This window comes from Bacillus rossius, chromosome 2 (genome assembly GCF_032445375.1).
Source record: "Bacillus rossius redtenbacheri isolate Brsri chromosome 2, Brsri_v3, whole genome shotgun sequence".
In the NCBI taxonomy this organism is placed as follows: Eukaryota; Metazoa; Arthropoda; class Insecta; order Phasmatodea; family Bacillidae; genus Bacillus; species Bacillus rossius.
Window position 1 is genome coordinate 15,679,112 of NC_086331.1, and position 564,476 is coordinate 16,243,587.

The 564,476-nt window shown below is 37.3% G+C and overlaps 5 protein-coding genes and 1 long non-coding RNA gene across 10 annotated transcripts in view; 5 read left to right on the forward strand and 1 right to left on the reverse strand.

Annotated features, from left to right (window-relative positions):
* Positions 1–15,943: 15,943 nt before the first annotated feature.
* On the forward strand, positions 15,944–485,173 carry LOC134529137 (trehalase). 4 transcript variants are annotated; one of them, XM_063362910.1, is made up of 7 exons: positions 15,944–16,117; positions 352,843–353,625; positions 363,611–363,744; positions 365,695–366,035; positions 367,122–367,337; positions 374,731–374,980; positions 384,205–385,646. In XM_063362910.1, the coding sequence occupies exons 1-6, from the start codon at positions 16,092–16,094 to the stop codon at positions 374,977–374,979; spliced, it is 1,749 nt and encodes a 582-aa protein (XP_063218980.1). In that variant the 5' UTR covers positions 15,944–16,091; the 3' UTR covers position 374,980; positions 384,205–385,646. The 4 variants fall into 4 exon arrangements, with proteins under 4 accessions (XP_063218980.1, XP_063218978.1, XP_063218979.1 ...); XM_063362908.1 differs by lacking the exons at positions 15,944–16,117; positions 384,205–385,646 and adding exons at positions 90,422–90,794; positions 474,361–485,173 and having other exon boundaries at positions 374,731–374,975; XM_063362909.1 differs by lacking the exon at positions 15,944–16,117 and adding an exon at positions 90,422–90,794.
* Positions 188,074–211,134, forward strand: LOC134529134 (uncharacterized). The gene is made up of 2 exons (XM_063362905.1): positions 188,074–202,759; positions 203,225–211,134. Exons 1-2 carry the CDS (start codon positions 202,259–202,261, stop codon positions 205,874–205,876), a joined length of 3,153 nt encoding a protein of 1,050 aa, XP_063218975.1. The 5' UTR covers positions 188,074–202,258; the 3' UTR covers positions 205,877–211,134.
* LOC134529135 (uncharacterized) lies at positions 261,764–285,092 on the forward strand. Its single transcript, XM_063362906.1, has 2 exons — positions 261,764–276,449; positions 276,915–285,092. Exons 1-2 carry the CDS (start codon positions 275,949–275,951, stop codon positions 279,564–279,566), a joined length of 3,153 nt encoding a protein of 1,050 aa, XP_063218976.1. The 5' UTR covers positions 261,764–275,948; the 3' UTR covers positions 279,567–285,092.
* On the reverse strand, positions 304,090–307,357 carry LOC134529136 (uncharacterized). 2 transcript variants are annotated; one of them, XR_010074477.1, is made up of 3 exons: positions 307,016–307,357; positions 306,477–306,629; positions 304,090–306,269 (listed from the first exon to the last, which is right to left on the reverse strand). It is a non-coding gene; the product is annotated as an uncharacterized LOC134529136 (long non-coding RNA). The 2 variants fall into 2 exon arrangements; XR_010074476.1 differs by lacking the exon at positions 304,090–306,269 and having other exon boundaries at positions 306,476–306,629.
* Positions 485,174–545,786: 60,613 nt separating the features above from the next.
* Positions 545,787–564,087, forward strand: LOC134528846 (uncharacterized). The gene is made up of 6 exons (XM_063362513.1): positions 545,787–545,867; positions 548,468–548,827; positions 555,961–556,272; positions 558,327–558,629; positions 559,173–559,484; positions 563,927–564,087. The coding sequence occupies exons 2-6, from the start codon at positions 548,503–548,505 to the stop codon at positions 564,085–564,087; spliced, it is 1,413 nt and encodes a 470-aa protein (XP_063218583.1). The 5' UTR covers positions 545,787–545,867; positions 548,468–548,502.
* Positions 564,088–564,122: 35 nt separating this feature from the next.
* Positions 564,123–564,476, forward strand: part of LOC134529913 (uncharacterized) — a 20,029-nt gene continuing 19,675 nt past the window's right edge. Inside the window, exon 1 of the mRNA XM_063364470.1 lies at positions 564,123–564,245. The gene's annotated coding sequence lies outside the window, so the exon portion shown is untranslated. The remainder of the gene's footprint in view (positions 564,246–564,476) is intronic.

The window sequence follows — 564,476 nt, forward strand, 5'->3', positions numbered from 1 at the left end:
GATTGAGATCGCTGGCGCAGAGCCAAGAGCGCTTCCGCTCCGTGTGCCTGACAGCCATCAGACTTGACCTGTCGCAAGAGCGCCCACAAAAATAGGCTTGTCGGAAAATATTCCACGCCATCGCTGAAAACATTATCACCATGCTGTGCCAAATGTCTGACGTGATTTTTGTTCTGTCTGATATTTTTTTGACGTGACAAAGTCTAATAAATCGATGAACGCCGGCTGCACGCACGAAAAAGTGTCTCGTTACGCATATTGTTCCGTTACGCTGTGTACTGTTACGCTCATTGTACGCTTGCGCCGCATCTATCTCTCTTCCACTCGACTGTTTATAAAGTGAAGTGAAAAGTTAATGTGGTTTTCATTGCTTATTACAACAACAACTTCGGCAATAAAGGTTAATTATTCTTGCATTTGAAAAATCTGATTACTAGTAGCTATAATTTCAAGTATTTATTCTTTTATTATTAAAATAAAAATGATTCAATTTTATTCATAAAGTATGCAATCATTTCATCAATGTTTTGTTATGACGTTGCCACGTTAAACTATCGTCCGTAAACCGACTGTACAGACAAACAATTTTTTTTCAATTAATGCATTTTTAAATCAAGTTACATCAGTTTACACAGTCACAATTTGTCTTGTCCACTGTCACGCCAAATTCATCAAAAATATTTTACTCCTCTTCCCCTAAACTAACAAGGAAACTAGATAATTATTCACTTAATTTCTTAAATGAAACTGAATGTATGTACAAAATCAAAAATTTTAGAGTTTTTATGGAATGGTTTGTTTATTAATTGATATGCTTAAATTATCTATTTACTTGTGAATTGGCTTTGAGAGCCAATATACTAATTTCTCGTCTGCACTTATACCGGCAAACACACACGAATCACATAAAAATATAGGCCTAACTAAATCATAAAATGGGCAACTTCTGAAATTGTTCACCTAGGTTAAAGTCATTTTTTAACAGTGTGCTTTCGTTTTGTTTGATCCATAAAATTAATTATGTTCGCAGAAACTAAGTGTAACTTGTTATTTTAGTTGGTTTAGGTGGCTCAATTTTAAAAATATGAAATATTTGTACGCCGAGAATATTCGGATTATTGCATATATTATGTAAAGTTATAAAATGTGATGTCAAAGTACAGCATATGTATCAATTAACATTTCGTAATATGCATTTAATACATTTACACATACAACATCGACAGAGCTCTATGCACGTATGGACATGCTCGAAATGAGTGATGCATTTATAAATAAACATAGTCTTAACATTTTATAAATGGCAGCATAAAGTAATCAATACATTCGTACATATATTTGCCTTGGAACACTTTTTTTTTATTACGAAAAATAGGTCGTATCCAAGCACTTTAAATTTCCTATGGGTGTACAAGTCACAATATAATAAAACGAACACTTTTTTTTGAATAAATACAGTATTGCCGTAAGTCTTTAACGAGTCGCGAAATCATCCATTTTATTTTCCTTTTTCGCTAACATTTAGATAAGTACTTAACCTCTCTTCTCACGGCCTGTGAAGTTAGCACTACATCAACTGTCAATTTGGTGCTAACATTGGCTCGTATACAACACGTTTTCATCTTATCACCAGAAGAAATGTTATCAGCGGAGCTAAGCACGCTTGGTACAACTGGCTGCTAGCTAAGCCTAGGTTACATCAGACTGGTTTATCAGCCATCTGACAGCAAAGAGTGAATACCACCAAGAGAGCGCAACTGGATAGCCGAATATGGCCATTAAAAAACTGCGCGGTCGAGAAATGCCAACATTAAAAATTATGTTTTAAATATAAGGAAAATATTTAAAAAAATTACTAAACATAATTACCTAAATAAAACAAATATTTGTACAAATATTCTTAGTTCAGAATTTATGGAATGGTGTATTAACGGAGTAGCGAATTGAGTATAATGGCAAAATATTATAATTTCGAATAATTTTTGACAATGTTTAAAGTATCTTGGTAGCAATGAAATAAGCATGGCTGCTGTGTGCACATTTCATTTCATTTCATTTCATTTATTAGCGTCCTATATTTGACAGTACATATGTCCAGGTTTTGTCAGTAAAATTATAAATAAAATACAACATCATAATACACTAACAAAACAATATAAAAAATACATTATAACACAATAATATATGTTACAATAAAAAATGATAATAAAAAACAATGCAGCAATTTATGTAGATGCACTGAGGAATTCATTAACAGAGTATGGAGCTATTCGTAGTAGGTAATCTTTGAGATGTCGTTTAAATATGGTATGTGATTGGGATGCTGTATTTAACAGGGATATCGGTAGAACATTTATTAGTTTAAGGCCCATGTAAAAAGGGTTCAATTCGTATTTTTTTGTTGAATGAAAAGGAATATGATTCTTATAAATGGATCTGGTAAAGTGATTATGTATTTCATTATTCTTTACATACTTAATATTTTGAATTACATAAATGACAACCGAATATATATAAATGGCTGGAAATGTTAAGAGTTTGTTATTCAGGAAAATAGGCCTACAAGAATCTGTCTTACTAAGATTATAAATAATTCTTATAACCCGTTTTTGTGCAGACGTGCGCACGTGTGTATTTTTTTGCAAATGAAACTGAGGTTATGCAGCTATGCAGTTTTTTTTAATTTTTGAGACAAAAAAAAAATGAAGCATTTTTTAAATAGTGTTTTGGTTGTTCCGGATTGCAAAAAATAAATATTCTTAAACATTACGTGGTGAATATTTCCAGCAACGAACGACCACAAAAAATTACAAGGTTGCCAACATTTACTTTTGTAAAGTTAACCACGTTTAGGTTGTTAGCTTGCCTATGAATACCGCACAGTTCCCTGATATCCAGAGTAAATAAAGATCGTTAGTTATAGCAGAGTTGCCACTCGTTGTCTCTTCTTGCTTGATGGCTAACGCCAGCCGGCTAGTGACTCGCCAGTGCTGTTTCGACTCTCAGCAGCCACCAGCGAACACGCCATTGTAACGTGACCGGCAGGTAGACCCACCAGCCAATCCGAACATTCAGTGCTGCTGGCAGTGTGTTGTTGGGTGTCGTTGCGTGTACCGAAAGGTACACTGTTTCATTTCGCGATGTCTGGAGATAAATCTAAGGATTATTTTTGACTTGACAACGTCTAATAAATCGATGAACGCCGGCTGCACGCACGAAAATGTGTCCCGTTACACTGTGTCCCGTTACGCTCATTGTACGCTTGCGCCGCATCTATCTCTCTTCCACTCGATTGGAACAACCATCGATTTGACTTTTTCGAGGCACATTAAACTTGAAACACTCCCATTCGTTTCCTACTTTTCCTATCATCGTCCTATCCTTAACAGAATAACACATATTGGAAGAAGTTAAATAGCAAACATGTATAAAAGTTATTGTTAAAATAATCTCTTCGTTAAAGTAATAAACATATTTGAATTAATGAGTGCAAATAAAAGTAAATTTATCAATTAAATTGTAGATTTCATTTCACTCCTTCTTTGTATCTATACAAAATAGTGATAATTCAATAAAAATGATTCAATTTTATTCATAAAAGTATGCAATCGTTTCATCAATGTTTTGTTATGACGTTGTCACGTTAAACTATCGTCTGTAAACCGACTTTACAGACAACCAATTTTTTTTACGGTATATTGGGAGTGGGAGTGCTTACGGTACACTTCGTCCAGTGAATACATTAAAAGGGACGATTAGGATTCAGCTTTCATGAACATTGTTCACGAATAACATTGTGAGGGATTCAATGTTTCGAGACACATTTGAAACTGTAGTCGTGATCCAAAAGAAGAGATTTTCTTCACCCGCTAGACACTACTGAATTGTTACCAGCCACTGCTGCTGACTATAGGGTAAACCTCTTACCAGCCTAGTGTGACCAAGGCTTTCATCTCCTTTGGGTCAATATATCAAATATTCGGATCCCGAGTTAGCGACGGTTGCGACATTTTTCTGTGGCTCCAACTACGCATTGTTACGAGTGGGAAATACATGTCCGAAGTATAGCCAAATCAATTAATTACAGTTACATTTATTAACTAATAATTACACTAGTTACAACAGTCTAAATTTCGGTCCGCAGACTGATCACACCTTAGTAAGTCCACTTTTTACGCTCGGCTCGTGAGTCGCTCTATCTGTTGTTCGTCTCTTGCCACATGCTTCGGCCCCGACACGCTGATTATATCTGCTTGCTCGTTCGCCATGACAACCCCCCCCCCCCCCTTGATCTTCGCACATTGAGCCCATCTCTTGTTGCCCGCTATCGCTCGCCAAGGGGTCAATTACCCTCTTCACTTCACTGCCACGCACACTTACTTGCCGGCGTCGTTTCATATACCTGCGACGTTTCGCCCTGGAATGGTCTCGTAGCCCTCCGAAGTGTTGCGTCATCAGAACCCCCGACTTAACACACGAAGCTGCGAGAACAATGGCGTCCCAGCTACGCTACTTCACACGACGGGTTTCTGGGAGCCTGCCGAAACCCCAAGAGAGAGAGAGACGGTGAAGCGCCGCTGACTCTTTAGGAAAGGCTGCTGATTGGATTACCGCGGAGGGACGGGTGCTACCTTTATCACGCCCCTCCTGCAGGCTGGCCGGCTATCCTCATCGCTAGCCGCGTCGTAACAGTATGAAAACCGGCAACACCCGGTCGTGTGCATGCCACCGCATCTAAAACAAATAAATGAGTAATGGATTGCATTCATACAAACATTTTTTCAATTGAAACTTCTTTGCAGCCGGTGGAATAGTTAAAAAAAATTATGTGATCAGAGCGTAACGAAAGACGTGTAACGCTTATATGTTAACGAAAAATGAAACGCAACTTTATGTAACGTATTTTAGCCATCAGTAACTTGCGGGAAATACAAATGGCAGTAGAGCGCTCTATGTAAAGTTTTTTTTGTATTAGGCTATAGCATACTTCCGTAAGTGCGCACTTGTATATTTGAGTACTTGCATACTTACTCAATCGCATACTTCCGAACTCTGATACTTGCACGCATTCTTATTCGCTCGCATGCATGTACACTTGCCAGTAAGCTTGTACACATGCACACTTGTACACGGTGTTCAATGTAAATTCCGTATCCCTATAAGTGTGAAGTTTCACTTCTAATGTGCGTGGTGGTAACGCACCTTTTTTTTTGACGTGACAACGTCTAATAAATCGATGAACGTCGGTTGCACGCACGAAAAAGTGTACCGTTACGCTCATTGTGCGCTTGCGCCGCATCTATCTCTCTTCCACTCGATTGGAAAAACCATCAATTTGACTTTTTCGAGGCACATTAAACTTGAAAAACTCCCATTCGTTTCCTACTTTTCCTATCATCGTCCTATCCTTAACAGAATAACACAGATTGGAAGAAGTTAAATAGCAAACATGTATAAAAGTTATAGTTAAAATAATCTCTTCGTTAAAGTAATAAACATATTTAAATTAATGAGTGCAAATAAAAGTAAATTTATAAATTAAATTGTAGATTTTTTTCACTCCTTCTTTGTATCCATACATATTAGTGATAATTCAATAAAAATGATTCAATTTTATTCATAAAAGTATGCATTCATTTCATCAATGTTTTGATATGACGTCGTCACGTTAAACTATTGTTCGTAAACCGACTTTACAGACAACCAAATGTTTTTAGGGTTTTCTTACCTAAATATGAGATATGGACACCTTAATTTTCATCAATGTATAATTTGAGTTCGTTTTCGAATAAAATATAACTGTTTTTTTTTTTTTTAAAGTGTAAAGCCTATAGAACAGAATGTTTGACTAAAACCTAAATATTTAGGTAAAAATTCAGAAAATAACATTTCCTTGATGCCTAAGAGAGTGAAAATGAAAATCGGCATGTTTCCTGCCTGAGGCCGGCTGCCCTACACGAGGGACAGACCTGTCGATTAGCCTGATGAACATTCCAGTGTCTCGATTATGTTTAAGTGAATGATATTCCACAACCACCACGAAATTTGTGGCTGTAGCAAAATTATTTCATTGAAATAATCAGAGGTGCCCACCCCCCCAAACACTATGACTCACCCCCCCCCCCCCCACAACCTAATGTTGCCCCCCCCCCCCCCCCCGAAATTTTTTATGCCATTTTCTCAATGATTTACTCAATTATTTTATAATATTATACTTTTTTAGTATTATATTTTATCACATTTTGCATTAATTAAAACTGATTTTTTAATAATAAGTTTGGTCATATCAGGTAATATTTCCATCCTGAACCGACAGATGCCAAACTGCTTTTGTTGAGGAAAGTGCGGGGTTGCCAATTTGATTTACAAGATCCCTTTCAATTATCAAAGCACCAGAAACGTATTCTCACATTAGAAGCTATAATTATGTAAATAATATATAAATTTTTCTCGTCTTTTAACCACCTCCCCCCCCCTGAAATTTTAATGACGCAGTCTGCGTCGTTACCCCGCTTGTGGGCACCCCTGAAATAATTGGGAGTGACATATTTATATTCCACAATCAAATAATTTGTCTACAGGCACACAATTCGCGGCACACAGACGCTCAGTGTTCCATCTTAAATAATTGATCTATTATTTACAATAATAATGTTTCTGCTCCGTCTTCAAATACGCATATCAGCCTTGATAAGCATTTTAGACCATAAGTCATCTAGAGGTTTACTTACACAGGGAAATACTTACAGTTTTTATATTTAAAAACAATTCTTTTGTATCTTGAAACAATGCCGTAAAATATTAAATACACCAGTAAACTTATTTCTATTTTTTGAGGTATTCTGGATCGTACAGGGCCTACCAATGGTGGTTTTGGGCAGACTGTACAGTTGTCGCCAAACGTCTTGGAGGGTCGCTTCCCTAGCGGCTGGCTTCATCCCACTCTTCCCCTTTCTCCTCCTCCGTTCATTCCAAACAACACATGGCGTGAAGAACCTCCCCCTTGCGCTAACAACGTCCCTCCACTGACAAAGGCCAGCCAGATACAACCCGTATTGCAAACATTAGACTACTAATTACATACTAAAATAATGCTCAAATATCTTAACATGTTTACTTTTTGGTTCTGAAATTCATAATGTGTATTTCTCTATGAACGTAAAAACAATCATCACTTCTTCAATAGAAGCACTTCAAGATTCTAACCAAAACTCAACAAATTAGTACGCATTAATAAATAACCATTCACTAAATTAAAATTTAACATGTAAGCACATCAATAAAATAACAACATTTTTGAATAAATAGGTAATTTTCAATACTTAGATTGCATAGACATTTTTTTATTAAATCTAAAAGAAGGTTCAAATTTTTTTATGATTAGGTATACTAAAAGATTTACTTAGTAAAAACTATTATTGTAGTTGCATATTATTCCCTCGTAGAATAAAATTATTCTAAAAGGAATTTAATATAAAGTTCAGTAAAAAATATAATTTTTTTCAATACAAAATAATTAAAATATGTAGCTAAATTAATTAAAATCGTTTCTATCAAATATTTCATGTTTTCATTACAAGTATAATTGTGCATTTACTATTTTTGTTTACACTCTTAATAAGGTAAATTTTAAACAAGTTGTAAACCTGGTGTTTTAGCTGTAATCAGAATTGTATAGTCACAATGGCTATCTCCTTACTTTATTCAAATGCGTTGAACGTACGCCACTCTCCACTGTTGATAACTTAATCCGCGAAACAGGGTTAAATGTTTTTAGAACGGCACAAAGCATGGAGGGTTTGAGCTCATAACCGGTTTCCCTACCCTACTTCTCCTCAGACCCCTCTAGGGATGGTCTGCCCCAACTCTGCGTCATAACCACGTGGCAACAACAGTACCGACAGAATGTGAACCTGACTGTACGTATATGGGGGGGGGGGGAGGGGGTTGAAAGAAGGGGTTGGCGAACCAGTGAAGAAGGGTTGTGCGAGAGGGGTAACTGGCGAGCATAGATAAAGATTGGTGCCCTGTGGTGATGAGTGGCGGCGTCATGCTACGAGAGAGAGAACTGGCTAGAGTACAGTGTGTGTGTTGAAACTATAGTGCTTCAGTGTAAACAAAAGATGTGATAGCATATATTTAGGTAAAACTGCGTTGTGTTATCTTTTGTCATGATTCGTGGAAATCAATCAACATTTTTGCATTCCGGAGCCATGTTGGTACGACAAGAAAAGTGTTACCGGTTCCACGCGCCACGAAACTCGCGTAACCTTACGCCAGCGACTTGATTCACACACATGTAGTGGGCGGACAGCATGTTAGTGTAAAGAGATTCGGGCATTACGTGCAAGTTCCCCACGTGTTGTGCTGGAATCGTAATAGCGCGACAGACGCGATGTGATTTTCTCCAGTATTTTTTTTTTTTTAACTAATCATTTTTGACAAATCTGTGTCAGCGCTACATTAATGGTGGATGCGACAATCTTCCCGAACAGAAATGTTCTCTATTTCCATCGCATCGCGGGCGCGACGTTACTCTAAAGTGTGTTAGAACTTTGTTTCAGAAAGATGGTTAGACTGGTGGATGGGAATACCATTATAATCTGTGCAAGCTCTGTTCACGCACGGTGATTTTTGTAATTAAAACCTTAAAGCATTGATTGCTTCGTATGTTTGGTACGTACGTAATACCAAGAAATATGCATTTTTTATTCACTCGTTCATTGGTTTTTGTCGCGCGGGTGAAAAACGCATGCTCACAAACACGGGATATTTTTCTTTCACATCGCATCCTTCGCGTCACGCCGTCCCGCTATTGTGGTTCCAGCATTACAACGCTATCACTTCCGGTTTGGTCCTCGCATGCCCCAGACTTACCAGGCGCAGGAGCCTGCAGGAGCAATCTTGTCGCACTGCTACGGCGGTTCTCCGAGATCAACACCAAAGAGGGACAGGTTAGTAAGACATTAGCTGTATCCGAATACATAGACACATCCCTACATCCCTTAGCAAATGCAGCCACAATGTAAAGGAAACATTTCTAATGCATTGATAGTATCCGAATACTTCTACTGCTTGCACCACCTGTTGACAGTTGGTCGTACTAATTAATGTGTACACAGCCATTTGCCCATTTTGAGTCGTGATATCTATGAATATTCGGCAAAACGTAAATAACAACGACCAATTTAAAAAATTTAATATAGCTTGACTTATAAATATCAGCAATCAAAATTTTTGTTATGAATCTCATAATATTAAAAATACTTATAATGAGAATTAAATACCTTTGTAAGTAAGTTCGCTATTCGGTAATTTTTTTTTAAATTTTTATTTGTCTCTGAGTTATCCCTTATGCTTAGTTTTAAACTAATCTTATGCTAAAAATCTAAATTAATATTTTATACAATCAAAATAAAAAAACGATTCCGAAGCTAATGGATGTAGGGGCGCACTAGTGGATAAGAGAGTCGCATGCCTAGAAACCTCAATTTTAGTGGACGCATGTAGTGATGCATCCCTTGTGAGAATTCGGGAGCAACGAAAATATGGCCGCGTCCACTATAATGCACTTGTAGTGGATCCCTCACCTAAAGGATACATGGTAAATATTTACTTGGGCGGTATTTCCGAAAAAAAAATGTAAAAAATCCGAAAAATACCTTTATTTAATGCTCTTCAACTTCCTCTTTCCATTAAAAGTGGCGGAGGTAAGAAATTCCAAATACTTTAGGAGATATCGAATTTTTAAATTTCATCATTATGTAGTTGAGCGGTATTTGCAAAAAAAAAATGTTAAAAATCCGAAAATACCTTTATCATATGCTCTTCAACTTCCTCTTTACATTAAAAGCGGCGGAGATAAGAAATTCCAAATACTTTAGGAGATATCGAATTTTTTAATTTTGCAATACAAGACCTGTGGAACCATTCGAGCGGCGCCATTTTTGTTATTTTGCCGTGTGTTCGTGAATACGTGAATCGTGAATGCGTAATTAATAAAATGGTTGATTAGGTCAGGTCAGTTACATTATTAATACTTTCAAACTAAGCCGACATTAAAAATTATTTTGTGAATTAATTTTAATGGCTGTTTAGTTTTAAAATATTTATAATGTAACTGACCTGACCAAACAAACCCGGACAGAGGGTGAACAGTAAACTAAAATGGTCGATTAGGTCAGGTCAGTTACATTATAAATACTTTCAAACTAAGGTGATATTAAAAATAATGTGAATTAATTTTAATTATTCTTTAGTTTTAAATTATTTATAATGTAACTGACCTTACCTAACAAACCCGTAACAAAGGATGTACAGTAACAACTCACGTAATTTTTTTTTGTTACTTATTACTTGCGCAACAATATCAAAATAACAAATAAGACTTTAAAATTAGAAACGTTAAAAACTCACCTAAGTTGGAGGCGGTAATTAAACACCGTTTTAAACAATAATTGAACTAAATAATCACGTATTAGTTCATTTGAATTCTGGCCTATCACAAACAATCACGTGACATCATTATCCAATAAAAAAAATAGATACTCGTACGTAAACAAGAAACAATGGTGCACGCACGCCACAGGAATGCGCTGGTTTTGTGCTGAAATTTAAAAATTCTATATCTCCTAAAGTATTTGGAATTTCTAATCTCCGCCGCTTTTAATGAAAAGAGGAAGTTGAAGAGCATATAATAAAGGTATTTTCGGATTTTTAAAATTTTGTTTCGCAAATACCGCTCAACTACATATGAAGAAATTTAAAAATTCGATATCTCCTAAAGTATTTGGAATTTCTAATCTCCGCCGCTTTTAATGAAAAGAGGAAGTTGAAGAGCATTAAATAAAGGTATTTTCGGATTTTTAACATTTTTTTTTCGGAAATACCGCCCAAGTAAATATTTACCGAATACATTATAATCTAACTATTTTAAGAGGCCTTCATTGTCATCTTGTATATAATAAAATTGAAGGTTTGTCTGTCTTTCGCGTAGCGCCTGGAAAAGATTTTTTCAAAATACTATTTAGTCTTTAAATATAAATATTGAGAGATTTATGTTAATCAGAATCCAATTTCGCTCCTCAATATTCCGTGCGGGTATTTAAGTAGAGAAACAACTGCCAGGCTCCTTGCTGGTTCATCGTCGCCATGTTTGTTCCAATTGTAAAATTGTATAAGTAGGATATTCAATTTTAACGGTGATTTCCTTTCTCTACAGCAGCCGTGGGTGGCCGTTAAAGTTGTTCATGATGGCAATCTACATTTTAATATTTTCACTAAGGTATTTTTGCATGAATTATTGATGTGTTCTTCCTGCTTTAACAAGGGCAAATGTTTTATTACAAGTACCTAAATATTCTTACAAACTTGAATTAATGAATTTAAGATAGCCTATCTTGATTTGTACTTATTTCCGTTATTCTTTGTTTAAATATATATTTTTTATAATATGATTTTCAAAACTTCGATGTAGTGTTTGTTTTTTTATTCGGGGTGCGAAAGGGAGGACCCATGTAGCGTGGCAGTGGCGTACTTACGAAGAGGAAAAGTGGTGCACCCACGAGGACTTGCAGTGGAGTGCCCACGAGAACTGGCAATGGTGTACCAACGAGGATGGGCAGTTGAGTACCCACGAGGAGGGAAAGAGGCGGACTAAATTTGCTATTGCGCTGAAACTGCCCACCGCGACGGTCGGCAGTAGCAGCGGGCAGTTACCCACTAATCTGTGGTACCATATGTCCATAAAATAATGTCCCCAGCTATAAATTTTAATAGTATCAACTGTAAGCGTTATAGAGTTTCGGTTCAAGGTCACAATTGAAGAGTATAATCAAACAGTTTTAGATAAGCACATGCGCGAGTAGGTACTGCTTTGTTGTTTTCTCGCTTGCAGCGCCACCTACGCATAGTGGCGATTAGTAGAGGTTTAACCTGTTAACTTTTTTTGGCGACAGGATGGAACCTCTCCCCAATGGAATCTCTTTGTACGAGAGTGGTTGAACGTCGAAGTTCATGACAATTGGATTGGTCGTAATGGTCAAGACGACAGAGCTCTTTTTCTCTGGCCTCCACGTTCATCTGACTTACACGCGATTATTTTTCATTGGGGGTTTATAAAATATCGTGTCTACGTTCCTCCGCTTCCTAAGGATTTTCCAGAGTTGCGGCACAGAATTGAAGAGGCTTCTATTACTCCAGATTTGTTAACCAGAGTGTGGGAAGAATTGGACTTTAGTTTTGGATGTGTGCCGTATAACTAAAGGTGCACATATTGAACATTTAAAAAAAAAAAAAAAAAAAAAAAACTAGGTTAGCTCACCTTCAATCTAATGCATGATTTGTTGTAAATAATCTTAAATTAAACTGTTATATACCATTGAATCGTGTTATATTATGTTTGTATAGACCACCTGACGGAGACATTGATTTATTCTTTAAACATCTTGACGAAATCATAAGCATTAGCATGGAATACGGGGAAAAATAAAATTATACTTTGTGGGGACTTAAACATAGATTACTCAAAAGAAAACAGCACAAAAATAAAATTAATAAATTTATTAAAATCGTATAACTTACTTAATGTCATTAATAAACCTACCAGAGTTACAAAACATTCTAGTGCTATAATTGATTACTTCATCACTAACATTGATCCAAATGAACTTATGAGTTACGTAACTGACTATGGTCTATCGGATCACATGGCACAGACAATGACAGTAACACGAGCTCATTTACCTAAAGGGAAATATAAATTTTTAAAATACAGATACATGAATGAATTTAGTATAAAATTATTCCTAAATATGTTAGACTGACTATAAGACTTGGTTGGATGTATATGAAATAACAGACATAAATCAAAAATTTAATCTTTTAACTAACAAATTGATAAACATTATAAATGCATCAATGCCAATAAAACAAGTTAGGAAAGACAGTAAGCCTAAACCATGGATAACCAAAGGGATAATCATATCATTAAAAAACTAAAAATCCTACATTTACTAAATAAAACACAATGTCAGACTATCAATATGCATTATTACTATAAGAAATACAAAAAAAAATTATAGAAGTGTCATAAGGCTGGCAAAGAGGAAATACATTCAAAACGAGATCATACAGAGTGACAATAAAGCTAAAACAACATGGAAAATAATCAACTCTGAATTGGGTAAGGACTATAAACCTGAAAATGAAGTAAATAAACTAGAAATAAATGGTAAAGTAATACACAATAGTGATCAGATTGCATCAGAATTCAATAGGTTCTTTACAAATGTAGCTGACACACTAAATGTAACTAACAACACTCAATTAATGACAGCCATTGACAACTTGAAAAGTAGGTGCCCTTCTAAAAAGAAAACTATTTATTTACATCCTACATCTATAAAAGAAGTAATAAAAGTCATAAAACAGTTGAAAAACTCAAACTCGACAGACGTATATGGTATATCAAACAAAATTATAAAACTTGCTGTGTATCAGATTGCAAAACCATTATCAATCTTAATCAATGAAGCTTGAAGGTGCAATTTCAGATTGCTTAAAAAAAGCTAAAATACTACCAGTGTTTAAAAAGGGAAACCCTCTAGACGTAGCCAATTATCGACCCATTAGCTTATTACCTACCAATTATTGGAAAAATATTTGAAAAAGTGCTATATAGTAGACTATCATCATTCCTTAGAGATTGTGAAATTCTTAATATTAATCAATATGGCTTTCAAAAAAAAAAAAAATCAACGCTAAACGCAATACACAACTTTACTAGTCAAGTTCTAGAAACTTTGGAGGGCGGTAATGCAGCACTGGGAATTTTTTGTGATTTATCTAAAGCTTTCGATCTCGTAAATCACAAGATATTGTTGGAAAAATTGACTCATTATGGGATCAAAGGTAAAGCGCATGATTTATTGAGTTCATACTTGCTAAACCGTAAACAAAGAGTTGAGATAAAATCATACAGTAAACTAGATCTCCCAGGCTGGAGTGACATTAAACATGGAGTTCCTCAAGGAAGTAATCTAGGTCCACTCTTATTCTTAGTGTACATTAATGACTTGCCTTCTCACATTTTACAAGGGAGCACAGTTCTCTTTGCTGATGATACTTCAATATTAGTGGAGGGAAATAATGTAAATAATGTCATACCAAAAGCTAATCTAATACTTGGACAACTAAACATTTGGTTTGAAGCTAACAAATTTGTTTTAAATACATCCAAAACCAATTGTATAAATTTTAGTAATAAACGTTGTATAGCATGTGATAAAAGTATTAATTTGAAGTTCAACGACAATGTCATATCTGGAGTCACAAAGGTAAAGTTTCTGGGTGTAACTTAGATGAAAAACTAAAATACAATGATCATATTAACTCAATAGTAAGCAGGCTCAGTAGTTCATGTTATGTGTTAAGACGACTAGCGGACACAGTAGAATTAAAAACGCTGAAAACAGTTTGCTATGCCCAATTTCACTCTGTAATGTCGTATAACATTGAAATCTGAGGCAATGCAGTAGGAGTTGATAAAATCGTAAAAATACAAAAAAGAGCTATTAGAATAATAACAAAAGAAAAAATCATCTCACTGTAGACCAAAATTCAAAAAACTTAAAATCCTGACTGTCATAAATGAATAAATTCCGAGAACCCTTTTATTCATTCATAAGGAAAAAAAACCAATTAAAAAAACATAGATATTCACACATATAACAATAGAAATGCTAGTAAATTGAGGATAGTCAAACATAACACTAGGCGATTTGAAAATTGACTAAATTACATGGGAGTAAAACTTTACAACTTAATATCACAGAAAATAACTAACATAAACAGTTTACCAGTATTCAAAAAACAGTAAAACAAATACTTATAGAATATCCTACCTACTCTCTGAAGGAATTCTTTAATTTGATTGATAATAGAGAAATTGAACTGTTAATTTGTTGAATGGACTTGTGATAACAGCTGCTTCATGTTTTGCATAAAGTATCAAGTATCACTATACAGTTAAATTGTGTAACATGTTCTGTATTTTTTTTTTTTTACTTCCATCATGTAAATATTAATGTTTGCACATACATATTTGTATGTACATGTACAATGTGACATGTTCTATATCCCGGAGCCTTGACTCCATGTGGGATCAACGGAGCAAACACACAAAATAAAATAAACAAATTGAGGTTATTTCGTATAAACTGCTGGGCAGTCCGCAGCTGTGACGTCACAACTGCCGGCTGTCAAATGCCACGGCCAGCCGCCGCGGTCCAACTGCTTTGTGTGGTGAGAAATATAATTTCCAGTTCGTTTTACGGTTTTATTGTATTTTTTAAATCTTTTAGACAAAGTAATATTTGTACTTCGACGTGCTGACGAAGGAAGAATTAGGAGATAATGTTAGATTAAAATGTATGATTGACTAGTTGGACATATTTCAAAACATTGTGGCCAGTGCACTGGCCATTGGTGGTTGTTATTGTTATGTAAAGGTAAATTGAATAATTTTAAAATTTTAATATTAATATTTTATTTCAGTTTGAAAATTTTCGTAACGTAACTTTTGTTATTGTTTCGTTTTAAGTATTTTATTTACTTTCAAACTTTATTTATCATTAATTTAAGAGCTTAAATTTAATTAAAGCTTAAGTTTCAATTTTCTTTTTACTTTGCTAAACAATTTTACGGACTTTTAAAAACATTAAGATATGGTTATCGTGGAGTCGAGGGGGTAGCTAATCTTTTTAGTTGAGGGAAGAAAAACATTTGGCACTACTGATAGTGCGTACGTGCAAGAAACACGTTAAGTTGTGGTTTGGTTATGACTGATCGCAAAAAGGGCTCGGCTGCGCGGAAGTTGGCGAGTGCGCATGCGCGAAGCTTGCACTGTCGTTGCTCGTCGTAGGTACGAGCGCTGCGGCAATCTACTGAGGGCTCGACGCCCGGGTGCTGTTAACAGTTGCGGAATATGATAGATGGCCTGGAGCTCGTAGCTCGGCCTGCCCGCGCAAGTTTGTAAACGCAATTTAGTTTGACGCCATGACTGACTGGCAATATAATATTGATAGTGCCCTATGTTCAAGAAATCGCTGGAGAATCTGTAAGTACCTACTCTTTTCAATTCGTAAAATGGAAATGGCGCATGCGTCGGGTAACATCGTCTGCGTGATCAACGACAGCAGTGTTTAGCATCCAGCTAAACGGATTTTCGTTTTGTCTACAACTTGGATAACATTTTGTTTAAAACACGGCGATAAAAAATTTACGAAACGCGATGTTAAAATATACTTATAAATCTGGTTAACGAAAGAGAATGACAAGTTTTTTGCATGTGGTGAGCTCATGTTTTTTCGCGTTGTCGTCGAGAAGGCCCATCTACAATTGCAGTCCGACGGGAAGCCTACGATTCACTCGTCCTTCTTGACAGACCCGAATACTCACGTTGGCAAACCTTCTTTCAACATACAAGAGAGCCAAACTCCCGATCTCGCATCTTCGGTTTTTTTTTTGTTCATTGTAAATAAATAATACAACTCATGATAACAAATGGTGAATTAGGTTTTTAGTTAGGATAGCTACATTAAAGATACTGTGAAATCATGTAAACGGTTTCCTAGCGCTGGATAGTTACATATTAAAAAGTTATTTGCTAAGCAACCATAAAAGTATTTTACAGTATTTTTAATGTAGCTATACTTACCTAATATAACCAATCATCCACAATGTTTTAAAGTATTTATAATTACTTCTTGCTAATTTTAAGAATGACATCTTATAAGTTAAACCCGCGCATTTGGAGAATAAATGCCCGCGAATTTCGCCCCCCCCCCCCCCCCAACCCAAATAAATACACCTGTTGTGGTACGGAAAAAAAAGCGAGCATGAACTTCGGGAAACTTCGGGTTCGGCTCTCTCGTCTGTGAAAAGAAGGCGTGCCAATTTGAGTATTCGGGTATGTCCAGAAGGACTAGTGAATCGTAGGCTTCCCCAGTCCGACGGACACTAATCACTGATTGGCCCACGTGACTCTCTGATGTCAAGTGCAATTATGGCAATGGTCCGAATACATTGGTCAACTTGAACTTTTGGTCCCAATCTGTGTCCTTTGGCAGCATACCTATAACAACAAAACACTCACGATATTTGAATTTCCAATTCACGTTTCAAAAGTTAAACAAAATAACGGACATTTACTAGAATTTACGTTAGCCAAACCGAATAAAGAAATATTATCGAACTCCCACAAATTTCACAAGTTAACTAAATATTCAAAACTTAGCTGCGTAAATATTTACAAAGCATGAAAATAGTAAACAAAAACAATCGGAAAAACAATTATTTTAGCGCACTACATTTACTGCGCTCTGGTGACGACTAAAGAAATCAGTGCATTCGGACATCGGACATCGCAATTGTAGACTGGGCTGTTTTCCGTGCGACAATGTGACGACTTTAACATAAGGATAAGGAAACAAACCGCCCACAGGTTCGTACTATTGTAGACGGGCCTTGATCGTCATCGATAGCGACTCAATTGTGTAGGATCTTTAAGAGTTTGTTATATTATTTAAATTTCAAATGTATTTTGCATTTTTGTATACGATTTAATGTTAAAGTTAATATGTACCTGTTTAGAAACGCTTGAAGCCCCGATAAACGATAGTCTTTGAAAAATCCTTTTTAATAATTCTTTTATATAAATTATTTATTAATATATTTTTCTTTAATATGATTTACTAATTTTGGTGATAAATGATATGGGAAAATTGTCAGTTGTAAAGGGGCTAGCTCATTGTTGTCGGGATATTTGGACCAATATTTCATGATACGTTGGTGCGAAATAAATTATAGGAAGAAGAAAAAGTATTAAGTAAATTTGTTTTTGTTTTGAACGCAATCAGAACACCTAAATTTCTAAATATTTTAATCTGCTATTGGAGATTGGTGTCATCCAGAGTTGGTATTTTTGGTGATACTATTTTTAAAATAATTATATATTTTTTTTTAAAGTGGGTTATGCTACACCAGCCGGTTGACACACTTGTGCTGCCTCAAACTAGGAGAGAAGAGGTACCGCAACATTCAATGACATTTAGGTCAACAATGATAGGAAAACTGTATGTAAATGGTTAAGTTTATATATTGTCACGATCGCGGGTGACAAGGCCGCGACGCGCGCCAGCTATCTGGGGCCCAATTCATAACACTGTCGGAATAATTCCGCTAGCGGAATGATCTGCTAGTTTCAGTCCAATACTCACGTAAATGTCCATTTTTGAAACTGCTATAAAGGCTATCGGAATCAACATTGTCGGGTTGACGAAAAGTATGGAAGTGTGGCAACGTTGCTTTTAGTGATGATGTCACTGGTAGGAGGCCAATCACAATGAGGGAAGGACCACATCTAATGAAAAATGTGTTAATTTTTTTCATTATGTTAATATCATTTCTCTAGTTGATGGATGTGGAAAGTTATGTGTGTAAATACATAGCCTAAGTAATAATTAACAATGAGTTGTAAGTGACGCCCGAGAAAAGGAAAATTCTATGACTATTATGAAAAAAAATATGTTTTAAGCAGGGAAAAATATTGTGTAATGCAATCGTAAACTTTATTGCTTGTTGGAAAAAGTACTGCAAAAACTCAAATATGTACGAAAATGTTTACAGATTCATGGCTTTTTTAGTATTTAAGAAATTATTATCACTTAAAAGACACTTTTTTTTTAGATTATATTTTCTGCTTAATTGGCTTCAACTCTTACATTTCTGTGAATACGTTGAGGTAAAAATTAATTTTATGCAGTGTTTCTTGGTTCAGCAAATAATTTATGAATGTGTACATTAAGATTTGTATAACCAATGCAAGTCGTTACAAAATAATAACTTTATTGGTAGTTATTTTGGGGGGAAATTTTGTAATTGTTTGGAGTAGGGGCTGCTTTTAAACAATCTTATATATTTATCCAAAAATCTTTCAGCAAACTATTTTCTGTCATTATATATTTAATAATACTTGTGTGGGTTTTTATTGGTGTATGTTGTTTTCAACTAAATTAACTGCATGGCAGGAATGTTGTCTAGGTTTGCAAGATAGGGAGGGGTAAAAAGATATTTTTTTTACAATTGAGAGAAATTCATATATAAATGGACTCAGTTCGATTGCATTTTAATCCTGTAATAGATGTACTTTTTTGCGAATAAATATTGCTGATCCAATCAAAATATGACACATGTTTGCGATATTTAGTGTGAAAAATGAATTATGTTATATGGACACTATGTAATATCACCTAATTAACACAACAAACAACTTTCAAATTTCTACTCAGCAAAAATTTCCATATTTTTTTATGTACAGTATGTAAAATGTTAAATAACGAAAAATTGTAATTTTAGCTTTAATTATTTAAGAAACTGACAATGTCAATCAGAAAACAATTATAATATACTTAGACTTTAAATTGTAGTTCAGTTACAAGCTATTTCTCATAACGAACACACAAATTTTAAAGGTTGGAATAGCACTCATGTTGCAATATTTGAATACAGTGAATTGAACATATACCTTAACCCATCGCATATGAGTTTACAAATAATGTTTGTGTTTCCATTAGGATTAAAACAAATATAAAATAATATACGACTCGGTGGTAAGCCTGCCTACAGTAGCACGTCGCGTATTTTTATCTGAATATACATCACATAATATAACGAAGTGAATAAGTTATTGCTGGTTTTAAATGTAGCTAACCTAATAACTAGTTATGTGTACTATTTTACAATATTTAAATGTAGCTAACGTAACTTAACCAACCATCCGCGCGATTTTAAAGTATTTCAGAACCATAAAAAACCGTCCATTTTCAAAAAATTGAAGTTCCAAAGAAAAACAAACTGTCAAATCTCTATCGGAATTGGGATTCCGCCAGCAAATGAGGTGGCGGAATAATTCCGAGAGCTTGTTACGTAATTCCGATACATAATTCCGCTAGCGAGTGTTCAAGAATAGGATTTAGCAAATCTCTGTCGGATTAAGCGATGCGCTAGCGGGATAATACCGACAGCGTCAAGAATAGGGCCCTTGAGCAGCCTGGCGGCTCCACGTGGCCACTGATGTCACACACATCTTCATGGATTATAGCGGTCTGGCCTCGCCTCCTTCCTCGGCGCTGTAATCTATCCCTTAGTGGCCTGGGGATTCCGCAGGCCACTGCGTGGATTGGCGTAAAAGACGCGTCGTCGTTCTGGATACTTCGAGCGTCGGGTCGGCCTGGGATGACGCGACATGTCAGAACCACTCCAGTCGGTTCCAGAATGACTGCCAAGGGTACAAAAGCGGTGACGCCGGCCTCCGCGGGAGTTCCAAGAGTTCCAAGAGTGGAATGATGTGAAGTGTGAGATCGGCGAAGAGAATGAGAGACCCTCCTTAAGAGCAGCGCGGTAGAGGAGCCATGGGACCGTGCGAGTGCGACCGAGTGGCGCGAAACTGTGTGCGGACGGGTGCGAGTTAAGGGGCGAACCACTTTAAATATTGTACAACTTATTGTTAGAAAATAGGAAATTTTTCTTTTTAATATCCCCGCAACCCCCTTGCGAGCTGATTTTTGGAAAACCACTTTCTCATAGTCCTGCCAGAGATCTCGCATCACACGCTGGCATCACGGCAAGCAGTTTGAGCACAATACATCGGCATTCACTGCGAACCGTCGCGGTCGGCAGTTCCAGCGAAATAGTTCCTTTAGTAGCGCGGCAGTTTCGGGAGAATGAGGACGGGTAGTGGCATGCCCACAGTGAGAAACAGAGGTGGACCTGTGTAGTGTGGCTTGTCACTCACTGGCTGACCACAGCATATTTGAACAGAAGAGGTTTTTACAACTAACACAGGCACATAATCACTGTAACAGCAATATGTATGGCAAGCTTCAGTTTGATGCTAACATGTCCATTATTCGGGAGAGCGATTTCGACCACACATGGATGAGTGTAGATATTTGTGATACTCCTAAACCCATACTACAATCAATATTTCGAAGCGATGAGGGCGATATAAGCGAAGAATCGTATCTCCACAACTAGTTGGAAAGTGGCTGGAGAACTACCGAGCGAGACCGTTCAACATTGAAGGTGACTACTCGTCAGTTTTATGAGATGGTAATCTCCCAACACATCGCCGAAGCGTGGACTAGCGTGCGGGTCTTTCCCATTGCTGCTGCAGGTAGTACCGCAGGCGTCACATCTCTCTGGTTGAGACCGCTGATGCCACTGATGGAGCTTGTGACCCATCGACTGCCTCCATCGCCGCCATAAATGCCGAGGAGGTCAGCACCATCGGCTGCTCCGAATTGGGTTGTCGTGGGAGCTGCAGTCCCTGGTGCATGGGTGTGGTCCCCTGCCACATTTCCAGTGTGGGAGCGTCTCACCAAATACTGTAGAGGGAGAATACAGGACAGCTCGCTCGTTTTCGCGAGAAACCGACGGTGCTGCGCTCTCGCGGCTCGGCGTGATGACTACCCCTAGCTGCCGCGACCACGGCCGCGCCATACGAAATCTCTGTAACTAAACTCGCTGAAGTACAAAGAGTAACCGTCAGAATTGAAAGGAATTATTATTAAATATTTTTTTTAAATTATTCTATTGTCTTATAGAACGTAAAACTTTTCACAAGTCAAAATATTTCTTTTAAAAAAACATAGTATCGTGAGTTGTAATATTTCCCACTTCCCGCTTTCATTGTTAACTAAATATGCCTTATTTCTGGGTTTGTTGATATTATAGTGATTTTATGCTTTGTCTTTTTCTTCTTATTTTCACACAATTCCTTTTCAGATAATATTTCCTCGCAAAAGCATCGTTTACACCTTTTATAAAACAATTGATTATGACATTAAAATATTTGTTTTACGATGAATGTGGGAGAACCCTGAGTAAAGAAAACAAAAAAAGCAAAAAAAGTCATGCACATGTAAATTGTATGGAATATCTAGCATAGCAGTGGTTATAAGGTATGATCGGGGAAAATAAACTTCTTGCTACCTATTTAGGTACTTACAGCTGGATAAAATTTTACAAGCATATTCGTCTCTTGTATATTATTTGCCTTTTTCATTTACAATGGAAGCGAATCTTGTAAAACTTGTTCTAGCTCTGGTACCATTGTAATAATGCATTTATTTAATATTATTATTTTAAAGTAACGAGGTATTAATACATATTTAATATTTATGGTAGCTTAAGATGGTGCAATTGTAAGTTCTAATTTAAGGATTATATTGTTTATTTACATTGTGTCAAATGCTATGTACTTCTACATATTTATGTCATACTGAAATTATGTATTTTTTCATCTCCCTTTAATTTTCAATATTATTTAAATGTCCATGTTATTTAATTTCAAAATATCGTGCTCAAATCTCTGTTAACTGTACATATAATTATTATATACGTATTATACACTATATGAACAACTGTACTCATTATATTGCACATATTCATAAAAAAACTTTTAACCATTAGGCTGTTGAACGATAGCAAATCAATAGTATTTAGTGGCTAAATAATTTGGATAGTTTAATTAATTCATTAGATAATTCCCTAAATGAACGATGATTAGCAATATAATGCTTTGAAAATTTTTACTTCAATTTTCCTTGAAAATATGCTGTTCATTGTTAACTATTTTTTACATCGAAAGCAACTAACTTTTCAGCAAATAAATTTACATATGCATGGCCGCAAAGAATACGAGGGTCAACACAATTTTTTTCAAAAGAATCTGTTGATTAGTCTAGGTGCAATGACGAGTTGAATTTAATACATTTTAGGCTTGGAATGCATGGCCGTGGGTGCTGTTATCACGCCGAGCCGCTAGGTAGCAGCGCTGACGCTCTTCGCCCGCGCGGCTGTGCTATTAGTATAGAGCTGTCCTGTATTCTCCCTCTATAGTATTTGGTCTCACCATCACCATCACCACCGTCAGAATCCATCCCTACACTGCCACAGGTTAGAATGCACGAGTGTCTTGGGCTGGATCAGAGGTTGAGCTTATTGAAAAACTTGTTATTTAAATATGCAATTTGTTTTTTTTTTATTTCGTGGTGTCATCTATATCATGATAAATGCCAATTATTAAAAAAATTAAATAAGGTATGTATGTTGTGTTAAATTATCGCTGATTCTGATGCAATCCGAAAATTGACAATATTGATTTTTTTTGTACAAAATAGTCTCTTTAGAAACCTACTTTACTTTTAAATTTAAAAAAAACTTTCATTCTATAATAATGAGTCACCTTACACAAAAAATCAATTACTTTTCAGCAACAATAATGGTATTATTTATCTCTTCATGAGCACCAAAAATTAATTAATCCACTTGGGCATGTCATTATACCCTATCCAAAAGCGCGATTCTAACTTGTGAGGATAATATTTTGGATGGAAATCGTGAGTTCAACGGTTCTTTTGTAGAGTTAGAACAAGTAATCCAAGCAGTCTGCCTATTTTCGACGCGCCACGAGACTGTCGGGAAGCCTTCATGTCACAGACGAGAGAGCCACACTCGAAGTTCCCCGAAGTTCATGCTCGCTTTTTTTTTTTCCTTTCTATCTCATTGTATAAACCGGTGTGGCATTAAATTTTGCGGTCGATTAGGATAGGTTAGCTACATTATAAATACTTTAAAACATTGTGGATGGTTGGTTATATTAGGTAAGTATAGCTACATTAAACATACTGTGAAATCATTTTATGGTTGCTTAGCAAATAACTTTTTTAATATGTAGCTATCCAGGGCTAGGAAACCGTTTACATGATTTCACAGTATCTTTAATGTAGCTATCCCAACCAAATCAACCGTCCACAATGTTTTAAAGTATTTATAATGTAGCTAACCTAACCTTTTACAATGAACCAAAAAAAAAACCGAAGATGCACGATCGGGCGCTTGGCTCTCTCGTCTGTGAAAGGAAGGCTTCCCGAGACTGTGCGTGGGCCCAGCGAGTGGCGCGCCTGGTGTCGACATCGGCAACTCCGTGAACCTCACGCGACGGCGGGAGATGGCCGCGCAAACCTCCGTCCAGCGATTCGTTCAGTTTTGGTGGCTGAAATTAGGAAATATTCCAGGAAGTTGTGTTCGCGTATTTAGGAATTTCATTTGGATACGGGTCACTATGTAAAAATAACGGTTTATGGGGAGCTTCTCATTAAATGTTTATTTCAATAATACCGTGAGACTATGTTATTTCTGGCTATTACTGATACAAAAGTTTTAATAACGTTTGAATGGAAACTTAAAAATAAAATTGGTTGTCTGTAAAGTCGGTTTACGGACGATAGTTTAACGTGACAACGTCATAACAAAACATTGATGAAATGATTGCATACTTTTATGAATAAAATTGAATCATTTTTATTGAATTATCGCTATTTTGTGTTGATACAAAGAAGGAGTGAAATGAAGTCTACAATTTAATTGATAAAATTTACTTTTATTTGCACTCATTAATTCAAATATGTTTATTACTTTAAGGAAGAGATTATTTTAACTATAACTTTTATACATGTTTGCTATTTTACAGGGTTCGTACGGTCCTGGAATGTCCTGGAACTTTTACCATGTCCTTAAAAGGTCTTGGAAAAGTCCTTGAATTCAATCCAGTCCTTGGAAAGTCCTTGAATTTTCAGGTAACATAATATTCCAGTTAGTTTCCCATCGTTAAAATCCTAGCTTAGGAATACAAAACCATAATTTGTTTCTTATTTCTAGAATATAATTTGCTTGACGTGAACAGACGATAACCGAGTGAATTTTCGTAAAAAAAAAAAATGGATTTGGGAATTTCTCGTGTTCTATTGGCAACGACATTTATCGGTTATGGTGCGTAATAATGCTTTGCGTAACTGTGTTATTGGATATAGTTTGGTACACAAGAGTAAATGTGGTATCGCGTGGTAGTTGTGGTATCGATTTTTAAAATATGCAGGATAAATATGGTATAGTATGGTAAATGTGGTACAAACAAAAGAAGTTAGATGCAAGATGGTGGTTTTGCTTTGTACTTTTTCCGGATTTACATGCTTCTGTAATTGTATGGCATTGTCGGAGTGATTGGAAAGGGAAAAGTGTTATTTCTAGAAATGTTTTAATATCAGTTCCGACTTCGTTTTTAGTTTATACTTCCTACGAGTTGCGAAAAGGTTTCTTTGCCGGCTTTGATATTTGCATCAAATAGACTATTTGTTTGCATTTTGATTTAATTTTTGCGGCTGTCGTATGTAAAAACTACATTTTTTCACACTTTCTCTTATTATTTTCCTTCAACGTGTTTGATAGTGCTTTTGGTGTTTTTATGTACCTATGCAACTTGAGAGATACTGTTAACATTTTTTCTCAAAATGCCTGGAAACTGTACTTTTAACGATTTGTGGTTACGTAACCCAAAATTCAGTAAATGGCTACAAAAACCGACTGACAGAAATAAAGCCAAATGTGTTTTATGTAGTAGTGTTTTCGATATCAGTAACATGGGTGTATCGGCGTTAACGAGTCATATGGGTGGGAAGAAACATGTCGCTCTGGCAAGTGAGAAGCCAAAACTTGGAATACAAGTATATCTCGGTGGTAAACAGCCTTCACAAGATGGCCAATCTACAAGTTTAGCAGTCGTGAAACCAGATATCCAGAATTCTCAAGATCAGCTGGTAGGCCTGATTAGTTCTTTTATTACTGGCCAGGACACTTTAAAAGCAGAAATTCTGTGGGCCCTTAAAGTATGCAGTAACCATTTTTCATGCAAGTCCTGTGAGGATATTGGGCCTTTGTTCAGACAAATGTTTCCTGATAGCAGTGTTGCCAAAGGCTTTTCGTTGGGAGAAACAAAGTGTGCCTATATGTGTTGTTTTGGGACAGCACCTTATTTTAGGTCCTTACTCATGGAAAAAATTCGAAAGGAAGATTCGTATGTTCTGCTTTTTGACGAGAGTGTTAACCGAAAACTTCATCAGAAGCAATTGGATTACCATATTAGATATTGGGATACCGACAAAGTCGTCTCATGCTATATGCACTCTAGTTTCTTGGGACATGCAACTGCAGAAGACATGTTTAGTTCGTATGAAAAACTCAGTTCTGAAATTTTTCTTCCCAGCATGCCTTTACTGCAGCTCTCCATGGATGGTCCAAATGTCAATTGGAAATTTTACGACATGGTTTGTGATCAACTGAAGAAAGACACAAATAAAACAGTGATACAAACTGGCAGTTGTGGGTTACACATACTTCATGGTGCATTTAAGTATGGATCAGTTTCATCTACCTGGGATGTGGAGAGAATTTTGTCAAGTATGTATTATCTTTTTAAGGACTCTCCAGCTAGGAGGGAAGATTATGTGAATGTGACCAGTAGTACTCTTTTTCCTTTAAAATTTTGTGCTGTTAGGTGGATAGAGAATTCGATAGTTGCAGCTCGTGCTATTGAAATGTGGCCTCATATGCTCAAGTATGTAAAGTCTGTAACAGACAAAAATGTTCCCAACCCCAACACCAAATCTTTCATGGCCATCAAAGAAGCGGCAGCTGACCCACTCACGCCTGTAAAACTGCTAGTATTTCAGTCAATTGCCAAATAAGTGGAACCATTTTTGATAGCATATCAAACTGATAAGCCAGTTCTGCCATTTTTAGGGAAAGATATGTTGAAATTGCTGCGAAGCCTAATGGAAAGGTTTATCAAAGATGATATTATGAAGAATGCAAATTCTTGTGGCAAACTTATCAGAGTTGAAGTTGCAAAGAAAGAAAACCATTTGCCAGCAACCAAAGTCTATTTAGGATTTGCTGCAGAAAATCGAGTAAAAGATTTGGTTCACAAGAATGTAAGCAAGGATCGTGACATTATACAGTTACGAATGGAATGTCGTGATTTTCTCTTGGAAATTGTGAAAAAGTTGTTGAACAAGTGTCCTTTACAATATTCTGTTGTTAGGAACCTCAGTTGTTTGGACCCTAGAGAAATGAATGACCAAAAAATTTGCACTACCCGGTTTTCATTAGTATTGAAAATTTTGGTAGATGCAGGGCGAGTTGAAGAAACAGACTGCGATGCATTACTTTCAGCTTACAAAGATTTTATTCTGGAGTTTGGTTCGTCATCACAGTTTCGAAATTTCAAACCTGAAGCTGACCGTTTGGATTCATTGTTATTTGGTAGTGCAAACTCTAGTTCCAACTACGTAGGATTATGGTGTGTGATGAAAATGCTGCTGATTTTGTCACATGGACAAGCCTCTGTTGAGAGAGGTTTCTCAGTTAACAGGCAAATTGAAGTAGAAAACATGCATGACCGTACAGTAATTTCGCAGAGAATCATTTGTCAGCATGTTACATCTGTTGGTGGTGTCTCAAATGTAAACATTACAAATGATCTGATAGCTTCAGCAGCAAGCGCACGCCAAAAATGGCAAAGCTTTTTGGAAGAGAAAAGGCGCAAGAAAGAAACAGAACAGCAGAAGTTAAAACGAAAAAATATCACAGATGAAATAGATGAACTCAAGACCAAGAAACAAAGAATCGAAGCAGATATTTGTGAACTCACAAAATCAGCTGATAGGTTCTCTGAACAGGCGGAAGCAACCGGTAGTTTAACCATGGTGTCAAAGTCCAACAGCCTTCGAAGAACAGCCAAAGAAAAATCTGCATCCCTTGCTGAAGTAAACAGACAGTTATGTGAGAAGTTAGAAGAATATAAAAATCACTAAGGTATTGTGTGAATGTTACGTAGGTTTTTAGGTAGGGATTAAATTTAGTAGAAAAACATACTTAACATACTAAAAATACAAAAGCAGAAATAGAAATGTTGCGAAACTAAACTTAATTTGACTTACTTAAGTAAAAATTTGATGTAGCTAATATAATTTATTTTTACTGTGGTCCTTGAAAAATTATTGTACAGTCCTTGAAAAGTCCTTGGAAAGTCCTTGAAAGTTAATTGTAAGTTCCTGTAAGAACCCTGTATTTAACTTCTTCCAATCTGTGTTATTCTGTTAAGGATAGGACGATGATAGGAAAAGTAGGAAACGAATGGGAGTGTTTCAAGTTTAATGTGCCTCGAAAAAGTCAAATCGATGGTTGTTCCAATCGAGTGGAAGAGAGATAGATGCGGCGCAAGCGTACAATGAGCGCAACGGGACACAAAGTAACGGGACAATGTGCGTAATGGGACACTTTTTCGTGCGTGCAGCCGGCGTTCATCGATTTATTAGACATCACGTCAAAAAAATGGGTGCGTGTACTTATGTACGCGCGTGAAAAGTTATACTTGTTTGGCATCATTAAAAAATAGTTTTTAATTGCATGCAAATAATTAATTAAATAAAATAATAAAAGGGCTGAAAAAAGACAGTCAACACAGCCAATAAAGTTCAGTTTAAATTTGAAAGATTAAATAAATAAAGTTTATAGAATAATAAATATATGACATAATTTGTACTAAATATTATAATATACTTAATTTTAAATGTTTATTACTGATTATTTAATATTTTAAAAGAAAATAAATAAATTTAATAATAAATTAAAAAATTTAATTTAAGTTTATTCATTTTTAAATGTTTATTATTTTCTTAATTTAATATTCACTTTTCGTTTTTATCAAAAAGTTTTCATTAAATTTGTTTATTTATTTTTATAAATATTATTTATTCAATTTAATAATAAATATTAAAAATTAATTTTTAATTTGATGTTCGATTTTAATTTTTATCACAAATTTTTTATTAAAGTTATTTATTTATTTTGTAAATATTAAATAACAATTAATAAATATTTAACCTTAATAATTTAATAATATTTAGGAACAATTAGCAGCGAAACCCGGCATTGCTCGGGTTAATATACATCGCATGTTTAATGGTATAAAAAATATATAAGGATACATTTTTTAACATAGATATTATAGATTTCTATTTTTGATATTGAGAGACATAGTCGGCCATTAAACATGCGGTGTATATAGAGTATATCTAATAGAGTAAACTAATTAACGAATTAAAATAATTTTAATAAAAAGTATAGTAAATGAAAAATTCATGTTTTATTTACATATTATATTGTTCATATACATATTACATTTTATATTGGCATATATCATACATTTACATTTTTTATTTTAGTGTTATTTTTTTGTTTTTAATTTATTTTACAACACTTGCTAAATTGAACTCATTTTAGAATTTTCTAGATCATTCTAGAAATTTCTCGAACATTTGAAATAGCTTATAATAAATTGCACTCATTTTAGAATTCCTAGAACTTTCTCGAACATTCTAAATCGATCATAGTAAATTGCACTAATTTTGTTACTTTCCAGATCATTCGGAAAATTTCTCGATCATTCTAAATCGATCATAATAAATTGCACTCATTTTGGAACTTTCCAGATCATTCGGGAAATTTCTAGAACATTCTCACGCGATAATAACTGGTTTGGACATTTTGGAACTTTCTAGATGAAGCCAGAAATTTGTAGAACTTTCTTAAACATTCTATATAGGCCTAGATTATAATAGTTTGCACTCATTCTAGAATTTTCTAGATCGTTTCAGATATTTCTAGAACTTTATAGAATATTCCAGATCAATTATAACCGTTTTACACATTTTGGAACTTTTTAGACCATTCAAGAAATTTTGAGATCTTTTCAGAAGTCCTCATGCGTTAGAAAAGGACAGAAATATATGTTTTAACATTTTCGCCACCCACAACCAGGGGTATTTATACACCCCAACGTGAAGTTGATTGGGGTTGGTGGTGATTGAGAAAACTGTGTATTTACGTACTAACAAAACATTTTATATATATTTAGATTTAGATTAGATTATATTAAATAATAATATTTTAATTTATATAAATAAATAATACATACTGAGAGTTAACCTCAATTATATTGGAGCACTTGAAATAGTGAAAAGGCACAATTTTTTTTTGCTAATATTTAAGAATAGTAAATAATATTAATCAAAATATTCAATTTAAATCACTACTGAATATAATTTATTAGCACATATATAATTCGCACTTGTTTGAAACTAAAACACGTGTTGTGAATGTAGAAACTAGAAACATGTGGATAAATATTATAAATATGAATACAGTGATCAGAGGCGACGAGCGTGCCAACATGCGCGACTAATAGAGGTTCTATTTCTATTTTGTTGGTAGCTTTTTTTCAAGTCTTAATGAGCGGTTTATCGGGCAGCTTCAACCTGTTAATTTTGTGTTACAGTGATGCGCGCGCATCTTATAATTTCACTCACATCATTTTTTCATAACGCGCCTAGAGAAGTATAACTTCAAAAACCTCACCATTTCAAGTTTTCTGCATGGGACTGAACGATGATAGCAACTGTACTACGCGCTGCAAGATAGAATTCATTGCAATTAAAGTATAAATTTCAGACTGGTGTTTCAGTTAACGTTTCGTCACTGACATATACATTCTCTATGCGAACTATCAGAACTATTTTTGATTTGCCTTTAGCGAATTTTGTGTCGTACAAAAAAAAAACTTTCAGTTTTGCGAATTATTCGATTGCATTCGGTTGTGAATGTCAAAGTTTTTTTGTTGAAACATCATTTAACAAAAATTGGCGTTTAGTTTGGAATAAAGAATATTCTTGACTACAAAGAAACTCGTCCCAGTTGCAAGACGCTTTCGATATTTTTTCGAACCCTCTTTGCCTTCGGGGTGGCTTTACCCTCCACCTCCCCAGATGGTTACTGGTATGACTATTGGCTATTATAGTAATACTTTTCACATGGTTAGTCATTCGTGCATTATTAACGCTGAGCCTTTTTTTCTCCTTTCTTTATCAAAATTCCCCTTTTTTCTTTAGCAGAATTATTCATAAATATTTTTGAGCCTAAAAATCATAGATATTTGTGAACATTAACATTGTATAGAAATTATGTAATGTTAAATGCAGTTTTTTTTTTTAGTAAGTCTGAGAGGTATTTTTGAAAAAATAATCCTGTAAGAAACAAATCGATGATGAAGATGTTACCAAATCTTTTTAGTTTACTTTTTTTCGTTAACTGCAACGTATGAAAAGCCAACGTGAGAATCGTGGCTCATCATGATTTGAAAAACAAAGCTAATTTTCATCTGAAACTGTTAACCGTGTAAATGAGTTTTCATAAGTAAACGAAACTCGCAATGAACTGTTGTCTTAAAGAATGAAGTAACCTTGCCTACCATTCACAGTATGTAGACGTAAGTAGCAGTTCTTACCATTAAATCATAAATTTTATGAAACAATTTAAGGTATTCAAATTTTTGTTTCGGGAATGACCTACATGAGTCTGCTAGTGTTCGATAATGTTACTAGGCCTATTACTTTTAATATAGTAGACATCAACAACATATTATGTCACTTTAAAATATGCTTCAATGAAACAAAATCACTGGCATATTAAAAATGTTATCCAATTATTTTCAATACAATTAACACACAATAAATGAAAGTTTTTTAAATTGTTTGAATGGACAGTGAGGCCAAACCCTTGAAGTCATCAAAACGCTAATAAAAGCACATTATTGAAGGCTTATTAACGTCACCGATATGATTGTAGACACCTCGTGCAAACTCAACTTGTTTCCTGCAAGTAGCAAATTGGAGAAGCGCCACCGTGCTGGACTGCTGCTTAATTGACGGATAACATAATATTATAAGACTTGAGGAAACAGGCACCCTCGATTTCCAGGGCATGGACCAAGGCCTCGCAGCTCTTCTTGTGCCCGGGCCAAACGAAGAGTTTGCTGAACCTCCACATCTCTGAGCCCGTCTATGAAAGCACTAGTGGCTATCTGCTGGCGGAACTCTGTTGGTGCTTCTGGGTAGGCGAGGTGCACGAGTCGCTCGATGTCGGCTTCGAATTCTGGGAGGGTTTCTGAAGCTCTCTGTTGATTTGTCTTCAGGGCTGTTCTGTACACCTCACCTATGTGTCGGTCACCATACCTCAGCTCAAGGGCCTCTACTAATACGTCATAGTCTTTCTGGTCTGTAAATGGTATGGTCTGCAGTATACACTCTATAAAAAATTTGTACTTTTACAAGGGAAATTCTTGGAAATCCTGTTGCCAAGGATATTTCTTGCAAAACTACAAGGCAGAGCCTTGCAAAATCGCACATGGTACAAAGCTCTGCCTTGTAGTTTTACAAGTAATATCCTTGGCAACAGGGTTTCCAAGGATTTTCCTTGTAAAATATACAAAAATTTCTTTCAGTGTAGCTCTAGTGGAGATCATCGCAGGGTCAAGACGAGTGCCGTAGCCTTTTTTTCCTCGTCCCAACCATTCACTTCAGCAGCTGCCTCGAACTGTCACCTGTAAACAGCCCATGGCGATTGGCGGCTTGAATTTTGGGTGACCACTTGCGCCTTCCACCTTCACGTCTCCGGAAGAACTACTCCGTTTGGTAGCAGATGTAGCTTCCTTGGTCATCTGACGGCACTCTTCGGTCACAGCTGCTACACGCTGTTCGGTGGTCTGCTCGAGTTGAGCTAGCTGTTGCTCCTGTTGTGCAAGATGCTGCTCCAAACACTGCACTTTCCCTTCCAACTGAATACCGGTTTCATCCACCTTATTCTTTAATTCTTCTTGAGCAGCCACGAGTTCATTACGCATATCTTCCCAACCCCTCTTTATCTCCTCTTGGTTCTTCTTCATGTCTTCGATCTCGATTTTAATAGCATTCTTCATCTCCTCTTGATGCGATTTTTTAAGTGAACCGTCTTTGCTGAGGGGGTTACAATTTTTTAGCTTTACGAAAATTCCGATCACATGAGGGGAATAGTTAGGAACGTGGTGGAGGAATCTGTAGAGCAAGAGTGTGCGTCAGCGGCGACGCCACTCCAACGCATGCCCTAGCGGTCGAATGGGAAGATGGAAAAATGAGGGGGGGGGGGGGGGGGATGGAAGAAAGGTACGTAGCGTAGCATGGTATATATGCTAGTTGTAACGGCCGGGTAGAAATGACGCAGCAGTGATGCTACAGAATTCTCGCAACGCTGCTTGCGTTTGTCTACTCCTCATTTTTCTTAACGGCTGACGATTGACGCTACCATCCATCTTTTATTTAATTTAAAGTATCTACAATTTATTTAATTTTTAATATGCGTGGAAGCTTTCGAAGTACGGTATGTAATCTCCTGAAGCATTCTATTTGTATACTGTAAATTATTGTGAACCGTAATTTGTTGACTTCTTCATAAATGTGGTACTGACGTCAATGCATTGCTTATATCGTTACAGAAAACGTTGAGCTCAACGAATGGACAAATCTAGAGGACTATCAGAGAATGTTTAGCCATTGAAACAAATAGACATACAAACATGTATATAGCTATAATACGCCAAACACACATTATATAAAAAATGAAAAAGAACTGACTAAATGAGGTAAAAACGTGCACACGAAAATACACACCTCGAGCACTGTATAGATAAGCTCTTCTCATCTAACAGAAAATAGCACATGCAGCACAAAGTAGACGATTCAACTAATACAGCATAGTGTGTCTTCGTATGTCTGAAGTCGTGAAAATTTGCCAGATCGATGTTAGTTTTAATTTTTTTTTAAGTGAAACCTTTTTACAGCCGGTAGAGTAATGTCATGATCACAAGGTAACAGAATTGAGTAAGTAAAGGAGTTAACATGTGTGTAACTTGATGTAAGAAATATAGCTCAATGGCGCGGGTTTAAAAAATAAGTATTTACAGCCATTTACAGATGGCAGCAGCAGCAGCGCATAATAACGTTTACTTTCGTATACTGTTGTAAACTTTGCGTACTTTTGTAAATTTTGCGTACTTTTGTAAACTTTGCGTACTTTTGTAAACTTTTGCACACGTTTGTCTACTTTTGCATTCTATGGCATACTTTTGCAACTCGTAATTCGCAACTCTGTTTGAATCCGGTGTTAGCATTAGAACTGTAACAATATGTATAGACATTTCCAATAAGGTTATGTTTCATATTTTAGCTGTCATGAACCCATTAATTCATTCTTAGATTCCGTTGAAGACATGGACGGACACTAGTAAGTAAAGGCCTAATTTCAACGCATGATTACGCGTGTTTAAAATATTAGAGTACCCGAAACATTTCCTGTCCCTCTTATCTGTGAAGTTTCACTTATAACGCGCGTGGCGGCCACGCACCTGTGTTTTTTTTCCTTTGGGGCTTTATAAAAGATCGTGTCTACGTTCCGCCGCTACCTAATGATTTGCCGGAGTTGAGACATTACTCCGGACTTATTAACCAAAGTGTGGGAAGAATGCGACTTCATTTTAGTTTACCTCCAATTTGATGTATGATTTGTTGTAAATAGTCTAAATTAAACTGTTGTAATATACCATTGCATATAAGACATTCTTTCAAGGACGTCTCAGCGCTTCGAGCTCGCAACGGATTGCTTCGACACGGAATTTTTTTTAATGAAGTGGAGAAAAGACCTGCATTATGGAATCTTCAGAGTGATGATTATTGATATTTTCAAATAGTCAAATAAATTTTCTCCCTACATTCTTAATTAAGGATATAACATAACGAGCTGGCCATAAACGAGTCGAACTCTTAACATATGGATGCACCCAATACTGCCCTTTTCTTCTATTTTTTTTTCCTCTTTCGAGCGACTAGAGTAAACATAGTATTTCTTCTTCGACTTCCATTTTGAAACTGACAATATCCGCCACACGCCGCGCACGCCAATCGCTGTTTGGACAAATTGGCCGCCATTTTTCTGTTCAAACAGCAATGTTTGCAACCGCGCGGTTCCCGCGTGTCTGAACAGGACCTAAACGGTTAGGGAAGCCGGCTCAGAAAACAGCCTTAGTGCACAATGCAAGCAAGATAAAGATTGGCAACTCAATGCTACAACTAACGCTTTTTTTTAAATTTGAAATCTGAGAACTGTGCGGGATTCAGAGGCATACTAACAACCTGAAAGTCATTAGCATTTCTTTTAAAGTAAATGTTTGCAATCTTAATTTTTTTTGTGGTTGTTTGTTGCTGGGAATATTAACCGTATTACGTCTAACTTAATTTATTTTTCAATACGGAACAATATAAAAACTATGTTAAAATGCTTAACCTTTCGTTTCAAATGTTGAAAACTGCATAGCCGCGAAGTTTGAGCGCTGAAAATCATAACTTTAGTTTATATTGCAAAAAATACACACAATATTTGGCTTTGCAGCCATGCGTATTTCATTGCTACAAAAATAATTTAACAATTGGCAAAAAAAAAATATTTTAATTATATTTTGCCATTATAAAACACCATTCCATAAATTCTGAACAAAGAATGTTCGTAAATATTATTTTTATTTATATTATTATGTTGAAAAATAAACGTTTTCCTCATTGAAAAATTAATTTTTGATGCTGGCATTTCTCAAACGCACAGTTTTTAGTGGCCATGTTCCGCCTATACAGTTGCGCCCCCCCTCCACGACCTAGTGGCGAATGAAGAATATCCCTGCGGAGGAAGTGAGAATGTTACCGGACGTAGTGGGTGGAGCGGGGAGCGGGGAACTAGCCGGGGAGAGGAGAGAGACGTGACTACGTGTTCGGGCAGAGCTGGCAGTTCCAGAATTATCCCGGCCGACAAACCGCTGGCGCGTACCCACGCTGCGCCTTGCGTCAACTTTCGCTTCTCCTCCTCTTCCGACAAGTCCTTCTTCCTCCCCCTTCAACCTCTGCCTTCGTCGTCCTTCGCGGCGCGCGTCAGTGCTGCCAACCTGGCTGATTCCGCGCTAGTTTTAGCGGGTTCAAACATGCTTTGCCGGGGAAGTTTTTCGCTTAGCCGGCGGTGGAATGTTTAGCGGATGCGTTTGGAAACTATATTACATTTGTGACCTACTTTTTTTTATAGAAAAAACATCAGAAGGGTCAATGTGTAGTATTTAGTCTTGAAATGTAAGACTATAAAATCTATAAAAAACAAAAACTTAACGATTCACTTGCGAACAATGCGATAGGCAGCAAGTGTACACGAGAGCACAACTTACCGCCATGGTGATCGAACAACAACTGTTACTTCGTCACCGGAAGCTGCAGGGCTACCCACCTTGGCAGGCAGCCAACTTGAAAACTTGCCTGCGGTAAGTTCAAAATCACACGTCTCTAACACTTTACATTAAAAACTTGGTCTATCCTTCACTGATGCAAATACAAATTTTCGGTTAAAAAATATTTATTCAATCAAATGTTAAAACAAAAAAAAAGTGGCTTAAATGTTTAATCTACCAGCCTACAGTAAACGGATGATATAATGGCCGCCATCTTGTAAATTCGTAGTAATTAACCTGGAAATTAGGGAAAATTTCCAAAAATAAAGAAAATTACTGACTTGGTTCGATTATCGAACAGTGATAAGAGTGAATAAAGCTTAAATAAAATTAATATTATTTTTTCCATTACCTTTCGTGGATTTTATTAATCATTCTCTCTACGAAAAACGACTCTATAAGATACCTGTACGACGAAATAAATACAGTACACTCCCGATTATCCGCGAAATTGAGTGGCAGGGCCACCGCGGATAGTGAAAATCGCGGATAATCCGCAAAAGAGCCGAAAATGGGAAACAAAAAAGGAAATATTGATTTCAACTTAAAAATCTAAACATTTATGTACAGTAAAAGATACAATTAACAGTAAAAAATTTAAATGATGCTAAAATACTGAATAATTAACATACAATACATTTAAGTAATATAAACATAAAAAAAAGTTCTCGGTACATGCTTCGTAACAAGGATACATACAGTACTGTACGTACTCAGAGGCTTCATTAGACACTGCATGAGTTAAGAGAAGGCCTGTGGCGTTTTACTGTATACTGCACACAATACACTCGTCAGTAGAGTTCCAATTTGCTCACGTGTAATAAAATACAGATTTACATATGTGCTGTATTTTTTTGTAACATGTGCGGATAATCCGCACCACGGATTATCCGCACCACGGATTATCCGCCCGTGGATAATAGGGAGTTTACTGTATGTTGTTCGCTGTGCCTAACATGGAAGTCTAATTTTTCGATTATTCCAACCAGTTCATGTACAATGCTAGACATTTAGGCCAAGTGTCTTCGGACCACGATGGCAAGTCATGTACAGACATCTCCGAACCACAACGAATTCTTTGTCGATAACAAATATAACATACTAGCTGCACGACCCGGCTTCGCACGGCTATACTAATGGAAAAAAATTAAGCCACATCTCTCATTTACAGTAATGGTAAATAAAAAAAATTCAGTGAAAATTTATTACAATGCTGTATAATGTACCGGAGAGAAAATGAATAGCACCGATGGTTTCCCGACTTGTGCACGCAACGTATGTACAACTGATGTACCCGTACTTCGCTACGGCAGTCTACAGGCAGATCACTCTTGCGCCGCTCATTATACATGCCCCTCCTTGTGGGTACGCCACTGCCGCGCGATGCCCGTTGCCATGGAGACGCAGAACGCATGAACAATGCAAAATCCTGTTCTCATGCAGACAAAGTACCCACTGTTGCCTGGTTTTAACCACCCATGGGATCTAATTTTCGGAAAATGTCATCCTGCGTAACATAAGGAACATTACTGTGAAATATAAATACTTGAAAAAAAGGGCAATAAAAAAACAAATTAATCACAGAGAGAGGGAAAAAAACAATAGTTTAGGTTTGCGATTTAAAGTGATAAAAAGTATTTAAATACTAATTGAACTCTTATGAGGGTACTGATTGCTTCGTTGCTAATATCACACGGGTGTTTTTTACTTGTATGGGAAAATTAAGAATGGTAAGGCATCTAGTGCGTGGCAACAATGTTAATAGGCAATAGGAAATAAACATCTATGCGCCTGCGGCATTGTCAACACACACTTCGTACGTGTACTGCATGTTGTATCTAACCCCCTCCAACGCATTTGATTCTAAATTGGACTTTTAGTTAGGATCCCTAATGTTATTGATAATATAATATAGCCTATAGCCTTCCTCGATAAATGTACTATCCAACACTGAAATAATTTTTCAAATCGGACCAGTCGTTCCTGAGATTAGCGCGTTCAAACAAACAAACAAACAAACAAACAAACTCTTCAGCTTTATAATATTAGTATGGATTTCAAGCAGTCAAGACAGTTTCTAAATTGTCGAACCTAAAGTATCGATAAAATCAATTACAACCAATTAGACCAACGGAACATGTTTTACGCTTATTGAAGGATCGGAAATCCTTGAAAAATGTTTTATCAGGATCAAGAGGTTTTGAACCAGTAAATATTCAGAGCTGACAACGGACTTCACTCCACACATTTAACAATACGACACACATTCAACAAAAGAAAAGGGCACGCAATGGACAAGCAATACACACACTGGACATGCAATACACACAGGACATGCATCGAACCTACAAAGTCTTATAATGTTTACATAACAGATCGATATTTTTTTAAAAGTTTATTTCAGGTAATAATTATTTTTTCGTACACTCAAACTTAAAACCTGTAATGCTTAAGTTCAAATAAAATAAATGTTCGTAAACTATTATCGTGACCATAGTCTCAAAATATTAAAGTAGGTTCTTATTCGTATGGAATGAAACAATTAGGATCTAAGAGGATTTTGACCAAACATGCAGTAATAAAATGTGTGGGCTGCAAAACTATTCAACGTGAAATTTCATCAAAACGTATTTTAAGCGAAAGAAAATTAGATAAGTATGGACACGCACGTATACTTTCACAAACACGCGCAGATGGATGATAGATACGAAGGTAATCTCGAAAGGCTTATTTTTTTCTTTCCGAGGATAAAGATTGTAAACACGGGGATTACGTTTATTTGTTGGCAGTAGGAAAGAAAGACCTCAATCCAGGCCAAACTGCAGTGCAATCGACGCGTCAGGCGACAAAGATATTTCTTGAACTCTTGAACGGTCATGGCTGACGTCACAGCCGCATCACCTGTGTTCGCGCGGCGCTCGTGGAGAGGGAATGGCAGTAGAAGTGGCGGGTGTGTCACGCTCACGGTTGATAATGGCGAAGGATGTGGGTTGGGGAAGAGAGGGGGGAATTCCCAGAATCCGTCGGGAATGAATGACGCAACCTGGAGCTCTATTCTGAAATGCACTAGCCTCGCCTTGTCGCGAACACCGCTCACAACCCGCCTTTCCTCAAGTATTGGTATTCTCAAATGTGAAAAAAAAAATTGGTTGTCGGTAAAGTCGGTTTACGGACGATAGTTTAACGTGACAACGTCCTAACAAAACATTGATGAAATGATTGCATACTTTATGAATAAAATTGAATCATTTTAATTTTAATAATGAAAGAATAAATACTTGAAATTATACTAGTAATCAGATTTTTAAAATGCAAGAATAATGAACCTTTATTGCTGAAAATGTTGTTGTAATAAGCAATGAAAACCACATTAACTTTTCACTTCACTTTATAAGCAGTCGAGTGGAAGAGAGATAGATGCGGCGCAAGCGTACAATGAGCGTAACGGGACACAGCGTAACGGAACAATGTGCGTAACGGGACACTTTTTCGTGCGTGCAGCCGGCGTTCATCGATTTATTAGACGTCACTTCTAAAAAAACACACGGGTAGGCTACATAAAGACTCCCGCCTACTTTTAGCCTCCTTACGGCCGACTGTTAGGCGGTACCACTCGTGTTGAATGTTGGGAAGGGCGTTATTATTTCCTGCTATACCGTTGAACCGAAGCTGTCAAGATGGCGGACCCGCGCGCGTGGCAGCTCGCACCCGTGCATGTTCGAGTTTGTGGACATCGGGGAACGTACCAAAAATATTGGCGAGTCAAATGGAAATTTGTCAAAGTGAAGCTACCCTGGAATATATTTTGTAAAACTAAGTAATTGTAATGCGGAATACTCACAACTTTAAAAATTCGCGATTAAACTAGCTTTATTACATTTATGAGCTAACGTCACAGAAATTCAAATTATGTGTGTTTGTAGCAAAGCGGTGAAGTGCAAAGTTTCATTGAACGAATAGCATCCAGAATTTATAATGTAGATGATACTGGTATATACACAGTGCATAAACCAGGAAAGATTATGGGACCTAAAGGCCAGAAGCAAGTGGGAGCAGCAACAAGTTGGGAGAGAGGAAAGAGTGTGACACTATTTTGCACTGTGAGTGCTACTGGAAATTACATTCCATCCATGTTAATTTTTCCACGCCAGTGAATGTCGCAGCAGTTGCAGAAGGGAGGACCATGTGTTGCAATTTATGCATGTTCCAAGAATGGGTGGATCAATAAAGATCTATTTATGGATTGGCTACAGCAATTCCCAAAGTACACTTTACCAACTATCGAAGATCCTGTCTTACTTTTTCTTGACAACCACTCTAGACACACATTGTATAGGGTGTATTGATTTTGCAGAAAAAATTATATACATATTGTAGCTCAACCTTTGGACATCTGTTTTATGGACCTCTTAAGAACGCTTTTAACAAGAAATGTGAACTCTACATGAAAACTCACAGCAGCGAGAATCTAAAAATCACACCATTCAAACTGACAATAATTTTTTAACCGAGCGTACATTAATGTTGCTACACTGGAGAAAGGAGTTACTGGATTTTTAACACCAGGAATTTATCCATTGAATCCCAACAAATTTGGAGATGATTTCATTGCTGCAAGTGAAATTAATTTGATAGTTTCCATTTAAGAGGATAAAGAAGAGCAGCAAATTTCATTTGGTCCTAATCTTAGGACTACATCACATAAATCTCTATTTACTGTTTACACTATTGATTTATACTGTCGTGTTCAAGGCAGAGTTAATTTGATTTAACTAGAATGCATTAAATTCAGAGGCTCATCACTAGAATCTGCTGCCAGTTTTTGCTCCCATAAGGGTAATAAATATTGGTACCTTGCGATAGTCATTAATTTCATTCACCACTACAAACTAGCCTTTCCACATACTAACCAAATTCCTCTGCTTTCGCATCGTATTCCCTAATATGGCCCAGCAACCCCATGTTTACTTCTGCCTGTGCGGTACTTGCAAGTGAACTAAAGGTGGCCTGCCTTAATCACTTAACACAACACTTTTTTGTTGCCATGCACTGCACTATGAATTATCGCACAATGCCAATTCCATCCTCGTTGCCAAATTCTGGGTTCTTTATTCAGTAACCAAAGGAAGTAATACACTCACCAATCCATCACACCCCCGCTATCTTGTCCTTCCACCTTCATCGGTCCATCCACTTGCTGCCAACCACCAAGCACCACAGTAATTGCATACCTACTAATTACATCTATAAGAGTAATCTTTAAGCTCTTTAACTGTTAGCATTGTATACTAATTTCCCCAACAGTCAGGTATATCTGTTTATTTCCAGCCAATCATCATTCGGTTGATGGCTCTCATGTTTTCCTTAAGGTGGTGCCATTCTCCCATCTTCCTCTACTTGCTTTGGTACAGCATTTCTAAACACTATTACATACATTAAAATGGTAAGAGATTGGTGGCTAAGATCCATTAGAGTGTTGTGGTTGTGCCCTTGCAGTTAATTCAAACAGTGTAGTCACAGTTTTCAAGTGGGACTAAGCTATGTAAGAGATCTTGAAGGAAATTGGAAACAGATAATCAACAATGAAAATAGATTATGTTAGCCCATTTTTAGGTTCTGTGTTAAAAAAAAAAAGGGGGCCAGTGTGAAACTTTTTTAATGCTTAGTGTATGTTTTATTTTCAATGATTAGGGTAAACAATTTAAAAAATGTGAGATTCTGACATGTTTTTCTATCTTTCTCTAACGGGTTATTATGATACTCAAAAAACTAACCAGTTGGCCTAATTTACTGTTTAAACTAGTGGTTCTGTTAGCTACATTAAAAAAAACTGAAGACATGTTGGACATAACCATTCCAAATTTACACTGCGTGCCATAGAGAACCTGAAGAACGGACAAACAAAATATGAATACACCAGTAGCGTAGCTAGGATTTGTGTATGGGGTTGGGGGGGGGGGTGGGTTAAGAAGCATGGTCCCCCCCTTACTATTAAAGCGGGGGGTCCGGGCCCGGAAAAATTTGGATTTTAAGGTGTAAAATAGTGCTATTTGAGCAGTTTTCGGTACTTAACTTTAAATATTGTAATGGTAAAAATATTAATTTTTAATAAAAAATTGTTTGAGTGATGAACTAAAAAAATAATTAAAAATATTTTTATCAATCCAAGTGCTTTGTCCACGTCCCACTCAAAATCATAAATCATGCTCGAAGCTCGACAGTACAAAAAAAAAAGGAATAAAAATGGTTGGGTTTCGGCAGAACTGGCCATTCCTGGAAACAATTAGCTTTAGCTTGAAGAATTACCCAGTCACTACCTGCTTATAATTACCGCGCTGGTTAAATACAATAGGTGTAAGATATTTGAAAGCTTGGGATCCGTCACGGCGTCACAACCTTATAGCTTCTGCTCGTGACAGGAGTAGGGGAAGGGAAGGAGAATCGGTAGGGCTCGCTTACTCTTCCCCTCCAGTGCAGTGGCCGGTGATAGCAGTAAGACACCTAGGCTTGTAGCTAACCTGCCTTCAGATAAGATAAATAAATATAGTTTAAAAAACTAAAGAAACATGCTTTTAAAGATTATCAAACTAAAAAGTAAAAAATAATTTTAAAATTTAATTTATGACAATAGTATATAAGCAATACTAGTATAAATGAGAAAAAAGCTTGAGGCGCTTTGTGCCATATTTTTTGTATATTAAGCGCCCCATGCTTTTTTCTCATTTATACTAGTATTGCTTATATACTATTGTCATAAATTAAATTTTAAAATTATTTTTTACTTTTTAGTTTGATAATCTTTAAAAGCATGTTTCTTTAGTTTTTCAAACTATATTTATTTTTAACTTTTTAGTTTGATATTCTTTAAAAGCATGTTTTTTTAGTTTTTTAAACTATATTTATTTTTAACTTTTTAGTTTGATATTCTTTAAAAGCATGTTTTTTTTTTAGTTTTTTAAACTATATTTATGTATAATTATCATAGGGAAATGAGTTACCGACACTACCTATTACCATCTGAGATAACTATTTGGAGTTGCAACGTCACAAAGAAATGGTAAAGTCTCTCCGAATCATTTACAGTTAGATGTATGGATATAATCTTAGAATTTACCGGAAAAAAAAATCTTTTTTTTTCGGCGTGGCCGGGAGTAGAACCTACGATCGCTGAATCCGAAAGCTGACGTCACAGAAGTCGCGCGCCCTAGACCGCTCGGCTAACGAACGTAATGAAATTGGCGGGACATTTTACAGTGATATTGCACTCACTCTTAGTCGAAAGAGTTACAGACGGACAGACAAACATACAGGTGAAGCTAATATAAAGCATGTAAAATAGGGGCTGTTGGGGGGTTAGAACCCCTAACCCCCCCCCCCCCCCCCCCGGATACGCCACTGGAATACACAAACACCCGAACACAGAAAGCCAAGCTAAAATCAGCCAATGTGAAATGCATAGACAGCACAATAATTCAGTGGAAGGAATTAGTCAACAAAATGCTGTCCATTCATTAACATTTGATATTGACTGATTTTAGCTTTGTTTTCTTTTTGTATGGGAGTGTGTGTTTATCTTATGTTAGCCCGTTCACACTGTGTAAACTAGCAAGATGTATGTTGTCCAATAGTGTTTGGGCAACATCGACCAATTTCTACTATCGAATGCTCAATTAGTTGTTTGTACTTCACTATTCAGGGTGGCCAGCCAACCGGGAAATCGGGAAATACGGGAAATAGCCAGGATTTCTTAAAAAAACCAGGAATACCGGGAATCAACCAGGAATTTTTATTAGAACCGGGAATTTTTTTATGAAGTAACGGTTGCAATAACATACGGCTGTTAAATGATCACGTTCACCACCCGTCGAAGCACGACAGCGTGCTCGTGTGCTATATTTTGTGAAAGTTAATTTGTTCATATTGCATTTAAAAACTTTTGTAGTACGTAAGAAACCGTTAACAATTCAGACTTCCATACTTATTATGTTTCTGTATTCAAAAGCAACAGCATTTTGGCTGAAAACGTTGTTGTAGGGTGGTAGTAATTTCTCGCACTGCATGTTGGTAGCACTAGTTTTGTATGTATATTTGTTTTTACTTTGCGCTCATGTTGTTGCGTCACGGTATCACGGATACTTTTCTCGAGTTTTTTTAAAAAGTTTAGTTGTGCGGGACGTTGTTTTGAATTTTTTAAACTAACATGTAATTGGCGCAGACTATCAAAATGTGAACGAGTTCGGTCACCACGTACAATGACAAATATACGGAAGAGTTTGAATGGGTGGAGAAAGATCCAAAGTGCAGGACACACGCTATTTGCAATTTGTGTAATGTTAAAATCAATATCGGTAGCATGGATGGGAAGAACAGCATTAGCCAGCCACGCAAGAGAGGCAAAACACGTGCGTTTGGTGTCAAGTAATTTTTGTGACGTGAGATTATAAATTTTTTGTTGGTGGTAGGTTTTGTTTTAAGCAAGTTCATTGATTTAATTTTTAAGCCTATAGTTAAGTTGTCTATTGTTTAACGCCAATAAAACATCATATTGTGTGTGCTTTGTGTAACAAAAATGCAAATTGTAGGCAAATATTGATAAAAACCACCCTTGAAAAAACCTGGAAAAAACCAGGAATTTTATTATCCCAGAAGAGTGGCCACCCTGCTATTGAATATATCGTTTTTGTTAAATACCAATTTTTGAACTATAACTACTGGCTTAGTGTTTACTTAGGCTAGTGATAAGGGTGTAGACTAAAATAGTATGTATATTGTTTAATATTGGTACAATGATTAAGAAAAACATTTCAATAAGTTTGAAGTACGTATATATAAAATAATGAAACAACAAAGTAATGACCAATTTTTTTTAATTAAAAATTGCAATAATTAGTAACATACAATATGAATCATGAAATCTCTAATGATCCTTTAGCATGCTCTGTTAATTATTTAAATCTCAAATTATATGCAAATAATACTAAAAATATAAAATTTTCGTGGCAGGTCAATTCAAAACAATGCTATAGGAAATGTACTAAATATTAGAAACTTAAAGTATACTTTGTGAAATTATGCATTCTTGCATGAATAAAACAATTTTTTAATAGGTTCTAACTTAAGTCAATCTAACCATTTCACATTCATTTTCAGTGAATCAGTTTGTTAAAAGTTCTGTTAAGTATGCTATGCTATCATTAAGTTTTAAGGTGGTGATTTCATCCAAAGTAATTTCAGGTTTGAAAAATACACATTTTGATTGGCTTTCATTCCTGATTTTTTCATGATGTTTCAAGTAAAGATTCTACAAGCATTTTAAATTTTTTAGTGTTCATATTCAAATAAGAATCACATCTACGTTAAGTGCTAATTCTGAAGAAGAAATACGTTTCTGAAAAATTTTAATAAGAATTCCAAAATGCTTTTTTTTTTACTTCATGACATGTTTTGGAATTATTATCTAAGCGGGAATTGTGATATTTCCAGTTATTTACGAATAGTTTACATTTTAATGACACTCGGTCATAACAAGAGTAAACCCAAGTTATTTTACAACTTTGTTACAATTCACTCTTATGATGACTGGGGGCGGGGAGGGGGGGGGGGGGAACAAGTGAATATTTCGGTTACAGAAGGCAAAATGACTTTGGGTATTTTATAAATTGATCAACAAAAATATATATAACATGGATTTATAATCACATTGTTAAAAGAATGGGCTGGCCGTTATTAGACAATTAAATAGATATTTAACATAAGTAGGTAATTATAGTATGTATGGGGACAGGGGTGGGGGGTGGGGGAGCCGGGGAGCCACGGCGGCCATCTTGGATTACGTCACTTCCGGCCGCCATCTTGGATTACGTCACTTCCTGCCACCATCTTGGATTACGTCACTTCCGGCCGCCATCTTGGATTTGACTTTAACCTTTGACCCCGACGACCATTTGGTTTTCTAGAACATTCCACCTTATTATGACGTCATGTCCGCCATCTTGAAAATCCTTATTTATTATCCGATTTTAATTTTAAAAATTTAAAAATTTAAAAAAATTAAATAATCAAAATTTGATTAAATGTTACAATTATCTAGCACCACACTCCTATACATTACGTTTACATCATCGAGCGCCCCACTCTTCTACATTACGATTACATCATCGAACACCCCACTCATCCCTGTCGCAATTTTTCGTAACACCACCATCTTTAAAATAAATTTATTATAAAAACAATAATCTAAACCATTATCGTCTGCTGGAGGCACCCATCCTGGATTCCGCCATATTGATTTCATCCGATGATGTCATCACCATCCTAAAGCACCTTAGTGTATGTAAGGCCGACTTTCTATCCCGTACCAATGTTGTTATGATCCTTATAGACCATAAAATCCTCAGTCATTTTGTTGTTGTAACCACCATTTTTTCTTAAAGTCTTACCATTTATAGGTTTTAACTAAAATATATGTTATCAATACTATCGTTGTGGATGTGATAGTTTAAGTAATGATAATTTAAAAAAAACATTTATTACTCCATCTTAGCGGACCAGAAATTTTCAGAGTCCTAACCCACAAGTAGATAAGTATCTCTTCTAGGTAGGAACATGTTTGCGTACACGTGTTTAAAGAGCTGCACGGAAGCAAATATTTTAAATGTTTGGGTATACATCCATCCCCCTCCCCTAAAATTTTTAATGACAGAAAAAACACAAGCAGCTTTAATCGTTCACGAGAATATTATGCTACAAACAAAAATACCGAATCAAATTTGTACAGTATTAGATGTTCCCCTATCTTCACGAGAGAGACCACAACCGACACATAACATTTTACGTTTCAACTTAATGTCTGATCGCTATAGTGTATATGATGCAGTTACAACACTCACCTCAGCCATTACCTACTGTCGCTACGAGCAAAGCCATTACCTACTGCCACTAAGAGATGCACTTCATATCAAATGAAAACAGTATTTTTTAAGTCGTGGCAAGAAGTCGAAGTAAATAAAATATAAAAAAAAATATTTAACATATTTAATAAAAAAAACACACAATCCTTCGCACCATCTTCTCCCCCTTGTTAACAGAAGGCGTTACCGACCCTCTTCACAACACCCCGCTCCGCAGTACTTTCCATGCTAGCATCAAATACTTTGCCCACACAACTATACAAGCACCACACAGCTCCAAAGTCGATAATTGAGGAATAAGCGCCTAATATTCCCCCTTCACAGCAGCAATATCCTCCACAGTCAGAGTGGAGGTGTTCACAGGTACATCTGAGATGTCTTCCCTGGACTCTTTGTCTTCATCCATCGCAAGAACTTCTTCCTGGCCGCTAGCCTCCTGACAGCACGCATAGAACTCATCCTCAACAATCTTCTCATAGGTGGCCCGACACATCTTACTAGCTCTGTTGATAACTACGAATGATACATCCTAAGGCTGCAATTGTTCAACTGTCCCCACCCCTCTACCCTTTCTATTGCAGTCCTGTTCGTGCGTGCCAAGCACACACGTCACTGACGCACGGCCTTTGACGTCAGCAGACCTACCCCCTCCCCCCTCACCCTGAACCATCCACGCCCCAAATAGCTGCGTCATTTAGACCTGTCGCCACGCGTCCCCAGCCTCCTAATACCATTTTAAGCACCTTCGACGAACATCCCGACCTCTGGTAACTAGTGAAAAGTTTCAAACAGCACATGAATAAATACATTTTTTATTTATTTTAGACTTGCATTTATTAATATAAAAATTTACAACATTTCAAAACATTATAATTTATATGGCATCAGTAGATTTTATCCAACTGATTTTCACATTTATCGAATCCTAGCCACTTCACAAACAAGGCATCATCTTTCTAATCTATCAATTTTTCTACTTAATAATCGCTTGGGTACTTGGTAGGCTGAATTTGTTCCCCATAGAATCCACCACGTATCACCAAACCTCGTAAATCTTCCAAGTAGTAACATCTCGGATGGTAATTATGTGTTTTAACAACACGGAATATTTATGTTAACCATTTATAAATACATACAAAATATTCAATTTTAGCTCTAAGTTTTATTACGCCTAGTTTATTTTCATCAAAATAAACAGTTTCCAGGAGTGAGTTATCTTTTACATTAACAGGCACCATGCCAGTTTTTCTGTATTTTCTGTAACATGTAAATCCACATAATATAACTCCCTTTTGCTGCGAACTCCCTTCACATGACTTCCTTTAGAGCAGGAATAAATCATTCATCCACCCATCCTTTATCTCGGTGAACATATAGTTTAATTATTTATTTCGAACAAGGCTACAATACTTCTTGGCTACAAAGCTACAAGCTACAAGGTTCCAATCGGCTACGTGTCTACAATACTACCAGGCTACAAGACCACGAGGCTACAAGAATACATCAAACACATAGAAAAAATCTGGGTATAAAAATACCAACTCAGCAAATTTAAAGCTTACTGTAGAGCCGAAACATCCCTGAAATATGTATTTTATGCTTCCTACAAGACCAAGGGGTTTTGAACCATTAAATATTCAGCCCTGGCTACAGACTTGACAACAAACATTCAATGAAACGGACACACATTTGGGTAAAACATTGAACTCAGTAGGATACGATATCTAGGATACATTAGTTAAAATACTAAAGGAAACGATAGAATCCAGCTCAAGCCGGCTACAATGCCTCCATCCACATTTGGCTCCAAATGATTTCAGTTACAATGTAGCACGTAAGTAGGTGTATTTGGTTCATCCTGGGACAGGGGTGTGGGGTGGGGGATCCGGGGATCCGCGGCGGTCATCTTGGATTACGTCAGTTCCGGCGGCCATCTTGGATTACGCCACTTCCGGCGGCCATCTTGTATTTGACCTTGACCTTTGACCCCGACGACCATTTTGTTTTTCTAGAACATTCCGCCATTTTGTTTTCTAGATCATTCCGCCATTTTGAGTTTCGTCCACCATCTTGAAAATATGTATGTATTATCCGATTTTAATGGGGAAAAAAATTAAAATTTATAAAAAATTAAATAATCAAAATTTTAAAATAAAATTTAAAAATATATTATTTAATACAATTTTAATTAAATACCTGCGCATCGAACACCCAATTCCTCTATATTACGTATACACCATCTAGCACCCCACTCCTATGTTACAATGATATCGTTATCGAACACCCCACTCACCCCTGTTACAATTTTTCGTTACACCGCATTCTTTAAAATAAATTTACTATCAAAATAAAAAATATATACCATCGTTGTCTGCCGGAGGCAGCCATCTTATTTATTGGAGACCGCCATCTTGATTTCATCTGATGGATGTTATCATCGGGTGTAGGTTTCTAAAGTACGTTAGTGTATGTAAGGTCGATTTCCTATCCCGTACCAGCATTATTATGACCCTTATAGACGAAAACCACAAAATCCACAGTCATTTTGCTGTTGTAACCACCATTTTTTCTTAAAGTCTTATCATTTATAGGTTTTAACTAAAATATATGTTATCGATACTATCTTTGTGGATGCGATAGTTAAAGTAATGATAATTTAAAAAAAAAACATTTATTAACCCATCATAGCGGACCAGAAATTTTTCAGAGTTCTAACTCACAAGTAATATTCTCTTCTCTTGTTTGCGTACTCGTATTTAAAAAGCTGCATGGTAGCAGATATTTTTAATGTCTGTGTATAATTACATTCCTAAACAAGTCCGTGTTTGCGTACTCGTGTTTAAAAGCTGCATGGAAGCAGATATTTTAATGTTTGTGTATAATTACATTTCACCATTCTGTAAGATATTTATAAGTATCAGTACCTCGTGGGATATAGGTTCTATATTAAAAATAATAAACAATATGTAGGTAAAATTGTATTTATTAAATTAAGAACATATTTTACACAACAAAAATGGAGCAAAACAGAAACTATACATCAAAAAACTTAAACTTTACAACAAAAATGGAAACTATTCAGCAAAAACACAAACTGTACAACAAAATGAAAACTATAAAACAAAAAACAGAAAAAAACTATACAACAAATGGAAACAACTACCAAACTGCCAAACTATTTAAATCAAAAACTATTTACAGGAAAAAAAAATTATTCGTCGCCTCATACATATCCGTGGGGGACTGTGTGGATACCATCTTCGCAGATCAACCGTTTGTCGTCCTCCCACGTTATGGCCAGCTTATTGCTGTACTCAGTATAGAGTATGTGCTGACGGGAGCGAATTGCTCTAACGCCTGCCCTCATTGTGCGGTGGTCTTGCAGGGCATCCAGGTAGTCGTCGAATGTTATGTGTTTTTTGACCACACATCGCTGGATGCCCTTGGCCTTTTTCTCGCTCTTACCACCACACCTGTAGGCGTAGAGTTTGGCCCGTAGGCTTACAAACTCCTCCATCACTTCTCCCCCACATTCATCTTTGAATTTACCGACAACTTTCTTGTTGATGGGGGAGAAGCATGGGTGGTCGGAAGGGTAGCAGCTGGTGTCGAATTTGGCCATCAGTGTAGGGTCGGCTTTGAGGTCTGAGTAAAAGTCTGTTGTCTGGATCTCATACACAAAACTGTCTGTATCCATATACATCAGGTGAATATTGTCATGGTAACGGGGTTTCATGGTATTGTAGTGGAAGTCGTACATGAGAGTCTTTGAAAGATCTAGTACGGCCAGTCCGGCATAGATCGGCTTGTTGAAAATGATGGTCTCGTGATTAAGGTGGACTAGAGACAAATTGGGTTCGTACATTGTACGGTCCTTGAAGGACGGACGACACACCAACTTCTTGAACCTCTTCTCGGAGCACACCAACTCCATTTTGAGTCTCCGCCTTTTATTTTCCATCAGTTTACCAAATGTCGAGTTCACAGCGAGCTTAAAGAACTCCTTCTCGAACTCGTTGGCTGCTGCTTTCCGCTTGTTGGTATTCAGCCGAATATAGGGCTCCAACCATGCCGACTGCTCAAACTGTAGGACTCGGTGTATCTTAGTCACTCTCAGCCCATGAGATACTGCTTGCTGTAGATTTTTGTAGTGGACAATGTAGTGCTCTTTATTTTCAAGAGTTGTCATCAGCTTTGATTGCTTTGAGCCGGGCGGGCACTGATTTACGGGGAGAAATGGCAGGTCTTTATGACTTTCGTGGAGCTCGGGAGGGTACTCCACATCACACTCAATAATGTAGCCTGTAGGAGAATCATCTGGGACAGACACGACATCAATTGATGTGTCTGTCCATTGGAAATGCCGAATTGGAAGCGGCAGAGACATCGCCCACCCGTACAAATTATTTGCATCAATGTACTCCAGGAATGTGGATGGCTTGGATGCATCATATGTCTCAGGTATGTAGGAGTTATTGGCTACGCAATGACGTTTAATGCTTTGCGCTACTCCTCCCCTAATACCAGCCTCCACAAACATATACATGTCGTAATCTGTGAGAAGCTCTAGCTGTACACCTGTGGTTCGAAGCATCGCATCGAAAGCGAATCCAGGACAAGAAATATAGTGAGACGGATCTAAACTATATGTCTCCAAACATATGGAACGGAAATTCTCGAATACGTCCGCTAAAATCAGAACATCGGTCTTTAGGTACAAGTCAGCGTACTCCCCCAAAGTAGCACACTGAAACTTATCCCAGACTTTCACTGCATGAGTGTACTCCATCTCTGAAATCATGGAATCAGTCAGACTATTGTAGAAATCGCCGATAGGTGGAAGACTAGTATCATCTAGTCGAGCAAAAGAATCGACAAAATCATACGGGAAGACACCCTTGCGGGTAACCAACTCCAACTCATCAGGCGCGAAAAACTCAGCAGTACTGACAAACTTGTCTGCCGGCAAGAACTCAGCGAGCGAAGCAAGACCCCGACTCATGAAACGGAACGTATCGACAAACTGAATGCTGAACTTATCATGCAACTTCTTGGAAAAAGTTATCAGCTTCTCCTCTGAATTCGGGATTATGAAGATGTCTTTACTGTCGTACCCCAACTTCCTGATAATGAAGTTCTGGTCGTACGCCAGGTTGTGGAAGAACACAATTAACTTCTTTGGTCTGCGCCTGAGAAGGTTGCAGTCATTACATGTAGGTCCCAGATATTCACCGGTAAAGTGATTGTGATCACGAACTTTCATTGCAGTTCTTCCGAACTTTCCTCCACAGTAGCAACACACACCTGCTTGCAGAAAAGCAGTGTTCTGTGCATGTGTGAGCAGAGTCATAGGAACAGATGTAAAAAATATTTTTTGTACATCATGACCAATCTCCACAATGCGAGAAATGAATTTATCTTCTGCATCACAACCGCGATACAATTCAGGCTCTGATGGAAGTGCTGAAGTGAGGTGTGCTGGAATGACTGTATTATCTGCTTTCACATAAATGCAGTAGCTGTATGCTTTATGCTTTTGGTACTGCAGCGTGTATGCTTCATCAGGATTCGGGTGACACATATGGATTTTCTCCAGAATTGCTTCAAAGTCGCAATAAACCACGATGGGCATCTTATCAGCATGGTGGAAGTTTTTGAACTGCAGAACAGGAGGCTGGCCATTTTCATCAAGCTGAGGCATCTCCATCCGAACAGAAGCATGCTGTTTGCAGAGCTCACTGTGTTTTTCCAAACACTGAAGACCAGTGAGCCCGCTAACCCTATCCCGATCATCATAATGCTTGAAGCATCTTTTGCAAACATGAATAGCATCATGATGTGTAGTTATTTGGGACCGAACAAGGGCAGAAAAATTTTTAATGTAGGTGAAATGGGAGGAATTGTCATTGACCAAGAGCAGAAGGTCGAAATGATGTTCTTTTTCTTCAGGAGCGACTCGTGCAGGTACAACATTCAGATTCTCGTCGATGCTGTAGATGTTGATGGAGACTCCAGGGTTCTGTTTTTCGAACAGCGGTATTTGTCTGATTGGAGTAGGAAACTCGATGTTCGTGAAGTTGAATTTCTCTTCCAAGTCATGGTATCGCTGGTTGACACGCTCTGGATGCTCTCCTTCCACGTACTTCACAAGAATAGACCACTTAAAACACATGTGGTCTTCGAGGTTTTGTGGATTTATCACCGCATGTCTTGACTCGATGGTGGTAGGCAGTTCGATGTAGGAGCTGGCACGGAGTGGATCGAGCTTGTTTATGCGAAGTTGAAGTCGCTTAACGCCCGACAAAGTCCATCCGGACCCTTTTCCCATGTAGTCTTCCTCCTCCTTGCAGATCTTAGAGATGGATTCAGTTACTGCTTCCTCCACCTCATGAACTGCGTAGAGGGGCACATTAATGGTTTTGAATGCTCTCTTGTCTTCGCTGACATCCACAGGTTTTTCGTAATCACACTCAAGCACGATGTTGAATTTGAGTGGACCGTTCTCCTCTATCTCCTCTACCAGTTGGCTCATTATTTTTGCCTTGATGGAGTTCAGATACGAGCAGATATCCTTGGCAGTACTTGACGTGTTTTCTGCCACATACGTCTTCAAGTTGCCCTTGAATCCTACTTCAGCGATGATGAAGCCATGGAAATTGGCCAAACCAGTCCCAGTCACCACCTTTGTTCGGCTGGTCGAAGGCTTGGGCATAACTGCAGGCTTAACTGCTACCATCCTCTGCTTCTTTGTCGGAGGTGGAGCAGGCCCCTTGCATATCTTGATGTGGGCTTTTAACTTATCAGCCCTGGCGAACTCCTTAGCGCAGTTTAAGCAGGAATTCACTATGCGGTTTGGGTTAAGACCGCAAGCCGACTTCTCATGTAGTCTGGCGACATCAGCACGGGCGAAGGCCTTGTAGCAGAAGCTACACCGGGTGCCTGATGTCGTGGCGACAGCTCCAGTACATGATGCAAGGTGCTGCTGCATCTTATCGCTGCGTGCGACCATCTTTCCCCATAGGTGGCACTGCTGGTGGTTACGATGCTGGTTCTCAGCACACTGACGCTCGTGCCGGTAGCGGTTGTTGCCTGCCGTGAATGTAGCAGAGCAGAAACGGCATTTCTGGACGGTAGACGCCATCACGACAATCGGTAGACTGGTCTCAACGTACGGAACACGCGAAGGAAGCTCGACGTACGGAGAACTATAAAAGAAGAATTAAGAATACAATGTAGCTAGATGTTACATGAAAACAAACATAACCTCAAAACTCTAGCCCTCAAGCTTACTAACCTAAACTGATAGCAATGTTACTAAATAAAAAAAGTTGCAAACATAACCTCAAAACTCTAGCCCTCAAGCTACTAACCTAAAGTGTTAGCAATGTTACTAAATAAAAAAGTTACAAACATAATCTCAAAGCTGCTCCTTCATGTACAATCCTAAAAATGGTAGAATTTTTAAAGTACTGATAAAAGTTAAAGCTGAAAAAGTATTCAATGTTAACTAAAAATGATTGATTACATAACCTCAAAACTACTCTAATGCACAACCCAAAAATGCTACAATATTTAAAGTACTGTTAAAAGTTTAAGCTAAACAATTCCTGGCTACCCACACATAAGTGTACAGAGAAAAAACTAGCTAGCTGATAACCTACGAAAAAGCTGAGAAACATTCAATGTTAACGAAACATGTAGCATACCTCAGAAAATAATGAAGTGGAGTTGTAGAACACGAAGTAGCGTTGGTGGTAGAAATCGTGGTAGCAGCGAAACACACACGAACTAGCTCTCTCAAACTCCAAGAACACAATGAAGCTCCGACAGCTAATCCCGGCCTTTTATAGCCGCGGACCTGCTTGTTCTTGGAAAAAAAACAATTAGGAACATAGTATTTTTACCGAACCTACCAATAGGAATGTAGTATGTGGAGGGGAAGTACCATTGTCTTCGGAAAAACCCAGCATGACTCATGCGCAGGTCGTAGCAGGTCTGTGAGGGGTTGGAGGTAGAAATGTAGGTAATAACTTAACATAGGAAACCACTCTCGGGTAAAACCACTAATAGCCTAGGTGATTAGAGATTAGGTCGCGAGGCACTGCATGCATCGTGACTCATCACTCAGGAATGTCGTCTCGCAGTGCCGAGGGGACCCGAACAATAGACTTGACCGTGCATGTCACAACAGATCCATTAGTCGCCCGACTTTGTGGCGCCATGAGGCGCTCAGGTAGCAGTCATGGTCTACGGCAACAGACTCGTTAAAGTGTCATTACGAAGCACTCAAGCTGCGTTCGAGGAACATACAGCTAAATATTCATTATAGATATGTAAGGAAAGAAATAAAAATTAATAGGGTAAGTTTAATACATTTATTAAAAGTAAGAACACATTACAAAGCTATAACATTAAAAATTTATTCTACATTAGTTATGACCAACATTCGTTTAAAAATTTTTAGCATTTCATTGCGAACAATCAGTTGAACATCCATAGTATGACACATTTTGCTGATGTTCCAGGAACCAACCCGTTTCACAACCATTTAAGGAGACTTTCCTTAAGCTCTCTTTTCATTGGTCAAATAAAACATCTCCCTCTCTTCCCCTCATACAATGATGCTGCTTCACCATCATGCTAAAATTCTGCAAGACCAAAAAAATTTGCTTCCCTTAAACCTTACGGTAGAAATTTCATCCTAGGATGCTGTTACTGCATCTAGAAATTAAAAATTATATTATCTCATACAGGTTTTATTTACATGTTAGACTTAACCATCCTACCACACACATGCACACACATGCACACACTTACACACACATGCATACGCATGCATGCACTGAGATGAAATACATACTCGCCCACATAATGTACTTATTTTTACAAAGGCAACATATTAAAACACATAATATTTAAATTTTGTGTAGATTGTATGGTACCAGAAACCATACTGCAAAACGAGCGGACAACACTAGAGTCTTTACTAGGATTGGGCTGATGGATTACCTCTGGAACGCCCTTGTTGCCTTCAACGACTCAGAATTAATACTTTTATCCATCAAAAAACAACAACAGTTTAACTAAGCAAACATACACCCCACACCCCTCAAAAAATTGTTATTACACAAGGCATTATTTACATGCCAGGAGACCGCACATACGAAGTGCGCAGCTTCAGGTTAGAAATATTTATTAAAATAACCGCTAAAGATGCTAATTTGTTTATGAAAAAATTGCACATGACATACAGACACTTGGTTATTTACACACACACACATACATACATACATACACCCTGCACGGCTTCAGAAGGAAACAATATTTTGAAAACCACTCAAGACTTACATCTGTTTATGAAAAGGAGCTAAAAATTAATATTTTTTCAAAGTTAATTTTAGAGATGAAACCTCATGTGCAAGTCCTTGCATGCGAGAACATTTTATTACACAATTATCTTCATTTTTTCCAAACCATAGGTCTGATGTCTGGATACCACACAAATCTCATACTTAACATATGAACTACGAGATGACTGCATGCCAGTCCAAGCCCCCTACGCTTAGAGACGAAACTGCACTAGAAGCGTTAGCAAGCATTGCAATTATCTCTTTTCACTAATGCAGTTTCACCTCTGACTAGGTGGACCTCCTGAAACAGCAAACATAGGACAGTGAAACACATTAAAATAATGCATTTCAAAATAATTGAATCATATAAAACACTGCATATTTCTCGAAAAATCACCACGCAACTGACAGCCCTTTCAATCACAATTCTGCGAATGCTATCACAGAATGTTAGATTTAGAAAGAAAGGATCATTCATTCCTTAATTATGGAACACAGTAATACATCACATGAAGAGAAACAAAAAAGGCACACACTTCGTTCTTAGACTCGTGCCGCCTCCTTGACAGAGAGAAAAGATTTTACACATAAAATAGTATATATTTCTTTTCCAGCGATGAAGCTGTACTAATATAACCTTGTCAAGCTTAGATGATCTAGGGAGAGACAAAGTAAATAAATATATTAACAAAAAAAGTCGGCTAAAATTATTTACAAACAAAATACTTAATGTTCCTTCGATTACATATTTTTCTCAATTTAATAAATGAGAGAACACAAACATTTGCTTAAATCACTATTTATCAATTTTAAACTCTCGTGTACATTAGGAAAAAATTTATATTATCATTCATTATTAGCTGTAATGTAAAAAATTCAAAACAGTTTCTTTGTGGGATGTAGAATGCTCACTCACGATCGAAAAAAGGAGGGGTCTTCGCTGTAACTCAAGGGGAGGGGGAAACCATCTTGAAAGTTGACGTTTCTCATATATTTGGATATATTAGTAATCAAGCAAGTAATAACATTTGGTGGTATAATCTCCGTCTGATTAAAGTTTATTTGCTAACATGAATTCACAAATTAAACGAATCTGTGAGTACATTTGCATATATTTTATAGAAAAAAATGCACAGATTGTTTTATCATGAATAACCAGGAGCACACTAAAAAAAACCAACGAAATTCTCGCCAATAATAACCAACAGCACACGAAAAACAGAAAAAAAAAACGATTTGTCAGTAATAACATGCACCATGCGGAGAAAATCACCAAAATATTGTCAAGAATAAACATCAGTACATGTAGAATACCAATAAATTCTTGACATGAAAAAGGCTGAAGTGCACGGAGAAAATCATCAAATTGTTGTCAGGTAAAAAAAAGCAGAAGCACATAAAAAAACCAACAAAATTCTAACACAGTAAAGTTGAAGCACATGTAGAAATCTATCGAAATTTCACGTGAAAAAATAGGAGCACTTAGAAAAAACCACCAGGGAGAAGAAGTCGTTTAAAAACATCATAAATTATCAACTTTTTAAAAAAAGTTCAAATTATTTCATGCTAGAACTCTCATGTCGCTTAAGCAAAGAGTTCACAAACTGGCTTGTGCCAGAACTCTCATGTTGCTTAAGCAAACAGTTCACAAGCTGACTTGTGCTAGAACTCTCATGTTGCTTAAGCAAAGAGTTCACAAGCTGACTTGTGCTAGAACTCTGTTTTTGCTTAAGCAAAGAGTTCACAAGCTAACTTGTGCACTCTTTGCTTAAGCAAAAACAGAGTTCTAGCACAAGTCAGCTTGTGAACTCTTTGCTTAAGCAACATGAGAGTTCTAGCAAAGAGTTCACAAGCTAACTTGTGCACTCTTTGCTTAAGCAAAAACAGAGTTCTAGCACAAGTCAGCTTGTGAACTCTTTGCTTAAGCAACATGAGAGTTCTAGCACAAGTCAGCTTGTGAACTGTTTGCTTAAGCAACATGAGAGTTCTGGCACAAGCCAGTTTGTGAACTCTTTGCTTAAGCGACATGAGAGTTCTAGCATGAAATAATTTGAACTTTTTTTAAAAAGTTGATAATTTATGATGTTTTTAAACGACTTCTTCTCCCTGGTGGTTTTTTCTAAGTGCTCCTATTTTTTCACGTGAAATTTCGATAGATTTCTACATGTGCTTCAACTTTACTGTGTTAGAATTTTGTTGGTTTTTTTATGTGCTTCTGCTTTTTTTTACCTGACAACAATTTGATGATTTTCTCCGTGCACTTCAGCCTTTTTCATGTCAAGAATTTATTGGTATTCTACATGTACTGATGTTTATTCTTGACAATATTTTGGTGATTTTCTCCGCATGGTGCATGTTATTACTGACAAATCGTTTTTTTTTTTCTGTTTTTCGTGTGCTGTTGGTTATTATTGGCGAGAATTTCGTTGGTTTTTTTTAGTGTGCTCCTGGTTATTCATGATAAAACAATCTGTGCATTTTTTTCTATAAAATATATGCAAATGTACTCACAGATTCGTTTAATTTGTGAATTCATGTTAGCAAATAAACTTTAATCAGACGGAGATTATACCACCAAATGTTATTACTTGCTTGATTACTAATATATCCAAATATATGAGAAACGTCAACTTTCAAGATGGTTTCCCCCTCCCCTTGAGTTACAGCGAAGACCCCTCCTTTTTTCGATCGTGAGTGAGCATTCTACATCCCACAAAGAAACTGTTTTGAATTTTTTACATTACAGCTAATAATGAATGATAATATAAATTTTTTCCTAATGTACACGAGAGTTTAAAATTGATAAATAGTGATTTAAGCAAATGTTTGTGTTCTCTCATTTATTAAATTGAGAAAAATATGTAATCGAAGGAACATTAAGTATTTTGTTTGTAAATAATTTTAGCCGACTTTTTTTGTTAATATATTTATTTACTTTGTCTCTCCCTAGATCATCTAAGCTTGACAAGGTTATATTAGTACAGCTTCATCGCTGGAAAAGAAATATATACTATTTTATGTGTAAAATCTTTTCTCTCTGTCAAGGAGGCGGCACGAGTCTAAGAACGAAGTGTGTGCCTTTTTTGTTTCTCTTCATGTGATGTATTACTGTGTTCCATAATTAAGGAATGAATGATCCTTTCTTTCTAAATCTAACATTCTGTGATAGCATTCGCAGAATTGTGATTGAAAGGGCTGTCAGTTGCGTGGTGATTTTTCGAGAAATATGCAGTGTTTTATATGATTCAATTATTTTGAAATGCATTATTTTAATGTGTTTCACTGTCCTATGTTTGCTGTTTCAGGAGGTCCACCTAGTCAGAGGTGAAACTGCATTAGTGAAAAGAGATAATTGCAATGCTTGCTAACGCTTCTAGTGCAGTTTCGTCTCTAAGCGTAGGGGGCTTGGACTGGCATGCAGTCATCTCGTAGTTCATATGTTAAGTATGAGATTTGTGTGGTATCCAGACATCAGACCTATGGTTTGGAAAAAATGAAGATAATTGTGTAATAAAATGTTCTCGCATGCAAGGACTTGCACATGAGGTTTCATCTCTAAAATTAACTTTGAAAAAATATTAATTTTTAGCTCCTTTTCATAAACAGATGTAAGTCTTGAGTGGTTTTCAAAATATTGTTTCCTTCTGAAGCCGTGCAGGGTGTATGTATGTATGTATGTGTGTGTGTGTAAATAACCAAGTGTCTGTATGTCATGTGCAATTTTTTCATAAACAAATTAGCATCTTTAGCGGTTATTTTAATAAATATTTCTAACCTGAAGCTGCGCACTTCGTATGTGCGGTCTCCTGGCATGTAAATAATGCCTTGTGTAATAACAATTTTTTGAGGGGTGTGGGGTGTATGTTTGCTTAGTTAAACTGTTGTTGTTTTTTGATGGATAAAAGTATTAATTCTGAGTCGTTGAAGGCAACAAGGGCGTTCCAGAGGTAATCCATCAGCCCAATCCTAGTAAAGACTCTAGTGTTGTCCGCTCGTTTTGCAGTATGGTTTCTGGTACCATACAATCTACACAAAATTTAAATATTATGTGTTTTAATATGTTGCCTTTGTAAAAATAAGTACATTATGTGGGCGAGTATGTATTTCATCTCAGTGCATGCATGCGTATGCATGTGTGTGTAAGTGTGTGCATGTGTGTGCATGTGTGTGGTAGGATGGTTAAGTCTAACATGTAAATAAAACCTGTATGAGATAATATAATTTTTAATTTCTAGATGCAGTAACAGCATCCTAGGATGAAATTTCTACCGTAAGGTTTAAGGGAAGCAAATTTTTTTGGTCTTGCAGAATTTTAGCATGATGGTGAAGCAGCATCATTGTATGAGGGGAAGAGAGGGAGATGTTTTATTTGACCAATGAAAAGAGAGCTTAAGGAAAGTCTCCTTAAATGGTTGTGAAACGGGTTGGTTCCTGGAACATCAGCAAAATGTGTCATACTATGGATGTTCAACTGATTGTTCGCAATGAAATGCTAAAAATTTTTAAACGAATGTTGGTCATAACTAATGTAGAATAAATTTTTAATGTTATAGCTTTGTAATGTGTTCTTACTTTTAATAAATGTATTAAACTTACCCTATTAATTTTTATTTCTTTCCTTACATATCTATAATGAATATTTAGCTGTATGTTCCTCGAACGCAGCTTGAGTGCTTCGTAATGACACTTTAACGAGTCTGTTGCCGTAGACCATGACTGCTACCTGAGCGCCTCATGGCGCCACAAAGTCGGGCGACTAATGGATCTGTTGTGACATGCACGGTCAAGTCTATTGTTCGGGTCCCCTCGGCACTGCGAGACGACATTCCTGAGTGATGAGTCACGATGCATGCAGTGCCTCGCGACCTAATCTCTAATCACCTAGGCTATTAGTGGTTTTACCCGAGAGTGGTTTCCTATGTTAAGTTATTACCTACATTTCTACCTCCAACCCCTCACAGACCTGCTACGACCTGCGCATGAGTCATGCTGGGTTTTTCCGAAGACAATGGTACTTCCCCTCCACATACTACATTCCTATTGGTAGGTTCGGTAAAAATACTATGTTCCTAATTGTTTTTTTTCCAAGAACAAGCAGGTCCGCGGCTATAAAAGGCCGGGATTAGCTGTCGGAGCTTCATTGTGTTCTTGGAGTTTGAGAGAGCTAGTTCGTGTGTGTTTCGCTGCTACCACGATTTCTACCACCAACGCTACTTCGTGTTCTACAACTCCACTTCATTATTTTCTGAGGTATGCTACATGTTTCGTTAACATTGAATGTTTCTCAGCTTTTTCGTAGGTTATCAGCTAGCTAGTTTTTTCTCTGTACACTTATGTGTGGGTAGCCAGGAATTGTTTAGCTTAAACTTTTAACAGTACTTTAAATATTGTAGCATTTTTGGGTTGTGCATTAGAGTAGTTTTGAGGTTATGTAATCAATCATTTTTAGTTAACATTGAATACTTTTTCAGCTTTAACTTTTATCAGTACTTTAAAAATTCTACCATTTTTAGGATTGTACATGAAGGAGCAGCTTTGAGATTATGTTTGTAACTTTTTTATTTAGTAACATTGCTAACACTTTAGGTTAGTAGCTTGAGGGCTAGAGTTTTGAGGTTATGTTTGCAACTTTTTTTATTTAGTAACATTGCTATCAGTTTAGGTTAGTAAGCTTGAGGGCTAGAGTTTTGAGGTTATGTTTGTTTTCATGTAACATCTAGCTACATTGTATTCTTAATTCTTCTTTTATAGTTCTCCGTACGTCGAGCTTCCTTCGCGTGTTCCGTACGTTGAGACCAGTCTACCGATTGTCGTGATGGCGTCTACCGTCCAGAAATGCCGTTTCTGCTCTGCTACATTCACGGCAGGCAACAACCGCTACCGGCACGAGCGTCAGTGTGCTGAGAACCAGCATCGTAACCACCAGCAGTGCCACCTATGGGGAAAGATGGTCGCACGCAGCGATAAGATGCAGCAGCACCGAGCAAAGCCATTACCTACTGCCACTACGAGATGCACTTCATATCAAATGAAAACAGTATTTTTTAAGTCGTGGCAAGAAGTCGAAGTAAATAAAATATAAAAAAAAATATTTAACATATTTAATAAAAAAAACACACAATCCTTCGCACCATCTTCTCCCCCTTGTTAACAGAAGGCGTTACCGACCCTCTTCACAACACCCCGCTCCGCAGTACTTTCCATGCTAGCATCAAATACTTTGCCCACACAACTATACAAGCACCACACAGCTCCAAAGTCGATAATTGAGGAATAAGCGCCTAATATTCCCCCTTCACAGCAGCAATATCCTCCACAGTCAGAGTGGAGGTGTTCACAGGTACATCTGAGATGTCTTCCCTGGACTCTTTGTCTTCATCCATCGCAAGAACTTCTTCCTGGCCGCTAGCCTCCTGACAGCACGCATAGAACTCATCCTCAACAATCTTCTCATAGGTGGCCCGACACATCTTACTAGCTCTGTTGATAACTACGAATGATACATCCTAAGGCTGCAATTGTTCAACTGTCCCCACCCCTCTACCCTTTCTATTGCAGTCCTGTTCGTGCGTGCCAAGCACACACGTCACTGACGCACGGCCTTTGACGTCAGCAGACCTACCCCCTCCCCCCTCACCCTGAACCATCCACGCCCCAAATAGCTGCGTCATTTAGACCTGTCGCCACGCGTCCCCAGCCTCCTAATACCATTTTAAGCACCTTCGACGAACATCCCGACCTCTGGTAACTAGTGAAAAGTTTCAAACAGCACATGAATAAATACATTTTTTATTTATTTTAGACTTGCATTTATTAATATAAAAATTTACAACATTTCAAAACATTATAATTTATATGGCATCAGTAGATTTTATCCAACTGATTTTCACATTTATCGAATCCTAGCCACTTCACAAACAAGGCATCATCTTTCTAATCTATCAATTTTTCTACTTAATAATCGCTTGGGTACTTGGTAGGCTGAATTTGTTCCCCATAGAATCCACCACGTATCACCAAACCTCGTAAATCTTCCAAGTAGTAACATCTCGGATGGTAATTATGTGTTTTAACAACACGGAATATTTATGTTAACCATTTATAAATACATACAAAATATTCAATTTTAGCTCTAAGTTTTATTACGCCTAGTTTATTTTCATCAAAATAAACAGTTTCCAGGAGTGAGTTATCTTTTACATTAACAGGCACCATGCCAGTTTTTCTGTATTTTCTGTAACATGTAAATCCACATAATATAACTCCCTTTTGCTGCGAACTCCCTTCACATGACTTCCTTTAGAGCAGGAATAAATCATTCATCCACCCATCCTTTATCTCGGTGAACATATAGTTTAATTATTTATTTCGAACAAGGCTACAATACTTCTTGGCTACAAAGCTACAAGCTACAAGGTTCCAATCGGCTACGTGTCTACAATACTACCAGGCTACAAGACCACGAGGCTACAAGAATACATCAAACACATAGAAAAAATCTGGGTATAAAAATACCAACTCAGCAAATTTAAAGCTTACTGTAGAGCCGAAACATCCCTGAAATATGTATTTTATGCTTCCTACAAGACCAAGGGGTTTTGAACCATTAAATATTCAGCCCTGGCTACAGACTTGACAACAAACATTCAATGAAACGGACACACATTTGGGTAAAACATTGAACTCAGTAGGATACGATATCTAGGATACATTAGTTAAAATACTAAAGGAAACGATAGAATCCAGCTCAAGCCGGCTACAATGCCTCCATCCACATTTGGCTCCAAATGATTTCAGTTACAATGTAGCACGTACCCGCCACAATTGCCAGAAATACGTTATTATGACTCTCCATTTTGTTAGTCATTTATTACGAATTTTACATCTTTAAGTTAGAAGTTGTACTACGAGAACCCAACCTCAGCTAGAAATTAGATTACAGTAAATAAAACAAACTTTTTTATCAAAAGTATAATTTGGTTTTTCACTTTTATACACATGCAGACAAAACAAGTTGTTATTGTATGTAGCATACATTTCTTATTTCACGAAGTATAGAGCATAATTGTTTGGTATTGGGTAAATTTTCTTCATTTTTGCGAGACAAGTAGAAGTCTTAACCTATCTACCAATATGTTAGAATATTTCCATGTGGCATAATAAATATCTTCGTCTTCTAACATCTTACGTAAATTTTCATTACTAATACTTTTAAGACCTCTAAAGTTCCGTTTTTAATACCAGCCTTAAAGTCATTAAAATTGTAATCGTCCCACCGACCATCATAAGCCTAATCTGAATAATTTAGTTTAATAAGTCGTTTCCATCATTTTGGTCTCAACACTTTATCACAGTATTCGATCTTGTGAGCTTCAAGTTCTTAATCATAGTCTTAGTTCTTGTAAGCTTCAGGTGAATAATCGCAGTCTTCGACATTTTCAGCCTTAGGCTGTTCTAAAGTGCTCTCAATTTCATGGAGGCGACTAGATCTTGGTGTAAAAACTCTTTTAATTACCCATGAAAATGCTACTTTCTTCGTTAACTTTTAATTCCAAATAATTAACAAGACCTGGGATAGTACTATTAGAATCATCATCTTCACATTTCTCGTGATCATTATAGTCGTCTAATATTTCACTTCCTTGCTTTTATAGACACACAATTCTTAACATTAATCAGCCTTGTTTAACCAGACCTCAAGGGGGGAGAGAATCATGTTACAAACGAGTGTTTCTCGGCTGTACTTAGCATATTTAACGAATGAGTAATGGATATATTTATTCAAGTACCACCTGATTAAAATGCGGAAATTTCTTATTCGGTGTCAGGAATTGACAATACAAACGGATATCTCTCAATATATTCCAAGACCAATACAAAAAATAAAACTCAATAAAAGATATATGACTCAAGAAAATCTGGAAGCACATTCCATTAAATTAATTTATTAACTCAGAACCATTCCTCTAAAAGAATACAGACGTGACTATTACTAATGTGAACACACATTTAAACACTAATACTTCTATTTCAAACACAATTCATCATATTTCAAACACATCTCAGCATATTTCAAACAATTATCCACACAATTCACAAAAACTGCATATTTCAAGACCAAGAACAGAAGTTTGAAAAATGTTCTTTTCTCTTCTAGAGCGACTCATGATGTTACAATCATCTGGTTTTCGTCGATGCTATAGATGTTTATGCAGGCACGAGGATTCTGTTTCTCTAACAGAGGTATCTGGCGAAGTGGATTGGGAAACTCGTTGTTAGTGAAGTTGAACTTCCCCTCCAAGTCATTGTAGCACTGACTAACATTCTCAGATGCTCACCCGCATTTAACTTGACCAGAATTGCACACTAAAACATATGTGCTCATCTAAGTATTTACAGATTGACCACCGCATATTTTTCTTTGATGCAGGTAGGTATTTCGATGTAGGAGCTAGCTCGAAGTGGATCAAGCTTGTTAATGTGTAGTTGTAGTCGCCAGACAAAGACCATCCGGACCCCTTTCATAATTAGTATTCTTCCTCTTTACATATCTTAAATATGTATTCAGTAATGACATCCTCCACTTCACGAACTGCAAAGAGTGGAACATTCGTGGTTTTGAAGGCCTTCTTGTCTTCACACATACCCATTGGCTTTTCACAATTGCACTCAAGCACGATGTAATAATTGAGTGGACCATCCTCTTCAATTTCCTCTAGAAGTTGGCTTATTAGTTTAACCTTGATAGAGTCCAAGTATGTACATGTGTCCTTGACAGAACTGGTATTATTTTCTACCACACAAGTCTTCAAGTTACCCCAGATTCCCACTTCTGCAATGATGAAGTCGTGGATGTTGGCCAAAACCCGCCTCTGTCACCAGCAATGTTCGGCTGGTGCTTGGCTTAGGTATGACTACAGGCTTAAGCGCGGCCATTCTCTGCTTCTTAGTTGATAGTGGATCAGGACCCTTGCACACTTTGGTATGTGCTTTCAACTTACCAGCCCTGGCGAACACTTTAGCATAGTCCCCACACAAATACATTTTATGGCTAGGTTTGAGACCGCAAGCCGTCTTCTCATGATGTGTGACATGGCTGGAGTTTTCGAAGGTTTTGAAGCAGAAGCTAAACCAGGTGACTGAAGTCGTGAGGGCAGCACCAGTACATGTTGTAAGATATTACCGCAATTTATCACTGCGAGCAACCATCTTTCCACACAGATGACACTGCTTGAGGTCATGCTGCTGGTTGTCAGCACACTGACGTTCATAACGGTAGCAGTTATTAGCTGCCGTATAGGTAGTAGGGAAGAAACGTCATTTATGCATGGTTGATGTCATCACAACAATCGGTAGTCTGTGCTCAATGCACGGAACACACGAAGGAAGCCCGACGTACGGAGAAATATAACAGAAGTCTTAAGAAAACAATGTAGCTACCCATTACATGAAAATGTTTGCATACATAACTTCACACCTACAAACTACAGCTTCAACAAACCAATCCTTAAGTTAGCAATACCTTACCCCGAAAAAATCTAAAAATCACTAAAATGTTAAAGTACTGTAACTGACAAGTTACACAGAAGTAGTCAAAAAATATTCAAAGTCCTGGTAACTGGTAACTTTTACAAATTTTTAAGTACAGAGAAGCATTTAGCTGAAAAATATTCAAAGTCCACACAACCCCCTCTCCACACAAATGTTTAAGTACAGTGAAGCATTACCTGAAAATATTCAAAGCCATATATAGTTACATTTTCAAACAAAATATTAAGTACACAGCAGCATTTAGCTCTAAAATATTCAAAGTCCACACAACTCCCTCTCCACACAAATGTTTAAGTACAGAGAAGCATTAAACTGAAAAACATTCAAAAGCCCGCACAGTCACCTTTTCACACAATAGTTTTAAGTACACAGAAGAAGCTAGCAGAAAAAAATTTTCAAAGTTCTGATAGCTACCAAAATTATTTAAAAGATCATATAGATAGCTATCTAAAAAAGGAAATAAAATGAATACACAGCCTCAAATCCACTCATTTACACGAAATCCAAAAAATTAACCCACAAACTACAACTAATCATACTACCCCTCAATATAACAAAGAAGCCCCTTGCTTGAAACCAATCAAACATAAAAATTGTTACAATTTTAGCACAAAACGTAGCTCATGTGCAGGTTTTCATAACTCCTGAGTTTCGGTAGGTATGTGATGTGTGCAGGGGTATGGGGTAAAAACATGTAGCAACCATGCAACAAGTATGATTAACCTATATAGCTTGGACCAAGTACAACCACTTTTGGCTTTGCCAATTAGAGATGAGGTCGCTAGGTACTTTCGCAATCATGACTCATCTCTCAAAAATGTCTGAGAGCCTGAGCTATCCACAACAGTCTCAAGCAATTCACGGCATCGTGGACCCATGAATCCGTCAACACACAACCATTATCTACACACACAGTTAAACTTCTACATGGCAATACTTGACATGGTAAATGTTATAGTTGTGAAAGGAAATAGTTAGAAACATTGAAATCCAATACTTTTTTTGGATTCAGAACACACACATACATGTGTGAAACTAAGCATGGGACTTGAGCGAAAACACTAGTTGCTCACGAAACATTTTGTGTAAATAACTTCATACCTACAAACCCACATTAAATCCATAATTCATAGTGATAAATTATCAAACCAACCCACAACACCATCAAATTAATCCGCACATTAGCATATTGCAGCTACCCCCACCACCCTTTGAATTCAATCTAACATAAAAATACTCAAATACCACCAATGTAAAAATTACAAGTCGAAAAATTATGCATGAGTTCAAGTATGGAGGTGATCTCATCCATATCAGTACAGGCTCCTACACAAAAAGAAACAATTAAATGTATCACCCCGGCCACCAAATCATTTAGACCATCCCAAGACACATATAATATCTCTTATGCTGCCATTATTCTGAAAATCACAAGATTCTTTGTTTTTAACACCAGCTACATGGTCATTATCCTCATCATCTTCTCTGATATCATCGACACAGTCATCATCATGATCAACATAATCATCCAGATTACTGTCATATTTCGTAATCTTAGGCGTCGAAGCTTCTTCTTTGTATCGAAACATTCTTTATAAGTGTCCATCAATTCTCCAAGTTCGAAGGCTCCGGAGAAATGGGCTGAAACATATTCTCACTATTCACAATAATGATACTTCCACCATCTTCGGTCTTCCTTAAACCTTCAACATCCTTAATTTCAAGTTTTTTGTCGAGATCAGAAGAGCTACGAACATTCATCCCAAGGAATAACATTCATCAGTGAGCATAACTTTACAAGTCTTACAATGTCTTTTTAAGCTCTCTTAGAACAAAATACCTGTCACACCGATCAAAACTTAACATTTTATATAGTTGTTTTTTGACATCATTCCTTCTCAGTGTAAAACCCCTGTCACAATAACAACACTAGTGACCTTTTCATGACGTTAATAGCACCGATCCAGAATCCATATTAGTTTCTACGACAAATGTCAGAAGCAACCTGAAAGTTAAACGCAAACACAAAACTTAAATAGAACATTAAAATAAACTATCAGCGAGAGTTAATTCCGAATTTTAAATAATACATGGTTAAGTAGTTCCGCTTGTCACCAACATATTTTGCAACATGTCGATTTAAAGTAACTAATTATTTATTTCTAATGAAGTAAACCTTATACAAAGTACATAATATAAGCTAAGTAAACATAAATGTTACCCACATATGACTACAAATGTAGTAATTCGGCAGCAAATGTAACCAATTTTCTCCATCTGTCTACAAATGTAACCCTGTAGCCTATGTATTCCGATCTTCAACCCACTTCGTTTCAGAGTATGATGGGTGCATTCATACTGTTTATAAAGCTATGTTATTATGTAGCATGCAGGATGTATACTTGGTGTTCTCAAGAGAAGTAAGGATTCGATAGGTCTCAAGGGAAAGAAAATCAAATTTGTGTTGTCCTCGTAACAAGCTACCTTTTGCTTATATGTAACAAAATAGTGAATTTTAATCAAGTGTCATCGTTATGTTCATTTGTTTAAACTAACTGAAATTCTCAGCACATAACCAGTCACATGTAGAAATAATCTGACTATGGTGGATTATTACCACAGAATTCGCTGAAAAATGCTATGTGAGAATCAATTTTATTTCTAAATAAGGTCACATTCGCCAGTTCTAAGAGTGAACATTATGGAGGATGTATACTGGTGTTCGCAAGAGAAGTAAGGATTCGATAGGTATCAAGAGAAAATCATCAAATTCTTGTCAGGTAAAAAAGCATAAGCACAAAAAAAAATTCTGACACAGTAAAGTTGAAGCAAACTTAGAAATCCATCGAAATTTCACGTGAAAAAATAGGAGCACTCAGAGAAAACCATCAGGGAGAAGATTTAATCCTGCTTAAGCAAAGAGTTCACAAGTTGACTTGTGCTAGAACTCTCATGTTGCTTAAACAAAGAGTTCACAAGATGACTTGTGCCAGAACTCTCATGTTCCTTAAGCAAAGAGTTCACAAGTTGACTTGTGCTAGAACTCTCATGTTGCTTAAGCAAAGAGTTCACAAGTTGACTTGTGCTAGAACTCTCATGTTGCTTAAACAAAGAGTTCACAAGATGACTTGTGCCAGAACTCTCATGTTCCTTAAGCAAAGAGTTCACAAGTTGACTTGTGCTAGAACTCTCATGTTGCTTAAGCAAAGAGTTCACAAGTTGACTTGTGCTAGAAATCTTTGTTTAAGCAGGATTAAATCTTCTCCCTGATGGTTTTCTCTGAGTGCTCCTATTTTTTCACGTGAAATTTCGATGGATTTCTAAGTTTGCTTCAACTTTACTGTGTCAGAATTTTTTTTTGTGCTTATGCTTTTTTACCTGACAAGAATTTGATGATTTTCTCTTGATACCTATCGAATCCTTACTTCTCTTGCGAACACCAAGTATACATCCTCCATAATGTTCACTCTTAGAACTGGCGAATGTGACCTTATTTAGAAATAAAATTGATTCTCACATAGCATTTTTCAGCGAATTCTGTGGTAATAATCCACCATAGTCAGATTATTTCTACATGTGACTGGTTATGTGCTGAGAATTTCAGTTAGTTTAAACAAATGAACATAACGATGACACTTGATTAAAATTCACTATTTTGTTACATATAAGCAAAAGGTAGCTTGTTACGAGGACAACACAAATTTGATTTTCTTTCCCTTGAGACCTATCGAATCCTTACTTCTCTTGAGAACACCAAGTATACATCCTGCATGCTACATAATAACATAGCTTTATAAACAGTATGAATGCACCCATCATACTCTGAAACGAAGTGGGTTGAAGATCGGAATACATAGGCTACAGGGTTACATTTGTAGACAGATGGAGAAAATTGGTTACATTTGCTGCCGAATTACTACATTTGTAGTCATATGTGGGTAACATTTATGTTTACTTAGCTTATATTATGTACTTTGTATAAGGTTTACTTCATTAGAAATAAATAATTAGTTACTTTAAATCGACATGTTGCAAAATATGTTGGTGACAAGCGGAACTACTTAACCATGTATTATTTAAAATTCGGAATTAACTCTCGCTGATAGTTTATTTTAATGTTCTATTTAAGTTTTGTGTTTGCGTTTAACTTTCAGGTTGCTTCTGACATTTGTCGTAGAAACTAATATGGATTCTGGATCGGTGCTATTAACGTCATGAAAAGGTCACTAGTGTTGTTATTGTGACAGGGGTTTTACACTGAGAAGGAATGATGTCAAAAAACAACTATATAAAATGTTAAGTTTTGATCGGTGTGACAGGTATTTTGTTCTAAGAGAGCTTAAAAAGACATTGTAAGACTTGTAAAGTTATGCTCACTGATGAATGTTATTCCTTGGGATGAATGTTCGTAGCTCTTCTGATCTCGACAAAAAACTTGAAATTAAGGATGTTGAAGGTTTAAGGAAGACCGAAGATGGTGGAAGTATCATTATTGTGAATAGTGAGAATATGTTTCAGCCCATTTCTCCGGAGCCTTCGAACTTGGAGAATTGATGGACACTTATAAAGAATGTTTCGATACAAAGAAGAAGCTTCGACGCCTAAGATTACGAAATATGACAGTAATCTGGATGATTATGTTGATCATGATGATGACTGTGTCGATGATATCAGAGAAGATGATGAGGATAATGACCATGTAGCTGGTGTTAAAAACAAAGAATCTTGTGATTTTCAGAATAATGGCAGCATAAGAGATATTATATGTGTCTTGGGATGGTCTAAATGATTTGGTGGCCGGGGTGATACATTTAATTGTTTCTTTTTGTGTAGGAGCCTGTACTGATATGGATGAGATCACCTCCATACTTGAACTCATGCATAATTTTTCGACTTGTAATTTTTACATTGGTGGTATTTGAGTATTTTTATGTTAGATTGAATTCAAAGGGTGGTGGGGGTAGCTGCAATATGCTAATGTGCGGATTAATTTGATGGTGTTGTGGGTTGGTTTGATAATTTATCACTATGAATTATGGATTTAATGTGGGTTTGTAGGTATGAAGTTATTTACACAAAATGTTTCGTGAGCAACTAGTGTTTTCGCTCAAGTCCCATGCTTAGTTTCACACATGTATGTGTGTGTTCTGAATCCAAAAAAAGTATTGGATTTCAATGTTTCTAACTATTTCCTTTCACAACTATAACATTTACCATGTCAAGTATTGCCATGTAGAAGTTTAACTGTGTGTGTAGATAATGGTTGTGTGTTGACGGATTCATGGGTCCACGATGCCGTGAATTGCTTGAGACTGTTGTGGATAGCTCAGGCTCTCAGACATTTTTGAGAGATGAGTCATGATTGCGAAAGTACCTAGCGACCTCATCTCTAATTGGCAAAGCCAAAAGTGGTTGTACTTGGTCCAAGCTATATAGGTTAATCATACTTGTTGCATGGTTGCTACATGTTTTTACCCCATACCCCTGCACACATCACATACCTACCGAAACTCAGGAGTTATGAAAACCTGCACATGAGCTACGTTTTGTGCTAAAATTGTAACAATTTTTATGTTTGATTGGTTTCAAGCAAGGGGCTTCTTTGTTATATTGAGGGGTAGTATGATTAGTTGTAGTTTGTGGGTTAATTTTTTGGATTTCGTGTAAATGAGTGGATTTGAGGCTGTGTATTCATTTTATTTCCTTTTTTAGATAGCTATCTATATGATCTTTTAAATAATTTTGGTAGCTATCAGAACTTTGAAAATTTTTTTCTGCTAGCTTCTTCTGTGTACTTAAAACTATTGTGTGAAAAGGTGACTGTGCGGGCTTTTGAATGTTTTTCAGTTTAATGCTTCTCTGTACTTAAACATTTGTGTGGAGAGGGAGTTGTGTGGACTTTGAATATTTTAGAGCTAAATGCTGCTGTGTACTTAATATTTTGTTTGAAAATGTAACTATATATGGCTTTGAATATTTTCAGGTAATGCTTCACTGTACTTAAACATTTGTGTGGAGAGGGGGTTGTGTGGACTTTGAATATTTTTCAGCTAAATGCTTCTCTGTACTTAAAAATTTGTAAAAGTTACCAGTTACCAGGACTTTGAATATTTTTTGACTACTTCTGTGTAACTTGTCAGTTACAGTACTTTAACATTTTAGTGATTTTTAGATTTTTTCGGGGTAAGGTATTGCTAACTTAAGGATTGGTTTGTTGAAGCTGTAGTTTGTAGGTGTGAAGTTATGTATGCAAACATTTTCATGTAATGGGTAGCTACATTGTTTTCTTAAGACTTCTGTTATATTTCTCCGTACGTCGGGCTTCCTTCGTGTGTTCCGTGCATTGAGCACAGACTACCGATTGTTGTGATGACATCAACCATGCATAAATGACGTTTCTTCCCTACTACCTATACGGCAGCTAATAACTGCTACCGTTATGAACGTCAGTGTGCTGACAACCAGCAGCATGACCTCAAGCAGTGTCATCTGTGTGGAAAGATGGTTGCTCGCAGTGATAAATTGCGGTAATATCTTACAACATGTACTGGTGCTGCCCTCACGACTTCAGTCACCTGGTTTAGCTTCTGCTTCAAAACCTTCGAAAACTCCAGCCATGTCACACATCATGAGAAGACGGCTTGCGGTCTCAAACCTAGCCATAAAATGTATTTGTGTGGGGACTATGCTAAAGTGTTCGCCAGGGCTGGTAAGTTGAAAGCACATACCAAAGTGTGCAAGGGTCCTGATCCACTATCAACTAAGAAGCAGAGAATGGCCGCGCTTAAGCCTGTAGTCATACCTAAGCCAAGCACCAGCCGAACATTGCTGGTGACAGAGGCGGGTTTTGGCCAACATCCACGACTTCATCATTGCAGAAGTGGGAATCTGGGGTAACTTGAAGACTTGTGTGGTAGAAAATAATACCAGTTCTGTCAAGGACACATGTACATACTTGGACTCTATCAAGGTTAAACTAATAAGCCAACTTCTAGAGGAAATTGAAGAGGATGGTCCACTCAATTATTACATCGTGCTTGAGTGCAATTGTGAAAAGCCAATGGGTATGTGTGAAGACAAGAAGGCCTTCAAAACCACGAATGTTCCACTCTTTGCAGTTCGTGAAGTGGAGGATGTCATTACTGAATACATATTTAAGATATGTAAAGAGGAAGAATACTAATTATGAAAGGGGTCCGGATGGTCTTTGTCTGGCGACTACAACTACACATTAACAAGCTTGATCCACTTCGAGCTAGCTCCTACATCGAAATACCTACCTGCATCAAAGAAAAATATGCGGTGGTCAATCTGTAAATACTTAGATGAGCACATATGTTTTAGTGTGCAATTCTGGTCAAGTTAAATGCGGGTGAGCATCTGAGAATGTTAGTCAGTGCTACAATGACTTGGAGGGGAAGTTCAACTTCACTAACAACGAGTTTCCCAATCCACTTCGCCAGATACCTCTGTTAGAGAAACAGAATCCTCGTGCCTGCATAAACATCTATAGCATCGACGAAAACCAGATGATTGTAACATCATGAGTCGCTCTAGAAGAGAAAAGAACATTTTTCAAACTTCTGTTCTTGGTCTTGAAATATGCAGTTTTTGTGAATTGTGTGGATAATTGTTTGAAATATGCTGAGATGTGTTTGAAATATGATGAATTGTGTTTGAAATAGAAGTATTAGTGTTTAAATGTGTGTTCACATTAGTAATAGTCACGTCTGTATTCTTTTAGAGGAATGGTTCTGAGTTAATAAATTAATTTAATGGAATGTGCTTCCAGATTTTCTTGAGTCATATATCTTTTATTGAGTTTTATTTTTTGTATTGGTCTTGGAATATATTGAGAGATATCCGTTTGTATTGTCAATTCCTGACACCGAATAAGAAATTTCCGCATTTTAATCAGGTGGTACTTGAATAAATATATCCATTACTCATTCGTTAAATATGCTAAGTACAGCCGAGAAACACTCGTTTGTAACATGATTCTCTCCCCCCTTGAGGTCTGGTTAAACAAGGCTGATTAATGTTAAGAATTGTGTGTCTATAAAAGCAAGGAAGTGAAATATTAGACGACTATAATGATCACGAGAAATGTGAAGATGATGATTCTAATAGTACTATCCCAGGTCTTGTTAATTATTTGGAATTAAAAGTTAACGAAGAAAGTAGCATTTTCATGGGTAATTAAAAGAGTTTTTACACCAAGTTCTAGTCGCCTCCATGAAATTGAGAGCACTTTAGAACAGCCTAAGGCTGAAAATGTCGAAGACTGCGATTATTCACCTGAAGCTTACAAGAACTAAGACTATGATTAAGAACTTGAAGCTCACAAGATCGAATACTGTGATAAAGTGTTGAGACCAAAATGATGGAAACGACTTATTAAACTAAATTATTCAGATTAGGCTTATGATGGTCGGTGGGACGATTACAATTTTAATGACTTTAAGGCTGGTATTAAAAACGGAACTTTAGAGGTCTTAAAAGTATTAGTAATGAAAATTTACGTAAGATGTTAGAAGACGAAGATATTTATTATGCCACATGGAAATATTCTAACATATTGGTAGATAGGTTAAGACTTCTACTTGTCTCGCAAAAATGAAGAAAATTTACCCAATACCAAACAATTATGCTCTATACTTCGTGAAATAAGAAATGTATGCTACATACAATAACAACTTGTTTTGTCTGCATGTGTATAAAAGTGAAAAACCAAATTATACTTTTGATAAAAAAGTTTGTTTTATTTACTGTAATCTAATTTCTAGCTGAGGTTGGGTTCTCGTAGTACAACTTCTAACTTAAAGATGTAAAATTCGTAATAAATGACTAACAAAATGGAGAGTCATAATAACGTATTTCTGGCAATTGTGGCGGGTACGTGCTACATTGTAACTGAAATCATTTGGAGCCAAATGTGGATGGAGGCATTGTAGCCGGCTTGAGCTGGATTCTATCGTTTCCTTTAGTATTTTAACTAATGTATCCTAGATATCGTATCCTACTGAGTTCAATGTTTTACCCAAATGTGTGTCCGTTTCATTGAATGTTTGTTGTCAAGTCTGTAGCCAGGGCTGAATATTTAATGGTTCAAAACCCCTTGGTCTTGTAGGAAGCATAAAATACATATTTCAGGGATGTTTCGGCTCTACAGTAAGCTTTAAATTTGCTGAGTTGGTATTTTTATACCCAGATTTTTTCTATGTGTTTGATGTATTCTTGTAGCCTCGTGGTCTTGTAGCCTGGTAGTATTGTAGACACGTAGCCGATTGGAACCTTGTAGCTTGTAGCTTTGTAGCCAAGAAGTATTGTAGCCTTGTTCGAAATAAATAATTAAACTATATGTTCACCGAGATAAAGGATGGGTGGATGAATGATTTATTCCTGCTCTAAAGGAAGTCATGTGAAGGGAGTTCGCAGCAAAAGGGAGTTATATTATGTGGATTTACATGTTACAGAAAATACAGAAAAACTGGCATGGTGCCTGTTAATGTAAAAGATAACTCACTCCTGGAAACTGTTTATTTTGATGAAAATAAACTAGGCGTAATAAAACTTAGAGCTAAAATTGAATATTTTGTATGTATTTATAAATGGTTAACATAAATATTCCGTGTTGTTAAAACACATAATTACCATCCGAGATGTTACTACTTGGAAGATTTACGAGGTTTGGTGATACGTGGTGGATTCTATGGGGAACAAATTCAGCCTACCAAGTACCCAAGCGATTATTAAGTAGAAAAATTGATAGATTAGAAAGATGATGCCTTGTTTGTGAAGTGGCTAGGATTCGATAAATGTGAAAATCAGTTGGATAAAATCTACTGATGCCATATAAATTATAATGTTTTGAAATGTTGTAAATTTTTATATTAATAAATGCAAGTCTAAAATAAATAAAAAATGTATTTATTCATGTGCTGTTTGAAACTTTTCACTAGTTACCAGAGGTCGGGATGTTCGTCGAAGGTGCTTAAAATGGTATTAGGAGGCTGGGGACGCGTGGCGACAGGTCTAAATGACGCAGCTATTTGGGGCGTGGATGGTTCAGGGTGAGGGGGGAGGGGGTAGGTCTGCTGACGTCAAAGGCCGTGCGTCAGTGACGTGTGTGCTTGGCACGCACGAACAGGACTGCAATAGAAAGGGTAGAGGGGTGGGGACAGTTGAACAATTGCAGCCTTAGGATGTATCATTCGTAGTTATCAACAGAGCTAGTAAGATGTGTCGGGCCACCTATGAGAAGATTGTTGAGGATGAGTTCTATGCGTGCTGTCAGGAGGCTAGCGGCCAGGAAGAAGTTCTTGCGATGGATGAAGACAAAGAGTCCAGGGAAGACATCTCAGATGTACCTGTGAACACCTCCACTCTGACTGTGGAGGATATTGCTGCTGTGAAGGGGGAATATTAGGCGCTTATTCCTCAATTATCGACTTTGGAGCTGTGTGGTGCTTGTATAGTTGTGTGGGCAAAGTATTTGATGCTAGCATGGAAAGTACTGCGGAGCGGGGTGTTGTGAAGAGGGTCGGTAACGCCTTCTGTTAACAAGGGGGAGAAGATGGTGCGAAGGATTGTGTGTTTTTTTTATTAAATATGTTAAATATTTTTTTTTATATTTTATTTACTTCGACTTCTTGCCACGACTTAAAAAATACTGTTTTCATTTGATATGAAGTGCATCTCGTAGTGGCAGTAGGTAATGGCTTTGCTCGTAGCGACAGTAGGTAATGGCTGAGGTGAGTGTTGTAACTGCATCATATACACTATAGCGATCAGACATTAAGTTGAAACGTAAAATGTTATGTGTCGGTTGTGGTCTCTCTCGTGAAGATAGGGGAACATCTAATACTGTACAAATTTGATTCGGTATTTTTGTTTGTAGCATAATATTCCCGTGAACGATTAAAGCTGCTTGTGTTTTTTCTGTCATTAAAAATTTTAGGGGAGGGGGATGGATGTATACCCAAACATTTAAAATATTTGCTTCCGTGCAGCTCTTTAAACACGTGTACGCAAACATGTTCCTACCTAGAAGAGATACTTATCTACTTGTGGGTTAGGACTCTGAAAATTTCTGGTCCGCTAAGATGGAGTAATAAATGTTTTTTTTAAATTATCATTACTTAAACTATCACATCCACAACGATAGTATTGATAACATATATTTTAGTTAAAACCTATAAATGGTAAGACTTTAAGAAAAAATGGTGGTTACAACAACAAAATGACTGAGGATTTTATGGTCTATAAGGATCATAACAACATTGGTACGGGATAGAAAGTCGGCCTTACATACACTAAGGTGCTTTAGGATGGTGATGACATCATCGGATGAAATCAATATGGCGGAATCCAGGATGGGTGCCTCCAGCAGACGATAATGGTTTAGATTATTGTTTTTATAATAAATTTATTTTAAAGATGGTGGTGTTACGAAAAATTGCGACAGGGATGAGTGGGGTGTTCGATGATGTAATCGTAATGTAGAAGAGTGGGGCGCTCGATGATGTAAACGTAATGTATAGGAGTGTGGTGCTAGATAATTGTAACATTTAATCAAATTTTGATTATTTAATTTTTTTAAATTTTTAAATTTTTAAAATTAAAATCGGATAATAAATAAGGATTTTCAAGATGGCGGACATGATGTCATAATAAGGTGGAATGTTCTAGAAAACAAAATGGTCGTCGGGGTCAAAGGTTAAAGTCAAATCCAAGATGGCGGCCGGAAGTGACGTAATCCAATATGGCGACCGGAAGTGACGTAATCCAAGATGGCGGCCGGAAGTGACGTAATCCAAGATGGCGGCAGGAAGTGACGTAATCCAAGATGGCGGCCGGAAGTGACGTAATCCATGATGGCCGCCGTGGCTCCCCGGCTCCCCCACCCCCCACCCCTGTCCCCATACATACTATAATTACCTACTAACATAATTTAAATAAAGTTCGTAACAATAAACATGTTAAAGAGGCGCAGGAAACTTCTGGCTGTCTGATCTGAGCAAAGTCGTGGTTGAATGCTAGTCCGAAAACGTTTTAAAAAACTGAAGGGCTGGAGGTTTGAAGTTTGCTGGACGAAGTGGAACAGCTGACAAGACGTCAGAGGGCCTTAGTCATCGGCCCGTGGAGACTGCTCTGGTCCTTGGAATGCGTCCGGTTCTTGTAAACTGGTCGAATACTTGTACCCTCGTCTGGTACTTAGTCCCTGTCTAAACAGATCCGAAACACATGATGTTCAGGATTGATCCACAGACAGTTGGTGAAAAAGGCAGAAAATGCCTTCTAGTCACGATGATAGTCGGGGAGTAAAGGTAGTAAAAACTTACGAAACAGGATGATGTCTTCCAGGATCTGCCCGGGCGTTTCATGATTTAAAAAAAAAAATTAATTATTTATGATGACTATAACATGACTACTCGAGATAGATCTATACAGACTGACTAACGCCTAAATACTATCGTTGTGAGAATCATCCCTTGTCTAGTTGATCACATTATAAAAGAAAAACGGAAAGGTGTCCTGATGACGTAGATGTGAAATAGCCAGTCCAGAATCGCGTCTGAGTCGCACTTGTGTTTTCGTACCATGTGCGTCTCTGCCTGAGGACGGGAGCAGATAGCAGTTCCCGAAACTTCCGCTTGTTTCTGTTTTAGAAAACTGTTGTGTTTGTTTCGTATTTTCGTTTTGTCGTGTTTTTGTCTCGTTTTGACTGTTGAGCTTAATTTTTTTTTTGGTTCAATATTATTGTGCTGTCATCATTTGTGGGGGCTTTTTCGTTCTCTTGTGTTTTTGGAAAACTATTGTGTTTGTTTCGTCTTTTCGTTTTGCTGTGTTTTTGTCTCGTTTCAACTGTTGTGCTGAATTTTTCGGGTTCGGTAATCGTTTGCTATCATAATTTGTAGGGGTTTTTTCGTTCTTTTAGCCCATTTTTCTTTGTTTTTCTTTGTTTGTTGACCATATTGCTGTTGTGGAGTATTGTGTGGTGTTTATATCCTGACAACAGCAATTTTTTTTGCTTAATTTGTGTTTTTGTCATTTGTGTTTTTGTAGTTTTCTTCTACAGACATACATGTGCTTAGCAATGGTGTATGTCCAAAAGCTGACATCAAGTAAATGCATCAATTTAAAATATTTTAAGAAAATTGAAGTCTTTCTAATAATAATACTGTATTAATTAATTTTTTTTATTGCAAAATAAGAAGTCGGTTTAGTGAAGATTTATATTCAAATACTAAGTTTGAAATGTGTGGCTATTTTAGCTTTCCCTGTATATTTTTGGGTGCGTTTTTTTGAAAAACCAGTAATATTATTTTGTTTTAATTTGCAGGAAAATGAACTCATTGAACTGTCTTGTGATTCCATGATGAAGTCAGTCTATAAGGAGAAAGATTTAACAACATTATGGAAAGAAAGGAGTATAGAATATCCAACAATATCGATAACTACATTGAGGTTTCTGATGTTATTCACCACTACATTTATGCGAACTTACTTTTTCAACTTTGATTTTCCTAAAAACCAAATACAGAAATCAACTCAATGTTGAAAGTGACTTAAGATTAAAAACATCTTCATTCGATCCTGACATTGATGTGTTATTTCAATCGAAACAGTCTCAAAATTCTCATTAATACAGTATTCTTACTTAAAAACAGCAATTTTACATACTGATATATTGTGATAACCGTCTTCTTAACTGTAATCGTAACAAAGCTGTATGAATTTTTTGTCGGAAAAATTAAAGTGGTCTTTGTGTACTTTTAATTGTAGTTTTTATCTTCACATAGGAACACTTGTTAGTGAGTATGAAACCACTTGTTGCACATATTGCTAAATACCTATATTTATTGTTAAATAAATAACTGTTTTGTTACAAGGTGCTTATATTTTATTCAACCAATTTCAAATCAGAACACAAATTGTTTATCAATAATCAATCTGTATCTTCAAAAAAAGTATATATAATTGTCAAAATGTGACTCTGACCAGAGTTACCTAAAATTGGAATCACAAACTTTACAATAAACTTGTGATTGGTGTTCTTTGTGGTAATAAACAAGTGACATTCTAAAAGGCAAACAAATTTTAAAAAATACATAAATTTGGAAAATAGAGGCTTTTGGAAAACAAAGCAAATAATAACTCGAGTCACGGGTTTATTGTCAGCTACATTTATAACACATAAAATCTTTGTTAAAATACTTTTTTCCCCTTTAAAACTTTTCACATTTCTTATTGGCAACCTTATTTCTCAGGAGCTGCTTCTTTCAAAATGTAAAATTGTCTTCAAGAACTGTTTTTGCCCCTGCCCCCTTTCCCGTAGACTCGTAATATATATTTTAAGATATTTAAGCATTTATAGCAGTTAGTTATTAATTTTACTATCTACCAGTATCTCAGAAGTACTAAAAAAATTCTTATTTATAAGTTAAAGATTGAACCAATAACTTTGGATATAAGTGGCTTTTAGAAGAAAATCAATTATAACTAAAATAAAGGTTGTTATATCTGCTAAATTAGCAATATGTAAAAGCTTTTCAAAATGATAATTTATGAACCTTTTGTTCTCTTTAAAATGCACCTATTTCCCAGAACCAGTTTATCAGTAGTACCCTGAAACTTAACAAAGATTGCAATTTACATGTCCAACAAAATTATCTCATACGTACCATAATTGCTGGTGACTTACTGTTTTCATATTTGTTTATATTAATCAACAATTTATCACATCACCTTTGAAATAGTTTCCAATAGGTATGGTGCCCAATGCATTAATTTCTTTTTTACATGGCAAGTTTATCAAGTAGGTCTGTTATACCATTATTGTGTAGTTTTTAAATGTCATTAACCATTTTGTCATGCCTACAAGAAACAAGTACTTGATAGAACCTTTTAGTACACTAAACTATCAGCAAATAAACTAACCATTAATAAATTCTGACTTGTGGTTATAAGATAGTGCCCAATGAGATTTATATTCAACAAGCAAGTTACATGACACCTAATTTGAAGTAATTAAAACAAATGTTATTGTGAGACAAGATCAATTTTTTTTGTTTGCAATACTTATTGAATACTTATAATAAACTTTACATAAATTTGATAAAATACTTAACACTGCCATAACAGTTTTAAATATCCATATGACAGAATTACATTAACATACATTTTGAAAATAATGGGTGGTGGGGGTAATGAAAGAATTGTAGGCTAACAAGTACAAAGTAAGGATTTATTTACTGAGTTGTTATAATTTTAACAGCTATATTTTTGTTAGGTACAAGAATATATACATATAACGTAAGAAAATTCACTGCACGTTTGCTGAACACGATTTGTCGTTATTTGTTCTTTCTTTTTTGTTTAACACACTCATGAGAGAACCTCATGATCACCACCAAACGTACTTGCAAGTACTACATTTTCCACAAGATTCGTAACACAAATCCCAAATTTTTAACACACATCACTATTTAAATGAAGCCAAATTACATATATAAAGCTGAAATGAATAACTTTTATCATAATTTGTAAGAGCCAAAGTTACATTCTTTCGTTCTTATAAAAACAAACATTTCAAAAATATCGCTTTAAAATAAAAGTTATTTATCTCGTATGCAACATCTCTATTAAGAAATATTGGGATTTTCGTTTACATAACCATAAATAACTCCCAGGTGAAAACACATTGAAAACAGCTTTTTTGCAGTAAACCTCCACTCGATGCAATTAAAGCGGTACTAAATTCCTCAACTAGAAAGTTAGTGAGCACTACCACTAGATTGGACTGAACATACAAATTGTTACGCCTAGTGTAGATTTCTCGTAAAATCTAGTAGTTAACCCCACTAAATTATTCTGTGCATACAGCCTTAAGTCTGTGTGCCAACATAGAGGGAGATAGAGCAATTGCTTAATTATTAAGTGAATATGTGGGTAGAGTGTTCGCACATGTGTTTTTGGGCACAATTAGTAAAGCTTGGCCAATAAAACTGTTCAAACCCCTGTTACTGCACACACAGTTGGCCCGTTAAGGCTACAAGATCGCATAGCACTTTGTCAAATAATAAGGATTTACTAAGGAAAGTGTGTTATCGTCCACGACAAATAAACAAATCAAAATATGCACAAACTCAAACTGTAATGCTACAGTCAACAATTTTTTTTAAGGAATGTTTCTGTTTGAATACCAATTGTAAAAAAAATACATTTTCCTATCACATTAGCTTATTTTGACATTTCAAATCATAAGTCATTGGCTTACAAGCCCAAAATGGTTTATATAATCATTATAGTATAAACTGGCGCCGAATTCACACTTTCTTATTTACTGAAATCCATATTTATCCTAAAAGACTGAAATTGAAATAAATTACCACATTCCAGCTAATTTAAAGACATCTAAATTATTTCCAAAAAGGTTTGAAAATGTGAAACTACTTGTTCTATCATGTCTACTGGTACCAGGAACGTACACACAATTTCATTTGTGTGTTTGATTTTTTTTTATGGGGGGGGGTGTATATATATATTATATATATATATATATATCCACTTTGTCTACTGTTTGTTATTTTTCAAATACTTTCTTTTTGTTGGTGAGAAAGATAGATTTTTATAGATATTTTAGCAATGTAGGAAATGGGGTGTTATTCCCCTCTTCACTTTCCCTCCTTTATATGCCCTGGGCTGGTACAGGTGTAAAATAGGTTTTTTTGAATTATTTCTCGTGTGGTGTTGACAGTAGTGACTGTCAAATAGTCCGAAATTTTGGTACTTGCAGAAATGCATTATAATTTTCTTATTTTCTGCACTTGGCAGCACTTATAGGCAAAATAAAGTATGTCTACTGATGATGATTTTATGTCAAGTTTGTACTCAAATATAACATCAATAATTAAAAAGCTTCAAATATAAATGTGTATTTTTTGTAAACCTAGATATCAGCCACATTGTAGCCATGAGACTATTAATTACTTTACAGGGTAAGTGGACCGCATTAATAAAACAACAGGTGTGCTGGTAAATTTATTGGGGCCGCCTAGAGCGTGAACAAATATTGAACAGCTGTCATAGTTGATGACTGTATAAGTGAATTGACCTGCTCGAACACTGACAGGAACTGGTGTTTTGTCTCCTCGCAAGCCTGGAAACACCCGCAGCAAGGGTGGTTATAATATCATTGGCAGCTACACTTACAGAACTCCTGAAGGGCCTTCTTTGCTCAGAGGTGTACACACAGACAGAGCAGCTCCTGATGATCACCACTCTGTGGATACAGCATGGCAGATGTAGTGGTGATGTACCACCACAGCACACTTCTGAAAAGTCTGAGCGGCATTATAAAGACCAAAATACATTAATGGAAATTTGTGAAGTCCAAAGGGCGTTTTATGTAAGTTTTTGGAATATCAGCTGGCATTACTGGGATTTGGCTGTAGGCCCTCACAAGATCAATAGTGAAGAAAAAGTTTTGCCACAAAGAGTGTTGGAGATGTCCTGAATGTGGGAGATTGTGTACCTGTCTAGAATTGTGCATGCATTGAGCAAACAGTAGACCCCACATGGTCTCCATTCCGCCCCTTTCTTGAGTACCATGTGCAGAGGCGAAGACCAAGGTCTGTCAGAAGGGCGAGCTGTGTCAAGTTTGAGCATAGATTCAAACTCCCTCTTTGCTATCCTTGGTTTGTCCAGTGCCAAATGACATGGTTTGCCGAACACAGGTTGTCTAGCATAGTGCGGATATAGTGCACTGCAGAATTTTGGACAAGATGTGGGGTACCAGGTGGTCAGGTAAGACATAATACTTTTGGAAGAGCTAGGAGTAGTGAGATGATTGAGGCAGTGTCCTGACACTAATGACATCACATGTAGTTTTGTGGCAGACCAAGGCAAGAGGTGTGGTACTGTCTATCAGGCATTGGTTCTGTATGTCTATCAACAGGTCATAATGATTTAGGAAGTCAGCACCAATAATTGGTTTGGTAATATCGGCCACCACAAAACACCTGACAAAATCTCGCCAAAGTCCTAAGTTTAATGTTAGGATAAGGAAGCCATAAGATGAAGTATGTGAGCCATATGCGAGTCATTGGCAGCAAACAAGACATAATTGGACTTTCCAGGTAGTTGGGTACAAGGAAATACAAAAATGTCGACACCTGTGTCAACCAAAAAACTGCACCTTTGTTCCCTTGTCCAAGATGAAGAGGAGGCTACCATAAGTTGGGGTGGGGTCATGCTAATCACCATCAACGAGTCTCCTGCATGTTTCCCGAACTGTAGTCACAGGGCTGAGTCACTTTCGTGCCCCATCTCCGAAGCATCTGTGGTACCAGCACATTCTTTGAAAACTCTTGCTCCGGGAGCATTGTTGGCGAGACGTAGATGGGGAACGGTCACAGTGACTCAGGCTGCTTCTGCCATCTGTGGTCATGGATTAATATCTGCGATGGCATCTGCGAGCTCGGCTAGCCTAAGGAAGAATTTGTTGTGTTGCCAGAATCGCTTGTGTCGGTGGTGGTAAGCGACACAGCCACAATGGCCTGAGGAGATCATCTAGAACAACTGTTCCAGTCAAGCTTCGGAGGTACTATAGAAATTGGGAAGGCATTTGGTCACCGACTTCCTTGTGATTCCAGAAGTTGGGTCTTTCGCTCTTGCGAAGTAATAAATCTCTTTATAAGTTCCATTTTAAGTCTGTTATATTTGTCTTTAGTTGGGGGATAGAATGATATATCGCGCACTTCGGTTGCATATTCGCCATCCAATTTGTCTGCCACATAATTAAATTTGTTTCGTCAGATGTGATTCCCACTAGTGCAAACTGATTCTCCACCTGCAAAATCACATTTCTGGGTGAGGAGCCCAGAATGGTGGAATTTGGGCTGCATCACACCCGATGGATATTCAGCCATAACTGTAGACGTGTTCTAGACTGAAATTGACACACTGTGGCACGAGTCGCGGAAGCCCGAAGCGGGTGCTGGAAGTGTCACAGAACTCGTGCGTTCCCTCTACTTCCGCGGCCGAAGTCGCAACATAGCGAAGTGCGTGACGTGTGCGGCGCGGATGACATGCGCTTTGCGATCGGTTGCTTATCTTATGCGACACGTGAATATCACGTGGCACTCTACCTGAACACGTACTAGACTTGCCCTATCATGTCGGGCTCACCACTGTACCCGTGAGGCTACTATTTACTTTGCAGGGCAAGGGGGCCGCGTTAAATAAAACAGCAGGTGTGCTGGTATGAACCATTTATTGGCGCCGCCTACAGTGCGGACAAATACTGTAAAGCTGTCGCAGTGACTCGACCTGCTAGGAACACGACAGGAACTGGTATTTGACTCCTCGCAGGCCAGGAAACAACCCCCCCTCCCTGCCACTACTTGTTTTAGGAGGGTGGGAGGGGTTATAATCCCATCGACGGCCCAGCTAACGGAACTCCTGAAGGGCGCGCTGCCTTGTTCGCTCAGGGGTGTACACACAGACGGGACAGCTCCTGCTGATCACAACTCTGTGAATTCAGCATGGCAGATGTAGTGGCGATGTACAGCGCACATGCATAGCAGAGTAAACAGATTAATGACGGTTCACACATAGGCAGCCTGTTATTTGTGCTTTTCAGTTTTCATGGAGGTAGCCAATTCATAAATCAAATTATTATTCTTATGCTTGCTTGTATCACATACTTTCATTCAGATTTAATTGTACGTAATATGATACAAAGTACATGACTAATAACTGCAGTTTTATAATATCAAATAAAATGTCTTATTTTACATGTGTTAAACATTTACCATTAAAATGGCATACATATAGTTTTTAAAATTTCTGAATTATTTTCATAGTCAATAGCCAAGTTGTTTGGAGGCCACTATAATTCTGAAATATCCGTTATCTTAATCCTATGCACATAACTACGCGGTGACAAATTCCGTGTTAAATTTTCTATCAGGTGTGTCTCTAAAGTTTAAAATAATTGCTAAAACACTAACGCCTGCCTGACATAGCAATATTCGGTATTAAATAAAATAAAATAGTGCGAATCAGTATTTTTCTTTTAACGTTTATCGTTTATGTGATCTTGGATCACTATATGAATTAGGTCTGTATGTTCAAAGGAAGTTTTGGCGCATTTATATATCAGCCAACCTTTGTATTAATTGTGTTTCAGATGTCATACATTTTTTAAGTTCTTGCCGCTATATTGCATCACAAGTGAACCCTGTAGGGTCTGATCAAACTGTCATTAAGTGAAAAGAAGTTTAGAAAAAAAGTTAACAGAAAGCTTTAAAATCTCTGCATTTTAAGCACTAAAAAAACTTGTTTGTCCTGAGAACTGGTTGCTGCTGAAGAAATAGCTTTTGTTGACCTTCAGGAGACTTTGAATACATGATTTCTAAAATTTTCTGACACTTGTAAAACACACATTTTAACAAAATATGAGGGTGGCATTAGAGAAAAAATAATAAAACTTCCTTGAACTGTAAACGTGCATACTCCAAATTTTTTCATGCTCTAAATGCAATCTATACCCCCCCAAAAAAAATACACTGGTTTGCGAAAAATATAGGAAAATAAAATTTGCTTAAAATTAATTGAATTAGATTTTAAGGAAAATTATTTATTTTATTTGGTTATATCATTTAAGTCTACATGTTGTGTAAGCTCTCAATGGCAAGTAACGAACGAGTTTCACTTTTCCGAAGGTCATTTTATTTAATACTAGCTGCCCGACCCGGCTTCGCACGGCTATACTAACGGGAAAAAAATTAAGCCACATCTCCCATTTACAGAATTGGTAAATAAAAAAAATCAGTGAAAATGTATTACAATGCTGTATAATGTACCGGAGAGAAAATGAATAGCACCGATGGTTTCCCGACTCGTGCACGCAACGTACAACTGATGTACCCGTACTTCGCTACGGCAGTCTACAGGCAGATCACTCTTGCGCCGCTCATTATACATGCCCCTCCTTGTGGGTACGCCACTGCCGCGCGATGCCCGTTGCCATGGAGACGCAGAAGGCATGAACAATGCAAAATCCTGTTCTCATGCAGACAAAGTACCCACTGTTGCCTGGTTTTAACCCCCCATGGGATCTAATTTTCGGAAAATGTCATCCTGCGTAACATAAGGAACATTACTCTTAAGTTTCAAGTCTGTAAAATATATATACTTGAAAAAAAGGGCTATAAAAAACAAATTAAACACAGAGAGAGGAAAAAAACAATAGTTTAGGTTTGCGATTTAAAGTGATAAAAAGTATTTAAATACTAATTGAACTCTTATGAGGGTACTGATTGCTTCGTTGTTAATATCACACGGGTGTTTTTTTACTTGTATGGGAAAATTAAGAATGATAGAGGCATCTAGTGCGTGTTAACAATGTTAATAGGCAATAGGAAATAAACTTCTAGCGCCTGCGGCATTGTCAACACACACTTCGTACGTGTACTGCATGTTGTATCTAACCCCCTCCAACGCATTTGATTCTAAATTGGACTTTTAGTAAGGATCCCTAATGTTATTGATAATATAATATACTCTTTCATCAGTTATGAGAATAAAATACTGGCGAATAGTTAGCTAGCCTAGAACTTTAAGAAACAAAGTAGGTGGGCATACGTGATTTAATTTAATAGAAAAATTTGCGTAGTGACAGCTTAGTGACCAATACGAGAACTTCAGAAAAGTGAATTCGTTTATGGGCCAGACTATAGTTGGCGTTGGCGCATTGTTGATCTTTAAGTATGAGCATCATTGGACTGGAAAAATGAAGTTTAATTGGATATCGGTATATTCAGAAACAAGATTTCACGAAACAGCTTTTAACGGACTAAAATATGTTCTTTTTTTTTTCACGACTCTATGCCATTGATTTTTTTATATGTGGCATCATTTTTGATACATTCGGGTGGAACGCATATACTAGTTGCAAAAATAACCTGAGGTCCGTGGTTCAAAAAACAATGACGCAACTGGCGGAGTAGTTGAACCACACACTCTGGAACCGGTTTTTGAACCGGAATCTCGCTCCGTAGCCTCAATGGGCAGTCGTTCCGTACGTGATGCTAGACACGCGCGTACGCTCAGAGCGTGTCTCCTACACGCAGCTCTCCCCAGCTCACGCTTTTTGGTTTATGGTCTTTTCAGGGGAAGCGTATTAAATATATCCTCCCTTCGAAGAATACACTTCAATAATCAACAACAAATATTTACTCTCCATGTTAAATTATCTCTTGATGTAAGCCGCATATTACTCATACTGTAACTATTGTGTGACACACACAGTGAACCAATTTCCAACCTACTGTTTGTTTCAGGAGCGTACGCCGAATATCATTTTGAGCGGTGGAACCACTTTGTGCGCTGTTTGCTTTCAAATTAACATATATTGGTAGAGATTATATATATATTTTTTTTTTGAAGGATTTCGGGGGGATACCTACCTATCACTTTCCAGCGTACGCACTATTTGTTTCTTGACATTAAATGTTCAGTGAATCGTAATCAAGTCCCTCACCATTTTCCGATCTATTTTCGAATTATTTAGGGTTCAGAAAACAAGAATACTGTTTATAATTAATGCGCGTTTAATCAAGCACTTGTGTGATCAACCCACTGATTTAACATTGACCCATAAGGGGATGGAAAATATTGCTCGGTATTCGCCCAGTAAGTCTGGCACAAGCCTAGAAAAAATTTTGTATACTTGATTGTTAAATTGTGATTGTGGTATAAGTAAAATTTCATTTTAAAAAGTACTTCAATAAAAGTAAGTACTTGTCTAGGAGTGTTTTTATGTTCCGTAGTGTAAAATTTAAAGTGATTGTCACATGTACGAAAATTGTAAATAGGCGTAGAACAAATGTAATATTATAATGTACTGAAAGACAAAACTATCAGCTGTGGCGAACGGTGGCGGGTTCCTCCCCCCCCCCCCCCCAAATCCTAAAAGATCTTTAAAAAAATCCATTATTACCACCAACAAAAGGGGAAGAAAAAAATTATGAAAGCTAACAGTAGGCAAATATTATATGCTCTAATTCCTGAACACCTCTCGAAATGAAATTCTTCATATACTTCTGACTAGTATTGTTTTAAAAAAATTAATGGTGAAGTAACTAGTTTTGCATCTAGAAGGATCTAGACTAACAGCATTATCGTCCGTTATTTCATCACGGACTGTCGGGCAAAAGGCGGATGGTGTAATCTCGCCGTTCAACCGTGTCTCAGGCAGCCGAAAAACAAGCAACGTCACGCGCCATGTTCCCCTACCTCACCCCCTCCCCACATTGCAGCGCGTGACGTCAGCAGAGGCACGCGCGCGCACCGACCAATGAGAGCGCGCGGCTGTCGGGGGCTCGCCTGTGCCTCAACCAGTCCCTGCGTGCCCCCAGCGCACACGACGACCCTGGCGGCAGGCCTTGTAGCTATAAGGCTGGCGAGCGTAGCCCGTCGCTTAGACAGCCCGCTGTGCTATCTGTGTGTGCGCGCGCGTGCGGCCGGGCGTATCATGTTGCTCTCGTCCTGATACCGACGACTGCGTCTGACGCATCGCGTCGTAAACTCGGCCGATTAATTTTTTTATGTATTCATCTCGTCAGTGCGCGTGGACTCGAAACATTTTGCGATCGTCTGAACATTTTATTTAATGTTTCGGGAAATTTAATTCAACCGAGGTATTTGAACCCGATTTTATTGAATTTATAGTGCAAACTCTTTATCATCGATGGATATCCTGAAAACGACGATATTTTCTCTGATTGTGGCTTCCAGTTATGCGCTGCCACCTCCATGCCCTAGGTGAGTTTGATTTATTTTTTACACTTGCAACCGTGACGTGCATTGTTATAAAATACTAGCGGTAAAATACCAAATCCCACAGTGCTTTATAAAAATATTTGGAGTTGAATTTATTTTAAAAAATATATTGAATTTTAATATGTATTAAAATAATACATACATATATATCAAAACAATATGTACAATAAGTGTACTGGTGTAAATAAATATTTAAGGCATAAGAAAATAATTATCAGTAGACATTGAAAAATGCTATCCGTGTCAATGTCTTTAGAAACTTTAGTTTTGCACAGTGACAGAGCTACAAATGTTAAGTATACAACTAGCATAAATATGGCTTGTTTTTTCATTTGATAATCATAAAATATGAGTTCTTTTGTTGACTCTTGAGTTAAATTATGATCTCCCTATAAACCATCTTACTGCACAAGTGTTTTTTTTTGGGTGGTTGGGAAAGGGGGGGGGGGGGGGGAGTGGTGGTTTGAGTACAAAATTGATGAATTTTTAAACTTAACACTGATCGTCTTATACATGTAAATCATTTTAATTTTTTTTTGTGCCGTGTTCCCCCCCCCCTCCCCCCCTTTTTCCAAATGCACTGGATAATAAAACTTCTGAAGTAATAACCAGTTACCTATTATTCTATGTAAACACTTTCGGTTACCTACCCAGAATTTAATCCTGGATCCGCACGTGGGAAGAGGGGGGGGGGGGGGGGGGGGTGGAAATCCAAAATTGATGAATAATTTGAAGATTTTTTCTAAACTTAATCTCTTGCTTTTGCTGATCGTATATGTGAGGATTTTTTAGGGTTTCGTTTGCGTGAACGATTTGAGAAGTTTAAATTAATTTAATTAAATATATTTGTAAAATTATTTAATAAAAAAGTTATATTTAAATTATTTAATTTTAAAAATTTAAATTTATTTAAATATTAAAAAAAATTTTTTAGAAAATAAATGTAATTTTTTTTTTCTTTAACTTAATACGAGCTTTGCTGATCGTACCTGCTAGGGTTAAGGTTTAATTTACGTGAACGTTTTAATACATGTAAATTATTTCAACTGTGTTGGGGGGGAGGGGAGGGGGGGGCCCAAAATCGATGGATAATTTAATATTTTTTCTTAAATTTAGTTTACGTGAACGTCTTATAATTGTAAATTATTTAATTAAAATTTTTTTTTACAATATTGAATTTTTAAAGATCTTATTTTTTTTTTCAAATTAAAGATAACTTTTGCTTATCGTACTTGCGAGGGTTATTTAGAGTTCCATTTACAAGAACGTCTTAATTCGTGTAAATTATTTTAATTGTTGAGGGTGGGGGGAAATAGAAAATTAATCGTTAATTTTTTTTTAAAATAATTTAATTTACCTAAACGTACTATAAATGTAAATTATTTTAATTTAAAAAAATAACATTTTTTACAATTTTGATAAACTTATAAAGATTTTTTTTTCAAACTTAACACTAACGTTTGCTGATAGTACCTGCGAGGATTATTAAGGATTTCATTTACAAGAACGTCTTACGTAAATTATTTTAATTATGTTGGGGGAATACAAAATCAGTGGCGTAGCCAGGATTTGTGTATGGGGGCGTGGGGTTAAGAAGCATGGTTCCCCCCCCCCCCCCCCCATTAAAACGGGGATTTCCGGGGGTCCACCCCCGGAAAAAAAATTTGGATTTTAAGGTGTAAAATAGTGCTATTTTAGCATTTTTCGGTACTTAACTTTAAATATTGTAATGGTAAAAATATTAATTTTTTAATCAAAAAATTGTTTGAGTGATGAAGAAATTAAAGATATTTTTATCAATCCAAGTGCCTTGTTTACATCCACTCAAAATCATATATCATGCTCGAAGCTCGACAGTACAAAAAAAAAGGAATAAAAAGGATTGGGTTTCGGCAGAACTTGCCTATTCCTGGAAACAATTAGCCTTATAATTACCGCGCTGGTTAAATACAACAGAGGTGTAAGATATTTGAAAACTTGGGACCCGTCACGACGTCACAACCATAGGCGTGCGCACGGTAGGTGCCACAGGTGCCTTGGCACCACCATTAGGGTTAACGTTATTTTGTTTTTTACAAGCAGAAATAATACATACTTCCAAAAATCCGTATTATTTCCAAAAAAAATATGTTTTCCAATCGTGTCGAGTTACAGATATGTGCTCATAACACTATCAGTATATCAATTATCATCGAACCAACTATACACACGGAAACAAGCCAGGTGCAATTACTTGTGTTGTACACGCGGGCCGCGGCTACGAAACTTCTGAAAAGTAAATACTTCTAGTTCTCCTCGAATTACATAGAATGCGCGCTCGGTGTCCACTGTTCACTTCACTCAGCAGGCGCACGGAATAATAGCCGCCGTCCGCATAGGCGTGCGCAGGACTTCAGTAATGGTGGTGCCAGATTACACGACAGCCCTATCATTCACGGACCCCGAGCGTAAAGCGGGGGTCAGGGGGCCCTCCCCCGGAAAAATTTGGATTTGAAAGCGCAAAATGGTGCTATTTAAGGTGTTTCCGAACAAAACCATTAAATACACAGATGTAAAAATTTTAACATTTTTTATGACAAATTATGGCTTTGAACGTTATAATCACCAGGAAAACTACTAAACTATTTACAGTTTTAAGCTTTGTTGAGCCATTAAGTAAATTGCACAAATTGTTTGCACGGAATTCATGCTGGTGGCTTTGAAAAACCGTACTTACATGTTTTCTGAAGACGCCAAATAAATGCTAGAAAATACATTCTCAAATGTTAAGTTTTAAAATCAAAAAATCAAGGGAGTTTTTGCAACATACCTTAAATATGTAAAATATTAAAATAATAAAAATACACAAATAAGAGTGGGCAAAAGTTTTAACTTTTGGAATACAACAAAAATGTTTTGTAGGCGACTGCATATAAGTCATCGAGTAAGCCTATCCTTTTAACTAACTAAACTCTCTCTCTTTTTACATGCTTTATATTAGCTTCACCTGTATGTTTGTCTGTCCGTCTGTAATTCTTTCGACTAAGAGTGAGTGACTCATCACTGTAAAATGTCCCACCCATTTCATTACGTTCGTTAGCCGAGCGGTCTAAGGCGCGCGACTTCTGTGACGTCAGCTTTCGGATTCAGCGATCGTGGGTTCTACTCCCGGCCACGCCGAAAAAAAAAAATGTTTTTTTTCCCCGGTAAATTCTAATATTATATCCATACATCTAACTGCAAATGATTCGTAGAGACTTTACCATTTCTTTGTGACGTTGCAACTCCAAATAGTTATCTCAGATGGTAATAGGTAGTGTCGGTAACTCATTTCCCTATGATAATTATACATAAATATAGTCTAAAAAACTAAAAAAACATGCTTTTAAAGAATATCAAACTAAATAGTTAAAAATAAATATAGTTTAAAAAACTAAAAAACATGCTTTTAAAGAATATCAAACTAAAAAGTTAAAAATAAATATAGTTTAAAAAACTAATGAAACATGCTTTTAAAGATTATCAAACTAAAAAGTAAAAAATAATTTTAAAATTAAATTTATGACAATAGTATATAAGCAATACTAGTATAAATGAGAAAAAAGCATGGGGCGCTTAATATTCAAAAAATATGGCACAAAGCGCCTCAAGCTTTTTTCTCATTTATACTAGTATTGCTTATATACTATTGTCATAAATTTAATTTTAAAATTATTTTTTACTTTTTAGTTTGATAATCTTTAAAAGCATGTTTCATTAGTTTTTTAAACTATATTTATTTTAAATAAACCCTGGCGGACGGCGGCTATTATTCCGTGCGCCTGCCGAGTGGAGTGAACAGTGGACACCGAGCGCGCATTCTATGTAATTCGAGCTTCGAGGAGAACTTATGAGAAGTATTTACATTTCAGAAGTTTCGTAGCCGCGGCCCGCGTGTACAACACAAGTAATTGCAACTGGCTTGTTTCCGTGTGTATAGTTGGTTCGATTGATAATTGATATACTGATAGTGTTATGAGCACATATCTGTAACTCGACACGATTGGAAAACATATTTTTTTTGGAAATAATACGGATTTTTGGAAGTATGTATTATTTCTGCTTGTAAAAAACCAAATAACGTTAACCCTAATGGTGGTGCCAAGGCACCTGTGGCACCTACCGTGCGCACGCCTATGGCCGTCCGCCAGGGTTTATTTAAAAAAAGAGAGAGAGTTTAGTTAGTTAAAAGGATAGGCTTACTCGATAACTTATATGCAGTCACCGACAAAACATTTTTGTTGTATTCCAAAAGTTAAAACTTTTGCCCACTCTTATTTGTGAATTTTTATTATTTTAATAATTTTTCATATTTAAGGTATGTTACAAATACTCCCTTGATTTGTTGATTTTAAAACTTAACATTTGAGAATGTTTTTTCTAGCATTTATTTGGCGTCTTCAGAAAACATGTAAGTACGGATTTTCAAAGCCACCAGCATGAATTCCGTGCAAACAATATGTGCAATTTACTTTATGGCTCAACAAAGCTTAAAACTGTAAATAGTTTAGTAGTTTTCCTGGCGATTTTAACGTTCAAAGCCATAATTTGTCATAAAAAATGTTAAAATTTTTACATCCGTGTATTTAATGTTTTTGTTCGGAAACACCTTAAATAACACCAATTTGCGCTTTCAAATCTAAATTTTTCCGGGGGAGGACCCCCGGACCCCCGCTTTACGCTCGGGGTCCGTGAATGACAGGGCTGTTGTGTAATCTGGCACCACCAATAATGAAGTCCTGCGCACGCCTATGGTCACAACCTTATAGCTTCTGCTCGTGACATGGGTAGGGGAAGGGAAGGAGAATCGGTAGGGCTCGCTTACTCTTCCCCTCCAGTGCAGTGGCCGGCGATAGCAGTAAGACACCCAGGCTTTTAGCTAACCTGCTTTCAGATAAGAAAAAATAATAATGGCTAGGGGGGGGGGGGGGGGTTGGAACCCCTAACACCCCCCCCCCCCCCCGGGCTACACTCCTGTACAAAATTGATGAATAATTGAAGTATTTTTTAAAACTAATTTAGTTTACATGAACGTCGTATACATGTAAATTATTTTAATTGTTTTTTTTGGGAAGGGGGGAAATTTAAAGCTGGAGAACAATTGAGGATTTTTTTGTTTGTTTTTGTAACTAATCTGGGGGTTTTACTGATCGTATATGTGAGGGTTATTTAGGTAAATATTTACAATCGCGGTAGATGCCAAAAAAAATGCTAAAAATCTGAAAATACTTTTATTCTGTGCCCCTTCACTTCCTCTTTTCAAAACAACCGGCGGAGGTAAGAAATTCCAAATACTTTAGGAGATATCGAATTTTTTAATTTCATCATACGTAGAGTCGCGGTATATGCCAAAAAAAATGCTAAACATCTGAAAATACCTTTATTATATGCTCTTCAACTTCCTATTTTCATTAAAAGCGGCGGAGATTAGAAATTCCAAATACTTTAGGAGATATCGAATTTTTAAATTTCAGCACAAAACCAGCGCATTCCTGTGGCGTGCGTGCACCATTGTTTCTTGTTTACGTACGAGTATCTATTTTTTTTATTGGATAATGATGTCACGTGATTGTTCGTGATAGGCCAGAATTGAAATGAACTAATACGTGATTATTTAGTTCAATTATTGTTTAAAACGGTGTTTAATTACCGCCTCCAACTTACGTGAGTTTTTAACGTTTCTAATTTTAAAGTCTTATTTGTTATTTTGATATTGTTGCGCAAGTAATAAGTAACAAAAAAATTTACGTGAGTTGTTACTGTACATCCTTTGTTACGGGTTTGTTAGGTAAGGTCAGTTACATTATAAATAATTTAAAACTAAAGAATAATTAAAATTAATTCACATTATTTTTAATATCACCTTAGTTTGAAAGTATTTGTAATGTAACTGACCTGACCTAATCGACCATTTTAGTTTACTGTTCACCCTCTGTCCGGGTTTGTTTGGTCAGGTCAGTTACATTATAAATATTTTAAAACTAAATATCCATTAAAATTAATTCACAAAATAATTTTTAATGTCGGCTTAGTTTGAAAGTATTAATAATGTAACTGACCTGACCTAATCAACCATTTTATTAATTACGCATTCACGATTCACGTATTCACGAACACACGGCAAAATAACAAAAATGGCGCCGCTCAAATGGTTCCACAGGTCTTGTATTGCAAAATTAAAAAAATTCGATATCTCCTAAAGTATTTGGAATTTCTTATCTCCGCCGCTTTTAATGAAAAGAGGAAGTTGAAGAGCATATGATAAAGGTATTTTAGGATTTTTTACATTTTTTTTGGCATCTACCGCGACTCTACATATCATGAAATTAAAAAATTCGATATCTCCTAAAATATTTGGAATTTCTTATCTCCGCCGGTTGATTTGAAAAGAGGAAGTGAAAGAGAATAGAATAAAAGTATTTTCGGATTTTTAGCATTTTTTTTGGCATCTACCGCGATTGTAAATATTTACCGTTATTTAGGTTTTCGTTTACGTGAACGTCTTATAAATTAAAATTTTTTTAACTAAAAAAAATTTTTTTTTTACAATATTGATGAATGTTTAAATTTTTTTTTCAAACTAAACATAAATTTAGCTGATCGTGCTTGCGGGGGTTATTTAGGGTTTCATTTACGATAACGTCTTAATACAAGTAAATTATTTTACTTATATTAGGGGGATTTCAATATTAAAAATAATTGAAGATTTTAAACTAGTTAATTTAAAATTATAGTTTTGGGAAAAAAGGGGGGATACAAAATTAATAAATAATTGTTTAAAAACCAATTTAGTTTACGCGAACGTCTTAAATATGTAAATTATTTTAATTGTTTTTTTTGGGAGGGGGAAAATTGGAATTTGGTAAACAATTGAAGATAATTTTTTTTTAAACTAATATCGTGCTTTTGCTGATCGTATATATGAGGATTATGTATGGTTTCATTTACGAGAACTTATTAATTCATGTAAATTATTATTTTAATTGTTTGGTGGGGGGATGGGGGGAGTACAAAATTGATGAATAATTGAATAATTTTTTTTAAACTAATTTAGTTTACGTGAACGTTTTAATACATGTAAATTATTTTAATTATTTTTGGGGTATTTCAAAAGAGAAAATAATTAAGTTATTTAACTAATAAATTAATTTTATTGGTTTGGGAAAAGGAGGGAATACAAAATTGATGAATAATTGAATATTTTTTGAAACTAATTTAATTTACTTGAATTTCTTATAAATGTAAATTATTTTAATTGTTTTTTTTTGGAGGGGGGATAATTCAATAGGTATTGGTGAACAATGGAAGATTTTTTTTTAAAACTAATCTCGTGCTTTTGCAGATCGTATATGTGAGGGTTATTTAGGTTTTCGTTTACGTGAACGTCTTATAATTGTAAATTTATTTTATTAAAAAATTTTTTTTTACAATAGTGAATTTTTTTTCCATTTTAAACATAACTTTTGCTTATCGTACCTACGAGGATTATTTAGAGTTCCATTTACAACAACGTCTTAATTCGTATAATTATTTTAATTGTTTGGGGGGGGGGGGGAAATTCAATTTTAATGAATATTTTTTTAAAATAATTTATTTACATAAACGTCTTAAACATGTAATTTATTAAAAAATTTGGTAAATCTGTATTGTACGGATTAGCGCCAAAAAAAATCGTACAAATATGAAATAACTTTCATTATATGCTCTTTTACGTCCTCTTTTCAGAACCGTCTGCGGAGATTAAAAATTCCAATTACTTTTGGAGATATCGCCGTTCTTATTTTGCAATACAAGCCCTATGTAATCATTTAACAGACGCCATTTTATATTTTGCCGTGTGTGCGTGAATGCCTAAATAACAAATTTTCCATTAGGTAAGGTTAGTTACATGATAAATACTTCAAAATAAACGGAAATTAAAAATATCAATTAATTTTACTTGTATAGTTTTAAGTATTTATAATGTAACTGACCTGACCTAACAAAACGGGACAAAGGTAGATTAGGTCAGGTCAGCTACAGTATAAATACTTTGAAACTGAACGGACATTAAAAATAATAAAAATTAATTTTAATGGTTGTTTAGTTTTAAAGTATTTATAATGTAGCAGACCTGACCTAACAAACCGGGAAAAAGGATGAACAGTAGGAACTCACGTAATTTTCTTTTTACGTGATGTAGTCGTTCAACTACGTCGCGAAGAAAAAAAAAATCATACTTGTAAACAAGCAACAATGGTGGAACGCGGGAAGCCTACGATTCACTCATCCTTCTGGACATACCCGAATACTCACGTTGGCAAGCCTTCTTCTTTCTGCTTATAAATACTTTAAAACTAAAGAACCATTGAAATAATTTCATATTATTTCTAATGTACGCTTAGTTTCAAAGTATTTATAATGTAACTGACCTGACTTAATCGACCATTTTCATTAATTCGGCATTCACAAACACGGCAAAATAAAAAAATGGTGGCGGTCGAATGATAAACACAGGTCTTGTATGCAAAATAAGAACGGCGATATCTCCTAAAGTGTTTGGAATTTCTTATCTCCGCCGCTTTTAATGAAAAGAGGAAGTTGGAGAGCATCTAATAAAGGTATTTTCGGATTTTTAACATTTTTTTCCGCAAATACCGCTCAACTACATATTTACCCTTTTTCTGATTTTATATGTTAGGGTAATTTAGGTTTTCGTTTAAGTGAACGTCCTTATTAGTTTAAATTATTTTCATTTGTATATATTTATATAAAAGACGAATAATAAGTGATACTCATTGTTGGAGCTTGGGCAAGCCGTGCGAAGTATGTCCGCAGTCCCGGTTTCTTGCACAGGTGCCGTCATATTTCCAACCGCCGCAAACAGGTTTGTATTCAAGGTCGTGCCTGGGATGTCCACACGCGAATGTAAGTGGTGGTAGGTCGGCCCTTGTGCTGGAGCCGCCACACCTTGAAGCTCCGGTGTGGCATATTTCCACCCACGTGTTGAGAAATAGGCAGTTGTTAAATATTGTTTGTCCAGTTGTATTTTAAAATGGAATTGGTTGTGCTGTAGAATTCCCCAAACAAATTTGATTTTGAAAATGTGCATAAACTTGGAGGAACATTGTTCTGTGCAAATACATCAAATTGTATTTTAACTGTAAAATATTACAGTAGAGTGATCAGTTGTATGTGTTTGTAATTTGAATCTACAATTACCAATATATTATTTTGATATAAACTGGGTACGTGATGAGGAACGCTCCGCGAAACGTTTCCAATTCTATTTTAACATAAATTTATAAATTAAGTAAGCAGTTGAATGTTTTTGTGATACGAACCTCCAAATATATATTTGATGTTGAAAATTTGAATAATGAAACTTGGATATAAACTGGAATGTAACTGGTTTGGGCTGTCGCAGTCCTAGACTGTGCGGGATCCGGGCTATTAAATTTCGAAAATGGTTTTGTTGATTTATCTTAAGAAATGTTGATGTATTATCTTGATATATTATCTTCGGGTCAGATTTACAACTTCTTTTGATAAAATTCCGGTTGAACCCGGGGCCGTGGCCAGGATTTTTTGAATGAGTTTTCTTTGCATTGGAATTTTAAAAGAAAATAGACATGCTAAAAGTAACTTGTGCAAACCAGCATTAGACTACTTGGAGGCACATTGCTTGCCGCTTCTGAGTATGAGGCTTGTCGGGCTATACAGTAAAGATTTCATTAATCCGTCCGAAATATACTCCTATAACATTATGTAGCTCAGTTGCTTGTAATTTTGTTATGTATTTTTTTTTTCGCTCCTGGAAGGGACCTCCCCTCTGGCTACTCGCCTGGGAATCGCGTATATTACACGTGGCAATAAATACGAAACCATGAATTGAAATTTGTATTGACCAGAACTTTAATTTGTAGGCTAATAAAATTTTGATTTTTTTCCTTTTACTATATATAATTGTCCATATCTGAAAAAGAACCCTAGACAACTAAGTAAAATAAAGCTTTGCCCACCCCTGGAGCCGTCCGTGGGCGGTAGTGACACCAGACCCGAAGCCAGGGACTTGGACTCCTTTACAGGATTAAAAAAAAACCGAAGACAGAATAAGAAATCATAGCAAATCAGCTACTTATTGACACAGAAGATGCAGGAATTGTTTTTTCCAAGTAGTCTGTATTTAATGCCCCGTTGCACACGTGTTACTGTAAGCATGTCTTTCATACTAACGTGACTTGCATGTTTAATGCATTTAATAACATAGGTATATGAAGATTTATGTCTTGTATTAAAAAAAATATCAAACAATTAACTTAAGAACGAAGTATTAAAAAAAACATTACATAAAACAAAACAAAATATTAAATGTTCAGTCTCTTCAAGCAAAGTATTTACTTACTTAAATTTGTACTTGTAAAGGTTGAAGTTCTAAAGTTTGCTATTCACTGAGATTTTATTTAAGAGTGACAGTAAATTTGCTTTTAAAGTTCAGTGATGGAGAAAAATTATATTAAACAAATTATATAACTGTTAATTTAATTTAATATATAGCTGCAATTGGGTACAAAGTGCCCGGTGGCAAGCATTCTCCCTACTTTCCCCTCACTCTCCTTCTGATCTGGTCCACACTCCCAGCCGACACACACTCCTCTAGCCTATTCCATTCCCCTACTGTCCTCTTACTGTTTTACGAGACCCCTTCCTTAACAAAACCGTGGTTACAGCCTTGGTGATACACAGTAACCCGGGATCAAAACGTGAACTGACAAACGTCTAGAATAAGTGTAAATACTACGCAGTATTTTATTTAATTACCTCAATGGCGACAAGGCGTAAAGCGCCAATAACGATTAAAAAAACTACGCAACGAAAGAAGAACGAGAACACAAATTGGTACTAAAGAAGACATGATAAATAATATCCATTTTATTTTCACAATTCCTGTATAGTTCATCCAATCAGGTGGATGCTTTCTTTCAGAAAAAAGTGCAACATAATAATGTGAAGTTGTCACATAATCTTTCAACATTTTAAATAAAAAATATACACTGTAGGCCTATTATTTATTATTTTGTGGTGCATTATATATCAACATAAAACATTTATTCTACATGAATAAGCGATAAACATTTACTAATACTTGCTGCTACTGGAAGTTAAATAAGGAAAGTAATCGATTAATTATCATTTCGTTAGGTTTGCCAATCTGTCTTTCGCTTCTACTTCGTTAATGGTGTGCTGAAAGATTTATCCGTAGAAAATACTTTTTTTCACATATTGTAAATCCATTTTTCGGTGTGTTTACTTCAAATACATATAATTTATGATATTGGCCTTGATTTTTTAAAGTTTGTGGAGAGCTAATTGGTAAGTTACTAAACATTTCGATGTTATTTCTTTGTGAAGCCAATTGGCCTTCTACCGAAATGCAAAATGGCTATACAAAGAAAGTCTTGTGTTTGATGCCCGTGTTGTACGATTTTACAGCACTGAAACTGATTTAAATAGGCAGATTTAGGTGAAATAATAGTCGGATGGTATAATTTATGCATTCAGAAATAATAATGGTATAATTAAATGCGTTTTACGTAACGGATGTTTGAATTATTTCACGATTAAAAATTTATGTATTTCGATTTGTTACAAAGTTTAATGGCGATATGTATAAAAATTTTACTTTCGTGTCTCCATTGTTATTTTGACCGTATATTTTACATAAAAATAGCCTTGCCTTTTTTATATTTTACATTTTTATAAAACATTTTTAGATGTATACCTATTCTTGGTTGTATGGACGAGTGAGTAATGGTTTTGCTGGACGCTTGCCTGTGAGTTCTTGTAACTCTTAAAAAATTTTTAAGTTTCTGAAGGTAAGGTTGCGACCACGTCTTGATTTTTTTTTAAAATTGTTCGTGTAACAAGTTTGTAATTAGTGTTTCCCCTGCTTGTTAACAATTGGATGTTTTTTGCTCTCAATAGGCTCCATAGTCGTTTAAGGTTGGAAATGTTTCCATACATAGGTAATATTTTTACATGGCGGCTTTTTCATTATAAAATAAATCGAAACTATTACGTTTTTTTGAATATTAATGGTGTTCCTCTATTACTGCTTAAAAAAAATATCCCGTGTCAAGGGTTGAGGCGTGGGGTTGGATACATAGTAGGGAATGACGTATTTTTTTGATTATTATTTACGTTACCTTGCGTCACAATAACCAAATGCAAAAAATATATTTTCTTACAGTTATTGAAAACCACAGGATTAGCAATGCAATTTAATGCACATGGCGACGGCCACTTAGCTGCATTGGCTACCTATCTAATGTGACCTACAAACGGTAATTTCTCAAAAACCAGAATGGATTTAGACACGCTGTTTTAATTAAATAGAGAAATGCCTATATTATTAAAAAAAGCATTTTCGAATTTATTTTTATCATGGAAAAGCAGCAGTGAAAGAATTTTACCAATTAGTTATAACATTGTTTGATACAGTTGGTCATGTTTATTTTATTGCATCCATTAGATTAGTTTGAGATATTTTACTAGTCATTTTATAAAAAAAATAATACAATGACAACAATTAAAATGTACAAGTATTTCCTCTGCTATTTTATGGTACCTATACACCACCACTGGCTGTGTAGTGCAGTAACCAGCACACAATCTCCACATAAGAAATTTTAGTAAAGAAAAAGAGATGCAGTGAACACAAAATTTATAAATACATTTGTTACTTAATGATTTTAACACAAATAATCATAGATAGAACATTGAGCTCTTTCTTTTGTTAAGATTGCATTAAAGTACCTGGGAAGTTATATTCAACATTAAACAGCATTTAAAAGGTCCCATTGTGTATGAATGACTAGAATATTGAAACAAAAATAGAATCTGAACAACTTAGCAGAATTAGATGGGGTTTGTTGTGTCAGCTAGAAATTGTTAATACGGTGAATTGTTAAAAAAAAATTGCAAATAGTTTTTCATGAAAAAGGGTTTGAAAAAAAAAGTATGAATAAAAATTGGCTGTAAGAAACCATCTGACAAAACAAACCCATGAATTCTGTCAAGTCATTTAGATTTTATTGTTGTTTTTATAATCTCGTCATTTATGCACAATGCGACCTTTCCTATCCTTTTAAAGAGTGAGAATATTCTAAAAAGCTACTTCTATCATTTTTTTTACTTTCCTTGCATTAAATACTCAATATTAGTGCAAATCAATCAATGCAGTATTGAAGTTTGTATAAATTATAGAGTTAGTGGGAGTCATCTATGTGAAATCAAAAAAATTTAATATTAATAATTGCTTGGCCATTAAAATAATTTTACCTACTAAAGCTGTATCAATAGATAGCTAAAAATGATCTTTATTTAATTTTATGTGCCACCATTTTGAATCAAGGCTTTATTATCTGAATGGGATTAAATGTTTTTCCTTAGTTCTTTCTTCCTTCATTCCAGGACACATTCTGCTATCATCACTTTTGTAAAATTCAACAGCCAGATCTCTAGTTATTTTGTGCAGATTTTTCCCTGGTTTCTTATATGTAAGCTGTGGAATGTAACCTTGTTCCTAATCTATTTTGTGGGTTTTTCGAACTAGGTATTCACACACACCTAACTCTTGTTTAGGTATTTTATTGGCCAACTCTTTGTTACTACACTAATAACTTGTATCTTTTCGTTGTTGAATGTGCTGGTCATTATTCTTCTATTTAGATCCTGACATGATGTTGTATGTCTTTCATGGCAGTATCAACAATTTTCTTTTTTAATTCTTCTTCCTTATCTTGAAGTTTATAGCTGATATTGAAAGGGTCACTTAATTTTTTTTCTGAATTGCACCAGAAAATTGGCTTACAGTTTGGTTTACTCTAGGTGTTTCTTTTTGGCACTATGTTTCGTGTTTCATAATTTTGTTGGGGGGGGGGGGGGGAGTGAACTCCTAAAACAGAGCCTGCTTAGTTAATAGATTCCACAACAATATCAGGTGAGAGGAATGGGTCTTCAAAAACACTTTTTTTAACATCAAAGTTCTTATAATCACTAATTGAAGATTTTGGTTAATTTTTAAAGGCAAGAGCAACAAACAGATTTACCAGGATTTAGTGCGTGCACCACTGAGTGTGTATGTGTGTTCAGACTTGTCACCAAAATGTATGCTTTGTTTTTTCTTTTTAACGGTTGCAAAATTTCCCAAACACACACCTCACTTCTCACCAAACTAAATTGACATAAAACCACAAATATTTAAAAGCTATAATAACCCTTTTACTATTCTTAGCTTAATGGCAATAATCAATACTATCAATATTTCTCTTGTAACCATTATTTTTATGGAAAAACATTTTTTTTTTAAATTTGAAAACCTAAACAATTGTGAAATTTTATGTCCTTACGAGTATAGCAATTTAAAACATGTTTCAAAACAGTAGCTTTTAAATCAATTTGTACCAAAAATAAAATTTTTCACATTTTGATAAGCTTGAACAGAAGTATTTTTTACCATAAACAAAACATATAATATGGTTTTTGATATTTAATTTAGGAATATTTGAAATATTGATGCTATAAAAACCCCGAACTTTATTCAACACAGCTGGAAAGTACTCTAGCCATCGTTATTACAAAGAAAGTTCGGTCTAGTGGTTCTAAACCATTCACCTTAAAAGGTTTAAAGAAAAAAAAGTGATACAATTTGATATTTCGGCACATTTTAGGAAAATTTTACTTTATAATCATTATATGTAAGCCTATAAAGTTTTCTTTTTATCAGCAAAAAATAAACTTACCTTTTAGACAAAGCCAACAATGAACTTTTATCAAAACCTCTAGGAAGCTCTGTTTCTGCATAGGCATTATGGACTTTGAATACCAAATGTGTGAAGGCTAAGTATAGGCGCTTAGTAAACATCTATGAAAATAATAGTAAGAAATCTCCGTACTAGTCACTAATTCATGACTACCATTTTTTGGGACGTAAAAGGGTTTCATGATGGTAGATTTAATGAAACGTGAGTTAACAGTTACAAAAAAATGTACAAAATTAAGATTGGTTACTGGTTTAATTTTGAGACGATGAACTTCTATGCAGAGGTGTTAAATAAACTGGTAGAGGTGCGAAAAGTACTTGGAACGGAATGACGACTATGTGAAAATGTGATGTAGATATGTAATAAATTGAAACTTTCAATAAAACTTTTTTTTTCAGGAGCCGACTCATAACTGGTAGACTGTTAAAATGGTACTGAGAATGCTATATATTTTATACAAAAACCTTAAGGGCAATATATATTGATTATGGAAGTCAAAAAAAAAATAGAAAATTGAAATATGGTAATGAGGTTGGTTTTTAAGGTTAGTTCGAGGTTTATTATAATGAAATATTTTTGTTTATGGCCTTAAGAAGTATTGTGGGTGTGTGACGCTTATTCGATAGCGCAGCTCATCTAAAGGAGAGACACTTAAAGTAAATAAGTAAAAACTTGAAATAGCACCTTTTTTATTTCCTGACATGTTTTGCAATAATTTTCTAAGGTAGTTTTACTATACAACTGGTGAGGTTAGGTTACATAATGAAAATACTGTTATACTATGAAAATGGTCAAGTTATGTTAGCTACATAAAGATCCTGAAATATTTTTTTGAACAATTGTTTAGAAATACCAACGTTATTTAGCTTATTGAACTAGTCAAACATTTTTACTATTTTTTTTGTGTTTTTAATGAAGCTAACTAATTTTAACACATTTCAAAGTAATTGTAATGCAGGGAACTACCATGAATTATTTTATACAACAGTGATGTAATGTAGATTTCTTTGCCAATTGAGTAGTTTTTTGTGGCAACCTCAGTATGTATTGCGGGTACCACATAGTGAATATACTTCTTATCCTTAAAATAGCATTTGAGCTTTAAAATCTTGATGATAATTGATCTTGATTTGTAGTATATTCAAACTGAATACCTGAAATATGTTGTTTGCCAAAGTCAGGAAACATGTATTTTGGTGAAAGATTAACATTCGATTGTCGTATGGATGCTATAAAGACAAGCTTTGATAACAAATTGCTTTACAGTACCTTCCAAGCCATTAGATGTAGCAAATATTGCCACACTGCACCAAAGTCATATTCAGTTTTGTGGTTGCATAAATTAAAGTTATTCTTAGATTGAACCGCCCTACCATCAGAAAAATAGTGCTCTAACTTAATTTAATAAATTTGAGATCCCAAAAGTGGTGTGAGTGTATGGAAAATTTATAAAACAGTTATGTGAACCCAACGGTCACATGTAACAATTGCCTCCACATGACTTAAATTTTCTTTTAAGAAACAGTAAAATGCTTTTTTTTTCCTGCCAAATAATTCATGACTTTAAGCTTGACATGTTCTTCACAGAAAGCATCAACAAAATTAATTTCTTCCTTTAATAACAGTCTCTATTGTACATCGATGAACTACAACCTACTGTTGACCAAGTAATTTGAACAATGATTTCTTATTTAAATATTTTAATAAATTGTTTGGGAGTACCCACACCACAACACTGAATGCGCTCATGTGGTATTTTGCACGCTCTGATTACACATGATTTTTGCTAAACTCATTCTTTGGTTTTTGATTGGGAATTTCACCAAAATAGATATTTTTTTCTAAAGTGGGCACCAACTATCGTTAATTTTATACTTCCAGCCAGTATGCAGTTTTATGGACATAATGCACAAAACTTTGAAAAGCAATTTTTTTTTGTGGGATTATGATTTTTGAAATTTCATAACTCTTTTAAACTAACATAATCATATTAGGTGATGATAAACAGGATTTTTAACTGACAGAAACAAAATCGTTCTTCCCTATAAAAATTTCTCACTAAAATCATGTTTCCTTGTCAAGAATCTGGTTTAGGAGCTGGTGTTTATAAAAAAAATGTACCTTTTTCAGAAACCAATTTTTTCACTTTTTTTTGTCGTGTATATGAAAACACCAAAATTTTTCTGAAGTTTAGCTGCTGAAGTCCACATTTTTGGCAAGATTGAGAGAATAGTGATTTTTTTTTTACTTGGAACAATTTTTGAAAAAAAATTGATCTTTGAATTGTGAAAAAATTTTGCTTTCAGCTCTTATCACGTTTTCATGATTCAACACATTAGTTTGGTTTTTGGACAAGCATTAACCTTACCTAGTTTGTATTTGGCATATTTTTTATAGGTGATACCCCAATGACTGTTAGTGGCTTATTCAGAAAATCAAGTGAGGTATCAGGATCAATAAATTCATTGTTGTCACAATTGCTAGGAAGTGCTGCTTCCTCATGACATTTCACAGAATGAGACTCTGGTGCACGCAAGTCTTTGGTGGCATTTGTCGCAGATTTTCATTTCTGTGTTGATTTTGAAATAATTTAAGTAACAAGTACATCCAACTTTCGTAAGCTTTTCATATTAGACCAGTGATTTGATGGTTAGAAAGGATTACAGTACTGTATTGCATAAGTTGACCAGTTTATTCACCATTCAGGAAACTGTGATTTTGGTTAGCATTCTTGCATTGTAAATAAAAGCATATCTAATTAAAAAAATTATGGTCTAGCCTACAACTAAAAAAAAAATGATACTATGCACACAACAGAAGGTGCAGAGAAATATACAATTGAACTGAACAAAGTGAAATATGGTGCAGGTCTGAGCAGTTATGATATTACTACTGATATCGACTTATCAGCATGTATCTGAGAAACAGTAACTTGCAAATTTCGTAAAGATATATTGTATACTGGTTGTGACATATCATCCAATAATTTATCACTGTAATAATTGCCTGCCAGCCAGGGCAGATATTTTATACGTACTGATAGCAATGGTTTTCTATTTTTTTAAATATCCTATTCTCGTCCCAAAATTAAATTTGGTAGACAGTCACAAAACTTGCATTATCGACATTTTTTTCCCAGACAAATAAATTTTTTTAATAAAAAATATGTATAAATGTTTTAAATATTTTTCCATGTAGCCTAACTATTTTCCAGAGCTTTTAAATTATCCCTTCTTAAGCTTTCTAGGTGAAATGGTTATATACAAGAGCCATTTTATTGAACCAATATTGACCAAAAATAGCAGTATATTCTCATTTTAAATATTGTCTTAGAAAATAACCAATCACTCGAAAAATGTAAATATAAATATTTTAATGTACTTCATAAGAACAATGTAAGTACCAAAAATAATGGAAATCTGGAGACATTAAAGTTAGATAATTGATTTGACATGGGACTCTGCATATTAATCAATACTGTATAACATTTTATTTATTTGTACATGCAGCAATACATTTGCAGCTGCTGTAGCAGTGTGTATTTTGTGAGAGGATTGTGATTTGTCGAAACCAATCAACTAGAGCTTGTTCTAAATTAAACCCTTTATGTAATTTCTGCCATTCAATTCCATCAAAGTAGTTATGTTTCAGTGACGTAACCCAGTCATATTTATTGTAGAAGTCAAATTAGAAGGAATTTGGTGAAATTTTTGATAAGTGAGGTAATAGCCTTTTAGCCTTGAAATAGTGAATCCAAACTATCACATTACTAATAAAGCAAAGGTAAACATTGAAAAACTGAAATATCATAGCCTCAAAACATTCATTCGCAAAAAATATTAGCATAGGCTCTAATGGGTGATTACACTAAACTACAGCTATTTTATCTCATTTATCTAACTTTTCATCATATTGGTGAATTATGTGAAACCATGCATGAAACTGCTAGTTAACGAATGTCGTTTGTAATTCTTAATGTATTAATTTAAGCTAATTTATATTCTAGCCTCTTAAGTAGTGCAAAATGATGACCACTTAAAAGAAACTAAAACGATAAACGTAATTTCTTAATTGTAGACCGCACTTAAAAAAAGAACTAACCTAGCCTTTAGTGTTTGAATCATTTGGAACCAGCTAACTTAAAATACTTTGATCAGGTAATCACAAGGGCTAAACAAACTTCATATCTAAAAAGTGAATCATGTGTAAACTTTGTAAACCTTACCGAGTCTATAGCTTGTGAATTAAAAATTATCACTTCACCTGAGAATATTGACAAGATAATTTATCCTCTGTTAAGGAATTAGGCCTGACCTTGATTTGTAAATGTCCAATGAGGATTCAGCACTATGTGCTCACGAATTATGTGAGATCAGGTACACCTGTAAGGAGAGTTGCTTCCGGCAGTCTAATCTAACCTTAGTTGTCAAGTCACATGTAATGTCTACCAACCTAACCTATCGTCCGACTGGTTAGCTAACGGCTCATATCGATCAATGATCTCAAATTGTGATAATGCGAGTAGTTTTTTCTAGAATCTGTACGGACGTAATGAAAGTTATTCCAATCAGGTGCTTGCTAACATAAGAGAATGATTAACTACCAAATTTCCTCTATATAATACATGCATGAAAAAGCTGCTTTTTTTCTAGCGTTGCAACCAGGAGTGTGTGTGCAGAAATTTTATCACAATACCTCTCTTGCCTTTGTTTAACGAATATTTTCACCAGATATTCACGAAGTGTAGGGGCACGGTGGGCGAGTGGTCAGAACACCCGCCTCCCGCAAAGGGGACCGGGATTCGATTCCTGGCGGGTCGAACCCGGATTTTAGCAAGTGGACTCAGCGGACATCGCCATGGCCTTTCTTGGGATACTTCCTTCCCCCCCACCCAACAATCATTCCGTCTCATCTCGCCTCGCGCATTACATGTCTGTCCCTCGGGCAGGGCAACCTACTCCTGTCAGTGTCTGCCCCGTTTCATCCTTGTAGACCCTGCCTCGTGTTGAAATAGTTGCGCGTGTGTTGTTCGTTCACAACCATTATATTGCATTACTGAATATCTGTTAAAATGTTTTCTGAGAACATCAATTACAAGGGAGGTCTGTTAAAATTCCATTTTTATCCCTGAAATAATAGTAATGACGAAAAAAATGAAAACTTCATCAATGCGTCTAAGACCAATAGCTTTCTAAGGTTTTACCTTTACAGTTATTATGCTTCTATAATTTTTTTTGCTCATGATTTTAAAACAGTCCTTTATATAAGTATTAATGAATTAATTTATAAATAAATTATTATTTATTTTGAGAAATTTTATAGGCTAATATATAAATAAAAAAGAACACGAGCATGTAATTTCTTTTTAGCCATTTTGAAAGGTAGTATGTGGCTTTTTTCATGAATTTTATTATTTTCAAGATATAAATATATCAGTATAATTTAATTTTTCAACGAGCCAAGAAACCTTTCAACGAGCCGAGAAACCAGAGATTTCTGTGGTTTTTGTTATCAGTAAATGTCATCCTAAAAGTAAATAGTTTTGTGACATAATGTTAATTCAAAATATTATAACACACTTCTACACACTTGTTATCCTTGCATAATTAAAATATTAATTGGCCTTAAATGTTCTCAACATCATTAAATAAATATATTGTTACGATTTCCCTGCGGGTTAGTAAAGGATAGCCCAATTAATAGATTTTATTTCACCACACACAGTTTTATTTATTTCCACTACTTATCATTTACAATTAATCTTCTAAGATGGCAAATAATTTACTACACTTAAATAAAAGTCTATTCCCCAGTCCCTCGTTCCACACACCTCGCTGGGCCGCACCTCTGGCGCAACTCTCGCCGCAGCACCCCTCGTGGGTCTCCGCCGCGGGACTCCGTCGCCACACTCTCTCGCCGCTGAGACTCGCTTCCTCTTCCTGCCCTGGAACCTTCGTCCAAGGACTTCGCCACTCTGCCGCACCCGCGGCACTATCGCCCGGAAACTCCGCTGCGGGAGAACTCCCCACTGAACTCCTGAAGGTCGGCCCAACCTCCTTATATAGCCCTTGGGTTCCCGTCCAGAACAATCGGGCATGTCTCCGAGATATCGCGCGACCTTCGCCGTCGAAATGCCCAGAAACGCGTCGTGAGTCTTTGAAGGACGCGGCGGCTGCTCAAAGAACGCCGATAAACTCAACAAGCATCGGGTTCCCACAAAACGCGCCGATAAACATATCTAAATCCTTTTATTCCGCAGTGCGGCCTCTTTTAAGTAACTCGATCTGAGGCAGGTGCGCGCTGCGACGGTCAGGATGTCGTGAGATAGTATGACACGAGATACCAGGGAGAGGATGCAGGTGGAAGGGGGCGCAGACAGGCCGTACGAGCGCGGCGATGCCAAGCACTGCAGCCAAGCGCGATCGTAACATTGCCTCCTCCTTAAACCTGTTCGTCCCGAACAGGTAATGCATCTCCTCGTGGAGGTCCCCATGCTACTCGAATTTTAGGCCTCCTGCCTTTCCTCCATCGTGGGCTGTGAAGTCTCACCAGATAACCCTCTCTCGCAGTAGATGTAATTTCTCTTGTCACCCGGCGACACTTCTGCGTCGTCGATGCCGCATGTCGTTCAGCCATCTGCCCGAGCCGGGCCGACCGTTGCCTTGGATGGACCCGATACTCTTGTGTGCATTGCTTATTGTCTTCCAACAGTTTCATTGTTTCTTCCCTTTTTCTCTCCATTTCTTCTCTCGTAGCTACTTGTTCGCACAGCATTTCTTCCTGGCTCCTCTTTGTCTCTTCTTGGTTCCTCATTCCCTCTTCGTTCTTCTGAATATCTTCTGGACTGCACTCAGTTACTCCTTGCACCATCTTCATCACTCTTTGTGTTCTCATTGTCTCTTCTCGGTCTTCCTTCCCCTGTTCTTGGTCTTTCTTCATCTCTTCTTGGTCTTCCTGCATCTCTTCTTGGTATTCCTTCGTTTCTTCTTTGCACTTCTCTATCTCTTCTTGACTCATGTTCATCTTTTCTCGGCTCTTCTTCAGTTCTTCTTGGAATTTTACCCTCTCTCTTTGGTTTATCTTCATTTCTTCTTGTTCAATATTCCACACTTTGTAACCCATCTTCACTACTTCTGTGCTTTTCTTCAGCTCTTCTTTCATCTTCATTTCCTGGCTGTTATCTTCTCCTTGGCTAATTTCCTCATGACTGTTTTTCTCTTCACTGTTCTTCTCTTCGCTGTTCTTCTCTTCGCTGGTCTCCTCTTGGCTGGTCTCCTCTTGGCTGGTCTTCTCTTGGCTGGTTTTCTCTTCGCCGGTCTTTTCATTGCTGTTCTTCTCTTCACTATTTTGCTCTTGGCTGTTTTTCTCTTGGCTATTCTTCTCTTGGTTTATCTTCACTTCGGTCTTCATTTCATTCTTCATTTCTTCCTGGCCATTCTTCATTTCATCCTGATTCTTCTTCAGTTCCTCTACACTATTATTCGACTCACTCTTCTTTTCTTCATGGTGGTTCTTACTATCCTTCCTTTCACTCTTCATTTCTTCCGTAAATTTCTTTATACTGGTTACCATTTCTTCTTTAAAGTTCTTTGTACTAGATACCATTTCTTCCTTAAAGTTCTTCATACTAGCTAACATTTCTTCCTGACCCTTATTTATACTGGCTAACATTTCTTCCTGACCCTTCTTCATACTGGCTAACATTTCTTCCTGACCCTTCTTCATACTGGCTAACATTTCTTTGTTATATTTCCTCACACTGGCCACCATATCTTCCATTTTATTATTGATCTCTTCTAGGGCAGCCCTTATCTTCCCAATATCTTCTACACTTAACTCTTCAGCAGCCATCTCTCTCTAAAGGATTTACTAATTAAACATCCTAAATAATTTTTTTTCTAATACTGTTCTAAATTTTAAATGACCTAGCCGAACCTTCTTATTAAACTAACAATATCTCTATTACATTCAAAACTAACACTGACTACAGTATACTCATACTAACTCTAGAAAATTTCAAATTCACTAAAGTTCTAAACACTAACTATATTCTCGTAAACTAAATTCTATCCTTAACTTTTAATCTAATACTGTAACTGAATCCTAAATCTATTAATTAGGGCTATCCCACTTCTGACACCAAAATGTTAAGATTTCCCTGCGGGTTAGTAAAGGATAGCCCAATTAATAGATTTTATTTCACCACACACAGTTTTATTTATTTCCACTACTTATCATTTACAATTAATCTTCTAAGATGGCAAATAATTTACTACACTTAAATAAAAGTCTATTCCCCAGTCCCTCGTTCCACACACCTCGCTGGGCCGCACCTCTGGCGCAACTCTCGCCGCAGCACCCCTCGTGGGTCTCCGCCGCGGGACTCCGTCGCCACACTCTCTCGCCGCTGAGTCTCACTTCCTCTTCCTGCCCTGGAACCTTCGTCCAAGGACTTCGCCACTCTGCCGCACCCGCGGCACTATCGCCCGGAAACTCCGCTGCGGGAGAACTCCCCACTGAACTCCTGAAGGTCGGCCCAACCTCCTTATATAGCCCTTGGGTTCCCGTCCAGAACAATCGGGCATGTCTCCGAGATATAGCGCGACCTTCGCCGTCGAAATGCCCAGAAACGCGTCGTGAGTCCTCGAAGGACGCGGCGGCTGCTCAAAGAACGCCGATAAACTCAACAAGCATCGGGTTCCCACAAAACGCGCCGATAAACATATCTAAATCCTTTTATTCCGCAGTGCGGCCTCTTTTAAGTAACTCGATCTGAGGCAGGTGCGCGCTGCGACGGTCAGGATGTCGTGAGATAGTATGACACGAGATACCAGGGAGAGGATGCAGGTGGAAGGGGGGCGCAGACAGGCCGTACGAGTGCGGCGATGCCAAGCACTGCAGCCAAGCGCGATCGTAACAATATTTATAAATATATGAGAGAATCATTAGTAGTATTATAGATTCAATTAAAATCAGCTGCAAAACATACTGAATTATAGATTCAAAATAATTTCCTATGGGAACATTATGGGCTCTACAAATAATTTTCCCCCACATTTGACCAAACTATGGAGCGGCATAAAACACACATGATTGGAGGGGGGCAATTGGTGACCAAATTCACTCGATTAATACCCGATAACTTCGTTAACTTTGTGTGAAATATCTGCCATTGTTGCCGCACCATAGACACCCGCATGTATGTGCATTAAATGTACACCAACTTTACTGCGAGAAAAATAAATTTAAAGTTAGTATTAAAAAATATATAGCCAGATATTAAGATATATTATTAAACTCATAAGTAGTATAGAGTTATTGTGGTTTCACGCCGTGCCGTTACTCTCTCGCCTATGTTGGCGTATAGCTGTCGGGTGTTAGTCTGTAGGGTGTTAGTCTGTAGGGTGTTAGTCTGTAGGGTGTTGTGGGAACCCTCACCTCGCACACGCCACTGGAGCCAGCCAGCGTCCAGCAAGCACCTCGCCTCGCCCGGCCTTGGGCGGGTTGCACATGCGCTCAAGCATCTGGAGAGGCTGTCAGTGCCGCACGAACCGGTTTGCCTGGCGTCACCTGGGCATCTTTATCTTTGCCTGGCGTGGCGTCAGCTGGGTGACTGTCTGGGAAGATTACTTTTAAACCAGTTAACTGTAAAACCCTCCCTCCCCCTCCGTGAGAAAGTAACAGTTTTAACATTTGGCAGCGCGGTTTTAAGTTACGAAACTGTTTATTTACAGGCATGATGAAAAGTATATATATATTTAAGTATACCATAGCGCACAAACTTTTAAACAAAAAAAAATTTACATTCACATATTTTAATTCGGTACCTAACCTAACAGATACTTCAATTATAATACAAATAGTTCAAACAGTTTTTAGATTTTTCAAGACAATTGATGAACGCATGCATCTTCTAATGCCACAATTCCATTGTCTTTTTTTTTATTTGGGGGCATTACGACTTTTGGTTATTAGATTCCATAGTTGTATGTTTTGGTAGGTCTGATGGCTGGGACTTGGGTGTGGTGTCTTGGTCCGCCATATTGAACTGTGACATCACTGATGCTATCTTGGATGACCTGTTATTTAACATTGACCATTAAAATTGATTTTCAGCTTAACTAAGTTTGACACAATCCGCATAAATTGACTCAAATCGTCCAATTCACTCAGTTTCCTGTTTTCAAGAAAAATTTTGCACAAAAATCTGAATATTCATAAATTCCCATTTTGAGAAATTTTCCCTCAAAATTCACAAAATTCTTAATTAAGCAAGAGTGATTTGCCTTTAAAAGAACTAACTGTCTACAAATCAGCTTTAATCCTACACTTATCAATCACCAGTAAGCCCCTGAAGTGGAACTTTGACTTATACCTGGGCTGCCATCTTGGATTCTAGAACATTACACCTTTAATTCCACATCTTGGATTGTAGAACATTTGGCTATCTTGAATGACGTCTGTCTGTCATCTATAAAATCTTTTGGAGAATAATTATTTAGCAAAAATATTAATAAAATTTTATTATAAACACGCCATCGAGTCCGGAGTTCTCAGTTTGAACTTGACAAGTGTAAATTTGAATTATTCTTCCCTTGTGTCCACATGCAGACAGACCCTGACTACTACATACAAGGAATATGATTATATCAGTCCAAACAGTATCACATTATGGTAGCATTCTTAGATCAGCCATCTAGGGTTTTGTCTGCTAGAATGCGCAACCGCCATATTGGTTTATTTTTCCCGCTAGAGTGCACTGGTGTCAATCACCATATCGTCAGTTGCAATAGAATCCGCTATATTGTTAGCCATATATTCTGTATTGGCTTATACTGGCTAATTCTCAGTTACAATCTGTTCACCGAAGACAGCAAACAGCCAGGTCATTTTTTCCGGATCTGCTTTTCTTCCAGGCAAAGTTTCTGTATACTGTATTCAACAGACTTCTCTACTTCACTGGAATTGAAGAGTGTAGAATTCAACGTCTTAAAAGTATGCGTTTTTTACTTTATCCTCGAACTGCTCGAGTTTACAATTTACGCATTCCAAGCATAAGCTTTTTTTTTTGTCGAGATCCACGAGTTGGTACCTCATCTGTATACTGATTAATGTATTATATTCTGCTTGATATGACCAAGAAAAGTGCAAATCTGTTTTGACTCACCAAAAGTAATACTTCAAAATTCCACCAAATTAAGATATCAATAAGCCAGTAGAACCTATTATTTACCTGTAATGCACCTGGCACAATCTTAGGTTTATGTTAATGATGATGGAATCGTTTGTTGCTCATCTATCTTGCTACCAGAACTTGACGCATGCGAGTTTCCAACATAAAACTGAGGAGTTAAAATGTATGCTGGTAGACTCAGTAGGCAAACAAACTTAACCTTCAAGATATTCACATGTCTCTTACCTATCAATACGATTAAGCCGAAGGTTACACATTGCAGCGGAACTTCATATGTGAATTTTTCATGCATCTCCTCCTCATGCCTTATTGCATCATGGACAAATGCGAACGACATATAACAGTAGCTGCAAGGATCTCTAGACAATTACAGCAAATCCGTAAATGTTACTGCGGATTGACTAATTTTTGACGTATTCTTAAGCACATCACTGCAACGTAGTTGTACGAAGTCTATAACTATGCTGTCCAGCACAAACTTTACATGTGTTCAATTACTTTTTTTTTTGCAACGAACAAGGCGCGGACCAAAACAGGAATGAATCGAATCAATTTTTAAGTGTGTGTGTGTGTGTGTATATATATATATATATATATATATATACACACATACACACACACACACACACATATATATATATATATATATATATATATATATATATACATACATACATATATATATAAATGATTTTGGAAATTTCTTCCAATATTTTTGGTTAATTAAAGAAAAAAATTCCATTTCGCTGTGAAGATGATGACAATACAGCGGGTTTTGTGAGAGCTGGCGTTAAGGTATTGACACTACTGCACTCTAGCTGGTAAAAATAAACCAATATGCCATTAGCGCATTGCAGCAGACAAGAAAACCCTAAATGGCTGACCCAACAATGCTGCCATGACGTGATACTGTTCGGATTGATATAATTATATTCCTTGGATGTATTAGTCGGGGTCTGTCTGCATGTGGACACATAAGGGAAGGATTATTAAAATGTGCACTTGTCAGGTTCAAACTGAAAACTCCAGACTCAATGACAAGTTTTTGATAAAAAAAATTTAAACATTTTTGCTAAATAATTGTATTTATAATTATTATAGTTACTATTTTTTTGTCAACATTTACAGATTTTATAGATGGCAAACATGACATCTAAAATGGCCAAATGTTCTAGAATCAAAATTGTGGAATTCAAAATGGTTTAATGTTCTAGAATTCAAAACAACAGCTGGATGGTCAAAGTTTCACTTCAGTGGCTTACTGGTGACCGTTAATGTAGAATTTAAGCTTCTTTATTGACAATTTTTTTTAAGGCAAAAAACTTTTCCATAAATAAAGAATTTTGAGTTTTTTTTATTGTGAAACTTTCTCACTAAACGGAAATTCTGTCCTCTAAATAGGAACACTTTGAATTTTCAGATTTCTTCGAGATATTTTGGTGGGAAATTTTTTTCCTGAAAACAGAAAATTTTAAGTCATTTTGTTGATTTTTGTGTAGTTTTTGTAGGCCAAGGTCATCCAAGGTAACAGAAGTGACGCCACAATCCAAGATGGCAGAACCCGATACCAATACAACATCCAGGACCCATCGGTCAGAATTAGCAATTTATACTACTTTATATCAGAACGCTTTATCAGTTTCCAAGATTGAAAAAAGACTCGTTTGCATTACAGCTAAATCTCCAGGAATATTTTGAGATGCTTTATTACCATATACGGAATCACACTCTATAGTGGAGCAGTAAAATAATCTAAACCTGCAAACTCTTTAGTTATTAGGTGCTTAATTTCTTGAAACAGTCTTTACTACAGATAAATTCACCTATGAAGCATTCGTTTGTGATTACATCTAATTGCCATTGCTTATTCGGGCACAGATAACAAAGTACCCTGAATTTCACTTTACCTTAAGGCTTCCTTTCTTTCATTGCTTAACACAGCATTAAAATAAGATAAAGCAAACTTTTTTTAAATCAAACAATTTAAAAGTTGGGAAAAAATTGACGAATTCCACCACAGCCCCGAAATGACAAAAAAAAAAAAGCACTACACAGATATATTATTACTTAGAATATGTCGTTACTATTTAAATGCACGCCTTTATGTTATAATTTCATGTTTCATACGTACCTATATGTACACGCAGTACTTCACGTAAAAAATAAAATAAGTGTTTCTAACCGGAAAATTGGTCTACTCCTTTAAAAATAAATGGGTGCCTTAGATACGAAACTCAGCAAATCAAACATCCACTTGAACAGTGAAACTAAAAGCTGCAGGGATCTCTATATTTTGTAGACTCCCAATTCATCGAGCAACCCACTGCTAAACGTTGTACTTTTAGTTATGCTGTGATGAGTCATCGTCTCGACGTGCCCTAACTGGCTAATGAGAAGTTTCACCTCTCAAACTTTACTTGCAGACTTTCAGGCCAGCTTTCTTACTAGTATTGCTTCTATTTGATGAACGTTAAAATGGTTTATGTTGGCGACAGTGCAAGCGGGTTCCAGGGGGGGATTGCACAGTCGGTGTGTGTGTGTGTGGCACACTTGGTCAGGTCTGTGTGTGATGGTGAGGTGGTATAGGTGCGGCGCTCGCATGCCCGTGGTCTTCTCGTCGTGCATAGGCACATCTTATTTGAGTGGTAACCGTAACATATGGCAGAGATATTTCTGGTTTGATAGAGGCGTTTCTTAAGTTCATACAACGTTTTGTTTGAATCGCAAAATGACTTGGACTTTTTTTTTTTTATGTAGTAACCGCCATAGAAGATTTAGTATATCGGACAAGTAAAATTTTTTTCATTGGATCATATTCGTAACATTTTAACCAATCAAATGAGCAACTGGAATATGATTGACGTGATATGCGAGCTAAAATATAAAGCTTTCCAGGGAACTAATTAGTCGCCTGCCGCTGGTTTTGATTCCCCAACACACTACCTGCTTTGTGTTAATCAATCTCAAACGCTGTAACTTTGTATCAAAACTAAATATATTGTATAGTGTCGTATAGTTTGTGCACATTCTTATACACCGTAGCTGGCGCAGTATTTACCGTAGAAATGATGGGCGCGGAATGTTTTGGACCTGACTACTTTGAAATAGGATTATTAAGCTAAATTTTTTTTTTGGTAGATTATGATTCAACTTGATTGTCAAAACTTATTAAATAACCGATGGTCAACGAGGCTTTTAAATTGAAGGAATATAAATAAATGTTAGGTAATGATTTTTTAGTGTCGCTTTTTATCCCAGCGATTAGTGCAACGCTATGGAAATTCATCATGCCTGTAAATACACTAATCCCAAAAGTAAGAAAAAAGACACGAAAGTTTAAAGTTTCTCCAGGTAATAAATTCAGGTAATTTGTAGGCCCTACCTTATAAGATATAGAGGATAGACGTAAAATACATGTATAATGGTGCTATTGTGTAGTTTTGCTGACTAATATAATTTAATTTATTCCTTAAGTAGATTATTGTTGTATGATTTAGAGTAGATTTTTAAAATATAATTTAGTTCCAGAAATAGTAGCATATCTGTTAAATTTAATGTAATGTGCCTGCAATGCCCGAATGCCAGATAAAGTCTTTAATGTAGTTATGAAAAATGTTTTATTTTGCTATCTCACTGTTGTGTGCACACCCAGTTCAGATTAACTCGTTTTTTCTCATAAAATTTTAGCACTTGCTACTGAAAATAATGTTCTATTGGCTCTAGTAGCAGAGCAGCGGCTTAAACGCAAGTAATGTTTTGTGTTTGGGTGACATATATGATCAGAAAGGCGACATCATAGCTTCGTCATGTTTAATGTCGTAACAACTTTTAAACGTCTAATATTGAAATTTGCCTTCCTCAAAGGAAGAGACTGCACATTAAAAGGTTTTGTGAGTACCATAAAATATATTGGGTCATATATTATGAAAGGTATTCTAAAAATTGTAATTCCCAAAAATGAAATCCCAAAATAAAAAATTATTTTTAGCAAATGTTTACCTTTAACTTCAGGAATCAGGTATTGGATTACGTATATACTACGAAACAATATAAAGTTGTAATGGTTTATAAACTCTTGAAACCAATATGGTGGTGGTCTATTTTTCTCTTCTCTCCCCCCCCCCCCCCTCCCTCCCAATCAAACTGTCTGTGTGTCTAGTCCTGGTGGGTACGTGTGTAGTTGCATCATGTGCCACAAACACCAGGTCAAAAACTGAAAACGTTTGTGAAACCATAAAAATGTGTTTACAAGTTTAAATTGTTACATTTAGTGTGTGTAATTAAAATGGCAAAAACATTTACAAAATTTATTGGGTGTTATTTATGTAAGGTAAAAAGCATTTTAAATATAAAAAATGTTTAATACTAAAGATGGATAATTTAGGAATCAAAAAGTTTTATTACTTTAAAAATATTTATTTCACTTGTTTAATCCTTTTTACAGCTCAGCCGCGTAGTGAGTAATTAATGGAAACAATTGACATTTGAATTGTATGGAATAAGATAAGTATATATGAGCACACTACATAAATAAATGTTTTTTTTTTCTAGAATATCTTTGGTAGTTAATAGCCAAGCATCACTCGGATCATTTATCTAATGCTTGTTATAATATTCCTCATTTTATGTAGGTTTTTTTTTTAAATTTGACAACATTGATCCTTTCTTAATAGCTACAGTTGGACTTAAAATACTCTATAATTGCCGCGCGCTAACAATAATTGAGTTCCGTCTCCATTTATACTTTTCTGTCGCCCATAAAATAAAAAGAATTCCATCGCAATTCAATATCGAAAACCACATCTTCACTTGCACCACAACAATGCATATATGTAACTATAGCACATCTCATCCTTAGATTGCAGTGTTAATTTAAAGGGTGTTTACTCTGAAGTCACTTCTAATTCTTAGGTGGTTGATATTGAAATGAGCTAATAAAGGCTCAAACAAAGTTATTCTAAATATTTAATACCTGCTGGATAAACTACGCAGGTATCGATGACAGTGAGATTGCATTTTGTTTGGTTGTTATGACAATACAAATATTTCCGCGCATGTAATTTTATGCATACTTTTGATTATGTATCTATTTGTAATGAACTATAAAATATTTTCCTCTCTCAGTTGCATAATGGTTATATAGTCATAGCGAGGATATTTTGTGGTTAATTCCTTTATTACTAGTTCTTAGTATAACGATTGTTGTGTGCTGAGAGTTGAAGGCTCTCTCTTGGATTAGTGTACCTTCATACAATTGCTCGCCGTATTATCTTAATCCTGTGCGTTAGAATGTTTAAGAATTTTGTTTGATCTTAAGGTTATCAAGTGTAGTTTTGTAATGGTAACTTTTTTTCCCTTTCAATGTTTAGTGAAAATATCTCTTAAGTAGAGGTACAAACAAAATGTAGATCTATGTTTCTACACATAATTTAAATCACCATTTAAAAATCGATTATACAATTACTACTATTTTTTAATTTTGGACCCTCTTTTTTAGATGATTGATCCCTGAAAATTTGGATATAGTTCCATCTTGGATTGTAATAATTGTTATACTGCTAGCTCATCCTATTTTAAGGTTTCTTATCAATAAAAGTAAAAAGAAATTTATTTTTATTTCTATGGAGCTGATTTGTTCTGTTGATGGTGAGGTCTGAATGATACTAACACAAATCTGAGGTATCGGAGAAGGAATCAGCCATGACCTATCATAAAGAACTATCCCAACATTCGTCTAGAGTGTGTGATCTTGAGAAACCATGGTAAACTGAAATCAGAATGTTTGAACTCAAGAGATTCGAACCAAAGACCTCAGTAATGAGTCCAGTTTCCTATTCGTTATTCCAGTTCGTTATTTAGTCCAAGATTATAAAGTAGCCATATGGGATACTGGCCTAGGCAGGATGCTCGCAATCTAAGGGGACAAATGTCAGGAGCTGATTTATAATAGCATTCCAAGGAACCAAGAAAGGCCACGTACATAGTCAGGAAATGGTCACTAAACCTTAAACATTGGAATTCCTTTCCACATGACGTATCAGTTACATCAAATGCTCAAGTGACTGCCATTGGTAGAAAAGGCAAGCGTTACACTGACGACTCCAAGATTCATTTAAGATTATCACAACCATAATACACATGTTGCAGTGCCTCCTAGATCAAAACAGACTATTTATCACAATCACCGAATGTCGCCAGATATAGAAATCGAGATAATTTAAAACTGTTCTTCATATTGAAACTGTTCAGCCCATGCCACATTCACTTCCATCTTTTAATAGGCTGTAATTCTGATCTTATTTTCTCTGAATATTTGATTACTTGCGATGGACCGGTCACATGACATGTTCAGTCGCAGTATGTAAATTCATTCCTTGTGGGTTTCATGCTCGTGCTACCCATAAATAATAATTACAAAATTTGCTCTATAAAATATAAAATTGCCTATTTACAGCATTTATCATGGTCTGAGAGATAACTATATTCATGGAAAAGAAATATTAACTAGTTTATTTAAAATAAAAGTTGAAGACTGAATATTTCAAATGACTTACTAAAAAATTTGATTAATGTTTTTTCATTTGTATATTTTTTACAAATACTTGAAGACTGAATTACATTTATTATTCGAAATTTATATTAATTATATGGAAGTTGATTTTTAAATAACTTGGTGAAGCCATCCAATATGTCCCTATCAGGCCGCATATGTGAACATGTTTGGAGCTTTATGCCTGCTTGTATATTGTGTATTAGAAGTCTAAAAGTGCTGAAGGATTAAAGGCGACACTGGCCATAGTATCGTGTGCCTCTTCCCTTCTACATGTAAGATAATGAACTGAAGTGCAGTATTTTCGTTGGCAGTGTGCCTTTATGGGACTTTCGCTACAGTACCATTTTATGACAAAATAGGTAATTATAAATACAGTTAGATGTTTTTATTGGGCACAAGACTTCAAAATTTGCATTATTTTATTTGGCATGAAGGCAGATTACATCTTGTTGTGCATAAATAGGATATAGTCACTTGAAAGTACCTTAATTTTAGCTACACATGACTGGGTCCCATGTTTGCAGTATTATTGGCTTCTATTATCTTTAGGTGTATCAAGTAACAAGTGATTTAATGATTAAAATCTAAACTAATTTGCCTGTTAACATGTCACCAAACAATAACACAAATTTTACAGGTCGGAAATAAGACATATTTTTAGTTAGTTTTAATATAATCAAATTTTAAGTTTTTAATGTGTTTCGTAAGCCAGGTATGTACAATGCTCTTTAAAGGAGCACTTGTTTGTCCTAGAAGTGGTGTCTGAGGAATATGAAGGCGAGAGAATGTGCCATGCATTAAGTTGGAAATTAATTCTGGAATTCGGGCAAAAAAGGAGTAAGCATCTGGTTTGAGCCAATATGTGTGAAAATATTGATAAGCCAGTGTTTTTCGGGTTGCATTTTTGCAATCAATATCAAGGTTGATTTAAAACTGAAGATCTAGGGTTCTGACACATTTCTCCAAACTCAACACCTAGCAAATATTAGAAGTGCAGTCACAGAATCATCATAGAAGTCATAGAATTGAAAACGGACTCTGTAAAAAAAACTGCAACGCATACAAGACTGCAATAAGACAATTCAGCAGAACCCCACAAAGCACCTAACCATCTGGTTCGGCTGACCATTTATTCTCTCACATGGGCTAATCAGATAAACCTGTGAATGGTCACTGAAAAAGAAATGTGCCAGAACATTTGTCCTTCACTTTTTACCCTCCTTGATAATAGCTGAATCGAGGCATGCTGAAATGAGATCATTTTCAAGACGTGGCGTCAAAACAGAATCAAACAGTTATACTACAATCTAGACTCTAATATAGATGATTAGTTCGTTTTTAACCACTTAACATTCCAATAACATTTTCAAAAGCTGTTCCGAAAAAAAAAAACCCTTTTTTTTACTAAATAGAAAAGTACTTTATAAATGTAACAAATGACAGTTGGCCTTTTTTTTTAAAATTTGTTTGTTTATGAAATATGGACAGTAATTTTACCACAGTTTTATCCCGAGTTAACTCGGCCAGTCATTATGTCTGCGTAAATGTTATTTTTGCAGCGGAAATGCAAATCGTGTAATATTTTGTGAATCGATTTTATTTTGAGTAATTAATTACGTTTGCATTAAGTAATAACATACTATTTGTAGGAAAAAATCCTTGCAAAATGTTGATGCGAAATGTTTACGCAATATACAGTAATGAAGAGTAAAAAAAAATATGTATTCCAAAATTACATATGCCAGTAATAAATGGCCAAAATATTAAATAAGAACAATACAATTAATGGTATACATGACATAAAGTTTACATAAGTACACATTATTTGTCACACAGTCTGGAAAAAAACCATAAAAATGTCCCAAATGTATAATACTACCTATCTATAATACGAAAATGAAGTACATGAATAGAGTTTTATATAATACACATTATATTTTATGCATACCCTTGCTACAGAAAACCACAAATAAATGTTATATTTTAAAATATTTTCGCTAGTATTGGATACACTTTATAATGAACACGATAAAAAACCTAAAAAACAAATCCAATAAAAATTACCTACATGCAAAACTGTCTAAAAGCAAAATGTAAATTCTTACCCACACACTGTTGTTGTTTTAGGTAAATGCTACGTGCTATAGCATTCTATATAGTTGATGTAGTGTGGTATACTCTAAAACAAGGAGTAACGCACAGAGGCACATTACAGTCTGGGCAGAAATATCTTGTTTCCCTTCGAATTCTTTTGCCCTTTCCATCACGCACTCTACTGCATATTCCACATTGTCATGTTGGATTAGACTTTTTCTCTGTTGTTTCAGGAAAATGGCATCCTGTTAGCCTTATTGGTGGAGGTGTTTTCCCAGGACGACCATGTTTGGCTGCAAATTCAGGATGGTGATATTTCTCCATGGTTAGTTTCACTAGCTCCATCCGATACTGCAGCACTGACTTACTTCCTCCAGATTTCCTGTACAATACAAATGAATTCCACACTGAAAGATCTAGAAGGTGGAAAAAAATTTTCCTGTAGTATTTCTTGCCTCTCTTCCTCGGAACAGTATAGTCTGACAGATATTGATCTACACGATCTACTCCTCCCATGGTATCATTGTAAGCAACTACCACTTTTGGTTTCAATTTATCTTCGCCTCTTTTTGTGACCTTCACCATTTGTGTTATGTACAGTTGAAATCAAGCAGATATCTTTTTTGTCTTTCCATTTCATTACACACACCTTTTCACGCTGGTACCCGGTTATTTCCCCTTTACGCAACTTTGTCTCTCGCAAGGCCTTGGGGACATCCTTTCTCGTTGGTCTCAATGTCCCATAAACGTCTGTTTTGTGCGAAATCAACAAGTTGGCTAACTGTGGCGAATTATAAAAATTGTCCATTGTTAGGCAATAGCATTTGTTAGGTAATAGCCTTTGTTGAGTAGAGGCTTGATGAGATTCATCACAACTTGCGAGGATACTGGTAAATCAGTGAACTCATTCCCAAGCACAGTGCCTTTCCCTGTGTAAATTATGAAGTTCCAGACATACCCTGACTTAGATTCACACAGAAGGTACGTTTATACCATACCTGGCTCTTCTCAAAGGAATGTACTGAACCCATCCCAAACGGCCCTTATAGAGAAGCAGGCTTTCGTCTATTGTGATGTGCTGACAAGGCGTACACAGGTTACGAAACTTTTCAACCAGAATGTCGTAAACAGGCCAAATTTTATTCAGCTTAGGAGTGGGGTGATTGTCTGGATTGTAGTTTTCATTGTTGGAAAAATGTAAATATTGTTTTATCTGTAAAAACCTTCTTGAAGACATACATTGTGGAAAAACTGGAGTCGAAATCAGTGGATTTTTTGACCAGTACTGTGTCAGTTCTGGTTTTTTTTTTCAATACTTTGCAAAATATTCAGAGCAAAAAAAACACGCATTTCATCACATTGCACAGGTTGCCACACCCGATTTGAATTACCAGGTGAGTTCATTTGACACTGATCAGCATATCTATTTGTCTCGTCAGATATAAGTTTCACAAGGTCATCATCAAAAAACTGGTGGAAAAACAAAAGTATGTCAGCATCCTCACTTACTATGAAATTTACTGCAGGAGTACCATGGAATGCATAGTTTGAGGGTGCCGGTGATGCAAGAACAGTGTTGATTTTGTACCACTGACGTACAGACTGAAGAATATTGTCACTTTCCGAATCTGAACGGTCAGAACCAGTGTCAGAACTTGTGTACACCGTATCACTTCCACTTTCTGCTACAGCATCTTCTAAATCCGATCCTTGAATATCCACTAACTCGTCTGTTTCCATTTCAAAACAAAATAAAAATCACTGAAAGATATTCACAAATTACATTTTACATTCGTACCTGAATACAAAAGAAAATATCGCAAAACGTATGGCAATATCCACTGCAAAACTCACTCAAAATAAAAATAAAATATTCAGTTGATATATTCATACAATTATTTATGAAATACACATATGAAAACTAAAAAAATGTCTACTTGTGTGTCACAAAACTCGCGAAAAAACAGTACCATTGCTATTGTCTCTGATCACTGCACTGTGCACGGTGAGGTCATGAAATCTAAATAGATACTGCACCCTGTCAAGGAAATAATAAACTAAATATTTGTAAACAAACAGGTGTAAGTTACGAACATTTCATGAACACGCTTATCATCTTGCGTGTCGGAAAACGCACAGAGCTGCCATCTCTGTTACAAAGCTTGAAGTGTACACAGATAGTCAATATGTGCCGCAATCTACACGGAAAAAAGTAAACTACAAGAGCGAAGAAACACGACGGAAATAGTCGGGATACATAACGAAGGATAGCAAAGTGAATTGTGTCAGGAGTATACTTGGGTTAGCATAAAATTACCACTTTATATAACCCGCGTTAAATCGATTAACATGTTAAGTGGTTAAATTAGGTTATTGTAGAAATTTAATATAAAACATATTTTGTAGATTTAAACATTTTAAGCTTAAATTTTTTACCTATATTATTCTAATATATATTTTTGAGTTTTTTATATACCTATATGTTATAGCTGTTTTCTTAAGTATGATTGAATTAAATTAATTTTTTTTTTTACAAAACCAATCATCCATGAAGATATGAAGCGGGCCAGCTGTCAGGAGACAAATTCCACACATAAGCAGAAAATGGCGAAAAACGACAGTTCTTCTCCAGAGAAGGCTGCTGCCAATACCACCTCCCAGGAAGAGATGGCGGTGATGCCAACACCGCCAGCAGCGGTGACGAAGCAACAAGATGGTCAGGTGCGGCCAGACCCCAAGAAGGTCGGCGAACAGCACAAATCCTCCGCCGAGGATTTCTCAGGAACAAGCTCCCAGGCGAAGAGTTTCTCAGTGGTGCAGGAAGCTGGTCAGGTGCTGCCAGATCCCAAGAAGGTGGGCGAGAAGCACAAATCCTCCGTCAGGAAGGATTCCTCCGGAACAAGCTCTCAGGCAGGGAATCTGGCACGGTTGCCACAAGCTGAAGGTATGGTGCGGCCAGTCCCCAAGAAGTTCGGCAAACAGCACAAATCCTCCCCCAAGAAGGATATCTCCGGAACAAACTCTCAGTCAGGAAGTCCGGCAGGGATGCTGCAAGGTGATGGTCGGAAGATGACAACAGGCCCCAGGAAGGTCGGTGGGCAGCACAAATCCTCCACCAAGAAGGATTCCTCCGGAACAAACTCTCAGGCAGGGAGTCTAGCGCAGTTGCCGCATTCTGAAAGTAAGGTGCAGCCAGCACCCGAGAAGGTCGGCGAGCAGCACAAACCCTCCGCCAAGAAGGATTTCTCCGGAACAAGCTTTCAGGCAGAGAGTTCATCCGTGGTGCAGAAAGCTGGTCAGGTACAGCCAGACCCCAAGAAGTTCGGCGGACAGCACATATCCTCCGCCAAGAAGGATTCCTCCGGAACAAACTTTCAGGCGGGGAGCCCGATGCGGAAGCTACAAGCTGAAGGTATGGTGCGGCCAGACCCCAAGAAGGTGGGCGAGAAGCACAAATCCTCCGACGAGGATGTCTCCGGAACAAGCTCCCAGGGGGAGAGTTCCTCAGTGGTGCAGGAAGCTGGTCAGGTGCTGCCAGACCCCAAGAAGGTGGGCGAGAAGCACAAATCCTCCGCCGAGGATTTCTCAGGAACAAGCTCCCAGGCGAAGAGTTCCTCAGTGGTGCAGGAAGCTGGTCAGGTGCGGCCAGACCCCAAGAAGTTCGGCGTGCAGCACAAATCCTCCGCCGAGGATTTCTCAGGAACAAGCTCCCAGGCGAAGAGTTCCTCAGTGGTGCAGGAAGCTGGTCAGGTGCGGCCAGACCCCAAGAAGGTGGGCGAGAAGCACAAATCCTCCGCCGAGGATTTCTCAGGAACAAGCTCCCAGGCGAAGAGTTCCTCAGTGGTGCGGGAAGCTGGTCAGGTGCGGCCAGACCCCAAGAAGGTGGGCGAGAAGCACAAATCCTCCGCCGAGGATTTCTCAGGAACAAGCTCCCAGGCGAAGAGTTCCTCATTGGTGCAGGAAGCTGGTCAGGTGCGGCCAGACCCCAAGAAGTTCGGCGTGCAGCACAAATCCTCCGCCGAGGATTTCTCAGGAACAAGCTCCCAGGCGAAGAGTTCCTCAGTGGTGCAGGAAGCTGGTCAGGTGCTGCCAGACCCCAAGAAGGTGGGCGAGAAGCACAAATCCTCCGCCGAGGATGTCTCCGGAACAATATCCCAGGCGGAGAGTTCCTCAGTGGTGCAGGAAGCTGGTCAGGTGCGGCCAGACCCCAAGAAGTTCGGCGGACAGCACAATACCTCCACTAAGGATTCCTCCGGAACAAACTCTCAGGCAGAAAGTCCGGTGCGGATTCCGCAAGCTGAAGGGCTGAAGATGACAACACGCCCCAGGAAGGTCGGAGAGCAGCACAAATCCTCCGCCGAGGATTTCTCTGGAACAGGCTCCCAAGCGAAGAGTTCCTCAGTGGTGCAGGAAGCTGGTCAGGTGCGGCCAGACCCCAAGAAGTTCGGCGGACAGCACAAATCCTCCACCAAGGATTCCTCCGGAACTAACTCTCAGGCGGGGAGTCCGGCTCGGTATCCGCAAGCTAAAATTCAGAAGATGACAACACGTCCCAGGAAGGTTGGCGGGCAGCAGAAATCTTCTGCCAAGAAGAATTCCTCCGGACCAAACTCTCAGGCAGGGAGTCCGGCGCGGTTGCCGCGAGCTTCAGGTCGGAAGGTGAGACCACGCCCCAGGAAGGTCTTCGGAAAAAAGAGTACCTCAGAACCAGAAGTAATTTCTCTCATCTCACGGTCTTCGTCCTCTGAAACGCACACAGATTGGGAAACTACTGAAGAATATGCAGCTGGACTATCTCGTGCAATATCATTCTCGTCTATCACTACAGCTGGTTTACCACATACAAAACAGTCTGTGCCCCTATTCCGTAGGCAGGAATCTTCAGAAACACCGTCAGATGATGCAGAGCCGGTATATCTATACTCTACTGGCCCACCTGCAAAGCCTGTAGTCAGACCTATACTTCCCAAATCGTCAGCGAGTGATTTGCTTTCGTTGGTGGAGCGACAGGGGGCCATGCTAGTACGCATGGAGGCAGAAAATGCTAGACTGCGAGAGCGAGCGGAAATGAAAAACATTGAGCGATTGCTCCATAATTCTGAGCAATTGATCAATAATTTTGAGCAGTTGTTGCCGCGTTTAGATAATGTAAGTGCTAAATTGGAAGAACGCACGAATGGGTGTACATTACCTCCTAGGTTTGAGCAACTGCTCCAAGATGCTGGGAAAGTGAGGGCAGATCAAGTGCGTGTGCTGATGCGTATTGAGGAGGTGAATACTAACATGAAGAAGATGCTCACTAAGCTGGATGATATAGACATAGAGCTGGAAGCTTTAAACACTGTCGCAGTCATGTGGCGCTCCTAATGAGTGCGCCAGACAGACCAAGTAAAAAGACAACCAATTGTGTGTGTTTCAGACTTTTTGTCTTTGTTTAATAATAATGCTTTACCAGTATTTGTTTTATTTCAAGTATTTATGTAATGTTTTGGATGACTGAAAATAATGTCAACCATGGCTCCAAAAAAGTGTGTAACATTACTTTTTTTATTAGAAATTGCAGAAAGTAGTATAAATGCACTACACATTTTGTAAACAAGCAAATTATTTTGAGGACTGATGATTTGCTTAAGTATTTTGGGAGATTTTGTTGTGTGCTCAATTTACTGTTTTGGCTTAGCATTGTACAATTTTATACACCGATATATATATATACACACACACATATATATATATATAATTCATTAGTACCGGCCGGTTTTTGAATGATTTTTACTAACTAACTATTCTGTGCAACACTGAACCCTCGCCTTATTGCCGAGTAATCACTATGTTTATGAAAGTTGATAATGGTTTTGGAGTTTGCTGCTGTTTTGCATTCTGGGCTTTGGCTCAGATGTGCGTTTGCTTGCGCTCCTCTGCAGGATGGATGTAGTGCTACAGTCGCACAGGAAACACTTTTTCCCTCCTTAACTTCTCTTCCTCTCCCTCCTCCTTAACTCCCTCTTCTCTCCCTCTACCTCCTCCTCCCTCTACCTCCTCCTCCCTCTACCTCCTCCTCCCTCTACCTCCTCCTCCCTCTACCTCCTCCTCCCTCTACCTCCTCCTCCCTCTACCTCCTCCTCCCTCTACCTCCTCCTCCCTCTACCTCCCTCTCCTTCACCACTCATGCACACGCAAGCTCGCTGGCTCTCCGCGAACACTTTACCCGAGATTGTGTCATTATTCATACTTGTTCCGTTACTGATTTCATTCAGTATTATTGATATTTTTGCAGTATAAAATTTATTTCAAAATTAAGTTGATTCTAAATTTAGTCATGTTCGAGGAGGGACTACCAGTACACCACCTGAGCCGTCACCTGAGAAGAGTGTCCATAATTTTAAAGTTTTTACTTGTTCATTTTGTCATTATTTTGAGTAAGTTATTATTATTGTTCACATTTTGGATGGCAACTATGATGCTATGCATGCATCACTAGCGCGAATAATTCGTCACTGTTTGTCGCTGCATTATCGCGTATTATCGCCTGAGCTGCTCGCATCGCGCTGGCTTGTTAAGGTCGAAGTGCGAAAAGAAATCCCTAATTGAGGAGCACACGACTGCCCTGTTTGCACTCCACATGTTTGGCCACTTGATGACTAGAAATGTTAAGTGGCGAGCTTTACTTTACTCTAGTACGAGAATAGTCACTTTATGTAAACACTTAAAAAAAAAAAATACTTTGCCAGTATTATTTTTTTAAACAATAACAGAAGTCTGAAACTGGACGAAATAACTTTACACAACAACTTACCTCATGTATAAGCACAATGGTTGATAACATATTACTGAAAAAAAAAAGCTTATGTGCATTATTTTCATCCATGTTCTCCAGTTATGAGAATAACTTAGTATTTACTTTTGTTTCCTAGTTTGCACTATTTTATGTTTTTTTTTGCATGTGAAAAATGATGTAAACAGTTTAAATAATAATTGAGAAGCTAGCTACCAATCATGAAAAGTAGTTCGTTAAAAAAAAATTTATATATATATATATATATGAGTCAAGTATTTGCTGGAAAGAGCCGCAGATTCGGTGCGTATGCTGTCTAAACAATTTAGGATATGCTTCAGTACACTACTCTTTTAATTCATTGCCAATAGCTTTGTTGTTAGTTTGCACTGGTGACATTTCAAAAAGTTTGGATTCTTTATTGAAAACATTGCTGTAATAATCAAGCATGGCTAATGTTAAACAAGCAGGCCCTTTTCTTGAATAAATTATTATACTTTGACATTCCACTAGACCAGGTTGCAAATTTTAAGCATTACCAGTCTACTCATAGATTTGCCATGTTGTGTCCGAATGGTACAAAATTTGACAAGCATTTATCGTATCCGATCTCATATATAATGGCAATCAAACGTTCCGTTCCATTCCATCCAATTTTTTGCTGTGAAATGATTAAAAGATGAAATCTTAGTGGCACTTGAAAAGGGAGACGGTTAACACCAGTGTACTACCTAATCCAAACAGCACAACAAGCCTTGCACTGACGTGGTATAGCTCAAAACTGATGTTGGTTATCCTTGCGGTAATCATACCTGAGGGCTTTGCTGGCTAAGCCAAGCTTGCTATCTTCTCCTACCAGTTATTCATGTAAAACACAGTGTCTTCCAGCGAATTTGTGCCACCAACCAAGTTTGCCTTGTTTTCGGGAGTGACTTTGACATTGGCATACCTCAGGACTTTAATGTAATTAACGATCAAACTGTCTCCTTTCTTTGGACACTCTTGAATGTCTGGTCTGCTCCCTATTCTGTGTATTTGTTAAAGTATGATGTCAACACCTACAATTCTAAATTATGTGCTGTGATGATTGGTTACTAGCTTGATGCCAAATTATGCATCGTTTAAATACTATAACAAAACATACTATTGAAAAAATGGCTATATGTAATGTAACAATTTTAAGTGCAGTTTCTTTTTAACATAATAGTTATTAATTTTTTTCTATGTGTAACTTACTGGTATTTTCATATTTATTCTTTATTTTGATTTATTTTTTGTGTAATTTGTCTTTTTAGCATATAGTTTTAATAGGAAAGAGTTCAGTGTTGAGCTAATGTTGCTATTTTTCTATAAATAAAAAATTTGTAAAGGTTAAATGTTGACTAATATGGTTGTTCAGGCTCAATTGCATCAGGTGATTCAACTTGGAAATACCTATCAGCATAAAATCATTAAAAACATACCAGATAAGATGCTGAAATCCTTGTTCTAATAACCCTAGGATATCTTTATTCCTGTTAAGTTATTTAATTGGACTTTTATTTTTTTAATTATCGCCCGGAGAATTTCAGCTTCGAGTATTATGGCCTCAGATATAAATGTTAAATAGTCAGTGTTGAGAATGTAATAGAAGGCTCTGTTTCTTTAGGGCTACTCTTTTTAATAGTTTTTGGGTATATTCCTGTGATTTTCAAGTGGTTTTTTATGTGTGTTGTATTGGCATTGTTTTTTCAACCCTGTACTTTTTTAGTCTATTAGTAAACCTCAAGACTAAGATGAGTAATTTCTTGAAGTTTTTTTAGTGTTACGAACTGATGAATCTTGTGCCATTTGGTTTATGGGGTTCAGTTTGGATCAGATGTACCAAACCTGTACTATCTACCATAAAACAATGTATTATGGACAACTTACCACATTTTATATAGAATAGTGTTGTTATTGTGTAATCCTGAACGTTTAAATGAGTTAATGGTATGGTAGGCTACTTATACAAGCAAATGTTGGGACTTGCAACATTGCGCCCTGATTGACACGTACTTGTTTCGCTCTTGACACACAAGGCTCATCACCGACCATGAGGAGAATTACTGTGTATAGTGGCTACGTTGGTTGCATCTACTTGAGATTTTTGTAAGAAATTTCTTGTTGAAAATTTTACAAAATTGATTGAGCAACTCTAGTTAACTTTATTATTATTACTCGACATTATCGTCTTCTGGGATAAAATTTTGTGTTTTTTCGGTTATAGTGTAGTTAACATCATTAAAATATTGAAAATTTTTAGATTAACTACTCTTTCACACGGAATCAGTTAATAATTGATTAAATTTAAAGTTTAAATTTTGGTAGGTGCAGTACAATTTCCTTTCAGTCCTTATTTTTGTTAAACATAGCTTTTAAAAAGGCAGCTGTTGGATTGCGGGAAAATCCATCGCCACATACATTTCCTCACTCATAATCATGGTTATGATTTGTCACTTTGATGCCAAAACAGATTTTACTATACTACGATGACATTTTTTTTACTTATTTCTTTACTTTTTTATGTTGGTGATATGTTGTGCGGCTTAACATTTTCTCTGGTTTACTCGATCATAACGTTTAAAATAATTATTTCATAAAAATTCGAACTTAAACACCAGTTAGCCATGGAAGTAGTATGTTGGACAATGAACAGTCGCTTTGATAGCCAACATTCTTTTGCTTCGTCCATGATAATTTACTGTGTTTATAAAATAGTTTTTGCATTACATGGATAATTTCTGTAAACTGTGTTCAGGTTAACTGTCATGGTAATCGAACCCAGTTCCTTCATAATGAATCAATTTTTTTTTTTTCGCCAGTTCACCCAGCTTGTTTGTTTTCAGGAAGTTTGTAAAGTACACGAGTCGGTTGTAATCCGGACAGAGTTGAGTGTGTAGGCGAACATCCTCCACGGCGGTGTGATTGGTCGTAAAGCCGCAAGGGATAGCTGCAGCAGCGCCCCGCAGTGAAGCGAACGTCTGGTGAAGCCGTTATTGATTTTGAATCTCGCAGTCACGTGGGCGTACGGAGGTGCTTGTATACCGCTTGTATACCACCACTTACCGTCTACCGGCTTACCTATTCTAAGTACGCATTCATTTGAGAAGATTTTTTTAAAACACGTAATTTCTGAAAATGCCTTTTACTGTCCAGAATGCTTTTTATCAAAATGTATTCGAAGTAGGTTCTCAGAATATGCTGAGACGTCTTGTTATTGGAATTAATTCGCTTAAATTTATAACTTTTTTTGTGAAAGCGAGAGAGATTCCGGTCATGTATTTTTGATATATTTCCTAATTTTTGGCTGTTATACATTTTTTTTGCTATTTTATTTACACAATATTGAAACAAGTAAATAATGCCTCTGCTATATTGTAGTATTTTAATGTTTCAATTATGTCTACATTTGTGAACATAAAGTCGGTTCCTAGGACATTTTTATGGAGAGGCATACAAAGTTTTTAATGGATTAAAAATAAACACACTTCGGGATGGATTTATAAATTTGACGCGTTCGAAGCTGTGCATCAAACAAAGCATTAATGGAGCTAAAATCTCGTGAGTTCTATTACATATCATCTAGTGTCTTGGTGAATAAACTGGTGTTTTTTTTTTACGGATTCTTGAATTAATTTGCACATGGGTTAAAAGTTTTAAGTTTCAAGTCTGCTCAAACGCTCCTATTTCTCCCACGTGCAGCGGTATTTCATAAGGATATCGTGTTGCGTTATTCGTTGAAATGTCAAGTCAGTTTACAGTAGTTTCTACCTGCGTACCTACCTTCGAAGCTTAACTATGTCCACTCGAAATTAACGGTGGTAGCCGACCAGCCAAATTTAGGATGCCCCACTAAATTAGACTAAAGTGCCGTCTCTGTCTCTCTCTGGTTACGACACGCGGCGTGAAGCCTCGGAAGGTATCTTGGCTTGGCCGCGCGCAGCCTGGCGCTCGATCGATGCACAGCACTCGCAGCTTATCTTGTCTGCGGCCCAGACAGTCGCTGTCCTTGTCAACCCACGTGTCTGGTTTCCGAGTGCCTCGCTCCGGACCCGGCATTGCCAACCTCTGCCGAGTTTCCCCCACACTCCTATTTATTTTTTCTAATTTATTTTTTATTTTGTTTTGTACTCCAGTACTCTAAAATCGGGTAAAAACAAGTTTTGATATTGTTGTTGATATTTAATTTATATTCTGGTTCAGTTTAGGTTTTTTTTTTAACTCGAAATGATTGAATACGCACACAAAACGAAAGATAAAACTAAACCTAAAACTACGTTACATAGTGTACAAATTGGTTAGTTTCATTTAGCCTTGTGTGTCAGTGGCCACTACCCTTCCGTGATAAGCTAGCTCCGAAGGGTCCCTAGTTCACTCTTTCGATAACCACAAGTCGTCTTAATACACGAGTCAAGCTTAACAGTACTACTCAATGTTAGCGCTATAGTCATTCACAGTTAAAGTTTTACCAACAGCGAAGGTGTTTACATGTTAAAAGCAAAAATAAAATTCTTAATGCAAAAGAATTTTTGAGTAATTTTAATACCAAAACAATATGAAGTGAAACCAATATAAAATATATATCAATTTAATGAATTGATTTTTTTTTGTTTTGAACGAACATAAAGGAAAAAGTGTGACTCAAGCTTATTACAAACGTAATTTTGGTAGTTTTTAAATTTTTTTTTGTTTTACTTTGTTAACTGCTTGTGAAAACTTAATGCCCTACTGTAAATTTTTAAAACTATTATTGGCAAGGTTTACTAAGAGTGTTGAAGTTCTGTGGATGATTGCATTCTGTGCTTAACGTTGTTAAATTTGTTTACAGTGTATAGAACATTTTATGGGTTAAATGGTTCACATTGTTCTGGTATAATATATTACCTGAAAATTTTTATGTAATTGTCATTTCTTATCCTTAAATTTAAGGTCTTTGTTTTTTGATTTTAATGTTGGTGTCCATTATAATAATTACATGATTGAAAAAAATACTTCAATTACAAGTATGAAACAATTTCTTGTAAGTAATTTTGAAGGGGAATAATATTGTGTTTAAAGAAGTGTTTGGTGCGCTTTTGGTATTTGTAATGCTTTTGTTCATGAGAACAACTGTGTACTGTTTTACTTTTCAAAATATGTAGCTACAAATATTTAGTAAAATGTGTTTTATACTTTACCTTTGCAAATACATTTGTAATTTTGACTTACTAAATGTGGAAATCCTGTCATTTAAACTAATCCTAACACTATCCTTGTTAATCATTTTCTTTCAATGAATAAAATCATTTTAAAAAGAGGCCTTGTGACTCTTCGACTCTCAAACACAGATCAGGGACTGGGACCAGGAACTGGCAATGTCTGCCTGGAAGAACTTTGGGGAAACTATGGAAAACCAAATTCAGGATGGCTGGGCTGTGATTTGAGCCCCTATCCACGGAAATTGATAATCCAGTGTCAAATCTCTGCCCAAACACAATATTATTAATATTAATGTAGCACAGTCAGGAACAGACTACAAAAAAACTTTTTTTTCTACAGCCATTTTTTCGAAACCTTACAGTTACATTACAGTGTTATAATATGGTATTAATATTTCCCATATTTTATACATTAAAAGTAATTTATTAGAATTTTTTTACCAAGATACCAAATATGAGATCTCAATACATTATTCATTGCATGACTGTGTCCATGTGAAAATACTTGCCCTTTTATGTTGTAAGTTTGCTAAGGTGTGAGCCAGACGAAACTGAAGTTACTGCTATATTTTGTTGTGATTGTGGATATGGATGTCAGCAGCTGATCACAAGATAAGATAGAAATCACTGGGCTATTATTGTTTCTCATGAAGTTAGATTGTAGGCTTTCGCTGTCATTGCCTAGTATACTATCTTGGTTTTTGTGAGCCGCATCGAAGTGGTAGATTGCACCGATGTTTCGCTCTGCGTTTCTTCAGGCATGTTCAGGGTTGAGAGATCAATGCAAAGCAAAAAGTACTGGCTTGACTTTCGAGGTTGAGCTATGTCGAGGTGGTAGATCGTGCTCACTCAAAAATAAAGGTTTTGCATCATCTGAGCTTTTAACAAACATATTTATGTGGGTTAGGTTGTGTATGTGGGGGTCCACAGTACATGGAAATAAACATATGGCAATTCGAAATAAAAAAAATAGTTGGTAAAAAGATATTAAAAAATGGTCCACTTAGTTAAAGTAAATGCAAACTCATTGGTCAAGGAACCAATAGTCCATCCAAGGCATGCACCATTGAGACGACGTGAGTTTGGATCACTGGCTGGTCGAGACTGTGGCATGAAAAGAATACAGTGCTTTCATACTGTATAGTAAATGTTAACATTTTGGCCAATAATATATTGAACGTCTTGTTTGCGAATACTACTATCAAAGCCTTCTCAGGTGCACAGTTGGGAGATTGTAGAACTTTGCATGCCCAAGTTTTTCGTTTTGTTTGTGACTATTTCATGAAATTTTCAGTATTAATTTTTTCCATTTTATAAATTAACAAAAACATATGTCTGCTATTGCACTGTTTGTAAACTAATGCAAATTGTATGCTAATGATGTATCTGTCGATGGGCACTTTCTGCAACATCTGTTGAAAGCGATGTTTTGGAAATGAAAAATATTTTAAGGAATATGTGCTGAGGAAAGAGTGGGCCATGCATGATCTATGTTAAGGAACAGTCACAGTATTTGCCTGGAGTGATTTCGGGAACACTGGAAAGCAGTTGTCAGGTTGGTCAGAACTAGATTTGAGCCCAGCTACTCTGTAATGGGAGTGCAGGGTTATCCACAACTTGATGTTTGCAAGTGGCTGTGGCTGTGTAACTTTCCAACAGGTAAAAAGAAAATATTCAACTAACCGGCTGTGGTTTTCAAGTCATGGTAATATTTGGAAATGGCTGACGTACTTATTTGCTCACTAAATTCAATCCAAGGGTGGCCACGTCTGCATGATTACAGGGTAACCGGGAGCAGTAATTTTTTCTAAACTCATGGTCTGCATGTTGTTGGTTGGATGCTTAAACATTGGCTGAATAGTAGAATAGTATTTGAATTGTGGACACTGTTAAATTGCTGTATTTTAGGGGAGTGACTTGTGTTTATGGGTGAGATTCTAATCCATACTTGCTAACTATCATCAGACGTGGTCAAGCAAAATTTCCGCAATGTTTTGTGTGTTAGAATATGGCGATGGCAAGGTGAAACAGTGCATTCAACTAAGTCACAGCACTCAATCTCCTGAAAATTCCTACTCCACGATTCAACCTAACCAGTCCGTAAGATCACAAAGTTTTCACGTTCCTATGGGGAAATCTTACTATGCTCTCTCAAGAGTTTGATGTTAGGGTGATCGACCAGAAGGTTTGTTTGGACCCCAGCCATCGCCACAGGAAGATAGCCAGGACTAGGTCTGGCTAGGCAAAGTGGTTCTGCGGTGGTTTGCCATTACCTTCTGTGGTATGAAGGTGGATAAACCCAAGAAGGAAATTTTCACAGGTTAAAAACCCAGACCCAGCAATGGCTCATAAACCAAAAACTCCTAACTATTCGCATCACAGGTGAGACTCCCGGCATATTACCAGCTGACAAATGTAATTTGCAACAACTTGCCACGAAGATTTTGTGTTTATATCTGGGTTATTTCTTTATACATAGTGACAGTTGTAGAAAAGCTGCACAACACTATGTTACTAAACAGCCACATTACTGTAAAATTTAGTTCTTAAGTAATTTAAGAAGCATCGCCTCCTTAAAAAAAACTACTCAATATGGATATTTGTGGTCTGCCGCTCCCAGTGCTGTATTTTTCATACCTCATTTTGTGTACATCTTGTACTCACTTGCATGTTGACACATGAACATGTCTTGTCTCCCACTTTCTTGTAAGTAACCCCCCCCCCCCCCCCTCTCCCTTTTTCCACCCGGCCCATGCCTCTCACTTCGTATCTGCGTGTCTCTCTCATTTTTATTTCACATGCACAAACTCTGGCACAAATAAGTAAATAAATTATGAATACCACAGATAAGCAGTGATTGAAAAAAAAATATATATGGTGGCTTCACAGCTGATTATTTTTACAGGGAATTCTGGTTGAATATCTTAATCGTAGACTGTGAAAAACCTTCCGTTGTGGCTTGCGGACCAAATTTGGTTAAGTTTACGGACAGTCGGCAAACATGAGATACCATGGAAATATGTAGACAAATGCGTGCAAGCTGCTCACTAAAATATCTGTGGCCCCAACATTGCACGGCTTATTTGCCAATGGAGCTGTTGAAATCTGGTGTCATGGCGGACGCTGGTAGAGCGTCGATGAGGTTCTAAAATGTCATACTTTGTATGTCATTGTCATTACTACTGCATTTGAATGTTGTATGTAAAATATGTAGCTTATATTGAATAACTTTAAGAGGAAATTGTGGTATGGTAAATTTTTTGTATACAAATGCACATGCACACAGTCTGTGTACACCTTTGAACCAGGTTTACAACTACAAAATAAATTCAATAAACACAAGATGCAAAAAGTTAACGTAAATAGCAAATGTGTGTTTTGGTTTGCATATCTGCCTTTTAGATTTTTTAAAATTATTTAATACATAACGTGAACCCATTTTATGGTATAAACCATAAGGCCATTGAAGCATTGTGGTATTAAAAAAAATACACAGGAAAGAATATCATAGTTTAGGGAGATTAGGCCCCACCATCGTGGCTTTTTCTATAATTTTTGGCATTTCAAGGCATAAATCATCTCCCAGACCCTTTATACCTTATTGCAACTAAATATTAACAAACTCTATTCTGTAACCGCTGCAAGGTTATTGCTTCATGCGGGCGACTACAGCTGTCATGTTAATCACACCAGTTCAGAAGCGTTGACTTCAAAAATTAGCCAAAGCTAAGCCCTAAGCCATATCAAATAAATAAAAAATACAGTTTGGATGCTTTATTGCAAGCGGTTACAAAATATTAGAACTTGCAAAATGATGAGGCCTAATCCCCATTCAGACATCAAGATATAGAGGTACACATTTGAAACAAAATAATTTTTACGCCTATATACATTACAGAAGATAACTAGGTTCATCAATTTTTACGTTTAATTGTTACAGCTGGGTAATTTTAAGGGAAGTGTTAACAAAAACTGATAACGATGTAGGCGTAATATGTTTATATTTTACGTTGTTTTTTTTTTTTTTTTAATGTTGTGAGAAGCCCGAAAATGATAATATAAATTCTAGTTGAAGTGTTGCTTGTTGAACAGACCACATTGTGTTGCCCCTTGTCTTATAAACCAAGGCTTTGTCCTTGGTGTGTTTTGTCCTGCGATGCCTCCACTCCATGGCCGTAGATAAGAAGTTGCAGGCATAGCTCCTGCACGCTCTGTGATGCTTGGCGGCTGGCGAGGCAGTTTGTGCCAGGAGGTTGGAAATGATAAATAACACTGAGTAATCTCCTTGGTCTGCACTTCAGCTCGCCACAGGAATATTCGTGCCTGTCTCAAGGTCTTTTGAAATGAACTGACCTTACGTACCAGGTTATTTGTAGGCATTACTTTGGTCTGATAACCCATATCTTGAGTGACGATGACGTAATCTTATTGACACACATCAATTAAAATACTGACAGTTTACTCTACATCCTTTTTCGTTATTAGCTGTCACATTTTAGTAGTGTAATATTTACAACCTTTTAGCAGCATCGTATTATTAAGTTAAATAACAAAACTATTTTATCAAAGTAAAATATTTCCTGGCTTGAAAAATCTTTAAATTTTTTGTACTAACTGCTGGATCTTGGAATACTTGACCTATTATTTTTTTGCTACAGTTGGGCGTTGTGAAGTCATCACGACCAACCATGGGACCTTTCAAACCAGTTCTTAGGCTTTTATTGCATCATAGAAAACTGAAACTATTTCCTTTGTCAACTATATAATACAGTGACATAATGACTACATTTTTTTGAAGTAAGTTTGTCCTGCATCTTCACTATTCATACATTTTTCCGTTAGTTTTTAAGAGTTTTACGTGCCACACTACAGCTGGAAGCTGTCTACAGAATGACAAAAAAAACATATAAACATCATTAACAAACACAAACATATTGCTAAAACTAATATACAATTAGAAATAAATATAAATTGACAATAGATGTGTGAACACAATAAACAGACACTCAGATGTGGAAAAAAGGTCATAATAGTAATAACTTTTATATTTTATAAGAGCCTATCAAAATTATGACAATTAAGATTCTACAGTAAAATCAAGAAAAAATTGTATATAATGATGGTTTGAATTTTAAAAAAAAAATTTAACTTATACCGGTATACTTTTACTTATATCGGTACTTATACTGAACATGATGACCAGAATACAAATATATTTTTTATTATATCAACAAAATATATAAAATTGTATTTTATAATAGTTTAAAAATTTATTTTTTTAAATTTTCTTTCCAGTTGAAGGTTCTAATTGTGAGAGTAAGTGTTATATTTTCTAACACACCTATTAAGTTATTCTGTGTAATTATATTGAAAGTGTCATTTGTTTATTATTATAAAATGGAATTCTTAAGCCAATTTACGATATTAAAGCTGAGGAATCAAAAAAAAAGATTATGAAAAGAGAATTTATTTTAGAAATAGGTAAAAATGTAGTATAGTCATAAGGTATGTCGGATGATTGAAATTTTTCATATATATATATATATTGTTATAATGTACACACACATATATATACATACATATACACGCGTGCCTGAGTTTTTTTCTGGATATTTTTTATTCTATTGAAGTTAGTAGTAATTGACTTCGATATTACAAAGCAGTAGTCTAATTTTGATCTTATTAAAGTGAATAAACACAGTATTGAGTCAGGTGTTGTAATGTAGTAAATTTGATTAATCCGAAAGTTCTGGAGGTACTGCTAAGTAGACTAGCCACACACTGATGAAAGTAAAGTTTAGTATCTAATGACTCCTAGATATTTTATGTTATCCACACGTTTGCTGTCGGTACTTGCGACTTGTTAGTTATAGGTGATACGGCATGTTTTTCTGGTGAAAGTAATACAAAAGATTGTATCATAGTGACATACAATTGCTAGAGCACCTTTCCCGAACAGCTAAAATATCATGTTGAAGATCTTCACAATCATTATTACTATTTATAGTTTTTGCAATTTAATGTCAACATACATTAATAACTTATTATAATAAAAATTTATATTTGCGAAAAATATTAAAGAGAAGGGGAAATAGTTACTGCCTTTTAGGAACACCCGGTGAAACAGGGAAGCTTGTAGATAATGCATTAGTGACTCTTGACTGAGAAGATTCTATTTGTGAGATACGTAGTTTGAAAACCAAGATCTGTACTGTTTGTCGAAACCTAAGGCGCACATTTTTTAAGAATTAAGTTACGTTGGAATGTGTCAAAAGCTTTACCCATATCGAAATAGCATAAGTTTGCTGTTTGGATGTTATATTTCGGTAAAGATTATTTACATGATTAAACAAATTTGTTACAGTAGATCTTCCTGCTTGAAACCCATGTTTTTCCGATGAAAATTGACATGGTTATATATAATTTTGAGACACTACATAACATAGAAATATCTATAGTTTTTAAAAAATGTATATTTTTAAAATAAGTATCACAGTTGTATTTTTCCATATGGTATTTTTTAAGCCAGTATTGAAAATATACGAGTTAATAATATTAGCGTAAATATATGAATACAGCCTTTGATTATAAAGTTAAGTGCGCCATCAGAAACAGAGGCTTTGTTTGACTTAAGATTTGTAATGGACCACATTACCTGACTCTGTAACTATTGGTACCGGTATATTAATGTCATTGCGACAGTTTTCAGACACTGAAGTATTGTCTTTAGATTGAAGTATGTTATCCGAAGACTGAACACATGTTTCTGAAAAATGTTAACAATAAAGATTAGTGACAGTATTAGGATCTTGAATGAGTGTCACATTCACTATCAGGTTTAAACTTTTCCTTTGACCATCTTTCATTAGCTTAACATATTTACAGAAACTGTTACGTTTATTCTTGAGTATATTTATTTAATCAGACTGCTACCTATTTTTACCTGATTTTCTTTTTTGCTTTGCAAGTTTCCTTTGAGAAACGAAAATAGTGATAATCATTTTTGTGTTTCTTATACATTTTATGATAGTTATGTTAGTTTTCTTTGGGCATTTTATTAGTTTAATTAATTCGTTTGAAAACCATACTGGATATCTACCATGGTGGTATTTGGTCATGGGCACATAATGGTTGATGATAGTTTGTGTACTACTTGTTAAGAATTTTACCATTTGGTTTACATCATGTTAAGTTGGTCGCCAGTGAAATGATTTTAAAGATAAATATAATGAAAGATGGTCCCCTTTACTATAAACGCATATTGATAGTAAGCTTTGGAGGGTCTAGATTTGATGATTTAAATATACAGGTACAAATTATTGCAGGATGGTAGTCATCTTCATGAACCAGAGGGTCCACGGATTTGGCAACCTCTTCTAGGTGAAAGTTAAAAAAAACTAAATCTAGCAACTTTGTAAAAGGTACTGTAAAATTGAACTGTTCCAGATTAAGATGATAAATGGTTTTGATGAGTTAATATCCTTTGATCTTATTGTAATAATGCAATATATTTTGATTATGATTGCTAGTCCAGTTTATACCTGGCACATTAAATTCACAATTACAAGAATATGGTTAGTGTAATTACTTAATTTTATCCCTAAGAATAATACATATTCATTTTAGTCTACAACAGTTAGTTTAAGGGGGCAAATAAATAGTACCAATTGAATTTTTTTTATTCACTTTTAATAATTGTAATTTACACTCATATAGCTTCAAATTTATGATCAAATTCATTTTTCTGAACTGAAAGTGGAAACATTTGAGAGTTTATAGCTGTAAGTACTCCCCCACCCCACTGCAAGAGGTATTAACATAATCACTATCTCTGCGACTTACAAAATATTTTTTTTTCTGGAAAATAGTGGAGTTTAAACAATGATTACTAAGCCACGTTTCACTTAGTCATATAATAGATTATTTACTGAATTTATGTTTTCAGAAAAAAAGATTGCTTTTGTCCGAAGACCTCTTGCAATTTGGTAATAAATATGAATAACATCCTCGACTAGCGACAGTATATTACAATCATTTCATTGCAGTCACCTCGGATCCATAGTGTTATCGTCAGTTTTATTTCTCTCCACGGTGACATCAGGAGTGAATAATTGGTCGTTTTGTTGGCGCCCTAGAACGGACTGATAAGGAAACCAGAGGGCCGATCATAATGTCTCAGCAACAGCCACATAGAAGGAAGAATAAGAGTCGTAATTAGTTTCTAATTTAACAACATTGAGGTTTGATACCTTTAGTTCAGAGCTAATGTAGGATATTATTTCGTTCCCTTGAACATCAGTGCCGAATCTGGAAACAAAGATAGCCGTGCTTGGTCGAACTGGCTTGGGTACTGTTTTAAGGTTCACATTGTTGCGGACTCCAGTCTGAACTTGTTTATTTTTTTGCCGTCACTGGCTTACACACAGTGTTGAAGGTGCCTCCTTGAGCTGGGTACATCGTCCGCGCCTGGGCTGTGAAGCCGTCTGTGTCAGTAGACAGCGTTGCCCCATGGCTTGCCGGCTGTCTTGCTGCATCTTTACGTGGCTGCTTGGGCCATGTGCGGCTGTTGGTCTGTGCGAAAACGCCGAAGGAGTATTTTCATCATCACCTGGCTGTAGGGTTTGTTATGAAGAGAGAGCCTGTTCGCTGTTACTGACGCACAATATAAGCAGTAACGAGTACAATTTAAAGATGGTATCACAGTTCGCAGTGTGACATTATCTTCTTTCAGGTCCTTTACTTGGTCGGTTAACACACATTTTTTTTTCTGCCAAGATTAGAAAATTAGATTTTACACTCTCATCCGAACTATTTTCCGTCAGGCTACCCGTCTTCTTGTACAGCTTGATAGTTTCTGCTTGAGAGTTGCTTGCACTACAGTCACATGATTTATAATCTTGCTTGCTCAATGTCTAAGTGAAAACCCTTTCTTTTTATTCTTTTTTGTTGAGCGAAACATAGCTGCTGTATTAGTACACCTTATACATAAATATGATCCCTCATGAGTAACCAATTTTTTTTTTTTTTTTCAGCTGAACACATCTCATGAATATGTGCACCACAGTCACTTGAACAAAAGATAAATTTCTGTCTACCAAAAGAGGCTTTTTCTGCATACTAAACATGAGTCCTCACTAAAGGGCATACACTTTGGTCTATTACACAAATGAGGTTAAATCAAACACGAAAGCCATAACCAAAATCCCATTTGCAAGGGAGCGCTCGCGAAAACATCCGCACTCGAGGAGAGCTCGCACGGTGTTGAAATGACTTGAGAGTTCTCACGGTAGTGAAATGACTCGAGGAGAGCTCGCACGGTAGTGAAATGACTCGAGGAGAGCTCGCACGGTAGTGAAATGACTCGAGGAGAGCTCGCACGGTAGTGAAATGACTCGAGGAGAGCTCGCACGGTAGTGAAATGACTCGAGGAGAGCTCGCACGGTAGTGAAATGACTCGAGGAGAGCTCGCACGGTAGTGAAATGACTCGAGGAGAGCTCGCACGGTAGTGAAATGACTCGAGGAGAGCTCGCACGGTAGTGAAATGACTCGAGGAGAGCTCGCACGGTAGTGAAATGACTCGAGGAGAGCTCGCACGGGTCACATAAAAAAAAAATATTGTGACTTTATTCAAATTTACCATAGTTACATTTATTGGGTCAAATGTTAAGAATAATTACATACACGGTGAACCTTACTTTTTATATTATATCGACAAGAAACAATGTTTGTCACTAATTCTCCGGTAAAACCAGAAAACCTTTGCGAACCCCAAACTTTGGACGTCCCCTTGCGAGAGTAAAGGAAAAAACGAAACACTCAATTTTTCTCGAGAAACAGCCAATAAAATTGAGGCTCAACCTGTATAACATTCAAACTTTACACTTGGAAACATTAATGAAATGTGGGCCAGCAGTTCGAGCATGTGACTTCCGCGCTGGTGCCTCGGGTTTTATCCCACTTTCGATACTTGTTTTAATTTTTTTTATAGATTGTTCATTTCGTGAAAATGTTTATTGATTTTTTTTTTTACCTATAACGTTCAATTACTAGGTTGAAGGTTAACCCTTTCCTGCCTAGAAATGTAAAAAAAATTGAATTTTGTAAATTTTATTTCATTTTTATATTTAAGTAGGCATAAAAGGAGGCCATAATTTTTTTCAAATTTTTTTATTTATATTTAATATTTTTTTTAATGATGGGACTTTTAAGTCCTGACAGGCATTTATCATATGTCCAGCTCAACAAACAAGAAAAAGGGCGCTCCAGACTGGTGCAGTGCTGCCGTTTTAGTGCTGCAACCTCTTGGCTGTCAATCGAACTTCTTCGACAACTGGCAGAGCGGAGCTATACAGGGACCCAGAGGTCCCGACAGTCAGCATGTGGTTTCAAACGTGCACACACTATTTCTATGGGGCTTCAAACATTGTGGGACTCACAAGTACCACCAGGCAGGAAAGGGTTAAATTGAAATAAGCAAACACATGTCATTAAATGCACAACATAATTTATTTTTAAACACACACCAAAGTGTGACAATATTTACACATCTCGTTCACTGTACTGTACAGATTCGGTGCACACTTTTGGGGGATACTTAACATGAAAACACGTAAACCATATGTTCTGTTCGCACCATGCGCATTGTATAAATGCGAAAGTGTTGCATGAAATTTTTTTTTAACAAATACAAGAGGGAAGCAGATTTTGTGACTCTTTGTTCTATGAGTTTGCAGCAAGTAAACTTGGAGTGCTCAGTTGGTGAGCTAATGAATATTTTGATAGCATCTTCGCGCGATGCCTTTTCCCATCGTGTGATAGAGTAAAGGCATTTACGCACAGATAACTTAGAGAAATTTTCGTTTTAACTCTTCCAGCCTATTCCTTCACTGAAGTGCACAATTTATATCTTGATAACAACATGGAACTTACTAAACCTTGAATGTGTGGGTCTAAGGTGTACCTACATTCTAGTAGCCATCATACTGTTACGAACGTGAGCAAGGCCGCGACACGGGCAGGTGCAGAGCTGGCTGGCGGCCCCCACACGGCCACTGACATCACGTGGCCGCCGCAACATGAGATGTGCCGTGCGCGTCTGTAGATTATAATGATCGTCGCTTCCCCCCTCCTTCCCTCCGCTCCCCGCGCGGGGCCGATAACCTGACAGCTGGGGAGTTCCGCGAGCCACCTGGCAGCTGCCGACGCGTGTAGAGATTTCTAGTGTCGGGTCGGCGCGGAATGACGCGACTGGCCCCAGCCGCGCTCGTGAATTCTAGAAGTGGCGCCTGTGATACATAAGCCCGGGACGCCAGCCTCCGAGTTCAGTTCAGTTCAGCTGGGAGCTGGGAGTTTTCCCGCGGCAGAGTTTCCGGGGCGATAGTGCCGCGGGTGCGGTAGAGCGGCGAAGTCCTTGGACGAAGGTTCCAGGGCGGAGAGTTCAGTTCCGGGCGATAGTATCGCGGTCGCGGCGTAGTTCATTGCGAAGCTTTGAGTGGGTCCTCGGCGAAGGGAAGTCGGAGGCGGCGGCGGCGGCGGCGGCGGCGGAGTACCGCGATGGAGGTTCACGAGGGGTGCTGCGGTGAGAGTTGCGTCAGAGGTGCGGCCCAGCGAGGTGTGCAGTGTGTAAGAACCGAGTGACTGGGGAAGCAACATTTTTAAGTGCAATTGATTATTTGGCATTTTGAGATTATTTATTAGTGAAGTAAATAGTGACAATAAATAAAACTGTGTGGTAGTAAAATCTTTAATTGGGCTTTCCTTTACAAGCCCCGTAGTTTCCCACGACGAATTATTATTTCATTCATTTTAATAAATCTAACAATACTTATGACTATGAAACATTTTTTATTTTAATTTTCTTTAATTACTATTAATTATTATACATTCATATTATAATTATAGTGAAAGATTATTACCAAGCAAAAAAAAATAAAAAAATTGTTGAGTTATAATGAGAAAATTAAAATTCGATATACTTAGGAATTGACAAAGAGTGACTGAAAGTGTTAAAAAACATACTTAAAATCGCAAAGCGTAAAATTCATACTGATGGCAATTCAATTTTTTAATTTAAGATTATAAACATTAATTTTAATGTTTTCAATGTAAAATTGTTAAAAAAAAAGTAGCTTAAGGGTGATTGATCCCGAGTGGCCAGCGAGGCAGTTACACTATCTACTGGGCCACACTGGATTAGCTATTTCGAGTGCAGCGTTATTAATGTATAAGTTGTGCCCCCTTTTATTTATTATTGGTATGTCACCCGAAATTCCAAAGTTTTCGCCCTCTCCTTGTTATATATGTTAGAGGGTCGGAATATCATTTTGAGGCCATTCTAAGCAATATAATTAATATTTTTGTCAGTTAACGGTGCGAGGTCAGGGGGTTGAATGAGACTCCGCAGGATTGTATCGACGCTCCACCGTCAGGCGACGAAGACATGTTGGATGAGGGAGCACGGCAGCAGCCGGGGAAGAAGAAAGACAGACCGCGTCCTGCGCTCAATAACCCAGCGATCGTCTGGCGACAGGCCGCGCAGACGTCTAGCCAGCAGGCTGCAGGAGTAACCTCCGCCTGCGCAGAACGACGACAATCTCGGGAACACCCAGCGCAAAACACAGGTTCAACCCCTGCTCGTGTTTGTGGATGAAACCCACACCTGTCCAGTGATTAAGGCCACCCTGGACGCTGAAGGAGAAAGTTGTGTGAGCAGGGGCCCTGATGAGCTACTAGTCACCACAGCCACTGTGGACTAGTACCGACGACTGCGTTTAACGCATCGCGTCGTAAACTTGGCCGATTAATATTTTAATGTACTCCTATCCCTCACTCATCACGACTAATTCGTTCCTAAAAATGATCGTGTTATTCGAAATCACGTATTCTGAAGCATTAGTTTCCATCAATAGCTAGGCTAATTTATTTAATGTGTTCCCAAATTCTGTAGGAAAATATACTTTACATAATATAAATGGGTTGAATAACACTGAACTATAAATATGTGACATTTATCTTTATATGCCTCCCATCGCACTTTGTATTAACAAATACGACACCGCATAATGGGGGATATGAGGTTATGTACTTTGTCAGTCGGCTGGATGAATTGCCCGCCCGGGCGTGACCTTACAATTCACGTCGCGTATCTTTCCAAACAATCCTTTACTGACAGTGAAACCGATATTACCGTTCGGATAATAACATATCAATTTTTCCAAAATTGAAGTACTTATTCGCGTATCACCACCTGGTTCACACCAATCCTGTCAGGCTAGTGATTATTTTTTTCATTGCAACATTCATTTAACAACCTTTTTTACGTGAATCATGTTCCGGTATCTAATGTCAAATATATTCCCGCTAGTACAACCAACAGCATCAAACTTACATAAACGTTTGGTAAGAGTCCTTATTTCGTACGATTGTGCGCACAGTAGACTTGCTTATAACTAAAGTGCGATTAACATAAGCGTGGCCTTGATGGCAATTTGTGCGCTGTAATACTTCTGATTTTGTCACAAATACTTGAACACGATGCATTATGAGTGATCAAGCCTGTATAGTTACCGGCAGCTGATTGGGCAGACGTTGCTTTTGTTTGAGTGAATTCCCTGCCACTGGCTAGACTGATTTCCCGACCCGGTTTGTGGCCAGGCGACAAAGGTACGGCACGGCGGTATACGAGCGGACGTAAAAACATTTGGTCATTTACACTCCATAGCCACATTTCAACTTGCCATAGCTGATGTTTGTACAACAGCCGATAGCATAGACAGACCTGCGCGCGCATCTCTTCCACCCTTGTTTGGCTAACTGTATCCCACAGCACATCTGTTGTTTACAGAAGTTGAAACAGACTTCGTGGCATCGTGCTCGCCTTTTTAAAAAAAATTTTTTGCCGGCCGAGATTTTGTTCACTGAAATTTACAGACGTGCTATTCAAGACTGGGGCAGTAAAATTCACATCGCGCTAAATGAATCCGCGCAATTTGAAGACGTGCTAAGTGAGGGATAGGTGTATTCATCTCGTCAGTGTGTGTAGACTCGAAACATGTTGCGACCGTCTGAACATTGAATATTTTATTTAATGTTTCGGAAAATTTAATTCAACTGAGGTATTTGAACCCGATTTTATTGAATTTATAGTGCAAAGTCTGTAATCGATGGATATCCTGAAAACGACGATATTTTCTCAGATTTTGGCTTTCAGTTATGCACTGTCACCTCCATGCCCTAGGTGAGTTTGATTTATTTTTTTATACTTGAAACCGTGACGTGCATTGTTATAAAACACTAGCGGTAAAATACCAAACCCTACAGTGCTTCAAAAAATATTTTTGAGTTGAATTTATTTTTAAAAATATATTGAAATTTAATATGTATTAAAATCATATATATGCATCTCAAAATAATATGTACAATAGGTGTACTGGTGTTAATGAATAATGCTAAGTATTTAAGGCATAAGAAAAAAATTATCAGTAGACATTGAAAAATGCTTTCCGTTTCAATGTCTTTAGAAACTTTAGTTTTGCGCAGTGACAGAGCTACGAATGTAAAGTATACAACTAGCATAAATGGCTTTTTTTTCCACTTGATAATCATAAAATATTAGTTCCATTGTTGACTCTTCAGTCAAATTATGATCTCCCCGTAAACCATATTACTGCACAAGTGTTTTTTTTTTGTGGTGGGGAGGGGGGGGGGGAGGGGGGGAAGTGAAGGGGGTGGTTCAAGTACAAAATTGATGAATTTTTAAACACTGATCGTCTTATACATGTAAATTATTTTAATTGTTTTTTTTTGGGCCGTGTTCCCCCCCCCCCCAAAAAAAAAAAATTAGTGGATAATGAAACTTCTGAAGTAATAAACAGTTACCTATTGTAAACACTATCGGTTACCTACCCAGAAGTTAATAATTGAAGATATTTTTGTAAACTAATCTCTTGCTTTAGCTGATTGTATATGTAAGGATTATTGAAAGTTTTGTTTGCGCGAATGATTTAGAAATTTAAATTAATTAAATTTAATATAATTTATAAAATGATTTAATATAATTCATAAAATTATTTATTTTAAAAATATAATTTACAAAATAATTTAATTTTAAAAATTCAAATTTATTTAATTATAAAAAGTTTAAACAAAATTAATGCATGTTTTTTTTTTTTTTTATAGTTGAACACAAGCTTTCTGATCACACCTGTGAGTGTTAAGGTTTCATTTATGTGGATGTTTTAATACATGTAAATTCGCGGGTGCGCGGGAAAAAGGGGATATGTCAAAATTACTTAAATTAATATATTAAACATTTAAAGTTCTTTCAAGTATGCAAGATCAGTAATTAATCATTCCAAAAGTTCAGTGCCATAGAATAACACACAAGGGTGCTAGACTTAACCCATTTGGACCATTTTGTAGAGCTTGTTCTCCTTTATTTCATACCATAAACATTTTTTTGCCAATATTTGACTTATCCCCTTATTCCCGCGAATTATTTCAATTGTTGTTTTTTTTGGGGGGGGGGGGGGGGGATGGCAAAATTGATGAATAATTTAATATTTTTTTCTTAAATTTAGTTTACGTGACCATATTATAATCTTTAAAATATTTTAATATTTTTTTTTTTTAATAATCTCTTGCTTTTGCTGATTGTAAATATGAGGGTTATTTAAGATTTAGTTTAAGTGAACGTCCTTAATCGTCTAACTTATTTCATTTGTATATATTTATATTAAAGACGAATATAAGTGATACTCATTGTTAGAGCTTGGGCAAGCCGTGTGAAGTATGTCCGCAGTCCCGGTTTCTTGCACAGGTGCCGTCATATTTCCAACCGCCGCAAACAGGTTTGTATTCAAGGTCGTGCCTGGGATGTCCACACGCGAATGTAAATGGTGGTAGGTCGGCCCTTGTGCTGGAGCCGCCACACCTTGAAGCTCCGGTGTGGCATATTTCCACCCACGTGTTGAGAAATAGGCAGTTGTTAAATATTGTTTGTCCAGTTGTATTTTAAAATGGAATTGGTTGTGCTGTAGAATTCCCCAAACAAATTTGATTTTGAAAATGTGCATAAACTTGGAGGAACATTGTTCTGTGCAAATACATCAAATTGTATTTTAACTGTAAAATATTACAGTAGAGTGATCAGTTGTATGTGTTTGTAATTTGAATCTACAATTACCAATATATTATTTTGATATAAACTGGGTACGTGATGAGGAACGCTCCGCGAAACGTTTCCAATTCTATTTTAACATAAATTTATAAATTAAGTAAGCAGTTGAATGTTTTTGTGATACGAACCTCCAAATATATATTTGATGTTGAAAATTTGAATAATGAAACTTGGATATAAACTGGAATGTAACTGGTTTGGGCTGTCGCAGTCCTAGACTGTGCGGGATCCGGGCTATTAAATTTCGAAAATGGTTTTGTTGATTTATCTTAAGAAATGTTGATGTATTATCTTGATATATTATCTTGATATATTATCTTGATATATTATCTTCGGGTCAGATTTACAACGTCGTAAGATCAAATTCCGGTTGAACCCGGGGCCGTAGCCAGGATTTTGTGAATGAGTTTTCTTTACATTGGAATTTTTAAATAAAATATACCAACGCGCGCGCTGGTATCGCAGGGAATATGAGTTTAATAACTCCAATATTACATAATTTTAAGTAATGATTTTGCTTGAGAAAAGGGAACTGAACAGATTAAAATTTGTTTTTTTATTTAATTATTTTTATATTTTGGTCTTAAGACAATTGTTTTATGATTTCATCGAAAAAAGTTAGAAATATATTAATATGATTAAATACATGGAACACACATGCCAAGTTTGTATAAAACACATGCTCAAAGTAACTTGTGCAAACCAGCATTAGACTACTTGGAAGCACATTGCTTGCCGCTTCTGAGTATGAGGCTTGTCGGGCTATACAATGTCACAAATAGGGATTCCCCCCTTTTTTCTTAACCCAGCGCTCTTAGCCGTGAGGCCCTACCGCCCTGGGGCCCCCATGGGCATGGATGCGGATACGCCGAATACGCAACCAGGAAGAGCGTTAGAGCTTTAGAGCTTTTGGCTATGCAAAGAGACTGAGGCTACCCATCTCAGCTTATGCTCCACCTCCGGCCCCCTACTCCACTCAGCTGACCAGTAAGTTGGATGCTCCCTAAGCCCTCTGGAGTCATCACTTCTGGCGCCTACCTCGGTCTCCCGCATCACACTGGGACTCCTCAATCACCCTGCGAACCCGCGGTCCGGTGGAGGCCTACCCAACCTCTCCCACCTGACCAGGCTGGTAACTGGAGCAGTTCTCGTTGCTCATCACGTCAGCACGTCAAAGGGCTAGAGAACCCTGATACCTGCCCCTAAAGCACTCGGGGCACCACTCCCAAGTACGAGTCCTTCCCAACAAGAATCCTGGGCCTTAGAGGAAACCTCAGCGGGGCACCATTCAAACATGGTGGATTCTCCCCGTACTACGACCAACTTTTGGTCTCGTCGGCAGACGGTTCGCCGGTAGCTTGACCCGACCATCACGCTTCAGAGTGCAGCCACGAGATGTCCTCGTCGCCTCGGAAAACCCTCCGACCCGCCGTACCTCGGCCCGATGGGTTTACAGCCGGTTAAGGCCCGGATGCGACTGCACTCGTCGGGCGACGACCGCCGTCAACCCCAGCTGGAAAATGGCAACTACAGTGCCCAGGCTGGAGGCACCTGGGGGTTGCCTCAGTACCTCCACCGACTACAAGGCTAAAGGGGAAACCTCGCCGTGCAGTTTACAGCCCGTTTTTAGGCCCGGTCGCCCGACACCATAACCACCATACCCAGTCGATTCCTTTACCATAGGGCCTGATCCATTCACTATGGGGCCCTTTGGGACCGATGCACCGAGGCTCGGCCGTCGAACCCCCCGGAAAGGTTACTATCGCATCTGCTGTTGCCCGCAGATTCAGCCCTTTCACCTTTTCCGGTCTCATACATGCAATTGAGGATGCAACTGAGGCAGAGTTTGTTTGTATAAAACACATGCTCAAAGTAACTTGTGCAAACCAGCATTAGACTACTTGGAGGCACATTGCTTGCCGCTTCTGAGTATGAGGCTTGTCGGGCTATACAGTAAAGATTTCATTAATCCGTCCGAAATATACTCATTTAACATTATTTAGCTAAGTTACTTGTAATTTTATGTATTTTTTTTTTTTTTTCGCTCCTGGAAGGGACCTCCCCCTCTGGCTACTCGCCTGGGAATCGCGTATATTATACGTGGCGATAAATACGAAACCATGAATTGAAATTTGTAATCATCAGAACTTTAATTTGCATATAAAAGTTTGATCTTTTTCTATTTCCTATTAATGTCCATATCTGAAAAAGAACACTAGACAAACAAGTAAAATAAAGCTTTGCCCACCCCTGGAACCGTTCGTGATATTAGTGACACCAGACCCGAAGACAGAATAAGAAATCATAGCAAATCAGTTACTTATATTGATACGGATTATTGTAATGCTTAGTGGGCTACTATAATGTATTCCGTCCCTCTTACAACCCTACATGCCTCATAACACAGAAGCTGCAGGAATTGTTATTTCTAAGAAGTCTATATTTAATGCCCCGTTGCACACGTGTTACTGTAAGCATGTTTTTCATACTAACGTGACTTGCATGTTTAATGCATTTAATAACATTGGTATATGTGGATTTATGTCTTGTATTTAAAAAAAATCAAACAATTGACTTAAGAATGAAGTATTAAAAGACATTACATAAAACAAAATATTAATTGTACAGTTTCTTCAAGTAAAGTATTTATTTACTTAACTTTGTACTTGCACACGTTAAATGTTTAAAGGTTGAAGTTCTAAAGTTTGCTATTCACTGAGATTTTATTTAAGTGACAGTAACTTTGCTTTTACAATTCAGTGATGGAGAAAAAATTATATAACGTTTTTACGAGACCCCTTTCTTAGCAAAACCGTGGTTACGGCTTTGGTGAAACACATTATCCCGGGATCAAAACGTGAACTGACAAATGTCTAGAATAAGTGTCAATACTACGCAGTATTTTATGTAATTAACACAATGGCGACAAGGCGAAAAGCGCGATTAACGATTTAAAAAACCTACGCAACGAAAGAAGAACGAGAACACAAATGGGCACTAAAGCAGACCTGAAAAAAATATACCAATTTTATTTTTACAATTCCTGTCTAGTTCATGCTCCCAATCAGGTGGATGCTTTCTTTCAGAAAAAAGTGCAACATAATAATATGAAGTTGTCACATAATCTTTCAACATTTTAAATAAAAAATAGACACTAGGCCTATTATTTATTATTTTGTGGTGCATTATATATCAACATAAAACATTTATTCTACACGAATAAGCGATAAACATTTACTAATACTTGCTGCTACTGGAAGTTAAATAAGGAAAGTAATCGATTAATTATCATTTCGTTAGGTTTGCCAATCTGTCTTTCGCTTCTACTTCGTTAATGGTGTGCTGAAAGATTTATCCGTAGAAAATACTTTTTTTCACATATTGTAAATCCATTTTTCGGTGTGTTTACTTCAAATACATACAATTTATGATATTGGCCTTGATTTTTTAAAGTTTGTGGAGAGCTAATTGGTAAGTTACTAAACATTTCGATGTTATTTCTTTGTGAAGCCAATTGGCCTTCTACCGAAATGCAAAATGGCTATACAAAGAAAGTCTTGTGTTTGATGCCCGTGTTGTACGATTTTACAGCACTGAAACTTATTTAAATAGGCAGATTTAGGTGAAATAATAGTCGGATGGTATAATTTATGCATTCAGAAATAATAATGGTATAATTAAATGCGTTTTACGTAACGGATGTTTGAATTATTTCACGATTAAAAATTTATGTATTTCGATTTGTTACAAAGTTTAATGGCGATATGTATAAAAAATTTTACTTTCGTGTCTCCATTGTTATTTTGACCGTATATTTTACATAAAAATAGCCTTGCCTTTTTTATATTTTACATTTTTATAAAACATTTTTAGATGTATACCTATTCTTGGTTGTATGGACGAGTGAGTAATGGTTTTGCTGGACGCTTGCCTGTGAGTTCTTGTAACTCTTAAAAAAATTTTTAAGTTTCTGAAGGTAAGGTTGCCACCACGTCTTGATTTTTTTTTTAAATTGTTCGTGTAACAAGTTTGTAATTAGTGTTTCCCCTGCTTGTTAACAATTGGATGTTTTTTGCTCTCAATAGGCTCCATAGTCGTTTAAGGTTGGAAATGTTTCCATACATAGGTAATATTTTTACATGGCGGCTATTTCATTATAAAATAAATCGAAACTATTACGTTTTTTGAATATTAATGGTGTTCCTCTATTACTGCTTAAAAAAAATATCCTGTGTCAAGGGTTGAGGCGTGGGGTTGGATGCATAGTAGGGAATGACGTATTTTTTTGATTATTATTTACGTTACCTTGCGTCACAATAACCAAATGCAAAATATATATTTTCTTATAGTTATTGAGAACCACAGGATTGGCAATGCAATTTAATGCACATGGCGACGGTCACTTAGCCGCATTGGCTACCTATCTAATATGACCTGCAAACGGTAATTTCTCAGAAAACAGAAGGGATTTAGACAAGCAGTTTTAGGTAAATAGAGAAACGCCTGTATTATTAAAATAAGTATTTTCGAATTTATTTTTATCATGGAAAAGCAGCAGTGGAAGAATTTTACCAATTAGTTATAACATTGTTTGATACAGTTGGTCATGTTTATTTTATTGCATCCATTAGATTAGTTTGAGATATTTTACTAGTCATTTTATAAAAAAAATAATACAATGACAACAATTAAAATGTACAAGTATTTCCTCTGCTATTTTATGGTACCTATACACCACCACTGGCTGTGTAGTGCAGTAACCAGCACACAATCTCCACATAAGAAATTTTAGTAAAGGAAAAGAGAGATGCAGTGAACACAATTTAAAAATACATTTGTTACTTAATGATTTTAACACAAATATTCATAGCTAGAACATCTAGCTCTTTCTTTTAAGATTGCATGAAAGTACCTGGGAAGTTATATTCAACATTAAACAGCATTTAAAAGGTTCCATTGTATATGAATGACGAGAATATTGAAACACAAATAGAATCTGAACAACTTAGCAGAATTAGATGGGGTTTGTTGTGCCAGCTAGATATTTTTTATTACAGAGACTCGACTGTACAGAAATTGTTAATATAGTGTATTGTTAAAAATAAAAATTTGCAAATGGTTTTTCATGAAAAACGGGTTTGAAAAAAAAAAAAAACAAATATGATTAAAAATTGGCTGTAAAAAAACATCTGACAAAACAACCCCATGAATTCTGTCAAGTAATTTGTATTTTATTGTTTTTATAATCTCGTCATTTATGCCCAATTTGTCCTTTCCTATCCTTTTAGAGTGAGAATATTCTAAAAAGCTACTTTTATCATTTTTTTTACCTTTATTGCATTAAATACTCAATATTAGTGCAAATCAATCAATGCAGTAATGAAGTTTGTATAAATTATAGAGTTAGTGGGAGTCATTCTTGTGAAATCACAAAATTTAAAAATTAATGATTGCTTGGCCGTTAAATTTTTTTTTACCTAATAAAGCTCTTATCAATAAATAGCTATAAGTGATCTTTATTTAATTTTTATGTGCCACCATTTTGAAACAAGGCCTGATTATATGAATGGGATTAAATGTTTTTGCTTAGTTCTTTCTTCCTTCCTTCATTCCAGTACAGCTATCATCACTTTTGTAAAATTCAACAGCCAGATCTCTAGTATCTTTGTGCAGATTTTTTACTTAGTTCTTATATGTAAGCTGTGGAATGTAATCATGTTCCTAATCTATTTTGTGTGTTTTTCGAACTAGGTATTCACGCACACCTAACTCTTGTTTAGGTTTTTTATTGGCCAACTCTTTGTTACTGCACTAATAACTTGTATCTTTTCGTTGTTGAATGTGCTGGTTATTATTCTTCTATTTAGATCCAACAAGATGATGTATGTCTTTCGTGGCAGTATCAACAATTTTCTTTTTTAATAAAGGGTCACTTATTTTTTTTCTCTGAATTGCACCAAAAAATTGGCTTACTGTTTGCTTTACTCTAGGTGTTTCTTTTTGGCACTATGTTTCATAATTTTTTTTTGGGGGGAAAGCTCCTAAAACAAATAGATTCCACTACAATTTCATGTGAGAGTAATGGTTCTTCAAAAACTACAATTTCATGTGAGAGTAATGGTTCTTCAAAAACACTTTTTTTTAACATCAAAGTTCTTATAATCACTAATTGAAGATGATGGTGAGTTTTTAAAGGCAAGAGCAACAATCTGATTTACCAGTATTTAATGTGGGCCATCTTTTAGATAACTCTTGGGCTATCCCTCAATGGTTTTTTCATAACTAGTTTATGGCATGAAAATGGATTACAACATGAATTTACAAACAAATTATGGTATTTTTCCAAATATTTCTTTACATGATAAGTACACACTAGCTAAACATTCTATTTTTTTCCCTATTTTTCTATGAAGGGAACTTTGCAATATATTTAATTGTGATGCAATCTTTAATTCTGACTTTCTATACTACCGATTTTCACAGCATCCATTTGGAAAAATTCCCACAGAACAATTTATCTTCCTTGTAAAATTGTTACATTTAGTTTGAAAGTATGTATATACGAAACCAGTAAGGAAATACAGTTTACATTCAAGTAAGCTCCTTCACTGCAGAACTATAAGACTAACAATAGTAATGCAGAAAAAAAAAAGCATTTTAACTATTTGAGAACATACAGAAGACTGTATTGGTTGGTGCTGGCTACAGCTCACAATGCCTAGACATGTTTCAACTTGCCAGGGGGATGATTAAACTAGCCTTGCTTGTTAACATTGACATCCATGTCTCCTTACATTAGACTTGAGCATTTAAAGTGTACTAGTGAATTTCAAATTTAGAAAAAAATGTTATTTTTAGTAGTTTCACTAAGCCATTTTTTACATATTATGTTCAAAGTATAATTTTGATGTCAAAATCATTTGTTTGATTCCAAACAAAGAAAAAAAACACTTATACGCACCTATCCTATATGTTATAAATAAAAATTACAACAAAATGTTTTTTTTTTCTGCACACGCCTCGTAACTGGTAGACTGTTATAATGGTACTGAGAATGTTCTATTATTTATACAAAAACCTTTATGGCAATATATAATGATTATGGAAGTCGAAAAAAAAAATAGAAATTTGAGATATGGTTAAAAGGTTTGTTTTTAATGTTAGTGCGAGATTTATTATAATCAAATATTTTGTTTTATGCCTTAAGTATCGTGTGTTTGAGCTTGATAGTGCAGCTTATCTAAAGGATATCCAATACGTGTAAAACTAAGTAAAAACTTCAAATAACATCTTTTATTTCTTCCTGGCATGTTTTGCAATAATCTTCCAAGGCAGTGTTGTGATACAAGTGGTGAGGTTAGGTTACATATTGAAAATACTGTTATATTATGAAAATGGTCAATTACGTTATGTTAGCTACATAAAAATCCTGAAATATTGTTTGAACAATTGCTGGGAAATACCAATATAAATGTAGCTAACTAAAACTAACCAATCATTCTTACTATTGGTTGTGATTTTTAATAAAGCTACAAACGTTATAACCATAATTGAAATTTTGTTATTTTTTATTGGATTAGCATGATCAATTTATATTGCCCTAAAGGTTTTCTGTATAAATAATATAGCATTCTCTGTACCATCGTACAGTCTACCAATTATGAGGCGTGTCTAGAAAAAAAAGGTTTCATTGAAAGTTTCAGTTTATTACATATCTACATCACAATTTCACATAGTCGTCATTCAGTTCAAAGTACTTCTCTCAATGCCCTACTAGTTTATTTAATCCCTCTTCATAGAAGTTAATCACCTGAAAATAAAACCAGTAACCTATCTTAATTTTGTACATTTTGTTGTAATTGTTGTCTCACATTTCATTAAATCCATTGAAATTGAAGCCCTTTTAGTCCAAAAAATGGTAGCCGTGAATTTTTCACTCAAGTACACCTATCCCTCACTTCTTAGCACGTCTGAAAATTTCAGTTAGCACGAAATCTCAGTAGGCAAAAAATCTAGTTCGACGCCACGAAGTCTGTTACAACTTCTGTAAACAACAGATGTGCTGTGGGATACAGTTAGTCAAACAAGGAGGGGGGGGGGGGAGATGCACGCGCAGGTCTGTCTACGCTATCGGCTGTTGTACAAACATCAGCTATGGCAAGTTTAATTGCAGCTATGGAGTGTAAAGGACCAAATGTTTTTACATCCGCGCGTATGCCGTCGTTCCATACCATTTTCGCCTGGCCACAGACTGGGCCATGAACTCAGTCCAGCCATTGGCAGGGAATTCACTCAAACAAAAGCAACGTTTGCTCATTCTGCTGCCTGTAACGGTATGTGCTTGATCACTCATAATGTATTGTGTTCAAGTATTTGAGACAAAACTAGAAGTATTACGGTGCGCAGATTGCCATAAAGGCTACACTTATGTTGGTCGCACTTTAGTTTTAAGCAAGTCAACTGTGCGCACAGTCGTATGAAATAAGGACTCTTATCATATTTTTATATAAGTCTGATGCTGTTGGTTGTACTAGCGGGATTATATTTGACATTCGATACCGGAACAGGAGTTAACAGATGAGTCACGTGGAAAAGGTTGTTATATGAATGTTGCAATATAAAAAATTTCATTGGCCTGGCGGGATTGGTGTGAACCAGGTGGTGATACGCCAATAAGCACTTTAATTTTTGATAAATTAAAATGTAATTATCCGGACAGTAATATCGGTTTTACTGTCAAAGGAAGGGTTTGTAAAGGTACGCGACGTGAGTTGGTCACGACAGGGCGGGCAAGTCAGCCAGCCAACTGACGATAAAGTACATAACCATGTATCTCCCATTACGCGGTGTCGTATTTGTCATACAAAGTATGATGGGAGGCATATAAAGATAAATGGTGTGACATATTTATAGTTGAGTGTTATTCAATGCATTTATATTACATAAAGTATATTTTCCTACACAATTTTGGTACACGTCAAATAAATTAGCCTTGCTATTTATGGAATCTAATGCTTCAGAATACGCGATTTCGAATAACACGAGCATTTTTAGGAACAAATTAGTTGTGATAAGTAAGGGATAGGTGTATGGAGATTGCTTAAACTTTTTCTGGAAATGTTTACTAAGCTCCTGTACTTTAAATACCAAATACGTGTAGGCTAAGTCCATGATGCCGCAGAAACTGGGCCTCATGGAGATTTTGATATAGGTTCAGTGTTGGCTTTGTCTAAAAGATAAATGTTTCTTGTTTTTCTGATAAAAAGAAAACTTTATAGGCTTGAATGAATATAAAGCAAAATTATCTTGAAATGTGAAAAAAATATCAAACATGTTCATTCAAGGTTTTTTTTTTCCTCCCATTTATGGTGACTTAAGGTTGGAATCACAAAACCAAAATTTTTTTGTACTTACTATGGCTAGAGTACTTTCCAGCTGTGTTGAATTAATTTTTGGGTTTTAAAGCCCTTCCAGCTTTTTTTTTGCATCAATATATCAAATATTCCTATTTTCAAGATTAAATACTTTATAAAATGTGTAAAGTTTTATTTTGTGGTAAAATTTGGGTTAAAAGTTATTGTTTTGAAACATGTTTTGAATTTCTATACATTTAAGCACATAGAAATTAACAATTGTTCATGTTTTCATATTTTAAAAAAAAATGTTTTTTTCATAAATTTAGTAGTTACAAGAGAAATATTGATAGTATAGATTATTGTCACTATGCCAAGAATAGTAAAGGGGTTTTTATGGCTCTTAAATGTTTGTGATATGTGGTTTATGTGTGGTGAGAAGTGAGTTATGTGTTAGGTTAATTATGCAACCATTGAAGAGAAAAAACTAAGCAAACGTTTTGGTGAGAGTGTGCACATATATATACATACATGTGCACACACACATATATATATATATATATATATATATATATATATATATGCATACATATGCACACATATACATATATATATACATCTATACTAATATTATAAAGCTGAATAGTTTGTTTGTTTGTTTGAACGCGCTAATCTCAGGAACCACTGGTCCGATTTGAATAATTCTTTCAGTGTTGGATAGTACATTTATCGAGGAAGGCTATAGGCTATATTATATTATAAATAACATTAGGGATCCTTACTAAAAGTCAAATTTAGAATCAAATGCGTTGGAGGGGGTTAGATACAACATGCAGTACACGTACAAAGTGTGTGTTGACAATTCCGCAGGCGCTATAAGTTTATTTCCTATTGCCTATTAATATTGTTGCCATGCACTAGATGCCTTATCATTCTTAATTTTCCCATACAAGTAAAAAACACCTGTGTGATATTAACAATGAAGCAATCAGTACCCTCATAAGAGTTCAATTAGTATTTAAATACTTTTTATCTCTTTAAATCGCAAACCTAAACTATTGTTTTTTTTCCTCTCCCTGTGTTTAATTTGTTTTTTTATTGCCCCTTTTTTTTCCAAGTATATATATTTTACAGACTTGAAACTTCACAGTAATGTTCCTTATGTTACGCAGGATGACATTTTCCAAAAATTAGATCCCATGGGTGGTTAAAACCAGGCAACGGGTACTTTGTCTGCATGAGAACAGGATTTTGCATTGTTCATGCCTTCTGCGTCTCCATGGCAACGGGCATCGCGCGGCAGTGGCGTACCCACAAGGAGGGGCATGTATAATGAGCGGCGCAAGAGTGATCTGCCTGTAGACTGCCGTAGCGAAGTACGGGTACATCAGTTGTACGTTGCGTGCACGAGTCGGGAAACCATCGATGCTATTCATTTTCTCTCCGGTACATTATACAGCATTGTAATAAATTTTCACTGAATTTTTTTTATTTACCATTACTGTAAATGGGAGATGTGGCTTAATTTTTTTCCATTAGTATAGCCGTGCAAAGCCGGGTCGGGCAGCTAGTATATATATAAAAACACAGTTGCATCGCAATATGTTAGGGCTCGAGATTAAGACATCAACAAGGCTGGGCTGAAGCAATTACAACCTATACAGGATGTAAGCAGGGAAATTTTTGGGTTTTGGCAAGAGAGAATGTGGATGCAGTAATTTTTGCGTATTTCAATTAGGTAAATTATAGGTTTAGGTTATTGGTTATAGTATTTAAGACTTAAATTCCACCTGGTCTAGGGTTTTTGCAATATCTGTATTTAATTTGTTGAAACAAGACATTTCGTCATAATATTTCCATGGTATAGTGAAGTAGACTACAGTTCCACTCCGTCTAGGTCTAATCTATTTTGTGATACTAGAATTTATTATTTGATTAACGGTTCAAAAAAATCTATCACGCTTGAAGACAGGGTGACCACACAAAAGTACAAAAGAAATTCCCCAATTTTCCAGGTTTTCCCTGACCTGAGAATAATTATCCCTGAACTTGATCTTGCACTGTTACCGCACTTAATTTTTAAAAATTAATCAGAATCTGTTTTTTTTTAATGTGAGTATTGAACAAGACAAAGAAGTAAACAAAAATTTATCTTAATTTTATTGAAGGTTGGGTATCTCTAGATTTCTATTATCCATGTAGAAAACTCACTGAAACCCAAATGGATTGTAGCAGACAATTAAGTTACCGAAACAAGAAGCAGTAATTCTAAAGGAGAGCCATTTTTCCATAAAAATTCTGAAATGCTTGTTTTTGTTACTTCCTGACTGGTATTACAAATATTATCTAAGAGGGCATTGTGACACTACAATTAGTTTACAAGTAATTTACCATTTTAAGGAGTGGTTATGTTCGGTACGTTAAACAAGAGTGAAATTGTCATAATGGTTGTTTAGGTTAGGTAAGCCTCGATAAAAATACTTAATAGTATGGATGGTTGGTTAGGTTAGGTTACCTGCATTAGATTTACTTTGAACTGTGTTACTGTTAGCTTCATTAAAAACACAAGAAAAATATAAAGATTGTTATTTTTTTTTTTTTTTTTTTTAAAGAAAAACAAACTATTTTTAGACAAAGCCAACAATGAACCTTAATCAAAACCACAATGAGGCTCTGTTTCTGCATAGGCATCATGGACTTTCAATACCAAATGCGTGTAGGCTAAGTATAGGCGCTTAGTATACATCTATGAAAAAAGTTAAAGAAATCTCCGTACTAGTGTCTCATATTCATGGCTACCATTTTTTGGGACTTAAAAGGGTTTCATGATGGTGGTTTTAATGAAACTTAGTAAACAATTACAAAAAAATGTACAAAATTAAGATTGGTTACTAGTTTAATTTTCAGGCGATGAACTTCTATGCGGAGGGGTTAATTAAACCGGTAGATCATTGCGAAAAGTACTTGGAACGGAATGACGACTATGTGAAAATGTGATGTAGATATGTAATAAACTGAAACTTTCAATAAAAACTTTTCTGGACACGCCTTGTAACTGGAAGACTGTTACAATGGTATTAAATATGCTATATTATTCATACGAAAACCTATAGGACAGTATATCATCATTATAGAAGTCCAAAAAAAATATTGAAAATTGAAATATGGTCATAAGGTTTGTTTTTAAGGTTAGTGCGAGGTTTATTATAAGCAAATATTTTTGTTTATGGCCTTAAGTATTGTGGGTGTGACACTTATTTTTGTTTATGGCCTTAAGTATTGTGGGTGTGACACTTATTCGATAGCGCAGCTCATCTAAAGGAGAGACACTTAAAGTAAAAAATAAGTAAAAACTCGTAATAGTACCTTTTTTAGTTCCTGGCATGTTTTGCAATAATTTTCTAAGGTAGTTTTACGATACAAGTGGTGAGGTTAGGTTACATATTGAAAATACTGCACCCCACCTTCTCCGATTTTTATGAGATTTTTTTTACAGCATTTATGAACAAATATAACAACATGTGTTTTTTTTATTTTTGCCAAATTCGCTTTAGCTATTATTTTATAATTTTTTTAGAAAATTGTGCATTTTAACCAATCTGTTATTTGAGGTGCAAGATGAAAAAGGCACTTTTCAGTAAAAATTTAATTGTGAAGTTATTATTTAATACCAACTAATGAATTTTACAATTCTTACTTGAAATTTCATCACAGTTAGGTTAAAAATATCATTAGACTTAATTAGAACCCAACAATGTGAAAACTCTGGATAATCCTTTTCATGCTAAGAGCCCTGGAATTTGCCTTCAGTAGAATTCTGATTCTGAGCACAAGAGAAGTCTTTGTATATTTTCTCAGCTATTGGAATGTAAACCTTACAGCACTACCCCCCCCCCCCCCTTCCCCTTCCCCCCCACACATGTATTTCTCCATCTGCTGGAGAGTCCACCTTCTCCCTCCTTCCTTGTATTTAATTTTTTTTTTTCCTTGGTGGAAAGTTATTATTTCTTCTCAGTCCCTTGCCAGTTAGTCACATAGTCACATGACCATAGAAAAAAAATTTTCTTTGGAAGGGGGGGGGGGGGGGGGTTGCCAGGCAGAGAGGGGCAAGCTGAAACAAACGGCTGTGAAGCAGCTTTCAAGGCCCCCCCCCCCCTTCCCCCAACCTGTGACAAGTGTGACAAATGTGACAGCTGAGGGGGTGAGATAAGAAGGGTCAGACCAAACACCTTTTTGACATCATTTTTAGAGAGAGCAGTGACTCACAGCAGCAGGGATGTTGAGCCCTCTAACCTCAGTTATCTCTGTGACCCTCTTGTGACAAGAGAAGCATAGCACTAGCAGTTTTTATCATTGGTTAATTGTGAACAAGTATAAAAATTATGAAAAGTAGTTTTGTAAAATAGTGTTTTATAGTAAATTAATTTATACATAAAAGAAAACAGTGTGAGTTTTGAACCAATTAAACTGTGCAGTAAGTAGTTGGAGTAAACTGATTAAGTGTTTAAAAAGAAATATTTTTTGATATTTTAGTGATATCAAGATAAATGGCAAATTGTTAATTCATGCAGGGGAGCGTTCAAGTATTACGCAATTTTTTGATATTTTTGACCCCCCCTCCCCCCCATGTAACGCACCGTAACGTTTTTCTGTACCCCCCTCCCCCCTAGTAAAACGTTACGTAACCCCAAGTGACCATTTTTACATAAAGTTACAATTATGTGGCGTAACGTACCGGAATAAGTCACTAAAATACCTTTGCTATTGTTTTAATCGCTTTAATGTTATTTATTAACATTTGAAATGTCTTGTTTTTAAAAGCAAGAGCTTTCTAATGTTTTTTTTGTCCTAATAAATTTTTACTACTCAATCATACATTTAGCAATCATACATTTAATTACGTCGTTTTCCTGACTTGGCCCTGTCCTTACACACTTTTTGCTTTATCCGCCATTTTTATTCTCACGCATTCTCCTATTTTAGCGTTTTACTAATAAAGCTATTAAAATAAAATAACAAATTTTATTTATAATAATTATTTTTACCTTTGGCAATGCAATTACAAACATAAAACTAACTGAAATAAAACATATTTGTCAAAATATAATCGTATTTAAGAATACGATCGAACGAAAACGAAAAACATTTAAAATAAAATTAGCCATAATTAAAATAAGTAGATTGAAAAAAAAAAAAAAAACAAAAAAAAACAATTCAATTGGAGTTTTACTGCTCCTCTGTCCATGGGCTTGCCAGCCACTCAGATTCTTTCGTTACTGGCAGACGAAGAGGGTTCCAGAATTGTTAACCCGCTTGCATCAACTTCGTCTTCGTCAAGCCAATCGGCATCCTCAGACGATGTTTCACAGCGACGCATATTCCAGAGAAGCTCATTTGCCTTTCTTGCAGCAAGTCGCTGTGGCCGTACTCGACTTTCATGAAGGTCTTGGGCAGTCTTGCCATGCATGAAACGATTGTGCATTTGCACACTCTTGTGGGATGTAAAATAAATCCCACAGGTTGAACATACTCGGTTCTTTAGGTCAGATTGTACCGATGGGCAAAATAAATCGTAAGGCATCTGCTAAACCCTTCTAGAGGAGGCGACAGATCAACAGACAACCTCACAAGAAGTGGCGAAAACTTGCACGATCCTTTGTCTATCTGACTAGGTACCATGAGCTTGTTTGTGGTTTGAAGGATTGGGCAGGGTGGCGGCAGGAAAGTTTCTGGAAAGACAGATTTTAATGCACTCCTCAAGCGGGAATAGCAGGATTCATCTGCGCATTTAATAACTTGCAAGAAATATTCCGATTCACGGACGTGAGCGCTATACCACGCCATATTAGGTTCTGCTGGACCCTGCAAGCTATCTTCAGGGTTTCTATATTCCGCCGAAACATTGTAGTTGTCAATTTTCATACAGTCTGCCAAGTGCTTGGAGCACATAAACGAAAAGGGTTGCCATCTTGGGAGAACAAAATACGAACAATTCAATCGGGAATCCCCCGTAAAAAATAAACGAAAAGGGTTGCAAACTTGGGAGATTTTAATTCACTAGTTTTTTTTATTAACCCTTCAGACCAATCGTCTTTCGTACCACAACATTACTGTTGTGATGACAGAAAATCTCGCACATAGAAAACCGTGTTTTGTGAATATCAATACCTACATAATTTCTAATATGGCGATTGGAGTCTACGTTGACAACCGAAGTATAACGAAACCATCCAAATAGCTGTATTTTTTTGTTTTAACTACTTTACTGGAGTGACGAGAAAAACTATCACAGCTGTTGATATATATATATATATATATATATTTATATATATTTGCTTTACGTTTGGAGTTAAAAAAAAAACATTCTCTAATCCTGTAAAGCAAGCAGAAGCAATTTGGTGAAGGTAAAAAAAAAATTAAGTTATCATGCCATTTGAAATTTTGAGAGAAAAAAAAGTTTAAAAAATGTGTGAAAGAACCTGTCTCTACGCGACCGTTCTGAAGGGTTAAAAAAAAAAAAAACCAATGTGGCGTAACGCGTAGGTCAAACCCCCCTCCCTCCCCTGTAATGCATCGTAACGTTTTACAAGACCCCCTCCCCCCCCCCCCCAAATTTGTTACGTAATACTTTAACGCTCCCCAGGCTACTAACTGTAAAAATGAGTTCAGATGAAGAGTTGCCATTATTACCTAAAGAACAGTGTAGTGTGGGCCTGATCACTGATTCTAATTGTCATAGTATTGATTTTACGGATAAGAAAGAAATTCTGTTAGTTTCAAATTTACCAGATCAAGTACAAGAAATCCTTAGTTGGAGGTTAGCAAGAACCTTGACACCTAGTTCTGATGTATGCTTACATCACTTTCTGTACTATACAGAATATTATGAAAATTACCAAAAAAAGTGTTGTGACCCAAACAATGTCCACATAAAAGTCATTAAAGCAGGCTTAAGACCGATTTCACTGAAATCTGCTAAAGCAGTAAAAAGCAAAAAAGGAGCAGTGTTAGTTCCTGGCAAAAAGATTTGTGACAACTGCAGGAAAAAAATTGTAATGAACCTGGATAAAATAAAATTGAAGGAATTAACTAAAATTTTAATGTGTGAATATCTAAAAAGAGAATGCATGTTAAGAATGTGTGATAAATGTCCTAATTCTGACAAATTGGATGATTTAGTTAAAACAACACTGGAAGACTTTGATAATAAAGACCAAATAATATTCAAGCAATGGACAAATACTGACCGGAGCCAGCTTCAAACAATGGTCCTACCATTGTCCGAGTACATTACACTTTTAAATGAAAAACTTGAAACCTTGATACCTCATTCTTATATTTCAAAGCAACAATCTGAATACATAAGAAAGAGGAAAGAAAATGTATCCCAAAACGAAGTGCTTTGCTTTATGGATTTTTTTGAAAATTACTGATTTATCCTTCAAGATGAGATTCAAAGTTATCATTGGTCCCATGCATCTTGCACACTACATCCAGTAGTAGTTTATTACAGAGACAATGATAGCTCCTCTGTTTCACAGCAATCATTTTGCTTTTTATCAGATTACATGAAACATGATGTAAACTTTGTTTATGAAGTACAAAGCAGAATTTGCAGTTACATGAAAGCAAAACAACCAAAAGTAACAACAGTAGAATACATCACAGATGGCTGTGCTGCACAATACAAAAATTTCAAGAGTTTAGTCAATCTTTGTTTTCATGAAACAGATTTTAGTCTAAAAGCTTCCTGGAATTTATATAAAGATCAAATTTGCACACCAGAGGAAATGTTTAAGTTTTGTAGCAAACACTTTTCAAAAATAATATTTCAATTCATTAATATAGATAGTGTAGAAAATGTAGAACCAAAGTTGACTCAGCATTTTAGTGAACATAAAACTGTACCTGGCACAAGATCTTTCCATTTTTTCCAACCACTATCTAATACTGTAATAGCAGCAAAACGGATAAGCAGTGACAAAGATTTTTATCGAGGTATAGTTTATTGCAAAAACTAGAACTTCCAAATTTCCAACCAAATACCTACATAGGCTGTGTGTATGAAGATAAGTGCTTCATTGGACTCATTTTGGAGCTTGATGATGACAATAAAGATGCTTATATCAATTTTATGCACCCTCACTGGCCATCACAGACATTTTTTTTGGCCAGAAAACCAAAATGTTGGAAGAGAGGATAAGTGCTGGGACCCTTTTACAAACATAATTTGCTCCATAGATGTTCAACAATTAAGTGCTCAAATGGACGAATGATGTTCAGTCTTTCTAAAAAAAGTGTTAAAAACATTAATGCTGCCTGGCCAAGGAAATATTAAGTTTCATATAAACAAAAAAGGTAAGCCAAAAAATTAAATAACTTAATTAATACCTATAATTTTTAACACACTTTAACTACCTACTCGACACTTGAATGTTCCCAAAAAATCCTAAGTAGTAACCTTTTACAAATAAAACTATATTATTAGTTTCATTAGCCTAATAGAGTGTATAAGCTATTTGTTATGTGTAATAATAAAATTAATATAATTGTTCTAACTATTGATTTGATAACGATTTACAGCTAACATAGCTAACATGCATCTTTTCAGCAGTATAATATGTTTTTCCCTTTTTATTGAATGATAACATCAAATACCCATGAATTTTGTTTTATATTCTTATAGTACTTTTCATCCTCTTTCAAATGAGACATTTCTCAGCCTCATTGGATCAGCCAGAAAAAAGTTATGAACATTTACGGAAATTGCTGTACAGATGAAAAAAAATTAGAGCGCCAACTTTTAAGAGTGAAAACAGGGTTTAATATGAGTGAAATGTTATTTTTAACCTGATTTTTGGAACCCTGATGAAATTTCAAGTATTAATTGTATAATTCATTAGTTAGTATTAAATAATAACTTCACACTTAGATTTTTACTGAAAAGTGCCTTTTTCATCTTGCACCTCAAATAACAGATCAGTTAAAATGCACCATTTTACTAAAAAACTTATAAATAAAAAGTAAAGCGAATTTGGCCAAAATAAAAAATACGCGTTATATTTGTTCATAGGTGCTGTAAAAAAAAATTTCAAGAAAATTTGAGGGGGTGGGGTGTAGACCCCTGGATGATTTGAAATGGATTAACCCTGTTATATTATGAAAATGGTCAATTACGTTATGTTAGCTACATAAAAGATCCTGAAATATTTTTTTTTTAACAATTGTTTAGAAATACCAACATAATTTAGTTTATTGAACCAACCAAACATTCTTACTATTTTTTTGTGTTTTTAATGAAGCTAACTAATGTTAACACAGTTCAAAGTAATTGTAATGCAGGGAACTACCATGAATTATTTTATACAACGGTGATGTAATGTGGATTTCTTCTTTGCCAATTGAGTAGTTTTTTGTGGCAACCTCAGCATGTATTGCGGGTACCACACAGTAAATATACTTCTTATCCTTAAAATAGCATTTGAGTTTAAAATCTTGATGATAATTGATCTTGATTTATAGTATATTCAAACTGAATACCTGAAATATGTTGTTTGCCAAAGTCAGGAAACGTGTATTTTGGTGAAAGATTAACATTTGATTGTCGTATGGTTGCTAGAGACATGCTTTGGCAACAAATTGCTTTACAGTACCTTCCAAGCTATTAGATGTAGCAAAAATTGCCACACTGCAACAAAGTCATATTCAGTTTTGTGGTTGCATAAATTAAAGTTATTCTTAGATTGAACCGCCCTACCATCAGGGAAATAGTGCTATAACTTAATTCAATAAATTTGAGATCCCAAAAGTGGTATGAGTATGGAAAATTTACAAAACAGTTATGTGAACTAAACGGTCACATGTAAAATTGCATCCATGACTTAAATTTTCTTTTAAGAAACAGTAATTTTTTTTTCTGCCAAATAGTTCATGACTTTAAAGCTTGACATGTTCTTCACAGAAAGCATCAACAAAATTAATTTCTTCCTTTAATAACAGTCTCTATTGTACATCGATGAACTACAACCTACTGTTGACCAAGTAATTTGAACAATGAATTCTTCTTTAAATATTTTAATAAATTGTTTGGGAGTACCCACACCACAACACTGAATGCGCTCATGTGGCATTCTGCACGCTCTAATTACACATGATTTTTGCTAAACTCATTCTTTAGTTTTTAATTGGGAATTTCACCAAAATAGATATTTTTTTCTAAAGTGGGCACCGACTATCGTTAATTTTATACTTTCAGGTAGTAAGCAGACATGTTGGCCTACTGTGTTTGTGTCACTTTTTCCAGCCAGTATGCAGTGTTATGGACATGCACAAAACTTTGAGAAGCAATTTTTTTTGTGGGATTATGAGTTTTGAAATTTCATGACTCTTAAATTAACATAATCATATTAGGTGATAACTGACAGGATTTTTAACTATGACTGAAACAAAATCGTTCTTTCCAGGTATCTGTTATAAAAATTTTTCACTAAAATCATGTTTCCTTGTCAAGAATCTGGTTTATGAGCTGATGTTCATAAAAAATGTACCTTTTTCAGGTACCAATTTTTTCACTTTTTTATGTCATTTATATGAAAACACCAAACTTTTCTGAAGTTTAGCTGCTGAAGTCCACATTTTTGGCAACATTGAGAGAATAGTGATTTTTTTTACTTGGAACCTTTTTTGAAAAAAATTGATCTTTGAATTGTGAAAAAATTTTGCTTTCAGCTCTTATCACGTTTTCATGATTCAACACATTAGTTTAGTTTTTAGACAAGCATTAACCTTACCTAGTTTGTATTTGGCATATTTTTTATAGGTGATACTCCAATGACTGTTAGTGGCTTATTCAGAAAATCAAGTGAGGTATCAGGATCAATAAATTCATTGTTGTCACAATTGCTAGGAGGTGCTGCTTCCTCATGACATTTCACAGAATGAGACTCTGCTGCACGCAAGTCTTTGGTATTTGTCGCAGATTTTCATTTCTGTGTTGATATTGAAATAATTTAAGTAACAAGTACATCCAACTTTCGTAAGCTTTTTATATTAGACCAGTGATTTGATGGTTAGAAAGGATTACAGTACTGTATTGTATAAGTTGACCAGTTTATTCATCATTCTGGAAACAGTTATTTTGGTTAGCATTCTTGCATTGTAAATAAAATAAACCTATTAAAAAAATTATGGTCTAGCCTACAATAAAAAAAAATATGATACTATGCACACAACAGAAGGTGCTGAGAAATATACAATTGAACTGAACAAAGTAAAATATTGTGCAGGTCTGAGCAGTTATGATATTACTACTGATATCGACTTATCAGCATGTATCTGAGAAACAGTAACTTGCAAATTTCGTAAAGATATATTGTATACTGATTGTGACATATCATCCAATAATGTATCACTGTAATAATTGCCTGCCAGCCAGGGCAGATATTTTATACGTACTGATAGCAATGGTTTTCTATTTTTTTAAATATCCTATTCTCGTCCCAAAGTTAAATTTGGTAGACAGTCACAAAACTTGCATTATCAACATTTTTTTCCCAGACAAATAAATTTTAATAAAAATTTGTTTAAACTTTTTAAATTTTTTTCCATGTAGCCTAACAAATTATAACTATTTTCAAGAGCTTTAAAATGATCCCTTTTTAAGCTTTCTAGGTGAAATGGTTATATACAAGATCCATTTTAGTGATCCAATATTGACCAAAAATAGCAGTATTTTCTCATTTTAAATAATGTCTTAGAAAATAACCAATCACTCAAAAAATGGAAATCTTGAGACATCAAAGTTAGATAATTGATTTGACATGGGACTCTGCATATTAATCAATACTGTATAACATTTTATTTATTTGTACATGCAGCAATACATTTGCAGCTGCTGTAGCAGTGTGTATTTTATGAGAGGTTTGTGATTTTTCGAAATCATTCATTTAGAGCTTGTTCTAAATTAAATCATTTTATGTAATTTCTGCCATCAAATTCCATCAAAGTAGTTATGTTTCAGTGACGTAACCCGGTCAAATTTATTGTAGAAGTCTAATTGGAAGGAATTTAATTAAATTTTTGATAAGTGAGGTAATAGCATTTTAACCTTGAAGCAGTGAATCCAAACTATCACATTACTAATGAAGCAAAGGTGAACATTGAAAAACTGAAATATCATAGCCTCAAAACATTTATTCGCAAAAAATATTAGCATAGGCTCTAATAGGTGATTACACTAACTACAGCTATTTTATCTCATTTATCTAACTTTTCATCATATTGGTGAATTAAGTGAAACCATGCACGAAACTCTGCTAGTAAACGAATGTCGTTTGTAATAATAAATGAATTAATTTAAGCTAATTTATATTCTAGCCTCTAAGTAGTTCAAAATGATGACCACTTAAAAGAAACTAAAACGATAAACATAATTTCTTAATTGTAGACTGCACTTAAAAAAGAACTAACCTAGCCTTTAGTGTTTAAATCATTTGGAACCAGCTAACTTAAAATACTTTGAACAGATAATCACAAGGGCTAAACAAACTTCATATCTAAAAAGTGAATCATGTGTAAACTTTGTAAACCTTACCGAGTCTATAGCTTGTGAATTAAAAATTATCACTTCACCTGAGAACTATTGACAAGATAATTTATCCTCTGTTAAGGAATTAGGCCTGACCTTGATTTGTAAATGTCCAATAAGGATTCAGCACTATGTGCTGACAAATTATGTGAGATCAGGTACCCGTAAGGATGTTAACATAAGAGAATGATTAACTACCAAATTTGTTAATTATAATACTTGTATAAAAATCTGTTTTTTTTTTTCTAGCATTGCAACCAAGAGTGTGTGCAAAATTTAATTTGGGGGGTGAGAGAGTACCTAGGTGCTTGTTTGATTTCAAATTCTTTCATTTTGTTGTTGGGAATTACGTTGTTTTTAGTATTACCCATCACCCCCCTGGTTGCAACCACTTGGTTGGTAGGCCTACTATGGGGTCGTCCATTAATCACGTAATGTTTTTTTAGCAAATTTTTAACCCCCTCCTCCCCCCTAGAGATTTGTGGTGAGGTTTCAGACTTACCCCCCCCCCCCCCCCCTCAATAAATCACGTGTATTTTTTTGGTACAAAATATTTTTTAAAAATTTAAGAATATTATCTTTAAATATAGGTATAATCTAATTTAATTCTGGAAAATTAAGCACAGTGATAAAAATGTCCAGACACACATTAAGGTTGCAGGTTTATTCTCACTGGCATAAAAATATTAAAGGAAAGGCTTATATGTGATTTACGCATGTATTCGGCGCCAAAATCACAGTGTTACTAGCGACTGGCAAGCCGAGCCGGGTGGTTCATGTTTTGTCGGGCGGGGATATTGTTGCCTGGCTACGGCGAGTCAAGGTCACGAGTCGCTTTTCGGTTTAGTAGAAATCGCGCGAAAAAATAAATACACGTGATATCTCTCTCCACCCCCCCCCCCCCCGCCTTCCCCCCTTGTGATATTTCGTGATTTTTCCCGACACCTCCCCCCCCCCCCCCCTTTAGAGCCACACGTGATTAATGGACGATCCCTATGTATTTCTTCACGTTCGAACCTGGAACTTTTAACACTTTTCGAATCCATATTTTGTTTATTTGTTGCCATTGTATTGTATTTTTGTGTGACATGATTGGTTCAATTATGTATGTGCAAACTTGTATACACAGATTATCTAATGGATGCAATAGTCAATTTTTTTTTTTATGTCGAACAAAGGTGGTCTTGGTCCTCTTGATGTACACGACTTTACTGCTAAAATGTCAGCACTGTGTACTTACCCATAAGCAGGTCTTATGTGTTACCAAACACTTGTCTCCCTTCAACAGTGCGCTGAAACGAAATCAAGTGTGTGTGTGTGGGGGATGAGGTTGCAGGGGGGGCAGGCCAAATCCACTGATCTTGTAAGGCTCGGTGTCACATGCCATGTTGTATTTTTCATTTTCTCGTTACTTTTATCTATGGGGTAAACCTGAAATTTTATCACAATACCTCCCTTGCCTTTGTTTAACGAATATTTTCACCAGATATTCACGAAGTGTAGGGGCACGGTGGGCGAGTGGTCAGAACACCCGCCTCCCGCAAAGGGGACCGGGATTCGATTCCCGGCAGGTCGAACCCGGATTTTAGCAAGTGGACGCAGCGGACGTTGCCATGGCCTTTCTTGGGATACTTCCTTCCCCCCCCCCCCCCCCAAACCCAACAATCATTCCGTCCCATCTCGCCTCGCGCATTACATGTCTGTCCCTCGGGCAGGGCAACCTACTCCTGTAAGTGTCGGCAGGGAGGTCCGTTAAAATTCCATTTTTATCCCTGAAATAATAGTAATTACGAAAAAAATGAAAACTTCATCAAGGTGTCTAAAACCAATAGCTTTCTAAGGTTTTACCTTTACAGTTATTATGCTTCTATAAATTCGTTTTTTTTGCCCACGATTTTAAAATAGTCCTTTATATAAACAGTTATTAAATTTATGAATTATTTATTATTTAATTTGAGAACCTTAAAGGCTAATTTATAAATAAAATCTAAGAATGATTATGAACATGTGACCTTGTGTTAGCAATTTTGAACGTTTTATGTGGCTTTTTTCGTGAATTTGTTTATTTTCAAGATATAAATATATCAATATAATTTAGTTTTTCAACGAGCCGAGAAAACTGAGATTTTCACAGTGTTGGAAAAACTTTTTTTTTGGTGTCAGTAAATGTCATCCTAAAAGTAAATAGTTTTGTGACATACTGTTAATTCAAAGTTGTATAACACACTTCTACATACTCGCAATCCTTGCATGATTAAAATATTAATTGGCCTTAAAGGTTCTCAAAATCATTATATATACACATATATATGCATATACATATATATATATAATATATGAGTGAATCATTAGTATATTATAGATTCAATTAAAATCAGCAGCAAAAAATACTGAATTATAAATGCAAAATAATTTCATATGGGAACATTATGGGCTCTACATATAATTTCCCCCCACATTTTGGCAAAACTATGGAGCGGCATAATACACACAAATGATTGGAGGGAGGTAAAGGGAGACCAAATTCACTCGACTAATACCCGATAGCTTCGTGAATTTTGTGTGAAAATATCTGCCATTGTTGCCGCACCATTTCAATAGACGGCCGCATGTATGTGCATTAAATGTACACGAACTTTACTGCGAGAAAAATAAATGGTAAATTGAGTATTAAATATATATATGTATATTCACCTATTCCTCCTCACTTAGCACGTGTTCAGATTGCGCGGATTCATTTAGCGCGATATGAATTTTACTGCCCCAGTCTTGAGTAGCACGTCTGAAAATTTCAGTTAGCACGAAATCTCGGTAGGCAAAAAAAATCTAGTACGACGCCACGAAGTCCGTTACAAATTCTGTAAACAACAGATGTGCTGTGGGATACAGTTAGCCAAACAAGGGGGAAAGAGTAGCGCGCGCAGGTCTGTCTACGCTATCGGCTGTTGTACAAACATCAGCTATGGAAAGTTTAATTGCGGCTATGGAGTGTAAAGGACCAAATGTTTTTACGTCCGCGCGTATGACGCCTTGCCGTACCGTTGTCGCCAGGCCACAGACCAGGCCATGAACTCAGTCCAGCCAGTGGCAGGGAATTCACTTAAACAAAAGCAACGTCTGCCCATTCAAATTCCGGTAACTGTACGTGCTTGTACATAATGCATCGTGTTCAAGTATTTGAGACAAAACTAGAAGTATTACGGCACGCAGATTGTAATGAAGGCCATGCTTATAACTGTGCGCACAATCGTACGAAATAAGGACACCTATCAAAAGTTTATATAAGTCTGATGCTGTTGGTTGTACTAGCGGGATTATATTTGACATTATATACCGGAACAGGAGTTAACATATGATTCACATGGAAAAAAGTTGTTAATTATTGTTGCAATTAAAAAAAAATCTTTGGCATGATAGGATTAGGTATGAACCATGTGGTAATACGCGAAAAGGACTTTAAGTTTTGAAAAATAAAATGTAATTATCCGGACAGTAATATCGGTTTCACTGTCAGTTAAGGATTGTTTGGAAAGATACACGACATGAGTTGAATGAAGGTCACGCCCGGGCGGAAAGTCAGCCAGCCGACTGACAAAGTACATAACCTCATATCTCCCGTGACGCGGTGTCGTATTGGTCTTACAAAGTGCGTTGGGAGGCATATAAAGATAAACGGTGTGACATATTTACAGTTGAGTTTATTCTACGCATTTATATTACGTAAAGTATATTTTCCCACACAATTTTGGAACATACTAAATAAATTAGCCTTACTATTTAAGGAAACTAATGCTTCGCATACGCGATTTCGTATAACACGAGCATTTTTATGAACGAACTAGTCGTGCTAAGTGAGGGATAGGTATATAGCCAGATATTAAGATATATTATTAAACTCATAAGTAGTATAGAGTTATTGTGGTTTCACGCCATGCCGTTACTCTCTCGCCTATGTTGGCGTATAGCTGTCGGGTGTTAGTCTGTAGGGTGTTGTGGGAACCCTCACCTCGCACACGCCACTGGAGCCGGCCAGCGTCCAGCAAGCACCTCGCCTCGCCCGGCCTTGGGCGGGTTGCACATGCGCTCAAGCATCTGGAGAGGCTGTCAGTGCCGCACGAACCGGTTTGCCTGGCGTCACCTGGGCGACTTTATCTTTGCCCGGCGTGGCGTCACCTGGCCGACTTTATCTTCACGTGTCTGGGAAGATTACTTTTAAACCAGTTAACTGTAAAACCCTCCCTCCCCCTCCGTGAGAAAGTAACAGTTTTAACATTTGGCAGCGCGGTTTTAAGTTACGAAACTGTTTATTTACAGGCATGATGAAAAGTATATATTTTGAAGTATACCATAGCGCACAAACGTTTACACAAAAAAAATTTACATTCTCATATTTTGATTTAGTACCTAACTTGACAGATACTTCAATTATAATGCAAATAGTTCAAACAGTTTTTAGATTTTTCAAACAATTGATGAACGCATACATCTTTCTAATGCCACAATTCCATTGTCTTTTTTTTATTTGGGGGCATAACGACGTTTGGTTATTAGATTCCATAGTTGTATGTATTGGTAGGTCCGATGGCTGGGACCTGGGGTGTGGTGTCTTGGTCCGCCATATTGAACTGTGACATCACTGATGCTATCTTGGATGACCTGTTATTTAACATTGACCATTAAAATTGATTCTCAGCTTACTAAATTTGACACATCCGGCATAAATTGCTTCAAATCGTCCAAGTCACTCAGTTTTCCTGTTTTCAAGAAACATTTTGCACAAAAATCTGAATACCTATTCGAAAATTCCCATTTTTTGAAATTTCCCCTCAAAAATTACAACATTCTTAATTTGGCAAAAGTGATTTGCCTTTAAAAGAACTGTCTACAAATCAGCTTTAATTCTACACTATCAATCACCAGTAAGCCCTTGAAGTAACACTTTGACTTATACCTGGGCCGCCATCTTAGATTCTAGAACATTACACCTTTTTTTAATTCCACATCTTGGATTGTAGAACATTTGGCCATCTTGAATGACGCCTGTCCGTCATCTATAAAGTATTTTGATTTTGAAAAAAAAAAAAAGTAAAATGTTAAATTATGAAAATAATTATTTAGCAAAAATATTAATAAAATGTTGTTTAAACACGCCATCGAGTTCGCAGTTCTCAGTTGGAATCTGACAAGTCTAAATTTGAATAATCCTTCCCTTATGTGTCCACATGCAGACAGACCCCGACTACTACATACAAGGAATATAATTATATCAGTCCAAACAGTATCACGTTATGGCAGCATTCTTGGATCAGCCATCTAGGGTTTTCTTGTATGCTAGAATGCGCTATCGCCATATTGGTTTACTTTTACCCGCTAGAGTGCACTGGTGTCAATCACCATATCGTCAGTTGCAATAGCATCTGCTATATTGTTAGCCATATATTCTGTATTGGCTTATACTGGCTAATTCTCAGTTACAATCTGTTCACCGAAAACAGCAAACAGCCAGGGCATTTTTTCCATGTTGGCTTTTCTTCCAGGCAAAGTTTCTCGATACTGTATTAAACAGACTTCTCTACTTCACTGGAATTGAAGAGGGTAGAATCCAACGTCTTAAAATCATGCTTTTTTTTTTTTTACTTTTTCCTCGAACTGCTTGAGTTTACAATGTATGCAGTCCAACCATAAGTTTTTTTTTGTTGTGATCCACGAGTTGGTACCTCATCTGTATACTGATTAATGTATTATATTCTGCGTGTTATTACCAAGAAAAGTGAAAATCTGTTTTGCCTCACCAAAAGCAATACTTCAAAATTCCACCAAATTAAGATATAAGCCAGTAGAACCTATTATTATCTGTAATGCGCCTGGCACAGTCTTATTAGGTTTATGTTAATGACGATGTTTTTTCGCCTAGGGCGCCAATTTACCTTGCACCGGCCCTGGGTTTGATAGAGACGTTTCTTAAGTTCATACGACGTTTTGTTTGAATCGCAAAACGACTTGGACTTTTTTTTTAAGTAGTAACCGCCATAGAAGATTTAGTATATCAGACAAGTAAAATTTTTTCATTGGATCATATTCGTAACATTTTAACCAATCAAACGAGCAACTGGAATATGATAGACGTGATATGCGAGCTAAAATATAAAGCTTTCCAGGGAACTAATTAGTCGCCTGCCGCTGGTTTTGTTTCCCCAACACACTACCTGCTTTGTGTTAATCAATCTCAAACGCTGTAACTTTGTATCAAAACTAAATATATCGTATAGTGTCGTATAGTTTGTGCACATTCTTATACACCGTGGCTGGCGCCGTATTTACCGTAGAAATGATGGACGCGGAATGTTTTGGACCTGACTACTTTGAAATAGGATTATTAAGCTAAATTTTTTTTTTGGTAGATTATGATTCAACTTGATTGTCAAAACTTATTAAATAACCGATGGTCAACGAGGCTTTTAAATTGAAGGAATATAAATGTTAGGTAATGATTTTTTAGTGTCGCTTTTTATCCCAGCGATTAGTGTAACACTATGGAAATTCATCATGCCTGTAAATACACTAATCCCAAAAGTAACAAAAAAGACACGAAAGTTTAAAGTTTCTCCAGGTAATAAATTCAGGTAATTTGTAGGCCCTCTCTTATTAGAATTCTATTACAGAAAAGGTCACTTATCAGTTATTTATTTTAATTTACCTCACTTGGCTTTTAACTCTTTCCTTAGTTATAATTTAAACCTTGGTCGCCTGAGAACTTGCTTCTTGCTTCATACCTACCTCAAATACGGATTCTCCAGATATTGACCATGTGTAATCGCATGGTTTTGTTGTTACCGTTTTGTGTTATAGATATGTTAGAATACATATGAGTATTTGGAGTTTACTATATTTTTGCTGATGTATGTCTTTGTGATGGGTCTTCGATGTATTTGTACAAGTAATAAGTGATTTGTGTGATAGCTGATATATGGTAAAGTAATATTAATATAAATAAATATATTAATATTAATTTAGTTGGATACATTTGTAATGAAATAAGATATAGAGGATAGACGTAAAATACATGTATAATGGTGCTATTGTGTAGTTTGCTGACTAATATAATTTAAATTATTCCTTAAGTAGATTATTGTTGTATGATTTAGAGTAGATTTTAAAAATATAATTTAGTTCCAGAAATAGTAGCATATCTGTTAACGTTAATGTAATGTGCCTGCAATGCCCGAATGCCAGATAAAGTCTTTAATGTAGTTATGAAAAATGTTTTATTTTGCTATCTCACTGTTGTGTGCACACCCAGTTCAGATTAACTCGTTTTTTCTCATAAAATTTTAGCACTTGCTACTGAAAATAATGTTCTATTGGTTCTAGTAGCAGAGCAGCGGCTTAAACGCAAATAATGTTTCGTGTTTGGGTAACATATATGAACAGAAAGGCGCCATAATTTCTTCCAACAGGTTTTATGTCGTAACAACTTTTAAACGTCTAATATTGAAATTTGCCTTCGTCAAAGGAAGAAATTTCACGTAAAAAGGTTTTGTGAGCACCATAAAATATTTTGGGTCATATATTATGAACGGTATTCTAAAAATTGTAATTCCCAAAAATTAATTCCCAAAGTAAAAAAAGTATTTATAGCAGAAGTATACCTTTAACTTCAGGAATCAGGTATTGGATTATATACTACGAAACGATATAAAGTTTTAATGGTTTACAAACTCTTGAAACCAATATGGCGTAATTCTATTTTTTTCTCCCCCCCCCCCCCCCTTGTCTTAATCGCACTGTCTGCGTGTGCGTGCTTATACGTGGGTACGTGTGTAGTCGCATCATGTGCAACAAACTCCAGGTCAAAAATAAATGCTGTTTCCTCGTCATTTTTAACGACAGTTAAGTGTTGGTGAACGTTTGTGAAACCGTAAAACTACATTTAATAAGTTTAAATTGATACATTTGGTTGTTTTATCATTAAAATGGCAAAAACATTTACAAAATGTATTATGTATTATTTATGTAAGGTAAAAAGCATTTTAAATATTAAAAATGTTTAATACTAAAAATCACTAATATAGGAATTGAACGTTTTCTTACGTTAAAAAGATTCAGTTGTTTAATCCTTTTTACAGCTCAGCCGCGTAGTGAGTAATTAATGAAAACAATATGACATTTTAATTGTATGGAATAAGAAAAGTATATATGAGCACACTACATTAATAAATTTTTTTTTTTTACTAGAATATCTTCGTTAGTTAATAGCCAAGCATTACTCGGATCATTTATCTAATGCTTGTTATAGTATTCCTCATTTTACGTAGTTTTTTAAGTTGACAACGTTGATACTTTCTTAATAGCTACCGTCGGACGCAAAATACTTCATAACTGCCGCGCTAACGATTGAGTTCCGTCTCCATTTATACTTATCTCTCGCCCATAAAATAAAACGAATTCCATCGCAATTCCAAATCGAAAACCACCTCACTTCACTCCACTCGCACCACAACAACGAATATATATGCAACTATAGCGCATCTCATTCTTAAGATTGCAGTGTTAATTTAATTGGTTGTTTACTCTCTCCAATGCACTAGTTCTGCAATTAGCTTCTTTTTTTTCTGTATGCTCTGTTGCGAGATAGACGTCATAGAGCGCAGACGTTTCAGACACAACTTTGTAATGTAATGAATTTTTTTAAATGTATCTGGGAGAGAGTATTTTGTAAGCATGAATTGAAATGAGATGTATAAATATAATTTCCTGTTGTATTTCATCAAAAGCATCACCTGATATTTTTTTTATTTCTAAGGAGACTAATAGAAATACGCCATCTTGTTTTCAACCGCTATTGTTTACAATTGGTTATATAATATAATTTTAATAAGTTAGGCTTTTTTTCAGCATAGCACATAACATTAATGGAAAGCGTTATTAATAGTAAAGACTGCAACAAATGGTTTATCTTGAGATACAATAATTGGTGTTAAGCATTGAATTGTTTTTTTCGGCCAGAATATCTACAACTGTAATAATACTGTCAGTAGACCATTATTTTATGGTTCTAGTAAAATCAAGAAACAGTAAAATTAAAAAAAAATTATCAAGCCTTATTATGATTAATGATGGTATACAAAATAATACTTTTTGCTAACAAGGTGGGTGGTGTCAATCTGGCAACAGTGTTCGCCATTTCCTCTGTACTGCAATCTAAGAGTGAGACAGAGCGGATGTGAGAGATACAACCTCCCGTGGCTGATAACTGCTATCACTAGAGAAAAATGCAAACTGTTATACATTGGGATGTAAGTTCCAACCTGGAAACTTGGGGCTCGGGTGTGGTAGACGGGTGTGTGTAGACCCTTAGCTGGTTCACGCTCCGGTGGAAAAGAACAAAAACCTGCCATGAGCTAGAGTATCCTGGCTCAGTGCCGTGACCTGTTTCCCCTATCACCGTCGTGTGTGTGGGAGGCAACGTCCAACCAGGGTAACCTTTTGCAACGTGAAAACTAATTTTTTAAGTGAAAAATTTGTTGCAGGAAAAAAAAATTCAATGCTAAACGTGATTATGGTTTTCTGCCAGTACCACAAAAACAATTCCCGAAAGAAAATTTTTCGGTGGTGGAATTTTGGTAATACCATTTGATACAAATGCTGAGTTTAACTTCCGCTTTCCAATCGCGAATTGAAGCAAAGTAAAGCTTTTCTCAAAATGTTTGACACAAATTATTTGCTTAAAAATTCCTTACCCGACTGTGCAAGTCGCCTTAGTTCATTCTTGCGCATAATTGTAATTTTATTTTTCAATTTAATTTGGGCTTTGCGTTTTTGTCAAAAGAGAGGTGATAGACGAACAAATTTAAAGATGATTGGATTCCAATGTTATACCATAGCATCCCGCAACGTTTAGTTGAACACTATAGAAAGCAACCACTGAGAGGGTTGGGGTTTATGGGTATAGAAAAATTGTATTTAAAAAAAAGTTTAAATGGGTGATTTTCGAGCAGATAATTTCGAAACTAAACAAGTCCACCTAGAATTTTAGTTGCTAGGCAGCTTGATAAAAGGTAGCTCATATCCGTGTGCAATTCCATGCTGTAGTTTGACTTTAGGTGTTGCAGTTGGTTTGAAATAAAGGGGAATTTTTCAAGTTTTGGCGAGAGAAAAAAAAAAAACAAACAAACTCGTAAGTTTGGTATCTTATGTTAGATATTAAAAATAATTAAAATATTTTCCATCGGGTGGTTAAAATGTGAGGAGAAAAATTGAAATACTCACTACACTTAATTTAAATCTAACACTATTTTGCATATAGTCTGAAATTTATAGTAAAAATTTAATTTGGTAAGAATAATCCTGTATTATTTAAAATTTTCACAAATTACTAATTCAACGAATTCGCCTTTTAGCCTATCCCATATTTGCGACTGTCCTCTTTAAAATTCTGTAGATGGCGTCGAGCCAAACTCAAGGTAGATACTAGTCTTGCAACTTGGCTGACTATATAAATACTCGGAAAACATTCACCGCCAACCTGACCAGTCTTTGACAAAACTGATCTATCATCTGGTTCAAAAATGTTGACCAACTAGGCTACCCTCGCCAAATACTTTCATTGACATAACTAGACAAATGGAAAACATTTACTACCCAGCATTTAGAACTTGTTAGCCAATCAACTCCAGTTTTTGGCCAAACCATCAGTTTTTTAAGTTTAAAGATGCAACTATTGTGGGGGGGGGGGGGGGGGGGGGTGAGAGAGAGGTTTATATCAGTTTTCACAAGTAATCATTTAACAAACCTGTTTTGGCACCGCCTGAAGAAAATTTCTAGTTACATTCGATGGTGAATCACAACTGTTTAACTAGCCCTCTATAGGCAATTTCATATTTAGAGGTCAAGTTTTATAATATCTATGGGTAGCACGAGCATGAAACCCACAAGGAATGAATTTACATACTGCGACTGAACATGTCATGTGACCGGTCCATCACAAGTAATGAAACATCCAGAGAAAACAAGATCTGAATAACAGCCTATTGGAGGATGGAAGTGAATGTGGCATGGGCTGAACAGTTTCGATTTGAAGTACAGTTTTGAATTATCTTCATTTCTATCTCTGGCGACCTTCAGAGATTACGATATATAGAGTCGGTTTTGATCTAGGAGGCATTGCAACATGTATACCAGGGCTGTGATAAGCGTTATTGAAACTTGGAGTCGTCAGCGTAACGCTTGCCTTTTCTACCAATGGCAGCCACTTGAGTATTCGATGTAACTGATACGTCATGTGGAAATGAATTCCAATATTTTAGGTTTAGCGACAATTTCCCGACTATGTACATGGCCTTTCTTGGTTCCTTGGAATGCTATAAATAAGCTCCTGAAGTTTGTCCCCATAGATTTCGAGCATCCTGCCTAGGTCAGTATCCCATAGGGCTACTTTATCATCTTGGACTAAATAACGAATAGGCAACTAGACTGGCTACTGAGGGCTTGGGTTCGAATCTCTTGAGTCCAAACATCCTGATTTTCATTTTCCAATGGTTTCTCAAGATCACCCACTCTAGACGAGGGTTCCTTGTCTCACTATTCAAAGGTCTTTTGATTAATATTGTAGTGTGACGATTACAGAAAAGAAAGTTTGGAACTCTTGTTTTTATTACTAATTAAGACGTGTTCATTTTTGTTTTGGTTTTGCAATGTGACTGAAGCGTTGGCCAACAATGGTGCGCGTCCCGGATACAGCTTCGTGGACAAGGGAGACCTCCATCTATGAAATAATTATTTTAATTTATCGAAAATAACCACGAATGAAGAAAAATTGCTGTATCTCGATAACCACTGGGCAGACGAAGCTGTTACTTCTGCCACAGCTTCACGGGGAAGAGAGAGCTCGATCGCCGGGGCAGTAACTTTGTCTCGGGGTATAACATTTTCAGAATCCCAGACTCCAGTTAAGGCCAAGATGACCCAATGTGTCTAAGACATATGAGTTTGACGAGCCCCATGGGCCCCCGACATGCTGTAGCGAGGGCCAGCCAAGGAAGTGTGTGATGCCCGCGTGGGGTAGTGTCGGGCTGGGGCAGGAAGTGGGTTGTTTGAGCGACGAGAGGGCCGACGCCAGGCCAGCCCCGCCCCCGACTATAGCCCGTCCCACTCTTAGATTGCAGTACACGGCTTATGGCGCGCGCTGTTGCCAAATCTCTAACACATTACGAATTTCAGGAGATGCGTGTCTTTGTAATTCGGATCGAACAAGAAGCATTTTAAGAAATCATATCGTAATTTATAATATTTTATACTATTACACATATAAATTTGTAATAATGCCACTTTTATGTAAATTTCAAATAAAAACTACCTATTGTAGACGAAAATTTCTTATAGTTTTCTTTTATGTTCTAAAAATCCCACATATATATATATATATATATATATATATATATATGGGATTTTTAGAACATAAAAGAAAACTATAATAAATAAATATATATAATCACATTTTCATGGGCCCGATAAATGCCATATTTTTGGACAAGTCATGTCCAAAAAGATAAATAAAATACGGTAATGGAAATTCTCGGCCGAGTAAGTTATGGGAAAAATCCGGACAATTGGTTCGAAATGGGGAAGATTTTTTGAAAAACAGAAAAATCGCAACTCCCATAATATGCATAATATCGAATCCGTTTTAACGTATGATAACTCGTAGTACCTAATACCGAAAAATGTTTTCTAAATAAATTATTGATACGACCAGCCATAACTGCATGGGTTCGAAAAACATTTTCACCGGACAAAAAAAAAACGTAACTTCCTTAGTAGACACCTTAACAAATCTGTTTAAATTGTTTGTAAATATAATTATTTTCCAAAACTTTGTCTAAAACAATGCTTGATAAGATGCTTGGTGTTGAGAAGGATAGAAAAATATTTTTTGTACCATGATCGCTATTAAATTCCTTCGTATTTATTTCATCCATTTTACGTATTATGTTCAAGAATCGATTAAAATATTTTTGCTGACTAAGGAAGCCATGTATTTGAAATTGCTTGTAGGACAGAACACCACTTATCTAAACACACGACCCTGTTTCCTCTTATGACAAGACACATCTTTAACAGCTATTTCCACGGAAACTGTAGAAGCAATTGAGATGGGGCTGCTTTTAAAAACTAATTCAATTCATTGTGAACATTTTTCTCGCTTTCGTCCCCCATCTATCTTTAATAGAAAAAATTTTTTCCGCGGGTCAACTTTTTGATGTTTAAGTTTGTGAGAAAATGCATTTCAATATATTAAAAAAATTATTTAAGTGAAACCTGTACAGTTTTTGTCTTAACATTTGTTCGGTGGCGTCCTAAGGCATTAATTTACTAATAAAAAAAATCTGAATGAAATACACATGTAGGTTTTCTTTTTTTGATGTGAAACATATCGGAATACTTCAAAACAGTTCGCAGCGAATAAGTTATGTTTTTTAATTTTTTCGGACACTTAAAATATTGTTAAGTATTTAAAATAAGCATTGCCTGATGCGTATTTTGATTCTATACAATATGAAAAAAAAAAAGCTTGGTCCAAAAATTAAAATTTTAAATTTCGTTTGATATTTGGCAACAACGCACGAAGAAACAAGGACAGTGCTAACGGCAATCGGTGTGTGTTAGAGAGAAAAAGAATGCGCCCATTTACTTCCACACTGCAATCTAAGAGTGGGATGCTCTATACACATGGCCGAGTTCACTTGTTCTAGAGTGCGTGTGCTGGCACCGGGCGATGTCCACAAAAAATGAGATTGGAGTCGTGAGCCGTACGCTCCGAAATCAAACACGTCAAAACTTTGCGAGTGTTCTGTAGCGCTAATGTTCCCTTCGTTCCTGCCTGTTTGGTGTTCCGCGTTGTGATCACGCACAGTCGCTGGCCGAACAGGCTTCAATTTTTAAATACAATGATTTTGCTGTTGCAATAGCGCCAATTAAATAGAACTTATTTTGCCATGCATCCATTGCATCATGCAGTATATTTTAAATAAATCCGAGTTTAACACCTAGACTAGCCTTTTTTATATATTTTTTTATCAGTGCAAAACTAAAATTGTGGACATTTTTACTGTACACCTTGATATTCACCAATCCCTTAACCTGACACCTAATTACTATCATCACAAATAATTCTTTTTCTTTCTTGATAGAGCATATCGGATTAATCTATAAAATAAATTGCAATAAATTTTAGCACTTATTATTACATCGGATCCTTCTCATAATTTTTTTGTAATTTAGCAACATTAAAATAATCCGAGGCTGCTAAGTAAGTATCTGACTCAGGAAATCACGAGTATAAACTTCACAACATGAATTTCAAGCTGTGCCACTCATAGTACATTCTATACGTACTATTCAGGTGAAAAATTTCTCGCTCTTTGAGTGTCTCAGTTGTTTGTGAAGGAAATGTGGCTGACAATTGCAGTGGGTTTTCTCTTGGTACTATCGTTCCCATCACTTGTAGGCTTCCACACAGCAGGCTTCATAAAGCCTCGTCACGCATCCATCTACTGCTAGTCAAATGATCAGGTGGTGGTTATTAGACACACGTATCTTTGATTAGATAGTAGAATATGTAATAAAAAATTAATTCTTCTAATAACAAACATCTTGAAAAAATCTGTGATAAATTTGTAAAAGAAAATTTTCAGTTTATGAAGACTGTTAAAATAAAATAAAATTGTCTGAATCGCATTTGTTTGAATTTTCAATACCGCTGTTATTAAAACTGAGCTTATTTTAAGCCTAAAGCGTATTCAGATAAAGGCTGCTTAATCCTGCGAGATTTATTTCAATTTGGTGAAGTCTTCAACTGTTTGTCATGAACTTTTGAGGTGGGACAGCTTATTAAGGTCTTTTTACTGGTCCGAGAAAAAAGTTGTAAAATATCTGTAACTAAATGCTAGCTGGAGCATATTCTGTATAGTAATATTACTGAAAGGATAATATGCGATATGTGATATTTGGACTCTTAAGGAATGATGGTGAGAAGTTAGCAAATTGGAAGCAGCTCACTCACTTCTGGCGTCTTCTCGGAAAGTACTGACGAGATTCGTTAATAATTTCAAAAACAGTCGTGACTCTAAAATCCTACTTACCAAAAGAAGAATTGCTTTGACTCTGAAATTTCTGCGATAGTAATTACTGTGAACCCTAGTTTTTTGAGGTTTCTGAGGAGCGGACTTTATATCACGACACTCAGCTGAAAAAAGTTTGAACAGCAGAAGTAGACACCAATCTTAAAGGAAGAGATAAGTTTAAAATATTTCATCTTCACATTTATACTATGGCATTGTTCAATCGTGTCAATTTATAGTGAACGATCATTTTTAAAATTGAAGACCCAAAGTTTTAAATCAAGTGTTACGAAACATGAATTCTTGAATAAATTATGTTTCTATATTTAACTATAATTGGTCTACTGAAATCACTGGAATTTAGTGACAAGACTTTTTTTTTTTTTAAATATGTGGCCTCGTGGAATGCTAAGATATGTTGTATTTAATGTGTACCATCTTCAAACACAATATTAATGTACTTAAAATAATTACTTTCTTCTGAAGACATATATAAATAAGGTCTTTTCTTGAATGTATTTTAAAAGTAATTTTTTTTGGGAGAATGTCTAAATAAACAGGACCTCCTAAGAATACAAAATTAAAAAAATATATAATTTAGGACTTCGCAGCACGTCTCTTTCAGCGTGGATTCTAGTTCAGTTTTGGTACGTTTGAATTTTTTCTGCTGTCATCCTGAATATGACTCCATCTTGAGTTTTCTTTCTATATCCGTTGGAACACACTGGTTCTCTGCACAACTTTCTTTTCAGTGAGTCCATATATTTTCGTTTGGATTAAGCCTGGGCTTTGGTGATGTGTTTCAATTACTTTGAGACAGTTTTACAACCGCCAACTTCACAATGAAAGATTTGTGCCTTGGGTCATTGTCCCGATTAAACTTAAAACCATATCTGATGTTCAATTCGCCCGCACTTTTATGATTTTTTTCCCACAGTGCCGTCAATTAATGTTGGTAAAATAGATAAACCAATAAAATTTATATTTGTGTATTCTAAAAACTGGTCAACTCAAATTTTTGACTGATACATTATCAATCTCACGAGTCATTTCCTGTGTAGCTTGTTGAAGGCTCTGTGACAGTTCAACCAGCGCCAACAAAAATAACACCGCCTTCGCCGAAATATATTGCAAATTTTTCATAACTTGGGTTGGGGGAGGGAGACATACCCCAATTCCCCATTTGCCCCCGCCACTTGCCTCACTGTCTTTATCATATGTGTTGAAACATTCTTTATTTTCATTCTCACTCTGTTTTAGTAAGCCTTTCGTTCATTACTTGGATCCAACGTTTGTCGACAGCGAGGTCATTAGAGATAGCTTCACGGAATAGGGATATAGGGTGAGGTACCATCCCAGCATGCACTTGGAGCGACTTCGGCAAACTGTGGAAAACCCGGGTCCTCTAGGTTCAGTGACAAGTTTCTAAGACTCTAGCCCTTTAGCTCTCAACACACAATTAGTCAGCAGCTTTTTGTCTACTATGAGCACACTTTCTTTTCATCGACATTTGTCTGATCAACATATCATGTGAAAAAAAAATACTTAAACGCAACACTCATTGGCTTTTTCCCCGGTATCCGCGCCCAGAATTCTTCAGAGTTGGCGTGCTAACCAACGGTGCTGCTTCTGTATTTTTCTGCAAGTTTCATTTTAACAATTTTTTCTGATATCTATGTTTGGTTTGCCACTTGCCGTACAGCTAGCCTGTCATGGATGCTATTTTAAAACTGATAATTAAGAATTAGAATTTCGGTAATCGGCTAGTGTATTAGACGATGAGTTTTAAGAATCACAAGGTGAAAGCACGATGTGGGGAAATTAACTTCGGGATGCGACTCTTGTGTATTGGTAGTGTATACCTTTAGGGTGTTCACCCTTTAAAGTAATAAAACGCGCTGGCCAACCGATTCCGAAAAGAAAAAAACAACCTTTCGAAAATTTAAGCACAGTTTGTATACTAGTGAAGTCATATTGGCCACATGTGCAGCGGCATAGGAGGTAACGTAGTTGCTTACCTCTCGGGCGCTCGGGTTTCGATTCTCGCTGGCAGTAATTTTATTAATAATTAAAATAAATAATCTGTTTGGAAATGTTATTAATTTAAATATAATTAAATTTCGATTTACTAAAATTATTTATTAATAATTATTTGATATTCAATTTACGGTAGTAATCCAATCTATGTACATAAAATAATAAAAATGAGCTTAATAAGAGTTAAAAATAGTGCTTATAATAATCTAAAAGTTAAAATTTGTATCAATACATTTTATGGATGACTATAAAATCATTGACAATTTTTTTACAACTTGCTTAATTAATAAAAGATGATTGTTTACATGATCAACTATTGCAGAGAAATAATAAACTCTATAAACTGATAGAAACGCAACTGCTCACTGTCAGGCCAAAACCGGCTTCAACAGAATATTGTGTAACTGTTCGAATGGAAATTTTTTAAACTTTTAGTTACATTTTAATGACAAGTCATAATTTTTATTTATAATTATTTTACCCATTTTATATTTAAATGATTGACTTATTACTGCAATTTAAATATCAAGTAATATATAATATAAAATTTTAATAAATAATAGAATATTATTATTTATATTTAAATTAATATTTGTAATCAGTAGGTTTATTATTTTTTAATTATTATTAATAGTGACCGTCATCGAGAATCTAAAACGAGCATATGGGTAACAAACAAGTACGTTACCACCTGCATTACCAAAGCCGTTGGACACTTAACTTCACTAGTATTAAAACTGTGCAAACATTTTTAAAGGCTTTTTCTCGGAATTTGCTGGCCAGTGTGCTTCATTATTTTAAGGAGTGGACGCCCTTACGGTATACTGTCTTATCCTGAAGTGAATTTCCCAAGTCTTGCCCTCTCCTTATCAATGTGCAACTTTTGAATAAGAAAGTCACCCTAAACGTTAGCCTTGTTTTTAACTTGGGCAAACTTTTAAACCATATCGACCGCGTATTGCCGTTCATTATTCGTTAGTCCTATTGTCTGTGGTGGGTTAGCTTTGAGCTGACTGGTATAATGCACTGGCCATTGCCGTTGTGCATGCTTGGTGAAGAGTGGGAATACATATTTGACAAGTATGCGAGGGAAAATGTCTGGAATTTCATCTTTGACTGAAGTAGAAAGCGCCAGGATGTGAGCGTTGTATCGGCATCGGCGTTGGATTTTAACTTCAACTTTTGCATTGATCATGAATGGTTTGTCTGACCCTGAGGATATAAACGAGTCAGCAATGGTTCTTTGCTCACTTTTGCGTCACGGTCCTGAGGCGAGGAATGTGGGCGATGCGATGATAGGAACCTGACCTTAGAATGACATACTAAATGAACTCACAGTTGACAGTGACTTTTTGTAGTGATTACGATTATCCTAGTTTTTTCTTCCTGGTGGTGGACGTGGAAGAAAATTTTATGGTTTTGTAATGGACACACACGCACATAGATCTGGCGCTCGTTTGGCCAGATTAATAAAATGATGGTTATTAAGAGCCTTTGATTATGTGTGATTTGAAGAAGAAAGGGCTGTATTATTGATAGGGGTTATTCATAGCATGATTATGTAACTTGTGTTAAATATTAACAAATAGTGGGTAGCCTGCGTACTGTTCAGAGATTAAGAATAAGTCGTCACCACTCCTCGTTGAACACGGGATAATGCATGTTTAAATATTTTGAAAAAGACTCAAATCATGTTGAATCGCAGCATATGCCTTTGGAATACTGACGAGGTTGAAACAAGACTTGCACACAAAACCTTAGCATGTGCGAGATTTCAGTTCGAGGTTCCTTAAATCCAAGTTTTTAATTGCAGTCGTATAATATGGTTCTGCGCACCACTTTTGTCAGTACAACATGGTCACCTTACCTCAACATGCATTTCCAGGAACATTGAGGAACTGTCCATTTTAAAACACTGGCGGAGTTGATGGCGAAGTGTTATGGCTAGCTGCAAATATGTTTGCAAATTTATTTTTTATTTGAACAGTATTTAACTGAGATATACATTAAATGACATTCTAGTTATATTATTATTTTGCTCTTAACATTAGGTACGATCAGTCTCTGCCTAAACTTCGCAGCTGTTTTGTCTTACGAAGCTTGAACTATTCGTCTGTGCTGTGATATTGTTCTACTGCCTTCCACGGAATGATCTGTGCTGTCTATGCACTTAACCTTTGACATCGGTTGATTTGATTTTTCTGTGTTTGTTTATTCGTGGTTTGTTTTCCATTTGTCAGGTTTTCCCTAGGATGTACAGTATAAACCAGAAATATTGTATGTCCAAAATATTTTAAATCCATCGTCCACATTGCCACAGTCATTCAAAGAACTGAAATTATTTGTTACATTTACGATTCTTTAACATTTTTTTATAATATCTTAAGTAGAAATTAGTTTTAAATTATTATTGTAGACTTTTTTTTTCATTTTAAATGTTATCTTGACCTCTTACACTTTTTTTTTATAGTTCTCGAGGTACGAAAGAGTTCCTTTGAAGAGCTGTAAGATATTTTTTAATATCTACTGGGAAGATAATAACTTTGCATTTTACACATTAAGTTTCGGAGCATATTTTGTGCGCAGGTCGCCGCGGTTTGGTAAGAATACTCCGTAAAGAGGTTGCAACAATGTCAGCAAGGTAGCTTGACGGGCTTTGAAATGTCGAAAATTCCCCTTAACTGGCCATATCTCCCGGTGAGCGGTGAAGTCAGCTAAATACAGTGTCCACAAACTTAACGAACCAGGTGGTCGCAACTGTCATTTCGGCGAATCGGGCTTCGTCACAGGGCAGATAGTTGGTGTGAGCTGTAGTACACCTTTCACCTCTTGAAGACAAGCGAGCACAGTGCAGCATTTTTCTTCCACCTAACCAAAACTTTTCCCACGAATAGGTAGTTCGATTTTTAACAGTCACTGCAACATGGCATTCTAGTGTTGCTGTGGGTTTGTTTTAGTAAGCAATGGTACTCTGCTGACCAAATAAAGAAGTAGGGCTGTTTTCATAGATGAGGCATATTTTAAAAGCACTCTTCAGAAAGATGCACACTTGTTTTAGCTTCAATAAGATTAGTTACCCAGTATCTACAGGATTGGTGCCTTTGCACGCATCCATTGAAGGATGCTTCTGGTGGGAGGTTACTAATCTAAGATACTAAAATTAATTAAAATTCATTCAACACAATTATTACATGTTCACCAAATAATTTAAGTGACAAAACACTCACTTCAGTTACCACATTAATCATTACCAACCAACTTATACCTTACATAAGCCTCTCCAATTTAATTCTTTATCTAAACAGAGAGCTTCAATTTTTTTTCCATAACTACTAAACATAATTATCTTAAAAATTAAAGAGTAACTAAACCAAGGCCGAAAGTCCTTTTGGGAGCTGGTCTCCTAAGGATGCGTGGCTTACTACATTCTTGGTGACTGATAACCTGCCTCAGCTCGTCTATAACCAACATGTGACATGCTGATGAACAGCGACTCCTCTCCGACTGCACTAATGAAAACATCTCGAACACGAGAACTCTACGATGGCCTCCTCCTGACCTGACTGAGAAACTGAAAAATCTGTATCTCACACTTGTACCTCGAACTCATTACGACTTGTAACCTCTTGGTGTTTCCCCGTCCGAGTGAAGGCACACCTTCCAATCCGATCTCTTAATTTAGGGAAGGAGTTCATTATCCATACTGTACAATTTCTTTCTTCCGATCTCATTAGTCAGTACCACTGCTACTTCCGACCTGATTACACCCTCGTAAAGGCATCGTTTATGTCGAAAAATGAAAAACAAAAAAAAATTGGGGATATTATTACAACACTTGTTCCTTCAAAAGCCCACACTAGAAAAGATGGGCCAAAAAGTTGCAAAAGAAAATAAAGAAATTCACTCATTCGATATTTTTAAGCAATTGAACTTGGACGATTTCCGAATTTTGTATAGTTGAAAGTGGAGGGGGTCTGTCTTAAGTCGGTTAGTCGGATGGGAAAGAACGTCCGACCCTCCTGAATCTGATTCCAACTTTTTTGTTTGGACCATCAACGTACTCGCTGCACAATTTGCCATTTTCTTCCTATGTATAGGACATCGGATTGGATTAGAAGGTGTGTCGGGGCCTTTAGCCAACGACGACACCGATTTCACTCTCCGAACCGCGAACTATCGACTCGTTACCACGGGGGGCCTCGCCTGTCCGAGTTAGCCCCGCATAATGGCTGGAATCCGTCCTCCAGAACAAGCCAGTGCCGCCTCACTCGAATTTCGTAATCCTTGCCCAGTCCAGCTGATTAGACCCTCTAACGTTTTAGACCAGTGTGTTGAAGGAATCTGCTCAGCCATGCTCTGTGACCCCACTAGACCGAGTAGCTCTGCCTGGCCAACAAACGAACTGAGGAGCCCACTCATAGTACTTACTGCACAGTGACTCAAAACTAGAAGTTAAATACGACAAGACTGAATAATTTTGGAACATGACACTACCCCTCGTTATTGGAGCGACACTCCCATCGAGCTAATTTAAACTCAAAATTCTCATAAATTAAGTAAAATCAAGACCACTAAAACCAGCAAAGTGGGGTATCCTATGAGACTGGATGCACCGAAGACTACCTCAATAAGTTTTAAATAATTTTTCATAATGCATGTATTCGTGGTAGCATGTTATAAAAAGTTCTGCTTTTAAAAATAACTACTACAGAAATGATTTTTTCCCTCTTATTTAATGAAATTTGACAATGATAATTTTCTAGGTTCTGGACAATTGTTAGGTTGCTGATATTGAAATGAGCTAATAGAGGCTCAAAGTTATTCTAAATATTTAAAACCTATGTGATAAACTACGCAGGTAGTGATGACAGTGAGATTGCATTTTGTTTGGTTGTTATGACAGTACAAATATGTCCGAGCATGTAATTTTATGCATAATTTTGAGTATGTATCCATTTGTAATGAACTATAAAATATTTTCCTCACTGTTGCATAATGATTATATAGTCATAGCGAGGATATTTTGTGGTTAATTCCTTTATTACTAGTTCTTAGTATAACTATTGTGTGCTGAGAGTTAAAGGCTATCTCTTGGATTAGTGTACCTTCATACAATTGCTCGCCGTATTATATTAATCCTGTGCATTAGAATGATTAAGAATTTTGTTTGATCTTAAGGTTATCAAGTGTAGTTTTGGAATTGTAACTTTTTCCCTTTCAATGTTTAGTGAAAATATCTCTAAGTAGAGGTACGAACGAAATGTAGATCTATGTTTCTACACATATTTTAAATCGCCATTTAAAAATAAATAATACAATTACTATTTTTTTAATTTGTGACCCTTTCTTTTAGATGATTGATCCCTGCAAAGTTGGATATTGTCCCATCTTGTATTGTAATAATTGTTCTACTGCTAGCTCATCCTATTTTAAGATTTCTTATCAGTAAAAGTAAGAAGAAATTTATTTTTTCTATTTCTATTTAGCTGATTTGTTCTGTCGATGGTGAGGTCTGAATGATACTAACACAAAACAAATCGGAGGTATCGGGGAACGAATCAGCCATGACCTATCATAAAGAACTATCCCAACATTCGTCTAGAGTTTGTGATCTTGAGAAACCATGGTAAACTGAAATCAGGATGTTTGGACTCAAGAGATTCGAACCCAAGCCCTCAGTAATGAGTCCAGTTTCCTATTCGTTATTCCAGTTCGTTATTTAGTCCAAGATTATAAAGTAGCCATATAGTATACTGGCCTAGGCAGGATGCTCGAAATCTATGGGGACAAATTTCAGGAGCTGATTTATAATAGCATTCCAAGGAACCAAGGAAGACCATGTACATAGTCGGGAAATGGTCACTAAACCTAAAATATTGGAATTCATTTCCACATGACGTATCAGTTACATCGAATACTCAAGTGGCTGCCATTGGTAGAAAAGGCAAGCGTTACACTGACGACTCCAAGTTTCAATAACGCTTATCACAGCCCTGGTATACATGTTGCAATGCCTCCAGATCAAAACCGACTCTATATATCGTAATCTCTGAAGGTCACCAGAGATAGAAGTGAAGATAATTCAAAACTGTACTTCAAATCGAAATTGTTCAGCCCATGTCACATTCACTCCCATGCCACATTCACTTCCATCCTCCAATAGGCTGTTATTCAGATCTTTTCTCTGAATATTTGATTACTTGCGATGGACCGGTCACATGACATATTCAGTCGCAGTATGCAGTGGCGTAGCCAGGATTTGCGTATGGGGGGTGTTAAGAAGCATGGCCCACCCGTATTAAAGCGGGGTGTCCGGCAGTCCTCCCCCGGGAAAATTTGGATTTTAAGGTGTAAAATAGTGCTATTTTAGCAGTTTTCGGTACTTAAATTTAAATATTGTAATGGTAAAAATTTTATTAATTTTAATATGAAATTTGTTTGAGTGATGAATAAGAAATTAATTAAAGATTTGGTGCTAGGGGGGGGGGGGGGGGTTCGAACCCCTAAACCCCCCCCCCTGGCTACGCCCCTGGCAGTATGTAAATTCATTCCTTGTGGGTTTCATGCTCGTGCTACCCATTGATAATAATTACAAAATTTGACCTATAAAATTGCCTATTTACAGCATTTATCATGGTCAGGGAGATAACTATATGCATGGAAAAGAAATATTAACTAGTTTATTTAAAATAAAAGTTGAAGACTGAATATTTCAAATGACTTACTAAAAAACTTGATTAGTGTTCTTTCATTTGTATATTTTTTACAAATACTTGAAAACTGAATTACAATTATTATTCGATAATTTTTATAATTATATGGAAGTTGAGTTTATAACGGTTCGTTGTATACAAAAATAAACAGATGTTCCGCCAATTTTAGTTTTTGTTTTATTTTTTCACAATAGAATGCACCAACGATTCCAAACACTTCCAAAAAAGGTTACTCACTTATTCCACATACATCTGCCCGTCGAAAAATGCCCGCGGTTCGCGTGATGAGAATTAACGAAAAAATAGCGTCCTTCAGCAATGTTTTATTACAAGTACACGAAGATGGTGCGACGTCGAACAGGGCCGCACCCAGAAAAAACGAATTTCGCTACGAGCCGAACGCCGACGAAGGTGGCCGCAATTTCTAATTTAGTACTGTTCGAAAGAAAATAAAACAAATTAGGTTGACTTAATACTCGGCCTGGCTCTGACCACCAACGTTAAATTATCTGTTCAACAAATTACTTCATAATTTGGCGAGAAGCCACCGAACGCGACCTACTCGTGCAGCGTTCGACGGACGACTGGTGTAGTCTTGTCACCGTCTCCTCCACGCAGGGAGTAGTCACATGACCTCACCGACCAATCATACGCACGCTTCATTCACGCTTACAGATACAAGCCAATCAGAGAACAAATTACAATACATGAAAAACCCTGTACACACAGAACTCGGGGCTTCCCTTGATCTGTCTCTTTTCAATTTCACATCGAAATCGGGGACTCCCATTCTCATTCTCTCTCCCACACCGTGAGACAGCAGTTATCACTCAGTTCCTACGCAGTGGGGAAATTACCGTCTTTATCTCGGTTGGCAGGGAAGCACTGTTTCTTTCTCACTTACACTTACAGGCCTCTCATGCCTCTCTTTCTAACCATCACACCAGACACAGTACCGTGTTCTAGAATAATTCCACACGTTAATTAAGATTAAGAACAGCAATCATAATACAAATTACTTTACAAAATTTAACTTATTTAGAAAAAACCTGAAAAAGTAGGCCTAAACCGGCAAAAATCTAGTACAACGGCTCATTTGTGAATAATTACATAAAAAATAGTAATGATTAAAAATGTCTAATAAAATACAAAATATTTTCTTTAAACACGTAGCACGTGCAAATAACATATATTAATAGCCATAACGTCTGATTATACTGTCTCATAACATACACAGCACTCTAAAAACATTAACTTATTTATATTTACCTATACAAAAAGAAGTTTAAAATAAAATTATTTATTTTGGAGGTCAGGGTTCTGCAACGCTACAAGTTTTAAATAAGTTGGTGAAGCCGTCCGATATGTCGCTATCAGGCCGTATATGTGAATATGTTTTAGGAGCTTTATGCCTGCTTGTATATTTTGTATTAGAAGTCTAAAAGTGCTGAAGGATTAAAGGCAACAGTGGCCATAATATCATGTGCCTCATCCCTTCTACATGTAAGATAATGAACTGAAGTGCAGTATTTTCGTTGGCAGTGTGCCTTTATGGGACTTTCGCTACAGTACCATTTTATGACAAAATAGGTAATTATAAATGCATTTAGATGTTTTTACTGTTCACAAGACTTTAAAATTTGCATTATTTAATTTGACATCAAGGCAGATTCTACCGTGTTATACAGAAATAGGATATAGTCACTTGAATGTACCTTAATTTTAGCTACACATGACTGGGTCCCATGTTTGCAGTATTATTGGCTTCTATTATCTTTAGGTGTATCAAGTAACAAGTGATTTAATGACTAATTTGTATGTTGATCTGTCACCAAACGATAACACAAATTTTACAGGTCGGAAATAAGACATATTTTTAGTTAGTTTTAATATAATCAAATTTTAAGTTTTTAATGTGTTTCGTAAACCAGGTATGTACAAAGCTCTTTAAAGGAGTACTTGTTTGTCCTAGAAGCGGTGTCTGAGGAATGTGAAGGCGAGAGATTGTACCATGCATTAAGTTGGAAGTTAATTCTGGCATTCGGGCAAAAAAGCAGTAAGCCTATCTTATATAAGTTTGGCCTGGTAAGGAGTCTCAGTGTGGAATGACTTTTACAAATCTGGTTTGAGGCAGTGTGTTTGAAAATATTGATAAGCCCGTGTTTTTCGGATTGCATTGTTTGCAACCATTATCAAGGATGGTTTACAACTGAAGAACTAGGGTTCTGACACATTTCACAAAACTCAACACCTAGCAAATATTAGAACTGTAGTCACAGAATTATCTTAGAAGTCATAGAATAGAAAACAGACTGTAAAAAAATTGCAACGCATACAACACTGCAACAAGACAATTCAACAGAGCCCTGCAAAACACCTAACCATCTGGTTCGGCAGAGAATTTATTCTCACATGGGCCAATCAGATAAACCTGTGAATGGACACTGAAAAAGAAATGTGCCAGAACATTTGTCCTTCACTTTTTACCAACTTTGATAATAGCTGAATCGTGACATGGTGAAATGGGATCATTTTCAAGACATGGCCTCGAAACAGAATCAATCAGTTATACTATGATCTAGACATCTAGATTATTAGTTCAAATTTAAATTGGTTAATTGTGGAAATATAAGATAAAACATATTTTGTAGATTTAAACATTTTAAGCTTAAATTTTTTACCTATATTATTCTAATATATATTTTTGAGTTTTTTATATACCGATATGTTATAGCTGTTTTCTTAATTATGATTGAATTAAATTAATTTTTTTTTTTTTACAAAACCAATCATCCATGAAGAAATGAAGCGGGCCAGCTGTCAGGAGACAACACATAAGCAGAAAATGGCGAAAAACGACAGTTCTCCAGAGAAGGCTGCTGCCAAAACCACCTCCCAGGAAGAGATGGAGGTGATGCCAACACCGCCAGCAGCGGCGACGAAGCAGCAAGCTGAAGGTCAGGTGCAGCCAGACCCCAAGAAGTTAGGCGAGCAGCACAAATCCTCCGCCGAGGAATTATCCGGCACAAGCTCCCAGGCGGAGAGTTTCTCAACGGTGCAGGAAGCTGGTGGTCAGGTACGGCCAGAGCCCAAGAAGTTCGGCGAGCTGCACAAATCCTCCGCCGAGCATTTCTCCGGAACAAATTCCCGGATAGAGAGTTCCTCAATTGTGCAAAAAGCTGAAGGACATGTGCGGCCAGACCCCAAGAAGGTCGGCGAGCAGCACAAATCCTCCACCAAGGATTTTACTGGAACAAGCTCTCAGGTAGAGAGTTCCTCAACTGTGCAAAAAGCTGAAGGACATGTGCGGCCAGACCCCAAGAAATTCGGCGAGCAGCACAAATCCTCCGCCAAGAAGGATTCCTCCGGAAAAAACTCTCGGGCAGGGAGGCTGGCGCGGTTGCCAAAAGCTGAAGGTAAGGTGCGGCCAGTCCTCAAGAAGTTCGGCGAGCTGCACAAATCCTCCGCCAAGAAGGATATCTCTGGAGCAAACTCTCAGTCAGGGAGTCCGGCAGAGATGCCGCAAGGTGATGGTCGGAAGATGACAAAAGGCCCCAAGAAGGTCGGCAGGCAGAAGAAAACCTCCATCAAGAAGGATTCCTCCGGAACAAACTCTCAGGCAGGGAGGCTGGCGCGGTTACCGAATTATGAAGGTAAGGTGCGGCGAGAACCCAAGAAAGTCGGCGAGCAGCACAAATCCTCAACAGAGGATTTGTCTGGAACAAGCTCTCAGGCAGAGAGTTTGTCTGTGGTGCAGGAAGCTGGTCAGGTGCGGCCAGACCCCAAGAAGGTCGGCGAGCAGCACAAATCCTCCACCAAGGATTTTACTGGAACAAGCTCTCAGGTAGAGAGTTCCTCAACTGTGCAAAAAGCTGAAGGACATGTGCGGCCAGACCCCAAGAAGGTCGGCGAGCAGCACAAATCCTCCACCAAGGATTTTACTGGAACAAGCTCTCAGGTAGAGAGTTCCTCAACTGTGCAAAAAGCTGAAGGACATGTGCGGCCAGACCCCAAGAAGGTCGGCGAGCAGCACAAATCCTCCACCAAGGATTTTACTGGAACAAACTCTCAGGTAGAGAGTACCTCAACTGTGCAAAAAGCTGAAGGACATGTGCGGCCAGACCCCAAGAAGGTCGGCGAGCAGCACAAATCCTCCACCGAGGATTTCACTGGAACAAGTTCTCAGGTAGAGAGTTCCTCAACTGTGCAAAAAGCTGAAGGACATGTGCGGCCAGACCCCAAGAAGGTCGGCGAGCAGCACAAATCCTCCGCCGAGGATTTCTCCGGAACAAGTTCTCAGGTAGAGAGTTCCTCAAATGTGCAAAAAGCTCAAGGACAGGTGCGGCCAGACCCCAAGAAGGTTGGCGAGCAGCACAAATCCTCCGCTGGGGATTTAACTGGAACAAGCTCTCAGGTAGAGCGTTCCTCAACTGTGCAAAAAGCTGAAGGACATGTGCGGCTAGACCCCAAGAAGGTCGGCCAGGAGCACAAATCCTCCGCCGAGGATTTCTCCGGAACAAGTTTTCAGGTAGAGAGTTCCTCAAATGTGCAAAAAGCTGAAGGACAGGTGCGGCCAGACCCCAAGAAGTTTGGCGAGCAGCACAAATCCTCCGCCGAGGATTTAACTGGAACAAGCTCTCAGGTAGAGAGTTCCTCAACTGTGCAAAAAGCTGAAGGACATGTGCGGCCAGACCCCAAGAAGGTCGGCCAGGAGCACAAATCCTCCGCCGAAGATTTTTCCGGAACAAGTTCTCAGGTGGAGAGTTCCTCAAATGTGCAAAAAGCTCAAGGACAGGTGCGGCCAGACCCCAAGAAGGTTGGCGAGCAGCACAAATCCTCTGCTGGGGATTTATCTGGAACAAGCTCTCAGGTAGAGAGTTCCTCAACTGTGCAAAAAGCTGAAGGACATGTGCGGCCAGACCCCAAGAAGGTCGGCCAGGAGCACAAATCCTCCCCCGAGGATTTCTCCGGAACAAGTTTTCAGGTAGAGAGTTCCTCAAATGTGCAAAAAGCTGAAGGACAGGTGCGGCCAGACCCCAAGAAGTTTGGCGAGCAGCACAAATCCTCCGCCGAGGATTTCTCCGGGACAAGAACCCAATCGAAGAGTTCCTCTGCGGTGCAGAAAGCTGGTCAGGTGCGGCCAGACCCCATGGAGTTTGGTGAGCAGCACCAATCCTCCAAGGATTTCTCCGGAACAAGCTCCCAGGCAGTAAGTTCCTCAATGGCGCAGGAAGCTGGCGATCAGGTGCAGCCAGACCCCAAGAAGTTATGCGAGCAGCACAAATCCTCGGACAAGAATGATTTCTCCGGAACAAGCTCCCAGGCGGAGAGTTCCTTAGTGGTGCAGGAAGCTGGTCAGGTACGGCCAGACCCCAAGAAGTTCGGCGGGCAGCACAAATCCTCCGCCAAGGATTCCTCCGGAACAAACTCTCAGGCAGGATTTCCGGCTCGGATTCCGCAAGCTGAAGGGCGGAAGATGACAACACGCTCCCGGAAGGTCGGCGAGCAGCACAAATCGTCTGCCGAGGATTTCTCTGGAACAAACTCTCAGGCAGGGAGTCCGGCGCGGATTTCACAAGGTAAATTTCGGAAGATGACAACACGCTCCAGGAAGGTCGGCGGGCAGCACAAATCTTCCGCCAAGAAGGATTCCTCCGGAACAAACTCTCAGGCAAAGAGTCCGGCGCGGATGCCGCGAGCTGATGGTCGGAAGCTGAGACCACGCCCCAGGAAGGTCGTCGGAAAAAAGAGTACCTCAGAACCAGAAGTTATTTCACTTATCTCTCCGCCTTCGTCCCCTGAGACGCACAAAAATTGGGAAACTACTGAAGAATATACAGCTGGACTATCTCGTGCAACATCGTTCGCGTCTATCGCCACAGCTGATTTACCACATAAAAGTCAGTCTGCGCCCCTATCCCGTAGGCGGAAATCTTCAGGAACACCGTCAGATGCTGGTGAGCCGTCATTTAAAGGCTGGTCTGTCGCATCTGCAAAGCCTGTAGTCAGACCTATACTTCCCGAATCGTCAGCGAGTGATTTGCTTTCGTTGGTGGAGCGACAGGGGGCCATGTTGGCACGCATGGAGGCAGAAAATGCTAGACTGCAAGAGCGAGCGGGAATGCAAAACGTTGAGCTGTTGCTCAATAATTCTGAGCGATTGATCAATAATTTTGAGCAGTTGTTGCCGCGTTTAGATAATATAAGTGCTAACCTGGAAGAACGCCCGAATGGGTGTACATTAGCTCCTAAGTTAGAGCGACTGCTGCAAGATGCTGGGAATATGGGGGCAGAGCAAGTTCGTTTCCTGGCGTGTCTTGAGGAGACGAATACTAACATGAAGAAGATTCTCACTAAGCTGGATGATATAGACCTGCATCTGAAACCTTCCAAGCGCTCCCCAAGCCATTTGGTACCCTAAATGAGTGCGCCAGATAGACCAAGTAAAAAGCCAACCAATTGTGTGTGTTTCTGACTTTTTGTCTTTGTTTAATAATAATACTTTGCCAGTATTATTTTCTAAACAATAACAGAAGTGGAAACTGGACGAAATAACTTTACACAACAACTTACCTCCTGTATAAGCACAATGTTTGATAACACATTACTTAAAAAAAGAATCTTATGTGCATTATTTTCATCCATGTTCTCCAGTTATGAGAATAACTTAGTATTTACTTTTGTTTCCTAGTTTGCACTATTATATGTTTTGTTTTTTTTGCATGTGAAAATTGATGTAAACAGTTGAAATAATATTTGAGAACCTAGCTACCAATCATGAAAAATATTTCTTTTTTTTAAAAAAAACTAAAAAAAATTTAAAATACTGTTCAGTATTTGCTGGAAAGAGCCGCAGATTCGATGCGTATGCTGTCAAAACAATTTAGGAAATGCTTCAGCACACTACTTTTTTTAATTCATCGCCAATAGCTTTGTTATTCTAAGTTCGTACTGGTGAAATTTCCAAAAGTTTGGATTCTATATTGAAAACATTGCTGTAATAATCAATCATGGCTAATGTTAAACAAGCAGGCCCTTTTCTTGAATAAATTATTATACTTTGACATTTCACTAGACTAGGTTGCAAATTTTAAGCATTACCAGTCTACTCATAGATTTGCCACGTTGTGTCCGAATGGTACAAAATTTTATAAGCATTTATCATACCCGACCCCATATATAATGGCAATCAAACGTTCCGTTCCATTCCATCCAATTTTTTGCTGTGAAATGATTAAAAGATGAAATATTGAGTACAAGTTGTTGGAGGCTGATGTTTGTTATCCTTGCGGTAATCATACCTGAGGGCTTTGCTGGCTAAGCTAAGTGCTTGCTATCTTCCCCTACCAGTTATTCATGTAACACACAGTGTCTTCCAGTGAATTTGTGCCACCAACCAAGTATTGCCTTGTTTTCGGGAGCGACTTTGACACAGGCATGCCTCGAGTCTTTAATGTAATTAACGATCAAACTGTCTCCTTTCTTTGGACACTCTTGAATGTCTGGTCTGCTCTCTATTCTGTGTATTTGTTAAAGTATGAAGTTAACACCTACAATTCTAAATTATGTGCTGTGATGATTGGTTACTAGCTTGATGCCAAATTACGCATCATTTAAATACTAAAATCAAAACAACATATTATTGAAAAAATAGCCATATGTAATAATTTTAAGTGCAGTTTCTTTTTAATATAAAAGTTTTTAATATTTTTTTCTATGTGTAGCTTACTGGTATTTCCATATAGTTTTAAAATTTAAAGAGTTCAGTGTTGAGCTAATGTTGCTATTTTTATATAAATAAAAAAAATTGTAAAGGTTAAATGTTGACTAATATCAGCATAAAAACATTAAATACTTATCAGATAAGGTGCTGAAATCTTGTTCTGATAACCCTAGGATATCTTAGTCCTGTTAAGTCAGTTAATTGGACTTTTTTTTAATTATCGCCCAGAGATTTTGAGCCTCGGGTTCTAGGGTCTCAGATATAAATGTTAAATAGGCAGTGTTTAAATGTGATTTTATGATACACTGTAGAAAGGACTACCTGTATTAGGGAGCAACATAATTGCCATTCTTTTGAGAATGTAATAGAAGCCTCTGTTTATTTAGGGCTACTCTTTTTACTAGTTTTAGGTATAAACCAGTGATTTTCAAATGGTTTTTTATATGCGTTGTATTGGCATTATTTTTTCAACCCTGTACTTTTTTAGTCTATTTAGTAAACCTCAGGACTAAGATGAGAGATTTCTTGAAGTTTTTTTAGTGTTACGAACTGATGAATCTTGTGCCATTTGGTTTATGGGGTTCAGTTTGGGTCAGGTGTACCAAACCTGTACTGTCTACCATAAAACAATGTATTATGAACAACTTACCTCATTTTATGTAGAATAGTGTGGATGATATTGTGTAATCCTGAACGTTTAAATGAGTTAATGGTATGGTAGGCTACTTATACAAGCAAATGTTGGGACTTGCAACATTGCGCCCTGTTTGTCACGTACTTGTTTCGCTCTTGACACACAAGGCTCATCACCGACCATGAGGAGATTTACCGTGTATAGTGGCTACGTTGGTTGCAGTAACTTGAGATTTGTCAGGAATTTCTTGTTGAAAATTTGACATAATTGAATGAGGAACTGTTAACTTTATTATTATTACTCGACATTATCGTCTCCTGGGATAAATTTTTGTGCTTTTTGGTTATAGTGTAGTTAACATCATTAAAATATTGAAAATTTTTAGATTCAACTACTCTTTCACACAAAATCAGTTAATAATTGATTAAACTTAAAGTTTAAATTTTGGTAGGTGCAGTACAATTTCCTTTCAGTTCTTATTTTTGTTAAACATAGCTTTTAAAAAGGCAGCTGTTGGATTGCGGGAAAATCCATCGCTACAAACATTTCCTCACTCATAATCATGATTATGCGCTGTCACTTTGTTGCCAAAACAGATTTTACTATAGTACGATGGCATTTTTTTACTTATTTCTTTTCTTTTTCATGTTGGTGATATGTTGTGCGGCTTAACATTTTCTCTGGTTTACTCGATCATAACGTTTAAAATAATTATTTCATAAAAATTCTAACTTAAACACCAGTTAGCCATGGAAGTAGTATGTTGGACAATGAACAGTCGCATTGATAGCCAACATTCTCTTGCTTCGTCTATCATAATTTACTGTGTTTATAAAATAGTTTTTGCATTACATGGATAATTTCTGTAAACTGTGTTCAGGTTAACTGTCGTGGTAATCGAACCCGGTTCCTTCATAATGAATCAATTTTTTTATTAATTTTTTTTCCGCCAGTTCACCCAGCTCGTTTGTTTTCAGTAAGTATGTAAAGTACACGAGTCGGTTGTAATCCGGACAGAGTTGAGTGTGTAGGCGAACATCCTCCAGGGCGGTGTGATTGGTCGTAAAGCCGCAAGGGATAGCTGCAGCAGCGCCCCGCAGTGAAGCGAACGCCTGGTGCAGCTGTTATTGATTTTGAATCTCGCAGTCACGTGGGCGTGCGGAGGCGCTTGTATACCGCTTGTATACCACCACTTACCGTCTACCGGCCTACCTATTCTAAGTACGCATTCATTTGAGAAGATTTTTAAAACACGTAATTTCTCAAAATGCCTTTTACTGTCTTGGATGCTTTTCATCAAAATGTATTCGAAATAGGTTCACAGAATATGCTGAGACTTCGTGTTATTGGAGGAATTTTGTTAAGGTAATTAATTCGCTGATTATTATAAAAATTTTTTTGTTAAAACGAGAGAGATTCCGCTCCAGTGTTTTTAATATATTTCCTAATTGTTGGCTGCTATAAATTTTTTTTTGCTATTTTTTTACACGATATTAAAACATGTAAATAATGCCTCTGCTATATTGTAGCATTTTAATGTTTCAATTATGTCTACGTTTGTGAAATTCAAAACATAGTCAGTTCCTAGGACATTTTTATGGAAGGAAATACAAATTTTTAAATGGATTAAAAATAAACACACTTCGGGATGGATTTATACATTTGACGCGTTCGAAGCTGTGCATCAAACAAAGCATTAATGGAGCTAAAATCTCGTGAACTCTGTTACAAATCATCCGGTGTCTTGGCGAATAAACTGGTGTTTTTTTTACGGATACTTTAATTAATTTGCACATGGGTTAAAAGTTTTAAGTTTCAAGTCTGCTCAAACGCTCCTATTCCTCCCACGTGCAGCGGTAGTTCATAAACAGTTGTTTCTACCTGCGTACCTACCTTCGAAGCTTAACTATGTCCACTCGAAATTAACGGTGGTAGCCGACCAGCCAAATTTAGGATGCCCCACTAAATTAGACTAAAGTGCCGTCTCTGTCTCTCTCTGGTTACGACATGCGGCGTGAAGCCTCGGAAGGTATCTTGGCTTGGCCGCGCGCAGCCTGGCGCTCGATCGATGCACAGCACTCGCAGCTTATCTTGTCTGCGGCCCAGACAGTCGCTGTCCTTGTCAACCCACGTGTCTGGTTTCCGAGTGCCTCGCTCCGGACCCGGCATTGCCAACCTCTGCCGAGTTTCCCCCACACTCCTATTTATTTTTTCTAATTTATTTTTTATTTTGTTTTGTACTCCAGTACTCTAAAATCGGGTAAAAACAAGTTTTGATATTGTTGTTGATATTTAATTTATATTCTGGTTCAGTTTAGGTTTTTTTTTTAACTCGAAATGATTGAATACGCACACAAAACGAAAGATAAAACTAAACCTAAAACTACGTTACATAGTGTACAAATTGGTTAGTTTCATTTAGCCTTGTGTGTCAGTGGCCACTACCCTTCCGTGATAAGCTAGCTCCGAAGGGTCCCTAGTTCACTCTTTCGATAACCACAAGTCGTCTTAATACACGAGTCAAGCTTAACAGTACTACTCAATGTTAGCGCTATAGTCATTCACAGTTAAAGTTTTACCAACAGCGAAGGTGTTTACATGTTAAAAGCAAAAATAAAATTCTTAATGCAAAAGAATTTTTGAGTAATTTTAATACCAAAACAATATGAAGTGAAACCAATATAAAATATATATCAATTTAATGAATTGATTTTTTTTTGTTTTGAACGAACATAAAGGAAAAAGTGTGACTCAAGCTTATTACAAACGTAATTTTGGTAGTTTTTAAATTTTTTTTTGTTTTACTTTGTTAACTGCTTGTGAAAACTTAATGCCCTACTGTAAATTTTTAAAACTATTATTGGCAAGGTTTACTAAGAGTGTTGAAGTTCTGTGGATGATTGCATTCTGTGCTTAACGTTGTTAAATTTGTTTACAGTGTATAGAACATTTTATGGGTTAAATGGTTCACATTGTTCTGGTATAATATATTACCTGAAAATTTTTATGTAATTGTCATTTCTTATCCTTAAATTTAAGGTCTTTGTTTTTTGATTTTAATGTTGGTGTCCATTATAATAATTACATGATTGAAAAAAATACTTCAATTACAAGTATGAAACAATTTCTTGTAAGTAATTTTGAAGGGGAATAATATTGTGTTTAAAGAAGTGTTTGGTGCGCTTTTGGTATTTGTAATGCTTTTGTTCATGAGAACAACTGTGTACTGTTTTACTTTTCAAAATATGTAGCTACAAATATTTAGTAAAATGTGTTTTATACTTTACCTTTGCAAATACATTTGTAATTTTGACTTACTAAATGTGGAAATCCTGTCATTTAAACTAATCCTAACACTATCCTTGTTAATCATTTTCTTTCAATGAATAAAATCATTTTAAAAAGAGGCCTTGTGACTCTTCGACTCTCAAACACAGATCAGGGACTGGGACCAGGAACTGGCAATGTCTGCCTGGAAGAACTTTGGGGAAACTATGGAAAACCAAATTCAGGATGGCTGGGCTGTGATTTGAGCCCCTATCCACGGAAATTGATAATCCAGTGTCAAATCTCTGCCCAAACACAATATTATTAATATTAATGTAGCACAGTCAGGAACAGACTACAAAAAAACTTTTTTTTCTACAGCCATTTTTTCGAAACCTTACAGTTACATTACAGTGTTATAATATGGTATTAATATTTCCCATATTTTATACATTAAAAGTAATTTATTAGAATTTTTTTACCAAGATACCAAATATGAGATCTCAATACATTATTCATTGCATGACTGTGTCCATGTGAAAATACTTGCCCTTTTATGTTGTAAGTTTGCTAAGGTGTGAGCCAGACGAAACTGAAGTTACTGCTATATTTTGTTGTGATTGTGGATATGGATGTCAGCAGCTGATCACAAGATAAGATAGAAATCACTGGGCTATTATTGTTTCTCATGAAGTTAGATTGTAGGCTTTCGCTGTCATTGCCTAGTATACTATCTTGGTTTTTGTGAGCCGCATCGAAGTGGTAGATTGCACCGATGTTTCGCTCTGCGTTTCTTCAGGCATGTTCAGGGTTGAGAGATCAATGCAAAGCAAAAAGTACTGGCTTGACTTTCGAGGTTGAGCTATGTCGAGGTGGTAGATCGTGCTCACTCAAAAATAAAGGTTTTGCATCATCTGAGCTTTTAACAAACATATTTATGTGGGTTAGGTTGTGTATGTGGGGGTCCACAGTACATGGAAATAAACATATGGCAATTCGAAATAAAAAAAATAGTTGGTAAAAAGATATTAAAAAATGGTCCACTTAGTTAAAGTAAATGCAAACTCATTGGTCAAGGAACCAATAGTCCATCCAAGGCATGCACCATTGAGACGACGTGAGTTTGGATCACTGGCTGGTCGAGACTGTGGCATGAAAAGAATACAGTGCTTTCATACTGTATAGTAAATGTTAACATTTTGGCCAATAATATATTGAACGTCTTGTTTGCGAATACTACTATCAAAGCCTTCTCAGGTGCACAGTTGGGAGATTGTAGAACTTTGCATGCCCAAGTTTTTCGTTTTGTTTGTGACTATTTCATGAAATTTTCAGTATTAATTTTTTCCATTTTATAAATTAACAAAAACATATGTCTGCTATTGCACTGTTTGTAAACTAATGCAAATTGTATGCTAATGATGTATCTGTCGATGGGCACTTTCTGCAACATCTGTTGAAAGCGATGTTTTGGAAATGAAAAATATTTTAAGGAATATGTGCTGAGGAAAGAGTGGGCCATGCATGATCTATGTTAAGGAACAGTCACAGTATTTGCCTGGAGTGATTTCGGGAACACTGGAAAGCAGTTGTCAGGTTGGTCAGAACTAGATTTGAGCCCAGCTACTCTGTAATGGGAGTGCAGGGTTATCCACAACTTGATGTTTGCAAGTGGCTGTGGCTGTGTAACTTTCCAACAGGTAAAAAGAAAATATTCAACTAACCGGCTGTGGTTTTCAAGTCATGGTAATATTTGGAAATGGCTGACGTACTTATTTGCTCACTAAATTCAATCCAAGGGTGGCCACGTCTGCATGATTACAGGGTAACCGGGAGCAGTAATTTTTTCTAAACTCATGGTCTGCATGTTGTTGGTTGGATGCTTAAACATTGGCTGAATAGTAGAATAGTATTTGAATTGTGGACACTGTTAAATTGCTGTATTTTAGGGGAGTGACTTGTGTTTATGGGTGAGATTCTAATCCATACTTGCTAACTATCATCAGACGTGGTCAAGCAAAATTTCCGCAATGTTTTGTGTGTTAGAATATGGCGATGGCAAGGTGAAACAGTGCATTCAACTAAGTCACAGCACTCAATCTCCTGAAAATTCCTACTCCACGATTCAACCTAACCAGTCCGTAAGATCACAAAGTTTTCACGTTCCTATGGGGAAATCTTACTATGCTCTCTCAAGAGTTTGATGTTAGGGTGATCGACCAGAAGGTTTGTTTGGACCCCAGCCATCGCCACAGGAAGATAGCCAGGACTAGGTCTGGCTAGGCAAAGTGGTTCTGCGGTGGTTTGCCATTACCTTCTGTGGTATGAAGGTGGATAAACCCAAGAAGGAAATTTTCACAGGTTAAAAACCCAGACCCAGCAATGGCTCATAAACCAAAAACTCCTAACTATTCGCATCACAGGTGAGACTCCCGGCATATTACCAGCTGACAAATGTAATTTGCAACAACTTGCCACGAAGATTTTGTGTTTATATCTGGGTTATTTCTTTATACATAGTGACAGTTGTAGAAAAGCTGCACAACACTATGTTACTAAACAGCCACATTACTGTAAAATTTAGTTCTTAAGTAATTTAAGAAGCATCGCCTCCTTAAAAAAAACTACTCAATATGGATATTTGTGGTCTGCCGCTCCCAGTGCTGTATTTTTCATACCTCATTTTGTGTACATCTTGTACTCACTTGCATGTTGACACATGAACATGTCTTGTCTCCCACTTTCTTGTAAGTAACCCCCCCCCCCCCCCCCTCTCCCTTTTTCCACCCGGCCCATGCCTCTCACTTCGTATCTGCGTGTCTCTCTCATTTTTATTTCACATGCACAAACTCTGGCACAAATAAGTAAATAAATTATGAATACCACAGATAAGCAGTGATTGAAAAAAATATATATATGGTGGCTTCACAGCTGATTATTTTTACAGGGAATTCTGGTTGAATATCTTAATCGTAGACTGTGAAAAACCTTCCGTTGTGGCTTGCGGACCAAATTTGGTTAAGTTTACGGACAGTCGGCAAACATGAGATACCATGGAAATATGTAGACAAATGCGTGCAAGCTGCTCACTAAAATATCTGTGGCCCCAACATTGCACGGCTTATTTGCCAATGGAGCTGTTGAAATCTGGTGTCATGGCGGACGCTGGTAGAGCGTCGATGAGGTTCTAAAATGTCATACTTTGTATGTCATTGTCATTACTACTGCATTTGAATGTTGTATGTAAAATATGTAGCTTATATTGAATAACTTTAAGAGGAAATTGTGGTATGGTAAATTTTTTGTATACAAATGCACATGCACACAGTCTGTGTACACCTTTGAACCAGGTTTACAACTACAAAATAAATTCAATAAACACAAGATGCAAAAAGTTAACGTAAATAGCAAATGTGTGTTTTGGTTTGCATATCTGCCTTTTAGATTTTTTAAAATTATTTAATACATAACGTGAACCCATTTTATGGTATAAACCATAAGGCCATTGAAGCATTGTGGTATTAAAAAAAATACACAGGAAAGAATATCATAGTTTAGGGAGATTAGGCCCCACCATCGTGGCTTTTTCTATAATTTTTGGCATTTCAAGGCATAAATCATCTCCCAGACCCTTTATACCTTATTGCAACTAAATATTAACAAACTCTATTCTGTAACCGCTGCAAGGTTATTGCTTCATGCGGGCGACTACAGCTGTCATGTTAATCACACCAGTTCAGAAGCGTTGACTTCAAAAATTAGCCAAAGCTAAGCCCTAAGCCATATCAAATAAATAAAAAATACAGTTTGGATGCTTTATTGCAAGCGGTTACAAAATATTAGAACTTGCAAAATGATGAGGCCTAATCCCCATTCAGACATCAAGATATAGAGGTACACATTTGAAACAAAATAATTTTTACGCCTATATACATTACAGAAGATAACTAGGTTCATCAATTTTTACGTTTAATTGTTACAGCTGGGTAATTTTAAGGGAAGTGTTAACAAAAACTGATAACGATGTAGGCGTAATATGTTTATATTTTACGTTGTTTTTTTTTTTTTTTTAATGTTGTGAGAAGCCCGAAAATGATAATATAAATTCTAGTTGAAGTGTTGCTTGTTGAACAGACCACATTGTGTTGCCCCTTGTCTTATAAACCAAGGCTTTGTCCTTGGTGTGTTTTGTCCTGCGATGCCTCCACTCCATGGCCGTAGATAAGAAGTTGCAGGCATAGCTCCTGCACGCTCTGTGATGCTTGGCGGCTGGCGAGGCAGTTTGTGCCAGGAGGTTGGAAATGATAAATAACACTGAGTAATCTCCTTGGTCTGCACTTCAGCTCGCCACAGGAATATTCGTGCCTGTCTCAAGGTCTTTTGAAATGAACTGACCTTACGTACCAGGTTATTTGTAGGCATTACTTTGGTCTGATAACCCATATCTTGAGTGACGATGACGTAATCTTATTGACACACATCAATTAAAATACTGACAGTTTACTCTACATCCTTTTTCGTTATTAGCTGTCACATTTTAGTAGTGTAATATTTACAACCTTTTAGCAGCATCGTATTATTAAGTTAAATAACAAAACTATTTTATCAAAGTAAAATATTTCCTGGCTTGAAAAATCTTTAAATTTTTTGTACTAACTGCTGGATCTTGGAATACTTGACCTATTATTTTTTTGCTACAGTTGGGCGTTGTGAAGTCATCACGACCAACCATGGGACCTTTCAAACCAGTTCTTAGGCTTTTATTGCATCATAGAAAACTGAAACTATTTCCTTTGTCAACTATATAATACAGTGACATAATGACTACATTTTTTTGAAGTAAGTTTGTCCTGCATCTTCACTATTCATACATTTTTCCGTTAGTTTTTAAGAGTTTTACGTGCCACACTACAGCTGGAAGCTGTCTACAGAATGACAAAAAAAACATATAAACATCATTAACAAACACAAACATATTGCTAAAACTAATATACAATTAGAAATAAATATAAATTGACAATAGATGTGTGAACACAATAAACAGACACTCAGATGTGGAAAAAAGGTCATAATAGTAATAACTTTTATATTTTATAAGAGCCTATCAAAATTATGACAATTAAGATTCTACAGTAAAATCAAGAAAAAATTGTATATAATGATGGTTTGAATTTTAAAAAAAAAATTTAACTTATACCGGTATACTTTTACTTATATCGGTACTTATACTGAACATGATGACCAGAATACAAATATATTTTTTATTATATCAACAAAATATATAAAATTGTATTTTATAATAGTTTAAAAATTTATTTTTTTAAATTTTCTTTCCAGTTGAAGGTTCTAATTGTGAGAGTAAGTGTTATATTTTCTAACACACCTATTAAGTTATTCTGTGTAATTATATTGAAAGTGTCATTTGTTTATTATTATAAAATGGAATTCTTAAGCCAATTTACGATATTAAAGCTGAGGAATCAAAAAAAAAGATTATGAAAAGAGAATTTATTTTAGAAATAGGTAAAAATGTAGTATAGTCATAAGGTATGTCGGATGATTGAAATTTTTCATATATATATATATATTGTTATAATGTACACACACATATATATACATACATATACACGCGTGCCTGAGTTTTTTTCTGGATATTTTTTATTCTATTGAAGTTAGTAGTAATTGACTTCGATATTACAAAGCAGTAGTCTAATTTTGATCTTATTAAAGTGAATAAACACAGTATTGAGTCAGGTGTTGTAATGTAGTAAATTTGATTAATCCGAAAGTTCTGGAGGTACTGCTAAGTAGACTAGCCACACACTGATGAAAGTAAAGTTTAGTATCTAATGACTCCTAGATATTTTATGTTATCCACACGTTTGCTGTCGGTACTTGCGACTTGTTAGTTATAGGTGATACGGCATGTTTTTCTGGTGAAAGTAATACAAAAGATTGTATCATAGTGACATACAATTGCTAGAGCACCTTTCCCGAACAGCTAAAATATCATGTTGAAGATCTTCACAATCATTATTACTATTTATAGTTTTTGCAATTTAATGTCAACATACATTAATAACTTATTATAATAAAAATTTATATTTGCGAAAAATATTAAAGAGAAGGGGAAATAGTTACTGCCTTTTAGGAACACCCGGTGAAACAGGGAAGCTTGTAGATAATGCATTAGTGACTCTTGACTGAGAAGATTCTATTTGTGAGATACGTAGTTTGAAAACCAAGATCTGTACTGTTTGTCGAAACCTAAGGCGCACATTTTTTAAGAATTAAGTTACGTTGGAATGTGTCAAAAGCTTTACCCATATCGAAATAGCATAAGTTTGCTGTTTGGATGTTATATTTCGGTAAAGATTATTTACATGATTAAACAAATTTGTTACAGTAGATCTTCCTGCTTGAAACCCATGTTTTTCCGATGAAAATTGACATGGTTATATATAATTTTGAGACACTACATAACATAGAAATATCTATAGTTTTTAAAAAATGTATATTTTTAAAATAAGTATCACAGTTGTATTTTTCCATATGGTATTTTTTAAGCCAGTATTGAAAATATACGAGTTAATAATATTAGCGTAAATATATGAATACAGCCTTTGATTATAAAGTTAAGTGCGCCATCAGAAACAGAGGCTTTGTTTGACTTAAGATTTGTAATGGACCACATTACCTGACTCTGTAACTATTGGTACCGGTATATTAATGTCATTGCGACAGTTTTCAGACACTGAAGTATTGTCTTTAGATTGAAGTATGTTATCCGAAGACTGAACACATGTTTCTGAAAAATGTTAACAATAAAGATTAGTGACAGTATTAGGATCTTGAATGAGTGTCACATTCACTATCAGGTTTAAACTTTTCCTTTGACCATCTTTCATTAGCTTAACATATTTACAGAAACTGTTACGTTTATTCTTGAGTATATTTATTTAATCAGACTGCTACCTATTTTTACCTGATTTTCTTTTTTGCTTTGCAAGTTTCCTTTGAGAAACGAAAATAGTGATAATCATTTTTGTGTTTCTTATACATTTTATGATAGTTATGTTAGTTTTCTTTGGGCATTTTATTAGTTTAATTAATTCGTTTGAAAACCATACTGGATATCTACCATGGTGGTATTTGGTCATGGGCACATAATGGTTGATGATAGTTTGTGTACTACTTGTTAAGAATTTTACCATTTGGTTTACATCATGTTAAGTTGGTCGCCAGTGAAATGATTTTAAAGATAAATATAATGAAAGATGGTCCCCTTTACTATAAACGCATATTGATAGTAAGCTTTGGAGGGTCTAGATTTGATGATTTAAATATACAGGTACAAATTATTGCAGGATGGTAGTCATCTTCATGAACCAGAGGGTCCACGGATTTGGCAACCTCTTCTAGGTGAAAGTTAAAAAAAACTAAATCTAGCAACTTTGTAAAAGGTACTGTAAAATTGAACTGTTCCAGATTAAGATGATAAATGGTTTTGATGAGTTAATATCCTTTGATCTTATTGTAATAATGCAATATATTTTGATTATGATTGCTAGTCCAGTTTATACCTGGCACATTAAATTCACAATTACAAGAATATGGTTAGTGTAATTACTTAATTTTATCCCTAAGAATAATACATATTCATTTTAGTCTACAACAGTTAGTTTAAGGGGGCAAATAAATAGTACCAATTGAATTTTTTTTATTCACTTTTAATAATTGTAATTTACACTCATATAGCTTCAAATTTATGATCAAATTCATTTTTCTGAACTGAAAGTGGAAACATTTGAGAGTTTATAGCTGTAAGTACTCCCCCACCCCACTGCAAGAGGTATTAACATAATCACTATCTCTGCGACTTACAAAATATTTTTTTTTCTGGAAAATAGTGGAGTTTAAACAATGATTACTAAGCCACGTTTCACTTAGTCATATAATAGATTATTTACTGAATTTATGTTTTCAGAAAAAAAGATTGCTTTTGTCCGAAGACCTCTTGCAATTTGGTAATAAATATGAATAACATCCTCGACTAGCGACAGTATATTACAATCATTTCATTGCAGTCACCTCGGATCCATAGTGTTATCGTCAGTTTTATTTCTCTCCACGGTGACATCAGGAGTGAATAATTGGTCGTTTTGTTGGCGCCCTAGAACGGACTGATAAGGAAACCAGAGGGCCGATCATAATGTCTCAGCAACAGCCACATAGAAGGAAGAATAAGAGTCGTAATTAGTTTCTAATTTAACAACATTGAGGTTTGATACCTTTAGTTCAGAGCTAATGTAGGATATTATTTCGTTCCCTTGAACATCAGTGCCGAATCTGGAAACAAAGATAGCCGTGCTTGGTCGAACTGGCTTGGGTACTGTTTTAAGGTTCACATTGTTGCGGACTCCAGTCTGAACTTGTTTATTTTTTTGCCGTCACTGGCTTACACACAGTGTTGAAGGTGCCTCCTTGAGCTGGGTACATCGTCCGCGCCTGGGCTGTGAAGCCGTCTGTGTCAGTAGACAGCGTTGCCCCATGGCTTGCCGGCTGTCTTGCTGCATCTTTACGTGGCTGCTTGGGCCATGTGCGGCTGTTGGTCTGTGCGAAAACGCCGAAGGAGTATTTTCATCATCACCTGGCTGTAGGGTTTGTTATGAAGAGAGAGCCTGTTCGCTGTTACTGACGCACAATATAAGCAGTAACGAGTACAATTTAAAGATGGTATCACAGTTCGCAGTGTGACATTATCTTCTTTCAGGTCCTTTACTTGGTCGGTTAACACACATTTTTTTTTCTGCCAAGATTAGAAAATTAGATTTTACACTCTCATCCGAACTATTTTCCGTCAGGCTACCCGTCTTCTTGTACAGCTTGATAGTTTCTGCTTGAGAGTTGCTTGCACTACAGTCACATGATTTATAATCTTGCTTGCTCAATGTCTAAGTGAAAACCCTTTCTTTTTATTCTTTTTTGTTGAGCGAAACATAGCTGCTGTATTAGTACACCTTATACATAAATATGATCCCTCATGAGTAACCAATTTTTTTTTTTTTTTTCAGCTGAACACATCTCATGAATATGTGCACCACAGTCACTTGAACAAAAGATAAATTTCTGTCTACCAAAAGAGGCTTTTTCTGCATACTAAACATGAGTCCTCACTAAAGGGCATACACTTTGGTCTATTACACAAATGAGGTTAAATCAAACACGAAAGCCATAACCAAAATCCCATTTGCAAGGGAGCGCTCGCGAAAACATCCGCACTCGAGGAGAGCTCGCACGGTGTTGAAATGACTTGAGAGTTCTCACGGTAGTGAAATGACTCGAGGAGAGCTCGCACGGTAGTGAAATGACTCGAGGAGAGCTCGCACGGTAGTGAAATGACTCGAGGAGAGCTCGCACGGTAGTGAAATGACTCGAGGAGAGCTCGCACGGTAGTGAAATGACTCGAGGAGAGCTCGCACGGTAGTGAAATGACTCGAGGAGAGCTCGCACGGTAGTGAAATGACTCGAGGAGAGCTCGCACGGTAGTGAAATGACTCGAGGAGAGCTCGCACGGTAGTGAAATGACTCGAGGAGAGCTCGCACGGTAGTGAAATGACTCGAGGAGAGCTCGCACGGGTCACATAAAAAAAAAATATTGTGACTTTATTCAAATTTACCATAGTTACATTTATTGGGTCAAATGTTAAGAATAATTACATACACGGTGAACCTTACTTTTTATATTATATCGACAAGAAACAATGTTTGTCACTAATTCTCCGGTAAAACCAGAAAACCTTTGCGAACCCCAAACTTTGGACGTCCCCTTGCGAGAGTAAAGGAAAAAACGAAACACTCAATTTTTCTCGAGAAACAGCCAATAAAATTGAGGCTCAACCTGTATAACATTCAAACTTTACACTTGGAAACATTAATGAAATGTGGGCCAGCAGTTCGAGCATGTGACTTCCGCGCTGGTGCCTCGGGTTTTATCCCACTTTCGATACTTGTTTTAATTTTTTTTATAGATTGTTCATTTCGTGAAAATGTTTATTGATTTTTTTTTTTACCTATAACGTTCAATTACTAGGTTGAAGGTTAACCCTTTCCTGCCTAGAAATGTAAAAAAAATTGAATTTTGTAAATTTTATTTCATTTTTATATTTAAGTAGGCATAAAAGGAGGCCATAATTTTTTTCAAATTTTTTTATTTATATTTAATATTTTTTTTAATGATGGGACTTTTAAGTCCTGACAGGCATTTATCATATGTCCAGCTCAACAAACAAGAAAAAGGGCGCTCCAGACTGGTGCAGTGCTGCCGTTTTAGTGCTGCAACCTCTTGGCTGTCAATCGAACTTCTTCGACAACTGGCAGAGCGGAGCTATACAGGGACCCAGAGGTCCCGACAGTCAGCATGTGGTTTCAAACGTGCACACACTATTTCTATGGGGCTTCAAACATTGTGGGACTCACAAGTACCACCAGGCAGGAAAGGGTTAAATTGAAATAAGCAAACACATGTCATTAAATGCACAACATAATTTATTTTTAAACACACACCAAAGTGTGACAATATTTACACATCTCGTTCACTGTACTGTACAGATTCGGTGCACACTTTTGGGGGATACTTAACATGAAAACACGTAAACCATATGTTCTGTTCGCACCATGCGCATTGTATAAATGCGAAAGTGTTGCATGAAATTTTTTTTTAACAAATACAAGAGGGAAGCAGATTTTGTGACTCTTTGTTCTATGAGTTTGCAGCAAGTAAACTTGGAGTGCTCAGTTGGTGAGCTAATGAATATTTTGATAGCATCTTCGCGCGATGCCTTTTCCCATCGTGTGATAGAGTAAAGGCATTTACGCACAGATAACTTAGAGAAATTTTCGTTTTAACTCTTCCAGCCTATTCCTTCACTGAAGTGCACAATTTATATCTTGATAACAACATGGAACTTACTAAACCTTGAATGTGTGGGTCTAAGGTGTACCTACATTCTAGTAGCCATCATACTGTTACGAACGTGAGCAAGGCCGCGACACGGGCAGGTGCAGAGCTGGCTGGCGGCCCCCACACGGCCACTGACATCACGTGGCCGCCGCAACATGAGATGTGCCGTGCGCGTCTGTAGATTATAATGATCGTCGCTTCCCCCCTCCTTCCCTCCGCTCCCCGCGCGGGGCCGATAACCTGACAGCTGGGGAGTTCCGCGAGCCACCTGGCAGCTGCCGACGCGTGTAGAGATTTCTAGTGTCGGGTCGGCGCGGAATGACGCGACTGGCCCCAGCCGCGCTCGTGAATTCTAGAAGTGGCGCCTGTGATACATAAGCCCGGGACGCCAGCCTCCGAGTTCAGTTCAGTTCAGCTGGGAGCTGGGAGTTTTCCCGCGGCAGAGTTTCCGGGGCGATAGTGCCGCGGGTGCGGTAGAGCGGCGAAGTCCTTGGACGAAGGTTCCAGGGCGGAGAGTTCAGTTCCGGGCGATAGTATCGCGGTCGCGGCGTAGTTCATTGCGAAGCTTTGAGTGGGTCCTCGGCGAAGGGAAGTCGGAGGCGGCGGCGGCGGCGGCGGCGGCGGAGTACCGCGATGGAGGTTCACGAGGGGTGCTGCGGTGAGAGTTGCGTCAGAGGTGCGGCCCAGCGAGGTGTGCAGTGTGTAAGAACCGAGTGACTGGGGAAGCAACATTTTTAAGTGCAATTGATTATTTGGCATTTTGAGATTATTTATTAGTGAAGTAAATAGTGACAATAAATAAAACTGTGTGGTAGTAAAATCTTTAATTGGGCTTTCCTTTACAAGCCCCGTAGTTTCCCACGACGAATTATTATTTCATTCATTTTAATAAATCTAACAATACTTATGACTATGAAACATTTTTTATTTTAATTTTCTTTAATTACTATTAATTATTATACATTCATATTATAATTATAGTGAAAGATTATTACCAAGCAAAAAAAAATAAAAAAATTGTTGAGTTATAATGAGAAAATTAAAATTCGATATACTTAGGAATTGACAAAGAGTGACTGAAAGTGTTAAAAAACATACTTAAAATCGCAAAGCGTAAAATTCATACTGATGGCAATTCAATTTTTTAATTTAAGATTATAAACATTAATTTTAATGTTTTCAATGTAAAATTGTTAAAAAAAAAGTAGCTTAAGGGTGATTGATCCCGAGTGGCCAGCGAGGCAGTTACACTATCTACTGGGCCACACTGGATTAGCTATTTCGAGTGCAGCGTTATTAATGTATAAGTTGTGCCCCCTTTTATTTATTATTGGTATGTCACCCGAAATTCCAAAGTTTTCGCCCTCTCCTTGTTATATATGTTAGAGGGTCGGAATATCATTTTGAGGCCATTCTAAGCAATATAATTAATATTTTTGTCAGTTAACGGTGCGAGGTCAGGGGGTTGAATGAGACTCCGCAGGATTGTATCGACGCTCCACCGTCAGGCGACGAAGACATGTTGGATGAGGGAGCACGGCAGCAGCCGGGGAAGAAGAAAGACAGACCGCGTCCTGCGCTCAATAACCCAGCGATCGTCTGGCGACAGGCCGCGCAGACGTCTAGCCAGCAGGCTGCAGGAGTAACCTCCGCCTGCGCAGAACGACGACAATCTCGGGAACACCCAGCGCAAAACACAGGTTCAACCCCTGCTCGTGTTTGTGGATGAAACCCACACCTGTCCAGTGATTAAGGCCACCCTGGACGCTGAAGGAGAAAGTTGTGTGAGCAGGGGCCCTGATGAGCTACTAGTCACCACAGCCACTGTGGACTAGTACCGACGACTGCGTTTAACGCATCGCGTCGTAAACTTGGCCGATTAATATTTTAATGTACTCCTATCCCTCACTCATCACGACTAATTCGTTCCTAAAAATGATCGTGTTATTCGAAATCACGTATTCTGAAGCATTAGTTTCCATCAATAGCTAGGCTAATTTATTTAATGTGTTCCCAAATTCTGTAGGAAAATATACTTTACATAATATAAATGGGTTGAATAACACTGAACTATAAATATGTGACATTTATCTTTATATGCCTCCCATCGCACTTTGTATTAACAAATACGACACCGCATAATGGGGGATATGAGGTTATGTACTTTGTCAGTCGGCTGGATGAATTGCCCGCCCGGGCGTGACCTTACAATTCACGTCGCGTATCTTTCCAAACAATCCTTTACTGACAGTGAAACCGATATTACCGTTCGGATAATAACATATCAATTTTTCCAAAATTGAAGTACTTATTCGCGTATCACCACCTGGTTCACACCAATCCTGTCAGGCTAGTGATTATTTTTTTCATTGCAACATTCATTTAACAACCTTTTTTACGTGAATCATGTTCCGGTATCTAATGTCAAATATATTCCCGCTAGTACAACCAACAGCATCAAACTTACATAAACGTTTGGTAAGAGTCCTTATTTCGTACGATTGTGCGCACAGTAGACTTGCTTATAACTAAAGTGCGATTAACATAAGCGTGGCCTTGATGGCAATTTGTGCGCTGTAATACTTCTGATTTTGTCACAAATACTTGAACACGATGCATTATGAGTGATCAAGCCTGTATAGTTACCGGCAGCTGATTGGGCAGACGTTGCTTTTGTTTGAGTGAATTCCCTGCCACTGGCTAGACTGATTTCCCGACCCGGTTTGTGGCCAGGCGACAAAGGTACGGCACGGCGGTATACGAGCGGACGTAAAAACATTTGGTCATTTACACTCCATAGCCACATTTCAACTTGCCATAGCTGATGTTTGTACAACAGCCGATAGCATAGACAGACCTGCGCGCGCATCTCTTCCACCCTTGTTTGGCTAACTGTATCCCACAGCACATCTGTTGTTTACAGAAGTTGAAACAGACTTCGTGGCATCGTGCTCGCCTTTTTAAAAAAAATTTTTTGCCGGCCGAGATTTTGTTCACTGAAATTTACAGACGTGCTATTCAAGACTGGGGCAGTAAAATTCACATCGCGCTAAATGAATCCGCGCAATTTGAAGACGTGCTAAGTGAGGGATAGGTGTATTCATCTCGTCAGTGTGTGTAGACTCGAAACATGTTGCGACCGTCTGAACATTGAATATTTTATTTAATGTTTCGGAAAATTTAATTCAACTGAGGTATTTGAACCCGATTTTATTGAATTTATAGTGCAAAGTCTGTAATCGATGGATATCCTGAAAACGACGATATTTTCTCAGATTTTGGCTTTCAGTTATGCACTGTCACCTCCATGCCCTAGGTGAGTTTGATTTATTTTTTTATACTTGAAACCGTGACGTGCATTGTTATAAAACACTAGCGGTAAAATACCAAACCCTACAGTGCTTCAAAAAATATTTTTGAGTTGAATTTATTTTTAAAAATATATTGAAATTTAATATGTATTAAAATCATATATATGCATCTCAAAATAATATGTACAATAGGTGTACTGGTGTTAATGAATAATGCTAAGTATTTAAGGCATAAGAAAAAAATTATCAGTAGACATTGAAAAATGCTTTCCGTTTCAATGTCTTTAGAAACTTTAGTTTTGCGCAGTGACAGAGCTACGAATGTAAAGTATACAACTAGCATAAATGGCTTTTTTTTCCACTTGATAATCATAAAATATTAGTTCCATTGTTGACTCTTCAGTCAAATTATGATCTCCCCGTAAACCATATTACTGCACAAGTGTTTTTTTTTTGTGGTGGGGAGGGGGGGGGGGAGGGGGGGAAGTGAAGGGGGTGGTTCAAGTACAAAATTGATGAATTTTTAAACACTGATCGTCTTATACATGTAAATTATTTTAATTGTTTTTTTTTGGGCCGTGTTCCCCCCCCCCCCAAAAAAAAAAAATTAGTGGATAATGAAACTTCTGAAGTAATAAACAGTTACCTATTGTAAACACTATCGGTTACCTACCCAGAAGTTAATAATTGAAGATATTTTTGTAAACTAATCTCTTGCTTTAGCTGATTGTATATGTAAGGATTATTGAAAGTTTTGTTTGCGCGAATGATTTAGAAATTTAAATTAATTAAATTTAATATAATTTATAAAATGATTTAATATAATTCATAAAATTATTTATTTTAAAAATATAATTTACAAAATAATTTAATTTTAAAAATTCAAATTTATTTAATTATAAAAAGTTTAAACAAAATTAATGCATGTTTTTTTTTTTTTTTATAGTTGAACACAAGCTTTCTGATCACACCTGTGAGTGTTAAGGTTTCATTTATGTGGATGTTTTAATACATGTAAATTCGCGGGTGCGCGGGAAAAAGGGGATATGTCAAAATTACTTAAATTAATATATTAAACATTTAAAGTTCTTTCAAGTATGCAAGATCAGTAATTAATCATTCCAAAAGTTCAGTGCCATAGAATAACACACAAGGGTGCTAGACTTAACCCATTTGGACCATTTTGTAGAGCTTGTTCTCCTTTATTTCATACCATAAACATTTTTTTGCCAATATTTGACTTATCCCCTTATTCCCGCGAATTATTTCAATTGTTGTTTTTTTTGGGGGGGGGGGGGGGGGATGGCAAAATTGATGAATAATTTAATATTTTTTTCTTAAATTTAGTTTACGTGACCATATTATAATCTTTAAAATATTTTAATATTTTTTTTTTTTAATAATCTCTTGCTTTTGCTGATTGTAAATATGAGGGTTATTTAAGATTTAGTTTAAGTGAACGTCCTTAATCGTCTAACTTATTTCATTTGTATATATTTATATTAAAGACGAATATAAGTGATACTCATTGTTAGAGCTTGGGCAAGCCGTGTGAAGTATGTCCGCAGTCCCGGTTTCTTGCACAGGTGCCGTCATATTTCCAACCGCCGCAAACAGGTTTGTATTCAAGGTCGTGCCTGGGATGTCCACACGCGAATGTAAATGGTGGTAGGTCGGCCCTTGTGCTGGAGCCGCCACACCTTGAAGCTCCGGTGTGGCATATTTCCACCCACGTGTTGAGAAATAGGCAGTTGTTAAATATTGTTTGTCCAGTTGTATTTTAAAATGGAATTGGTTGTGCTGTAGAATTCCCCAAACAAATTTGATTTTGAAAATGTGCATAAACTTGGAGGAACATTGTTCTGTGCAAATACATCAAATTGTATTTTAACTGTAAAATATTACAGTAGAGTGATCAGTTGTATGTGTTTGTAATTTGAATCTACAATTACCAATATATTATTTTGATATAAACTGGGTACGTGATGAGGAACGCTCCGCGAAACGTTTCCAATTCTATTTTAACATAAATTTATAAATTAAGTAAGCAGTTGAATGTTTTTGTGATACGAACCTCCAAATATATATTTGATGTTGAAAATTTGAATAATGAAACTTGGATATAAACTGGAATGTAACTGGTTTGGGCTGTCGCAGTCCTAGACTGTGCGGGATCCGGGCTATTAAATTTCGAAAATGGTTTTGTTGATTTATCTTAAGAAATGTTGATGTATTATCTTGATATATTATCTTGATATATTATCTTGATATATTATCTTCGGGTCAGATTTACAACGTCGTAAGATCAAATTCCGGTTGAACCCGGGGCCGTAGCCAGGATTTTGTGAATGAGTTTTCTTTACATTGGAATTTTTAAATAAAATATACCAACGCGCGCGCTGGTATCGCAGGGAATATGAGTTTAATAACTCCAATATTACATAATTTTAAGTAATGATTTTGCTTGAGAAAAGGGAACTGAACAGATTAAAATTTGTTTTTTTATTTAATTATTTTTATATTTTGGTCTTAAGACAATTGTTTTATGATTTCATCGAAAAAAGTTAGAAATATATTAATATGATTAAATACATGGAACACACATGCCAAGTTTGTATAAAACACATGCTCAAAGTAACTTGTGCAAACCAGCATTAGACTACTTGGAAGCACATTGCTTGCCGCTTCTGAGTATGAGGCTTGTCGGGCTATACAATGTCACAAATAGGGATTCCCCCCTTTTTTCTTAACCCAGCGCTCTTAGCCGTGAGGCCCTACCGCCCTGGGGCCCCCATGGGCATGGATGCGGATACGCCGAATACGCAACCAGGAAGAGCGTTAGAGCTTTAGAGCTTTTGGCTATGCAAAGAGACTGAGGCTACCCATCTCAGCTTATGCTCCACCTCCGGCCCCCTACTCCACTCAGCTGACCAGTAAGTTGGATGCTCCCTAAGCCCTCTGGAGTCATCACTTCTGGCGCCTACCTCGGTCTCCCGCATCACACTGGGACTCCTCAATCACCCTGCGAACCCGCGGTCCGGTGGAGGCCTACCCAACCTCTCCCACCTGACCAGGCTGGTAACTGGAGCAGTTCTCGTTGCTCATCACGTCAGCACGTCAAAGGGCTAGAGAACCCTGATACCTGCCCCTAAAGCACTCGGGGCACCACTCCCAAGTACGAGTCCTTCCCAACAAGAATCCTGGGCCTTAGAGGAAACCTCAGCGGGGCACCATTCAAACATGGTGGATTCTCCCCGTACTACGACCAACTTTTGGTCTCGTCGGCAGACGGTTCGCCGGTAGCTTGACCCGACCATCACGCTTCAGAGTGCAGCCACGAGATGTCCTCGTCGCCTCGGAAAACCCTCCGACCCGCCGTACCTCGGCCCGATGGGTTTACAGCCGGTTAAGGCCCGGATGCGACTGCACTCGTCGGGCGACGACCGCCGTCAACCCCAGCTGGAAAATGGCAACTACAGTGCCCAGGCTGGAGGCACCTGGGGGTTGCCTCAGTACCTCCACCGACTACAAGGCTAAAGGGGAAACCTCGCCGTGCAGTTTACAGCCCGTTTTTAGGCCCGGTCGCCCGACACCATAACCACCATACCCAGTCGATTCCTTTACCATAGGGCCTGATCCATTCACTATGGGGCCCTTTGGGACCGATGCACCGAGGCTCGGCCGTCGAACCCCCCGGAAAGGTTACTATCGCATCTGCTGTTGCCCGCAGATTCAGCCCTTTCACCTTTTCCGGTCTCATACATGCAATTGAGGATGCAACTGAGGCAGAGTTTGTTTGTATAAAACACATGCTCAAAGTAACTTGTGCAAACCAGCATTAGACTACTTGGAGGCACATTGCTTGCCGCTTCTGAGTATGAGGCTTGTCGGGCTATACAGTAAAGATTTCATTAATCCGTCCGAAATATACTCATTTAACATTATTTAGCTAAGTTACTTGTAATTTTATGTATTTTTTTTTTTTTTTCGCTCCTGGAAGGGACCTCCCCCTCTGGCTACTCGCCTGGGAATCGCGTATATTATACGTGGCGATAAATACGAAACCATGAATTGAAATTTGTAATCATCAGAACTTTAATTTGCATATAAAAGTTTGATCTTTTTCTATTTCCTATTAATGTCCATATCTGAAAAAGAACACTAGACAAACAAGTAAAATAAAGCTTTGCCCACCCCTGGAACCGTTCGTGATATTAGTGACACCAGACCCGAAGACAGAATAAGAAATCATAGCAAATCAGTTACTTATATTGATACGGATTATTGTAATGCTTAGTGGGCTACTATAATGTATTCCGTCCCTCTTACAACCCTACATGCCTCATAACACAGAAGCTGCAGGAATTGTTATTTCTAAGAAGTCTATATTTAATGCCCCGTTGCACACGTGTTACTGTAAGCATGTTTTTCATACTAACGTGACTTGCATGTTTAATGCATTTAATAACATTGGTATATGTGGATTTATGTCTTGTATTTAAAAAAAATCAAACAATTGACTTAAGAATGAAGTATTAAAAGACATTACATAAAACAAAATATTAATTGTACAGTTTCTTCAAGTAAAGTATTTATTTACTTAACTTTGTACTTGCACACGTTAAATGTTTAAAGGTTGAAGTTCTAAAGTTTGCTATTCACTGAGATTTTATTTAAGTGACAGTAACTTTGCTTTTACAATTCAGTGATGGAGAAAAAATTATATAACGTTTTTACGAGACCCCTTTCTTAGCAAAACCGTGGTTACGGCTTTGGTGAAACACATTATCCCGGGATCAAAACGTGAACTGACAAATGTCTAGAATAAGTGTCAATACTACGCAGTATTTTATGTAATTAACACAATGGCGACAAGGCGAAAAGCGCGATTAACGATTTAAAAAACCTACGCAACGAAAGAAGAACGAGAACACAAATGGGCACTAAAGCAGACCTGAAAAAAATATACCAATTTTATTTTTACAATTCCTGTCTAGTTCATGCTCCCAATCAGGTGGATGCTTTCTTTCAGAAAAAAGTGCAACATAATAATATGAAGTTGTCACATAATCTTTCAACATTTTAAATAAAAAATAGACACTAGGCCTATTATTTATTATTTTGTGGTGCATTATATATCAACATAAAACATTTATTCTACACGAATAAGCGATAAACATTTACTAATACTTGCTGCTACTGGAAGTTAAATAAGGAAAGTAATCGATTAATTATCATTTCGTTAGGTTTGCCAATCTGTCTTTCGCTTCTACTTCGTTAATGGTGTGCTGAAAGATTTATCCGTAGAAAATACTTTTTTTCACATATTGTAAATCCATTTTTCGGTGTGTTTACTTCAAATACATACAATTTATGATATTGGCCTTGATTTTTTAAAGTTTGTGGAGAGCTAATTGGTAAGTTACTAAACATTTCGATGTTATTTCTTTGTGAAGCCAATTGGCCTTCTACCGAAATGCAAAATGGCTATACAAAGAAAGTCTTGTGTTTGATGCCCGTGTTGTACGATTTTACAGCACTGAAACTTATTTAAATAGGCAGATTTAGGTGAAATAATAGTCGGATGGTATAATTTATGCATTCAGAAATAATAATGGTATAATTAAATGCGTTTTACGTAACGGATGTTTGAATTATTTCACGATTAAAAATTTATGTATTTCGATTTGTTACAAAGTTTAATGGCGATATGTATAAAAAATTTTACTTTCGTGTCTCCATTGTTATTTTGACCGTATATTTTACATAAAAATAGCCTTGCCTTTTTTATATTTTACATTTTTATAAAACATTTTTAGATGTATACCTATTCTTGGTTGTATGGACGAGTGAGTAATGGTTTTGCTGGACGCTTGCCTGTGAGTTCTTGTAACTCTTAAAAAAATTTTTAAGTTTCTGAAGGTAAGGTTGCCACCACGTCTTGATTTTTTTTTTAAATTGTTCGTGTAACAAGTTTGTAATTAGTGTTTCCCCTGCTTGTTAACAATTGGATGTTTTTTGCTCTCAATAGGCTCCATAGTCGTTTAAGGTTGGAAATGTTTCCATACATAGGTAATATTTTTACATGGCGGCTATTTCATTATAAAATAAATCGAAACTATTACGTTTTTTGAATATTAATGGTGTTCCTCTATTACTGCTTAAAAAAAATATCCTGTGTCAAGGGTTGAGGCGTGGGGTTGGATGCATAGTAGGGAATGACGTATTTTTTTGATTATTATTTACGTTACCTTGCGTCACAATAACCAAATGCAAAATATATATTTTCTTATAGTTATTGAGAACCACAGGATTGGCAATGCAATTTAATGCACATGGCGACGGTCACTTAGCCGCATTGGCTACCTATCTAATATGACCTGCAAACGGTAATTTCTCAGAAAACAGAAGGGATTTAGACAAGCAGTTTTAGGTAAATAGAGAAACGCCTGTATTATTAAAATAAGTATTTTCGAATTTATTTTTATCATGGAAAAGCAGCAGTGGAAGAATTTTACCAATTAGTTATAACATTGTTTGATACAGTTGGTCATGTTTATTTTATTGCATCCATTAGATTAGTTTGAGATATTTTACTAGTCATTTTATAAAAAAAATAATACAATGACAACAATTAAAATGTACAAGTATTTCCTCTGCTATTTTATGGTACCTATACACCACCACTGGCTGTGTAGTGCAGTAACCAGCACACAATCTCCACATAAGAAATTTTAGTAAAGGAAAAGAGAGATGCAGTGAACACAATTTAAAAATACATTTGTTACTTAATGATTTTAACACAAATATTCATAGCTAGAACATCTAGCTCTTTCTTTTAAGATTGCATGAAAGTACCTGGGAAGTTATATTCAACATTAAACAGCATTTAAAAGGTTCCATTGTATATGAATGACGAGAATATTGAAACACAAATAGAATCTGAACAACTTAGCAGAATTAGATGGGGTTTGTTGTGCCAGCTAGATATTTTTTATTACAGAGACTCGACTGTACAGAAATTGTTAATATAGTGTATTGTTAAAAATAAAAATTTGCAAATGGTTTTTCATGAAAAACGGGTTTGAAAAAAAAAAAAAACAAATATGATTAAAAATTGGCTGTAAAAAAACATCTGACAAAACAACCCCATGAATTCTGTCAAGTAATTTGTATTTTATTGTTTTTATAATCTCGTCATTTATGCCCAATTTGTCCTTTCCTATCCTTTTAGAGTGAGAATATTCTAAAAAGCTACTTTTATCATTTTTTTTACCTTTATTGCATTAAATACTCAATATTAGTGCAAATCAATCAATGCAGTAATGAAGTTTGTATAAATTATAGAGTTAGTGGGAGTCATTCTTGTGAAATCACAAAATTTAAAAATTAATGATTGCTTGGCCGTTAAATTTTTTTTTACCTAATAAAGCTCTTATCAATAAATAGCTATAAGTGATCTTTATTTAATTTTTATGTGCCACCATTTTGAAACAAGGCCTGATTATATGAATGGGATTAAATGTTTTTGCTTAGTTCTTTCTTCCTTCCTTCATTCCAGTACAGCTATCATCACTTTTGTAAAATTCAACAGCCAGATCTCTAGTATCTTTGTGCAGATTTTTTACTTAGTTCTTATATGTAAGCTGTGGAATGTAATCATGTTCCTAATCTATTTTGTGTGTTTTTCGAACTAGGTATTCACGCACACCTAACTCTTGTTTAGGTTTTTTATTGGCCAACTCTTTGTTACTGCACTAATAACTTGTATCTTTTCGTTGTTGAATGTGCTGGTTATTATTCTTCTATTTAGATCCAACAAGATGATGTATGTCTTTCGTGGCAGTATCAACAATTTTCTTTTTTAATTCTTCTTCCTTATCTTGAAGTTTATAGCTGATATTGAAAGGGTCACTTATTTTTTTTCTCTGAATTGCACCAAAAAATTGGCTTACTGTTTGCTTTACTCTAGGTGTTTCTTTTTGGCACTATGTTTCATAATTTTTTTTTGGGGGGAAAGCTCCTAAAACAAATAGATTCCACTACAATTTCATGTGAGAGTAATGGTTCTTCAAAAACACTTTTTTTTAACATCAAAGTTCTTATAATCACTAATTGAAGATGATGGTGAGTTTTTAAAGGCAAGAGCAACAATCTGATTTACCAGTATTTAATGTGGGCCATCTTTTAGATAACTCTTGGGCTATCCCTCAATGGTTTTTTCATAACTAGTTTATGGCATGAAAATGGATTACAACATGAATTTACAAACAAATTATGGTATTTTTCCAAATATTTCTTTACATGATAAGTACACACTAGCTAAACATTCTATTTTTTTCCCTATTTTTCTATGAAGGGAACTTTGCAATATATTTAATTGTGATGCAATCTTTAATTCTGACTTTCTATACTACCGATTTTCACAGCATCCATTTGGAAAAATTCCCACAGAACAATTTATCTTCCTTGTAAAATTGTTACATTTAGTTTGAAAGTATGTATATACGAAACCAGTAAGGAAATACAGTTTACATTCAAGTAAGCTCCTTCACTGCAGAACTATAAGACTAACAATAGTAATGCAGAAAAAAAAAAGCATTTTAACTATTTGAGAACATACAGAAGACTGTATTGGTTGGTGCTGGCTACAGCTCACAATGCCTAGACATGTTTCAACTTGCCAGGGGGATGATTAAACTAGCCTTGCTTGTTAACATTGACATCCATGTCTCCTTACATTAGACTTGAGCATTTAAAGTGTACTAGTGAATTTCAAATTTAGAAAAAAATGTTATTTTTAGTAGTTTCACTAAGCCATTTTTTACATATTATGTTCAAAGTATAATTTTGATGTCAAAATCATTTGTTTGATTCCAAACAAAGAAAAAAAACACTTATACGCACCTATCCTATATGTTATAAATAAAAATTACAACAAAATGTTTTTTTTTTCTGCACACGCCTCGTAACTGGTAGACTGTTATAATGGTACTGAGAATGTTCTATTATTTATACAAAAACCTTTATGGCAATATATAATGATTATGGAAGTCGAAAAAAAAAATAGAAATTTGAGATATGGTTAAAAGGTTTGTTTTTAATGTTAGTGCGAGATTTATTATAATCAAATATTTTGTTTTATGCCTTAAGTATCGTGTGTTTGAGCTTGATAGTGCAGCTTATCTAAAGGATATCCAATACGTGTAAAACTAAGTAAAAACTTCAAATAACATCTTTTATTTCTTCCTGGCATGTTTTGCAATAATCTTCCAAGGCAGTGTTGTGATACAAGTGGTGAGGTTAGGTTACATATTGAAAATACTGTTATATTATGAAAATGGTCAATTACGTTATGTTAGCTACATAAAAATCCTGAAATATTGTTTGAACAATTGCTGGGAAATACCAATATAAATGTAGCTAACTAAAACTAACCAATCATTCTTACTATTGGTTGTGATTTTTAATAAAGCTACAAACGTTATAACCATAATTGAAATTTTGTTATTTTTTATTGGATTAGCATGATCAATTTATATTGCCCTAAAGGTTTTCTGTATAAATAATATAGCATTCTCTGTACCATCGTACAGTCTACCAATTATGAGGCGTGTCTAGAAAAAAAAGGTTTCATTGAAAGTTTCAGTTTATTACATATCTACATCACAATTTCACATAGTCGTCATTCAGTTCAAAGTACTTCTCTCAATGCCCTACTAGTTTATTTAATCCCTCTTCATAGAAGTTAATCACCTGAAAATAAAACCAGTAACCTATCTTAATTTTGTACATTTTGTTGTAATTGTTGTCTCACATTTCATTAAATCCATTGAAATTGAAGCCCTTTTAGTCCAAAAAATGGTAGCCGTGAATTTTTCACTCAAGTACACCTATCCCTCACTTCTTAGCACGTCTGAAAATTTCAGTTAGCACGAAATCTCAGTAGGCAAAAAATCTAGTTCGACGCCACGAAGTCTGTTACAACTTCTGTAAACAACAGATGTGCTGTGGGATACAGTTAGTCAAACAAGGAGGGGGGGGGGGGAGATGCACGCGCAGGTCTGTCTACGCTATCGGCTGTTGTACAAACATCAGCTATGGCAAGTTTAATTGCAGCTATGGAGTGTAAAGGACCAAATGTTTTTACATCCGCGCGTATGCCGTCGTTCCATACCATTTTCGCCTGGCCACAGACTGGGCCATGAACTCAGTCCAGCCATTGGCAGGGAATTCACTCAAACAAAAGCAACGTTTGCTCATTCTGCTGCCTGTAACGGTATGTGCTTGATCACTCATAATGTATTGTGTTCAAGTATTTGAGACAAAACTAGAAGTATTACGGTGCGCAGATTGCCATAAAGGCTACACTTATGTTGGTCGCACTTTAGTTTTAAGCAAGTCAACTGTGCGCACAGTCGTATGAAATAAGGACTCTTATCATATTTTTATATAAGTCTGATGCTGTTGGTTGTACTAGCGGGATTATATTTGACATTCGATACCGGAACAGGAGTTAACAGATGAGTCACGTGGAAAAGGTTGTTATATGAATGTTGCAATATAAAAAATTTCATTGGCCTGGCGGGATTGGTGTGAACCAGGTGGTGATACGCCAATAAGCACTTTAATTTTTGATAAATTAAAATGTAATTATCCGGACAGTAATATCGGTTTTACTGTCAAAGGAAGGGTTTGTAAAGGTACGCGACGTGAGTTGGTCACGACAGGGCGGGCAAGTCAGCCAGCCAACTGACGATAAAGTACATAACCATGTATCTCCCATTACGCGGTGTCGTATTTGTCATACAAAGTATGATGGGAGGCATATAAAGATAAATGGTGTGACATATTTATAGTTGAGTGTTATTCAATGCATTTATATTACATAAAGTATATTTTCCTACACAATTTTGGTACACGTCAAATAAATTAGCCTTGCTATTTATGGAATCTAATGCTTCAGAATACGCGATTTCGAATAACACGAGCATTTTTAGGAACAAATTAGTTGTGATAAGTAAGGGATAGGTGTATGGAGATTGCTTAAACTTTTTCTGGAAATGTTTACTAAGCTCCTGTACTTTAAATACCAAATACGTGTAGGCTAAGTCCATGATGCCGCAGAAACTGGGCCTCATGGAGATTTTGATATAGGTTCAGTGTTGGCTTTGTCTAAAAGATAAATGTTTCTTGTTTTTCTGATAAAAAGAAAACTTTATAGGCTTGAATGAATATAAAGCAAAATTATCTTGAAATGTGAAAAAAATATCAAACATGTTCATTCAAGGTTTTTTTTTTCCTCCCATTTATGGTGACTTAAGGTTGGAATCACAAAACCAAAATTTTTTTGTACTTACTATGGCTAGAGTACTTTCCAGCTGTGTTGAATTAATTTTTGGGTTTTAAAGCCCTTCCAGCTTTTTTTTTGCATCAATATATCAAATATTCCTATTTTCAAGATTAAATACTTTATAAAATGTGTAAAGTTTTATTTTGTGGTAAAATTTGGGTTAAAAGTTATTGTTTTGAAACATGTTTTGAATTTCTATACATTTAAGCACATAGAAATTAACAATTGTTCATGTTTTCATATTTTAAAAAAAAATGTTTTTTTCATAAATTTAGTAGTTACAAGAGAAATATTGATAGTATAGATTATTGTCACTATGCCAAGAATAGTAAAGGGGTTTTTATGGCTCTTAAATGTTTGTGATATGTGGTTTATGTGTGGTGAGAAGTGAGTTATGTGTTAGGTTAATTATGCAACCATTGAAGAGAAAAAACTAAGCAAACGTTTTGGTGAGAGTGTGCACATATATATACATACATGTGCACACACACACATATATATATATATATATATATATATATATATATATATATATATATATATATATATATATATATATATATATGCATACATATGCACACATATACATATATATATACATCTATACTAATATTATAAAGCTGAATAGTTTGTTTGTTTGTTTGAACGCGCTAATCTCAGGAACCACTGGTCCGATTTGAATAATTCTTTCAGTGTTGGATAGTACATTTATCGAGGAAGGCTATAGGCTATATTATATTATAAATAACATTAGGGATCCTTACTAAAAGTCAAATTTAGAATCAAATGCGTTGGAGGGGGTTAGATACAACATGCAGTACACGTACAAAGTGTGTGTTGACAATTCCGCAGGCGCTATAAGTTTATTTCCTATTGCCTATTAATATTGTTGCCATGCACTAGATGCCTTATCATTCTTAATTTTCCCATACAAGTAAAAAACACCTGTGTGATATTAACAATGAAGCAATCAGTACCCTCATAAGAGTTCAATTAGTATTTAAATACTTTTTATCTCTTTAAATCGCAAACCTAAACTATTGTTTTTTTTCCTCTCCCTGTGTTTAATTTGTTTTTTTATTGCCCCTTTTTTTTCCAAGTATATATATTTTACAGACTTGAAACTTCACAGTAATGTTCCTTATGTTACGCAGGATGACATTTTCCAAAAATTAGATCCCATGGGTGGTTAAAACCAGGCAACGGGTACTTTGTCTGCATGAGAACAGGATTTTGCATTGTTCATGCCTTCTGCGTCTCCATGGCAACGGGCATCGCGCGGCAGTGGCGTACCCACAAGGAGGGGCATGTATAATGAGCGGCGCAAGAGTGATCTGCCTGTAGACTGCCGTAGCGAAGTACGGGTACATCAGTTGTACGTTGCGTGCACGAGTCGGGAAACCATCGATGCTATTCATTTTCTCTCCGGTACATTATACAGCATTGTAATAAATTTTCACTGAATTTTTTTTATTTACCATTACTGTAAATGGGAGATGTGGCTTAATTTTTTTCCATTAGTATAGCCGTGCAAAGCCGGGTCGGGCAGCTAGTATATATATAAAAACACAGTTGCATCGCAATATGTTAGGGCTCGAGATTAAGACATCAACAAGGCTGGGCTGAAGCAATTACAACCTATACAGGATGTAAGCAGGGAAATTTTTGGGTTTTGGCAAGAGAGAATGTGGATGCAGTAATTTTTGCGTATTTCAATTAGGTAAATTATAGGTTTAGGTTATTGGTTATAGTATTTAAGACTTAAATTCCACCTGGTCTAGGGTTTTTGCAATATCTGTATTTAATTTGTTGAAACAAGACATTTCGTCATAATATTTCCATGGTATAGTGAAGTAGACTACAGTTCCACTCCGTCTAGGTCTAATCTATTTTGTGATACTAGAATTTATTATTTGATTAACGGTTCAAAAAAATCTATCACGCTTGAAGACAGGGTGACCACACAAAAGTACAAAAGAAATTCCCCAATTTTCCAGGTTTTCCCTGACCTGAGAATAATTATCCCTGAACTTGATCTTGCACTGTTACCGCACTTAATTTTTAAAAATTAATCAGAATCTGTTTTTTTTTAATGTGAGTATTGAACAAGACAAAGAAGTAAACAAAAATTTATCTTAATTTTATTGAAGGTTGGGTATCTCTAGATTTCTATTATCCATGTAGAAAACTCACTGAAACCCAAATGGATTGTAGCAGACAATTAAGTTACCGAAACAAGAAGCAGTAATTCTAAAGGAGAGCCATTTTTCCATAAAAATTCTGAAATGCTTGTTTTTGTTACTTCCTGACTGGTATTACAAATATTATCTAAGAGGGCATTGTGACACTACAATTAGTTTACAAGTAATTTACCATTTTAAGGAGTGGTTATGTTCGGTACGTTAAACAAGAGTGAAATTGTCATAATGGTTGTTTAGGTTAGGTAAGCCTCGATAAAAATACTTAATAGTATGGATGGTTGGTTAGGTTAGGTTACCTGCATTAGATTTACTTTGAACTGTGTTACTGTTAGCTTCATTAAAAACACAAGAAAAATATAAAGATTGTTATTTTTTTTTTTTTTTTTTTTAAAGAAAAACAAACTATTTTTAGACAAAGCCAACAATGAACCTTAATCAAAACCACAATGAGGCTCTGTTTCTGCATAGGCATCATGGACTTTCAATACCAAATGCGTGTAGGCTAAGTATAGGCGCTTAGTATACATCTATGAAAAAAGTTAAAGAAATCTCCGTACTAGTGTCTCATATTCATGGCTACCATTTTTTGGGACTTAAAAGGGTTTCATGATGGTGGTTTTAATGAAACTTAGTAAACAATTACAAAAAAATGTACAAAATTAAGATTGGTTACTAGTTTAATTTTCAGGCGATGAACTTCTATGCGGAGGGGTTAATTAAACCGGTAGATCATTGCGAAAAGTACTTGGAACGGAATGACGACTATGTGAAAATGTGATGTAGATATGTAATAAACTGAAACTTTCAATAAAAACTTTTCTGGACACGCCTTGTAACTGGAAGACTGTTACAATGGTATTAAATATGCTATATTATTCATACGAAAACCTATAGGACAGTATATCATCATTATAGAAGTCCAAAAAAAATATTGAAAATTGAAATATGGTCATAAGGTTTGTTTTTAAGGTTAGTGCGAGGTTTATTATAAGCAAATATTTTTGTTTATGGCCTTAAGTATTGTGGGTGTGACACTTATTTTTGTTTATGGCCTTAAGTATTGTGGGTGTGACACTTATTCGATAGCGCAGCTCATCTAAAGGAGAGACACTTAAAGTAAAAAATAAGTAAAAACTCGTAATAGTACCTTTTTTAGTTCCTGGCATGTTTTGCAATAATTTTCTAAGGTAGTTTTACGATACAAGTGGTGAGGTTAGGTTACATATTGAAAATACTGCACCCCACCTTCTCCGATTTTTATGAGATTTTTTTTACAGCATTTATGAACAAATATAACAACATGTGTTTTTTTTATTTTTGCCAAATTCGCTTTAGCTATTATTTTATAATTTTTTTAGAAAATTGTGCATTTTAACCAATCTGTTATTTGAGGTGCAAGATGAAAAAGGCACTTTTCAGTAAAAATTTAATTGTGAAGTTATTATTTAATACCAACTAATGAATTTTACAATTCTTACTTGAAATTTCATCACAGTTAGGTTAAAAATATCATTAGACTTAATTAGAACCCAACAATGTGAAAACTCTGGATAATCCTTTTCATGCTAAGAGCCCTGGAATTTGCCTTCAGTAGAATTCTGATTCTGAGCACAAGAGAAGTCTTTGTATATTTTCTCAGCTATTGGAATGTAAACCTTACAGCACTACCCCCCCCCCCCCCTTCCCCTTCCCCCCCACACATGTATTTCTCCATCTGCTGGAGAGTCCACCTTCTCCCTCCTTCCTTGTATTTAATTTTTTTTTTTCCTTGGTGGAAAGTTATTATTTCTTCTCAGTCCCTTGCCAGTTAGTCACATAGTCACATGACCATAGAAAAAAAATTTTCTTTGGAAGGGGGGGGGGGGGGGGGTTGCCAGGCAGAGAGGGGCAAGCTGAAACAAACGGCTGTGAAGCAGCTTTCAAGGCCCCCCCCCCCCTTCCCCCAACCTGTGACAAGTGTGACAAATGTGACAGCTGAGGGGGTGAGATAAGAAGGGTCAGACCAAACACCTTTTTGACATCATTTTTAGAGAGAGCAGTGACTCACAGCAGCAGGGATGTTGAGCCCTCTAACCTCAGTTATCTCTGTGACCCTCTTGTGACAAGAGAAGCATAGCACTAGCAGTTTTTATCATTGGTTAATTGTGAACAAGTATAAAAATTATGAAAAGTAGTTTTGTAAAATAGTGTTTTATAGTAAATTAATTTATACATAAAAGAAAACAGTGTGAGTTTTGAACCAATTAAACTGTGCAGTAAGTAGTTGGAGTAAACTGATTAAGTGTTTAAAAAGAAATATTTTTTGATATTTTAGTGATATCAAGATAAATGGCAAATTGTTAATTCATGCAGGGGAGCGTTCAAGTATTACGCAATTTTTTGATATTTTTGACCCCCCCTCCCCCCCATGTAACGCACCGTAACGTTTTTCTGTACCCCCCTCCCCCCTAGTAAAACGTTACGTAACCCCAAGTGACCATTTTTACATAAAGTTACAATTATGTGGCGTAACGTACCGGAATAAGTCACTAAAATACCTTTGCTATTGTTTTAATCGCTTTAATGTTATTTATTAACATTTGAAATGTCTTGTTTTTAAAAGCAAGAGCTTTCTAATGTTTTTTTTGTCCTAATAAATTTTTACTACTCAATCATACATTTAGCAATCATACATTTAATTACGTCGTTTTCCTGACTTGGCCCTGTCCTTACACACTTTTTGCTTTATCCGCCATTTTTATTCTCACGCATTCTCCTATTTTAGCGTTTTACTAATAAAGCTATTAAAATAAAATAACAAATTTTATTTATAATAATTATTTTTACCTTTGGCAATGCAATTACAAACATAAAACTAACTGAAATAAAACATATTTGTCAAAATATAATCGTATTTAAGAATACGATCGAACGAAAACGAAAAACATTTAAAATAAAATTAGCCATAATTAAAATAAGTAGATTGAAAAAAAAAAAAAAAACAAAAAAAAACAATTCAATTGGAGTTTTACTGCTCCTCTGTCCATGGGCTTGCCAGCCACTCAGATTCTTTCGTTACTGGCAGACGAAGAGGGTTCCAGAATTGTTAACCCGCTTGCATCAACTTCGTCTTCGTCAAGCCAATCGGCATCCTCAGACGATGTTTCACAGCGACGCATATTCCAGAGAAGCTCATTTGCCTTTCTTGCAGCAAGTCGCTGTGGCCGTACTCGACTTTCATGAAGGTCTTGGGCAGTCTTGCCATGCATGAAACGATTGTGCATTTGCACACTCTTGTGGGATGTAAAATAAATCCCACAGGTTGAACATACTCGGTTCTTTAGGTCAGATTGTACCGATGGGCAAAATAAATCGTAAGGCATCTGCTAAACCCTTCTAGAGGAGGCGACAGATCAACAGACAACCTCACAAGAAGTGGCGAAAACTTGCACGATCCTTTGTCTATCTGACTAGGTACCATGAGCTTGTTTGTGGTTTGAAGGATTGGGCAGGGTGGCGGCAGGAAAGTTTCTGGAAAGACAGATTTTAATGCACTCCTCAAGCGGGAATAGCAGGATTCATCTGCGCATTTAATAACTTGCAAGAAATATTCCGATTCACGGACGTGAGCGCTATACCACGCCATATTAGGTTCTGCTGGACCCTGCAAGCTATCTTCAGGGTTTCTATATTCCGCCGAAACATTGTAGTTGTCAATTTTCATACAGTCTGCCAAGTGCTTGGAGCACATAAACGAAAAGGGTTGCCATCTTGGGAGAACAAAATACGAACAATTCAATCGGGAATCCCCCGTAAAAAATAAACGAAAAGGGTTGCAAACTTGGGAGATTTTAATTCACTAGTTTTTTTTATTAACCCTTCAGACCAATCGTCTTTCGTACCACAACATTACTGTTGTGATGACAGAAAATCTCGCACATAGAAAACCGTGTTTTGTGAATATCAATACCTACATAATTTCTAATATGGCGATTGGAGTCTACGTTGACAACCGAAGTATAACGAAACCATCCAAATAGCTGTATTTTTTTGTTTTAACTACTTTACTGGAGTGACGAGAAAAACTATCACAGCTGTTGATATATATATATATATATATATATATTTATATATATTTGCTTTACGTTTGGAGTTAAAAAAAAAACATTCTCTAATCCTGTAAAGCAAGCAGAAGCAATTTGGTGAAGGTAAAAAAAAAATTAAGTTATCATGCCATTTGAAATTTTGAGAGAAAAAAAAGTTTAAAAAATGTGTGAAAGAACCTGTCTCTACGCGACCGTTCTGAAGGGTTAAAAAAAAAAAAAACCAATGTGGCGTAACGCGTAGGTCAAACCCCCCTCCCTCCCCTGTAATGCATCGTAACGTTTTACAAGACCCCCTCCCCCCCCCCCCCAAATTTGTTACGTAATACTTTAACGCTCCCCAGGCTACTAACTGTAAAAATGAGTTCAGATGAAGAGTTGCCATTATTACCTAAAGAACAGTGTAGTGTGGGCCTGATCACTGATTCTAATTGTCATAGTATTGATTTTACGGATAAGAAAGAAATTCTGTTAGTTTCAAATTTACCAGATCAAGTACAAGAAATCCTTAGTTGGAGGTTAGCAAGAACCTTGACACCTAGTTCTGATGTATGCTTACATCACTTTCTGTACTATACAGAATATTATGAAAATTACCAAAAAAAGTGTTGTGACCCAAACAATGTCCACATAAAAGTCATTAAAGCAGGCTTAAGACCGATTTCACTGAAATCTGCTAAAGCAGTAAAAAGCAAAAAAGGAGCAGTGTTAGTTCCTGGCAAAAAGATTTGTGACAACTGCAGGAAAAAAATTGTAATGAACCTGGATAAAATAAAATTGAAGGAATTAACTAAAATTTTAATGTGTGAATATCTAAAAAGAGAATGCATGTTAAGAATGTGTGATAAATGTCCTAATTCTGACAAATTGGATGATTTAGTTAAAACAACACTGGAAGACTTTGATAATAAAGACCAAATAATATTCAAGCAATGGACAAATACTGACCGGAGCCAGCTTCAAACAATGGTCCTACCATTGTCCGAGTACATTACACTTTTAAATGAAAAACTTGAAACCTTGATACCTCATTCTTATATTTCAAAGCAACAATCTGAATACATAAGAAAGAGGAAAGAAAATGTATCCCAAAACGAAGTGCTTTGCTTTATGGATTTTTTTGAAAATTACTGATTTATCCTTCAAGATGAGATTCAAAGTTATCATTGGTCCCATGCATCTTGCACACTACATCCAGTAGTAGTTTATTACAGAGACAATGATAGCTCCTCTGTTTCACAGCAATCATTTTGCTTTTTATCAGATTACATGAAACATGATGTAAACTTTGTTTATGAAGTACAAAGCAGAATTTGCAGTTACATGAAAGCAAAACAACCAAAAGTAACAACAGTAGAATACATCACAGATGGCTGTGCTGCACAATACAAAAATTTCAAGAGTTTAGTCAATCTTTGTTTTCATGAAACAGATTTTAGTCTAAAAGCTTCCTGGAATTTATATAAAGATCAAATTTGCACACCAGAGGAAATGTTTAAGTTTTGTAGCAAACACTTTTCAAAAATAATATTTCAATTCATTAATATAGATAGTGTAGAAAATGTAGAACCAAAGTTGACTCAGCATTTTAGTGAACATAAAACTGTACCTGGCACAAGATCTTTCCATTTTTTCCAACCACTATCTAATACTGTAATAGCAGCAAAACGGATAAGCAGTGACAAAGATTTTTATCGAGGTATAGTTTATTGCAAAAACTAGAACTTCCAAATTTCCAACCAAATACCTACATAGGCTGTGTGTATGAAGATAAGTGCTTCATTGGACTCATTTTGGAGCTTGATGATGACAATAAAGATGCTTATATCAATTTTATGCACCCTCACTGGCCATCACAGACATTTTTTTTGGCCAGAAAACCAAAATGTTGGAAGAGAGGATAAGTGCTGGGACCCTTTTACAAACATAATTTGCTCCATAGATGTTCAACAATTAAGTGCTCAAATGGACGAATGATGTTCAGTCTTTCTAAAAAAAGTGTTAAAAACATTAATGCTGCCTGGCCAAGGAAATATTAAGTTTCATATAAACAAAAAAGGTAAGCCAAAAAATTAAATAACTTAATTAATACCTATAATTTTTAACACACTTTAACTACCTACTCGACACTTGAATGTTCCCAAAAAATCCTAAGTAGTAACCTTTTACAAATAAAACTATATTATTAGTTTCATTAGCCTAATAGAGTGTATAAGCTATTTGTTATGTGTAATAATAAAATTAATATAATTGTTCTAACTATTGATTTGATAACGATTTACAGCTAACATAGCTAACATGCATCTTTTCAGCAGTATAATATGTTTTTCCCTTTTTATTGAATGATAACATCAAATACCCATGAATTTTGTTTTATATTCTTATAGTACTTTTCATCCTCTTTCAAATGAGACATTTCTCAGCCTCATTGGATCAGCCAGAAAAAAGTTATGAACATTTACGGAAATTGCTGTACAGATGAAAAAAAATTAGAGCGCCAACTTTTAAGAGTGAAAACAGGGTTTAATATGAGTGAAATGTTATTTTTAACCTGATTTTTGGAACCCTGATGAAATTTCAAGTATTAATTGTATAATTCATTAGTTAGTATTAAATAATAACTTCACACTTAGATTTTTACTGAAAAGTGCCTTTTTCATCTTGCACCTCAAATAACAGATCAGTTAAAATGCACCATTTTACTAAAAAACTTATAAATAAAAAGTAAAGCGAATTTGGCCAAAATAAAAAATACGCGTTATATTTGTTCATAGGTGCTGTAAAAAAAAATTTCAAGAAAATTTGAGGGGGTGGGGTGTAGACCCCTGGATGATTTGAAATGGATTAACCCTGTTATATTATGAAAATGGTCAATTACGTTATGTTAGCTACATAAAAGATCCTGAAATATTTTTTTTTTAACAATTGTTTAGAAATACCAACATAATTTAGTTTATTGAACCAACCAAACATTCTTACTATTTTTTTGTGTTTTTAATGAAGCTAACTAATGTTAACACAGTTCAAAGTAATTGTAATGCAGGGAACTACCATGAATTATTTTATACAACGGTGATGTAATGTGGATTTCTTCTTTGCCAATTGAGTAGTTTTTTGTGGCAACCTCAGCATGTATTGCGGGTACCACACAGTAAATATACTTCTTATCCTTAAAATAGCATTTGAGTTTAAAATCTTGATGATAATTGATCTTGATTTATAGTATATTCAAACTGAATACCTGAAATATGTTGTTTGCCAAAGTCAGGAAACGTGTATTTTGGTGAAAGATTAACATTTGATTGTCGTATGGTTGCTAGAGACATGCTTTGGCAACAAATTGCTTTACAGTACCTTCCAAGCTATTAGATGTAGCAAAAATTGCCACACTGCAACAAAGTCATATTCAGTTTTGTGGTTGCATAAATTAAAGTTATTCTTAGATTGAACCGCCCTACCATCAGGGAAATAGTGCTATAACTTAATTCAATAAATTTGAGATCCCAAAAGTGGTATGAGTATGGAAAATTTACAAAACAGTTATGTGAACTAAACGGTCACATGTAAAATTGCATCCATGACTTAAATTTTCTTTTAAGAAACAGTAATTTTTTTTTCTGCCAAATAGTTCATGACTTTAAAGCTTGACATGTTCTTCACAGAAAGCATCAACAAAATTAATTTCTTCCTTTAATAACAGTCTCTATTGTACATCGATGAACTACAACCTACTGTTGACCAAGTAATTTGAACAATGAATTCTTCTTTAAATATTTTAATAAATTGTTTGGGAGTACCCACACCACAACACTGAATGCGCTCATGTGGCATTCTGCACGCTCTAATTACACATGATTTTTGCTAAACTCATTCTTTAGTTTTTAATTGGGAATTTCACCAAAATAGATATTTTTTTCTAAAGTGGGCACCGACTATCGTTAATTTTATACTTTCAGGTAGTAAGCAGACATGTTGGCCTACTGTGTTTGTGTCACTTTTTCCAGCCAGTATGCAGTGTTATGGACATGCACAAAACTTTGAGAAGCAATTTTTTTTGTGGGATTATGAGTTTTGAAATTTCATGACTCTTAAATTAACATAATCATATTAGGTGATAACTGACAGGATTTTTAACTATGACTGAAACAAAATCGTTCTTTCCAGGTATCTGTTATAAAAATTTTTCACTAAAATCATGTTTCCTTGTCAAGAATCTGGTTTATGAGCTGATGTTCATAAAAAATGTACCTTTTTCAGGTACCAATTTTTTCACTTTTTTATGTCATTTATATGAAAACACCAAACTTTTCTGAAGTTTAGCTGCTGAAGTCCACATTTTTGGCAACATTGAGAGAATAGTGATTTTTTTTACTTGGAACCTTTTTTGAAAAAAATTGATCTTTGAATTGTGAAAAAATTTTGCTTTCAGCTCTTATCACGTTTTCATGATTCAACACATTAGTTTAGTTTTTAGACAAGCATTAACCTTACCTAGTTTGTATTTGGCATATTTTTTATAGGTGATACTCCAATGACTGTTAGTGGCTTATTCAGAAAATCAAGTGAGGTATCAGGATCAATAAATTCATTGTTGTCACAATTGCTAGGAGGTGCTGCTTCCTCATGACATTTCACAGAATGAGACTCTGCTGCACGCAAGTCTTTGGTATTTGTCGCAGATTTTCATTTCTGTGTTGATATTGAAATAATTTAAGTAACAAGTACATCCAACTTTCGTAAGCTTTTTATATTAGACCAGTGATTTGATGGTTAGAAAGGATTACAGTACTGTATTGTATAAGTTGACCAGTTTATTCATCATTCTGGAAACAGTTATTTTGGTTAGCATTCTTGCATTGTAAATAAAATAAACCTATTAAAAAAATTATGGTCTAGCCTACAATAAAAAAAAATATGATACTATGCACACAACAGAAGGTGCTGAGAAATATACAATTGAACTGAACAAAGTAAAATATTGTGCAGGTCTGAGCAGTTATGATATTACTACTGATATCGACTTATCAGCATGTATCTGAGAAACAGTAACTTGCAAATTTCGTAAAGATATATTGTATACTGATTGTGACATATCATCCAATAATGTATCACTGTAATAATTGCCTGCCAGCCAGGGCAGATATTTTATACGTACTGATAGCAATGGTTTTCTATTTTTTTAAATATCCTATTCTCGTCCCAAAGTTAAATTTGGTAGACAGTCACAAAACTTGCATTATCAACATTTTTTTCCCAGACAAATAAATTTTAATAAAAATTTGTTTAAACTTTTTAAATTTTTTTCCATGTAGCCTAACAAATTATAACTATTTTCAAGAGCTTTAAAATGATCCCTTTTTAAGCTTTCTAGGTGAAATGGTTATATACAAGATCCATTTTAGTGATCCAATATTGACCAAAAATAGCAGTATTTTCTCATTTTAAATAATGTCTTAGAAAATAACCAATCACTCAAAAAATGGAAATCTTGAGACATCAAAGTTAGATAATTGATTTGACATGGGACTCTGCATATTAATCAATACTGTATAACATTTTATTTATTTGTACATGCAGCAATACATTTGCAGCTGCTGTAGCAGTGTGTATTTTATGAGAGGTTTGTGATTTTTCGAAATCATTCATTTAGAGCTTGTTCTAAATTAAATCATTTTATGTAATTTCTGCCATCAAATTCCATCAAAGTAGTTATGTTTCAGTGACGTAACCCGGTCAAATTTATTGTAGAAGTCTAATTGGAAGGAATTTAATTAAATTTTTGATAAGTGAGGTAATAGCATTTTAACCTTGAAGCAGTGAATCCAAACTATCACATTACTAATGAAGCAAAGGTGAACATTGAAAAACTGAAATATCATAGCCTCAAAACATTTATTCGCAAAAAATATTAGCATAGGCTCTAATAGGTGATTACACTAACTACAGCTATTTTATCTCATTTATCTAACTTTTCATCATATTGGTGAATTAAGTGAAACCATGCACGAAACTCTGCTAGTAAACGAATGTCGTTTGTAATAATAAATGAATTAATTTAAGCTAATTTATATTCTAGCCTCTAAGTAGTTCAAAATGATGACCACTTAAAAGAAACTAAAACGATAAACATAATTTCTTAATTGTAGACTGCACTTAAAAAAGAACTAACCTAGCCTTTAGTGTTTAAATCATTTGGAACCAGCTAACTTAAAATACTTTGAACAGATAATCACAAGGGCTAAACAAACTTCATATCTAAAAAGTGAATCATGTGTAAACTTTGTAAACCTTACCGAGTCTATAGCTTGTGAATTAAAAATTATCACTTCACCTGAGAACTATTGACAAGATAATTTATCCTCTGTTAAGGAATTAGGCCTGACCTTGATTTGTAAATGTCCAATAAGGATTCAGCACTATGTGCTGACAAATTATGTGAGATCAGGTACCCGTAAGGATGTTAACATAAGAGAATGATTAACTACCAAATTTGTTAATTATAATACTTGTATAAAAATCTGTTTTTTTTTTTCTAGCATTGCAACCAAGAGTGTGTGCAAAATTTAATTTGGGGGGTGAGAGAGTACCTAGGTGCTTGTTTGATTTCAAATTCTTTCATTTTGTTGTTGGGAATTACGTTGTTTTTAGTATTACCCATCACCCCCCTGGTTGCAACCACTTGGTTGGTAGGCCTACTATGGGGTCGTCCATTAATCACGTAATGTTTTTTTAGCAAATTTTTAACCCCCTCCTCCCCCCTAGAGATTTGTGGTGAGGTTTCAGACTTACCCCCCCCCCCCCCCCCTCAATAAATCACGTGTATTTTTTTGGTACAAAATATTTTTTAAAAATTTAAGAATATTATCTTTAAATATAGGTATAATCTAATTTAATTCTGGAAAATTAAGCACAGTGATAAAAATGTCCAGACACACATTAAGGTTGCAGGTTTATTCTCACTGGCATAAAAATATTAAAGGAAAGGCTTATATGTGATTTACGCATGTATTCGGCGCCAAAATCACAGTGTTACTAGCGACTGGCAAGCCGAGCCGGGTGGTTCATGTTTTGTCGGGCGGGGATATTGTTGCCTGGCTACGGCGAGTCAAGGTCACGAGTCGCTTTTCGGTTTAGTAGAAATCGCGCGAAAAAATAAATACACGTGATATCTCTCTCCACCCCCCCCCCCCCCGCCTTCCCCCCTTGTGATATTTCGTGATTTTTCCCGACACCTCCCCCCCCCCCCCCCTTTAGAGCCACACGTGATTAATGGACGATCCCTATGTATTTCTTCACGTTCGAACCTGGAACTTTTAACACTTTTCGAATCCATATTTTGTTTATTTGTTGCCATTGTATTGTATTTTTGTGTGACATGATTGGTTCAATTATGTATGTGCAAACTTGTATACACAGATTATCTAATGGATGCAATAGTCAATTTTTTTTTTTATGTCGAACAAAGGTGGTCTTGGTCCTCTTGATGTACACGACTTTACTGCTAAAATGTCAGCACTGTGTACTTACCCATAAGCAGGTCTTATGTGTTACCAAACACTTGTCTCCCTTCAACAGTGCGCTGAAACGAAATCAAGTGTGTGTGTGTGGGGGATGAGGTTGCAGGGGGGGCAGGCCAAATCCACTGATCTTGTAAGGCTCGGTGTCACATGCCATGTTGTATTTTTCATTTTCTCGTTACTTTTATCTATGGGGTAAACCTGAAATTTTATCACAATACCTCCCTTGCCTTTGTTTAACGAATATTTTCACCAGATATTCACGAAGTGTAGGGGCACGGTGGGCGAGTGGTCAGAACACCCGCCTCCCGCAAAGGGGACCGGGATTCGATTCCCGGCAGGTCGAACCCGGATTTTAGCAAGTGGACGCAGCGGACGTTGCCATGGCCTTTCTTGGGATACTTCCTTCCCCCCCCCCCCCCCCAAACCCAACAATCATTCCGTCCCATCTCGCCTCGCGCATTACATGTCTGTCCCTCGGGCAGGGCAACCTACTCCTGTAAGTGTCGGCAGGGAGGTCCGTTAAAATTCCATTTTTATCCCTGAAATAATAGTAATTACGAAAAAAATGAAAACTTCATCAAGGTGTCTAAAACCAATAGCTTTCTAAGGTTTTACCTTTACAGTTATTATGCTTCTATAAATTCGTTTTTTTTGCCCACGATTTTAAAATAGTCCTTTATATAAACAGTTATTAAATTTATGAATTATTTATTATTTAATTTGAGAACCTTAAAGGCTAATTTATAAATAAAATCTAAGAATGATTATGAACATGTGACCTTGTGTTAGCAATTTTGAACGTTTTATGTGGCTTTTTTCGTGAATTTGTTTATTTTCAAGATATAAATATATCAATATAATTTAGTTTTTCAACGAGCCGAGAAAACTGAGATTTTCACAGTGTTGGAAAAACTTTTTTTTTGGTGTCAGTAAATGTCATCCTAAAAGTAAATAGTTTTGTGACATACTGTTAATTCAAAGTTGTATAACACACTTCTACATACTCGCAATCCTTGCATGATTAAAATATTAATTGGCCTTAAAGGTTCTCAAAATCATTATATATACACATATATATGCATATACATATATATATATAATATATGAGTGAATCATTAGTATATTATAGATTCAATTAAAATCAGCAGCAAAAAATACTGAATTATAAATGCAAAATAATTTCATATGGGAACATTATGGGCTCTACATATAATTTCCCCCCACATTTTGGCAAAACTATGGAGCGGCATAATACACACAAATGATTGGAGGGAGGTAAAGGGAGACCAAATTCACTCGACTAATACCCGATAGCTTCGTGAATTTTGTGTGAAAATATCTGCCATTGTTGCCGCACCATTTCAATAGACGGCCGCATGTATGTGCATTAAATGTACACGAACTTTACTGCGAGAAAAATAAATGGTAAATTGAGTATTAAATATATATATGTATATTCACCTATTCCTCCTCACTTAGCACGTGTTCAGATTGCGCGGATTCATTTAGCGCGATATGAATTTTACTGCCCCAGTCTTGAGTAGCACGTCTGAAAATTTCAGTTAGCACGAAATCTCGGTAGGCAAAAAAAATCTAGTACGACGCCACGAAGTCCGTTACAAATTCTGTAAACAACAGATGTGCTGTGGGATACAGTTAGCCAAACAAGGGGGAAAGAGTAGCGCGCGCAGGTCTGTCTACGCTATCGGCTGTTGTACAAACATCAGCTATGGAAAGTTTAATTGCGGCTATGGAGTGTAAAGGACCAAATGTTTTTACGTCCGCGCGTATGACGCCTTGCCGTACCGTTGTCGCCAGGCCACAGACCAGGCCATGAACTCAGTCCAGCCAGTGGCAGGGAATTCACTTAAACAAAAGCAACGTCTGCCCATTCAAATTCCGGTAACTGTACGTGCTTGTACATAATGCATCGTGTTCAAGTATTTGAGACAAAACTAGAAGTATTACGGCACGCAGATTGTAATGAAGGCCATGCTTATAACTGTGCGCACAATCGTACGAAATAAGGACACCTATCAAAAGTTTATATAAGTCTGATGCTGTTGGTTGTACTAGCGGGATTATATTTGACATTATATACCGGAACAGGAGTTAACATATGATTCACATGGAAAAAAGTTGTTAATTATTGTTGCAATTAAAAAAAAATCTTTGGCATGATAGGATTAGGTATGAACCATGTGGTAATACGCGAAAAGGACTTTAAGTTTTGAAAAATAAAATGTAATTATCCGGACAGTAATATCGGTTTCACTGTCAGTTAAGGATTGTTTGGAAAGATACACGACATGAGTTGAATGAAGGTCACGCCCGGGCGGAAAGTCAGCCAGCCGACTGACAAAGTACATAACCTCATATCTCCCGTGACGCGGTGTCGTATTGGTCTTACAAAGTGCGTTGGGAGGCATATAAAGATAAACGGTGTGACATATTTACAGTTGAGTTTATTCTACGCATTTATATTACGTAAAGTATATTTTCCCACACAATTTTGGAACATACTAAATAAATTAGCCTTACTATTTAAGGAAACTAATGCTTCGCATACGCGATTTCGTATAACACGAGCATTTTTATGAACGAACTAGTCGTGCTAAGTGAGGGATAGGTATATAGCCAGATATTAAGATATATTATTAAACTCATAAGTAGTATAGAGTTATTGTGGTTTCACGCCATGCCGTTACTCTCTCGCCTATGTTGGCGTATAGCTGTCGGGTGTTAGTCTGTAGGGTGTTGTGGGAACCCTCACCTCGCACACGCCACTGGAGCCGGCCAGCGTCCAGCAAGCACCTCGCCTCGCCCGGCCTTGGGCGGGTTGCACATGCGCTCAAGCATCTGGAGAGGCTGTCAGTGCCGCACGAACCGGTTTGCCTGGCGTCACCTGGGCGACTTTATCTTTGCCCGGCGTGGCGTCACCTGGCCGACTTTATCTTCACGTGTCTGGGAAGATTACTTTTAAACCAGTTAACTGTAAAACCCTCCCTCCCCCTCCGTGAGAAAGTAACAGTTTTAACATTTGGCAGCGCGGTTTTAAGTTACGAAACTGTTTATTTACAGGCATGATGAAAAGTATATATTTTGAAGTATACCATAGCGCACAAACGTTTACACAAAAAAAATTTACATTCTCATATTTTGATTTAGTACCTAACTTGACAGATACTTCAATTATAATGCAAATAGTTCAAACAGTTTTTAGATTTTTCAAACAATTGATGAACGCATACATCTTTCTAATGCCACAATTCCATTGTCTTTTTTTTATTTGGGGGCATAACGACGTTTGGTTATTAGATTCCATAGTTGTATGTATTGGTAGGTCCGATGGCTGGGACCTGGGGTGTGGTGTCTTGGTCCGCCATATTGAACTGTGACATCACTGATGCTATCTTGGATGACCTGTTATTTAACATTGACCATTAAAATTGATTCTCAGCTTACTAAATTTGACACATCCGGCATAAATTGCTTCAAATCGTCCAAGTCACTCAGTTTTCCTGTTTTCAAGAAACATTTTGCACAAAAATCTGAATACCTATTCGAAAATTCCCATTTTTTGAAATTTCCCCTCAAAAATTACAACATTCTTAATTTGGCAAAAGTGATTTGCCTTTAAAAGAACTGTCTACAAATCAGCTTTAATTCTACACTATCAATCACCAGTAAGCCCTTGAAGTAACACTTTGACTTATACCTGGGCCGCCATCTTAGATTCTAGAACATTACACCTTTTTTTAATTCCACATCTTGGATTGTAGAACATTTGGCCATCTTGAATGACGCCTGTCCGTCATCTATAAAGTATTTTGATTTTGAAAAAAAAAAAAAGTAAAATGTTAAATTATGAAAATAATTATTTAGCAAAAATATTAATAAAATGTTGTTTAAACACGCCATCGAGTTCGCAGTTCTCAGTTGGAATCTGACAAGTCTAAATTTGAATAATCCTTCCCTTATGTGTCCACATGCAGACAGACCCCGACTACTACATACAAGGAATATAATTATATCAGTCCAAACAGTATCACGTTATGGCAGCATTCTTGGATCAGCCATCTAGGGTTTTCTTGTATGCTAGAATGCGCTATCGCCATATTGGTTTACTTTTACCCGCTAGAGTGCACTGGTGTCAATCACCATATCGTCAGTTGCAATAGCATCTGCTATATTGTTAGCCATATATTCTGTATTGGCTTATACTGGCTAATTCTCAGTTACAATCTGTTCACCGAAAACAGCAAACAGCCAGGGCATTTTTTCCATGTTGGCTTTTCTTCCAGGCAAAGTTTCTCGATACTGTATTAAACAGACTTCTCTACTTCACTGGAATTGAAGAGGGTAGAATCCAACGTCTTAAAATCATGCTTTTTTTTTTTTTACTTTTTCCTCGAACTGCTTGAGTTTACAATGTATGCAGTCCAACCATAAGTTTTTTTTTGTTGTGATCCACGAGTTGGTACCTCATCTGTATACTGATTAATGTATTATATTCTGCGTGTTATTACCAAGAAAAGTGAAAATCTGTTTTGCCTCACCAAAAGCAATACTTCAAAATTCCACCAAATTAAGATATAAGCCAGTAGAACCTATTATTATCTGTAATGCGCCTGGCACAGTCTTATTAGGTTTATGTTAATGACGATGTTTTTTCGCCTAGGGCGCCAATTTACCTTGCACCGGCCCTGGGTTTGATAGAGACGTTTCTTAAGTTCATACGACGTTTTGTTTGAATCGCAAAACGACTTGGACTTTTTTTTTAAGTAGTAACCGCCATAGAAGATTTAGTATATCAGACAAGTAAAATTTTTTCATTGGATCATATTCGTAACATTTTAACCAATCAAACGAGCAACTGGAATATGATAGACGTGATATGCGAGCTAAAATATAAAGCTTTCCAGGGAACTAATTAGTCGCCTGCCGCTGGTTTTGTTTCCCCAACACACTACCTGCTTTGTGTTAATCAATCTCAAACGCTGTAACTTTGTATCAAAACTAAATATATCGTATAGTGTCGTATAGTTTGTGCACATTCTTATACACCGTGGCTGGCGCCGTATTTACCGTAGAAATGATGGACGCGGAATGTTTTGGACCTGACTACTTTGAAATAGGATTATTAAGCTAAATTTTTTTTTTGGTAGATTATGATTCAACTTGATTGTCAAAACTTATTAAATAACCGATGGTCAACGAGGCTTTTAAATTGAAGGAATATAAATGTTAGGTAATGATTTTTTAGTGTCGCTTTTTATCCCAGCGATTAGTGTAACACTATGGAAATTCATCATGCCTGTAAATACACTAATCCCAAAAGTAACAAAAAAGACACGAAAGTTTAAAGTTTCTCCAGGTAATAAATTCAGGTAATTTGTAGGCCCTCTCTTATTAGAATTCTATTACAGAAAAGGTCACTTATCAGTTATTTATTTTAATTTACCTCACTTGGCTTTTAACTCTTTCCTTAGTTATAATTTAAACCTTGGTCGCCTGAGAACTTGCTTCTTGCTTCATACCTACCTCAAATACGGATTCTCCAGATATTGACCATGTGTAATCGCATGGTTTTGTTGTTACCGTTTTGTGTTATAGATATGTTAGAATACATATGAGTATTTGGAGTTTACTATATTTTTGCTGATGTATGTCTTTGTGATGGGTCTTCGATGTATTTGTACAAGTAATAAGTGATTTGTGTGATAGCTGATATATGGTAAAGTAATATTAATATAAATAAATATATTAATATTAATTTAGTTGGATACATTTGTAATGAAATAAGATATAGAGGATAGACGTAAAATACATGTATAATGGTGCTATTGTGTAGTTTGCTGACTAATATAATTTAAATTATTCCTTAAGTAGATTATTGTTGTATGATTTAGAGTAGATTTTAAAAATATAATTTAGTTCCAGAAATAGTAGCATATCTGTTAACGTTAATGTAATGTGCCTGCAATGCCCGAATGCCAGATAAAGTCTTTAATGTAGTTATGAAAAATGTTTTATTTTGCTATCTCACTGTTGTGTGCACACCCAGTTCAGATTAACTCGTTTTTTCTCATAAAATTTTAGCACTTGCTACTGAAAATAATGTTCTATTGGTTCTAGTAGCAGAGCAGCGGCTTAAACGCAAATAATGTTTCGTGTTTGGGTAACATATATGAACAGAAAGGCGCCATAATTTCTTCCAACAGGTTTTATGTCGTAACAACTTTTAAACGTCTAATATTGAAATTTGCCTTCGTCAAAGGAAGAAATTTCACGTAAAAAGGTTTTGTGAGCACCATAAAATATTTTGGGTCATATATTATGAACGGTATTCTAAAAATTGTAATTCCCAAAAATTAATTCCCAAAGTAAAAAAAGTATTTATAGCAGAAGTATACCTTTAACTTCAGGAATCAGGTATTGGATTATATACTACGAAACGATATAAAGTTTTAATGGTTTACAAACTCTTGAAACCAATATGGCGTAATTCTATTTTTTTCTCCCCCCCCCCCCCCCTTGTCTTAATCGCACTGTCTGCGTGTGCGTGCTTATACGTGGGTACGTGTGTAGTCGCATCATGTGCAACAAACTCCAGGTCAAAAATAAATGCTGTTTCCTCGTCATTTTTAACGACAGTTAAGTGTTGGTGAACGTTTGTGAAACCGTAAAACTACATTTAATAAGTTTAAATTGATACATTTGGTTGTTTTATCATTAAAATGGCAAAAACATTTACAAAATGTATTATGTATTATTTATGTAAGGTAAAAAGCATTTTAAATATTAAAAATGTTTAATACTAAAAATCACTAATATAGGAATTGAACGTTTTCTTACGTTAAAAAGATTCAGTTGTTTAATCCTTTTTACAGCTCAGCCGCGTAGTGAGTAATTAATGAAAACAATATGACATTTTAATTGTATGGAATAAGAAAAGTATATATGAGCACACTACATTAATAAATTTTTTTTTTTTACTAGAATATCTTCGTTAGTTAATAGCCAAGCATTACTCGGATCATTTATCTAATGCTTGTTATAGTATTCCTCATTTTACGTAGTTTTTTAAGTTGACAACGTTGATACTTTCTTAATAGCTACCGTCGGACGCAAAATACTTCATAACTGCCGCGCTAACGATTGAGTTCCGTCTCCATTTATACTTATCTCTCGCCCATAAAATAAAACGAATTCCATCGCAATTCCAAATCGAAAACCACCTCACTTCACTCCACTCGCACCACAACAACGAATATATATGCAACTATAGCGCATCTCATTCTTAAGATTGCAGTGTTAATTTAATTGGTTGTTTACTCTCTCCAATGCACTAGTTCTGCAATTAGCTTCTTTTTTTTCTGTATGCTCTGTTGCGAGATAGACGTCATAGAGCGCAGACGTTTCAGACACAACTTTGTAATGTAATGAATTTTTTTAAATGTATCTGGGAGAGAGTATTTTGTAAGCATGAATTGAAATGAGATGTATAAATATAATTTCCTGTTGTATTTCATCAAAAGCATCACCTGATATTTTTTTTATTTCTAAGGAGACTAATAGAAATACGCCATCTTGTTTTCAACCGCTATTGTTTACAATTGGTTATATAATATAATTTTAATAAGTTAGGCTTTTTTTCAGCATAGCACATAACATTAATGGAAAGCGTTATTAATAGTAAAGACTGCAACAAATGGTTTATCTTGAGATACAATAATTGGTGTTAAGCATTGAATTGTTTTTTTCGGCCAGAATATCTACAACTGTAATAATACTGTCAGTAGACCATTATTTTATGGTTCTAGTAAAATCAAGAAACAGTAAAATTAAAAAAAAATTATCAAGCCTTATTATGATTAATGATGGTATACAAAATAATACTTTTTGCTAACAAGGTGGGTGGTGTCAATCTGGCAACAGTGTTCGCCATTTCCTCTGTACTGCAATCTAAGAGTGAGACAGAGCGGATGTGAGAGATACAACCTCCCGTGGCTGATAACTGCTATCACTAGAGAAAAATGCAAACTGTTATACATTGGGATGTAAGTTCCAACCTGGAAACTTGGGGCTCGGGTGTGGTAGACGGGTGTGTGTAGACCCTTAGCTGGTTCACGCTCCGGTGGAAAAGAACAAAAACCTGCCATGAGCTAGAGTATCCTGGCTCAGTGCCGTGACCTGTTTCCCCTATCACCGTCGTGTGTGTGGGAGGCAACGTCCAACCAGGGTAACCTTTTGCAACGTGAAAACTAATTTTTTAAGTGAAAAATTTGTTGCAGGAAAAAAAAATTCAATGCTAAACGTGATTATGGTTTTCTGCCAGTACCACAAAAACAATTCCCGAAAGAAAATTTTTCGGTGGTGGAATTTTGGTAATACCATTTGATACAAATGCTGAGTTTAACTTCCGCTTTCCAATCGCGAATTGAAGCAAAGTAAAGCTTTTCTCAAAATGTTTGACACAAATTATTTGCTTAAAAATTCCTTACCCGACTGTGCAAGTCGCCTTAGTTCATTCTTGCGCATAATTGTAATTTTATTTTTCAATTTAATTTGGGCTTTGCGTTTTTGTCAAAAGAGAGGTGATAGACGAACAAATTTAAAGATGATTGGATTCCAATGTTATACCATAGCATCCCGCAACGTTTAGTTGAACACTATAGAAAGCAACCACTGAGAGGGTTGGGGTTTATGGGTATAGAAAAATTGTATTTAAAAAAAAGTTTAAATGGGTGATTTTCGAGCAGATAATTTCGAAACTAAACAAGTCCACCTAGAATTTTAGTTGCTAGGCAGCTTGATAAAAGGTAGCTCATATCCGTGTGCAATTCCATGCTGTAGTTTGACTTTAGGTGTTGCAGTTGGTTTGAAATAAAGGGGAATTTTTCAAGTTTTGGCGAGAGAAAAAAAAAAAACAAACAAACTCGTAAGTTTGGTATCTTATGTTAGATATTAAAAATAATTAAAATATTTTCCATCGGGTGGTTAAAATGTGAGGAGAAAAATTGAAATACTCACTACACTTAATTTAAATCTAACACTATTTTGCATATAGTCTGAAATTTATAGTAAAAATTTAATTTGGTAAGAATAATCCTGTATTATTTAAAATTTTCACAAATTACTAATTCAACGAATTCGCCTTTTAGCCTATCCCATATTTGCGACTGTCCTCTTTAAAATTCTGTAGATGGCGTCGAGCCAAACTCAAGGTAGATACTAGTCTTGCAACTTGGCTGACTATATAAATACTCGGAAAACATTCACCGCCAACCTGACCAGTCTTTGACAAAACTGATCTATCATCTGGTTCAAAAATGTTGACCAACTAGGCTACCCTCGCCAAATACTTTCATTGACATAACTAGACAAATGGAAAACATTTACTACCCAGCATTTAGAACTTGTTAGCCAATCAACTCCAGTTTTTGGCCAAACCATCAGTTTTTTAAGTTTAAAGATGCAACTATTGTGGGGGGGGGGGGGGGGGGGGGTGAGAGAGAGGTTTATATCAGTTTTCACAAGTAATCATTTAACAAACCTGTTTTGGCACCGCCTGAAGAAAATTTCTAGTTACATTCGATGGTGAATCACAACTGTTTAACTAGCCCTCTATAGGCAATTTCATATTTAGAGGTCAAGTTTTATAATATCTATGGGTAGCACGAGCATGAAACCCACAAGGAATGAATTTACATACTGCGACTGAACATGTCATGTGACCGGTCCATCACAAGTAATGAAACATCCAGAGAAAACAAGATCTGAATAACAGCCTATTGGAGGATGGAAGTGAATGTGGCATGGGCTGAACAGTTTCGATTTGAAGTACAGTTTTGAATTATCTTCATTTCTATCTCTGGCGACCTTCAGAGATTACGATATATAGAGTCGGTTTTGATCTAGGAGGCATTGCAACATGTATACCAGGGCTGTGATAAGCGTTATTGAAACTTGGAGTCGTCAGCGTAACGCTTGCCTTTTCTACCAATGGCAGCCACTTGAGTATTCGATGTAACTGATACGTCATGTGGAAATGAATTCCAATATTTTAGGTTTAGCGACAATTTCCCGACTATGTACATGGCCTTTCTTGGTTCCTTGGAATGCTATAAATAAGCTCCTGAAGTTTGTCCCCATAGATTTCGAGCATCCTGCCTAGGTCAGTATCCCATAGGGCTACTTTATCATCTTGGACTAAATAACGAATAGGCAACTAGACTGGCTACTGAGGGCTTGGGTTCGAATCTCTTGAGTCCAAACATCCTGATTTTCATTTTCCAATGGTTTCTCAAGATCACCCACTCTAGACGAGGGTTCCTTGTCTCACTATTCAAAGGTCTTTTGATTAATATTGTAGTGTGACGATTACAGAAAAGAAAGTTTGGAACTCTTGTTTTTATTACTAATTAAGACGTGTTCATTTTTGTTTTGGTTTTGCAATGTGACTGAAGCGTTGGCCAACAATGGTGCGCGTCCCGGATACAGCTTCGTGGACAAGGGAGACCTCCATCTATGAAATAATTATTTTAATTTATCGAAAATAACCACGAATGAAGAAAAATTGCTGTATCTCGATAACCACTGGGCAGACGAAGCTGTTACTTCTGCCACAGCTTCACGGGGAAGAGAGAGCTCGATCGCCGGGGCAGTAACTTTGTCTCGGGGTATAACATTTTCAGAATCCCAGACTCCAGTTAAGGCCAAGATGACCCAATGTGTCTAAGACATATGAGTTTGACGAGCCCCATGGGCCCCCGACATGCTGTAGCGAGGGCCAGCCAAGGAAGTGTGTGATGCCCGCGTGGGGTAGTGTCGGGCTGGGGCAGGAAGTGGGTTGTTTGAGCGACGAGAGGGCCGACGCCAGGCCAGCCCCGCCCCCGACTATAGCCCGTCCCACTCTTAGATTGCAGTACACGGCTTATGGCGCGCGCTGTTGCCAAATCTCTAACACATTACGAATTTCAGGAGATGCGTGTCTTTGTAATTCGGATCGAACAAGAAGCATTTTAAGAAATCATATCGTAATTTATAATATTTTATACTATTACACATATAAATTTGTAATAATGCCACTTTTATGTAAATTTCAAATAAAAACTACCTATTGTAGACGAAAATTTCTTATAGTTTTCTTTTATGTTCTAAAAATCCCACATATATATATATATATATATATATATATATATATGGGATTTTTAGAACATAAAAGAAAACTATAATAAATAAATATATATAATCACATTTTCATGGGCCCGATAAATGCCATATTTTTGGACAAGTCATGTCCAAAAAGATAAATAAAATACGGTAATGGAAATTCTCGGCCGAGTAAGTTATGGGAAAAATCCGGACAATTGGTTCGAAATGGGGAAGATTTTTTGAAAAACAGAAAAATCGCAACTCCCATAATATGCATAATATCGAATCCGTTTTAACGTATGATAACTCGTAGTACCTAATACCGAAAAATGTTTTCTAAATAAATTATTGATACGACCAGCCATAACTGCATGGGTTCGAAAAACATTTTCACCGGACAAAAAAAAAACGTAACTTCCTTAGTAGACACCTTAACAAATCTGTTTAAATTGTTTGTAAATATAATTATTTTCCAAAACTTTGTCTAAAACAATGCTTGATAAGATGCTTGGTGTTGAGAAGGATAGAAAAATATTTTTTGTACCATGATCGCTATTAAATTCCTTCGTATTTATTTCATCCATTTTACGTATTATGTTCAAGAATCGATTAAAATATTTTTGCTGACTAAGGAAGCCATGTATTTGAAATTGCTTGTAGGACAGAACACCACTTATCTAAACACACGACCCTGTTTCCTCTTATGACAAGACACATCTTTAACAGCTATTTCCACGGAAACTGTAGAAGCAATTGAGATGGGGCTGCTTTTAAAAACTAATTCAATTCATTGTGAACATTTTTCTCGCTTTCGTCCCCCATCTATCTTTAATAGAAAAAATTTTTTCCGCGGGTCAACTTTTTGATGTTTAAGTTTGTGAGAAAATGCATTTCAATATATTAAAAAAATTATTTAAGTGAAACCTGTACAGTTTTTGTCTTAACATTTGTTCGGTGGCGTCCTAAGGCATTAATTTACTAATAAAAAAAATCTGAATGAAATACACATGTAGGTTTTCTTTTTTTGATGTGAAACATATCGGAATACTTCAAAACAGTTCGCAGCGAATAAGTTATGTTTTTTAATTTTTTCGGACACTTAAAATATTGTTAAGTATTTAAAATAAGCATTGCCTGATGCGTATTTTGATTCTATACAATATGAAAAAAAAAAAGCTTGGTCCAAAAATTAAAATTTTAAATTTCGTTTGATATTTGGCAACAACGCACGAAGAAACAAGGACAGTGCTAACGGCAATCGGTGTGTGTTAGAGAGAAAAAGAATGCGCCCATTTACTTCCACACTGCAATCTAAGAGTGGGATGCTCTATACACATGGCCGAGTTCACTTGTTCTAGAGTGCGTGTGCTGGCACCGGGCGATGTCCACAAAAAATGAGATTGGAGTCGTGAGCCGTACGCTCCGAAATCAAACACGTCAAAACTTTGCGAGTGTTCTGTAGCGCTAATGTTCCCTTCGTTCCTGCCTGTTTGGTGTTCCGCGTTGTGATCACGCACAGTCGCTGGCCGAACAGGCTTCAATTTTTAAATACAATGATTTTGCTGTTGCAATAGCGCCAATTAAATAGAACTTATTTTGCCATGCATCCATTGCATCATGCAGTATATTTTAAATAAATCCGAGTTTAACACCTAGACTAGCCTTTTTTATATATTTTTTTATCAGTGCAAAACTAAAATTGTGGACATTTTTACTGTACACCTTGATATTCACCAATCCCTTAACCTGACACCTAATTACTATCATCACAAATAATTCTTTTTCTTTCTTGATAGAGCATATCGGATTAATCTATAAAATAAATTGCAATAAATTTTAGCACTTATTATTACATCGGATCCTTCTCATAATTTTTTTGTAATTTAGCAACATTAAAATAATCCGAGGCTGCTAAGTAAGTATCTGACTCAGGAAATCACGAGTATAAACTTCACAACATGAATTTCAAGCTGTGCCACTCATAGTACATTCTATACGTACTATTCAGGTGAAAAATTTCTCGCTCTTTGAGTGTCTCAGTTGTTTGTGAAGGAAATGTGGCTGACAATTGCAGTGGGTTTTCTCTTGGTACTATCGTTCCCATCACTTGTAGGCTTCCACACAGCAGGCTTCATAAAGCCTCGTCACGCATCCATCTACTGCTAGTCAAATGATCAGGTGGTGGTTATTAGACACACGTATCTTTGATTAGATAGTAGAATATGTAATAAAAAATTAATTCTTCTAATAACAAACATCTTGAAAAAATCTGTGATAAATTTGTAAAAGAAAATTTTCAGTTTATGAAGACTGTTAAAATAAAATAAAATTGTCTGAATCGCATTTGTTTGAATTTTCAATACCGCTGTTATTAAAACTGAGCTTATTTTAAGCCTAAAGCGTATTCAGATAAAGGCTGCTTAATCCTGCGAGATTTATTTCAATTTGGTGAAGTCTTCAACTGTTTGTCATGAACTTTTGAGGTGGGACAGCTTATTAAGGTCTTTTTACTGGTCCGAGAAAAAAGTTGTAAAATATCTGTAACTAAATGCTAGCTGGAGCATATTCTGTATAGTAATATTACTGAAAGGATAATATGCGATATGTGATATTTGGACTCTTAAGGAATGATGGTGAGAAGTTAGCAAATTGGAAGCAGCTCACTCACTTCTGGCGTCTTCTCGGAAAGTACTGACGAGATTCGTTAATAATTTCAAAAACAGTCGTGACTCTAAAATCCTACTTACCAAAAGAAGAATTGCTTTGACTCTGAAATTTCTGCGATAGTAATTACTGTGAACCCTAGTTTTTTGAGGTTTCTGAGGAGCGGACTTTATATCACGACACTCAGCTGAAAAAAGTTTGAACAGCAGAAGTAGACACCAATCTTAAAGGAAGAGATAAGTTTAAAATATTTCATCTTCACATTTATACTATGGCATTGTTCAATCGTGTCAATTTATAGTGAACGATCATTTTTAAAATTGAAGACCCAAAGTTTTAAATCAAGTGTTACGAAACATGAATTCTTGAATAAATTATGTTTCTATATTTAACTATAATTGGTCTACTGAAATCACTGGAATTTAGTGACAAGACTTTTTTTTTTTTTAAATATGTGGCCTCGTGGAATGCTAAGATATGTTGTATTTAATGTGTACCATCTTCAAACACAATATTAATGTACTTAAAATAATTACTTTCTTCTGAAGACATATATAAATAAGGTCTTTTCTTGAATGTATTTTAAAAGTAATTTTTTTTGGGAGAATGTCTAAATAAACAGGACCTCCTAAGAATACAAAATTAAAAAAATATATAATTTAGGACTTCGCAGCACGTCTCTTTCAGCGTGGATTCTAGTTCAGTTTTGGTACGTTTGAATTTTTTCTGCTGTCATCCTGAATATGACTCCATCTTGAGTTTTCTTTCTATATCCGTTGGAACACACTGGTTCTCTGCACAACTTTCTTTTCAGTGAGTCCATATATTTTCGTTTGGATTAAGCCTGGGCTTTGGTGATGTGTTTCAATTACTTTGAGACAGTTTTACAACCGCCAACTTCACAATGAAAGATTTGTGCCTTGGGTCATTGTCCCGATTAAACTTAAAACCATATCTGATGTTCAATTCGCCCGCACTTTTATGATTTTTTTCCCACAGTGCCGTCAATTAATGTTGGTAAAATAGATAAACCAATAAAATTTATATTTGTGTATTCTAAAAACTGGTCAACTCAAATTTTTGACTGATACATTATCAATCTCACGAGTCATTTCCTGTGTAGCTTGTTGAAGGCTCTGTGACAGTTCAACCAGCGCCAACAAAAATAACACCGCCTTCGCCGAAATATATTGCAAATTTTTCATAACTTGGGTTGGGGGAGGGAGACATACCCCAATTCCCCATTTGCCCCCGCCACTTGCCTCACTGTCTTTATCATATGTGTTGAAACATTCTTTATTTTCATTCTCACTCTGTTTTAGTAAGCCTTTCGTTCATTACTTGGATCCAACGTTTGTCGACAGCGAGGTCATTAGAGATAGCTTCACGGAATAGGGATATAGGGTGAGGTACCATCCCAGCATGCACTTGGAGCGACTTCGGCAAACTGTGGAAAACCCGGGTCCTCTAGGTTCAGTGACAAGTTTCTAAGACTCTAGCCCTTTAGCTCTCAACACACAATTAGTCAGCAGCTTTTTGTCTACTATGAGCACACTTTCTTTTCATCGACATTTGTCTGATCAACATATCATGTGAAAAAAAAATACTTAAACGCAACACTCATTGGCTTTTTCCCCGGTATCCGCGCCCAGAATTCTTCAGAGTTGGCGTGCTAACCAACGGTGCTGCTTCTGTATTTTTCTGCAAGTTTCATTTTAACAATTTTTTCTGATATCTATGTTTGGTTTGCCACTTGCCGTACAGCTAGCCTGTCATGGATGCTATTTTAAAACTGATAATTAAGAATTAGAATTTCGGTAATCGGCTAGTGTATTAGACGATGAGTTTTAAGAATCACAAGGTGAAAGCACGATGTGGGGAAATTAACTTCGGGATGCGACTCTTGTGTATTGGTAGTGTATACCTTTAGGGTGTTCACCCTTTAAAGTAATAAAACGCGCTGGCCAACCGATTCCGAAAAGAAAAAAACAACCTTTCGAAAATTTAAGCACAGTTTGTATACTAGTGAAGTCATATTGGCCACATGTGCAGCGGCATAGGAGGTAACGTAGTTGCTTACCTCTCGGGCGCTCGGGTTTCGATTCTCGCTGGCAGTAATTTTATTAATAATTAAAATAAATAATCTGTTTGGAAATGTTATTAATTTAAATATAATTAAATTTCGATTTACTAAAATTATTTATTAATAATTATTTGATATTCAATTTACGGTAGTAATCCAATCTATGTACATAAAATAATAAAAATGAGCTTAATAAGAGTTAAAAATAGTGCTTATAATAATCTAAAAGTTAAAATTTGTATCAATACATTTTATGGATGACTATAAAATCATTGACAATTTTTTTACAACTTGCTTAATTAATAAAAGATGATTGTTTACATGATCAACTATTGCAGAGAAATAATAAACTCTATAAACTGATAGAAACGCAACTGCTCACTGTCAGGCCAAAACCGGCTTCAACAGAATATTGTGTAACTGTTCGAATGGAAATTTTTTAAACTTTTAGTTACATTTTAATGACAAGTCATAATTTTTATTTATAATTATTTTACCCATTTTATATTTAAATGATTGACTTATTACTGCAATTTAAATATCAAGTAATATATAATATAAAATTTTAATAAATAATAGAATATTATTATTTATATTTAAATTAATATTTGTAATCAGTAGGTTTATTATTTTTTAATTATTATTAATAGTGACCGTCATCGAGAATCTAAAACGAGCATATGGGTAACAAACAAGTACGTTACCACCTGCATTACCAAAGCCGTTGGACACTTAACTTCACTAGTATTAAAACTGTGCAAACATTTTTAAAGGCTTTTTCTCGGAATTTGCTGGCCAGTGTGCTTCATTATTTTAAGGAGTGGACGCCCTTACGGTATACTGTCTTATCCTGAAGTGAATTTCCCAAGTCTTGCCCTCTCCTTATCAATGTGCAACTTTTGAATAAGAAAGTCACCCTAAACGTTAGCCTTGTTTTTAACTTGGGCAAACTTTTAAACCATATCGACCGCGTATTGCCGTTCATTATTCGTTAGTCCTATTGTCTGTGGTGGGTTAGCTTTGAGCTGACTGGTATAATGCACTGGCCATTGCCGTTGTGCATGCTTGGTGAAGAGTGGGAATACATATTTGACAAGTATGCGAGGGAAAATGTCTGGAATTTCATCTTTGACTGAAGTAGAAAGCGCCAGGATGTGAGCGTTGTATCGGCATCGGCGTTGGATTTTAACTTCAACTTTTGCATTGATCATGAATGGTTTGTCTGACCCTGAGGATATAAACGAGTCAGCAATGGTTCTTTGCTCACTTTTGCGTCACGGTCCTGAGGCGAGGAATGTGGGCGATGCGATGATAGGAACCTGACCTTAGAATGACATACTAAATGAACTCACAGTTGACAGTGACTTTTTGTAGTGATTACGATTATCCTAGTTTTTTCTTCCTGGTGGTGGACGTGGAAGAAAATTTTATGGTTTTGTAATGGACACACACGCACATAGATCTGGCGCTCGTTTGGCCAGATTAATAAAATGATGGTTATTAAGAGCCTTTGATTATGTGTGATTTGAAGAAGAAAGGGCTGTATTATTGATAGGGGTTATTCATAGCATGATTATGTAACTTGTGTTAAATATTAACAAATAGTGGGTAGCCTGCGTACTGTTCAGAGATTAAGAATAAGTCGTCACCACTCCTCGTTGAACACGGGATAATGCATGTTTAAATATTTTGAAAAAGACTCAAATCATGTTGAATCGCAGCATATGCCTTTGGAATACTGACGAGGTTGAAACAAGACTTGCACACAAAACCTTAGCATGTGCGAGATTTCAGTTCGAGGTTCCTTAAATCCAAGTTTTTAATTGCAGTCGTATAATATGGTTCTGCGCACCACTTTTGTCAGTACAACATGGTCACCTTACCTCAACATGCATTTCCAGGAACATTGAGGAACTGTCCATTTTAAAACACTGGCGGAGTTGATGGCGAAGTGTTATGGCTAGCTGCAAATATGTTTGCAAATTTATTTTTTATTTGAACAGTATTTAACTGAGATATACATTAAATGACATTCTAGTTATATTATTATTTTGCTCTTAACATTAGGTACGATCAGTCTCTGCCTAAACTTCGCAGCTGTTTTGTCTTACGAAGCTTGAACTATTCGTCTGTGCTGTGATATTGTTCTACTGCCTTCCACGGAATGATCTGTGCTGTCTATGCACTTAACCTTTGACATCGGTTGATTTGATTTTTCTGTGTTTGTTTATTCGTGGTTTGTTTTCCATTTGTCAGGTTTTCCCTAGGATGTACAGTATAAACCAGAAATATTGTATGTCCAAAATATTTTAAATCCATCGTCCACATTGCCACAGTCATTCAAAGAACTGAAATTATTTGTTACATTTACGATTCTTTAACATTTTTTTATAATATCTTAAGTAGAAATTAGTTTTAAATTATTATTGTAGACTTTTTTTTTCATTTTAAATGTTATCTTGACCTCTTACACTTTTTTTTTATAGTTCTCGAGGTACGAAAGAGTTCCTTTGAAGAGCTGTAAGATATTTTTTAATATCTACTGGGAAGATAATAACTTTGCATTTTACACATTAAGTTTCGGAGCATATTTTGTGCGCAGGTCGCCGCGGTTTGGTAAGAATACTCCGTAAAGAGGTTGCAACAATGTCAGCAAGGTAGCTTGACGGGCTTTGAAATGTCGAAAATTCCCCTTAACTGGCCATATCTCCCGGTGAGCGGTGAAGTCAGCTAAATACAGTGTCCACAAACTTAACGAACCAGGTGGTCGCAACTGTCATTTCGGCGAATCGGGCTTCGTCACAGGGCAGATAGTTGGTGTGAGCTGTAGTACACCTTTCACCTCTTGAAGACAAGCGAGCACAGTGCAGCATTTTTCTTCCACCTAACCAAAACTTTTCCCACGAATAGGTAGTTCGATTTTTAACAGTCACTGCAACATGGCATTCTAGTGTTGCTGTGGGTTTGTTTTAGTAAGCAATGGTACTCTGCTGACCAAATAAAGAAGTAGGGCTGTTTTCATAGATGAGGCATATTTTAAAAGCACTCTTCAGAAAGATGCACACTTGTTTTAGCTTCAATAAGATTAGTTACCCAGTATCTACAGGATTGGTGCCTTTGCACGCATCCATTGAAGGATGCTTCTGGTGGGAGGTTACTAATCTAAGATACTAAAATTAATTAAAATTCATTCAACACAATTATTACATGTTCACCAAATAATTTAAGTGACAAAACACTCACTTCAGTTACCACATTAATCATTACCAACCAACTTATACCTTACATAAGCCTCTCCAATTTAATTCTTTATCTAAACAGAGAGCTTCAATTTTTTTTCCATAACTACTAAACATAATTATCTTAAAAATTAAAGAGTAACTAAACCAAGGCCGAAAGTCCTTTTGGGAGCTGGTCTCCTAAGGATGCGTGGCTTACTACATTCTTGGTGACTGATAACCTGCCTCAGCTCGTCTATAACCAACATGTGACATGCTGATGAACAGCGACTCCTCTCCGACTGCACTAATGAAAACATCTCGAACACGAGAACTCTACGATGGCCTCCTCCTGACCTGACTGAGAAACTGAAAAATCTGTATCTCACACTTGTACCTCGAACTCATTACGACTTGTAACCTCTTGGTGTTTCCCCGTCCGAGTGAAGGCACACCTTCCAATCCGATCTCTTAATTTAGGGAAGGAGTTCATTATCCATACTGTACAATTTCTTTCTTCCGATCTCATTAGTCAGTACCACTGCTACTTCCGACCTGATTACACCCTCGTAAAGGCATCGTTTATGTCGAAAAATGAAAAACAAAAAAAAATTGGGGATATTATTACAACACTTGTTCCTTCAAAAGCCCACACTAGAAAAGATGGGCCAAAAAGTTGCAAAAGAAAATAAAGAAATTCACTCATTCGATATTTTTAAGCAATTGAACTTGGACGATTTCCGAATTTTGTATAGTTGAAAGTGGAGGGGGTCTGTCTTAAGTCGGTTAGTCGGATGGGAAAGAACGTCCGACCCTCCTGAATCTGATTCCAACTTTTTTGTTTGGACCATCAACGTACTCGCTGCACAATTTGCCATTTTCTTCCTATGTATAGGACATCGGATTGGATTAGAAGGTGTGTCGGGGCCTTTAGCCAACGACGACACCGATTTCACTCTCCGAACCGCGAACTATCGACTCGTTACCACGGGGGGCCTCGCCTGTCCGAGTTAGCCCCGCATAATGGCTGGAATCCGTCCTCCAGAACAAGCCAGTGCCGCCTCACTCGAATTTCGTAATCCTTGCCCAGTCCAGCTGATTAGACCCTCTAACGTTTTAGACCAGTGTGTTGAAGGAATCTGCTCAGCCATGCTCTGTGACCCCACTAGACCGAGTAGCTCTGCCTGGCCAACAAACGAACTGAGGAGCCCACTCATAGTACTTACTGCACAGTGACTCAAAACTAGAAGTTAAATACGACAAGACTGAATAATTTTGGAACATGACACTACCCCTCGTTATTGGAGCGACACTCCCATCGAGCTAATTTAAACTCAAAATTCTCATAAATTAAGTAAAATCAAGACCACTAAAACCAGCAAAGTGGGGTATCCTATGAGACTGGATGCACCGAAGACTACCTCAATAAGTTTTAAATAATTTTTCATAATGCATGTATTCGTGGTAGCATGTTATAAAAAGTTCTGCTTTTAAAAATAACTACTACAGAAATGATTTTTTCCCTCTTATTTAATGAAATTTGACAATGATAATTTTCTAGGTTCTGGACAATTGTTAGGTTGCTGATATTGAAATGAGCTAATAGAGGCTCAAAGTTATTCTAAATATTTAAAACCTATGTGATAAACTACGCAGGTAGTGATGACAGTGAGATTGCATTTTGTTTGGTTGTTATGACAGTACAAATATGTCCGAGCATGTAATTTTATGCATAATTTTGAGTATGTATCCATTTGTAATGAACTATAAAATATTTTCCTCACTGTTGCATAATGATTATATAGTCATAGCGAGGATATTTTGTGGTTAATTCCTTTATTACTAGTTCTTAGTATAACTATTGTGTGCTGAGAGTTAAAGGCTATCTCTTGGATTAGTGTACCTTCATACAATTGCTCGCCGTATTATATTAATCCTGTGCATTAGAATGATTAAGAATTTTGTTTGATCTTAAGGTTATCAAGTGTAGTTTTGGAATTGTAACTTTTTCCCTTTCAATGTTTAGTGAAAATATCTCTAAGTAGAGGTACGAACGAAATGTAGATCTATGTTTCTACACATATTTTAAATCGCCATTTAAAAATAAATAATACAATTACTATTTTTTTAATTTGTGACCCTTTCTTTTAGATGATTGATCCCTGCAAAGTTGGATATTGTCCCATCTTGTATTGTAATAATTGTTCTACTGCTAGCTCATCCTATTTTAAGATTTCTTATCAGTAAAAGTAAGAAGAAATTTATTTTTTCTATTTCTATTTAGCTGATTTGTTCTGTCGATGGTGAGGTCTGAATGATACTAACACAAAACAAATCGGAGGTATCGGGGAACGAATCAGCCATGACCTATCATAAAGAACTATCCCAACATTCGTCTAGAGTTTGTGATCTTGAGAAACCATGGTAAACTGAAATCAGGATGTTTGGACTCAAGAGATTCGAACCCAAGCCCTCAGTAATGAGTCCAGTTTCCTATTCGTTATTCCAGTTCGTTATTTAGTCCAAGATTATAAAGTAGCCATATAGTATACTGGCCTAGGCAGGATGCTCGAAATCTATGGGGACAAATTTCAGGAGCTGATTTATAATAGCATTCCAAGGAACCAAGGAAGACCATGTACATAGTCGGGAAATGGTCACTAAACCTAAAATATTGGAATTCATTTCCACATGACGTATCAGTTACATCGAATACTCAAGTGGCTGCCATTGGTAGAAAAGGCAAGCGTTACACTGACGACTCCAAGTTTCAATAACGCTTATCACAGCCCTGGTATACATGTTGCAATGCCTCCAGATCAAAACCGACTCTATATATCGTAATCTCTGAAGGTCACCAGAGATAGAAGTGAAGATAATTCAAAACTGTACTTCAAATCGAAATTGTTCAGCCCATGTCACATTCACTCCCATGCCACATTCACTTCCATCCTCCAATAGGCTGTTATTCAGATCTTTTCTCTGAATATTTGATTACTTGCGATGGACCGGTCACATGACATATTCAGTCGCAGTATGCAGTGGCGTAGCCAGGATTTGCGTATGGGGGGTGTTAAGAAGCATGGCCCACCCGTATTAAAGCGGGGTGTCCGGCAGTCCTCCCCCGGGAAAATTTGGATTTTAAGGTGTAAAATAGTGCTATTTTAGCAGTTTTCGGTACTTAAATTTAAATATTGTAATGGTAAAAATTTTATTAATTTTAATATGAAATTTGTTTGAGTGATGAATAAGAAATTAATTAAAGATTTGGTGCTAGGGGGGGGGGGGGGGGTTCGAACCCCTAAACCCCCCCCCCTGGCTACGCCCCTGGCAGTATGTAAATTCATTCCTTGTGGGTTTCATGCTCGTGCTACCCATTGATAATAATTACAAAATTTGACCTATAAAATTGCCTATTTACAGCATTTATCATGGTCAGGGAGATAACTATATGCATGGAAAAGAAATATTAACTAGTTTATTTAAAATAAAAGTTGAAGACTGAATATTTCAAATGACTTACTAAAAAACTTGATTAGTGTTCTTTCATTTGTATATTTTTTACAAATACTTGAAAACTGAATTACAATTATTATTCGATAATTTTTATAATTATATGGAAGTTGAGTTTATAACGGTTCGTTGTATACAAAAATAAACAGATGTTCCGCCAATTTTAGTTTTTGTTTTATTTTTTCACAATAGAATGCACCAACGATTCCAAACACTTCCAAAAAAGGTTACTCACTTATTCCACATACATCTGCCCGTCGAAAAATGCCCGCGGTTCGCGTGATGAGAATTAACGAAAAAATAGCGTCCTTCAGCAATGTTTTATTACAAGTACACGAAGATGGTGCGACGTCGAACAGGGCCGCACCCAGAAAAAACGAATTTCGCTACGAGCCGAACGCCGACGAAGGTGGCCGCAATTTCTAATTTAGTACTGTTCGAAAGAAAATAAAACAAATTAGGTTGACTTAATACTCGGCCTGGCTCTGACCACCAACGTTAAATTATCTGTTCAACAAATTACTTCATAATTTGGCGAGAAGCCACCGAACGCGACCTACTCGTGCAGCGTTCGACGGACGACTGGTGTAGTCTTGTCACCGTCTCCTCCACGCAGGGAGTAGTCACATGACCTCACCGACCAATCATACGCACGCTTCATTCACGCTTACAGATACAAGCCAATCAGAGAACAAATTACAATACATGAAAAACCCTGTACACACAGAACTCGGGGCTTCCCTTGATCTGTCTCTTTTCAATTTCACATCGAAATCGGGGACTCCCATTCTCATTCTCTCTCCCACACCGTGAGACAGCAGTTATCACTCAGTTCCTACGCAGTGGGGAAATTACCGTCTTTATCTCGGTTGGCAGGGAAGCACTGTTTCTTTCTCACTTACACTTACAGGCCTCTCATGCCTCTCTTTCTAACCATCACACCAGACACAGTACCGTGTTCTAGAATAATTCCACACGTTAATTAAGATTAAGAACAGCAATCATAATACAAATTACTTTACAAAATTTAACTTATTTAGAAAAAACCTGAAAAAGTAGGCCTAAACCGGCAAAAATCTAGTACAACGGCTCATTTGTGAATAATTACATAAAAAATAGTAATGATTAAAAATGTCTAATAAAATACAAAATATTTTCTTTAAACACGTAGCACGTGCAAATAACATATATTAATAGCCATAACGTCTGATTATACTGTCTCATAACATACACAGCACTCTAAAAACATTAACTTATTTATATTTACCTATACAAAAAGAAGTTTAAAATAAAATTATTTATTTTGGAGGTCAGGGTTCTGCAACGCTACAAGTTTTAAATAAGTTGGTGAAGCCGTCCGATATGTCGCTATCAGGCCGTATATGTGAATATGTTTTAGGAGCTTTATGCCTGCTTGTATATTTTGTATTAGAAGTCTAAAAGTGCTGAAGGATTAAAGGCAACAGTGGCCATAATATCATGTGCCTCATCCCTTCTACATGTAAGATAATGAACTGAAGTGCAGTATTTTCGTTGGCAGTGTGCCTTTATGGGACTTTCGCTACAGTACCATTTTATGACAAAATAGGTAATTATAAATGCATTTAGATGTTTTTACTGTTCACAAGACTTTAAAATTTGCATTATTTAATTTGACATCAAGGCAGATTCTACCGTGTTATACAGAAATAGGATATAGTCACTTGAATGTACCTTAATTTTAGCTACACATGACTGGGTCCCATGTTTGCAGTATTATTGGCTTCTATTATCTTTAGGTGTATCAAGTAACAAGTGATTTAATGACTAATTTGTATGTTGATCTGTCACCAAACGATAACACAAATTTTACAGGTCGGAAATAAGACATATTTTTAGTTAGTTTTAATATAATCAAATTTTAAGTTTTTAATGTGTTTCGTAAACCAGGTATGTACAAAGCTCTTTAAAGGAGTACTTGTTTGTCCTAGAAGCGGTGTCTGAGGAATGTGAAGGCGAGAGATTGTACCATGCATTAAGTTGGAAGTTAATTCTGGCATTCGGGCAAAAAAGCAGTAAGCCTATCTTATATAAGTTTGGCCTGGTAAGGAGTCTCAGTGTGGAATGACTTTTACAAATCTGGTTTGAGGCAGTGTGTTTGAAAATATTGATAAGCCCGTGTTTTTCGGATTGCATTGTTTGCAACCATTATCAAGGATGGTTTACAACTGAAGAACTAGGGTTCTGACACATTTCACAAAACTCAACACCTAGCAAATATTAGAACTGTAGTCACAGAATTATCTTAGAAGTCATAGAATAGAAAACAGACTGTAAAAAAATTGCAACGCATACAACACTGCAACAAGACAATTCAACAGAGCCCTGCAAAACACCTAACCATCTGGTTCGGCAGAGAATTTATTCTCACATGGGCCAATCAGATAAACCTGTGAATGGACACTGAAAAAGAAATGTGCCAGAACATTTGTCCTTCACTTTTTACCAACTTTGATAATAGCTGAATCGTGACATGGTGAAATGGGATCATTTTCAAGACATGGCCTCGAAACAGAATCAATCAGTTATACTATGATCTAGACATCTAGATTATTAGTTCAAATTTAAATTGGTTAATTGTGGAAATATAAGATAAAACATATTTTGTAGATTTAAACATTTTAAGCTTAAATTTTTTACCTATATTATTCTAATATATATTTTTGAGTTTTTTATATACCGATATGTTATAGCTGTTTTCTTAATTATGATTGAATTAAATTAATTTTTTTTTTTTTACAAAACCAATCATCCATGAAGAAATGAAGCGGGCCAGCTGTCAGGAGACAACACATAAGCAGAAAATGGCGAAAAACGACAGTTCTCCAGAGAAGGCTGCTGCCAAAACCACCTCCCAGGAAGAGATGGAGGTGATGCCAACACCGCCAGCAGCGGCGACGAAGCAGCAAGCTGAAGGTCAGGTGCAGCCAGACCCCAAGAAGTTAGGCGAGCAGCACAAATCCTCCGCCGAGGAATTATCCGGCACAAGCTCCCAGGCGGAGAGTTTCTCAACGGTGCAGGAAGCTGGTGGTCAGGTACGGCCAGAGCCCAAGAAGTTCGGCGAGCTGCACAAATCCTCCGCCGAGCATTTCTCCGGAACAAATTCCCGGATAGAGAGTTCCTCAATTGTGCAAAAAGCTGAAGGACATGTGCGGCCAGACCCCAAGAAGGTCGGCGAGCAGCACAAATCCTCCACCAAGGATTTTACTGGAACAAGCTCTCAGGTAGAGAGTTCCTCAACTGTGCAAAAAGCTGAAGGACATGTGCGGCCAGACCCCAAGAAATTCGGCGAGCAGCACAAATCCTCCGCCAAGAAGGATTCCTCCGGAAAAAACTCTCGGGCAGGGAGGCTGGCGCGGTTGCCAAAAGCTGAAGGTAAGGTGCGGCCAGTCCTCAAGAAGTTCGGCGAGCTGCACAAATCCTCCGCCAAGAAGGATATCTCTGGAGCAAACTCTCAGTCAGGGAGTCCGGCAGAGATGCCGCAAGGTGATGGTCGGAAGATGACAAAAGGCCCCAAGAAGGTCGGCAGGCAGAAGAAAACCTCCATCAAGAAGGATTCCTCCGGAACAAACTCTCAGGCAGGGAGGCTGGCGCGGTTACCGAATTATGAAGGTAAGGTGCGGCGAGAACCCAAGAAAGTCGGCGAGCAGCACAAATCCTCAACAGAGGATTTGTCTGGAACAAGCTCTCAGGCAGAGAGTTTGTCTGTGGTGCAGGAAGCTGGTCAGGTGCGGCCAGACCCCAAGAAGGTCGGCGAGCAGCACAAATCCTCCACCAAGGATTTTACTGGAACAAGCTCTCAGGTAGAGAGTTCCTCAACTGTGCAAAAAGCTGAAGGACATGTGCGGCCAGACCCCAAGAAGGTCGGCGAGCAGCACAAATCCTCCACCAAGGATTTTACTGGAACAAGCTCTCAGGTAGAGAGTTCCTCAACTGTGCAAAAAGCTGAAGGACATGTGCGGCCAGACCCCAAGAAGGTCGGCGAGCAGCACAAATCCTCCACCAAGGATTTTACTGGAACAAACTCTCAGGTAGAGAGTACCTCAACTGTGCAAAAAGCTGAAGGACATGTGCGGCCAGACCCCAAGAAGGTCGGCGAGCAGCACAAATCCTCCACCGAGGATTTCACTGGAACAAGTTCTCAGGTAGAGAGTTCCTCAACTGTGCAAAAAGCTGAAGGACATGTGCGGCCAGACCCCAAGAAGGTCGGCGAGCAGCACAAATCCTCCGCCGAGGATTTCTCCGGAACAAGTTCTCAGGTAGAGAGTTCCTCAAATGTGCAAAAAGCTCAAGGACAGGTGCGGCCAGACCCCAAGAAGGTTGGCGAGCAGCACAAATCCTCCGCTGGGGATTTAACTGGAACAAGCTCTCAGGTAGAGCGTTCCTCAACTGTGCAAAAAGCTGAAGGACATGTGCGGCTAGACCCCAAGAAGGTCGGCCAGGAGCACAAATCCTCCGCCGAGGATTTCTCCGGAACAAGTTTTCAGGTAGAGAGTTCCTCAAATGTGCAAAAAGCTGAAGGACAGGTGCGGCCAGACCCCAAGAAGTTTGGCGAGCAGCACAAATCCTCCGCCGAGGATTTAACTGGAACAAGCTCTCAGGTAGAGAGTTCCTCAACTGTGCAAAAAGCTGAAGGACATGTGCGGCCAGACCCCAAGAAGGTCGGCCAGGAGCACAAATCCTCCGCCGAAGATTTTTCCGGAACAAGTTCTCAGGTGGAGAGTTCCTCAAATGTGCAAAAAGCTCAAGGACAGGTGCGGCCAGACCCCAAGAAGGTTGGCGAGCAGCACAAATCCTCTGCTGGGGATTTATCTGGAACAAGCTCTCAGGTAGAGAGTTCCTCAACTGTGCAAAAAGCTGAAGGACATGTGCGGCCAGACCCCAAGAAGGTCGGCCAGGAGCACAAATCCTCCCCCGAGGATTTCTCCGGAACAAGTTTTCAGGTAGAGAGTTCCTCAAATGTGCAAAAAGCTGAAGGACAGGTGCGGCCAGACCCCAAGAAGTTTGGCGAGCAGCACAAATCCTCCGCCGAGGATTTCTCCGGGACAAGAACCCAATCGAAGAGTTCCTCTGCGGTGCAGAAAGCTGGTCAGGTGCGGCCAGACCCCATGGAGTTTGGTGAGCAGCACCAATCCTCCAAGGATTTCTCCGGAACAAGCTCCCAGGCAGTAAGTTCCTCAATGGCGCAGGAAGCTGGCGATCAGGTGCAGCCAGACCCCAAGAAGTTATGCGAGCAGCACAAATCCTCGGACAAGAATGATTTCTCCGGAACAAGCTCCCAGGCGGAGAGTTCCTTAGTGGTGCAGGAAGCTGGTCAGGTACGGCCAGACCCCAAGAAGTTCGGCGGGCAGCACAAATCCTCCGCCAAGGATTCCTCCGGAACAAACTCTCAGGCAGGATTTCCGGCTCGGATTCCGCAAGCTGAAGGGCGGAAGATGACAACACGCTCCCGGAAGGTCGGCGAGCAGCACAAATCGTCTGCCGAGGATTTCTCTGGAACAAACTCTCAGGCAGGGAGTCCGGCGCGGATTTCACAAGGTAAATTTCGGAAGATGACAACACGCTCCAGGAAGGTCGGCGGGCAGCACAAATCTTCCGCCAAGAAGGATTCCTCCGGAACAAACTCTCAGGCAAAGAGTCCGGCGCGGATGCCGCGAGCTGATGGTCGGAAGCTGAGACCACGCCCCAGGAAGGTCGTCGGAAAAAAGAGTACCTCAGAACCAGAAGTTATTTCACTTATCTCTCCGCCTTCGTCCCCTGAGACGCACAAAAATTGGGAAACTACTGAAGAATATACAGCTGGACTATCTCGTGCAACATCGTTCGCGTCTATCGCCACAGCTGATTTACCACATAAAAGTCAGTCTGCGCCCCTATCCCGTAGGCGGAAATCTTCAGGAACACCGTCAGATGCTGGTGAGCCGTCATTTAAAGGCTGGTCTGTCGCATCTGCAAAGCCTGTAGTCAGACCTATACTTCCCGAATCGTCAGCGAGTGATTTGCTTTCGTTGGTGGAGCGACAGGGGGCCATGTTGGCACGCATGGAGGCAGAAAATGCTAGACTGCAAGAGCGAGCGGGAATGCAAAACGTTGAGCTGTTGCTCAATAATTCTGAGCGATTGATCAATAATTTTGAGCAGTTGTTGCCGCGTTTAGATAATATAAGTGCTAACCTGGAAGAACGCCCGAATGGGTGTACATTAGCTCCTAAGTTAGAGCGACTGCTGCAAGATGCTGGGAATATGGGGGCAGAGCAAGTTCGTTTCCTGGCGTGTCTTGAGGAGACGAATACTAACATGAAGAAGATTCTCACTAAGCTGGATGATATAGACCTGCATCTGAAACCTTCCAAGCGCTCCCCAAGCCATTTGGTACCCTAAATGAGTGCGCCAGATAGACCAAGTAAAAAGCCAACCAATTGTGTGTGTTTCTGACTTTTTGTCTTTGTTTAATAATAATACTTTGCCAGTATTATTTTCTAAACAATAACAGAAGTGGAAACTGGACGAAATAACTTTACACAACAACTTACCTCCTGTATAAGCACAATGTTTGATAACACATTACTTAAAAAAAGAATCTTATGTGCATTATTTTCATCCATGTTCTCCAGTTATGAGAATAACTTAGTATTTACTTTTGTTTCCTAGTTTGCACTATTATATGTTTTGTTTTTTTTGCATGTGAAAATTGATGTAAACAGTTGAAATAATATTTGAGAACCTAGCTACCAATCATGAAAAATATTTCTTTTTTTTAAAAAAAACTAAAAAAAATTTAAAATACTGTTCAGTATTTGCTGGAAAGAGCCGCAGATTCGATGCGTATGCTGTCAAAACAATTTAGGAAATGCTTCAGCACACTACTTTTTTTAATTCATCGCCAATAGCTTTGTTATTCTAAGTTCGTACTGGTGAAATTTCCAAAAGTTTGGATTCTATATTGAAAACATTGCTGTAATAATCAATCATGGCTAATGTTAAACAAGCAGGCCCTTTTCTTGAATAAATTATTATACTTTGACATTTCACTAGACTAGGTTGCAAATTTTAAGCATTACCAGTCTACTCATAGATTTGCCACGTTGTGTCCGAATGGTACAAAATTTTATAAGCATTTATCATACCCGACCCCATATATAATGGCAATCAAACGTTCCGTTCCATTCCATCCAATTTTTTGCTGTGAAATGATTAAAAGATGAAATATTGAGTACAAGTTGTTGGAGGCTGATGTTTGTTATCCTTGCGGTAATCATACCTGAGGGCTTTGCTGGCTAAGCTAAGTGCTTGCTATCTTCCCCTACCAGTTATTCATGTAACACACAGTGTCTTCCAGTGAATTTGTGCCACCAACCAAGTATTGCCTTGTTTTCGGGAGCGACTTTGACACAGGCATGCCTCGAGTCTTTAATGTAATTAACGATCAAACTGTCTCCTTTCTTTGGACACTCTTGAATGTCTGGTCTGCTCTCTATTCTGTGTATTTGTTAAAGTATGAAGTTAACACCTACAATTCTAAATTATGTGCTGTGATGATTGGTTACTAGCTTGATGCCAAATTACGCATCATTTAAATACTAAAATCAAAACAACATATTATTGAAAAAATAGCCATATGTAATAATTTTAAGTGCAGTTTCTTTTTAATATAAAAGTTTTTAATATTTTTTTCTATGTGTAGCTTACTGGTATTTCCATATAGTTTTAAAATTTAAAGAGTTCAGTGTTGAGCTAATGTTGCTATTTTTATATAAATAAAAAAAATTGTAAAGGTTAAATGTTGACTAATATCAGCATAAAAACATTAAATACTTATCAGATAAGGTGCTGAAATCTTGTTCTGATAACCCTAGGATATCTTAGTCCTGTTAAGTCAGTTAATTGGACTTTTTTTTAATTATCGCCCAGAGATTTTGAGCCTCGGGTTCTAGGGTCTCAGATATAAATGTTAAATAGGCAGTGTTTAAATGTGATTTTATGATACACTGTAGAAAGGACTACCTGTATTAGGGAGCAACATAATTGCCATTCTTTTGAGAATGTAATAGAAGCCTCTGTTTATTTAGGGCTACTCTTTTTACTAGTTTTAGGTATAAACCAGTGATTTTCAAATGGTTTTTTATATGCGTTGTATTGGCATTATTTTTTCAACCCTGTACTTTTTTAGTCTATTTAGTAAACCTCAGGACTAAGATGAGAGATTTCTTGAAGTTTTTTTAGTGTTACGAACTGATGAATCTTGTGCCATTTGGTTTATGGGGTTCAGTTTGGGTCAGGTGTACCAAACCTGTACTGTCTACCATAAAACAATGTATTATGAACAACTTACCTCATTTTATGTAGAATAGTGTGGATGATATTGTGTAATCCTGAACGTTTAAATGAGTTAATGGTATGGTAGGCTACTTATACAAGCAAATGTTGGGACTTGCAACATTGCGCCCTGTTTGTCACGTACTTGTTTCGCTCTTGACACACAAGGCTCATCACCGACCATGAGGAGATTTACCGTGTATAGTGGCTACGTTGGTTGCAGTAACTTGAGATTTGTCAGGAATTTCTTGTTGAAAATTTGACATAATTGAATGAGGAACTGTTAACTTTATTATTATTACTCGACATTATCGTCTCCTGGGATAAATTTTTGTGCTTTTTGGTTATAGTGTAGTTAACATCATTAAAATATTGAAAATTTTTAGATTCAACTACTCTTTCACACAAAATCAGTTAATAATTGATTAAACTTAAAGTTTAAATTTTGGTAGGTGCAGTACAATTTCCTTTCAGTTCTTATTTTTGTTAAACATAGCTTTTAAAAAGGCAGCTGTTGGATTGCGGGAAAATCCATCGCTACAAACATTTCCTCACTCATAATCATGATTATGCGCTGTCACTTTGTTGCCAAAACAGATTTTACTATAGTACGATGGCATTTTTTTACTTATTTCTTTTCTTTTTCATGTTGGTGATATGTTGTGCGGCTTAACATTTTCTCTGGTTTACTCGATCATAACGTTTAAAATAATTATTTCATAAAAATTCTAACTTAAACACCAGTTAGCCATGGAAGTAGTATGTTGGACAATGAACAGTCGCATTGATAGCCAACATTCTCTTGCTTCGTCTATCATAATTTACTGTGTTTATAAAATAGTTTTTGCATTACATGGATAATTTCTGTAAACTGTGTTCAGGTTAACTGTCGTGGTAATCGAACCCGGTTCCTTCATAATGAATCAATTTTTTTATTAATTTTTTTTCCGCCAGTTCACCCAGCTCGTTTGTTTTCAGTAAGTATGTAAAGTACACGAGTCGGTTGTAATCCGGACAGAGTTGAGTGTGTAGGCGAACATCCTCCAGGGCGGTGTGATTGGTCGTAAAGCCGCAAGGGATAGCTGCAGCAGCGCCCCGCAGTGAAGCGAACGCCTGGTGCAGCTGTTATTGATTTTGAATCTCGCAGTCACGTGGGCGTGCGGAGGCGCTTGTATACCGCTTGTATACCACCACTTACCGTCTACCGGCCTACCTATTCTAAGTACGCATTCATTTGAGAAGATTTTTAAAACACGTAATTTCTCAAAATGCCTTTTACTGTCTTGGATGCTTTTCATCAAAATGTATTCGAAATAGGTTCACAGAATATGCTGAGACTTCGTGTTATTGGAGGAATTTTGTTAAGGTAATTAATTCGCTGATTATTATAAAAATTTTTTTGTTAAAACGAGAGAGATTCCGCTCCAGTGTTTTTAATATATTTCCTAATTGTTGGCTGCTATAAATTTTTTTTTGCTATTTTTTTACACGATATTAAAACATGTAAATAATGCCTCTGCTATATTGTAGCATTTTAATGTTTCAATTATGTCTACGTTTGTGAAATTCAAAACATAGTCAGTTCCTAGGACATTTTTATGGAAGGAAATACAAATTTTTAAATGGATTAAAAATAAACACACTTCGGGATGGATTTATACATTTGACGCGTTCGAAGCTGTGCATCAAACAAAGCATTAATGGAGCTAAAATCTCGTGAACTCTGTTACAAATCATCCGGTGTCTTGGCGAATAAACTGGTGTTTTTTTTACGGATACTTTAATTAATTTGCACATGGGTTAAAAGTTTTAAGTTTCAAGTCTGCTCAAACGCTCCTATTCCTCCCACGTGCAGCGGTAGTTCATAAACAGTTGTTTCTACCTGCGTACCTACCTTCGAAGCTTAACTATGTCCACTCGAAATTAACGGTGGTAGCCGACCAGCCAAATTTAGGATGCCCCACTAAATTAGACTAAAGTGCCGTCTCTGTCTCTCTCTGGTTACGACATGCGGCGTGAAGCCTCGGAAGGTATCTTGGCTTGGCCGCGCGCAGCCTGGCGCTCGATCGATGCACAGCACTCGCAGCTTATCTTGTCTGCGGCCCAGACAGTCGCTGTCCTTGTCAACCCACGTGTCTGGTTTCCGAGTGCCTCGCTCCGGACCCGGCATTGCCAACCTCTGCCGAGTTTCCCCCACACTCCTATTTATTTTTTCTAATTTATTTTTTATTTTGTTTTGTACTCCAGTACTCTAAAATCGGGTAAAAACAAGTTTTGATATTGTTGTTGATATTTAATTTATATTCTGGTTCAGTTTAGGTTTTTTTTTTAACTCGAAATGATTGAATACGCACACAAAACGAAAGATAAAACTAAACCTAAAACTACGTTACATAGTGTACAAATTGGTCAGTTTCATTTAGCCTTGTGTGTCAGTGGCCACTACCCTTCCGTGATAAGCTAGCTCCGAAGGGTCGATAGTTCAATCTTTCGATAACCACAAGTCGACTTAATATCCAACGAGTCAAGCTTATCAGTACTACTCAATGTTAGCGCTATAGTTATTCACAGTTTAAGTTTTAACAACAACGAAGGTGTTTACATGTTAAACGCAACAAAAAAATTCTTAATGCAAAAGAATTTTTGAGTAATTTTAATACCAAAACAATGTTGTGAAGTAAAACCATTTTTAAATATAAAATATCAATCTAAAGAATTGATTTATTTATTTATTTTTGCTTTGAAAGAACAGAGGAAAAAGTGTGACTAGCTCAAGCTCATTACAAACGTAAATTTGGTAGTTTTTAATTTTTGTTTTGTTTTACCTTGTTAATTGCTCGTGAATTCTTAATGCCCTACTGTAAACGTTAAAATTTTTTCTTATTGGCAATGTTTACTAATAGTGCTGAAGTTCTGTGGATGATTGCATTCTGTGCGTAACGAAGTTAAATTTGTTTACATTGTATGGAACATTTTATAAGTTAAATGGTTCACATCGTTCTGGTATAATATATTACCTGAAAATTTTTATGTAATTGTCATTTCTTATCCTTAGATGTAAGGTCTTTGTTTTTTGTTTTTAATGTTTGTGTCCATTATAATAATAACATATTTGAAAAAAAAATACTTCAGTTACAAGTATGAAACAATTTCTTGTAAGGTAATTTTGAAGGGAAAAAGTTGTGTTTAAAGAAATGTGTTTTTGGGGGTCTTTTAGTATTTGTAGTGCTTTTGTTCATGAGAACGACTGTGTACTGTTTTACTTTTCAAAATATGTAGCTACAAATATTTTGTAAAATGTATTTTATACTTTACCTATGCAAATAAATACATATGTAATTTTGACTTATTAAGATACAAGTATGAAACCATTTCTTATAAGTTAATATTGAAAAAAAAAATGTGTAAGGAAGTGTTTTTGTGGCTCTTTTGGTATTTATGCTTTTGTAGCTTTTTTTTGGTGTTTGTAATGCTTTTGTTTATGAGAACGACTGTGTACTGTTTTACTTTTCAAAATATGTAGCTACAAATATTTTGTAATATGTGTTTTATACTTTACCTTTGCAAGTACATTTGTAATTTAGACTTAAATGTGGAAATCCTTTCATTTAAACTTATTCCAACAACTATCCTTGTTAATCTTTTCGTTCAATGAATAAAATAATTTTAAAAAGAGGCCTTGTGACTCTTCGACTCTCAAACACAGATCAGGGAACTGGGACCAGGAACTGGCAATGTCTGCCTGGAAGAACTTCGGGGAATCTACAGAAAACCAAAATCAGGATGGCTGGGCTGTGATTTGAGCCCCTATCCTCGGAAATTGATAATCCAATGTCAAATCTCTTCCCTAACACAATATTTCTAATATTAATGCAACACAGTCAGGAACAAACTACAAAAAAAAAAACCTTTTTTTTTCTACACCCGTCTTTACGAAACCTTACAGTTACATTACAGTATTATAATATGGTATTAATATTTCCCATATTTTTTATAACATTAAAAGTAATTTACTGGAATTTTTTTTACCAAGATACCAAATATGAGATCTCAATACGTTAGTCATTGCATGACTGTGTCCATATGAAAATACTTGCCATTTTATGTTGTAAATTTGCTAAGGTGTGAGCCAGATAAAACTGAAGTTACTGCTATTTTTTGTTGTGATTGTGGATATGAATGTCAGCAGCTGATCACAGGATAAGATAGAAATCACTGGGCTATTATTGTTTCTCATGAAGTAAGATTGTAGGCTTTCGCGGTCATTGCCTAGTACACTATCTTGGTTTTTGTGAGCCACATCGAAGTGGTAGATTGCACCGATGTTTCGTTCTGCGTTTCTTCAGGCATGTTCAGGGTTGAGAGATCAATGCAAAGCAAAAAGTACTGGCTTGGCTTTCGAGGTTGAGCTACGTCGAGGTGGTAGATCGTGCTCACTCAAAAATAAAGGTTTTGCACCATCTGAGCTTTTAACAAACATTTGTGGGTTATGTTGTGCATGTGAGGTTCCACAGTACATGGAAATAAACATATGGAAGTTGGAAATAAAAAAATCTTTGTAAACAGATATTTAAAAAACGGTCCACTTAGTTAAAGTAAATGCAAACTCAGTCGTTAAGTAACCAATATTCCATCCAAGGCATTCACCATTGAGACATGAGTTTGGATCACTGGCTGGTCGAGACCATGGCATGAAAAGAATACAGTGTACTCATGTTGTATAGTACATGTCAACGTTTTGGCCATTAATATATCGAACGTCTTGTTTGCTAATACTGCCATCAAAGCCTTCTGTCAGGTGCACAGTTGGGAGATCGTACAACTTTGCATTCCCAAGTTTTTAGTTTTGTTTGTGACTATTTCATAAAATTTTCAGTATTAAGTTTTCCATTTTATAAATTAACAAACATGTGGCTGCTATTGCACTGTTTGTAAACTAATGCAAATCGTATGATAATGATGTACCTATGTGCAGAGGACAAGAATTTGTCTGCATAATCTCATCAGTTTGCTGTCGATGGGCACCATTCGGCAACATCATTTGACAGCGATGTCGTTGGAAATGAAAAAAAAAAAAAATATTCAGGGATAAGTGCTCGGGAAAGAGTGGACCATGACCTATGTTAAGGAACAGTCACAGTATTTGCCTGGAGTGATTTCGGGAACATTTGGAAAGCAGTTAAAAGGTTGGTCAGAACTAGATTTGAGCCCAGCTACTCTGTAATGGGAGTGCAGGATAATGCACAACTTGATGTTTGCAAGTGGCTTGCGGCTGTGATTCTAACAGGTAGAAAGATAATATTCAACTAACCGGCAGTGGTTTTCATTCAAGTCATGGTAATATTAATGGGAAATGACTGACGTACTTATTTGCTCACTAAATTCAATCCAAGGATGGCCACGTATGCATGATAACATGGTAACAGGGAGCAGCAGTTTTTTTTTTAACTTATGGTCTGCATGTTGTTGGTTGGATGCTTAAACATTGGCTGAATTGTAGTATTTGAATTGTGGACACTGTGTTAAATGGCTGTATTTTAGGGGAGTGACTTGTGTTTATGGGTGAGATTCTAAATTTGCGCAATGTTTTGGGTGTTAGAATATGGTGAGGTCAAGGTGAAACAGTGACTTCAGCTAAGTCACAGCACTCATCTCCTGAAAATTCCTACTCCACGATTCAACCTAACCAGTCCGTAAGATCACAAAGATTTCATGTTCCTGTGGGGAAATCTTACTATGTTCTCTCAAGAGTTTTATGGTAGGGTGATCGACCAGAAGTTTGGTTTGGACCCCAGCCATCGCCACAGGAAGATAGCCAGGACTAGGTCTGGCTAGGCAAAGTGGTTCTGTGGTGATTTGCCATTACCTTCTGTGGTATGAAGGTGGACAACCCAAGAAGGAAATTTTCACAGGTTAAAAGCCCAGACCCAGCAATGGCTCATAAACCAAAAACTCCTAACAATTCGCGTCACAGGTCAGACTCCCGGCTTATTACCAGCTGACAAATGTAATTTGCAATAACTTGCCACGAAGATTTTGTGTTTATATCTGGGTTTTTACTTTATATATAGTGACAGTTGTAGAAAAGCTGCACAACACAATGTTACTGAACAACCACATAATGTAAAATTTATTTCTCATATAATTTAAGAAGCATCGCCTTATTAAAAAAAAAAAATAACTACTCCATGTGATTATTTTTGGTCTGCCGCTCCCAGTGCTGTATGTTTCATACCGCATTTTGTGGATAACATCTCGTACTCACTTGCATGTTGACACATGAACATATGTCTTGTATCTTTGTCACTCTTTTGTCTCATACTTTCTTGTATTTCCCCCCCCCCCCCTTTTTTTTTTCACACGCCTCTCACTTCCTCTCCCTGTGTGTTTCTCATTTTTATTTTACATGCACAAACTCTGGCACAAATAAGCAAATACATTACGAATACCGCAGATAAGCCGTGATTGAAAAAAAAAAATATATATATATATATATATCGTGGCTTTACAGCTGATTATTTTTACAGGAATTCTGCTTGAATCTCTTAATCGGAGCCAGTGCAAAACTTTCCATTGTGGCTTGCGGACCTAATTTGGTTAAGTTTACGGATAGTCTGCAAACATCAGATACCATAGTCCATTGACTATGGAAGTATGTAGACTAATGCTTGCAAGCTGCTCTCTAAAATATGTGGCCCCAACATTACACGGCTTATTTGCCAATGGAGCTGTTGAAATCTGGTGTCATGGCGGACACTGGTAGAGCATTGATGAGGTTCTAAAATGTCATACTTTGTATGTCATTGTCATTACTACTGCACATGAATGTGTTTTATGTAAAAAAAAATGTACCTTGTATTAACTCTAAGAGGAAATTGTTTATGTTGAATTATTTGTATACAAACGCACATGCACACAGTCTGTGTACACTATTGAACCAGGTTTAAAACTTCAAAATGAATTCAATAAATGCAAGATGCAAAACGTTATAAAACTAGCAAATGTGTGGCTTGGCTTGCGTTTCCACCTTTTATATGTGTTTTTTGTATTGTTTAGTACATAACGTGAACCCTTTTTTTAAGGTATAAACCATAAGGCCATTGAGGCATTGTAGTAATAAAAAAATACATAGGAAAGAATATCATAGTTTAGGGAGATTATGCCCCACCATCGTGGTTTTTTTCCAAGTTTTTGCTATATTTTTTGGCACTTCAAGGCATAAATTATCTCCCAGACCCTCTATACCACATATTTACTAACAGGCTCTAGTCTGTAACCGCTGCAATGAAATAATTTGATTAGTTTACGTGGGCGACTACAGCTGTCGTGTTAATCACACCAGGTTACAAGCGTTGACTTCAAAAATTAGCCAAAGCTAAGCCCTAAGCCACATCAAATAAAAAAAAAATAGTTTGGAAGCTTTATTGCAAGCTGTAACAAAATATTTGGACTTGCAAAATGATGAGGCTTAATCCCCATTCAGAAATCAAGATATAGAGGTACACATTTCAAACAAAATAATATTTACGCCTTTATACATTACAGAAGATAACTAGGTTCATCAATTTTTACGTTTAATTGTTACAGCTGGGTAATTTTAAGGGAAGTGTTAACAAACACTGATAACGATGCAGGCGTAATGTGTTTATATTTTACGCTTTTTTTTTCAATGTTGTGAGAAGCCCGAAAAATGGTTATTTTTCCTATACAAATTCTAGTTGAAGTGTTGCTTGTTGAACAGACCACATTGTGCCGCCCCCTTGTCTTATAAACCAAGGCTTTGTCCTTGGTGTGTTTTGTCCTGCGATGCCTCCACTCCACGGCCGCAGATAAGAAGTTGCAGGCATAGCTCCTGCGCGCTCTGTGATGCTTGGCGGCTGGCGAGGCAGTTCGTGCCAAGGAGGTTGGAAACGATAAATAACATTGAGTAATCTACTTGGTCTGCACTTCAGCGGTCTGCCGCATCGTCGCCACACGAGGATTCGAGGATTCGTGCCTGTCTCAAGGTCTTTTGAAATGAACGGACCTTACATAGTAGGTTATTTGTATGCATTACTTTGGTCTGACTACCCATATCTTGAGTGACGATGATGTAATCACATTGACACACACCAATTAAAATACTAACAATTTTACTCTACATCCTTTTTCGTTATTAGCTGTCACATTTTAGTAGTGTAATATTTACAACGTTTTAACAGCATTGTATTATTAATTTAAATAAAACGATTTCATCGAAGTAAAATATTTCCTGGCTTGAAAATTTCTTAAATTTCTCGTACTTACTGCTGGAGCTTGGAATATTAGGCCTAATAATTGTTTTGCTACAGTTGGGCGTTGTGACTTCTTCACGACCAACCACGGGACCTTTCACTCAGTTCTTAGGCTTTTTTTTTGCATCGTAGAAAACTCAAACTATTTCCTTTGTCAACTATATAATACAGTGACATAATGCCTATATTTTTTTTGTTCACATGGACAAGTAAGTTTTTCCTCCTGCATCTTCAGACATTTATAAATTTTTCCCTTCAGTTTTTAAGAGTTTTACGTGCCACACTACAGCTGGAAGCCGTCTACAGAATGACACAAAAAAAACATATAATCATCATTAACAAGCAAAAATAAATTGCTAAAACTAATTTACAATTTGAAATTTACATAAATGGACAATATATGTGTCAACACAATAAACACACACACAGATGTGAAAAAAGGTCATAACAGTAATAACTTTTATATTTTATAAGAGCCTATCAAAATTATGACAGTTAAGATTCTACAGTAAAATCAAGCAAAAATTGTATATACCTAATGATGGTTTGAATTTTAAAAAAAATTTTTAACTTTTACTCAACATAATGACCAGAATACCAATATATTTTTTATTATATCAACAAAAGATATAAAATTATATTTTAGAATAGTATAAAAATTTATTTTTGTAATTTTATTTCCAGTAAAAGGTTCTAATTTGAGAGTAAGTGTTATATTTTCTAACACACCTATTTATTAAGTTATTCTGTTTACTTATGTTGAAAGTGTCATTTGTTAATTATTATAAAATGGGATTCTTAAGCCAATTTACGATATTAAAGCTGAGGAATTAAGAAAAAGAGAAATAGCATCATTTGTAGATCGTCTTATGAAAAGAGAATTTATTTTAGAATTGGATAAAAATGTAGTATAGTCATAAGATATGCCGGATGACTGAAATTTTACATGTACACATACATACATATATACACATACATACATATATACACATACATACATATATACACATACATACATATATACACACATATATACACACATATATACACATATACACACACATGCTTGAGTGTTTTTCTGGATATTTTTTTAGTCTATTGGAGTTCGTAGTAGTAATTGAATTCCATATTACAGAGAAGTATTCTAATTTTGATCTTATTAAAGTGAAGAATAAACACAGTATTGAGTCAGGTGTTGTAATGTAATAAATTTGATTAATCCGAAAGTTCTGGAGGTACTGCCAAATAGACTATCCACATGCTGATGAAAGTAAAAGTTTAGTATCTAATGACACCTAGTTCTTTTATGTGGTCCACACGTTTATTGTCGGTACTTGCGACTTGGTAGTTATAGGTGATACGGCATTATTTCCTGGTGAAAGTAATACAATAGATTTTATCATAGTTAAGTGACATACAATTGCTAGAGCACCTTTCCCGAACAGCTAAAGTATATTGAAGATCTTCACAATCATTGTTACAATTAATAGTTTTGTGCAATTTAATGTCGTCAGCATACATTAATAACTAAATTGTAATAAAAAATTATATCATTTGCGAAAATAATAAAGAGAAGTGGAGATAGTTACTGCCTTGAGGAACACCCGGTGAAACAGGGAAGCTTGCAATGCATTAGCGACTCTGACTGAGAAAATTTGTGAGATAGCTTGAAAACCAAGATCTGTACTGCTTGTCGAAACCTAAGCTGCACATTTTTTTTTTAATAATTAGGTTATGTTGGAATGTGTCAAAAGCTTTACCCATATCGAAATAGATAGCATAAGTTTGCTGTTTGGATGTTATATTTCAGTAAAGATTATTTACATGATTAAACAAATTTGTTACGGTAGATCTTCCTGCTAGAAATCCATGTTGTTTTTTCCGAAATTATATTTTTCAGACGAAAATTAACATGCTTATATATAATTTTCTCGAAATATTTTGAGAAACTACATAACAAAGAAATAGGTCTATAATTTTAAATAAATATATTTTTTTAATAGGTACCACTATTGTATTTCCATATTGTATTTTTAAAGCCAGTATTGAAAATGAGTTAATATTGGCGTAAATATGTTAATGCAGCCTTTGATTATAAAGTTAGGTGTGCCATCAGACACAGTGGCTTTACTTGACTTCAGATTTCTAATGGACCACATTAAAAGACTATCAGTAGCTGTTGGTATCGGTATACTAATGTCATTATTACAGTTTTCAGACACTGAAATATTGTCTTTAGATTGAATTATGTTATCTGAAGACTTAACGCATGTTTTTGAAAAATGTTCACCAAAAAGATTAGCGGCAGTATTAGGATCTTGAATGAGTGTCACATTCACCATCAGGTTTAAACTTTTCCTTTGACCATCTTTCATTAGCTTAACATATTTCTAACCTTTGGAAACTTAATATTTCAATATAGACAATTTTCTGTAATTTTTTATTAGTTACTGATTTTTTTTTCGAATGGGTGAAATCTATTTTTGAGTGAGCAAAATATTTTCTACAACAAACACAATTAAACTAATCCAAAATAAATAAATATACAACAACCAATAATAAAGCGTGTTATGACATTCTGTTCTAACAGCTATTGGTAAAAGAAGCATTTTTTCGACATTAACGATGTGAACGATTTCCAACAAATATGAAATTCAATGCTTCACATGACGTAAGCCATGTGATGATCGAGTGACGGAACACTTTGGCAATTAGCAAACGACTTTCATTCAACCGCTTACTTCATGCAATATGGAACGTCCGTGTTAGAATTGGTAAATGTGTGATCTGTAAGGTTTCAATTTGGATGTATTCAGCATTCGCTTTTTTGGAACTCGTAGAAACACTGGCTCCGATCACGGTCATACAAACAGGTCTGCCAACTTACCTTCTTTCTCCGTCCGCTTAATTGAAACGGCGCTATAGTGCGACAAGAAACAAGAGCGCCTTCTAGGATACTAAAATAGATGTCTGCGTAGTTTCTTTTGCTAGTTGTCGCATTATAGTAGTAGTTCAGCCCAGTCTTAACATTGGGTTTAAAGGGAGTTTCGTATAAAAGTGGGCATATATTCTTTAAACTGCTACGTTTCAAACGTCGTTTATAGTTTAGGATTTTTAATTTATTTGGGAGCTTTGTGGGGGTTCAATGCATAGCAATAAATTGTAACTTTGCTACAATCGTCAGTTAAAAAGTTGTTGTTTTGTGAATGCGCATCGCAAACAAACTAGGATCTCCCAAAAGAAAGCATGATTTATATGTCAAGTGCGTATTTAGATAAAGAATATTCGTTCTTTAAGCAAGTACAATTCTTTCAAATGTGATTTTTGAGATCCAGTAATTATGTTTAATGTAAGTAAACAGAAGTTCGTTATGTTTAGTCATAGCCTAAAAGCCAACGGGTAATCCTCTTAATTTTGGCGTATGTATTAAAAAGCTTCGTTTACATCTAAAACGATTGGCGTTATAATTAACTGAATGTTTTATTTTCCTTATTAGAATGAAGGACATTTTTAAATTGTTATTTACAAGTTGCACACTGTGTCCAGAATGTGATCTTTGAAACATTACTTGATTACGTTAATACTTAATTACGTTAATACTTAATACTTTATTAAGAACTTAAAATATTTTTTTCACTTTTACGTATGATTGCTGCAAAATTTTCACCATTTAATTCTTTTAAGGAAAACTTAACACATGTGGTGTATTACTTTACAGATTGAGTTATTAATAAACCTACAATACGATTATTTTACAACAATAATGAACCCCATAAAACATTCCCATTTATTACTACGCAAGATATTTAAAATTTAAGGTTTAGCAGACGCATGACGGTTTGGTGCAATACAAGAGCGAGGCGCACACAACTAACAAATGCGGAGAAATTTTAAGCAATTAGTACGGATTATGAACTAACCAAACACCCAAATGTGTGAAAAAATACGAATCTGAAAGAAAAAAAAAATTCAAAAATTGAGAAGGAAAAAGAATATTGTATTATACACGAAATGCCCATGTAACACAATGCTAACAATGGGTTCCACTACTACTAGCGCCGATAGTTCCGCGAGCTTCACTAAGCGGACCAGACACGCCAAGGCAAAGGATAGGAAGTGGTCAGTCCTGTCTATATGACCGTGGATCCGACTAACACTAAACTGTGTACATTATGTATTCATAATTTGAAAAGTTTCAATGTTAAATACCTTCAGTTATTTTTATAAAATACATCACTTAAGACTCGAACTCAAACAAAAATTATTTCATCAATAAGTTTTAACAATCTTTAAAAAAAAATTGTTCTAACAAAGTAACGCGATTAACTACAATTCAAATTATTTGAATAGATACTACCGTCTTATTTAAAAGTTAAAAAAAACACTACATAGAATACTTTTTTATAATCGCGAAAATACCCAAAGGCAAACTCGTTATTTTGTCATTTCGTGAGTTTCGCTATACTAAATTATATATTTTTTATTTTTTTTACTATACAGAATACCACCACAAAAAAAATTAATTCACAAATGTCTTCCCATAACATTTGTATTTAAAATCGGGGTAAATGACCAAGACATGAACAGTCTGGCGATTATAGCATGGCCATAATTTTGACAGCCAATTTGAGAATTGTAAAATAGTTCCACGAATTATTCTGTGTTTACTGGCATAGCTAGACTTCTGACCTCCACGCGTCCCAGAACTATTTGCTTGCCTCCGTCACGTATTCAAATTCAACGGTAGCTCCACAGCAACGCAAAGCGGATGCACATCTAGCGAAGCGCGGTTACGCAATTTTTTTTTTTATTCTTCGGGCATGGTCACGGTTACACGGCAGGTTTGATTCTCTATCAACGGTTCCTTCGAGCAAAGTCAACAATCCCCTGAACTCAAGTCGGTACCGAACCTCCCGTTAAATATGAAAGACAGCCCACCGACTTCTAAGCTGACCGCCGGTTGAAAAACGAATGGTGTTGTACAACTCGTATTTAAACGTAGGTTGACTCACCGAGTCCTGAAGAAGCGTGTGGTGTGATATTGGATGTGTTGGTAATAAGATTAACTAGAATTTGCTTACACTTTTTACGTGTTGGAAGATACTCTGATAGTCAGCTGTTATTTTTAGTGTTGTGTGCTATTGTGAATTCTGAATCGTAATTGAGGCTGTAAAAAAAAGTTGTAAACTTATCTCGCAACAGAATTACAAAAAAAAAATTTGAAAACTACTTTGACATATAACTTAAATTGTATTTTTTTTTAATGCAAATAAAGACGCATAACTGTGTCAGTTTTGTTTTAAAAGATACTCTTGTATTTCACAGCACGATTTCTGGTACGGTTTTGATATGCTAATTTAAGAAAAGCAAACTGAACTTTACACACAATTATTACAGATAGAGAAAATAGTTTTCCGTTACAGGACAATTTTTTTGTCATATTGTTTATTTAATAATCCATACATGTACCTGGTGTGGGTTTTATTGGTGTGCCGTTTCCATTTCAATTACATCATCCAAACATGCTACTTGCATGGCAGGAAGATAGAGGTTTGTAAGATACGGAGAGGGGAAAATGATAACCTTTCATCTCACATTCAGTCCTAAACTGGCGAAATTGACCCTTGTCTAGAGTCGTTTTAAGTGCAGTTCAATCCCGGAATAGGGTTACTTTAATACGAATTAATGTGCACATAAATTCCTACCACAAGTTCTGGTAGTTAATTTACAAGCCATATCTCACTAAAACACAAATTTTATACATAGGAATGACACTCATTTTTCAATTTTTAAACGCATGCTCTTAAGCTGTCATATACAATGTCGATTTCCGTTGGAATTAATAATATATACAACTCAGCGATAGGCCTACCTACATTATCACATCACGTAATTTTGAACCTAACTTCGATAAAAGGGAAGAAGCATTTTGTGTGTAGTATTAAATTAAGTTCATAGAATCGTTTAAAAAATACGATTGGGATTTCCCAAATAGTAATCCTCACTATCACTCAGCAGTTAACCTCACCTGATAATTCGCCATTTTCTTTTCTGATGCTTGTTTTCTTCAGTTTAACCTGCTAGCCATCAGACATCAGTTCATCCACGGTAAACTTAAACATACGGTATATCTCAGTCGGACGTTAGCTGTAGGTCGTAAGACAAGAACGAGAGCCATATTGCAGGTAATTTTATCCTTAGGTTTAACCGAAGTTCATAAAACCGGTCGTAAGTTTGTCGCTTGCAAGAGCAGTTTCGCGGCCGAAATAAAAACAAGCACCATTTTGCAAGATAAAATAAGTTTTTTTTTCGAATTTATATGATATATAATATCATGTACCTAGACGTGTGATAAACTAACATCCTAGAAGAAAATTGTGTGGCAGTTTTAATTATGTACATCTAACTATACCTATACTTTACTCACAAAAAAAACTTAAAATACAAAACTACGGATTATTAAGGCTTCTGACTCGGGGTTAGTGAATAGTAGATTCGCTATATAAAGCACCGAGCAAAGTTCAGTACGAAATACAAGTTAAGGCTTCTTATTTTGATGTATCACGCAGTTTTATATCACCTCAATAGAGCGTTAGCACATGTAGGTTAAATTGCAGTTACCACTTCACAATAGATTATTTATGATTTTCCCATTTATATCCACTGAATGAGGTAAAAAAAAAAAATTACCATTGGTTATTTCATACAAATCCATCGTCTCTGGTGTAAACTAAAAAGTTAAATTTATAAGAAATCTTGCCACATTTGAATGGCTAAATTTCTCAAACAATGCATAGGTTAATAACCTATTATTACATTTTTACGAAAATAAAAATTCCGCGTTTGTAGAACATAGCTTAACACTTCCACATGCATTACGTTGTTTTCAGCAAAACATAATCTAATTTCAAACTGCCTCACTTCTCATTTTTATTTTTTGTTGTGACATTTGAAGGTAGTCATGACAACAGGTAATCAAGGTGTTGTCTGTAGCAGCAAAAGCTTGAAGTTAAATGTTGTGCAACTATCAGCATCCCATCGTTCCAGCTGATGTCAGTGAACCTGAGTTTCCCACAACGCTCGCCACAGAGTGCAAACTGAGTGCAAACGGAGCACTTGAGTGGCGCACAGTGGATCCTAGATCAAAGAGCAGCACGGACTTGAGTATTTATAACTTAACCTCACAACAGTGTCACAGTCCGCCAAAACTTACGACCTGCGTAATCAGGCAACACGCTCTATGTGCGAAGAAATCTGTTTATGCGATAAAAACGTAAACGCTTCTTTAGGTTTCAAAAAAATAAATAATAATAATAATAATTGGTTGTCTGTAAAGTCGGTTTACGGACGATAGTTCAACGTGACGTCATAAAAAAACATTGATGAAATGATTGCATACTTTTATGAATAAAATTGAATCATTTTTATTGAATTATCACTTTTGTATGGATACAAAGGAGTGAAATGAAATCTACCATTTAATTGATAAATTTACTTTTATTTGCACTCATTAATTCAAATATGTTTATTACTTTAACGAAGAGATTATTTTAACTATAACCTTTATACATGTTTGCTATTTAACTTCTTCCAATCTGTGTTATTCTGTTAAGGATAGGACGATGATAGGAAAAGTAGGAAACGAATGGGAGTGTTTCAAGTTTAACGGGAAAATGTGCGTTACGGGACACTTTTTCGTGCGTGCAGCAGGCGTTCATCGATTTATTAGACGTCACGTCAAAAGGTCTTGTTACCAGGGGCAACGTCCGCTACATTTTCACGCTTGTGAAAAAATGCTAGGTTTGTCCCCTGTGCGAATACAACCCAGATTGTCTCAAGTTATCTGAGAAATCAACCACAGGCCTCGAGACTGGACATCTAACCACTCTCTGTACCTGATGGCAGGAGCAGATGTCAAGTTCAACGTCCCATTTGTTTTGTCGTAGAAATAAAGCCTACTGTGTTCGTCCAAATTCTCGTCGTTGTTTTGTCCTGAAAATCTGTTTAGCTTCATCCAGGGTTGGCTGATGCAAACCAGAATTGTTTAAATCATGGTTTAAAGAAAGGTTTAAACCAAGTGGTTTTTTGAATGTATTGTAAAATAAAATACCTTAATTTTAATTAAAGGTCTTATAACAAAAAAAGTTTGGTCACAAATATTAATTGTGATTTCCAAGAAAAAAATTTATTTACTAATTAAGATTTTGTTTAAATTATCTAAATAAGTTGTAAATCATACCCAGCTAAATACTCCTGAAAATTTAAAATGGTTAATTCATTTTCTGCGAAAAATCCTTTACTATACTGTAAATCTCCGTTATGTGAGAAACATCCATTCCTCCTCATGTGGGGAACATCCATTCTATGGAGAATCCTCCTCCTGTAGAGAAATAATAAGGACCCTTTCAGTGGTCAAGTCCCAGTCAGATGCGCAGATTTGCTGGAATTAGGTTCCTTGATGGCATAAGTTGGATCAACATGAGTGGCATAGTGATGGGTCGTTCGTGAACGATTCGTTCAAAAAGAACGAATCTTTGAGAGAACGAAATCTTGCGATTCGTTCGTGATGTAAAGAACCGGATCTTTCAGAGCCGGTACCTTGAAAGATTCGGAAGAACGAAAACGCGGAGAGAACGAGAGAACGAGATGAGGGAACCGGCCACGCGTCCGGTCTGATTCGTTCGTGAAATGATTCATGACGTCAGGCGTCTGAAGAATTAGTAATCACAGCGTGTGCATGTTCACAAGAGCAAACGATAACTGATCAAATAAAATAGGGTAACATGAAAAGTATCTATACCTGAAAATGTCAACTGTTTAGCAGTGGTTTAAATTTGCTTTTTCACATTCACATACACAAATTTGGAAATAAAAAACTAAAAAAAAAAAAACCGTATGATTTAAAAATAACAGGGAAAGTAACTACAAATGTTCACACTTACCATTTTTGGGTTAATTAATGTACGTAATTTGTTTCTCTTCATACTGAATCGCAGTAGTATAATTAAATTTTGTCTTTTTTTCTCTAAATGTGTTGGTCTACATGTAAACATTTTACTGTCACTAGAGTGTAAATAGCATATATATTAATATTTGTAACTTAAAAAGTAATAAAATATAAATCTTGTTTCATATACGCAACTGTGATTCACTGGCTACGGAAAGCAATGTTCAAATACAAAAACACGTACCTAATACTCTAAAGGATGAACGAGTTACGACACCTGATAAAAGAGCCAGATCCCATACACAGAAAAGAACGAATTGACCGAGATGAACGAATCATTTCACGTAACTGATCCAAAAGAACCGATTCGGTTAAAAGAACCGTTCTGCCCATCACTAGAGTGGCAGTAAGCAGGATGTTGTATGGGTTTTATTTGAATATGAGAACCCAAATAACGCAATAAAAAAAAACCTGGTTTAAATAAACAGAAAAAAATTGTGTGCGCGTAGTCTACGCACGACAGGTATAAATAGAGATAAATTATATTCATTTTCATCCAAACTATCAACTTAAAAATTTATTATAGTTATAAACTCGATTTGATAAATACATATTTTCCACACGAATAAATAAATTGTAGATACATAAAATAAAATAAATATGGCAGCGTCAATCGTCAGCCGTTACGGAAACTGAGGAGTAGACAAACACAAGCAGCGTTGCGAGAATTCCGTAGCATCACTGCTGCCTCATTTCTACCTCTCCCCTGTCGTCTCCACATCCGGCCATTACAACTGGGAAGCCTTCATTTCACATACGAGAGAGCCACCCTGAAGTTCCCCGAAGTATTTCCTGTTTTTTTTTCTTCCGTTCTATCTCATTGTATAAACCGGTGTGGCATTAAATTTTGTGGTCGATTAGGATAGGTCAGCTACATTATAAATACTTTAAAACATTGTGGATTGTTAGTTTATATTAGATAAGTATAGCTACATTTAAAATACTGTAAAATCATTTTATGATTGCTTAGCAAATAAATTTTTAATATGTAGCTATCCAGGGATAGGAAACCGTTTACATGATTTCACAGTATCTTTACTGTAGCTATCCTAACCAAATCAACCGTCCACAATGTTTTAAAGTATTTATAATGTAGCTAACCTAACATTTTACAATGAACAAAAAAAAAAAAAACCGAAGATGCACGATCGGGCGTTTGGCTCTCTCGTCTGTGAAAAGAAGGCTTCCCGTTATAACTACGCTACGTACCTAACCTCCCTCCCCCACTCAAGGCAACTTCCCCTTCGACCGCTAGCGCATGCGTTGGAGTGGCGTCGCCGCTGACGCACTTGCCTGCTGTACCGGTCCCCCCCCCCCCCCCACCCCGTCCCTATCTATTCCACTCATACTATGTGAAACGTCATTGGTGTAAAAAGTTGCACATTTTTTTTGTAATCATCACTTGCGCGACTTTCTACACCCGACTTGATGTAAGCTTTTGGACATAACGCCATTGCTAAGCACATGTATGTCTGTAGAAGAAAACTACAAAAAAAAAACACAAATGACAAAAACACATTGTGCTGTCATCATTTGTGGTTTTTTTTTCCGTTCTGTTAGTCCATTTTTATTTGTTGACCATATTCCTGTTGTGGAGTATTGTGTGGTGTTAAATCCTGACAACAGCAATTTTTTGCTTAGTTTGTGTTTTTGTCATTTGTGTGTTTTGTAGTTTTCTTCTACAGACAAACATGTGCTTAGTAATGGCGTAATTCCAAAAGCTTACATAAAGTAATGCACTCCCATTGCACAAATCTTTCAAAGATAATTTCTACACCCATTGTGCAGGTGTCCGATAAAAGAATGTCCCAGACTCGATTTGTAGATTATAACAATTTAATTTCGTAACGCTCGAAAATAGTTTCCCCCTAAGTAAAAAAAGTTTGAAAGCTGTTTTGTTTTAAAGAAGAAAAAAACTTTTTTTTTTCAAATCCTGGTTTCATCGCTGGGTTCGTCTGTGGGTCGTTGTGTTGTCTAAGGTTGTCTGTACTTACTGTTATTGTTGCAACTGCTGAACGTCGTCGGACCGCTGTGTTCGTCTGTGCTGTAATATATATATATATATATATATATATATATATATATATATATATATATATATATATATATATATATATTTTAACTCAATTCTTTCCACGGCATCAAACAAATTATTTTGGCTCGATTCCCGTGTGTTTATTACGTATTCGTCTCTTTCGTCCATTCCCTAAGGTTTTTCCAATCATCATTTTAAAATCAATATTCCCCGTTGTAAGGATCATGCAAAGAACGAACTTGCTCACTGCTTGGACGATTGCGTCACGTCCGGGGTTGGGAACGAGAGATCGATGCCTCGGCTTTCAAATGCCACCAAGGAGTTCTGGGCCCCGTTGGACGTTTGCATAGAATCTGAGAGTCAACATCGCCCTTGAGATGAGCTGCCGCAGCAGTTCCTATCGTTGTACGACTTGCGTGGTGGCAGGCCAGGCAACAGCACGCCGTAAAGATTTCATATTCTCGTCTTACTTTCATTGTAGGGCTAGTTCTGTAATTTTAACACGGTACCTCTTCTGCATTTTTTTTTCTGTCAGAATTATTTTTTAACAAATATTCACCGAGTGAATATGAGTATGTCCATTAAATAATGTAATAGTAACAACTGTAACCGTTGTAGTGTGTGGTTTCAAGGTCGCAATTAAAGTGTATCTTTTTTTTTTTTTTAAAAGAATAACAGTTTTAGATAAGTGCATGCGTGAATACTGCTTTGTTCTCTTCACGCTTGCAGCGCGAAATAATGGCTCTTTCCCCAATTAGTCGAGGGTGAAGCTGTAAACTTTTGTTTGGCAACAAGATGAGTTCCCTCCCATCGTAATCTCTTTTTACGATAGTGGTTGAACGTCTAGGGATTGTTCGTAATGGTCGAGACGACAGAGCTCTTTTTCGCTGGCCTCCACGTTCACCTGACGTAACACCATGCGAATTTTCCCTTTGGGGCTTTATAAAAGATCGTGTCTACGTTCCGCCGCTACCTAATGATTTGCCAGAGTTGAGACACAGAACTGAAGATATTATTGCTTCCATTACTCCGGACGTGTTAACCAAAAGGTGGTAATAATTGGAATTGAAGTTGGATGTGTGCCGTATAATTAATCGTGCACATATTTAACATTTGTAAGAAAATCTAAGTTAGTTTACCTTCAATTTGATGAACGATTTCTTGTAAATAGTGTTGAATTAAACGTTTATAATACACCATTGAAACTGAAACTGTGACAATCTTTAATGAACATACTGTATGTAAGAAGTATAGACACGTGTAGGAAGGCGCTATCTTTAAGAGGCCTATACAGACAGGGCGCAACTCCGCCAGCGGGTTCTGCGCTTACGGCATCGTGCAAGGTGGGCGGGACAAAGCTGGAAGGAGGAGACGTGGATTGGTTATCTTGGCGGCGCGTCACTTCGACTGGGAGGCGGAGTGGGGGAAACACTTTCCACCCCGCCGTCATTCCAGCTTACAGTGTCTTTTAGGAAAGATCGCGGTGTTCCGTACCCGCTATCGCTCTGTCCTCGAGTCTCGTGTTGTCGCGGTGTCGCGTTACCTTCGAGACACAGTTATTTACTATGCGTCAGTGGATAAAGGCCGCACTTGGCGTTGTGTTGAGCGCATTGCCCACCAACCTCCCAATTCTCTCCCCTGGCCAGGTTATTTACACTAGAGAAGACTATTGGCTGGAGTATTTATTCTCAGAGATCTCTCATTTTCCAAGCTTTCGGAGCTGCGCCGAACTTTCATTGCAAGTTCTATGGAGCTGTCATAACTACGAAACTCATATCCATATAACGAATCAAATGCATTTTCCGTTATATTTAACCAAAAAATATTACATATTTTAATATCATAGTCGGAAATATGTAGGCCTACGTGTTACCTAGTCAAAAATAATGCATACATAGCATAGCAAGTGCGCATACCTAAGCATAAACAACACAGGTACGCATACGCGGACACATGCACACTTCCTTGCTGGGAAATTTTTCGTTTGTAGTTTTAAACCTTGCTGACTAAGAAATTAAAATTGATTTGTGCCAATTATTGGCAAGCAATGATTTACTTAAATAATTAAGTTGTGACTTGAGTTATATAATAATTAATAATTCAGTTATACACTTGGGTCTGGTTATCCTTCAAGTTGTGTGCTATTACGTGTCCACCAGCAAGAAAGTAATATGATTACAATCAAATAAAGAATAATATTTTCCAAATTTTCAATTTTATACTATGTACGAACGTAGTTATATTATTACTGGGTTTCAGAAATAACTAATCAACAGTTTACATGATTTTTCACCCTTCCGGTAATATATATATATATATATATATATATACACACAATTTCGTTCATCATAAAATACGTATTAGATTTAAATGTACGTACTAAACTACAATTTATCATACGACTACAAACGAATTGAAGCGTGCACTGATGAAACAATCAGTTAACAAACATTCCTACATAAAAATATGTTTGTTTCAACAACAGGTTGAAATGCATCTCTTTGCTCAACGAAGTCATATAACATAGTCACAGGTACTATTTGTTGCTGCAAATTGTATTTGCAGTTTAAAAAATTACGGAACAAGTCGTCTTAAGTCATCCGAAACATGGTGACGTTATGAGGCAAAAATCGTAATTTTGTTCACCCGGACTTTCCCCATTCTATAACATGAAGTGAGTATACAGGAAGATGTGTGGCTTTTACGGTGTGTGACTAGTGTTCACAGTTTTTATTCCAAACGTAAACAAACCAGTTGTTTGTGAACAGTTTTTTTTTTTAAATAATGACGCGATAACTTAGCATGTCATATCATGTATTTTTAACTCTTTATTCCTTTAGAAATAGAATATTTGCAACATTGTCAATATCAATTATTATTGATTTTAAAAAGAAGTGTGGTAATGATAATTGTGCCAAAATGCATTTTCAATACGGCACAGAATCATGTTATTTTTTCTACCTTGTATTTTTTTCATGTTTAGATTGTTTACAATTTGCTGTTTAAAATATTTGTATGCATCTCCACCCAATAACTGTTCAGAAAATAACAATCATCGATTTATCTGTACAAATTATTTTTGGCTTTTCTGAAAAAAAAAAGGTAATGTATGAAGTTGTACAAATACATCTTATTTAATCAAATATAATTGAATTTGAACACATTTGCACACCACAAAGACAATAAACATATGAGTTTATGGATACAGTTGAGTAAATTTAGATGGTCTGCTTTTACAAGCATAATTTAACAGCGCACTGATTTTAAATTTTCTTATATAATAATGTCATATCGCAATAAATACTTTAAGAAAAAATACATATTATATTTCCACATTTTTTAAGAAGATACGCTACAGAGGTAATTAATGAGCAGCTGAACAAGTCTTGACAGCAGCAAATTTTTTTCTTGCTCTTTTTTCAATAGCGTCAATAATGTATGGAGGGTCTCGAATTTCCATGCTCCTCGTATGCCTAGGGTCCACCAGTTCTGGCAAAATGCAGTTATAATAGAATTTTTTAAGATGTGGTTCCATCTCTTGTTTACAAAAATTGTCATCCCTTTCAATTCGAAATATTGCCATCTCTTTTTCCACTGATGTCCAAACACTAAAAATGCAATATTCCCTCTCTGAAATGTGCAGCTGTCCCTGAACTTGATAAAAATATGAATGTGTTTTTTCAGTTTCAGTTCATCTCCTTCGAACTCATATATCGGATGTTCCCTTGTTTAACTGCTGCAGTAACATCTTTTTCAATTGCAGATGATGGACACTTAACTTCTGCAAGACCCTTTTCTCCAATAACACCTTCCGGAGTGGCACCCAAGAAAGGCAATTCCTTGTCAATGAAGAGTCCACTTTTTCCAACCTTATATTCCTTCTTGTTTTTCTAGTTCTATAGCCATCACCTCAAACCTTTTACCATGATAAATTGCAGGCACGTTCAAAATATCGGAGGTATAAACAATTCTGCGAACTAAGTTAACGCAGCTTGTTAATGCACGTCTACGACAGACTTTCCCGAAATTCTAAGCTGTTAGAATTTTTCTATGTGTTTCAAGCCATTTTCCGCTTCCTGCCTGGAGAATTGTGTCTCTCTCTAAATGTTGACGGTCCTCTTGTGTTAGTTGTAACCTACTGAGGAAAGCTTGAATCTGTTCCTCAAATGTTTCTGGATCCATGTCAGGCTGTTGACATTGAGGACCATAGTGGATTTTTGCTGCTTTTCTAGTATCAAACCGTTGTCTTCCTTTACATGTTCAATATATTCATCCAAATGTTGATATTTTCTTGGAGTAATGAATAAACTGTTCGGCTGAAATCATTCATAAATATATTATTTTTGAATAACTTATATCTATTAATGTACCTAAAATCATGTTATATTTCTATGTGCATAAAATATGTATATATTATTTTTTCCCTAGTTTCGAATAAAACAGGAATATTGATAGCAGTAAAAGTACTTATAGTATCTGTAGTATCTTTAATAGTTTTTTGTCCAATGTATGATGCATACTTTGAAAAGTCTTGCTACAATATAAACATTTTCAGTGCTTAAATCAGTGTTCTTATGAATGCTGTTTATGTTTTAACTGGGGATGGTGTATCACTTTTAAGTAAGGTCAGTAAAATATGCTGTCTATTGTCACTAAATGGGGATAAGATTTTTTACTGTATTCATTTTTTTGCCCTGTTTTTAGTGAAATTTCTGATAAAAACATTTATGTAGTTTGAGTAGTTGTGTAATTTTTCAATTGAAGTATATTCGTAAAGTTAAATTATAACTTAACTGTAATTTTTTAACAGGTCAATATAATTAAAAGCAATATAATTGTTATTCAGCTAACCTGATTGCTTGTCTCTGAATTGTTGATACATCTACTGTCTACAGTTGGCTCATTCCTGTCCACCAGCTCATATGGAATGTCAATGGCTCCTTCGGTGGTTGACCAGAAAGAACATCCTGCTTCCATCTCAAATAGTTTCAGAGGCGGTTGCATTTCTGTGTAAGACATGGCTGTAGAGCTGAAAGAGCCACATTACAGTAGCAATAACATTTAACTATTTATATTGATTTATTTAGATAGAAATATAGTTTCGAAAGAATGTCTAGTTTCGTGTAATATTATAACTACCCGACCGTGTGCAAATGATACGAAGGAAAAAAAGTAAACAATTTTTCAGGAAATAGTTGAAGAAAGAAAAATAGCATGTATTAAAAACACTTTGTAATTAACTTATTTTTAAAGTGGGCTAAGGGACTTACATACACTGCCCATCTTCATTGTGCAGGACATTGGTTACAGAGTAGTTATTCTCTTCATCTGATGTGTCATTTTCTCTTGAAGAAATTTCTTGTGCCGTTTTTACTCCCTGGCTGCCAAGGTGTCATCGTGAGTCTCTACCTTCCGGAACTTGATAACTGCAGCTATCAAGTTTAAATTTTTTCCTGCAATGCATAAAATTTATCCTTTTTAATACCGACTTCTTTATTTTTGTGCAATAAATGACCTTACACTGAACAGACCAAAAATCTTATGTATATTTTGGCCAAAACATATTTGTTAAATTAATAGAACTGTTTGTGTTGCCAATCTTACTTTCTCTAAAATAATAACTTAGATTTGTTTTAAATAAAATGTAAACAGTTACTCACTTTGCCGGATAGCTTTCTTCATAGTACACTACTTCATGCACTCCGGAAGTTATTTCGTTTTCAATCAGTTCTTGATGGCTGCAGTGAATTCTTGATAGGCTCTGGTTTTCCAATTCTTCATTGACATGGTTTTGTTTAGGTATAGTTTTATTCCTGTGAATAAATTGATAATTCAGTGCCAAATAAAAAATGTACACATTACACATTTTAAAGGTTAATACTACAACGTTAATACAAACACATATTATATGCTTCGACTGTGAGGAGCCAGAGTTTGTTTCCCCCCCTCCCCCTTCCCAACAGGGAGCTCAGCCTGTCCAAACTAATAACTTATGGATGCATTACATATCATAAACATACATATTTAACCTATATATTTTAAATAAACTTTTCAATATGCGACTGTTCATCTAAGATAACTCAATATTATGGTGGGGAAGGTGTTGGAGGTGAGAGATCACAAGGTAGACTAAGTTTCGACTACGCAGGCTAATGAACGCAATCTGTATTTTGTATGACATATTACAAAACAAACTGACCTTTGACTCCAGTATGCTTTGAGATGAGTAGCTTCATTTTTCTTTCTTGTTGCATAAATATAAAGATGATTCTTCTTTATTTTCTCCAGTTTCTTTTCTCACCCATTCTTGAAAAAGAAATCGTGCATATAATAGTACTTCTCGATGCTGTTACAAAGCCAAATATCGATCTAACAAGGGGTAAAAATAACAGTCGCTCAACTTTTTCCGCCTACAGGTAACCTCCACTTGGCTCCGAGTATGCCTTACTGAGTCTTCTCGCCGCGCGATATGGTGGGCGTAGAATGGTTGAGGTTTTCTCTGGGAATAACTGCCTGAATCCTAGAATTTATTACTTCCGGGTCATTCCATGTCATTTCACACACCTGCTGACATCACCATCACCGAATTCAATGAAACTTAGGGCTTTAACAGTACAGGTTCAGGAAAGTGAATTCTCAAAGTTACAGCCCCCTGTGAATAATACTTTTTATACAGCAGGGTTGCCAATTTGTGGAAAAAGTGGAATTGTGTTAATGCCTTACTAGAGTAGTTTTAGTGAACATGGCCTAATTCACAATGTTCTAGTGTTTGATCCCAGATCCATCCCAAAATGAAACTTATGTCACTTAGACCAATAACGCACTTCATAACATATAATTTTTTCACATTTTTCAAAAATATACTTTTCAAAATTTTCAAGGTCACATGTTACATGACCATGACCTTGAAACAAATTTCTTCTAAAATTCGTAAAACTTATTTTTATCTCAAAGGACACTTTTCTAGCTTTCTATTGAGCCCTACTTCAAGGTTCTCACTCAACTACAAAGGAAGTTACAAATATTTTTATTGGACCTCGCGCAGCAAAAATTCCACTTTTTCCACAAGTTGGCAACCCTGCTGTATAAAAAGTATTATTCACAGGGGGCTTTAACTTTGCTAATGCACTTTTCTGCACACCTACTGCTAATTTGCCGAGTTTTTTTTAATTCTGAGATGGTGATGCCAAAAATTATTATTTTCTGGTTGATTTGGCATGGAATGACCCTTCCCGACCAGGCGGCCTCAGTGGTAGACACTATTCCTGCGAATACATGTGCTTATCGCGATATCCGATACCCCGACGCGCTGATAAGGCGACCGAGCAGCTGTCAGACGAACTTCCCCTCCGCTGCCTTCACAGCACCGCTAGCCCCACTCCTCGGTTCCAGTCGCCGGCTGAAGAATACGCCGCGCGAGGGAGACACTTCCCGGCAGAATAAATGTGCGGAAATGCATTTCGTCGTAGAAGAATTCTGGGAGTTTTTCAGCGGTGACCTATGTAATTTTTTACACCATTTTAATCAACGATTAATACTCTATCGTTGTGTGTTTCTACTTTTTTTGTATGCATTACACACGATACATAAAACAGCTGCGTAAAACCACACATTCGGAAATATTTTTACCTATGTTACGAATTTTTAAAAGCATTATAAAAATCATAGATCGACCCATTCATCCTTTCCTTATGCACGCAAAAAAAATGACAGTGTTATCTGTAATGGGAAGCTGCAAATTATTCTTAGCAAAAGGCCCTACAATCACGTCCTGAAGACTGTCTGTATAGGCCTCTTAATAGTCCACCTTGGTGATAGGGATGTCGCTTGAAATCCTATAGAGGCGCGTTACCGACGAGACTACTGCGGGTCGTTACCACAACGCCGAAATACCATAACGCTGAATGTCAAAATTGACCACAACGCCGACAGCTAGAAAACTGCTGTGTGTTTCTTAAATGTACCTTAAAGCCGAAATACTACAATCAAACCTAACCTTACCTTACCTAACCTAACATAACCTAGCGTAATATAACTTAACCTAACTTAACCTAGCCTAACTTAACCTAGCCTAACTTAACCTGGTCTAACCTAACCTGGTCTAACCTAACCTGGTCTAACCTAACCTGGTCTAACCTAACCTGGTCTAACCTAACCTGGTCTAACCTAACCTGGTCTAACCTAACCTTGTCTAACCTAACCTTGTCTAACCTTTGTGGCAGTCCTGCAATTACATTTTTCGGCGTTAGTGTATTTCGGCGTTGTGGTACACAGCAGTTTTCTAGCTGTCGGCGTTGTGGTCAATTTGGCATTTCGGCGTTGTGGTGCGTCCCCGACTACTGCTCGTAGAGGCGACGAGGCGTAAGATGCGCGAGCCAATTTCGCCCCAGAGCCCCCGCGCTCTGAGCTTGTGCGTCAACCAGGCTGCCACCTTACTGAAATTTAAAATATATATTTTCTTAAACATGCCTAATTTGTAAGTATAAGGACACACGTTCTAATTGATAAAGTTAAAACAAAAATTGCGGATTGGTAATATTTTATTAATTTTTTGTTTCCTACGTATAAGATACAAAGATATCTACGAATTTTTTCCTACCTTAGTTCCTCGCAATTTGTACCCACAATGAACTCAAAAAAATTAAAAATAAATAAATAATGGATGTGGCTTTTTCAATAATTTACTTGAACGATAAAACCAAATTAAGTACAAGGTGACGAAAATCCGGCAAATATTATTTACTTAATTTGTTATTACCCTCCCCCAACCCCTCTCGGCATCTAGCGCCCTACTCTTGAGCGTTGCGTTTTTCGTTACGCTGACAAGTCGTCGCCTCAGCTCACCCCACCGGCTGCATATGTTTAACTTAAAAAAAAAAAATCGTATGTGTTTAAAAATTCTTGTCTCGTCAACATCCGCCATTTTGAAACAATTGACATGCCGGAGGCTCTGCTATAGCGTGTTTCATCCTAAAATGCGGTGTGCATTTAAATGGGCATTTACTTTCTCTGTCTAATGCACGATTTGTCATTAGCGCTGTCCTTGTTTTGGTGTATGTACTCTGTTGCCACATTTAAATCAGAGAAAAAAAAAAAGGTTTTGACAACTTTGTGAGTTGATAAAAATTTCTTCGAATGTATCTGAAACAATGTATGTATTTTGTAAAGTAAAACTTGTAATGAGTATTTTGAAGAAAAAAAAAAGCCCCTGTTATCAATTTTTCGTTTCTAAGGCGTCTTAATTGAAAGACGTCATCATGGTTTCAATTTTTTTATAACATGTAATGTATTTTTTGCTATTTTAAACATAGTTTTTTGAGAATAGTTTTGTTATTGATAGCGACCGAAATCTTAACACAGTTTCTCCATTGAAAACAATAATTGGTGTTACGCAATTATATTTTGGTCAGAATGGCTATAACTGTGATAAACTGTCAATATACACTAATTTATTGTCTTACAAATACAAATGTTAGAACTAATAATTAAAGATGGTATAAAAACTAATATTTTAAATGTTACCAAGCCGGGTGGTGTCGATCTGGCAACTCTGTACTGCAATCCAAGCGTGGGACGGACTATAGTCGCCGAAGGAAAAAGGTAAGCAAGTTGCACGACTGTCAAGGCCAAGCACAGGACAGCGGGGAACAGCGAGGCGAACGTGACGCTGGTCTTGACCGCAAGTGCTGAGTGCCGAGTGCTGACGTGGCAACGCTGTCGAAAAGCTGTCCCCGAGCGCGGGAGACAGTCTACAGTTCACAAGGAAAGGAGTCACAGGCCCGAGTGGATCAGCGTTCGTGCCCTTCGTTTCGTTTTTTTTTTTTGTTCTCCCAATGGTTTGTAAAAAAAATAGGCTTCAGAGGAAATCGTAAATCAATACAAACCCGTTCGCCTGCGCAGTAACGCGGTCTTCGCTTGCAAACAGTTTGCCTCAATGATGACAGGGACCTTAAAATCAGGTAGGAATCACGTGACGTAACAAAGATACTTGCTGCTATTGTAAAAGCATAATTCGAATTAATAAAAAAACGAGAAAAATATTGACTTGAAAATTGCAGCAAGAAATTTTCGTTTGAGCTACTTTGTGCTTAAAATTGATTTTTTTTCCTAACCTAAATAAGGAAGGGACCTAAGTGCGTCTCAGGCCGAAGCCTTAAACTCCTGGTCATGCTGGGATTAGCCATGCTGGGAGAGGGTCGCTTGCATCGCGTGCTTTGTGCGGGGATTGGCCAGCTATGCATGGCAGAGATCACTGCCATGCACCTGACAACACAAAATGTTTTGGCATCTTGTCCCGCTGTAGCAGCACGGAGTGTAGTACCCCGGCCTGGTGGAGTGCACGCACTGCACTGTGGTACTCGTCCACAGTGGTTGTGGTGACTAGTAGCTCATCAGGGCCCCTGCTCACACAACTTTCTCCTTCAGCGTCCAGGGTGGCCTTCATCACTGGATAGGTGTGGGTTTCATCCACAAACACGTGCAGGGGTTTAACCTGTGTTTTGCGCTGGGTGTTCCCGAGATTGTCGTCGTTCTGCGCAGGCGGAGGTTACTCCTGCAGTCTGCGCGGCCTGTCGCCGGACGATATCTGGGTTATTGAGCGCAGGACGCGGCCTGTCTCTTTCTTCCCCGCTGGCTGCTGCCATGCTCCCTCATCCAACATGTCTTCGTCGCCTGACGGTGGATCGTCGATACAATCCTGCGGAGTCTCATTCAACCCCCTGACCTCGCACCCGGGACTGAGTTGGCCAGACCTGGAGGCGCTGTCGTCTGGGGTTTTCGTGAACCTGCACTCGCTTATAAGTAACTGTCAAGCCACCTGGGTCTGTGCGCAAGCACACAGCCAATACTTGTGTGTGACCTCTGCGGAACTCCTGTTGACACCCGTCCTCCATGTCTACTCGAAGCAAAACCTATTTATTTTCCTAACCTAACTAAAAATAAGTTTATTTGGGAGGGGTTCCGGGTTAGGGAGGGACCTAGGTGAGTCACAGGCTGAAGCCTACACGCCTAGTCATGCTGGAGAGAGTCGTTTGCATCGTGTGCTAGGAGATCATTGACTTGAAATGGCAGCAATTAATGTCATGACTAACTCCCCTCACCCTTAATTCTAGACTATAACTACTAGATAAGTTGAACCCAGGTAAAACCCGCAGACACACGAAAAACCCTAGGCACTCTTATGCGGGGTGCAAATTTGCGTTATATAAGTGTAGGGAAATACAGGAGAGATAGGATGATCTGGATGAACAGTTGGACAGTCAAATACATGCATCCCGAAGTTGCACGAGCGAGCGGCTGACTTCCGGATAACTTCGGAACTATTCGGGCGTGGCGCCGATCCGTGAACTGAAAGCAATCCGAGTGGATAACAAACATTTGACCCAATAAATAACTATGGTAAATTTTAGTATAGTAACGATATTTTTTTTTTTATGTGACCAGTGCGAGCTCTCCTCGAGTCGTTTCACTACCGTACTGAGCTCTCCTCGAGTCGTTTCACTACCGTGCGAGCTCTCCTCGAGTCGTTTCACTACCGTACTGAGCTCTCCTCGAGTCGTTTCACTACCGTACTGAGCTCTCCTCGAGTCGTTTCACTACCGTACTGAGCTCTCCTCGAGTCGTTTCACTACCGTACTGAGCTCTCCTCGAGTCGTTTCACTACCGTGCGAGCTCTCCTCGAGTCGTTTCACTACCGTACTGAGCTCTCCTCGAGTCGTTTCACTACCGTACTGAGCTCTCCTCGAGTCGTTTCACTACCGTACTGAGCTCTCCTCGAGTCGTTTCACTACCGTACTGAGCTCTCCTCGAGTCGTTTCACTACCGTACTGAGCTCTCCTCGAGTCGTTTCACTACCGTACTGAGCTCTCCTCGAGTCGTTTCACTACCGTACTGAGCTCTCCTCGAGTCGTTTCACTACCGTACTGAGCTCTCCTCGAGTCGTTTCACTACCGTACTGAGCTCTCCTCGAGTCGTTTCACTACCGTACTGAGCTCTCCTCGAGTCGTTTCACTACCGTACTGAGCTCTCCTCGAGTCGTTTCACTACCGTGCGAGCTCTCCTCGAGTCGTTTCACTACCGTACTGAGCTCTCCTCGAGTCGTTTCACTACCGTACTGAGCTCTCCTCGAGTCGTTTCACTACCGTACTGAGCTCTCCTCGAGTCGTTTCACTACCGTACTGAGCTCTCCTCGAGTCGTTTCACTACCGTACTGAGCTCTCCTCGAGTCGTTTCACTACCGTACTGAGCTCTCCTCGAGTCGTTTCACTACCGTACTGAGCTCTCCTCGAGTCGTTTCACTACCGTACTGAGCTCTCCTCGAGTCCTTCACTACCGTACTGAGCTCTCCTCGAGTCGTTTCACTACCGTACTGAGCTCTCCTCGAGTCGTTTCACTACCGTACTGAGCTCTCCTCGAGTCGTTTCACTACCGTGCGAGCTCTCCTCGAGTCGTTTCACTACCGTACTGAGCTCTCCTCGAGTCGTTTCACTACCGTACTGAGCTCTCCTCGAGTCGTTTCACTACCGTGCGAGCTCTCCTCGAGTCGTTTCACTACCGTACTGAGCTCTCCTCGAGTCGTTTCACTACCGTACTGAGCTCTCCTCGAGTCGTTTCACTACCGTACTGAGCTCTCCTCGAGTCGTTTCACTACCGTACTGAGCTCTCCTCGAGTCGTTTCACTACCGTACTGAGCTCTCCTCGAGTCGTTTCACTACCGTACTGAGCTCTCCTCGAGTCGTTTCACTACCGTACTGAGCTCTCCTCGAGTCGTTTCACTACCGTACTGAGCTCTCCTCGAGTCGTTTCACTACCGTACTGAGCTCTCCTCGAGTCGTTTCACTACCGTACTGAGCTCTCCTCGAGTCGTTTCACTACCGTGCGAGCTCTCCTCGAGTCGTTTCACTACCGTACTGAGCTCTCCTCGAGTCGTTTCACTACCGTACTGAGCTCTCCTCGAGTCGTTTCACTACCGTACTGAGCTCTCCTCGAGTCGTTTCACTACCGTGCGAGCTCTCCTCGAGTCGTTTCACTACCGTACTGAGCTCTCCTCGAGTCGTTTCACTACCGTACTGAGCTCTCCTCGAGTCGTTTCACTACCGTACTGAGCTCTCCTCGAGTCGTTTCACTACCGTACTGAGCTCTCCTCGAGTCGTTTCACTACCGTGCGAGCTCTCCTCGAGTCGTTTCACTACCGTACTGAGCTCTCCTCGAGTCGTTTCACTACCGTACTGAGCTCTCCTCGAGTCGTTTCACTACCGTACTGAGCTCTCCTCGAGTCGTTTCACTACCGTGCGAGCTCTCCTCGAGTCGTTTCACTACCGTACTGAGCTCTCCTCGAGTCGTTTCACTACCGTACTGAGCTCTCCTCGAGTCGTTTCACTACCGTACTGAGCTCTCCTCGAGTCGTTTCACTACCGTACTGAGCTCTCCTCGAGTCGTTTCACTACCGTACTGAGCTCTCCTCGAGTCGTTTCACTACCGTACTGAGCTCTCCTCGAGTCGTTTCACTACCGTACTGAGCTCTCCTCGAGTCGTTTCACTACCGTACTGAGCTCTCCTCGAGTCGTTTCACTACCGTACTGAGCTCTCCTCGAGTCGTTTCACTACCGTGCGAGCTCTCCTCGAGTCGTTTCACTACCGTACTGAGCTCTCCTCGAGTCGTTTCACTACCGTACTGAGCTCTCCTCGAGTCGTTTCACTACCGTACTGAGCTCTCCTCGAGTCGTTTCACTACCGTACTGAGCTCTCCTCGAGTCGTTTCACTACCGTACTGAGCTCTCCTCGAGTCGTTTCACTACCGTACTGAGCTCTCCTCGAGTCGTTTCACTACCGTACTGAGCTCTCCTCGAGTCGTTTCACTACCGTACTGAGCTCTCCTCGAGTCGTTTCACTACCGTACTGAGCTCTCCTCGAGTCGTTTCACTACCGTACTGAGCTCTCCTCGAGTCGTTTCACTACCGTACTGAGCTCTCCTCGAGTCGTTTCACTACCGTACTGAGCTCTCCTCGAGTCGTTTCACTACCGTACTGAGCTCTCCTCGAGTCGTTTCACTACCGTACTGAGCTCTCCTCGAGTCGTTTCACTACCGTACTGAGCTCTCCTCGAGTCGTTTCACTACCGTACTGAGCTCTCCTCGAGTCGTTTCACTACCGTACTGAGCTCTCCTCGAGTCGTTTCACTACCGTACTGAGCTCTCCTCGAGTCGTTTCACTACCGTACTGAGCTCTCCTCGAGTCGTTTCACTACCGTACTGAGCTCTCCTCGAGTCGTTTCACTACCGTACTGAGCTCTCCTCGAGTCGTTTCACTACCGTACTGAGCTCTCCTCGAGTCGTTTCACTACCGTGCGAGCTCTCCTCGAGTCGTTTCACTACCGTACTGAGCTCTCCTCGAGTCGTTTCACTACCGTACTGAGCTCTCCTCGAGATCGGGTGTTTTTTCGCTAGCGCGCCCTTGCAAATGGGCGTTTGGTTACTACTTTCGTGTTTGATTTGACCTCATTTGTGTAATAGACCAAAAGTGTATGCCCCTTAGTGAGAACTCATGTTTAGTATGCAGTAAAGCCTTTTTTGGTAGACATATTTTTATATTTTGTTCAAGTGACTGTGGTGCACATATTAATGAGAGGTTTTAAGCTAAAAAAAAATAATTTGATTACTCATTAGGGATCATATTTATGTTTAAGGTTTACTAATACAGCAGCTATGTTTCGCTCACCAACGAAGAATAAAAAGAAAAGGGTATTTCACTCCGACATTGAGCAAGCAAGATTCTGAATCATGTGACTGCAGTGCGAGCAACTCTCAAGCAGAAACTATCAAGCTGAACAAGAAGACGGGTAACCTGACGGAAAATAGTTCGGATGAGAGAGTAAAATCTAGTAAGAAATAAACAAGTTCAGACTGGAGTCCGCAACAATGTGAACCTTAGAACAGTAGCCAAGGCAGTTCGACCAAGCACGAAGGCTATCTTTGTTTCCATATTCACCCTGATGTTCAAGGGAACGAAATAATATCCTACATTAGCTCTGAACTAAAGGTATCAAAACTCAAAGTTGTTGAATTAGAAACTAATTACGACTTTTATTCTTCCTTCTATGTGGCTGTTGCTGAGACATTATGATCGGCCCTCTGGTTTCCTTATCAGTCCGTTCTAGGGCGCCAACAAAACGACCAATTATTCACTCCTGATGTCACCGTGGAGAGAAATAAAACTGACGATAACACTATGGATCGGAGGTGACTGCAATGAAATGATTTTAATTTACTGCCGCTAGTCGAGGATGTTATTCATATTTATTACCAAAATGCAAGAGGTCTTCGGACAAAAGCAATCTTATTTTTTCTGAAAACATAAATTCAGTAAATAATCTATTATATGACTAAGTGAAACGTGGCTTAGTAATCATTGTTTAAACTCCACTATTTTCCAGAAAAAAAAATATTTTGTAAGTCGCAGAGATAGTGATTATGTTAATACCTCTTGCAGTGGGGTGGGGGAGTACTTACAGCTATAAACTCTCAAATGTTTCCACTTTCAGTTCAGAAAAATGAATTTGATCATGAATTTGAAGCTATATGGATATACATTAAATTATTAGAACGGAAATTTTTTTTTTTACTGTTACCATTTATTTACCCCCTCAACTAACTGTTGCAAACTAAAATGAATATGTATTATTCCTAGGGCAAAAAATAAGTAATTGCACTAACCGTATTCTTGTGATTGTGAATTTAATGTGCCAGGTATAAACTGGACTAGCAATCATAATCAAAATATATTGCATTATTACAATAAGATCAAAGGATGTAAACTCATCAAAACCATTTATCATTTTAATCTGGAACAGTTCAATTTTACAGTACATTTTACAAAGTTGCTAGAATTAGTTTTTTCTAACTTTCACCTAGAAGAGGTTGCCAAATCCGTGGACCCTTTGGTTCATAAAGATAACTGTCATCCTGCAATAATTTGTACTTGTATATTTAAATCATCAAATCTAGACCCTGCCAAAATTACTATTCAATTCGCGTTTATAGTAAAGGGGACCATCTTTCATTATATTTGGCTTTAAAATCATTTCACTGGCGACCGACTTATAACATGATGTAAACCAAAAGGTAAAATTCTTAACAAGCAGTACACAAACTATCATCAACCATTATGTGCCCATTACCAAATAGCACCATGGTAGATATCCAGTATGGTTTTCAAACGAATTAATTAAACTAATAAATTCCAAAGAACACTTATCATAAAATGTATAAGAAACACAAAAATGATTATCACTATTTTCGTTTCTAATCGAAGGAAACTTGCTAAGCAAAAAATAAAATCAGGTGAAAATATGTAGCAGTCGGATTTCATAAATATACTCCTATATAAATATAAAATTGCAGTGTGCAACTTAGTGTGTAGTTTTTGTCTATTGTATTATTGCTTACAATCAGACGCAGACTCTAAAACACTTGATATGCAAAACCAAGAAGCGAAAATGCATTCTCCATGACATGGAATGAGAAGATCACAGGGACCTAAAAAAAAAAACCTAACCTAAAATCATGCACTTCTTTTTCTGAGTTCTTTGTGTGGTTTGGGGGTATTGAAGACGGTAGCACACAGCACAGAACGAGGATATCGGGAAAACCAAATGTCATTGAAAAAAAGAAAAAAAAAAAACTAGCACCATTTTCCTCGAGTGATTTCGAGAAACACGGAAAATAGAATGTTCGGGCAACCAGCCCCGTATCTCAATCTTACCACTTCCTCGCTCTGTGAATTGTTTCTTGGGGTTGCATGCCAGCACTTATCAGAACGCCTTTGATTGGTGACGTGCAACGTAAAAAGCGGTGGCGCGCGCGTGCTCGTGTGAACCGGGCGTCGGTCGGTCAGTGGCACGCTGCCGGTGACGTCACAGACCGCAGCCTGCGGCGCTGCCAACCTGCGGGACTCGGGAGGACTGGACGCGCCCGGCCAGTGTTGCCAGCTACTCGCCGGCACTCGCTGACGGCTGCTCACCCATGTTGCTGTCTGGCTGTTTTTTGAGGGAAGCCTAAGATGCCCATCAAGTTCTGTCCCTGCCCGAACACGCGCGAATATTCACCTTCGGCCAACCTCGGGTTTATTTATATATAATTATATTTCTCTGTTTATTTTAATGTAGCTATACTAACCTAACTAACCGTCAATAGTGTTTTAATGTAGCTAACCTAACCGACCACTTTTAATATTTGAATTCAATTATTCCTGCGCAAAAATAAAAAAAAAATCCCGAAGTTGGCCGAAGGTGAATATTCGGGCGTGTTCGGGCAGGGACAGAACTTGGACATCTCAGGCTTCCGGTTTTTTTAATTCTTCTTTTCTGGCACGAGGGGAATAGTTAGGTGCGTGGTGGGAGAGTGCGTCAGCGGCGACGCCACTCCAACGCATGCGCTAGCGGTCGAATGGGAAGACTGCAAAAAGGGGAGGAATTTTTACGTAGCGGAGCATGCTATATTCTAGTTGTAACGGTCGGAAGGGGGGAGAAAGAGAGGAATGACGCAGCAGCGATGCTACGGAATTGTCGTAACGCTGCCTGTGTTTTGTCTACTCGTCAGTTTCCGTAACGGCTAACGATTGATGCTACTATATACTATAGCCCAGTCATATTAGGTAAAAAAAAAAGGGGTCAACCTCGGAATGAAAGATAATAAGCTGTAAATTGGTATAAACCTTTGTTTTGTCGTTCTAAATGTTGTCTCAAAAGTCACATGTTATCGTGTCCGCGTCTTAATCATAAAAATCGTTTTTTCGCGAATATCTCGCTTTCTATTGCTTAAATGAGATTTGCACCTATTATAAAAGTTGTAGAGTATAAAATTGCGGTCTACCGCAAAAACGGTTGATCGTATGGAAAAAAAAGTTCAAACAAAAGTTGTAGAGACAACTTTTATAATAGGTGCAAATCTTATTTAAGCAATAGAAAGTGAGATATTCGCGAAAAACAGATTTTTGTGACTTTTGACCTTCAATATCTTAAGACGTAGACACGATTACATTTTTGACTTTTGAGAAAACATTTAGAACGACAAAACTAAGGTTTATACCAATTTACAGCTTATTATCTTTCATTCCGAGGTGAAACCCCTAATATGACTGGGCTACTATATAAATTTTTTTTAAAGAAACTACAATTGATTTCCGTGTCTAGTATGAGTTTTTGATTTGTGCAATTAACTTTAATAAGTACAGTTAATTTTTATGTGAAATGTGTGATTAAAAATGTAAAAAAATTATCTCAATGTATACCTAATAAGAAAAACGTATCACTTCTGTCGCGCGTGAACTCCACACACTTTTTTTTTACTAGGTGGAAGAAAAGGCTCACACCAGGGTAGTTGGTTGGTTGGCTATCAAGAGGTTTGGACCCCACTATTATGCAGTTCCCATTAATATTTTGGTTCACATTAATATTTTGGTTCACATTCTTGTCATTATTAGTTGAGGGATTGTTCTGCAAATTGATAACTATAGCATTCTTGCATTTTATATTTAGTTTAAAATTTTCTCTACATATATTTGCCAAGGATGATCAAATAGCAAAAATAAATAAATAAAATTCACGCACGTTCATAACTATATGATAACCTTACATCTCAAAAATCACATTTATTAAATCTCTGGTGACGAAATTTTTGACCCAACAAAAGAATTCAAGCGAGCTGTCGGAAGTAACTTATTGGGAACCCCATTTATTTTCATTAATAGTACATACAAGAAAATTAAAGGTTATGCTGAAAGATAACTTGGCATGACGTCATGCTGAGCGAAGCCGGAATGCCTGTGGCGGGGCGAAGCGGGAGTGCCCCGAGAAAACTGGCCGCGTCGTCCGCCACGTTTTCTCAAGTCGCCAAATTTCGGGAAGGACCCCGTTGGGAGTGGAAATCGTGCCGTGTCTGTGGCAGGCTGGCGTGACTATGTGGGCCACACACACGTGCAGCTTTGCCTTCATTTGTGAGACAGTTCGGACTACACAGTCAGTAAACACAAAAGGACGCCGCTTCCATGTTGATGGAACTTCCTTATTGGCAGGGAGTGGCGACTTCTGCATGATTACATCGTGTGACGTTGTTTGTTTTATAGTTGCGCCACGTTGGTTAGACGCTCAAAACATTTGCAGTTTAGAAACAGTTTTAAATGAAGTTTTTATTAAAGTGACTTTTTTTTTAACTTTGGAGATTCTAATTCATATCTACTATTATCATACGTTAGCGAGCATCATATCCGCAGTGTTTTGGGCGGAACAGTATGGCGATGGTGAGGATAAAAAGTGACTTGAGCTACGTCACAGCATGCTGTGACCACGGTCATAGACAGGCCTGGCAACTTACTTCATTCTCCGTCCGCTTAGTGAAGCTGCGGCTGCCTGCGAACTTATGGCTCTAGTCAGGGGCGCAACAACTAAATTTTCAGGGGGGGGGGGAATTTATATTTTTATAAAGAATCATCGATATTGAAGCGGGGGGTTCGGGGGTCCTCCCCTGGGAAAATTTGTATTTCAAGGTGGAAAATGGTGCTATTTAAGCAGTTTTATTATCTAAGAATTGATTACACAGCACTTTCTTTGCCCCCACTTCAAGGTTTCAGAAAAGGGGGGGGGGGTCAAAATACCCTTTCGGCCCCCCCCCCCCCTTTGTTGTTGCGCCCCTGGCGCTAGTAGTAGTCGAGCCCATCATTAACATTGTTAGATGAGTTTCCTATAAAATATGATATTATTCCTGATTCAGTATCAATTTTTTTTAAATGTTTTCCCAGATAATTTTTTTTTTCATTAGTTCGGGTGCTTGGTAAAAGCCTAAGATGTACCAATGCCTTAAATATTTTCCGAATCTGTTAGTTAAGGGGCCCGCCTACCTGGGCACACATACGGTGTGCAGAGCTTCAGGAAAAACAACGCGATTTCAAAACTACTCAAGATATCCGAGTGGGGCCTATTTACGAATAGCATTTAAGAGTTCGCTGAGGGCCGAAAAGTACTTTTAATTTCGGATTAAGTTTTTAAACTGTGTTTTTAGAAGCGTTAAAATGCCTAAAACGCGTGTTTTCAGAGTAATTTTTAGGCATAAAACAATCAGTACAGATTCTTGAAAGCACTTAAGGGGCTTGCATAACACCTTTATCTTCATTTCTCCGCCATATAATGTTACGGTCACCACTCAAATTTCACAGTTATCCTGTGACGACGAGAAGACTGCGCGCCAGTTCAGACACTTGCGCTTAGAGGCTATACCGCGCTGGAAGCACCAGCGAGCGTCGCGCTTATCATCCCGCCTCACTAACACACATACACCCCTGACGAGGCGGGCCCCTTAAGTTGAAGTGATGTTTCAGGAATATGTTTAAAATTATTAAGTCAGGGGCGTGGCGCATTGGTAATCTGCCGGCTCGGATTGGATTCACACTGGTGCTTTTTTTAATTTCAATTTTTTCATTTCTCACAATATTAAACTATCAAAATTTAAATATTTTTAAACGCTTCGGTTTAGTGTTCAGAAAACGTATTTTAGAGTAACGGTTTATAAACTACGCAAGGCGCAGTATCGCAGCTCAAGTATATACGTTCTTGCGACTTGTCTTGCGTTTTCGATGGCCATATGTAAATAACTGTTCCGAATCTTTGAAAGACGCAGTTGTTATATGCACAGAAGGCCACGATGTTATTTTATTATATACATCATGTCTACACGCGTTAAACTTTCACGCAGTGAGAAAAAATGAACACTATTAAATCAAATTTACACTTTATTTCGTTTTGATGATAAATATGAAATATACAAAGAATCACGGGCTAGAAAGTTCTTTTCTACTAATTGACAATTTTAAGGAACATGGTTGGTCTTGCGACTTGCATGCTTTATAAGCGACTTTGATTTTCTTGCGCTCTTGGGTCGTTGCGTTCCGTGCGTAGTTAAGTAATGTTAAAACAATGTTATGAGTATGGTTTTAGCTGTGTAACTTAATATTTGTGAAGTGAAACTTCTTTGAGCGCGCGACGAGTTAAATTTCAATTACAATTTCGAGGCCGATTTTTAATGCAACGTTTGAGTGAAGCATTTTTGACGTGACAACGTCTAATAAATCGATAAACGCCGGCTGTACGCACGAAAAAGTGTCCCGTTACGCTGTGTCCCGTTACGCTCATTGTACGATTGCGCTGCATCTCTCTCTTCCACTCGATTGGAACAACCATCGATTTGACTTTTTCGAGGCACATTAAACTTGAAACACTCCCATTCGTTTCCTACTTTTTCTATCATCGTCCTATCCTTAACAGAATTACCTAGATTGGAAGAAGTTAAATAGCAAACATGTATAAAAGTTGTAGTTAAAATAATCTCTTCGTTAAAGTAATAAACATATTTGAATTAATGAGTGCAAATAAAAGAAAATTTATCAATTAATTTTTAGATTTCATTTCACTCCTTCTTTGTATCCATACAAAATAGTGATAATTCAATAAAAATGATTCAATTTTATTCATAAAAGTATGCAATCATTTCATCAATGTTTTGTTATGGCGTTGTCACGTTAAACTATCGTCCGTAAACCGACTTTACAGACAACCAATTTTTTTTTAAACGTTTGTGACGCTATGAGAGATATGAAGAGCGCCTACGAGTCGAGGTTTGAATTGCCAAAGAAGTTTCACTGCTGTCACGTGTACTGTTACACGCGCTCTCGCACGAAACACGAGGCCGCGTGGACGGGCGGCGGAGTAAATTTAACAATGTGGAAGAATGCCTGGCAAGCCGTCAGCCGCGTCGGACTGAGGTTGCCTTGGGCGCGTTGCGAAACGGCCGCCGCGAATAACCCACGCCTGACGCCTCGTCCGGTGTTCCAGTTGTACGAGAATACCCTCCCCAACGATCTGTGTTGCGCATGTTGCGGACTCGGCTGGCTTTGAGCCTGGTTTACTTACCACGCAGCCCAAGTAATACTCTCTTGCGTTTCGTCTTGCATTTTCGACGGCCATCTTCGAAGAATAGTGTTCCGAAAGTGTAGAGACTCAGATTTTATGTGCATAAAATGCACAATGTATATATATATATGAATGTGTGTGTGTATATATATATGTACATCATGTTTACAACTGGTAAACTTTCACGCAGTAAAAAAAAACTATTGAATCAAATTGACAATTGTTTAAATGAATCTTCTTTGGGCGCGATGGGGGTAAAATTTCAAGGCCGAATTTTAATGAAACATTGTTGTGGAACGATTTCTGACGCTAGTAGGTTGCGGACGGTGCAGAGAACTCGGCGGGCCGCGGGGGCTCCACGTGGCGGCGTGCGGCTCATGTTGAAGCCCGCCATGCTGCAGGGATAGGCGGGTCGCGGCGGTAGGGACCCCTCCTGCGCTTGACGCCATCCAACTTGCTGGCCTCTAGTAAGGGAGCATTTGGGCAGAGGAAAACGCAGTTATTGTTGTGCACCGTGCAACGGGCTATATTCGCAAGAAAATTGTGTTTTTCAAGTACGTATTATGTTAATTACTTGCGTAAATCAGTATTGTTAAACAGTGTTATATGAGTATTGTTTTAGCTGTGTAACTAAAAAATTTTTTTCTGGTGTTATGCTTTTCACGCTTTAGTTTGACATGGGAAATTATTTGTCACGCATTAGTATTTGATTAACTAAATCACACACTGTATTATAATAATGAGCCCACGAATGTGTAAATGTAAGTCCAACTGAGAATATGCTAGTTTAAAAAAGTTCAAACAAATACCGTGCGTGGAATATTGTTCTTTATGATGTGAGAATTTAGAGTAATTTTTATTGTTAAATATAATCATGATAAAATTGTCTTTTCTCTCCCTCCCTCTCTCTCTCTCTTTTTTTTCCTCTCTCTCTCTCTCTGCCGTTTGACCTCTTATGATGTTGCGAGTTGATGTTTTGCCAAAGAAGTTTCACTTCTGTCACGTGTACTGAATTACGTGCTCTTTTTTTTTTCATTATAAATATGAACTAGCAAAAGAATCTTGGGGTAGAAATTTTTTTCTATTGTTTTACAAATTCAAGTTACAGGGTTGTTGACATCTTACGACTTGCATGCGTTCTGAACAACTGTGATTTTCTTGCGTTGGTTGCGTGTTGCGCGGTTGCGTTCCTTGCGTATTTTATAAATTCAGCCGTGACGTCAACCACGTGCTGAGACACCACGCCGTCGCGTCCGTACGTCCGTAAACCTCGTGACCGCAAGGCAATCGCATAGCATGACAAATTATCTATTTTTATGTGTTGAAAGCTTGCCGAGCTTTTAACACTCGATGTATGGACGGATTGATGAAATTATAATCTCATAAATGTTTGCATGGCCTATCCTGTCAACTCTTGACTTAAGATTTTCTAAGTTTGTTTATTAATTTAACTGCTTTCATAATGTTATGACCATACTGGAGGTGAGCTGTGAGGCAGGCCGGTGGACCTGCTGATCTCCAGATGGGGCGCGGTTCATTAGCGCGATATTCCTTGTCTGATTAGCGGTAGCGTCTCGCTACCCTCCTTTCCCTGCTATATCGTCCTCGGGGCTTTTTTTCATGTAACCCTCTGTCCATCTGGAGGATTCTGCGAGCTCCTGGAGGCCGCTGCATGGAGTGGTGTAACTAGGACGCCATTTTTCTGGTAACTTCGGGTGTCAAGTGGACCCTGATGACGCGATACTTAAGGGGTGCGATGCCATTTCAGAAGGGGGGCTGAGGGGTATAAAAACGGCGATACCAGCGTCCGAGGCAGTAAACGTGAAGAGGGCGAGTGGGATCTCCCCAGCAGTCGGGTAACATCGCCTGCGCGGCAACTGCAGCTGCCAGGACTCGGGCACTCGTGAGCGACCGGTCGCCGGCAACCCAGTTGCCCGCGTGAAACGGCTCTTACTCTCCTTCCAATGCAAGATTTCTGCCATTACCGCTGTCCTGTTTTCTGCGTGCTGTATTCCCAGATACATGCCCCGGATCACTAAAGTTTTTTACACAACTTTATAATGTAATGAAATGTTTTCTGGATGGTTCTGAAACATTGTATTTTGGAAAGGAATATTTGGAATAAGAATTTTGGAAATACATTTTTTGTTATGTTTCGTCAACAGCAACATCTTATAACATTCAGTTTTTGTTTCTAAAGAGATTTAACCGAAAGTGGCCATCTGGGTTTCAGAGGTTTTTGTCAAAATTTTTTTATAATATTTAATATTAAAATTTTTGGCCCTGTTTGAGCGTAACCCTTAATCTAATGGGAAGCTTTGTTGGATAATAATAGTGGTTGCAAAAAAAATAGTTTTTTTCCTGCGAAATAATAATTTAGTTTTTTAGAATTGAATTATTTTACTTTCAGAATGACTGCGTCTGTAATAATACTGTTAATACTCTATTTTATGGTATTAGGAAAATTAATAACTAGTTAAGTTAAAATAATTATCAAACATTTAAAACTTTATACAAAATAAGATTTGTAATGTTAACAAGCCGGGCAGTATCAGCCTGGCGAGTTAACGTAAACATGATGTATAAAATAAAAATAACATCGTAGGCTTCGTTGCACATAACGTGTGCGTCTTTAAAGTTTTCTGAACACTCGTCTCTTGAAATGTGGTTCGTCGGGGAAACGCAAGAAAGTTAGAAGTTGAATGAAACATTACTTGCGTTGTGCAGTTTATAAACAGGTTCTCTAAAACGAGATTTCTGAGCATTTTGCGTCTGGAGTTTGTTACGTGAGAGAGAGACACTGGAGAAGGCGTTTATTCACGGGCGAGGCACGCGAGGACTTGATTACTGACATCACGCTCCACTGTTGAGGGATAGGAATGTCAATTATGTCCCGATGTTGGCACCGCTGGCAGTAAGTGGCCCCTCCGGTCCGCCATTGCAGGCCAAGTCGAGACAGGAATGTTACGTTCAAGCGAAATGCGAATACTCCGGACTGAAACGTCTTATTTTCAACCGCTGGAGAAAGTTGTATTCAATTATAGGCCCCTGTCACACTGTCGAAGTTTAGCTTCCAACACCTTTTAATATGCTGTTGTCTGTTAAAGTTGGAGGTTATGACGTCACCAAACACGTCGATTGCGCAGCCATGTTTGTTTGACAAGTTGGATGATTTGAGTTTCCGTAAGTTAATTTACATATATATATTTCTTGTGTGCGTGTGTATGTCACTGAACTCCTCCTAGACGGCTGGACCGATTTTGATGAAATTTTGTGTGTGAGTTCACGGGGATTCGAGGATGGTTTAGATTCACAATTGGATATTTTATCTCGATTCTGAGTTAAGAAAAAACTAAAAAAAAAACACGCTTTAAAAACAAAAAAAAACTAAGCGATAATTAGCCTCCATGGCAACGGGCTTTTGCATTGTTGTTGCCTTCTGCGTAACCATGGGAAAGGTTTTTGGTAACGGCAGTGGCGTACCCAAGAGGAGGGGTATGTATAATGAGGAGATACAAAATGTCCAGCGTAGAAATACTTACCGCCATATCCATATCTCACAAAAAGTACATTTGGGCAGGACAATGTCTGTCGGGTCCGCTAGAAAGATAGAGATATATATGTAGAAAGATATATAGAGAGATAGAGATATAAATAGAAAGATAGAGAGATATAGAGAATTAGAGAGATAAAGAGAGATAAAGAGAGATGCTTAGTATACATTTAAAAAATTACATTATTAATAAATTAAAAAATTGATTGAGGCATTGCAACGCATGCCGGGCATTATCTAGTTTACATATAGGACGGGTTATAAAGTAAGTTGAATGTTGAATGCGATCGGCTTATCCAAATCTGGCCTAGCGAAAACTGAAATATCACCCGTTTCCGTCTCTACGATTCTTTTAAATGGCAAAGAGCGCATGGCCCATTAAAGAGGTTATTAAAAGTTAAGTAACTAAAATAATATTAATATGAATATCGCATGTGAAAACATTTTATGCGTAAAAATGAAATCGTATATAATTAAAAAAATCTGAAAATTTATGTTATTATGTAACGAATGTTATTGTGATTAAAATGATTTATGTTTAAATAATTTTTAAAAATGCACAAATAAATTAACAAGTTAAAAAATTCCGTCCAGCATTGTGATGTAGTATTTAAATTGAAAATGAGGAAAAATTTGGAAATTTTGCTATAGCTCAGACCAAAAATAAATTTTGCTAGTGTGACATGATTGGAAACATATCTGAGGTTATCTGTCCAAATATATTTGGTGGAGAAAATTGGAAGCGCATTTTCCGCCCAATACTACCCCTCCAACTCTGTTGTCAAACATATTGTAGACAAATATTTGACAGTCCGACAGGGCCTTTAGCAGTTGCGACAACTCCATCGCAGCTTTGGTAATTTCACTAAGATTTGATGTACAATATGTTTCGAAACACTATTTCGATTTATAGCTACTTTCAACTGTCATTTGCAAACATGATCCACGAAACTGATTATCTCGGAGCTTTACAACTGGCAGTTATATTGTACTATTTTAAATAATTATGTATTGTTTTAGCTGAACTGGCTCATAATTATTAAATTTCCATTAATGTTTGATTTTTGTATCGAAATTGTGTTTACTTTATGCTGTTGTATTTAGATTTGATGCTGTAGGACTTTATTGTTTTGTACGCCTGATATTTTTGTGGTATGTCTATGCAGAATTTAGGGCTGTAATTCTTTGATGTACATTAAGGCTACTATTTTCAAGTACATTATGCTTGCTTTCAGTGTCAAAAATATATTTCTGTCTAAAATGTGATAAAATCACGTTTACTTTTTCGAAACGCACGAAAGTTGAAAATTTGTAAGAATTATTTTCTGAAAACGTTGGTTAGTAATTGCGTGAATATACTATTACTGTACAAATACGTAATATAAATATTGCCAGCTTGCAAAGGTTTTTTTTTTCTTTTTCCTGGTTGCGCGAAGTTCGTAAGTAGTTATGTTAGCCCGACTTTCTTTTCCTCAAATACTGCCAACCTGACGGGCGTTATCACCCTTGCTGAGAATCTATGTTAGCCCGACCTTCTTTTCCTCAAATACTGCCAACCTGACGGGCGTTATCACCCTTGCTGCGAATCTATGTGTAACTATTTGTGACTTTCAAATGACCACTTCGTACAGTGAACATCGAGACGGGCTGGACTGCGCAGTAGAGATGATCTATGGACATCAATGGCGTGTACAGATATCTACATACATACGTGACACGTTCGCCTAACCAATCGGCATAAAGAAAACTCGCCGATAAAGAAACTGAATTGTTATTTTGCGTAGACATAAACCATGGCGACACTACTTTATCTGTATGTTACTCCTGCTACCTACATTAAAACTTAACTGAAACTTGTATTCGCATTTCATAAAAAAATAATAATAAACGTAATATAAAAATATTCGTGTGTGTACTTATGTAGGCGCGTTAGAAGTTATACTTACTTGGTGTAATAAAAATCTAACTTTAACTTTGCATGCAAATACTTCATTGAAATAAAATAAAAGGCCTGGAGTGATATTATGAACATGGTTGGTAAAGTATAATTATTTAATTTAGTAAAATAGTGGAGATAAATTTAATCATGAAAATCAATAAATATGTTAAATGTCTATTCTAATCTATTGACTTAAATTATTTATAAAATAATAAAATAATTTATAAAGCAAATAAATTATACATACGGGAACATAATCTCACGAACACTTCCATGAAAACTGCCAGGAGACTACAAAACCTTCCACAAAAACACCCCGCCAGCGACAATGGAAGCTTACAAGCAACCTTACATCGTTATACTTACGGGAACATAAAACTTCACTTATTTAATACACTTGAAAAAGTTTATAAACACAATTTCTATCTCTATTATTCACAATAAAAAGGTTTTTAATGAAATGGACCAGTATTCAAGATAATTCACTAAAGTATGAGATTTTAAAAGCATATATAATTTTTATTTCTGTATAACTTTTTTGTTAAGTTATACTTATTTAGACGCGTTATGAAGGAAAAAAAGTGAATTTTTACGATACGCGCGCACACATGCAACGAAAATTTCATCTGCAGTTCATCCATCGATCGCCACAAGATTCTTATGTACGTCTGAACTCTGGACTCAGGAGTGTGTGAAAAGCACATAACATGGAGGGAAAAAGAAGTGCGTCTCTTGCAGTGGAAACTGAAACCATGTTTCACGCGACATGTGTCGCTGTCTGTTGGGCGGGCCCATAACTACCAGCAAATAAAAAATCGGAATAGAGGTTCTCATACAAATTTTTTTTAGTTAATACGTTTTTTTGGTTATATTAAGTTATCTCCTTGGCGGCGCAAAACTAATTTAATCGATGCGAAAACACTTAATGCTGTTTAGTAATAAACCGTCTTGTAATAAATAAAGGAGTAGGAGGTGCAAAAACTCATTGTATTACACACCACAAAATTAGTGGCTACCTAAATCGAGTGAATTTTCACTGGTTTGTTTGCCTGATAATAGCTTATACATTACTTCTCCTAATAAATTAATTTAGTTATGTCAGCAATATATTATGAAAACTACTATCTAGCGGACGGGCCCATAACTACTTCAAAAAACTAGGTCTCGGTAATTAGAGTTTCTCCCCCATGGTGAAAAGGTATTTCCTGGCGGGCCGTCACCTCGACCAGCTGCCGAGGGTTTTGACCTTGTGAGGGATAAGCGGAAGGATCGAGTAGAATTGGCAACGCTGCGGTTCTCGGCCCTGTCGTGCGCATGCGCGGGCGGAACCCGCACATTCCGGGAGAGCGAGCAGGTTTACTGCCTTCGCGTGTCTACGGGGCCCTGTCACACGGTCGGGTTTTCGCTTCCGACACCTCCCGATATGTCGTGTCAAACAAAGTTAGAGGGTTATTATGATGTCACCGAAAACCTCACTAGCGAAGCCATGTTTGCCTGACAAGTTGGATGACTCGAGTTTCCGTCAAGAATTTTGCGTGTAGGAAGGGTTCCAAAATAAGTTCGATGTTGATGCAAGCAGCCAAATCAAAATCTTGCCTCGCGAAAACGGACATGACATCCGATTCCGTCTCGACGATTCTTTAAAATGGCGAAGAGCATATTGCCGATTAAAGAAGTTGAACAAGTTTAATAACTAAAATAATGTTAATATGGATGTCGTAATTGAAATAATTCTGTATGTAAAAAGGAAATTATGCTAATTTTTAATTCCAAAATGTGATTCAAATAATAGTTTGAGATAGCTCCAGATATACTTAATAGTGTGACATTGTTTAAAACACATTTGATGTTGAATGTCCAAATGTATTTGATGGAATAAATTGGAAGCCATTTTTCCGTCCAATACTTCTCTGCAACTTTACTGTCAAGTATATCGGTGACGAAGTTTGACGGTGTACAGGGCCGTAAAGCCAGACAGGAGGAATACGAAAACACACCGCCACCGTCCGAAGAAACCGACTTGGAATGACCGCTGTTCCCAGCTGCGCAGATACTTAAACCGAATATTACAGTAGAACAATACAGGAAAGTTGTCGAAAAAACGGGAGACAAGTTACGTAGAGCATTCTAGCGTCAGCGGCTGATCCTACCGCGTTAGCGTATTTGCGATAAGGGTGTTTTGACAATTTTGAATTTACGTTTGTTTTCTAGTTTTGTTTTTTGACGAAAATAATTGTTTTCCGACAACCACGGAAAAAAAAACGTTATATTGCATCTTTAAATATTTAATCGTCCCAAAGCTATCTATTTAAGGGTATTGTAATTTATTATCACGCTGTGGACACATAATATAAACCTATTCGATGTTGTCCTACTGTTGCTCGTCATTTGGTTTTCGTGACAAATGTTTATATAGTCTTGCGCACGCGTATACTTTCGCCGTTTTTGTTGCTAGATATCTTGACAATTCTATTTGAATTGGTTTAGAAAATCGAAAATGAGACGGAAATAAAAGTGGGTGCTAGTCATAAACAAATACGCCCCCGAAACGAGCGACTATTGAGAAAATATCGACAAATTCGTCTCTGCATGGCCGTGAAATATATATTTTTTTTTCGAGCGTGTAGAGATAACAATATTACGTATTTGTAGGGACCGGAAAAATTCGCGGGTTCAGTGACCTCCAGGATGAACTCCATAGTTCTACGTACACTCGGTCAAATGCCACCCACTCATTGGCTGCTGTCTTGTGAGACGTCCCAGCGAAGCAGCCAGTGACTCGATAAAGCTTTGGTTGGGTGTTTCTCATTGGCCCAGAGTCATCCAGGTGAGTTGTGGGCCAATAACAGAGGCAGCATTGAGGTATAACTATTTGTATTATAGTCTATCGCGAAATGAATTCGCGAATTTTTCCGGTCTCTACGTATTTGATGATTTTGTTTCCAGTCGTTATCGGCCGAGGTTGGTACGCATAGTGACCCACTACCCACTAACCATCCCGTAAAGACACTATCCAATAAGAAAGATAGAAGAAAATAGGGGTTTCAACTAAAGTTCTTGACGCGAATCTCACGTAGTTTCAGCACCCGCCGCTAGAACTCTCTGCCCGAGCAGCTACGTAGACTATCCAAGCATTCGATTTGCAGAGCAACATGCTAAACTATACGATGAAATGGCTCCGACGAATGCGAAAAAGACTTGAGAAAATACTAACCCCCGACTTTGGACCTATTTTTGATAAGGAATTTTGTCAAAATACTGCCCATCTTGTTAAAATTCATTATACAATTGATACTTTAACGTTTGTGTTTCTCTCTATGAACTTTGGCTCTTGCCATCCTCCACAGATAGCAGCACCGCGATTGAACATTTACGTTCCATGCTATTTCCGTTCCATTCACGAAATTATTTACACCAAATGCCGTACACATAGTGCTAAGATGTCAAATATCAAAAGTATCGAAATAATTTCCGTGATTGAAAGTAAGACATTAAGAAACAGAAAAATTCTGAAGAAAAAAAAATTGCCTTCATACATGACAAAAGATAATAATGTTAAGTAATTTTTTTTTTAATATTAAGTTTGCATATCTCCTTTAAACCAGGAGTAAAATTTTAATTACGTGTATCGTAAAATTATTATAGTACAAAGTAAATACAATCGTAAAACTCAAAACTATTCAGATATGCTAATTAGGGTACTGTTTAATTTTGGATGATAAAATCTTTCATTTCGTAGTCTCTCAAATGTTTGTAGCAAATATGTGTGTGTGTGTGTGTGTATCTCAGTGGTATCTTTAAATTAGTGCGCGTATTTCTGCAAACGTGTCTGTTTCAATTTCGTTGTAACAAAATGGAAACAAACTTTCCAGTTTTGGAATCCAAGCATGCGCGAATGCGTCGTGGAAGAAAGGAACTTGATCACGGCTCCAGCGCTTCGTTTGCGGAACCTCGCGACTCAGCTCAGCGAGCCGTGAAACAAAAGACGGTGACGTCACCCAGCGCGAACACTCCCCGAGACTTGGCGGTTTCTTTCCTCGACGCTTGCAACAACCGGGACGATAGACTTGTATCCTCTTGGAAAGGCTACCTTTCATACTTTTGGTGGCGGTAGTCTAGCTGGGTAGAAACTGGAAAGGTACCCTTTCCGATTTCTTTAAATGTTACGGTTTTAATGCAAATATGCACTGGAAAGGTATACCCTCGGAAAGGGCACCTTTCTGGATTGTATATACAATGACTAGGGACAGGAAAAATTCGCGGGTTCAATGACCTGTAGGATGAACTCCATAGTTCTACGTACACTCGGTCAAATGCCACCCACTCATTGGCTGCTGTCTTGTGACACGTCTCAACGTAGCAGCCTGAGATTCGATAAAGCTTCGGTCGGGTGTTTCTCATTGGTCCAGAGTCATCCAGGTGAGTAGTGAGCCAATAGCAGAGGCAGCACTGAGGTATAACTATTTGTATTTTAGCCTATCGCGAAATGAATTCGCGAATTTTTCCGGTCTCTAACAATGACACAGCAGGAAATAAACTGGAAAGGTACCCTTTCCGATTTCTTAAAATGCATATAATTTTCTGCTTTAAAATCGCGAAAGTTATCCCCTCTGGAAACATATCCCAAAATGGCTGCCAGACAAGCAATGTATCGATACAAGCACCTAGTTTTACTCAATTTCATACTAGGTAGCGCTGGTAGGGAGTGTCCACAGAATACCTTAGCAAAATAACCGCCTGTGTAGCGTAACATTTTAAATTGTCTTCTCTTTTTTCTTATGTTCGTGTAAACTCTACTTCGATCAGAATATATGGTCGGAGGAAATTTTTTATCCCGTGTATTGTCTGTGCTAGTGCACCATACTTACCTAACCTAACCTAACCTAACCTAACCTAACCTAACCTAACCTAACCTAAGAAATCGAAAAGGGTACTTTTCCAGTTTATTTTCTGCTATGTCATTGTACAGAAAATCGTATCCTTTCCGAGGGGATACCTTTCCAGTGCGTATTTGCATTAAAACCGAAACATTTTAAGAAATCGGAAAGTGTACCTTTCCAGTTTCTACCTAGCTACACTACAGCCACCAAAAGTATGACAAGTACTCTTTCCAAGGGGATACAATTCAGCCCCCCCCCCCCCCAGAACCCGCGGGCATGTAGCGTGTCTTAACATCGCCCAAACCAAACCCGAAGTACTGCCGGGAGAGATTGCGGAACTGTTCTACTTTAAAATTCCGCATAGAATAAAACACAACTAAGTTAGTGCATTTGCATTTCGCTGTTAAACGCAGTGAAAGTTTAGTGAAACTGACGGGCTAATGGAAAAGTCGCTTCAACACAAGTAAAATATCCGTAAATTAAAACTGAAAAAATCCGAGTAGCCTTCTCTTTGCCAGGAGTTAAACTTTTTTTTTGTGGCAAAAAATACGACTGTTAACTACTAGTGTTTGTCTCACAACGTGACTAGCATAAACTTGAGAGAAGAACGGTACTGTGATGCCGAGCATAAATAAATTGAAGGGTGCGTAGAAAATAGAGCACTTCAACCCCGTGCCAACCACAACAACTTGCTGCCAACCACTGAAAATGAAAGTTCTTGCCGACCTGTTTGGGAGTGCCACCTGCACATCCTTGAAACATGGAGTTAGGAATCGTCTGCAGGGTTCGTACACTACCTTAATATCCTTGAAAAGTCCTGAATTTATCTTTAATTGAATAATGACTCTCGAAAGTGCTTAAAATTCACCAAGAAGCCTTGAAAACTGGTTAATAGAGACTGATGGCGTGAAAGGAATGTCTAAATAAGGTGTACTTTAATGCTCTAGTTTTTCCTTCTTGGCGTATGCACAGTAAAATTGGCGAATTTCGTATCATGTGATTAGATTTAACATACAAAAATCCTTATAAATTAGTTTTTCGTATTTAGTATTTCACCTTCAAACTAACAAGGCGTGTTTTACTGTCTTAACGTTGAACTTAAATCAAATGTAATTAGTTTTAAAATTAAATGTAAGTGCTATAAATTTCACATAGATACTATGCTTGGTTTGGATTTGTCGCAGGGGTTTTTCTGTGCAAAAGGGGCTCATCTGTAAGAATGAAACTAATACACTATTTTTTGTGCATTCACTTTTCAACATCGTTATTTTCTTAAGGGTTTCTGTGATGTTACTTCAGCTTTATACCTCTTGATAGTTGTGAAGGTGGTGAAGTAAAGGTGTCGGTTAAAAACTCCTTATTTGTTGATTGCGTATAGAGAGTACGAACGTGTCAGGATACGACATGCTGTGACGTAATTGAGGTCGCTGACACACCAGTCGCTTTATCGCAACGCCCAGAACATTGCGGAAAAGGATGGTGCTTGACCTCGCTCGACGATGGTTGGTAAATAGTTAGAATCTCCGTTGTTGAAGGGCAAGATTCAAGGTCAGGGTTGTGAATCATTGTCGCCAGGCAGTGCTCGGGTGAAGCGGAGGGCGAAAGATCGTGGACAGACGTGGCCGGGGCAGAGGGTGAGTGTGGGTGAAGGATTGGGCGGGGAGGGGGGGTGTAACGGCGGTCGTCCGGTGTTGCCAGCTCGGGCTCATTGAGGAAAACCGGCGCGTGCCTAGCTACCGACGAGCTCAGTCATCAGTGACGGACGGCCGGACTCTTCATTCCTACAACCAATAGTCAATTAAACTGGTTCTTTTTTCTACGTGTCTAAGTGGATAAGATACTATTTGCTGTATGTTTAATCACTTTCCTTTTTATGTATGTTTATGCTTAATTTTTAATTACTTTAAATTAGTTATGGTTGAATCTTTTGTAATAGTTAATATTTGAACATTAAGTTAAAATTTTAATTTGTTCTCTTAATATTTAGTCAACATCTGCTTCTATCATGCTTAATTTTTAATATTCCACTATTTGATGTAATTGCAGAAAAGTGGTTAAGTGTAAGAAAAGGCATACCGCCTTAACTTCGCCACCAATAAAGACGATAAATAAATAAATAAACAAATAAATTTCATTGTGCACATGCATTAGTGTGCATTCCGTCAACGTGCCTCGTGTCACGTTCAAGGATGACGTGCACCTACGCGTCCCGTCACACAAGTCCCGTCCGTTTTTCTCGGTCGTGACGGGATCTCTTTACAACACCGCACCTTTTCCCCCCATTTTATGCCCAAACATACTTTTCGAATTTTTTTTAAATAGATTCAAGTTATACTTAGGGCGTGAATAAGTTGGTAATATTAAACAATTTGACATTATTTAGAAAAAAAACAGCAATATTAATTATATAAATGTTTTAAGACACATTTATTTCGAAAGAAATAAAACACGATATACATGCATATAATTGCAAGGCAAAGTCTGTGTCCCGGAATGTAGAAAAAAAGAAAATAATACGCAGACGTATTATTACTTCAGTTTATAAAAAAAAATTGCCAAGTGCAACTAGAATTGGCACACCGAATGAAATTTGGAATCTAACACTTTGTAAATGCGTATGGGGAAAATAACCCCTCGCCTCAAATTTGGTAGTAACATATTGCAATATTCAAATATATAAAATATGCTGTTCAATTTTACATTAAAAAATCCAATTCGCATTGGCGAAGACAATATATTCAACATAACTTCACATTCTTACTTCGACGCAACTCAAGCACATTAAATAGAAATGTGAAACCTCAAATATTAATCAATTGTTTTGCTATTTCCATTAATCTCATCTTATTCCTCTTCCTTATTTTCAATATTAATTGCTATTGTTCTTTACCATTCTGTATCGTTCGCAACTTCCTCTTGTTTGTTTCGTCTCCGTGGACGAGGTATAACCCGAAATTTGTTCACTCATTAATATAAGAAAAATAAACTATGATAAATCTTAATACATAAAATTAAAATCGCATTTATTTCCACAAACTTCCTATTCTCTTTAATGCCTACTGATGCGCACTTTGTCCCTTGAATGTTTACAAGTGTTTCTTTTTGTGACTATTCTTCAAGGTCCAGACCCCAGCCTGCTGCCCGAGGGAGAAAATTCCAATATTTATTTACGTGATCATTTCTTCTGTTAACACACTAGCTTATAATTGGCTCCAATCACATCCTAGTACTATTTGTTGGAAAATTCCCGCCGTTTCGACCTTGAAGCGGTGTCGTGCAGTTTGAACAAGAGTGGGCATGGGTGCTGAAAATTGAGGCCTGCAAGGTTACGCTCTGCCTACAGGGTTAAAAATACGCAAGAATTTTTGTGAATCTTTTTCTTACTCAAGTACAGTTTACAAATCATAGATTGCGTTGGGCGAATGTACTAACTTCTCACTTACAAAAAAAACCTCGTGAGCGTGACGTTACAAGCTCAGCGAATGTTTATTACACTGTGCGAGCGAGTGAAATCAGTTCACTCGCTCATGAGCGATTTATCGTGAGGCTTAAATCATGTCTAGATATTTTTTTATTGTTTTAGTTTATTTTAAACTAATGAATACTAAATTCTATTATTATTTTTAAAACAATTTCGCCTTGACTGTGTATGATGACTTACACGACGAATGCAATGGCAAGCGAGTAGCGAGGAAAATAAAATCGGTCCTCAGCTTTATTCTCTGGACCAGAACGGGCTACGAGTAATCGAGTCAGTTTGATAACATTGAGCGAGTTGTGAAATAGGGAATATTTGCCTAATGCATTTCTTATGGGGCAGTGACTTGATGGCTGGTTACTCGTAAACCCTTGGCCTTGGTCTAATGCGAAGCAATCCAAGCGATAATGTATGCACTCCAAATAAAATATGGCTGCTTGATTGTAGTGGTGCGCCTGTCGCACTATGTTACACAAGTGAACTAGCGGGCAGGATGGCGGCTGGAGTAGAAACCGAAGGTGGCATAGTGATTAATTTTCCTAACCTTACTAAAAACTAAGTGTATTTCGTGGGCTTAGTGGAAAAAGTCTGAAAGTCCAATTTCTGGAAAAAGTCTGTTAGTTCACTTACCAAGTTTTGCTTGCCTAGAATAACGTTATAATGGACTTGCCGAAATAAAGCTAGAAGAAAATGTCCACAATCATTCATTATTTGGACTTCCAAACGTTTTTTTGCCGAAGATATTGCCCTTATAACTTCATCTGTGAAGTTAACTCATTTTCACAAAAAAAGTGGACTTGTCAACTTTTTCCACTAAGCCCACGAATTGCAGGATGGGCCCGGGCTAGGGAGGGACCTAGGTACGTCTCAGGCCGAAGCCTATACGCCTGGTCATACTGGGATTAGCCATGCTGGGAGAGGGTCGCTTGCATCGTGTGCTTTGTGCGGGGATTGGCCAGCTATGACTAACTCCCCTATTTTAAAACTAGCTTAAAACACTGCTAGCTGGGCCAACGCTAAACGAATCGATGAAGTGGGTCTGTAAACGTGTTATTAGGGTACCTAGTAACTGCTGTGGCGAAATGTCGGTGCAATTCACCACTTCGACGCTGCCGAGCTTCGAAAACTGACATATCGGACGCTGCCGAGCTTCGAAAACTGACATATCGGACGCTGCCGAGCTTCGAAAACTGACATATCGGACGCTGCCGAGCTTCGAAAGCTGACATACTTGATTGGACGATGTCCATGGAGCGCCCGCAGTCTGTCGTCCGTTTTCTTTTTCCGTCTGGAAACAGCACTTGCGAACACACTTTTCGACAAGGCGAGGAACTGCACACGTGCAACTTCCATACAGCTGGTAGTTGCTCGTCGCTATGCTCGCTGTGTTGGCGTCGTCGCCGGTTGTTTGGTTCCCGGCCTTTTTTGATATAAGTCGCTATCTTCGCGCATGCGCAGATAACCAAAAACATGTTTTCGCGCGGAATTGTGCTGTACTTCTGGGTTTGCTTTTTATGAAGCTTATTTCCTCTCAGCATTATGCTCTAAATAGTCAAGTCCTCGGAAAATTTAATTGAAAAATTGCGAAATATCCATGTTTATGGAATAAATCGATGGAAGAATATAGAAAACGGATTTGAATTTATCCTGAAATAATCCATAAATTTGGTTTTCGTCCTCACTAGCAACTGCTTCATCAAAGGATGAATTTTTTTTTAATTCTTTTGTTTTTAAATTCAATTCGTTAACCTATTTCTTTTTACGTTCACGTACTGTGAGAGCCAGCAGAATATTATCATCGTCGGAATCATCACTGGAATCCCACGGCATGCGTGTCTCCGACAGCGCGAACTGGACTGTCCTGTCTGGCCGCGTGGCGCAGCGAACATAGCGAACATAGCGAACATAGCGAACATAGCGAACATAGCGAACATAGCGAACATAGCGAACATGGCGAACATAACATAGCGTAGCTGTCTGTGTGGCCTCGGCTTAACGAAGAGTGCAGCGCCCAGGAGTGGGGTGTTCGATGGAGAGGGGGGAGGGTGAACGTTGAGTGCTTCACTCCCCTTTTCTTGGGTAAGCGTCACTTCTGCTGCATTTTCTGATACGCTGTTAACGACGAAGAGTTTGAAAGTAAAAGGTAGTTCAGTAGGGGTTTCTTTTCCGGGATGGTGGTCTTCGCTAATTTAGGTAATCGTTGCTGACGGTTCCTGTGAAGTTTCATCGCTAACGCGCGGGACAACCATGCAAATTTTATTTTATGCTAGCTAATTCCCGGCGTGTTGCAATGCCGCAATCATTTTTTTTTTTTTAAATTTTTTTGAAGTAGGTACACACATACAGTCTCTCTCTATGTATATATCTCTATATAGCTCTATCTCTCATGTATCTCTATGTATGTCACTCTATAGTAGTGCAAATATTAAACTTCCATGTTTTTATTCACCTATATTTTATCAACCTATTTACCTGTCACAGGTGTGACATAGGTATATAAAACACTCACGTATTGAAATGTAACTTTGTTTGAAAATTTCAAAGCAATCGGTAAATAACTTTAGGAGATTTGATTTTGAACCAACATTTACATTTTTATATAGTTTATATATTTTATTTATTAATTTTAACATCTTGTCGCCAACAAGGTCGTTTAACACGCAACTGCACAGAACATAAATATGGGCGAAGCAATGGCCTGCGGTAAGGAACCATCCCAGCATTTGTCTGGAGTTATTTTTTTGTGTGTGTGTGTGTGTGTGTGTGTGTGTGTGTGGGGGGGGGGGGGGGGGGGGGACTACGAAAAGTAGAAATTGGGTTTAACTTGAGCGGGAATTCGAATCTTGAATTGAGAGTCTATTGCGTTACCATTGCGTCTCACCTTCTCCATTCCGTCATTGATGCTAAATCTGACTTTCAAAACCAAGTGTTATTCTTGATTTCTGGTACATTACGTGACTGAATGGATTTTGACTTGGACTGTTTGATATTAAACCCAAAACACTGCAGGTAAAGATTTTTTATTTCGGCATACTTCAGTTTAGTTCAGTTATATGTAACAAAATTTAAAGAGTGCTTAGTAAATTCACAAAGAGTTATAGGCCCTTTGAAAATAATAATAAAAAAAATTGATACATTGCAGTTAGAGGCAATGAATGGATAACGCGCAAAGATACTTTTAGAACTTAGACGAAAACATTTTTACCGGTACATACATATTTCTGCGAATTCGAGGATCTGGTGATGCTGCAACTTAAATGTATTGTAAACGATAAAAAAAAAATACGTTTGGTCTCGCGAAAGAATTTGGCTATGATATGATTGTATTCAGACTCAGCCTTGGTTCAAAATCGAAAATATTTATTTGTATAGTGTGTGATAAAACTAAATATTCTTGCGGAATAGTTCAAAGAAATTGTTATAACTAAACTATTCCTTGATAGTATAAACTTTCATTTCATTAAATTCACGCCATGCACGTAGACTATCGATCGCGAACGAATTATAAAGCGCACAGAAGTCGCATTATTTGCACTCAATTCGTTGGGTGGAAACATGTTTCAGCATAGACAAAAAATTAAATCTATCACGGAAAATTAAAAAAAAAAAAGTTGCACATTTCTGACTTCATTTTCAAAGCGAAATGTGTATTCACAAATTAACCGGTTTCCGGAATATATTAATCCGTGCTTTCGTGTGACTCCACATATTTTTTTACGGTGTAGTGGTGGTAGTGGAGGTAGTGGCGGCAGTGGCGGAGGTAAGCGAGGAACTTCGCGACTGCCGAGTGATTGGTTGTGCACACGCGGAGAATTGGCGCCAACAAGTAATGTCACTCCTGGCCCACGTGACAGCTGTCTGCGCAGACTCGTGACGTCACGGCGGCTGCGAAGTTGGCTGCGTTTTTTTTTTTTTTTTTTGCTGTGTGGCCTACAGCTTACGCCAACAGCCAAAACGTCAATTTGTCCTCAAGTAGCTTGGCTTCTGGGTTGTAGCCGCGTCCTTGGCGAATAATTCACCCGACGTTTCGGTCGACATTGCAGTCGCCATCATCAGGGAGTACAGTAGGTAACTTCTCCCTGATGATGGCGACTGCAATGTCGACCGAAACGCCGGGTGAATTATTCGCCAAGGACGCGGCTACAACCCAGAAGCCAAGCTACTTCAGACAATGGTCGTGAGAGCCTGCGAACATTATTTGTCCTTGTTGAAACATCGTTATATCGTAAACAAATATCAGCATGTGTATGTTGAACCCATGCCTTACCCGGGACTCGAACCCAGGATCCCTCGCACCGTGAGCCGGTGTGCATCCGAATACGCTACCGTGGTCGGCTTTGGCTGCATAGAATGAGTGAGATGCAGAAGTGCGACTCAAGGATAAGAATAGGCGGATATTATGGACAACACAGTAGGTTTCCAATGACAAAAACACCTGCTACGTTTCGGAAACTGGCATCAGGCACAAACATCGTTATGTTTGCATGTTTGCTGCGTTTCCTAGGTTATGTTGTCTGCCTGCATGTGCTGTTATTGATTGTTGGAACTGTCTCGTCGCTGTTAGCACACTGTGTTTGTCTGTGCTGTTATTTTTTCTTTTCATGTCTAAATTCCTTCCACAGAATTCTTGTGCTGTCGTCGTTGTGTTGTCCATGACACCTGTTTAGGTTCATCGTTGTGATTATCTGTTTGACGTGGCTGATTTAGAATGTTCTCTGCGGGTTTATGTTTTCATTTTTATTTCTAAATTTGCGTTCTTGAATTTTTTTTCCACGACAGACAGTGCAAATCTGCAATGGCGTATGTCCAATTGTATTAAAATCTAAAATCCTCATTGCATGAACCATTTAAAGAACGCTACTGTCACTTGTAAATTATGACATGATTTTTGTTCACTAACACTGACAAGCAAAATAAGTTGTGTATTACACTGTGGACCGAAAAAAAGTGGTGTGACGATGCGCAGATTATTGTTAACCACTTTTGGGAACTGTCAAATAAAAACAAGTTACGTTTCACGAACTATCAGTCACGATGGAAGTATTCTTGTAAGATTCCTGGGACTTTTCCATGTCCTCTAGTCCGGAATATTCTCCAAGGATATTTTAGTTGTTCGCTGGTCATTTTGTTGTTTTTTTGACGTGACAACGTCTAATAAATCGATGAACGCCGGCTGCACGCACGAAAAAGTGTCCCGTTACGCACATTGTTCCGTTACGCTGTGTCCCGTTACGCTGTGTCCCGTTACGTACATTGTTCCGTTACGCTGTGTCCCGTTACGCTCATTGTTCCGTTACGCTGTGTTCCGTTACGCTGTCTGCGAGTGCAGTAATAATAGGTTATGTTACAATTGACTAAAAAATTATGGTGATTCATATAATTGATGATAGATATTTGATTACAGTTTATTTATATGAAAACTTGTTCATAATTATATTTAAACTTTAGAGCTAAACGCCAGTTTTTAAAATTAATTACAAGTCATCTACACGTGAATTGTTTCGGCGACTGTTTATAAAGTGAAGTGAAAAGTTAATGTGGTTTTCATTGCTTATTACAACAATAATTTCGGCAATAAAGGTTAATTATTCTTGCATTTTAAAAATCTGATTACTAGTATAATTTCAAGTATTTATTCTTTTATTATTAAGATAAAAATGATTCAATTTTATTCATAAAAGTATGCAATCATTTCATCAATGTTTTGTTATGACGTTGTCACGTTAAACTATCGTCCGTAAACCGACTTTACAGACAACCAATTTTTTTTTATCATGCGCAGTTTTCAGTGAGCAGTAAATGTTGTATATTTTAGACGATTTTAACGAAGATAGGAAATGGAGATCGATTGGATGATGTCGAACTTGCACGAGAAACATTGAAAAAATAATGAATATTATAAATTATAATAGAACAATAAAATAGAACAAGTACGTATTTCAGCTAATTCCACGACGCTCACACTGTTTACTTCGCTGCATAGCAAGAATACCACGCGCATGTGCTTGGAATATTGGCCGCTACTCGTTGCTAACGCTCGCGCTAGCCTGTAACAGGTATACTACGCGCATGCGTTCGAGTGCCACGCATTCACTCTCGCTCTGTCTCTTTCTATTCCCCCTCCCCAGGAGCGTTGAACGTTTAACGCAACAGTGCTTTCGTACCACCTCCATGGTAGCGTTAAACGTTTAACGCAACCTTGTTGGAAGTCGCATTAGATGTTTCACTTCAAAAAATACATATGTTGTTTGGGCACCAATTTTATAGGTTGAGAATATTTAGAGAGAGAATATCAATCACATAATACCATAAAGTATATTCAAACGAATCCAATAAACTTTTTTAAAAAATGTTATTAATGTTTTAAATAATTGAACTGTTGAATAACATGAAGTTTTATTTTTATACGGAACACGTTATGTGTATACACAATGGTTCATTCATCAATAAAATTTTTATTTCAGACGCAATCGTCATTGTGTTGACTCAAGTGATTCTCAACTTTTATCTGGTGGAAGATAAAAAAGAATGGCGATTAACGAAACTGTTGAAAGAAATTATGTAAGTAACATTCAAGACCAGACTTATTAGATTGTAAAAATATATGAAATTTCTGGATAGTAAGGATGAGTCTTGCACACCCTTATGAAGCCTTAACCAAATATACTTACGTGCCAAGGCCGTGAAAGGACATCCGAATTCTTTATATGCTAACTCAACCCGTTGTACAAACAAGGAAATACATTTTTCGGCAGTCATTACTTTTAGAAATTGTTTTATATTATATTTTAGATAATTGTAAGTTTCTAAAAGTTCAACATAATCGTTTTGGCAGTAATAGATTTACGTAAGATGTAGACGGCAGTTGGCTGACTACGACAGACTATAGTTACATTTTTTTAAGACCACCAGGTCTCTTGAAAGGACGCCATAGGCGAGTCTGCAAGTATCCTTGGAAGGTCAACAAAATTAAATCACATCCATTAAGATTAAATTTTCAATGATCCTTCATGTTTGAGTCCTTAAGGAGGTATTTGGAAACACTGATGAAGATAGCAACCAAGAATAGAAAAATAAATTAGCACTTATAATTTATGTATTACCTAAGAGTTTATACTCTGTGAAATACATTAGTTTTTATATTTACATTTTGAAACAAAAGTGGTTCGAAAATAATGTGATGGGTACGCATTTAAGGTGAAAAGAAAGCTATATATAATATATATATAATGTTATCTAACGTACTTTATAATTTACGATTGGCCATTTTCACATGAAATTAAATGAAAGATTATAATTTACTGTTACAATACAGTTTTTAATATATACCCATTAGCACGCTTGAGTTTGGTTTTGATATTTATATCCTCCGTACTTTGTGCACCAACGAACCCACACATGTTCGAGTGCAGAAGTTGCGAAAGGCGCAGCCCACGCGAACAAAAGCCGTTGTGCTCGAGAGGAAACAGAAGCGCAGCCCACGGCATGTTCGAGTTGTTTTCTCGCGCGGGCACGCTTCAGTTACGTATTCGTCACCCGCTTATCTTCCTACCGCCGCCGCTGATCCCCCAGATAAGCGTGCGTCTGCACGTCTGCACGTCTGCACGTCTGCAGACAAACACAGCACGTGCTGTCTACGTGATCAACCGTCTCGAGTAAGATAGACGTCGCTACACAGGCTGTCCTGACAGCCGAACACATTTTCTGCACTGCTAGGAACAACTGTGAATCAAACGAAAAGTATCGACGGAACTGTGCTGACAGTTTTCGGAGACGACAGTGGTTGATTCGTTTACGCAGGGGTGTCCACAAGGGGGGGGGGGGGGTAACGACGCAGACTGCGTCATTAAAATTTCAGGGGGGGGGGGGGTGTTAAAAGACGAGAAAAATGTATATATTATTTACATACTTATAGCTTCTAATGTTAAAATACGTTTCTGGTGCTTTGATAGTTGAAAGGGATCTTGTAAATCAAATTGGCAACCCCGCTCTTTCCTCAACAAAAGCAGTTTGGCATCTGTCGGTTCAGGATGGAAATATTACCTGATATGACCAAAATTATTATTAGAAAACCAGTTTTAATTAATGCAAAATGTGACAAAATACAATACTAAAAAAGTATAATATTATAAAATAATTGAGTAAATCATTGAGAAAATAGCATAAAAAATTTCGGTTTTTGGGGGGGTGGGGGGTGGCGCATCTTTAGGTTGGGGGGGGGGGGGGGGGGGGCACCTCTGGTTTACGCCTACAAGATGCTTGTCGAAGAGATATAGTTTTACTTTTGAATTGCCTCGCTTACTAGCCATTATAATAAAAAAAAAATGAAACTACTCTACACCCATCGGGGCGTTGTTATCAGAGCGTTACAAAAAGTATAACGCCAAGAGAGCGACGAAAAGAGCAACGATTAGGAGTTGACGCTAGGAGACATGTTTGCATTATAGATGGAAACTAGATTTCATGGTTTTTATTTTCAGGACAATTTTGTTTTTAAAACAGGAGGTTGGTTTTACTTTTCGTGAAATCTATTTAAAAATATAACATATTACTGAGTAAATGTGACACATGTTCCATAATACTTATTTCACAAAAAAAAAAAAAAAAAAAAAAAAAGAGAAGTAATTTTGACTTAAACATCTAACTATTCGGAACAAATAAAATAAATCTTAAATATTTTTGTGTTCGAAAAATGTCCTAACGTCGTAATATAAAAATTAGTAACTAATAATAGTTGCAAAATTAAAAAGTAAACTTTTTCCAATTTTTTTTCATTAAATATGCTACAAGCTTCGTGCTAAATAAATTACTTCTATTGAATTATTTATTTTATTGAATATGGTGATTAGTTTCATGATTTTAATTTCATTTCAGTGCTTTGTGGTGTATTAACTCGAATTTTTATTTTTGGTGTTTTTCAGTTTTAATTTCGGTTTTATCGCAATTAAACATTTAATCTTGTCCCTAATTATGTAACACGTGCATGTTCACGCACTTTCATACTGTTGCGCTTGCAACTGTTCTTGCGAAAATTCGTAAACCCCTGTCTGTGAAGTTTCACTTCTAACGCGCATGGCGGTCACTAACTAACCTATGTCATTTTGACGTGACAACGTCTAATAAATCGATGAACGTCGGCTGCACGCACGAAAAAGTGTCCCGTTACGCACATTGTCCCGTTACGCACATTGTTCCGTTACGCTGTCGGCGAGTGCAGTAATAATAGGTTATGTTACAATTGACTAAAAAATTATGGTGATTCATGTAATGGATGATAGATATTTGATTACAGTTTATTTATATGAAAACTTGTTTATAATTAAATTTAAACTTTATAGCTAAACGCCAGTTTTTAAAATTAATTACAAGTCATCTATACGTGAACTGTTTCGTCGACTGTTTCTAAAGTGAAGTGAAAAGTTAATGTGGTTTTCATTGCTTAGTACAACAATTTCGGCATAAAGGTTAATTATTCTTGCATTTTAAAAATCTGATTACTAGTATAATTTCAAGTATTTATTTTATTATTGAAATAAAAATGATTAAATTTTATTCATAAAAGTATGCAATCATTTCATCAATGTTTTGTTATGACGTCACGTTAAACTAGCGCCCGTAAACCGACTTTACAGACAACCAAGTTTTCTTTTAAATTAAAATTTTTAATCTACAAAATATACCCATATTGTTAACTTGTTAATAATTTCGTATTCAAACAATTTAATGAGAACTAATCGAAACCTTAAGTGGCAAGCGGGTAGTGAGGACACTATACCAGTCTTCGACCTTAACTCGCCGAGCGAGTGTGTTGCAGGCGAGTCGGGAGGTGTGTGCGCGTGCATTATTGGCCACTTGGCCACGTTGCCACTTTGCGAGGCCAGGTGTCCCGATGAAAGTCTGCGCCATGTTTGGTCACCCGCAACAATGGTCGCTTCGTGGAAACAAGTTTTTAAGGAACCGTTTAAGAGGATGCCTCCCATTTCAGGTCTTGACTTCATTATATTTACAGTAATTACAGATCAACTTGTAGACTTTTGTAGGGTTTAACTTTCACGAAATTAAAAAAAAACTATACATCGCATTTCTTTTTTGCATAAGTTGCTGCCAAAGTTATATTTTAACGTTTTTGGGCCATACAAATAAAGAGAACCATCTAGAAAACAGGACTGAAACTCTTTTAGGTTTAACTGTAATGCTACTGGCTACTTCACGGATTTCATTCAGAAAATATTATTTAATTTCACCTGGAATTTCAAAATTCTCAAATTTGCGAGGATTTGGACAGCCAAGAAACATAAAATGAGTTTCTTTTTGTGATAGCAATGCAAACCATGTCATGAAGTAGCCAGTAGCATTGCAGTTAAAACTAAAAAGTTTCAGTTCTGCAATCAATCAAATTCTCCTTATTTGTAAAACCCCAAAACGTTCATAATGTAACTTTGGCAGTTAATTATCCAAAAAGTATGCGCTTTGTATATATTTTTTTCATTTCGTGAAAGGTAAAACATTAAAAAAATTTACAAGTCTATCTGTGATATAAACATAAAATCATGACCTGAAATGTAAGGCACCTTGACGGATATCCTGACTGAAGAGGTGGTCCTGATATTTGGGACTGGCTGCACCAAAGGCTCCCCTCCCCTTTTTTTTGGTGGTTATAAAAACCCCTAGAAACAAGGAAGATCCCTGGAATATGTGAAAAATAAACTTTTTAAATCAACGTCTTAAGTCAATCATAGACTTAAAATCTTAACGCTGGTTTTGTTCATTTATATGTCGAAAGTACAAAAAATAACAAACATCAACTTAGCGTTATTAAAATCAGAATAAATGATGCTTACGTAATGTAGTGACTAGGATTCTACAGTTTAATGACAACATTTTACTTTGCAGGCGCGTCGGTATAGTGAAAGAGCCGTGGGCTGGGTTCAGTATAACCTTCAAGTCATGTTTTATGAGTAGTTTTTTCTTCATAATTGAATATTAAAGTACTTCACAACAAAACTTATAATGTACACCGTTTCAATAGAGTGTTAACGAAAAAAAGCCTTTCATGAAACAGTTACTGGAGACAATCAATATTTTAATTTTGCGCATTATATAGGTTGCTTACAACGTAGCAGCACTGAATAATTTGTACAAGCGTCAACAAAAAAAAAATAATTTCCTTGTCGGTCTGGCTTCGTAACCACAATTTGATAAACAATTTCAAAAGTGAAATATTTATAAAAGAGGAATGGGTACATTATATGCAACTTTTTTTTGTTCCCGCAGGTCTGTCTTGCACGATGTTATAAGTTCCCATATCGCTTACTATATTATCGCCTCAGTAAATAAATAATACATATGCACGAACTGCATTGCTTAAAATGTTGTCACAGTAAAATACTTTAACATCGCCAACGTTTACAAATATAAATTTAAGTAATGGTTTTTCTTAAGAGATAACTGAACGTATAATATTTTGGTTTGATTTTTTTAAATAATTATTTTTTTAAGTCAATTGTTTAATTTCATTAAAAACGTGAATTACACGTGTCAAGTTCGTACGAAAGATATGGTCATAGTAACGTGTGTGCAAACCAGCATTAAATACTGGATATGGATTAGAATAATCCTTCTAAAATTATTTTTCTGTACTCTTATGTAGCTAAGTTGCTGAAATTTCCTTATGTCTTCGCTTGTTGGTTTTTAAGCCCTGGAAGGGAGGGGAAAATCTCCCCCCCCTCCCCCTCAACTCATTGGCTTCGGGCCTGAATCAGGCGTGGTCATGAGTCATTCCCGCAATGTTCCGGGCGATGTGATGTGGCGACGCGACGGTGAGGTAAATGCGACATGGCATGCCTTCTGAAGATTCCTGACTGCATGATGTCTCACAGCCAGGGTGTCCACAAGGAAAAAATATTTCCTACTTTAACAATTTAGGAAGTTATTATGACATTGCAATACTCGATATCACACCACACACGCATACATTCCATAGTTTTTAAAAATAATTACGCTTAATAATAAAACATATTGGAGCTACTGTAATATTATTATATTAAAGAAAAATGTACTAGATCTAGTACGAAAGTACTAACTGTGAACACCCTGCTCACAGCTCTGCAAGCAGCGCAGAGAACTGTGGGAACTCTGTTCCGACAGGATGTTTTCGATTTTCTGCCCCCCCCCCCCCCCTGCCCCACCCGCCAAGCCATCAGCTGCGGCTGCGGGCGGGTAGCTCGCTTCTCCCATTGGCCGCCGCCACTCCCGCCGCCCGGTTGATTGGATGATCGCTCGTGCGTGCAGGCTAGCTCACGTTCACGCTCCGACGCGTCTGTCGGCGCCCATCGGTGCAGTGTTGCCACACGTACCCGCGAACAATCATGTTCGCAGGCTGCTTTCACGGCCGTCGTCTGAAGTAGCTTGGCTTCTGGGTTGCAGCCGCCTCCTTGGCGGATAATCCACCGACGTTTCGGTCGACATTGCGGTCGCCATCATCAGGGAGCAAGTTACCTACTCCAGCAGCTGATGATGGCGACTGCAATGTCGACCGAAACGTCGGCGAATTATTCGCCAAGGACGCGGCTATAACCCAGAAGCCAAGCTACATCGTACCCGCAAACAGTCTTTGACCTGGCCGTTACGCACTGTCAATAAACATCTCTGCCTTTGTGAAAACAGCTTCGGCTACGCTATATTCGTAAGAATCTCTGGAGAACCAAACGATCCAGTTGCAGCTGGTATCAAGTAAACAACAGTAGGGTGGTGACAACAGGATCAGAGATATCTCTCATTGAAAAGTCTCGGCTACGCTTTTAGAGCACAACACAAATTTAAGTCGGAATATTTATATTACCGGTAATTTTTACAATTACTTTAATTATAATGTTCATAGAAACTAAAATTTAAAAATAGAGCATAAAAATAAACTGTAGTACATAATATTTAAGGTATAATTCGATTCTATCATAATACTATTTTATTGAAACTTTTGTTACTTTATATTTTATCACATGAGAAATTCCAGTGATATGTGTATGTTTTAAGGGCTGTATGCGTTTAAATGCATTTTAATTACTATTACGTTCATATAATTTTAGCTAAGGTAGTTTGTACTTTTATGTAGAAGAGACCTATCGAGTAAACTGTAAAACATAGTTTATGAACTGAAAAAAAAATAGTTTTCGTAAAAGTAATATTAAGTTGGTGAAACTAGTAGTTTACAATAACTATTGTGAATTTTTTTGCGTAAGATATACCTGTTGATTTGTACACACATTGCACGTTTCTGTGTTAGTAGACTAAAAAAAAGTTTGGAAATCATTAATAACAAAGTATGGGCATAACAAGAAATTACGAATGATTTAGTTACTGTGAATCCATGGTATCTCCTTTTTAGATAAAGAGTTAAATTAGCGGGATTTTGTAACCAAATTTGTTTGGGTTATTTCGTATGAATTGTTAATGGCGTGAGGTGGCATAGTGATAGGACACTGGACTAATGACTCCTGTCTGGCCAGTTTCTGAAGCCACTCCATGCTTCCTTACAGCCAACAATTACGGCTGATTATTTTCTAAATATCCCTGCTTCATGCCGTATGTTACCTCCTCATTCCATGTCGCATGTCATTTTATATTTACGTCCCACACGGTTAAACTTGCAGACTTTTTGAGTGGCTGAACTTTCACAAAATATAATATATACTTAGTACATGTAAAACGAAATTTCTAGGTTTAAAGTCAATTTTACTGGCTTTTTAAAATCATCAGAATGTTTATGACTTTAAAAGACTAAATAAAATTAAATTCTAATGGAATTTTAAACCATACCACGCAGCAAATAGCATTACCTTTTAAACACAAAAAAATATATAGTTATTAATTACATTTGGTTCATAATGTCTATACTGTACAAAATGGTTAAAAATTCTTTGTCAGCTTAATATGCTAAAAGTATGCACTATATATATTTTTCGTTTTGTCATATTAAATATTAATAAATAGAATAAAATCACGCAATATTACAAGAAGATAAATTCACACTTTGAATAATTATTGTTTGCAAAATTTGAGTGTAAAAGACATAACAAGTGTGTGGTTTACATTAATTCTAAAAACAGACAATGTTTACTTTAGCTTTCCTTAAGTAAAAAAAATCGCTTGTTAAACCAAAATACGTGCACTGATCAGGTTGAAAATACACAAAAATTCTGCTGATTAAATACTTAATCAGTCTGCAGGTTAATTTAAACCATCGTTTTATCACATTTGAAAACAGAAAGCATTTCCTCCCACGACGTAGCGACTTGCCCTGCATGTTGTCGAATGCCACGACGGCGGCGAGTGGACCTGGTGGTGCCTCATGTTAGTAGTGCGTGGTGCGGTGTTGCAGCGACATCTACTGCCACGGCGAGCTGCTGCACACGGTGCAGATGGCCTCGCTGCACCAGACCTGGTGGTGCCTCATGTTAGTAGTGCGTGGTGTGGTGTTGCAGCGACATCTACTGCCACGGCGAGCTGCTGCACACGGTGCAGATGGCCTCGCTGCACCAGACCTGGTGGTGCCTCATGTTAGTAGTGCGTGGTGTGGTGTTGCAGCGACATCTACTGCCACGGCGAGCTGCTGCACACGGTGCAGATGGCCTCGCTGCACCAGACCTGGTGGTGCCTCATTTTAGTAGTGCGTGGTGTGGTGTTGCAGCGACATCTACTGCCACGGCGAGCTGCTGCACCAGACCTGGTGGTGCGAGTGTGTGAGCGAGTGCGTGGTGCGGTGTTGCAGCGACATCTACTGCCACGGCGAGCTGCTGCACACGGTGCAGATGGCCTCGCTGTACCAGACCTGGTGGTGCCTCATGTTAGTAGTGCGTGGTGTGGTGTTGCAGCGACATCTACTGCCACGGCGAGCTGCTGCACACGGTGCAGATGGCCTCGCTGCACCAGACCTGGTGGTGCCTCATGTTAGTAGTGCGTGGTGTGGTGTTGCAGCGACATCTACTGCCACGGCGAGCTGCTGCACACGGTGCAGATGGCCTCGCTGCACCAGACCTGGTGGTGCCTCATGTTAGTAGTGCGTGGTGTGGTGTTGCAGCGACATCTACTGCCACGGCGAGCTGCTGCACACGGTGCAGATGGCCTCGCTGCACCAGACCTGGTGGTGCCTCATGTTAGTAGTGCGTGGTGTGGTGTTGCAGCGACATCTACTGCCACGGCGAGCTGCTGCACACGGTGCAGATGGCCTCGCTGCACCAGACCTGGTGGTGCCTCATGTTAGTAGTGCGTGGTGTGGTGTTGCAGCGACATCACCTGCCACGGCGAGCTGCTGCACACGGTGCAGATGGCCTCGCTGCACCAGACCTGGTGGTGCCTCATTTTAGTAGTGCGTGGTGTGGTGTTGCAGCGACATCTACTGCCACGGCGAGCTGCTGCACCAGACCTGGTGGTGCGAGTGTGTGAGCGAGTGCGTGGTGCGGTGTTGCAGCGACATCTACTGCCACGGCGAGCTGCTGCACACGGTGCAGATGGCCTCGCTGTACCAGACCTGGTGGTGCCTCATGTTAGTAGTGCGTGGTGTGGTGTTGCAGCGACATCTACTGCCACGGCGAGCTGCTGCACACGGTGCAGATGGCCTCGCTGCACCAGACCTGGTGGTGCCTCATGTTAGTAGTGCGTGGTGTGGTGTTGCAGCGACATCTACTGCCACGGCGAGCTGCTGCACACGGTGCAGATGGCCTCGCTGCACCAGACCTGGTGGTGCCTCATGTTAGTAGTGCGTGGTGTGGTGTTGCAGCGACATCTACTGCCACGGCGAGCTGCTGCACACGGTGCAGATGGCCTCGCTGCACCAGACCATCTACTGCCACGGCGAGCTGCTGCACACGGTGCAGATGGCCTCGCTGCACCAGACCTGGTGGTGCCTCATTTTAGTAGTGCGTGGTGTGGTGTTGCAGCGACATCTACTGCCACGGCGAGCTGCTGCACCAGACCTGGTGGTGCGAGTGTGTGAGCGAGTGCGTGGTGCGGTGTTGCAGCGACATCTACTGCCACGGCGAGCTGCTGCACACGGTGCAGATGGCCTCGCTGTACCAGACCTGGTGGTGCCTCATGTTAGTAGTGCGTGGTGTGGTGTTGCAGCGACATCTACTGCCACGGCGAGCTGCTGCACACGGTGCAGATGGCCTCGCTGCACCAGACCTGGTGGTGCCTCATGTTAGTAGTGCGTGGTGTGGTGTTGCAGCGACATCTACTGCCACGGCGAGCTGCTGCACACGGTGCAGATGGCCTCGCTGTACCAGGACTCCAAGACGTTCGTGGACATGAAGCTGCGCCGCTCGCCGCGCGAGACGCTGCAGCAGTTCCGCGCGCTCATGCAGCGCACGGGCAGCCGGCCGTCGCGCGACCAGGTGCACCGCTTCGTCAACGACTCGTTCGAGCCGGAGGGCAGCGAGTTCGTGCCGTGGGACCCGCCCGACTGGGTCGAGCAGCCGGCCTTCCTGGCGGGCGTGCGCGACTCGGAGCTGCGCCGCTGGGGCCAGCAGCTCAACAACCTGTGGAAGCTGCTGGGCCGCAAGATCAAGGACGAGGTGCGAGACGACCACGACAAGTACTCCATCATCTACGTGCCCAACCCGGTGATCGTGCCCGGCGGACGCTTCCGCGAGTTCTACTACTGGGACTCGTACTGGATCGTGCGCGGCCTGCTGCTGTCCGAGATGCGCCACACCGTCAAGGGCATGCTGGAGAACTTCCTGTCCATCGTGGACGAGTACGGCTTCGTCCCCAACGGCGGCCGCATCTACTACAGCATGCGGTCGCAGCCGCCGCTGCTCATCCCCATGGTGGACAGCTACGTGGAGTCGGCGGACGACGACCAGTTCGTCAGGGACCACATCCACACGATGGAGAAGGAGTTCCAGTACTGGCTGACCAACCACACGGTGGTCGTGGAGAAGGACGGCAAGTCCTACAGGTTGGCGAGGTACTACGACGCTTCCGACGGGCCCAGGCCGGAGTCCTACAGGTGAGCTTGCTTGCCGTCTTCTCGTTTCCACCAGCTGTATCATACCCAGTGGCGTAGCCAGGATTTGTGTATGGGGGGTGTCAAGAAGCATGCCCCCCCCCCCCCCGCGTATTAAAGCGGGGTGTCCGGGGGTGCTCCCCCGGGAAAATTTGGATTTTAAGGTGTAAAATAGTGCTATTTTAGCAGTTTTCGGTACTTAAATTTAAATGTTATAATGATAAAATTTTTATTAATTTTAAAATGAAATTTGTTTGAGTGATGAATAAGAAATTAATTAAATATTTGGTGCTAAGCCGGGGGGGGGGGGGGTTGAACCCCTAATCCCCCCACCCCTGGCTACGCCCCTGATCATACTGAATCCTGTCCTAGTAAACAAGCTCAAACAACTAGTATCTGTCAAGAGTTAATTTCAGCCCAAATGCTAATGAATTCTTAAAAGTTTTATTGTCTCTTGTATGTTTAAGACTCTTAACCATTTTTCATCTCTCTCTATTATATTTCACCGATGGCAAAACGTCGGATTCACATTATTGAGTGTCCGGATTCATATTCCGATCCACTCATCCTGGTTTGGTTCTCGCAGGCTTCCCGAAATCACCCCAGAAACATGCTGTTGTGATTCATCACAATAAGTAATCCATTTCCCATTCTGGCACCAACTGCCGTCCGACATGACGCATGTTCTGTTGGCAAATAAGCCGTCGGTTATGTAGTTTATTAAGCTACTCTTAACCACAATTAATTTTGACCGCACACGTAATATTATGCTGGCAAATCAGACCAACTTTCAGATTAGGCTAATCAAAACTTACTATGTATATTGTACTCAAAGCAAAGGATAAAAGTCGCCGCTTATTCCTGCAGTAATAATTGTTAAAAATCGTCAATTTGACAATATTTGGGATCATTGAGCCAGTGGTAAACAGTTAAATGAATATGCGTGTTCACACTGTCCAGGGTTGTGGGGAGGTCGGCCTACAAAAAATATAACTAAACCTACCTGTGGCCGAGTAGTGACTTTGAAGCCATGACCCAGTCACCTAAGTGTGTCTAATGAATGACTTTGTTGTCGACGGAACGTAAATACAAAACTAACAGACAAGTATTTCATCAGACCAGGTTTCTCAGTTATGGATCCGCTTTGGGATTGACCAACTGTTAACTGGTTGTTAAAACAAGCAGTCACCTCTCTCCTTTCGTAGTGTAGTTCAGAAGGGTTACCACTTGGGTCATGGTTTATAGCCAAATCTCGGCCACAGTGTTTAAGGTTTAGTTGTATTTTTGAAAGCTAACCTTACTCAGCTCTACTCACTAGCAGTGGCTTGGGCAGTCTATATATATATATATATATAAATATATATATATAATAATAAATAAATATATATATAAAATAATGAACCTTTATTAAAAGTTGGTCTATTTACCATAATATTACTTGTGCGGTATAAATAATGTGTGATTTAGGAGTAGTTTATGAACTACGTAACCGACACTTTAAAGTATTTAGAAAACGTGTCATGGCTGACCAGTTGGTGTGTCTTTGAGGTTAAAAAATTTCGTGCCTGTTTGTAGAACCGAGTTTCAATACAGTAAGCGTTTGATGTGTCAAGTAGCATAATGTTCCTTGTCAGATAACTACTTTAAATTAAAAAAAATTGTAAAAAAAGTTAATGTTGTTTAACATTAGTAAACATTCCCACATTATTTTGCTTACATGATTTTGGATAGTTCTGTTGGCAGAACGTAAGCCAATGGTGGCTTCGAGCGCAGTATACGGAAATTGTTTATATATAGATGCAAATAATATAAATACACTAATGATTGACTCCCTGACTGACTCTGTAATGCTGTGTGAATTCTGTTTTCATGTGCTTACAATGTAACATTTTCACGTCTCTTCGCTAACCCGTTACTCTTAGCATTGCTGCCGAGTCCGTGGCGCAAAGATAATTTGCAAGGAGGCATAGCGTCGTATTTTGACGAGGCCGATAGTTCCAGCATTTTTCAGTGATAAAGTAGCGAGCGAGCCATGGCTTAGTGTGCCACGTTTTGGCCCCGTATATCTGTTTAATACAATTTAAGTTGGCCTGCACTTGCAAATATGAATCTACCAACCACTGTTATGTCAATTTTCCAGCGCTAGTTATACGATTAAATTGATCGCGAATAGATTTTAAGGGTCATTTGAATTGTAACATGTTAATGTTGTTGCGAAATCTATTCAATTGAGCACCTTCATACGAATTGCACTGCCAGTATGGTTGCCATCCTGGTGTATATTGAATCGAATCCACAGCAAGGAAGGTTATTGAATGAACACAATGTAGTTTTTCAAGAGGTTCTTCATTAAAAAAAAAATTTGCTAATTTTTTTTAATAATTTCATGTATGTATACATGTATAATATACCTCCTCAGTATGTAACTGCTCCCTGATGATGGCGACTGCAATGTCGACCGAAACGTCGGTGAATTTAATGCCAAGAACACGGCTACAACCCAGAAGCCAAGCTACTTCAGACATTGGCCGTGAATGCCTGCGAAAATTATTCTTGATAGCTTCTTGACATACTTAGTCGAATATTCTTCTGTTGCCTTCAGAGCCTTCTTACTGTAGAACATTTCACTGTGCTTTCTGTAGCTTGTGAACTTCACGATGATTGGGGATGCTGATCCTGCTTTCTTTTGCCCGACATGATGACTGCGATCGATGTTTGCGAGGTCTAGAGAGAAGACAATCTTTTTTTGAAAAACTCAAAACTAGATCACCAATCGTTTCTCCCATTTTTTCTTCAATGCTAAATAATCTTAGATTAGAACGCTTTTGAAACTGTTCCAAATCGTCAGTACGTTGTGTTGTGTGTACTCTTTCTGTAGAACTAATACTTTTTTTTCTCAAGTATATGTATTTCCTCCTTAAATTCTGTAAGAATATTTGTGTTGAATGAGATAGTCTCTTCTAATGATGCAGTCACTTTCTTCGTTAAAATGTCCTGTTGCTGACTCGGCGATACGTTTGACTATGTCACTGTAAAGATGATAGTTTCTCAAGTGTGCTACGTGCAAGCTCAGCACTTTGTTGTTTCTCAAGTGTGCTACGTGCAAGCTCAGCACTTTGTTCACCCCCTCGACCTTCGCTGCTTTCTCATTCGACGTGCCGTTAAATTTCTGGAGTGCTGGGGCACGTTTTATTAAACATACTAGTGAATAATTCTCCTGTTAAGACTTCTTCAACGCCAAATTAAGCTAAATCACTTGCGCCAAACACAGGGAAAATATAATCTTCAATACACTTTTAATACCGCCTACACGAGAACTTCTCCGGGAAAAACAAGACTTCACGCTAGCTGGTGTCCGCCATTACAAATCCTCAGACACGAGAGATATTAATAAAACCATAATTTTATGTGTAATCATTATTAATTTAACGTATTTACAATTGCAATTAAAAAGCTGTTACGAAATAACGTGATATTCATTTGCGAGTTTAATCGCATTCACGTTTCGTTATTAATTTTAACATGTTTATGTCTGTCTGACAGATAGACTTTTAGTCTTTTGTTTATTACAATCGGACCTATGGTACAAAAATATACAATTAAGTTTTAGCGACGCGTAATATCGGTGACGAGTGGCCTAGTGCGTTGGACGTTACTTTTCGGCAGTTTCCCGAACTTTTACACCACGTCTCTCCACCTTCGCTCAGCGCTAGCGCTTTGTTGACACAAATGGTAGACGAGAGAAAAGGGCCGTTTATTGGTTAGAGGGGGTGAGGAGGGGGTGGAATTCCCCAAAGGCCGGGAGGGACCCCGGTTGAGTTTCGAGATTTTTTTTAATGCTTGGAATACACTCGTTATCCGGGTGAGAGCGCGGGTGTCACGAATGTGCAGAGCTCGGCTCGGGTGACGCTTATCCCGCGCCGCGGTGTTGCCAAGTCGTCAGTTGCGCGCTGTCCGCTGTCTTGTGCCACGGCTTCCTGCCTCCCCGGCTTCCTCTCGATAGCGCACTCCACCGGGAGCCGTCACTTACGCACACGTTATTTCACATACTTTCTTATTAAAACAATCGTCAAATACGGTAACTTGTGCTGCGAACAATTTATTGATCTGTCATTTTAATACTATTTTTAAAGTGGCTTAACTTGCGGGAGGTTCTGAGCTAAAATCTGGGCCCAGGTATGATCCTGTTCGTCTTCAAATATAATTAAATCCCACCATAAACTGAACACGAATACTGTTCTTTTTAACGAAATATCTTATATATGAAGTAACAGGCTGTGGTTCACTAGAACAGTTATTGCAGCTGCGTCTGTTCACAGATAATATACCTGTGCAAAAGGTATATTCCAAGCCAATGCCGGAATAAATATGTTCGAAGTAATAACCTCCTTGATGGAAATACGGGGAGGGGAAGAGAAATAGCGAATAAATTATTCAGATAACTGTAAGACTGTAGTTTTTCCGTCATGTTTGTTACAATTATGAACTTCCAGTGTGTACTTTATTGTTTAGTTTGGTCGTTCCATCTGTTGAATATTATGTATTACCTTTCATGTGGATTTCTACGCAGCCATTTTTTTTGTGGCATCTCTTGTCTGAATAATTGCGTCATAAATATAACTTTTAAATTGAAATTTCGGCTGTGCATTCAGCCATGAATAGACCGCATGCAGCAACTTAATCATAGACTTTGGTAGCCATTTCATAGACTTCGTAACGGGAATAACATTTAAGTATCTGCTATGAATAGACTCTACCCCACAGTATGCATCGTTTTACTGACAGTTTTGTAGCCACGATAGACAAAATACTGCAGAAAAACAATCGCCTGTTCAGCATCATTGAATCAAGGCCACGAACGTATTTTGAGAATAGTAAATAAACCTGAACTAAAATGTTACTCAAGGGGAAAAAAGGTTGCTGGTAGAAATGAAGAACCTTGAAATTGAAGGCTTGCAAACAATACAAAGAAAGGTGATTTTTACGTGACAGCAGTGGCTGATTTAATGAAAAAAAAAGGGGGGGGGGGGCATGCTTCCCCCCCCCCCCCCAAGGATAAAATATGCTCTGGATAATAAGAGTTCTGAAGTAACAAACAGGTATCATACTAGGTCCAGACTAATGGTGCCCCATCCAAAAGTCAAGCCAGGGTCCGCCCCTGCGTGTCAGTTTCGGTATTTTTCCAAAATTTCTATTTGTGTGATTCTATTTTTTATATTTATATATTCCGCACGCGCTCACGTTCACGCTCACGTTCACATTCACGTGCACGTGCTCACGTTCACGCACACGCACACGCGCTCACGTTCACGCGCACGCGCACGCGCTCACGTTCACGTGCACACGTTCACGCGCACGCGCTCACGTTCACGCGCACGCGCTCACGTTCACGCGCACGCGCTCACGTTCACGCGCACGCGCTCACGTTCACGCGCACGCGTTCACGCGCACGCGCACGCGCTCACGTTCACGCGCACGCGCTCGCGCGCACGCGCTCACGTTCACGCGCACGCGCTCACGCGCTCACGTTCACGCGCACGCGCGCACGCGCTCACGTTCACGCGCACGCGCGCACGCGCTCACGTTCACGCGCACGCGCACGCGCTCACGTTCACGCGCACGCGCACGTGCTCACGTTCACGCGCACGCGCACGTGCTCACGTTCACGCGCACGCGCGCACGTGCTCACGTTCACGCGCACGCGCGCACGCGCTCACGTTCACGCGCACGCGCTCACGCTTTGAAGTCCGAATATGACGCCCTGCATGTGTAATTTGTAACCGAAACTCATTAAAACTATGATGATCATACCTATATGTTCATAAATGAACATTCCCATTTTAATTCCCCAATTAGAGTAGACGAAAAAAAAATCCTAAACATGGTTATGCCTTTTTTAATAACTGTTCGGAACTGGGAATTATTTAAATATACAGTTTTATTTTGTTAGTATTGTGTGACCATATTGAATTATCACCCTTGTTGGCTATGCATTAGTATGATTATCCTTACTTCTAGCATAGAAAAAAAGGAGGGGAGAGTTTTTTTATATGTCTTAATGCTGGTTTTATGTGAACTTGACCTTAACCTCTGGCATGGCCCAACTGTAAGTTGAACCTTAAATGTAATATAATAGAAAAAAATATGTTGTGCTTACTATTTATTTTGGATGAAATATATTCTGAATAAAGCCCCAACATTCCATGGTTTTAATATTTATTATGAAGATGTTTTCCAGATTTCATAAAATAAAAAAATTATAAGAAGCAGTTATTTTATGTAAAATTTATGCAGAATTATTTTATTAAAAACTTAAGTGTCTAAGTTATGGCCTTAAATTCTTAATTTGGTAACTAACACTGTAAATTATGTATGAAAACTATATTTAAATGAATAACATAGCATGCAAATGTAAGTCCTGACTTTGCCCATTGTCAAATGTGTAGATGGCCCAGATCAAACTACAAAGTGTACAAATTGTGTAATACAGTGCATGCTGGCATTCAGTTCATCAAGCAAAATGCTTACCATATTAAGCTTTATCTTGCAAAGTTGTGGGTTTTAAAAGGTACTGACAGATGGCAGTACTTATTTTTCATTTCTCATAGTACGGTGTCTCTTACAAATGCTTATGGCAACTACCTACATTTTAATACAAAAATAGTGATGACATGTTAAGTTAATAAAAATAGCTTTAGGTTTGTATTATATCAAGCATAAAGTTATTCAAAACTCATTTTTAATTTTTGGCCAATTCAAATTGCATGGAAGTTTTGAAAATAATGTCAAGAAAATTAGAAATATATATTTATGGTTTTTCGTGTCTGAACATTTAGCCAAATGCTGGGATAGGGTTTTTTCATGTTGAATACTTTAAAGAAGTTCTGCCTCTCTTCACAATATCTCTTTCAGACAAAACCATACCTAACATTTTGAAGAGAAGTAAATTGCTAGGTATATATGATAAAAAAAAATAGAAACAGGTAATGTAGGTTTGTGTTTGAGTTTGTTCTGGGTGTGGTAATATTGCTGGCATCTTTCATGATCCAAGTTCGTTTTAAATAACTTGGTGGATATTGAATAAAAATATTTATGTTTTTGTATTTAATGCTTGCTTTTGCAGAGGTTCAAACTAGAGACCATAATTTAACTACAATTATTTTTATTAATTGTTTACATAGATATTGAAAGATGCAGACATCCATATTGCATGAGTAATAACTTTTCTTTTAAGTTTTTGGTTTTAATTAAATTTGAATTTTTTTAAATCTTTGAAAAATAATAAATATTATATGAAATTTCTGATTGTGTATAAAATTCATAATTGAAGCTTAGAACTTTAGCTGTATGAGCTATGCTCACAAGTGGAAATGTGAAAAGATTTAAAGTTTTAAATTTTTTAAAAATCTTGCTGTTGTGTCTTCTCTATACAGCTCCCAACCCGCTGTTATTGCTTCCACTGCTCTCATACATGCCATCCTAACACCCCCTCCCTCCGATAAAAACACATTCGTACAACCTCACAAGCAGCCATCTTGCTCTCAGCTTTAACTCACAGGCCTACCACCCTCTCTACAATTAGTGTAAATATTTTTATTTTTTGTTTATATTTTGGTATATGTAGGATAGTGAAACCTTCATTCACATCTATTTTAGTTAAGTATGAGTGAATATTATATGAGATCACATTTATCATTATCTAGTAAACCTTCTTATGAAAAAAATATTGATCAAAATTAATATTATATAATTTTGTTTTAAAGAAAACTATGTATCCAACATACGTAATATTAATTTCCTTTTTATACAAAGTTTTTAGTATTGTATTAGAGTGCTCATTTGCTACCTAATTTTTTTTTCTTTGGTGGGTATGTGTTTGCAATCCTTCATTACTTCTACTGTAGTCAGTTATGATTGTATTTACATAGAAAATTCCAGGAAGAAATAAACAGTTATCATGTTAGGCCATTTGAACAGATATTCTTGAGGTAGTAGTTGGCCTCCCTGCAGCCTGAGTGGGGTCCTTGGTACCACAGCCGGGGCACAGTTCTTTGTGAGAGGGGGTGGGGGACAACTCAGGCTCATGACCCACCGACACACAATAAATATTAAAGGATTTCCATAAGGTTTTATTCTAAGGGATGCATTCGTTAATGATATTTAACTAAGAATGTCAGGCTGACACATTTGTTTCACTGTAATCATCCTTGGCTCTTAAAATAGTGGTAAATTTAAATTGATGCCCATCTAATACATGATTTGACTTCTTTTAAAATAGTGACTATAAATAATTAAAATAAATAATTTATACTCAATTATTGACTAAAAAGGATTTTTAAATAATAATCTGTTGCTTTCAGGCACACATGTAACACGAAAATCAAAATAAATTTTTCGGAAACTTTTTTGATGCCTTCATCATTGAGGTGCTACACAGTATTTAATGTCAACTTTTCTTGCCCGTCTCTTTCAAGCTGTTACACTGTTGAGTATTTTGAGCATCACTACTAAGGCGGTCAGCTCTTTCACTGAGAGACACGTGTTTGTTTTACGATTGCTTCCACACAAAAGCAGTGTATTTAAGCATCCTACGTCATGACTACTGGCTCCACTTCTATCAGTTTTTTTGGTCACAGAACTGGAATAAGTTTTTTTACTGTTCGTACAACTTTATTAATTAGATAAAAATATTGAATCGTGTCCATAACACACCTGTCAAATCTGTCTACCTCAAATATATATAATATGAATAATCAAAAATGATATATTGAATAAAATTTACTAATAATTTGTAATTATTTACACAAAATTGTCCTATTTTTACAAAGTAATTCTTGACAGTAAATCATCTCAAAATATATTATGTAAGCTACTTTGTCAGGTGTCAGGTCATATGGGGTTCATACCACCAAATAATTATGGTTTTTCGTGGAAATTTGGACTGTTAAGCAACTTTTTTATTGTACACTAAATGTATTTGGTAGCAACCTTCACTGAAGCTGTGTCCGAATTCAAGTAGATAGTTATGTTCTCGTGACACTGTATTTATGTACAGTAATGTAATGTCACGCTGCTGCTCTTCAAGGGAACCTCACAGAACTTAGGACTTATTGAGTGAGAATATTTAAAACTTAGAATTACACTAGTTAGACTCACCAAAATGCAGGAAATTACAACTTAAAAACCTCATAATTTGAAACTTGCACAACTATCAAGTTAGAACCTCATAACTTAAAAAATTCTTTCTTGTGCATTTGTACACACAAAACAAATGTAAATAACACGTGCATTCTTTATTTGACTTGCCAATAATTCTGGCATTTCTTCAGTTCTGCAGTTTTTATTCACAAACCGCCTTAATCTGCAGTAAAGGCAAAAAAATTGTGCAAGAGTAATTTGACTATGTTACTAATCAATTTTAGTAAAAAAAAAATTTGATTTTTCTCTAGCATCCATGGCAGCTTTAAAACAATTTTTTGTACAACTTCCAAGGATTGGAACTTTAAGAATGAACTTATTATATTTGTATATCTGGCTATTATAGTCAATATTCTTTTATTTTTTTTTAAATTCTTTTCTTGGCAGCGGTTCAAACCACGTACCTCAATTTAGTGTTTAAAGAAGGGTTACTTTAATTTTTTAACAAAACACATTTTATTAAATATACGATAAGTTCAAATAATTTCAAATGGCCTCACTTGGATAAAAATGATATAACTTCATCATTGATCAACATTTAAAAAAAAAATTTTGTTTAAGGTTTTTTAAAGATCTACATTTCATTTTAAGCATTCTAGGCATACAGTTGAATAACATTCAGCTTGATAGCTGTTTACCCTATCCCATTCCTGTTAGTTGTGCCCGAGAAACAAAATCACACTGTGGATGTGCTAAGGGATTGATTTATTAAACATTTGATCATTATGTATTAACAAATTTGTGTAAATGTGCAGTTGGTTTGTTTGTCAGAAAAGTGCACATGTTTCAGGGAAGATTTCCAAAGTGCTATGATATTCAAGACTGACGACGAGAAGCAAAACTTTTACTCGGAGCTCAAGGCGGGAGCGGAATCTGGGTGGGATTTCTCAAGTCGATGGTTTATTTTAAACGCTACCAATAAAGGTTGGTATCTGGATACTAGTTATTAGAGAATTATTTATCTTGTACAATTAGTTTAAGCATACATAATATTTAAGTTACGTATCTAAAATATCACAGAGTTCATCCGCAGAATTGAACATAATGCACCCATAAAGTAGTTTTGATGCTTGCTTTGTAGTTAAACTCCTGGCAAAAAATTTGATCACTTGCAGACAAAGTAAGTATGTAATTTTTTTGAAGACAACTATTATAAAATATAGTGTCATGGATATGTGTTTGTTGGGTTTTTATTCTGTAAATGGTTAACAAATGTAACACAATGAAACAAAAAATTGTGTAGATAGAGTGCCCTGTAACTAAACAAATTTTTATTAAGTGTTTAAGGAAAAACCATGCTTCAAGTATAATTTCATACATACTTGGAGGCACAAATTTGTTATTGAATCAACTGCAACCTCTTTGTTCCTGCTGTGGAACATGCAAGGAAAAATATTGCGACAACATTTCGAGCAATACATATTCATTTTTATTTCCAAAAGTGGAAAGCCGTGATGTTTTGACGGAAGGGCACTCTTATCATAACCCCACAGGGTCCTGATGGTGGCCAAAGTCCATGCGCCCTTAATCAGGGTAGCATTGGCTGTATATAAGGGGATAATATGCACTTTCATCAGAGTAGTTGTCTCATTGGTCTGTCTCCCAGACAGGAAGCACTTTTTCATGGCCACAAGGGCCCAAACTACTGCAGATGCGCAGCCATTTTGCTCTAGTAACACTCACGTGAAATTTGATGCCTTTCATTATTTTGCATTATGCCAGCTACAAATTTCTTAATTTAGAAGTATGCTGTTACATTGTCATAAGAATTTATATCTAGCATTGTTTTCCAGCTCTGGATTTACTATTTCTCCAATAGTAGCTTCCTTTGGCATCATACCTATTTTGGCCTTTGATGGGAGATGCTCATGATTAGCTTAACTCTCCCTTCTTTGATAGCTACCTCACCCATGTAATATTTTTAGTTTGGCCATGTTTTTCTAAATAACGTGTAAGTATCTGGAATATAGATTGACTCTTCTTTGGTGGTAAATGATACCATCCCCTGTAACTACGTAATTGTCCAAGGAGTCCTCGGCAGCTGTAATTGCTAACTAGTCGTGCTCTTGTGGGTAGGGTGGTTGGTTCAGTCTCAAAACCTCAGCATGACTCAAATTAATGATCACAGTTGCTACCCCAGGTGGTTTGGAGCAAGCACACTATAAGCCTGTATGCATAACTGTGTAACGTGAATCATATCAAAGAAACAAATATTTGATCAAAAAATGTAATTTAATGAATTTTGGTTCTTTTCAAGATTTCAATAAATTTCTGTTGGTTCTTTAAATTTATATACTACATTGGTGAAAACATTTTAATACTAATGTAACATGTATTAGTTTTTGTAAGTCTTTACAGTGTATCATATAAAACTTTGAAAGTATTTTGACAATGTTATATAATAATGTAAATTATTCATCTGAGGGTTAAGAATTAGTTGTTTTATTCTTGGAATTCTTGGTTAAAAATTTTAAAATTTTATATTTTAATTTTTAAAAATTTATAATCATGCAATAAATTCACTGTTGGTACCTACCAATGAAGGTTTTAATCGCATTTGCTGAGTTTAGAAATTAGAACCCTGCACTCAAAAGAATGAAAAACCAAAATGAAATTATTTTATAAAATACAATTTGAGGGAAGATAGATTTGATAGCTATTATTGTGTCCGTGTCCATTGTTTTTGTCCTTTGTCTCTTGTTTGATTGTATCTTATTTCATGTGGTTTTTGTTCTTGTATCCTCGTGCACACCGTAGCAACCTCCCTGCGGGGGTGGTGTGCATGTCACAACTGTAAATAAATAAATAAATAAAAGTTAAATAAATTTTAATTCCAATATTTTTTTTGTACTTAACAGAGTGATTGTTTCACAGGCAACCTGACAAACCTGAAGGTGCGCTCAATCATTCCGGTTGACCTGAATGCCATCTTGTACTGGAACGCGAAGATCCTGTCGTCGTTCTACCACCGCATCGACATGCCGGACAAGGCGGTGGAGTACATGAACGTGGCCCAGGATTGGCTGCAGGCGGTCACGGATGTGCTGTGGCACGAGGAGGTGGGCGCCTGGCTCGACTACGACACGCTGAACGAGGTGAAGCGAGACTACTTCTACCCCACCAACATTGCGCCACTGTGGACGGGCTGCTACCACCCGGCCAGCACGGGAAACACGCAGGTCGCCAAGATACTCAAGTACCTGGACAAAACCCAGGTACCCAATTCCACTCTCTCAACATTCTCAACAAAATGTCAAGTACTTAGCAAACTGTTATTTTACTATCTCTAAGAAGTAGTTTTCATCACGTTTTATTTAATCCATTGAAGTGAAATATTTTTTAAAAATATCATTCTTCACATTAATGTTTTTGTTAAAAAAACAACTTAAGTATTTGCGATTGGTTCACATAATATGTAGGCCAAGTACAATTTTTCTAAAGTTTTATTCCCCTAGATAGATGTTCAGAAAGAAATCAATACTGAAAACCCCTAAATGCCAGTGTAGGCAACAGCGTTATTAGTGTTCTAGCACTATTCATCCTTGACAGTTTTCACTTGCTGCTGTGTCACATATCTCACTGTTGCACCAATTCTTTCTTCTGTGTCACATACATAACCAAAATAAGTACAATTTTCAGTAGCTAGGAACTGTAAAATCATAAATTTGTTTCAAGTCATTGACATGAAATTGTGTTCAGCAAATACTAAAAAATTTATCATAAGTCGTCATTGTATGGGTTTAGATTTGCCTGTTTTCTATTTGTGTTTTATTTTTTTTTTCATCGAGTAGCATTGCTGACCATTAGGTGTTTTAATTGTTCTGTTGGCTGTGTGAAAGTAACTTGGGAAGAAAGAATACTGTCATCACATCTTTCACCACGTTGGTTTACTTTATCTTGCCAAGATGACTGGTTGTTTAAAAAATACTTTTAGTTAGGGTCGGAGCAGGGGCGCAACAACTAAATTTCCAAAAGGGGGGGGGGGGAGGGGGCGGCAATATACCTTTTTATAAAGAATCATGGATCCCCGCTATTGAAGCGGGGGGTCCGGGGGTCCTCCCCTGGGAAAATTTGTATTTCAAGGTGGAAAATGGTGCTATTTAAGCAGTTTAATTATCTAAAAATTGATTACACAGCACTTTCTTTGCCCCCGTTTGCCCCCACTTCAAGGTTTCAGAAGGGGGGGGGGGAAATACCCTTGGCCCCCCCCCTCCACCCTGTTGTTGCGCCCCTGGGTCGGAGGTATGTTTGGAAGGTCGGTTTGAAAAGTCTGAAGGTGTGCCTGGCGACCTGTGTCGCAGGTGATGATCAACCTGGGCGGCATCCCGGCCACTCTGGAGCACTCGGGCGAGCAGTGGGACTACCCCAACGCCTGGCCGCCGCTCCAATACATCATGATCCTGGGCCTGGAGGCCACGGGCGACGACTGGGCCAAGGAGCTGGCCTTCCAGATCTCGGAGAAGTGGGTGCGCTCCAACTACAAGGCCTACAACGAGAGCCTCGCCATGTTTGAGAAGGTACCCGTGCGCTTATTACTTCATCCGTCTGTCACCGTCCGTTCATCTGCTTGCCTCGCGATCCCTCTTTGGAGAAACACTTCTGTCTTCTTGGTTCGAATATGTAACTTTAAAATGTGTTCAAACACAAGTTAAAAATGTGTGCTAAACAATTAAACTAATTTCAAAAAAATTAAAATAATTAATACTGTAAAAACGTTTTGGAGGTTAAAATTTTGTCTACCCGTTGAAAGTTAGTGTGCCGAGGTTTTGACGGATGGACAAATGTAAAAATAAGGGCTCTGTGATCGGCTTGAAAATACGTGATTTACGGACAGGTGAGAGATGGATAGATGCAACTGATTATTGTGAGTGTATCTTTACTCATATAGGTTCCCCATTGGCTTTAAATGTGGTGAGGGTCACAGTTTGAATGTCAACAACCCACCAATTAAATTTTAGCAAATTTAAAATTTATTAATTAACTAAAATTTATCAGCACAGAGTTCTTGACCTTTAAGAAAAACAGTGAAGGACGAAATGAGATAATATTTGTCAACATTTTAACTTTTATGGATTATAATTCACTCTTCTGTGAAATAATTTCTCTCCCAAATTCTCGTTTACTTCCCTCTCCGTACTTCCTTTATTTTTTATTCAGAGTGGCAGTACTGGCAACAATGTATTTGCTAGCTCTTTATTTCAAGCTACAACTTTTGACATAAGTACATAAGATGATTTTTGTTAAATGCGGGAGTTAAATGTCATTTTCTTCTTTTTACAACTAGGACAATTGTATGGTTAAAAAATGCAATAAAAGGGATTTATTGAATACAATTAGGGAAGTAATGCACAATTTTTTTTAGAGTATTATTTTTTAACATTTAAAAATCATTTAGAATTTCTAAGTTGGATATACACATTCATCAAGTTGAAGAATTTGAGTGTCTTAACATTCTAAATTATTAATTCACTCACTCTTATGGAAATAAAAATTGTTCTTTAAATCATTGATTGTGCACAGTAGGTACTATAAGTAAAGACTCGGCCTACACTCTTGAGAGTGAGTGTTTGGTGTGTGTTTGACATGGCCGCGGCTAGTCCCTGTTATAGTGGCACGTCTCCGGCTGCTCAGGGGCGGTAGAGTAGGGTTCGTGCCTCGTGGCCTAAGGGATCTAGCCTGCCCAGGATGACTTCAGGAAATAAAAGTCAGGATGAAGTTTCCCGGTTTTATGTACGATAAAACACACCCTTTGCATGGGGCTACCGCGGTCCCGCCTGTGGCAATCTCAATAAGGGCGATGCCCGGTTCTGCGCACACTGCAAGGGGCTTCCCACCCGTACAGTAATCGCGACCCCCCAGATAGTTAGGATGTAGCGTCTGTGTGACGTCTCTTGCGGTATGATACCAAGAAAAGCGGCGCTGTAGCTGTGCGTCCGAAACCTATGGCTTTAATAATAACCCTGACACTGACACAATACGACTAACTAATAACTAACACATGGCAACTAGCGTCCGGCACGAGGGCTCACATGTAATTGCGACTACAAATGGATAAAAAAAGAAACAATAAGAGCTATTATTAATATCCAGGAAGCGCTCCTAGACCGCGTCCCGCGACCAACACAGATTGGATAGTGACTTGCTGCGTTGCCGAGACTGGCCTCACCCGAGCTGTGGAGCGACATCTCCCGCGCCCAACTCCCAGCGTCTCCCGAGCGCGACCTTGACTCCCCTCCAACTCGAGCCCGTGGAACACGCGGATTGGCCACAGGCGGAGAACCACGGCCTAGGCGCCCGGTGAATAATACTAATAAAATAAATAATAAATAATATGAACTATAAAAACAAATAAAATATAAAGTGAAATACAATACAAAATAAGTACCTGCAAAAGAAAACACAAGTCTACACTGCATCCTCGCGAGTAGAAACACTTCCGCGAAGCACCACTCGGCAGGAGAAGCCATTGGCGTGACATATAGGCCTGTAAGAGTTAAGGAGGCCTTTGGGGATGTTGTCAGATAAGTAGCATTGGTCCAGCTGAAACTATAAACTCAAAACCAAGCAGACTTATTTTCATGTTTTGCATATGTCCCCAATGTTAGTGCATTGTTTCCTAATATGACAATCAAAATCATTTTGCATAAATAATGATGAGAGTGTTTTATCTTTGGTGTCCCAACAAACCATTATTTTTGTTTAAACTGTCAAAATTTTATTTTGTAAATTTACAATTCATGAACTTGCTATCACTTTTATTAAAAAACTAATACATATGAAGTAATTTAGGTAATAACTTATTGTACTATCTACCGTATATTCCTTATAAGGTAGGAATTTGATTGCAAATATATTTTTCGTAGTATATAATTCTTTTTTGTTAATTTGATACAAAGGTTTAAGTATTATGTTCTGTAGTTCATGCTTATAACATTTTTTTAATAAAATATAATTGATGGGTGTTTGTTAAAAAGATACCTACTATTTCCACTTCCAAAGGTTTTTTTTTTTTTTTTTTTTTTTTCCAAAATGTTAATGTTTAACCCTTTTAGTGCCAAAGTCCGATAAATCGGCCTTGCCTTGTGCGAGAATTGCCAGGGCCGAAAAATCGGCCCGATTTTTTTTCCGTTTTCAAGACAGGTTTTTGTTACTAGCAGCGCATTCTACCTTTCTCTAATGAAGTGTCCTACTATCTAGTTCCTTTTTCTGTAAACAGGTAGCGTATGTGCCCTACTATTTAGTTCTTTTTTCTCACAACAGAGAGTATGAGTGTCATACTGCTGGACATCGCACAGCGTAAGAAACCGCGTTTTGCTGCATTTTTTATTCTAAAGAAACACTTTTCCTTTTGGAAAAAAATTGTTTCTTTTGTAAATTCTTTATTTTAATTCTTTTATAAATATCATGAAACTGTTTTCCAGAAATTTCTACAAATGTATATTTTTCAAAGTTATGACAACAATGGTTCATTTATGTAAACGATATATGTAACTACCAGTTTCGTGGATATTACAAATTGCGTAGGATTTTATACCGTTGGTTATTCTGCGTTGAAAATTATTATTGTAGTAGTCATAGTAAACACGTTTTCCCGCCTATTTCTCAGTGGAAAGTGATGTTACTCTGTTTCAAACTAATACTACCGCGAAACTTTGTGCGATCAAGGCTTTTGTTTTCGTTTGCGTAATAATGTCTCGGAAAAGAAGTTACATTGCGGGTAAAGATGACAAAGAAATGCTCGACTATTTTTATTCGCTCGATAGTGATATTTGTGAAAGTGATACAACAAGCGACAACGATACAAGTACTGATGAGGAAGAGCATTTACCATCTACTTCAAACACACCGAGACTTACTCCTGTGGCTGCGGATAATTATATTCCAGCCGGTGCATCACTTCGTACGAATTCAGGCGATAGTTCAAGTGATTCGTCGGATGAAAATGAACAGACTGACTTAAATAATATAATCTGGTCTTCTTGTGAAAACTTTTCACCACCAAAACACAACATACCCCAGTTTTTAGAAAATGCTGGACCAAAACATTTACCCCCTCGAAACTCGAAGTCCATAGCATATTTCCAGCTAATGTTTACTTTTTCCTTACTACAGCTTCTTGTAAAGGAAACCAATAGATATGCTCAGCAGTTTTTATCACAGAACAAGGGTAAATTAGGTACAGGTTCAAGAGCTATTTCTTGGAAAAAAACTTCAGTTGTTGAAATGAAAGCATTTGTAGCATGTATAATAAATATGGGCCTCATAAAAATGCCTACACTTTCCTCATATTGGTCTACTGTTCCTTCTCGCAGCATGCCATGGTTTCGAAAAATGTTTTCTCGCAATAGATTTCAACTACTTCTAAAATTTTTCCACCTATCGGATAACAAAAACCTTGGTCTACCAGGCGAATCAAACTATGATCCAGAAGGAAAATTCAAGCCAATTATTGACCACGCAAATAATGTTTTCAAGCACCACTTCACTCCATACCAAATGCTGAGCATTGATGAAAGTTTGGTCGGAACAAAGAGCCATACTTCATTACTTCAATACCTTCCCAACAAACACCACCATAGATGGGGAATAAAATTTTGGATGCTATGTGACAGTACTGTCAATTACTGCATGGGATTTTATGTATACCGTGGTGCTAAAGATCAATTAGATAAGACTAGCATAAAACTATATGGTCTTGGGTACACTGTGATAATGAAGCTATTATCAGGTGTGAATTTACTACGAAGAGGTTATCACATTTTTGTTGATAATTTTTTTACAAGTGTACCAGTTGCACAGAAACTCTATTCTGAAGGTACTTACCTTACTGGCACTGTTAGGCGGAACAGGAAGCATCTACCAGCCGAATTACACAGGCAAAATAAATTTCAGGTTGGGGAGAAAAGGTATTTCAAAAGTAATGAACTGCTGTTATTGGCATATCGCGAAAAGAAATCTCAAACAAAACCAGTAATTTTACTACCAACAAATGGAAAAACAGAAGATGTTCAGTGTACTAAAAAACGGCACGGACTAGAGAGAGTGCGTGAAAAACCAGAAATCATTCACAAATACAATAAATACATGGGTGGTATAGACACAAGTGATATGATGCTGTATTGTTATCTCGACGAAAGAAGGTCATTGAAATACTGGAAAAAAGTATGTTTCAATATATTTGGCCGTATGGTACTCAACAGTTATATTTTGTACAAAATGAATACAGATGGTAACATTCTGACAAGATATGAGTTCGTCTCTGCTGTAGTGGACAGTCTCGGGAAAGAGTGGCTAGAACAGCAACACCAACAACCTGGTGACACTAACGAAAGTGTGGCGTCATCAGGAATTCTGAAACTGCCATTGAAGAAAGAAAAAGAATGTTGTGTTTGCAGTGTATCGAGTAAACGTCAGGGAGGAAAAAGAAAGCGTTCAAGGACAGTTTGTGCAAAATGCCATGAAGGATTGCATGGTGTTTGTTTTAGTAAACACAGCTGCTAGGACCAGTGAATATGTATTTGACTATAGTTGTGATGGATTTATCGTTGTTGTTATCATGAACTACCAATTAATTTTATATTTTTAATTGAAAAAAATGTGATAATGCAAAATGCTGATCAAACCAAGACAATTTTTTTCTTCTAAAATTTGAAAGTCAGTTTCACCTAAATTTGTATAACGACATACAATAGCAATGCATATTTTTTTAATTAAATCGTTTACTTTTTAAATACATTAATAACAGACTTATAATTATTAAAAAATTATAAGGATTCAAAATACACTATATAGTTGGAGTTACGCTAAGAAAATATTTCATTTGTATTGTACACAGTTAGAAAAGCAATGTTTTTTTTTTTCAAAAAATTATTATTAGAATAAATATTGGAAAAAATTAAATTACTATTATACCATCATATAGAAAAACAATTAAATATTTAAAAAAAAATTCAAACCAAAGAATATTACTGTCAAAACTACCCCCTATCCACATTACAATCCATAAAAAAAATTTAATAATTATTTTTTTTTAATTTAAAAAACAACAAAAATAAAATAAGATGAAAATTTTTATGTTTAAACATGAGAAGTGACAGAAGAAAACATTCATCTATAAACAGTAAAAAATTTCATATTTATAACAGTAAAGGTTAAAAAGTTATTAAAATTAAACTCTAGAGATGCAATTTAGTTAAAAATGACCTGGCACTATTAGCACTACCATCCTAGTAGAGGCTGGCACTAAGAGGGTTAAACAACTATTCATTATATAGGGCTACACTGGATTCACATTGTAGTTCATAATAAATGTACCTGCCATAAAATATAATGTCTAAATTTGATGATATTCTATTTTGTTATAAATTTCATTACATTTTCTCCAATTTTTTTTAATTGATGAAAATAGCACATCTTGATCAGACCTAGTAGCGGATCCAGAGGGGGGGCTAAGGGGCTCAAGGCCCCCCTCCCCCCAAAAGCATCTGGGTCCACTATTGTTTTAGTGTTTGCCTTGATAAAGCCTAGCCTCAGCTGGGTCAAGCCCCTCCCAAACCAAAATCCTGGATCCCCCACTGATCAGACCCTCTCCAATTAGATGTATTAATGTTTAATAGTCAGTTGTGATAGTGAAATATACTTAGTGTAAAATTAATTTAAAAAAAAATTAATTATAAAGCTTTTTAAATTCAGTTTTACATTCAAACATTTGTTGTTTTATACCCTCACACATACATTCACAAGGTTTGTTCCATGGGGTACTCCTGTTTCTCCTACCACATACATTCTGTCATCACTCTATAGCTACTTCTGTGTGCTTTATCCACTCCTCAGCAGGAGTCACAGCTATCATCTAGATCTAGAACTCTATTTATGTAATTTGGAATTAAATATTTTAGAATACTTCTTAACACGAGAGCTCAGTAATGGCCACTTAGCTGACTTTACTCTAAAATGTCCAACAACTTTTTTATTTTATTGCATTGTTAAAGTAGTTTTTTGTTCATAAAAAAAGTTGCTGAAACAATAATTGAAAGTTACAAAAATAATGGTCATTTTAGAAGGTTGTATGTGAATTGTTTTTAATTTCTTTCAGAACTTTTATCTACAGAATACTGAACTTATTTTAGCTATACCCTTTAGTCAATAACTCAATTTAGTAAAGCCCCATATTTTCTGACATTGTTCCACTTGTAATTAACGTACATTATACAAGTTTACTTTAAATACTTACTGATTTAATTAAAGAATGATAAAATGAATGCATTTGGGCTTAATGTCTTGTAAATATCGAGGTAATTAATGACAATGAGGGGCAATGAGGTGAGAAGGGAACATTGACGGTATGAATGGATGGGGAAAGTGGAGTACTCCAAGAAAACCCACCCACCATGTTTCCAACTTTGCAAAATATCATAGTAGTTATTGGTGGGATGTGAGTGATCTGACCACTTTGATTACATTTGCCCCCAGGTGGAGAAAAATGTGTGCAATGTAGAGTATGTGGTGTGCGGCATAGTGCTTGTGGTGTGCGGCATGGTGCTTGTGGTGTGCGGCATGGTGCTTGTGGTGTGCGGCATGGTGCGTGAGGTGTGCGGCACGGTGCGTGTGGTGTGCGGCACGGTGCGAGTGGTGTGCGGTGTGGTGCGTGTGGTGTGCGGTGTGGTGCGTGTGGTGTGCGGTGTGGTGCATGTGGTGTGCGGTGTGGTGCATGTGGTGTGCGGCGTGGTGAATGTGGTGTGGCGTGCGGCGTGGTGAATGTGGTGTGGCGTGCGGCGTGGTGAATGTGGTGTGGCGTGCGGCGTGGTGAATGTGGTGTGGCGTGCGGCGTGGTGAATGTGGTGTGCTGTACGTCATGGTGCTTGTGTGCGGCGCGGTGCGTGTGATTACAATGCATGTGTTGTGTGGCAGTACGATGCGACGGTGCCGGGCGGCCACGGCGGCGGCGGAGAGTACAACGTGCAGGTGGGCTTTGGCTGGACCAACGGCGTGATACTGGAGCTGTTGCACAAGTACGGCGGCCGGCTGTCGGCGGAGGACCGCTTCGTGGAGGAGCGGCCGCCGCCCGGCACGGCGACAGCAGGAGTGTCCACCATGGGCCAGGTGCTGACGCTGGTCGTCGCACTGCTCACGCCCCTCGCCGTGGGATGCCTGGGGTGAGGTCAGTGCCGCTGCCCTGTGTGTTGGTTACTGATCACACTCCTTACAATCACCTTTCTGGGAATGCAAGTTAGATTTTGAAAATAAAACATTGTTTTTATAGAAATTGTTTTATCTTTCAGGGCTGTCGAGAGAAAATAAGGGCCCAGGGGCAAATAATTTTGTCGATCCCCCTCCATATTATTTAGTTTAAAACTTTAAACTCTACATTCTAAAAGAAAATGAAAAAAAAAAAAGTGTCCGTGGAGTTCACGCACGTCAGAAGTGAAAGTTGTTGCTTAGTTATGTATATAGATAAATTATTAGTATTTTTTATTGAACAACAGATAATTATTGAGAAAAGTAAGGAAGCGGGCATGATCTCAAATATGGTGGGGGAGTTTCTGAGAAGTAGACAAACATAGGCAGCGTTACAAGGAATTCATAGCATCACTGCTGCATCATTTCTGTCCCTTCCCTGCCATCTCCCTTTCTGGCCGTTAGACTAACATATAGCATGCTATGCTATATACCTATTCCCCCTTAACCTCTTTTCCATCTTGCCATTTGACAGCTAGTTTGGGCCCTAACATTTTTCTGAATACAAACGGCCCAACAATAATTTTACTGCCTACATTGTCTGCGGTTGAGGGCAGGGACATATTTTTACATAGCACCTGGTCACTCGTACAAAAACAACGCTCCGTGCGCTAACGATCATGACGCTTGGCTACCACATCCTGAGAATTTTTCAAATTACCAGCTACTGTCTCATACAGTGCCTTGTGGGAAGCCTCATCACCTGGGATTAGCGCAGAAGGGATTCTGCATTCATTCAACAGAGGATGAGTGAGATGTCGAACCAGCAAGAGCACAGATGGAGGAAACCCCATGCCTCCATGCTCAGTGGCATTGAATCTTAGATTGATGAGGTCCAAATCCTCATCGCATCTCGTGTGGTCCCTGTGATAGAAAATGGTTATGCATGACTTAAAATTCTTTGTTGAACATATCCATGTTTCCCTTGGGAAAATAGGGGAATTGTAAATGGGTCTCATTGCCCACTCAACGCACATATTTTGGTATGCCATTGACTGAAAGTATCGGGCATTGTTGGACACATCAAACGCCGGGGCACTAAACACCTTCCACACCGAAGTCATCACATGCAACGGGTGACGAGGCAAAAATGGTGTGCCAAAACAAAAGGAACCAAACAAAAGAGCCATGTGCAGAACGCTTATTAATTGCGCACGTACACTAGCCAACTGTAAAAAGCAGTTACTGTACAAATGGTTTGACCTGGCTTACGTGAGCCTTGCGAAAAACAAAAGAAGGAGCCTTCATATTTCTCATAGGCAACAGGAACATGAACTTGGTGAAGATGTTCCTAACAATTAGTAAACAGATGTTATCCTTACGGGACTTGACCAGCGGGCCAAACACGTAGACGTGCACAGAGTGCCATGGAGCTCGTGGGAGATCGGCCGCATACAGGCCCACATTTGTTTGACAAGGCGGTTTGCACTTCTGACAATCCTCGAATCGGCTAATGAAACTCCTCACGTCGGCAGCAAGCGAAGGCCATGCAAACTACACTGCAAATTTTTATGGGTTTTATCTACTCCTAAGTGGCAACCGAAAACCGAAGAGTGAAAGAATTTCATCACCATTGGCAACCGAAAACAGAAGATTAAAAGTATTTCATCACCATAGGCCTCAATACCATGGGCTTGAGCGCCTTTCTAGCCCTACCACCCTTCCCGTGTAACACAACAAATCTCAATGTAGACAAAATAGGGCACATTTTGCCCACTCTCAATTTCTTCCCTGATCTCTGCACACAAGGGATCCTTGGCTTGCACTTTCTTTAAGACTTGTAAACGACTCCGGAATAACACGCAAGGCAGCAATATAACCGGCAGGATGACGTCAAACTGTCTCTGTTAAACATGTGAGAGTGAGTCTGCTACCACGTTCTCTGAGCCTTGAGTATGGTGTTTCTTGTATCAAACTGGGATAGGCGAAGAACCCACATCCCCAACTTCCCTAACTGTTGTGGATGATTAAGCACCCAGGTAAGAGCCTGATTATCCAAGAATAGGTTGAACTCCACACAGTATACGAAGGTTTAGAACCTTTCCATGCCGAATGTGCATGCAAGCACCTCCTTCTCGTAGGCTCCTAGTTTACGCTCAGACTTGGACTACGTTCCATGTGTCCTAAGCACCGCGCCAAGGGCGACAGACGACACATTAGAAGCACAAAACGCCTATCGAAGTCACAAAAAGAAGGATGGGAGGGGAAGCAAGCTTGCTTTTCAACCCCTGGAAAGCAGCTTCCTGTGCTTCACCCCACTCATACACGACGCATCCCTTGTGTTAATGCTCATTCAAAGGAGCAGTCAACTCGGAAATTTTTCAACGAGCCTGGTATAGTAACCCAGTAGCCCTAAAAACTTTTGAATGCCTCTTGATGTTCTTCGATCTCGGGAAGTTAACCAATTTTCTCTGGGTCCATGACCAACTTGCCACGAGAAATGAGATAGCCAAGAAATTTAACATGAGGTGGTTCAGGTGTTTTTCCTTTGTGTTACTGTATTTGATTATGTCACTGACGTAATTAAAAACAAAACGGACGCTAAGGACTTGGCGGAGGACTCTAGACAAGGCTTGTGAAACAAAGGAAGCTCCGAGAGTCACACAATTGTACTCGTAGTTACCCCAAGGAGTCGAGGAGGCAAGAAACTTCCAGCATTCCGGATAAACGAGGCACTGATGGAAGCTGGAGTTTGTCTAAAACTGAAAAATATTGCACTTTCCCAAGATGCTGCAGAGCACACTCTACAGTTGGCACTGTGTAGTGAGCTGGATGGAATACAAAAACAAAGCCATCAAAGAGGATGACCACGAGTGGGCGGGGGGGGGGATGTGACTGGTCCAGAAAAAGGTGAAACTTTGAACTCTAAGCATGGTACCAGCGTTTGAACTCCAGTGCAAAACAGTGGTAACACAGTGGAAAAATAATAATATGAAAAGGACAAGAGCAGCAAGAGTGACAAAAAAATTTAACAAAATATCCGGATGTAAAATAGATTGGTAAGTACCATTTAGCTCCGTGGGGGAGAAATCCTGAAAAATACACCATTGGAGCACTAAAGCAGTCACCCCAAACAAGGAAAATGGTCACACAATCAACCAGAACGTAAAAACAAAAAATTACTTGTACTTCCTACAATATGTGATGAAACTTAAAAAGTGAATAATTTGGCACTTAAGTCCCAAAATCGCACTAGCAAAAGGCTGTGCGAGATGCGTTGGAGGTAGCATGAGAACTGGCCTGAAGGAGCAGAAATACTGGCATGTAGGCCTGGAGAGCATGCATAGTAAAAAGTTGGCACTCTGGGGTGGGAAAGAAAAAAAAATTAAAATGGAGGTCGCTGTGCTAGTTGTAATTATGCTGAGAGTTTGTCTCAGTGAACACAAAAGTGGGTAGCATAGGTAACGCTTGTAGTTCAGAACTTGGCTACAAGATGGTGTCGCGAGGCCGCGCAGTGAGTAGGGCTTAGGGCTTCGGGCTTCTTAAGGGAGAGATCGAGGTGTGTAGATGACTGACTACATTATGATCGAGGGGGAAGGGAGGGGGATTCTGGGTAGGAAGCATAGGCAAGGGGCAGTATGGGAATAAACCCTAGCCTAGTTTTGAACCGTGTGTGTGTCGACTAAAAGTACGACGCAGAGCCATCTGGACAGTAGCGCTGTTATTTGCAGTGTGTGTTTGGAGCAATGGAAACTGAAAACGGGGGCATAATAAGAGCTGCACAGAACAGCAGTGATAAGGCCTGGAGTCTGCCTTAGCGGAGTTGGCGGGTGCAGGTTTATCTGATGCAATGGATGACTGTGCATGCGATAGGAAGTTACGAGGTGGAAGCCCGAAGAGGCTACAAAAGCTAAGGCATGTCCAGAAGACCTATTGAAATTAAAAGTGTAAAATGCTAAAAAAAAATACCAAAATAAAAAAAAGATTTGAGAATATTACTCTAGAAAAATAATAGAAATTCTTTAGTTCAAAATAAAATTGTGCCTAAATTCCATAATTAACTGCACACTGCATGGAGAAGAAAAAATTAAAAGCAGACCAAAGTTTGGGGGACATATTGAATACTGGTTAAACACTATAAATGTAAAATTTTTAGGTATGCATATACACTTCCAAAGACACAGGTGATAAATTAGATACTGCAATGATGATGTGCAACAACATCCTTATACTCTCGGTTGCCTGGCACCACTTTATTAATCAGCTCCACAACAGCATGTGACGTAAGTTTCCTTCAGTTAATAATGAAGCAGCTGGGCTACTGACTAAACAAACTGAATGAGATTTTCAAAGTTAACAAGTTGCCTTAGAGAGTCAGTAGTTGCTTACAATTTTCCAGTGACTGATGAACACACTACTTGCTGGAATACCTGTGGATGCAGTCTTTGATGACATGGGAAGAGGAGCACTGAAGTCATGTTTATCTAGGACATAGAATTTATAAGATTGTGATACAGCCTGTGTGCAGCAAAGTTGAGACCATCCACAAAGCACCGCAACAATTAAATAAAGGGTTCCAGGATTGTATAGGACTTGTGAAATCTTAATGTTTTTTGTTCAAGTAAAAAGTATTGCACCACAACATTACTGACTAGATGCAAATGCTCAAAGTTAATGGATGAGGATACACAGCTAGACATTTTAAGACGTAAGGCATATACTTCAACCAGAACAGTCCTTGCCCATTATGCCGTCAATAAGCTTTTAGTGTTGACCTGCATTGCTTCTGATTTGTTATAAGGAGCAAAGGGTGCATATGGTATAAAAATTGGAACAGACGCTCAAATTGACAAAGCGGCGTTTGCTGTGAATTTGGTGTTGTCTATTTTTTTCAATAACTCATTGGGAAACAATTTAAAATGGTGACGGTGTGTAAGCCACTTGTGCGACAATTTATTTTAAGAAATCCGTCACAGGTACCATGCCACTATAGGTAATGTGATTGTCTGATGTTGGGGCTGTATAATTTTGAATTGGAAAACATGGGAGGACCTCGGATAGTTACAACTTGTGGATGCCATCAGTTACATACAATTCAGAGCCAAGAGTTCCATGGGACATTCGTATGCTAGAACACTAAACAGATGTGTTTTGACTTAATTACGTAGAACATAATGTCTCAATGTTATTTATTTGATTAATGAACATAGTTATACTATTAATTGGAACATTGCCTTCATATACTCTTCCTTAAATTAAATCTATGTATTATATAAATTTAGCTTCCATTATTAATAATGCAGGTTTTCCCAAAAATGTTTACATATTTAACAATTTGACTTTGCATCATGACTTAAAAAGTGCCATAACCGCAATGAAGTAGCACTGATTGCTCGAATGGGTAGAAAATTATGATCTAGTAGTAAAACAATGTTTTACAAATCAATGTTTTAGGAGGATTTACTGTACATTCAAACAATAGCCACCTAAGCCTGCAAGTTTTAAACATGAGCATTGTCTGATATACCTACAATAAAGTGGCAGATGATGAGGAAAAAGGTGGTATGATTTAATGTAAGCAATAAGTGTTATGTTCAGATTAATTAAAACAAAAGTATGCTTTTCTTTTTACATTATATTGGAAATTTGCGTAGTACATAATTAAGTACAACCAAACATGTCCGTTTGATTTACACTTGAGTACAGATAATCAGACTTTTGTAAAAGCTAATTTGTTTGTGGCTGAATGACACACAGTTGGGTGAAAGGCGTGTTGAAGGAATACTTTTAAAAAGCTGAAATTGGCCTATTAGTAATACACTTCTTTGCTAAAACGTTCGCTGCTAATGAACTATCCTCTTTTATAAGTTGTATTTCTCCTTTCTGTTTTATTCTTTACTATGTCATCTAAGTCCCTTCATGCACTTCATGTCATCAAACATTCATATAATTACTGCCGTTGCTTAACTGTAAGTATTAGTTCCTTTTAATACAGGATGTCCCTAAATTGTGGGGCATAAATTTAATGAGTGGCAGAGAATCCCAAAACAGGAAATTTTTGTTAAGGAACTCATGTCCGGAAACTAAACCCTGCAAAATTAAAAGCACAAACAGTAGCACGCAAATTTGAATTTGGCAGCTTGAGGGGACTCTCACACTGGCTGAGAGTATGCACAATCGCAGTGCAGTGGCATTTAAACTCTCTGTGGTACTTGGAAGTCTTGAGTTTGGCAAATGCATCAGCAGTCTGGTGTCCAGCACGTTTGGCTTTAGGCGACTAGCCCAGTGTTGACTGTTGGTGAGTACAGTTTGTAATTACAGATTTAATCAACGGCAGGAGCATGGCAGACTTTACATGCACAGAGATGGTCAATGTGTTAATGGTGTACGGGCCAGAGAAATAAATTGAAGCAAGAGTGGTGTGCATCTACCAAGGGTGCTTCCGCAACAGACATGTAGCGAATAAGATTGTTTTTATGTCTTTACCAATGACAGCTTGAAACTGGGAGTTACGTGCCATAGAGATTGACGTACAAAAAATTGCAGGTGGCTTACTCTAAACTTCTGTGCCTGGCTTGTCGCCTGCTTCTCGCGGAGAATTTGAACTCTACTGCGCTGCAATCGCTCATCCTCTGAGCCAGTGAAGTAGTCTCCTGAAGCCTGCCAAATTCAGATTTGCGTGCTACGGTGCACACCTGTAACGTTTCAGGGTTTCGTTCACAGACTTACCTAAGTTACTTGAAGAATATTGCTTGTTTTGGAATTCTCTAGTAACCCTTTGCGAACACACACTATATCTGGGGTTTTTCCTAAGACAACCAGTGTAAACTAGCGGTGGTGTATGTCTATGAAATTATTTTAAATCAAGTCTTCTTTATGCTCATGACTGGCTGTTTCCTCGCTGGATAGTTGGCCATTGTAGTGATGTTAAGTAGTCTGTTTTTGAGGTCTGAAATACACCTCACTGCCAGTGTTGCTTGCCCCTACCAAGTCTTCAGATCAGTGAAATTAGGTTTATGTTGCTCCTGCTGCTGTTGTTATGTCCACTGGCTTTTGGAACATCAGTTTGTTTCGGAAAAAAACTGCACAATACTAATTTGTGCAATGCAAAGTCATAGTGTAAACCATGTTGTTCTTAATATACGTTATACATCTTCAAATATGTTTACACATTGCATTTGAACAGTTTTATAGTTTAAATGGCCAAGATAAAACTGTTCATGACATGAAAAGTCATCTTACCATGTATTTTTTATTTTGTTTCACCTTGTAATTCATATTATAACATCTAAAAACATTTACATTGTGTATATTCTGTCCTGTTTAGCCAGATGTTAGGAGGGTGTGTGCTGCTTTATTAAGTACACTGGCCAACTATTTGTTTTCATGATTCAGCAATAAATGTGGTAGGTTGTTGACTGTATTTTATGATAGCTATAGGGATGTATGCATAATTATTTGGAGAGATTTTTGTGGATGGTTTCTTTTACCTTAAACTGAAATCTCAAAATAATAAACAAGTTTTGGTATTGATGCATAGGCATGAAATAAAAATTTTAAAGGATATAGGCAAAAAAAAATGAACATTACGTATCAACTTGAGATATGACGTAAACCTTTAACACCAAATTTTTGCACTGCTTTGGCCTTTTAACACCGCTTTTGGTCAGTTTAATTTACAGTTTTTTTTTTGGGGTCCCTACATCATGATATTTATATCAGTCATCTTCCCTGGTACAGATTTATTTCTGCTACACCCGGCCAGTTAAGCCGTACGCAGTAGCAACCAGCAGTCTGGTAGATGGTTGGTTGTGGTGCGTTAATGCATTTGGCTTTGGGCGATTAGCATAGCGCTAACGGGTTTAGTGAGTACGGAGCTGCAATTTCATATCTGATGAATAGTGACTCCGTGACAGGATTTTCATTTGCAAAGATGCCCGGTATGCACATGGTATGTGGGGAAGACCTTCAGGCGTCTCGCCCAGCGACGGCTTGGAACTGGGAGTTTCATATCACGTAGTGTGCTGCTCACCAGACTGCTGGTAGCTCAGCTCATCACCTGCTCCCGCTTAGATGGCACGTCCCCTCAGCCAATGGCGTGATGCCTACTGCATGGGAATTCTAAATATGCATGCTACTATTTGTGTACCTGTAACTTTGCAGGTTTGCATTCCTGGACTTATGATCCTTAACAAAAAATTTCTTGTTTCGACATTTCTTGCCACCCATTAAATTTATGGCCCACAATTTTCAAACATCCTGAATGTAGCCAGGTCTATGAACAACATTGGTCTTCTTTAGCGTTCAGACTCAAATCCATTTAACTCATTCACTCATTCTAATATTTACACAAATTATATTCAAACAATATTATAATTTACAATAGGTTTATAATACCTATAACTGTGAATTATTTGACCCAGTATTTTGTATGTATTTATTTACTAAAAAATGAATCAAAATAAATCAAATGACATCTTATTTTTGGCCCAATTGTGATGAATTTAATGATTTATAAGTATATTAGATACAACTGTTTTCCTCTCTTCTGACATTGCCAAGGTACACACTTAAGCAAGCAAATATGCTTTAGGTTTTCTCGTAATGTGTACCATACAGCACAATATTTGAGACTCACATCATTAAATTACTGGAGTATTGTAACATTTGTGAAACATTAGAGAGAAATTATTCTGACGTCAGTGCTGGATGGTGAGTGTGGTAGCTCTGTTAGACTATGTGAAGTTGGTTACGGAACGTACCCTAATTTTAATGTAAAATTATTTAGACTTAGGTGGCTGTTACATTCAGTACCTTTATTTTTATTTCTATATAATTTTTTTAATTAGAAATGTCAGAGCTATTTAAAAAAAAAATTCCTTTTTGTGCACTGCCTTGCAGTTTGTTTTACTTAGAAACAACAGTACTACAATGCAAATGAAGCAGAGAGTTTGCTGTGTTTGCATTACCTTATTAAATAAAATGCAAGCAACTTTTTTAATTGTGGCACAGTGATGTAAATAGGAGTGCGACACAATTTCTGGTAATTTGAAATTACATTTAAACTGTTAAGCTACTCTCTCATTTAATCTCAAAACTGGAGGGCAGTATTAAGGTTTGGTGTACATTGTGTTAAATTGTTAGTGTTCAAATTTTGCAAGTAGTTTAGTTTCTAGAATAATTTCTGTTTTGTTTTTCTGTTTTCAGATACTCTTTGTTTTTATTTATGAATAACTGTGGGTGAAGTAAGGCAATAAACACGAGCTAATTACCAAGCACTCGTGTGAGACATTCCATTACCATAGGCAGAACATCCAGGGGGTGAGAGTGTTGAGTTTAATTAACAGCCATTCTCTTTTACGCAGCATTTTCTGCAGTGCTCGTATATTAACACTTGCATTTGTGTTACTGCATGGTTTTTCACTATTATGTGTGAATTATAATTGTAAAATGTTTTAACTCTTTCAGTTGTAAATAGTTTTTCTTTACATTGTTTTAATGTTATTTATATTAAAAAGTTTAGTTTTAAGCCTGAAAGTTGGTCTGAAAATCTTCTCCACTTTGTATCAAACATTAAAAGGCATGACATTTCTGATTTTTTTTTTGTGTATTGGCTAGTTGTTATCTGAAAATGTACACTAACTGAAAAGTTAATGAAGGTTTTAAAATGAATGACCAGATTTTAACATTTTGTTGCAAGTTCCATATTCAGTCATTACCTGCAGTTGTGTTGGTAGCTCAAGAGTAATAAGTAAAAATATTTGTTGAAATATGGAACTCATATTTTTCAATATTTATTCCTTTTCTTCAATACTTTTTTTTTTTTTTTCATGAATATGGGGTGTGTGTCTGCAAGGCTTTATATTTATCAAGGAATTAATTTGAAACAGCAGACTAAAGGCCTTTTTTTATATTCTTGTAGAAATATGTGAAAATTGGACATAATTTTGTTTTAAGTGTTTTCAATGTTCGACCAATGGGAAGGACCTGTCATTTAAGTAGGCGTTTTTAAATTTGTGAAATAATATAGAGGAGTATGGCAAGGTTTTTGGACCAACTATGTATATAGCACAAACTACATTGTGCCTGCTTTTATACATTTGCCCTTGCACCTTACGTTTTAATTGTAATATTTTACATGCCAAACTTTAAAAAAATGTTTATGTAAAGACTATTTTTGTAAATTCATAGTTGTTAATGAATATATCTATAAATATTTTAATACAATCTATATTATGAAAACTGTTACATATGTATCCTGCCTATTTAACAAGGTTTGTACCCGTACAGCATATAATATTTCCGCTAGATTTCAGAACTGTAACATTTCATTGTTTAAACTCTGTAATGTTTCTGCAATATTACAGAAATGTGTTTAAAACATTTATGCCCTTTAAGTAGTCTGCAATGATTACTGTTACGTTAATATGGTGCTGAAAGGGTTAATTAGGTTTTTTTTAACGTCCACCTCTATCACGTTAAATTGTAGTGTTGCAGTTATGTGTGTGTGTGTATGTGCATATGAGTTTGGTGTTTTTTCTGTAGATTCTTCTGTGTATATATTCTAGTTCATATCGTTCATTTTATGACATGAAATTGAACTGCATGCTGCAAGTTGTTGGAAAAATTTTCCTTTTTAAACTAGATATTTCTTGCTTGTTAACAATTTAATCATGTGATTTTTTATTGTTGCCTGAATTAAGCAAATAACTGACATAATATGCTTTTACTCCTTACTTAGAGATTCAATGCATAGCATTATTAATTAATTTCAATTAACTTGAAATAAAATGGTTTCATGCTTTAGAAAGTCATGTATATAATGTTGATAGTTTTCCATATGTCTATATTCATATTATATTTTACTTTTTGCAAGTTGTGTGTGAAACATTCTTAATATGAAGTTTATAGTACATTCATACAGATTCAATAAACAAGTACTAGCAGTTTCCCCACACAAATTTTTAGAGTTTATAGAAACTGTCTAAACAATTTTATATTCATAATAGTAATATTGATGTGTTAATGACATAATGCACGTGTTTCATTATTAGAGGAAAGTTATGCTTTTTAAAATTTAACATCAGGATTTTTAGTTTGAAAGAATGTTGAATTTTTCTATATATATATATATATATATATATATATATATATATATATATATATATATATATATATATATATATATATATATATATATATATATATATATATATATATATATATATATATATATATATATATATATATGATAAATTTTAATTACAATACCTTTAATTTCACAAGCTACATAGGGTTGCCATAACTTCACTCTCCTATACAAATAATTTTTTTAGACAATTCTCGTAATTTTTCTACTAAACTATTTTCAGAGAAATCGTTAACTTATTTTTACTTCCCAATTTTTGTCTTTACACAAGTGACAACACACTTAAACTTGAAAGAAAGATGTTAATGTTAGTTAAATATAACTGTGATTGCTTGCCTGTCCTTTTTTGTTAGTTTCCAGTTTTATAATTTTTTTAATTAACTAATATGGTCTTGTGTGGTCTGTTGGTCAGCATGCTTTATACTAATGCAAGAACAGTCTGATTGTTTTTTATTCTTGAAGATAATTACTTTTTTGTGATGTTATCTGAATGTGGTCAAGTTACGACAGAGATTGGTAGTATATCTTTATAATGAATTTCTTGAATAAACTTTAAAAATGTTTCAAAACTTTTCTAAACAGATCTAGTAACCTAGCCAAAGCTAAGGTTTTTTATTGTCACATTTCTTTGCTTAGATGCACACCCACATTGCATTTTCTCATTACCTATTGGCAATTCGTTATCAATTTCAGGATCCTGCAGTTTTTGCCCTCCAAAAGCAATTTTTCTACTTATTACACTACTAATGATAAAGAAATGTTTTTATTACTTTCTGGTTCCCTATGCTACTTTTTGTATGAAATTTTTTTCTCCCCACAGCATGATTTTTCTTATTGTTAGATTGTTAATTAATGTAAGTTTTTAGCAACCACCAAAGATAGAAAAAGATACCTCAAGTAGATGTTACAATGTGTCTCTGAGTCGCGCACACAATCGTCGTCTTGTGGTGACCTGAGTGTGGAAATGGAAATGGTGGGATTTAAAACCGTGTTATGTGGTGAGGGTAGTTTGTGCTGGTTAAGTGCTGGGCTTAGGGTTGGAAAATAATTTCGGGGCCCAAGTTTGCATATGAAGTGTTTGGGCAATGTGCAGAGGTGCTTCAATCCTGAAAATTACAGTGGGTTCATGGAAACTCATGGTGTTTTGATAAACAGTGTTCATTCATACTCGGACTTTTTTACTGTGGTACACTATCGGACCCGTATCATGTTATCTGGCTGCGAGCATTGAATTACTGCATTTAATCTTGCGTTGACCACGCATGTGTTGTGGTCAATACGGTAGACCTAGCTCCGGCATGGTGATGCTTGTAAGGTTTAGAGCCACGTGGCGGCAGATTGACGGGTGAATGTTGTCGCACAGTGTCATCGAAATATACTATGATATAGGACCCTTAGACACAATTTGAAACTTATGGCTAAAGAGTGAGTTCATCCAAGCAGTCTACTCGAGGGCACATTTAGTATGTGCCATAGAGGATCCTGGGTTGGAAAGTTCCGCTGGTACTGATTACACTGAGAAAATTTGTCTTCGTGATTAAATCTGATTAGGGCACAAAATTACGTTGAATGGCCATGCGGGCCAGGGGAGGCCAGCTGTTTGACCATAGAAGAATCGAGAGTTTGGTAACTTAAGATTTAATGGTAGAGTACACTGATCAGTGATAGCAAAGTTACTCCTACCTCTCAAGTCACTTAAACACAACTGGCTTCCCCGTGCAAACCAACATAGCTCCAGGAGTAGCTTTTACCAATGCTGGTTCAGCATTGCAATTACTTTACCGTATTTACCCAAAAATAATGTGATAATGAGTTGAATACGACAGCAAACTTTTTGATAATGAGTTAATGAAAAATACTTTATAGTATTGTATGTTGGTTGAATCTGGAGCTTCCTAGGGACGTAAATAGACAAGTTTCCACCAGGGAAAGAACTCAACTTGATGCTTACCCCCTTGCCCCTTCTGTTTCCAAACCAAAACCCTTTCCAGCATCATCTCATATCTTCTCCACACATTAATTCCACTCTTCCAAATATTTTTGATTCAACTTGCATGGTAAATAAATAAATTTATTTGCAGTCATTTCATAGAGTTTATTTCTTAGAATAGCATGCTCGTTATATTCTAATGGTTTTTAAAATGATATTGGAATATATGTGTGCTGAATTGACAGAACAGGATATTTAATTAATATAAAAAATGCTAATATTAGGAATAACAGATTTTAATTAAGTTGTTATCTACTGTAGTATCTTTGACATTTTACACAATTTCTTAATCTATTGCCTAAGTAAGATACATAATTTAAACACAGTTTTTTTTGGCTGCACACATTTTTACAAAGTGCTGAAAATACATCTTTAAAACTAACTTGTGCTCTATTGATATAAAACTTAGGTTGGTTAGTCATCATTGTTCTGTTAAGTTTCTGAGATGATTTTTATATCTTTAGTTTGCTAAAACTCCTTTGATTTGAGGTGACTGAGACTGTTATCGTTAAAAAAATTCTCACTGCTGTCGTTATGTTGGGTTAAGATTCTTCTAGTCTGTTCTTATATATTAACTGCAGAATTGTCTGCTGGTGTAGTAGCTGTTTACCACATCTATGGTTACCTAAGTCTAGACATTCATTAAAACCTTGTAATGAACTACTTAGTTTTGCTAAATGTATTATAACATGAATTATTACATACAAAACTTCTCTCCAATGTGTTTCCTCCTGTTGAACCTGTGGCTCTTTTTTAATAGCAGACCCTTTATTTTAAGATATTTCTAGTTTTCATTAGCGAAAACACTTTTTATGGCTACATTTTTCATGCTGAGGAATCCTTTCACTCAACTTTTTCAACTGAGTGAAACCTTCCTCCTTGGCCAAAACAGACATTTCTTGTTCAAAAACTTTTTTTTGCAAAAAAAGTTTTCTTTGTACACAAAACAAATCATTATTTGATTGACTGCATGCTTGCCATGATCAGCATACCTTAGGCCACCAGGTAAAGTTTTGGTGAACCAGACTCTGGTTGAATTTCTCCCATCTTTTAAGGTGTTACTTAAGCCGGTACTCAAACACAAATAAAAAAGGGTTTAGGTGTTGAATATACTACACCTGTACCCTAACCATATTCCAAACCCTTAGATAGGACATGGCCAGCCCCTTATTTTTAGGGAACAGACTTTGGTGTTCTATCCGTGACCCATCTGGTGCCCAAACTTAGTGCATGCACAGAGCTCACTTTTTAAGTTATTTCGTCCAGATGTCGGACCCGCATCTGGTGCCATTATTTAGTATACAGCCACTTTCTTGAACATCAGGGGAGGTACCAAGCGTATTGATGTACCAAACGAAGGTGAAGGGCAGTTTCAATTCTGTGCGATGGTGCTGCTATCGTTAGGATTTTTGCCGTAACAAGTGCATCGATGGATGCAAAACATCTGCTAGAATGCATTGGAACCGGTTTATTAAAACTTTTGCAATCTTTTACCTTGCTGGGATTTGGTTTGGACAAGTCCTGAAATACGGCCCGCAAGTTAGGTTATGGTTGTATCTCAACAAGGCGGTGCTTATTCCTTACCTTACCTGAAAGTCTTGGAATACCGTCCTTAAATCAGGCTACCTTCTCCTTGTTTCATAATCCTGACACTATATAGTACCTTTCTGCATCCGAAAAGGCTGCAAGCCACTTCCCTGGGTCTCTGAAAAAAATAATGAATAGCAGACTCCCCCTGGGTGAGGTCCTTTGTCGGAATTGTAGAATAATAAAAAAAAGTCTTAAATGTTCCAAAGATAGTCTTAAAATTCTTCTTAGATACAGTGCATGGATGGAACTCGTATTCATAGGTGCCCTGTGTTGTGAAGTTTGAAGTTCTTCCTGCTGGCTTCTTGCCGTCTAAATCCGTCTCCCGATTACACATTTCTCTTGAACTGAATGTTCTTCAGAATCCTCCTTACTTCTGCTACTGCCATCTACAAAACAAAACCAAAGTAATTAGACATGTTAGATCAATGAGTCAGTCTAGGTATGCAATTTCTGTGTTTGCTGTTACAATGCTATTTTGAAATTTAAATTTGAGCAGATTTTCTGAATGGATGTATATTAAAATAGTGCTCATTGAGCAAAAAATCTATATAATATAGTGTAGTAGGCAGAAATATAAAATTGATAAGTTTTCAGACAAATTGGAATTAGTCTTCATTTCTTAGATGTGTAAATGTGAATCCTTTATCTTTTATACATCTATATGTTCTGCTATAGATTGTTTTATCTTTTTTCAATTTCCATAAAAAAATTATTTTATATCCTGGAAACTAAAGCCCACCGCACACGGTACAATATTTTCTATTAGTTTGCTTACTAGAATGCTTACTGGTTTCTGTACTGTGTAGGCTACAAGCTGAAACACTAGGTGCGCTACAAGTTTCTGCTGCACACGATTCTAGCTGCCTTACTAGTTTTGTTAAGAGAATATTCTCCACAACAGATTTTTATTATGATAATTCACATTTTTTACTGCATATAAACAAGGCTCTTCTTTGCATGCATTTATTAGAACGAGGAGTTGGTCACTATTCCACTTATTTCCGTTCATGTTTATCACGACATGCACGCTTAAAAGTGTAAACAACCCCTCATGCTGTTTTCGTGAGTTCTGATTGGCCACTCCTTAAATATCGGAACACACCAAGCAACGAAAATAGGACACAGTCTATTACGGAAAACCAGTAGCCCAGCTCGTACAGCAACTAGTATCCAGTTTGAGTTTGAGTGAAGAAACTAGTAGTAGAGCCAGGATGACTCCTAGCTTACAATATTGTAAGAAATATTGTACCGTGTGCGGCGGGCTTTAAACTGTATTTCTAGAATTATTGCGATATCTCTATCATGGGCGTTGCAAGGATATTTTTTTTTGGGGTGGGGGGGACTTCTATTGATTTAGTTGTTGAGGAATATCCATCCTCTGGAGAAAAAAAAGCGGGGGGTCCGGGGGTGCTCCCCTGGGAAAATTTGGGGTTTGAAAGTGCAAAAAGGTGGTTTTTAGGCATTTTTCTTTCCTAAATATTCTAATTATAGTTGGTTGCAATATATAAATTATTTTTTATAAAAAATATTTTCAGAGAACAAATTTAAACAAAAACAGTTAACATATCTGCTGGTGCTATATCCACACAAAATCATTAATTTAAACATCAGGAGAAACCTGAATGTTACACTTAAATCCCGCAGCAGTGTTAAGAATATTTCGCACATGTACACAAACTTAAGTAATAAAGTAATTATATTCACTATTATTATAGTATCTCTCCTGATCATTATTTTACCTTAAAAATATTTATATATTTAAGTCTGCCAAAGATCTGAGTGAAATATTCACCAAACTGGAGCAGATAAAAAATAATCAAACATTGGCTTCATTTTATTAAACACTGCATCTGCAAACCTTTACTAATAACAATAGCATACAGAAATAAAGATAAATAATTTTTATCAACAGTCTCTCACATAAAGTAATTTTAAGGAATAAAAATGAGTCCTGGTTCTAGACATGGGCAAGTACCTACTATATTCTACATGTTTTCTAGTGTAGGAAAACATTTTCATCTCACACACTTACATACAACAATTTTCTGTAGTCCTTTTTTGACACAAACAGCTGAGCCACTTTCCTGACATCAACTTTATCAAGCAGTTCTTTATGGACATAGCAAAGTGCAACTTGATTTAGCCTAGGTTGTGACATAGTAGTCCTCAGATAACTTTTGAGGTGCCTAAGAGCACTGATGCTTCTCTCTGCTTCGCAACTAGAAGCCGGGGACACCAGCTTAAGCAAACATTCCACATTTTAAATAAATTCTGGACTTCTGGCACCATCTCTTTGAACGCTGTAGCAGCATCACTGAGGCAGGAAATACTGTAATTCTTCAAAAATAATTTAATTTCTAATTTTAAGGCTTCTGGGTCGACTTCAGGGTATGGTTTCAATAGCTCAGTATTTTCCCCAGTAATAAGTACATTTTCCAACATCACAATCTTCCGCACACCATTCTGCTCAATTACACCTTCCTATAGTCCCATCATGGCCGTCTCAATAACTTTATAATATTCTTACCGGAAGTACTCCTCGCAAGAATTCCACTCATGCTGTTTTCCCGGCCCACAAAACCTTTTAGGTGGTCTCACAGTTCTTGGGAGGGTCAGAGGTTCCAAACTGAGCTCATCAATTTTATCACAGCAAGAATTGAAAATAGCAGTGAATTTATCTTCAGCACGCAGATCACTCAAACTATCTAAAACAGTCTGAACAGACCTGACTTTCCAGACAGTCTTCTTTCGTTCTTGGAACGACTTATTCAGTAGTTCAGGAGGTCGATGACATCTTTGGCCAAAACAAACCCAAGAGAGGTCAATCCATTTGAGAAACAATGCAGAAGGCCACTAGCTCCATCATAGTTGTCCTCTGTAAGCTCTTGAAGTGTGTCCAAAATTAGATGGTATTTTCTTACAATCTCTTCTACTTGGGCCTTCCTGTAGAACCACCTGGTTGGACACAGTGGTTTTATTTTTGAGATGTTAGAAACAGGAGCCTTTGCAGCTTCTTCACATAGATGTATATATACAGGTTTAACTTTTGCATGTCCAAACATTATTCCCAGTTGATTAGCCCACTCCATTGCATTTTTCACAACTGATGAGGCATCACAACACTTTTTCATTATCAGGTTACAACAGTGTGCCACATAATGTACATACTCTGCCAGAGACTGGTTATCAATAATTATGGACTGTGCACCCTTCTTCGAGCCCTTCATATTCCCTGCACCATCATAGGCTTGACCACGCAAACAAGACGATGGGAGGCCAAGTCTTAGCAAAGAATCGCAGATTATCGATGCTATGGCCTTACCAGTAGTAGACGGTGAGTTTTGTAGAAACCTAAAAAGCTTTCTGTGGGCTCTAAATCGCGCCTTTTCAGGGTCGGGCGGGAGTTGCTTCCACGAACCCCCGCGGCAGTGTTGCCAGACGTACGTCTATACGGTGTTCGCACCATGTGTACCACCGTACCACATCGCTAGTTGTACGGCACGTAAAATATACCATCTTTTAAACATTTGACGATGGACATGAATGCATATTCTAATACGAATAATCCAGTTCATCTGCCCGCCAACATTTTTTATGTTTTAACACTATGATATTCAAGTAAATATCTATAATAAAAATTACTGTTGCCAGTTTAGCACCCCCTTTCCCCAATTGCAATGCCCGGGGAACATGCTTCATATGCCCCCACCCTGTTACTTTCCAGGATCTTGCAGGAATTATTGAAACACCACTAGCAATTGTTGCAGACTTGCTTTTTAGGGTTGCAATGGTTTTCAGCAATAATTTTCAAAGAAATATTATTCACCGCTTGTTTGATAAATAAAAGTATTATAAAATTGTGCATATAGTTTAAACATAAGTGCAGCATAGTTATGATGCAAGTTAAATTGGCGTAGGTGGTCAGGCCTACATACCCAGAAAATTGTAACTCATACTATTCTGGAGTTCATGCAACACTAATTAATGATGAGGCCTATGCCATTTAATTTTTCATATAGTAATGAGCTAAGAAGTTAGAAGTCTTGTACATATGTATACTTAATTTTTTTTACATACAATTTAACTACAATCACTTTTAGGTAGCTAATTCCCCAGAAATTAATTGAAACTGAAAAGTGAAAATATGATTTTTTTTATAATATTTGTAGTATTTATTTGTTCAAGCTTTATTTAAGAGATTTTAGTAATTTTGAGCCAAATACATAAAATACATACTGTTTGATAACTCTTTACAAGGAAGATATTGTTGGTTTTCCTTATTTACATTTAGTTGAAATAGAGTTACGAGAGTTGCTTGTTATCTTAAAATCTGTTAGAAATTTTAATTGTTACTTAAAACCTTTTATAAATTTGGTGTGGAAACTTAGATTAAATTTTAGCAACTATTAATTGTTCTATACTTCAACCAAGCATACAGTGCAGAAATGAGAAAAAAGCATTTGTTACGTTTGATATAGTACCATGAAAATACTACTATCAGATGAAAAACATTAAGCACCTAACATAAAACATGGAGATGTACTTGAAGATATAAACCATGTTTCTTTGCAGCTATTGTAGTTTTGTGTAAATTGGCCTTCTGCTGTATTTTATTATTAGTAAGACAAGCAGATAAAGTTTAGAAGAAAACAAATATTCTTTTTCAAAGTATGATGTAGGAGCAGCACTTCTAGCATACCTACTGTGCATTTTTGAATACATACAGATACTATAGTGGAAGTTGGATGTGTTCTGTTAGTAAACCATGACAGCTGGTAAGTTACCATTTGTATTATCCACTTTGATAACACATACTTTATTAAAACTTTTTACATACTTTTAGCTTGACTTAAATTGTACACACATGGCCATCTTGCCTTGACCACCACCAAGCAGTGTGGCCAACTATAACATTACACAATACTACATACACTATTCACATTGGTTTAATGATAACTTTTATAACTTAAATGATAATATGTACTGACATAAAGATTTGGCAAATATTCACACAACTAGTGGTTTGTATAGAATACTGAACATATATGTATGTGTGTAGATTGGGAAAAAAATTACATGTTAGTATATTGTTGTAACATATGGTAGTTGGTTCTTGGTAGCGTAACACATTAGATAGTCCTGTAGTGTTGTTAGTTACTGTGTGATCAATCACTACAGTACGTAATATCAGGTTGGTTAGCAGTTTAGTGTTAGAGTTCCTACTGAACCAGGATTTGTATAGTATTCTGACTTCGAACTTATGGAGGATCAAATTATTTCTATAGTTTCTTTTTTCTTGAATTTTTTAGCTGACCTTATGTATCCCATTGACAATATTAAACTCTTTCGTCCAATCTTTCTTACATTTTACCTTTTACCAGACAGTTTGACCCCCTTCTCTGTGATAAACCACACTCTCTGACAAGTCGCAATAGTACGCTGCTAAAACTAATATATTCCTTGCACATATTAAACACTTGAAAAAATATTTCATTAGAAGTTGCAGGTAGTTGGGTGTTAATTTTTGTTTATGATCATCCAAATATCCGAAGACCATTACTAGTTGATTTTAAATAAAAGATTGATATTAATTTTGAAATGTATTCTTCTCACATTGTAAATTTACATTTTCTTTATACAATATGTCCAAAGGAAAACGCTCACTTTTGCCGATCGCTACTCACAGTCCTGTGCCTTTACGAAATGATGTCTCTAGCGATCTCTTCATCTGCTAGGTACTGAATAACACGGGAACTATGTTCTGGTGGACCAATGGACCACTCAGGCCTGCGACACATGTCTGGGGCCCATAAATTCTAATTAAAACTTCCGAAACTTAAAAAGGAAAAAAGTTTAAACTTGGCAGCGGCACAGACCCGGCCCCAGATGTGAAATCTGCCCTTACAATATCATAAAAATATTTCTTGAGCTGCCGAATGGCGCAACCTTTCGGCACAGCACTCGGACGACTGGAGAAGCTACACACAACTGCATGCACCATGCAGGAAACAGGCAGGTGCTTGAACTCTCTGACCTATCACAACACAGCTCTGTACGGGGACAGAGTCATATACAATTTTTTTTTTACCCTCCGAATAAAGATTTTCTGCAGAAAATCAAAAGTCTGTTGGCTGTGAGGAAACCCTGATAGTTTTTAGTTTTACCATCTCCCGTGGAAACGAACATTTGGTGATCTTCCCATGGTAAGAAAAACTTACAGAACATGCCAGAATGTCTTGGTAATAAAAAAAAAGTCTAAAAAATTGGCACCACCGTGGTGTATACCTTTCCCTCATTGTTGTTTATTTTCCTATACTTAATTATTTCAACAGCATTAGTTTTTGCTTGTTTTGGTTTTGTGTAGGTAAATTAGATGAATTTCAAGCTGCGATAGTAATATGTCTTGGGTATCGCCTCTAACTTCACTACTGTCGTACAGCAAGCACACTGACCATAAGACCAGGGAGGCCACCTTAATTTTTGTGTAAGTAGCCGTAATAGCTTTTGAGAACAGATGTAGTCTTGTTAAGGTGCAGAATAGGTACTGGTATTTTGACATCATTATCTTTTATATCACAATTAAACTGTAGTTTACTGATATATTTTCTTGATTATTAAAACTACTTCTAGGACATGATCTATAACATTTTAAGGCATTGCATAGATTTTATCTCATTGAAAATATATACAAAATAAATAAAATTTAAAAGGATTATTTGTATGCAGGATGAAGTTGGTTGAAATGTGAAACTAATGCTTGCGTTAAAATAAAAACCTGGTAACATTTGCATTATGTTTGAGAAAGCACAAATGTTTTGAAGTTTTTGTGGTTATGGCATCTTTCATGCATCACGGAAAGGCATGTTTTATTTATTTTGTGATTGAAGAACTGAGTCCATGCATTTGTGCATGTGGTTATTTTTGATTATTCAGTGCAAAATGAATTTTGTCAATTGTAGCTTAACATTTAGCTGTGTACATAGCATAATTGTTCCAAATTAAAAATATATATAACTACCTTGTTTCGTACATAATATATATCAGGTTTTACAATTTTTTTAGTAATTTCTTGACCGTTGAGAAAAAACTAAATCTGTTGACTAGAATAAACTATATTAATCTGTATGGAATCTCTTGTTGGGGTTGAGTAGGATTTTATGTTACTTATTATTAGTATTTGTTTATGGCAGCTACAAAGAGTATTAGAATATTAATGTTATGTTAATTTGCATTGTTGAAACTTATAACATTCATAATTTTACTTTAAATAGCGGTAGTGGTTAGTCTATGAGAGTTTCAGTATTAAAAGCATTATATTAGGTATTGAATTATGCAGTGGCATTCCAGGTGAAATGTTTTCAGTGTGTGCTGCACATTTGTTGTATAACACGTCCATTATATTTTAAGTTATGTGGTATAGTTAATATATTTTAAGAGTGTTAATTTTGAATTGTTCAATTTTAATTCATTGTAAATAGTCTTCTTGATATGTGGACAGAGAAAATGCAGTTCTTGGAATGTATATATCTTTATACATTTGAAAATCAGTATTATTGTTACACTTGTTATACTTGGTAAGTATTTGTGCATGTGAATTATCCTTATAAAGGCTGTATTTGGCTTATGGTAGGGAGTTATAGGGGTGAAATTGCTTTAATAATTGATGATAATGAAATAATTTTTGCCTAGGTGGTAATTATTGTTAACATTTGCATTTCTTCATGGTTACCATTAATTTTCTTTAATTGGACTCTGGAAAGGCTCATTAACTTGACAATGCACCCATTCCACTCTTAATATTCAAATACAGAGCTAGTTGCACCAAAGAGAAAACACTTCATTGAATATGTTCACAATATGTCAGCTTGTTGAGTAACATTTTTTAACCACATTTTTTAACTAAATTTTTTTGTGCAATTTGGAAATGAACCTTAAAAAATTAGTTCTAAAACTGTTGAGTTTTGCCTTAAAGGTAAATCAAATATTTGGAAAACATAAATTGTACCGCCTACTTGAACACTTTCATTTGTACTTCTGAAGGAAGAAGTTCCGTTGTATTCAGGTTTTGTGCTAAAACTTTTTTTTCATTGCGGCTAGGATTACATTCAGTCTTGTCTATGTTAAGTGTTATGATCTCAAGTTTGGCTTTAAGACACACAACACACAAAGTTATAAACTTTTCTGGAATGTAAAATCTAACATTTTAAAGTTATTGCAATCACAATGTAAAATTAGCCAGAAAATTGTTGCCGGTTAGAAGATTCACCTAATGAACACTTTTTGAACTAAGAGAGAATTGAAAAACGTTAATATGTTAAGCATTTTCGTTGAAATTCTTTTTTATAGTGAAATAAATGAAAATATATTCATAGTTGCATTTATTTCAACAGATTAAATGAAGTTGAATGATTTTATAAACAGAAACTCATCATGGAAAATGATTGGTATGGGTATACAGATACACCCACCCCTCGAAATAACGCCCTAATTTGTTCTGGGAAAACAGAGCTAATGAAATACATTTTTCCATAAGAGTGTATGTTAATCAAAATAAGTTTTTCAGTCAGGTAAGTGTGTTTACTGACATTTTAATCAAGACAGTACTCCAATTAAAATCAATTTACTGTACTAATATATTTATAAATACATTTTAAGTAATTTTGAGTAACATTTTGAGACTTAAAATCCTAAAATTAAATTGAAATATTCATGGGCTGCATTGTTTACACAATAGGACTTGGGCATAACATTTCTAAGAGGTTCTAACAATAATTCTGAGTTAATAAATAATATTATTGTTGATATAGGATATGTTTTTTAAATTTCTAATAAGATTTAAACAATCATAAAAAACATTTTTATTATTAGAAAGATTATTTAACCTGTGAACATAATTCCAGATTCTGTTTACTAAATGTATGTCTGCCATGATTTGCCCCTAGCACATCCTAGTAGGCCTGACGTAAATTTGCCCTGAAAGCTTCTGGCTTTACTCTCCAGATCTGCTGTTGGCATACGGGATGGCATAATATAAACATTGGCTGAACACTCCGGCCAGGTGCAGTGGTCTGAGAAACATACGCAAAGGAGGAGTTGAATAGCTATTAAAGAAAGAGCAAAATATTGTTTATTGATCACATTATTAATTCGTTTCATTTTATTTAATGTGACACAAGTGCAGTTGCCATTGTGTGCGCACAAAAATAAAAATTCACATGAAAGAAAAAAAGTGCTACTTCGAATCTATGACAGTGCTACATCATATCATGCCGTAATTTATTGGTGGTGTTATTTCAAAACCGCGTAAATTGAACTGTGTTACTTTGAAGGGCGGGTGTACTACGTGTGCATACTGTGTGTGAGATTGTTTCTCACTTCAGAACAATAGATCCAAGTGATAAGTAGGCCTTTTAAGGCACTGGGGGTTGTAGGGCAAGGATTCTTTTTTGATATCTTTGTTGCACAGTAATACCATATTTTCTGTTAGAAGAAAATGTAACTTATATGTGTTATGATTGGCTGTAAATAAACTAGACCTCAGTAATTGTGCAAGTCACTTTTAGGCGCACATATTTTTGTATGTTGGCTTTGCAGGCCACAAGTTCCCTATCTAAGAATGTTCCAGTTTTCATTATTAAATGCCTTTACTGACACAACCTGTATGCGAACATCCTAAATTCTACTTCGAAAATATTGTGCATGAATAAGTCCTGAGAACAGGTGCTGTGCTAACATCGCATCTGTGGGAATACAATGAATTTTTTTAGGTTATCGAACAAGCTCGTTAAGAATAACTAAGTTGGTGAATTTTAAATTTTTATTTATCACACTCTAAAACCAGTAGACATTAGCTGTTTCATTCTTCAGAGTAATGATATTTGGACAGCCAGTGGGTTGAATAGAAGGGCAAAAATCATTGCTTTCTTGTTTTGGTCTAGGGAAATGTTTCTCACATCCTGTATAAATTGCCTGAAAAATGTTCTCTGTTTATGAACAAAGATGAAAAATTTTTGACTCCTGTGCACTCAATTCAAGTAGCCTGTATTTGAGAATTTCATGTAAAAATATCAGAAGCATCTAACATACAAAGGATTATCAAGTGTGTTGTGGATTAATCTATATTTTCCATTTCTGGTGCAGTTCTGGTGCGTTTCACTATAGTATGTCATGTTATTGTTTTTTATGCTATCTCCAAATTCAGTTTTACATAAAACTTGTTTGGCTTTAAGATTAATAAAGTTTTGACAAGTGTTATGTGACTAAATTTAAATTAAAAATTGCATTTGGTTTAAAATGTTTATAGAGATTTTTAGCTGTGAGGTTTTATTTCCTTTTTAAATACGTACATCTTAAGTTTTTACAGAAGGTGTTCATTAGTTTGCTGTTTTCATTAAAAAACCTAGGTGATAATTCATATAGAAGCAGATAAAAATATTGTGGTGCATTTCTTCCCGCTCTTTCAACCTTTCTTCCCCATTTCTTGATACTAATTTATTCTTCACTCTTAAGAATGTATTTCATAGCATCACAATCCATGTTCTCAATTCTCCTGTATTAGCCATGTGAGCACAGCATAAAATATTCCTTCATGAAGGATGGTTAAAATGGTTAATTAATAAAACTGTCGTAATGTAAAATTATTTTTGTTTATAAACTGTAAAAAATCGTTGGGAGCTACGAGTCCTTTAACACACATTGGATATGTCGCATGTTAGTTTGTAACCATAAACCATAAGTGCACATGAATAGCATAAAATATAATTTTAAACTGTACTGTTATGCAGTACTAAATATTATATATTTCATGAAATTATTTAAGATTATATATATATATATATATAAAATAAGTGAAGTCACCCCTTATACCACCTTACCTGAAGCCTAAGTCTGTGTGACCAGTAAAATTGCCATTTGTAGTTTAAGTTAAGTGTAAGAGGTTCAGGCCAGTGTTAGAATTCTGTAACTCTGAGCAGTCTAAAGTTGGGACCAAATTTAGTTTCACAGAAATAATCCAGTATGCAAGTAAGTGCCTGCTCTAGACTCAATATAACTATAAGTATTTCAGAATAGTTTAGATTTAGATTAATTAACTTTAATATCATTAAATCATTCAAAATTTTGCCAACCATATTTTGAACATAGTACTTGATTAGACTTAATATCACTGTGAATTCCATATTCTTGAAAAAAAAATTATATAAAATATAGATTTTTTTCTGGTGGATGGCTTAGTTAAAGCACTTGAGTTATTAATAAATTGGTTTTACAAGTTTATGTAAAATCCAACTTTATTATAAAGGAAACCATGGTGCAATATTTTGAAATCTAAATTGCAATTCCTTAAAATTTATGTCTGATAAACCTATAAAGTTTTTTGAATGATTCTTGCAATGGGCAGTGGCATATACACATGGGGAGTGCCTCCCTCCTTGACACGTTATGGTCCAGCACTAAGCGCAGTTCACAGCGTGCCCCCACCGCCCGTAGTACACATTGTACATTTTAAAACGTTAGTACACTTACCCAGAATGACTTCATTGTTATGGATAAAAACTAAATATTTTGCTCGAAACGACTTCATTATTTGTTATTGCACCCATAGCTCAAGATGCCTTTTAGCTCCCACCCTGAGGTTCTTCTGCATCCACCACTGGCAGTGGGGAAGATTGATTAAAAATATATTGATGGACGTATGCCATTCCTGGTTTTTTCTGTATCTCGTAGATAAACTAAAAGAATGGACAAGAAAGATGAATGCACAAACACACAGAAAAAGTAAAAAAAATCAGTTGACTTGTTTTTCTGTGTGTTTGTGTATTCAAGTTTCTTGTAAATTTTTATGATTACTCTATGACATACAGTGAAAACCAGCACTGTGGTATTCCATGAAAGTGTTTTAAATTAACCTAGAAAGTGTTTTTTTTATTAACATTTATTTTTGCAACAACGAGATTTTAACGTTATTAGTTTTGTTTACAAATTATACTATGTGTTATTGAACAGTGATAAGAAATTAATTTTGTGGAAATTATTTCAATACACAAAAATTTTTTCTGTTAACTCTCTTATAGTTAGTTTGTTTAGGTGTGATGGTATGTTTTTTTTTTTTTTTAATGTTCAATCATAGTGAAGTTTAGGAATTATCACACAAAAATATTTGTGAAAACTCGCTACCCATTGAGTCTACCTGAATTTATTTTACCCACCTTGTACAATTGTAAACTAAGTTTGAACTTAAACGTAATTAATATTGGTGGAGGATCTCTGCTAAGGAGAAGAGCAAGTTGCTATTAAATGGCAGCTGATCAATTAGCTTGTGTGTAGAATACTGTATGGGACAAAATATAAAATAGACTTACCTTAAATGTAGGTTGACCTTTTCAATAACTTTAAAACGAGGCTTAATTGTTAAATTGCAGTAGCCTAATTAGAATAAGTAACAAATTATTCTGTCACTTAAACTGGAATTTTGTACTAAAATAATTTGTATGACAGTAATAACTAAATGTAATATAGTGCAAGGGAACTGGGAATTTTAATTACGTACTTGGTGACACCATCAATTTACCAGATCATAAAAATGGTTTAGCTTCATATTGCAAATGCAGTCAACTCCCAATCATCTGCGGTAATGAAGGGGGCAGAACTGCTGATAATTCATAACATTAATTGTTCCAATTCAAAAGATAAAATTCTTGAAGGTAGACACTTGCATTATAACCTTTATCATATGCACTATAAATTTGTTGTAACTGGATATTTTCCTCGGAAACAAATGTTGCCGCCTTGTGTTGCCACTTAATTTTTCACCTTTTGCGGAATTCACTTTTACTGTGTATCTGTTTTAATCATGTTAGCCAGCCTGAAGATGAATTAAATTCTCCCTTGAGTCCTTATGCTGTAAAAAAATTGCTGTGAACTACCCTCTTTTATCGCATAATCGTCGCACCTATATTTTAGGCCGTCAAAGTTGGGATGAAAAAAAACTTCTCGCGTAAACGTCGCATGTTGTTTTTTGTCCCGCTATTAGATGCAGAGCGCTTTGTGTAGGTATCTTATCTGTATAAAACGGATGTATTTTCAAGTAGAAATCTTAATATTTATTTGGACATTACCACTTACTTATTTAATTAACGGAAATACAAAGTTGTCTGACGTGTAAATTTTCTTTTTAAAGGCGTTTTTAAACGTTATTACCTTTATCTGTTCGTTTGCATCGTCGCAATGTACCATTTACAATAATGTAGAAAGCGCTAGTTGGCATCATTCATGTTTGGTTATGTTGCTTCCCGTAAAGAGCGCGCACACGTAGCCGAATATCGATATCTCGCTGATTGCACGCACCGCTTTTCTCTCTGTCCTGTGCTGAGTTAACTACATTTGACGGCCCGCACTCTTATCGTGGCAAGTTTGTACTATGACAATAGTTACGCGTTAGTTTACGTCACAGATTCAAGTGGCTTGCGTTTGCGTCACAGTTTTTGTTTTTCTATTTAAAGTTGAAAGGTTTTTGTTGCACGACTTATTAATTTAACTTGTTTGACGTGCTCTTTTAATCTTCACTTTTTAAATAAACGTACTTTCTATGAATGGGTTTTGTTTTCATAAATAACTTTATCTAAAAAAAAAAAAAATTTTCTCTCATAATTGTCACACCCCTACTTTTCAAACTTGATTTTAGAATAAAATGTGCGACGATTATGCGAGAAAACACGGTAGTTTGGCACATTCCAGGCCAGACAGTCATGTTCCCTCTGATTCTGACTGAACCAGTCCAACATCACCTTACCAGTTCATTGTAAGTTAATGGTTTAATATTTTTTTCATAGACCACTTGCTGAATCAGCACTGCTTGCGTAATAAGAAGCTTTGTTTTGATGCTCCTTATATCGCAGATTGTCGTTTTACCCATGCCATAATTATTAGAAAGTTGTTTGGTGGAACAGCCTTCCTTGAGTTTACCTATATATTATTTACAGTGTTTGCTGGATTGTTAGAACAACAAGTTGACTTCTCATTAACATGTTCGTAATACATAGTTACCGCACTAAAAAATCGCTTCACGACAATGGCACATGCAAGGGTTAAAGCAGTAATGGGCGGCTGTTGGGGTGAAGAGAACGAGATATGGTGATGTGGTGCGCACTATAAGGTTGCGGTGTTGCCAAGTCGTGCGTGCACAGCTTTGGGGTTTTCATAACATTGCTCAGAAATGCCAAAAATGGTAATTATGTGCTTCTCCTTATCTATTGTAGAAACTACTAAATATTATTTTAGCATTGCCTTAATGTTTTTAATATCAGGTTTTGTGACACAAGACTACACTTTTTTGTTTGTTTTTGTACTAAAGTAAAAGCATAATTAAAAAGACTTTTTAATAGTTGCCGTGGTTAATTCACATTGCAGATAACACTACTGGTTTTAATCCACAATGCATTTAACCTGCCTGCGGTTAATCCACAATGCAGATAACCTGCCAGGGTTTCATTCGGAGTTGGCTATTTATTTTAATCACATTATTTTGCCTCATCACACTAAATCCAAAATTTTATTCTATTGAATATTCATAAAATATTTATTTCATTATTAATTTTCATTTTTACTTGAACAGTTGGATTATTGGTTGATGATAATTTTTTAAGTTAGCCAAAATGTGCAAGAAGGGTAGGATTATATTCAGACCAATACTGAAACTGTTTGGTTTAGGTAATGTCATAGCGAAAACTTTTGGCGGTTGGGGTAGGCGAGTGGGGAGCTACTACTTAGCTCACTTTAACTATACCTGCTCGATTTCTTTTGTCCAATCACTAAACCACTTAATCAACCATTTTAGTAGTGTGCGGAGACATGATACTAAGGTTTTGTTTGGGCAGTGCTTTTATTGTTGCAGCATCACAAATGTTTTACAGTCAGTGAAAATGTTTTTGCATATTCAATTAAGCCACTGGTCATATTTCCATTTCTCAATGGTGCATTAACACTCAGGTGCCATGATTTCCCTAATCACCCATTTATATTTAATCTATGAAAAATTTTTTTTGCATACACACGTGGTGTTGCAGGACAATAAACTAAAAGCATTGGACAGTGTGTGTGCCGTGTATGCCTACTGCCTTGGGGTGGTGGGATTCAGGAGTGACAGATGATTCGGGATGACTTATAATAGGGTAGAATGATTGAGTCGGTAGGTACATGGCAAGGGCACCAGTTAGCATAGCAAAGATAAGAAGCTGCGTGCTTGCCTGCAGCAAACATTGGGTTGCAAAAGCCCTCAAGGTCGTGATGTCACCACTTGCAGTAGCTTAGGTGGCATGGTCGTGTGATGCAGGGAACATGTTTGTTTTGTACATGCAGCTATCCGAATAAACGTGGTGATTCTTAACACCCGCCCCTTGAAGTAACGCCCTAATTCGTTTCAGGAAAAAGAGCGCTTATTAAAACAGCGCCAATCAAAAATGTTTTTTTCCCATAAGAGCGCATGTTAGTCAAAATAATTGGTTTCCCAAACATCCAAGTGCATCTGTGGAGACTGTTTATATCACGACAATTCTCTAGTAAAAATAAGTTACAATATTTATTACATATCCAAATTGATTTAAAATAAATACATTTATACAGGCTGAGTCCGAATTTGACTTTCAAACTTCGGCTGCAGGTTCATCGTTCATCACTAGGAAAATAATTTGAAAATATCTATGCAACTTATGGTCTTAAGTATTTCCTAAGGCTGATATACATTTTTGAATTTGAAGTTAAACAACGTTTTTATTATAAATAATAGAAAGAGTTTTTAAGATGAAACACTGAGTATCGGTATTATGTTTAATTGAATGAAGTTCTAAAACTACAACAAATTTTTTCGCTGTAGCAAAATTATTTCATAAATATAATTGGGGGTAATCTTTTTAATTTCCACGTATTTTTGTGGCTTGTTACTACCCCCAATTATTACAATGAAATAATTTTGCCTCTGATACTAAATTTGCTTTGGTTTTAGAACTGCATTTAATTAAACATAATTCACAGATGCTCAGTGTTCCATCGTAAATACTTTATTTATTATTTACAATAAACATGTTCAGCCCCAACTTCAAAGACTTATACCAGCCTTAAGCACTTTAGACCATAAGTCATATGTTTGTCTATTGAATTTAGACTGACCCTGTAAAAATTTCCATTTACATGTTGAGTTTAAACATCCTAATAAAATTTATGGGCTGTATTGTTTACATAATATGTCTTGGGTATAGCATTTTCTAATAAAGATTTGAGCAAAAAAACATGTGTGTTACAAAATAACTGTGTTATTAATATATAATCTCTGTTTCAATATCTAATAATATAAACCAAACATAAACTTTACATTTTAAATTATAAGGAAAGATTATTTAAACCCTTTCAACATAATTCCCATCTGTTGTTTACTAAATGCATGTTTGCCAACTACAACATTCAAATCACTAACCACATGACTTACCACTAGAACATTTTGGTAGGCGTGAATGGAACTTCTCTGAAAGCTTCTAGCCTTTCTCACCAGACATGGTGTAATATAAACATGGCTGAACATCCACTGGTGTTGCCGATATGTCTGCATAATATATTTCATTATATCAATTTTCATGGGCTTGAGTAAATAGGTAGGACATGAAGTTAAGCTATTAATAAAAGGGTAAGCTGTAGTTCTTTTATTTGTCACATTATTAATTCTTGGCAGCGTGTTTGTCATTGTATGCATATGAAAGTAAAGAATTTACATTGATAAAAAAGAGCACTGCTTTGAATCTGTGACCATGCTACTTGAAATTATACCGTAATTCATTGGTGTCATTATTTCAAAACCTCGCAAATCGAACAGCGTTACTTTGAGGGCTTGGTGTATATTTTTTTTGAACATAACAAACAACAATGCTCTGTTCTATGTACCAAACCTAGCTTGATGCTCTATATTTTAATTTCTTTTTATGTAAACATTCATACTGATCAAAGTTACAATTTTAACCAGTTTAACACTCGCGTAAATACAATTGATTGAGCTTTTACAAAATTAACAGGTGATAAAAGGTATACTTATTCCTAATGCTTTTTAAATAGCAGATCAGAATATTCAGAGGTTTTACAATAAAAAACTATTTCTAAGGCTCTGGACGTTCCCCTATGTGTGAAGGTAGGAAAACCTTTAGTAATTAACCGACTTCAAAAAAGGAGGAGGTTCTCAATTTGTCTGTATTTTTTTATGTTTGTTACCTCAGAACTTTTGACTGGGTGAACCGATTTTGATGATTCTTTTTTTATTTGAAAGCTGGTGCTTCCCGTGTGGTCACATTTCAATTTTTTCCAGTTCTGACAATGGCATCCATTAGAAAACCATGTAGGTCTTAAATTTGCATTAAGTATGTGCGCGACAAATGGACGAATAACTCAATATCACTCCAACCGATTTCGATGATTCTTTTTTTATTGGAAATGATGTACTTCAAGGGTAGTTTGGTGAAAGTTTGGTTAGGTTCTGATTATGGGATCCATGACAAAGTAACGGAACTCTTCAATTCTTAGGATCAAATTAACGATACTCGGCCGAATCATTTATAGGCTATCCGGTTATTTTTGTCACTTACCGTAACGTGGATCAAGCTGAGACGGTTTGCACGTTGCTCTTCTGTCTCTTTGGATAGATGATCGTGTATCACGCTGAGTCGGTGGGCATGTTGCTCCTCCGTCTCATTCGATAGACAATCGTCGATCAAGCCGAGACGGTGACTACGTTTTTCAGTGTTTTCCCTGTTCAAAACTTTTTCATGTAAAGCCACATTTTCGAAAGTCTATTTTTGCGCTCTTCGCAAGTCTCTTTTCAAATTGTCCTCGAATTAGATTTCCTCTGTTGAGATAGGTGTTTCTCCCTGACTTTGTTTGTTTCATTTAAACGGCGCTGTCTCATATGAGCAGCACGTTTAGTAGGTCTACCCATATTCAGACAAATTAGTGTACTTCAGATTCACTAAAAGTCAAAAAATAAACACAAATTTTAACAAAAAATAACTGACTTAAAAAAAAACTATTCCAAAACAAATTAATATGCACTAAGCAGTAAAAAAAAATAATTGTGTATTCTTCTACAACTTAATAATCAACTTACTTTTTCTACTCAACAATATGTGTTTACCATGCAAGAAGGTAGGTAGGTACCTACCCACTTCAAATCTGACTCAACACATACCTATTAATAACAAACAATGATCAAAATATTAGACTACTTGTTATCCCTCCTGTAGCCGCTCTTCAAGAGATGCCAAAGGAGAAATGGGTTAGGTTTACTTGCGATCAAACTTAAACAGTTTGGTGTAGTACACTTTTTTATTAGAACACGATTTACAGATGACACAAATGTAAACTTGGCACTTTAGTTAGCCGTGAACGTCCGTCGCGAAGTATGATTATATTCTGAAGACTGACCTATAATTAAGAAACACCTGTCTTTACTCAAAACACACAACTGAAACACACAGTTTAAATGAATTTAAATTGGGCTTTATCACACTGGTGGTAATAATTGGTCCCGTCGACATTTACACACACTTGCAATTAATTTTCAAGTTGGGATCAGACCACAGCTGTAACTAAGTATTTTTGCACTCAGACAATATATGTCCCTAGTGGCGAAATGCCTACAATCTACGAAGTGCGTCTTTACAACTTCATTAAACAAAACAAGTACAACAGCCCTTGTTATTTGAAGTTACATCTCTACCTCCTTCATACTCTAGGTTCTTAGTCTCTTTCGGTGTTGGTTTTCCTGGCTGCCACTATACCCATGTTACCTTCGGTGACGACGTTTAACTCTACGGGCGCACCTTGTGCGCCGATTCACTCGTTGAGTGAGTGACCCAAAAACGAAAGTCTGCGCTCAGCCCTCCCGAACTCCAGGAGGTGTTTGCCTTCACCTGAGGCCTCTAAATTTGAAGAGCAGCTTTCCACAATTTACTCGCCGAGCGAGTCCCTACTCGTTCACGGCTAGTACTGTTAGCGAGTTTGTACGTCTTGCGTCTGAGGCTAAGTCCATCTCTTTTTATAAGTCCCACCTCGACCTCAGGCGTCATGGCAGTCTCGGGAGGAGTGGTTGAAGCAGCCGGGAAGACGTCCACGGGACGTCCCTGGTGTAGAGTTGTTGGATCTCGGCTCTCCCTCGTAGTCGGTCTTGTTTCGCGGCGATCCCGGAATCTTCTAAGTCCCGACTCGTCCTCGGGCGTCGTGGTGTTGTCGTGTGACAAAGCGGATGGTGGCAGTGTGACGTTGTGTTGATATCTTCGGAGCGGTGGTATAAGCTTTCGCCTCTGGCCGCCCACCAGGCACCTTCTGCTTGAATCTTATCAGGAGACCCCTATTTATACTCGGGGAAATGAAAATGACATAATTCGTATCCAATTGCGGACTTCGGCGGATGACCGCATCAGCGCTGTTACTAAGCACGTGGCCACCAGCGTTTCTCTTGTAGCTATAGGAGTTTTCAATACCTGAGTGTTATACAACCCTCTTGACTTGAACGTTTCGCAGATGTCCTGCCGTTTAGGGGCAAAATCGTTAGGTAGGGATAACCTACCATAACAAACTTAAAAGTCAATCAAATTATTACGATAATATTATGTAGTTACAATTATTGTTATTTTTGGAGTCTGTGTCAGCCAAGGAAATACTACAATATACCTAGCAATAATAATTACGAGAATACTTTAAGAAATATTTTTTTTTACAAATTAACTTTTATACGAATGACAATATACTGTGAGTACTGTGACAGAATACCAATACCTAATTAAACCCATTTACAAATGAACTTTTATACGACAATATACTGTGACAAAATCTGCGACCTTGAAACGACATTAATACCAATACTTAATTAAACCAAACAAACGAACTTTAGTACGACACTATGCCGAGACATAATATAGCAAACGGTAATACAAAAATATAGCCAATATTGAACACAAGGACTTACTGTAAGAAGGACGGTGTAGGTATGTGTTGAGTTAGATTTGAAGTGTGACACCGACTCCAAAAATAACAATAATTGTAACTACATTATACCTACCTTCTTGCGTAATAAACACACAGATCGTACCTACATATTGATGAGTAGAAAAAGTAAGTTGATTATTAAGTTGTAGAAGAATACACAATTATTTTTTTACTTTTTAGTGCATATTAATTTGTTTTGGAATGTTTTTTTTGAAGTTGGTTTTTTTGTGTTAAAATTTGTGTTTTATATTTGGCATTAATGGGGAAAGAAGTTTGCGCAATGACATTTAATTGATTCTTTAATTTTTAAATAGTGTTCTGGAATATGTATTGTTGGTTTGAGCAGCGAAGTACACTTATCAATAAGGGAACAATTGGAAGTTTTTTTTTTTTAGCAAGGAAACACTAATGATCCAACACTTAGACTAGTTGCAGAACTCAGAGAGGACTGCAAACTGTAGCATGACAGTCAGATGGCAGGGGCCGTAGTATTTTCATCTCACAAAATTATAGTCCCTAAGACACTTGGGTCAGTTGTGCTGCTGTGGGTTTATGAAGGGCAGCTAGGCCTAGAGGAAACGAGAGCACAAGTACAGCAGCGGTTTTATTGGCCAGGCGTTCAGAAGACTTTGAGAAGTGGGTTTTAGAGTGTAGCATGTGTAGAAGGTTTTGTTCGGTGAATTACAAAGGTACTTTACTTCCCCATGAGGAACCAAAACTTTCCTACCTTGAGATAGGAGCTGACATTCTTGAATATTTATAATTGTTAGGGACTACTTCTGGAGATATCCACCCAATTGTGATTAAGAGTTTCAAATCAATCATAGATGCAATGCACAATTTATTCAAATTGCACAGATTGCCCAAGTATCTAGTCACAGACAACGTGCCATATCTGTCTCACAAATGCTAAATGTACTTAAGTAAAAAGATAAATCTAGCTAACAAAACCACCCGTTGCCAACGATGTAATGGAATGGCAGAGAAAGTGGTTGGTATTAGCAAAAATATACTACCCAAAGTTACAATGGGATGAATGTCGGTGGGTCACATCAGGTTAATAGGAGGGAACCATAAGTTTATGAACGTGATTTTAATGTGAATTTCCATAACTACTAATGATCAATTTATTTTGGCATTGCAAAACACTTATCCAAAATGAAAAATGTATGTTGGTAGAAGACAAATGAGACAAATTTGTTACGTCACTCATGTAACCTAGGTTGAAGATTGATTGCCAACCACACCAGTCTATGGTCATTCTTGGTAATGGTAGCAGTTAAAAGTAGTTGGAGTTTTTGTCATGGACACCTGTCATTAGGGAGGCACAAGGTACTTTCCCTACCTGGTCAATGCGTCTAATAGCAGAAAAATGTTGCTATAATTAAAAAAGTTAGTATGGCCCTCAACTGAATGTTTTTCTTTGAAAAGAAGCTAAGAGTTACAGTATTCAAGCTTAGGCAGAGTGGTGCTTATAAAATTATTTGTATAATACAAACTATAGAATGCAAGGTAATTGAAAGGGTTGTGAAAAAGTGTATTTAAGCAGAATCAAGATTGTTGTACTGCTGAGTTCATAACTTTCTATCTTGTGGATTTGTTTTTGTCATGTTGGTAGGTACAGTGTAAGCTAGTTTTCATTTGCATTTTGAATGTTGAATAAGACAATAAAATAATCTGGAAAGGAAAGTAAAAGTAATTCAAACTATTTCCTTGTTTGACATGTCAAAAATAAAAAAGTAGGAAATTTTTGTTGCCAAATTTAAAAAAAAAATTAAACCACATTTTGAAACAGAAATGGATTTTGACATAAACAAAATTAAATTTTTAATAGGGGATTCTGAAATATTGGTGCAGCCTTTCCTACAGTAACAAGACATAACCACTAACATTGTGTGTGCTAAAGCATAATGCTTATGTGGCAAGGGCCAGTTTTCCCCACACACCTTGGTTTATGAGCACCTTGTTAACACCAAAGTGGTTTGGAATTTGTTGGGAGTGATCAATGTAACCAGTGAGAATAGGTGTTATCTCTTATCCTGAAATAGGTGCATTTCACAGTAAATACACCAATAATGCTAGTAACTTTTTCAAAATTACGTAATTTCTCTCAATAGTGGAAATGTCGGTTGAGCTAGCATTAATCCTTGGAGGAATCTTAATTTCAATTTGGGCAATTAATTTGAATTACAACCGTTCATAGGTTTCAAGGATTGGTTCTAGTCTTTTGCAGTGCATGTACTATGCCCTAAAGATTTTTGGGAATAACATTTCATTATGTAACTTAAAACTAGTTGACACCTGTATTACGGTGATGTTGCAGATTAAAATTTTAAAGCAAGCCATAGAGAAATTTTTTTTTTGTTAGTATTGAAATAGTTTTTATATGTTCAAGTAGTTTTGTTTCAGTTTCTGCTAAGTATTTTTTTTACAGAACATTTTGGAAAAAAACAAATTTATACAGAACAACGAAAAATAAATAGTTTATCAAAATCTATATCTATCCAGTAAAAGCTACCTGAAAACAAAATGTTATATGGAATCAACTTGACATATTTTATTAATTATTTGCTATTTATTTTTATAAGTGGAAAAGTTTTGTTATTGATGTGATGAAATATCTGAGAAATTTAAATTAACTTTTCACCAACTCAGTCGTACAACTCAACATTTTTTCTTTGTACTGTAAATAATTATTTGGTTAGTACTCAAGATGTGATAAACCAGTATATTGAGCAGATAAGCTCCTATTCCATCATGTAGTTACCATACATTAGTGGAACCTTGCTGTGAAAATGTGGTTATAACTACAGATTTGCTATTGCAATTAAGAATTAGGAAGATATACACAACACAGTATGCAATGATTGTTTGAAAAAATGATCATACACTACAGTTACAGTTTATTTTTCTGTTGTCAACTGTTCTTGCAGTAAGGTTCCACAAATAGGCAGTATTATTTTCTAATGACTTTATATTGTGGTGAAGGAGTATAGTTATTTTTACTGTTATTTGACTCTTGCACGTCATCGATGAGTGCAAGATAATGAAGGTTGTATGCTTTGCTGCTGTGATGAACGAGGGTGCATCAAAATATAAGGTAACAAGATGTGGCATGAATACTAACTTATATATATACCTCGGAGTTATTTTAACACATATCATTTCTTGTGAGTTGTAAAGGTAAACATCCTTTAGTGATAAATGTAGTATTATGTCTATTCTTGACTTCTTGAAATCCTCTCTTAATGACATAAAATATCTTGTTTCACTATTTGTTGATTTACCTTTGTTAAGATTGAATGCAAGATGTTTATACATACTTGTAGGCATGGCAATTTCAAATTTTAAATTAAAAGGGGGATTAAGGGAGGAAAGTAAATGTTCATCAGTAGGTGTGGTGCAATTTTATTTGTAATCTTAAAGAATACAGTTATTTAAAATACCAAAATGTGGCATAGCTATTTCATATTTGACTTGGCAAACACCACTTAAATTTCCTTCAATTTTAATCATATGGCATGCCAATGATGCCTCGAGAATTGGGTAACTTGAATGTAAATTTATTTTAATCTTCAGCTTCATTTCTGAGGCAAAACTGAAAGTTGTATTGTTTTGAGGACACTTTGTAGTAGTAAAAAATTGTAAGCTCCAGTGAATTGACAAGCAGAATATTTTCTTGCCCTGTTAGTGGAAACACTGATTACAATATGAGATGGTGTTACTTCGTAACGAACCAATTTTCCTCACCAACAGGATTTTCGTTGTACTGCTGCCGTCGTATCAGGTACAGTTCCTGTGACGTCCAATAATAGCTTAAATTTTTCTACTTTGAATAATTCAGTACACAACTAATCACAAAAGAGGCATATTAAATGTAAATATTAAGAAGTATAGCATTTTTTTTTACTTATGTATGTGTAATAAGTATCTGCAAAGGAATATTTAATTTATATTAATATAAGTGGACTGAAATATTATTGAATGACATGGATAAAAAGTTTTATTAAAGTGTCTTTTCCAAAAAATTTTTTAAGTAGTTTTGCATGTTATGGGTTAGGATGAACATTTGTAAGTGGATGTGTAAGTGGTTACATGCCACTTCTGCAAGGTACAAAACTATTTTTCATAGCATAATTAATTTGTAAATGTCATATCTGCTGATGCCATGTTAAAGTTTTTATTCCATGTTTGTGTAATGTTTTGAATCATTTCAATGGTTTGAATGAAATGAAACATGTGATATGTACAGGCATGAATAAAAAGCTTTATTTTCTTCACATACTGTTGTTATTGTATAAATCACTTATTTTTTAAATTTTAATTTTGCTATGTTGAATAAGAATAAATATGTGACTTTGTAGTAAAATATTCATTGTAATAACTCTTACAATATTTTATAGGATAATATAGGTACATCGAGACTGATTGCCGGAATTCTAAACAGTTTTTGTAAAATAGTTATTTAATGGATAAAATGTTCAGAAACGTTTAAGCGTTTTATATGTAGCTTGAAACACTTCAATACTGACATCATTGTAGTTCTGGTGATGTTTAGACTGTATTTCCTATCACGTTTTCTGATTTGTGTGCATGGTTAACGTGTTCTTGCTAAAAAGAGTAAAGTTTTCCTGTGACCTTGTGCAGCCATGAGACTTGAAACTGAATCTTTGGCTGAAACATTTCAAAGAAATTGGTGGTGTTGAGAAAAGAAAATATTCTGGCTGACAAAGAAAATCGGGGAAAAAAGTGGTACCCACAAGTCAATCCTGCCTAAGAAAATCAATTCTTCGTTTAAGTTTAACATTAGGGATTTCAAAAATTCAAAATGTTCGCACAAAAAATGAAGCTCTCTGCTTAACAAAATTTTAAAAAATGGGTGCGTGTACTTGTAGGTAAATTAGAATTTATACTTACTTGGCTTAGTAAAAAAAACTAAATTTAATTTTGCATGCAAATAACTAATAGAAATAAAATAATAATAATAATAATAAAAGGACTGGAGTGATATTATAAATACTGTTGGAAAAGTATAAATTCAATCAAATAATAAAAATTAAAATACTCTGTATTTAATATTAATATAAACATGTGTATAAAATTAGTTATTTAATTTAGTCAAATAAAGATAATATAATCACAGCAGTGTACGATTTAAAAGCACTTATAAATAATTTTTGTTTATTTTTTTTGTATGTGCCTTTTTTTATCATCTTGTGTAAATTTTGTTGCATATTTCATGCACATAGGAAAAATTCACTCATTTTTTCATAACGTGCCTAAAGAACCATAACTTCAAAAACTGACATTAAAAGCATTAAAAAGTTATGTGAATTTTTTTTCGGAGTTAATTCAGTCACTAATTGAAAGCTTTGTCATGTGGAGATTTTTCTTGTGGATTAAAATGTCACAACATCCATTGCACTGTGACAGCCAATTTCAGTTTGGCATACCACTACACAAACCGAGACTCCTATTGATTGGCCCACATACTGCTGCACGGAAGTGAACAAGTTAGTTTTGTAGCCTCGCTCCCGCTCCCAGCGCACACTGTGTTATAATTCTCATGATCGCATAAGGTCACAGGAAAACTTTACTCTTTTCTGTGAGAATACATTAAAAACATTGTGAGTGCTGAGAAGATAACAAGCATTTAGCCCCTTAAAGTGAGGATTGCTGTAGAAATTGCCACTTTAATGTGGCAGGAAATTGAATATAGTCTGAGCATCACCAGAGCTAAAATGGTGCCAGTATCTAAATGTACTAAGCTAGGTCTAAAATTTAAAACTATTCTGAACATTTTAAGATGCCACTCATTTTTTCCCATTAAATACCTATCTTCTTTACAGTAACTGTTAAGAATCCCGGCTATCATTCTCAATGACCTTGTAATTGAATTGGTTGAAACAAAGACCTAACTTTCTAAATGTCTTGTCCGTCTTAAATGCTATCAATAGTAACCTCTCCTCCTTTATTTACATATGGATTTCTTAAAAGATAGGCTTTAACTTTTAATTTTAATATTGGTACTGCTGCTCATGGGGTTGGCCTCAAAATATTTATTTCTTATAACTTAAAAATTTTTTTTTGTCACTAGCTGTTTTATTTGTGTTACATCATTTATTACATGATGTGAAATCAGATTGAAGATTTTTTTTACAGAATCGGTCCTTGTACAACATTTTATAAGGAAAAAGGAAAAAAAAAAAATATTGAAAATGACCTCCAACTGGAGTTAAGGGCTAATATAAATTTTAATATAACTCATCACTGTATTGAATTTAGGGCTTTGTCATAAAAAGGTGTATTTATAGACTGATTTAAAAAACGCTACAAAATACCATTTAGAAATAAATTTGACTTGGGGCCTTTTAACTTATCAGGGCAGTATTGTCACAAATGTTTGATTTGTGAGGCTTGCAGGGGGTCTAGTCTGTCTTGACACCTAAATATAATGTAAACAACACAGAATCTAAAAAAGTCTAGATACTTAAGCTTTGTGTTTGAATGTAGGCTATTTTTTCAAAAAATGTGGACACTTCAAATAAATCAAGGTGAATCTTTACTAAGACACTAGATTCTAACAATAAAGTACCCAGGTTCGAATTCCAGCCAAGCAATCTTGATTTCAGGTGTACAATTTTCAAAAATCATTCTATGCAAATGCACGGATGGTTCGTTTCTATAGATAGTCGCTGATTTCTTTCCCAATGTCACTGATTTTTTTTTTTCTGTTTTTCTATCCTTTTTGTTGGATTTTTTGTAGTTAAATTACTATACATTAATTTATGGTGATTTCAGCGCTATTAAAAGTTGAGAAAAAGTCACACTTATTTTGAATGATATGTTCATCTATGATATTTTGTGAACATTTTAGACTCCTATTAATTTAGAGGCTTTTTTAATTTAAACTTTCTCTTTAGCTTGATTGCCTTTCTTTACATCGAGGCATATATGGATACATTACTAAGGTTTGCTAAAAACTTGTCAAACTATATTAAAAACTAATTAAATTTGTTTAGGACGAACAATTTCACAAATTTGTTTTTGGCCGTGTCTTTAACTTTGAAGGAAATGAGTGCAGATGAACTTTATCACTCCAATAGTACATTTTCTGTTAATTTCTGCAAGTATTTAATGTAATTTTATGTTAGTATCCAGATAAATGTATGTTTTAGACTCTGCATACTTGTCTTATGTATCAGTGAATAATGTTCTGGGTCACTGGTTACATAGGCCCAAGTGCTTCTGTTGCAGATGAGCACTGACATTAATTGATGTTTGGGCAGTGCTCAACAGCAGCAACAGAATGGAAATGTTGAAAAGCAAATGATTTAAGTATTGATATGAAATAAAATAAAATAGAATTAGTACATTTAAAAAAAAAATGTATTTACACCTTTTTAAAATAGAATATATACATTATTGATTTGACAAAGTAACCATAAAAACTCAATTAATTTGCAAGTTATTTTCTTAGTGTTCTGCTAAAATTTGACACAGTGAATTCTTTATGCACAAGGGTAATTATAAAAAAAAAAACTTTGTTTGGTCACCAATAACAGACCTTTGTTATATAATTATTATAATACACATTTGAAAATTACATTATTTTACTTTTCAACATAATTGCCATTCACATTTATGCACTTGGTATGTATTTCAAAATTTATTAAACATTATGATTTCTTCAAAAATGTTTTACTCCTGGGAATGAAGCCTACCTGTAACAGCATCACGAAGTGCATCATTATCGTTGAAGCGATGCAACGCAAGCCACTGTTTAGTGTGCGTGAAGCGGTGGCAATCACTCAGCAAGCCACTGTTTAGTGTGCGTGAGGCGGTGGCAATCACTCCGCAAGACACTGTTTAGTGTGCGTGAGGCGGTGGCAATCACTCCGCAAGACACTGTTTAGTGTGCGTGAGGCGGTGGCAATCACTCCGCAAGACACTGTTTAGTGTGCGTGAGGCGGTGGCAATCACTCCGCAAGACACTGTTTAGTGTGCGTGAAGCGGTGGCAATCACTCCGCAAGACACTGTTTAGTGTGCGTGAGGCGGTGGTAATCACTCCGCAAGACACTGTTTAGTGTGCGTGAGGCGGTGGCAATCACTCCGCAAGACACTGTTTAGTGTGCGTGAGGCGGTGGCAATCACTCCGCAAGACACTGTTTAGTGTGCGTGAGGCGGTGGCAATCACTCCGCAAGACACTGTTTAGTGTGCGTGAAGCGGTGGCAATCACTCCGCAAGACACTGTTTAGTGTGCGTGAAGCGGTGGAAATCACTCCGCAAGCCACTGTATAGACTCTGTCTAATTAATTTATTATTTTAATTGAGTTTAAAGTTTAGGGGACAGTGATGTCATTATTAACGGAAAAACAGAGAAATACCAATCTGGGATATTTGGAAAAGAATCTGCAATGACATATATTAAGGAACCATCCAATAATTTGCCTGCTAAGATCTTTGGAAAACAGTGTACACTGCTTTTCACATTCACAATCTACTGATACTGTAATATGTAATAAAAGTAAATGTATATGTATTCATAATACTTTATTTATTCTTTAACTTGTTACAGCATAAGTTTTGATCTATTAATTAAATACATAATTTTTAACATTGTTAGATCACAAACCTCAGCATGACTTAGTTTATGACCTCTAAGAAAGTATTCAAATTATTTGGAGCTCATAATTTTGAATTTCTCATTACCTCAATTATCTGAATACAATCTTATGTTATAAAACCCAAATTTATCTGTATTACTTAGTATAAGTTTTCAAACACATTACATTTCTCACCAAATGAGGTGTACTGCACCTTCTAGTACTTAGTACTTCCTTCTAGTACTTCCTCTTAACATGAGGGCAGATAAAATTAATTTTGTAAGTGGGAAACTGCTTGTGAAGCAAAATTAAGTAGCAATGAAACTCTACATGTGAAAATGGTTGTCTCAGTTATTGTCAATGCTTAATTTCTGTGGGAACAAATGAAATACTGTTTTTTATGTTTTAATTAGAGATGCATTTTCAACTACACTTTAAGATTTTTTAGTAAATTATGTTATGAATGGCTTAGAAGTCTTGAGTTGTTCAACGCAAATATGCTTCTGTAGTCCCATTTTAAAAATATTTCTCTATTAAAATTTATTATTAACATACAAAACAGAAGTCTTACATGGTGGGTGAGGTGAAGCTGTAAGCTATTTCTTTCAAACTATACTTTGTGTTAATCTAGTACAGTTAAACCTCGTTTATCTGGACTAACTGGGACCAAAGGCAATCCGGACAGTAAAAAATCTGAATAATCTGGGTAATGTAGGTAACAAACAAAACAAAACAAAATCCTTAAATAAGCGGACTTAATGTATATAAGGATAACAAGAACTAGGTTTTCTAACAAAATTGCATAGTAGATTCCCTATATTGTTTACAAGTCATTAAAAAAAATTTAAAGTACTTTTCAATTTTCTTTTTAACAAAGAATTTGTCCACTTTATCCTGTTTCCAAAATGTATGGCATTTGAATGAAGCGCGGTCATGCAAATGCTTTATCATTAATAGTTCAGCAGGAATGGTTCCAAGGATGCCATGATGTTTGTTGGCTGGTGTGCAGTGTATGCATGTGTCATCTGCTGTTGGGGTGTGATGTTCCCTCCCCGTCCACGTCATATTGCTCGCTGCCTGCTGTGAAAATTTATTCTTCTGTCATAGTGCTGTAGCCAACGTCGTCATTTTCTTTCAGCCAACGTCCGAGCAGCCACTTATTGTTCCTAACATTTTTAGAAGCTAGTCTGCTGCCACTGCACCAAATAATTGCGAGCCATTTTGTTCATAGCACAAATAGCAGGCCACAGTTTTTTCCGTGATTTTTTCGAAGAGCTTTTTGTGATGCAGTCCCAATCGAATCGTCAGCAGTCATGTTTTTAACGTATATGAAGAATTGATTTAAACAAATCCATCACACTTTTTTCTCTTTTAAATTATTTTACTAAGTAGTTCTTTTCTGTAAACTCTCTTTGTAGTTTCAAGAATTCCCTGGTCCATAGGCTGCAGTATTGGGGTTACGTTTGGTGGAAAAAATTCCACTTTAATTCCTCCACTCAGGAGTTCTTGCTCTCTCGGATGAGTTGGAGCATTGTCAATTAGTAAAATTGGTTTTTCTGGTAAACTATTTTCTTTCAGGAATTTTTTTAACTCCAGGATCAAAGTTATCAAAAAACAAGTTTTTGAACAAAACACTGTCCATCCATGCACTTTTTTTTTGTGGTTGTAAACCACTGGCAATGAATTGTGGTTCACATTTATTGGCGCTCTGGGATTCTTGGATTTCTATAAAATGACAAGAGGATACTTGTGTTTCCCTGAAGCATTGCTCCTGACCGCAGCAGTTAGCCTTCTTTGCTTTTCTTGTAGCCCTTAGCCGAATCTACAAGTTTGATGCTACATTTTTATTGGTAGAGAAAAAAAGCCCAGTATTATCAGTTTTATAAATTTTATCAGGTTTCAAAACAAATTGTTTGAAGTCCTTTTTAAATTTTTCAGCACCAGCAACATCACTATACAAAATCTCTCCAGTCGCAGAAAGTTGGCGAATACCGGGTGTCGGTTTTTCCGACGCTCTAGACACCCATGGCTAACCGTGAATTTTTTTGTCAGGATTGAGTAACATTTTATTTAAGCTCAAAGCTTTTTGGGCCAAGATCAGCCCAGATATAGGAACACCACGTTCTCGCTGAGCACTGTACCACACGAATAGTGCGTCATCTAATGTTCTTTTTTTTTGTGGTTCCTCTGCCTTCCAAACTGCATTTAAATTTAATTTTACAACAAAAATCTTCAATTTTTTTTCTTTCCTTCTTACAGTTGAACACTGTTGAAGTTCCAACTCCCGATTCGGCTGCAATTTTCATCAATTTGATTAATAGTGTCTAACTTTTTATCCATTGAAACCATGACCGTCTTGATGTCATTTTAATGCTACGCTCAGAAACACCTAAATAAAAAAAAAACTATATGTGTAGCAATAAAGACAAAAACAACCTGGTTGAACCACAAGTACAGTTAACAAAGTGACAAGTGCCATTCAAGAACAGCAGGCAAACAGCAGGCAAACAGAGGATGTGAGGGAGGGGAAGCGATGAGTAGGGATCATAGTCAAGGCTCTCTCCCAGCACTAATTATAGCTGGTGAGTCAATACACGTCAGACTGGTGCGAAGGAATGGCAAGGTCCATGTGGTGGGAGAACTGTGCAGCTTGTCACAGCCACGTAACTAAAAATGTTTCCTATTAATAAGGCTGTAAATAAGTAGGCAAGTATGTACGGTGAAAGGTCTTTAATCCGGCACGGATCAGGGCCACAGCCGTGCTGTGTGAGCGATTGTATGCAAATATAGTTTTAATGGGAATACCAAATGTGAGATTAAATGGCTAGAAAACCAGGAATTCTGTACTGAAGTGAAATCTTGACGGTAACGATAAACATGTGAGGGAACTAAAAATGCTGGAAGCGCTGTAATGCAACTTGATGGCCAAGATCAGCAGCTCGAATCCAAAGATAAAATCTGAAGGTGAGCAGCTTGATTGGTGCCAGATTAAAGAATGTGCTAAACGGTATAATTCTGGTTTAAAGTCCTTTCATTGTAAGGTAAATATCATGAAAATTTTTGCTATGTTGACTTACATTTATTAATACTGTAATTTGTTTTATTTTCAAAAATTCCAATTGATGCTATTGACTTTTGAAAATAAATTCTTGGTTTTAACATTACATACCTATACTATGATTATTGGTTCAAAATGGAACAAATCACAAGTACCCACAAGTTTATAAGTGTACACAATTTAAAAAAAAAATCTATCACTATTATAATTTTATAGTGATTAAGCCTTATGGTATTTTTAGAACAAATTTAATGTAGTTTCTGCTATTTGTTAAAATTAAGGCATTTCATTATGATTTTATATGGCATGATAGCTTTAACTTTCTAATTTTTCCAATATTTTTGGTGTTATGGTTTTTAAAGTATTCATTTACTTAATTCTTAATTACCTTTATTAACAATAGTTCCCCCCCCCCCCCCCCCCCAAGAACCTATTTATATTTTAAGCTCTACAGCCTTTGTTCAAAACTTTTAACACATGCTTGCCAGTTAATAAATTTATTTAAAGTCATAAAACTCCTACTGATTAAGCTCATTAAAATTTTTAATATAGGTATGTTTGTGTAGTGGATTTATGACAGATTTAATGGTGTATTTACTGGATTTCTATTTATAGCATGCTGATATCAGAAGTAGGCTAACTGGTTACGTAAGTAAGGCTAATAATTTTTTTAATAGTTTGTATTTATTGGTGTTCTGAACACAGTTTGCTTTGCAGAAGTAGTTTTCACATAATTTAATGTTTTTCTTTTAACAATTTGCATTTACTGTACAGTTATTCTGTGAATTAATCAAATGTACACAATCTTGAAACAAGTAGGTGGTGCTAGTAGCTAAAGGCAGGTTTTTTGCTGAGATAATAGTTACGTGAAGCCTTAATATTCAGCATACGTTTTGTCACCATTATGTACATTTTGTATGTTGAACTCTCCAGGGGGAGAGGTGATGATGGTATTTTGCATGCACACCAGCTTTTGCATGGGCCACTGTCCAAGTTGTCTTGAAAATTGTAATCGTCAGCCTGTACAAAGTTGAAGAGCAAGGACTACCACCGCATGCTTACAACCATATAGCAAGAGGTGAGTTATATTTTGTAGTGCATGTAAGGTTTTGGTCACTTCCCAGTTTCTTACATCAGCTGTTATAAGGTTGGTAATGTGCAATGAGTAGTGTTAGATTTAGTTGGGTTTACCATTTCATGTATGTATTTTATATAATCTAACATCCTAAAAATTTGTGGTAAATATGCCTAGGCTTAAAAAACTTTGTCCATCTATGTGGTTATGTTAATTTGAAAGATATTAATATATGTGCGCTAGGATAAGTAATTATCAATTGGCCAAAAAAAAAAAGCCTTCCAACAGAAGTGTTAGCCAGTAAACTATTGACATATATATGTGTATGTACGATACTGTGGAGTGTAGCTTGACAGTAAATTTAAATGTTAAAAGTTACTACAGGTATCTCTTCCACAATCACTCTCACTAGTTCTTGCTTGAACACATACTTTTTTAACCTAACTTTTGCTTTCACATTCACTTCTCACACTAACTCTCAATCTCAACACACATTCCATCAAATGCACTCTCTCTACTCTCTCTCCCTCACGCAATCTCCCTCACACATTCTCTCACATGCTCTCCTTCACACACTCTTTCCCTCTCCCTCACTTTTCTCACACACTCTCTCACACACTCTCTCACACTCTCTCTCACATGCTCTCCCTCACCATCTCTCCCTCACTACACACACTCCCTCACACTTCCTCACTCTCTCACACCACTTCCTCACTCTCTCACAACCACTTCCTCACTCTCACACACACTCTTCCTAACTCTTCTACCATATCTACCACACTTGGCTAGGTTAGTATCCCACACTTCCTCACTCTCTCACAAACTCTTCCTAACTCGTCTGTCATATGTACCTCACTTGGCTAGGTTAGCCTCGTACAGGATACAACAATGAAGCGTCGGAGACCTTGGCTGCACATGTAGAGAGAGAATCGGAGAGAAAACATGCGCCGACTGGCTCATCACTTGGCTCTTATAACCGATGTACAAGAGCAAAAAAAAAAAAAAAAAAATCAAAAATGAAAGGAACTGATTTTAAGTTTATATGAAAGAATACATACTTCTGTGTAGTGCCATCTTTTATTTAAAATATTATTATGCACATACTTAACAGAACTTCTTCACATTAACTTGATACCATAATTGAGTATTTTGAGTTACCAACATTTACACACAACATATATATATTAGGGCTGTGCGGGAAAGGATTTTTTTATTCGGGAAATTCTCGGGCTGGAAAATATTTTTCCTGCGGGGAACGGGATCAGGAAAAAATTGATTGAAATATATGCTTCCTATCAATTTTGTATCCTATAAATATATTTATTTTTTTAATATGTTTCAAAATAATTAAATATAAACTAAGCCCACATTTAAAATTAAACTGTAAATATATATGTGTATAAAATAAAACACTGTAGTCATATATCAACTCTTCAAAATATTTGGTTCTCATGAAGGAATACTAATTCCTCCACATGTTGTGTGACTAAGGACTCTCTTCTTGTTGACACAACATTTCCAGCTGAAGAAAAAACTCTTTCACTTGCTGCTTCTGTAGCTGCTATTCCAAGATACTTCACTGCTATCTTGCAAAGGTTTGGCAGCACTGAGATTTTTTTCCCACCATTTTAAGGGATCTTCAGTCTTTGCAAGTAAGGGCATACTCAAATAGTTATGTATTTCACTTGGCGATGCATTAACACTTGAAGAACTGGCTTAGCTGTCAAATTGTTTCCATAATCCACTCTGCGGCTTAACACTGGGTTCAGGTACTTGTTCCATATCTGCAAAAACATATGTTTAATATAAGAATAAACTGTGATAAAACAAACAATTAGGTTAAATTTTAATTTATTTATAACATAATGCTTTAAAAGCTATTTTAGTTACAATTGAATTTTATACAATGGTTTATTCATTATGCTGTACTTAAATTTAATTACCTGATAATGTTGCTGTTTATTGTGATCTTTGCAGCATTAACTGCAAGTGTTTTACTGACAGTGACTTTTCTTCCTCTGGAATCACAACAGACTTTAAGCGAGGGTCCATAAGCATTGCAGTGAAATATGGTTCCTGCTTTTCGTACATTGGGAATCTGACTTTAAGAGCAAACAGGAGAGCTTTAGAAAAAACATCAGATCCTGCCTTGCTATTACTGTCAATATGCTCATTCAGGCAAGCTTCCATTGAAAAAAGGACTGGGATTACCATGGATGCTGTTGGTATCTTGTCACTGCACAGTTGGATGGTTGCTTCATGAAGTGATTGAAGAATCGCCACATATTCTTCCACAATTGCCATTCACTGACAGTTAAACTATCAATGTTAAGTTTAAGTAAATGATGGGAAAGTGCTGCTTTGTTTTTCAACAATCTTTCCAACATGAGGAATTCTGAGTTCCATCTTGTTGCACAGTCCTGGATAAGTTCCAAACATGGACATCCCAAATCATCTTGAATTTTGTGCAATTGTAAATTTGCTGAAGAACTATGCTTGTGATGACAAACTATTCCTCTTGCTTTCTTCAACATTAAGTTTATGCTCTCTGTATTTTTCTTGGCATCACTTAAGGCTAGTTGGAGTGTATGGGCAAAACACTGCAAATGTGTGAACTTTGCTTTACAAAGCGATGAACCGAGTTTGATGTTCCTGCCATTGTCAGTTACCATATAGACAGGTACTTTAGTCTCTTCAAGTTTAAGAAGTTCCCACCTAGTCATCATTTCAGTAAGTTTGTCACCAATTGTAGCAGCTGTGTGACTTCCCGAAAAACTTGCACATCCCAAACAATACTTGGACAATGCAAAGTTCTCAACAAAATGGCATGTCACTGCCATGTAGGCATCATTGCTGCGTGATGTCCACAAATCACACGAGAATGACATAGAGGCTATGGTAGCATTAGCAACAGCCCGAGAAATGTGGTCGAGCAGTTTGCCTTGCACTGAAGTGTACAAACTAGGTACAACTGACCTGGAAAAAGTTGTACGCGAAGGAACTTTGTACAGGGGCTGTGCAGATTGCAACATTTTCTTAAAGTGCACATTATCCACAACATTGTAGGGCACCATGGAACCAGCCATCCACTCTCCAAAATGTTTTTGTGATCACTTTAGCTTTGGGATGGGATTCACGTTCAGGTTTTTCTTCTGTATTGAATTTTCTTTGCAATGTGGGATGCTGTTTTAGGTGCCTTATCAACCAAGATGTGCTACCGTAACTTGTTTTAATAATTTTTTGACACTGTTTGCATTTTGCGGTTTGGTTAGCATTTTTCTCATAAAAATTCCACACACCTTTTATCTCGTTATTTTTCCTGAGTTTTCCATACGGACAAAGAAAATGTAAATGAATTACAGAATACCGCATTAATTTCCACTAAAGATAGCCGACAAGCACCATAAACGATTAGACAGTGTAACCAACTACCACGAACTACAAAACGCTGAAGTTTGTTTATCTTTAAACTCAAACTTGCTAAAAAATTAACTGTCCGAAAGAAAATATTTAAACTTTTCTACGTTTCAAAGCTATTACGGTAACTTGTATTTAATTTTACAATATTATTATTATTTTTATATTTCGACTTTTAAGTCTTCGAAAATATAACAAAAGAAATACCTGATCCCATCAACAGGAATCATTTACGCTTTGTTTATGGCCTGTTGGCATCTAAAGGAAACTGATTTTCGGAAATCTCGTGATACTTGATAAAGAAAAAATATTTTAGGTGTTTTAAATCGGCAGAATACTAATTATGATAAAATATTAGTAGCGTCTATATTTTAGTTAAGAAAATGAATGGCATGGAAAACTCGGGCATTATTTAATGCAAAACTGGCGTATTGCTGTCATGTTTGACAAGTTTCTCTCGTAAGTAGAGTTTGGATAAAACCATTTTCACTTATTTTTGTTTGTTTTGCTATGAGGCATTCATTATTTTTAATGCTGTCGTATTTCGGGTATGTTATAGGTAATTACGTACATATGTCAGACATTATGAAAACAAGTAATCATGAACCTGAAAAAAAAGTTTAAAGATTGCTAAAACAGAATAAGGATTTGCGTTTTTTTTCTTTCCAGCACTGTTGATGTTTATTTTGAAGGAAATGTGTATTAGGTTCATTAGCTGATTGATTTGAGGTTATGTTATATCTAGTAAAGATAAACTTAAAATTCCCGAAAATTTTCGGGAAATTTATTTTCCCTCCCGACGGGATGAAAGCCTCTATGTTCCCGAAATTCGGGATCCCACACAGGCCTTATATATAAATAAAAAATTATATATATATATATATATATATATATATATATATATATATATATATATATATATATATATATATATATATATATATATATATATATATATATATATATATATATATATATATATAAAAGCTTGGGGGCTCCGCAAAGACAAAAAAAATTAAAAAATGAACTTGTTGCACAGTTATTATTTAATTTTAAAAGATATCACTAGCAACAAAAAATATATAGAATAATGAATCAAAGATAGCAGTAAAAGTTTTATTATTATTAAAAAAATAAACACAAAATATATTATTAACCAAAAATAAAACTATCATTAAATGAGCAATCGGATCTTCCATGGCAGACATAAGATTTAATAAGAAAAATGAAAGAGGTCGCCAAAGATAAGTGTTGGTGAAGCCTAAACACTTAAATTTACCAAAAGTTTTCCCTCTGACTAAACTTGACCAAAGTCAACAAAACAACAAAAAATCTAATGTCATCTGGAAGTCACTTACCCTAGACAATACAAAAATTCAAACATACGATGCTTTAACGTACAATACTTTCAATAATGGTGCTTAGGAACATTCAAAGCAGAAAATAACATATTGACCAAAGAAAACCACTGACCGTTTTTGCAACCTTCTGAATCAAAATAATTAAAAACAAAAAAATGCAAAATATTGAAATTATAAATAAAGACAAAATTATTGACTCGAGGAAATAACATTTTAAAAACCAAAAGAGCTTACAACCAAATCAACGACAACAAATTACCAAACATAACCTCAAACATGTGAATAAAAACATCTCTAAATAAATAATGTATGTACCAACTAGGTTTTCAGAAAATAGTTCTTTAAGTATATAACGCTATAAAACATGTGACGGAATACACAAAAACAAAGTCGGAATCAATACAAGGGGAAAAATAAGGAAAATGGCAAAATGACGCTTATAAAGAATAATCAAAATACATACCCCAGATGACCTTTAACAAACATGGGCAAAACAGAAAAACATTAAACAAGGTGTAAACAGAAAAAAAAACCAAACTCATAACGACTTTAGAAAACAAAATTGTGGAAACACCTACATAGGTTAGGTTACAAAAAACATGCCCACAGAGCGACATGACATCAAGTAACAAAAACAAACACTGCAAAACTATTGCCACCTCTAAACCATGCACACATTTGAGACAGGGACACATGCAAGAAATAAAATTCTACCCATGCACAAGCAACACAACAAAATGAAATGCCAGAACCCTCAGCTCTGCTACCAAACTTTATGCCATACTTATCTACCTCACGTGGCTAGGTTAGCCTCGTAAAGGATACATAATAATAAACTTCACAAATTTATATTGAGATATAATTAGATATCTATTTAGACAATTTTAATAACAATAAGGTCTTCTAACCAGAATATAAAGAAATTATTTTCACAAAATTGAGCCTATATGATGTCCAGTTTGCCAACAAAAAAAAAGTAAAAACATGTTGAGTACATGCCACACCACAAAGTGCAATGGCACACACTCTCAAACTCTTCATAACTCTCTCACACTCTTCCTAACTCTCTCACACTCTTCCTAACTCTCACACTCTTCCTAACTCTCACACTCTTCCTAACTCTCACACTCTTCCTAACTCTCTCACACTCTTCCTAACTCTCTCACACTCTTCCTAACACTCTCATACTCTTCCTAACTCTCTCACACTCTTCCTAACTCTCTCACACTCTTCCTAACTCTCTCACACTCTTCTCAACTCTCACACTCTTCTCAACTCTCACACTCTTTTCAACTCTCACACTCTTTTCAACTCTCACACTCTTTTCAACTCTCACACTCTTTTCAACTCTCACACTCTTTTCAACTCCCACACTCTTTTCAACTCTCACACACACACACACACACACACGCGCACGCACGCGCACGCACGCACGCACACGCGCACACACACACACACACACACACACACACCACACACACCACACACACACAACAACACACACACACACAACAACACACACACACACACACACACACACCACACACACCACACACACACAACAACACACACACACACACAACAACACACACACACACACACAACACACACACACAACACACACAAAAACACACACACACACACAACAACACACACACACACAACAACAACACACACACACACACAACAACACACACACACAACAACACACACACACACAACAACACACACACACACACAACAACACACACACACACACACAACAACACACACACACACACAACAACACACACACACACACAAACAACACACACACACACACAAACAACACACACACACACACACAACCACACACACACACACAACCACACACACACACACACAACCACACACACACCAACACACACACACACAGAATGATGATAAACTGGGCTAGACATTAAAATAGATCTTTAAAATTATATAAAAATATATATTAATGTAAAAAGACAAAATTTAGTGTATGCCAGTACTTGATAATGGTTATAAATAAATAGTGAGTACTACTGCAATTCATTTAGCCGAACTTAACAAACCAAATTTAAATAAATCCATTAAAATGCAACAAATAAAAAATCTTAAGTATAGGTGCCATAAAAAAGTTCATTTTACAAATGTTTTTAATAAAATATACAAACACTTAAAAATTATTTTAAAGTACATATTAAGAAATTTACCATCATGCACAATCTTAATAAAAAAAATTTAAAAAGCACTTTCAGTTTCTTTTTGGCCTTTTTCATCGATTCACTCTTGGCGATTTCGAAGAGCAGGGTTTCCTCAAAATTCGCGATGGCTTAGAGAATCAAAACAAACTGGCATATTCAAAAATAGCTTTTAAAATCCCTCGGTGACCATCAGGGTGCACAAGTACATTGTGCAGAAACAGTGCTCTACCAACACCACACACAACCTTACAGAGCCTCTCCATTTGATTCCACCATCATTTAGCATACAGTTCATAACAAATTACAACATAAAAAATATCACGCAACTTCTGAATTGAGATTGCGAAACATTATGTTAATACCAATTCACTGGCTGATGTAAAAACCGTAACCAAGTGGCGAGTTATGATGGACGTAAATCCCTAAAACAACATTTTTGATTAAATTAGGTATGACCCACAGTTCTCTACTCCAGGAAAATTTATCACTTTTAAAATGCAAATGCACTCGTACATCCTTAGTTTTCCATCTGCTAAACGTGCCTTAATGCCGTCGGTTTTTATTAAGTGGCCCAAATATTTTCTTTCTTTAACAAGGTTACTCAAAAATCTTTGACTGACAGAACTACTTCTTGCTTCTGTGTCAACTTAAGCCTGCATAAATTTACCTTACGTATTTATTTCAACACACGGGTTATTCGCAACACGAATAACAGCCAAACGACCATGTTGTGTCTCATAATCATCACAAGTGTTTGAAATGCAGGGGTTTGATTTTTATGGGAGAAAAGCATTTTTGTTGGGGTTAATTTTTTCATAAAAACAAAACTAGTGGGATGGAAAGTACGTTAAACAAAAAAAACAGAGTATGAAAAAAATTTCAAAGTATTTAAAGTAATAATTAGTCATGCAACAATAAAATATTTCTTTAAACTTAAAATACAAAATCGAAAACAGTGAGCTGGAACTAATGTAGTGTACTGTACTCATAACGATTGTCTTAGTACACTCTAACCATGAAAGAGTGCAGGCTTTCCTATGTAGTTTATTCGGCACCAGACAGAGCATGCGCCTTGCATGTAATCGGCGAGCTATTGATACAGATATTCGAATACAACCGTGCACTCTACACAGGCATCAGCGTAACCAAACATGAATGATGCCAATTAGCACTGGTTACATATTTATAACGGTACACAGTGGCACCAATTGATTTTCTTTTGATTAAGTAAGTGGTAATATTATAACAAATAAAGAATGTCATCTTTAAAATACATTATTTTATATGGTGATGAAGTTTATGTGCAACATCTTACATAGAAATAATAACGTATATCTTGTGGAGAAAATAGTGAGACCAAAACATTTGTCCGAATTGTACAGGAAATCTTATTGTTCCGGTATATCTTAAACAAGTTTTTAATTACTATATTATCCCATTATAACTACCCTGACAGCAACTTTAAAACTGATTGCTGTTGCACGGTGCTTTGTCTTTGTTCTTTGGCAAGGTCATATTTACTCTATACCCAAAGTGCTCGGAATGTAAAAGCAGAACCAAAACATTGTGCAACTTTTATGTGAGAAATTTTTTTTCTCCAAATTTTGATGCTCTAAAATAACAGTGTGACGATTATGCGATAAAACACGGTATGCTCGTTGGGAAACCTAAATATCTTCTCCCTAACCTTAAACCTACACTTTCTACTCACAGGCCCTTTCTGATTACAATAATCATATTTTAAAATTTCCCTTAGTTTACTCTGACAATTTATCTTCACATCTGTTTCCCCACAATCATAACAAGACTGCATACGCATTTGCATAGCCATAAAAGTTTTTGTAGAAAACTGAAATTTTGCATGTCCTTTTTCATCACAAATTTTATTCAGCTGCTTACTCTGAGCAAACTTCTTTAGGCATTGAGCATTTAAACGGTCCCTTTTACGACTACCGAAACAAGCTTTTGTATTATTCACTGAATTTTTCGGGAAGTGTTTTTTTTTTTCCTCCCATTTTCCTCTTTATCACCAACTTTATTTTGGATTTGAGAAAACTCTTATTTGACACACATATACTGTTTACTTCTACAGCCAAACACCTAATTTCACTAAAAGATTTTGGTTTATCAATAAAGGCACATTCATGTCCTAAATCAGGCAGTATGTTTTCTGTCAAGAGAAAAATGAATTCACTATCAGAAAGCTAATGCACAAAGCCTTGGCATGTTCAAACATTTCTGTGACTAATTCACCTAATCCTTCACCAGGTCTTTGAAATCGATAAACCAGCTCCGAACATAACGTTTTCTTAACTCACCTAGGGCATAAATTTTCCCACAAATATTCCTTAGCTTTTTCCCAGCTAAATTTTTTCCAAACAGGTCACCAATATATTCCGAGCTACATGAATTTGTTTTTTAAGTTTTTATTTTTAGCTTCGTATCCCTGACAAAACTGTCACTCGAGGAATTTTCATTTATTTATTTCATCAATTTCATATATATTCAGGCTGGTCTACTGCCCTTTTTACTGAGCACCACAAATGGTCTTACCTTTACCCCTTCAAACACTTTCATTGTCATGTCCACTTTTCTTGCATACTGCTTGCATTACACTTTAAGGAATTATGTTCACTTCAGAACCTTTGTCCAATTTGAAGGCTACATGTATTCTTTCTTCCAATATATACTGCCTGAATCCACCCTTGAGGAACATGCTTCACATTTGTTACCATTGGTTTTGCTCCACAATTTTGCACGGAGTTTATGTCCACTGGTTTGTCTGTGTTAACAAAGTACTCATCCAAGCCAGTGTTTGGTAACCCAACCTCTGTGATATTTTAAATAAGTACATGCTGCCAACAAAGTAGCTTAATTTATTTCACTTGTAACTTACTGTTCTAAATGATAGATATTTTATTTCCCTATTTATTTTCGGCACCACTTTCACAGTTGTATTTTGTTTCTATCAGTGTTTCTTGGAAATACTTCTGTTTGCTTGCTGTACCTAGGCTCTTTTTCATTCACCATTTGACTTCTCACTTTTGCCATGTTAACCGTGTTTTGCACAACTTTTACGCATTGTTTCTCCTGTTAAGCTAAATGGCACAGTAAGCAGCTTTTGTTAGTGATAAACTGGCTCTCTTAAACATTCGTGAGGGTCTCTTATCACATGCATCAATAACTTTTTTTCCCATGCTGTTCAGTTCATCCTTGAACTTCTAACACTTTACTTGCTTCCTTTGATCGGTCAGAAAGATGAAATAACTCTTTATTCTCTTAGGTTAAAAAACTTTTTATCTCTGTAATTTTTGTTGTTCACACAAGACTGAGAACTCCTGCAAAACATCCTTGTCTAATAGGTAAATCAGAAGTCTTTTATAACTCCTTTTCTCATTACCTATAGCATTTAACTTCATCAAAACTTTGACACATGTATGCTTTGATACATAATCTTTTGTTGACATGAAAATCTTTATAAACGTCCTGAAATTTTCACAGCAATTTTCTTCTATAATCAATGGCAAAGGTGGCTTGAACCGTGTTGTGATCACATCAGACTGACAATTGTTTTAGCGGCCCATTTTTAATTAATTTGTCGTCGAGAGATTGCTGGTCTCTTTTCCTAATAATTAATGCTACCAAATGTGACTTGTGATTTTTTTTAAAAATTATTTTATTGATTTTAGTGTCTTAACATGAATATTATTCCCTACTACATCACTCAATTTTGATTGATGTTCATCACTGCTGCCATCCTCTCTATTGCCTCAGAGTATATCTACTTTCTAGTTTCTTCCACCTTGTCGTGGCTTATGATAAAGTGAAACATTAGTTATGAATTGACCGTGGGAGGAGAATGAGGTGGTATCACTATAATAAAGAAGGGTGTGGGGATTTCTCACCTAAGAAAATTTTTTAACTGGTTGGTGGAACTGTGACCATTTTTCCTAAATTGTACTTATAATATTAGCATATTATACTGTTAAGTACTTTAAAAGTTTTAGTAAAATACTCTGAACTAAAATTATTTCGTACAGTTATACCAACAATGGTCCTCTCCATTTAATGATCCAAACATTACTTGGTTTCTGTTGAATAACTGACAAATGTATAGGTGTGAAACATGTGATTCACAGATTTAGCTCCAATATGGCACAAGAATGCAAACGGATCTAACAGAATTCAAAATATTTTCCTGTAAGGCCGTGTTTAAATGGGTTAGTTCATAGTGTTGTAGCCTAATATTGGTTTTAGAAGTTTTCAATTTGAAACCCAATAGACACTGCAATATGTATGGTAAGTATTTAAGATATAAGAAGCACACGATAAGAGTTTTATTTAAAATCTCATATCTTATTAAATGAATCTCTAAAATGCCTCAAATTCAACTATACTAATTATTTATATATATATATATATAATTTCACAACTGATGCTGTTGAAATAATTGCAAAAAAAAAAATTATTTCAGCTCCAAATTGGGACTAGCTACAATAATTTTATTTTGATTGCAATTCCTAATTAATAAGTGTAAAATTATGTAATAACCAAAAGGATTCTTTTAAAAAATTACCATCTACAAGAGACTTTAAAGCTGAATTTTTGAATACACTTGTTTTTAATTCTTACCCTTACATTTTATTACCAACAATAGCTCCTTAATCCAATTACCAATAATAAATTACAATAACATTTACAATAATATAAAAATCACTCCTCAGGAAAAAAGGTCTTGTAAAAGTTGTATAGAATTCATGCAATAAATTCCAAATAGATCCTACTGTGAAAAAGTTGCAATATGTGAAATCGTGACGTGCCCCGAAATGGCAAAGGAAGGCTATAGTAGGTGATTCTGCCTAGACAGTACAGTTTTGCGCAGTGTATTTGCAGCTCAAGCACAACAGAAGATCGGGACAGTGGGAGTGCTTGTAAGGGTGACTATCCAGCGTCTCTCCACTGCTATTGATAGACAGAAGGTTCAGAGAAGAAACAGGAAGGGGGTGGAGGGAGGGGGGGAAGCCAGCCATGCACAGACTCTGTGAAGCACTAAGGCGTGCTAACATTACAGATCAATAAAGGAGCTAGGAAATTTGGTCAGGCAGCGGAAATTACCATTTAGGAACGCCAATAACATTTGTTTGGGGAAATAGTATACACCAATCCCTCACTTAGCAGTCTTCAGTTTGAGCGAATTCATTTAGTACTTAGTTAATTTTACTGCCCCAATCTTGAATAGCGCGTCTGCAAATTTCATTTAGCACGAAATTGCCACAGGCAAAAAAAAAAGTCTGGCATAAGCCCTGGAAGTCTGCTTCATTTCAGTAAACAATGTACAATGTACAGTGGCATACAGTTAGCCATATGAGGGGGGAAGAGATGCGCTCGCAGGTCTGACTAACCTATCGGTTGATGTACAAACATCAGCTATGGCAAGTTCAGTTGTGGCTATTGGGTGTAAAGGACCAAATGTTTTTATATCTACGTGTATGCCGCTGGGTCATACCGTTGTCGCTTGGCCACAGATTGGGCCAAAATGAACTGTGGTCTAGCCAGTGGCAGGGAACTCCCACACTCAAACAAAAAGCAATGTCTGCCCATTCGTCTGCCGGTAACTGTACGTGTGCAAGCACTTGCAGTTGGAATCATAGTGGAATCATAGCTTCCAAGTGAGAGCGTAATGCATTATGTTCAAGTATTTGAAACAAAACTAGAAGTTTTACGAGATGCAGAATGTCACCAAGGCCACACTTATGTTAGTCGCACTTTAGTTTTAAGCAAGTCAACTGTACGCACAATCGTACGAAATAAGGACTCTGTCAAACGTTTATATAAGTATGATGCTGTTGGTTGTACTAACGGGAATATATTTGACATTGGATACCGGAACAGAAATGAACAGATGATTCACATGGAAAAGGTAGTCAAATGAATGGTGCAATACAAAAAAAAATCATTGGCCTGACAGGATTGGTGTGAACCAAGCAGTAATATGTGAATGAGCACTTTAATTTTTGAAAAATTCAAATGTAATTATTCGGACAGTAATATCGGTTTCACTGCCAGTAAAAGATAGTTTGGAAAGTTCCTGGAAAGGTACGTGACGTGAGTTGAAGGTCACGCCCGGGCGAAAAGCCATCCAGTCGATTGACGATAAGATCATAGGCTAACCCCCAATATCCCGTTACGCGGTGTCATATTTATCATTGAGCATTAATCTACGCATTTATATTGTGTGAGGAATATTTCCCTACACATTTTGGAACACATTAAGTAAATTAGCAGTGCTATTTATGAAGACTAATGCTTCAGAATACGCAATTTCGAATAACAGAAACATTTTTAGAAGCACATTAGTCGTGCTAAGTGAGGGATTGGTGTAATCTGTTAAATCACAGCTTCTATAATGTTTTATTCTTTAAAGATAATATTTTACTGCTTGTGTTAAAACGAGGTCAGTGCTAGAGCACAAGTGCATTGCCTTATGCACTGCCATTGCTCCAGTATTATGCGTCATTCCTAGGGGCATGCAGATTTCGCGAAAAGATTTCGAGACTAGATGAAAGTTAAAACACTATAGCATTGTCTGTGTTTCGTGATTGGGTGAGCTTCTGCCAGGTACATATCGATTGTAACAACACCAATCACAGTGATTCAGTGCGGATGTAAATGCTTCCTGAGTGGCTCGGTCAAATAAGGCAACGACTTCTCTCGCAGACAGCCGCCAATCGCAAGGAAGAAACTACAGGTGTGGGTGGGTATACCTTGTTGCAGTCTAATAAGTGTTCAGATCTTTTTGCGAAAAATGCCTGTTCCTACTCATTCCAAATTTTTTATAAGGAGATTGCTGATGCCTATGAACCTTCAGTTTTGAAATTGGCCAGTGAGTGGGTGGTGCCCTGCTCTAAGGGGTTGGCACAGGGTATGAAAAGGCTTGGGTGAAGGGCGTTGGAGGGGGGGGGGGGGGGGGTAGAATAGAAAATAGCTGTATAAATCTACTAATATTTTGACTTAGTCATAAATACTCACTTGGGGTTTGATATTATTTAAATTAAAATTTTACACATATTGTAAACAGATGCAAAAAACTGTATGAATGGTAAGTTTATTGCTCTTGGGATGGGAAGAGTGTCTTCCCCGGTCAAAGGAAAGCTTAGTTGTGTCTGTGGGTTAACATGCCAGTGTCATTATCAAAATTTTTTGTTTAAATTAGTGGTAATTGAAATATGTTTATTTTTCTTTTACTAGACCTACAGTAGCAATACATAATTGATTTTTTTTTATACTTGGTCTTACTTTTTTTACACTGAGGTTATTAGAAACAATAACTTATGACTGAAATTGGAGATATTGTAAAAGAAATCGCCCATGGCTTATAGCATACATCTCCCAACTACGGCCCGCAATATCAGGCTGGACGTCCCCAGTATCCGGGGATACTAGTTTTAGTTTTACAGTATGTTTTATAGTTTTATAGTATGTTGGTAAGATGAGCTAGCTAGGCCTTGGCCCTTAGGACTTAATGGAGGAGTCATGTGGCCCTTAGGCTAAAAAGTTTAGAAACTCCTGCGGGCTGATTACGAACACCATCGACGACTAGCGTTATTCTTCACGCGGTAACGAAACACGTATCGCATTTGGTGATTACGACCCACCTTGCGATATGCGTTTCGTTATTTTCCACGGTAACGCTAACCTGCGATACGAATCCATGACGTCAGAGGACAAGCAACAATTGAACAATTAATATGTTCGTCGAACAGACTATTTTGTAAGTGAATCATGAATACTTAGTGTTACTGAGAACAAAATAATCTTTTTTAATGCACTAATTTCTTAAATAAAGTATTTAAAGCTTTTTTGCTGCCTTTTTCGTAGAAGTTTAAATTAAAAATGCAGTTAAAGATTTCGCATCGTCATTGTGGCTAACTGCGTCTTGCCATGTAAACATAAACATCGAACGAGAAGCATGTTTAAACTTCAATAGAATGAAAATGAGGCCACTCTACAGGTTACAAAATTAAAGGAACAACTAATTACCACGAACCCGTGTCTGTTTTTATTTTACCTATTATTGATATGATATGAAGAATGGAATTTAACAAATATTTAGTCAAGTTTGGTGTGCTTGTGTAAAATCATAACCTTATACTTCAAAGTTATAAATATATGTGGTTATTAGCATACCTAATAAAAACAACACTTTTTAACGTATTTCCAGCGGTGAGCTTTCTAGTTTATGTAATCTAATCAGTTAAAATTTTATAAATATATTTTAATACTCATGTGCTTTCGTGGATTTTATATACAAGTGTTTTGAAACAATGTTTCCAAGATATTAGTACCATTCGTAAATAAAAATAATTTTGCTAATATTTATATCATAGGTCACTCAAACATTTTTTACTCCCTTCGTACACTTGGTAAAGTTTAATTACAGTAAATTATTTAAATTTGTGGTTTTCTTGATTAGAGTGCACATGCCGCTATTAAAGAGGACACTGTGTTGAATATTTGTGTTCTCAGTTAAAATAAGCCTTAGAGTGGCACTGGTAAAGTTACTGCTGCCCAACAGAAATCATGGTGTGGTTTATTAAGAGCCACAGAGAGTTTGCAGCCAATTTTTCTTCAAATAATGAATGTGAAGCTTGCATGTATCTGTGGATTTAACTGGCAAAGAGGCTTAACAAACGTTTAGGGACATTAAAAACCATTACCATTGGCAAAATATTAGTTTTCTTATTATTTTTTTCTTTAGTGAATATAGCGTTACAATTTTTATGTAAGCAGCAGCCTTCAATTACAATGGAGAAGATATGGGCTACTTTTTGTATTTTCATTTTTTGAAGTCTGTTTTAAACTCTTCAGTGTGTTAGGTTGCATATTCTAAGGATAAAATTAGGCCCATAATGTTTCAATTTAAAAAGATTGACATTTTAAACAGTTATTATGGAACAGTTCTTGAAAATTTTCAGTGTAAGAACAGTATTTTTTTTATAATCTGAGGATATGAAAGTTCATTGCTATGTTTTTTTAATTGCTGTTTAATTTAATCTCACCAATGACTTAAACAAGTGAAACTAAGTACTGAGTAATTAGAGTAAGTACTGAATAAGTACTGAGTAAACAACTTTGTTTTCAAGATGGCATTCAAGTTGTTTAATGATCCAACATGTATGTAAATTATTAATATGCTGCAATTATTTTAAAAACTGTCTTGAAATATTCAATAATTTTAATTCTCCGCCCCCCCTTTTTCCCATTAAGATAAATTAATAGATTACTTTTTCTCAGCAAGTTTAGAAATTGATGGTTTAATATGTAAAATAATATTCAGTTTGAACAATTTCTGATGTACATGCATACCAATTATTTAATCCATTTTTTTTAAATTCAGTAATGGATCAACATGATATATGCTGTAATAAAAAGAGCAGCTTAAGCAATAGCTGCTAAGATAACAGCTGGCAATATTATCCAAGTTATATTTCTGAGCAGCCTTGACCAGAGAATTATCCAAATCTTCGGTACAGCATCATCATTGGGAATGATGTAGATTCTAGAAGGTGGTTTTGTCCCTCAACCTCTGGTAGACATTATATTGTGGTAGTCATGCATTTTGTTTATCCTATACTTTTCCAAATATTTATTTGAAAATTAAATATATATTTTTTTCAATACTGGTATGCTTCCAATTTGGTTTGAGATTGGTGTAGTGGGTTTAAAATAAGAGTGGTGAAAATTAAGTAGTTAAGATACCTGAAAGTTGACAGAGAGAAATTGGAGGTGTGCTACATTTAAAATGAAAAACAAAAAAATGACTTGCATGAACATGGAAGTGTTAATAGTTCATATTAAAAAAAATTAAAATTGAAGTTGTTCTACTCAGAAGTGTATGCAGAATTTTGTTATGAGGGAGGAAGGGGGATGGGGAGGAGGAAAGTGGTATAGAAGCACTTAGCCTGCTGTTGGCTTTATTTTTTGGGGGGTGGGGGGGGGAATATAGATTTTTCTTTTAGGATTTTGGGGGAGGCATATATTCCTCTTGCCCCTACATATACCCCTGGTAGGTTCATTATTAAAACAAGACCTCTTACAATCCTTGTGTTTTCATAAGATAGCCAAGAAACCTAAGAGTTTTTTTATGCATATTTGTTATAATAGCCATCAGTCACAATCAGTTACATATTAATTTACTGTATTAGTCTTTTATTTAAGTTAAATTTTACTTAATATAGTTAAATAAGCTGTTCAAAGGCTTCATCACATATTTTAAGAAACATTTGATTTGATCTCTAAATACTAGCTCAAAAATTGCTTATTTTAATATTCACACACATCTAAGCACAGATTTAATGGTTATTGGTTATTCTGATGATAAATAGAAAGATAAGAACAGTGAGTGATGATAACAATTCATAAGATGCAGAGTGTTGACTGGGGAGGTGCAAGGAATGGAGCTGTACCAAACTTTATCGCAAGATGAATCATACTAAGTCAATATTTGTTCCTGAATTATCTAACTAAATGCAATGTGTGCCATTTAATTTGTTTGTACTTGTCTCGGTCTCAATAAACATACCTACATTGATTCTAAACTTACAATAATAAAAATTAGTTCAAAATATTTTTTTTATATTCATCCACATGAAACAATGTCTATACTGTATACAAATGGGCTCACTGGCAACAACTAGCAGTTGTAACTGCTGGAACTTGCATTGATAGTCAGCTAGCCTAATGAAATTCTTCCATGTTATATCTTGTTTACACAAAAAAAAAAGTAAAGAATGGTTATATACAAGCATTGTGAAATCTTTGACTGGAAAAACCTTGATAATACTTTTAGTCAGCATACTTTATAGAATGTGTGCTTTGTTATTAGCACCTCCTTTATTATAACTCTGCCTCTATAATACCTAGTGTAACCTATACAATTCATACTGGTAATGATTAATAGTACAATTTAAAAATAATAAAAAAAAAAGAGCAGCATTCAAGAAAGATAGCTGGCAGCTGATAAACAACATTCAAGAAAGACAGCTGGCAGCTGATGAGAAGCATTGGGAATATGTGCTTCTGAAATGGTAACAAGCAATTTGATTAAAAATGCATCAAAGAACTTAAAGAAAAGTTAAAAGGCATGCTGGAAGCATGTGCTAAAATTGCCAATTATGAGAGAATATTGTGTTAAGAAATCATTTTTTTGTATCCTTACAGACATGTGCATTGATTTTATTTATTGGACAGGCTATTAATAGTTAATATTAATAATTGTTTAATTATAACCATCCATGGAAATAATTGAGCTATTAAATAATACACTCTTTGTAAATATTTTTCGTTTAAAACCAAAACAAAGTCTGAAATTGCAAAATTTTTAAATAAAAAACCTGTAAACATGAAGCAGCACATGTATGTATGAGATTTACTTTAAATAACAACCTATCATTAAATGATTCATAGTATCTATTTTTTACACACAAAAAAAAAACAATGGTTCAAAAAAGCCACTGCCAACTCTCTCAGGACAATGAGATCTGCTGAAACCAGAAAACAAAAATTTAACATGTGTTTAATATAATATCCAAGTTATACTCAAAAGTAACATGGAAATGAGTGAACACTATTTTCATTTCACAATTTCTTTAATAAATGCAACAAACTTGATAACAAAGTATTTATTAAATTGCATAGCTTGTTTCTTCATGTTTCTAAGGTTTTCCAACTGCTATGAGGGTGCAATCTGGCAATTCGAAGGGATTTTGATGGTTTCTTAACAATCGTCTCTGCCTTCTCCTCCAGTTCGATATTTAGCAGAAAGGCAGCAAAGGCCATTGTGTAGAACCTGAAATATTTTCAAACATTAACTAAATTAGTGTAATATAGTTTGGTAGGCTACTAATTGTTAACAAGAGGGCCTGATTAATAGAAATAATTTTTAATATGGTATTATTGAGCTAATATTCCTCGATGTAATGCATAACTGCATTCATTTTTCTTTAATTTCTAAAAACAATTTTAACTTTTTTACTTCTTTTCCAACAATTCTCCATGAGTGTGTTGTAATTCTTCAAGCAGTTAAACTAGAAATATGCCATTTTAATAGCTTGTTAGGTTAGGTAAATCAAAAAATTTAATACATGAGAATGATTGGTTGGCATAAGTAAGCTACATTAAAAATACTGTGTGATTTTGTGAACTGTTTCTTAAGTTATGTTACCAACAAAAATAATAGGTATAAACTGTAGTGTGGTTGGTTAGGTTAGAGTTAGCTGTGTTACAATATATAATTCTTAAAAACTGTTAAAATGAGTTCACAGTATATTTAATATAACTACCATAACCTAATAAACTGTCTACACTACTTTCAAGTACTGTATTTGTAGTTAACCTAATCAAACCAGCCATTCCCACCATTAAGTTAGATGAATTAAAAATAACAAAAAAATAGTGTGGATCTGTGTGAATGGTTAGTTAAGATAGGTTAGTTCCATTAATTGTACTACAAAATATGTGTGGATGGTTGGTTAGGTGAGGTAGGCTTAATTTTCTATTAGTAAAACAATGTTACAGTATTGATAGCCTATGTTAATTATTGGAATCAATGTCTGAAAACTAATAAATAAATTTAAAAAAAAAACATATGGAAAAGTAGCTTTTCACCAGATTTACCTCATTATACAATATTTAAAATGCAGCTAACCTAACCAAATGTAGACATGAATAGATTTGCAGTATTTGAAGTGTAGCTAACCACACATAACCAACAATTTAAACAGTAAACAACTTGAAATATCTCAACAGAAATAAGTATCAAGGTTAATAATAGGAACTCAAAATTACCGTTTTCATAAACTTATTTTTATAATAAAGCCTCGCCTCCCCTACATAAAAGCTCGAAATGTTATTTAATAGAATCATCCTGCTTAAGGAGGGGAATTCCTAAATAAATTATTCATCAAGTTATTTGTTTTATGATCAGCCCCACTTGTTAACAATTACCTATGTTAACACACTTAGGTAATAGAGCCAATATGTAAATGAATGAGCACAAATTAAAAATTTCTTGCACAATTGAACACACAAGGAGGCCGGAAATAGCTTTCTGAAACTAAATAGAGAAATATACCATTTACTGTCTGAAGTCTACAAGCGCACAGATTAAACAAAAATGCATGTTGAGCCGTTCGTAGGCAACGGTTGAGCAAATACTCAAACACAAAATATGCATAAGCAGCCTATTTGAACTATTTATAGCTATGTTATGTTCATAATGTGCGTGTAAATAATATCGCTCTTTAGGTTAGGATTAATTTGATAAGTTATGACACGGCATTTATTTATTCTTCTTACCTACTTTGATCGTATTTAAACCACTTCATAATTATTCCACACAAACTATGCATTGAAAACAATGATTTCATGGTACAATTAATAAACATAAATAGCATGTTAAAAATAATGTTCGCGTGTTAAATATACACACGCTAACCTAAAACAATTGTTTTCGTTTAACTTCATCGCTTTACATCGTACTCTACTATATTTAAAACAATAATGTGCGATTATAATGCCGTTTTTAGGATGGGAGGACATTATTTTTAAGAGTAATTATATCACTTACCTCACAATCGCTTCGTATCACCACTTGAAATGCCCGTGATATATAACGTAGCTCCGGTGCGATAAATATCACTTGAAAAGTGTGCTCGTAATCAAAGTTTGCGATATATACCGCCACAACGTCATCAATATTCGAAGTTTAACGAAACACGATGTGTTCGTAATCACGTTGCTGGTTCCTGCGATATTCTTCGCAAACCTTCGTTATTTATCGCAACTTATAACGCAAAGTGTGTGCTCGTAATCAGCCCGCTGGCTAATAGTATGGAATCATCCAAATTTTTGCCTTGGGTGTTTTCGGAAATTATCAGAAAACCAAAATCAGAATGGCCAGACTAGGGTTCGAACCTGAGTCCTCCAAAATGTGAGTTTTTAGTGTCTTGGTGCTCTGTCACCTTGCTCCATAGTTAGTATATAATAATAATAATAATAATAATAATAAATTAATTGCTAATGGTTACAACAATTCAACATTTTCATGTAATTGCCACGTAAACGATTCCTTATTCACAGAAATGGTAATTTTAGTATACGGCTGTAGAAACGCGATGGGTGGAAAGAGCATATATTTTGAGTCTCTCAGAAGTGTTCTTTTAACCATAGACCAACTAAAAAGAGTACATATTAATATTCTTGAAAGCTTTCTTCACTCAGTGGCCAAGCTGGTTGAAGTCCCCCTCACCAGGAGGGCATGGGTCATACCTCGCAGGAGTAAGAAATTTTCATAAACTACGTCTTGACTGGTTATATTGAGTTTAGTAAGTTAATATACAAGGAGTTCCTCCTGAAGCTAAAAATGTAATATTTGTCTGGAAGTAATATTTACCATTTGTCGCCTGTCATCGGAGCGACCCAGCTGCAATCTATGAATGGCCGCGACATTCAAGTCTACTTTACAAGTGTAATGTGTTTGTGATGATTGTTTATAGAATTTTACCAGTTGTGAGAGTATTTTTTATTGAATTCCTGGTTGAAAAGCATGCAAAATGGCCAAGTCACATATTTTCCATTGCAGTAATTGAGATATGACAGGGTGTCTACTAGGTCACGAAAGTCACGAAAGTTACGAAAAAGTCACGAATGTTGTAAAAGGTCACGAAAGTCCCGAAAAAGTCACCATTTTTAAGTATATTTTGGTAAAAGTCACGAAAATATTAATTACAAGGCTAATGTGTATTTCTTGTGCACTGATCTTGTAAATACCATATTTTTTGTGCTTTTGGCAGCTTGCATTTTCAGGAAAATCATCACATAAGATATTCCCACACAATACATTTTCCAGTGTTTAACTAGGCCAGTCCCGCCATTTTCGCCATAAGACGTTTGCTTTAAAATCCCGTTCAAAATGTTTCTTACAGCTTCTATTCTCCTACGTGAAACGTCATAATTTTCACATATAATGCAGAGAAAATTTTAATAATAGCAATTTGCTCTTCTTTATTTTTTAAAAAAAAAAAGTCCATTAGAATGCTGTGAAAACGTAATTTATTCAATTCTCGTACCATACACGCTTAAAAAAAAGAAAAAGGTGGTATTCGTTCCGTGGCGGCCACGGCGTAGTCAGTTTCATTCTTACTCTACAGAGCGCACAATGATCGCACATAATCGATTGTAGCTGTCAAGGCGTCAATGCGTGAGACCCGCGTCCATATCGATAAATTTTTAGCCAAATGGCGAGCGTTCATAATCAAAATTATAGCGTTGAGTTCGTTTGTTTACTGCTTGCTTGTGTGTACGAAACGTAAATTTATGTTTGGCTAGGATAAAAGAAAGCCAAAAATTTGTGCACATAATGTGTGATGTATTTTCGTGTTTTGGTTTTGTTAACGACTATGTTTACAAATTACAAAAAAAAATTCGTAATTTGCCGCCACATTTTATTTTCCAACTGAAATCATTGTCGAAGAGGTTAAAGTGCTACGGAATGGAATTGTAATATTTTATATGATATAATATGCTGAAAATGTTTGCCAACAAATGTTAACGTGTTTTAGCGCTTAAAGTCCGACGAAAAAATGGCATGAGGGAAAGCAGATTTAATTAATTTTATTCAATTAAGTTTCAAACTAACCTTAATTTGTTAACTTTGTATATTTTTGCATGTTTTTTCTGCAACTACATGCTAATAATTTTATTTTCGGTGTTAATTGAATGAAAAGTAACTAAGAAAAAGAAAATGCATGGCAAATGTTCTTTTAAAGAATATTGGCTCTCAGATGAAAATGATAGGTTTTCAAAGTGGTTGCGTCCTGTTAAAGATGACTAGTACAAGGCATTTTGCACACTCTGTAAATCGAAGTTTGATGTAAGTCACAGTGGTTTGTCATCTGTGAAGGTTCATGAAGCAGGAAAAAACATCTGGAGTTGTCTTCTGCCATACTACAAAGCAAACAATCAACTCTAAGTTTTTTGAAGGTTGACAAGCTCACACATTTGGGTCAGGAAAAAGATACTAAACCTTCCACTTCAAGTAGTTCAGGAACCATGACTACTATTTATAAATCATTTACTGAATGTTCAACTCCTTCAAATTCAAAGTCACAACATTTCCTAGGTTCTTTAAATAAATATTGTGTTGATGAGAATGTATGGAAAGCAGAAATATTGTGGTCACTTAATAAGGTAATGACACACACATCTGACAGAGGTTCATGCGCTACTAGTATTTTTGTTCCCCATAATGTTCCCAGACAGTGTTATAGCACAAAAATTCAAAATGCAGAAGGATAAAATTGGTTATGTGACAACCTTTGGCCTTGGCCCTTTTTTTCAAGATTAATTTTATAACATTTAAAAATTACACTGTTTTGACAAGTTTCGTGGTCACACTTTAGTAGAAATTATCATGAAAAAGTCACTAATTTTTATTTTTGTAACTCAGTAGACACCCTGTATGAGCTAAAATAAATAAATTAAACTTTTAATATCAATCCTTTGAATGTTTCTCTGTACAACATCTCATTAAGAGTCTCGTTGTCAATATCTTTAAGTGAAAAACACTTGCATCAATCATATATTTGATATAGTTTGATGTAAGTTTTTGCTCCTGTGTTGCTTGATGTGAAATGTCATGGTGGCGATTGCACTGCATTGCACTGCCATTAGACCTAAGAAGTTTCAAATCTGAAATCCATTTTATTCTCCGTATCATTACTGCACTTAAACATTAAAATGTATCTTTGGCAGCTAATTGGACGGTCTCCGGGTAAAAGGTAACAAGTCACATTTTGGTGATTTTTAGTCAAGTCACTTAAACTCTTAAGTATACTTAGAATATGTAATGCATTTTTAATCATTGGCAACTATGTTGGTAAATAAAAGAATAATGCAAGAAAAATTTAAGTATTTAAATTCAATTTTTATCTAAGAGTTTTTTGTTTCTCCTGCAAAAAGTGAATTCTTGACTTGTTACCTTTTACCCGGAGACCGTCCAATTATGTAAAAAAAAAGGGGCACTGTATTGTATTTGGGGTCTTCTTAAGATGTACTTTGCATGGTCATTGGTAGTAGGTGCCACCGCATGAAAAGAGGGCTTGTGAACCTGGCGAGACACTTTGGGTCATGACGTGACCCATTTGAGGACAAGACTTGTGTCATACCTTAAACTGCAAAGATATGGTCTGCTTTGCATGTTGGACATGCGTACATGGAGATTAATATCACGTGGTCAATTAAAAATACCGGGTTACATTTAATTCTGCACTGCTGTTAGCACCCTTACTACAGAAATACTTGTATTACGGTAAAAAATGTTATATGGCACGAATATTTATAATGGAGGTTCGGTCATCATCGTGATCAGAGGAATGTTGTGTTGATTCGGAGACAGATACAGAGGATATCAGCAGAAGGTTTGATACGGTAATATTAAGCAGAAATATGTGATCCGTGATGAAAAGTAATTATCATAGTGTGTGGAAAGCAACCTATCTTGTGGGACGGTGGAGTCTGACTGAGACGGATATAGCACAATAGGGCGACCAGTCAGTGCCTTTGCGTCCATGCTGATAACCATTAAGTTATATTGTAATTGTGCAGCATACATTAATAAAATATGACACTTGCATTGTCATAATTTAACCCTGTTATTTAAACTACATAAACTTGTTAAAATATTTTCAATTAAAATAATAGTGGTAAAAACTTTTTGTCATGTTGGGTGTGTGTGTGTTTTGAAATGTCTTGAGACCACCTGGCGGCTAATAAAACTAAATGGATACATATAAAGTGTTCATATTGTGACAACTGGTTGCTTTTTTATTATTATTAGTTGATTTTGATTTGACTTGTTACTGCTACCAAATTATAATGAAATTAATATTGATATTATAAAATTAATTTTTTATGTAAGTAAAATGCTTGACTGGAAACGTGTCAGGATAAACCAGCTTCACAACAGAATACTCCTCATCAATTATAATTACGTAAGTCCAGAGGAACTTAGCTCAATAAATGATAATAACATACGTATCTTCATCTATAAGTGGTGATATATTTAGTTAGAAAATACATTTAAAGCTAAACAAAACAATGACTCATCTGAAGAGGTAAGCATAAGTCATAAAATTATCATTAAAATGGAATGTTTGTTATCAATAGTAAACCTAGGGTGCACCCAAATTACAGGCTAATAATGTTAAAAATTACTTTATATTAGTTATTTAGTTTTTATAATAAATTTAAATATCATGTTATATCCATAATTAAGATTTTACTAATTGAGTCTATAACTTTAAATGTAGATTAAAAACTTCTTCAGGAACAAAACAAAACATTATACAAAAATACTTAATTTAAGTAATTAAAGTCTTTTTGGAAACATTAGGTATGTAATTAAAATCTTTTGCCCAACATTAGGCGACTAAAGTCTTTTTCTTTTGTAAGCGTTAGGTGACGAAACATTTGGACGACAAGCAATAATAAAAATTCATTAAAAAAAAGGAACGGACTTAGCTGATGATGAGAAATATCCGTGACATGTTCAAGACGAAAACTTGTACAGCAGCCGGTGCAGAACCATGCTTCCCGGGCTGACAAGGACGTAGATTCAATTCATAATTTTAGAAGGTAGGTTAAAGAATAACCCAAAACGTAAAGAACTTGAAGAGGATCCAAAACGTTAACCTCCAAAATCGGAGGCTGAAGAAATTTACACTGAACTTTGTCATCTTGTAGAACCAAATAAAAACACCACTTCTACGTGAGATGTCTACCAAAAAAAAAAAACTATGGTGCGAAAAAGTACATTAATCAACCATCATCACTGACTGGAGCCATCTTGGCGAATGCCGAGAACAACGGACGAAGCGGGTAAGTAATTCTAAAACAATGGAGCATCGGAAGCTTACCGAACTGCCACCAGGTTGCGTGGACGGTACCAAAAAAAATGCTCCAGGAAAAAAAAAATGGTCTAGAGTACAGATTTTTTATATGAAATCACGTGAAGAAGCGAGAAGAAACTGCAAGCAACTGCTGACAATCATGTGGACAGCACGCCGGGACACGGCGGACAGGCGGGCGTTACTAAAAACTCTTAGGCTAGCACAGAACATCCGGCGAACAAATGGAAGGCTTTGACTGTAGCCAAACGAAAAAATAGAATTGTGTGCTTAATGGAATATAATACAAAATTTAAAGTAAATATCATTTATAAATTTAAATTAAAAAAACTAAATTAAGTTTAAAATGTAATTAAACATAAGTAAATATTATAAGACTGAATATAAAATAATTATTAGGTACAGAAAACAAAAAATATTTTTACTATTTTACGAGTGCCGAAACTTGAAACGGCACAATATGTGTCCTGAAAAAACAAATTCCTTGGGGATGGGAGAAAAATAAAAAATAAAATTATTATTTTATACTCTTCAAGGGTTGGTCTGCTTTTCTAAGTGGCTCGTACACAAGTTGGTCGATGCTCATTTCAGTGATCAAAAAACCAGAATTATGAGGGTTGGAGGGTTTTAGGGGAAGAAGAATAGTAATGGGAAGTTTGTAACAGTCCATACCTCCGGCTAGCGCAATAGTCCCACTGTTACGTACATGTAAACAGTTGAAATATTTTCCTGTGTTCTAAAATACTGTTTAGTTCCATTAAATGTTACTCTAAATGTTTATGAATGAAATAATCTCTCTCAAACATTCACCTTTTTTTATTCTTCCTCGATGAAAATTCGAAGGGCACAATGGCGGCCATAATCTGATCAAGAAACTATACATGAGGAAAACAAAGTCTGCAGAAAAAACACCTGCACTGGCTCAAATAAAATAACTCATTGCTCTGAAACAATATTTCCTGAATGTCCGATGATACTGATTATAACTATACTAAAATCCTGCTGCCTCTTACAACTCACGGTATGAATAGCCGAGAGACCATTGTTCTTTCGGCGTGGCCACCCATTATCAAAAAAGGCTTCACTTAGACTTATGCTGCAGCCTGTGGTTGAATCTTCTAATTAGAAACAAAATGTTTGAGATAAACATTGAAACAGAATAGCCTGGACCACATGCATGAAAATCTCTGCAACTCTACGTTAAAAACATTATTGGAGAGCCCCTACTACAAAGTGACTTTTCCTGCAGACTTCCAAGTGACGACTCAACGACAGTGACTGACAGGCCTGCTTTCTTCCTCCCTTGGAGGAAGCAAAAGATGTGGGCTGAGCACAGAGTACTTTTAAATTTCATCCTATAACAAGCCACTTTCCAATATTAAAAAAAAATCATGATTCCTTGCAACATCTGTCCAACAATAACTTTTTCCATGAGACATCACTAGTCCTTGTTGCCACGCTCTGATTACTATTACATCATCCAAATATTGTAGAACATTCTAAAATCATCCCAGTACCCACACATTGCTGAATAAAGGTAATGCATATAGCAAACAACACCTAAAAAACACACGAACACACACCAACCTGGACTAAGTAATAATAGGTAAAAATTACATTTAGCAGCTTTACGAAATTAAATAAAGTAAACTATCAGAAATGCATAAAAACATGAACTAATGTAAACTATGAGCATAATCACACATTGCCAACACACACATACCGATAAAATAGACAAATGACTGTTATGCAACAGAGTATAGGATGAAGTCAATATTCTAGGCTGCTAGGAAAAAAGATATGTCACAAAATTGCCAAATATAAATTAAACTAACGTTCTGCTAACATTAAGACCCTGTTGATGTGGTCTTAGTATCGTAAGTCAGCAGTAAAAATTTCTTACAACATTACATGAGTTTTAAAAGAATGTTATAATTTTCCAATCCCAAGAATGAAAAAGTATTCAAGTCAAAATTTGACTTAATTTTCCCTGGCAGCCCTGTATTACACAGGCCAACAATAGTTTTGGTGCCGGGGTATTGGAGCTGATTTCATATGAATTTGGTGCCCTGAATTCAAATATGGCATTAGTGTTTGCTTATGAGGCCAAATTTCTAAGATATAACATTTTAGTGAAATGTACTGACATTGTCCGGACCTGCGGCCCCTTTTTAAGTCCGATATGCAACCGCCCAAACACCACCCACCCTCCATTCAAACCTCCCGCCTACCCGTGCGTACGTGTGCGTGCGTGTGTGCTCGCCCAGCAAGAGGGCGCTGTCGAATCAGTGCGCCGCACCCCTAAAACATAAGTAAATATAATTATGTTATTTGTTTTTATATTCCCTTAGTGCAACGTGACGGCAGATCGGCCGGGAGGGTTTTAAGTACTTTTATTTAAAATAAGGTAACAAAATAGAATTGTGTTTCCGGACATTCCCGAGGAAACCCGAAGCCAGACAATAATTAAATTTAAATCTTAATAATTATAATTTGTACAATCTTTTCTCTTTATTCCAAAATTGTCACGTAATTTTTAAATCATTCTTGTCATGTTAATTTAGTTTCCCGTGGCACGAATTCGCAAATATCTTTAACGGCAATTGTTTCGGCGGGAGGACGCCATGTTAGTCGAGCCGAGCCATGATCTCAGCCCAGTCCGCCGCCATCAACGATCGAGAGTAGACGCGCCAGCACTCCGGGGACCTCACCGCTTGTTTCACCGCCAAGTAATTCTGTTTCAATTTAATTCCGTCTAAATTGTTTTCTTTTCGTCCTCGGAGCTCCTCTCGGTCGGGGGACTGCATAAATAATTGTCTTACGACCAGCAACAGTCTTTTCTCTTTTGTATTACATAATGTAAGATGTGACCACGTGGGGGTCTCCACACCTAAACCGATTCGTGCCGCGGGCATTTTAAACAGTTTCAATCGTGTAAGTGTGTAAGTTGCATTCGCCGAATAAATCAGGTGTGTAAATCAAATGTATTATTTTCTTATTTATATCTGTTCAACCACGTGGAGTGTGATGGCGTGTGAGACGCCTGAGAGCCCACTGCGTAGGTGATAGCGTGCCCGACGCTGAGAGCGGGCAGGGATTCGTGCTAGGTGTATTCAGGGGGAAATTAAAATCACGCCTCACATGGGCGACGTCACGACCCTGGGAAAGAGTCTCACATTGGTCCGTGCACGTGGCACGGTGGCGCCCACAAAACCCGGGCACGCATTAAAATTCAGTCATTAAATATCAGAGACTACGGCCCCCGTATCAAGTGGCGCCCAACGTGGGGCACCGTAACAGTACATTTTATGTTATTTTAGGTTACATCTATGAATCAGATCTAAAAATTAAACATGAAATTCTTATTAAATTACACAAATATTATTATATTATACAAATATTATATTATACAAATATTATTAGGATATACTAATATTATTATATATACAAAAATTGTACCAAGTCATTGATGGAACCAGCTAGTCACTCAACACTTCGGAAAGTACTTTTTCGTGAACTTCTTGAATATATCTTGGAACAGTCCTTTTTTTAAAATCCAGCAGTAATCTGCCATCATTTGCGTATCCCATCTTCCTTGATAGCGGTCCTCCATAATTTTAATATCTTGATGAAATCTTTCACCTTGCTCCTCACTGCAGCCTCCTAAATTTTCTGGAAAACTGTCCAAGTGGCGGTGTAAATAGTGTACCATAATACACATGTTGCACCCAAGGGATTTGAAATTTTTAAGCATATAGTTTACCAGTGAGTGAGGGACCAGGCATCTTGCAGCGACTAAATCAGGATAAGTCCACTTGCAGCAGTTGTTTTGATTGAATTCTGTAATATTCCAGTAATCAGAAATAACAGTCATTGATGTGGTTTTTGGGTGCTCTCCAAACCTTCAGTACACCAAATTTCAAACTTCTTCTTTTCCCACTAGTCCACTGCCATAAATGTTCTATACATGTTTTGCAAACCTAATGCGATGCCCAGAATTTATCTTGATCACCGAGCTTAACACCAAAGTATCCACGATAAACTCTCTTTACAAGGTCACTATCTGTCTTTCTGTTATCTTTTAATGTTTATTCTCCACATACGTAGCATAACACATCAGGATGATTTACCCAACTTCTTCTGTTGGAACTCATTTTTACTTAACTTTGATCTATCCTGCACGGCTAACTCATAAATTGACCTCAAATTTAGTAGAAGCGTTGAAATGATGGGATTTTCATTCTAAGGTATTCCAGTGACGAAGTGGCTTGAGTCAAGCAGGCGGATTTACTTATTTTTTCACACTTATCTCAAAAAGTAGAGCTGAAAGAAAAAAAAAACGAATTTCATATTTAGATTCAGTGCCCCAAATATTGCTAAAATCAGTTCCAAAATCCTAGACATAAAAAATTTTTTTTTTTCTATGTGGCCTGTGTTATATACTACAGTAGATTCCCAATTATCTGGGGGTAATGTCTGGCAAGGGGTCCATGGATAACCAAAAAATACTGTTAAAGCAATGTCAAAAAAATAAACTAATTAAAATTTTTTTATCTTGACTATCTAGACACATACTGTAACAGATGCCCTTCGAAGTAACATTCTAATTTGTTCAAGTAAAACAGAGCGCTAATGAAAACAGTGCTAATCAAGTACGTTTTTTCCCTAAGAGAGTACATATTTTAATTAAAATAATTTGTTTTCCAATCAGGTATGTGTGCTTGCTGACTACCATTTTATTGAAGACACTACTCCCATTAAAATTAATCAACAGTACTAATATTCATATGACTAAATACATTTGAAGTACATTTAAATAAATGTTGAATGACATTTAGAGATTAAAAAAATAAACATGAAATGAAAATTGTGTACCCAACTGTTTACATAATAGGGCTTGGGTATAAAATTCCTATGTAGGTGCTACAAACATTTCTGAGTTAAATCATAAATAATGCTTGTGATATAGGAGATAAATTTCAGTTATAAGATTTTAAAAAAGCATTAAACTTTACATTTTTTATTATTGGAAAGATTGTTGAACATGTTAACTTAATTCACGACTCTGTTTAGTAAATGTGTTTCTGCCATAATTTGCCACTAGCGCATTTGTGTAGGTGCGAGGTAAACTAGCCTGAAAGCTTGTGGCTTTTCTCTCCATAGATGCTGCTGATACGCCTGACATGCCGAATGGCGGAATATAAACGTGGGATAAACACTTACGTGTTGTTATGATTCAACCTTAAGATGATCTCAATTATTTACTATTCTAAGACAGGGTGATAGGGGGCTCAAGACTAACAATGAAAGACAGTTCAATATAGAGACTTGATTTAATGTCACGTACTACTATAGAGTTAGCGGTCACCAAATTAGACAATTATCGGGGAGCCTCGCTACCACACCTCGGCAGGTTCCTTACCCACGCTGTGCTGGGTCGCGCTCGCGGCAGGAATTCGACGACGGACTGCGGCGGCCGAGGACACGGCGCTCCGTGGTTCCGGCGTCACGACTTCAGCCGTCCAGTCGCCGGTGACCAGAAGAAGCTCCTTCTCGACGGTGGCTGTCGTTTTTATTCTTCCGTCCGCGTCCGTGTTGATGTTCCGTGTTGTCCTCTTTTCTCTCGCAGCGGCGGTCGGCCTTCGGCGACTCGCGTCGCTGTTTCGCTGGTGGTGTTGAAACTGCTGACACCTCGTGTTTGACTCAGGGCGAGCCTCGAAGCCGCTTGCCAGAGTGCTCAGAGCGAGTCATAACACTCTCCCCCTGGTTGGATTAAGAGGCTGTCCTCAGCCTAGTTCAAGAGGACACTGGAACTGAATCTTGGAGCGGGAACGTAGGTGTCTTGATGCATCGGCCGCGGACCCGATCTTCCTGTAGGTGCCTTCACGCTCGGAGCGCCGCGTGTCCTTTCTTCTCTCGCGGTCGGTTACGCGGATCGACTCGCATTCCTGACGTGGTGTGACAGCGAGACTTTCTATAGTTGTTATAACATTTCTATTTAGTATTCTGAGGGTACCGATTTGTGATTACATTGATTTTTTACAACCGATATAACATAACAAAACACAAATTAATATAATCAACATGTTAACAACTTGATACATGTTAGTTGTATTATAAATACATCAATACAATTCATATGAACATACTCTGACTATATGTGTGGTAACCAGATTTTTTTTTTTTTTTTTGTAATTTTACTCGATCATAGATTTATTTATTTATCCAATGTTACATTCACAGCAACACTCAAAGTGAGTCTAAACGTTGTGCACGACATACAAGACAACTACTACATACAAAATATATATAATAAGGTGAAATAAATTATAAATACAAAACCAAAATTAAGACAAACTTATAACAAAATATACAAATTACAATACAAACCGCTTTGGACAACAAAATATACAGACACATTGATAAAGGAATGATAATAATTATATCATCTAAAAGGAACATATCTTTGACACAAATGGAATATAAAATTAAGTTTTGTATGGAGACATAAAAACAATTTCCATATAATTATGTTCTTATTTTATATATATACATACCCTTTTCTTTCGTATATCTAATTAATAACATTACCCTACTATCTATAGCATATGTCATCCTCCTATATTATAAGCTGTAAGTTATAATTTATTGTATTAACTATTACTAATATCATAATTTATTTTATTAAACTACTCCTCATATCCGAAATCTCAGTAAGTTATTGACATGGACACTTATCTACAATATTTATACCATTATTTTATTTTACAAAAACGGGTCGACCCTAACTCTTGTCCACTGTAGCGCTACATAACGTGAACTCCCGGGAGTGAAAATTGGTACCATGGCGAGGGAATTTTATAGGATAAGGATTTATTTACTATTTTACTATTTTACCTCACCTATATAGGTGCTTTTTTCTTCATATATACTTGTACCTTGGCTGCTGGTTGGAACGGGTTTGCGGCCGTCTTGTTGTATCCTTATACTTACCTACTCTTATATATATATATATATTTTTTTTTTCCCAATACACACACGCTTAAGTACGAAAGCTAGGCATATTGTTACTGACGACACTGACTGCAAACATGCTGAGTATGACTAGATGCCAAATTCCCTGAAAGAACTCCATGATTGGCTCCTCCCCCTGTAATAAAACACATGCCATAAGGTTCATACATAATCTACTATGCTATATCAGTATCCTATATATTTGTCTTGCCTTACTGTCTCATTGTTATCGTTATTCTTATTACTAGGCCGAGCATTATCACTCTGATAACAGTACGAATTGTCGGTTTATGTATGCTCGCTTTAAATGACGTGTTGACACTGTGTCGTTGATCATTTTATTACCTTTCTTCATTCTCAACACTACTGTCGCTGGCCCCAACACCTTGACAACCTGGAAAGGACCTATGTATTTAAATGATAGCGACTTATGCCGAGCTTTACGTCGAAGCCAAACTGAATCACCTTCCTTGTATGTATTGACTTTAAATTTCTTATTAAAATTGGTTTCCTGTGTTTTTTGACTGTGCATGATATTTATTTTTGCCTGCTCTCTATCACTACGCAAGTGTTTTTCCCAATCTACCGGCCGACGTGGAAATTTCCCAAGCACAGCGTGTGATGGTTGCATGGCCTCAACCCCGTGTACAAGGAAAAAGGGTGTGTATTTACTGCTGGAATTTACTGTCGTGTTATAATTAAAAATTATGTATTGGAGATATTCATCCCATCCGCGGGGGTCTTCAGCTGCCCATATTGTCAGCTGTTCTCCAATTACACGGTTAATAGATTCCACCAATCCATTACAACAGGGATTGAAACTTGTTGTCTGGAGCTTCTTGATCTGCAGTTTTTGTAAAAGTTTTGTTACTAACTCGTTATTAAATGACGTTCCTCTGTCCGTCAGCAGCCTGTCTGGACATCCAAAACGTAGAATAACGTCCTTGATAAATTCTGCACAAGTCTCGGCGTCGATTCTTGGTACTGCCTTAGCAACTACAAATCTTGACGCATATTCTGTCATAAATAGAATATACTTGTTCCCATTCCTGGTACAAGTAAGTGGACCTTTGGCATCCAGTGCCCACTGTTTAAATATTGGTAGCGGTTCAATTGGTTGCAATTGACCTGATGGTTTTTCACGCCCTTGTTTAGCTCTTTGACAAATTTCACATGATTTGACATAATTTTGTACGTCCTTACTCATTGTATCCCAATAATATGCCTGGCGTATTTTTGCAATTGTCTTAAATATGCCGAAATGGCTGCCTCCTAAAAGTGCATCATGGTGGGCTTGTATAATTTCCCGTTGAAAATTTTTAGGGACTAATGTCAGTTGAATTTCTCCTCCCGGTGTATTTAATTTATAATATATTTCCCCATTATTTTTCATTCCATAACGCCGAGCTAATTTGATGTATTTTCCCTCCGCATGTTCCGGGTCTGTAAGGGCTACTTTTAATTTTTGAATATGAGGGTCTTCACTATATTCTCCTTGGAAGGGTGATGTGTTTACAATGTCGTTCACTGAAAATAGTAAATCTTCATCTCGTTCAATACCTATATCGTACCTGGAGTTCAACACTACTGTTTCGAATACTTGTTTATTATGTTTGTTATGTTTGAGCAGCACTATTGTGTGAGTAGGCATTTTAGTTTCGAATGTTTTCTCTTGACCTGTTTCTATATCAATTATCTTAATATTGATCTGATAAATTTCCACGGCTGCTTGTAATATAGGCTCACTTAATACCTCGTCCTTACTCATGTTTATTAGTAGAATTTTTTCTTTGTTCAATATAGGGCTACCCAGGTTTTCGTAAAATGTTTTGTAATCACCCCAGTTTTTGTGGATGTGTTTAGCAATGGTTGTTTGTATCTCACTTTCCTTATTCTCTTCCGGAAATATTGCGTCAGCAAGAGAGTGAAAAATTGAGTTACCTCGAGCGTGACATGCTCTTACTATATATTCCTTGTTTCCTACGCGCTTATTTATGTATTGCTCATCTGTCGTCGGCACACGTGATAGAGCGTCTGGAATTTTATTGTTCGCACCTTTCACTATTTTTGCTTCGAAGTCGAACTCAGCAACTGATGTGGCAAATTTTTGTATTCGCGTATTGTGTTCCGCCATGCTTCTTAAGTATCTCAAGCTAGCATGGTCTGTCTCAATAATAAAATGTCTGCCATATAAATATTGCTTAAACAGATGGCAGAAATATTTTATGGCGCCTAATTCTCGTTCTGTTGTTGACCAACGAGTTTCATTGGATGTCAATTTCCTTGATGCGTAAGCTATAATGTGACGGTTTCCGCGTTCATCCTTTTGCATTAAGGTTGCACCTATTGCCGTTTGTGATGCGTCACATGCTAAAATTGTTTCTCGGTTTTCAACAAATTTTTCTAGTAGTGGTACTTCCGAGACTGCCTGTTTTATTTGTTGGAAAGCAGTTTGCTGTTTTACCCCCCAATGGAGGTTCGTTTGTTTTTTTGTAAGCTCTATTAATGGTTCTGCCACTGTTGCGTAGTTTTTTATGTATCTCCTTAAGTATGAAGTCATGCCCAGAAATGACCGTAACTGCTTAATGTTTTTTGGTTGTGTCATACGGTTTATGGCTTCCACCTTGTCTGTATCTGGTTTTATTCCATTCGGTGTTATACAATGTCCCAATATTTTTATTTCATCCTGTGCAAATTTGCACTTTGCAGGGTTGACTTTTACGTGAAACTGCCGTAACCTGTTAAATACATCCTGTAAATTTTGTAGATGTTCCTCGAATGAGTCTCCCATAACAAAAATGTCGTCCGCGTATGCTATCACAGAGTGCCACCTCAGTGGTCCTAATAAAATATCAATAAACTCTTGAAAATAACCTGGTGAGTTTGAAAGTCCCATTGGCATTCTATTGTAGTGGTATAAACCTATTTTGTCAATAGTGAAAGCTAACTTATGTCTGTCTTCCTTCCTTACGGGTATAGCGTAAAATCCTGAAAATAGGTCCAGTGATGTTATGTATCGCGAGTTCTGTAACGTCTGTAATATATCGTCCGTTCGTGGTGAAGGATATGACATTCTCTTGACGTAGTTATTTAAGAGACGAAAGTCTGTTAAGAAGCGTATTCCTCCGTTCTTCTTCTGTATCACCAGTGATGGTGCTGCGTACGCACTGTCCGACCTCTCGATAATTCCGGCTGCCTCCATTTGCTGCACCTGTGCCATCAAAGCTTCTCTAACTTTTGGCGCGATTCTGTATGGTCTTGTGTGGATCGGTTTGTCTGTTGTCAGTTCGATTTTTATGTGATAATTTTTAGTTTCTGTGATATCTTGTATTTTAAATGCAAAGCGATCTTCGTTTTCTTTAATAAGTCGTCGTAACTTTGCTTGTTCCTGCTGAGATAACTTTTTATTTATTCCTTCATATGGTGACTTCGCTTGTTCGTCCTGCATTTCCTCTACTTTACGAGTACATTCTTGAATCGAACCTGCATATGTTTGGAAGTTTTCATTTATCATTTCTATTTGAATCATTTTCTGGGATTTTGCTGTTTCCATGACAATTATACCTTCTTTCATAAATGGGACCACGTTGTAATTTTGTAGAAAGTCACACCCAAGTATTATATCTAAACTTAAATGTTCGATTACCAGGAATGTATGTGTGTATGAATATCCTTGTATACTAAATTTTAATTTCACCTGGTGTGTCGGAGTCGGGAGTGATTCTGTGGCTCCCACAAGTGTGATTTTTTCCTTCAATGGTTCTAGTGGTTGGTTGGTGACGATAGTAGACGCAATGCAACTGCGCGTACTTCCTGTGTCTATTAATGCAATTCTAGTGGCCTCTCCTATCTTGACAGCGACCTTGGGCGTTCTTCGTGTCTTGTTATTTTTTTCCCGCATGTGGTCAGCTGATTCTCTTCCTTCCTCGTCACGACCTTGTTTGTCAGCGACGCCACCACCCTGCTTACTCTGCATTTGTAGCGGTGCACGCGTGCCTGCTGTCGCCGCGTCATCAAGTTTGCTGCGACACTTCCTGTGTGTATTGTTCTCTCTCCACGGCAAGTTGGGTTGTTTATTTTGCAAACCAAACTTACGTTGAAATTCCTTGAACCTTTCTGACACATTTGTGTGCCACTCAAAATCTTGATTGGTAAATAATGGGCATTTATCTAAATGATGTCCTGTGTAAAAACACATTGCGCATGTATCCTGGAATTTGTTTGGTCCTCTTACCTGTGCTACTTTCTTAAATCTGTCGTTCTCTGTTACATTTATTCCGACTTCTTGTTCTGTGTCTCGGTTATAAGATCCTATTTGCGCTTGACCATTAATTTCTTGACCTTCCTTATCCTTTGACTTTCTCCTTGTTGCACGTTCACAGTGTTGTTTCTCTTGTGCTGTTGACGTTCTTGAAATTTTTATTTCACACCTTGGCTCTTCGTGTTCTTTTCTTTTAGGCATCTTTTTAATAATTGCTCTATATTGGTTTCTATACAGCGAAATGCATTTATTATCAGGCATAGCATTTTGCTTGCTAACTTCGGCGTAACTACTTTTTATTCTTGATTGATTTCCGTTTATTTTTTTCTGCTTTGGGAGCGCGGGAATCACTGTTTTCACTCCCTGCAATATTCGTTTTTTGAATGTTGCTCATACGACCTGTTCTTATTTCTGTATTGCCAGTTATCCCTGTTTATGTCTCTGCTCTTGCTCCTATCATCTTCATTGTTATTCCTCCATTGTCTGTCTTCGTACTGTCTTCGTTCATTGAACGTTCTCCCATTCAAACCTTCATGTCTCTTTTCAGTTCTTCGTATATTCTCAGCTTTGTCATAATTCGCACGCTGCTCTCTTCTATGACTGTTATTTTGGCTCGGCGACTGCCTGTAATGTGTCTGTCGCATAAAGTTTTGAGCATGCTGACACTGTGCGCAACTATTACTAAGAGCATACTGTGGAGGTTTGCTTCTATATCCCGATCTATTGTTTATAAATGTTCTGTCCCTGTATCTTACTTCCCTTGGCCCGTACTGTGGTTTTCTTGTTTTTTCGTGGGTGTCTTGTTGCTGTATGTTGTGTTTCGTGCTAGCGTTGTTGACTGTTAGACTACGTATTTCTTCTTTTAAATAACTTATTTCCTTTTCTAATGATTCTGTATTAAGTGTTGTGTTTTCAATGTTGGCTTTGTACCTACTATTTCCTATTTCTATTTTTCTCAAGCATGATTTCATGTCATCTAACGTATGAATGTTTTGCAAAAGCAACTTGTCCACAACAGATGGTAAAAGTGACTTCCACAAAATGTCCAAAATCTCTTCATCCTTCATATCTGCCTTATAGCGTTTTGCTAGGTACACTATATTTTCTACATGCAAGAGACTGCTTTCGTCTGTCTGTTGTCTTCGAGAGAGCAATTCTTGTCTGCGTCTATTAATTTTGTCTGGCGGCGTAAACAAGTCTTTTAATCTTTCGACCGTCTGTTGCCACGTCCTGTTTGAGTCCTGTACTGTCTGTAAGTTTTCATACGCCCTCTTGGCTGTACCTCGTAGATATAGTCCTAACCGCTGTAGTCGGTCCTGGTCTGTCCATCCGTTGATTTCTCCAATTGTATTGTAATTGTGTAGGAACTCTTCTATATCTTCGAACGCTTTGCCTTCGAATGTACCTATAGGTATTTGTGACTCTAGGAAAACTTTAATTGGTTGCTGTGCCATGTTATTATCGTATGTGTGTGTTTCCATGTGTTTGTCCTTTATGTCTACAGCGATCCTACCGTTGTCTTCCTCAGTTAACTTTCCTGAATCTATCTGGTTAAGAACGTCGTCATACTCTATGTCAGTGTTTTGTGTTGGTTCTACTCCTTGTGAAACAAGTTTACTGAGGAATGCTCGAGTAATACGTCTCCCTGTGTGATCCAACTGTTGTACCACCTCTGGATTAGTGGTAACAAGCTGCTGTGCTCGTGCGACTAACGAGTTAAAATCCTGTGTGGCATTTTTGTTTGTATCCTGACTCAGCCGTACTTGCGAGGCGCTAGCCTTGGAGCCGGGGCTTGCTGACAGTGTTTCAAACAATCGCTTGGCTGCACTTTTAATAGGTCGTGGTCCCTCGTCATTCGCCATATATTAACATTACTAACAAATTACACTCTTAATACTAGAGTTAGTATAAGCAAAGCAGCATAAAAGAGGTTAGTTTGCATGCAAATTTTATATAAGCACTATGTCTATTTAATAGGTGTGATAGGTCTGGCTACACCCGAAAAACAAAATATGACAGAAAAGGGTGGGTGGTGGGGTGATAAACTCGTAGCTCGCAGCAAGAGGTGGGAAACTTAAGGCGCCTCCACCATTGTTATGATTCAACCTTAAGATGATCTCAATTATTTACTATTCTAAGACAGGGTGATAGGGGGCTCAAGACTAACAATGAAAGACAGTTCAATATAGAGACTTGATTTAATGTCACGTACTACTATAGAGTTAGCGGTCACCAAATTAGACAATTATCGGGGAGCCTCGCTACCACACCTCGGCAGGTTCCTTACCCACGCTGTGCTGGGTCGCGCTCGCGGCAGGAATTCGACGACGGACTGCGGCGGCCGAGGACACGGCGCTCCGTGGTTCCGGCGTCACGACTTCAGCCGTCCAGTCGCCGGTGACCAGAAGAAGCTCCTTCTCGACGGTGGCTGTCGTTTTTATTCTTCCGTCCGCGTCCGTGTTGATGTTCCGTGTTGTCCTCTTTTCTCTCGCAGCGGCGGTCGGCCTTCGGCGACTCGCGTCGCTGTTTCGCTGGCGGTGTTGAAACTGCTGACACCTCGTGTTTGACTCAGGGCGAGCCTCGAAGCCGCTTGCCAGAGTGCTCAGAGCGAGTCATAACAGTGTCATCGGAAATGAGTATGTAATTAAGGAAGCTAATAGCTATTGAAAGAGCAAAATATGGTTTGTTGATTCATTCACGTTATTAATTTGTTGCATTACTAATTCATCATATTGTATTTAATGCTATAAATTTAATGCCATGTACGGAAATAAAAATTAAAAATTATTTTTATGTTTACGGTTCATAGATATACGCCACAGTTAACTCGCAAACCGGATAAACCACACTCAGATAATTGAGTCTACTATATTTCTCTCCTTAAGAGATAAGCCACTCAAAAATTTTACAATGTTAAGAGTTTCTAAAGCCCCTTGAAGTAATGTTTTTCGATTAGCACGGTTTTAGAGTAATGACACCAACAAATTGTGGCATGGTTTGAAGTAGTGCGGTCATAGATTCGAATAGCATTGTTTTTTAACGTGAATTTTTATTTCAGTGCACGCAATAAGCAATGGCACTTGTGGAGCATTAAATAGAATGCTACAAATTAATAATGTGAAGAATCAACAAACAATATTTGGCTCTTTCCTTAATAGCTATTCGCTTCCTTCATTGGATATTTATTTCCAATGACTCCAATTTTGTGTTCAGCAAACGTTTATTTACGTCATCCCGCATGTGAGAAGCAACTCTGGAGAGTAAAGCTAGAAGTTTTCAAGGCTAGTTTATCTTGCGCCTATTCGGATGCGCTTGTGGCAAATCATAGCAGATACTTATTTAGTAAACAAGTGTCGGGAATTGCATTAACAGGTTAAATAATCTTTCTTATAATAGAAAACTTTTGTTTATGCTTGTAACGACCCAGGTTATTGCCCTTTGCGCCATGATTGGCTGAGAATTTTTCAAGTTATTTTTGTGATAGGTTAAAAATGGTATCACCAGAATTATTGTTTTTTTCTTGTTGTAATCTCTGTCGAAAAAGCCTCGTTGCCAGGGTTAGGAAATTCGTATACAGCTATGGTTTTGTGAGGGCTGTGCTGTGATTGGTTGGATAGGTCACGCACCTGACTGCGGCTGTGTAGCCTTGTTTGTTAGTCGCCATCAGTACTGTGTACCGAGAGGTCGCGTGTCAGGCGGTGGCTCAAAATTAACATGTAAATGGTTTGAAGAAAGAATTTTGCGACTGTGATCCAGGCGCTACAGTGTATAATCTAGAATTTTTTGACTATTCATCAGTATTAGCCTACAGCAAGGATCGAGTGAACTTAGTCTTTGTTCCGAAGACATAGTCCTTCGGCTTGTACCCTGAGATTGTGTGCAAGCACAGGACCTAATTGTGAACAATCTTTTAATATTCATTCTTCGGTACCTGTGAACAGTCAACTTGTTTGTTTTTTGAGATCATTGAAGAGGTTATGTGCGACTTGGTTGTAGATTCAACATGTATTTGTTCTTGTGGTCTGAAAATAGTAGCCATGATTACTGGAGAGTTTTCGTGAAGTATTAATAAAAAACAGTCAACATCAGTTTGTGTCCGAGAGACGTTGAGTATCCAATTGTCTACCATAACATTTTTTTGGAACATGCAGATTGTTTCATCGCCCAATTCATTTCTGCAAATGTTAATGAAACATGTATGTCCATTCTACACCGAGTATTTTGAGCTAATCCGGGTGTGGAGTGTGACATGCTTTTTAAATTCTAATTAAAACTGAAATATTTAGTCATTATTATTATTGTTATTATTTTATTTTGTTACTCAGAAATGTTTTTAGCATGTACTTAGGAATGCTATGGCCAATCCCTGTTGTGTAAACAATGTGGTACATTACTATTTTGTTTTTAATTTAAGTTCTGTCATCTCAGATTGTTATTCAACAGTTATTTAAAATTACTTCAATTGCACTTAGACCTATATTTCCACAGTAAATTAATTTTAATGAGAGCAGCATCTTAATTTAAATTGTCAGTAGGCACATTTACCTGAGTGGGAAATTAATTATTTTGATTAAACATGCCCTCGGTGCTGTTTTAATTAGCGCTCTGTTTTCCTGGTAGGAATTAGAACATTATTTTGATGGACAGATGAACAAAATAATGTCCTGAAAGGGAACAAACTATTTTAAAGACATAGACATAGACAAATACATAGCTCAGGTGTTTGTTAGAAAACTCTTAGATTCAGTTTGAAGCAGATGTGATGGTTTATTGGTCACATGTTGGCTCTTACTGTTGACATTTTCGTACCTTGGAAGTAAAGGACACCTTATCCATTTTCAAAGAAATATATTTGGCACCATGTCCATGATGTACATTTTTTCCTCTATATATATTAGTATAGAGCACTCGTACCATTATATTCGAAGTGCAATATTTTTGTATACAAAGGCTTACAACAATAATTTTCCTAATTTTTTCCCTTCAAAAATCAAAACATATTAAATATCTTAAAATTTAATTTAATTTCTAATTAAGTTTAAGAATATAGTGTTTAAGTTTCATAATAGAATTTCTACTACAAGCGAAGAAATCTTAAAAAAATTGAAATAAACTGAAAACTTGCTCTCTTGAAAAGTTGCAATTTTGTAACATGGAGTTTGTTCTATACCTCTGGGGTATGAATTTATGTTTTGAAAAATACTTTTAGAAACAAGCATAAAATATGCTATTAGTTTTAATTATTATATACAAAAGACTTTATTGTGTTCTTTAAATAACTGAATTAGGTTACATAAAGGGAAAATATCTGAAACGATTTCTTGAAGTGTCTCATGTGAATTTTTTTTAAAGTGCAAACATTTTCTGTAGCAATTAGATTTGACTTCAGCTATTTGACCTCAGTATTTTTAATAATAGGCAACAGTTTAACAAGTACATTCATGAATGATACAATATATTTGAAAGAAACTTTGAGATTTCTGTAAATCTATTGTTTTATGTCAGTGCTGTACATAGTGTTAAGGAAACATTTTAGAGTTAGCTTTTTTGCAAGGTATACCTACTATCAAATTCCTCATGTTTTAAATTTATTATTGATATTTTTTGCACATCATTTGAAATATTTCAGTGTCGCTTAACCGAAAATATATACTAAAGCAAAATTATAAAACAAATTTAAATGGTCTTAACTGGGAGTTTCAAAGAATTTACAAATGTAGCTGAGGGCCAAGCAATTAAGTATGAAATATATTGTATGGGATGCAGCTAGAAGGATCCATTTTGTATTTAGGAGTAAAGGCACTGTATATTGTAAGTAATAACTGCTAGACAGTTGAGTTATAGTTTATCTTGTTTTATATATTTGCCTTTTTATCACTCTTAAAATTTTTTAGTTATTCAAAGCCAAATGTTTGTGAAGAATACAGATTATATAATTTATGCAAATGAGGGGTCTAAAGTAAAATAATTGTTAATGTAATACAAAAAGTTTAGAAATATTATTTAGTAGCACAGAAACTTTATGTATTATGGAACTCAACATTTATCAAAACATTTCATAATAACGTGGTTTCTGAATGTATGTTAATATGCATGATTTGAGCATGGCTTATATAAGCTTTACTTGCATATGTTGTATGGTGTATGTGCGCATGCGCACTTAGTAGCATGAAGTATCTACTGGCGCTGTACATTGAGCCGTAACCATAACAATACTGATGGTTTTAGCTGTCTGACCTGTTGCCTTGGTGGTTAGAACTTTTGGTTGCCTGGAGGTCCAGAGTTCAGTAACCGCCCGGTGTAGGATTTTTCACTCTGAGGAGAAATGTCTTCTGGGGTTCCAAGAATGGGTGTTGTGCTGTCCCTTCACATCCATGCTGCGGAAGGGAATGACGAGCCACTGCAGTATCGTCTCACCTTGTGTGCTCCAGCCATGCCGTGGTTATCTTGCCATGATGTTGGCTGGGGATCCAAACCAGCCTCTGAGCTGATAAATCATCATCACTACCGTCATGACCTAGTTACAGTACAGTGGTGTCTCGCCTATCCGACTAACAGGCCGACAGAACATTTGATAAGAGAAAATGTTTGATAAGAGGGAGGTGTTAATAAAAAGCATATTAAACATCATACTATGTTAAAATTGTACACAATACAAACCCAACAATAAAAAAAAAGCTACAGTACTGTACAGTCGGGGTAACTAATCAGCTTCGGTAGAGAAGGAAGCAAATAAAAAAATTTAGCACGCTCGTGCTCAGTTCTTGTTCCCAGTTAATGCTTTTTTATTTGTGGTAGGACGTCAGATAATTCAGAATGTCGGATAAGCAAGAGACTGCTGAAATTAAACAAACCATTGTGAACAGTGTTTTGTAACTTCATGGTGTTTGTGTCCTCTTCTGAAGTGCTATAGAGTTTGTGTTCCAATGAGCTTAGCATTTGGAGCATTGAAAATTTGTACATATTTATTCTGGTTATTTGATATTCGTAGAACTAAAAGTTAATATGAGATACTAGGAACGATTTCAGTTGCCAACTAGAAGGAATTGCCAACACACAGAAAATGGGTAAAACAAGTAAGAACTACATTAATGCTATCACAAGTACCAAATCATATTCCTGAGTTACAACTTGTTTTGTATGCTCCAAATCAACTGTTTATGAAAATATTTAAATTTTAAATGATTGACACAACTCAAGTAATGCAGGTTATTTTTTATTTTAATTTAAAGCTAATTGGCTCATGAGATAAGATCACCTTCCTTTCGTTATATATTTATATATTTATATATTTTACCCCCTCCCACCCACCTTAATTATTTTTTCCCCACATGACCCAAGTTTGAAGAATTTTTTCTTTGGCAGAATATCAGTGACTAGGTATTTGAATTATGAAATTGTATTTTATGAAAATTTACGAAAACTAGCTATTTGCCTACACCCTACATTACATATTATATTAAATTATAATTTCAGTTCTTTATAGGAAAAATCTGGAAACTTACTCAGGATACATACTTAATTTTAAATAAATTTTTAATTTAGTAATTTTTCAATATTTTCTTAAGCAAATGAATTTGATCAATATTTTTTGACAGACCTATAGAAATGTATTTATGCCACAAAACGTGTTAACTGCTATAACTTCAAATATAAATAATACATTATCAAATAATTCACTTGAGGCAAATTTGTTTAATTGGCTTACATCAGGCATCTGCAAACGTTTCAGCCTAAGGGCCACACTGACTCCCCCACTAAGTGTCAAGGCCAAGACCTAGCTAGCTCATCGTACCAACATACTGTACAACTATGGTGGGCCGGACCTGATTGGTGTGCTCGCGGGCTGGTGTTGGCCCGCTGCTTTGTAGCTTGGAGACCCCTGGCTTACACCATCAGATTTGGGTAACAGCTGGTCATAAGCAATGCAGTAAAATACTACAATAAATGTTTAATTGTAAGACTTGTTAACAACTTCTTGATATATTTTTAATTTTATACTTCTATGTTTCACTATGTAATGTATTTTATAAAGCAAACACAAATAGCTTGTTTACTGCCCATTCTGCTGGAAGTTGTTTGCACAGTAAAATTAGTTTTATATTTATGAAGTCTTCAGCCTTATAAACTATGCCTGACAAGGCAGGCGTAGTTAATAATGTCATGCATGATGAATCATTTGCAATGATGCTCAAATAGAACCAGTTTTGTCACCATTACAGAAATAGAGTAACTTTGAATTACAGGGGACATTAATTGGTACTCTGATAATTTCTTACACTGATTCTTTGTTTGGCTTACTACTTCTGATAAGAAAGTTAATGTGTTGGTAAACAGATAAAAATTTAACATAATCTACCATAAAGGAATAACGTGTTAATAATAAGCAATAATTGTCTATTCATGTTGTACCAATCCAAACCTAATGATAGGAAAATTGTTCTAGATTGCTTATACATATAAGACTTAAAGAATTTTTATGGGTGCCGAGAATCATTTAAATTCCATTGAATATTACTTTTAGAGGTTAAGTCTATTTACTTCGAAATTTATTTTGCATAAATAAAATAATTCACATATCAAGTTTGTAATTTTATTTTTTTCTTTATCAAAAACTGAACATAGTATGTCATTTTCACGCAGTAACCTTTATATCAATACAACAAAAAAAAGCACTCTGCACAGCTTCTCAAAACAAATTGGTTCATCTTAGGCAACTGCATTTACATATAGTTTGTTTAATTAAATCCCACGGTCACTAGCGATGCACGGTAAACATAGCAGAGAGACCATTGTCTGCTCGGCGTGGCCACAGATTTACCAAAAACGCCTGTGGTCAAAAACTTCTAATTGCACAACTATCCAAAATAATGTTAAAACCAGCGAAGCCCGTACTACAGGCGTACTATTTTTCTCAACACTACATAATAGTTCAATTTGACGAGCCGCCCCTCACACACCTACTCTCGCAGTTGGCCAAGTGATGACTAACATGGCGACTTATGAATCTAGCTTCTTGCCATCTGTAAGGAGCTGGACTCGTGCTGCCATCAACAGCCACTCACAAAGCAGCTTAATCTTTCGGTTAATGACACAAAATTACGCTTGGACAAATCAGCTAATACTGGTGCATGGCAACAGCATTTCAACTAAATCCGGAGAGTCTTTCCCACACTTATAGTATCATCCAACTGTTGCAGTCTCTTTCTATCTGACTTCCTTGTCATGAGATGTTGCATCATCCTGCTTTCATACGAAGGACCAAAACAAAAAAAAATCAAAGAGAAATACGTGAACACACACAGAATCTTGATAAAAAACATAACTTTATACAACCTTTTCACAATAATATAACCAAACCAACAATTATTAAAAGCATTACATAAATGTTAACTATGTTCATAAAACCTGTTGTAAATGCAAATCTCAAAAGAATAAATTGCTGTTACTTACATGATGATGTAAAACCTATTATTTCTGATTATAAAAACATAACAAATTTTTAGTAAACTCATTTATAAATTGGAAAGGGCAGTAACCTGGGTTGTTGCAAGGTACTATCAACACTCCTGAAACTGTAAACTTTAGACTTACTATTGTGTCCTTCATAGACTGTTTTACACATGCTGTTAGCACTTCGTCCGCTGTTCGACATCATGTCCTTGTGTCCTACCTCTACCGAACCCGATCTCAACACACACAATCAAATGAACTCACGAGCGCCATCTTGCCGACACCAGCCGCAGGCCCACCACACACACGTAGTCTTGCAGCTTGCTGGGTACCTTACTTGCCCTGCTCAAACTCCGAGTCGGCTGTGTGTCTACCAGCTCCAAACGCAGTACCTCCCGTTGCTCTCACCCCTGGTCGTGAGGGTGCTCAGACCCCCTGAAAGGAAGGTTGCTGTGAACTGGCAATGGTGCTCCCACTGATTATAGTCCGGCCAGCTTCTGGTGCATACCCTTCTGCTCCGGGTTCTCTGCCGGTGGTTTCTGTCTGGACACTGGTTCCTTCGCTGGCTCCGTCGGAACAGTGCACCTGTGTGTGGTCACTGATACCGCTGCCGGCTCCCTCAGAACTGTCCCGTCAGTTTGCAGGAGCTGGTGCGGGTTGGCACCACCACAGCTGGTCCACGCGCTGCCATCAGTGCTTGTAGATGGAAATGCCTGGTGTGTCGGATGTGCTACATTGCTTCTCAGCAATTGGTCCACGTGACATCTATATGTGTAGCCATTCTCGTCTCGGGCAGTGTATGTCACCGGCCCTTGTTTAGCTACAATTGTTATTGTATCCACTTACAAGTCCCACTGTAGTTTTGAAGAAGCAATCGCTGCCCCACTGAAAAATGCCTGCGCATGTGGCAGTTTGAAACCTCATGTAAGTTATCCTCTTGTTTAAAAGTGGATTTAGGACGTATCTGGTCGAACGCTGTTCTCAATGATCACCCCATTAGGAGTTCTGCCGTTGTCTTATGTGAGTCACCCAGTGTACACAATGCCAACAACATTCGCGCAACTTGTGTGTGCCAATTGCCTCCTCTCATTTTCTGCAGTTTATTCTTCACCGTCTGTACCATGCACTCTGCTTAACCGTTTGTGGCTTGGTGGAATGGAGGTGTTCGCTGCAGTGCCACTCCATTCTTCTGCAGAAATTCTTCCATCTCTTGGGACAAGAAAGCTGTCCCATCGTCTGAAACCAGGTAACATGGCAACTGAAGATCTCTCGCAGCGCCTTGATAACTGCACCTGACGACATGCTATGCATCCTCTTCACCTCCAGCCATTTGGAGTGTGCATCCACTACAGTGAGGAAGACCTTTCCCTGAAAAGGACCCAGGAAGTCTATATGTAGCCTCTCCCTCTCTATTGCCCATTTTACCTCCTTCATTTGGGTGGGTTGGCTCTCTGCTGCTGGCAATCTGGACATTGCCCTAACATCTGCTCAATATCCCTGTCCATTCCTGGCCACCACATATAGCTTTGGGCGATCATCTTGGATTTTACGATACCATCATATGCGGCATGGAGAACCACCAATAGTTCCCTGCGGCGTGCCTCTGGAATGATCACCCTATTGCCCCACAGGAGGCAACCTTTGTGCAAGGATAACTCCTCTCCCCTATTCCAGTATGGCTGCAACTCCTCGGATCTCACATGTCTCCCCTGCCCACCTTAACTTGTGAGCTGCTTGACTTGACAAAGGATGGGGTCTGTGGTCGTCAACCGAGCCAGTATCCGTGCATCGATTGGCGGCTCTGGCATGGCCTCGAGCTTAGCACATCGCCCACTCTTGGTATATGCATATTTCCTTTGGCCATAGGCAACCGGCTGAGGGCATCTGCATGAGGTATCTTGGTACCAGGCATGTAAATCTGAAACTCGAACATAGAGAGCCAAAGACTCCACTACCAAAGACATGGGGATAGTATGTCATGGGTTTGCCGCTTGGGGTCCAGCAATCGCAGAATCAGCTTGTGATCTGTCACACCAGTGCATCCTTATCAAGCTGAGAATATTTTCTGTCATGACGTTGCAGTGTGCGCGATCCGATAGCCACAGGCACTTCTTTTCCATCGTCTGTGACAAGTGCTAACACTGCACATACTCCATAGTTCGATGCATCGCATATAAGCGTGAGAGGCTTATTCAAGTCATAATGAGTCAGCACTTGATATGATTGCAACAAGTTCTTTGCCTTGCACAATGCCTCTGTATGCTCTGGCTTCCAAACCCACTCTGAACCGTGGCCTTATTCGGCAGGAATCTTTTGTAAAAATTCAAAATACCTAAAAATGCCTGCAGTTCCTTCTTGCTTGCAGGTATCGGTGCCTCTCTGATGACTTCCACCTTCGCATCTGTAGGATGCACTCCTGCACTATCAATTTGGTACCCCAAGAATATAACAGACTCCGCAGCGAATACACACTTTGCCCTCTTGATTCGCAACCCTGCTTTATCCATCCTAGCCAAAACCTCCTGTACCTTGTCCCAGTGTTCCTGCATATCTTTCTCAGTAACCAAAATGCCATCCAACATGACCACCACACCTGGAATCCCTGCTAGTAAGGTTTCCATATGCCGCTGAAAGATAGCCGGGCACCCGCTTGCCCCGAAAGGTAGGCGCCTGACCTGAAACAACCCTTTCATTGTATTCACAGTTAACATTGCTGCTGTCGCGTCATCCACCGCTACCTGCAGGTAGGGATCTGCTAAATCCAGCTTTGTAAAAACTGCCCCTCCTGCCAAGCTAGCAAAAGCGTCATTAGTTGTAGGTAATAGATAGATGTTGGCTTTGCCTTACAAATGGGCATAATAGGTGTTGCCCAAGTGGGGAATTGCACTGGCTCATACACTCCTTGATCGACAAATCCATCAATCTCTGAACTCACCAAGTCCCGCAATGCGATTGGTACTTCCCGACTCTTCCGGAAAACTGGCGTGGCTCCAGGTTCCAGCTCCATCGTCAATGGGAGCCCTACGTATTTTCCCAACTCCACACTGTTGAACACCCATGCATGGTGCAGCACTGCATGTGGTATTTCTTGGTGTATTAGTTGGAAAATGCCATCCACTTTGATTCCAAGTGGTTCTAACCAATTCCTGCCCACGAGACTTGGTCCCTTCCCTTCAGCCACTAAAACTGGTAGTCTACATTGCCTAGTCTTTGTTTTTACCAATACTTCTTGGGTCCCCCCTGATTCCCAATCTTTCCTGTGACCAAGTATGCAGGACTAAGTTTGCATCTGCTAGTGCTGGTAGGTTTGGCCACAGTCTCTTGTAGGTTTTGAAATTGATAATTGAGAAACCCGCTCCTGTGTCACTCTTCATGGGAAGTCTCTGACCATCTAACCACACATCTAGGATAATTGGTGGTTCACCTGTACACCTACTAGCCGTTGTCTGAAACACGCTGTAAACTGCTGATTCATCCTCTTCTCCAGAGCCGGGTTGGTTTTTTAAATTGTTGGTCCTAGCCGTGTCACTGACATGCATCCCAGACTTGCCCATCTCCTTCCGGTCTCGCGCTCCGCTGTTCACTCCTGCAGTCTCCTTCCTCCGCTTTGTAAAACACACCCGTTCCAGGTGCCCTGTTCGAGCACAAAAATTGCACACTGTCTGAGAGTGTCGGCAGTGGTTTGGGCTGTGGTCCCCATTGCACCTCCAGCAAGCGCGCCTGTCAGCTGCAGGTTGTTGGTCCACCTGAACTGGGCTTCACTTCTGGTCGTCCCTAACCTCTTTTTGGTCATACCTGATGCGCCCTACTTTCAGCACTGCCCCCGCAGTTGGGCCCAGCTGCGCTCGTAGATCATGAACATTGCAGCCTGTGGCTTTCGCAGCTGTTGCCAACTCGACCGCCTCCTTAAACATTAAGTTGTCTTTTGTCAGGAATGTGTGTTGCATCTTTGTGTTACGAGCACCACACACCACCTGGTCTCGCAACACGAGATCTAAATCCGCAAAATTGCAGTGGATGCTAAGTCGTCGCAAGTCTGCCATGAATTCCACTACAGATTCTCCTTTGTGCTGATTCCTGTTATAGAATTTGAATGATTCCACAATCTCACTTGTTTTGGGTTCGCAGTATTGTGTGAGTACCGCCAAAATGTCAGGAAATGCCACCTTGGATGTTGGTTTCAAGGCCACTAATGAGGTCACGAAATCAAATGTAACAAATATCTCCCATTTTTCATTACTGTCTGTAATTTTGTTTGCCACAAAATAATATCCCAATCATTCAGAGTACGTGTGCCACGTGTCACGCGCTGGAATGAATTCCCCTAACACGGGAAACATCGCCATCGCAGTGTTTGTTTACTTTTTCCCCGCACGCATGCCCGGGTCATAAAATAAAAATACTCGTCGCCACTATTGTGTCCTTCGTAGATTGTTTTCCACATGCTGTTAGCACTTCACTCTCTGTTCAACATCATGTCCTTGTGTCCTACCACTCCAGAACCCGATCTCAACACACAAAACCGAACAACCTCACGAGCGCCATCTTGCCGACACCAACCTCAGGCCCACCACCCTCTCCATTGCACATGTCCTTCACAACACTTATTTTTATTCCAAAGTTGCATGCATGCTATTTCAGACACAGATGTTTCAGAGTTGGTAGTTAATTTAAAAATCTGTATTTTATGACTGGTAAAATCAGACATAGTTTGTTTGCTACCAGCATCATAACTTCATTTGTGGCTTCTGGGTGGAGGCCACGACTGTGAAAAAGTTGATGTGCTGATGTTTTGGCATACATTGTTGCAACCATCTTCAAGGGCGACTGACCACCTCAACCCAGAAGCCATGAAGTGTGTTCCATTTCAATATTTATTCAATGCTTTTACTGAAGAAGTTCCATGCAATTTAAATAATTGCCTTCTCTTTACATCTCCCATTCTTTGTCAAAATTATTAAAGTAACATATTTTTTAGTAGGTTGGAACATCTTGCTGAGCGAGAAATAGAAAACATATATAATGTGGTAAAAATATGTGTGTTGTTGGTGTCATTGAATAGTTTGTGGTCTGGTGCCAAGTTAAAGTGGATAATTTTCTAAACTTATGTGTGTCCTTATCCTTATGTTTTCTGTTCCCCATCTGTGCGAATCTTGTGACGTAAGATCATTAATAAATTTTTTGTGTGTGTTCTTTCAGGATGATTATGTACCGGTTAAAGAAGAGGACGGACGCAAGCTACGCAGATGGCAAGAAGACATTTCCTAAGCTGCTAGGAGGTTACATGGAGCTCAAAGACATGGGGTTTGATTGACGAAGCATGCAAACTAGGTGCGCCAAGGTGCATTGGATGGCGTTGGTTCAGATCTTAGTGAAATATGTGACTGATCAGTTTCTGAAGAAGTGGAAAATGGAAAGAAACTTAACACATAATATTTCCACCAGAAACATAGTCATGATCATCGATAAAGTACGAAGTATTATGGAAAATAATCATTTCAAATATATGATGTGTTTGAGCTCTCTTTAGATGTAAATGTGTGTTATGTGTGATGTAGAATACTGTAATACTTTGACCAAAATAAGTATTTATGACTTGGCGTTGTTGTTGATGAGAGAATTCATAAATTTAGTTTCAAGAACATATCACCATCATTGTGATTTTTTTTTCAGCAATATTTAATGTGTAATAATTCTTGTGTTTACTGTACTGCTCTCTGTTTTACCGGTTTGTGATATTTAGTGCTATTCAAAACCCTGAAAATACCTGTAGATATATATTGGTAAAATAATTTTATAGTATGCTAATTTTGTGTTTGAATGGTATTATATATTAAACGTGTCCTTCTTAAAATAATTTTTTAAATGCCAGGCATTTAACTCACTCAGTGATCTATGTAACTATGTTACAATGTCTTAACTAAATATTATTTTCGCCTGAGCATTTTTATTTATTTCTATATGAAGAAAAACTGTTAACAATAGCTTATTCTATTGATGTACAAAACAGCTTGCATAAGTAAGTGACCCATCCCTTAATTGTATGGGGAATGTTTCCATTTCCACCAGTATTGAAATGAAAAAGTTTCCTTAGTTTGGTCAGGTAGTCATTGGCTAAGGTGACACCAGGCAGAATGAAGGCGGCGGCTGTGTGCATGCCTTAGACATGTTCCTAGCTAGTGAGAAGAATGTACCTATGTCGTGAATGGAAGAGTGGTCGTGATGTGACACAATGGATGATATGGGGAACAGGTGAGATTACTTATTTAGTGAATGGTCTCGGTTGATCATGACAAGTGATCAAATTGGTGATTGAAGAGAAGAATAATAATATGTATTGGCTACTAGAAAATTGAACGATATTGAATTCAATGTGTTCATGATCACCAATCAATGATTATTCAAATCACCAAGTTAAAAAATACCACTAATTTTAGACTGTGTATTTTATCAATTAATTTATTTATGTATGTATCGATTGTTGTTTTGTGTGATGGTAGTCATCAGCATTTTACCAACAGCATCTTGCACACATGTACCAAATTTCTACTGAATACCTTGGTTTTAAGAAAATACAGGTATTCATTATACCCCCTTACACTTCTCTGACCCCCTTAATTTGTTGCCTTGACTGACATTACGTGGACGACCAACTAACTAACATATCGCTCATGGTACCCAACATGTTGTGATTCAACCATCCTGGTAATCTAACCTTGCAACACTGATTACAATGCAGAAGTAGTAGTTATTTTTGTACAATGTCGTTGCTTGCCAAGCACTGTCCTAATTCAGACAAGAAGCGGATCTGTGATAAATTTGGTACCTGCGTAACAACTTTCATCTTGCATTAGTAAACAATTGCACGGTTCTCAGGGTATTTTCAGTGTTGCAAGTCTTAGAATTATTTCTGTATGTGTTATGTACTGTTATTGGTTTCAAATCTAAGTTGTGTTTCACAATTGATACCAGTCAGGCATAAAAATGTTACACTCCCAACAGACTTGAAACACACTTTTAAACAAAATGAATCTAGGATTTGATTAGATATATTTTTTTTAATGCAGTTAATAATTTGCCATTTGATTCCATTGCTAAAAATTCTTTAAAGTTATGTCAGTTTAATGACATGACATTTTTTTTGTCACATTGCAATGCACAGGTTTTAAAACTTGCTGAATTATAGTGCACTCCAAACCATTTGTTGACCTACAAGGTGTTTGTTAATTCAGTTGCGAGTCGTAGGGCGGGGGGGGGGGGGGGGGGGGGGTGTTTAGTCATGAACCATCATTCGTCCAGCCAACAATCCATAAGAGCATGAACTTATAGAACCAGGGCCCATAAATTGTGACAAATCAGTAATTTAACATTCACACGGAGAATTTGAGCTTATTTACAAATGTATTAGGCTATCTTTGCTTATTTTTAGTCAAGTGTGTTTTCATCGTAATGACTGAGCCGTAAGCATAACTGTACAGTGCAAGTTCCATTCTCTTTCAGTCCTCAACTCTGTTACTTTAAACAAGACTCGTATTACACATGCAGGAAAGAGGAGCTTGGAAGATGGGCTTCAGTAAGCATTTGGATTTGGGTCACATACTTATGCTTAGTGGATGCGCTACAAGCATTGTCACTTAGTGGCAGTGCTTGCTTCCCTATGCTGAAGTAATCTTAACATGAACTTTTTGTTTTGTAGTGTGTTTGTATTCAAATTATGTTTTTTTTTTTTTTTTTTTTTTTAAATCTGTTCAAAGCTGGTGCACAAAGATGTCCTCGTAGGTCTAGGTGCTGTATTAATACGTCCAAAATATCTGTACATTGTTGTGTGAAAGAATCTAGTACACACTGCCATCTTTCTTGAGCATAAAAGTGAACCAGAATGAGAACTCCATTTTTCATGTAAGATTCAGTGCAATAAACATAGACTAATGTGCAGAGTAAAAGTTTCTTTTTTTGTTGTTGTGACTGTCAACATGATAGGATGTGTAAAAGGAAATTTTGTTACACAATATACAAAATGATTCCAACCATCCTAATTGTTTTTAGTAAAGAGAAGACTTCAGAGGCAACCATCAAGTGTAAATATACACTCATTCTAGTAAACTTTCCATATGAACTTCCATCCATGCCAAAACATTAAAAAACTATAGGATTTGTGTGGAAAGAAATAATGTAGACCCTAACATATAAACTGTTAAACTGTGTGTCTTTTGTTAGTGTGGTGATATTGCATAAATAAAGCCATTTATGTGGGTTCGTGTTTGGATAACTCCTGTGTAAACATTCTACAGAAGTTAGTGGGTTATTCCTTGTCTATTTTTATCTATGCTTTGTTAGATGTTAGCTGGTGTCCACAGAAATTCTTCCTAAATCAAATTTTGGAAGGACCATGTATTGTTGGAACAAAACATTATCCAGTATTCCATATGTAATATGCAGTTCCAGAAACAATTCTGAATTGTCTAGGGCCATTTAAAATTAAAAGACACTACTATGCAGTTTCGAGTTTCATCAGCCTCGACCAAGCCTTAAATGTTGGTGTATCACTTTTTAATTCCATAGTTAGTGTTGCTGTTGTGTTAAAGTATTTCAACACTTAAGAACAATGTATTCTGTGAAATCGTAATAAATGACCTACTCCGGAAGATCCTTTCATGTAGCACAGCTCGGATGCTGGGGGATGCTTTTTTAGTCCATCACTGGAAATCTGTGCCTGCTATACAGTGTCCTCTGATGTTTGTTCACTGATTGTGTAGGTACCGCATTTAACCACACAAGCTGTCTTAATTTGTGCCCTTGGTTCATGATATTCTTGTTCTGCTGTTACCATTTTCATGCAGAGAAAGATAACAATTCTGAGTATTTTTATGAACATTACAATTGCTGTGGCAAAAAAAAAATTGCTGCAGAATTTTATAAACAGTTTGTTTAAATGAAAATTATCATTAAAATTTCTCTGCAATAGCATGTTGTATGTATTTTAGGCTTTACATCAAACTTGTGGAAGAAATTATGGTTAAAAAAAAAACAGCAACTTGTACAGCACAGTACAAATAAGCTTGTATACTGCCTGTTTGTACACTTGTGGACATTCACACGACCCAAGATAGCTACAAGTTGTGGTTTTGAAGTGTTTGCCTTGTGCTCAGGTTATTCCCATATGCCAATGTGTACTAGACTAAGACTGGCTTGCACAGTCGTGACTTGAGGCACAGGATAGTATTCCTACACTGGATTACCTGACTCTGCAAGCGGCCTTAATGTGACATTGAAGAGTAAATCCTGTTGTGACGAAACTGCGTTGTGTTCCGCCACTTTTACTGTTGCCGTTTGTTTTAGGATGAAAACAGTTCAATAGTCATGCATGACATAAAAATCTTAAGATTTTATATTTTGAGTAGAACAAATGAAATGGTATTATGCATTTGTGGCCAACCATTTTAGAATAGGTGCGTATATTTTTGTAGTTATGTACTATCAAGCACATTCTTCAGAAGTGTTAAGTATTATTAGAATTGTAGAGTTTTATGAATACATAAGTAAACAAGTGCCATCTCAGCATTATATTGCTGTAAGCATTTGATTTGACTGTAACAATGTGTGATTCTATCCCTAGATTTCCTAAAAGATTTATGTATTTAATACTACAAATGTGTTAAAGTTTGTAAACAGAACATGATATTTTTGATGTTATGATTTAATTCTGACGTATTATATTGTGATATGTAATAATATTTATTATAAAAATGTGATTTTTTTATATAGCACCTCACACAGTGAAAAAACTTACTTAACCTTTGTTTTACCCACAGATAATTTATTATAAATAATATAACCAGAATTGGCATAAATAACTTTGTAGTAAATAAGTGATATGCATTCAATTTTGACATAAGTTAAAATTGCAAATCTTTGGTGAAATGAGGGAGAATGTATTAATTGTGGCAATGGATAGTTATGCATGTCTGGGGATATGAATAAAGCTTTGGATTCAGAACTGGAACTTAAAATTATAAAGGCATTTGAACCTATTTTTCTCTTTTAAATACAATGAAGTCCTGCTAATCCAAGCCCCGCTTATTCGAATGAGTTACGGGTAAAATGGATATTTAAAAAAATATATATTTTTATTTTAAAAATTATTTTTTGTCTTATTTCAATTGTTGTGAAGTTAAGTGTGCTGCTTGTCTTACACTAACCACGTACATCTTTACTAAATAGGTATATGCAAGATAAACTTATAAAAAACTATAGCCAAGAAAAACAAGAAGTACTTGCAAATATAATAATATACAAACTAAACTAACAAACCACGAGCAAATATAAAAATAACAACAAAAAATTAGCACATAAGATAAACATGATTCACCTAACGTATAGGGTATTAAAAAAGGAGTTTAAAAGGTTGTTTATAAATCTATATAATATAATTTCAATAGTTTCCAAATATTTTATGACAGAACATTCAAAAAATCTAACCAAATGTAAACAATTCTTAAAATACTAACACATTTTTTTATTATAATTAATTCTCATTCTCACATATTCAGTCATACATGGCTGCTACCACAGATAAACCTGATCATTGGAGTTTAGCAAGTACTTACCTGAATAATGTTTTCTTAAAAACGGACACACAAATTTTTAATACCCTGTAACCTTTTGCATTGCACCTTGGTTAAACACGGAAAGTGAATTTGGAAGTCTGATTGACTCTGGTAATTCATTCAAGATATGTGCAATTGCCACAGAAAAGGATTTTGAGTATACAGCTGTTTTGTGTTGGGAGATGAGCAAAGAACAATTTCTCCAAGGGCGTGTACCTATATAAAGACGTGAACCAAGGTACTGAAAATTGTCAGCAAGAGAGGATGGGGACTGTGTCTTTAATGTTTTCTTAAGCCCAAAAAGGAAATGGAATTGTCATTGTTAGTAAAGTTTTAGCCAAGAAAATCTATTGCAATATGGGGCGGTGTGCTCATGACTCCACAAAATAAAAATAAAATGGACGCATAAATTTTGAATATGCTGTAACCTTTTGTATTACACCTCGGTTGATTCGCCATAAACAGTATCACAGTAATAAAAAATATTGTTTACAAGAGACTGAAGTAAATATTTTTTAACTTAGGTCAACAAAAGCTGTTTTAGATATTTGAGGCCATGCAAAGTGCCAAACCAAATGTTTTTCTACTTATCAGCGTTAAATGTGGAGATCAATTTAGTGAACTAGAAAGCAATCTTTTCAGAATCATCACAAAATATCTTTACAGCCAAAATATTTACCTAGGCACAAATTACTACATGACATCTGCAAAATTCTTTGAAAACAATGATATTAAAAAATGATTATTGTCTCTACATTGCAAAGGCTACAAAAATATGACAAGAATAAATTATGTTGATTACATGAAAGCTTAGCAAAGAACTAAAGTGACACACTAGTAAAAAATTACCATACTCTACACAATAAGTTAAGTTATTTAGACAAGTAAATTACGTAAGAACTATGCAGTGTCCCGAGGGATCAAACCAAGCATTAAACATACATAGGTAAAGCAAGCTTAACAAGTTAACACAAACAGGTGATTATTACGAATGTGAACAATTCATCGTTCCAGGGTTCGAGCATTTTAAACATCACGGCGCAATGCAAGTCGTGCTACGACCGCGACGTGGGTCATACAGGTGACGAGAATAGCAAACTACCGAGATACACATGTCTAGCAAAAAGTTACGTTACAAAGGAACAACAACATAATTTAACTTAGAGCATGACCAAAAAAAAAAAACAGTTTGCATGAGCAGAACATGCCAAAGTGCACAATGATGCAACATAAGTAGGCTGAAGTTAACATGAAAATGAAAGTACAAGGCTAAATCCAAACAATAATTGTGAAGTGGCAAGCTGAATCAAGTAATCTCATTGTCAAACTTACGGGAGCGGCCACTCGCACCAGCACAAATCATTCACCGTACTTATGTCGTGTCATGCCTGCACCTCTGATGTGTGCACCACGGAACTCTCTCACTATTTGCAAGCGACTTCATGCGACATTCAAAGTCCTGACCTAGTGACCTCGGTCACAAGCAAACAATCAATACCAGCTACCAAGAGAGGTTGAAGTTATGCTAGCAGTTGCTTATATGCCCTACGGAGGTGCTATCGTGCCTAGAGTGGAGGGGGAAGAAATAGAAGTGGGACGGTTGGCAGGCACATGACGTCAAAAAGCGGGTGATTCCGCTTCAGAACGATTCATTTGCAATCCATTATTTATAGACAATTTCAAAATACCATCGAGATCCATATTTAACTTGCGTATACCATTTATTAAATCATGAGGTGGAAAAGACATGTAAACTTGTAAATCATCAGCATATAAGTGGTATTAACAGTTCTGAACAGATAAAGGAAGATCATTAATATGTGAGGAAAACAAAAGCAGGCCAAGTATGGGACTCTGTGGAACACCTGAGCAGACAAGGCGCCAGACTGACATTGACTTACCAGATTTAACACACTGCTACGTGTTGGATAAGTAAGATTAAAACTATGCAACAGCATTATCAGAGGGATATCATTGTTAACATTGTCAAATGCTTTTTTGAAGTCTAATAAACTGAGAAGTGTAATATGTTTGTTTTCGATTTCATGTTGAATGTTATTGAGTATAATGACAAGTGCAGTGTTTGTACTATGAAGATTTTTAAACCTGGACTTTTATTTGACCAACATGTGATTTTCAGTTAGGTAAGCTCTCATTTGACTAAGTACAGTGAACTCTAGCAGCTTGGATCAACTGGAAGAATAGTTGAAAGATAATCTCAGATAGATGGTGGTGACTAGGTTTTGGAGACAGGTATAACATAAGCTAATTTCCACAAAGAGGGGAACTGAATTTGCTAAAGAGAAACTGAAATTATTAAAGAGAAGAATGAGTAAACAGGGAAGCAGTAATTTCATTACTGGATAAGCAAATTATCCACACTTTCAGCACTGTTTTTTATGCAGTAAACTGTTTTATGGTTATCTTTAAACATTTTTAAAAGAAAACATTAATTCAGGATGCGTAGATTTCCTGTTGATATCTGATTGTGTATTGTTTTATTATTTGTATGATTACTATAATTTTACTTCTACAATAATAACTGTCTCTTATTAACACTGCTTTATTCTTTATTATCACTTCCTGCATCGTTACATGTTATCCACTCCAACTCGTCTACCTTGTATCACTGCTGCCAACACTCTCTCTTTTAAAGTCCCAAGTCTTTATCATACAGTATTACACTTAATATCAGCATATAAATGAATTATACAAGAACTGCAAGTTTTAAGCTGTCAGTTTTAACATCAAATCAAGTGTCTAGTTTCTTTTCTTCCATACCCCTAACCTTCGTAGATTTCTCCAGAGCTAAGCAGGCGACGTGAGAGAGCCAAGTGAAAGTGCACGAGTGAACCTAGCTTTGTGCACCTCTTGCGTACAGCTATTTCTTTTTAAACTATGTTTCGAAGTGCACATCTGCTAAGTTATTCGATGACAAATCTTTTGAACTGACTGTACACAGCATCTCTCCATGCCATGAGTGATGGGATGGGATAGATAGCCTGGGTCATCAGGGGAAGGAGGCGAATGTGTTTCTTAAGGAAATTGTCTAAAGGTATTGCAGAAAAAATTCACTTTATTATCAGTGGAATAGAGGCTTTTTATTTCTTCCCACGGAATCTGCTGCCCAGCAGCAACTAAAGCAGCTTTGTCAATATTCTCCAAGTGTCTAAAAGTAATAATTTTTGCTGGAAATTTAGGAACCTGAATTGAAAATGGCACCTAAATCAAGTCATGGCGACAAAGTCCAGGAGGTTAGAGGTGATGTTAGATCCAAGTAGATATGTGACATGGCTTTGTGGTGTTTAGCGCTAAGAGGATACATAGATATATTGCAGGAGTTAACCACGTTTTGAAACTGACTTGCTTCTGTGGAATTTAATAACGTATTGTTAAAATCACCCATGGCAATTATGTGAATGTAATTGCTAGAGTTATTCACAAGATTTGTTTCAAAATCACTGAAATCAGCTACATTAGGAGGTTTATACACTACTCCTGGCTTACAGTTATGTCTCTAAAAATAAAGATTTACGGACTGGGAGAGGATGTACCAGGTCTCGGGTATGAGAATAGCACGGAGGCTTTGATCGTGAAAAAAAGCTTCAAACTCCGAATGGTGGGCATTGCTGTGCGTCAGCTGTATGCATCTGGGGTAGGGGCGGACAATAAAGGATCAGCAACGAGCTGAGGACCAAGGGCAGGTCGCACAGTTCCGCGAAATACTCTGACACTGGGCTCAGTACTGACAACATCTGGAAATAATTACCCATACTAAAAATACTAAAAAGCAGAAATTTTTGAAAACAATATCCACAGTACTCACCAGGTCTTCAGCCTGGCAGCTTGTGGTACAGTCAGCAATTCCACTCATGCACACACTTATACCATTGCTATTAACTCTAAATGCACTATAATAATTGATTTTCCTAACTAAAAAGATGAGTCTCTAATGGATTAGAATGTAATGCCTAAAATAATTTCTGAGCAAAGAATATACACAAACACACACACTGAGAATAAAGTAACACAAATTAATATCACTAAAATAAAATGAAAGCATACTTCTAAATAAACAAATAAGTTTGTCTGCAGCTTCGAACTAAACATTAGAATCCTTTTTCTAACTCCCAACACTGTTTTGCGCTGATATTTTCTTTTGCCGCCTTAAGAATTTGCTGTCTCTCGTTTGTTAAAGACTCTGTGATCACTAGTAGAAAACCTTTTAAGTAATCTCTCGACATGGAATACTTGCAGTCTGTTTTGGTAGTTGATAAATTTTACTATGATAGGGGGTGAACTGTCTCTCACAACATCAGCAACTGAACGTTTTGGTTTCCCGATTCTGTGACACCTGGCAATGTCAGATTGACTTAACTCTAATTGAAAACTGTCTTGTATTACGTTTCTCTTGCTGTACTGCCAAAGATCGTCCAACTTTTCATCTTGAGATGTGAGCTTCTCCTTGACTGCTTCAAGTCAATGGTTGGTTTTGTCAAGTTTTGTTTTGAAAATAACAGAAAAAGAAGCAAGGTCCTTTTGAAGTGTCTGAATGTCCAGGTGCTAGTGGAACACTCAAAGCTGTTGGCAGACCTGCTTCTACAGGCCGTTGAGCTTGTTTGTCACCTTCTTTGGCAGTGTGGTGAACTAAATATGAACACAGTTACTAAGAAAAACAAATTAAAAAATGATGTTTTGATGCTATTATCAACATGTTTAGTGATTTTGTGCTTGTAAAAGTGTTATAGATTGTGTTACGTGATAACTTAATGTTTATAGAGATGTATTTACTACATGATTTTGCATTACGGCAATTATTCGGCTGATCTGAAAAGGTCTTGGCCTCAATTGGTTCGGATTAGCAGGACTTTAATGTGCGTAGTTATTTAGCTCAGTCTCAAATTTTGTGTAAAATAAAAGATATTTCAGAAGGGTGTCAATGTAAAGTCATAGCCTTAAACCTATCTCTAGACAAACATAACTATACTACTGTGCGGCATTCCTAGTATTAAAGATTAATACATTTAAGACCATAAAATCAGGGTGGTTGACTTGAACCGTTACTGTAATGTTGTTATATGAATATATAATGCAGAGATTATTGGAAAAATGAAGTATGTGAAATATCTGATTTTATTACAGTTATCTGTAAATATGGCTGCTGTTGAGTGTTTGTCTTTATTTGGAGATGTTGCCATGTGTGTGACACATGTATGTAGTTTTTAATGTAGCATTTTATTTCTTAATGTGTGTGTGGATTGAGCATTAGATTCAACGTGATCTGTGAAGAGCTTTAGAGATCAAAATGTGATAAAATTGTCAGGATCATGATAGTCTGTCTTGCAATTGCTCAAAGCGATTATGTTTTTATAGAATAGTGATTGAATAAAATATAAAAAGAGTAATAGACACGTGTATCTTTTCTTTGTAAACTATTGAATGTAACAAAGACATTTATAATTTATACACACACTATTATTTTTGCAAAGTAACTTCAAAACAGTGTACATAGATTATTCTTGAAGTTCCCAGAATTAGTTGCTTCATGTACGAGCACAATCACAACAAAGGTATGGCACAACACCTGAACACCTCAAGTGTTTAAAGGCTGCTTAAGGAACTATACATTAAGCTATTTGTTTAATTGCTTTAATTATCAGGTTAATGATATAATGAATATTATATTTTTTTTTTTATTTCGGCTTATTGTTTCATCAACAATGAGGTTGAGACATCAACACACTAATAATGCCTTTGCGGTAGTTTTGTCCGGGGTGTAATATGCTGAAAACTATAATGAGCCTGTTCGTCCCGGGATTTAGACACGGGATTATGTCATATATACCTGGTGATTTTACTTTTCAAAATCCTCAAATAGCTTGCCAAATTGCATGGATGAAATCAGCGGTCCATGAAAACACTGTATAGTTTCATTGCAAACCGGCAATGACAATTGCCACACGAGTACATGGAAGGGCAACAGGTTGCAGATGCTGTAACTTGCAGAATCTCAGGCATGGCCCTTTGAAGAATGGTAACTGGCCAAACTGTTGGAAAAGGGTTTGATACTGTTGGAAATGTTTTGTGTTGTATTCTATATATTTCACAGTGTGTTGGTATTTGGCAAAATAAGTTTTGTTAAATATTGTTTATTTCTCATAAAAGTGTTAACAATAAACTAGAACAGATGTAGTATATCATAAACAAACTTTACCACACAAAACAAACCATTATTAACTATTTTTTAGCCTCACTGCTGAAATAAAAACTTCTGTTAAAAGTTACAATTTTAAAGTTAATAGGAGGTTCTACTGTATTTTAAAACACATTTTATGGCAAAATGTTCTATTGACACAAGATGGGTGGTTTAAAGTGGATTCGGTTAGTTGATGGCACTTTCAGGGAGTTCTGTGCAGTTCTAAGCAGTGAGATTCCAGATGACATAATGGTCGGTTCATGCTGTTCACAACATGGATGTAAGGGGAGCTTTATTGTACTGTAGAGTTAATACTTAATTCACCAACTCTGCAAATTAGTAATTATGGGACAGAGGAGGATGTTGTTTTAAGCCTAATAGTGCCTAGAGTGTGAATCTCTGAAGTGAGGCAACCTACGGAGATTGCTTCGGAAGCAGGACTTTCAGACTGTTGCTGGGGCTAAGTGATGAAGGCTTCAGTGAACACCACTTCACGGTGCCAGGGCCATAGCTGAAGCTGTACAGCTACCCGAGGGAACACGTGTTGCTGTGAACCTGGTGCCTAGCAGAAAGTCGGACATGGTAGCAACTTTGGAGCAGCCGTTGGTAGTCACAATTATTGGTGGTTTGCAAGGAAACATTTTGTTTTCAGCAGCCATGGACCCTGGTGTAAAACTATAGTTGATATTGTCTGTATGCAGACTGACAAGCTATTTGAAGATTTGGAAAAGTACTCTCGCTGGGTTTCATTTTGTAATTCTCTGTCTAAACACAGGGATATAATTTTCGGTGCATTTCACCCTAGACCAAACTACCTCAAAGGCTGTCCATGCCATAATACACACCTCTCAGTGCACATTTCTTTATATTTAAACGAAAAAGGGTGAAAGTTGATTTTAAACAAATATTGAAAAGATTAATGTTGGTACATTTTTTTAAATTCTTTTTATTTCAAGTCTTGCCAATGGTTGGTGTGCCATTATTTATTGAAGTTTCACCTTTCAGGTAAGTCATGGTTTTTTTTTGCCACAGTCTAGTGTTAAATTTATTAATGTTTTATTACATTGTTCCTAAATTTTTTTTGGACATTGAACATTTTAGTAAGTTACAGAATATTCTAGAAAATTCTGAAACATTCTGGGATATAAATGTTGAAAGCTATCTATAATGTTCTATAATATTCCAAAAGAATTAAACAAACAGCTTATACCATGCATCCAAAATGTTTTGAATGTTTTCTTTTTAATGCATCCAGCATTTTTTTTTTTAATTTATAGAATATGCTCCATACGTATGACATTGCAATAAGCTTCACATTGACTCAGAACAAGTAACTATGTTCTGTCATGTGCCCCTTGTGAAAATTCACATGAAAGTAACAATCCATTTCCTCCCATAAGCAAAGCACGAAACAAATTTATTTGCCCCTTGTGCTAGGGGTTGCATAATCAAAACGTTTGACAACAAACCTGTTGTATTAAGATGTTTTAACAAATGGTACTGAATGTGACCTTTATAGTTTCTGTGAAGAGGTAATGAATTTCTACGTCCTCATTTTGGTTACCCATTGCATTAGTGATTGGTCATATAAAAAAAATGTTTTAGATGAAATTTTTAGGTAATATTTATGATGTTTTCACTAACTTTCAACAGATTTGATGATTGAGCCACACTGAGCACTATGCTTAGCTATGTTCGCGATGTTCACTACGCAAGTAAAATATAGCCAGCTGCATCTCAGGTGTCACTGGCAACACCAAGCTGTGTTAGCTATGTTCGCTATGTTGGCGATCCTGGTGACGTCGCTGGGTGTTTGGTTCTCGGCTATTTTTCTAAACGTCACTGACTTTGCATGTGAAGATAACCAAAAACATCAGTTTTCGTGTGGAATTATGCTCTACTACCGTGTTTGCTTTTTATGAAGTTTAATATCTCTCAGTATTATGTTTTAAATAGTCAAGTTGACGGAAAAGTTAATTGAAAGATTACGAAAATATACATGTTTATGGAATAAATTGATGAAAGAATATACAAGACAGGATATGCAGGAAAATGCCTGGGATTTGATTTCAAGGGAATGCTATCACACTGAGTTCAATTTATTCTGAAATAATCCATAAATTTTGTTTCATCCTCACAAGTAACTGCTTCATCAAATTATAATTTTTTTTTTTTTTTTTTGGACGTGATAACGTCTTATAAATCGATGAACGCCGGCTGCACGTATGAAAAAGCATGACTCATTGTCACGTTCCGCCTGAGCCGAGCGTGCAAGAACCGGCCAACCACCGTGCGAGAAAATCATCTATAATATCAAACAGGTTAAGGCGGGCTTTTTAAAAACAGCAATTTAAAAAATTTGATACGACGTTATCACGTAAAATTATCGTCCGTAAACCGACTTTACAGACAACCCCCTTTTTTATCTTAAATTTATGAACCCATTTATTTTTATGTTTACATACTGTGAGATCCAGCTGAATATTATCATGTTCGGAATCGTCACTTGAATCCCATTGCATGTGTGTCTCCAACATTGTGAACTAGACTATCCTGTTTGGCCACCTGACTCAGCAAAAGTAGCGAACATAGCAAACATAGCAAACATAGCAAAAATAGTGAATATTGCGAACATTGCATAGCTTTATGTGTGGCCTCGGCTTTAGGGATTTAAGAACTAAAATAATCCTCTTATTCCACCCATTAGACTAATGGTTGCTTGGACATACATAGTTGTGAAGGGGAAGGGGTGGGTGGATACATCCCTCCACAAAATCCTTAAAAAAGATCTATCAATCCCGCGACCAAAAAAGAAATAACTTGAAAGCAAACAGCAGGCAAATAGGTTCTATCTCCCCACTCCCCTCCCCTCCATGAAATTCTGCTTATACTCTTGAATGGTTGATTTTATATAAAAGCCTTTCAAACAAAACACCTTTCTTGGAAGGTTTAATAAATTTTAATGGATGTAGGATTGCACATACTTAAGGGAATTAGTGATTTTTAAGTTTTCAAATACATTCCTCATTTCCATTCCAAAGGTCAGATTTTGCCCATTAAACAACTCAACCGAGTTTTTTTTTTATCTCTGAAGCTTTTACATTAAACTGATAATTTATGCAAAATTTGGTTAGATAGTGTTCATAAAAAGGTGAGATTATATACATACCAGGTGCGTAGGAAGCAAATATTTAATGGGGGGGCAAAGGGGGGGTGTCCGGGGGCTCTCCCCGGTAGGAAAAAAATTGTATTCTAAGGAGCAAAATGGTGCTATTTAAGCATCTTTCGTACATAAAAATAGAATGTACTACTAGCATAAATTTTAACTTTTTTTTATAACAAATTTACTTAAGGCTCGGCATTACAAAACGGTGTTCACTTATCAGTTTTCGCCTCGTAGAATTCAGTTTAAAGGCAAATTGTTGAATTTTCCCACTGCACAGAGTACATAAATTACAAGCACCTTCAAATTTAGTCCCCAGATATCAAGTTATCTAAAGCTGTAGAAAAGGCAAAGATTAAAATTAAAGATGAAAAAAGCTTTTTGCAATAACACTCATATCATTTTATTCAGGAAAGTCGAAATTTTATTTTGGTATTAAAAATTAAAGAAGTCAATATTTTAATTTTTTTACCGTCAGACTCCCCTTAATAATAAGTTTAAAATGCGAACCCCACAGAATAGGCGAATGAAGATGCTTAAAAATAACTGCAAATCTGCTTGATAAATTCTTGTTCAATGATTTGTAGATTCAAAGAAATTTTTTTATTACTCGATGGAATAATCACGAGCGACGAGTGGAAAGAAATAATGTACCGACATACTAAACTTTAATGTTAAATAGGTATATTACATATGGTTTTCGGGATCATGTAAAAATTTGTCTCAGTCTAAACTGCTCAAAAGTAATACCTGAGTTAAAGGAACCAACCTCTTCTTTAGGATCTTTGTCTTCACAGGCATTACAGCCTTTTAGCCGGTTGTTGTGATGAACTGCAGGACTGTGCAGAACAGTTGTTGAAGAAAAAGTTGATGCTTTTCTGAGTCATTGTACGCAGCAAAAATTAAAATACTGTTCTAAATTTTCTCCTTAAACCCTAAATGTTTTTCATCACTGCCATCCCACACTACTCACTCACGATACTACATATAAATAAGTTTATTTTAAACAGTTCTGTAGTACGGCTAACAAAGTTTCTTGGACTTAAAAGCAAGACGTACAGCTGTTGAATGATGACTGATGTGGAAAACGCTATGCACGTCAGGTCGTTACCGTTAGGTAGAAACGAGGCGGGGTGAATGCAAGGGTCTGAAGGTCAGGTAGACAAGGGTGGACAAAAACGGAGCGTAAGCTACTGCAACGAGCGGAAACATTTACTGGTCTTATATCCCACAATAATATTTCCGCTATCAGCACTGTGAAACGTGAATATTTAGAAGAAAACAAGAACAGTTGCCGTATTTATTGTGCCTGTACACTTATCGAAAAGTCTTAATTTATTTTAAGAATAAAGTAGCGCACAGACAAGAAAATCCCACAAAACCACTTAGCATTGCAATGAAGACAATGCCTCTTGTTCATCTGATGCAATGGCCGGGCAAAACCATCACTTTGCCCGGCCATGAAATGTTATGGCCGGGCAGTTGCCTGGGTCCCCCCCCCCCCCCCCCCCCCCCCCGGTTCCTACGCGCCTGATACATACACACAAACACACACACACATATATATATATATATATATATATATACACACACATATATATATACACACACACATATATATATACACACACACACATATATATACACATATACATACACACGCAAGCACACATTGTTAATGTCTAGGGATCATGAAATAAAAGTAGGTAGAAATTTTCTGAAAGTTGCAACGTGGTAGTGACAGTAATAGGTAGGTAGTCTTTATTTGAAATCTACTTAAGTAGGAAATTGAGGAAAGTTCAAACTTAATAATTAGACACAGAACTGAAAGATCTGTGTATGTGAAGAGAATTTGTTTTACCTGCCTGCTGTTTGCAATACAGTTAGTAAACAGCTCTTCTGTTTTTTCTTCTATCTGAAAGTGCAGCTAAGATTTGTGGGACAATGAGCTCTATTGTACACTGAGCAGTCACTATAAGAACATTCCTTAATTTATAAGAGCCATGTAGGAAAATTGTGATATCTTTGTAATTACATGTCACTCATTGTGTGTCAGAGTGCGTGTGTGTGTGCATGCATGTGTGAGTGTGCATGCATGTGTGTTTGTGTGTGTGCATAAAATCTGTGGAGCCAACAATTGCGGAGTTTAGCAGGACTAGCAATAATCTGTCTCATAGTGCTGATCGTCAGACTGGTAAACATTCACAAAAGAAATTTAGTCAAAAATTTAAGCCTTAATATTATTTGCTAGCAACCATAGAAAAATATGTTGGCCATGCGGATCGTAAATCATTCAGCTTGTTGACAGGCCGATGCAATGACTCATTGTGAGTTCAGCTTAATGTGTTTTTTTTTTTAAATATATATATTCAAAGAAAAAAAATATATATATATATTAGGTTAGACTGTTAGACTTAGCTTACAAGTAAAGTAGCTATTGAAAAGACATTTTAATACTAGCCAACATCTACATTAACTATTTCAAATCTATGAACAAAAACCACCAGAAAACTGCATTTTGTCTTAGTTGACATTTCTAAAATTACTTTTATCCTTTTAACAGGTGTGGACCCTTACTTAAGATACATGAGCTGCCATTGGCCACCAAATGCAAATTTTTTAATTGTGATAGTTGAGAGTTGAGGTCTTACTGATAATGTTCAGTGACTTGTATAAGTAAGGTATGTAAAATAATATAATTTTTTTAAAATTCATGAATTAGTTTTATTACAAACCAAAATACCTTTAATCAGGGGGAAGGGAGTACATTATTGTACTAAGGAGACTATATTCTTAAAACAAGTTGGCAAGTTATTTTAATATTTTTTAATAGGCCTTTAGGTTGGCCAGCCCAACTCTGTACATTAACTTCACTATCCTGGTGGGATGAACCAATGCAAAAGGGAAGTGAGCTGTTACTGGAATGTGAAAAAATGGGAACGTCCTTTGCAGCATTTTTTCAAGTCTTTTGTATAAGCATCTGAGTCGTCCATTTCCAAAACACGTTAAGTCCATAAAGTAAAATTTTTCAGGAAAGAGATAAAACGTTTTATTTCTCTCCTAAAAGATATAAAATAATGGGAAAATTAGTACACGTTTGTTTATTTGAGTACTTTGTATTGGTATTACTGTATAAAATCGTACAACAGCCGATTTTTAATAAATAAATATAATGTGTTGGACTTAACGACTTTTGGAACTGTAATGTGAACTTAACGAGTTTTATAACTGTTTTGTCTAACAAAATGGCAGAATTCGGTAAATCAGGGATAGCATTAAAACAGTGTTTCAAAGCACAGTGTTAATTTTTATATGCATGCAATTTGCAAACCCAACAGAACCACTAAATTTATATCTGCAAAATAAAATGTGTCTGCCATTTATGTGCAACTTAAATGCCAAAAACATTATCATCTTCTTTGGGAAGATCCCCAATATCGTCAACCACCTCTTCTTCATGACTCTTTTGTATCAAACGTTCTTGGTTAATACAAAGCTGTTTGTAAAAAGATAACCTTTCATCCATCACCCAGTTCTCCCCATAGGGTTTCTGGAGAAGTTTTTTGACATCTTCCAGCTTGGCAGCTTTGATAACCTCTCCTTTGGCAATGATACTTGGTGTGGTTTCATTCCATGACTTCCCTTTTCTGCAGATGCTTCTTGCAGTCCCAATACTTACATTGTAGGTGGTTTCTCCTCTGACTTTGATACCAGTGATGGAATTCTGAATGATAATCCGTTTGCATGGTTGAAATTTAAAATGCCAGTTTGCAGGCAACTTGGCTTTACCTGATACAGTAGGAGTAGTTGACGTCTTGGGTTTGCCCATTACAGAAGTTTTCCAGTTGTATACTTCTACATCAGTACCCATTTGATAGACAGTCCCAACACACTCAAAAATTTTGACATTGTGGACTGACAATGTTCTCTCTAGCTTTGACCTCTTTTTTAATCCTACCAAAAACTCTGTCGGGAGGAATGTATGAGTGTCCAACCACAGGATACACAATGTTCACACTTTTAACACTCTGGGGGGCACATTTTTCCATCCAGGTACATACCATTCCAACCATTACACAGTTCTTATTTTGTCCCCCGCAACCGTCACTTACTAGGTTTACCATTTTGATACCTTCCAAGTCAGCATTGCATAACCTATGGTATATGGCAGAAGCAATATGATTAGAACTTTTATTGAAATCGCATTCCAACCATATGTAGCAAAATGTGTTCTCTTGTGTTTGATGATCTTTGGACGAACATTCACAAACCGTGAAATTGTACTAGTACAACTGCCTCAAATAATATGACGACTGATCTGGAAGTTTGGGTAAAACCAAATTTTTCTGGCAGTCAAACTATATGGTTTTTGTTCCCTCCACATCAGTACGAAGAATATCAAAAAAGGCCTTCGCTTTAGCTTTGTGAACATTAAATTCTGTTTGCAGCTGTACTTTTTCCTCTTGATTGCGAGTGGCTCTGATGGTTTCAGTGTGCATTAAACAAAATGAACACACGTCAGTTGATGGGGAACCGAACCCAATGTTAAAAACAACAATGCAGTGAGATAGGCCATGAAGGGGAAGAGTTTATACTAACCTCATCCTCTGTGCTATAGATTTCTTCCATGTCTCCTTATTCCTTGTCTTTTTTCTTGCATTCCCAGGTAAAGCTGGATGTATTGTTTCGTCAATTTGCATTGCTATTTACGAATACAATACTCGACCAATTCCACCATCAAAATAACCAAGAAGAGAGCAAAACAAAAACAATATTATGTAGGTAGTTTACATGTCCTACAATAATTATTTTTCCATGTTTACTAACTAACACAACCAATTTTTAAGACCCAGTTACACTACGATCAACATAAAAATGAACGTGGATGATCTCTGCCAACATTCGGTGGGTAAATATATTTTGGACATTGGATTTTGAATCTGTAGTACGAAATGTGAACAGAAAACTAGCTGGACTTAACGGCTTTTGTAGCTTGTTGTGCTGGTGGACATAACAAGTTTTGATACTGTTTTGGCCATGGACTTGACGAGATTTGGAACTGTAACCAGTTTTCAATTCATTTTTTCAGGGGGGAAAATCGGCTTTTGTAGCAGTTTTGTTTCTTCGAGCGATGCATATTGCTATGCTCTATAAAATGGCGCAAAAATCTCAATTTCGGAAAATTGTGGACTTAACGAGTTTTGGAAATGGACGACTCATTCTAATCTCTACATCTCCTCCCAACATGCGAATAAAGATTTACTCATTGGTGAATATTTTTTATAGACAAGCTAAAAACCCCAATTTCGAAAATGTCTAAAAACCAATTTAAAAAAACCAAAACAATTATATTTTTGGGTGAATATAGCATTCACAACATGAATAATGCCATCATTGACCCTTTGCTTTGCAACATTAATTAGCTCCCATGGCCATTTAGGTCTTCTTCAATACAGATTGTAGTTATCAACTAGCACTTGCATGTTGGATTGACATTAGTTTTCATGGTAAAGATGTAGTTTGGAAGCTTTTTGAAAAAAAAAATGTAATTGAACTGTTTCCCTACTATGTAAAAGAAGCGTGTGCTTGGATTCCACGTGTGACACAAGTGAAACTTCTGTCTTATTATATTATTAAGTATAGAAAACATAATTCTCGTTGGCTGAGGTTGCAGATCAAAAAGAATATATGCATGTATGCAAGGGCTAAATTATCCTGTTGCGCAAGTGTGCAGCGTCATTTCTGCCTCTCCCCTGTCGGCTGCTCAACCGGTTGCCCCATCATGTACCTAACTGTTCCTCTCATGTCATCGGAATTTTCGTAATGCTCGTAAATTGTAGCCCTCTCAGCAAAGTATTTATACCAGGTTGAGATTGGTTTGTCTGAATCTGTGGTGGCTGAGGGGATGATTGATTGAGTGGAGACTGAGTAGAGACTTGTTTTTGTGGTTCTGTGGTGGCTGGGGTGATAATAGCTTGAGTGGGGACTGGTATGTGCAATTCTGCCATGGCTGAGGTGAGGAAAGCACAGGCATGTTTGATTCTGTGACTGGGGTGGTGATTGAACGAATGGAGACTGGTATTCTGGATTCTGCTGTGACTTAGACGACGATGATGGACCGAGTGAGACTGGCATGTTGGATTGTGTGGTGAATTAGTTGAGGGTGGACCTTTTAGGTGACTGAGATATTTAATAATGTGAATTATGTGAAGATATACTTGAGGAGAACTGGTAAAACTGAGATTTATTCATCTGGTTGAAAGATTGAAGCAGATGTATGGTTTTTTGGCTAACTCTTGTGTATCATGCATGCTCGGAAAACTGTTATGAATTTCGTCATTAGAATGTCTCTTGTGTTCAGGTTTTTTAATTTCCTTAATTTGCTATAAGTTGCCAAACATATTGCATTTGTCATTCATGCTGCCTTTTACATGCCCAAATGCTTCTAGAATATGCCTCTTGGCATGTACAATTTCTGAAGTCAAATTTTTGTTTGCTTTGTTCAATTCATAGCCGCAGTATTCAATTTTGAATCTTGAGAAGAAGTTGCACCTTCATTAGCAGAAAGGGTAGTACTTTCTTCATTGTCACCATGATCCTGGTTCTCATTTTATTCACCTATCTGAATTTTTTTTTTAATTCCTGTAAATGAGCAAGAGTGGTTTCAAAAAGATGATTTCCATTTCACAGTGAAACTGAATTGTACAACTACAAACATATATTTAGCATTATTCTAATAGCATTGATTGAAAATAAATACCTCTTTATAAAGAAAGTCTTTGCTGCCATATTTTGAGTATAACAAAAACCAAACACACTTTAACCAGATCATGCCTCTATGTTGTAATGTCTTGCATATTGCTTCACAATTTCTTAAGAAACAGTGAATCATAAAAATAATTTGTATATATCGCTTGGTTTTGTGGACATGCTTTTATGTGGAGTGGTAGTTCCAGGGGCATGGAGAAATGTGTCATAAGATAATAGTGTTTTGCGCCATTTTTCGGTGGTAGCTAGGTAAAATGCTATTTTACCAACACAGATAAGGGATTAATTTGTCCTATTTCTCTCCAACCATTAAAATATAAAATTCTAGGTGATCGTAAGTAAATGTTTTATACATAAATAAAAAATTTTTGCAAACAAGCATGTTTTATTTCTTACCTTTGTAAGTATAGTTACTGACAGTCGTGTATAGGCCGGAAAAAAATGCAAACCATTTATTTGATATATATCATCTGCATCAGCTCCAGACTTCACAGACTTTTTAGTTTTACAAAGGTGAGTGGCGAGTCCTGTAATAAGCCATAAGTGAGTCTCTTTTCTTCGTTACGCCCTCCACCATTGTACCCCAATGTAGGCTAGTCTTTATTCTTACCCACACGTCATACAAAAATTAACTACGTTTCATAATGTTTGATTGTCGATCTGCCTCCTCCTGCTGCTGGTAATGGTGAAGGATGTTGCCGTAGGCACCTACTAGCAATTTATGCGAGTCCGGCTTGCTAGTTCACAGAGCACGAAGCCTTACTCGGGGCACGACATCGCCACATGGCTGGTGTCACCCTATCTTCCAGGGACATTATGCTGAAGGTTGACAAGTTAGTCATGGGATTAGAATATCAGTATTCTGGTAAAACTGTCTTTATTATGCATTCTTCCCTCGTACATGCACAATCAGTATGTACAAGATCTGTTTACTGCGGGAGCCTCAACTCTACACAGAATGCTTAGTATGGTCTTTAGCTTGTACGACGAGTACTGGTTTACTCATTTGGCTGTGACTGTTTATTTACCAGCCACCTGGCCCTTGGATAAAAGTTATTGAGATGGGCATCCTCGACATCCTGCCTTGAATTGAAAATGGCATGCTTGTACATGAGGTATGTGCTTGCGATGCTGATTACATGTGACAAAATAACGAATACGAATTACCCTACAAATTACAAGTAGCGACCATTTCCAATTGGTTTACATTGGAAACAACTACAAAACCCTAAAACACGAAATGACAATGCAAAAAAAACCTTCGACACATGGGCGGTTATTACGTATTAAGCTCAGTTGACTAACATGGAACATAGCACGAGGCCATAAACTAGGTCTACGTCACGTGGGTGGAACAAAGAGGGGGCCCCAAAAGTCCTCGGGTAGTGTTAAATGAAAATAGAGTTGGTGATGCATTTCGACTAACCGGCGGCCTGACGACAAGGTTCTAATTAATAAGGTCTGGGCCACGACTCGTGCCTAGGCTAAAAATCTAAAGTTATGTATAATATGAGAACGTCCCATATGTGGGCACACATGTTTAAATTATGCAGACGGTGAGTTCATTCCAGCCCAATTCCTGCGAAAGCGTGCTGTGTGCAAAAGAGTAATGCAAGCCATAACCTCAGCCTAGTCTTGCTAAGGGACAATTTTTTATCTATTGATTAGCATCTTTCCTGTGAAAAACATTGTTTAGTAACTGCTGAATTAAGCAATTATAATCATAAACGCATTAATGAGAAAAAAAGAAAATTTTTCGATTGCTGTTTGAGCGACAATCGATATGCAGGTGGCATCTGGGGTTCGTTGCGTTTACTAGCCTGCCAGGTGATGTGCTGGGGTGCGTTGTGGTAGCACACACAGGTACACAGGCCGGGACTAGGCAGCAATGTGCCATAGTGATCTGTACAAATTGGAGAAACAACGATGTTTAGCATCATTCCCCCCCCCCCCCCCCCCCCTTTTTCACGTGAGGCCACTGTGGTTATCGATGCCCCTGTCACTCACTGCCACAATGCACTGTGCCCCACACTGGCTGGGAGGTGTGGGGTCGAGGGGTAGCTGAACTCCTGTGTTTCCTGAGCTAACACTTTGGGGTGGGAGTTGTGCGGGAGTAGTGACATTTCACTGAGGTGGGATCGGCGCTCGGTTCGGCTACACATGTGGGTGTCACCACTTGAAATCCCTAATAAGGGTGGGGTTCTGTGGGCTCGGGTAGACCGCTGTAGCCATTCAGGCTGATCTGTTCCTGGGGCGCAGGGCCCCTCGTGGTTCCCCTTCTGGTGTCCTGCTCCACCCCTGTCCACCTTGATGTGCCAAGGATGGATCCAGAATGAGGGCCAGGGTAGGGCCAAATTAAATTTTCTAATACAATTTTCATTACATTTAGTACATGTTATTTATGGTTCAAAAATGTCCTGTTATAGGACTGCAGTAAGATAAGTAAGTTGTTTGTTTGTTTGGCAAATTATGATAAGGAACTAAGGAGAAAATCTTTAAATTATTCTTAGTTTGGGGGGGGGGGGGGGGGTTGTCGCCTGTCTCGCTGAGGGGGAAGAAAGTAACCCCCATCTCCTCCCGGGCGCTGTCCACGCAACACTGCCACACTGGGGCTCACCACGTCCTATGGGACAACTTGGATGATTCGGCCATGGGTTGCTCGGGGTCCTCCTTTCTCAGGGTAAATAAGGAATCCTCCAGGCTCAAGTCCAGTGCCAATGGTGTTGGTCCCAGTCAATCGTGGGTGCGGAGAGTGTCGAGTTCTTCGTCGGGAATGTGAACTTCGGGCCTAGTACGGGTCAAGCATGGTTGGCTTGTCTGAGGGCACGCCCTCAGGATCTAGCCTGTCCACCAGGCTCACAAGTTTACCTAGCGTCGCATCAGGCAGGCGGGATTTTTGGTGAATAATGATGGAATGAGGTGTGACAGAAGATGTGAGGCGAGTGGAGTGGAACAGCAGTGGGATGAGTGATGGTGGGCTGGTGATTGGAGAGTGATGTGATACGAAGGAGGTAGGTGTTACTCCTTGTGAATTAGATTTACTCGGGGTGAACTAAAAAGCATGTCCTTCATCCCCAGCTGAAGTACTAAGGTTGCCAGTAGGTGGGACAAGACATAAGTCGTCCCGGTGATTTTTCGTCGACTTGCCATTTGGCAGCCTGATCAGGTACATGGTAGGCCATAGTCATTTCAGTATCTGCCTGGGAGCAGCTCATTTGAGGCTCAGGCCCATGCAGTAGCTCTTACTGCCAGACAACAGGTGGTGGCACCAGGCATAACTATCTGGCCAGGTTCCAGTGGAGTTGGGGGGGGGGGGGGGGGGGCTTGGCGACTGTGGAGTTTGGGTGGCCAGAGACTGGGCCGGATATCGGCATGCCTCCTCACTAAGGTTGATGATGGAAGAGTGGGTCACTGCCCCTGCTGCCTCGGCAATGTGGAGCTCTCCTGATAGGGCCAGGTTCGTGCCATGGAGCAGCTCTGCGGGGGTATGGCCTGTCACGGCATTGGTCCGCTGCAGGCAGTAAAGCAGCTTTGGGAGAGGGATGTCCCATTTTGAATGATACTCTTCCAGACGGTTGTCCTGGATGCGGCGCTCTGTCGGATTCCCCCTGGGGTGGTACTTTGGGATGGTGTGGTGCTTCATGTTCCAGCAGCGGCACTCTACCCTCCACTGTTTTCCCATGAACTGCATCACTTTGTCAGTGAGCAGCATACTGGAGTACCCATACCGGGTAAAAACCTCTTCGTTGAAGAACGCTGCCACCATCCTGGCATGCATGTTGGAGATGGGAAATGCCTCTGAGCATCATGTGAAAATATCTGTGATCACGACAAGAAACCATTTGCCTCGTTTGTGGGGGGTTAGGGTTCAAAAACGTCCAGGGCCACTTTGTGGAAAGGCTCCTCTGGCCACCTGGGGAGTTGTTCAATTTCGTCCGAATGGTATCTATGTATCTATCTCTATTTATCTCCCTATCTCTACATATATTCATCTCTATCTCCCACTATCTATCCATATCATCTATATACCAATTTTTATACCTCTATATATGCCTGTATATAGATCTATATAACTATATCACTCTTCATCTAACTCTATTTCATTCTCTATGCCTCGCTTAATCTATCTCTATCTCACTCTATATCCATCACTTATCTCGCTGTCTCTATTTTATATTTAACTATGTTTTATTTAATTATATTTAATTGTGTTATGCATGCGCACCTATACAACGAAAATAGATGAACTGCCACTATACAATATGAAATAAACACATTTGTTTAAACAACTCTAGGGCTACCAAATTTTTAATATCACACTGTCACTGAACTGAAATGTCACTTTGTATTTTATTCAATTCAAGTAGTATAGGAAATAATGTCCGAGCGCAGGGTTCAGGGTTTGGAGCCTGGAGCCGACCACCATCTTGGATTTTGATGTCACGGTGGCCATCTTGCATGACCTTGACCTTCAAAATTTGCCGAAATTTACCCACAATTCGTCATAATTCGCCAATATTTCCATTTTTTTAAAAAAAAATTCCGCCAAAAAATCTTTAAAAAATTTGATAATTCAAAAATAAGGATTTCTAAAAACCTCAAAAATCACTTTGGCTTAGAAAGAATACAAATTCCTAAAAATGGCTTAAGCATCCATGTCTACAGCCTCCGATAAGCTGTTCCTAGGAATAAGGATGCCATGATCGCCATCTAGGATTATGTCACCGTTGCAATTTCCATTATGGCCGCCATATTTTAAATCTTTATTTATTATCCGATTTTTATGAAAAAAATTCTAAAATTTATAAAAAATTAAATTAATAAAATTTTAATAAAACATATTAAAAACATAAACTTACACAATGGAGCTTGGAGTCCTCGGTTTAAACCCAGCGAGGACAAATATAAAAAAAAAACATCAGGTCCTTCCTCCCCGGAAGCCACCGGCAGACTCACCTCCCACCACTTATACCAAGGTATATGTATATACTGACAGCTAGTATGAAGTCATGTCTGCCATCTTGAAAATCAGTAGTTTCAATGATAGAAATTCGGGAAAATTTTAAAAATATTTATTAATTAAATTTTAATAAAAAAATATTTAAAAAACACCCTTGCATGTTTTGTTACGGCCTCCATCTTGGAAAACCATAATTTTTATGCTATAAATTCTGAAAAAAATTCCGAAATTATAATAAAATAATACTATTTAAAAAATGCACTTAGGCCTTGAAGTCCTCGGTTCGAACCCAGTTAACAGCAAAAATAAAAAAATCGATAGATCCTTCTTCCATGGAAGCCACCTACAAACTTTCCTACCACCAATACCAAGGTATACATCATCAGCTAGTGTGATGTCACGTCCACCATATTGTTTCGTCTGCTGGAGACCATCATCATGATTTCGTCTACTAGAGTGCACTGACGCCATGTTAGTTAAATTCTTACACACTAGAGTGCAGTAATCATTTATTATTACTGAGGCACCCGCCATTTTGAAATTTGGGTGCCAACTTTGAAATTTGTAATTATTTAGCTAGAAATTCAGGAAAAATTCCAAAATTCATTAAATAAATTTGTGATCAATATACAGATCGATTCGATCAGTTCTAATCCTTGGTTCGATCCCTGGAACGACGCAGAACATTTCATGTAAAAAATAATAATTTTAATAAATATGGTAGTAATACATAAAATATGCATAGTTTCCAGGCCAACTATCATCCTATAAGCCATTATGACCACCATCTTGGAAATTTGTCTTTATTGACCTAGAAATCCGGGAAAAACCCCAAAATTCATCAAAAAATAGCATAATAGGTTTTAAATGCTAATACGTCACACTCCTATGTTGAGGAAAGTAGTTTTGATCGCAACCACTGGCACAACTTCAGGATTAAGTATAAAAATAGAAATCATGTAGTTCGAAGCCAGTTTTTTTTTCCACATTTGACGTCGATGCATAACGGATTACTTTTACAGAGCATCAGTTATTAAAACAGTAGTAATGGTTATTGAATATTAATGAATGCGAAGTGCACAGCTGCCTACATTTTACACGCAGCTCAAAATTTTGAGATATATTTGTGTAGTAGGAGATACATTGAAGATAGGAGATGCATTGAAGAAAATGTTGCATTTCTGAAATTTATCAGCAACAGTGTTATATAATAATGAAAAAGGGGGTGTCTGTAAAGTCGGTTTACGGACGATAATTTATCATGATAACGTCATAAGAAAACATTGATGAAAAATTGCATACTTTTAAATTTTTAAATATTATTTACCATTTTGCAAATTTAATTAAAATAATTTGTTTAAATATAATCACGAACAATTAGATAAAAAGGCCGCCTTAACCCGTTTGATATTATAGACGATTTTCTCGCACGGTGTTTGGCCGGTTCTTGCAGGCTCGGCTCAGGCAGAACGTGACAATTTTTCGTGCGTGCAGCCGGCATTAATAGATTTATAAGACGTTATCACGTCAAAAATCACTCATTAATTTACATATTATATCGATACTTGGTTCTATCCCCGGGCAAAGCAAAAAAAAAAAAAAAAAAAACACATTCAATAAAAAATAACACAAAAATGAGAGGTTCTAAAATAAAACAATGCAAGTTATTTTACAAACATTATTATATTACATAATTTCTATTCTAGTACAGATACACTTGCAAAAGTTAAAAATAAAATTAAAAAAACATTTAATTCTGCATCGGCGTGAAATGACTAATCTCAGCTCCAATCGGTTTTTACTAGACAGAGACCAGCCAGAAACTTTACAAACATAGTCTTCCTCTTCTTGACAGAGTTTCTGGACACCATGTTTAACAGTATGCTTCACATCGTCCGAACTGTAAATTACAACAGCCGAGGTCTTGAAAGCACACTTCTTCACTTTGTCCTCGAACGGATATGACTTAAGTAGTATATAATAGGGCATCCGGGCGCAGGCTTTAAGGCTGTGGTGCCGACCGCCATCTTGAATTGTGACGTCACAGCGGCCATCTTGGATGAACTTGACCCTGACCTTTGACCTTCAAAATGGGCCAAAATTCGCCAAAATTTCCAGTTTTTTTTTGAAAAAAAAAAAAAATTCCACAAAAATAATTTCAAAAATTTCTCTTTTCGAGGGAAAAATTCCCGTTTCGAGGGAAAATTTACCATTTTTAGTCCTTAAAAATCCCAGCGGCTTGAAATGTCCATATTGAGGCTTAAGCATCCATGTCTACAGCCTCCGATAAGCCTCTGACATCATCATGGATGTTATTCTGGAATATGACATCACCATTGCAATTTCTGTTATGACCGCCATCTTGAAAATCTTTATTTATCATCCGATTTTAATGAAAACAATTTTAAATTTATAAAAAATTAAATTAATAAAATTTTAATAAAAATATTTTAAAAACATACATTTATGACGTGAAGTTCGGTGTCTTCGGTTCGAACCTGGTGAGGGCAAAAAAAAGCGACCGATCCTTCCCTCATGGTGGCTGCAGGCAGACTGACCCCCACCACTTTGTTCATCGCATATATATATATATATCGCATATATATATGTCATGTCCGCCACCTTGAAAGTCCGTACTTTTAATGCTAGAGATTCGGGAAAAATTCTAAAATTCATTAAATAAATTTTTAATCACTTTACTGATCGATTAGATCGACTCGTATCCTCGGTTTGAACCCGGTAAGAGTAAAAATAAAAATAAATGTCGATAAATCTTTTTTCCACGGAAGCCACCTGAAGACTGACCTCCCACCACTTAAGGTATGGTGTCACATCAGCCATATTGTTTTAGTCTGCTGGAGGCCACCACCATCTTGTTTTCAGCTACTAAGAGTGTGCCACCATCATGTTAGTGTAATTTTTACCTGCAAAGGTACATTAATCATTTATTATTACTGAGGCGCCCGCCATCTTTAAATTTGGACACCATCATGAAATTGTGTAATTATTTAGCTAGAGATTCAGGAAAAAAATCCAAAACTCATCAAATAAATTGGCAATAAATATACTGATTTATTCGATCGATTCCCGTCCTTGGTTCAATCCCTGGGAGATTGAAAACTTCTTAATTTTATGTAAAAAATATCAATTTCAATAAATAATAATCTAAGTCCTAAAAGAAGCACAGTTTCCAAATATACCATCATCCTATAAGCCATTACGACCTCCATCTTGGATATTTGTATTTATCGACCTAGAAATTCGGGAAAGATTCCAAAATTCACCGAAAAAATTACACATTACTTTACACATTGAATCGATACTTGGTTCGATCTATGGACGAACTAAAAATAAATTTAATTTAAATACCAGAAAAGTGTTAGGTTCGAGAAATAAAACACCGCAAGTTCTTTTTCAAACATAATATTTAATACATAATTTCTATTCTACTACATGATCGTTTGTGAAAGCCAGCAATCTTAGAAACATTTATCCCTGCATAGGCGCGAAATGACTAATTCTTAGCTCCAATCGGTTTATGCTACACAGAGACCAACCAGAACCTTTACTGACATAGTGCTCTTCTTCTTGACAGAGTTTCTGGATTGCTTCACATAGTCAGAACTGTAAATTACTGCAGCCGATGTCTTGAATGCACACTTCTTCACTTTGTCATCGAACGGATATGACTTTCCATATACCTATACAGTCAAACCACAAGTTATATTTTAATGGACCGTTTGTTGCTATGTCATCAGTAAGCTGATTACTTATGTTCTGTCTGATATCGTCAAGAAAATTACAAATGTCTTTCGACTCACTAAACGTATTTTGATAATAGTAGTCTTTCAATGTTCCACGAAATGCAAACTGCGCCAAGTAGAAGCCATTATCATTCACCTGTAGAGCACCGATCACAGTCTTAGGTTTAGTTCCATGTCCAGATGCCATAGCAATCGGTTGCTGCGCATCTGTTTTTTTGCTTGTACGCTTTCGAGTCTCCAATATAAAACGAGTAGTCGAAATTTCTGCAGATAGTTCAGCAGAAGGCGCACGGACTTCACCTTTACAGTTTTTCGCATGATGTCGCAAACTGTCAATTCGAGTAAACCATTCATAACACTCATCACAGCGAAACTTCATGCGAGAAGGATTCTTCGTACATTTACTCCTCTCATTTCTCCGTACATCATGAGCAAATGCGAACGTCATATCACAGTAGCTGCAAGGATACCGCGGTGATGAAGACGAGCCTTTCAGACCCGATCCAGATACTGACGTTGCCGCAGTTGTACCATTTCCAGGCATATTCTTATGCACATCAATCATTCGCTGTTGTATATAAACCTTTACTTTCTGCCGTGCAACAGGTCCTTTGCATGTCTCCAAGTGTTGCTGCAGATTGCATGTCTTCAAGTGTCTTTTCAACTTATCATGACTTGCAATTTGCTTGCAACATTGGTTAACGCTGAACATTTTGCGAGGAGGATTCGTAGCACATTCTCTGTTCTCGTGTCGTCGAGCATTGCTAATGTTTGAAAAAATCTTGTCGCAGTATCGACATTGATGTTCGTTAGTTGTTGACGAAGCACCAGCCATTGAAGTCTCCATCGAGGGCGAACCAGCGTTCGTTGAGGTTTCCTGTGCAGCCAACACTGAAGTTATTAAGCTCTCTTCTGCTGGTGGTACCGCGACTGTTGAAGTCTCCTCCAATGTTGACGTCGTCGTTGTCAACGGGATCTGACCCTTCTTCGTCGACGCTGACGTCAGGGTTCCCGTAGTCGATGGTACAACCTCCATCGAGTTAGACGTTAAATTCGGTAAAGATGCCATCGAGTTTACAAGAACAGGTAATTACACGACTTATACACCAGATGAGACAAACTAGTTGAACCTTACACTGTCGACGACAGTAATAAACTGAAAGCCCCGCCGTCTGATGACTCGCCTATATACCCGCAACCGATGGAATAATATGCTAGTCAAATCAAGAAAAATTTACTATATACACGAGTCAAATCAACATTTAAAAAAGAAGCACATATGTTCGAAAAAATTCCATGCGGTGTGATACGTTCTTGTCTCATGAATTCGATCTCACCAGTACATGCTAGGCTCCAACAGCTCCAAGCTCCAACAGATCTAAAGCTCCAACAGCTCCAACCGTACCAACAGCTACAAAGCTCCAACAACTCTAACAGCTCCAACAGCTCCAACAGCTCCAACAGCTCCAACAGCTCCAAAGTTCCAAATCTCTAAAGCTCCATCAGCTCCAATGCTCCAATTGCACATCAGCTTAAAGTGCTCCAAGAGCTACAAAACTCTATTCGTTCCATTACGCAATGTCCGCGCAATACACGCATGTACACGCAATACACGCAATGTACGCGCAATACACGCAAAGTACACGCAATGTATGCAATGTACACGCAATGACTACAATGCACACGCAATGACTACGCATCGTTCATGCATTTAATGAAAACGAAGCACTCAAGCATTCTCACGTACATCCAACTCGGTAGGATGCGATCGTCAATGATAAGTTAGGATATACTCGTAATGTAATATCACACCGCATGGAATTTTTCGAACATATGTGCTTCTTTTTTAAAGGTTGATTTGACTCGTGTATTATAGTAAATGGTTCTTGATTTGACTAGCATATTATTACGTCGCAAGCATTTGTAAGGCATGATAAGTTGAAAAGACACTTAAAGACATGCAAAGGTCTTGCAGCGCGGCAAAAAGTAAAGGTTTCTATACAACAACGATGTATCGATGTGCATAAGAGTATGCCCGGAAATGGTACAACTGCTTCAACATCTGGTTCAGGTCTGAAAGGTTCGTCTTCATCAGCGCGGTATCCTTGTAGCTACTGCGATATGACGTTCGCATTTTCCCATGATGCACGAAGACATGAGCGGAGTAAATGTATGAAGAATCCTTCCCGTATGAAGTTACGCTGCAATGAGTGTCATGTTTGGTTTACACGTAAGTATTGGTAGTTTGCGACGACATGCAAAAAAAATGTAAAGGTAAATTCCGTGTGCCTACTGTTTAACTACCTGCAGAAATTTCGACTCCTCGCTTTATATTAGAGACTCGTGAGCGTACAGGCAAAAAAAAAAAAAAAAAAAAGATGAGCAACAACCGATTGGTATGACGTCTGGACATGGAACTAAACCTAAGACTGTGATCGGTGCTCTACAGGTGAATGATAATGGCTTCTACTTGGCGCAGTCTGCATTTCGTGGAACATTGAAAGACTACTATTATCATCTAAATACGTTTAGTGAGTCAAAAGACATTTGTAATTTTCTTGACAATATCAGACAGAACATAATCAATCAGCTTACTGATGATGTAGCAACAAACGGTCCATTAAAATATAACTTGCGGTTTGACTGTATAGGTATATGGAAAGTCATATCCGTTCGATGACAAAGTGAAGAAGTGTGCATTCAAGACATCGGCTGCAGTAATTTACAGTTCTGAAGATGTGAAGCAAACTATTAAACACGGTATCCAGAGACTCTGTCAAGAAGAGGAGGACTATGTCAGTAAAGGTTCTGGCTGGTCTCTGTCTAGTATAAACCGATTGGACCTTTGAATTAGTCATTTCACGCCGATGCAGGCCTAAATGTTTATAAGATTGTTAACTTTTGCAAGTGTTCCTGTCGTAGAATAGAAATTTTGTAATAAATTTAATTGTTGTAAAAGAACTTGTGGTGTTTTATTTCTCGAACCTGACACTTTTCTGGTATTTTAAATTTAATTAATTTTTAGCTGGCGGTCTTAATGGCTTATAGGATAATGATGGTTGACTTGGAAACTATGCTTCTTTTAGGACTTTGTTCATAATTGATTGAAATTAATATTTTTTTACATAAAATAAAAAATATTGCATCGCCTAGGGATCGAACCGAGGATATGAACTGATCGAATCAATCATTACTTTAATGAGTGAATTTTTTGATGCATTTTGGATTTTTTCCCGATTTTCTAGCTAAATAATTACGGTTTTCCAAGATGGTGCCCAAATTTCAAGATGGCGGGTGCCACAGTACTAATAAATGATTGCTGCACTCTAGCGGGTAAAAATTACACTAACATTGCGTCAGCGCATTCCAGGAGCCAAAAACCAGATTGTGTCCTCCAGCAGATGTAAACAAAATGGTGGACATGACATCATACCAGCTGATGATATATATACATTGGCGTAGCTGTATTCATAAAGTTGGGGGGGACAAATAACGATTTTGATGTCATGTAAACCCATTCCCCTCTTACTAAGACGGGGGGTCCGGGGGTCCTCCACCGGAAAATTTTGATTTTAAAAGTGCAAAATAGCTCTTTTTAAGCAGTTTTTGTATCTAACCATTGGTTACATCGATGGTAAAATTATTATTGTTTCCTTAAGATAAAATTTGAGAGTGAAGAAATTACAAATAAAGTCGGGCAGAATAATATTATAAAATAAAATAAAATAAAATATCACGGTCTAGAAAACGTCACCCGCCACCCAAAAAGTTCAGGGGGACACGTCCCCCCTGTCCCCCCCGGTTCATACGCCCCTGTATATATACCTTGGTATTGGTGGCGGGAGGTCAGTCTGAGGGCGGCTTCTGTGGAAGAAGGATGTATCGACATTTTTTTTATTTTAGCTCTTACCGGGTTCGAACCGAGGACATCGAGCTCCATGTAGTAGGTGTATGTTTTTTAAACATTTTTTTTAAAATTTTATTAATTGAATTTTTTTATAAATTTTAAACATTTTTCATTAAAATCGGATAATCAATAAAGATTTTCAAGATGGCAACCGTAACGGAAATTGCAACGGTGACGTCTTAATTCAAAATGGTGTGTGTGAAGTAGGACATTTTTATTACTTTTTATTGAGATTTTTTTAAATATATTAATAAATTAGTGGTTTACTCTCGCCGGGAATCGAACCGAGGACCGAACTCGATTAAGTAACTAAATATTTGAAGTAAAACATTTTTTAATTATTTTTTAGAATTTTTTCGGAATTTTTTGGTCAAAAATTAAAGAATTTGAATTTTATGGTCGAGGTCAAGGTCAATGTTCCCCACCAGCGTCTTAGGGGTGGCTTTGTCATGGGAAAATTAAGCCATATTGGGGAATATGTGTTCTTTCTAAGGCAAAAGTATTTTGAGGTTTTTCGAATTCCGAATTTTTGAATTTTTCAGGACAAAAACGGGAAATTTTTCCTCAAAACGGGAATTTTTTCTCTCAAGAACGGGAAATTTAAAGTCATTTTTGAGGATTTTTGAGAAATGTTGAGTTTAAGATGGCCGCCGTGATGTCACAATCCAAGATGGTGGATCGTTTCCCGGCTCCAGCGCCTGGCGCCTGTGCCCGGAGCCCCCTAAAACATACTACTTAAGTACAACTCAGTTTGATAGCGTTCCCTTGAAATCAAATCCCAGGTATTGCCCTGCATATTCTTCCATCGATTTATTCCATAAAAATGGATACTTTTGTACCTACTTATTCAATAAAAATTTTCCGTTGACCTGATGTTAATTCAAAGGAAACGCAGATTTGCAGCATAATAAAACATTTGTGTTTGTTAATGTGCGTATGCGCGAAGGTGTCAGAAAAACGGCCGGGAAACGAGCACCAACAGCCGGGGACGCGGGCTTCAGTGCAAGATGGCGGCGGCTTCCGGCGCGCGCGCAGCACGCGTGGTTGGGGGGATGGGAGGGGAGGAGGGGGGGGGGGCTGGGGGCGGCGCGGACCGGACCGGACTCGCTCGCGCCGCGCGGCAGAGGACGGACGCGCTACCCCGGCGCTACCCCGGCGCTACCCCCGCTGCGCGCGATGCACGTCTTGCCGCTGCTGGCGGCGCTACTGGCCGTCCGCGGGAGCAGTGAGTACCCGCTTATTCCTTCCCGCTTCCTCGGCTGCGCGTGGATTCCCGCCGAACAAAACCAAACTTAACAAACACTTTAGTGCCATCTTTCCTTCACAGACATCCGCACGTAAACTCCATTTCACAACAGGAGGTAGTGGCAGCATTTATCAACCTGGGCCCTTGGTTCGATGCTCGGTTCTAGCATCCCGGTTCGCGGTAGTTGCGGTGACAGCACTGTGTCGTGGTGTTGTCTGAGCATTGTCGCGCGCCGACCTTCTTTCAGCGAATCTCGGGCGACGGGGAACATTTTTTTCAATTTTGACTTTTATTATTTCGTTTTATTTTTGCTCGTGATTTTAAATCAATTTATAGTAAAACCGTAATTAACTATCTATGAAAGTTTTTTTTTCCTACTAAACAAGTCCTTAAAGACAAATTTTTATGTCGGTTCTGGCATGCACATACTAAATCGTGTAGTATACAGTTTTGGATTAGGTTTTCCCATAACAATGGAAACCTGAGTTTTCCACTGTTTTGGGAAAACCTATATATATATTTTTTTTAAATTTATGAATGATATACTAGAAATAAAATAATTTTAAAAGGAAGGCTTAAATATGAACAATTAATACAAAACTGTATAACACATGATTTCATGGTTTCAGTACATGCTAGGACTGACAAAAATATTTGCCGTTAAATTTTTTAAACACGTTAAATAATAATGGTCTTGTTGAAACAGCATTTTGTAAACGATCTAATATGGTTGTATTATGAATTTTTTTGAAATCATTTGCAAGACCCCGAAATATTACAAGCGAAATTATTTTAGGATGCTACACCGCTAACATAATATCGTGGACACGCGAATGGGTTTCGCTGGTTGTCGTAGATAAACCTCGTTGTGTCGTCAATTTTATCCGTTTAGCTTCATCACTGAGTTCATCTGTGCATGGCTGTGTTGTCCGAATACGTAATTTTTTTCCTTCTCTATTTGCTGTTTCTTTTGCAACTGTCTCATCTTTGTCGACCTATTGTGTTCGTCTGTGCTGTAATTTTTTTTTCCGACCAAATTTCTTCACCGGAATTCTCTGTGTTGTCTAAGCGTGGAACTAACAATTGGCATAAGCTGATAATGGCATGTTCATCGCGTTTCATCATTGTTGTTCATTCCTGAGATTTTTTTTTCGGTAAAAACCAGCGTAAACCAGTTAAATGGAACATATTTATCGGCTGAATTTTATTTTCACGCAATTTTTAATTTAATTTCAAGTTTATCCCGTTTTTTCCCACTGGTTTTGGACACAGATTGTTAAAAACAAATGTTTTAAGCACGTGGAGAAATTAGTAAATATTATGATAGTGAAAATATGTTTTACGAGTGAACGGATTTAATGATTAAATGCTTTGGCGTAACTAATGACGTCAGTGTACGCAAAAGCTTTTTTTGTAAAATATTTAAAGAAAATAATTTCATATATGTTAATATTTTGAAGCAATAGGAAGTTATTTGAAAATATGGAAAAAAGTTTTTTTTAAAACTATTAAAATTATGTTATTGCATAAAACCTTTTTATTGTTTCGGTGCAATTGTTTAACCTACTAAAGGAAGTCTTCAAATCTGCAGTAATTTGATTGGTGATGCTGTTTTTAATACCTACACAGTAAAACGAGTCATCTATAATTTCTAGATGGCTCGTTGGTATGACGATATTAGTCATTACTTTCTATATGATAGTCGAGGCTTACCTAGCTGCAGTTGACGCGTTCATTTACTGGTTGTCCATGAATAACGATACGCAAGTATGTCAGGGACTTCAGTCGGGCGTATGTGACAGGCGCAGATATCATGGCTTGGGTAACTTAAAATCTACTACACTGCTGAATGGAACTAATAATTTTAATTCTAAAGCTAAATAGCTTTTAAAACCTTCTTGCCTATGTACACATATCTACATAGATTTATGTCCCTCCTAATTACCTGTTATTCTATCCCAGTGCTCTTGAATGAATTTCATATTTACGAGTTTTCTACTATCTAATTTTAAATGAAGTTAATTCTAAATGATTAAACGTTCACCGTAACTCCATAAACGTTCATAAGATCTAAAATTTTTAATGTCGATTCTCTGTTCAAATGACTTCAATATTTACCGAATATATGAATCGTTTACTCTTATTTCATTGCAATAGTATGTAAAATGTTAAGACCATTGGTATGAAATAAAATGTACATATTAATTTCCAAATTTTTTTTAAAAATAAAGTTTATTTCGGCGAAATTCAGTTGACAAACATTAGCATTTTACTAAGGCCTTAAATTATATATCTATATATACTTATTAGGGTGGCCCAAAAAAAACTAATATTTTTTTTTTCGATTCTCTTACGAAAATATGTTAGTTTATCATGTTAAGAGCCCCTTTCAAAGCGCAGCTCAAAATAAATTTTTTAAGAGGTCGCTCAAAATTTTTAAAAATTTCCAAAATCGTCGAAAATAGATTTTTTACTCGCTATTTCACTATTTGCTACTATTAAAATAATTACGATCCTGAAATTTTTTATTAGATATTTTAATATTTTAAGGTCGCTCAAGATTTTTTCTAGAGAGATGCAAAAAAATCGAGACGATTTTCACTATTAAGATGTTATTGACAAAAATTTATAATTTTTTTAATTTATTTAATTTTAAATAGTTACAATTTTTATGGTATTTTTTATCAATTTTAGAGACAACAAAGCTCTATTTATATATATATATATATATATATATATATATATATATATATATATATATATATATATATATATATATATATATAGCAACGTATAGTATTCTGTTGATTAATGGACGACGACATTACAGCCATTATAGTTGAGCTTTGATGTCTCTAAAATTGATAATAAAAATACCATTAACATTGTACCTATTAAAAATTAAATATATATAAAAAAAATAGTAAATAATACATTTTTGTCAATAACTTCTTAATAGTGAAAATAATCTGGAATTTTTTTTTGCATTTTTCTAGCCTTATTTATATTCATTAGTATGTTAACTTCAAGAAAAAATAAAAGGTCGTTAATATTCATGTTCAGAAGTCGCTCGAAAGTTCTAAGGTAGGTACTCTACTTGGAAACTTAAAAAAATCTTGAGTGACCTTTAGATATTAAAATATCGACTTGAAAATTTCAGGATCGTAATCATTTTAATAATAGAAAATAGTGTAATAACGAAAAATAACAATCGATTTTCGACGATTTTGGAAATTTAAAAAAAAAATCGAGCAACCTCTTAAAGAATTTTTTTTGAGCTGCGCTTTGAAGGGGGCTCTAAAACATGATAAACCTATATATTTTCGTAAGAGACTCGAAAAAAATAATTCATTTTTTGGGCGACCCTAATATATACATAATATCTACAAAATTATGCATAACATCAAAATAATTGACAAAACAAAACATTTCTATCACAGAGAACCATTATAATACTAACGTAGATTTAAAAGTTAAATAAAGTAAATCTAGCATTAGAACTATGTAACCTACATTTCTTTAACATGATTTACATATATTATTCACAGGTGTGAATGAAATTTTGTTTTCAATGTAATTTTAAATACTTTCTAAAGAAAAAGTAATTTTGGTGAATATGCAGTAAGAAACCATAGTTCTCTACTGATGCTATGATTTACTCACACTGCGCAATTATGTGTGTGTATGTATATAAATATAATGTTAGTATTTTCAAACAATATTTTCTGTCTTCTAGTATGTATATTTCAAAATAATTTTAACTAAATGCGTAGTTTTGAAACGATTCTTATTTTAAAAACTAAATGGTGCAAATTATAGTATATACTAACAGACGCAGTAAAATCACACTACAAGGTAGTTCTTATTTTAAGGGCTAACGACTAAATGCATTTTAATCCTTGTTGACCTTGACGCTGGTATTCCGCCTTGAAGCGTGGCTTTGATATTTAATGAAACACGATACCTACCTATAAGAATATACGAAAAATGAACATAGCCTATTTAAAAACTTGTACCAAATTCTGTTATAATTTTTATCGTAAAATGTAAAGATTCTTATGGAATTATGTTTAAAAAAATACTTTTTTAAGAGACGGACGTTGCCATGGGTGGGTTTTCTCCGGGTGCTTCTCTCTCTCCCCCTCCCCCTATTGCATTCTTTCCCCTCCTAGGGCACGCACACACTTTAAGGGGAAGCACCAACCATTTACACCGTATATAATGTCTTACATTTATTTTAAAACATAAAGGATAAATGTATTAAATAAAAGTTTAAAAAAAATTGGTTGTCTGTAAAGTCGGTTTACGGACGATAGTTTAACGTGACAACGTCATAACAAAACATTGATTAAATGATTGCATACTTTATGAATAAAATTGAATCATTTTTATTTTAATAATAAAAGAATAAATTCTTGAAATTATACTAGTAATCGGATTTTTAAAATGCAAGAATAATTAACCTTTATTGCCGAAATTATTGTTGTAATAAGCAATGAAAACCACATTAACTTTTCACTTTACTTTATAAACAGTCGAGTTGAAGAGAGATAGATGCGGCGCAAGCGTACAATGAGCGTAACGGGACACAGCGTAACGGAACAATGTGTGTAACGGGACACAGAGTAACGGAACAATGTGCGTAACGGGACACTTTTACATGCGTGCAGCCGGCGTTCATCTATTTATTAGACGTTGTCACGTCAAAATCTTAAAATCGAGGAAATTTCTCCTTCTGAAATAAGTGGAGCTCTGCTGATATCAGCCATCGGCAGGTGAATTTCACGTTACTCTATGTTACAGGTTAAGTGTAAATGAAAACTTTAACTAGGATGCGTAGTTTTGCACCAATATGTTTTTAAAGCTGTACATGTTATTGCCCTCGTAGCTGTTCTCACAACACAATACAGTGTAGTCCTGAACAAACGATATTGCGTTATGGCTTTATGTGATTTTCGGTTGAATTTTAATTACTAATGATTTTCGTTACCGTATTTCTTCGTTCTATCTTAGAGTTGTGTGTCCCATTTCTGGTAATAATTTAATATTTACGTTAAACACTTATAACCTTGTAGAGTTTTTGATTTGCTTAACTTTGACACGGTGGAAAATATGTACATTCCATACTTTTTGCAGGATTAGCTGCCAAAGTTACATTTTTAACATTTTTGGGGCGTTCACATAAGGACAATCAAATGGATCTAAATGAAAGTTTATAGATTAAGAAATATTGATGTTGGCTTTTTCATGATATGGTTGGAAATGCTTTCAGAAAAAAAAAAGGATTTTATTTTACCTAAACTTTCAGAATAATTTTATTTATAAGAGTTTTGATAACCAAGTAGAATAAAATAACTGTTTCTGAACGATACTAAAACCATATCATTAAGTAGTTAATAACATTGTCTTCAAACCTGGGAAGTTTCTGTTCTGAGATTCATTTGAGTTTCCTTATATGTACTGCCCAATATCGTTTAAACGTAACCTTGGCAGTTAATTATGCAAAAAACAATGTAATATATTTGTTTTTCACTTTGTGACATAAGGCACTGAAAAGTTTTACAAATTCAACCATTTTTAAAGTAACTTTAAAATTATGACCTTAAACAGGATGTACCTTAATAGCCTCATTCATTGTCTTTGTGTTTTGGTTATTTTAATTTAGCTTTACCTACTAAGTTCAGGTAATCTATCATTATTTAGGTGGAAGTATGTATAACCACGCTTTTAAAAAAATTTAAAAGTCAAAATTAGCATCCCCGCTGTGAAAAATTTTAAAGCTTGGGAATATAGAAATTTTTGACATCATAGACAATCAGATGTATAATCTGAATATAAAGCAAGAAGAATTGTTGTTTGGGTTATAACCATATAAATACGAACCATTTACTAAACGGTGTAACTAACAATTGCTACCAGCATTAATAAGCATCAAAATGAAGGTAAACTAACATATTTTTTCTTACAAATGTTCAATATGTTCACAGTTAAAACTGCACACATCCAACCTAAAGTTTAATTAAATATGGAAGCAATAACCTCTTCAAATCTGCATCTGAATTCTGGGAAATCGTTAGGTAGCGACGGAACGCAGACACGATCTTCTATAAAGCCTCAAAGGAAAAAATAAATAAAATTGCATGTCGTTATGTCAGGCGAGCGCGGCGCCAGCTTAAAACAGCTCTGTCGTCGTGACCACGGGCGGATATTTTTGCCACACGATGCGGTTTTGTCAGTATATATTCCAAAATTCATTTTTGACGTGACAACGTCTAATAAATCGATGAACGCCGGCTGCACGCACGAAAAAGTGTCCCGTTACGAACATTGATCCGTTACGCTGTGTCCCGTTACGCACATTGTACGCTTGCGCCGCATCTATCTCTCTTCCACTCGACTGTTTATAAAGTGAAGTGAAAATTAGTGTGGTTTTCATTGCTTATTACAACAACAATTTCGGCAATAAAGGTTAATTATTCTTGCATTTTAAAAATCTGATTACTAGTATAATTTCAAGTATTTTGTCTTTTATTATTAAAATAAAAATGATTCAATTTTATTCATAAAGTATGCAATCATTTCATCAATGTTTTGGTATGACGTTGTCACGTTAAACTATCGTCCGTAAACCGACTTTACAGACAACCAATTTTTTTTTGCAGTTCCCTGGTAGTTTTAAATTTAATGTAACAAATATCTTGTATTTATACAATGACGTATATGTGTACCTACAAGTACAGTTTACTGGCAAAAAAAATAGGACACTGATTAATTAAACACTTGCTGTATCTATAATTTAAAACTTTAGTTATTGTAATAAAAGATGAACATTCGTGTATTTTTTACCAAAACCTGTAGCAATATTTTCTAGTTTGGGTAAAATTACCTTAACTGTACTAGTTTTTCAAAATAATACGACAAAAATGTAAAATTACTAAACCTTTGTATATGTTATTTCAAGAATAATCTTTTACAGCGTAGCTCAGCCATGGGCCATTCTTGAGGTGAAATTTTGTGAAAGAGTGTAAATATTTTGTATTACTTTTGTAATCGCATTCATGTCGAAGTCAATAATAAATTCTTTACGAACAGTTAACTTTCAAAATAATTCAAAATACACACACTCGGAAATATTTTATATATTATCTTCAATATCTCGGTGATACGAGTAGAGGAGGTGATTAGATAAATTATTTAAAAAATTTTTTAATATACACCGTTTTTAAAACGGACGAAAAAATAAAAATATTTTTTCTTAGCCCCGTACAGATTTATAACCCCATACAGATTCATAACTCGATACAGATTGTCCTGAAAATTGGTGATTGTGAATTTCTAATACCTATGAAAATACTTGAAATATTTAAGACGAAAAACGTGGGACGCATGTAATAGATAATTGATGCATGGATAGTTCACGTGAGTCATTAACAATTTTATTGCGCTGCAAAATATATGAACTGTTGTGTATGTTTTCTCAACTACATCTACTCCCTACACTCCTTACTATTATCTATTGCATGAGCCCCACGTTTTTTTCGTTTTAAATATTACAAGTATTACCTTAGGTATTAGAAATTCACAATCACACATTTTCAGAACAATCTGAACACAGAAGGTTTCCAATGACAACAGTTGCAAGAGTGGCAACTGTCCAGGGAGCTCTAGCTGGAATGTCAATCCAGGGAGCTCTACCTGGAATGTCGGTCTATGGAGCTCTAACTGGAATGTCGGTCCATGGAGCTCTAACGGGAATGTCGGTCCAGGGAGCCCTAGCTGGAATGTCAGTCCAGGGAGCCCTAGCTGGAATGTCAGTCCAGGGAGCCCTAGCTGGAATGTCAGTCCAGGGAGCTCTAACTGGAATGCCATTCCAGGGAGCTCTAACTGGAATGCCAGTCCAGGGAACTCTAGCTGGAATGTCGGTCCATGGAGCTTTAACTGGAATGCCAGTCCATGGAGCTCTAGCTGGAATGTCGATCCAGGGAGCTCTAGCTGGAATGTGAGTCCAGGGAGCTCTACCTGGAATGTCGGTCTATGGAGCTCTAACTGGAATGTCGGTCCATGGAGCTCTAACTGGAATGTCGGTCCAGGGAGCCCTAGCTGGAATGTCAGTCCAGGGAGCCCTAGCTGGAATGTCAGTCCAGGGAGCCCTAGCTGGAATGTCAGTCCAGGGAGCCCTAGCTGGAATGTCAGTCCAGGGAGCCCTAGCTGGAATGTCAGTCCAGGGAGCTCTAGCTGGAATGTCGATCCAGGGAGCTCTATCTGGAATGTCAGTCCAGAGAGCTCTAGCTGGAATGTCGATCCAGGGAACTCTAGCTGGAATGTCGGTCCATGGAGCTTTAACTGGAATGCCAGTCCATGGAGCTCTAGCTGGAATGTCGATCCAGGGAGATCTAGCTGGAATGTCAGTCCAGGGAGCTCTAGCTGGAATGTCAGTCCAGGGAGCTCTACCTGGAATGTCGGTCCATGGAGCTCTAACTGGAATGTCGGTCCAGGGAGCCCTAGCTGGAATGTCAGTCCAGGGAGCCCTAGCTGGAATGTCAGTCCAGGGAGCCCTAGCTGGAATGTCAGTCCAGGGAGCCCTAGCTGGAATGTCAGTCCAGGGAGCTCTAGTTGGAATGTCAGTCCAGGGAGCCCTAGCTGGAATGTCAGTCCAGGGAGCCCTAGCTGGAATGTCAGTCCAGGGAGCTCTAGCTGGAATGTCGATCCAGGGAGCTCTAGCTGGAATGTCAGTCCAGGGAGCTCTAGCTGGAATGTCGATCCAGGGAGCTCTAGCTGGAAAGTCGGTCCAGGGAGCTCTAGCTGGAATGTCAGTCCAGGGAGCCCTAGCTGGAATGTCAGTCCAGGGAGCCCTAGCTGGAATGTCAGTCCAGGGAGCTCTAGCTGGAATGTCAGTCCAGGGAGCTCTAGCTGGAAAGTCGGTCCAGGGAGCTCTAACTGGAATGCCAGTCCAGGGAGCTCTAGCTAGAATTACAGTCCAGGGAGATCTAGCTGGAACGTCGGTCCAGGGAGCTCTAACTGGAATGCCAGTCCAGGGAGCTCTAGCTAGAATTACAGTCCAGGGAGATCTAGCTAGAATTACAGTCCAGGGAGATCTAGCTAGAATTACAGTCCAAGGAGCTCTAACTGGAATGCCAGTCCAGGGAGCTCTAGCTAGAATGTCAGTCCAGGGAGCTCTAGCTGGTCTCCTGTGACGTGCGTGCAGAAGAATAAGACGCCCGCGCGCTGGAATACGTCTTTACTGTGCGAAGAACCTGTTTTCTGCCCACTTTCCTTTGGAAAGCCTGATCATATCACCTTTCCTGCAAACATCTTGGATTCCTCCCACCACCATTTGTGTGTGTGTGTGTGTGTTTGTCGACACAAAGTATTGGTGGGGGGGGGGGGAGATGAAAAGTTTTCCTCGCGATTCTGCCTCTCGCTTATTTGTTTACAATGGCAATTCATGTTTACATATTATCTTATGTCGTGGTGGAGGTGGCATTCTACCCCAATTGCTTGGTGTTGGTGTGTAACAGAAACCTAGGCTCTAAATAGCAGAGTATTCCATAGTTCGGGAGTTAGCGTTTCATCACTCTTATGGACGCCGTGAGTCGTAGCATTCCCAAGATATTGCTGCCCACGAAATTAATTGTGAGCCAATTGTTTCACTTTTTTTTTACCACATAAAACGTATTGTTTGAGGAATATGATTATTTTAAGACTATTAATTGCAGATTTTGGTCGAAATTTCACAATTTGACCACTTTCAATATTCGTTTCCGTGCACTAGGGTTATACCGAGTTTTGACGGTGTATTTGTCACCAAAAATGGATGTTTTTGACGTGGCAACGTCTAATAAATCGATGAACGCCGGCTGCACGCACGAAAAAGTGTCCCGTTACGTGCATTATCCCGTTACGCTGTGTCCCGTCACGCCGTGTCCCGTCACGCCGTGTCCCGTCACGCTCATTGTACGCTTGCGCCGCATCTATCTCTCTTCCACTCGAGTGGAACAACCATCGATTTGACTTTTTCGAGGCACATTAAACTTGAAACACTCCCATTTGTTTCCTACTTTTCCTATCATCGTCCTATCCTTAACAGAATAACACAGACTGGAAGAAGTTAAATAGCAAACATGTATAAAAGTTATAGTTAAAGTAATCTCTTCGTTAAAGTAATAAACATATTTGAATTAATGAGTGCTAATAAAAGTAAATTTATCAATTAAATTGTAGATTTCATTTCACTACTCCTTTGTATCCATACAAAATAGTGATAATTCAATAAAATGATTCAATTTTATTCATAGAAGTATGCAATCATTTCATCAATGTTTTGTTATGACGTCACGTTAAACTATCGTCCGTAAACCGACTTTACAGACAAACAATTTTTTTTTTATGAGCTGTTACATCAAGATGTTGGCCAGTATGCTGGTTCGTGGTTGGACCCGCGACTCGTCACAACTGCGCGCCTGGCGTGGAAGCAGTTGCGTGCCTCAGCTGTTCTCGCGGGTGTGTAATGGGAAGCCTTCTTTTCACAGACGAGAAAGCCAAACGTCCGATCGTGCATCTTCGGTTTTTTTTTTGTTCATCGATACTTTAAAACATCGTGGACGGTTGATTTGGTTAGGATAGCTACTAAAGATACTGTGAAATCATGTAAACGGTTTCCTAGCCCTGGATAGCTACATATTAAAAAAGTTATTTGCTAAGCAACCATAAAATGATTTTACAGTATTTTTAATGTAACTATACTTAGCTGATATAACCAACCATCCACACTGTTTTAAAGTATTTATAATGCAGCTAACCTATCCTAATCGACCGCATAATTTAATGCCACACCGGTTTATACAATGAGATAGAACGGGGGGGGGGGGGGGGGGGGAAGGTGAGCATGAACTTCGGGGGACTTCGGGTGTGGCTCTCTCGTCTGTGAAATGAAGGCTTCCCGAGCTCAATCACTCAACCTCGAAACAAACTAAACAGGAGGCTCACCTCGCTGTTTGCTCGTGTGAGCACACCTCCATCACACTGGATGAGTAGTTGACCTTGGACACACACACACTGCAACTGCAGGTTCATCACAAAAACATAAGACTTTACATACACCTCGGAAGTTGGCGCTGTGCAACTTTTTGGATAATGTTTAATTGGACAATTTTACACAACCACAGCGGAACGTTTCGCTGGCGTGAAACAATTTGATTGAAAATAATGCGGGTAACATAACGTTAGAATAACGTATAGAAAATGAAGGTTCAGTTTACGTCGTGTTTTTTTGTGCTAATGCTAAATATTTATAGAAAATATGTGGATAATAAGACCACAAAAGTAAAATAGCCAGATGTGAGAACACAGGAAGTGAAATTACAGTGAGTGACCCTGACACATTAAATTAGGTTAAAATTTTAGTTGTGGAAATTTGCCTATTATTTTACAAATATAATATACGGTACAAGAATATATCTGTTACAAAAATTTGAGAACAAAAATTAATTTTCACTGCTTGTTTATTAAATCATTAATAGCAATTGCAATAACAGTAATATGATAATGTCATAATGCAATAACTCAATATGGCAGGCGAAGCAGACACTTAAGTAATATAGCCTTCAATAACTTAAAAAAATATGCGTTGGAATCAATATATATCTAGACTTGGACAAAACTTTCATTCTACTTTTACCTGCACCATCAACAAACATTTATTTAGTTATTACAATCATGTCCAAACTTTTAAAATACCTGCTATCCCGCCCATTTTTAAAAAATAATATTTGTTAAAAATAACACTTGGTATTGATTAAGCTAACCAAAAAAATTATATTTGTGGGTATCGCGTTACAAAATTAACCTTGGAAATTCACATAAACCCAGAAACAAAAAAAAATCAACTAGTCAGTACAACTCAGTTCAAACAACATTTAGCCACAGACAATTTCATCGCACAAAACATAAATCTTTACCGGTGTTTTCAACAACGTACTCACTTTTTATTAAATGCATTTTCTGATCGTGCTGGACCAGTTTGTCCGAAATTTGGTCTTCAAGCATTTTCGAGACATCTAAATTGGTCCAAATAAGTTTGACGAACGAATCTGTACCGTGCAATGAATGGTTTGGGTAACGGTAGGGTAATATATTTTAAGCATTCGACAGTATTTATCTGTGTTTCAAAATGCCGTTTCGCGCTCTTGTTGAACGAAGAACACTGCAGGCCTATTTCAGGCTGAGCACCGATCACCGAGACAGCCGACTTCGCCTCTGCAGTTACTCGCAGAAAAACCGAGCATAAACCGATCACACATTCGCACCACTACAGCAAATCGAAGAACATTCAGCACAGAGGGTTGGTGTACATGCATTGCTTTATAAAATACAAGTGATGTATCAAAGTACTAATCTTTTATGATAAAAGTCAGATGATTTGCAAATTTGGTTTCCTTGAGAAATAAAACGTTATATGGATCGAATTTTTAACAATTAGACTAATATTTCTGCACTGAAAATAATGTCAGTAGATAACTTAGAATGATCATGTACATAACTCTAATTCAGTGATAGGTTTTTTTTATAAAACTAGGTAAAATTAAATCATAACTGTGCAATTTTACAAAATTTATACGATTTTCAAATGTGAAGGGTGCCTTTCGATAAAATTTAGATATGTTGTTTATTTATTCACGGGGCTTATTAACGTCTCCAACTTTTTAACGGGCTATAGCACCTCCGGCTGCTTATTAACACTTTAAAAAAAAATTATAAAAAACATGTGAGCAAGTATTTCAGTTCTCGCCAGTGATGTGCAAACATCTCATCTCGGTAGCGAGCAAACACACGTGTCCTCATGTTGTTCATGTTGCAAATAAACTTATAATGCGAAACTCTGACACGACATCTAACATTGAATTATTTAAAATAATGCCGACAGTGGTAAATAAACTGATAATGAAATATTCGCTTTTATAACACCAAAATTTATTTTTGCGCCCTACGCTATAATTCGCTGCCTGAATCGTAAGCGTTGCTTGCCACCATCAAAAGCAGATAGCAACACGAAACAGCCGGGAAATTTAAACGATTAGAAACGGCTTTGGACCTGACTTCCAGTTTTATTAAAATATTGCCATCTAGTTAAAATTCACTAAACCGTTAATAATATAAAGTTTTCGCACAGTTATAAGTTATACTTCTATGCTATTACTAAAATATTTAGCTGGAAGTCGGTCATATGAGAGGCGAATATGTATTATAATTAGTGTTATGCCAGATTTCTTAGGTATTTCCAGATTGAGATTAATTTTTACTAATGATTTTTTAGTTTACCAAATATATTCTGGGGAAGTTTCACTATCAAAAAGTTTCATTTGGCACACCAATACGTTTGGTATGTACTCTCATCTTTACGAAAGTAACTGTATACGGGTTTATGTTTCTACAAGTGGGTCCGCAATCTTTGCGGCACATTTCCGTTCATCGACTTCGGTTCCATTTTCACGAAATTAATGCTAACAAACGCCGTATAACGGGAGCTATGATGTTAACACATCAAAAATCTTGCTCTGAGTTTTCAGAACAAAACACCTGCTGACAACTGTAGCTATATTTGGTCTATTCATGCGAGGATTATTAGTAGTTGCGCTCCCTTTTTTTTCTATTTCCCATTCTGTCCATTACCATTTATCCGGCACTCAGACTTCAAAGCAGCTTATAACGACAGATATTTAATTTTTTTACCAGCAGCCCTTCCTGTACGAATTAACTAGAAGTTATTAACTACAGTTGCCACAAGACATCCCTTACCAGGAGGTTTATCAAAAAATATTAATAAATATTACTTTTAATTAAATAACACTGTATTATAATAATTATTTAAGAATTTTCACGTGTCGTAAAGGTTTTAGTTACTTCATCATCCGTTTCAGTGCTTAGCAAATGCTACATTCATCAATGGCTGAAATCCTAAGTCTCCATATTTCTGTTAAAATCAGTTTTTAGATATTTTCAAATGGAATCCTAAAAATAAATAGTATCACGACAAAGACTACATAAAAACGGTTTATTCAAAATTATAAACGGCACGAATACGTTGTTCTCAGTTAATCATCAAATAAATACTTTCTTAATTGACAAAAAATTCGTTAACAGTCAACTGTGGTTACATTGTGGGTTACATTCTAATCATCGAAAAAAAAAAGCGTAGTTATTGGCAAAATTATGAAGAAAACTACCCCATTGGACCCGCCTACCAGCATGCACTCACGCTGTGCAGATCTTCAGAAGAAACCACATATTTTTAAAACTGCTCGAAACATCCGAGTGCCTGTTTACGAAAAAACATTTACGAATACGCCGCTGAAGACGGATGCGACGGTATTTTTTTATTTTTTATTTAGAAGAACTCGTCTTTTCAGAATAATTTATAGGCATGAAACATTCGTTACAGATTCTTGAAAGCACTCAAGGGACTAGATCACATCTCTAACTTCGTTTCCCCGCCTTATAATGTTATGGTTACCGCTCAGATCTCATAGTTACCTTACGTACGACGAGAAGACTGCGCGCCAGTTCACATCCTTGAACTTAAAGGCAATGCCGTGCTAGAAGCACCAGCAAGCATTGCACATACCATCCTGCCTCACCAACGGAAATACACTCCTGTCTGGGCATTTTTTGGCGTAGAAATAAAGATATAAATCCAGTTCCTGAGATACATAAAATACGTTACAGCAATTTTCATGTCCAAGTATTATTTAAAAAAAATGAAGGTCTAGTTAATTTAAATCTCCTTGGAAGGAGGTGGTGAAGTCGTAAGACTCAGGTCTCTCATTCTAACGGACCCGAGTTTGAATATCTGTCCGGACATCCTCATTTCAGTTTCCCGGGGTTAATCGAATCATTCCAGGCGAGTGTTAGGATATTATTTTTATTATTTACAAAATACCATGACTAGAGACCGGAAAAATTCGCGGATTCCTTTCGAGACAGGCTGGAATCCAAACTCGTTTAGCTTAATGCTGCGTCAGTGATTGGACCGCAATTCACCTGAAGGACTCTGAGCCAATGGCAAACACTCAACAAAAGAAGTATCGAATCATAAGAATCGCAGTAAACAGGTGTCCCGAGTCGGTAGCCAATGACCAGGTGATAGTTGCCCGAGTACATAGAGAATCGTGGAGTCTATCCTAGTGGTCATTGAAACCGCGAATTTTTCCAGTCCCTAGCCATTACCTATTTCTTCCTTCAATATCCCGGTTCCGTGGAGTTCGTTACAGTCTCTTATGACTGTTGACGAGGCGTCCAGCCCAAGTTTAAATGAACAAATAAATAAAACGGGAGTGTTACCGACACGCGCCTTAGAAGTGAAACTTCGGCGATAGAGGGATATGAAATTTTTAGGTTACACAGATATTTGAAACACGTGTGCGAGTGTGCAGGCAAATGACCAAGTATGCGAGTGTACAAGAAAGTGTGCAAGTATTCAAGTGCGCAAGTATGCGAGTGCGATATAATGCAAATATGCACTGCTTCTTTCATGTCAGTTTTCGACAAGTAATTTGATAGCTAAAAATGTACACAATGGATGGTCACAGTTGTAACCAACTTGGCGACGAATAACCTGCGAATAGTCCAACAGTAGTCTGACTCTCCACTTTATTCGTTATTTAACCCCGTCCCATTCCTCCTCTGTTCAATCGATCGCCCCACTCCTCCGTCGAACGCTCCATTCATCCATCGATCGCCCAACTCCTCCATCGATTGCCCAAATCCTCAATAGATCGCCCCAATCCTCCATCGGTTGCCCCATTCCTCCATTGATCGCCCCACTCCATCGATCGCCCCACTCCTACATCGATCACCCCACTCCTCCATCGATCGTCCCACTCCCTAGCGTAACCCTTTCAGTTTTTTCGCTACGCTCTGATCTCGCCTCGCCCTACCGGCTGTAAGGAAGTTCCACTTGATGCAAAAGTTACTAAATGTGACAGTTGAACGCCGGCCGGCGCAGGCTCCGACGGGGGCGTGCGACCTGCTTCGCCACGCATTGTTGGCGGCTAATTGCGGCGGCTTACGTGAGGAATGGTTGCCACAGCAAGTCATGTAACGTTTCAAGGCCAAGTGTTTCAACTCCTGAAGGAGGCAAGGAGCGGTGTGAACAAAGATTGTGAAGGCTGAGGATGAATTCGACCGTCAAGCCACTGCTGCAGATCCATCACGACGAAATAAGTTGCAAACATCTATACGACTTATGGTCTAAAGTGCTTTCTAAGGCTGGTGCACGTCTTTGAAGTTGTAAATAATAATATATAAATTATTTCAGATGGAACGCTGAGCGTCTATACGCCATAAAAATATCTGGAAAATAAAGGTGTTAACCCGAAAATATTTCTATGAAATATTTTTGCTACAGCGACAAAATTCGCGGTGGTTGTAGAACTTCATTCAACTAATCATAATCCAGACGATCTCAACACCTTCCAATATGTTGTATCAAATAAGGTGGGATAGTTATGACGTCACCGAACAAGTCACTAGCGCTTTGTTTGACAAGTTGGATGACTTGAATTTCCATAAAATATTTTGCATGTAGGACGGGTTATAAAAAATGTTGGATTGTGGATGAAATCTACCGATCAAAATTTTGCCTAGCAAAAACGGAAATGACATCCGTTTCCGTCACAATGATAATTTAAAAAGGCGATGAACACATGGGCGATTAATGAAGTTATAAAAGTTAAATAACTAGAATAATGTTTACGTGAATGTCGTATGCGAAAACATTTGATGAGTAAAAATTAAATTATGTTTTTTATACTATACGTATTTTTCTTCTTTTCGGAAGCAAGTTAAAATTTTAATTAAAGGTCATAAAATTCAATGGACACGTTAACCAACAACAGTATCAAAAACCCAAAAAATAATTGGAACTATGTGAAAATAACGAAGGATTTTTATTACGAGCAACCTTCATTAAAACTGTGTTTATATCGAATGATCCTCTTGTGTTATCTAATGTATTTTGCCCAGTATTTTTCCAGTGTGTATGTTTATTCAAGTAACAAACCTCAAACTACTATTAACACGTGTTACAGATTATATCGGTTCCCACCGTATCTGAAAGCCTTGTACTGTAGGGTTGCAAGGCGTTAAAATCATCTAAAGCTACCGGATCCGATGGCATACCTAATTTTATTTTGAAAGGTTGCTCTCATTTATTAGTACATCTACTTCAACGTATGTTTAATTATAGTTTGAAATCCCAAGTATTTATTAACAAATGGAAAATTGTTAGGGTACGTCCGATACACAAAAAAGGTTCTAAATTAATTGTTACTAATTATAGACTAATTTTTTAAATCAATAGTGTTTCAAAGATTTTCGAAAAAATTATATGTAAATGTTTAAAATTTCAATTTAGTAATATGATTTCCTGCTATCAACATGGCTTCAGATCAGGAATGTCTACTTTCACTAATTTGCTTTCATTTCTCCAATATATTTAGAAGTAGCTAATAGGGGGCAGGCTGATAGCTATTTTGATCTAGCTAAAGCATTTGACACAGTTAATCATAATTTACTACTTAATTAGTTATCTTACCTTGGTGTATGTGCTAATTATATCAACTTGTTTTCCAGTTATCTTAAAAATAGATGTTTTTATTAATCCATTAATAATCACTCCTCTACTGTTCAACGCTTCGTCTGGAGTTCCACAGGAAGGTACTTTATCCCCTTTATTTTTCAATACATTCATAAATTTTATCACTAATGTTCTCAAAAACTCTACTGGCATACTCTTTGTAGATGACCTTAAAATTTATAGGAAACTCATAACTCCTAATGATTGAATATTATTACAAAATGACATTAATGAAATCCGTAATTGGTGAATACAAAATTTGGTTGCACTTGATAAAAAAAAACAAAGATAATATTAGTAGTTTGTATTGGCCGGTCGTGGTGCTGGAGTCGGAGTGAGGATTATGGTTGTCAGCTGCCATCTTGAATTGTGACGTCACGGCGGCCATTTCGTACAAACTAAAAATTCGACATTCCTCAAAAATGACTCAAAACTCCCCAAAATACCTATCAATTTCCCTATGTCGAGGGAAAAATTAACTTCTTCTTCTTTTTTTTTTTTTTTTGGGAAAATTTCAAAAATTCGAAATTTGGAATACCTCAAAAGACTTTTGCTTTTGAAAGAAACAAAAATTCTAAACACGGCTTAAATTCCCCATCGACAAGCCTCCCTAAGCCGCCGAGGCTATGACCTTGACCTTGACCACCAACTTATAAACGCCCCTGGTAACAGCTGTATTTTGTTTTGATAATTAGGATAATCCAAGTTCACGGGAGTTATAATAAAAAAAAAAATCATTTTTTGGCGAACCGTTGGTACAAATCTCGCGACAACGAGCGCTGTATATTCCTTCTTGGAGTTGGCTTGGCGTTCGTCTCGAGACCGGATGTATTCGTTATCCCTAGTTTCCTTGATTTATTTTTCTTTTTTCCCGTTCGTGTTCTTTTTTGATGTCGCGGTTATCAATAGGATGAAGCTTGCGACGACCGTTTTTCACTTCGGTGAAGCCGTCGCGGCCGACATAATGGATGCTATTGTGGGAGCTACCTCACCACGCCGCGTCGCTCGCGCCGTGTCGGAAGTAGGTCATTCGACTGGTGTCAAGTTGCACAGGATCACGGTCTGCCGACTTGGCTATAGACGACTTTCCGAGGTCACAACTTTAAAGAATTTATTTCATTGTATTTTTACCTTAGATAATCCTTGATAAGAAGCAGCACCTGCTTGATTTCTGCAGTTTCGTTTCTTGGTTCAATCAAAAGGATTTCCAATAGCAAGTTTTAGTTATTAAAATAGTTCTCTGACACGTAAGGAATTCAAAAATTAAAATAATTTTCTTTTTTTAAAACTTCCTGACTTGGTTAACACTTCTCCTGCAGACTGATTCTGTTATCCATGTTTTTTGTGTTAGATTTTTTTATTGGGAGATATGAGCATAATTGAATCCAAGGTAGCAAGCTGGCACCCAATTATTGATAGAAACATCATAAACCGGTACAATAAACCTGTAGAAATCTGAATGGTAGACAAATATAGAAAACTCGACAGTTAACCGTGACGATCAAATAAAAACTCATAGAGAAGACGAAGCTAACGCGCGACAGATCTGTCGGCTTTGAACACACGGCCGTGACTCTGAACACACGGCCGCAGATATGAACACACGGCCGCAGATATGAACACACGGCCGCAGATATGAACACACGGCCGCAGATATGAACACACGGCCGCAGATATGAACACATGGCAGCGACTCTGAACACTCGCCCGCGACTCTGAACACATGGCAGCGACTCTGAACACACTGCCGTGACTCTGAACCTCGGCCGCGACTCTGAACAAATGGCAGCGACTCTGAACACTCGGCCGCGACTCTGAACAGCAGACCGCGACTCTGAACACTCAGCCGTGACTCTGAACACTCGGCCGCGACTCTGAACACACGGCTGCGACTCTGAACACACGGCCGCGACTCTGAACAGCAGACCGCGACTCTGAACACTCAGCCGTGACTCTGAACACTCGGCCGCGACTCTGAACACACGGCTGCGACTCTGAACACACTGCCGTGACTCTGAACACTCGGCCGCGACTCTGAACACATGGCAGCGACTCTGAACACACTGCCGTGACTCTGAACCTCGGCCGCGACTCTGAACAAATGGCAGCGACTCTGAACATTCGGCCGCGATTTTGAACACAATTCAGTGACTCTGAACACACGGCCGAGACTCTTTACACTCGGCCGCGACTCTGAACACGTATCCGCGACTAAACACATGGCCGCGACTCTGAACAGCAGACCGCGACTCTGAACACTCAGCCGCGACTCTGAACACTCAGCCGTGACTCTGAACACTCAGCCGTGACTCTGAACACTCGGCCGCGACTCTGAACACTCGGCCGCGACTCTGAACACATGGCAGCGACTCTGAACACACTGCCGTGACTCTGAACCTCGGCCGCGACTCTGAACAAATGGCAGCGACTCTGAACACTCGGCCGCGATTTTGAACACAATTCAGTGACTCTGAACACACGGCCGAGACTCTTTACACTCGGCCGCGACTCTGAACACGTATCCGCGACTAAACACATGGCCGCGACTCTGAACAGCAGACCGCGACTCTGAACACTCAGCCGCGACTCTGAACACTCAGCCGTGACTCTGAACACTCAGCCGTGACTCTGAACACTCGGCCGCGACTCTGAACACTCGGCCGCGACTCTGAACACATGGCAGCGACTCTGAACACACTGCCGTGACTCTGAACCTCGGCCGCGACTCTGAACAAATGGCAGCGACTCTGAACACTCGGCCGCGATTTTGAACACAATTCAGTGACTCTGAACACACGGCCGAGACTCTTTACACTCGGCCGCGACTCTGAACACGTATCCGCGACTAAACACATGGCCGCGACTCTGAACACTCAGCCGCGACTCTGAACACTCAGCCGCGACTCTGAACACTCGGCCGCGACTCTGAACACTCGGCCGCGACTCTGAACACGTATCCGCCACTAAACACACAGCCGCGACTCTGAACAGCAGACCGCGACTCTGAACACTCAGCCGTGACTCTGAACACTCAGCCGTGACTCTGAACAAATGGCAGCGACTCTGAACACTCGGCCGCGACTCTGAACAAATGGCAGCGACTCTGAACACTCGGCCGCGATTTTGAACACAATTCAGTGACTCTGAACACACGGCCGAGACTCTTTACACTCGGCCGCGACTCTGAACACGTATCCGCGACTAAACACATGGCCGCGACTCTGAACAGCAGACCGCGACTCTGAACACTCAGCCGCGACTCTGAACACTCAGCCGTGACTCTGAACACTCAGCCGTGACTCTGAACACTCGGCCGCGACTCTGAACACTCGGCTGCGACTCTGAACACACTGCAGCGACTCTGAACAGCAGACCGCGACTCTGAACACTCAGCCGTGACTCTGAACACTCAGCCGTGACTCTGAACACTCGGCCGCGACTCTGAACACACGGCTGCGACTCTGAACACACTGCCGTGACTCTGAACCTCGGCCGCGACTCTGAACAAATGGCAGCGACTCTGAACACTCGGCCGCGATTTTGAACACAATTCAGTGACTCTGAACACACGGCCGAGACTCTTTACACTCGGCCGCGACTCTGAACACGTATCCGCGACTAAACACATGGCCGCGACTCTGAACAGCAGACCGCGACTCTGAACACTCAGCCGCGACTCTGAACACTCAGCCGTGACTCTGAACACTCAGCCGTGACTCTGAACACTCGGCCGCGACTCTGAACACTCGGCCGCGACTCTGAACACACTGCCGTGACTCTGAACACACTGCCGTGACTCTGAACCTCGGCCGCGACTCTGAACACACGGCCGAGACTCTTTACACTCGGCCGCGACTCTGAACACGTATCCGCGACTAAACACATGGCCGCGACTCTGAACAGCAGACCGCGACTCTGAACACTCAGCCGCGACTCTGAACACTCAGCCGTGACTCTGAACACTCAGCCGTGACTCTGAACACTCGGCCGCGACTCTGAACACTCGGCTGCGACTCTGAACACACTGCAGCGACTCTGAACAGCAGACCGCGACTCTGAACACTCAGCCGTGACTCTGAACACTCAGCCGTGACTCTGAACACTCGGCCGCGACTCTGAACACACGGCTGCGACTCTGAACACACTGCCGTGACTCTGAACCTCGGCCGCGACTCTGAACAAATGGCAGCGACTCTGAACACTCGGCCGCGATTTTGAACACAATTCAGTGACTCTGAACACACGGCCGAGACTCTTTACACTCGGCCGCGACTCTGAACACGTATCCGCGACTAAACACATGGCCGCGACTCTGAACACTCAGCCGCGACTCTGAACACTCAGCCGCGACTCTGAACACTCAGCCGCGACTCTGAACACTCAGCCGCGACTCTGAACACTCAGCCGTGACTCTGAACACTCAGCCGTGACTCTGAACACTCGGCCGCGACTCTGAACACTCGGCTGCGACTCTGAACACACTGCAGCGACTCTGAACAGCAGACCGCGACTCTGAACACTCAGCCGTGACTCTGAACACTCAGCCGTGACTCTGAACACTCGGCCGCGACTCTGAACACACGGCTGCGACTCTGAACACACTGCCGTGACTCTGAACCTCGGCCGCGACTCTGAACAAATGGCAGCGACTCTGAACACTCGGCCGCGATTTTGAACACAATTCAGTGACTCTGAACACACGGCCGAGACTCTTTACACTCGGCCGCGACTCTGAACACGTATCCGCGACTAAACACATGGCCGCGACTCTGAACAGCAGACCGCGACTCTGAACACTCAGCCGCGACTCTGAACACTCAGCCGTAACTCTGAACACTCAGCCGTGACTCTGAACAGCAGACCGCGACTCTGAACACTCGGCTGCGACTCTGAAAACTCGGCCGCGACTCTGAACAGCAGACCGCGACTCTGAACACTCAGCCGTGACTCTGAACACTCGGCCGCGACTCTGAACACACGGCCGCGGATCTGTATTCATTGCAGCGACTATGAACACTCGGTCGTAACTCTGAACACACTGCCGAGACTCTGAACACTCGGCTGCGATTCGGAACACACTGCAGCTACTCTGAACACACTGCCGAGACTCTGAACACTCGGCTGCGATTCGGAACACACTGCAGCTACTCTGAACACACTGCCGAGACTCTGAACACTCGGCTGCGATTCGGAACACACTGCAGCTACTCTGAACACACTGCCGAGACTCTGAACACTCGGCTGCGATTCGGAACACACTGCAGCTACTCTGAACACACTGCCGAGACTCTGAACACTCGGCTGCGATTCGGAACACACTGCAGCTACTCTGAACACACTGCCGAGACTCTGAACACTCGGCTGCGATTCGGAACACACTGCAGCTACTCTGAACACACTGCCGAGACTCTGAACACTCGGCTGCGATTCGGAACACACTGCAGCTACTCTGAACACACTGCCGAGACTCTGAACACTCGGCTGCGATTCGGAACACACTGCAGCTACTCTGAACACACTGCCGAGACTCTGAACACTCGGCTGCGATTCGGAACACACTGCAGCTACTCTGAACACACTGCCGAGACTCTGAACACTCGGCTACGATTCGGAACACACTGCAGCTACTCTGAACACACTGCCGAGACTCTGAACACTCGGCTGCGATTCGGAACACACTGCAGCTACTCTGAACACTCGGCCGCTCTCTGAACACGCGGCCGCTTTTACTTGAAAGCACCACCCAGTCAATTATGACTGCATGTTAGAGAATTACCTAATTTCCACAACCTTTTATTTGTAACAGATCTATTATATACTACTTTTGTCAGCGTTATAAATTGTTGTAAATTTAAGAATTTTTTTAGGGTTTTTGAAACATTTGAAAATTTTGAATTTTCATACAAAACTTGATAATTATTTGCGTTTTTATGTTTTATCGAAACTTTTTTTAAGGTGTGGTGTATCCATCTTACATCAAGCAAAATATACAACACAAGGCTATCTTTTTGATTTTCGTTATTTAAATGCAGCCTAAGATTGAAGGTAGGATTGAGGCTCATCTCATTATATAAACACACATACATATATCCATGCAGTCACCATCAGTCTGGTGCACAGCATAGCAGTGTATGGCTGGGTGTGGTGTTTTTACACGTTTGGCTCTGGCTATGAGCGCAGTGTTGACTGTCGGAGAGTACGATGTACGGTGCTTTGATTGCAGATTTTTTACAAACAGCAATCGCGCGGCAGACTTTACATCCTCAGTGATGGCAGATGTGGGCATGGTGTACGGGCAGGTGGAAAAAAATTGGTTGTCTGTAAATTCGGTTTACGGACGATAGTTTAACGTGACAACGTCATAACAAAATATTGATGAAATGATCGCATACTTTTATGAATAAAATCGAATCATTTCTATTGAATTATCACTATTTTGTATGGATACAAAGAAGGAGTGAAATGAAATCTACAAATTAATTGATAAATTTACTTTTATTTGCACTCATTAATTCAAATATGTTTATTACTTTAACGAAGAGATTATTTAACTGTAACGTTTATACGTGTTTGTTATTTAACTTCTTCCAATCTGTGTTATTCTGTTAAGGATAGGACGATGATAGGAAAAGTAGGAAACGAATGGGAGTGTTTCAAGTTTAATGTGCCTCGAAAAAGTCAAATCGATGGTTGTTCCAATCGAGTGGAAGAGAGAGAGATGCGGCGCAAGCGTACAATGAGCGTAACGGGACAATTTGCGTAACGGGACACTTTTTCGTGCGTGCAGCCGGCGTTCATCGATTTATTAGACGTTGTCACGTCAAAAATTGCAGCAGGAGCAGCTCGCATTTACCAAAGGCTTTTCCACAACAGACTTGAAACGAACAGCAAGACCTTCGCACGGCTTAACAAACGACCGCCTGAAACAGGGAGTTTCATACCAGGAAGGGTGAGACACTCCAAACTGCTAGTAGCTAGTGCGTGGCGGGAGCGTTTGAACTTCAATGTGTTGCAATCGCGCGTCCTTTCAGCCAATGGAGTAGTCCCCATGAGGCCCGCCAAATTCAAATTTGCGCACTACTGTGCGCACCTTTAACTTTGCGCAGTTACGTTTACAGACATTTGTTCCTTTACAAATATTTGCCTATTTTTACATTAACTTCCACCCATTACATTTAGTATGCCCCGCAATTTGCGAACATTCAGTGTGTGTGTATGACACACACATACCTTTTTCCTCGGTACATTTTCATCAGTTACTAACCTAACCAACTCTAGAGGCCTTGAAATATTTCCAAATGGTCTCTTCTTTCTGTCAGACATGGCCACAAATTTCTGTCTTTGACGACTTACCTAAATTACCTATTGTTATCCTATACATCGGCACTGAATTTTCCTAATCCGTGTTCAAAAACTATTTACACAGATGTACGTAGGTAACTTCTTATGCCGAAGCGGAATCAGCCACTCCTGCCTGACTTACGAAGAGGAAGAGAAGACGGAAATCGGGGAGTTCCCTGTCTGGCCTTGAGAAGTCATGTGAAAATAACCACGCAAGTGGGAAAATCCAGCTTGTCTGATAATACAGCTTGTTAAGACGTGTGATTCCGTAGCAAGAGTAACATCCAAGGTATTTCCCGAGGGCTGGTTTTTAAACACGCACGAATCCCGAGTAACATTTGATAATGCAATGACAGCGCGACGCTCTCAGTAGAAAAGTTTCTAACTCCATTTTTGTAAATTTTTCAGGAGACTCAAAAAACGTTTCATTAATAGAAAAATTATAAAATAATTAATAAAAAACATGAATATCGTTAAAAATGTGTTTATTTTTGAGTACATATATAAAAATATGTCGACGCACTAAAATTGTACCAGCTAAGAAGCTTTTTTGGAGCTAGACAATTTTCATCCTGAAATTCTAAAATTAGATGAGGAGTTAGACAATTTGCATTCTGAAATTAAAATGTATATAGGAATTAAAGTAATCAATTAAATCGATTGGAATATTTTAAATTTATAAAATTAAAATTTCTTAACATATTAATCTATATTAATAAATAGGTAAATTTATAAATATCAGTAACGTTAACTATAATAAAATTATATTGTATATTAATTCTTTAATACTAAACGACATTCAGTCGAAACGAGATTATAAATCTTTAGTATAATATTTGGCAAATTAAATTTGTAATATTTGGTTAAATTAGCTTTAACATCGTCTTATAATTGCAATTTTATGTTAAATAATCTGCTTATAATTTAAATAATACATAAAAAATTCACCGTTTTAGTTTTAATACGGAAGATTATCATAAAACTGATGATAGTCAATTCTTTATATTTTCTTTTCTTTATTTTGAGTCTGGCGTGATAAAGTCTGGGTAGTTGTTGATAAGTCAAACAGGATTTTACTTTATTTTTTCTTTGAGGTAGTATAGTCAATTGATTCGAAAAATTTAATTTGTAGTAAATATCACCATCAGGTGTATATTTTATTCATCTTATATTAGTAACAACTGGATCACCTGTTTTGTTTCCTGAGCGTATTGAAGAATACAATTTTATTTTACTAATGATTTAAAATTTTTGAAATTCAAGTACTGGACTGTGTATGCTTTCTTCGTTTCAGTTTTTCATACATAAACATAGTCTGCTAGAACATTGATTATTTTATTCTTTAATTTTCTTTCTATCGCTGCATGCATAGAATCAGCGCCCATTTGTGTATGCCCTTTTTCTTAGTACTTTTGCTCAATTGTAATATGAAATAATTTTGCAGCATTAAAAAGAGCATTACTTAGAGTACAATTGCGGTTTTGTTATGTACATCAATGCGAGTAAAATATAATTTTTTTATTTGACTCTGGTAGAAAAGGCACGACATGTGTTGAGATAAATTTAAAAATAATTGAAGCAAACTCGTCAGAGTTTAAACCTCCTTCTGTTTCATTCCATATGTAACACCATCCATTGGAAGTTTTCAAACTAAACAAACAAAAATTATGAACTGAAAGTTTTGTTGTATAATACAATGACAACACTTGAGATTTTGGTGATAAAAGTACCGACTGCAAATCCATTGTAAATACAAAATCTTCATTCAATTTATCCAAATATTTTTCTTTCCTAGCATCTTCTTTATTTTTTATATGAATTGATAGTCATTCTCATTAAAATTCCCTACTCTATAACGAACACAAATGTCACATTGATCTTTTTTCGGTGCATACAACTCGATATTTTTTTTCGTCCATTAGTTGATAAAAAATAGTTAAAGACAAAACTTTAATATTACGATCTTTACACCAATTATGTACATAAAATTCATACAAAGTTTTTTTCGACTGCCACTCTGGCTGCAAATATAATTTTGATACGAAGCTCTACTATAATGCGACTCCATTTTTGGTAAGGATTCGAAAAACAATTCTAACTCTTCATATTTTTTCTCTTGCCGATGACTTGGTTTTGTCTTTTCTTTTGGAGCAGTACTATTCACGTTTGAAGTTGATTTAGTTGCACCGGCTGATTTTTTTTCCAAATTTGAATAGTTGTTGGTCCAATACATAGAGTATTACAATACATAGTTTTGCAAACTATTTTTTTCGCCTAATAAAGGTAAACTGTATTTAAAAGTTAAATTACGTTGCGAATTATCACTTTTTTGGTCACGCTCATGTTTAACACAACAACTTTCTACTGTTCCATATACGAAAACTTTTTTTTTTTAAATTCAAATCATTTTCCAAAACCATTCGAAAATATCAGTCCTTTGATCTTCGTTGAACTCTAAACATTTGAGATAATTTTTTTACTCAGAGCACAATGACAGATTGGTTTCAAATTTGTTGTTTTTTTAGTGACGTCATAATTCCAAACTTTTTCATCTATTTTTTTGCTTGAATAGTTACGCCCATGTTGCCCGTTGAGTTTATTTTTATTGCTTTTCCAATTCATTTTATTTACAGCATGTTTTTTTACATCGTTTCTTGGAATATTTACTGTTGTTTTTTCAAAATCCGAACTTTCTAAAAAATAATACGCTTCAAGTCCCGGTGCATCAGACTCATCAATATGACAAGTTTTTTTTAGCGGTTGAATTGTCATGCGTGTTTGAATACTCCACAACTTCACTTGTTGATGAATCATTAATATTGTTTTTTTTATCTAAAATAGAGTCCACTTGCACTTCATTGTTGTCATCTTTAAAAGATAATCCTCTCAGTTGTTTTGTTGATTCCATCTGTTTACAAAAAAAACCATTAAACATAACCTATCAATTCAAGACATATAATAATAAGATAGCATTAAGAATTAAATAATCAAATATGATAAATACATTTTATTAAGATGTAAATCACAAATTTTTCAGTTATGATATTAATAACAAAGCCATAACCTTGATAAATAAATCATGAGAATTTTAACTAACAGAGCTTGACACATTTTACCGGAGTTAGGTGGTTTTCTTATTGTGAAGATTTGAGCGCCACAGTTAGACAATTTTCATGCGGCAACTTTTGGAACTGAAAAATTTGAACTACGCGGTTTAAAAAGTCAGAGCATATGGAGAATGACATATCTGAACAGAAAATACAAAAAAAGATTTTCGAAAAAAAGTGGAGTTAGACACTTTTCTACTGAGAGCGTCGAATGTTTACTTTTCAAAATGTGACTAACAAATGAGACGTCAAGTAACTTAATAAATTATGGAAAACGTTGATTATACGGAAATATATTTAAAATGCTTGTAAAAAATATTTACACGTTTGTTTGTCTAATTAGATCAAACCACCTCCACTTGAAACTAGAGAGCTGAAATCTTACATACATGTCCAGTTCTGATGACAATAAATTTAGTTGGTACACACAGATTCTGCCATTTATAATTTTGGCCACCATCTTGAAAATCCGTTATTATTATCGGGAAAATTTTTAAAATATATAAAAAATAATTAAATTTAATTTTAATACATCTTTTATAAAAATCTGATTCCACCGTTTCGAATTATGTCCACCATCTTTAAATTCAGAAATTACTATCGAAAAAATTGTAAAAATTTATTTAAAAAATTCTAAAACATTTTAATTCAAATTTTAATAAAAAACGACATTAAGTACTGTGTTGAAACCCAGTTTTTTACGCACTTAATATGTCCAAAATTTGTACAATTTGTAAAATGTGAACACGGCAGTTGGAGATGCCTTCCTTTCACAGGAATCAGAGCCACATCCGACACCTCCGAAATTCTCCGAAATTTTCCGATCGCTCGTGGGGGTAAAAAAAAAAACATAAAGCATGAATTTATATATATTACGGTCATAAAATATTTTCAGTAAATTTTAATAAAAGCTCTTTTATTAAAAAAAATATTTTTAAAAATAAAATTTAGTTATTTGTGTGACAATGTTACATCACGTTATTTAAATACATACAGAGAATAAACGTAGGCCTACTGTCCCTGTTGCACTACCTGAGTACTATATGGCAACACCGCTGGCGACGCTCCAGATTGGGGACGAGCAGCCGGAGGGGCGCAGCCCGGGGAACCCAGGCGTGCCACGGAACAAGGCCCCTCGTCGTGGGTAGCGCGCGCGGGTCGGTCCCACGGCATTATCTCCCGTCGCGCCCTCCTCCGCCGCTGACCTTGCATCCGGTTCACAGCCGCTCGGAGGTCGCCGCAGGCTCGTGGAAGAGAACATGGCGAGGAAGTGGTCTCCAGGGCGCCCTGGGCAGAGGCGACCAAAGGCTTGAGCCAGTGCAGCTGGCCGAACACACGCCCCCCTCCCCTCCAACTGAAATACTTCCACCAACAAAAGAACATAACCTGTGAGCAAACAGCGGGCAATGAAATTCTACACAAACTCCTGATTTAGTTCGAGGCGAAACGTCCAGCACCAAGAAATGACGCACACTGTTGAGTCACACGTTGTCAGGTTTTGCAAGACAAGGAATGAAGTCTGTATTTAATGAATCAGTAAATATTTATAACCAAACTGTACTAATTTTCCGTAACTTGTAAAGAAACTCCGTCCAGAATGGCATGTGAGAGTAATTTTCTTTTTGAAGTAACGTGAATCAGAATGCTAGGTGGAAGGGGGAAAAAAGGTTGTTAGGTGGGCTGGCCCCTATTTGTTTAGGACTCTGTCTAATGGCCAGAATGCTTAAAAGTCCCTGGTTATATTCCCAGTTAAGTCACGGATTCTTTAAATACAAAAAAATTCCTTCTGTTGGATACAACCGTAAGTGTTGGGTTGTTCTTTCAACCTCTACCAGAAAATTTAATCACAAACCATCGCAGCATCTCTTTACCAAGTAAACTTAAGCTTTTTCGTAGTTTCGGGGTGTCCGGACGCACAGCACAGATGACAAGAAACTATCACAGTTTGGCTTTCTTCATTGTTTTGTCATTTGTAAGCAAATCAAGTTTTTTTTTATACTGTCGTGCGTGCTGTCATCGTTGTGTCGTGCAGTGCAATTGTTCTGTTGTTAGTAAGTAAGTCCTCGTTGTTTCGTCCATTTGTTTTTACTTGTTCAGTTGTTTTCCGCAGGTTTTGAAAGGGTCGTTTTCCTGACATGTTTAATTCCTTCTGAGGAATACTGTACGTTTCCTGGTTTGTAAATGATATTAGCTTATATTGGCTTGTTCTGTGTTTTTTGTTCTTTGGTATAGATCTTATCTGTCAGTCTTGTTTTTCTACCATAAATACTTTGCATAAGTGTATGTCCATATATATCACAAATGTATCAACCCCCAAAGAAAACTAATACATTTTGAAAGAACACAAATATCTTTAAAATAATCTCCCTTATGAAAATTGTCAATACTTTCTAATCTAATTCATTAACATTTAATCTTCTTAGCCTGGTAATTAGTGCTGGTGTTAAAAAGCTGAATTCTAACAACAGTGCCGAATCAACATACAGGTGGAACCAGTGGTCGTTTGAACCAGCCTCACACGATACCCATTTCCTTAGCAGTTTTCATGCTTGTTTTCTGTTAGTGCGCCTGCTCTCGTGTTGGTAACATCCCAGCACCTCCCAAGGCGTCTGGCTCTGGGTATAAAAGTTTCCATACTCGAAGTCAAGGCCGGGTTTATAGAAAACGCAAGAACGCAGAAACGCAAGAAACGCAACTATGGTAAAAGTCCAACCTTAACTCTTCTACCAGCACGTTTATAAAAAACGCAAGACACGCAAGAACGCAACGCAGAAGTTGTTCAACTTTCTACTCCTTGCGTTTTCTCCTTGCGTTTCGGCCTTCTATACTGGTTGCTTTAGTAAGTGGAAACTGAAACTGTCATGTAATGCATATAGAAGGCTCTGCGATTGTAATCGTTACGCTTGTGTTTCTTTATTTATGTTTTGGGCTGGCATTCTTCTAGTGAATACAGCGCAATGGAGGAAGCTGATGAATTTATTGTTTAGCTTATACAAAATTTTCCCTGCCTCTAAGATAAGTACAACAAAGATTTTAAAAATAATCATGACTTATTCCTGAAATTTTATTTTTTGACGTTGGCGATGGCCGGCGTCCTTGCGTTTTTTTATAAACGACTGTGAATTTCTTGCGGTTGTCGCGTCCTGCGTTCTTGCGTTTATGCGTTCTTGCGTTTTCTATAAACCCGGCCTTTTAGCCAACGTGTCCTATTTGTCTGCTATACCCACGAGTGGAAGTCAAGATGGCGGACCCACGTGTAGCAACATAAAATCCCTATATAGTCCCTTTTGTAAACATTTGGGGACGTAACAAACGTAATGGTAGGCCTATGCCGAACCCAAATTCATGATAGTGAAACTACACTGGAATATATTTGGTAAACTAAGATAATCGTAGAAAGAAGTAATCGAAAGTTTTAAAATACGTAATGAAAATGCATTACCATGTCAATGTAAGTCTTATGAGTATCTACCTAAAAGTACCTAAGTTTTGGTAGCGTAGTGGCATAGCCCACGGTTGTTGGTATTATAGGGGAAATTGGAGGGGAAATTTTTGATGTGGTTCAAAACCTCGTCACTGCAAAAACATTTTATACCTATACTTTTTTTAAACAGAATACTGGATTTTAACATTTGGCTTTACGAAAATATGTATAAAACATTTTGTTTATCTTTGTTATAATATTATTAAATACATAGCTCAGACAATTAGTTTTATTATTTAATACTAGGTAGATTTATTTTTCTTAAAATAAAGTAAAATAAAATGGTCAAAAGTAATTTAAACCAAAAAAATTAATTCTATAATTAAAGCTCTAACGTTTATTAGGAAATAACTGTCCATAAATGATTGAAGAATAAACTAACACTTCATAGAAACCCACAATTGTTAGATTAAATCAAAATGCGAGATGGTTTTCCTTAACTTTAGGTTTGAGTTTAGTATGCGAACTATGCGAGTTTCTTTGTCTCACTGGGCAACGAAAATTGTTAGAAACAATTTTATAAGTAATTAGTAAAATAAGTTAGTAATCAAGTAACATATATAAAATATGTGTATCGGTAGCAATTTTTTTTTAACTTTTACAATGTAATTAGCACAATAATACTGTGAATTGGATGAACATTCTGATTAATGTAATGTTATAAACATATAATAAACTAAATTAAAGCAAACCCAATTTTCCTTGTATCCTTTAAATTTTTTATTACTAGATTTTGAAACTAACCTACAAATAAAAATATTATCTCGTTAATTTCAAAACTGCTGTGTATTTGTTATTAAGTACTAAACCAGATTTGTATTTTTTTTTTTTTGCAAATGAAATATAGAAGATAAAATATCAAGAAAATCATTCACCAGTTTAAATAATTATTAACATAAACAACTGCAAATTTCATAATTTCTTCAGTATTTGGTTAAATGGACAGCAATATGTTTATTATTCCCCGATATGCTTGATTTTGTCGGCAACTACGTTGGCTGGTTTTCTGTTAACATCCTAAGTATCATGTGTGTGGAGTTACGAATTTGTTCTTCTCTTCTGCTATACAAAATTTATACACAATTTTATACCCATGGGTATAACATAAGTTATAGTAGAATATGGGCATAGTGTGGGGTGGGCTTAAGGGTCTTACTTGAAATGAGCTGTCTTAGAGTCGTCAATAGCGCGAAGTAATAAAACATGTTATTAAGCATTTTGACTATTTCAAACATTTTGCAAAAATTACTTTACTATTCTGTCTAAGGTCAGTATATTTACATTCATGAGCAAGGTGGACTTAAAAAATTAGTACAAAAAAATCTGAACAAACGGAAGTTGAACGTTTGGCATGAAATACCTCACAATGTGAAATTCCTTTTTATTGAGGTCACTTGCTATCTAGTGTCCAAATGTACAAACCAAAATATCAGAGATAATGAAGAAAACATTTAGTATTTCAAATCGGCGTAGAACAAAAAAACAGCTAAAGCGATGCTAAGTCACCACTGCATCCAGATGAGCCACACGCCCTGGAGGAGTGCCGGTGGACGTACCACGCGCCACGCAGCAGTGCCACAGTGTTGCAGTTGGTGCAGGTGCTGCAGAGGACGCCGACTGCAAGCAGCTGGTGGCCTCGGAGGGCCAGGTGTTCCTCGCGGCCTGCACGGCGCCACACGCCCTGGAGGAGTGCCGGTGGACGTACCACGCGCCACAGTGTTGCAGTTGGTGCAGGTGCTGCAGAGGACGCCGACTGCAAGCAGCTGGTGGCCTCGGAGGGCCAGGTGTTCCTCGCGGCCTGCACGGCGCCACACGCCCTGGAGGAGTGCCGGTGGACGTACCACGCGCCACAGTGTTGCAGTTGGTGCAGGTGCTGCAGAGGACGCCGACTGCAAGCAGCTGGTGGCCTCGGAGGGCCAGGTGTTCCTCGCGGCCTGCACGGCGCCACACGCCCTGGAGGAGTGCCGGTGGACGTACCGCGCCACGCAGCAGTGCCACAGTGTTGCAGTTGGTGCAGGTGCTGCAGAGGTCGCCGACTGCAAGCAGCTGGTGGCCTCGGAGGGCCAGGTGTTCCTCGCGGCCTGCACGGCGCCACACGCCCTGGAGGAGTGCCGGTGGACGTACCACGCGCCACAGTGTTGCAGTTGGTGCAGGTGCTGCAGAGGACGCCGACTGCAAGCAGCTGGTGGCCTCGGAGGGCCAGGTGTTCCTCGCGGCCTGCACGGCGCCACACGCCCTGGAGGAGTGCCGGTGGACGTACCACGCGCCACGCAGCAGTGCCACAGTGTTGCAGTTGGTGCAGGTGCTGCAGAGGACGCCGACTGCAAGCAGCTGGTGGCCTCGGAGGGCCAGGTGTTCCTCGCGGCCTGCACGGTGCCACACGCCCTGGAGGAGTGCCGGTGGACGTACCACGTGCCACGCAGCAGTGCCACAGTGTTGCAGTTGGTGCAGGTGCTGCAGAGGACGCCGACTGCAAGCAGCTGGTGGCCTCGGAGGGCCAGGTGTTCCTCGCGGCCTGCACGGCGCCACACGCCCTGGAGGAGTGCCGGTGGACGTACCACGCGCCACGCAGCAGTGCCACAGTGTTGCAGTTTGTGCAGGTGCTGCAGAGGACGCCGACTGCAAGCAGCTGGTGGCCTCGGAGGGCCAGGTGTTCCTCGCGGCCTGCACGGCGCCACACGCCCTGGAGGAGTGCCGGTGGACGTACCGCGCCACGCAGCAGTGCCACAGTGTTGCAGTTGGTGCAGGTGCTGCAGAGGACGCCGACTGCAAGCAGCTGGTGGCCTCGGAGGGCCAGGTGTTCCTCGCGGCCTGCACGGCGCCACACGCCCTGGAGGAGTGCCGGTGGACGTACCACGCGCCACGCAGCAGTGCCACAGTGTTGCAGTTGGTGCAGGTGCTGCAGAGGACGCCGACTGCAAGCAGCTGGTGGCCTCGGAGGGCCAGGTGTTCCTCGCGGCCTGCACGGCGCCACACGCCCTGGAGGAGTGCCAGTGGACGTACCGCGCCACGCAGCAGTGCCACAGTGTTGCAGTTGGTGCAGGTGCTGCAGAGGACGCCGACTGCAAGCAGCTGGTGGCCTCGGAGGGCCAGGTGTTCCTCGCGGCCTGCACGGCGCCACACGCCCTGGAGGAGTGCCGGTGGACGTACCGCGCCACGCAGCAGTGCCACAGTGTTGCAGTTGGTGCAGGTACTGCAGAGGACGCCGACTGCAAGCAGCTGGTGGCCTCGGAGGGCCAGGTGTTCCTCGCGGCCTGCACGGCGCCACACGCCCTGGAGGAGTGCCGGTGGACGTACCACGCGCCACGCAGCAGTGCCACAGTGTTGCAGTTGGTGCAGGTGCTGCAGAGGACGCCGACTGCAAGCAGCTGGTGGCCTCGGAGGGCCAGGTGTTCCTCGCGGCCTGCACGGCGCCACACGCCCTGGAGGAGTGCCAGTGGACGTACCGCGCCACGCAGCAGTGCCACAGTGTTGCAGTTTGTGCAGGTGCTGCAGAGGACGCCGACTGCAAGCAGCTGGTGGCCTCGGAGGGCCAGGTGTTCCTCACGGCCTGCACGGCGCCACACGCCCTGGAGGAGTGCCGGTGGACGTACCGCGCCACGCAGCAGTGCCACAGTGTTGCAGTTGGTGCAGGTGCTGCAGAGGACGCCGACTGCAAGCAGCTGGTGGCCTCGGAGGGCCAGGTGTTCCTCGCGGCCTGCACGGCGCCACACGCCCTGGAGGAGTGCCGGTGGACGTACCACGCGCCACGCAGCAGTGCCACAGTGTTGCAGTTGGTGCAGGTGCTGCAGAGGACGCCGACTGCAAGCAGCTGGTGGCCTCGGAGGGCCAGGTGTTCCTCGCGGCCTGCACGGCGCCACACGCCCTGGAGGAGTGCCAGTGGACGTACCGCGCCACGCAGCAGTGCCACAGTGTTGCAGTTGGTGCAGGTGCTGCAGAGGACGCCGACTGCAAGCAGCTGGTGGCCTCGGAGGGCCAGGTGTTCCTCGCGGCCTGCACGGCGCCACACGCCCTGGAGGAGTGCCGGTGGACGTACCACGCGCCACGCAGCAGTGCCACAGTGTTGCAGTTGGTGCAGGTGCTGCAGAGGACGCCGACTGCAAGCAGCTGGTGGCCTCGGAGGGCCAGGTGTTCCTCGCGGCCTGCACGGCGCCACACGCCCTGGAGGAGTGCCAGTGGACGTACCGCGCCACGCAGCAGTGCCACAGTGTTGCAGTTGGTGCAGGTGCTGCAGAGGACGCCGACTGCAAGCAGCTGGTGGCCTCGGAGGGCCAGGTGTTCCTCGCGGCCTGCACGGCGCCACACGCCCTGGAGGAGTGCCGGTGGACGTACCGCGCCAACGACACCGATGAGGACCTGGTCGTGCGCCAGTTCGCGGCCTTGGGCGAGTGCAACGACACCTGCTCCATCAGCATCCAGAAGGCGGAGGCCGTGCACGCGGGCACGTGGACGTGCCACGTGCGCCGGGCCGGCGAGCTCAACTTCACCGCGAGGGTGACGCTGCACCTCGTGGTGTCACCCGTGCGGCCAGGTCAGTGACTCGTGGGCGCTCCTGCCGGTTATTAGACTCTCCTGTCCTACCTGGCTTTCTTGCACAAGAATGTTTAACAGCTTTATTGCATCTGTGGCTTTATCACAGATTTTCTTACCAGTTATTACTAAACAAAAAAAAATATCTATTTGAGCTACTAAATCCCACGTAAATTGGGTAACATAGTCATGCATGAATTATTACGGCTATTGATTATTTGGTAAATATCTATTTGGAAAATGTTAGCCAAAAATAAATTGCAAGAAGTCTTTCTCGACAAATTCCATAATTTGTATTCACAGGAAAATGAAATCACCAACTCGACGTGTGACACCAGGCCATAATTCACCTGCAAATAAAAGCACCACTGTGTAAATACCCCTTCAGGGATGTACGTTTTTCCTGATCAGTAAGGACGTGTCCTTTACCGATGCAGCCTCCCTTAAATGATAATTTATTTCAAGGTTGCATCCAGCGAGAAGATAGTCATGAAAGGATATCCCAATTCTTTTGCTGCTAACACTACTTGGTTTTTGAACAAATAAATACTTTCGACAGTCGTTTGTTTTTACAATTTTTCCACACCCAATTTTTCCAGGTTAAAGTTAGTCATTTGACATAAGCAACAGACTATCGTTACATCGTTACTAAAAACGAGTCACAAATCTCTTTAAGGCAACAAGGATGCATGAAAGGACGCATAAAATTATAAACAGTAATAAATTGCTACCACATTATGGTAATATGGCCCAACTAAGGTCTGAAAAGAATTTTAACTCAGGTGACAAAATTGCATACAGGCCTATGTATGACAAGCAAGGTTATTCTGTGGAAATCTCATGCAGATGTGAGAGTCTCGAACAAAATGTTTTTAAATGGAGCATACGAATAATCTGCATCTTATATCTTGCAACTAAAAAAAAGTTACATTACGACGCATAAGAATTTACAAGTGGTTGGGTTACTATTTTTATACATACACCAAAGTATAACTTCAAAAAATAAAAAATATTTAATGATGATTAAAAATCCAGAATTGATAAATGTGTAACATAGCAAATTTAACCACTCTGTTATTATTTTTAAAATTTTGTAAAATGCTATTAAGGCTAGCCACGAGGAATAATGATCACTGCAGAGAGGAAATGCAATTCTGTCACGATATCCCAACTTCATCTGTCGAGAAGTGATCTTGGTGTGGGAGGGAGGATTTACGCTCCGTCAGCAATGAGTCGCTCGAGTCAAAAACAAAGAACTCTACAAAGAAGGGATGTTGGCGAAGAAATTGGCCGCAGCCTTCAGCAAGGAACCATCCAGCTTTAACCTTGAGTGACTGCGGGAAACTTGTCAATGCCGACTCTGCCTCAGACGAGAACTTTGTGCGGATGTTGTTAGAAATTTACAGGCAATGAATTTTTAAGCATTTCAAATAATGTAAGTTTCATAAAATATTTACTTTATGATTATCAGTAGATTTAAACATATTGTTAAGATCTATGTATGGATAACTGAGTTCGTAAGGAATAGCCCAATTAAGTTTTATTAATTACTAATATTTATATGACTTATAAATAATTGTACTTAAAAATTACCGAACACCAATCACTCGCAAGTCACACAATGTCTGTCAAGTTCCACAGTTTGCGCTCCTCACTGGAGCTAGGCTCAACAGTGGTTCGCCCCTTACTTCGCGCCTGTCCACACACACAGTCTCGCGCCACTCAGTCGCACTCTCTCGATCCTGTCGCTCCGCGTCGCTCCACTCTCAAGGAGGTCTCTCACCCTCTTCGCCAATGTTGCACTTCCCTTCACTTGCGGAACTCTCCGAACTCTCCGAAACTCTCGGAACTCGCTTGGAACTCTCGCGGAGGCCAGCGTCGCTGCTTAAATACCTGTGGCGCCCTTCTTGAACTGACGAGAGCGGCTGTGACATGTCGCGTCATCCCGGGCCGACCCGACGCCAGAAACATCAAGAATGGGGACGCTTATTCACGCCACTCCACGCGGTGGCCTGTGTAAGCCCAGAATTTCCCAGGCCACTTAAGGTGATAATAGCCCATGGTGGGACGATGCGCGGGGGCGGATTAGCGAGAACCCTTGTAATCCGGCCTGGTATGCGTGGCATGCCTTACATCAATGGACGGCGCGTGACGTCAGTGGCCATGTGTGGCCGTCAGCCCACTGCGAACCTGGCGCGCATCGCGGTCTTGTCTCTCGCGTTTCTAGCATTATATTTAATCCAGTGTGTTAATTTAATCTCTCATTACACTTTATGCAAATTTGTGTTATGTACAACCTTATATTTTTATTGAAGTGTAACTTGTTTACGACCGCTAGGGTTAGTCAGAGCATAACGAGGACGTTCAATAGCGAAGAAGGAAAGAGGGAGTGGGGGATAACAGGGCAGAAAGCTGCAAGACTCTCAGCAAATTTTTCGTTGCCATGTTTGTTGCAGTTGTAATCCTCCATCGTGTTCTTTAACAATACACTTTATTAAATGCTTTGTTTTATCTCGTTCATGTATATGTATATATATAGCTGAAAGTGTTAATAAAATTGAGGTTTTTGCAGACACTATATTCTTTGTGGTGTGCACGCAGGTCTTGAATTTGTCCAGTTCATCCAGCAAGCGACCATGCCGTTCGGCTACCCGCTGCTCATGTGGTGCAAGGTGGACAGGCCGGTGGCGGAGTGCCAGTGGACGTGGCAGCCGTTCCACCCGTTGCTGCAGCAGGACGAATACGACGACGACGACCACGACTTGAACGAGCAGGCGTCCAGCCTGTCCGGCATGGTCGTGCAGACGTTCCGGCCGTCGGGCGACGCCTCGGCGGACTGCAGCCTGCTCCTGGACCACGTGCTGGAGGGAGACGCCGGCGTGTGGTATTGCGGGGCGCGTGAGCAGGACGCGCGCGACTTCACGTACGGCAAGCCTACGTTCCTGCACACCAGCAGCCTAGGTTTGTGCATACCAACAGCCCAGGTGTGCGCACACCAGCAGCCTAGGTTTGTGCACACCAACAGCCCAGGTGTGCGCACACCAACAGCCCAGGTTTGTGCACACCAACAGCCCGAGTTTGTGCACACCAACAGCCCAGGTGTGCGCACACCAGCAGCCCAGGTTTGTGCACACCAACAGCCCAGGTGTGCGCACACCAACAGCCCAGGTGTGCGCACACCAACAGCCCAGGTGTGCGCACACCAACAGCCCAGGTGTGCGCACACCAACAGCCCAGGTGTGTGCACACCAACAGCCCAGGTGTGCGCACACCAACAGCCCAGGTTTGTGCACACCAACAGCCCAGGTGTGCGCACACCAGCAGCCCAGGTTTGTGCACACCAACAGCCCAGGTGTGCGCACACCAACAGCCCAGGTGTGTGCACACCAACAGCCCAGGTGTGTGCACACCAACAGCCCAGGTGTGTGCACACCAACAGCCCAGGTGTGTGCACACCAACACCCCAGGTGTGTGCACACAAACAGCCCAGGTGTGTGTACACCAGCAACCCAGGTGTGTGCACACCAACAGCCCAGGTGTGTGCACACCAACAGCCCAGGTGTGTGCACACAAACAGCCCAGGTGTTGAACACCAGCATCCCAGGTGTGTGCACACCGACAGCCCAGGTGTGTGCACACCGACAGCCCAGGTGTGTGCACACCAGCACCCCAGGTGTGTGCACACCAACAGCCCAGGTGTGTGCACACCAACAGCCCAGGTGTGTGCACACCAACACCCCAGGTGTGTGCACACAAACAGCCCAGGTGTGTGTACACCAGCAACCCAGGTGTGTGCACACCAACAGCCCAGGTGTGTGCACACCAACAGCCCAGGTGTGTGCACACCAACAGCCCAGGTGTGTGCACACAAACAGCCCAGGTGTTGAACACCAGCATCCCAGGTGTGTGCACACCGACAGCCCAGGTGTGTGCACACCAGCACCCAGGTTCGTGCACACCAACATTTCAGAACACAATAAATTATCACTTAAAATCGATTCCTATAGTCGTACTCAATGAACGCTGCAATTTAGCTGCTTTTAAACTACAACTAACTTTAGCTCAATGTTTAAGAAATCTTTTTTTTTGTCATATTATTTCAGAATTAAAAATTAAAAACACTACTTTAATGCAAGCAGTCGTAAGAAGTAGTTTAAAGGTATTTCTGTCACACATAATGGAGACAAAGATTTACATTTAGTGTTTTATGTCTCCATTATTAACTCAAAGAGCGAGTTCTGTCACTGGCTACAAGATGGGCACCACACGCAATTTTAATCGGGTGGTATTATTACTCTTGATGATATAAATGATAAGCTGTCAGACGAAAATTTCTCATCGATTTTGCCATTTCAATAGCGGCCAAAGTTTCCGTTAATGTTCCTATCTGATTTGGTTTAATTAGTACAGCATTTGCCATTTTTTCCTCTATTCAACTGAGAAAAGGTATTCTCCAAGAGATAAAAAGGTAGAATGATGCCAAGATCATATAGTGAGGATCCCGGTGTGTGCTCCAAGCCAGTTGTGTTCCGAAGCTTGTGAGCACGTTTAACCAGGAAAACCGTGTCAGTGACCACAGTTAATAGAATTTTAACAATCATGATTGAAATTTTTTTAAAATATTGAATTTGAATCACAATGGTTGCACGGTAAAAGATTTTATTTCTTTTAAAACAGCTTTATTTATTTTACGCGCGATGTAGTAAATATATACCTACTTGCTATAATAAGTGTGAAATATTTTATTCATACCAACTCTAATTAATTGCTTATGCCAATAAATGGTAAATTAATACAAGTTAGTGTAGGAACTAACAGTATTTATTATTGTAAATAGCATTAGAGCTTTACAGTTTGGTAAATGATAAACCAGCAATTAATTTTACGAGGAATTAACCTCTGTCCTTTTTAGTACCTAACGTGCAACACACAGGTAGAAGGAAATACTGACGGAGATAAACACCTGAAGACCGACATCAGGACAAGCAAAAGCCGATATTTAATAAGAAACGTAATGTGATGTTGGTGACAGCTGATGTGTGCTACTTTGTAACCGGTGCTCCAGAAGTGAGGTGTTATGATAACTCGTGTTCTGTTGCCACACGGGTAGTTATTACATTGTTTTGTAGAGCTGTAGCAAACCGTATGTATTCGGTACTGAGTAACGGGTGCGCCATCTAGTACCGAGTAACGAAACGTTACACACGACTGCAGTTCGCTACTCGCATTTTTCGTATGTTTTACGCATGCGCGTGCATATTCGATAAATTTACGTTACAAAGAACGATGTTTGTTTATTTTAAATAAAGTATAATTTGGAAATTCGTCGTCCAAGTTTTTTCACTGTTTATTTAAGGTATTGTGTGTGTAGACAAACAGTGGGGGATCCAGGATTTTGGTTTGGGAGGGGCTTGACCCAGCTGAGGCTAGGCTTTATCAAGGCAAACACTAAAACAATAGTGGACCCAGATGCTTTTGGGGGGGGGGGGGGGGGGGCTTGAGCCCCTTAGCCCCCCCTCTGGATCCGCTACTGTAGACAAAGTTTGAGATTGAAACAGAAACAACGTAAGAAATTTTTTACAAATTAGAAATATGTATGTTTTTGTTTTTTATTATCGCGTATTTTCACGTATTTTTTGTTCTTATCATAAAAGATATAATATAACAAAGCCGCTCTAATGAGATTTAATTGTTTCTTGGTTAAAAAAAAAGTTAATTATCAAATATTGTTAATTGTTTATATTCTATTTATTATTATTTACGCGACGTCATACTGTACGCGTACGCAATACGACTGGATTCGTTGCTGCAACATAACATAGCATGTTATGCGGTATCAGAAGTAACGAGTAACGTAACGATACGATAGTATCGAGTACTAATTGTTATAGGGTAGAGCGGGGCTATTCTGATCACGGGGTAAATCCGATCATAATAAGAGAATTGGCAACACAGCAAGCCATGAGCCGAAAGGAAACAATATCATCCCGTCAGTCACAAGCTTGGAGTGTTGGTGTTCACGTGGTAAAAAATTTCCGTTGTTATTCTACACTTTGCTGTGTGTAAGGAAGCGATTCAACACCAAGGTAAGTCACGCCATGCATTTTTATTACTCTATATAAAATCTCACGTTCCAAAATAAGAAGCTACAATTACAGAAACGAGATATCTTTTAGTACTTTGGTTTCTTCATGTAGCATATTTACTGGAAAACAATATCCTTGTATCAGTTCTGATAAAAACCAGTTTCCTCTTACAGTTTGGATGGCAAAGGTAAAAGTCGACAAAATGGGGAAATTCCGATCACGCTATTGGGGCTATTTCGATCACAGGAAATAATTTATTGCTCTGGAGAATACAGTACAGAAAGGATCGTATTTATCAACTAATCTTAAAAGCGATTACTCGACACTGCTCTATTGTCATGGTGCACGTAGCTGACAGAAAAAAGTATTATCTTAATGTTTCAAGGATAGCTGAGGGGACAGTTAGAGACCTAGCTGTCGCCAGTTTGTAGATACTGATGTTTATCTTTTCGACTACCGCACATTCCGTTGCGGTGATTGGTTTCACTGCCGATGCTTGGCGGGTCGCACCCTATATTACTCAAGAAAGAGTTGGCTGGTCGCACTCCGTGTTGACCACACTTTAAATAACTCGCACACATTTTTTCATCTCGATGCCATAAACTAAAGGCATTACCAACTTGACATATATAAAACAAAAAGTGTCAAGTTTGTACCTTGAAATATGACCATTGGTTAAATACTGTCAGAGTGTTTGCCATCCACAAATTTTACTGGTTCTTAGTACCAGCCGCTGTGAGCTGAAATCTAACAACTTTCGAAATGGGTCTTCGGGGACCATAGCAGCATAAGATTTCTCGCAACAAAGTTTAGTTAATTACGGATTTTCTTAAACATCTTGATACTGAAATATAATATTGTTATTAATAATTTATTTCATCTCCAAATCCTTTCTGGAATACGAGACGATAACAGAATTCCACACTACCCAAGTTATAACCGAGATAAACATTTTGATGCATTTTACTGAAGTGTTGCATGCATTTAAAACATCTCAAATGTAAATCAACACTAATATGTACTATGGTTATGAATTTCAGATGGTCAGAAACTACAAAAAAAAAGAACACCACTCTTCAGCGGTCCGAGGAGTCTATGTCAAATGCTATCAGCAGTGTCCTCCATGGAGAAACAACCATCAGAGCAGCTGCTAACTAACATCAGGTGCCATTCACCACACTTCAGAACAGGATCCAAAAAGTAAAAATACAGCAGTTATTAGGAGACAAAGGGAAAGAGTGCAAACATAAAGTTGGTCACCCACCTGTACTAAATGCTGAGGAGGAAGATGAACTGTGTGACAGACTGCTCAACCTGTCGAAAAGAGGCTTTGGTTTGACCACAATTCAGGTAAGAAATGCAGCATACATGTATGCTGAAAAGAAGGGTCTAAAAATTCCATGGAGCAATACCGAAAAATTGGCTGGTAAAGATTGGCTTGGCAAGTTCATGGCCAGACATCCTCAACTCTCTTTGAGGAAACCGGAAGGTTTGTCAAAAATGAGGGCAGCTGCCATGGATGAAAAAGAATTTAACGACTTTTATGACCTCTTAGGTGATTTGACGAATGAATTAGAACTCAGGGAGAAGCCAGAGAGAATTTATGATGTTGATGAGTCTGGATTTCCTTTAAACAATAAGCCATCAAAAATCATTTGTGAAAAAGGCCAAAGAGAAGTAATTAAATTGACAAGTGTAGAACGTGGCGAAAATGTTTCAGTAGTAGCTTGTTTCAGTGCTAGTGGGGTGTACATACCACCATTCGTGATTTTCAAGGGTGTGCGGTATCGAGAGTCATACTGTGCTAATTTGCCATCTGGATCTGTAGCAGCAATGTCTGAATCTGGATATATAAATGAGGACCTATTCCTCAGATGGTTGCAACATTTTCAAAAGCACAGACTCCCAGGGAAATGCCTTCTTATTTTGGATGGACACGCATCACATTGTTCGCTTAAATGCCTGAACTACTGCAGAGAAATTGAACTTCTCTGTTTACCACCTCATACCACTCATGTCCTTCAGCCTCTAGATCGCACACTATTCAAACCATTAAAAACTTTCTACCATCAAGAAGCAACCACATTCTTTCACAACAACCCAATACAATCGATCACCAAGTCTGACTTTGGAAAGATTTTCACAGCTGCGTGGAACAAAGCTGCATCCCATGGGAATGCTACTAAAGGGTTTCAGTGTACTGGTCTCTACCCATTTAACCCTAAGGCTATCTCGATGGATAAATTTCTACCATCTGTAGCTTTCCGAGCTGAATCTCCTTCTACATCAACAAAATCATCCACCATGCAAACTTCAGGTCCTTCATCTGATGTTTCTCTTGATCATGTTCAAAATAAGTCACACAGCCAACATTCCCCGTCCAAACACACAGTTTGCTCCAGTTCCCAAGCTTCATCCACCATGTCCATATCAGCTTCTACGTCCAAGTCTCCCAGTGAACAGAAACTAATTGGATTTAATGACATCATTCCAACCCCAAACAAATCATCTACAAATAGGAATGCACCGAAACAAACCAGAAAGCAGAAATCTCGACATCTGACATCGGATGGAAACATCAAGGCAACAGCAGAAAAAGTTAAAATTGCCACATTAAAAAAGAAACAGATAGATTTCATAGTGAAGAGACGAAGACTGTTTGCAGAAAATGAAATGGACTCTAGTGGAGAAGAAATCCTCATCATGAAAGATTCGAGTGACGCACCATGTGGATTTTGCAACAGAAGATGGAGCCAGTCTGCCAACAGAGGGGACTTGATCAAGTGCCAGAAATGTAGAAGCTAGTATCATGAAATCTGTGTGGGTGCCAGAGGAAAGAAACAATTCAGATGCGTTAAATGTGTGTGATCATGATTGCCCCACTATGATCGGATTTACCCCGTGTGTGATCGCAATTACCCCACTTGTTTTGTGAATCCTGTGATATCACCTTTTAAAGAATAATTTTTTTGTAAATTTATATGTGCCATTAATTACCTTTTTCATTCAAGGTATATTAAGTATACATATTGAAGTTTATGGTCATGTATTTTCATTAACCTATTATTATTTTCAACAATTTATTTTCACAACACAATTTGAAGTGATCGGAATTGCCCCTCTCTACCCTAGTAACGAATACATACGGGTACGCTTTTTTTTTCGTTACACCTCTATTGTTTTGCAACCCACTATGATCTTTTGGATCGCATCGCACTGGCGTTTCTGTGAACAGCAGTGTGATTTTAATCCCTACCAATACCGTTCTCATTACACACATATTCTTTAGATCAGAAGGATTAATTTTAGGCATGAGCCAAACATATCCTCTAATAATATCAAATCCTTAGTATTCTAAGGATTCAATATGCGAGGAAAAATATTCGAAGAAAATTTTTCTAAAGGAATTAAAGTAAAAAAAGAAATCAACACTGATAACCTCTGGGGTCAATTTTTTTCTTTCATATATATCGTGTACATATATGTTGTGTTTTCAACATGTCATATAAATAAAATTACAATATGTTTTGATTCTGGAAACTTATTGTGAGTAAAACATTTGAAGGGTTAAATGTTTCAGTAGCATAGTTTATATTTTTCATTTCTTTTACATTTTTTTAAATTTTAGATCCTTGAGACCTAGATCCAGATTCGAGGGGTATATTCAGAGTAATCTTTGTAATTAAAATTCGAGAAAATTGGGATTTGAGCCATAAATAATTATTTTGACTTTTCATAGAATTAAATTTTATTTGCTCTAATTATTTACTCAATATCTTGTTTACTAACTCAATTTTTTTTGCTGTCATATTTGAAAAAAAGCATATTTGTTTTAACTTCTTCATAACTATTCTGTTTCATAAAGATAATTTGATTGTTTATACATTATCATGAGGTTGTACACCTGTTAAATGAATTAAAATATTTCACACGTTTGTTAAGTACATATTTGAATAACTTTTTGTAATGTTGTGTTAATGTGTATGCGAATATTATGACTGTTTTCAGATAAAGAAATGGCAAGCCTCCCAATCTCGTTTGAAGAAAACGGACTCAAATTTGGCGATGATTTAAATCTGACGTGCAAAGCACCGTACCCAGTCGTCGAGTGTCGGTGGTCACACAAATATCAGTACGAAAATCTTTTTGCTTTCAAGAAGCAGTTCAATGCAGACAGAGAAACCAATGACTGCAGTTTACAAATTCAAAAGGTTACTTTCAGCGAGCGTGGCCTGTGGTCCTGCGAAGTCAAAACTTCTAAACGAAGCAGTTTCCAAACCATGACCACCATACTGGTTAATATATTCCCGTACCCAAAGGGTAAGTTCAGAACTTGAGTTATACAGCTATAAATGAGCAAAATATCAGTTATTTACTAAGTAGATTATTAGTTTCTTGAATGTGTTGCATCATTATAAATCCTTTACTAGCTAAAGGATTTTTTTATTTGCGAAAATAAAAACAAAAATTATTCAGATATTCCATTCCCGTCCCCTCAGGAAAGAAAAAAAAATTCCACAAGGGTTATATAAACTTATTTAGAATAAATTGATACATAAACTCTTTTGTTAAAGGATTTCGTATCATACAGGAAAAAGTAAGCATTAACTATGAAATCACAGACCCTTTCTGTGCTTTGAAGCAAATAATTCACATTTGAAATCCTATTGTCACTTAAAATATACAAGAGTTAATTCGATGCACTTAGTAAAGCGCTTACTTTGAACTTGAAGTTATCCTTGTCAGTATGAAAGCCTTTACAAAGCCCTAACTAAGTGGATCCTGGACATGGCCTTCAACTGCCAGGACAAGATATCAAGGGGTAACGGGGAGGGGCTGAATTTAAACATTCAGCACGGATCGTGTATTTTAGGTGCATTTAAAGGTGAACACACAAGAAACCTGAGATTCAAAAAAATAAATTATATCAGGATAAATTTATTTAATGCATTTCTCAACAACAAATACTTATAGACGTGCAAACAGCCCTAGAGAAAAACAACTCTTTATAAGCTTCAATAAGAATTACAAAACTTGCACGCGTGTGTATGCGCGCGGGACAACAGAATAGGGGCGCAGAAATCCCTAATAACAAGTTCACATTGCACTTTCCTACACATTACGGATTAACAAAGATGCTTCACATAATTATTACCGTGCGTTTGCGTACAAGAACAGAGGAGTACATTTAAATACAGCAACACTGAAATAATAAAACATTTAAACTAACTGTGAAGTTAATGTAGTAATCACCATAAATATACATTGAAGTACAAGCAGTACGACAGGAAATCAAGCCCTATCACGCTCAATTGAATGGGACTAGGCCCATAACTATGCTGACAAATAAACGGTAAACGTGAATATTGATACCATACTTAATAGATAACGAAGGAACGGTTACAAATAAATAATAAGAGTACAATGGCTTATTAATTCCAAAAGAGAATAATACTAAGACTAGAACAATTGCAAACGAGTCGACCTCGCGGGGCACAATAGCCAAAATAATGAATTTCCAAAAAGAAACGTTTACATCCCACGCACTAAACATTAAATCCAGACGTAATTTTTGAGGTGGCGGCCGAAAGAGAATTTAGAAAAGAACAAATAAATTTAAAGTTCGCCAACTACATTATGAGCAGGGCCACCGCCTAACTCCCAGAAATAACTTGAACTTACATTATTTTCCCCCGGAGATCGCGCCCTCGGCCCATCAACGAAGTGCCCTAAATGAACAACAAAACTTAATAAGGCCTTCAAAGAGCTGAGCAACCTGTTATAAAGGCTCTGCGCGCACCACCGCGCATGCGCCAACCCCGGGAGGGGAGGCTGGAAGCAAGGCACATCGCAACAGCGGGGAAGGGAAAAGGAGGGTGGGAGAGGCCGTTGACGCCACGGCGCGCTGTTTGAAAGTAGCGGGACCTGGCCGCTGCAAGTACAAGGTCATGCTGGACTCCAGTTAGCTCTTTAAAACATTTAGTGAAGTTGTTACATGATACTTTTTTCAAGTACCTAACATAATTTTCCATTTAGTTATAAGTACTTTTGGATGCAGTTATGCAATTAGGAATCAATAAAAAAAAACTTTATTCCTGCTACTGCAGCCATTTTAAAAAGTCTTGCTAAGAACATAACAAACACATAATTTTGCAAATTATTTTTAATTTTCATTTAATTTCAAAAAATTGACAAAAATTTCTTTTTTGAAACCAAGATTTTAAATATAAGAAATGGCTTTTAGCTCCTGATTGCATAACTGGGTCTTTTTTTAGGTAATGGGTAAGTATAGTTTTGCTTAACACTGAAGGTAAACACATACACAAGAGGAATTATAAAATTGTCTCACGTTTTGTGTTATTTTCTTACCCCAGATGTTGAATTCGTGTTGTTGACGGGGAAAGCCAGCAAACCTATAGGCTCTCCGATATCTCTTGGCTGCAAGGTCAACTGGCCTGTATGGGAGTGCCGGTGGACGCTGCTCAGTTTAAACGAGTCGAAAACCGCAAAAATCATCAAACAGTTCCACCCGCCAGACAACAACTCCGCGGACTGCAGTTTGCACTTGGACTACATCCTGGAGGAGCAGCAAGGCCACTGGATGTGTGGCGTCCGCTGGAGTAACCACGAAGCTTTCTTCAAGTCTCCTCGCATCGAGGTCACCCTGTATCCTCCAGGTACGTCACTGGACACCCTCAAGTGTAATGTCCGCTGGAGTGGGCACGAAGCTGTCTTCATGTCTCCTGGCATCGAGGTCACCTTGTATTCTCCAGGTATGTCGCTGGACACTCTCAAATGATACGTCCGCTGGAGTGGGCACGAAGCTGTCTTCATGTCTCCTGGCATCGAGGTCATCTTGTATTCTCCAGGTATGTCGCTGGACACTCACAAATGTAACGTCCGCTGGAGTGGGCACGAAGCTGTCTTCATGTCTCCTGGCATCGAGGTTACCCTGTATCCTCCAGGTACGTAGTTGGACACTCAAATGTAACGTCCGCTGGAGTAGGAATCTCTTATTGAATCACCTTAAAACCACAAATGCTTTTTTAATTTTTTTATTGTTCTGAGTTTATCTGTCGTAGACCCATTAACTATAAATTATTTTATAAAAAAAAAATGCAGCATATAAGTTTTATCATTATTTAGGTGGAGTAAGAATCACGAAACAGATGTCATGAGAAGCTTGTGAACTCAGTGACGCGTGTGCACCGTGCCGCCAGAGAGCATCGGCTTCATGGAGGAGCCGCAGGACACGGAGGCGCAGCTCGGCGACGACGTGGTGCTGCGCTGCGTGACGACCACGCCCGTCGACGAGTGCCGCTGGCTGTTCAGCCCGCCCGAGCAGCAGCAGCAGCCGGCGCTGCGCGTCAAGCAGTTCCCGCCGCCCGACCCGCAGCGCCGCAACTGCAGCGTGCGCTTCAGCCGGCTGGTGGCGCAGCAGGCCGGCGCGTGGGCGTGCGAGGTGGCGGGCGCGCCCAACGCGTCCGTGCTGGTGTCGCGCGCGGCGCGCCTGCACGTCGCCGACGCGCGGGGTACGTGCGCGCGCGTCACTGCGCTGCGTCCGCTGCGTCGGCGACTTCGGCCTTCCCCCCCCCCCCCCCTACAAGTCGCTGACTTCGCGCTCGCGTAGATGAACAAAAACATCTCTCATCGCTAGAGACCGGAAAAATTCGCGAATTCATTTCGCGATAGGCTAAAAAATACAAATAGTTTATACCTCAGTGCCGCCTCTGCTATTGGCTCACAACTCAACCTGGACGACTCTGGGCCAATGAGGAACACATGACCGAAGCTTTATCGAATCACAGGCTGCTACGATGGGACGTCTCACAAGACAGCAGCCAATGAGTGGGTGACATTTGACCGAGTGTATGTAGAACTACGGAGTTCATTGAACCCGCGAATTTTTCCGGTCCCTATTTATCGCGCGCAATTTTGCTTGTTATGGAGTTCAGTTTCTCTCAGTATTGCGCTTTAAGAAGTCAAGCCGACGGATGACTAGGGAGATATCCGTGCTTATGGAATAAATCGATGGGAGGATATAGAAGGCAGGTATGCAGGACAATGCCTGGGTATCTGATTCCACGGGAATGCTGTCAAACTGAGTTGAACCAATTCTGAAATAATCCATAAAAAATTCGTTTAGTCCTTACAATCAACTGCTTAGTCAAATGATGAAATAATTCTGTTCTTGTATTAAATTCTGTGAACCCACTTCTTTTACGTCTACATACTGAGAGAGCCAGCATAACATTATCATCGTCGGAATCATCACTCGAATCCCACGGCATGCGTCTCTCTGACATCGCGAACATAGCAAACATAGCATAGCTTTCTGTGTGGCTTCGGCGTAAAGGTCACTAACCTCATTAAAATGCTTTTGAAGGCGTGTGCCGACATAGCATGTAAGCTTGCGGCCAGCTTGTCACGAACTTGAAATAGGCTTATCGTGCATGCTGGACACTTCAAACTTGATTCAATCTTAGCTTTCTGCAAGCTTGCTGAAGGCTAGAATTTGGCTTGTTCTCTGCACCTAGATGCTATGCGCTTGGCTTGGTAAGCTTGATGCATGGATACTAGTTAGCTTGAATCAAGCTTGATTTATGCTTGAACAAACCATTTTTGTTTGCTATCCAAGAAGTGGTATGGGAAGGATTCTGAAAAAAAAAAAAAACTCATGAGCAAAAATCCTGAACATGTTCATTTAAGCAATAACTGGCGGTGTTTCATAGTAACTACTGTAGTCGCCAGAACTCATGATGGCTACCAGCGCGGGGGTGAGGAAACCCTTTTGCGAGGGGCGGTCGGGGTAGAAGAGAAAGTTGGCTCCGCCTACAAGCTGCGCTAGGAGCCATTTAAAACACATTGACCTTTGTCTGCGCTGCAGTAGTGACGGGACTGTGAACAATGGCAAGTAACGCGCGGCCGAAGAGATTTAAGAAAGTTATTCATAGCAAGGAAAGAGAAATAATGAGTGTTGTTGAAGCTTGTGACGAATAATCACGCACGCACGCACACACACAGGGCCGCAACTAGGGGGGGGGGGGGAGGGGGGGGGGGCAAGCGGGGCATACGCCCCGGGCGCAAAGCTGTGGGGGCGCCGAAATCGCTTGCATTGTAATTCCTACTACAACTGGTAACTGGTAAAAAGTTCTTTAACTTGCATGCCAGGAATGTCTAATCTGATTTACAATATAACGTCTCAACATATTTAATGAACAAGTCTAGTGATTATACGGACTACTTTATGGACATAGTGGGTTCATGCATGGAAGTTACAATAGCCCTAGAAACTGTTACATGTAGGTATGGTAAATGCTTAAATAGCACCATTTATCCGTGGGAAGGCCCCCAGGCCCCTCGCTTTATTGGTGTGGGATGTGCAAAAAAAGAGGGGGGGGGGGCGCATGATTCCATTCATGCCCCGGGTGCGAGAGACTCTAGTTGCGGCTCTGCACGCACACACACACACACACACACACACACACACATATATATATACATATACATATATATGTTTCCAGTTTGTGATGGATGTTATAGTCTAGTTTTAAGATGATTTATGACAGCTGTAAGTACATATCTGTTATATATTCTACATTTACTCAGCTTAACGGAGTGGAGAGGTTTTGATCAAAGCTAAAAAGCGTGGCTTGAGAGCTTAAGAAGATGATATGAGGTATGAAACAGTGGATTTTACCCGGATCGCCAAACTGGAAAACGAATGGTCATACCATTACATTACCGTTTGAACTTATTAAACTAAATGTATCACTACAATTTTTCATGCAGAGCTTCGTTGTGTTAATGTATTTATTCGAAAAATTAAATATTGGAATGACAAATAAGTTATAGCTTGACTTCGTGTCGACAGAAGGATTATTTGCAACAGAACGCATTTTTTTTTATCGGGTTTTACAAACCAAGAACACACGAAGTGCACTTTGAACCGATAGTCAAATGCTTTCAGGACGCATAGTAAGTTGTACAGCTGTTGAACTTCTGGAAGGAGGGGAGAAGCTGAAAGCCTGACTTGGGGATAGAGCGGCGAAGTGGTGGAGGAGGGGGGGGGGGAGAACGAGGACTAGGAAGGCCAGCCCTCACGTCGTTTGGTAACAACAGTAAACACCCACAAATTACTCCGGATAAATTAATTGACGAGTTATTGTGAATTACCGCTAATAAAATTAAATTACTTGTCCTGATTTTTTTTAGCAGAAATATGTTTAACATAAGCCATAGTTAAAACAAATTATTTGGAGTTGTAGACAGAAATAAATGTCAGAATTCAGTTCACTGTACAGATTACCGGAAAACACTATACACGTGGTTCATCAGTGCTCATGTGGTAATACCTTAATGCAGGACATGACCGATAAATTCCTTCACTATATCACATGGGCATGTATGTGCACACAATGTGTGTGTGGACTTGTTAATATACAACTAGTTCGGAAGTATTTTCGACTCTCCAGCCATTGTATGATTGCAGTTGAAACATTTTCCATGCCTTGCAGGTAGAACCAATGCATTCTAAGCAGTTGACAAAATACAGACGTTGAAACAGCTTTCAGATATTTATTTTAATGGAAGACACAAATAAGCTATGCAATGACAGATTGCTCTCTATCATTTTGATGAAGAGTGGGATATATTGTTCAAGGTTGGTTAATAAGGCAAAATACTCCTTAATTTAGCAAAATGAAAATTTATAGGTACAGCCTGAAAGTCAGCCTCAATTTCCATAAAGAATCACCTCTCAAAATGTGCCACACAGTTTCCAAACAACCTATCCTGCAGCAATGAATAAAGTGTATTAATTTCCAAGGTGGCTCAATTATTACATAAAATCATTTAATGTAACTAACTTAAAAAGTAAACCATTATTTATATTCACTCGCCTTCAACCAAACCGATTTAGGTTATTTCCAGTGGACATCCATATAATTTCAACCCTTACTGTCTCTAATGACCTCAGTGTTGGCAATAAGTTAAGCATAAATTCATTCATTCATAAATAGGGCCAGCGCGTTTTTTTAAAAAATTATCATTTGGAGACAAGCTGTGTGTTTTAAACACAGTAGCATCAACTTTTTTTTGCGTGGACTATTAATATGTCTTCCAGAACGCGAATCGCAGCCATTCATTGTGGAAGGGAAACAAGTTCAGAATGGGCTGGCCAAATATGGCAAATGCTTCTCTTGCAGGCAGCCACGAGATCACAAGGAGAAAACTGCAAATGCATACATGCCGCATTGCTGTCTAGTATGCATTCTGATCATTTCTCTAAAAATCACTGCACCTATTCAATTGTTACCTATTCAATCAAATCCCTTCCTTCTGCTAGGTTCCACCAGTGGGGAGTACATTTTTCTAATTACTAGTTTCAATATCATCTATTAATGAGAATATTTTTGAAGTGAGGTAGATTGGTGGAATCCTCGAATACAATTGAACAGCTGAGTGGAAAAGGTTAATATTCCATGTATACATGTTTGGAGAAAAATAGGAAAAACTGATTTTGTACGAAAACTACAGTTTGGATCAAAAACTTCAATTGAGCAACTGTAGGTGTAGTAGTATACAGCAAGTACACAATTTCCAAGTCCATAGTCAAGTAAGTAGTAAGAAATACGAATAATGAAAGTGCCGGAATGTTATCCTTTTTCTGAATTTTATCCTTCATCTCAATGAAATATTCAGCTTCTTATTTTCAACAATGGCCTACCACTTCAATATTATCCTCTTACACTATAATGGATAGAGTATAAGAAATACTACAAAATGGCTACCTCAGGTTCATTTCGCCATTTTGTGGAATGTTATCCTTTTTCCACTACGCCGTTAAATTTAATCTGTAGCATTTAATGCTTTGGGATTCGAGGTGAACGATCCAAAGAAATGTTATAAACTGGAGACTCGTGTTTTCCTTGGTGCCCAATGCTAGGGATGCGAGGCGGGTGTCGGCTTGCAGGCGAGACGGCTGTCGACTTCGTGGACGTGACGCGCGAGGCGCGCGCGCGCGCGGGGCAGGCCGCCATGCTGCGCTGCGTCACGAGCGCGCCGGTGCGCGCGTGCGCGTGGTTCGCTGCGCGCGCGACGCGCCGACGGCTCGCTGGCCCCGGCGGCGCGTGACGTGGCGCGCTTCCCGCCGCGCGGTGACGGCTGCGACTGCTCGCTGCGCGTCAACCTGCTGCGGCGCGCGCACGACGGCGAGTGGCTCTGCCGCGCGCTGGTGCGCGAGCGCTTCCTGTCGGCGCCCGCGCGCTCCGCCGTCTACGTGCAGCGCGTCGGTGAGCGCCCGCCACATCGCGCCGCGGGAAGCCTTCTTTTCACACACGGGAGAGCCGAAACCCCAAGTTCCCCGAAGTTCATGCTTTTCTCCCGTATCTTTTATGTAGCTATCCTAACCAAATCAACCGTCCACAATGTTTTAAAGTATTTATAATGTAGCTAAGCTAACCTAATTGACTATTAGTATCCTTTTATCAACACCGCCATATTTATTTACCATGAACAAAAAA

Excerpts from the sequence above, each read along its gene's own strand:
- LOC134528846 (XM_063362513.1), top strand. The coding sequence starts at position 548,503 with ATGCCGTTCGGCTACCCGCTGCTCATGTGGTGCAAGGTGGACAGGCCG. Across the intron at positions 556,273-558,326 it reads TATATTCCCGTACCCAAAGG|ATGTTGAATTCGTGTTGTTG; the intron begins GTAAGTTCAGAA and ends TTCTTACCCCAG. Across the intron at positions 558,630-559,172 it reads GGTCACCCTGTATCCTCCAG|AGAGCATCGGCTTCATGGAG; the intron begins GTACGTCACTGG and ends CCGTGCCGCCAG.
- LOC134529137 (XM_063362907.1), top strand. The coding sequence starts at position 90,770 with ATGCGCTGCCACCTCCATGCCCTAG. Across the intron at positions 90,795-128,029 it reads CTGCCACCTCCATGCCCTAG|ATATGAAGCGGGCCAGCTGT; the intron begins GTGAGTTTGATT and ends TCATCCATGAAG.
- LOC134529134 (XM_063362905.1), top strand. The coding sequence starts at position 202,259 with ATGAAGCGGGCCAGCTGTCAGGAGACAACACATAAGCAGAAAATGGCG. Across the intron at positions 202,760-203,224 it reads TGCAAAAAGCTGAAGGACAT|GTGCGGCCAGACCCCAAGAA; the intron begins GTGCGGCCAGAC and ends GAAGCTGGTCAG.
- LOC134529135 (XM_063362906.1), top strand. The coding sequence starts at position 275,949 with ATGAAGCGGGCCAGCTGTCAGGAGACAACACATAAGCAGAAAATGGCG. Across the intron at positions 276,450-276,914 it reads TGCAAAAAGCTGAAGGACAT|GTGCGGCCAGACCCCAAGAA; the intron begins GTGCGGCCAGAC and ends GAAGCTGGTCAG.